The following is a 413496-nucleotide window of genomic DNA, read 5'->3' on the forward strand; positions in this document are numbered from 1 at the left end:
TCTTGTTTGAAAATGTGTTGAGTGATTAGAGAGGAGTCAGCACAAAAATAGGAACATCCGTGACTGCCTGTGCCTGGCAGAAAATACCCAACCCTGTGTGCTTCCAGATGCACAGAGCTGGTGAGGCTACTGTATCATAACATCAATTCTGAATTACCCTCACAAAGAGCTGTTTAGCAACAATAACAAAGCATTAGACAAATTAGGTTCCTATCTCTCCTTATTCTTTTCTCTCTGGACAAGAAGATTTCTAATTACTTTTCCTCAGTAAGCCACAGGTGACAAACACAGGTCTCCTTTCTTATTCCCTTCCTTTAAGGGTGTTTTTCAAATTAAACAATTAAAACCAGTTATTATAGGTAATTTCATCTATAACACATATATTAGCTTTCAGAGTACGTGTGTGTGCATCTGATACCATCCTGCTTTTTGTCTTTTGGGGCATTCACAGAATGGCACATCATCTAGAAACTTACTCTTCAGCCCTTACCTCAATAATCAACAAACAGTTGGCAACTCGCACGTTTGTAATGCTTTCCCCACTTGGCTCAGATGAAGGCTAATTAATAAAATCAATAAATAAAACACAACAACAGTTACTTCACATGTGCATAGCTATCAGCCAGAACTTTGTTCTGTCCCTCGTCTACTAGCTTTTCTGCCTTTAAGTGTAATTGCTGATTAAGTTTATTTTATTCATGATTCTGGGTCTCTTTCTCATAATGGAATTCCTGTCATGGTCCTCCAATAGATTGCAATGATAAAAGCAAACCAACTACCACATTTTCTTGTGGACAAAACTGTACGTGCTGGCCAAAAGCCATTCATAGAAGGAATACATCAGCTGGAGGCCTTCCTCTCCAGTCTAAATGAGAAATTGCTCCTTATGTTGTCTTTCATCTTTTAAATGTGTTCCAGTCCGATCTGAGCAGCTGTCTATGTTAGATTTATTCCTCTGCTTGTTCACGGATGTTCTCATCTATGCTAATCAGTCTTCCTTTGGACATCTTAAGCATTATCTTCCTAATCAAGTTTATTTTCAGATCCTATTTCATGGCTTTCATGGCCCATCACCTCCATCAATTCTTGCAGACTGAGTTTTTTGACCATCAAGGTATCTGGCAATCTGATTTACTTTAAAAAAATAACAATAAAAATGTTTGAGCTAATATTAGATGTTCATTTCTCTTATTCTAGATATTCAAAATTATAACCAAATATCTGCAAAACACTTTAAAAATACTGATACCACATCACTTTACTTTTTTGTCTGTCCATAAATACAAACACATACATATATAAAAATAATCCTACACAATTTAAACTTGTGGTGGATATTTCACAGTATTGCACTTTCTGGAGTCACAGAACAGTGTAACTTTTTTAATATGCTTAAGATTTTCAAAGTTCTGACTTCTGAGCTTTTCTCTAGCTGAATAGCTGTGCTTATGCAGTTCATGGATGCCATATAGATTAATAGTTAGGGCCCTACTTGTTCTGCAGTAACTCATTAATCATTAGATTATCTGTTTCCACCATTTAACTAGTCACTTCAATGTAACGATTACTGCAAGAATTATCTTTACATATTTCTCTTCTGAAAGGACCCAACCACGCAGAGTTCTTTCCACAACAGCTTCTGATCTGAAGCATCACTGAAATGTTTTGGAGTTCACCACAACAGCTTCTAGCATTAGGGTTTCTTTTTGCAATTTGATTTATTTCTATTTCTGTTTCATCTTTGGGATTACAGAAGATGTACACAATCATACAAACAAAGCCTCTAAAACACTAGAGTCTGCCCAAGGCTGTAGGCAACTACTTCATCCACTCAGCTGCAGGGCTGTGGGTGGCCAACAATCCATCCCTTCCTATGCCTCAAGAAAAGCTGAAAAGACTTTGAGCAAAGATCCAAGCACACTTGTCCTTGCTTCGTTATCTTCTGCCCTCTCTGTGGCAGACAATAGAGGCAAAATGCTTTCCTGTTTGGTAGGATATCTCCCCATCCTCCACAAATCGCCAATCTAAGCAGTTCTACATCCCAGGAAAAATTCCTGTAGGATTTTAAGCAGGGGGGAGTATAGGAAAGCTCCAGAGCAGTTAACTCTACACACTCTTCCTCTTCTGCTACTACTTCTTGCAACCTTAAGGAAGCATTCAGCATGGTAAGCTGGTACCTTCTTCCTACAGCATGCTGATTTTTTGTAGCCAAAATCTCCTGTTTCAGAGGAAACACTTCATCACCATGCCTGTTGCAGTGCCATGTGACAGAATAGGCTCACTGTGCAACGCCTCTCAGGCCACCATTTACTGCTTTCTTCATACTCAGGCACTCTATCCCCAGATACTTTTATTCAATGGATACTGTGAGGGAAATTTCTCTCCATGTCCAGGACCAGCAAAGGTCTCATAAAGCATTCCAATTTTATTACCTAATCCTAATTGTTCAGTGCTTTGCAACTTACCTGTAGTTCACCAGGGGTTTGGACCAAACAGAAGGTTTAAACAGTGCAGCAGGCCTTGGAATAGAAACAAGCTTCTCCCTTTCTTTGCTGAAAAGAAAGTCTGTTGTCACCAATGCCCATCATCCCTCTGACATAAAAGTGCATTTCCTCAAAAATTCTCAACTCCCAGCAAAAAGCAGGCAAGTTGCTGCTCTTATATTACCGTATGTCATGGCAATATAATGGAAACCTCCAGAGTATCTTAAAAAATGAAAATGAATAGAGAACAAGTTTGAAAAAAACCAAAACCACAGCTACAAGTCCAATGCAGCGGGAGGCTTTCACCTACCATACTTTGGTACCACAACAGTATTTGTTACAGAGTCCTCTCATGGCTGCAGCTAAAGGTGCTGTTTCACAGTCTGTGAGCTGTGCTTTGAGATTATCAGTCTGCATTTTAATTTGATCTTCAATTCAAGATCAGACACATGGGCCGTTGGGGTGTCTGTTTGAGTAGACCTCTGAAAGCACAGTCCCAGCACCAGCACTTCGCTTCCTACCTGAACCATCAGCACGATGGGCAAAGGCTGCTGCATGCTCACTTACTTCCCTTATGGCAAAAGGAGAATACAAGAGATACTGGTTTAAAAAATGACTTTTTTTGCTTCCTTTCAACAACATGGGGCAAACAGATGTTAATGCTGAAGTTTTGTTGTGATTTATTGTGGGCTCGCCTTGGTAGTGTTCAATTACACACATGAGAAAAAAATAATAAAACCACATAAGCACGGCTGTTACAGCTCAGGACAGTTATGGTCAGGTTCTTTGTTTGTTTGTTCATTTTTAATTGAAGACGCTTAGGCATTTAATAGCTTAAGACAGAAAGAGGTCCCTCTGTTGGCTTGTGTTCAGACTCATTTGTATTCAAATGCACATTTTGCAAAGAATCCAAAATGAGCACATATTGAAGTCAAATGATGCATCAGACGCAGAGCATGGCTCTGGAACATATTGTGTATATAATATCACTGAACTGGGGTAGTGAAGCACTGTGCTTCAAGGGGAAAAGTCTGCTCCAGCAGACACACATACACATGCTTATTTTTTAGCAAAAAAAGCTGTTCTACGAACGCTGAGGGAGATGTGTATGAATCTGAACAAGCCTTCCAGTTTACTGCATGTTGGATCAAGGGCACTGACTGTCATAATGCAATATGAAGGTAAAAACTTACTGAATAGAAACAGCTTTTTAAAAGAAAGCATCTCTTTCTTCATCTGCTTTTCTCAAAGTGAGTAATCAGACTGATCTGAGTTATATTTCCATATTAAAGCATGCTGCTATTTATATGCACTTAAGAATTATGCAGCTCTATAGCTCAACAACAACAACAACAAAACCCAAGAAGTCAACATATCACTTTAAAGTAATGATTTGGGTTGGAGCAATGCTATTTATATTTGTTAAGAAAAAAATTGCTTTTTACCCCTAAGGAGGTAATATTTTCCAGGATGGGAAAGAAATTACAACCAAACCACACTAAAATGTTCTGTCCAAAAATGCTGACCTCAACTTAATACAACATAATAGCTACCTGCAGTGTTGTACTACCTGTAGTGTTGTACAAACTGCCATCAACGTTATTTCTGTGGCAAACAAGCTGTCCTCAAACTGTTGTGCTTTTTATCTGCAACTTGCATAACTTTTTAAGAAGTAATGTGTAGTGACAACTGCCAAAACACAAGCATCTTTAATATGCCATGACAGTAAAAGAGAGTACAATGCTCTCATAAAGAGGCACTGTAACTGTACTTCTGAGCTAAACAAGAAATAAGAAGCCAAAGCATACACTGTGTTATACGTAATTGACCAATCATCAAAATGACCAAATAAGTTCAGGCCTCAGTCTCTGTTGCAAGCACTGCTAAGGAAGTGGTATGTATTAACTGAACTTCTGCATTTTATTTTCATTTCAAACCCTATTACTATATTTGCATGAGTTTGCATGTAAAAACAAACAAAAACAACAAACAGGCAACACACACTTCAAGCCGTAGAACCATGGGAGAACTCCATCAAAAATGCCTGCTATTACATGCACCTCCAACTTGGGCTTGAGAAATCTTGCTTTGTGTGCCAAAAAAGTTTACAGTTTAAAACAAAACAACTGGAAGTTATACAGTGCAACCCATCCCAAATGATCCTGAAGCACTTTACCAAGCTGTAAGACTAACTTCATTAGTCTTCTGTTAGCCAAATTCCTCTTGCCTTCAGCTGGAGATTTTACCTGTGTAAAGGCAGTTAGAATTAGCCCCTGCAAATGCGTGAGGAAAGATGAACATAACTAACTCAAACTGTAGCTGCAGAATGCTCCATGCAGAACACCTGTGAGCTCAGTTGCGCATCACATGCAGGTCTGACAGCAGTGGTAAATCTCACTGTAAAAATGGCACTCAGGCACTGATTATCACCTACCAGGCATTTCTCATTTCAAGTGTTATTGAGAAAAGTGAGAGGGAGTTGAATTAAACCGTTAGCACTGATTTCTGTAATTCATCAACTGTGCATTTCTTCTTTCTTTGAACAAGTAGAAGATACGGGCCCAATTTATCAGCTCTAGGTCTTATCTAGAAACGTTGTTACACTTTTAATCTGATTTCCCCATTCATTACTTACTGTCTTCAGCACAAGCTGATTGTGACTAGATGTCCTTCTTTCCTGAATGTGTTCAGTGATTTAGAAGATTTATTCACTTTTTTGGTCTCTGAAAGTTGCAAAGCTCTATTGATATTCTGTACTATTGCTTAATGGCCAAAATCTAGTATTAGAAAACTAGGATTAGCATTCCAAATATATATATATATATATATATGCCCTCTAGTTATTTTCCCATGCTTTGTACGTGTCTGTTCCTGAACACAGATTGATTTGAAACTATGAAATATTTTTCGAAAATCAAAAGGTGTTTCTCATAACAGTTTTCTAGGTGTAAATAATGTCTCTCTACAGACAATTCTACCTGCAACTGAAATATAACGTTTTGAGGTGAAAGGTTATCAGTGCATCCAACAACATATGTTTAAATATTTGTAAAAATTGCCACAGCTAAGGAAAGAGCACTCACCCAACATCTTCCTGTACCTTTCAAACTATCCAAATAAAACTGAAAAGACCTTCCTTAACAACCATGAGGATTAACCCTGTGCAAAACTCATTCCTTTTCTATTTCTATCTAAGAGCACCAATTTCTATCAAGGAATGCACACCTCAAAATTCATAGAAAAGGATGTGTTTTGCAGCAGAAAAAATTTCTTCTCAGAGTGTTCAGGAACCAGAACAGGCTGCCAAGAGAAGCAGTGGAGTCACTGTTCCTGGAGGTGTTCAAGAACTGTGTAGATGTGGCACTGAGTGTCATGGTTTAGTGGACATGGTGGTGATGGGTTGATGGTTGAACTGAATGATTTTAGTCATCTCTTCCAACCTTAATGATTCTAATTAAGAATCTAATGATCCATCTATTCCCAGAAGATTAGAACACTAAAGCTTCCTTAATAAGAGATGACATTCCCAAAGAATTTATAGATATGTTTCCTTTCTTCAAAGCAAAAGGGGATGCCTTTGTCCATTTTAACTATAAAAGTATGGTACTAGGAAGTCATTTTCTCCTCAGGGATAGTTTGAGCTCTCTAATCCAAAGCTGGTGTTCAGTCTAGGAGCTAATATCTGTAAATTACAAAGCAGAAAGACTTTGTGCACTTATGACATCATCTATTAAGTAGATGCCAGCATTCTTTATCAGTCCAGTCTGCTGGAGTTAGTGCCTAGTCAAAGGTGTATTTGCAGCAGCCTCAGCTGGAAACAGCAAAGGCTCCTACTCTGAAACAGAAAGAAACAGTTAATCTTTTGCCTGGTACAATTTTGACCCAAAGAGGAATCCTGACCAAGCATCTTTAAAAAAGGTGGGAAACACCAGGCAGGCCATACATTTATTATTATTTTTTCCTCTGCTACAGCTATCCTTTCTGTTATGTTAGGAACAGGTTTCAGCCAGTAAAGGTCTCCCTCTGACCTCAGGCTTACCCCACAAAGTGCTACTGGCTGAATTGGACAGTGTTGTTTTAAAGCTGGGTGGCATTAGCCAACTGAAAGTCATTCAGATTATACCTCCTAAGTAAAGGCTTGTCTACACTGAGAAATTTACCAGTATAGTTTTATTGGCTTAATTATAACTGTTATAATTTAGTTATAAATATAACTCTGTTTGGACATTCATATAAGGAATATGAGTTCTTACGTCACTTTGAAAACTGTACAAGTAGAAAAAGATATCTTAATCCAATATTAAATATATCCAAAGGAGGAGCTATACTGATCAAACTGGTGTAATTACAACTGGTATAGTTATACCACCATAATCAAGCCAGTGAATTTTCCCCTTCCTCACGTAACCATGTATATGTTAAGAGAAAGAGAAAGCAGAAGAAAGCCTGGGAAATCTCACCTGCCAGTTTCCTTGGGAAGAAAATGCCCTTCATCACTTACTGAGATTGTGCAGCAGAGACAAATACTGACACTTAAGATAATACTTAAAATTACAGTGAACAATAGAAGTAGCATCAGTAGAATATATTCTGAATTGGCAATCAGACCTGTGCTAAAAACAAGCATTCAATATTCAATAGTCATCAGGAACTCAATTCACTCCTTAGTGAAACAGTAGCACTAGTAATAGCTGACCAGTACTGGCTCAAAGCAGAGAAGTGTTCCAGTTGCTTTCTGCTTGAGAGACTCTCAAGCAAAAATATACATTTATATGCTGTACTTAGGAAGGTATTTTCTCTCATTAGGAAGCATGTATAGTGTAAATTGAACAACTCTATTATTAGTTTCTTGTTTACTTTCTTTTTAAGTTCTTGGCATGTCAGACTCTTGTGTGCAGACATGACTCCCTATATATCATCTGCGTTGCTTTTCATCACATTGGCAGAGTTGCACGAAAATTGGAAACTGTTTACATTGGTATAATGCTGAAAAACTTATGAGGATTTGGACTTAGATTTCTTATTTAATCATGTGTAGACTAAGGTGCTACTGTATGTTTTCTATTTACATTTTTTTCAGGTGCTGAAACAGAATTCTAAAGGATATACATTTGTTTTTATAGCCAACTGTTAAAACCGGTAGTACACAATACCTTGTAGACCTCTTACGGAGTTCAAAACTTTTTTTAGAATGTCATTTGTTCTCTATTACTTATATGGTTGAGCTCCTGAATTTCTATTTATTCCATTGTACCAGCTCATCAGATAGAGAGCTGCCTTCTACAGAAAGAAAATTAGCTGGGCAACATTTCCTTAGCAACAGACTTTGAGTAGCTTTAGCTGTTCTGTTCAAAAACCATTTGGTTATGTTTTCATGATCTGTTGTTTTTGATTGTTAAAATTTAAGAACTCCAATGTAAAGCAAATGAATTTCGACCAGGCAGAAACCAGTTCCACCTGGAACACAAGTAGACTGCTCATGGCATGGGTGAAGATAGAATGACATACTGCTAAGTTTGGAAATCCAGGAAATCATCTCCTGAAAACTCACTAAGATTTACGCCTTTCTAATCCAATCATAATTCACTTCCACAAAACATGGAAGGAAATCCACAGAGAATCATTCAAGGAAATTCTTTGAGCAGACATATGGGGAAATTCCTCAGTGAAGGTAAAAGGTCATATATTATCTTGAGACAACTGAATTATATATATATACATATATATAAATTTTATATATATATATATAAACACAAATATATATATATATAAAAGAATAATCATGGTCTACAACTTCTATAAAAAAAAACAAAAAACTTTTTTGAGATCAGTTTAAGGTGAAAGAAAAATGGGAAAACCTAGCAGCACCACAGATATAAATAGCATTTATTCCAGTTGTGTTAACCAAGAAGCTAAATTTACTGCAGTTGAAGAAGTTATCACAGGATTGAACGTGAATCAGCAGATCTTAAGAGCAACCAGGAGGATAACATGTAATTTAAACTCTGCTAAGAAAAACAAGCTGTAAATTGCAGAAATCTCAGAAACTGAGATGTTCCAGCTCTATATTCAGTGGCCAACTCAAACAGTCACTACTTCCTGTGAAATATGGAGTCAGACCCATTTATACTCTTTTGCCATCTGAAATCAGTATAAGTAGGTGTCATTGGTCTTTTCTGATACAGCTTCCAGCAAGGGGAAAAAAGCATCAAGTTGTGGCCAAATCTTGACATAAAACTGATTTCTTTTACTCCCCTGAAACTAAAGGAAAGTTGAATTGGCATGTAGATCTTACAGCACTATACTCTATTCAGCATTTATGAACACAATTTTCAAGTACACCATGGAATTCAGTTACCTTTAAACAGCCCTGTCAAACTACATCAAGCAGAGCACAAAATGGTTTCAGTGCTAAGGAGCTCATGACATGAAAGTTCATACCAGACCTGAAGCTCAGTCTTTCCAAGACAGCCTAGAAAGGTTAAACAGAACTGGAAAAACTACTGTCATCTGGTTTCTCAATAGATGCTCTTTCTTAACAATTCTCCCCCAGTCCATACATTATATATCTTAGCGGCAGTCCATGTAGGGAGGACAGATGCAATGAAGTGTAGGGAACCTTGTTGTGCACTACATGGACAGAGAGAATGCTGCCGCACTCTTCAAATACATCAGGGAGAGGAAAGAGACAAGGGTTTACATTCTCTGTAAAAGTCTGGTCCAGGAGATTGTGAAAGAGCTGTTACATGAGAAGCCAACTTGAAATATACATGGTCCATAATATTTCATGAATTATTGCACTCCAGTGCATAGATATAGACAAGGTTAAGAAGGCGTAATCAGAACCAGAATGTAAGGATGTTCTAGGATGACATGCTGCTTATCAATATCTGTGTAAGCTCTTTATAACGTGACTTTTTCCAGAATTAAAGTACATATATAAATATATATATGTATAGGGATACATACACATAGAAATATATATCCTCACATACTGTGAAACTAATCTTTTTAGATCTAATAGCCATAGACTGTATGTAAAGATTCCATAGAAATTCATGAGGATTTTCATTTTCTTGGATCCAATATCAGGCTTTGGTGGTTTGCTGGGTGTTCTGTTTGTTTTGCATTTGTTTTGAAAACTCATAGTAAAAGGTAAGAAGGGACAGAAACACAAAATGTAAGAATTTAAAAGGACCTACAAGCCATAGCAGAAAGATCCATCACAACAAAACCAAGGAGAAGAAAACAGACGTGGAGCATGGTAGGCTCTGAATACTCGAATAAAGAATAAGTTCTATATCCATTTGCATTCTCTCCTCTCTTCAAGAACTCTATGATTGTGTTTCTTCAATGACTATTTGACTACTAAGAATAAACAAACAAAAACCATGATCTACTGATATATCAGTGCTGCCCAACTGAGAAGGACCTGTTCTCTTTCGTTTACACGAGACACAAACATCTTCCAAAATACAGCATAGATAATAGAAATCCATGTTTCTAGAAGTTCATTAACAAATGGACCAAAAATTTTGTTGGCAATACTTCATAATGTTACAGAGCTACTTAGAAAATTCAGGCTTTTACCATAGCTTATATCCTCTTCTTTCATGAAGTGAACTTCTAGATATTACACGTGAGATTATATAGATACAATTCAGGAACTCTCTCTGAGAGAAACCGAATCTTACATTCCCTCTCTGCTTATCGGTAGTTTTACTAGTAGATCTATATAATAGCATGGATATTTCCAAGAATGTAGCATGGATGTTTCAACTGTCTTTGACTTGTCATTCTTCTTTCTCAAAAGATCATAATCTTCCTTAAGTAAACTGTGTTACAAGGGAGATTACTTCTTGTGTAAGACTTGGACAAGAACTGGAAGGCAGGGAAAAGGGGATAAAGCATAAAGGTGTTTTTTTTCCATGTTTATTTTACCCTTTTTTTGTTTTCTTGGGGTATCCTCTATTACTTTTAAATCAGTCAGATGCTAATGAAGATAGGGTTGCTGTATTTGGAAAGGAATGTGTAGGACAAATTTCCAGGTTTTCTGCCATGAATATTACAAGGATAAAGCCTTCTCTCAAGTGAAACAGTTAAGAAATTCATGGTTTGCCCTAATCTGAAACAGCATTGCCTAAAGGTCCTGAATGCAGAGTTGAAAATATGCAAAAATATTTGGTGCACTAGGAGTTATAGATCATTTACATGCTTGGCAAGGCCATTGAAGACCATTGTTTACTGTTAAGAAGTTCTCAAGTGATTATTGAAAGATACCTTAAATGTGAAACTTCTAAGTATCTCCTATTTGAAAAAAAATCTTTCAAGATAGACAGATGTAAATAATGACTGCCATATGTCAAAAGGATTTCATGGTTAAAAAGTACACTTAAACAATGCCTCTCTAAGTCCTAATAAACACAAGTTTTTTAAAGTTGGTTTTTTTTTCCTTCCAAACAAAATCCAGAAGATTTCTGCCAAGAAAGGTTTTATCAGTGAAAAACAGCAATTCTCCTGAGATCTCAGCTCATATAATGATGAGGACATAAAGGATAATAATTAAATACCTTGCATCGAACACGCACTTGTATGAATTTAAGTGTATCACATTAACTTCAGGTTTTAAGTGGAATTCAAAACTTTTGATTCACCATTTCTCAAGATGACAGACTTCCCTGGAGCTCTTGAAATTATCTATTGAACTTTGGAAGAGCAAAGAAGAAAAAGCAGGAAGAATGTCTGCTTTAAACCAAAACATCTTTCTGAAAACCACAAAGTTCTAATGATGGGAAATCACAAGTCTCCATTAGAATGTTAATCACTAGCTTTTGTGTCCTGCTTTTTAAATCTGTCAGAAATAATGAAATTACAAATTAATTGTGACTCATTTCGGTTTGAAAGTTTAGAGAGAAGCAATTTAAGCAGGTTTTGTTTTCCCCAAGTTATTTTGCTTTCATGTGTACACAGGAGACAGATGTACAGATGCTTCATTAAATATAGCTGATAATAGGATATCAACAAGAACCTGAGATTCTGTCTTACCTATTGTACATATCGCAGTAATGTCTTAGAGGCAGTATAAGATGATCCAACAATGCAGCCGGATGCTTACAGATTAATTCTACCTTCCCTGCTCCCCCTTCCCTCCCCCCATATAACATAAGCAAATGAAAAAAAAAAAACCTCGTTTTCCAGTTAAACCAAACTGATCACTGCCAGAACACTAACAAAGAAATGAAAGAAAACAATTCTTTATTTCCTGTCTCAGGAGCCATCTGCACATTTGCATGTCTGCCAAAAGCATTCTTGATTAGTTCAGCTATCCCAACTAGCCCCAACTAGAATTTCTCTATCAAACATTTAGCACTTTTTCTGAGACATTTAAATAGCTGATTCAAAACACTTCTTGCTATGAACTGAAATCTGATCTCCCCCTTCTCGTGTAAGTGAAATATGCAGCATGTTAAAGCTGCAAACTAAATCCTAACATAGTCAAACAAACCCAGCATTAACCACTTGAACTTCTGGTGTTAAGGTTCAAATTTGACTCAGAATTGTCAACAGTAACCCCTTCTTACAAGGCTGTTTTAAACATATATAAGTGCAGCTCAAGATCACATTTGGAGCAAAAAAGACACCAGCTTTGGTGCTTGATCTTACAGAGGCCCTACTAGCTGTCAACTCCTTATAACCCTTTGTAAAAGAATTCAGTAAGAGATAAACATTCCTGAACGAACTTCTCAATAAGCAGTGAGGATTCTACACTGCTCTGACAAAACTAACTAGAAATTCAGCCTCTGATTAATTTAATGTAAACATGACAAAGGACTTCAATTACTATTATCACAAGAAATACAGAAGCTATCATGCCAGTATCTTAATACTGCACTGATTTTAACACTTTTTTGTTGTTGTTGTTAATTGGGGGGGAGGGGGGGAGGGGGGAAATAGCTACAAATCTGTGCACAAAGCACACCCTTATGTTCCCAGAAACTCTTAGCAGCAGAGCAGAGAACAAGTGAGCTTTTGACACTTGGTGAGGTGTTGTACAGCACCTTGGCATAAACACAATTACCTGCCTCCCTCTGCTAAAACAATGATCAAATCTGTTAACAATGTGGAAATGGAAAAAATATTCTTAAGATTTCAACATCTCATCACTTGGATGGCTGGATAAGCTCAAACCTCTGCAGGCTACTCATAAATAAGGCCACCTACAGACTTTGCAGAACATCATTTAAAATTTAGATACCATCCTCTATTTTTTTCTCTGTTTAAAGATGTCTTGAAAAAAATAAAAACAAAGAACTAAAGGAAGTGATTAGATAAGTAAAAACTATATATATATAGATAGATAGATAGATATAAATACAATACATTCACGGTGAAAGAGCATACCATGCTTACTCTAATTTCAGTTTCATTTACATCTAATCCTGAAAGTGAAGTTTCATGTTCTTAAAAATGATTATTGAAAGCCATCTAGCTTTCAAAAAATATCAGGAATGGTATAATTTATTAAAATATACTGCTTATATTTTGTAATACTTGTTATGGAAAGGCTATATAGCTTTGTTTTCTTGTCTTTAAACTAGAGCTAAGCAAAGTAAAAGTGCCACTTGTTCCACCTCTGATAGAAAAAATGTCAGTGGGAAAGTCAGTGGTTTCTTCCTATATGAACAGTGAGCTCTGAAACTGTTCAAAATATCTGCTAGGCAGAACTATAGGGATTTAAAATAACTTATACTGGAAATACAAACAATAAAATAACATTTAATTACTTGACTAGTCGCTATGGGAAGGAGGAGGGGAAAAAAGTCTGAAATAACTGGAAACATACCCATTTACTCAGAGCATCAAAAAATTTCAGCATGATTCAGTATAACCATGTTATAACATCCAGCTTCAAGAATACCACTGGGAAGAAACAAAGAGCTGACTTTTGAAAATGATGCAAATCCTCCCAAGGAGCTGTAGCAATATATACGTATATATATATAATATTGGCAGAAATAGGATCTGAGCCTAATGGCCAGAAGCTAACAATGAGAGAAAACTGCCTTCAGACTGGACTGTAAGTGATAAACTCCAGTGAGATCTTCTGTAGATGCTATATATGGGATCCATATCTCTCATTCTAAGTACATACATGGGGGAGCTGGACCTTTCAGAGAGTGCATTGTTGTAAACCAGATAAATAGCAAGACAGCTAAATACATACTTGAAAAGTTCAGAACCATGGGGAAGAATTAGGACAAGAAGAAAAAAAACATACTAATGGAAGGATCTTGGACAGCTCAGGGAACAGAATAATCAGGCAGGAAAATAAAGTAATCTTAATATTTTCCACAGTTGCAAGATTATGAAGCACTCTTGTGTGGAAAACTTTCCAGTTTTGAATGCCTATTTACATTAAAGTTGCATGAGTGGGAATTTGTGAGGCACAGAAAGTGCCAGGATGTAAAAGTCCTTGGAGGCCAGAGGCAAATGGAAATAACTGCCTTGTTCTAGCCTCAGATTTTCTGAGCCAAACCTGCCTTTTGCACCCAAAGGGGAAAACAGGCCAATGCCTTGTTCTGTGGCTCTTGCTATCAGAAGAAAACCAAAGCAGTCTCTTGAAGCCATTTACACAATGCAGGGAGGGGGAAAGGGGAAATCACTGCTGCTTTCAATATCTTCCTGCCCTAGGCAATCACCTGCTTTGCTGAGCATATATATTGCAGAATCAGCCCTGGCAGCAAAATGCAGTGGGTCAGGCAGTCTCAGTGTCACGGAGACAATGAAAAGAGATAGCACAGCTGCAGAAACCTGCCTGAGGCTCTCTGGCTTACAGGATTTTAGAGGTGTGTTTGCAACACTGACAGCTATGGGCAGTCATTTTTCCCACACAGAGCCATTTGAAAATGGTGTATCCATGCCTGGTCCTGAGCCCCCAAACATCTTTTGTTGTATCAAGATTAAAGGAAGACGAGACAGCTGGGGTTAATAAGTTGAAAATCAATGCCATTACCAAAGAGAGCAGAAAATACATTTAAAAAAAAAAAAAAAAAAAAAAAGAATCCAAGCCCTGTAGAAGCTGAAACTTTCAACTATGCCTCTTGCTGTGTAGAAACATATTGAACAGTTCTCCTGGTCCTGTTTGGGTTTGACTTCAGATTTAGGGAGATAAAAACTATGGATGATGTCTGAATTTCCTGTTTATTAAAAACGTGTATAGTTTACATATATGCAGCTGTATATATGCATATCTATACATCTGGTTTTTGTTCACTGCACGGAGCTTTGGATCAGACCTTGCAAGACATTTTCAGGATTTGAAAGAAGTGGCATTTAGAATTAGTGAGGTTATGAAATCTAATTCCAACTTCTATGACCTGCTATAAGCAACGGTAATGACAACACAGAACCACTTCACCACATCTTCACACTTTCTCCATGTTTCAGAGTTAATGATGACGTACAGAAAGGTAAACTCAACAGACAGGAACATTCCTGTGCACTGAAATGAGATCAGCTTTTCTGTAAAACTGATTCAAATAGCCCTTGGCATGTTTTCAGCCAGTGTCAGCTAGTTCTAACCCAGAAAACTCATTGTCATCATTTGTGTTTGCACATGGGCAGTTTGTATGGAAGCTGCTCTGATCTGAAGGCTGAGACATCTCTACTATTATATCAATACTACTATAAATGCAGCCAATTAGATCAAATAATTAAGAGATCTCACAGCATTATCACCATACATCTGTTGGCCTGTTTCACACACTCGTGATTGATGATGGGGATGCAAAAATCAACCTAGATCTTATTGACCAGTCCTGCTCAGCTGAATAGAGGGATGTAGATAGGCAAGGATCCAGAGACTTGAACTCAAGGCAAAATGCTCTACAACCACTGACCTTCTGAAGAAGAGTAAATTCAGGTTCTTAAAGGTAGACGAGAATTAATACAAAATTAAAAAGATCATAATTAACAAAGAAATGACAATTAATGAAATATGCCTTTACACTTACCAACTTTTTTGTATTACTGTTTAAATACTAACTGGCATCTGTACACTAGTACATTCTGCCTATATAAATTTTCCTTACTGCATGAGAATAAACTGCCACGGTTTTTCTGAGAGATGTTCATTTATACACTCATATTTTCATCTTTCTAATAATATTGTTTTACAATGTCACATCTTCATCTCTTTTGTTACTCTCTTGCTCCTTACTAATCAGGAAACTGCCTTCCCTTTTTGGCTGAGCAGGGTTATTTTCTTGACAGAACTCTACCTCAGATAAAAATCCAAACATAAACCAGTGGTTAACATACCTCAAAGATCAAATATCAAGATCCTCAACAAACATATCCATAATAGGGACACTACTACCAACTGCAAGATAAAATTCATTATACAATGAGTAGAATAAATAGCAGTCTTTGTAAAGGGCTTTTAAAGTTACCAAGAACTTGTTTCCTTTATCTTCTATGTAGAAGAACATAAGGCCTAGAATTAAGAAAGACTGGTCTTGATCTTTGCCCAGTGAGGGTAAGCCTCAATAGATTCACAGCAAAAGCCAGAACAGTTTCTGCTGACACAGACACACTGCAAGTCAAACTTGCTCTGCTTATGAATTTCCAGCAAGCCTTAGCTGGCTCGCTCTCTGTACGGCAGAATACTAATAGAACAGTATCATCCTTTTATATACATTACAAATTGTAACAGATGAAAGTATTTAATTTTGCCATATGCAACCAAATCAAATGGTCTAATGCAAAGCTTGCCCAAGTTAGGGAAAAGGCTTTAATCGGGCTTTGGCTCACCCTCTAAATGTGACTAAGATGTTTTATAGCTATTTCCAGAAAGCAAAACTTCAGTATAAATCAATGCACTGTATTACCTGCTCAGCTTCATGTACGCACATGTGTTTCCTTGACTTAATAAAAGCTATTCTGCCTTATTATAAAAGCTAACTCCACATTTTCTTTTCATTATCTTTTCAGAAACAGGCTAAGAGCATAAGAAAAAACATACTTGGCTTAGTTTATTCCCTTCCCATTATCAATTAATTGAACAAATATATTATTGGACTTAAAATGCACTCTGAAACTGTGATTTTAATATACTTTATTGAAAAAGTACACCATTTTAAATTATTTTCAATGGGACAAAGCAATGATCATCTCTATCTATCAAGTCCTTTTTTGATGAATCATAACTACCATATGCCAAATTCACATCTGCATGACTAGCAAAGTAAAAAGATAAATCTTTTTTTTTTTTTCAACACATCTTTAAGAATTTATATCACCAACAGTTTAAAATCATGAAATGCTGATGCTCTGACTATATTTCATATCCTCTATGTTGCACCATTTCCCAGTTCACAGTTTATCCATGTATTAGCATGCCAATTGAACACATCAGTCAATGTCACCTTGAGAATATTGTCAATAGCAGAGGAAGAAGAACAAAAGGAGGCTTAGCGCTAAGACCTGGGACACCACCACATTCTCTTGCATTTTCCTGAAGAGGGAAAAAGAAAAGAAAAAGAAAACAAAAACAAAGCAAAAAAATAAATATAAACCAAGACTTCCAACTACAACATATGAGAATTTATCAAACTGCATAGGCAGAACAAGATTTAAACAAGCCACAAAAGCTGTGAAATTAATACACTCAGAAAGCAACACAGGTATTTTTCATCTCAGCAAGTTGCAGACTAAGAGAAAGCAGGATCAACAAGAATCATACAATGTCCTCCACGCAACATTTTAGGTCTCACTCTATATTCCACTAAGGAACTGGAGGCACTAAAAAAATTACTCGTGTAAAATGAGTGTCTTATTTAACTGTAACCATGTCCTATTCTCTATCAGATCTCCTTACTGTCCATCAGTGCTATGGTGAACACAGGGTAATAAATATGTGTAGTGACCTGCCCCAATAATTACTATATGTAAATATGATGAATATTCCATCACAGTTAGTATAGTTGAGTTAGTTTCCAAAATAAAAACATTAACAGCCCAAAGTTCCCAGCCATCTCTAACGAGGCATCCTTTGGTGAGTGCATAGGCAAAATGAGCTCCCATATTCCAGGCTGCCAATTTGTGCTCACTCCTACCACATTCTACTACATGACATAAAACAATCCACAAAAACGACAAGACAAAACACTGTCTACAGGAATACTAAAAATTTTTTCTGCACTTACAGTGTCACTTGCTTCCCTTAGTAAAGTGTTCCGAGCATTCAAAATATTTTCTGATGAGTTTCATCTTATAAGACAGCTTTCCTAAGTGCCTTTTAAAAAAGGAATAAAACTTCTACTAGAGACTAAAATAACAATAATAAAAAAAAAAATAGTAGAAACTTACTTCAGGGTGAAATCCATGGCAAGATTCTGGGCGTCTTCTTATCTTCTGAGATTTTAAACGTTCACATTTAAGGGATTCATTATGTACCATGTAGTTAAGGAGAGATCCTCTGAACACTGCATTTCAATATCCTGAATTCATTTGCATGCTTTGAAATGCAACTCACTTTTCCTCTCATTCAAAGATAAGACCTGAGGTTTGTAGTCAACAATAAGAAGAACAACAATATAATTCTAATGTTTTCTCCTCAGTGATCCAAACAGCATCATTTGCACTAATGCTATTAACCTGTCTTTAAATAACACCTACAATAAAAGCACACTACTTTTGATAAAGTCCAATTAATTAAACAAATCCTGAAATATACAGAACAGAATAAAAAGTACAACAGCTAAAAATCAACTGCTGTCTTTAGTTTCCTTTATTTTTATATGTTTGGAAAGCAGGATTCTGAAATGGTTTCAGTGCTCCAGTCCAGTCTTAAGATGTCCATACAACCAGGAACTTCAGAAGTTCCAAAATCAGGACTTCCACCCTCAGAATGAACTTACATATTTAGTTCATAATGTGAAAGAAGTCCCACTACCTAAAAATAGAGACTGTGACCTTACAATACTTAAAAATGCACGTTATGTTTGCTTAAATTTGATTGGCTGTCCTAAATACCTAAACATGTGAACTCTCCTTGAAAATAAGTAAGAATGCATTCTTAGCTGGCTTAATTTCAACCAGCCCCAGCTGGGATGCATTCTTTGAAGTTCTTAAGTCACTTTATGTATGAAGAAATTTTTCAGTGTTTACATCTTGAATCTCTTCTTGACAACTATGCAAATAAAAGGATATATCTTATTTCTATAGGAGCCATGGTAATTGGTGGGACAGAATCACAGAAGCATTCGTTATCTACTACCACCATAAAGAGATTGCTGCTTGGGATTTGCTGGATTACAAAGGACCTGCAAATTAAAAGAAAATAATTAATGGTGACATTTTCTATATTTTTTAGCAACAGGTTTTATTAAGGTATTTTGAGCTTGTCAGCAACACCTGTGTTTGTATATTGTACTAAATCTCTAAACCTTGTAGAAGAAGAGGACCTAGGGCAATGCTTTGCTCAGCTGATAGAATATACTCACATGTTTTGAGACACACCTAATGGCTAGTACACAGGTGGAATGGAACAGGCAGGTTTATTCTGCTGCTGTGTTAATGCCTGTCACCTTGAATTGGAACACAGCTGAGTTTGCCAAGGAACTTATCTTCTTTCTCTTTCCTTTTGTACTGAATCTTTTCTTCATAATTAATAACTAGCTAACTATTTATGATCTGGAATTTTCAAGTACATGTGAAACCAATCCACAAAAATAAGCAGGTTCTTCTGCAGCCAGATGGTAATAGCACCAAGTCCCACCTATTGCATCTAGAATCACGTCAGGGGATTTATTCACTTTGGATCTTGCATGGCATGAAGCAACATGAATTGTTGAGATGGCTTTCATCTGGCCTCCTGAGAGTCATTTTATTTCTAGGCCAATAAAACAGAGATTAAACTTCAAAATCTTCATAAGTGGGGAGATTTATTTTAGAATAATGCCAGTTATATGGTACAAATGTGGTGATAACTCAGCACTATAATCAAATTAAAACAAAGTACGCAACTGAAAGAGGAAGAGAGTGAAATAAAGATATTGCTTGTAAGAAGGAAACCACCCAGGGGAGGCCAGGGAAGGAACCTGTGGGTACAGTTTAATGGTCCCCATAGCTGCAATGAGCTGAATTCTTCAGGACTTACAAAGAGAAAAGAGGATGGTTGAAGGGCCAAAGAGGCACTGTTTAACTCTTTCTTTGAAATTCAGAACACAAGGAATGCTTTAAGGTTCAGAGACAATTCTTCTTAATTTCTTAAAACTTTAGATCAGAATTATATGCAAAATTTACAGTTTCTGCCAATACTCAAGAATCTGTGAAATCTGAATGTTCCAGGAATTAGGTGTTTTTCAGTGTGTTACACTGCTAAAAGCACAGAAGTTTAACTGACAGTTTGAGCACCAAGATGATGTGGAGGGAAACATTTTTCCACAGACATCTTCATGTAAAATACATATTTTCTTACTAAAATAACTCCCTGCATTTTGCAAAAATCTAAATCCTAAAATGAAACTGTGGAAGGGGTGGGGAATATTTGAACTTAGCTCAGGAAAAAAAAAAAAAAAACAACAATAATTGGAAAACCTGCTATAAAAATGTTGCCAACAGAAAGATTAAACACTTCTCAGCAATTTTTAAACTTACTAAACCTCCATTAAAATTACACTTAGAGAGATCTGCAGTGTGTTAGCTTTATGTTTATACATGAAATATACATTTATGGCATAACGTAAAAGGTTGAACTTTATAAATGCACCTATGAAACAGCTGGAGCATGTAGCACGACTGACATCATTGTAATGGAGCATCTGTGGCTTTTGTGGATTTGTGTGTGGGAGAAATGGGGCCAATAAAAGGAAAGGAGGGAAAATTCTTAACAGGCAACAACCTCTGAATTGTAGTGAATGAATTTCTCAAAACTTACGAATAATTGAAACCTCAAAAGATAGGAAAAACAAACAAACAAACAAACAAAAAAAAACAACAAAGGAATCTAATTTGATTTGATTCTTAATCTGGTTCTATTTGGATGTTGTGCATTTAGAAATATTTAAAATATTTATTGAATCTTTTAAACTAACTCAGAAAAGGACATGAAAGACATGAAGAGCCATCACGATTAACTGCTATATAATTTGCTCCTTTTAGAGCACTTAGGAGTAACTGCTGCTGTACACAGGGTGTGACTGGCTCAAAGACCTCTTGTAACAACTCCACTTGTGGCCCCCAGGTAAATACTGAAGCACTTGAGGAAGTGTGCACTATACAGCTAACCTGAATATTGCTATTTAATAAAAGGGGTAGACATTCCCCATTTTCACTCACTTGACCCGGGTAGCATAAGGGCTGTACAGTATAGGGTACATCTTCCACATAAAAGAGAGGAGAAAAAATAAAAAGGATATTGATATTTCTATCAATTCACCAAGCTGAAATGAAAAGATGAAAACACTGTGATTCAGAAGAAAGTTTTCACTACAGAATTATGATGCTGAATAGATTACTACATGGGTTCCTCGACAACATGGTCAGAAGCTATAAGGGTTAGTAAAAATTATATTCTACAGAAAATTTTGCTAGAAATGGTTATTTGAGTGTATGTGTACGGATTTATAGAAATTAAAACTAAAGAGGCTGCAAGGATTAAATTTATTAGTTGAAGTAGAAAAAAAAAAATAAACCTTTCTAATTTTGAAATTGTAAAAGATAGACATCTACAATCTACACCGGTTCATTTTACCAAAAATTGGATATTTTTCAAATCTACAGGCTATTATATTTTTATACCTATCTTTTGCCTATCTATACGTATCTATAGTCCTATTACAGGCATCTGTGGTAACTGCCAAAGAGTATGTGATGGTCATTTAAAGAACTATAAAAATATGAACCTTTTGGCTCACTGAAATATTTTTTTCCACTGCACATAATAAAATCTAAACAAATATTTTTCTGGAACATCTCCTTGACCGTTCTAGAGACAAATTCAAAAGAAAACTTTAACTTTCACAAGAACAAGAAGTAAATGAATGTTTTCCCTTTCACAACTATCGAATCTAATCTTTCAATGAAGTTCAGATGCGAAGTGCATGTTCTCACCAATCATTGACTGTGAGGTCACTGGCAAAAGATTTAGATATCACCAAGTGAAGACAGAGGACTGAATGCAGAGACTGAGTTGAGCAAATAGTTAGGAAATAAATAAATAAATAAAAGTCTAATTTAGCTTTCTTTTCCAGTAATAGAGTGTGCATGAGCAAATTATACTTCTTTCAACTGCTCTAATTTAAAATAATTTCAAAGACACAAGATATTGCCCTCACTAGATCATGGATAAACAAGTTCCTTCCAATCATTAGACTCTTCAGTTGCTCTGTGACTATTTGGATAATTCACATGGCACTGCTTCCATGCCTACCATCATCCCAGCAGCATGTCTTCTTTTGGTGTTCAAAATTCAGCTTCCATGGTGACATGCACTTGCATGTTTGAAACTGATTTTAAGTGAAAGAACATATCAGCATGTCTCAGGAACTGAACATTCACAGGAAATAAAATGTGTGTATATACAGAAGAAAATATTTCTTTTAAATTCTTTTAAATGAAGTATTCCACCAAAATGTGTCACTGTGTACAGCTTCCATGACTGCAGAGGGAAATAAAGCTGCTGACAAATTAATGAAAAGGGTTTTGTCCCTTAGGTAAGTTCCACTGTGAGTCTCTTATTTTAAAATTATAATAAGCATTTCTGAACACCTGCTGGCTGAGGTTGTCTTTTGCGTCTCTGGTAATATGGGAGTGAACTATCATTAACAGAGTAAGGACTCCTCTTGAACTTTATTGCTGCATTAACAAATAAAAGGAAGCTTACATTTAATGCCTATATTTAATGTTTATGGAGAATATTTCATGTTTAAAGTGTAAAGCTCTTTTTGAATTAAGTAAATCTTTTGGTCTGAACCTTTTTCCCTTACAACAGTATCATCATCGTTTGACAGTCATTGCATAGCAAAAGCCTTGCATATGACTCCATATAAAAAATGTAACAAGCTGTTGTCGTTCCAGTTATGTTGAAGCCACACTGAATCAGTAAGAACCTTAATAATTTTTGCTCCATCTTTCATCCACTGAGGAACTGGCTTAGTTTATTTAAAGTGCCACTCCAGAGGTTCAAAACAGGCTCAAACACAAGCAGCTTCTTCATTTTGCTTTCAAGGGGAAGGTAAGGAAGTAAGAAATTTGATACCTGAAAGGGGTAGGAGAAAAACCCTATTCATACCAAACTATTTTATTAATGAAGAAAAACTAAAAGTAGAGAGGAAACCTTTATGAAAGTTTGAATTTTAAGTCAGAATATTAGACAACACTTTTCTCATTTGCACACACTTTATCTTTTCCTTTCTAACCTATTTCTGTATCAGTTCATTTAGAACATCTGCATAAATATAATATAAATTGGAAAATAAAATTAGCCCCATGATTTACCTAGAAATAGTAATTTATTTCTCAAGTATGCAAGTATATATTAATCTACTCATTGAAAATTATTTTTTTGCATTGTGGAATGAATCGTAATTGTATTTGCTAAAGTTGTACTTATAAGGGCATGATAATGAAGTATGCTTTTAAGAAGTAAGTTATAACTGCATCATAATTTCTTAAGGTGGCCTGGAAGTTTTGAAGCATCATAGAAGAACAGTAATATACAACCTGGAGAGGAATTGTGCCGAGTGCCCAGCTGACTTATGTGCCTAAGTTAGAACAGTAATCATCTTCAATCTGAACAGAGTACATGCAGACATACAAACAATTCAGGGATAATTCAGACCAGGAACTTGGCTTTGTTGATCTGATTATCCTCCGCCTTTCTGTCTTCCTCTCTCTTTAATGGCAAAAGAGTGACCCTATAAAGAAAAGCAACCTGAACTTGGTGAAACGTGATGCCTAAAGCAAAATGCAGACCACAACACCTGTTCTGAAACATCTAGCAAATTGTATTAAAACCTGATTTTCTTTTACATTTGGATCTCTTCCTTCTGCTTGTACATATGAGAACTTTCATACACTTATGATATATGCATTACATATAATATTTAAAATATAATGTATGTATATATATATTTTAAATTGACTCATTTCATAAACTGCAACTCTATTTCTTCATATAAGAGTTACTTTCTCTGTTAGGAAGGAATAATTAGAAAATGCACTCAAGGTAGTGGAGCAGGGACTGAGTGGACACCACCCTTCCTGCACAGCCCTCTTTCCACATCAACTCTGAATCTTTCAGGTGGCAAATTATCACTAAGGCAACTGGGATAGAGACAAACTTTCTTGGAAACCTAAATGCGTGCACAAAGACTTGAAAAAATATTCTGAATTTCCATTATATTCAACTTAGCCCTATGGGAGCTTGAACATCTCTGTAAATTCAGCCATTTCCCTCTAAGCCTTTCAGTGTATTTTTTTTTTTTTTTTTTTTTTTTTTTTTTTTTTTTTTTTCAGTGCAGACCAGCACTATAGAAGTTTGTTTATTTTGGATTAAGATTAGTTGTTACTTTGGGATTACATTTCATATATGTCAAATTTGATCATTCCTATTTTTTAGAGAAAGAAAAAACATACTAGTACCAGGGTAGAGAAAGTGGAAAATGCTGTGCATTCTGCACTCAAATATCTGTTACTCACATAACTATTGGTTGCAAATGTTCAACCCTAATGGCCTGGAACAAACTTTAACCATTCAACTGAAATGCAGATATGTGCCCAACTACTATCATGTGCTTTCCAGGCCACTGGCCACGTTTCCAACCCACATTTCTCTCACTTATCACATTTTTTAAGTGAATGAATCAAATGTTTATAACACATACATTGGGCTACTTGTTTTTTTGTTGTTGCTTCCCCCCCAAAATAAAATAAAATAAAATAAAATAAAATAAAATAAAATAAAATAATGGAACATCTTTGATGCAACTTATAAAAATAATACATATGCCAATAATAACATTTCTGAGAGCAGTTAAACTATGTGAAAAAAAAAGAAAGACCTAGTCCTTCTCTCATATAAAAAGAGACGAATAAACTCTCTGGTTCAGGCCTGTAACCTGAGCCCAAGCTAAAATATTGCTGCTACTACATATAGTCTTACTGACGTGAGAACAACTTAGTGTCAGTATAAACATGCCTAATAAAAAAAAAAAAAAAAAAAAAAAAAAAAAAAAAAGATCAGAATGAAGAAGGAAAATGAACAGTAACATTGTCACTGTTGCTGTAGGCTTAGAACACTGGACAGTTGTTGCATGGTTGGTAGCTACTCTGTTTCATAGAACTGCAGAACTGCAACATCATTACGGTTGGAATGGACCACTAAGATCATCTAGTCCAACCAGCAGCCCTTGCAGACTGGAAACTCCAGAAGTGCCATTCATCTCACATTAACAGGAAATGGTTTCTCATAAATTACTACAGCTTGAAAAATAGCATCTTACCAATCCCACACTAGAAACTTTACATTAAAAAGTTTTGAATACATAGAATTTGAAATTTATAAAAAGACTTTGTATAAGGATGAATTTGACAACATCCCCCAGCTTTATATTCCAGCTGCTCACATATGTGCCAATGTGTGATAATGTACAATTTCAGATCACAAGGATTAAAGTGAACTGCAAAACTTTTGCAAAGATATCAAGTTCAGAATTTCCACAAACTTTAACTATTAGTCAAAGTTGATGACTATGGATAAATCTGAGCTCACTGTTGAGGGTGTGGTATAACAGTGAGGGTACCAAATTGTGTGATAACTGTTTAAAACAGTGGGCATAAAACAAATCATGTCAGAGGGTTCTTATAACTCAGGTATTGCTTTTTGACGGTGGCAACAGATTAGCAAGAGGATGAGATAACATGATTCTGCTGTGTTAACCAAAGTGTGTTTTTTTAGTAGGGCTTCTGAGCCATACTCAAGTAGCTGTGGTTTGTTTTGAGAAAAATCTCATATATTTTAAAATGTTAGATAATATCTAAGCTGAATTCTGAAAATAAAGATTGAAAACTTTAATTGATTGCCTCTGACTTATGAAGGCTCATAAATATCCTATGATACATGTAAAAGTCACCGTGCATGTGCGCTAACTATTCTTTTCCACAGCTTTATGTCTAGAACAGGCTACCAAGCTGCAAAGAAGCAATTTATACTGAAGACTATTTTTCCAATATAAATAAATCACCTGTCTCAATGCCATGATTTTTAGCTACTGGAAGAACTGGACTCTAGAAATGCAGAATGTAACAACAGCAGTGTCAGTTAAATAGTATTTTCTTCATGAGTACAAGCTTTTGCTTATTGGTCAGTTCTACATGTATATAAGCAGAAGAGAGAAATTCTGACACTATAAAGAATAAGAAAAACAAAACTTTGATGAGTACTGGCCATTCCCACATTAGCAAGTAAGGTGGCACAATTGCAACAGACCTATTTAAAACATGCAGTAATAACGAACTAACGTCTACATTGCTCACACTGTAGGGGTGTATCTCAAAATTGCCTTTCTTGTTGCCTGAACAGAGCAACCATTAGTGGTATTAAAATTTTGATTACATTTAGAAAAAAAAAAAAATAGTAATGAAATATAGAACTAAAATGCTCACTGGATATTTCCACAGCATGCTTTACAAGAATGTCATCTGCATAAATATGAAGCAATGACCGGGATGACCACATCTGAAAGAATTGGGTGCAGTATCTGTCATCATCTTTATATATGTATTATTTATGGATATGTACAAGTGTTCCCTTGTATGGAATTCAAGTACTAAGATTCATGGCGTTTTTCCAACATGAAGGTTATCGAATATCTATTAAATAACAAACTCCAAAGTTCACTATAAAGAAAATTGTGAAATGTACACGTTTGAATCATTCTTCATCAATCAAGCTCTATGATACTGTTAATATATTACATACTGACAAGAGTTTCCTAGTATTAGCAATTCTTCACAACTGTACCTGGCTTTAAAAACTCACAGCAGTGTTTTCCAATTTTACTAAGTTTTCCCCTTCCAAATCATTTCTGATATACATATTACTATTCAGCTGAATATATTATGATATTCATCTAACATTTTAAATCTCCTGTCATTACAAAGCATCCTTTCACTAAGTCAGCTTCTATCTATCATTTGTGTAATATTTATTACTGCTTGTTTAAAGTGTAAAATTATGTTACTTTTAAGCAGTGGTAATATTTACATTTTATAGCACTACTGAGCTTAACTATGAACGCTGAACGGTGGAGATCACCACCTTCCCACACATAAGTTTTATATGTAAACATCTCAAGCAGTTCAGCTGTGGGCTATTTGGAAGATATAAGTAGGGAACTGAAGAGCTAAGAGGTGGAGTGCATCTCATCCCACTTTTCAGGAAGAAGAAAAAAAATAATACACTAATACTAATGAAAACATCAATGAATGGAATTGCTAGAAGTCAACCCATGCATCTCCAGGATTTTAAAATACTTAAAGATGGACCACATGGTCAGTGCTATAAAGGTCCCTAATGAAAACATTTCACATAACAGCAAGAAAAGACCCCTGAACATTTCCTCATTTTTTTCTTCCTTCTATGGAATTATCATCACATTCACTACATATTCCTTGTCCTTAAAAACAACCTTTGAAAAACAAGATTAGTGTGGTCAGATTTATTTTTACTTTAAGTTTTGATCCACAGTGATTTTTTTATTCTTTAGCATTTTCATGAATGCTACAATGCCAAATAAATTGCAAGAAAAAAAGAAAAGTAGCAAATAGCTTTGTCAACTAGATAAGCAAATTCCAACTTATTTGTTCCTTCTGGAAAGCTTTGACACAAATAAAACCCAAGAATAATAATGGATAACTATATCCAGTTTCTTAAAAGAAAATAGTAATTTACAGTGTTTCCTAAACTGTTCATTAAAAATATACATTATCAAGGGGTAGAGATAAAATTACCCACACAGTGGCTTTAAATTGCACCTGCATGCCAAACAGCGTAATCACTGCTGCTTTTGGAGTGAAGGGGAACTTACTCAACATACAATTGCTGACATGTTGGTAACAAGATATGGGATTTTACACTATGTATAAAGACCTTTTCTAAAGAATTCTACCAGCCTAGATTGCATAATTTGATACTTTTTGCAAAGAAAGCAAAAAATAAAAAATAGAAGTTTCTGGGGTTCTCCTAAATTATGAAGGTTTTTGTCACTGCAAGGTTGTTCAAAAGCTGATGTTGCTTCAGAGACCTCTTAACACATAAATATTCTGCAAGTCTGGAAGATCTCATTTTTAGAGCTGAACTTGAGACTTCAACAATATAACTACTGAGGTATGTGAAACATTGACTTTCCTTTGTAGATGCTCCTTGACTTCAACAAACATCTAAACAAAACTCAGAGATTAAAATCTGTCCAACATTGCCAAGGCCAATGTAACTACAGCACACCTTTGACTCCAAATGAGCACAGGTCAAAACCATTTATGAGCATGGTATCATGCGTACTTGGCATGGTTACTGAAAAGCAGCCATATAAAAACATACAGTCTAAACATAAAGTATAGAGAAATACAGAGAACATTTGCTTTCCTTCAGGGTCATATAAGACTGATACAGCAAAATGAATACAACATAAAATGTCTTTGAGAAGACTGATTATAATTTACTGCCAAACTACTTCAGGAAATCGACAGGAATAATCTGATGTATGTATATAAAGCTCCAAATGAGAAGAAATAGGCCCTTGATGCTTTGCTTGTTTTATGTGGCAAGCTGATTTGTTTAGAAGTAAACTAACTACATCTGAAAAGGCAAATGATTATTTATTTCATGGGAAATTGAACTGCATATTTATTTATACATTTTAAACACGATCAAGTACAGCAGTTTGGCAAGCTTCTACTGAGGAACAAGTGCAGAAACATTTTAGCAAATGATGGCAGAGCTCAAGATTAGGCGGTTTTCAAAAACCATTACCATTTTAATGTCTACAGATTGCACTATTCCTGTGACTAATAGACTCATGGCCTAAACAATCTGAATCTAATTTGTATTGTTATTTGTCTTTTACTGCCAAAGAAATGCAATCGGTGGAGAAATCTTAACTTTCCCACTAGACATTCACACAAAGGGTTTAGCATCATCCTGAACAACAGTTCCATCATGACAGGACTCTTTTTAGTGACAGTGATCAGAACTCAATGCTCAGTGAAATATGCAATACCTAGGCCAGTATTTAATTAATTAGGCAGTTCCTATGAATTTCATAGTTAATTCACACGTGATATACAACAAGTAAAGGGCTCACATTTCATCTTGCATAAATTAATCTATTGCAGAAGTATTTCCCCAATTAAGGATGAGTGCAACTATATATTTCCTTGTTAGTCTACTGAGGATATACCTCTGATTTTTACCTTTCTTTCTATTTTATGTCTTAAGTTTATGTACAAACAATCAATTGGGAAAAAAAAATAAAAACATTGGAACAAAAAAAAGCAAAACATTTATTTACGCTTTCTGTATCAACCTTGTGGACCTATGAGTACTTCAGTTTGAACAGAAGGGCAATTTTCCTTTAGGGTCACTGGTAGTAAGGCCAGATTTTTGATCTACATTCAAGTCCAGCATGTCATCACAGAAGAACATGAGAGGTTAGAAGGGTAGATTTTAAAACATCTGACTGTGCAACTGCTGTCTGATATGTATATTCATAGCTTCTAGAATTGCACATGCAAATTTGGCAAGCATGAACTAAAATGATTACTTGCAACTCTAGTACACATAGACATAGATAGTGACTTTATGTATTAATAGATAATTTTATTTAGTAAGTTACTGGATCTACTAAAGAATATTTATATCTATATTCATAAGTTAACAATACAATTTATGGTGCTTTCCCAGTTGAAACTAAATAAAAATATTAGATTTCTCCAAAAAACACACATGCAATTAGAGAAAAGGTGGTTGGTTTTTTTGTTTGTTTGTTTTTTGTTTGTTTTTTTTTTTTCTTTTTTTTTCTTTTTTTTTTTTTTTTTGATAAGTGGGTACAGTAAAAACATCAGGTAACTTATTTTGGTTAGATAGACAATAATCCTTGCTAATTTATAAGAAAGAACATAATTCATAGTGATCTTAAATATCAACAATTAAAATCTGTAATACAAAGAGCTGCAGAAAGCAAAACCTGGTCATGTATCTGGTGAGAATTGCAGGAGAACTTTAGTTGACATACTTGCATTAAAAACTGGCGAACACCTCATAAAACTGCAAAAGCCCTGAGATGCTACGTTAGCCAAAGAGTATTTCTGATTCTTCAGCAATTAAATGTTTCCAGTAATGATGCTGCCATGAAACATTTATCAGCCCATCATCTCACTTTTCTTTCTTTTCCTCTTTCTCTTTCTCTCTCTTTCATTTTACATTTCCTTTTTCTTTTCTTTCTGCTTTTTTTTTTTTTTTTCCTACAAAACAGATTAGCTTACTGGAAAATATGAAAGCAATTCATATTTTTTAAAAATACCATTTTTTTCTCATTTGTTGACAGCACAGAAAATGTGGGCTGACTTATTTTTGATTGTTCTTTAAATAACAGATTAATTTAATAATTGCCGGGATATTGAATAACAAAAAATTATGGGGTTGAATAGCCAAACCCTGACCCTAATCACATTCTTACGTTAATTCTTATTTTCTTTTAGGCTCCTGCTTTCTTAATAAAACCTATATTTTTGAAAATCGGTTTTAAACACTGCAAATTATCCCAAAGTAGCATTTATTTTTTTGCTAGCAAGAGATAAGTTTACATATAGGGAGTATATTTTATATATCTTTACACACTTGGTGCCTGACTCAAGTCCATTTCAGTCTATAGGTGACTTTCCATTGCTAGAATAAGTTTTGAGAGATGACTTGCTAAGGTAATTCAGCCATTTCTGAAGTAATTAGCATAAACCACAGAGTGTGATTTATTTGTGAGGATACTTTAAGTCTAAGCATCCATCATTGAAAGTTAGAGTATTTATAAGAGCAAGGCTTAGTTTTCCTAACTTCAGCTGGTAACTGTTTCCCTTTGATTAAGCACTGTGAAGTGCTGAGTATTCCGTGACCAGTAATAGCACATTCACTGTTGAATAAAACTGAGCCCTTGGCTCTCACCACATGACCCTGTTGACAATGACTTTGACTATGTTAGAAATACCACAGTATTTGTACCCCAAAATGTCTTATCTAAGTAACACTCTATGATCTCAATTAACCACAGTCATCATTTTTACTTCTACTCTACAACTTTTTATTCTCCTTTTTCAGACAAGGGCTCTCTTGTGCATGACACTGCAGAAAAGAAAGATAGTGCCTTGAATAAGTAACCTATGACAAAAATTTCCTTGCAGCAGAGTACTGCACAGCTTCTAGTTGCAAACCTGTTCACAGGATACTGACTTTCTGCAGAGTGTACTAGAGAGGAAGTGGTTATCCTACAATATTGGTATTGATGAATATTCAGCTAAATGTTTACACACCTCTTCTCATAACTGCAATAAATGTTGGCATGTATACATCATAAATAAATTAATCTGTAACACAATTCAAGGTGAGCACATAAAAATATTCTAGTCTCCAATGGGGGTGATTTTAGCCCCACGTATACAATAGATACGGTTATATTGTGTTCACGGAGCAAAGCATCAGTTCACATCTCACTGCACATAAGGCTGAACCTTTGAGTGATTGAGCTCATCATTCTTAAATTACAAGCGTTAAGCAATACACTTACTTGTAAAAATATTTATTGACACTGAGACCGCGAAACAGAAAACTGGGTCAGTAGATGTAGGTCTACAAAGGACTTTGGGTCAAATTCCTTAGCTGTTCCACGGGAAAGTGTCTGGGGTTATAACAAAAATATTTGGGATCCAATGTAGTCTGCAGCCTTAGATGCATTTTGTAGATTGTTAATGACAGTGGGTAAATGGTATAACAAAGAACTTTCCCATGAGAATCAAACAGTTCTTCTGGTCTATTTCTTTAAGTTTTGCCATTGCTTGTGGAGAAAAATAATGGGTGCCTTGAGATCAGTGAGATCAATTCATAACTTAAAGGGTTTTTTTTTTTTGTTTTTTTTTTTTTTTTTGTTCCACTGTGGAACACAAAATGTTTTTCTATGAAAAAGATCTTAGCGCATTATTTCTGAAATACTATAATTTTCACTCAACGCAGTTTCCAACTCACTGCTATCCAAGCATTGCAGAATTGTGTTATTTTTGAAAGCTATTTCCTTTGACCTGAAGTTACCTAAGAAGACAGACTGAAATCTACATTCCTTTGAGAAAACCTGGTCCTGTCAGATTAATCTTCTTTTGATAGAAACATGCCTGTTTGCAATGTTTAAACACAAGAGATATCATAATTGTTACACAGCTTTTCATGTAGCTTCTCAATATTCTGCTAAATGAGCAAAAAACTGCTTGAACTCTACAGAGCTGGCATCAAGCACCCAAAGCAGTACAATGTGCATTGCATTGGATATGTCAAGTGGAAAAGCCATAGCTTGATTTTGTTGTGTTTGTTCTTTTCAGTCAGTGGGACTGAACATTAAATATTTAAAGTGTTAAATCTCAGATTGACTTATGAAGAACTTTTGTGTTTCTGTTCTACAAAGCCATATGAGAACAATTATTCACACTAAATTTTAATGATTTCCAAATAATTAAAAGCTGGTCAACAGCAAATTAAAAGTGAATATCAGCGCTTGAATGACATCTCCAGTGCACTTACTCTTATTCTCTATTCTAAAACAGTGAATACATTGAAGAGAAAATTTAGCAGCCAAACCAGAAGCATACCTATTGACTTCAAAAAGATGATTTCACATTTCGCTATCTGCACATTGATCTCTTCTAGAAGGGGACAGCTGTAACAATTTCTATTTGACTTATGAATTATTGACATTTATATCGTTAGACAAATTATTGCTGTAAATGTTAATCTCCAATGGGATTACGACCTCTCAGCAAAAAAGGAAATCTAATTAAAAGAGACTTATTGAAGTACAGAAATTTGCATAAATAATATTATTGTTCAATAACTAAAAAATCGTCCAATTAGAATGCAGCATAACTACAGTACAAATATCATTGTGCAAAGGCATGAAATACAGAAGAGACATTTTCTGTGTGAAGGAAGAAAGTCATCCTCTTCTTTTAACCCTATGACGGGCAAACTTACTTTAGCACCAGCAGAACTGACATGGTTACAGCATTGACATGAGAGATGTATTACTACTAACTCAGCTTTCTAGCACTGAAAGTTTGAAGGATAGGTTTAATCTCCCACTCTTTCAGCCTAACAGTTGTAAGAAGGAAACATTTGGTATGCAAGTAAAACAACCAGATCTCACCACAGAACAAGGGAACTATAACCTACCCAGCAGAGCTCCATTCATCTGTATAAGCGCTAACAGTTCTAACTTCTGTGTATCCAAATCCTTGCAAAATTTGCTCTTATAATGCTGCCTATTCCCAGGAGAAGACTTCAATATTCTTTTAAATTAGAAAAAATTTCTACTGGTTTTACATTTAAAAAAATAAAAATAATAGGCACTGCATTCATTTAAGAGTTTTGAACTTCTAAAGGACCCCTGGAAAAAGACACAGCAGTTGTTATCTAAGATAAAACATACAGACTTGTACGTTCTTCAACAGAACCTTGAATAATTCAGTTTTACTGCTTTGCCACAAAGTTGTATAAAAAAAAATCAAAAGGGCTTACTTGAAACAGTCATCGCAAGCAATATTCCCCGTGGTCTCCTTTATAGTGCGTTCGGAAACAAAAGCTGGATATTCAGTATCACAGGGCTCTAGGGTTTGTTTCAACCTCTGCGCTATAGGCACAGCAAAAACATATCTTGATGTTAACATGGGAAGAACAGCACACAGAATTCTGAACAAGATGAGAAGCTGTATTACAGAACACAGAGAATGGAAATGTTACTCAGCTTCTGCCACCCTGTGAGATTTTCTAGGCAGTGCATAACACTATTTTTTCAATTAAAGGAGAAAATAAAAAATCTATCCATGGAATGTAATTTTCTAACATATAACCATTAAAGTAGTTATTCATGGTTTAGCCTTTGCCAAACTTGTTTAAGGACAATTTCTTATTCTTTCTCAGTGGAATCGGGATGGACTTGCTGTTGTTTTTATCTCAGTGATGTTGTGCATCTGTGCATCACTCACTCATTAAGTATGGGTGCTTCCATGTATTTGACAACTAAGTTTTGATAGATTTTACTGAAGTCAATTTTTTTTTTTTTTTTTTTTTTTTTTTTTTTTTAGTTAAGACTTGGGGATGTCTAGAGAGTTTCAGCAGTTAAAATAACGCTGTGGGTAAGGGACAGAAGCATCCCCTTGCCTAGAACTAATGCCTGTAATCTGCTTCCCAAAATTGCAATCATAAAAACACTATAACAATTTTCATTAGCACAAAGGTGAAGAAAGAGACATTATTTGTGCCTTAAAGGTGGGGAAATAAAGGCAAAGAAAAAATAAATTTGTTCAAAGTCAAATGACAGGACAGCAGCAGGGTGAGGAAAATGTTGTTTCTGATGCTTCCATAATGGACATAATCAATTTAACAATTTAGAATGCTCTTAAAATTTATCTGAATAGCTCTACTGCACCTTCTATCTTTCTCTTCTTTTCTCCTTACCTGTTGCTAAGAATGACTGAAATTTAACTCACCTGTAATTTTCTGTTTGCCCTCACTTGAATCAGTACAAGGGTCTTGTAATGGAGGCTGTCAAAGACAGCCCTCTTAAGAGTCCAGAAGATGGTGGGATTGCCCAAAGTTTAGGACATTTTCTTCTCTCATATTTACAAGTATAATCAATATTACAAGACCAAGTGCAATAGTATTCTTTCTACCGTGGCTTCATAAATCGAAAGGTACATGGGGAACATCTAGGATTTTATCATGTAATACCCTATTACTGTCACAATCATTACAGGAAGCAATTTCCCCATTAAAAGACTTCAAATTTTGCTGAGCTTTATTAAACACCATTAAGTAACAATAACTGAATCTCTGAGTTCATTGATTTCATTTTCACTATTTGAAGTCATGCTCAATATAGCATCTACAGATGAACATACCTAAGTACATGGTCTTCTTGCCTGCTAAATTTTGTAAAATCTCCCTTGCTTTTGCTTTGATAATTCTTGTTGATTTCCAAACTATCATTTACTGCCTAACCACATCTGAACTGGCCAAGCAGTGCCATAAAACCATGATATTCCAGTGAGTGTGATGAGAGCGTATTTTGGATACCCTTACTCATCAAAGAAATGGAGCAATGGAATAGTGTAGCAAAAACTTCACTTTCAACTAAAACAGGAATGAAAATCCTTCAATCACTCTGCTGATTTAAAGTGACATAAACTGATGTTGTCAGGAAATGAAGGGTTACTACTTATTAATTGCTGCCTTTTGTAGTTAGCACGTGTAAAAATCGAAACAGACATTTATTTTAAAGAGATGAGGAGGGATGCTGCCCTTACAGGATATAAATACAATTCAAGTGTCATTGGATACATCAAAATTAGATATATTAAGGCATATTTGTACTGTACACTTGAAAAAAACACACCAAAAAAAAGTAACTTTTCTGTATTCAGGATGCTTTGTGCTGTTGTACAAACAGTAAGTGTGATGGCTGGCATATCCACCCTTCCTTTTCAAATGTAGGAACAGATTTGCCTTTCCTTTGGCTGGCACAGCAGACCCTGCTGTCCTACACAGCCATCCATGTAAGAGATATTTTCATCGTGATTAGGGGCATCACTGGAAAGTGAGTTGTGGTTTTAAGACAACCATGTCTGTGGTTTTCAGACAACTGTTGATAATGAAACAGCCAGTTCTCATGGAGATCTACTTCTATACATGGATCCAGTTTACACCAGGCTTATCGTTCACACAACAGAAAAATAGGCTGCAGTGTTGCAATAAAATGTACAGTTTCTATCAGTGGGAAATGCTGCACTAAGCTGATACACATAAGTCTCAAACCTTCATCTCCAGCAGACACCCATCTCAGCCTTCTTTTCCCTTTGCTCAGCTCATACATCAAGCAGAAGCTGAAAAGTGCTTTGCCATTTACTGCTATACTGTCCAGTTAATTACTAGTAGAGGACACTGGGATACTCCAGGCTATCAGGGCGTTCAATTTCCCCAATGCTCTACTTTCAGCAAGGATCTTATTTTGGTATAAAGACAACCTAGTACCAATGCAAACAGGAATTAAAATAGAAAGCAGCTTGTTTAGTCCCTGCCTTGCTGAGGAGTATAGAAAACTGCAAAGCTGAGTCTGAAAAAATGACTTTAAATCACTGTACCAGTAAATGCTGTGCTGCACAACTGGCCTCTGAAATAGCCCATTGACTAGCACTGATGCAAATTAGCTATTTACTTCTGAGTAACACTTCTAAAATGTCATTTAAAAATCTGTGAAAATATGAGACAACTGAAATTCAAAACTTAAGAGTTCTTAGGGATTCTCAAAATTTCACTGTTATTTCAGAAGAATTATTAATAATAAAATAAAACAATATATATATTTAGCTTTTATTGCTTAAAAGTAAAAGCATAAAATTTAGTATCTTAACATTTAAAAATTATTTCCATACAAAATTATATTGAGATTATAATTTTCCTTTGGAAATAAGTTGAAATGGCATTTTGAAGCACAAGCATCCCATACATATTATAGCAGCTCCAGAAGAGACATAGTAGCAAGGAGAAAAAAGGCAGTCTAACTCTTCGTCTTAGAATGAAGAGAAATATCTTAGAGGAAAAATAAAATCTACTATTTCGTTGTCTACTATTTTAACTTTTCCATTATAGCAGAGCGCTGCATTCCTAGAGTGTACGAGTACTCTGGTTATTCATAGAAGAACTCAGTTCTCCTTTTTATCTTAGGAAATATTAAAACAGAAGAGGATGCTGAAACGAAAGGCAAACTAATTTATTCAGAAGTCTACTATTTAAACTAATTTCTTAATGTACATTTAAATTTAAAAAGAAAGTAAAACAGAATTTACACTTACCTTTTGCTGTTAGATCAGAGTGCCACCAACTGCATAGATTAAATTCCACGAGGAACCTAAATAAATTAGATTTTTCAAATTATCCCGCAGAATGTTTTCAGTACATTACATTGACTGCAGTTCGATATCATTAATCCCGCTTTAAAGAGAAGCTAATGCAGAACTGAAATTCATGTGGCTAACGTAAGTCTGGGGTTATCAACTTCTGCTTCTGTTGTATCTTACCACCAGGAATTTATTCCAGAATAAACCCAATCAATAAATCATACATTTCCCTACTGCTGAACTATGTATTTATTCTTATCTGGTGTCCATAAAAACTCTCAGTGCATGACAGCACACAGTATTTTTATTGGTGAACATTACTGAAAGCTCCTCTTCATCATGTAATGCATTTCGACTCTCTAGTAAAATGCCATGAGATAGATAACTACCCTCACTACCACAAGGAAAAGAAATAGAATAATTCCCCCAATTACTTCACAGTTTAAAATAATAAAAACTATTTTATTTCTAGAGATTAACCGGTGTCTAATCAGCTCTAAATAGATGCTTAGTGAATGCATTTTCCCCACTAAAATATACTTCAATTTGCTCTGAAGAATGGTCTGAAACACATCCATCTATCACTTAGTTTAAGTGTGGAATGTAAAATCAATATCCAGTTTATCACAGGAACGTGAAAGTCCAATGTTTCTAACCACAGAAAGTCCCTTAATTTTTTTGAAGCTATTATGGTTTGCATCAACAAATATTTTAACACAATTTATTTTCTTGATCTTTACTTTGAGTACTGCTATTAAGATCAATCTCTGCCCTCTGGCAATAGCCACCCAGTTGATTTTCCTTACCTCTTATCCCAAATTCTCTGGGAAGTTCACATAATTTGCAATTAAAACAAACTGACTACAAGAAAAAAGATTAATTCTATTTCAAGGGAGATAAAAATAGTTCGACCTGCAAGCCTGATCTCTGACAAACACAGTAAAACAAATTTAATACATTTATAGGCTTCCTCTTCGTACAGTTTTTCTCATGAATTCACTGACAAACTTTCTTAAGGGCAATGCTCATTTTAAACTAATTTCAATTGTTAGAAGAATTAGACAAGGTGGAAACTGAATATAATCTACAGAGGATGCCTTATCAGGCATATGCTGCAAAGGGTCCATCTTACAAAAATATAGATGACAAACTCCACAATGAATCACTCTAAAAGCTTGCTGTACTTACAACAGCTTGCCCAAGCAGCATTACAGCCAGACACTTAAACTCAACATTCACTGTTCAATTTAACCGCAATAATAAATTTGGTTTGTATATTGCAATATGCTAGAATTACTAACAATGACATACAGATAGAAGTGAAGACCATGAATAATGTAATAGAAAAGTACAACTGTGCCTTCATATAGCAGGGATTTTTTCAGACTTAATTTAACGATGCTAAATTGGACTGAAAAAAAAAAAAAAAAAAAAAAGGAAAACTATTACCAAATTTAAAATAATAAAATAAAAATAATACAGTATACATAAATGACAAAAGCTACAAATGTTCATTGAGAATTCAAAACTACAAATACTCATTAATTTGTATAAATATCCATTAAACTCTTGAAAAAATTACTTACAAGACAAGCTCTGTCATAATCCATTTTACTGCAGCAAAGAAGGCATTATAAGGCTGGAGAGAAGCAACTCATTTTAAAAAAGGGCAAAACATGCAGCATTTATATCTTAACTGAATTCATCGTGTAAAGACAATGTTATGGATATTAAAATGCATGGGTAGCATGAGAAAAAGAACAATAACTTTGTTATGAAAGAAAATAAACCATTCTGCCGAATAGTAAAATATACAGTAATGTAATTTTCTTTTAATGTGGTTGGTTGGACACACATTATCAGCTGGAAAAGGAAAGTTTTGCAAAATATTCTTAAATATTTAACCTCTAGGGGTTCCTATTTCCCAGGCTATTGCTGGAGGAACGGCTCTGTTAGAAGACATGGGCTTTTCTTAGGCTGCAACTGACAGACTTGCCTCTCTATAATGTAAATCTCTATTCATTATCTCACTCTAATGAGACTAGGAAATGCTTGTGTCATTTGAAATTGCCTATCTGTGTGATAGTGAAGGCTCGGTTTTAAGCACTGGATGTAATTCTAAGATCCTTCCCCATTTCTTTCATTTTGCTGGATTATAGCGATCACAACAAAGTAAATATTTTTAAAACACTGCATTTACAGTATTATGAATAATACAGATAAATAATTTTTTGTTTGTTTGTTTTCTAAAAAAGAATATCCATAAGATTATTGATCTATGAAAGCATATCATTCACTGGCATGAAATTCTGAAATAATAAGCTAGCAGAATGCAACAAATTATATAATGGAAAATAACATGTACTTATTGTTTGTAACTAATACATGTAAAGTATAATATGTATTGTAAAAATGTAATTTTTAATATGAGAGCTGAAAAAAAATGAAATAACTCTTTAAATTAAAAACATCTGGAAAAAAAATCAAAATTATTACTACAGAATCAAAAATGTGTCGGAATTTTAGCAGAAAAGACTTCATTACATAGCTAGAAATGTGTTCTCGTGATACAAAATTTTATTAAGACATCCAAGTTGGAAGGTTGTTGCTAAAAGTTTTAATATATCTTAAAATTTTTGTGCAAATGTGAATCACATTGTCCTGCACTATTTCACCAACGGTGTAAGTCTCATTGCACAGCCCATTACCTCATGTTATACCAATCTTATTTCAGGCTAAAGCATTGGTGAATAAGTCTGGAAAGTGCAGTAATCCCACATTTTCAGGTATTTGAAAAGCATGGGGACATCTAAAACATCCCAAAAATATTAAACCATAAATGCTATATGTTTATAAATATTTGGAAGTTGCCAGAACTTTGATATTTCCTCAACAGTAGGTAGGCTAATTTTTTCTAGCAGGAGCCCTGTTCTTTTAAAAATAGTATCAGATAACTTTTCCAGACTGGTAAAACTGCAGCAGTTTTTTTGCTTCACATTATGCTTTTACGTAATTTTTCATGATAAAACTGCCATTAAAAAAGTTCCTGGTCAATATGCAAGATCTACAGTTTAGCTATTGTGTTGGCAGTTCTAACTGATACACTACTGTAGTAATCAGCAAAATATATAAATGATTATGAAATACCCTTGGAGATATCAATTAGGCATGATCTGGAATGAAAGATGTGTCAGCCTTGCTAGACCCAGCTTTACTCTAGTCAGGCCTTGCAAAGGGACAGGGTTCAGGGTTCAGGGACAGTATCCAGAGCTGACTGCTAGAAAAGGGATTAAATAATCACTGGCATTTTATTTTAAAATATATCTTTTTCAAATACTGTGGTGAAAAAAAAATCCAACAAACAAACCATAGTTAAAATCATTCAGTTGTATACTTCACCAGTGAACCAATTCTTTCATATATGTATATATATATATATATATATATATATAAATCTATAAATAATCTTTAAATTTCACTTCCATCATTGCATGTGTGCATGTGCTTGCACACAGAAAAGGCATGTGTGATTCCAGCCCCCAAAAGAAAGCACACTCTATAGTCAATTTAAAAAAGTCTTGAGAAGGGCTCACATGATGCAATGGACATTCTGATGGAACGTCAGACAGAAATGGAAGGCCAGTGTAAAAATGACTGCATAAGTATTTGAACTTAAAAATGCTTAACACTTCTCTTTGGTTTATAATGAAGCATTTCTTGTATGCACTATGACAAACGCAAGAGTTTTAAGCATTCCAAATTAAAATAATGGGCTTAGAATGGCCATGAGATATTTGCAACAATTTTCTTTGATGAGTGCATGGAAAGGTGCTCATAAAATTCACTGTACTTACGTCCAGTAAGCTATGGGCACTGTCGCTACTCTCTTTGTTTGTTCTACACATGGCCTGGTAGTCATAAAGTGTAATTCTACAGAGAAGAACAGAAAACTGCTTGACTAAAAGGAGAAAACACAGTGGAATAAACATGGTGATATGAAACAGTCTGCCCACAAAGTAGACAGGAAAAAAAGAAAAGGAAGGGCAGCAGAGAAAGGACAGAAAGGGATTTTTAAAATACATGTTGCACAAAGGAGAATAAAGGTGAGAAACTATATGAAAACTTTTAAGGATTTTACCAGACTGCAGAACAAAGCAAAAGCATAACTAGGAGAAAAAAAAGGGAAGATACACATACAGTATAACACACAATGAGAGGAAGAGGAGAATACACATTCAACATGATGCATAAACAATTGGTTCTGGACTGAGATCAAGCACATTTAGCCCCAGAAAGTGAAATAATCTATGCATCTGAGGGGCTTCTCACAACAGAACACTCAATCTCCAGAAAAGGCAAAATGTCATTTCTGCAGCTTTAACATGTCAAACATAATGAATTTGAAATAACACAGTGTTGCTTCCAAAGAGAGAAGTGAAATTTCAGTGTATTCATGGGACAGACGATTAAGGAAGGTTGGACTTCCTTTTGCATCTTCTCATGAGGGCAAGTATTTCATGTCAGGTACCTGTTACAATCAACATATGCTACAAGCCTCCTCAGATGCATAGTAAATGGCAGTTTCTTTCTGTTTGTGATTTTACTCGTTGACACACTTTAGAGATCTAAATGTAAAATCCAGAACTCAGTATATGGAGTTGTGATTATTTCTCTAAATCTGTCCATCCATAGAACAATTAACAGATTACATCCAATCATAAAAAGAAGTTAACATCGGTAGCAGATGTAAAGAATCCATAGCTGATAAGTTGCAATGAATGTAGATACATGAATGTTAGCAGCTTAATTGAATATATCCGTTTGACTTCTGCATCATCAGAGGGACAAAGAGAATACAATTGGACATATATGTCTTAAAGATGTATGAGATGGGACTTCAACATTTTGCAGTGTGTGCCTTGCTTTTAAGTGAAGTGGAAAGGAGTGCACACAAGTTCAGCTACGGAAGGGATGTCCCAGAAGCTGCCAAAACCAGGTCATGAAATGCATTCAGTATCACCATAAGGCATTCTGCACTGCATGCCATGAAATGTAGCAACCTTTACCAACAAAACATTTTAAACTATTATGGTAGAAACTGTATACAATTTTTTCTGTTCTAATTTCATGACAGCAACCATCACTGAAATCTTCTTTATTATTCACTATATTTTCTTTTTGGCTTACAGGCAAAATATCTAAATATATTGGATCTTGCAGCTTCAGCTAAACATTTAGTACTTGGTCATAGAGCTTACATCATTCATTTCATCTTATTTTCAAAATAGAAATGGCTAGGAAGCCATTGTTTTGTGGACTGGCAGAGAGAGGCACATGGTAAACAAACGCATAACTAGAGACCTAAACATGGGTGTAAGTTGAACACTGACCATCTTTGGCAGAATCACGCCCACAGCCAGATCCGCGCACACAGATCTGCCAAGACAAACAGAGCAGTACATGGTGTAAGCTGTGCTGCCTGTATGGCATGCAGTAATACACCACTTTCCCTGGCATTCTTTTCCTTTATTTTTTTTTTTCCCCTTTAGCCATGGTCAGAATAAAACCCCCATAAAACAGTCTCTACAGCTTGCCTTTCCAGTCCTGATTGACTTGACTATTTTATTCCTCTATTGTTAAGAACTCTGCTGCAGATGCCCACATGGAGCCACTAGTGATGATGGCAAGAGATACAATAACAATAACACCTCTCTTAAAAGGAAACAAATACTAAAGTTTTGAGCAATGGAGAAGAGTTGTAAGAAAAATCTCAACATCAGCATGGAACACTTCAAAGTTGTTGTCTGGAAATGCTACAATATCATCTATGGATGATAAAACAAGCTTAGTTGAAGTCAGTGCATTTGAAAGTGTTTCCACTGTGAAGATTGTGGCTGAGGAAAAAGTTTGCAAATAAATAAATAAATAAATTTTAAAAAAAAGCCTGGAAGGGTTGGAAAGAGTTCTAGTTTTTAGAACTTTAGGCTACTCCCTTGCTTAAAGGGAATGTCTGTGACTTTCATAGTGGGCAGGTTCAACACCTATCTGAAAGTTTCTAAAGACTACTCAAGCTACTGCTGTAATACATGATGTACAAAATATACCTGCCAAAACATTATTGCCAAACGATCTTACAAAGACCTGATTCTTCCGTGCTAAAAACAAAAAGGAATTTTGCACTACACTTGAAAGATCTGTGGACGAAGCCCATAGCCATGTTGAAATCTGAACACTGCAACATATTGAATCAATTCTAGACTCTCTGTCTCTATGAATGGTATTGAAGCTCAGTATAAACGAGTTCCAAGGCATTAACAAATTCAAATACAGCTTTGCTTTGTTTTGTTTTTATACTTGTAAATGTAATAGTAAGAGCCTTGCAGCCTTATTCCTTGCAAAGACTACTACAGTAATGGTAGTCAAAACAGTACTCTAAAGCACTGTAGTGCTTCTTTGTTCAGGTGTCGTTTCTCGAGTGCTATTTTATTGCTAATGTCTTTGAGATTTTACCAAATAATCTTTCCCTCATTCAGACAGACTTAACTCACTGCTGCAAAAAGGAAGGCTTCCAGATTACCCTTTTTGAAGTGATTGCGTTACAGTTTTAAATAACTGTTTGCAGCTACCCGTATCCTTTTCAACCGACTATACTTAGCGAACATAATTGCCTGCTTCCCACAATCTAATTTTAAACCCATCTAGATGCCCAATTCCATTCTGTGTATTACAGCACTCCACGGGAGAGCTTTGCTAAAGACAACATGCTGGGGCTTTCTACAATCCCCACCCTGCTAACTGCCCCCATTCCCACACCTCATCACAGGAGTCTGTGCAGGAATTGGTTTCAACATCAGACATAGGAGAAACCCAAGCTGTGTGTAATTGTCTGGAGCTAGTGGAAGATAACTTTCTGAAAATTAAATGAGGTGTGCAACTTCAGGAGAGAAATAGATTTCAGCAAAGAACTTTTCAATGTTAATTTCCAGATACAGTGAATTCAAGCCTTATGTTCTGCAACAAGAACGTGCAAACCTAGTTCAAGAAAATTAAGACCTACCAGCAGAACAGGCTACATCAACAGAAGTATTCTATTGCTTCCAGCTATATTTTCAGCATACCTGTGGATTTTTTAGGTGGCAGTGTGAAATATCATCACTGATAACAGCTGAAGGATTTTCAAGGCATAACATTTCAAATACCTTGTCATCAATTCAAGATAGTTGGAGATTTTTAAACAATGTATAGGAACAATACACTTCTTATAGAATAAACACAAGAAAGGAAGTGCAGAAAACAAGCATAGGAAGCCAATGATAAAGGAAGTCCTAATTTTTTTATGCTGCTTTTTCCCAGTGGTCTATGTGAGACAGTGACTAAAGCTTACTTCTGGTGGCAAGGTGTTCATTAACTCAAAAAGATGTGTAGCCTGCCTCATACTTTTGCAAGGAGAAGGAGGGACACTGCTGAATGCTGTGAAGAATAAACTAATGTCTTAAGTCTAGAGAGGATCCCTGTTGGGAGACAGGAGCACAGCGTTTGAAGATTTGTACTTTTTCTTTTCTGGCTTTCCTTTCATTTACAAATCAACAATACCCAAAAGCAGTCAAACTAATATTTTTCATCACCAAGGAAATGATTAAAAAAAAAAAGAAGCTTAAAAATAAATCAGAGCATCTTGAGAAAATTAGCTTGTCATCACATACCTTTGCTTTTAATTCAGGTATTTCGAGTTGCCAAAGTGCTCCAGAGAATAAAATGTATAAAACCCACAGCTCAGTCTGCAGTTCCAGCTTGCAGAATGACAATTCATTTACACTGCACATGTCTGAGTCTCTTCTTAGGTGGGTGAAAGGATCCCAAAATATTAATACTCTCCATGAAATTAGTAGCAATATTTACAGAGATGGGAATTCAAACAAGACCTAAACTATTTTGAGACATTAATTTTAGATGTCACAAGGACAAGATAGAAGCAGAATACATCCACACAGCAAGAGGAGAGTTTCAGAGCACAAGTACAAGATGTACATCTGGCAAACATGAAAAAAATTAGGTCTAATTCCTTGTCATTGGTGATGACAAGAGGGCAGTGAAGTATGTTATTTTGTACCTACAAGCAGCATGCAGCTAGGAACAAGGTCTGTTTGTAACCCTGCACTAGACTGTTTGCTATATTTTTCTGTTTGACAGCTATTTCATTGATGAAAATGGAAAGTCACTCTTCAGAGTTGGATAATTAAATGTTATTCATCTAGAAGTTGAAGAGTCAGTGTGTATGCTTAAAAAAACGCTCTGTAGTGCAGATGACAGATAATACAGGAGATGATAATAATGTTTGAAATAAATTGCAAAGTTCATTAATTTTTTTTACCAGGACATATAGTGAAATGACACTTCTAAGCTGTAAGAGGGTAGATTTAAATTGCATATAAAGGTGGAATTTTTCATGATGAGTGTGATGAGGCACTGGAAGAGGTCACCCAGGGAAGCTGCTGGTGTCTTATCACTGGAGATGTTCAAAGTTAGGTTGGATGGTCTTTGAACAATCTGACCTAGTGAAAGATGTTTGCACCTATGTCAGAGGGTAGAACTACAAGAGCTTCAAAGATTCCTAACAATCTAAATCATTCTGTGATTCTATGTATTTGCGCCCAAACATGGGGTATATCTTTTGCTTACTTTTATAATAAAAATCACTACTAAAGATAGAATCTTTATAATTGACTTTTATCCAATAACAGATTCAGTAAACCCATCTGGAATTGTTCTTTACCTTACTACTGATATTCTCCAAAGTATAGATCTACATTCAGAAACTTCTCCAAATGAACACAAAGTGAACCTCATTATATTCTTAAAAGATAAATCAATGACTGTAGGAATACAAAGGAAAATAAGTACAATTTCTAAATATAGTGGTGGTGTATTCACAACATTTCAAGAATATTTAATTGAATCAAAAGGTTAAAAAAGACAAAGTGGTCTAAACTAAACAGTAGAATATTCCTCATTTCGAGGCTGCACTGCCTCAGTGGGAATTAGCAACTTGATCAAACAGTTACTGTTTTCATACTTTGGCTTTAGGATTATTTTGCTCCCTTTGAGTGGCTTAGCAAAGAGTTTCCATTTTTTTGTATAATCTTATAACCCAGAGGCAAAACACTTGTTAGGTTTGGAGTATAAAGTGAGTCAAGTCGGGGAGATGAAAGTCGGTCCCTATGTGAGTGCATTTAGAGAACACAGGTGAAGGGTTTGAACTACACTGTGCCATAAGGGCATAAACAGTACGCATTATTCGCTAGGAAACATGTGAGTAAAGATAAAGGAACAGAGGATGAAAAAGGAAGAAACCAAGGAAACGCTCAAAGCAACAAAAGCTTACTAGAGTAAGCCCTAGCATCTGGAAAAGCTGGAAATCAGGGATGCACCATTTCACTTAACTATCATGATAACACCATGAGACACCAAAACAGATTTCTCCTCAGAAACCGAGAGTATGCCTGGTGGAAGCAAAACTATTAAGAGGAAATGATGCTGCTTCCATATTTGTCTTAAAGGATTGCTTATCTTTCCCTGTACTGGAAAGTACCAAGTTGATTTTAAGTCAAGAGATTCAAATTTCTATAATAGATTTATTAAACTCATTTATTTGGGGATCTCATTACTTTGATGGCTCTTGATTTTCCCAATGTTATTATTTTTCTTTGTATTTTCATGCTTTAAGTCATCATTTCTTGGCCCCCACTATTCTTACATAAGCAGAGTACTGAGGAATCTATAAAGAAACATATTTTTTTTCTGTTATGTGAAGCAGATACTTTTCCATAAGCATATCTTCATTTATTTAATAATGAATTTAAATTATGTTTTAACTATTTAATTGTATGCAATATTCAGGGTATAAGGTAAACATTGTTTTGCTAAAAGAAATCACAGAACATCACGTTGCTGTGGAGACACTGATACCATTTTTTCCTCTAAATATAAAATCCATAAACTAAGAAAATATACACGTATATATACATAAATAGAAATCAAAAGAAGTACTGAGTTTAAAAGAAATTATGGAGGGAAGGAGGTATTTAAGTTCACTTTAAAAAATAAACAGTTAACACAAAAATTGAATTTCATCCTGCTGCAGGTTGAAAAGAAATATACTCAGGAGCTAACAACCCCCTTTTGTTTAACACCTCCAGCTCAATCCTGAAAAGAACTTCTCTATCCCTCTGAATAAGAGGTAGTTGAGTGAATTCACAAAGGTTTATTTCATTCCTTTTGTGGCCAGACAGCCTGCAAGCCGGTATGAAGCAGGCCCTGGTGAACAGGTATCTGCACTCCTACTCAGGTTCTTGGTAGCAAAGGAAGAGAGGACTCCCATCACCACAGTCATGGGGCATGTCAGGAATTTCTTCTGCAGATAAGATCAGGCACTGTGGAACCCTCTACCTCTAAAACAAATGAGAAACTAGCAAGACCAGACTTGAGAGGGAAATGTTAGGTTTCTTTCAACTGTTGGTTGGTAGATTTCATACTAGAAATAAGTTGCAAGAAAGGATGTGCTCTGGAATTAATGGCTAAGACCAGAGCTTGATCTCTCATTTTGCCTTCATGCTACGAGCAGCAGTAATGAATGTAATGCAGTGTATATCTTGAGCCCTCAAGATAATATATTTTGCTACTGCACCATTCTATTATTTTTCTCTTCTCTTATTCCATAAGATAATAAATATTGGAAAAACAACCTTAAAAATACAGTACATGTGCTTGAATTGCTCATTAGAGGCAGCAAAGTTTTTTTTATTCAAATTGCTGGAATAATTTATTTTAAAGGTCTCATCCAGCACGGTTCGAAGACAGTTTTGTTTTCTGTTGCTGCACTGAGCTGTCTGCTGTACAGCAGGAAAAGCAGGTGGCTCATTTAGTGCAATTACACTACTTTGATTCTCTCCCATTTTTAACTGATTGGCAATGACCAGTTTATTGTGCTTAAATAATTGGCTCATTGTGTTTACATTCCCTTAGCTTGCAGCTCTGTTTCATGGAGCTAGTGGCTTCATTATCTGTAACTCCCTCACAACTCCAGACCAGAAATATACTGAGCCAATGATCCATGTCAAATTGGTGCCCATCGCACTTTTAGGTGGAATACTCAAGCCGTGCAGCCTTTGTTTTCTCAACTGAGGTGCTCACCGCCTTAGTAGATATAGTTCAGTAGATACACTGTTTGAAAACCTTTCTAGGTAGGACAGAACAAAATGGGACAAATTAAAGCTTTATCCTTTGATTTTAGCAGCACTTTTTTGTTTGTCTTCAGCTCTTGTATAAACAGATCTTTCCATTGTAGAGCTCATTCTATAAATAGGTATTACTTCACTTCCTTTTATAGCACATGTTAAGAATGTAGTGCTGAACACATAAAGGTTGCCACCCTCAAAGAATGAGTATGTGGGATGATTCAGTGTGCACTGGATCTTTCTATTTCAGGTCAGTCATTTACTGTGAGTGGCATTCAGCTGTAATGCTCAGAATAAAAGCTTTCTGCCTATAATACACATGGAAAGCTTTCTGCCTTTAAGAGAGCCACTATACCCAGGAAACACACAAACCATCTGCTTTAAAAGCCTCTGTGTACACCCTGCATGCAGTAACTAAATTCAGTGGTTGATGACAACAGCAATGTCTTTTTTTTTTTTTTTTTTTTTTTTTTTTTTTTTTTTTTTTTTTTTTTTTAATGCTAGAAATGCACAGGAAGATAAAAGTGAAAAGTGCTATGCATATGAACTGCACTTCTCTCGTGCTTGCATGAGTTGGAAGGGAGGGGACAAAGGCAGAAGAATGTGTGAAAGCCATGAAGACTTCAGTGCTGAGTTACAGGGAAAAGTTTTCTTACTTTTCCAGGATGCTTAATTTATTCCAAAGGACAGCACATCAAATCACCATTAGTTATACTGTCATGATGATAGTAAGATTAAGTCAATAGTCACAGAAATGTTCAAAGATCAGTTAACATGTGAGGTGAAAAAATTACTAGCAGAAAACAGTAGGACATTGTTTACTATGTAATTTGAGCAATCTCCAACTTTTTACAGGTCAACATGTTTAGTGCTTCATCAGTGATTTGCTCTAGAGACATTTAGAACTGTTCAGTAGTAGATACAGACTAATCTCATTTTCACTTGAGCACAGTGGGAACAAGAGAGACACGAGGTTTTAGCATCACAGACCAATAAAAAAGTAACTCCCTGTTGACTGTCTCCAAAATGTTTAACAAACTGTATGGTATCAAATTATACCAAGGTAGTATAGAAAAAAAGGCATAATGAGAATCCAGCCAAGACGTCAATTTTGGCCTTCTTTTATATGACTTTTGTTTTGTTTTATTTTGTTGGGTTGTTTGTTTTGTTTTTTAATGTTTTTAAGAGATAAAACACTAACGTAATTCTTACCTCTTAAAGGAGCCCATTGTTAGTAATTTGTTCATCACAGCCCCTTCAATCTCCCCAAAAAAGTTACCAGTCTGCGAGGAAAAAACACAAAAAATTACCAGATGTAGGAAAGTGCAAAACAAAAAATGGATGTAATTGAAACTGGCATATTCTAGGATCTGACAAGAGTTGGTTTGACAGCTACATAGATAGGTTTTCAGGACTATTGCTACACAAAAACTGAAGAGGACTTCATAGTCATGGCAAGTTATACAGACTAAATTATTACCCCTGAGCAGATGTGAGAGCTTATACAATAGACTGAGGGACATTATATAACATCTAATATCAGAAATAAAAGCCATCCCAACCTAAAGCTTGCAAAGGAAACACATTAATCTGATCACAAACCCTTGTGATTAAAATGTTACTCAGAAAGATATAAACACGTTGTGAGAGGATTTCATAAGCGGTCATAAAAAAGCATTGTTTATAATTCCTGCATGACCTGTTTAAAGAGCCAGGACAGTACATTTCATCAGTCCTAGAAATTCTAACTTCATTCAAAGTCATTTTATACTTAAAACCACTCAGCCTGATGAATTACACATTTTGTCCTTGTTCAGTAGATGTGGACTAATAAAAATAAATCTCTTTTGAGAAAGAAAACATTCATGTTACAAATTTGGTATGCAACGTGGAAGTGACTCCATTTTCTGTAGCCATTCATATGGTTCAAAATCTAGTACATACAGCTTTTTTTTTTCTAGGTTGGGAAGACATTTTCTCATCCGAGGACCTCAACTCCCGTAAGGATTGAATATGTTCTCCATCATGTTTAAAGGGAGAAATCCCACAATTTATTGGTGGAAAGGGCACTACACTCTCAAATTGCATGAATTCCATAGGTTTTGTATGAACTAAACCCCAATTCCATTACAAGGAACTTACTTGACCTCAAGTATGCACCTGGGAGTTTGCAGGCAGAGAAGTTACAGTCCAAGCCAAGAAAATGCATTCCTCTACCTAAAAAGCAAGTATTGCCCTTTTTTTTTTTTCTTTTTTTAAACTCAGGGGAAACTTGGAATATTTTCCAAAACATACGGGTGTGCAAAATCTCCTAGAAACAAGAGGAACATTTGTAGTTTATATGACTAAAAATACTAGCTTCAATAGCCCTAGTTGACTGATGAAGAAAGATTATCCTTACTATGGGAGAGGCAGGCAGCTAACGTCAAAAATCCCAAACCATAAATGACTAGTATAACCTTAGATAGCAATAAACATGATTTATTAAGTTATGCTTCAGTCTTATGAAGACATTTCATTGACAGTTCTTTCCACAAAAGTTCCATTTGTAAATGCTAGTTCTCCCCAAAGTAGTAACACCCAGACAATTGTTATTTTTTAATATATTTGGATTTAGTGGTAACTCAGATGAAGAATTATAGTGCCCCAGGACAAGGTTTTAGAGTGGTTCAGGCCACTTCTGGCAAGTCCAAAGAAAAACACCACTGAAATAAGCCCAGAAAGGTGAGTAACTAAATAGGCATCATCCCACTTCCCTATTCCTTCCTTCCCCAACAAAGAAAGAGTGTATACATATTTATATATAAATATGTGTGAGTAAAAACTATATACTGTAATCGTCATACTATTACTGCAGTGTTATGTCAACAAACTGACCGTCTCTGGCTTGCAGCTGTCCTAACTCATGTTGAGTTTAACCGCAGTTAAGCAACTAAATATTTTGAAGGAGCTACCAGTGCTGGATATAGGAGAACAGGAATTAGCACCTTATGCCATGACACGGTAGGAAGGTTTTCTCCCTGTATATGTACATCAGGAGGCAGTGACATAGGAACAAGGTTCAATAAATCCTGCCAGTAGGTTTCTCAAAAAATTTTATCACCTGTTTTCTGACATTCTGTCAGCAATGTATGATTTTCAAATACTTTCCTTCTTGCCCAGAAAACAGATATGCTAGTTTGGCTTTTAGACTCACATATATTTTCAATGCTTTACCAGTAGCAACTTGAAATCTAAGTCATTACACATGTCTAGCCTAATTTTTGTCCAGCACTGTCCGTAATAGGTTCTCCAAGGAAATTTCTAACAGCTAGTATCAAGTGACCTACCAAATGAAAAATGTCTTCCTAATCATATTTATTGCTTGTAGCCAACTACCAGGTAGCAAATGAGCTACAAAAATACCATACAGAATTGTACACACATTCGCACACAGTGGGGAGAATAACCATACAAAAAATTTTCAGTGCAGCAGGATTATTCTACAATGAGAGTTACTCTTAGGCTCAAGTGAGTAAAAGATACATACTTGATAGAGGAAAAAAAAAAAAAAAAAAAAAAAAAAACAACAAAAACACACTGTTTCAAAGATAACATATTTAAATAACATCATACTTTTGGTTCGTATAATTTTATGGGTCCATCTTAGAATTATATTCACAACATGCTTGACATTCCAAAAGGATAAGGCAATGTACGTAATAAAGTAAAACAAAATATTAAATTTCAGTCCATGGTTTTGCATGTAAGACAGCATATTGTGAAGAATGACTACTTCAAAGCACAGCACATTATCTATTGAGCAGTTAATGCTCTAGGTATAGTACAGGAAGGACAACAGTTTCAGAAAAAGTTTGCTTCACTTGTTTACCGCTTGCTAGCACAATTTTCAAAGCGTCAACCAAAATCAAAAAAGGTACAGAGGGACAGTGAGGAAAGGTTATCCAGCTACTTCAGAGCTAAAAAAAAAAAACATCTGTATCTTTTTACTTTCAGAAGTGTTAGATTTAAGGTTGCTGTATTTCATGTTTTTAGTCTAAAAGCAAAATGCTCAGTTTGGCTTCTTTTTCAGCATCCACTAAGAGGTTCATTTTTTTTGTAGCTCTCCTCTCAAGTCACTCTTCTAAGTCACCCAGAGCTCTTTATGATCGCTAAGTTTCTCAGCAACCAATCTCGTCACAACAAATTTAATTCACCTAAGGGCTAAGTAAGAGTATGTGTAATTCCTATTCACAGTACCAACACATAAAAGAAATTCAACTTCAGATAACTCTGACATAATTTCCAGGCAAAGTTAATGAGAATAAGTGGTAGGTTCTTCATAAAGTTCACAGAATTGAACTACTACACATTTTCTTTAGTCATTTGCCAAGAAGCAGAGTGAATCAATGTTTTAAATGGTCTCTATTAATCATGATCCTTGTCCTACGTATTGTTGTGCTTCGTTTCAATCCACCAGTAATTGTGATGTACTCAGAGAGTAAATTCAACAAGCAGATGCATATCATTTCATTATCTGAAGTTTGATTATAAGAGTTCTACATCCCCAGCCTCCTCACTCACTTCTCACTCTTTACTGGTGGCAAAATTCCACAGTGACTCTTTCTTTTGGGGGTAAAAAGGTCTTACAGAAAACTTTTGCAGCAAAAAAAGTCCTCTGAGGGAAGGTTTAGGAGTTTAATAGCAGAACCTACACCAGTGGGAGATAGAAAGTGAGCTTCTGTCAAGTAGAGCTCACATTTTATTGATAGAAGCTTTCAATGTTATGTTACTAGTTATTTAACATTTTAAAATCATGACCTATTTAAGAATAACAATTATATAAATGTGCTACATGAGAGGGCTGAATAAAAATCATTCTTACCTGCCCATAGTCTTCAGACACTAGGATAAATCCATTGTTGTCTATTAGGTAACAGTTGATTGCCTGAAAAAGTAATATCAACACACAGTTCTAACTTTGGTTTTTGGATGCAGTCGGAACTTCATTATTTCGTTTACTTCCAAATGACTTCTAAATGAATAGTTTCCATTTTTTTCTGATGGCTTACCTAACTTCTAAGAGTAGACTCCACTAATGGGATGTTATCTGATTTAGACTTTCAAGCAGATAATTCATGCAAAACAAAAAGGTGTATATAGAAAGAGAGGATAAAAGATAAATTGTAAGCAAATATTAAAAGAACAGGGTCAGTGTTTTTTTGTTTGTTTGTTTGTTTTAATTTATTCTTAAAAGTATTTCCTTGTAACAAAGTTGCAAAGCCACAGAGCTGCTACTCCTGATGGCTTATCCTGTGCTGGGAGAAAAACATCAGCACAATGTCATTACCCTAATGATGTATTAATGAAAACACAGTGTCTGCCTGGAGGACTAACAGGGGACCAGGTAATATTTTTTAATTTGGTCAGTGGGGGAGGGAAGCAGAAACTTCTGCATAAGAGGCCCCACAGGTCTCCTAAAGCTTTTCAAATTGTGTTTTTAATTGGGAACTGGATCCAGAGGTAAGACTGTTAGCTTTTCGTAGGTCAGACTTATAACTTGTATAAAGCAAGATAAACTGAAATCAGTGCTTCCCTCTATACATTCATGCTCTATTTTAACTCAAGTGAATTATTTGCTACAGGCAAAGTTTTAATTATTTTGCTTCAGAGTTTAAGCATAAGGTACAACTCAAACCATCATATAACTCAGTTTCTCCTCATCACTGCCAAAAACCTACCTCAGTGTTAAATTTATAACACATTTCTATCATTGGTCTAAATCAGCTAATGTTTCTATGGCTTCCAATACAGAAATCATCACGGCTTTGCTCTTAATTCAAAACCTTCCCTGCTGTGAAGAGGCTGAACAGAAAGATGATGAAATGTGCCTTCTGCTATACGCTGTGCATGCAGCAAAACTTCTTTTGAAAGGAAAGTGTGGGTGATCCTACAGCAGCATTTGTGCAGTTTGATTTTTCAAGACTACTGGGTGAGTCTGATTCTCACTCTGTCCATGTATTATTTCTGTTCTGTGAAACCTCAGAAGAGGAGGGATTTGCAGAAATGTTGGCCTGTATTTAAGTTTTGGTTGTTTTTAGTTTTTGTTTTTTCCCTTAAAAAAAGAAACTCTAAGCAGGCAAAAGTTTGAAAAGAATGTCATTCCCTAATGCAGATGTAGGATATGTGTTCTAATAGGGAAACCTAAGCTGCAAACCACCCCAGTGGCAGAAAACCTGTCAAAAAGGAAGTTTGAAACAACTAATTTCCAACCTTTGATCTGCCAGAAAACCAAAAATTGGCAAATGTAACGTGAAAAGTTGATGATGCTGGCAAAGATCTGAGTAGAGCTAATGCATTCAGAAGAGGCAGCTACTTAACCTCAGTGGTATATGAAGAGTGGAATTTCAGAAGTAGACTGAAACTCCAGAACACTTCTCTCCCCTAAGTAAACCAGAAACCTCCCACAAACTTTATAGGAGAGGAGCTAAGTCAACAAAGACCTCTTTCAAGGATACATATTTGCAGTTCTCCTGCATGAAATATTAAAAGACAGGGTATTAGAAATAGTATTTCTTCACAGCATAGAAAATAGTGAAGAGTAGTTACACAGGACAAGAGAGAAGAGGGTTCATCATTTCTTAGCTCATGGAAAATATCCAGTTGGAAAACCACTGTTCTGACAAAAGAATGAATAATCATGTATCGAATCTCTACACCATAGTGATGTAATTGGTATTTTTCAAAATTTAAAATTATATTAACAAAGTAGGATTAATATTTCATATGGGCAGTTGGAAGAATTTGCATTTTGCTGTGTGAAGATAATAGGGTTTCTAATTCTATCCATTTCAGAAACAGAAATTTAGGCCAGTCATTCATCTACCCACCAGCAAGATAAATAACTTTTGCTATTCGGTACTGCATTAAAGAATCATTTTCAAATGAAATTTAGCACTGATAAAGCACAGTAGGGTGCATTTACTTGTCCACTATATCAGCAAATCTCAAACAGAAAATGTCAAATTCAAAATTAATGCATAGGATAATAGCATTTGCATAGACTAGAGCTGTATGAAAAAGGTTTAATTCACAATGGCTCACAGGTGTTGGAAGTGAACTATGCACAGGTTTGCCCAAAGGTTCAAGTTCAGTGAACTTGAGATTTCAAGGGAATGTTCCATAGGTAGAGAGTCCCTGAGCTTGTAAAATACAGCAGGCATGAAGTCCAGAATAAACACACCAAGAATGTTGACTGAGGTCTGAGAACACATTTGGAGCACAGTAACTTTGATCAAGTTCAAGTCCTCTATGTATTTGTCACAGCTCCAATGTATAACAGTAATGGAATGTTAAATGGGTTAAGAAACCAAATATGAAAAAGAAAGAAAGCAAAAAACTAAAATAAAATGTGAGGCACTTGGAAAACAAGAAAAAAGAAAAAAGAAAAAAAAAAAAGAGAGAGAGAGAAAAAAAATAGGGCAAATTCAAAGCTGCAAAAGAATAGGAAAAAAATATGTAATTCTGAGGAATTGCAAATCTGCAATGCTACTGTATTTAGAACCAACATTATCACAAGGACTCATCAGCTCATTCTGTGTGAATATTGTGCTTATCTACTTCTATTAATTTCATTTCTTAATGCTTTTAAATGCTTTAACTTGTATAGAAATTGCTCAGCAGAGATTTTCTTACTGTTGAGATAAGGTAGCTTTAAAATATTAAAGAATATGTATAATTTTTGACTGAGTCATTACAAAAATGAAATGAAATAAAATAAAAATCTTGCAACATCTATGTTACCCAGGTTCACACTATTACGGAATTTCTCCCTGTGCTTATGTAGCTCCTGCTGGTGTCAAGTGAAAATAGCTGAATAGCTTTTAAACGGACTGTGCTTACTTTGCATATAAATGCAATACCAAAGGAAGTTCTGCAAGACTACTCAGCAAAGCATATGCCCATATGCCTATTTTTACTAACTAGACAAAGGAATAAAAAGAAAGAAGTGGATTATTTTTAGAATATTGGAATCTTTATGACTGTATACTTGGTTCTTTGCTACGATGTATTAAAAGTACTTCTCCAGGCATGATAATATCCTTAAGTTCTTGTTTTGACAAAGCAGATAAACATGTTGCTGAGAGAATGTTTTACACAAGAAACTATGTACCATTATGTAGTACAAATGGACTAAGGTCTGTTTCATGCCAAAGATGGTGTGATCATCATACTTCTGTGTTTTGGCTAATTGTAAGCTTTTCCAATTATTTCTTGCTATTTCTGTTTTCCAACAGTTACACTTAAAGGTTGTGATATATATATCGTTCTACATTAAAAAAAGATTGTAAAAAATATTACATCAGCAAAAATTACAGAGGCAGACATTTTTTACATATGTTTTGCAATTGTTCTTTAGGATACTGTATAAGAGGAGGATCTCATTCATCTGATTATTTGTCATGGTTCTTTAATTACTAGAATCATCATTTCTCAGCGTAGGGCTTCTGAGTTACACAAATACAACCTGCAGTTTTTATTTCTAGCCATATGAATTAAGGCTTCCTCATGCCTAAATAAATGTATTTTGTTCTAGCACAGTTATCTGGTGATCCTGGTCTCCTCCCACCACTGCTTAGATTGGAGATCACACAGACACGTCATCAATAAATGTTTATGTTTTCTTCCAAAATTCCAATAAGAGCTATATATGATACAATAACAAAAATACAACCCTGAATTTCTATGATCTCATGCATCTAATTCCTCCACACATGTAAATACAGCTTTTGCTTTGTTAGCCTCTTTTTCATTCCTTGACTTATGATAAGTTGCTCAATCAAAAGATCATATAGTCGGATATCATATGCTTTGCAAAAATCTAATGCATAAAATAACTAATATAATATTTTCATCTACCAAAATAAACATTAATTAAAAAGCCACTTTGACATATTAATTAAGAAGTATTGATTCAGACTACTTCTTTCCTATTTCTGAAGTGCTATTTATCAGTTCTGCATTGGCTCAACTCAAAATTTATGTTTTATACAAGCTTGAATATTGGAGATTAGCTTCTATATCAGGTGAACAATAAAGAAGATAAAAATATGTTCGAGCATCTTCATGTGACTTCCAAAACTGGATTCATGAGCAAAATCTATTGCAATGCATATGTGAGATACTGCTGTCAATCTCATAAATAAAAGGATGTTCATAAGGAGTTATGAGTTTCACTACATAGATTACATAATATTTAGAAGGCAGTTCCTAATTGCATAAGAGATTAATTTAGTCTGAACCTCTCACTGTACATTATAATCAACTTCATGTTCTACTGCAATAGAAACATAAATGGAAAACAAAGATCTGTTAAATACTTACTTCATCATCACAACTTATTGCACATCTGCCATCAAGAGAAGCACACTAGAGGTAATATCAAAAATAAATATTTTCAATTTCAGCTTGATGATTATGAAAAATGACAGTTTCAGATTCGAGGTGAGTGCAATTGTAATGATGTTGAAATTGATTATATTTTTATCAAAGGGCAGCAGTTGTTCAAAAAGCAAGAGAAGAAAAGTGTTACATCTGTTCACCAATCTTTTCTGCTCCTGTCTGTACTCACACCGTATCACTTTCAAGTGTTTTAAACATCATCATCTCCTTTTTGTTAGAAGCTTGGAAATTGTTCATCAAGAAGAATACAAGATTTTTTAATGAGGGGGGTGGTGCTGGGGTTTGATATGCATTTTAGGAGTTGTTCTCTGGAATCCTCAGGAAGTGTATGATTGTATACATTTACTCTCTTCAGTGAATGCACATGCTACATCCTAAACATGTTAGCAATATTTTATCAAGTACTATAGATGTGAAGCATGATTCAGTCACGCCATTTAGGTGATTGATTCAGGTGATGCTGCAAGTAACCAGATGTCAGAAGAAAGGTACTAGTTTTGCAAGAAGGCGCAATTCTGCTATTACTGAAAATGAATAGGTGTAACAACTTGGTCTGCTGTTTTCCTTTTATCCAAAGGAGAAAATTAACACGTGTCAGATCAACAAAGCATTTCCTTATACATAACAACTTTTTTCTATGCTTCCATAAATATAGAATCAAGCACACTGAATATCATTTTCATCTAACAATTAACTGGAAGGTATATCAGAAGAACTAACAACTTATGTGAGGTACATTTCAAATAAATTGCTTGTTTACAGCAATTTTGTGACAAAGTAATTGAGGATCAACTATGTGGTTAGAAAGACGCTGTGGATTCAGTGACAAGAAAAATTTCCACGTAAAACATACCTGTCTGCTTGCTGTCCAAAACTTCCGCTGGAAAAATTCAAGTTTCATTTGGATACCTACAGCTGGGAAATACATAAATAAAGACAGTGTGTTATATAATTGCTTCAAAATTATCATTTGAGATAAATCAAAAGTGGAACTATTCCTATAATAAATAGGGAAAGAAAGTCCCATAATAAAAAGACACTAGTGATTAAATAGGAGAGCACATAATTATATTTCAAATTATTTGTAGTTTGGTTAAACGTGAAAATATTACTAATACAACGTGACAAATACACAAGGAAAACACTGAAATTACAGGCATCTCCATATTATTCAAGAGAAGCACAAGCTGAATATATTCATGTTCAAACCTATCTCAGATTCATATTGTACTGATTATAGTATAACAGCTGTAGGAATACACTCTATGCTCTATGTGCTGAAACACGGGAGAAGGTTGGTTAATATTTCAAGTGATCCTGTATGGGAAATGAACAAAATTTCATTTTCTCAGTCTTTCTGTTGGTTCCACAGTAAGAATCATCTAAAAACATATTTACCTTTTTATCATTGGTAATGGTTTTTTGCAAATATAAACACACTGATGTCATGAACGTATTTTTCTTTTGTATTAGCAGGCAGGAAAAGGTATGTACATAGCAGGTTATAAATAGTTTTTTACTATCGATATCTCATTGACATTTTTGCTTAAGAGAGTAAGGACAGAAATCCACCTCTTCTTTAGAATGAAATCCAGAGGAAACTCTCTCCAACTGCATTTTATTGTCTAGTAATTTATTTTACAGTCAATGAGGAGATGCTGTCTGACAGCCATGTAACACATGTTTTCTACATCTGTTTTTTGCCTTTAGGTTCACTCCTAGTATGCAGGTGATCTGCACATCTCATTCTTTTTTTCTGAAATGGAGGAAATGCATATTTCTCAGGAAGTTTCCACAAAGAAATTTCAAACACAGAAATATCTGCTATACCACTATTTGAAATTTCAATCTCACGTTACATTTGTAGTCATCCATTTCAGCATCTATGAGTTAATGTAAACACTTATACCAGCTCATATTTCCTAGATTTCATCAAGCACAGTCTTTGCCTTGTTTTACACACGTGAACATTTCTGTTCAAATCATTGAACAAAATGCATGATCAACAGATACACAAGTAGACATTATACAAAATCAAGGCCAAAACTTACCTATAGCAGTCTATGCCTCAAACTGGTAAAGAAATCATTAAAATACCTGTTCTCATGTAATTAAATTGCATATATATGTAACTTTATGAAGTTTGTTCTAGATGATCTCAGGAGAATCCTCCCAATCTGAGCTATTTTACGATTCTCAGAACAAAGACTAAAATTTTGAAGAGAAAAGCTAACTATGTAGTCTAGACTCTTAAATAAGAAGAAAACAAACGTGTACCAAAGGTCTTCCAGTGACCAGTATAAATTTCATACCACACATGAGACACATTCTGAAAAGAAACAAGATATTTACAAGAAAGCTCATCTGTAAAACATTCCATGTGAATATTTTAATCAGTTGCATAATGGAATGCTGTAGCATGAAGACAACTGAAATCCTGGGACTAATTTCCATGAAATGTAGAGCATCCCTCTTCATGAGAGCGAGAGGACACAGGCAGCTACAGCTTTGTTTTCATGGAATTAGCTCTGTGAATTTTGATACTTATGGAAAATCTGATGGGATATAAAAGACCAGGGCTGAATACTAAACTTACTCTCTTTCAAGCAAATGCCTGTAATTTCAAGACTAATGTAGTTATTGTAGAAAGTAGGGGACCAGACTTTACCAGGTACTGCTTTCCTTCCTTTTTCAAGAATGATTCAGTTTATTTCTCTACCAAACTTCTAGAGGAGCTCTATCATTTATCTCTCAGGTGCAATACTACTGAATGAGGTAGACTTCAAAACTTAAACTTTTGTCTGTTCTGTTCAAGTTCATTCAGTCACAGTAGCAACTTTTCAGGTATAACACACAACAAAATACGTATTTCCCATGTGATAGATTTACAATCCTTATAATTGTGTTTTTGTTTTGCTTTGTTTTAATGAAGAGCTAAAAGATTTGTATCTATGTTTCAAGATTGGAGGAGAAAACACATCTCACATATACACTGTACAGTGAAGACAGCAATGGCGTTTGCTTTGAACAGAGGCATCTTCCTGTGAGATTTTCATCTCACCTCTGTTTTATTTTTTCACTTCATGAAAAATGTTATTAAGGCCCTTTCTTCACATACCTGTCATTTTCTGTAACACTAAATGTATCATTTCAGACAAATTCTGAAAATCCAATTAATTATGTCAATCATACTATCAAATTTATGTAGGCAACGTCAATGAACAGCTTTAATGCTGTGCATGGGTAGCAGACATGAACTCTTCAACATTTCTTTCCTCTGTTTAATACGGTAATTGGTATTCTGTAGCACATACTCTATGAAATAAGATGTTTAAGAACTACTGAGTTAATTTCTTGGACCCATAATTGTTAAATAACCCATTTCCCTATGCATTTATTCCAAGGATGAAAGTAATAATTTTTATTTTTTTTTAATATTTATTTATTTATTTATTTATTTATTTATTTATTGTGGGATGCTGTAAGGATAAAGTTATTGGGAAGGGCTCAACTTCTACAGAACTCAGGCCTGTTTAGTATCAAGCAAAAAATATAAGAAAACAAATAAATTATTTGAATAGATCAGAATTGCTTGTATTCATCTCAAAATCTCCATGGTTAAGCAAACAGACAGAATGATAAGGAAATCCTCCCGCAATAAATTAGTCGTGTTCTGTGTAGAGAATTATAAGAGCTCTTATGCTTTATGTAAAAAAGCCCAACTCCTACTTAAAACGAGAAAGGAAAACAGAGCAGACTGATTTATTTCTAGCATGAGATGAAACTCCCTATAAACCTGGGAGAAATAAACAAAATACAGATTGAAGGAAAAAACAGTAAAATGCAAAAGGGTTTCCATTGTGTAGAATATCCAGAGAACTTAACATTATACAAAAGCAGAAGATTAGCAAGATTAAAGAAATATTTTAAAGTATCTATTCCCTATTTCCACAGAAAGTAGAGTATACCTAGCCTAAGGTAATTTATCATACATAAAAGGTGCTCAACACTGTAAAGAAAATTGGACATCCTATTTCTGATGGAATTATCTTAAGGGAGGCTTAATTTGCCTGCAAAATAATAAGCCTCAAAGACAGACTTGTAGCAGGATTATTTTTCTTTACCTGTATCTCCTTTGTGTATTAAGCTGAGACTCCTTAAGATTTCTTTCTTTCTGACTACTTCTATTATCTCTTAGTATCTACTAAAATACCTAATAAGTAAATGTGAAGTATTCCAGAACAGATTTAACTACTTACAGAAAAAGTGATTGCATTTCTTTTGTCTACACTCTAACTCTTTGATTCAGTTCAAAATCTTCAATTTTAGCTTATCCAAGGCTTAAGAGGCAGAATATTACACTCCATGGTAAAATATTGAGCAATAAACAGCATAACTGCCAAAAAGCACCTCTGTTAGAGATTAACTGAAGTATCTCACATCCAAATTATGGAAACATAACCACTCTAACAAACTTTTAGCGTTTAAAAAGTATATGTGTCTGACAAGCCTATACTGCAAAAGAAATTCAAAGAAAATACAAACCTTTGCTTAAAAATGCTTGGCAAAAGTATACCAGCTGCAAAGAAGCCAAGAAACAATAATATGGAGACATTTCTCAAATTTTGTTTGGAAGTTTTCATACTGTACTGCAGTCATTTTCCACTGATAAATACTATGGTTTTTTTCCCCACAACTGAAAAATGACAAGAAAAAACATTTCATAGCTGAAAAGAGGCTGTCAATTTCTGTGTTGGCTCAAAACAAAAATTCTTGGACAAGCAAAACAGCAAAGAACAATAGACTTATCACTTGTATCTACTACTGCATATTTCATTAATCTTAAGCTATCCTAATAACATTTTAAAATTATTTTAAAAAATTTTTAATATTACATTCATTCAAAATCCATGGAGATGCGCAAGTACTTTTGCACCAAAATTTGAGGCAGTGCCTTATTAAAACTTGCCAACTGACTTTCCAAAATACAAGTATTTTATTAACCAAGATACAACATGAAATAGAAAAAAACTCAAAATCAGATTATTTTTTTTTTTGGACTTTGACCAATGTTCAGAAAAAAACCACAGTGTTATTATGGGTATTTTACCTTTATCTTCTTAGCTTCTGATAAGTGGGAAGACTGCACACACGTACATAAATTTCTAAGCACCATGTAAGTATTTATCGGTGTCAGAGCTTTGTTATAAGAGACAAAACAGTTTTCATAACATATCATAAGGTCTTAGCTAAAGCATAGAATACTCCATCAGGTATACTAAGATGTAACATATGCATTCTTCTTAAATGGAGAATGGAAAGTTGAAGCTCTCCCTCTTTACTCACAGATCTTAAACCTACTATTTTCTCCCAGAGCATGTTTAGAATTAGTGGGGAAGTAGATGTCTGGATGGAAACTCCCAAGATACAGAAAAGGCAGTGGCAACTGGTATTTCCTGGAGGCCAAGCTAAAGCAGAAAGGGAGGAGATACTGGGAACTTGATGTGAGGCCAAGCTGAAAGGGGAGCAGGATGATGATTGCTGGGAGGCCGAAGTTCATGCAAACTAAAACCACGGGGGAAAGCTGAAGGGCTTGGTTTGCAGCCAACCCCTGAAAAACAGAACTGCGGAGGGCAGTCTGTGAACATCATCACAAACCAGACTCCCTTTGACTCCCCGACACATATCTTCCTTCTGGAGGACTAATGAAGTAGGAACAGGAGCAAGAGGAAACAGAGAAAGGATATAAATTGAGTGGAAACAGAAAAAAATATAGACACTGTTGACTGAAAGTCATTTGCCTTTTCAGAAGGCTTCACTGGGGATCTTGGAGGAAAACAGGTTATCTGTAAATTATCATTCAGATAGTTATGCCATATTTCAAACTTTACAAGACAGTAAATGTGCTGCCAACACTGTAACAAAGGATCCCCACAAAAAATCTAGTATTTTACCCCATGATAAACTCAGTGCACCCAGAGTACAGCTCAAGGGAGCTACTTGGGAATGTGTTTGTAATTTTTCCAGGAAAAAAAAAATCTTTCATATTCCTGGAGGGAGGTAACCACTTGGCATGCAAAATTATATTAAGTGCATTTTGCTGGAAATATATATACCTTGTTCCCAAGAAGTACAAGGAGAACATTGATAGTATAAAAGTGGTTTAAAGTGTACAATTTAAAGAGAGTGAAGTAGAGCATGGTTAAGCCCTGTCTGGTGCCTAGAGAATCCTTTACTGTGATTTTTAGAATATATCTGACACCTACTGACACCTGTTTCATTGCATTAGGTAAAGAAAAGTGGAAAGGGAAAAAATAACATAAAAAGAAAAAGAAGAGCGAAGAGAAAGAGGAAGAGAGAAAGAGGAAAAGAAAAAGGAAAAAAAAAAAAAGGAAAAAGAAAAGGAAAAAGAAAAAGAAAAGATTAAGAAGAGTGCATTAAGAAGAGTGCATAGAGTAGTTTTATTTCTCAACAGCGGAATCCCTAGTCTTAATAGTTAGTGTGGCTTAGCCAGTATTTCTTTCACATCTCAGCCAACAAGCTGTGGTTTCAAGTTTTCAGTTAATGAACCTCAAGAGACTCAGAGTTCAGAAAAACATCCAAAAATTAGGATCCTTATCTGAACTCTTGGAGGCTATGACCAGATTCTCCTAGGAGATGTCAGGCTCTCAGCTTCCGCTTTAACTAAAATGCACTGTGGTCAAACTTTGATAGTGTTTCATTTTTTCAGATTTGATTCTGGCTACTACCTAACTCAGCTGAAAGACAAAGTTCTTATCAACAAATATTAGCATTGTGAAAAAGACTCTTTTCAGATATGGGAAAAGTGTTTATTGCTCTTATTAACAAAGAAGTCTATCCTTCCCAAATTGGAATTCCAGCATTTCAGAATGGCTGCTGAGAATATACAAAATCTTCTTAGTCAAACAGATGGTATATTGGGTAAGAAAACTCCAACATTTTGTCATAATCATCATATCACTAGAAATAAGACTTAGATTCCTTCATAACTGAGTTATAATGTGACATTCTCTACAAAACTGCACTACACTGTGATTATCAAATTACGTAGAATTGCTGTAAGACTAAAGTAACACATTAGAAATATTTCCATTATGGATTCTGTATTTGAAAGTATAAAGAAAACATCAATAGTGGTTTTGCAAACCCCCTATATTATGTTTGTGTCTCTACTGAACAACCATAAAAGGCAGCAATTGTAGAAGCTACAGTCAGCATACTTTCCAATGAAAATTTATTCAGTTTCTAAAACTGGATTAACATTGGCGATGATCTGCATACACTCACATTTAGTTAGCTTTATTATTTATATTACATTTGTAGAAATTTGAGTGCTACAAACCTCTGTCAAGATACACTAATTATCCCTTTTAGGAATTGCCTTTATTGCAGAAAGAAATTTATATTTTCTTTTATTTAAGATTGTGAACTGGAAAACAGTGCAATGAACAGGTCAGGCATTGAGGGATAGAATAACAACTTTCCATTCTTTTTCTCCTATCACATTTTGGGAAAAAGAAAAAGCATCTGCAGAATTTCTAGATAAGCTTAGGTAGCCTTCAGCAGAAATATTTGCTTAGGGCTGATCTTCTGAATATTCATGATTTACAGAGAGATTTTCATGCTGCTAAAAAGTAGCAAAGAGCTTATTTGCTTCATTAGATAAATGAAGAATTTTGCAGCTCCCTGGTGTTACAAAATACAAAGAGCATTCTGCTGACTTATCTATGTCCAAGTACATATTTAATAAATGCTTTTAAAGGATATTCCAAGAAAACAACAAACATTAAATGCTATATGTCAAAAACAATAAAACCGATAAAATCAAAAGGCACTGATAGATTTTTAAAATTTCGTTATAAATTTTCATCATTGTCTGAGAGAGATCCGTGAGCCAAGTTATGACTACTCTTGAATTTATCTGTGAGTTATTAAATTCTGAAAATAGAATAGGTACTGGCATGTTTTCCACAGTAGCAGCACAAATGCAACATACTTTACAAAAACTATTATCCAGATGCTTCAAGAAGTATAATTCAGTTTATTTCCTAATAATGTGTGGGATTTAGCTTTCAATAGAGAAGTGAAGCATATTTTAAGAGAATAAATTCATATTTTTTTAGGGAATCAATATCACAGATACCAGCTCTAATCCTCTCTAAAGGAATAGCTATGAAATAAATCAGGAGGGTTTGCTGAAAGTTAGCTGTCTTTGGCATTTCACTAAACTAAGGTTTTATCACACAAAATAGCTGCTATCTCTACTAAGCAGTGAGATATGTGAAATTCAGCTGGGGCTCTTGCCTGAAAGCTGTTGAGCACTGCTACTGCTCACTGAAGTCTGTGAAAGTTAAGGGTTGCTCAGTATATGATAGGAATAGAAAAAGCCCTTAAATAACCATTCAGAGAATACTTTTGATAAGAATTTTCAGAAATGATGTTGTACAGTCCCCTGATATTATTGACTTAGAATGAAAAATATCTTCCAAAGGACAAAATTTTACAGCAATTTCTTAAATTGGCAGTTAGGACATATACATTTATAAGGACAGACAAATGAAAATGTTACTACAGTGTATTTACTAGAACATTTCCTTTTCTAATAGTCAAATTAATCAGCTCTGCATTTTATCAGCAAGGATGCTAGAATCTTTTCCAGAATGAATAAAGTTTTCACTATGTCTATAGGGGAAGCAAAGATTATCTCAAATTTTTCACCTTACAGAGCAGGTATGCCCTACTCTAAGGGAAAAGCCCACCTTCCTTTCATTATAGGAAAACATCTAACATACATACTAGAAATGCATTAAGATTTTACCAACTAAAGTAAAACACATTTACATAGATTTATATTTGTATATTGATTTTTATGTTTAAAATCATAGTAAAACTATCCATAAAATGAAAATGAGAATTCTACCAGAAACTTCCTTGCTTTATTCCCTGCTTTTAATTGCACTTAGAAAGTATCTGTAGAGGCAGAAGGGTATGATGTCTTCATGCATATAGATACTCTTATACTGTTCTTCAGTACTTATTAACTTAAGATATTTTTTTTTCCATTTAATTCAATAAGATTAGATTATGGTACTGATTATGACCATTTCCACAAATCAGCATTTTAACTGAGTTTCCATGGAAACTCTATATGCTCCCGTTTTCTTTCTAGACAAGGCGATGCCTGTTTAACAACTTGAAAAAGTTTGATGAAGACAACATGTTTTCTTTAAGTTACATTAACCAAGGCCAATATTTCCTAATTACATTACCAGGAGAAACATTTGCAGCAGGACTTTTTAGCATGGGAAACCTTCCATCATTCAACCCATCTTAATCTCTGAAAAATGGTAAACATCAACATTACCAATGCTCAAGACATGTTAACTGGTCTTATAAAAAAAACTCGTATTAAATGACAATATTGTTCATGTGCTACATTCTTAGTACATAAGGATGTTACCCTATAGCATCTGAATTTCTGAGGAACTTCCATCAGAGAACACACATCTATGAAGACTGGGTGGTCACAGTGGCTTAAGAACTGAGAGTCTGAAGGCTGTTCTGTTCCTTGCTCCACTGTTTGCCCACAGTACAACCTTTGAGCAAATTATCCTATCTTGCTGTGCTGTGCTCCATTTCCTTGTTAGTGAAAAGGGACAAAGGATTTAGATTCTATAAAAAGTGATTATAATGAAAGCAGTAACAGCTACGTATTACAAATACATGTTGCACATTAGGGTGTGATATGTAAATGTATATAACAACCAGGCCCAAACTCTTGATTATGTAAAACTGAAGAACATGCTTTAGCAACAGTAATGAGATACTGCTGAAGAGGTTTGGAGCTAAACAGATTTTTATCTTTTGCAGTGTAAATCTGCACTGCACCATGATGAAATTGGAATGTTGTTCTGCATTACTGTTTTTAGCCAGATTCCAATCAAAGTGTTGGAGAATCATGTACTGACTCCTTCTGGCATGACGATGTCTGCTTATTTTACAAATCTGCTTTCAGGTACCCGATTTAAGAAACTGCATGCTACAAAACTAGGTATCCCTTTGAATCCTAAGTTAAAAAGTGTTAGTATGTAAAACATGACCAACCAAGAGCCTCTAGTAGACAAGGTGTTTATTTTCATGCAAAAGCCTGTATTGAATGTTGCATCTCCTTTCAGTTGCACAAAATACAAATGTTCACCAAAGCCTATGTGTGCATCACTAGAACCCCAAATCATCAAAAACTAATAATTACAGAGAGAGACAATCCTCTGCTTTTTCCTGTTCCTGGAGAATTTAGAGAAAGACAGCTTGTAGCAGTAACTAATGAAAACCTATCTAAGATCTTACAGACACTAAAAGCAGAGGTATGGAAATGATTAGTTCTCTAAACCAGGCACATAATGCTTAACTTCTTCAGCTTCTAAAAATGGTAGCTTCCTTTCTCCCAATGACTACTTTCAGAAGCAGAGAAGGCAGTAATATTGTCCTTTGAACTTATCTATTCTAAATCTGCTGAAACACAGAGAGAAAATGGACACTGAAAAATATACTGTCATTTTGTGAAGGGAAAAAGATAAAAAGTTTCAGCCAAAACATGAGTAATCAAGGTCAGCCCTGCCATTATGTTCAAAAATAACTTACTGCACAGCAGAATGAAAGCAAATAAAGATCAAAATATGCTCACGTTGACCAATATTGCCATAGTCCTTTGGACATAGGAAGATCACTGAGGCTGGGAACTTTTGAGCTAATGTCCTAAATTAAATGGCAATAAAATAAAAGTACATTTACATAAAAAGAGATATGCTGTATGACACTAAATGAAGATATGTATCGCCTGAGTACTTATAGTCTTACTCAGTGATACAGAAGTCATATGCTAACACTGGAGATAAAAAGATGAGACTAACATTTTCTCATCTTTAGAAGTAATGACTTACTTTCATACTGTACCTTTTTTTCTTTATACTTGCCCACAGGCTTTTCAAGTGTTGTTATAATACTGTTATCCTAAAAACTAATGCTTTTACTTGAGCCAGAAAACTAATCCCTCAGCATTTTAAGGGACAGTAAAATAGAAATCATGGTAACAAGCTTGCAGATAACTTCGATTAGTACAAAAACAAAATAAACAGAGCAACTTAAACCACTAGATATGGTTCAGTTTTACAACTGGCAGGACTTTAACATTTATGCCAAAATTATTAATACATTTTCCTCTTTACCTAGCAGGCAGCATGTCGGCTATTTGGCATGATATTTCTAATAATTGTATTAAAGTAAATCTCAGTAAATTAAAAATTTGCATTTTCACCAGGTGGAGGAGAGAAGAATATTGTAACCTTTTGATATAAATTTATAAATTGAAACAGAAATAGAATTGAAATAGAAACAGAGAGAAAGGGGTTTTCCTTAAAGATTTCAATCTTCAGTTTCCTTTATTTGCCATTGGGTTATCCCAATAAAGTTGCTTCATTATTGCTGGTATAAACTGCACGGCTCTATAAAGGGGTTTTTATTAAAGCTTCTTTTTATATTTCATAGCCATGGGGTTTTTCTTGCTGTTTGGTTGCTTTTCTGTTACTTTATTTAAATGTATATTGTTTTTTTCCTGCATAAATTTCCTCCCAGGGTATCTGAAATCCTTAATCATCATCCCAATATTTCTCTCCCACATAACTCTTTTAGAATCAAGTTCCATGTCTTTTAAGAGTATGGCTTACGTCAGAGGGATCAAGAGGTTTAAGTTTCAGTACCTATTAAAGGAATTTAATTATCCAACCAGTTCCATTTGGATACACTGTTCCTGTTGTTACTGTTCTTTGTTAATCTACACCAGATTTTCCAGTATTGTAATTCTCATTAATAAAACGCACTCTGTAGGAAGACATTTATTCTCTGTACATTTTTTTTCTCCCTTTCTTTCTAAAGAAAAAATTCTCCTACTGGCCTTTTTACAAATTCTGAACAGAAACACCAGGATCCTTCATAGGAATTTTCCCAAGACTTTATCACGTCTGCAAACAGTACAACTAGACAAACTTAACAGATGAGAAATCCCAACATTCATCAGTGAATATTACTTAAGTAATAGTGTCCTGCCATAAAGGCATAAAAACAATTAATGAAGTATGAGTTCTATTTTTTAGCTGTTCACCACAGCAGCTTAAGAATCAGAAATATTTGCCATATTTAAAATCTTTCTTCCTACACTGAGAATATTTCAAAACTCTTTGACGCAATGTTGTTCGAGAGAACAACATCCTGATTTCTAAGCATTCTGGAAGTACAGAAAATTCACTCTTTTGACTGAATTCAAGGTGAGGTATAAATAGAAAATAAATAAATAGAAATTCTTTTCAAACATTAAACAATCAAAAAAACCCAACCCCTATGGAAAAGTCTTCAGTGAAAGATGGATAAGCTATCTAGAATGATAGCGAAAGTGACCTCAATTTCAACACATTTAAGAGATTGTCAAGATAAAACAAAATGTATGCTTGTCCTTATTTTTATAGTTACTTTGCCTTTGTCCTAGTTCTATTCCTTTCATTCCTGTTACCTTCATGTCAAGCAGAACATTTCTCCTTACAGTAGTAGCAAAATGAATCCATTAATTAGTTAATCATGTCAATGATATCTCTTACCTCCACATAGAGATTCTCCGCTTGTTATTCATCAGGAAATATCTGAACAGTTTACCCCTCCCTCCTCTTACCTGTGACAGAATAAATACTGACATGTAATCTGCCCTTAAATATGACTCAATCTAGCTTGCATTTAAGGAAAAGTAACTTTGCATTTCTCTTTGCACTTCTCATTCTGAAGGCCTTGAATCCCATGCAGTGAGTTTCTACCTACTGAAGCATACTATAGGGCTGGTGCTCAAGTATTCTTGAGGAAACCCTTTACCACCTTCAAATACTGCTTAGTCATGGGGAAAGAAGTATAAGCCGAATGGACAACAAAACTGATTATGTTAGAGTTATAACATCACTACCTGGATAGTGATACCTATAGATAGATAGATGCCTGGATTGAAAGTCTTGCATCCCCTTAGTGAATTTAAAAATCAAAACAAAACAAAATCAGTGAAAAAATCTGAAAAGGATTGACCCAAACAGCTGTCTCCAGATTACCCGCAATGAGCTGGATATTAATGTTAAAATAATTTTTCTGTCCAAACCAAAAAACAGTTTGGGGATGAATGCAGCCCTGACCTCACCCAGGCATCTACAATTATCAATGACACCACGTGACACAGTGATAGATGCTATTCTAGTTTGCAAGTTGTTGGAAATAGCAGGCTGCAAGTCCCTCTGAACTATCGTGTTTCTTTCCCCCACTACAAATTTGTACCTTGAATGCAGAGTGTTTCAGCTCATCTGATCCACTATTGTATCTCATGTGCTGGCCTCAACTAGAGGTGTCAGAGGAAGGTGTAAAAAATCTCATAAATAATAATTATGGAAAGAAAAAAAGAATAATGAAAAACCCTGCCCACAGGGCCAGGTTTTTCTCTATAACTTGTTTCATTAGTTGTTGATTAAAGCCCTTAAGACTGAAAGTTTATATCACTTCTAAATGATTTTCTATTATTATTTATTTATTTATTTTGTCCCATGAAGTAACAAGGGCTCCAGATCACGTATGAATCCTAATAATTTTTAGCCCAAGGATAACTTCCAACACTGTGTTTCACACATTAATTATGCATTTTATAAACAAGTACCAGATGTATCTATTTATGCTGAAAGAAGCCACTGAAAAGAGAAGAAAATGGGGCTCTTCCCCTCAATTCAGTGAGCTGAAAAACAAAATCACAACTGCCTACTGGTTTCCATATTTTTGGAGTTACAAAGTCTTGTTTCTCACATTCAGAGTTACTAGCAAACAATTCATAATGAGCAGGCACAAGCAGCTTTTGGATAACAATGTAATAATGGCGCCTCTGTTGAGATAATCAGATTTTGATGTCATTAAACTCTGACTGCTATTACTCTTCCCTTATCTTGCCTAATAAGATGCCTAGACTGGATGTGTAGTCAGAATTCTATACACTTCAAGTATTTGATACATGTACTATTTTTTTTTTTTTTTTTTCCTCTCTATTAGAGTCTAATTCATACAGTGTTCTTCTGCAAGAGGAGATGATTCTTGTACATGCCACTCCTTTCAAGCAGAAAGCAGTAAGCTGCTGTAACAAAGTATATTCTGGCAATCTGACAGTGAAGTGCCCCACCAGCATACATGGATAGGACATGAGTTGACTAGGAGGGCTTGCCATGGGGAAAGGGAAACATATCTTGTTACAACAAGGCACAAGTTAATTTAAGCAGTCACAATAACACAGTTGCTGCACCACATCAGACAACTGAGAAGAATCCTGCTGGTTGTTCAAAAGGCCAGAAGTAGAGTAGATTTCATGAGTTGTTCTGTTTCTGGCAAATCTACCTGTTTCACAGCTATAATTTTCACCACATCAGACTTCTCCGTCATAACCAAAGTATTATTACTAATAAATGGGAATAGGATATGGATTATAGGTTAGGGAAAATTCTGTTTACAAAATATGTGTATTCAGAGTTCTCAATGTGAAGATGAAATGGCCACATCTACATGAAAAGCAAATTGACAGATTTAATCATAGGTTTCCAAATCTGAACCCAGCATGAAGATTTTTTAAAAAAGAGTAATAAGTTCTTATACCACAATTCAGAGTACATAAAACAACCTCTGCATTATTGTTGGAACTGAACCTCCCACAGTGCTTAACTTTCTGTGACCTTGTCCTATGAACATCTCTTTAATACTGCGAGTGCTAAAAATAATGCAATTATAGCAGCAAACGCTTACCTAAAATAAGAGGGGCTGTTAAGAGACATTCTTTAAGGCTTCCATTAGATGATACAAAGTGTTGTGGAAGCTTGCAAGCCTACCTGGTCAGCAAATGTTATTTAAAGAGGAACAACTAGTTAAAAAAGAAACTTCCAATTAAACTCTTTGAACTCTTTAGCTGAGGGTTGGATTTGACTATCCCCAAAGGTTCGTTCCAACCCCCACAACTCTGTTAATCACTGAATTCATGATCAAAAATAAAAAATACAGATTCTGAAGAGAACTTAAAAGGATGAAAAGGTGATATCATAACACAACAGCAGCATAGCTAATACCTCCTGTAATATAACCAACAGTCATGAGAAGGGCTACTATTGTTACAAGGTATGGATTATGTCAAGAACAGAGGGAAACTGTAGCAACAAGCACCTGAGCTAAATTCATTCTTTTAAAGAACAAAGCAAAACATCAACAACTACAACGATTGCAATTTCTAAGGATTACTGTATTTAATAATTGCCCTTCTTACATTTAGCTCTATCTTCATTAAATGATTCACTGGTACTATTTCAGATGGGTCTGTTTCTGTGTTTCTTCAGTGTGTGTGTGCACATACATGACTTGGGAAACATAGAAAAATATGATCTGCAACAAAGACTAGAGAAGTGCTTTTCTTTAACCCGACATTCATCTTCCTCTCCCTTTGGAATGCTGAAGTTATTTATTATGGCTGCTACCTGGCAATCTACAGCTATGGATTTTCACTGTGGTAAGCTGAAATCTTTCAGTCTGTATCAGGATGATGTGTCTATATGTTCATGAGAGTCAAAGGCTATATGGTCTACCACTCACAGCAATAATCCTAGTACCTTTGAGATGAACAGTCACATCTAGGTATAGAATGCCACTTGTTCCACATTCTTTGTCACCATTTCACAATACTCACTGTTTCTTTCAGTACCCTGAACAGTGTCATAACCAATTCAGCAAAGTAAGCTATAATCATCATTATATGCAGTTTCCTTTACAGTAGCACATCAAATCTCTTCTCTCAGGCCAAGAAAAGGGGATGCCCAGTGCAGAGGATGAAAGTGGCTTGAGAGACAGAAGAGACATGAAGGACTGAGAGGAATGCAGAACCAATGGGATAGGCATATGAGATGAGTAGAGTGAAAAAAATTAAAAGCATGTAAGGGACAAGATCAGGGACAAAAAGGCTGATCTGGAAGTTAGAGACAGGACTAAAGCTGCTGCAAAGTAGCAGACACGAGAGCTGCTCTGGAGGTCCTTTCCTAGAAACATGTAAGCCTCAGCTTGACAAAGCGCTGAGTGATCTCAAGTAAGGCCTTGCTTTCAACAGCAGTTTTCAAGCTCTACTTTTGTACAATTCCTTCTATCATATTGGATATAGCATACAAATCCTGCAGTAGAAAATGAGTTTTGTTAGACTTTCTCAAAATCACATAAGAATTTGGACCAAAGTTACCTATGCTACGTGCTACTGCTATGTCAGAACTGTCCTGAAAGCTTTTGATTGCACTGCTCCCTTCTAACAAGAAAGCTAATAGATGATAGAGTGATCATATGATCATGAAAGACTCTGTTATACCAGATCATTTATTCCTCAAAGCACCTTTGAGTTATTTCATAGTCACAAGTCATTCATTCTTTTTTGTTGTTGTAGCTGAACAGTATGAATGAGTAGTAGTATCAAGGAGGCAAATCAAACTATTCTAAGAACACAGTCCTTTCTTTCAAATTATGTTTGGAAATAAATTCCTTCAGTACTCTTGGTGTCCATTGCCATTTTTATGGAATGAGACACCAGTTATGTGTTCCCATGCAAGAAAATCCTGTCAGCACAACTAATGGATGTCAGATGAATAAGCTTAGAAGAGCAAACAAGTGCACTGTCAAAACCATGTCATCAACCCACATGACTATTCGTGGCAATATTACACACTCCACTGCCTCCAGTCACAGCTCAGGATAATCAGAATCCTTGTTCAGAGTCATCTGATCTTGCAAAAATTGACACAGCATAGCTAATAATCCACCACAATTCAGAAAATATACTGGATTTTAAAAGGCAGCTTTATTTTTGTGCCTCCCATTTGAAGCAGATTAAATAATCAAAAAGACGGGGCTATCAGGTCATGATTTGTATGTTACAGCTGTCCAGTTAGAGTTGACAGACTCTTTTGCATGGCCTGCTGACAGATTAAAAGAGGCAGGATAAGACTCTGAGAGTCAGAAATGGAAATTGAGGAGAAAAAAAGATTGTGATAAAGAAAAAAAGATACAAAGGCTGATGGATTAACTCACTAGAAATTGTAGCACTTCTACTCAAGCTACATATAAAATCTTAAATATATATATACATATGTAAATAACAACAACAAACAACGCCACAACAAGACAAACTGAAGAAATTGGATGAGCATGTTACAGATTTGAAGGAGGAACCAGAATAAAGTGTACATTTACTCTTTTACCTCAGGAAATTGGACCAAGTCTTCTTCAAGGTGGGAAGCAAGCAAAGAAGAATGACAGGTGAGATAATGATGCATTCTGACTAATAATTAAGCTATTCTGTTCTCTAGGCATTTCCTTGTCTCATGTTTATTTTTTATTCTACGTTGGAAGCTGTATGTCAGATTTTGAAACCAACTGTTGCAGAAGAATGTAATGAACGGAATGTATTTCTTACCTTATTTACAGGAATGCTTTCTTGTTTTTTCTAATGAATTTTACAATATAGAATTCAGAGGTGGCAGGGGATTATTTATAATTTTAATATGAATACAATTTCATTTTACAGGGAAAATTAATGAGGAATTTATCAGTTAAACTGCAGCCTCAAAGTAAAACTTTCATTCATATTTTCATGTATATGCTTTTTATATTCAATGATTTAATTACATACTTGTTCCTTCAATATGGTTAGTAATTAATATTTGATCTTTGTAAGCCAATAACCAACAGGTCCTTTAATTTCCATAGGTTTTCAGTAATAACTGGCCAAAATATTTTTCATTCAGAAATAGTAAATATTAAAAATGGTTTCAAGTGTCTCAAAACCAATGTAAATAAAGAATTTACCACTAACTATCTTTATTCAGAGAATCTCATACCACTTAACATCATTTGATTATTTACCTTAATTTTATGTTTTGCATACAATTGCATGTTCCTATACAAAGTAAGACCACAAACAATATATGAAAGATAAAAACAATATATTTTTTTCTGTTAAGGCTGAACATCAGGGAGCAGATGATAATTATAAATGATAAATACTAAATAGTGTTAAGTACTCCTGTGACCTCATTTATCTTTATAACAGTTTCTTGACAAATGTTTGCTGAGTGAGTAGAAACGTGAATCTATGAGAGTTACAGCTGGAATCCGAGCAATAAGTGTTAGCACAGATATTTTAAAGAACAAATGTAACGGTTGCAGGAAAAGTACTGTTAACTGTTTTTATGGAAATGCCGTTAAAGCTTGTTACTCCTTTGGTAGTACATTAACATAATTCTTTTTAGGTAGTAAAACTTTGAAAATAAAAACGACTCTTCTGACATAAGATAGCTTAAAGTTATTAGTACTGCATACAGAGCAACATTACAATTTAGTAATTTTAGAAAGTTCACACAATTCTCTTCAATTACATCTTTGCTGATAGAAAAACCTCCTGAAAATGATTTATACTTAAGATAAAGCCACACGAGCAGTAGTTTTCATTAAGACACTGGGAGCACTTATTTCATTCCATTTTATAAAAGCATTTCAATAATATCAGTGACTTACTAATGCCCTGTAAAAATTATAAACTACATTTCTGCTGTCTACATTATGGCTTACGAAGGGGCTGTGTATGCTTTTAATTTGTTATCGACATCTGTATTGTCAAAAGACAAATATTTTATAATACTTTCAAAGCATCATTGCTTCTTTCATTTGCGGTACAGGTAACTGGCTTCTGGTGCTGAGCATTGTCTTCACAATACACATGACTCACGGATGTCCTCAAAAGTGCCTATGCCATATGGCTTCAAAGACCACAGACTGCAAGAATAGAGGTTTTACTGAAATTCCTGCCCATTTACCACCTGAAACTCAGATATTGCAATTGCAGAATAACCGTATTTGGAGAATCAACCAAAATGCATTCACTGGAACACCACTGCTGAAAATCTTAGACTTGTCTAATAATTCTCTCTCAAGTTTTGCACCAGGTACTTTCCAAAAATTACGGTACCTACAGGTTCTAAACCTAACTAGAAATTTGATTCATTACATAGAAAACAAGACTTTCAGTTTCCTCCCACATCTCAAAGAACTGGACTTGTCATCCAACAGCATTGTACGTTTGCCTGAGACTTTTGGAAACAGCACAGGGAATATAACATTACTGTCAGTGAAGCACAACAAGCTTCAGAAAATGGGAAGAGTTCTGCTGGAGTCACTTCCAAACCTGAAAGTTGTTCTTTTCAAGGATAATCCCTGGCTATGTAATTGCAATGTCTTTGGCCTGAAACTGTGGTTGGAGAGCTTTTTATACAGAGGTAAGGAATTCTTCTCATTACATACAATGCACATGAGAACACAACCTTCCAAATGCAGCTAACTGATCTTCACTACTATAGTGTACAAGTTTAGCTCAGTTTTGCATTATGCTATCAAATAAGCGCACTAAAATATATTCCTATGCACAGCCCAGAATACTAGTGCATTCATAATTACAGGGAGACAACTAGAATCATAGAGAATCATTTACATTGAGAGACTACACAGTGCACATAGATACACTCTAGAAATACATGTCTGTAGTGAATGTATGTATATACATCCATATCTATATCTACATATATAACAAGTATCCTTGAGCACATATACTTGCTTTAATGCTACCAGAATGCTTTTGCTAGAATCCAACCTAACATGAAGGAGCTTTTTAGCTCATGCATGAGACTAAGCATCAACAGTTATCAGTACCAATTTAGAGAACTCTAATTTCTCTTTAAATCACAACTCAGTATTTCCTTATAAGAATACTTATCTATAAATGTGCTTCACCTTATAGAAACCTACTCTTGTCTGATATTACTTTCTAATTTGTTGTACCACTAAATTCACTAGTAATATCCTGAGCGATATATGCAATACCACCGCCTGAGGAATTTTGTATGTGAAAGTCACTTCATATTTTGTTCATGCTTGCTTTCAAATACATTCAAGAGTTATGCTTTATAAGAGAGAACACGATCTAATTCTAATTTTATGTATTTAAGAATTTGTTTTGCTTCCAGAGCTCAGAGAATCTTTATAATTTAAGGTGATTAAAAAAAAAAGAAAACAAGCTTTCATCATCCCAAAACACTGTTATTCATATCCATTTTACCTACAACGAATGCAGGAAAGACTTTAAGCACTAAAGCAAATTTCTTTCTCCTGGGAGGTATGTTCAGACTCTGAGAATTCAAAACTGCAGTGCAATTTACTTTTCTCTAAATCAAGCTTTGATGCTTGAATGTGGTGAACTATCTGTACATGAAGGTGACATGGAACATAAGGAGATCGTCCATGTTGCCTGTGATGTACTGCCATCTCCAAGCATCAGAGCCAGTTGGAAAACTGTACTGTCAACGTGGGGACACAGAAACAGTCTTCCTGGGGAGGTAAAGCCACTTCCAGAAGTAATCTTTTAGAACAGACAAAAGCCAAAACTCCTCTTATCTTAATATTTTGGATGATATGACATCACACTATCCCAGGGTTTAAAGTTGCATTATGCAGGAACCATTTCCTGAAACAAATTTCAGTGGGAGTTTTAACAAGCAGCTATGCTCATCTCTATCTACTAATATCATCAATATTTTTGGTGAAGTAGGCTCCAGATTTTCATCTGAGTCCATTTTTATTCACTACTTTTTCAAATAAAATATTTTAAGAATGAAAATGTATGTGCCCTGATTTAACTAAAAGGTGGATTATTTCAGAGAAGAGGGAGAAAATTCAATTAACTTGGTTAAGTTAAAATTTTAAAATATGTAAACACTGGTTTTAGCCTCAGCACACCACACTCCTACAGCTGTGATGTATGGTCTAATTAGAACCCTGAAAGCAACACCCTGTGTGTGTTGCTCTACATGCTTAGCAACAACAGTGTGATTTACCAAGACTGAGGCTTCCTACCTCATTTCCTGTTTATACTAAAAACATACTTTGAGAGGCTGCAGAAACTGGCTGTGATCAATTATGAACCTTACTACTTGAACAAGTAATAGATTGATTAATCTTAACTTCTTTAGAACTCTGGTCTTTTCCATCCTGACTCATCAAGTCCAATCATAACCTAACCATACTACCCTAATTCTAACAACCCACTGCTAAATCATGTCCCTGAGCACCACATACAGGCAGTTTTTAAACACATTCAGGGATGGTGACTCAACCACCTCCCTGGGGAGCCTATTCCAGTGCTTAACAACCCTTTCAGTGAAGACATTTTTTATGATACCCAACCTAAACTTACCCTGGTGTAATTTGAGGCCATTTCCCCTTGTCCTGTCACCTGTCACCAGTGAGAAGAGACTGACCCCACTCTCACTGCAACCACCTTTCAGGAATTTGATGAGCAATAAGGTCTCCCCTCAGCCTTCTCTTCCCCAGACTAAACAGCCCCAGTTCATTCAGACACTCTTCATAGAGAGTATTCTTCAAGCCCTTCATCAGCCTTGTTGCCTAGATACAGCTAAAAGTATAAAGTCAACATTGACTATAAATGTAATTTGGGAATCTGTAAACTTAACATGAAGAGAATTCAGAAACTACAAAATATTAAGATCATACGCTGTTAGGTTTTTTTTAAATTTTCTTTTCAGGAGGAATAAGTGATGGCATCATCTGTGCAACACCAGGGATTCGGAAGGGAAAGGACCTCCTTAAGGTCCCTTATGAGCTCTTTGGAGCATGCCCACTTATGACAGCTCACACTCATCTGGCCACCTCTCATCACCACAGCTTTGAGCACAGGAGTTCTCCAAAGCACTCTCATCACAACGAACATGGGGAAAACAGCAGGCTGAGTTGTGAACCCAAACCAAAGCCGAGGCCTGTTAGTTTGCGTCGTGCAATTGCCACTGTAGTAATAACTGGAATTGTCTGTGGAATTGTGTGTCTAATGATGTTGGCAGCTGCTGTTTATGGTTGTGCCTATGCTGCAATTACTGCTAAATACCACAGAGAACATTTGGCCCCTGCAAGACAGCACAGGACTCCAGAGGAAAAAGAGCCATTTGAAAGATGCTTGGCTTGAGTTACTTTTGTCTTTGGTTTCTTCAAAATAAAAAGCCCTAACCTCAATTTAGAAGCTTAGAACTTAAATAGGATTGGTTTAATAGCTAGGACTGCTTTTATTTTCTTTTTCACATTACAGAAATTATCTGTGTATATACATATATGTTCCTAGGAATATATATTAAGATTAAGATATTATGTAGCAGAATGCAACTCATTGCATATATCTGTACTTATATTTTGTTTTGTATATTCTGAAGCTGAAATGTAAGGCTGAATATGTGAGAGAATGAAATTTTAGCATAATTATTTCCAAGTATTTCATTCTTCATTCCTAGCTTTTGATGTAATATTTGTTCAATATATGAATAATGGTGTGCCTACCCTTAGCACTCAACATGAGTGAGTTTTTTGCAAAGAAAAACACAAATGATGAGAGTTTAGGATCTTAAAATACCTGATATGCATTCAGAAATATAATTCATAACCTGTTTTAGAACTGGCCATTCTATAGACTGATAACTTACAAAATTGTTGCAACTTTTCCAAAAACGTATTTCCCACCTCTAATTTGCCCCCATTATGGAGTTTGGAAAATAGGAAGTACCTTGTTATCTATTAAATTTAATCTTTAAAGTACTTACGAGGAAGGAGAGAGCTGAGAACCCGCGGGAGGAGGAAGTAATGCCACACTGTGTTTCAGGCACCGCCTCCGGTGGCGCAGCGGTAGAATTCCCGTTTGCAACACCAGGGGGCCCGGGTTCGAATCCCCTCCTGTGGAGCAGGGGGTAGAAGTGCCGCTCTGCTACACAGAGGGCTCGAATCCCGGGAGTTGGACTCGATGATCTCTAAGGTCCCTTCCAACTTGCACAATACTATGATACTATGATACTATGATATGATAAGCATACACTGCATATATGAAGAGACACTACCTATTATCCTAGTGGGATACATGCTTGCTAAATACATTTCTGAAACTCCTTAATCCAAAATCCACACAACCTCAGGACTACAGATGGAGTCCTGATCAGAGTGCTGTCCTTGAGCAGGGGGATCACCTAGCTACGTTTGCACATTCTCAAAGAGAAAGCATTCAGCTGAATTAAAGGGTCTGACCTTTTTACCACACTGTTCTGCTGTCAGAGGAAACCAGAGCAAAAACCACAGTAACTAATTTAGAACACAAAGAATATACAGAATATGCATAGAATTTTCAAATAGTTCTGAGGAATGATAGTCTCAAAACAAACAAAAGAGATCAGCTACTTCACCTATCCTTTCTGAGACTAGATGGACTAACATCCAGTCTGTGACAGATGTTTGTCTAAGGTGACATGGATTAACAATCTGCCTAGGAAGCAGATACAGCAATTGACTTTGCTTATAGTCTGTAGATTTTTTTCTTAGTATCTGCATTGCTAGTGTATTTTAATCGCCAGGAGACTTGAGAACAGCAGCTATATCTCTGATAAGAACAAAACGAAGCTGTGTCATGGCATTTGCACACCTCCAATCTACGTTCAACAGATGGATTCCCAGACCAAGTCTTATTAGAGCAGCTACAGCCATTCCAATTACAGCCTCAACTGAGTAATGAGCTATATGGCAGGAGTCACGTAACCCTTGCTCTTATCTGCTTAGTAATAATTGAAACCTAAATTTTAAAGCTCATTCCTGCATCTTCAGTTGCTTCCATGTCCAGGAGAAATTAAACATCTTGGTCTTAATGTAATTCTAGTGCACAATGAAAACAATTGATTACTCTTTTATTTTATTATTATTTTTAAATTCTTTTTAGTTTTTTATTATTTTTGTGGTTATTACTACAGCACACTTCACATTATAGTTAGACTGTTCTGGACCAAATAAATCAAGCTGTTTCAAGATTTCCTACAAGAATACATCTTCCAAACACCTTTTCTCCTTCATCCTCAGGAACCTTTTATGTATTTCTATCCATATATCTATATATGTTTTTTAAATGTGGTGCTTTGGACCAGGGTATATTAGTTCAGCTGAGACATTATCAGCACAGAATCGCTTGGAATATTTATATTCAGGCTCTTTAAATCTGATCTCTTGATGATGTAATTCCAAAGTGAATGTGCTCTCTCTTTTTTTTTTTTTTTTTTTTTTTTTTTTTTTTTTTTTTTTTTTTTTTCCTGATATATTTTCTAACGTTTAATGAATAATCTGTTTTCAGAGCAAAGTCATTCTAGTGTGGAGATCTACATTCATTACTCTTTTTAACAATTTAGCAGGATATTATTTTTCAAAGGAAAACATCGTTTTTCAGATAGAGAAATAATTCAGGGAAGTATTTTACTGCCTATAGGCCAAAAAATTAGTTCAGAGCCAAGCCAAATAACATTGCTTTCCTATGGTGACCACCTGAAATGAGTACACTTTCATTCAGACTACAGATTCTAAAATGAAAGCTAATAAACCTCTGACCTCCATGGAGATTTCATCCACAGTGTTTTTAACAGCAATGCAACTCCCATTACAAACAAGTTTACACCTCTCATATAGTCAAGCAGAGGAAGGATTATGTGTTTCCCTGCCAGAAATAACCAGAACAACATCTTTGACTTTGAAAAATAGTCTTATTAACAAAGACCTCTTAGGTTTTTCTTACTGTAAGAAATAAAAACAAAAAGAAAAAAGAAAAAAGAAAAAAAGTGCGAGGAAGAGGCAATGAAGGGCGCAACAATATTTAAAGGAACATTTTCCAAGTAAAGTTTAAAATCCTTTGGGTATTTATGCACAAATAAGGTTGTAAATTGATACAAAATTCTGTCAGAAAGTGAAGTATTTTGTATTTCTGTTTGTTCACTCTGCTATGGGAGTACAGCAAACCAATCCCTGCAAAACCTGATTTATACTTTCAAAATACATGTTCTTTAATAATAACAAAAACTAAAAAGAAAAAAACACCCATGAAATGTCTCATTTAACTTTGTCAAGACTTCATACACTTACAACTGTCTGCAGTTATCATATTCCAATTATTTATGATGCAAAAAACAGACAAAAAGAATTGATTTCATTGCTTGAATTAATAAATGTAAAATTATTTATTTTTCAGTAGAAGAAACTAATGAAAAACTAGATATAAAAAGTGCAGTTTTGTTGTCTATAACGAACTGTCCATAACAACCATTGACCGTAATGTAGTAGACTAGATCTAGGGATTCCCCATAGAAGCATCCTTAATTTGTAAAGCTTAGCAATGGACATCTGCTGCTGAAATAAGTTATCTGCACAGCTTTATATTTCAGATAGAGGTTGCTGAGAAAGCTCTGTTATTTTTCCAGCAATCTAGTAAGTGGTATTATGGTAAGCACAGTATTTTTTTCCTAATCTTCTTTCAACAAATTAAAATTAAAAAAAAATATCAGGATACATTATTTGCTATAGTATTTTCAAGGGTAAAATAAACATGTTGTTTTATTCTTGAATTTTATATAGAGATTCACAATATTATTATATTTTCTGAAAAGCCAGCCTTCTAAAATTTTGATTTAGAAGAGTTTAGAAATTGCAGTATGTCAGCATTCTTTACAGGAATTGCCCTTAGAAACTGTATCAAAAGAAACAAACCTTAAATTGAAACAAATTTATTTGCCATATGTGCCTTTCCATTCAAAACTTGCAAAAGAAATCAACACTTGGCCTCCCTCTGTCTTACCAAAATCAGGATCCCTCTTCTTGGATATCAAAGGAGAGTTGAATGACATTACACATAGCTTATCTATCATTAACAGCATTAACACAGAATGACCAACTGTTGCCTACTAGCAACTATTTGTCTTTGCTGGCCCGAACACAAAAATGTGCAGGCTTTAGTTAAGCTTACAGAAAATACGCAGAATTTTACAACTTTGATCTTTTTGAATGTGTTTCAAAAGTGTCACAGTACTAACAATCACAAAAGGTCTCAATACTTCCTGAGCTTATATCATCTGAAATGTGACTGTATGCTCCCCATATGAGACAGACAGCAACATCAATCATCTTGATGTGTCAGTAAGCCACAACAGGGGAGAAGGAATAGGAACTGGAAACCCATAATAAACAAACTAGTGAAAGGCACAGTTATCTCTGATTACGGAGGGATACCCCATAGTTTTATGGCTACATACAATATAGGTATGATTTTTTGTGTAAGGCTACAACCAAACTTCAAGACACAACAAACACACAGTAAAACTGCTAATGTTTTTAAATATTGTTACAGTGAGAAATGAATTAATTGATCCCCAGTGCTTAAACTGGTGTTAATGTATTCATATACAACATAATGGCAGAGAATTACTACTCAGAGTGCTTTTGAACTTCATCCTTGTGCTGTATTATTTGAAGTTTTTAAAAGGGCCTGATGTCTTTTCTGCTGTCTCATGCTACAATTAAGGATTTATTGTACCAGTAGAATTATTTAAAATCAGATTGCTATTAGATCACAAGATTCATTCTTCTACTTAAGATCTTCCACTCTGCCAAAATTGCATAGTACTCAAAATAAACAAGCAAGCAAACCCCAAAAGCAAAGGAGAAGTGCAGAAGTGGAGAATGCTCTGTAAAATTTACTCTGTGTCTATTCTATTACACATGTTGGGAAATTGATCTAATTCATCCACCAGAGAGCTGCTAAGGAGAGCCCAAGAATTAAGTAGGGTTTATATTCTGAAGCAAATACGAGCAAATAAATATCTTAAAGATTCATGTTATCTGATTAATCCAAACACTAATTCTGTACAGAAAATAAATAAATAAATAAATAAATAAAAATGAGAACAAACAGAAGTGAGTGCAAACGTGTGAATTCTGAGTATACCATCTAACTTTAGATTCACTGTTCAGGCAATGGTGGGGGGCAGGATTTCACTACTTGCTCTGAGGCACTCAGTAGGGCACTTTGCATATCTTCATGCATTATCTACAAAGTACATTTCCTAATCAATTCATGGCTTTTATCCTAAGTCTGTCAGCCATTAAACTCTAAACTGTACAAACATACATTCCAATTTTCCTGAAACTGAAAACATTAGTCTATAGACTAATATTAGATTTATGAATACAAAGATAATATTCAAAATAAACAAGAAAGTTCAGAAATAAAATAAAATAAAATAAAATAAAATAAAATAAAATAAAATAAAATAAAATAAAATAAAATAAAATAAAATAAAATAAAATAAAATAAAATAAATAGTGGTTTTCCACCAAAGCATGCAAAGCATTTAGAGGGATTTACTAAACAGTACTGCTGAATATAATCTTCTGTGGCTTACAATGTGGAGTAAAGATTAAGTAAATCACTGTCTTGCCTGACAAGGAAAACATCTATTTTAGAACGATTCAACAATTTGGTTGGTGTGTCATTCTGATGACATATTCATTTTCCCTTAAGCCTTCATACTAAAATGCAGTTTTATAGATGGTGCCATAAATTTTAAGGACTGCGTATGATGGTGACATTTGCATGCATGTTTTTAATATAGCAATACCAAAGCAATTCACGATGCAAAAAGGGGGAAAAAATGCAAGCAGAACTGAGAAGTTTAAAATAGATACGATTCTATTGTGCTGTTGTAACAAAAGCTGACTTAACCATTTGTGAGGAATTTACAATACCTGCCACTCCTATAAACATAAGTCATTTAATCCAGTTTTAATTAAATAATCAAATCTAAAATCTGGGATAGATATTGGGTACTTTTTGAAAGTTTGTTGATGGAAAAAAATACAAATGTCTAAGTACACTTATGATCTTCATCAGAAAGAGGACAAAAATAATGCATTTACTTATTTGTCACATACTGTCTGTGCCTGACTGATACTTTCATGCAAAATGGCTTGTACAGATCCTAAAAGGACCTTCATCCCTAGCAAAAAACATACAAGAGAGAAGTAAAAAAATAGATCTATATGACAAGGGTAGGATGATTCTTGTTTCATGTGGTAGCTACTCAATTTTCTCTAAATCAGCTTGATTTCTGGAAAAAGCCGTGAGGTTTCTTTAATTTAGTTCCCACTTCAGGATGAGTAACAATAGATAAGTAGAAAAAACTGAGCAGAAAAGCATCGGAAATTAAGTGAGCAATGTCCAACAATTAAAAATAAATTAATTTTTGAATCTGCATGTTTTGCCTCTAGTCTACAGTTGCCAAATTTCACTCTTTATCCTTTATGATTAAAATTTTAGGAATATATTATAATAGACTATTATACATAATCTATATAACTGATTTAATCCTTAGGATTTTAATTTAATAGTTTATAATCTTGTTTGATAAACAGTAGAGTTTTGTTTTCCAATTAATATTTTCTTGTCAAATGACACCTCGCATAACCTAGTCAAATGGGTTCCTTCACAGTATTTATTATAGAATAGGATTTTCAGACCTGAAGATTATTTGGACTCTTTACACATTAAACATTCATTTCTTACATCTCCTTTGTTCCTTTGAATAAAACAAATAAACTATAAGAATTTTACCTGCAACGACTGGAGATTTTCTGTCATCCAAAAGTTGAATGGCAGTACTGGCTGTCACTACGTTGCTTTTGTTTGCTGTTTCTGTAAGACATAATAAGAAAAAGGAAATTCATCATAGTTCAGAATAATTTAGTGAATACAGTGCTCAGGAAATATATTAAAAAGACAGCAAATATCATGGTATATATATGAACAGAACATACAGGCACTGATGATTCAAAATTCCTGAGCAGCCCAACAAGCTTAAATCACCAACAATTAGTAATCAGTATTTTCTGATAAGAATAGCAACAACGATGACAATTGTTTGGGCTTCCCAGAGATGTGAGTAGTTGTATGTTTGGACTTTTCTTGCTTAAAATACAAAGCTCTAAATTCAATCTAACAAATATTCAACAGGTACATAACATCTTGGGTGTTCACTTGGAGCTCTTGTAAAAGATGTACCTGGTCAAAGGATGAGTAAACTAGCTGCAGATTTCAATACATATTAACATTTAAGCTTAACTACAGTGCCTTATTGTGCTGAAAGATTAGCTATTCTTTTGGTGAAATATATGGTTCAGAACATAGATAATGACAAAATTATAGACCTGTACTAAATGGGATTGAATAGACAAAGCTCCCGGGTATTTGCTCAGCAGCTCTTCTGTACCAGAGTGGAAAATGATCAGCATTAAAAATGTTTTCCTTGTCTTCAGCTGTCAGGAAATCTCTTGAGAAAGAAGAGAGAAAGAAAATACTTGTTTGTTGTATGTCACACAGTAATGTCTAGATTTGAAAGACAAGAGGGAAAAAAAAGACACAACTCAATGTTTTAGGAAAAAATGATTTGACAGTTATTCTAATATCATTTGTACAAGAGAGGGTTAACTTAAGCCCCTGGTACTCATTCGTAACAGATTTGCAATTGGAAAATCTCATAAACTAAGTAGTAGTAAACATAACTCTATTGATATAAAATAAAAATGCTCATTCAGAATAATTTAACAGCAGAACTCAAGAACAATGAAAAACAATGAAAAAGTCACTGAGGATTTGATAGTTTGCTGCCACTGGTATCTATTTTTAAGAAAAAGAAAACCCTAACAAATTAACGAACAGCCTACTTCCCAAATTACAGGTAGGGAGGAGTAGTGGAAAACTGCATACTTTATTCATCAGTAATCTCATGTATGTTGATAGAGGAAAATTTCTCTGAGAATAAATAGTAAGTATTGTCTCCATGCTATTGTTCTGGTTTGTAGTCTGACAGTAAGAAATTGCAGTGCTATTGATCTCATCTGTTGGGGTACTGACACTACATAGTTTGTGGTCAGATAGGCATCATACAATCTTATGTGCAATAAACTTACTTAATCATGAAATGCAGTGTTTTTTTCACATGTATAATGCCTATATTTGCCTGACATTACTAAAGTGCTGACTAAAAAAGTCATTAATTATCAGACCCTATTTTATGGCTCTCCATTTTAAGAAACCTGAACATAATTGTTAAGCATAGGTTTGTTACTTACTGATTAGTAAGCTGTTCTGGACCCACAAACAGGTTGATACGAGACAGCCCGGTCCGTGTTCCAAGGAAGGCAACTTCTACTCCCTTGTCAGAATTTCTGAAGTAGAGCAGAACACAAGCAAAAGACAACGTTTCCAGACAGTAAACAGATAAAACTATATTACTGGTCACAAAAATTACAAGCATATATTTTCAAGGAAGTACAGCGATTAAGTACAGTTGCAATTTTTTTAATATATATTTTTAGTTAAAGTTTAGGTTGTGATAAACATACAGTGTAGAAATGCTATTTCGATGGTACATCTACACTTCAAGCCATAGCTGTGACCGCTATTCAGACATCAAACACTTAGCTAGATTTAAACATCTAGTTCAGACTCAAATGTAGCTGACATTAGGACAGCTATCTGCTGCCAGACCTTAGGAAAAATTGCAGCAGGTAGGTCAGGCCAAATTCTCTTTCTGCATTGCTATCAGGACCAAAGTAGCTGTTTTAAAAACTAGCTCTTGTATGTCTAGAAGAGCCTCACATGCTTTGTTCCAAAATGTCCTATCTTGTTAGTGTACATGAGAATATGAAAGGGGATCAAGCCCCCAACTAGTATGTCTCTGAAGTTTTCCTCCTTGTTTTTACTGGACCTTTTAATTCGTTGTGTTTGGTAGGATTCCTAAAAGCCTTGTACTTCTTCTACACATTAACTGGTGCCTACAGCATACTTGCATGCAGTATTTTCCCATCTTATTCTTCAAACAGAACACTGGGTAATCAGCTCGATGAATTAGGTCTCATTGAATTTGATTTTACTTATTCAATATGTGTTTCCTAAAATATATTTTTCTTGCAACTTTTAAACTTGATGCAAAATTAACAAAAGCTAATCAGGATAACTCCCCGAATTGCCTCTTATCAGCAGTATCTCATGGAAACTGCTAATCTTAACATCTGCTTCCCCTACCATATACATATATATAATATCTTCTTGCTTAACACTTAGCTCTGGGGGAAAAAAATATATTAATAAAAAAAAAATCTGTATATAATTGTATATAATTTGTTCTGAGACAAATTACCCATTCAATAAACAATTTTGGTAAATTATGCATTAAATTCCTCAATTATTCTAAACAGTTGTTAGAAATAGTCTCAACTGTGTGCTGTGCTTCATATACAATCTCATTAGTTATATTGTAAAATTTGAGTAACCTTACACAACTAATCATCATGATGTACAGTGCAATATAAACACTTAATACAGAATTCAAAACTGGTGGTATTTAAGATACATTGGTTAATATGCTCTTTTAATTCTTTTTAATGTAGTTGAAAAATTAAAATTCCTGAGTAAATAAACTGAATGGAATGAAAAATCTGATTCAAATAAATCTTGGTAATCTGACAAAACATCAGGATTTGCAAAGCATTTTACCAGTTTTTACACATAGCTATTACATGTCAACCGTAATAATAATGACTGATTCAAAGCTTACTTACTCTGATTTATTTAGTGCTAAACTGGTCCAATAAGCTTCAATTGGTGCACTCACCACTGCATCAAACAGAACTTCCTGGATCAACTCTTTATCACCTATTATGTTACATTAAAATCAGTAAACACGCATGCAGAGAATTTTTGTTGCTGTTAAATGACTAAACAGTGGTGTTTTTTAGACTCTACTGTATTTTGTTCAAACCTTCTGCAGTATAAAGCATTTACTATGTAATACTATATGATATGTAACTGCACTGTAGTTTTCCTTATCTTATTTCAATGCATTAACAATTACTAATAACTATAAAGGAAACAACAAAAAAAAAGCATTTTCCACTCCGTGTAACACATTCCTGTACATATCTCATGCTTGTATTTTCATATAAAATAAGGTTAAAATCACTCTGTCTACTATGTCACAAAAGCCCTAAGTACACAAAAAGATCTTGGGAGAAAATATGCATTTATCTAGGTGATTTTATTTATTCTGTCTTGCAGTCCAGCAATGCTGACTTCATACATATCGTCCCTAAGGCACTCTGGAAATATCTGGTACACTTTTTAGAGGAGTGATCCAAGGATTGACTCAGACTAACCCTGTTTATGATATATTGCACGGTATAGCTATATCATCTGAACAGAATTTTGAATATTTGGTTCAGGCACGTTGTTTACCATAAAACCCAGAACTCTGTATCATCTTTACTTTTATTGATCCTCTGGAAAAACTTAACAGCAAATGACATTTAAAGTGATATCAGCCATGCAATCCAATCCCAAATTATCAAACTAAGTAGCTTTGCATTTTGTAAAGAAGGTACAGTATAACAGTTTTTAGCTGGGATTAAATCTACAACATGTATATTTAACAAAATACTTGCATTGGAGCAATGGCTCTTTTCCTGTGAGGTAGCGTTTAATTGCTTCTAACTGAGTCATTTGACGGTGTTCAGGATGCAAGTCAGTGTTGCAATAGGACCTGAGAACATATTGTCCAAACATTAAAAAGTTAATACGCATAAGCATGATCTCTCTTTGGACATAAAGAATTGGTTACAGAAAGCACAAACAACATGAAGCCAAGAAGGGTAACAGACACCAATCTCATGCTTTGTTTAAGGCTTACCATTCATCTGCTAAAGATACATCAGGGTGTTCTAAATCATGTAAACCTGTAACAGGAATAATAATGGTTTATTTAGGGAGCAGTCTGGGTAACAGATGGTTATTAACATACACTCCATAACATAAACCCTTCCTTCTTAGAAAGTGCATTATTACCACAATATAATAAATCACAGTAAACTATTCGAATACACTTTAGAGTCTAACAGACTGGCAAAAGCAAACTATATCAGATCTAAAAATGAAAAGGAAGGAAAAACTGCCTTTGCATTGACATGTTTAACTCATACAAACCGTTCATGTGATATACTTGAAGTTTAGAAGAGAACCTGAACAGAGCAATGCACAATGGTCATTAATAATATTAATACAAATTCCTATTCATATTTCCTTTTTCTTTGTGACTAGTGAAGTTCTCTATGCAAAAATGAACACTTCTCATTTTAGGGGAGTTTTTCTCTGTTAAATAATACTTCTTTAAAAGGAGCAAATCCCAAAAACCTAAGCACACTCTCTATGAGCACAAACAGCAATTTACAGGATTGTTGAGAATAGGTTTATTGTTCTAACTGGCCATGCAGATGCTTGTAAATAAGAACTATATCATTTGTTATATAGCACAATAAAAATGTACCTTGGCAATTTTCAAAACTCTTAAAGCATGTATCAATAGACAATAAGCAAATATGATTCAGAAGGCAGGCTCTGGGTTTAACCCCCAGAGTGCATACTAAATAAAGACAGAGTCCTGGTGGTTAAAGACAAAGAGGGAATTCAAAACAAGAACTACAATTGTACTACTTAGGATGGTGATGTGTCAGCGACAGAGAAACAGTCAGAAAAGACAAGACAGAGAGAGAAAAGGACCGGTTGGTTGTGGCTTTGTTAGCAAGTGATGCATCTGAAAGGAAGGATCAGATGGCTGGCTGAGATGGATAATAGGTGAGATATAGTTTGGGAACAGTTTGAAGAGTAAGCTCCAAGTCTCCTGCTGTGATCTCTTTCTATCTAGGCATGTTTTTTTATGTTTGTTTTTTGTGATTCATAAACTTTAAAATATTCTTTTTACATATCTTCGAGGAACAGAAACTTATTTTTTGACCCAAACAAAGCTGAGGAACAAATACCTGAAGAAACTATATTAAAATCACCAATGAATTAAGAAGCAGAATTAGAAAGAAAGAATTTGGAATAAAATCAGAAAATTTTCCTTTCCTGTAAGACATTTTTTTCCTCAGGAACCTCACCACCTTATAGTATAAAGCTCCTCCACTGGATATGTACACCATGTACATGATACTCAAGGAAAACATTACTTTCTGCATTCCATGAGAGAAGGTTGCAGTAAGGTGGGGGTCAGTCTCTTCTCAGTAGCAGTGATAGGAGAAGAGGCAATGGCCTCAAGTTGCACCAAGGGAAGTTAGGGTTGGATGTTAGGAATAATTTTTTCACCAAGAATGGTGAGGTATTGGAACACGCTGCCCAGGGAGGTGATGGAGTCATCTGGAGGTGTTCAAGGAGTTTGTGAAACACTGGGAGAGGAGGAGGGGAGATTATGCCCATCTAAAGAAAATACATGGCCTCAGTATGCTTAGTGTAAATGAGGAAAAACATCCCATGAAGTAGAAGATCATAAAAAATGAAATCTAATTCCCTCATGGAATCTGCAGAGAAACATACAAGCTTTAGGTCTACCAGATCAACAATTCGACTACTGTGTAAGGAGCATGAGAAGATCGAGAGTATCTTACCTTCTTCCACAGTTACATTCCCTCTGAAGAAATATTTTCCATGTCCTCTAGAGAGAGCCACACCTAAACTGTGCAGAGAAATAGAGCAGACCTTGAAATCTGTGACACAAAAACACACATTCAGAAATATTTTCATTTCTAACATTTCCAGCTTGTGTACACTTATTAACTTTCATAAACTGCTTCCAAAGCCTCACTGATCACATTGTTCAACTAGCTGCTTCTGTAGGATCTGATGGATCTGTTCTGATAAGCCTACAACTGTATTATGTGTGTTTAGAGGTGCACTACATCAGTATTATCTAGCAAACTAATAAATGTGCCCCTCTAAGCTTACTCAGCACGACACACCTTCAGCTGAGCCTTGAACATACCTATGGCCTTACACTGAAGGAAATAAGACTAAGATGTCTAGAAACTCATAAATGTTGGAATCAGTGGAGCTACTGAGAGGAAAATCATTTCATATGTAGCAACAGCAGCACAATTCTTCTTGGATTATTCTGCTATTCATATTTTTTGCTAGTTTAATATTTTTGCAATGACCTTAGCCTCATAAACTTTTACAGTTAAGTGCTTTGTTTTGTGTTGCTTTAAATCTACCATTAAAAGAATTCAAATTTAATTAACCAGATGGAGGATACATAGCTCTTCATATGGAATACATACACAGGATAACTGCCTTAAATGAATGAATGCCAGAAGGTATCTCAGGTTAGAATCCTGCCAGTAATCATTACGACTGAAAAGCATGGGTTCATCCTTTGAGGATATGTAGAAGCACCAAATCCAACAGCACACATGATGCAATCAAAAGCTCAATCTGGAAATAGGCTGAAAGTAAACATCTTTGACATTTCAGTATATATTTTAATAAATGTTGCCCCTGCTGTCTTCCTGAAGCTATGTTCTCATCCCATCATAACTACATACAGATCTTTTTGAAAAGAGGAGCGTTTTACTACTATTATTTCTGTCCTAAGGATTAGAAGCCACACTGCACGCATATATGTAGTCACACATCTGTTTACTAAATAGAATAAGAATGACATTCCCCCAAAATTACACAGTTTTACAACACATGTGTGGATTTTAAGAAGAATAAACACATGCATCAGAGATGAGAAATGTGCCTATATTTTCTCTATGTAAAAACATAGCTTGAGTTCTGTGATACGGTTCCATTGAAGAAAATTTCAGTTGAGTATTACAACTATCAGCCTCCTGCTTTAAGCATAAGGTTCAATCGACATTATTTTCTTACTGGATTATTTCTAACTCAAATATGAGCACTTATAAAGCGACTTCTTGCCTTATTTTGTTTTTGCTAAGATGGACGGCAAAATAACATGGCTGCCCTGCTCAGTTTTATTTACACAAATATACTCTAGGTAGTTCAGAGAAACAAAATATCCAAACCTCAAATTAGAAGTGAAATACTATCTCATTTTACATTACATTTTGTTGTTGAAAAAAAAATCAAAATGAGGCTCAGTATGTAATTACTTAAATGGATTATAGTATTTATAGCTCTGTAAGTACTTGCGAAAGCCTTTCGTTCAACGTAAACCTCAACTGAATATTTTTTTAATGAAACGTAAGCCATGACAAACACTGAAAGTTTGCCTGTGTGAGCTTGCACAAACTTTCCATCCCTGGAAAAACTGAAGGGAATGCTAGTAAGCTCCTTTCCCTTGCTATTTTCAGCATTGTCCAGGGATATTTTATTGTCAGCTTTCACTGATGAGCTTTTAATGAGTTCACAAGCTCTGTACAAATGCAAGTCCAATGAGTCTGATGAAATGGCCATTTATTATGGTCGGCTCTACCTGAAAGGAGTACCCTTGATGTCTGTATAATAGTAGTCATTTGTCATCACCAATACCCGTTTCTAGATTCAGAACAAGAAAGCCAAAAAAGGAAGGGGGAAAACAGTTAGTTTGCCATAAGAAAAGTATAAAAAAATCAAGCAATTAGTCAGTGATAAAAATTCCAAGCAATGTATACATTGAGGGAGTGAAAAAACACACCATAGTGAATAACATTTATAGTAATCTATGTTAAAAGTTGTAAAAATTAAAACAAATAAACAACAACAAAAAAAATCTGCTTGCTTTACAACTAGTTAGAAGGATATTTCTAACATTACCCCTTTGTCCACTGTCTTCTTCACTTCCATGGAGAATTTTCCTGTTTTACGATTCACCATTGCATTTCGAAGCTAAAATGAAGGAAACGTGTGTCAAATGATTTATTTGCAGCTGCTGCAATTTTTGAGCTATTTGCTCTGTTCATTTGACCTAAGCAGTACTCTCCATTTATAAGTAGTTCTGCTACACATAAACAACCCCCTCACAGATTTTATGGTATTCTGTATGGGCCAAGGCTCTTGCCACAGAACTTCAGGCAAATTCTGGAGATGTGAAAAGCAGGAGTTCTCAGTATCCTTAATGGTAAAATTGCTCTTCCTGTTGTAATCTGGATTTTACACAGTTTAACTGAAAACTATTATGCAGTTACTACAGAAGAAGTTAAGCACTAGACTTAGTGCCTGGAGTCAGACCAGGGCTCATTTTGAAATACTTCACAATTATATATTAAAAAAAAAAAAAAAAAAAAAAAAGAGAGAGAGAGAGAGAGAGAGAGAGAGAGAAAAGCCCATTTACAACCTCATTATTCACTCCACTTCAGCTTTACCCTCTACATTGGGTTGCATCCCAAACCAGCATGAGAAACTACATTCCAGCTGCAACAAAAATTGCAAGTAGTAGAAGCATGACAGCCTATTTGATCAGTAACCTGTTGCAATGGGAACATATAGCTACAGAGCACTATGATCCACTTGCATTCAGTTTTTAAAGAGAGAAAACTCAAAGTTGCTACGGAAAACAAAATATACTCAAAGTGTTTGTACAGTATGATTTACCTCCTTCCTACTCTGATGGTTAAATCTGTTCCTATTTGGACTGCCACAAATAACCAGTCACTTGTGATTCCAAGGTGTCTTTCTGTGCTCTCTGAGGCCTGAAAGGCTTCTCCCTGTACCCTTCAGTAACGTTATGTCAGCTTCTGCATGAGTTCCAGGCTTTGTGCTGCAAATCCCTTACACATCAAGTCTACAATGCCTTTTCTTAGTACACCTATTTGCTCCCCAGAAAAGGAGAGACTTCCTCCTGAAGGATGTCAATTGGCACAGTCTCTCTTTTAGAGGAATATACCATGACTGTTCATCAGAACTATGCACAAAAATGACAAGGTGTACCTCGCAAGGTGCATAGGCTACACTGCCATAGCCCATTTGAGAATGTGGTCTGTGGATTGAAACTGAACTACGACAAGATCTGGTTTCTGAAAAATTCTCAGCCTTCGTATTCTGAATTTGTCTGCTTTCCTGTTCTGGATTTTAGGGCATAAATTAGAAAGTTACAATTTGGCAGTTATACCATAGAAACATGGAAGTATTTTATGCTCTCAAATTTATGGGTGGAAGAAGCAGAAACATTAAGATGTTTTTTCGGAGATATCTTCAATTACAAGGTGATAGTGCCATACTTGTGGAGCACTTCCTGTGGTAAGTTATATCTATAAATTAAATGTTCTGCAACAACAATTTTAATTACAATAGGAACCCTCCAATACCGCTAATAATTTCCCACCCCCTCATTATAGGTATTGAAAATGCAGAGAAATATCAACAAAAAAAATGAGCTTTTTTAAATCTCTCTTCTATCGCTTAACAGTCTGGACACAATTTTGGACATAGCGTTCTTACAAAATAAATCTCTTGTTTTCCTGTACTTCGTGCCATTCATTCCCAGGTTGGGCAATTCACTCAGATTTTAATACAAATTTCTGAAAATAGTCATGCCTACGCACTCTGCAGACTTTTTGAGTTAGTAAAAAGTGAAAAGAGAATGCCCAAACTTGCCAGTGAATTATCTGGTTTTATTTTCATGACAAAGTTGTGCATGGCTGACCTATCTAAAACTGCAAACTTTGCTGCTCTTTAAATTTAATTCTAGAGAATCTACATTTGAATTAACAGCCTTACTCTTCTGACAGTGAGTGTAAAAGGATAATTTTAGCTGGGGGCATGTATAAAATAAAGCATATATTTTACTGCAGATTTTTTTAACAATACATAATAGGCAATTCTGGAAATATTTTCCCATTTTCAGTTTTGTGGTTTTGTACTTGCAGAGCTGGTCTTAATTAACCATCCACTTTCTAACATTTACAGAACAGTTCCATTTATCTTTAACATGGTTTTCATTTTTCTCCTATTGGTGCCTGCAGTTGTCTGAGACCCATTCCTCTTGCAAGCCTCAGGCAAGTCATAGATTTATGAAAAGGGCCTTCAACTCTCAGTAGTGTTTAAGATCAAGTCTGCATGTGGGACTTGGAGTTTTATGTTCCTTTGTTTTTTTGCTTGCCGTGATTACATTTCTTGGCTTTGTAATCTGTTTCCTCAGCTCTTCTGCAGTTCCATCTTCCTTCTCAAGTGCATAAAAAAAGTACCGCCTCAATTGGCTTCAAGCCCCGAAGATTCATTCATGGTGTTTTATTAAAAACAAACAAATAAAACCAAACAACAACAACAAAAACAGAACAAAAAGGGCCCCCACAACAAAAAAACAAATCTTCATTCAGCTAGAAATCAAGACTATATAATAAGATGAAGTAAAAGCAAGATGGCAGGTACTTCAACCTGTGAAATTAACAGATGAATATATAACTGCAACAACTGTATTTCATGGCAAAAAAAAATCTAAGCTTACTTCTGCCACATTTTCCTTATTGAATCTCTGGAGAAAACCTATTTATTCATCTCTTTATAGTGATTAGTATTACTACTCTTTCAACTAAATGTCTTCCAATCAACTGCTAACAACCTAGTTTCACTGCTATAGTATGAGATCATTCTATATACTTGGAAAATTATGCAACCATTGAATTAATGTAGTAAAAAGTAAGCAACCTAATCAGCCTCCATATAAGCATTAAATGGGAGACAAATATACTAGTAGTATTCTATATTGCTAAAGGCAGCTCTATGTCAAAATTAAATATCACTTTTCAACTTTTTTTACGTTACAAGGAAAGAAAAATTTTCTGTACAATCCTTTCATCAGAGCATGAAATTTAACTTTCTGTATGTTTCCAGATTTGAAAAATTAAACTTTTGTTAGAAATTCTCAAAAATTGGGCAGAGCTTGGGGGTGTCAAGGGAAACACATAGAGAGAGCTGAATTTGGACTTCTTGCTTTCATGTGCATTCAGAACAAATCACACTTATAAATAAAACATAATTTTCAATGTCTAACAAATGCATCAATGTTACTTTAACCAAACCACTGAATTTCTACTAGGAGATCATAAATAATGAATGATTAAAACTGTAGAAATTTCACAGATAAATTATTGGAAGAAGTAAAAAGAAATAAGAACAAAGAGAAACAAGAAGAAAAACAAATTCATGAAGGTTTAAAAGCCGTACTTAACTACTGCAATAACATTTGAAAGAAGAGAAAAAACTTTAAAAAGGTCATTTGCAGAGGAACTGACTGAGTAATATGCTGTCAAAGATAAAAGGTAAGTTACGAATCAGCCTTATTGCCAAGATTACAGAAGGCTGGTACAGATCATGAGCATCTAATGAGGAAGTCTTAAGTAATGTATGCACAGAAAACCATGAAAAACTATACAATAAACACTCCAAAGAAACACCCCAATGCACATGCTTAAGTAAGGAGGAAAGATGGCCTCCTATGAAAGGATGAGGACAATCCATCACCTGATGAAAGAGCCATTGCTAAAACATAAATGAACTGTTTCACTATTCACAAAGAGGGTGGAGAGAGTGAGGAATGGTAGATAAATTTATCAAGGGAGAAAGAAAACACAGACTTATGTCAGAACGGGGATCAAGAAATTAGTACATTTGAAAACTGACAAAACTCCAGGGGCTGTTGTACATGATCCATCCCAGATTTAGGAAGAACATGAGAAAGTAAATATGGGAACTTCCAGTGGATGTATTTAAAACCTGTGTGGAAAAGCAGTTCTGAGGGACTCAAGAGAAGCTAATGTAGTTACTGACATTTGAAAAGAGATCTAGGAAACATCTATGAAAAACACAGACATGCAGTTTTGACTTTGGTAGCAGGAAACTGATGGGAAAGAAACTAAATTAAAGGACAGAAAGGGGAACACCTGGAAAGTTATGATTTAATTAAAGACAGTCAGAACAGATTCACACAAAACAAATCATGCCTAACAAATCAGATTTATTGAGGAAATAACAGAAAGACCAGGCAAAGGTTAAACCTGGACATAAGGAAAACTTTTGATACAGAACTGCAGAAAAAGCTAAGTCTGCAAGATAAGAAAGAAAAAGAGTGAATCACAGAGTAGATGAAGCACTGAAAAATGAGTTTACCAGAATGAATTGTGTGCATCACAGCTGATAGACATGGACTAAATGGTTCTGCAGCTCCCCATATGTCTGAACTAGGAGTTTTGAGAGAATCTTTTATGACTCTGTTCTGAATAGAGAATCCAATTTGCTTATTCATACAGATTTTGTACATTATGGAAAAAAGTTCTCATTATTTCCATTAAGGAAAGTGGGATCTCCTAAAGGGAAGTTAAGCACTTTCATTCATTTCTAAGCTTCAGCAGTTGTCTGGATGGGCCCAAGAGAGATATTCCCTTTCTCTTGCTATCCAGCAAAAATATACAGCAGGATGAAGGAGCGTGCAAGTTGGGTGACGAGTTTTACCAAACATACAAGGAGTCTGTGTTAGTGGTGCATGTCCATTTACATATAAGTCAGAACCAATTAAAAAAAAAAAAAAAAAAAAGTTATGAAACTCTGAACCAGGTAAAGTCAGATATTGTTTTTTTCCTTTCTGAGAGCAGTGAAGCGGCTGCTCTGATAACTACCTGCACAACTTCCTCATAAAGTGTTTTTGATAGGGTTTTAAAACGCATCACTTACCACATCATCTCTGTCTTCCCACTCAACCTCAGAAAGATCCACACTACTGTAGTTGGGCTTTCTTCGTTTTTTCCCTTCTTCATACTGGCATAAGAAAGAATGAAATGTTTAGCACGTCCTGTAGGAACACTTTGTAACAGAAGATATATATATATATTTAACTTGGATGTATGCTGATTTTATTTGGAAATGCTATGTCTAACAAAGTAGGCAGCTTAACTGATTGATAATGAACCACACTGCTGCAAAAACATACTCTGTACACTAAAAAACTACTTCATACATGACTATTTGCATGATCTGTTGCCATGACACAAAGCAGTTCTTGAAGGACACTGAGGGAAGTCAAACTGCAGTTGTACCTTTTTCTTCTTCTCATATGGAACCCTACACGAGACCTTCCTCTTGTAGTTTATGTTAAATGTCTCAAACTAACAATCTCAGCTGTACAGGAAGTTATATTTGCTATAATCTTATCAAGAAAATGTTTACACGTTTCTCTTTAAACAAGATAAGATGCAAGTCTTGGGAAGTGTGGTGTTAACATTTGCTGATACTAAGTTTTATCTTCAACTTCATGGGAAAAAAGTAATATACTAATAATTTATAGGGTTGTTTTTTTTTTTGTTTTTTTTTTTTTTTTATCACTAGTCACTGTTACCCTGTAAATCTCACATTTTAAATAAACATTCTAGTGACAAATTGATTTGACACTGGGGAATTTATAATATAGGAAATTCTGCCCTCTGCTGAACATTCAAATGAGAGAGCCCACTAGCATAACAAAAACCCTGATCAGTGGGAGAAGAAAAGTACTTAGGAAAGTCTGTTAACAGTTAAGAAAAAATATGAGAATCTATTTGAAATGTCTAAAAATGGTAGCAGATCTGTGCAATGTGAAATAACAACCATTTATCTTTTATTATGTAAATAAGGGGGAGGACCACCACAATTCTTTCCATGAGTTATGACAAGAGTTGTTGAGAACCATGAGAATTACCCCAAATTAATTCTGTGACTCCTCAGAAATAGAATGATAGGATAGAGACTGCACCAGTAAGGAAGAATATGCTGTTGATTCTCCTCCCTCAGGGCAGGACCAACTATACCACCAATCAAAGCTCTGAGCTCAGTGCTGTTTATCACCGGGTCATTGCGGCAGGAACTTGAAGTCCTTTTCTGCACATCAGAAAGAGGCCACAGAGAAAACCTGTTCTCTGAGCACTTGAAAGGTTACTCCCATCCTGATACTTTCCTGACTGAATTATTCTCACATGTATCTCACCACTGATTTTGTAGGGTCACAGTATTTAATAACAAGCATGACAAAAGCCGTTGAATTGTAATCACAGATTTTGAGATATTGGAAGAACAGTAATACAAAAGTCATTCCCTAAAAAGAACTTGGAAACAGTTATTTCTACAGATCAGCCTTTTGGGAATCTATGTAAGATGAAATCCTGAGTCAATTCTCAGTCTCATAAAAAAAATCTCATTCATAAAAAATCCTAACTACTCTGTTGGTGCAACTCTTAGACTGATTTCCTACAGTTCACATGAATGTAACAGAAGAATAATTTCATGCATTTTTACTGACTCTTTGCTAGAAATTCATATTCTCAGAACAAGAAGAGAATCCTTTTCTGGGCTGATGCTATTCAACAGATGGGATACTCAGAGATGTAAAGATTTTCCCATTCCAGTGCATGTCCATAAGCCAGATTGTGAATTCAAGCATCTCAGTGCTGCAATTCTTGCTTCACAGCTAAGCTCTGATAGCTGAAGAGACAACTATACACAACACAGAAGTACAAAACTTGGAAGCCCCTATAGTTAAATCTCACAATAATAAGAAGGAGAGGATAACATCTGCTTCATGAGCAGGACTTGATTTTGGTAGCTTTCTGTGCTTTGCAAACCTCTAATTGTGGCTGCAGCTATATCAATATTATCTTTAATCGTTACAAGGACAAACTATGCCTACTCACTGTGGCTTTGGTCTTATTTATTCACACCAGCATAGACATTGTGGCAGTTGAGATCCAAAATACTGAGAGCTGAAAAGTGTTACATAGATGTTAACTGGGATCATTTGAGTAGAACAAATGTGAAACAACTCCTGTACTGTGTCCAATGTTTAATTACATCCGTACTCACAGATGTTGAAGGGCTTCTGGGCTAAACAGCATGCTCAGATACACGTGCAAGTCCTTACTTACGACAATAGGAGTAGATCTTGTGTGTCTGACAGCAGAAGTGGGCTTTGAGTATATAATAAATTGTTTGTATCATATTGATTATCGAGGCTTTATTTATTTCAATTATATAGATTCCATATTGTACATCCAAAAAGCAAAAACAAAATCCAAAAAGCAACCACATTAAGTGCTTTATAAAACATTCAGATTTTTGCAGCAAAGCCAGCAATGGAAGCATCCATGTCTTAAAAATTCAGATAAGTAGAAAGCAAGTCAAAATCCCAGCGCTTAAGCAAGCAGAAGACTCCATACACACTTGAATAAACTGAAAATGGAGATCTTAAACCATAGTTAGGACAGGAAGTAATAAAGTACTAAGAAGTCTAACCTCTCATTCTGTTATTACACTTTAGGGGACTAGTGTTAATTTCTACACAGGAGTTCAATGTGTGAAGAATATGTTTATGATAAAGTTTGGGAAATAATGGCAGAGAAAATAAAGATTCAATTTCCAGCAAGGAATGGATTTTGTTCTCATAACAAAAATAGCAGTTATTTCTATACCTGGATATCTTCACTTACGTGTCTATTTTTCTATGAAGATTACTCCTTACAGTAAATTTACATATTCGTATGTAACATAAATGCAAGGCGATCAAATGTCAAGTATTTCATGTACCTACAATTCATTCTTCTCTAGTTCCATCCTAGTTTACTGCTAAACTAATTTCTCAGTAAAAGTTATTCAAGGGCATAGAAGCAATTCACCAGCTTGTAAGAATGACATTCATTTATGCCATTTTCTTTGGTCATATACTGAATCTACCTTCACTTTTATCTCTGTCTGAGACCCCTGGGTGAAGTATAAAATAGCGATTGAAGACTGAAGCCAATCCCATTCGCAAGATTACTATAAAGCACTGAAACAAATTAGTAAGGGACCCATTGGGAAAGATAGAAACTAGGAGCTCTACCAACTTGCACTGATTTAAGTGAAGGAGGAAAAGAGCTAGATTTAGCCTGTGTGCTGTTAATCTACTTAGGCCAGTATAAATTGTGTGGTGATATTATAGAGTAGTTAAAACCTGGAAAGAAATGATAGCCAATGAAATTTTTCAAATACCTGGACTGCGAATAAAGAATCTTTTAGTCTGCTCAGAACTCAGTGCTAGCTCTAATAGTCTTTTGTTTGTGGAAAGAACAGAGGAAATGATTTTATTTGGAAACCAGAATGAGATTTATCTTACCTACTATCTTTTATTTGAGGTTTGGCCAAACTGTTATAGCACTGGGTGATTCAAACAATGTGCAGTGTGTACAGTTTAAGGACTGAATCACATTTTTTCACCACCTCCCATGCAACCATTTACATGTGCCATTCGTAAGCTCTTAGCTTTGATTTCTTTTTTCCCCTTCTATTTTTTTTTATTTTTTTTTTAACACGAGCAGTCCCAAACCATCTGCACTAAATACGGCCACGTGTTTATTAAGTCAAAGTATAGCCATCTGATCACAGAAGGAGCAAGCTACATCTTAACAGCTGCAAGCCTTGGGTCTAAGGTGATTGCAGTTTCTCAGACGTGCTCCATCTGGATAACTGGGAGGTATGAGAGAGTAAGTTGCTCTGATAGCATCAGGGTAACTTCAGATTGCCTTGAAAGCATCACTAAACTTCAGTGAACTTGCCTAGCCCCATTTGTGGAATCATCTGGGAGAATATACGATAGCAAGAAAGTATCTAATAGAAGACAACCAAAAGCTTACATTTGTAGAACACTCATGGGTATCAAGTCAGAAAGAAAGTTGCTTGCTATACAAAGGTCCTTTTAAAATATATATATTTTAAGTAACATTATGATTACCTTAGGAAAAGAAGAACTTCTCTTTCCAAAGGGAGACTTTCATGATAAGCCTATTATTTAAGTCATTAATCCTGAAGTTTCTAGGTTATGGTTGGCAGTGAAAAACAGTTATTTTGGACTCATTTTTCATGCCAGATAGCAGTGAAAAACTGCCACACTATAAAATTTCCAGCAATACTGCAGAGAGAAGCTGACAACAGGAGCCATATCATTCACTGGGGTAAAGAGAAAAACACAATTTGAAGTTTCCAGGAAGAGAAAAAGCAGGAACAATCAAATGTTCCACATATACAGAAGAACCTCCTAGCAAAATAAAAAATAACAATCTTGTTCCACATGTATTTGTATTTCTCTATTTACAACCATAACATATGTGTTTGCATTACAGATACTGCAGAAATGGTCGCATCGATGAAACAACATATGGAAATACATAGCGGGAGGTAAAAAGCAAGGGAACAGAAAATAGCTCTAAGTCACACATCTACAGACTGGACAAAGAGTGCATTGGCTGAACTCGCATTTTCAGGTGGACTGCAGTTGTCTAGCAATGCAACATGTATGCAATTTACTAAGCTGGATAAAAAACAACCTTTCTATTTAGGATTTTATTTGCATTCTCAGGACCTTATCATTTGGGATTATGTAAAACTGGCAGCTGCTTATAATTATTTGGGGTTTGAGTAGAAATAATTAAAAACATCTGCCTTTATCTTAATACTACCAGACTTTAACCCATGAGCTCAGTTATACCTAACTTCAAAGCTGAAAGCAAGGAATAAAAGAAAGCTTCACATACTGCTAACAAATTTTCAGTGATTCATTTATATGTACAACCAGTTATTCAACAGCCTTCAAACCCTTAATTATCTTTTAAATATATGTAATTTTGCACTTCTAATTAGACAGCAATTTAATGCTCTCACAGGGATTCAGATGGGCTGTCTTTTTTAAAATGTAAACTCCAATAGGAATAATCATTGGCATTCAAGTGATTGAATTCTTCAGTTATTTAAATGAACGTGAGGCATTTACACTGTTCAAATCATTTAAATATTCTGCTGTCAGCTACAGCTGTAGAGTTTTATGGAGTCGCTGAATAAAGCAAGGGTAAGTGTAGGTTATCTTACGTTCCAGGCGGGACTCCCCAGAGAGAAATGAGATTTGCTGCTTATGAAAGGCTAACACTGCTTAAGTGGGGCATTAATGTTTCCCCTGAGACTCGCGTTTCTCTGTTTTTCTATATTAGGAGAAACAAATTTTCCCAGAATTTACAGCTACAAAAGACTTAATATTGGTCTAGCGATCTTTAAATACACCCACGTCCTTCAGCTAAATGCAATATATCATGATAGTCAACAAGTTTTAAATGGCAAATTACTCAGGCAGCTAAACCACCAATGTATTCCACTGAAGGTATTACCGTATATTCAGGGACTTTGATTTCTATTGGTAACGCTGCCAATTAATACTGATCAGAAGCAAATTAAGATGTGAATCGTTTTAAAGAAAACAACTTGCCAATTGGTTTACAGTGATAAAAAGTGCATTCACATACAACCATTTGAAAATTACCACAACTTGTCTTCCATGGCTTATCCTGATTAGGAATATCTGCCTTGCTTTCCTTGGGGGAACAGAAAGCTTTAATTTCAATTCAGAAACATTATAAAACCCTCAGTCATCGTAGATGTTATTGGATTAAGGAAAGGGATATCATAATCGACTCACGTAATTGGTAAAACAGTCCTCATTTTACTTTTATAAAAAGAATGGTAGAATGTGAATAAAATATGTGATTTGATTCTGTCACAGATATATTTCTTTAAACACATATTTTCTTTAGGTCTGGAACCTGAGCTTCTTGGCCAGGAACTCTGAGCATTCTACCTTAAACGAACCTGATAATTACTGAAAACGAAATTCCTCTTTATTCCCTAAACAGAAATACAACTCCTATTGCCAGCTCCGAATCACCAAGGCTGCAGACTTCACAACAGCTACTAGCAGCCCTGCTATTCTTCAGTGAAAACCACACAAATGTTATGAAGGTGGAGCAAAAGTAAAACAAGATCAGATTCACAAAGGTGTCCTTCAGTGACTACAGCAGGCGCTGCTCATTCAGTGGCATTCTTTAACTTCCCTATAACCCCACCAAGCCTTCATCAGAGGGCAGTTTTCCTCCAGCACTTCCATTTAACAAAGTGCAGCGACAGCTTTGTAAGAACAGATCAGCCACAACTAACACAGCAGTTGTTTTTAAGTACACGTAAAAAGCCTGCATCATCTGTTTGCTATCCATCCTTTGCCTTCAATGCACTCATTTCATTGACAATCTTCAACGTGATAAATAACAACAGGACATTCAGCTATAGTTTCTGGAATTACCATGAAAAAGAGGGGAAGGGAAGGAGAAGGGAGGAAGAAAAAAAGGGACCTGTCAGTTCTGCAATTAAACACGAAATGAAAAGTAGCATTAAAAAGTAGAAGTTAAACTTACTCAGGTGGTCTGGAATTAAAAACGAGATTAAAAATGACAGTAATAAGAAAGAGCTTTGAGATAGAACAGCACGGGGAGAAGGGCACTTTTCAGTGCTATTCCCGTCCCCAAGACACAGCCCAGAGACTTTCAGGCCGCCCCGCCGGGCGGTGCTGGGGCGCCACCTAATGGCCACTGTCCGGCAGCGCAGCGGGGCAGCCCCGCGGGAGGGGAGGGGAGGTCGCGGGCTGCGCGGTGGGGAGGCGGCTAGGAAAGACGTTGGGAGTCATTGGGAGGGTAAGCTGGCGCAGGTCGAGGTGGGTTAGGGAAAAGAAGGGCGGAAAGGGGGGTAAGAAACCACGTTTCTGTGCAAATGATGCATAAGGGTAAAGTGCACTCAATCGTAGAACAAAAAGGACCTCAATAAAAAGGGATTTTTTAATTTTTTTTTTTTTAGGAATTTCCAAGGGATACTTTATGCCCTGGATATCATGACCTGTGTCCTGCCCTCTGCACAGGAAAGTGCTGTTTGGAACAGCCTTCTATGATGTAGTGTTGCAGACATGGTTGGACAAAGAAAGGGTTACTGATGTTGTCTACCTGGACTTGTGCAAAGCCTTTGACATGGTCACACATTATCTCTAAGGTCACCCTTTGAATCCGTATGTTTGGTGTATAAGGAATTGGTTGAATAAGTACTGTGCCCAAGCCTAGTGCTCCCAACACAAAAAAAGACAAGGATTAGTTGGAATGGGTCCAGGCCATGAAGATGATCAAAGGGCTGAAGCACCTCTCCCCTATGCAGAAAGGCTGAGGAAGTTGGGCTTGTTGAAGAAGGTCCCTGGGTGTCCTCATTGCAGCCTTCCAGTACTTGAAGGGAGGGGATCAAATTTTTACAATGCCTAATAGAAATAGGATGAGGGGAGATGGCCTTAAAGTAAAGGAGAGGGGAAAAAAAAGAAAGATCTGCACTAGCACTGCTTGAGATGCACCACCCACAGCCTCACTGTGCTCACATCCACTGTTTGATCTCCATAAATGTTCAGCAAGCATCGATTAATATCAATGGGTGCTTTTCTTGTCTGCATGGAGGAATTCAGAGACATACCTGTGCTTCATAAGCACTTCCACATCAGATGTCATTTTGTCACACTGTCCCCTATGCTGCCATCTGTCACATGGCAACAAAACATAGCAGGTTATTGGTAGGAAGGTTCAACCCCTTGTGCCATCTCACCAACATCCACCTCTGACATAGTGGGCCAGCATCACAAAATAGGAGGCATTACTTTCAGAGCAGGCCTCGTATTTCAGGATAGCTCTTTAGTCAGCTATCCAGATCCAGTTTTATTTGCCTGTTTTCACATACTTACTGTTACGATGTTCACAGAGTGTTTTGCCACTGTTACAATAGTATCAGGATTTGTCCTGAAATATCAATCTAAGGGCTCAGGCCAGCACTTCACTCTCAAAAACTCCACTAAAGTAAAAAAAAAAAAGCAAAAAACAAACAAAAAAAAAGACTCCCATTATAGACTACTGACAGAACCCAGAGGTAAAAATGAGTCTTCCAAAAAATAAAATGAGCAGACCACGAATATATATCACTGTGACTTCCCTACAGTTGACAGCTTATGGACGACTGCCCAATGTTCTGATTTTGGAAAGAGAGACTGTTGTGTAAGGTAATGAAATAAGTGCCTTCAAGACGTATCCTGGGGCTAGGGATAGTAACAGAAAAGCAACTTCTGCCTCATCAATATGTGGCACCACAACAGAAATAAGGAAATCAGACAGCAGCCTTTGTATAATTGAAACTATCCATTGTTCCTGGATTTTATTGCCTTCTGAATATTAAAATTTCTATTCTATAAAGAATATATACTATTCTTTTTGGAACAATCCTTGAAGTAATTTGCCAGAAGAAAAACGGCACGATACAGTGATTGTATGTTGTCTAATTCTTCTAATGTTAAGTAGGGAAATTTCAAATACATATACCTATAGATTTGCAAATATAGGCTGCTTGATGTACCTGCCATACCCTCTGGATAGTTTTAAAGCATGCAGAGTTAAGAATAATAATTGTAAGTGTAGTGGTGGCCATTCTTGAAGTAAAACAAATCCCATCACATTTTCCTTTGCAACAGCTACAAAACTTTGAAGACAACTTCTCCGCACAATGGTACTTCACACAGAAAGAAAGGATCATATAAAAAGCTTATGCAATAGAAAAACAGCATCTATTTCATCTCTTTAACCACTGAGGACAATTAGCATCATTAGGTTAAAAAAATTCAGGTAGCATGAATACGTTAGCAATACATACAGAATGCCAGTACAGTCACATCTCATCTAATTCATGTGCCCATTTGGCTCATTTAAACAATCCTTAGGTTATGTATTTGATACACCTGTATGTGAGCTAAAATTATAGCCACCTGACGTGGGTAAGGTACCAAAGCAGTGAAGATACAGCAGAAGAAACCTAAAGGTACACTAAAAACCTCTGTATGTAACCCAGGTGCTCTAAGGAGGTTAGTACAGCCTCTATTGCTGCCTCTGCTCAGCTACAGTTACCAAAGATAGCTCAGCAGTCAAGAAAGCAAAGAACATGGAAGAAAGGACAAATAAGTGGTGAGAAAGATAGAGAGTATAGAAAAGCAAGTACAGAAAAGTACAGCAATATTGAAAATACTGGATGTTTATTATGGTGAGATGTTTCAACGAGATAACAATTACAAATCATTATGCAAAGTAAGTAAGAAATGGAAAAGAAAAGATACATTAGGAGCTTCTGCTTTCCCTGTCTGTGAAAACTACTTCTAATGAAATTTAAAACCAGAACTAAAAATAAAACCTCTGCATAAAACAGTTACAATATGGAAAAATCATTACTATGAGAAGTTACGCTGACTGCAAAAATGAGTATGTTAGTATGGATAACAGAAGAATCCACTCTAACAGGCCTTAATGTTTAAAAATGAGAACCAAATGTTTCCAAGCAGAAGCCTATCTGAGTCATGCTAACTACTGTGAGACTTCCCTACATCCTCTTACTCAGTTCCTGCATCTTCCTCAGGAGCAATCTCATGCTGGACACTGCCAGTAATTGGAGTCAGAAGATTCTTTTAGTATATACTTGAGATGTATGCACTGTCTTGTAGAGACAAAATGCATTAAGAGAGGAAATACTTAGGGACTGATTCAGAGCTCGCTATCTTCCTTAAGAATAAACTGATTCTACTGGGGCTGGAAGTTTTTTATTCCCTAGCTGCTATATATTCGGATGGCAGAGGCCCTGTTCCCCATAGAGCAATAGGATAAAAATTCATCTCCATTGGAAACAAATATTTCAGCAAAAAACAGTCACTGAAGCATGCTAATTCAACTGACTGGGATCTGATGGTGGGTTAATTTGCAAAAGTCATTTATGAGAATTATGTTGCTTATTGGTCAGTAATTTGACATATCCTAAGCACATACTGGCTTCCTTTCCAGGTCTGTGAGAAATTCTACCAGAACCATGAGAGATATTCTTGATTGAAGAAAAATTATAATGATACATATGGCATCCATGTGTACGCAGCAGTGGAATCATTAATACCAATGCTTTACTAAGAGTTGATAGTGATGGAACACTTGCACGTGCTGTTATTAAACAATGATGCAATCAAGAATGTAGCAATTCTCGTGGGCGTTAAGCTTATAAACACTTGTGTAGCAGGCACTTCTATTTTTCTTACGGTGATTAATGCAAAGACAATGATAAGGGAAAATAAAGGCAGAATTGGCTGCTAGTTCTCTTTTAGTATGAATATCCCTGGTGCCCCTATTTTGCTTATAAGTATGCTTTATTGAAATTTCTGTACACATATTGAATTAGCTTTAACACTTTAACATGACAAATAGGGGTTATTACACAGCATTCCATTTCAATATAAAATGAACATAATTACAGCAATTTTTGGCTTTGCCATTTTGCAGCAATAGAGGCCTGCATCCCATCCCTTCAAGCAACCAGTATGTTTATTTTCCATGATGTTTTTTATGCTAACCTTTGTTTCCAGAGGTAAATCTATCAAGCATTATAAAGTGATATAAAGCGTTATAAAGTATATCATCCGATCAATATATTCTTTACGTTAAAAGATAAACAAGAGCAATGTATATATCTAGATAAAATAGATTGGTAATTAGTATTCTTACCAAAGGCCGAAGTTCTGGATGAGTCAAAATATATCCATTGTTGGTAATTGCAAAAGCATATCCATGAATACCTAACTGTAAGAGTAAATGAGAAAGAAATACTGATTAGCACGGCCTACAGTAAATTCTTAAACAAAAGCAGGCAAACATTTAGTTATCCAAGGCTTAAAAATGGTATTCATAACGCTCACCCAGACAGTATTTCATTAAAATATATGCAGAGCTTTGATCCCTGACATTTTTGCAAATAAGAACCTGCCATTGTGATGAATTCAGCATATAGCACAACTTTAAAATGTCACAGACACATTTTGTTATCTAGGACACTCACTTCTATGTTCCTTGGAGTGAATTAGATACCTACTCGTACATAGCATGTCCCACACAACGTGTGTCAAATCAAAGGTATGCTGACACCTTCACACATTCCCAGGAGCAGCTAGGTTTGGTTTACCTCACTTGTTCAAGTGATGTTGTAAAAGAAGCACTTAAATCTATGATACTGGAAGTAGTTACACAGACCAAGCAGTTGCCTGCCATAGATGCTATTTACATTTAGCTCTCTGTTAATTCAGATTCACTAGGAGACACAGAAGAAGGCATGCACCTATAAATTAATGTAATCTACATGTTTGCACCAAGTGGAATTATGGGACATCATACAAGAGCAATGAAATGCTTTATGAAGCCAAACGGGATATGTAATCAAATTTAACACTGTACTTATTTAAATAACACTACCACTCTTTTAACAATATGTCTATTACGCAGTTGACTGCACCCACCGAGTGCCTAAATACACCTGCAAATCATTCATCTGGTCATTTGAACATCCCTTCTTAGCATAATTGTGATGCTAATACAGAATCTTTCGGCACCTTCAGTGTGCAACTGACTTCTGCCATGCCGAGGGCATGCTTGCTATGCATCCTCACTCACTGCTTTCCAATTGTGAAGCAAAGTAATGTGACATTCCACAGAGCTGTGAAACTGCTCAATGTGAAAGTGATTCAGTTTCAATAGCCATATCTTTATGTAAGCAACTTGATTTGTTGAGGGACCAAAACAAAACAAAGGAAAGCCCACAACCCAGACATATTCTGCTTTGGTGTTTGTTCCATGTTTCTCCCCGCTAACAAACTTTTGAAAACAGAATTGTTCCCTTGTTCCCTATGAATAATCTGAGCAAAGAGCAAACTGTCCTTATTCAGCAATGTGCCTTACCAAGATATTCAAATTCAATTCAAGCTTTTTTTTGTTTGCTTGTTTCCTCAACTTTAGTCCATTCTTAGATGTTTTGCTGAAGTGGGTCCTCAGGACTTTGTCTGGCATAAAGCAATGTGAGAAAGGTTGACAAGCTAGAATCATTTCTAAGAGATAAATAGGACAGCAATTCTATGGGCTTCTGTAATTTTCTGGGAATATACAACAAGGTATTACATCATAGCAAGGTCACAGAGAAAACATGCCAGGCAGATTTATACCATACCTGTCTGTGAATGATTGTATATGGTCAACTGTATCTGCTATAGAGAAGATTGTTTCATAAATTAGCAGTTTTCCTAAAGCAATAAACTTCTGCGAAAGTAATAGAAGGTGATATGTTCTTGGCATCTCTTCATAAAGGAGAACCAAAATAATAACAGTGAACATATTTTACCTATTATAGTATGACAAGTGAACTGGCTGTTGGCTAAATATCAGATCTTGAGTATAACTGCCTGTGTTGATAACTGCAGAATGATGTCCAAGCAATGGATGTCAGGTAACAAAACAAATGTGGGTGGTACACTTCACAGCATAAAAAGTATTTGCTGATTTGAAGTATACCAGCACAGCAAGGGTAGTATCCATTGTGCATTGTGCAATACATGAGACTGTACATTTTGCACATAAAATGCTATGGTTTGAGAGGGAGTACTGCTTATGGCTGCACTTTTAAGCGTAAACTCTCTAAATGACAAACTGAGAAATGAAAAAATTCCCTTACAGTAAAATGCCACATGAAAAGTAAATCCAACTCTGCCTTATTAAGAACAAACTCCCATTGACATCTGGGGAAGTTTAGTCTGGAAAATGACTGCTGAAAATAGCTCATTGTTATTATTCATCTTCCTCGGCATAAAACCCATCTCATCCAAGCTGAGAGAATTCCAGGTCAGCAGAATTCTATTTCCAACCAATCATTTTATATCCCTGTGTGAATTTTATTTCACATACTGCCTCTGCAGGAATGGGTCCCAGGGGAGATTATGCTCTTGCAATTGCATGGTCTTTTTACTGTTCAGAAATGTTTATGGTATGTGAGACTGGAAGTTATAACTCAAATGATTTCACTAACGTAATTGTATTGCATGATATTGATGCCTCTTATAATAATCTTCTCTTGCATTACATCCTGCAGTTTAAAATGTACTTTCAAACAGTCTCATATTCAGAAACAGGATTGTATATTACTTCCTCAGAAAACTAAGTCTTTACAAATATTATATCATATGAATAAACCAGAAATTTTAATCTCCTTGCCTATCTTCTCCTTTTCTGAATCACTCTGAATAAATCTGCTGCAGTACCTGTCATTCAGGGCCCACACTCTACACTATGTGTATTCAGAACATGTCCAAACCTTACAGAATCCTTCTGAATAATACTCTATGATTTGGCCATTATTATATAGAAATGAACAGCCAGGCTTTCACCAGTCATACCTTCAGTTCCTACAACATTGTTCAACTTTTTCATTGCAAATGAAACTCATTCTATCCTTAGCTTATAGGAAGGTGACAACAAAAGATGTTCATTGCTCGAGATTTTGCATACGTATTCTTTTTCTCTGCCACCTCCTAGTGACTCTGCATACACAAATGGTATAATCTATATTGTGGTTAATTAACTTCAGTGGTTCCTATATTGAAATTGTACTGTTATTTATCCTGACCTGGAATGTCTCTCTTTACTAAGTCCTCATACCAAGGTGTCATCTGCTGCCTCTTCTCATACCCTGCAAACCTCTTTCCAATTGGGACAGCCTGTCTGTTCTGCATTTGCATGGGTGTCTATCCCAATGGGATGAAAGTTCCAAGAAATTATTGCCATACACCTTATCAATATAATTTTCATTACTTTACGTGTCTTTTCTTTTAAATCAAATTCTCATTTAACTTAAACCACCCAACTGTGGCATATTGATCTACAAAATAATTTGCTAATTGCCAGCGTATTAAAATTAGAATTAAAATGGACAGAATTAAAATGCAATTACAGTGTGACCAAATATGATTTAGCAGACGGTTGTTAGACTTAGAGTACTATGGGTAGACTGTGGTTGGACTTGATGATCTTTGAGGTCTTTTCCAACCTGGGTAATTCTATGATTCTATGATTCCACTAGGATTTGTCTAGAAAACATTCATTTAATTTTGTGACTAAAGCAGTACTGCAACAAGACATTTCAGAGATCCAGAAGTGATGAAATACTAATGTGATAAATCAAATTTAAAAGAAAAGTAATTGTATATTTGTATATTCTTGAAACTTTTACTTTTTTTTTGTTTGTTTTACCTTTTTTTTTAAAAAACTTTTTGTTGTTGTTGTTATAAATATCTCACAATAGATGAAGTGCTGCATGTTTGCAAATTTTGATTAAAAAAAATATTTAAAGCAGAATTATTGCTGACTTTGGAAAACAACATAGAGGGAAAATATTTTATGAAGACTGGGTAGGAGGGAAAGAACCACTGGTCTGGGTGGGCAGTTGCTAAAATACACTGTTTGCCCTAACTCAGTTTGGTACAGGAAAGATGCATAGGCAGGAATCCTATGGGCAAGATTTTTGAATGCTCTTCATACAAAATTATTTAAATTGTGTGGTGTTCTAGTTTTATTGGATGGTTGAATGGCCTCATTCATTTTATTAAAGATGACCTTTTAGAGCACATTGAGATGTGCAGAAATTTGAAGATGAAGCCATACGTGAATTTTGGCAGGAATAATTGGCTATATATAGCTAAAACTCCTGAGGAAAATGGGTGACACAATGAAACTAAGTCAGTATAAATCTAGAATTGCCTTCTAGTTCTCTTTTTGTATAAATAAATGCTAAATAAATGATATTATATCACATATGCTGAGTAAAAACAACATAACAACATTAGTGAATTACCTTGTATTTTGGAATAGCTTTTAGAAGTTCTTTAACTGGGACATCTGTGCCAACTACTCCTAGGAGAATCCCTTTTGATCTCTGAAAAGAACAATAAGACATATACTGAGAAACATAATAGTAATTAACATTCCTACCACTAATTTAGCATTGTAGCTACTCTAGAGAAGTGAATAGATAACATAGAGAGCATTTAAAAGGTAGAGAAAGCAGAGGCTGGTACTGTTAATCCAATCAAGCAGTCATTTAGTCAATAGTGGTTCTCCCTTCTGCTTTATCTGCAATTCAGATGGACAAGGTATTCAAAATTTCAATAGTTACTGAGTCCCTTTACAAAAAATCTCCCCATGCGAAACAGTCTCCAAACAAAAAAATTATGGCTAAAATGTGTTACTCCCTTCATTCAAAATTTACCCTGCCATTCAGTAGGCAACAGAGAAGGACTAAGCATAAAAGAAAAAGTATGCAGAATTTTCTTTAATAAAGTCTTAAATTAGCAAATGTAAACACACATACACATAATGTATGCACAGGTAATTAAATTCTGAATCTACACAATAGAAGCCTACCAGTACAAAGAAGGAAAACTATATGGACTATCTGCTGTAAGAAGATAACATAGAAGAAAGAATGTTTTTGCCTGAGTTGGTGTCTAGGGTATAAGTATTTGGGGTTATTTGTCCACATTTTTATACCAACACGGGGATAATAACTCTAGACTAAATAAGGAGAAAATAATAAAAATTTACAGAGCAGGCTACAACACTGTTAGATTCCTAAAAGCAGCTTCCCAGCAGTCACCCTGTGATCACACAGCAGAAACAGTCTGAGTACTTACAGTCTCGTTTTGCTTACTAAATACTGGCATGGCAACAGTTGTCATCAACACCAATCCCTGATCGTCAGCAAGCTATATTTAAAAAAGAAATAATATCTCTAAGAACAAAGGAATAATTACAGGCGTGATTGCATTTTTCAATTACTTTTTCTTCGTTAAAGTGAGAGAAGGCAATTTATCTAAATGATGCTTATCAATTTAGTATTGCAGTCAGTCCAGCCCAGCCCCACCCTGTTCCATCTCAACTACAGAGGCCCTACCCACCCCACCATCTGGACTGGCAGGAAAGATGCCTCTTCTTCATTCCTATTGCAATTTCCCGTGAGAGACACGAAGGGGCTGGAATGTGGATTGTGGAAGCAGCATGTGCAGTAGCAAAGCAGCTGGAGCTCTGTTCCACATCTTTCCCAGTGTCAGCTCTGCCAAGATTGCCTTGGGTTGTATTCTCCCAGCAAGGAACAAGAGGTCATGAGTCGCATGCACTTTGTTTCTGGTTCAGATTGAGATCTCATCAGCTAGCACCACAGCAGAAAGGATGACGGCCAGTTATGATCCCAGGAGCATCTTTGCTCTATCCGGTTTCAGTTTGCTGGACTAAGTGGTAGCATGAAGCATTAGCTGATGCTGCACTTCAGGTTGCAACATATTTCTTCAATTTAGTAAAAAAACAGATCTCCTGACCTTGGTTCCATTCAAGAGAAACATACAGAATGCTTATCGTTGGCCACAGCAGAGTGGCTTTGCTCAGACTATTGTCTCTTCGTGCTCTCTGACTATATCTCTCACTGCATCTCTGCCATAAGGCAAGTGTTAGTTGCCGTGCTCAAGAAACAAGCACAGCTCTGTTTGCTTGTGGATCTTCATCCTCTACATGTAAAAGATAATGCAAGGAGGAAGTTTAGAGTTACTGTTAAACACTTTCTGCCCCTATAATTTTGGAAGATAGTTAAAGTTTAAAAAGCTTATCCTACTTATAAAAGCATGACATATCCAGTTATAAACACAACTGTATTGTGATTTATAATTTCTAAGGACAATTCAGTTCTGCTAAATTGCATCTAAGGACAATTCAGTTCTGCTAAATTCCATCTGTGTTTAGCAAAATTCACAAAGAAAGACAACCTTAACGAAAAAATTTAGAGGTGAGAGTCGTACTGATTGCAACAGCAATTTTGTCTTACTGCTGCTCCATCACTATCATATTTCCTGTACTCAGGCAGTATTTTAAAACACTTCTATTTGTAAGAATTTGTGCAATTTTTTTTCCTAACAATATATATATATTTATTTATTAAATAATAAAATAGGTATCAAGTCTCTAAATTTTCAGAACAAAAAGCCCACATATTGTTACCACAATGTTTTATGAATCATGCTTCACATCAATAAATTAGACAAGGAAAATCCAGAACTTCACATGGCTTGCAGCTCCCAGTCTGTTGGGAGGAGGGTTTCAGTTTCCCGAACTGAAGCATGGCACTAACTTATGGTGAGGAAGAATGTTTGCAGACATCAGACAAACACAAATGAGTTTTAGGATCAAGGTTTACATCCAATAAGGAATCAACGGGGACATGAGGTGGAACCAGCTCATGATCATGTTTTATTATTTGTCTTGTTTTCCCTTTTGATAAATACCTAAATTCCAGTCCTGATCCTTGATCTATTAAACAAGAGTAAATTATTAAGAAACAAACAGAAGAAGTGCCAACCCAACAAAACACTGAGTTCAGGGGTTGCACTAAAAGCAGCTGAATTAGCCCAGGAATATACCCTCTTTGGCTGGAGTAGCACGGTTAAGCACACAGACGTGATTGGTATGAACAGGAGCCTGCTGCGGTATGGATGTTCAATAGTCCTGAACACATGTACACCAGGAACTAAAAAAGCGTTCTGCTGATTATGGGGTGACATCTTGGAGCGTTTAGAGATTGTATATGATTGCCCAGGGTTGTTCATCTCTGACATTATGCATTTGTCAAGTATCATTATGGTATTATTTTACCACGAGCCTACTTACTCTCAAGGGATTACTAGAAACAATTTATCAGATAGGATGCCAGCCAAGGGACTTGTCAGTAAAGTTTTAGGGTGTTTGAAATTCTTTAAACGGGGGAAAAAGAATAGTATGGAGTTTCTGGGAAATTCTAAGAGAACTGACCATGAACTCTCGAAAGTAACTACTATGGAAGCATGCAGATTATTACTGCCCTGTAACTGTAATAACTGTAAGTATCTACAATTGCTAATGCAATCATTTTTTATGGAAGTGCTATTTAATTTTTTGATAGGTTTTCAGCTTTTTTTCTTTTCTTTTTGGTAGATGGGCAGTTTGTTGGCTGCTTCTGTAAGGGGAGTCAGAAAATAACTGGATGATCGATGACTCGTGTTTGAGATGTTTCATCAAGTTACCAACTTATGCTGCAGTATTCACTTCTGCTAGATTGGGAGGAGTTATCTCCAGGGGAAGAAGACAACTTTATTCCCTGGGCAATGACATTTTGACAAAGTACTTTGAAATAGTGGAATGGTAGCCACTGGGTATTACTGCTTGGGCAGTTACTGCTTGACTCAGCGAAAAAACTGCAAAGGAAGCCATGACCTAAGAATTCTGCATTGTTCTTTTTAAGTCTGATAATTTATAACATATAACAGAACTCTGTGACAGCTTATGCAAATGTTCAAAAAATTTAGTAATTCTGGGAAACAAACAAACATCTGCAGGCCTGAAAGGAAATAGGAGAAGAGGGCAAAGAAATAGGTCAAAGTGAAGGTTTGTTGGCCTGCACAGCCATATGCCCTGTGCAAAAGCTGAAAAGTTGGGTTGAACATTGCTACATTCAAAGGGACTAAAAATGGGGTGAAAATTTGGTGCACGGGAACACTGAAACCTCTGTGACAAGGCATCAGTGTTGAAACTGGCTGCCACAGTGTTGAAACTTTATCCATAGCAGGCAGCAGTTCCACAAGTATGTACTTGAAATATGAGTTTCAAGCCGAGGCTTTGTTTTTATTTCAGTACCTATCATCTTCCTAGTCCAGCCCTCTTCTTCCTTTCCCCACTCAGTATAGCCTTGTTTCACCTGGTGTTGTCTTCCGCTCAGACTACTGTACTTTTGTGTTCTGAGCAGAGTCATAAGACAGGCTCGTAGCATCAGATTATTGGAAATTGACCATTAAATTGTTTTATATAGCCTACTGGTATGAAGAATAGATATCATTTTAGCTTAGATATAAATTACGGCCTGGGACCATATAGGAAACTGTGTGAGTGTTAAAAGTTACAAGGATATTTCTATGTTTAGCCACACAGAAACACCAAAAAACATAAGTTTAAAATGCTTACTCAGTTAAAATTGGCAAATTGATTACTCGGTGCTACTAAATATCAAGTCACTTGTTGAGGAGCCTCAGGCAAACACTTGGAGACTAAATTTAAGATCCTGTTTAACATACATGCAGAAATCTTCAAGCAGTTTTCTGAATGGGTCACTCAACCTTATAAACATTACAAAATTGAAAGATAACACCTCATCTAGAAACAAAGGAATAATAAATCAGGGTCAAAATGTTTACTACATGATTATTTTATATCTCATTAGATTCAATTTGGCTTCCAAAAATTTGTAAGAATGCTAAAATTACTGGCCATGCACTTCAGTGAAACAGCAGCTTTGAATTTTTTTATTTTCTATTCCCAGTGACAGTCAATTCAACACTTCAAAGTATAGGAAGGTAAATGATGCAGGTAATGATCAATGATGTTTCCAAATGGCTGAAAGATGACAGCATCAAGATAAAAGGAGGGCAAAGCACTACTTACAGAAGTTAAGGGATAACACAGAAAGAGAGAAGAAAGCTGTCAGGAACTTTTGGGCAACAAACATCATCAAAACATTTTCTATATGGAGGAAATACGATTCTATTCATGAGAGAACCATTAAAAAAAAATTCAATGTTCCTAAACACAACTATCTGCTTCTGATTTATGTTCCTAATTTATTCAGTTCTACCTGTTCATACAAACTAAGTAGAACAAAACATCACAGCAGGAGAAGGACAACAGATTTGAATCCTGCTGCGTTTGTGCAAGAAAGCAAGGAAAGCTTTCCTATTAGGAAACCAAACACCTTGTTGAGCTATTAAAAAAGAATAGCTTTTGTTCATCCATGAATACAAAAACTGCTTTTCAAATGTGTTTCAGTAATAAAGGTCATTTTTGAAGCCAAAGTGGAAAAGTCAGAAAATTGCTAAATTTGAGTTATGAGTTCATTATTGTTATTTTCATTTTCACAGTTATATAGGATGATTATCTAGAAAGATGCAGAAAAACAATACAGATAACATTAAGATATTCACATTCATATATTAGTCTGGATAGTGGCTCTCCTTTAGACTCACTGGGTACTCCTAGATGTATTTTCTTATGAAAGCTACATGACCATATAAATCAGAACCTTTATCACCTGAAATTATAGTGGATTTTTATTATTATCATTATTAGTAATTTTAATATTTTAATTTGTGACATTAACTATTTTAATTATAGGGAATATTGCAGAGCTCCTTTCAGGTCAAATATCGTGCTTCAACAGACATCTAACTCCAACTCCTCATACTTCATTACATCTGCACTCCAAATCTGCATTTTCAACAATTTGTTATTTAACTGTCAAAGACAGACTACAACCTCTGGTCTAGATAGCTAAAACTGATAGCTAATTACCATAGAACACTGACTAAACACAGAGAAGACTGTATCCAAGTGTTTCATATAAAAGACATAACATTTCATCAAGATGACCAAGTATTTATAATGGATATAAAATAGTAAAGGTAAACTCAGAATGACACATTTTTCTTTCAGATCACTAGAAGATTAAAGTGAATGTGTTTAGAGAGACATGACTGTTTGAAATGTTTATAGAGAAAACATTTGCAAGATGATACATAGAATCCAACAAAAATACAGTGCAAGTTCAGACACCATATGGCAAAACATGTACACTAGTGACTAAGTCATTCATACAGGCAAATGCATATCAGTCCTGTGTTGCTTCCCTTCACCTTGCAGATAGGGAGATAGAGATTTTTTTGTTTTGGGAGGTGATTGCCACATTCTGGCTAGCTAGAAGAAAATCTGGATATAGTTCTGTGTGGCACCTAACAGGAGACAATTTTGGTTCTATTAACTGACAATTAAGACTTTTCATTGCTACATGCATACTTGTGGCAAACTATTGACCAGTTTAAGACTGAACAGCAAGCCTCTATATCAGGAAATCTCAATGCACTCAACTGAACTTTAACATCTGAATGGAGTCATAATAAACTCAGACAGGGATATGAGAAAATTACAGCTATGAAGGATTTGCTCAGGTTTAGTTGCCTGAAGAGCAGGGAGGAGTGAATTTAGGTTTTGGGCTATAACATTGGTTTTCATTAGCAGACTGCCACTGAGATGCTCAGCAAGGGAATCCAAGAGAAAATACAAATTCAGATAAGGTAGGATTGAGGGACAGTGAGAAAACACCTAGACTAGAAAAGTCTTCATAATCACATATAAAGTAGCCTCATAAAAATCAACCTGCTAGGAGCAAAGTAAACCTGTCAGAAAGAAATAACAATCAGCATTTCCTGCCTCAAAGTCTACTATATTTGCATAACTAGCAGGCTGCGTTTAAGAAAAAGTTCATTCTTACCTGCAGTTATCAAAAGACCTCAGAGACTACATTTATCTGTCCTCCTCCATTCATTCCTTAGCATCCCTCTCCTTCTTTCTCCACATGAAGGTATCCATTATGACACACGCATACAAAGTATGTGGCTATAGCTTTGCACTGATTTGCACAACAGTAATACACTGACAATTGGTGTTCATGAACCTCCATGAAGGAATTTTTTACCTTTTTGTAATCTAGAACTTGAATAATTTTTATCAGAATATTATTTAATAGCTCAGAAATGTAGACATTACAATCTAAAATAGAGTATCACATGACACTAGTAAGCAGCCTGATATAAATTTCCCCATCAGCATATTTTAATCTCACCCTGTTTCTTTTTTCTGCAAACTGTAAGTAGAAGCATTTGACATAAACAAGTAGGTTAACATGAATAAGTCAAAGTTAGCCGGTCTTTTAGCACTTCTACTTGCCCAGGAAGCTGTAAACAAAAGAATTTTATTCCATCTATTTCTAGTGGAAAAAATAACAGCAGCAACAACTTTTGTTACCATAATGACACATTTTTTAGGCTCCAGAGAACACAAGAACAATGTTTGTACACAGTCCAGTGTGACAAACTACAATACTACCTGCAGATTTTCTGAGATCCGTGAGCAAGAAAATCTCAAATATACATGGCACTATAAAGCTACAAGGTTTCCATGCTCAGATTAATGCTTTCTAAATTAGAAAGTGCACTGAATATACTAATGAACTATTCTAAAGTTTTGAGGTCCATGGATGCCCTAACCATTCTACAAAAGATATCCACTGATAATCACTTGATCTATATCATTCATTAAAAATTCAACATCATTCAAAGGCTGTAATAATAATTTAAAAGTGCTTTATCTAGCATGAAAATTAATTGAATAAGCAGATGTTGCTATTCCCCAATATATTCAATTAATTTTTTCATTTCAGTTCTTCAAATCACAACCCACAAAACAGCATCTAGGTTTTCTCTTTTCTAGAACCTTTGATTATATTTGTGAAATATACAAGAATGAGGAAACAAGCATCAAGCAGTTCTTAGATTTTGCCACAATCATTGTGCTTTCATGATGTGCAGATGTGACTGGTAAAATACCATATCAATGCAGAATTTGTTTAAAAAGCATATTATATAAAAAACTGCTTGCAACCTATTAAAGAAGTCAAATGTCAGATGTATTCAAAGAGGTGCTGATAGATACAGTGGGGAGCAGTGAAAGAGTACCAGCTTCAACATGGGTTTTGTTGTCTCTATAATACAAATAAAAATGGTCTAGAGATGTTTCACATACAGTAATGGGGTGAGTTTATTTTTTTTCTCACTATTAATTCAAATTGTTGATAAAATAACTTTCCTGCTGTTTTCAAGCTGTAGGCCGGTACATGCCTATTGTGTTCAAATAGCTTGTACTTGAAGAGCTGCTCTTAAGAGGGCCACAATGCATTGATTTAATGTCCAGTGCCCCAGTACAGTGAATGTTTCACTGATCACTACTGTACAATACTCATGACACCATGGAAACATGAAGGAGTGGTGATTACTTTGAATAACTATGATCTGAGTAAAATATTTTACCTTTTGAGCCTGAGGGAGCTGGAAAACAACAAAACAGAACAAGCGATCATTATACATTAAATAAATTTGAACAGCTACTTCAGCTGTCGTATCTATAAAATCACAAATGTAAAAAAACAAAACAAACAAAAAAAAAAGTATAAAAAAAAGAATCTAAGGAAACTAACTTTACACTGAGGGCTTATACTAACTTAGCTCATTATTTGACAGCTCCTCTGCTAGGTATCACAAAAGCACCACGCAACTTGTTAAACAGCATGCTACTAAGAAACATTATTTTATCATCAGATATGGTATCACACTTGATTTGTGAAGTAGTTCCATCCTGCTGTACACAAATATAATTCAACATAAAGATAGTTTCAGTTTAAAACCAGACATTCTTTCTTGGGAAAGATCTAGATCTATAGCTATTAAGAACGAAGTGGACATTAGATGTCCATTGCATTAAGGTGGGCTGAATTCTCAGGAAAGAAAAACAAAATGATAGTAGTGTCTGTTTATGCAAACATTCTATCATATATGCATAGAATACACCAATGTATGCATAGAAGAACACGTTCGTAGTGTAACAAATATGATTAAGCACATATATGCAAACACAAGATGTTTATATGACTATTCATATGACTCATGTTCTTAAGCGAGATTGCCCCATAAACAGTTGTATGAGAAGTATTTACAAAAACAACTCACACAAAAAAATATGGAGAGCAGGCATTAGACTCCATTACATCCAAACACCTTATTTATCAGATTCGAAAATGAGTTCTTTCTCCACTTAAGGGGGGAAAAAAAAACAAAACAAACACCAACAACCTCATTGCAGATAATGGAGAGGAACTTAGAAAAATAAACTGTTTCACAACATGTTTTTACAAACCCAGGTGTTGTCAAGTAACTAATTTGAGCATCATATTCTACAAAACAGTGTTTAAAGTACAGTAAACATATCCGAGGTAAGATACATGTATTAGGTACAGGAATATCATTGCAGAAATTATTACCTCCAGATAACATTCAAACCAAATTAGAAAACTTCCAAGTCCATATACAGTGCAGATACGTTTAAGGTAGTAGTGGAAACCCAATAACCTCATCAAAAATAGGAACCACAAATGTATGCATATACACAGTGCTCTGGTATGACTTCAAACGTAAGTGGAGTCCTTAAACAAATACTAGATGAAATGCAATTGAGGATTTCCTATTGATAATTATTACATAAACTGGATGCTACATACTTCAATTAAGAAATTAGTCCTCTTGCCTTTACCGATATTATTCTCAATAGAACATTAATAAGATTTGGCAAAACAGAGCTGCATGCTATTAGTTGCTGAATGCAGTATGCCAGTCCCATTTATAGTCTTTTATAAAAATGGAGAATATTTCTTTGCTCTGAAAGATTTTTCATCAAAGCATTGACTAAGAATAATAGGGACAGCAGATTAGATTTACATCCCACTAGGCTTTTTTTTCTGGATAAGGATTCTCATCTCTTTTCATCTAAGCTTCAGAATCCAGGTTCACAATCTTTTCATCCAAAAATCTGTCTTTGCCAGGGCCAGACAAATCTTACTTTATTATTATTATTATTATTATTCAAAACTTGGCTGTTACAAGATCTATATGCCAGCAATTCACTTTCATAATTGCTACAAATTCCTTTGAAATAAACCATGGAGGTTTGTCTGACATTACCCCTTCTGGGAGGCCATAGGAAACAAATAATTTTCCTAACAATAACAGTAATAGCTCTCTGGTCTGTCCCTTTATTGCACAGTCTAAAAATTGCCTGTCTGTGTAAAACCCAGTGGGTACCTCTGCTTCCTGGGGTTTGCCTTATACCCTGCCAAGAGGCACTTTTGCAGTAAATTGTATGATCTCTTCCTGACCCTTAAAAAACTTGGCATAATTTTTTATTCTACTTGCGCCTACGATAAACTATGCCATTATGGGAGCTTTATCAGGCACAATCATGCCAAAGTGCTACAGTTTCTATCTGTTTTTCTGTTAGCGTCTCTTCCTTTTTATGATAATGAACAATTAAGGAAGAGACGTGATCAGAAATATATATGTTTGACTTGCTCCTAGTTAACCAGTTTTGTTAATATAACTGTGGCTGAGGTGCAAGACATGGCCATTTACTGCCTTCTGCTGCTTGGAGGATGGGGAACTTTACCTTCCTCCTACTACAGGTATGGCAGGGTCAGGAGCCTGCAGATACAGAAGTGCCAGGGAAAACCTGAGAGGATTTTTAAACAGAGAAACACATACTTCATTAATGGTCCCTATGGAACACTGTAAATCTTGCTGCAACCAAAAAGAACTGATAAAGAGCAAGCTTAGTGTGCAGGACCTAGCAAGAGCACAGTGAAGGAAAGGGAAGGGGATTTGCTTTCAGACCCTTTCATTTCAATCTATCTTTCCCAGATGCCTCCTCCCTCCTCCCCCCTTGTTTTTTTTTAAACCAGAGATTTTTTCATATTCTATTTTATACTACAAAAATATATTCCCACCAAGAATAGCAATCAGAGCTGACCCTTTGTCTCAGACTGCTGTTTTCCATAGTACATCACAAATAGACTGAATAGTTTTACAAAGAGATTTCAAATTCTAAATATAATTTAAAAAAAAAAGAACATATTTTTAAATTTATTTATAGGCTATTATGGACAGCAATGACATCTGCAATTGCAAAACAGATTGGTTTTTACTTTGATTCCAAAAGTTCATCAATATTTGAAGGTAACATTTAAGAACAGACAAGGAGATTTTTCTCTTGATTCAACTGCTAAAGGTATTTTCAACTCAGGTGTACTCACGTAAAAAATGAAATGAATTCAGTATTTGTAGTGTAGACATATTCACTGACTTTAGAATTGAAGGTTTCTGTAGGTTGAGTAATCCATTAAATGATATTGACCTCAAAAACTAATTAATATCCAAAATAGATATTACTGTTTTTACTTTACAGAATGCTTATTTAAATAGTAAAATCACTTAACAAGCTTGAGATTTCATCCAGGTACACTGCACCAGACTCATGAGCTTACTCATGTTTTCTATTTCTGAATGGCTTCTACTAGTCCAACATGCCTTCAATGTATCAGTGAGTGTGTAACTAGCTACTTATGTGGCCATAACCTGAGCCAGACTGATGCTTACATGTGTGCTTACATGTGTTTCCAAGTAAAAAACACATTTAAAACTCATACACCCTTACGATTTTCACTTTTGGGTTACTATGCATCCTTCATCAACATGGGCAAGAAAGAAGAAAGTGAAAATGTTATCAAATGCATTAAACAACAAGCTCTCAGTCATTCTGAAAAATGAGTTCAAAGACTCAGTGGGTAATCTGTCCAGATCCACCACTTCACCAAAGGTTTCTACTTTCATTGCTTTGATTCTAAATTCTATTTGGTCTTTTCTATTTAAAGAATAAAAAAAAATGAAAATAAGTTTTCAATCAAATCAGAGAAAAAGATAATGTGTCTGTGATATTTATATATATATATATATATAAAAAATAATATATAAAATATATTATATAGTGTGTGTATATATATTATATATATTCATATATACACTTGTGTATATATGAATATAAATATATATATACACACACATGCTTATATAAATATATATATATATATGTAGACATATATATATTTATAAAGATTTCTACATGGTCAATAAAAGATTTAGAATTAAGAACATTTTACTTCAATTACTATAGATATGACTGAAAGAGAATTTTAATATCCTCTACATCCCCCTCTTAACATCCAGTCTAAAATAGTAGGAGATCAATTAATGTTTACTTAATGGAAGATTTCTGTAAATTCAGTTGCCTACATTTGATCTTTTTTTTTTTTTTCTTTTTCTTTTTTTTTTTTTCCCCCCATTTATGTGAATGTTCCTTATTATTTTTGACAGAGAAACTACAATGAAATAATAATGAATCAGTTACTGGAAGTGTGCTAATCAGTGAAATCTTTCAAACCATTCAAAAGATGTTTATGGTATAGCTGAGTTTATGGTGCTTTGACAGCAGTATTCAGACTCATCCTATACATTTCTCATACTGACTCTGAATTTAACATTGAATGTGTGTATCAGAAATTTACATTTTTAGAAATAACTTTCCAGGAAAGTGAAATACTGTGGTAAGCACTTAGGTACTATAGTTAACACCACAGAAAAAAGAAACTGCAGTCAAGCTCATCAGAGAAGGTCAAGACAAAAACAGACAATAGTGTATATGTGTGCCAGATACTTTATAATATGGGCCATGTTTTATGGCATCTCACAATGTAGGGGTGATTAACAGTTTACACTCGCAAAAAGAGATGCAGTGCATCTCCTGCATTGTGAGGTACGCTTCCACAGATCTTATCCAAAATGGCAAAAATTCAGAGGGAGCACAGAGAGAAAGAACATTCAAACTCTTTCAGTTTTTAGCAGAAAGTTTTGTTTTCCTACTTTAAATATGTCTCAATTATTCTACTTGTGACCAGGTACAGCATTTAAATCTCGCAATTTGGGCAATTTTTCTTTTACAATCCATGCATTTAGTCTCTTCTGTGATGCCTGTAAGAACTAGTAGCATTACAGGTAATTATGTGCATACAGGAAGACATAAAATTCAGGTTTCTATTGAGATGTTCCTGGTGTTAAGACTTCAGTATAAGTACTATGAGTGATGATAACCTGCAACTTACTGGGCCAACATCTGTAAGGAAAATGCATTTGATATTTCAAGGGATTCAATAACAAATCTTTCTCTGTTCACATAATTGTTTTACTATGCCATCACATATTTTACAGTAACTACAGCAGTTCAGTCAAGGACAGACTGCAATGCATACAAAGTATTTCAGTCAGAAGAAATTTAATGTTGCTATGGGGAAGAGCATCATAAAATATAGATGAAAACTATAATGCTAGCTCTTTCTTTACAAATATTGCTATAAAGACAGAAAGTAAAGATGGTAGCTCTTGTGAATATGCAAAAGAGAAAACATAATATCTTTCAGACTAGAGATGAGATTCGAATTATATCTTGAATTAGAATTATTATTTATTATATAATTAAAATTATTCTGAATTGATACTGAAAAATAGTATTCTGCAAAAAACTTGCTCTGAAATCCATAGACTAAGCCCATTCACAGTATTTAACAGTTAACACTATTTTGCTCTCTGTTATCCTTATTGTAGCTTCTCTTTGTTTCGTTCGCTGTTATAAAAGTATTTGGCAATCCACTATCTGATTCTAGAAGTCTGAAGCAAAGACTGGAATCAGTACAGTGCTAAAGTGCTAGAACTAGTTCTCACTTAGAAATAAAATGTTGAACATTTTTATACAGGGAAAAATCTGACATGTTAGTTACCTAAAAGACACCCTAAAAGACACAATAATGATAGAAATGATAAGCAGTCCTTTACACTTGCTAAAAATCATTTCTATGCTGGGCACCACGCATTATGATAAAGTATTACATTTCATTCTTTTTTCCTCAGTTATCACTTCTAAATATACAATACTATTATAGAAACTTTTATTTAGCTACCACAAAATACCTTGAAGATTATGTCAGTAAGCCAGTGGTCCAGAACAGCTCTGAATGAGGAAGCATGCTGCAGGGCATAATGAGGTACATACTATATGCTCAAAAGATTACGTGAGCTGATAAGTGTTAAGGGATACATTTTAAAGAAAAGAAATAAGGCACTAAAGTGTTATCGCTGTTTCATTTCATGAGGAAAAAAATCCACAGATACAGATCAAGAGCTCTAGAAAGCAGTAAGAAGTGCATGAACTGCAGAGCTAATAAATTAAAAGCTTCAAAGAGCTTTATGAAGGGAATCATCTTTTCTCCCTTTTATCAACTTGCAAACATAAACTGCTTTATCTTCAGAAACATCTGCACTATTTCAGAGGAAGCATACACAAATGAGAAGAAAAATATTGTGTGTAAAAATAGTTCATCAATACTGCACTTAGAAACCCAAGAATGAAGCTCCTGTACATGAGTGCATGTGCTTTCTTGCTTTGGAAGGAAAGGCGGTATACTCTGTGCAGGTGTCGAACTTTGCTAATAAACATTTAAGAAGCAAATGTTCAATGTTTATGCAGAAAACAGCAATTGCTAAAACTCACTGAAAGCAAGGTGGCCATTGTGTGCCTCCAAATCAGAAACACGGTTTTCCGTCTTCATGTTTGAGCACAAAGCAACTGCTAATAGAGATATATGAGATCAGACAGCAGGTGTTTAAGTCACTAATTGGTAGAAGTATTAGTTTAAAAATATATCATGAAATAAATAATTAAAAAATAATAACCTTTAATCAGATTATATTTTAACGTTATGAAATCTCTTAGATAAATTCCTAATCAACAGATACTTAAAAACAATACATTTTTAGCAGCCTGTGGAAAGACTGGTATAGATCTGTCTGGTGCTGACATAAACTGATAAAGCATTCCAATCAATGCTGCTCCCTATTCATTAGCTCTGTTCTGAGAAACAGTTACTGTTTCCATATCCTTTTAATCAAAACATGGGTAATGTATCTCACCATTCTAGTTATACTCTGAGATTTTATAGCTACACTTTATTGTGAAAGCCATGAAGCATTTCATGGACTTTTCACGCTGCAAGTTGAATTCATCAGGCTATTTAAAGATTCACTCACTTTGCAGAGTTACATTTCTCATGCTATCTTGTTTTGCAAGAAACTTTCTGTTTGTACTCTTCACAACTGAAATTTCAAAGCTTACTAAGGGCCACCTTGACCTGATGGCCAAAAAGTAAAACTCTTAAGCTGGAAGAAGTTTGCCATTATTTAATACAATGTTTATGATATCTAGTTCAAAGAATGCTTTCAGCCTGTGGCAAATTTCCATACTGTCATTTGCTTTTTTTCCCTTATTAGATCACCTAGAAAGATTAAATAAATAAATAAATACTAACCACTTAATTCCTTCACCTGAGGAACTCATAAGATATGGAGTCAGAATTCTTTTAGCTATCCCTGAGTTAGAACTGTTTGCAAATGCTAAGGTCATACTTAGGCATGTCAGGACCTAAAATGTGGCAAATTACCACCTTGTAGTTAGCTGCACTAAAACCTCAAAATCAGCTTGTGCAAAATGGGCTGTATGTCCATATTCTTAAACTAGACAGTAGCAAAAAGAAAACAGAGGATTGAAAATCAAATTTTAAGGACTTAATTTGACAAGGAAAATGTTAGAATTATTTCATCAGCCCACAGAAGTACAAACCAAACCTTTAACTGAGTCTTAACATATTGAATCTGCCCTCTGTCTACGTCAGTGTAACTCAAGGTACATAAATCGCGAGTATGCAGAGTAAATTTAATACGTATTATCAAAAATGTTGCCCATATGGAATGCAAGTATACAACTGACTTAGGCACTTTAGGTGCCTTTCTAGGTGTTTTTGCTTTAGGTGTTGTTTTTGTTTGTTGTTTTATTTTCCCCACTAAGTAAGGCAGCTCTTTGATGTTGCATCCTTTCTAGTATACATCCCCTCACATTATTTTCTGCTAATAAATAAACTCCTGTCATAGTTTTGTGGTGCTGCTGTCAATATTCCACATCATAACATCATGTGCAGTATAGATCATCCATACTCCAGTTCCATAGAATAGTAGCATCCCAGGTGCTCAGCTCTCGGAGAAGAACTACATATCCCAGAGGATGCCGCGGCAGAGATAAGTCACGGGAGGAGGACATATATAATCTCACTCTCAGGCTGGAACTCTCTCTCTCTCTCGGACTCTCAGGGAGTGAGAAGCATTCCTGCCGTGTCGCCTAGACTTCACAGTAGGCCTCTCGGTTTTCGGGGACTCTCTCTCTCTCTGTTTTGTTCGATTTATTAGCCTCAATCAGTGTATTCCAATATCATATTTAGTAAAATAAGTTTTCCTCCTTAGATTGCTGCCACTGTTTTATTTTCCCTTCCTTTCCGGGGCCCCGGGAGGGGAGGGAGGGGAGGCCCTACGGGGCGGCTGCCCTGTCACGGATACAGGTAAATCTAGGTAATCCGTGACAGATTATTGGTGGAGAATGCGGGCAGATTGCCAGCAAAAGTGGGCATAATTTGGGCAAAAGTGGGCAGGAGCTGCTGTTTTTCTGCTTTTTCCTTTTGGCTTTTACAGAGCTACGAGTTTTTTCTCCTTTAAGGAGCTATCTAAAGTTTACGTTTCTGCGCCTGGGAGCTTGACCTTGAAATTCCAGGCGAACTGTCAACATTCAGGAGTAGCTGTACACTCTGAGCATTGCTATCTTGCTTTCGTAAAGAAAACAAAGAGATTCTCTTGCTCTCTAAGAGCACAGCTAGCTGGCTCTGACTTTCACAGTGTCTGCTAGCCACTACCAGCTATGAATCTACTCTCCATTCCAGCTGCTCTGTTTAAGGGATTCAAAGCAATTATGATCTTCTCAACATATTGGCCATTTGTCCATCCCATGATTTTTTGTTGTGGAATTATGTATATATATAACCTAATAAGGGCACTGATGGAGACACCTGCCTGGTATTTATATGTGATATGGTATAATTTGAATGTTGGCACTTACATCCCAGATGGAATGGTCAATTTTTCAAGCACGTGCTTCCCAGATGGAATAGACAATTTTACAGACACCAAGATTCTCAATCCAGTGTACAGGCTGTACTCTCAGATTGCCGCACATTTTTCAATAGCCGAGTTAGTGCTCATACTCCTGTTCATGTTATCAATATCAATGAATGTAATCCTATGCATTCGTTCTATACGGAAGTCTCCTCCAAAACCAGAGAATGCTGACTGGCAGGGAATATGGAAAGGTTTAGGAAAAATCTTAGAAGCGTGGGGACCCGCAGTGTCGTGGGATTTCACTCTTGAACACCTGAGGGACCCTGAGAAATTAAGTGAGTACTTGGGTCAGAAATCTAAGGAGGTAAACATTATTTGGGGTTTGGCTTATGCATACCGTGCTCTGTATAATACTATTCTGGAGAGAGAGAGTTTCCGATCTGAGATTCAAGCCAAAAAAGGAAAACCCCAAGTCAACTCTGATCAGTCACAGGAGGCACCAGTAACAATGTCAGTTGCCCCTGTGGAAGGCAAGAAATGGAAACGGGTGTCCACGCGTCTAGAACGAAGAGAAGGGGAAGCAGAGGAGGCAGCAGAAGAACCAGGCCCCTCGTCTGGATCGGCACCGAAAAAGGCAAAAAGAAAAACCAAGAGGCATGAAGAAGAGACTGATGATGAGGAGGAAATTACTTATCGTCGACCTCTGAAGCTGACTGAAATCCAAGGCTCAAGAAAGGAGTTTACACGGCGTCAAAATGAAGGTGTCCTTGCCTGGTTGCTTCGCTGCTGGGACAGTGGGGCCAACAGCTTGTCCCTAGATGGTAACGAAGCTCGCCAACTAGGAAGTATTGCCCAAGACCCAGGTGTCGACAGAGGAATTAGCAGAAGTTCGGATGGAGATGCCACTCTCTGGGAGCGACTGTTAGAAGCCGTGAGAGAAAGGTACCCCTACAAGGATGCTTTGAAGCCTAAAATTATTAGGTGGGATACCATCCAGAAAGGTATTCAGTACCTGAGGGAAATGGCCATGATGGAAATGTTGTACAACCCTGGTCCAAACGAACGTGATCCTGAGAAAGTGAGGACCGGTCCTGACATGTGGCAGAAACTCACAAGTACAGCACCAGAGAGATACGCACAGTCACTGGTAACAACTTTTGGAGGATACGAGGACCAACAGAGAAGGCCTCAAGTTGTTGAACTGATTATCACACTTCAAAACATCGAACAGCAGCTCCCCCCACTGCGTGCTGCAGTTTCTGCCATCTCACGGGTAGAAGACCGACTAGATGAAATGTGCAAGAAACTGTTTCCATCAACGAATCGTAATGATCCCGTGGTAGTATCAGAAACGACTGACGAAGGTCAATTCCCGTATGAGCCACCAGGTTTAGTGAAGGATCTGATCAAAGTATTCCAGTCCTACTCCTGCCCTGTATCATCAAAAGTCTCAGCTATTAGACGCACACGTTTTCCAGTTCGAGCAAGGAACAACAGTACAATTCCACCACGTGTTTCCATGTGGCGCTACCTACGTGACCGCGGAGAAGACATGAGGAAGTGGCACGACCAGCCTACTTCTGTACTACGAGCACGGGTGAGAGAACTACAAAACATCCCAACCACCAGCACCGTTGCTCCAGTCATCACAGGTAACCAATAGAGGGGCCCTGCCCTCAGTCAGGGGAGGGAGAGGGATAATAGAGTTTATTGGACTGTGTGGATTCGATGGCCTGGCACATCAGAACCACAGGAATATAAGGCACTGGTGGATACCGGTGCACAGTGCACTCTAATGCCCTCCAGTCATGAAGGGACAGAATCAATCCATATTTCTGGAGTGACTGGGGGCTCTCAAGAATTGACTGTATTAGAGGCTGAAATAAGCCTCACTGGTAAAGACTGGCAAAAGCATCCTATTGTGACTGGCCCAGGGGCTCCATGTATACTGGGTATTGATTATCTCAAAAGGGGACATTTCAAGGATCCTAAGGGGTATCGATGGGCCTTTGGAATAGCTGCTGTAGACAACATTAAGCAGCTGTCTGTTTTGCCTGGCCTGTCAAAGGACCCGTCTGTTGTGGGGCTGCTACGAGTAAAAGAGCAGCAAGTACCGATTGCTACAAAGACAGTGCACAGGCGGCAGTACCGCACCAACAGGGATTCCTTGCTCCCCATTCATGATTTGATTCGCCAGCTGGAAAATCAGGGAGTGATCAGTAAAACTCACTCACCTTTTAATAGCCCTATATGGCCAGTGCGTAAAGCCAGTGGAGAATGGAGGCTAACAGTAGACTACCGTGGCCTGAATGAGGTAACACCCCCACTGAGTGCTGCTGTGCCGGACATGTTGGAACTCCAGTATGAGCTGGAGTCAAAAGCAGCCAAATGGTATGCCACCATTGATATTGCTAATGCTTTCTTCTCCATCCCTCTGGCCGCAGAATGTAGGCCACAGTTTGCCTTCACCTGGAGGGGCATTCAGTATACCTGGAACCGTTTGCCCCAGGGGTGGAAACACAGCCCAACCATTTGCCATGGGTTGGTCCAAACTGTATTGGAACAGGGTGGTGCTCCTGAGCACCTGCAGTACATTGATGACATTGTTGTGTGGGGTGATACAGCAGAGGAAGTTTTCACAAAAGGAGAGAAGATTATCCAAATTCTGCTACAAGCTGGTTTTGCTATTAAGCAAAGCAAAGTAAAAGGGCCTGCCCAAGAAATTCAGTTTCTAGGTATAAAGTGGCAGGATGGACGTCGTCACATCCCAACAGATGTGATTGACAAAATCACTGCCATGTCTCCACCAACTAACAAGAAAGAGACACAGTCCTTCCTGGGTGTAGTGGGCTTTTGGAGGATGCACATTCCAAACTACAGCCTCATTGTAAGCCCCCTTTATCATGTAACGCGGAAGAAGAATGAATTTGCATGGGGCCCTGAGCAGCAGCAGGCTTTTGAGCAAATAAAACAAGAGATAGCCCGTGCCGTGGCCTTGGGGCCAGTACGAACGGGACAGGATGTAAAGAACATCCTCTACACTGCTGCTGGAGAGAAAGGTCCCACTTGGAGTTTGTGGCAAAGGGCCTCAGGAGAGACCCGAGGCCGACCCCTGGGATTTTGGAGTCGAGCATATAAGGGGTCTGAAGAGTGCTACACTCCAACTGAGAAGGAGATCTTAGCCGCATATGAGGGGGTTCGGGCTGCTTCCGAAGTAGTTGGTACTGAAACGCAGCTCCTCCTGGCACCTCGGCTACCAGTGCTGAACTGGATGTTCAAAGGACAGGTTCCCTCCACCCATCATGCTACCGATGTCACCTGGAGCAAGTGGATTACGCTGATTACACAACGAGCGCGGATGGGGAGCCTCAATCGTCCAGGAATTTTAGAGGTGATCATGGACTGGCCTGAAGGTAAAAAGTTTGGAACATCACCAACAGAAGAGGTGTCACGTGCTAAAGAAGCCCCACCATACAACGAGCTACCAGAAAATGAAAAGAAATATGCCCTGTTCACTGATGGATCATGTCGTATTGTAGGAAAGCATCGCAAATGGAAGGCTGCTGTGTGGAGCCCCACACGACAGGTTGCGGAGGCCACTGAAGGTAAGGGAGAATCAAGTCAGTTTGCAGAGGTAAAAGCTGTCCAGCTGGCCTTAGATGTTGCTGAACGGGAGAAGTGGCCAATGCTTTATCTTTATACTGACTCATGGATGGTGGCAAATGCCTTATGGGGGTGGTTACAGCAGTGGGAACAGAAGAACTGGCAGCGGAGGGGTAAACCTGTTTGGGCTGCTGAACTTTGGAAAGACATTGCTGCCCGAACAAAACGTATGGTTGTAAAGGTGCGTCACGTGGATGCACACGTGCCCAAGAGTCGGGCTACTGAAGAACAACAAAACAACCATCAGGTAGATAAAGCTGCCAGAATTGAGGTGGCTCAAATCGACTTGGACTGGCAAAATAAAGGTGAACTATTTCTGGCTCGATGGGCCCATGAGACCTCAGGCCATCAAGGAAGAGATGCAACATATAAGTGGGCCAGAGACCGAGGGGTGGACTTAACTATGGGCGCTATTGCACAGGTTATTCATGACTGTGAAACATGTGCCATAATTAAACAAGCCAAGAGGATGAAACCTCTCTGGGAGGAAGGGCGATGGCAAAAGTACAAATATGGGGAAGCGTGGCAGGTTGATTATATCACCTTGCCACGATCTCGCAGTGGTAAATGCTATGTGCTCACCATGGTGGAGGCAACTACTGGGTGGCTTGAAACATACGCAGTACCCCATGCTACCGCCCGAAACACCATATTGGGTCTTGAGAAACAAGTCCTGTGGCGGCATGGCACCCCAGAAAGAATTGAATCTGATAATGGGACACATTTCAAAAATTCCCTTATAAATACTTGGGCCAAAGATCATGGCATTGAATGGATTTATCATATTCCCTACCATGCACCAGCTTCTGGTAAAATTGAACGATATAATGGGTTGTTGAAAACTATGTTGAAAGCAATGGGTGGTGGAACATTTAAGCACTGGGAAAAGCATCTAGCAGAAGCCACTTGGTTGGTCAATACAAGAGGATCTGTCAATCGTGATGGTCCTAGCCAATCTAGCCCCCTACACACTATAGAAGGAGATAAGGTACCTGTTGTACATGTAAAGAACATGTTGGGAAAAGCTGTTTGGGTCCTTCCAGCCTCCGGAAAAGGAAAACCTGTTCGTGGAACTGTTTTTGCCCAGGGACCTGGGTGCACTTGGTGGATAATGCAGAAGGATGGGAATATTCAATGTGTACCACAAGGGAATTTGATGCTGGGGGAGTGCAGTCAATAATTCTATGTATCTATGTATATATTTGCATGTGTAGTGTGTTTTAGTTATTATAATTATACATTCAATTATGTTACATTTAAATATACTAGTTAGCTATCATAGTTTTATATACGTGTATATATGTATATATATTAACCATGATGTAATAATGTAGAATAAGGGGTGGAATGTCATAGTTTTGTGGTGCTGCTGTCAATATTCCACATCATAACATCATGTGCAGTATAGATCATCCATACTCCAGTTCCATAGAATAGTAGCATCCCAGGTGCTCAGCTCTCGGAGAAGAACTACATATCCCAGAGGATGCCGCGGCAGAGATAAGTCACGGGAGGAGGACATATATAATCTCACTCTCAGGCTGGAACTCTCTCTCTCTCTCGGACTCTCAGGGAGTGAGAAGCATTCCTGCCGTGTCGCCTAGACTTCACAGTAGGCCTCTCGGTTTTCGGGGACTCTCTCTCTCTCTGTTTTGTTCGATTTATTAGCCTCAATCAGTGTATTCCAATATCATATTTAGTAAAATAAGTTTTCCTCCTTAGATTGCTGCCACTGTTTTATTTTCCCTTCCTTTCCGGGGCCCCGGGAGGGGAGGGAGGGGAGGCCCTACGGGGCGGCTGCCCTGTCACGGATACAGGTAAATCTAGGTAATCCGTGACAACTCCACTGTGAAAATTACTTAAAAATTGTTGATATTATGTAAAAGAAGCCCTCAAATGGAATGGCTATCAGAGGCCCTTCATGTCAAACCTTACTACAGAATCTTAGGGATCAGAATATTTAGAATACTTTGGGATTTTAATATTTTACCAAGAACTAGGCAATGGAAATTGTAGGGTGATTACACATTCCTCCAGAAAAATCTGACATCAATGCAGTCGAAGTGGTTCTGCATCCCAAAGAAAATGCAAAATGCTTTAAGCTTTCTCTTGATACTCATGTTGATGATCAGATTTTTACCTACTGGATAGATCACCTTTGAATTAATTGTTAATGGAAATGCTTGCCGGGAAAGATCTGATCTGACAAAATATTTCTCCAGTGATGTGGAGAAAGGTCAAACACCTTGCTGTCAAGCAGCAAGGACAACATTATAAAACATCCTATTCCTTATAGAATAAAGTGCATTTTTGAATAGATTCTTCAGAAATTACTAAGTTCAAAGTAAATCTTAATCACAAGGACTGTGGCAAACATAACTTTCATGTGGGTACTGTATTATGCGTATGAATCAGTTATATGAAATCTCTTGATTATACAAAAGTATCAGAGCTATAAATAACAGCTTCCATATCTGCAGAATAGTAGACAAAAGAGAAGATTACTACCTTTTATTCTTCTTCTCATTTATGCACCAAATTCTGCCACTGCAGCAAAACTTAAATAGCAGCAATAATTTAATGAGCCTTTCCTTATTATTTCAGATTTTACTCCAGCAGTGAAGATAAACTATATAACATCTTCACTGCCCTCTTTCTTCTAGTTAGTCAAATAATGGCGTACATAAGATCAGAGTGTACCATTATGCCAGTGTTTTATGCTAAATTCATTGATTTCCAGCTTTATCACTTAGTTAATCTATTCTATGAAAACTGAAGGCAAATACACAGAGAAAAAAAGGTGATATATCTGACCAACTAGAAACAACTTCCCTGTAATTCATTACATTTCACTCAGAATAGAGGTATTAAGATCAAAGATGGGCAAACAGTTTTGGCTGCAAATCTCTTTAGGTAGTTAAATTCATTAAGAATAGAAACATCCTCCTAAATGTTGAATTCAGCATAATATACGGAGACCTAGAAAAAAAAATTCTCCCTCTAGTTACTGACTTGTCACACTTTGATTTTCATTTCTGTCATAATAAAACAGAAAATTATCTGTGAAACATTGGAAATAAAAAGCATTTTCTGTCCCCTCACCTAGAGGCACTGTATGTCATTGGTAGACCACAGCTGGAAACGGTCCCAAACTGCTTTATCTCTAGTGTGCAGGTGTCTGCAAATGAGACCAATACCCCTTTTGGTCATGAATATGCCTGTTAATCACATTCAGTAGCTGAGCAATTCACTGTAAATAAGCTATAGCAACTAGTGAGAGAACATCTAGCAGGTGAACCCTACAGATACGTGTAATTGCATGGATTCTTTTTAACATACATCCAAACCAGTTTTACTGTAAGAAGAAACAGAAATTCAGGGCAAAGTAATTGAAGGACAAGAGACATGATATTTACAGAAAAGTGACAAAAAAAAAAAAAAAAAAAAAAAAAGAAAAAAAAAAAAGCCTTTTAACTACTAATGGCAATGTAATGTTTGCACTTTACAGCTCTCAAAACAGAAAATCATGTTCACATTTAAATGTTAATGACTATTTCCAAAATTTCATTACAGAATGTGCTTTGAGGATGTAACTTCTCTGGAACATTTTAAGAGCTGTAAACACTGCGCTGTCCACGTAATTCCCTGAAATATGTTTAATCAAAAACAAGCAAGAACTTCACAATTTTTAAAGTTGGGACAGGACACACAGCACTTTTATGGGAACCTTGTAGGAGAAAGCAATATGATTTGAAAGATTTGAACATTCATTTATGCATACTTTCATATACTAACCTTAACACTTAGGGTCTCATAGATGGACCATTGCTTATAGTGTTGACCTGCTCTACCTGTGTTTTAACACCGCCATCTCTGCTCCTTCTAAACAATTAATGACTCTTACCTAATCCTTTGCATGCATGTAAGTTATATTAAGGAGGTATCCTCATTTAACCTTATCATTATACATCATATACCCTTGTAGGATATTAGTGGTAATCATATCAATGATTGTCAGTGGCAAAAGTGACCTCAGTGATGTGAAATGGGATATTCTCATTAAATTATTCAGCACAAATTAAAAAGAAATAATCTTGGAAAGCAGGAGAATATGCTGTGGATGGCCACATCATTCAGTAGAAAAGAAAACAGAAGAATTATTTAGAACCGTACTGTACGAGATTGCCTTAGGAGATACCCTTAAACATCTATAATAGTAAAATTTCCATGTTCTCATCTGAAGCAATTTAAAATATAAGAGTAAATAGCTTCAAAATATTCCCTTAGCTATCAAATTCTGAAAATATTTTTTTAAAACCCGTTTAAATAAACTCTTTTGCAGGAACTGCAAAATCCAGTCTTGAAATTGGATTTTTCATGTCTACAATGCGCTAATGCTGAAAGATGAACAAAGGCCCAAGTCAGTTAGCCTATCATATAAAATACTAGAAAAGAGAACCAACACACAGCTGAAAGCCAAGATGTAGTGCTACTTTGATCTCTTGTCTATGCTTTAATATAATGCTTGTCTTACTTGGAGCAGAGCTTCTTAACACTGAGTTTTGTTGTGACTTTACAGCTGCTTGCTGATGTCTCAGAAAAATAAAAAGTTAAATCCTCCAAAGTGTAAAGAACTTTAAAAGGCATTTAAAGAAATCAACTGCATATCTCAAAGATTGAAAAAGTAGGATTTGTATTCTTCATTTCTCATGCAAATATACACTAGGAAAAATAATTATAATAGTAATCCGTTTCAATGGAAATAAAGTACTGTAATATTTATAGTCTGAGCCAGAGTTATAATGACTGTGGGGCGAGAAGTGAAGTGTCTCAGCATGTTCCACATGTTTTTAACACTGTTCCTAAAGGCTCTGGAGGCTATTAAATTTAATGAACCCATCTGCTATGAAATAGAGGTCCAAACGTAATCAGTTTTCTCAGTGCCATATAATACAGATGGCATTCCATGTTCCACATCCCCAGCAGGAAATTTTATGTTCCTCTTTAAGTGCAGGACTTTTGTTTTTGCTTGTGTTTTTGATGTTTTAAACATCTTTTTGATGTATAGCATATAGCATTTTATAGTGTAAATACTATATACATAAATACACATGAAAAGTGTTAATTCATTAAAATAAATATTGCCATTTCTTTACAACATTTTTTCCTTGTGGTTTTGAAAATCAGCAATTAATTCTCTGTAGTAATACTCTGTGCTTAATGCAATCACTGATAATTGCCCTAATAGCATAACTCCCAGCGATAGCAGTGGAGTAAAGCAAACACATAATTTATCAAAGTAGTTTACTTCAAAAACTGCACAGCACACACATATATATAAGTATGTGCATAGCATGACTTAATCATACACTGAATCCAACAGCGTGCATATTCTTAAAAGTATCCATATTCCTATCAGATCAATATGAATTTTATTTGGCTGTGCAAATATGCATATTCATTTTGGGGAGGGGACTGGTTCCCAATTTGTGTGTTTTGCTGGTACACACTGTGCCACGTTTGTTGCACTGCTGGTGTGTGAGCAAGGGCTCTAAACTCAAATTAAAGCAGCACAGCTTCTTTGTACTGATTTGCACCCTGCTGCCTAACATAAGTAAATCGGATGTGCATTTGCTAACAAAAAGAAACAACATCCATTGTTCTTTGGAGCCGCATCTTAAAAGATAATGAATATGCATTAATTCTATCCAGTTGAGAGGTTTATTCATTTACTTTCTTGAGCACTCATTATGTTTTGACAGTTGACACAGATTTTACTGAATATGAAGCAGTTAATGTTGTTAATGATATTTCATTTTTTTCTAGATTCAGCAGTAAAACAAACAGATTAGAGCTGTTCGGGGGGGGGAAAAAAAAAAAAAGAGAATGCTTAATTACTGTGATTGGAAATTTTGGAGAAAAGAAATTATAGTCATGACTTGCAGACTTTTTTATTGGACTCCCAGTGAAGATTCCCACAGACAGCCCCCAAATCAGCAGCCTTAAGGGATGTTGCACCTACATGTAAATACGTGCATATATATATATATATATAAATTCTATGTACATTTCTTGTATTGATCACCCTTGCTATTTTTCTAGCACTATCTGTAAGATTCCAGCATAAATAAATACAGCAGACCATCATTACTGGAGTAGATGGTCTGAATCTTCAAAATGGAAAAGATGAAATAGTTGGAGTTATAGTATTTTTCCAAGAAAAATAATCTGGGCTGAGACTTGATGAGAAGGCACTCCTTGGCTACCTTCTAATTTTGCTCTCATATCTCTGTTGTTAAACGATTGCTACAGGTCCATAGCAGACAAAACAGTGTTTGAAGAACCTTATTTTAAAAATAAACCTACCTGATGGAAGGCCTGATATTCAAGCATGATTTATCCTCCCCCAAGTGTATTTATATGAATAAATGTCAAGGCAAGAAAAGGAAATTTTCATGGGAACATCAGAGCCAGTTAGTGTTTATGACATACCCTGATCAAACCGTATTAATTATGGGAGATTATAGATGTTGGCCACAAAGGAAGAGTTAGATCATATAATCAATTTCTACACTAAATCAGGAACAAAACAAAACAAAGCTAACAAACAAAAAAAGCTACAACACATCATCATCACAGATCTCCAATTTTTAAAACTAGCATTAAAAAAAAAAATCATTTACTGTCTCTGTGTAAATTTCCTTTTAGCAGCTGTGGATTAATGACATTTCCTGACATTCAGTTCTGCAGTGATTAGCAATATTTACTTGCCATAGATATACGGGAGAATTCTGAATACCCTGATGTACTTTAATGCATTCCAATACTACATTCTATAAGTTACTTTGGAAATAGAGGCCCAGGGAACATTTACCATGATAAAAATGCTAACTACGTCTACTTATTATAATAGCATAATTAACTTGTGCTACCAAAAGCATTTGAAGATATCTCTGGGAACAGAAGCTAGTGGAAATGGGATAGTATTTTATTTTTGTTACTTCATAAAAGCTCTTTTGTGCATTGAGCAGAAATAAAATTGAGTGCATGGGAGAAAAACTAAACAGCACAATACCTTACCCAGAACTCCTAGATGGAAAAAATGCCAGCATAATGACTTCGAGCCTGTTGGAGCTTTTTATATCTGCACATTATACACAATCTCATGCACAGCTCTGTTGCTTCTCTGAAACTGGTTCAGAATTCACCACTGATAAAGAGTTGTATCCCAGAATCAGTTTCCACAGTCAAAAACATTTTGAAACTGATATGACATACCTTTGAAGTGTTAGCTTCCTATACTGCCTACCAAATTTACGCAAAGAACCTGCATGAGTACACAGAGAGTAGACACTTTATAAGAATGAAAAGAACTAAACTGAAACTGATGAATCGTATATGTAATAATGTAATTACAATATTCATTTTTAGCATTTCATAAATACTTAGTCATGATCTGTCTGAATGCTTTTTGTTTTTTAATGAACTCTTCACTTCCAAAGCACTAGACAACTCAAAATATTAAATGAAGTAATAATTTGACCTTTTTATGAAAAGCAATCCTCCAGTTGGAAAGCAAACAGGGCCAATATGGTAATGCATGTCTGAATGTGCTCACAGCTTGAAACTAATAGCCTGAAGGAGATGAACTCAACGGTGCATTAGAACCAGAGAATATCCTAAGGTATACTTATGAGAAACAAATTTCCCCAGAAAGAGTGAGAAAAGGTTCAAGTAAGTCAAGTTACACGCTTCAATAAACAAATTCTCAATTGTAAGCATTTAAACAGTGGGAATTCAGGTGCCAGCCCAGTCTTTCTTTTTCCATTTCCTACAGAAAAAAAAAAAAAAAAGTAATGTCTCCCCCCATTCCAAATGTTATCAAGAGAATGAATTAAGGGCTTCTGTATTTTATAGATAATTACCCATCTCACCAAGATAGTGGCTCTGTACATCAGTTTACTAAAATATCCCAGTGCCCAGGCACTTTTCCATTTTCCCTCAGTGTATTCACCAGTCTTGACCTGCTATGGCTGCACATATGCTTAAAAGAAGTCACTGACCAATTCAATATTGTTACTTTCCTGAAATAATTTCATACTTTATAGTCATTATCTACTCAGGAAAGGGTATCATTAGAAGCTTTCAACTCTATTTTTGAGGACCCATTAGGTTATTCTATGTTCTGAAGCATTAAGTACTTGTAGGACCTAATGACATTAAAGTAGCAGTATCGGATCAAAATTTGACCCAGTTTTGAGGCAGAAAATTTATACCTAGACAGGTCTGGTGGAATGCTATCCAGACACCACTATCTAGGGCATATCAACCAGATGTTCTATCTGCAACTCTTATAGTGCCTCCACACAACTGAACACCAAGATATAGCAAGATGGTTCTTCTATTACACTTCATAATCAAGAAATATCCGCCTATCCCCTTACTCTTGATAACCCAAATTCTCTTTCCCCGAGACCTGCAAAGATCCAACAACGCTTACTCACTTTCAGCGCGTATCAAACTTCTGAGTAGAGAGGTGCAAATAGAAAAGAGACCGATGCTAGGAGGGGTGTGGAATATGGAACCACGGGACTGAATCATGTCACAACACACTGATGGACTTATATCACATATTTCAATCTCAAGATCTTACTCTAATGGTATTGGCAGCACCTATCAACTATTACAGAAACAGCACTTCAACTACTGTGAAGCTGACTTTGGAATTAGCTCAAGATAGTCTTCAAAAGACTGCTTCTCAAGTAAATTACTGAACAGACAGCAATGATGATTAAGACCAGTTCTCCAAAGATCTAACTTAAAAGGATTTCAGAAATCTGTTAAATTTTTCTGAGGGTCAAGGGCACCTCTTAAGATCACAGCACTCCTTTGTCAGAAGACTTACATTCATTGACAATGTTTCTGTCTGGATCCTACTATGCTCCAACATACTGTTGCTTGTTCTAAAACAGCAGAGCTGGTCAGCTCTGGTTTTTGGTGAGGGTGTGGGAGAGATACGTTATCCAAACACACTGACATGTATTGCACCCACATGTGTTCCCAACAATCTAGCCATGGCTGTTTTGACACAACTGGATGACAAGAACATTTAAATTTTCTGGCAGCACACTCCTATTTCTTAGCTAACAAGGTCTAAGCAGAAGCTGTGAAGGTGCAGGGACACAAACTGCCTGCGAAAATAGAGAGGATCATTTGGGTGGCACCTCTAACTCCAAAGCAAAATGGCCAAGGAATTGGCTTCTAAAAGGCTTTTACAAGGATGTCAAGTTAAAACTGAATGGTTATGACAATTTTGTTATCAGATCACCCACTCAATCTACTTTAAAAGGCAGAATCTACTTGGTCTTTTTCCCACTAAGACAGCATAATTGTCATTTAGCTGCTGATCAACACCTCTACACTGAAAATATTGATTCTTGTCAGCCTGCACTTCTACATCTACATACTCATATATTCTGTCTGACAGCATATAGAAAAAGTGTTCATTCAATCCAACCAATTTCTGTTCAGTGACCATGCTGATTAAGAAAAAAAAAAAAAAAAATGTTTTTGGAGGTCAAATTCAAACACAACACTATCACTCATATTTGTTTCATTATTTTCTGTGTAGTTTATAATATATAAATGCCCGGTGAAGTTCAGTAGTCTCAAACTACTTGCTTGTAACAAAGATGTCAAGATGTGATTTTCTCATTGAATTGGAGCATTCCAGTGACAGAAATGCACAACTAGTGTTTTTTAACAACAGTTTCTCTAAATTCCTCATTAAGTATAGTTAGCTTACATTAAATGATTTCTCATGCAGACTTACTGTGCTGTCAATATATGCCTCAGTCCACACCACGTCATGTTCTTGGTCAATAACTTTTGGTCGGCTAAGAACATGGAGGTATTCCATGACATTCTCTTGGACATCAGCTAAGGTGGAGATCTGAGTAAAAAAACCTGTAAAAACAATTTGAAGTTACAAATCATGCAAAACAAATTAAAGATTTCAAGGAGTATGATGGGTTACCTCAGTTGTGTTTTCTGCTTCTTTGTTTCCAAAGGAGAAATGCAAAGAAGGAAAGTTTGACAAAAAGCAGCCTCAAAGAGTAATAACTGGAAGAAGTTAGTAAAGCTGTTGGCCATTCTTGAAGGTCTGGGTTCCCAAGAATGCTATGAATTTCTGCACTGCATGTCCCAAATTCTCTATTTCCAGAAAAATTGTTGCCTTTCTTTATTATTATTTTTTGTGTTTTGAACGTGTTAACCATTAAGTTTGTCCAAAAACATCTCACCTTAAGTTTGTCCAGTCTCAAGAAGCATTAATCATTAGAACTAGTCACAAAACAGCAGTTGCAAACATTCTAAAATGTTCATCCTTGTAGAATGTGACTAAACCTCCGATAAAAACAGCGTGTTATTTTCAAGTGATAGGTCACTGAGAATGGAGACTCAGACAGGAATTGCTTTTCTAAGGAATCACAGCTTTGTTAATCCTTTAAAACTTCACCTACAACCTAACAGCACTGAGAACAGCAGAGGCCACAGCTATTTGAGCTGTCACCACTTCCTCTTCATTCCTTGGATGTCAAGTATCTTTATACATCATCACCTTGGCTTTTGGAGCCCACATCATGCAAGGGCGACAAAGAACTGACAAATTCCAAGGCTTCAGTTTCACCAGGACTCAACCCCCTAAAAGCAAAGAGCACACAAGACACTGCTCAGGGACCTCCAACTGTGTTCACCTAACCCTGTTCTCCTGCACCAAGCACATACTTACAGTTGTCCCCATGGACAACTCTTTAATTGGTCTTAAATAACAGACTTGGGTATTGTTTTATTTCAGCATTTTCCATGCAGCTTTCTATCATCATCCCAATATTCTTTCTTTCTGCTGAGCTCATGAAAATTTCACTACATATAATGCCAATACTTCTCTCAGAGCAGTGTGCAAATTTATAGATGGAACAAATATTTGTTTTCACTAAGTGTTGTACAGTGAACAATCTGTACTTACAGATTTTATACATTAACAATATTTGAAAAATATTATGGCTAAAATGTTAGAACAGGTTAACAGTTTGAAAAAATGGCACTTTACCTAAGGTGATGAATAAGATGACTTTAATCAAACATTACTTTTACATCCACGGAGGTTTAAACTACAGTTAGCTAATACTTTTTAATGCAATACTTCAATTAAAGTCAAAATGTTAGAGGCTCATTTAAGAAGTTCATAGATGTCTCTGCCTAGAAAATTATTTAATCACAGAATGTAAACTACCTTTCAGATAGAAAAAAAGTCTTTCTGGAAAATAATCACTTACTCTGATTGCCCCCTGAAAAGATTTTATATCCATTTTTCAAGTGAAAAAACTTTGCTGTGTAACACCTGAATGTTTGTGCCATACACACTGATATATGTTGCCAGACACTGATGATGGTGAACACTGTTTGGTTTTCATTTAGATTTAGACCAATATGGATCAAGTACCGCCAACCTAAGCAGATTATTCATAACTATCATGCGTATGGTTCTATATTATATTAAAAACTTCTGTTTTCTGTGAATGTATGGTTCATCTACTTATTTTTTTCTATAAAAGTTTTTCCTTAAGTTCTAGTTTCCATTAGAGCAAAGCAAACAGCTATGCAAATCACCTTCCCTACATTTTTTATATTTGTTCTACTCTACAGAAAAATTTCTATAGTATAGATAAGAACAGCATTTGGCAGTGTTCTCTTAGTTCACTTACTCTCCATATTTAGACCTTTTGATGATTCGCGTGTTTGCAGCTATGTGTGACTAATGTCAAACCTCACAAGAATTAACTTCCTACACTGTTAAATTAAACTCTCCTTCCCAGAGATCAGAGGTACCCCATGGGTTTAAAGTCTTACCCTTCCTGTAGCGAGGTTTAATCATCACATAAAGACATGCTCTGAAGTTCTGAGCACAGTTGTGGAGGCAGTGCAAGCAACAGCAGCAAGTCTGTGCTTAACATTTTGCATTCTCACACATGCTTCTCCTCTCCCTGGTGTGTGAACTATGCCACCCCAGAGTTCCTTACACTCAGCACTAGTTTCCTCTCCTCAGCAGGGAAAAAAATTGTGAAAGAAACGGGTAGGATTTGATAATGACGAGCATAAGATATGTATCATCATACGGTTAAACACAGACATTTATGCTCCTCCTTTCCATATTACACAGTGCATTGCAGTGTTTCTGGATAGTTTGTTTTTCTCTAAAACATCCAACATCAGATGTGGAACTTTTAAAAATGCCTCCGAATACATTTTTAAATAGATGCTTTTCATTTTCAGGACACATGCAAAGGAGGTGCACTATTATTGAAACTAATAAAATACCCAGAATTAAAAAATTCCTCTTTGGGTAGGAGCTAAGGAGGGAATTCATTGTTTCACCACAGCTGTAAAGCTCACACAGAGAATGCATCCCCCTCCTCCTAGGAGGCCTCTCAAGCAGGTGAACAGCCTGTAACTGGCTGCCTGCCACTCCCCACAATAGCCCACAGTGCAGGAGGTGCTGGGGTCATGCTATTAATGGGAATGGATGTGACTGGAGCTTCCTGTGCACAAGGCTTCCCTGCTAATACAATAGCCTATAAACTGCTCCAGCTGGGGCACAGTTTGCCTCAGGGCTAATCTGTCCTCTGCTGGCAGTTAGATAGCCGCTATCAGACCTCTGATATGCAAAGCATTTGCTCTTCACTGCTTTCCCAGCTTCTGCTCCTTTGTACTGATGAATCCCCTTCTTTGTCCATTTTCCAATATGCTAACCACAGTGATGCTGGCTAATTAATAAGCATTCAAAACAGAGGCTGTCAAATTGCTAAGACAGATTTTGCTGGGGGAAAAAAAAAAAAAAAAAGTCTACTACTGTCTGCTTTGATAGTCAGTAACACATTAACTCCCATCTTTATTTTACAGCATTCTGTTGGAAGGACTGCTGAGGAAAAGGGAATGCCTGCTCATATTAAAACCTGGCACATGCACACTTAGCATTAGGAAACTTTTACCTTCATGCAATTGAGGCTGTTAGTAAATCTTAATTCTTTTCCTTCATGTGCACTGTTTTATGGTACAGATGAGTAAATCATCACAAATTTCACAAACCACTCTAGAGGGACACTGGGGTTCTTGAATGTTTTAATGCATTTAAAATGGTTTGGTGTTTTGCTTCATTAAGCCAACTCCCTCTAGATATGCCCTACTTATACACAGAAATGAAACAGACAGAAAATGAAGGTGGGGGAGGGTGTTGTTCAAGGGTTCATCATTGGAATCTGGAAGCTAAATAAGTTTTGCAAGGTGGTATGAATTTCCCCTGTGTTCCTTTTTGATGGAAAGGACTGCTGTCCACTGTCTAGTCATCTGGAAACCCACCAAACACCCTTCCTCTGTGTTGTGAATCGAAAGCAAAAATCACTGCCAGGAAAATTGATTTTAGAGCCATTGACCCTCAGTGACAGCAACATACTTCGGCCCACCCAGGAAAGCAGAAAACTGCAGTCCAGCCATTTACGCAATCTTTAGACTGGCTTTCCTACACTGCTCATCTATCTGTGCTGTAATCCTTCCTCTCGCTAAGAGAAAATGGGTGAGCTGTAGCTGAAAACGGTAACAGAGAAACTCTAAATCCATAATGCCTGACATGATGACTGATGATGCTTCCAGTTATGATTTTGAAAGTTATAAAAAAACTATTTATTTTCTAATTATAGGTAAAAGATTTTTTTTGTCATTGTAAGCTACCAGAAAGCAGATATTGTATCTGCTAAGCAGAGTGTAAAAAAATATGTATAGAAGAAGCAGTCATTAAACTGTTCAGTTGATTTCATGTGAGTATGATTCTGACTCAAAGCAATGTGGCTCTGAAAAGAAAAAAGCTGTCTTGAAAAATGACAATGGTGACCCCTCAGAGAATAAAGACGTGGACCAGATGATCTAGTGAGGCAAACTCTACTACTGCCTGGTCCTATTTTCTGAGTTGCTGTACTTAGATCTTTATGAATCTGAAGAACAGAGCTAAAATATTTTGTTGATTAAATTGTCTTCAAAAAGATGCTTCAAAGGATTCTTATACTATTACTTAAACTAAATTATGGTGTAATATTAGCTGATTAAGACATGACTTCAAACTAAGTAATTTCCATCAGCTGGACATAACAGTAGTTAAAGAAATAATGACTAAATTGATAGCACCTGAAGCAATTCATCATAATATAATGTGGCACAAAGGAAAAAAGAACTTTTGCCAAGAAAAAAGGAAAACCTGAAGACTAATTAATTTTGCTTTCTTTTTTTTTTCCCTGAATCATTCTTACATTAGTCAGCCCTTCTACTGCAGCATCTCAGCATCTATGTGTTTAATGCACTTTCCTTACAAAATAAATCTGTTTTTTCAATTACACTGTCAGTTCCTCAAGGGACAGGATGTCTGGTGTTTTACATACCATGACTGACTCAACAGTGTTCACACACAACATTCTTAGGTGACAAACTAACTACAACTGAGTAATAACAGCAATAATGGGACAAATACTTTGAATCTAAACATCATTCTCTGAACTAAATTTGTATGTTACAGACAAATAAGCTTTTCCCTTGGAAAAAATAAACATCCTCTTTGATTAGACATCAGTGGCACAATATGCAGATACAACCAGGTGTTCAGGAAGAATCAGGAATACAGTTTTGAAAGCAAAGCTTTTACAGTAGAAAGCCAACTAACCTTTGTTAGCACAGGCCATCCACTTCAAGTTATCAGCAAAAGCAGCTTCTCTTCCAATCAGATAGGTAAAAATACGAACCTGAAAGTACAATGAAGAGATGAAGTCAATTATTACTGCAGTCATTTAAAACCTATACAATGGAATTTCAGATACCATGCAGTTGGGCTACATTCATGTATGTGAGAAGAAAGACTCAGAAACTGGATGGACCCTGTCACTTCCATAACGGAGAGCATCCTTTTACGTCAAATAATTCTTTCTGTAAAATCAAGAGCCTATAGTATTAAATGTGGGTCATAATTATTATCAAATTATCAACTTTACAGATATTCAGGTAAAATAAAGTGAAATATCTCTGCCCCTCAAATCATGACTGGCAGCCGTCCCTGCAGTTTTTCCCCAAACAGCAGTCAATCAAATACAGACATTTCAGTAAAGCTATTACAAAACAGTGCAGGAAAGCATCCAAAATATTTGCCAGATACACTGCTTTTCTCATCAGGTGGACATGTGTAAAGGAGTCCTTCCAATCAAGCAAATCAATCACAACTTTATCATACTGCATGCAGTGCAGCATCTGTCTTATGTGTGAATGCCAGCTCTATACTACTTGATTTTAACAGGACTGGGTGAATCAAAACTGAATGTGCTGAGAAGCCTGCACCTCCCTCAAGGCTTTAGAGAGTTTGGCACTAAGCACTAGATAGAAGAGACAGCCCTGAGGTCAAAACAGTCACAGACTGAAAAGTATCCCTCCAGAAACATGTACAGGACAGATATTTAAGAAATAAACCTTTGGAACTCCTATCAGACTTCGTAGACAATGATTAAACTGAAATAGAGAAATAATTGTTTATTTAAAATAATTATCTAAAGTTGCCATTTAAAAAAAAAAAAATGAAACCGTAAGAGCATTCCCTTTTCTTATGTCATCTCAATTGCTGTCTTTTATTGTACTTTGATATATTTCTGATTTAACTTTGCACTCATAAATAACATCAGCACGAGCGTGATGTAGTGTAGCCACTGGTAAATGTTGCTAAAAATACATGCTATTTCTGATACATAATTTTCACTAACATAAAACAAAGACAGCAAAATACATGATGACTTTTGCATTATTACTGTCAGTACTGTATTTAACATACTGCTACTTGAAGAACTCTATTCTGCTCTTTCAGGGCAATGGGCCTGCTCTGATAGATTATCATTGATTCATCCATAACTTCTATGAGTCTGCAGCTATATCTTCATATGACCCATATAACACACAGAACAAGGGGAAACTTTTATCAGGATGCACACGAGAAATTATACACAAGAAACTGTGACATTTTATCTCATAAAAAAACCCTTGTATCATGAGTACAATGAAATGTAAAAACCATTGCCCAGAGAAGCTGCAGAACCTGCACCCTGAGAGACAAACTCCTGAACAGCCTGATCAGAGCAGCATGTCTTCCATTATCATACCTAAAGATAATATAGAGATAGTGTTTGGATCACAAAATCTTGTCTAGTCTTTAAAAGGTAAAATGTAGAAAAATTTAATCATGATTTACACATCATTAAATATATATATATACTAATTGTGCCACATTATTATTTTAAATCAAATAATATGCATAATCCAATCAAGTGTCTAACAAATGCATGCTTTATTGATAGCTACCAGAACCATTAATTAAAAAACATATATATCTTTATTCTCTTAGCACAATAAAAAGACAACAGTATGATTTATACTCTAAAAATATAGCATGAATCACTGTCACGGTTTATCTTTCTGAAAATAATGCTTGAATACAGCCTATGATGAGACTGAATACATCTGAGAGATTCATATCTAGCCACCATCTTTAATCTAAACAGAATCAAACTACACTGTGTTCCTAATAAAAGGAGACCAGCTTTATCTGAAAGAATGAGCAATAAGCATGATTATAAGCCAAGGCAGCAACAAAACTGCATTAAGCCTACAAATAATGAAATTTCATCACATAGGTATCATAGATCATCGTGAAAAATGGGTGGCTTCTGCGATACTGTTTCAAGGATTTTAGTGATTTTTCTGAGTGCATTTTAAACATGTAGTTTATTTACTTGGTATCTACTCTTTATAAGGTATTTTAAGCATCTTCAAAAATACCACTAATTGGTTGGCATTAGCAGTAAAAATAAAAGCTATGAAGTAGTCAGCTAGCAGTGAAGATAAGTTATCAGTTCATTAAATGCTGTTATCCATCATTGTATCATCATCATAGTATCATAGTATTGTGCGAGTTGGAAGGGACCTTAGAGATCATCGAGTCCAACTCCCGGGATTCGAGCCCTCTGTGTAGCAGAGCGGCACTTCTACCCCCTGCTCCACAGGAGGGGATTCGAACCCGGGCCCCCTGGTGTTGCAAACGGGAATTCTACCGCTGCGCCACCGGAGGCACACAATTATTGTCATAATGAGTTGTGTATTAATCTCTGCACTTGTCACTGCACACAAAATGATGTTTACTAGCTTTATAGAATCATAGAATCATAGAATGATAGAATTACCCAGGTTGGAAAAGACCTTGAAGATCATCAAGTCCAACCGCAGCCTAACCAGTACCCCATCTCTAAAAAAGCCTCTGCTAAATCATATCCCTGAGTACCACATCCAAACGGCTCTTATCATAAGATACAAAATCTTCTATAAAAAGAAATATAAGGAAAGCAACATTTGTAAAATAGCATTTCTCTACCATTCAATACTTAATAGAATGACTTATTCGTAGTGGCTTGATAAGGAAATAACCAGGTAAAATCACAGAAAGGTATTTTAGTTAATTAAAGAAAGCAACAAAATCAACAACAACAACAAATCCAATGCCTGGAGTGTAAAAGTCTCTGGGAAGACCACGTTGAGACTCTCCAGCACTTGAAGGGAGCTTATAAGCAGGAGGGAGATCGACTTTTTACATGGTCTGATAGTGACAGGATGAGGAGGAATGGCTTTAAACTTAAAGAGGGGAGATTTAGGTTAGATGTTAAGTGGAATTTTTTTACTATGAGAGTGGTGAGGCAGTAAAACGTGCTGTTGTCCAGAGAAGTTGTGGATGCCCTATCCCAGAAAGTGTTCAAGGCCAGGCTGGATGAGGCCCTGCCTGGGCAACCTGATCTAGTATGCAGCAGTGCTGTCCATGACAGGGGCGTTAGAATGAGATGATCTTGCAAGATCTTCTCCAATCTAAGCTGATTGTATCATAATTCTATGATGTTTGGAGTTATACTCACTGCTCTTGGAAAGTGTGCAGCTCCTACAGATGTGCCAGAGACTACCATTTCTTTAGGACAATATTCATAGAAAATGGAACATGCAACATAAGAGAAACTGAAAGAGCAGTGGAAATAGAATCTTTAACAGAGCTTTTGACTTTCTCAATTCATATTTTTCTGTATTTTTTTCTAAAGCAAACATTAAATGCAAAGAAAACAATTTGAGATCGATGGATTTTAATTATCTTTAAAAAGCAGTTGTAGAAATCTCCCATATATTAACTTCTTATTATGTCGCAGACATAATAACTTTCTGGCTCAGAAGGATCACTTCTGGGAAAGAGTATTCCAGTCAGCTACTATTCTTACTAAAAGATTGCTGCAAAGGCTCAAATGATTCTGAGGTGCAGAATTATATTCCTATTAAGAAACAAACCAACTCCAACAGTGCATTTTATGACCGACAGCTTCTATGCGCAACACCACAGTCTCTGGTCCTAACCACTAACCCACAGTGAGAAGAAGCACAACATATCAACAGTTCTCAGAAATTTTGCTGGTAACTACCCCCATGACACAGCAGGTTATGACGACATTGAATTGCAATGCTCAGTAGTTCAGCAGTCAAAATTAAGCACCAATCATAGACGAGAGAAAAATACTCAGATTAATGGTAAACATTTAACTGTATAAGTTACCATTATGTTTTATCTTTCTTCTTTTTGGTTTTCCAGTCTCTATGTTTTACACCCTTTCTGCCTTACTTAGGCATTGGTCATTGTTTGGATTACATGGATGGTTTGCACTTTATCTTTTGATGTATCCATGAAATGCATCATTTTGAAAAATAAGACAATGCTACAAAAGCAAGTTTCTTGCTGTTACAGTCATGGAATATTCTGAAGTTTGAACCTTTAAACTCAGGACAGATAGATTATATAATTATCTCAGAGAAGCATACACTCAACCATTAGTAAGGAAAATGAAGAATGACGATCTAAGTGACAGCTATTTGAGTGCTAACTACATAATCACAAATATCCACAGTTATGAACAGACTAGTCTGCAGTCCCCGAACTGCCCTCACCTCTGAAACTTCATTTAACTAGCAGCAGTGAGAACAGAAATCTGTGTTAAGCGAGAAAAGTTGTTCTGCAAAATTCTACACACTCAAACTGTGAAGTTGTATCTTCATGCCAAACAGGCTGAAAAATAGTCTTTCCAGAAACTTAAAATACAGTGTGAGAGAGAAATGGGATTTCTGCCTGCAGCTGACAGTGGAGGCATCTGTTTGCAGCTGCAAACTACTTCATGGACACCTTCAGAAAAATATTCTTTCCTTTCCAGCTTAGCAAGAAATAACAATAGCCTTGTGGCAAGAGCTAAGAAATTTAAGTCAAAAACACGATATATATAGATAAAATTCAGGTTTTTATAGTTGTAAGTTTTGATGGTCCTGAAATGCTCCAAGTAGTCTCTCTGCAGATGACAAAATGGATTGATTTAGAAGAACTGTGAGACTGAATAATTGCCTACACTCTAAGGCTTCCTAGCCTTACCATAAGGAACTGGCTCATTAAAAGAACTTTCCAGTTCTACAGATGAGAACAGCCTGAGACATTTCTCCAGGCAATTCATGTGATGACCAGACCACCAGATAGGCACGATTTCTATATTTGAAAGTATTGATTAACCACCTGATTGGAAAATCTGGGTGATTCAGAAAAGACATCAGGCAGTTATTGCTGTAGAACTAAAAGGATACTTGCACATTTATCAACCATTACAGCTGAAGACATAGTTGCAAATACACTTGTGGTCATCTAGACAGCAAGTGAGCATCCTATTCAACATGATTCCCAAATACAGCATTACCCTATCCAAACATCCCTCACAAATATGAATTAACATTTTGGCCTCTTATAACAGTCTCAGTGGTGAACTGATCAAACGACTTAAGTTTTCATTTGATCAGCAAAAGGACAGCTGGAGCAGATGAGACCAGAGTTGGTCTAATTTGGTTCATATGCCATAACTTCAAGATTCACAAAAGCAATTCTTGAATTGCCAAAATTTCATGAACCTAATTGTTCAAAAAGCTGCCATTTACATGCACTTGTTAGTAAAACTTGTCAAAAAGAAAAAAAAAAAAAAGTGGTTTTCCATAACTCATTTTATCCTTTGCTGCATACTGCCATCTGAAAATAGAACAATATCCAGGAAAAAGACAACTGATTTTTGTACTGACATCTATTTTCCTATTCTACGTAAGCTTATTCATGGGTTACTTAAAAGGCATTGGACATTTAAACAGTTTGTTACATTAAAACCATATTGAAGTATCTTTGTATTAAAAGCACAGTAGAATGATTAATAATTTTTTTGAAAATGTTTATATATTTCCTCATATTTTCAGTTTCCTGCAATTGCACAATGTATCCAATTTTATAACAGTGTCTTCTATTATCTTGATGTCCTAAACACTGTGCATTGTACCCTAAGTAGCCTCTGAACAGTAAGAGAAACAAATCTCACCATCCCCCACCCCAAATTAACAGGCCTATTTAGCTGGAAAATAAGATTCTGTAAGCAAAAACAGTAACAAAGACAAACATTTAATCTGTCTGGGGATCTTCAAGCAGCTGAGCCCTGTTTTCCCAAACATCTGCCTCCCCAATAGCTATTTGTATAAACCTACCTCAGAAATAATGCGCAGGAAAAAAGGAAATTGATGCTGTAGTTAATCCCCTGCGGTCAGGGAAGAAGATTACTATGTTATACTCACCTGCAAGAAGCGTATCCACCCACCCTCAAAGTCTGGAATTGTTGAGGGTCAGTTTTAGAAAATTCAAACAAGATATGGGACACAGCATGGGGAGGTTTCTTAATCTGCTTTGTTTCTTATTATCTCCAAATAAAGACAAAAAACTTGACAGAAATGGAAAATCTAGAGAAAGCTACCAAGATCTCTAGCAGAGGTAATGGATTTACATCCTTTGTAGATTTACAGAAGATTAAAAGGCAACTCAAGATTAATACAGAATAATTTCCCACTGTAAAAGAACTCCCCCTAGTAAAATAGAGATGGTGTTAGGAGAGAAATATGGGATTTTGCTATTTTCACTGCAGAAGAATAGATCAGGTGATTAGAAAGTGTTCTTTCTAATTAGCGCAAGATTTATTGCTTCCCTCCAGGAGTTTAATACTTGGCAATTGTGAAAGAAACAAAATGTCTTAGGCTGCTTATGGGACAAAAGTTCTAGCTGCTTTACACATACTGAAGTACTGGTAACAGAACTGGGCAAGACCGTTTCCCTCACAGGTAGATGAGGATTGAACAGCTCAGCAGCAATTGCTGATGAATTATACATAGAGACTTGGCAGAGCAAATATTTTGCATTAAATAAGCAGTTAAGATTTGGCATTTAACAGCAAAACACAAAATAAGCCTTGGATACATTAAATCCTTCTTAGAAGTTTAACAGTCAAATCAACAGCAAATTTCCAGATTTTAAGAATCTTTGGGACTAAAACAACTGCTTGAAAATTTCAACTCAAAGACTCCTTTATAAAGAAAAAGTTCTGATTATTTGAAAAAAGGGGTATTACAAAATAAATAAATAAATAAATTCTTACCTTCACTATAACTTTAATTCGTAACAAAACCTCTAATATTTCTGCTACTTTTACAAATCACTTTGAGACAAACCACTTACATGTCATGTTAGATATATCTATAGAATGCCAATAAAATCTTCATAGAGCATCTCTAAATGTGTGAGATTCCACATGTCATTACAAACAGTTAACAGCCAAGCCTGGATGATCTACTAGCAGCTAATGCAACTATCCTTTCATGAATTGTGTATTTTCATTCTTCAATGTGTAAGTGAATTTGGTGAAATCTAGAACAGCAATTGTGTTAATAAAATGAAAAATAGCAGCCTAAACAAATTAATTTGCCTGAATAGAGAGAGTGAGAAGAGATTAGGGCAGAAATCATGACATAACTAACTTTCTTGGATCTAGCTGAAGCTTCTTTGGAAAAAACAGGCTCATACAATTCCTGCTAGTATACTATTTAGCTTTCTTGTATATCATTTATTTTGGAAGAGTCCATGAGAGAAGATCAAAATCAGACTAAATTCTAAGTAACAAAATACAGCCAACTACTCCACTTCTATTATTATATAGTTATAGGATGAAGTACTGAACAATGGTAACTCATTTACAGTGTACTTCACTGTGCACAGCACAGACGCAGATTAGAGGATGACATAATGGATAAAGCACCAGCCTTTCACCCTTGGGATTCTGTCCAGTCTACAGTCCTATCAGATAATGGGTTTGGCAATCTCCACTAGTCTCTTTTGGACACTAATCCCCATTACAGAATCTCTATAATTCATCATATAATTTAATACACCTGGCAACCTTACCACCAACTCATTCTTTTGTTACGTAATAACCCAAAGTGAAGTCAAGGGTGGTTAATGCTCTGACAACTGGCTATTATCTCCCATAACAGCTGATTTTGAATGGATTATTGCATTCATAAACCATCTCAAAAAATTGGCAACTGAGAAACCAATGTAACAAAATAAGGTGATGTTTAGAAGTTTTATCACAGATTTTCTACCAATCTGTAATGGAGTTTCTAACATCCAAAAAAATGCTGGAGAGGAAATTTGAAATTAATACTACAAATTATGAGCCATGAATCTGAGGACTGAATAAGCTTACAGCTAGAAGAGTTTGACTATTCTGAAGTTACTGATGCTTCTTTTGTCTTTGTTGTTGCTGCTGTTAAATAATAGTACATTTCATCTTTATTTTGTCTCAATAACTAAATCATCTCTTTATCAGCACAGTTCCCTGGACTTAACTTGAACAAGCGCACCTTCACAGAGTACAGATGCAAATCACTGCAGAGGTCTTGAGCTTAACATTTTAGGTATAAGATAGCTTGGTGCTGAGCTCCCATTTTTAAGTCCACGTTTGGTTCTGCACAACAGAATTTAATGTGCTTTATACTACCTTCAGTAGAAAAAAGCTCAAATTCTAGCAATCCACAAGCAATGGGCAGTTTTGTAGTCTAGCACAGAAAACTGAACTCTGCTTACTGAATGTTAAGAATTTTGAAAATTACAAGCACAGTAGTAGAAATTTGAAGGCTTTGTTTACAGGAAGAACAACTAAGAATTAATCATGGGGTTCTGGGATTATCTTACTAACTCACTGAAACAAAAAAACAAAACCAAAAGTTCCAAATGCAGATATTGCTCTGATAGAACAGCAGACTCACTGTTTGGCAAATTCCAGTAGGAATGTGTACTTACTGTTGACTTCCTGGGTAATCAGAAATTTCTGCATCAAGAAACACTCTGATTTCCTAAAGAATTTGTTCCTGAAATTTCTGAGTTGGTGAATGAAGAAATAAATGAGATTTTAGATTAAAACTGTACGCTACACTGAAATACATTTAGTTCTTTAGACACTGTACACATCCACCATGAATTGTTTGAACTGTAGCGTCACAGCAAAGACATTAAATAGACATCTTGTTCCTTTAACTTGACATTTCAACCAACTGGAGGCAATTGCTGTTCAGACAATCAGAGCATATCAGTCAATACTATAACTACTGTACTATCTTTAAGTTTATCTTTGATTAAAAATTAAATTTAGCTCTACTTTATCATTTTTTGTAACCATGCAGCATTCATGTATTCCTGCAGTTAAGTCAAACTAAATATTTAATACACTATTCTAATTAGCTACAAACTATTACCTGATTTAGGTCTGTAAATGAATGTGAAAAGACTCTGGAGGCCTAAAGTTAACCTTCATCCACTTCAGTTATATGAGAGAAATTACAGGCTCTAATTAGACTCTTCAAACTGCAATGAAATAGAATTTTCATAACCAGCTTATTAAAAAATGAAGGCCCCCTTGGGACAGGGCAAATTGCTTCTACCCTGATCCGCTTATCCTTGTACAACACCATACAGAAGACTCGTGTTGTCTGACTTACACAGCTCATATTTCTCCCAAATTAATGAGCACTCAAATTATTCCAGCTGCCCCCTTGGCACAGAGAAAAATTGAAAATCCATGGCTGCCAAGTGACGTGTATAACCCAGCTGCTAAATAAAATGTGCTTAAGGGGACACAGCTGTTGAGGTGCCTATTTACATTAAAATAAGTCCATGGATATAGAACAAATGCCTAAAGACAGCAAACAGTTTATCATACTTTATTTAACCCTTTCATTAGAGCAGGTCACAAAAATTTGCAGTCGTTTATAGGCTGGATGTAAAAGCACGGCCTTTTCACCTTTTGATTTATTTCTCCTTATTTGTCTAATCTTGGAAAGTTTTTAATTTTCTTTTTCAGAACTGGTAAACTCACAGGAATCGCATTAAACACTGCAACTCATCTATCAGAAAGGGCAGCTGATTTGTAAGGACTCTACTATGGGAAAAGAAACAAACATGAAGATTTTCCCTCCATTTCCTGCTCTCCAAACATGAGCAGTGATGATAAGCGTTATTTTCTGGACAGCAGAACTTCTGAAAATGATACTTCGCTGAAGTTTAACATAGAAACTTGTAGAGTAAGAACAACAAAAAAACTATTTAATTTCTGTGCCTGTTCTGTTAACACAGAGCATGCAAACTCATTTCTACATTAAATTGAAGATATTAGGTAGTATTTGTTTCATGCCATTTAGTATAGGATTGTTTCCATAGAGTTAACTGCCTTCCAAAAATAATAATAATAATAATCATGATTCTTGGTTTCATAGAACACATTCTTAAAATGTTTAATAAAACATGATTGTAATCCAATTGATCTGAGAATTACTGTGTTTGCTTCAGAGCCATTGAAATAACTGGGACCTAGAAAAGTTTCGAGTAGTCAATGGTTTATTTACTTTAACCTTGACCATAAAGCTTAGTTGTGAGCAGTCACTTGACAGAAGTATTTTTAACAAAGGGATTAGAAGCTGAGATCATATTTGGAAGAAGGTAACAGATAAATTAGATGTGTTCACATCAATAAGGCCTGACAAAATTTCCCATACAGTATTCAAGGATCTAATCAAAGCAATCTTTAAACCATTAGTGATGTTTTGGTGTTTGTTTTTTTGTTTTTTTTTTTCCAAGATTTGCTTGGTCCTGCAGGACTAGAGAAGGACTAAAAAGACTTCCAAAAACAAAACAAAAAAAAAAAAAAAAAAAATGTAGAAGTATTTCCTAGATTTTTCTACACAGAAAGACAATATTAAAAGTGATTTAACAAACAGTTCAAAAGCATGTACAACAAAATAAGATGGAAAGAAACTGTCAGCATCAACCCAAAAGCCATTCTGTCGAGCCAGACTCCTTTCCTTTTATGACAAGTACCCTTTGTACACTGTAGGAGAAAAGAGAGATACTCCTTGGCTCAATTCTGTATTTTTCTGAGAAGCGTATTCATTACCACCAATCTGCAATACACGAGCAGCACAACATTCATGAGAGCTTTCAATATTGTTCATTTCCATAGTAAAACAGAAGCATTTAATTGAGACTGACAGAAAAAAAGCAACCACAGCATGTTATCTGCTCAGGGATATTGTGTATATGTAAGGATTACTAACCTAATGAAATCAACATAAGGTGAATACACTTTTCAGGCATCTGTGCTCTCAAAGTGTATTTATTGTTGTCATATGAGGAAGAGAGTTTTTAGAGGGAAAGGAATGATCTGGCCTGGATTGAGTATAATGTAAGAATTCAATTCAGCAATTAGATGACTGTCGAGAGAAGACACAAAAATGTATCCAATGATGCAAAGCTGAAAGGTGTTCTAAGCACACTGCAGAATTCAATAGAATATTTTTGTGAAAGACATGGTCCATAATAAACAGGACTAAATGTAGCTTGAATAAGTACATAATTAGGATGGAAATTTTTAATATATTGAATAAAGTTGAGAAAATTGCTACTGGAGCACCTTTGAGATTTTAGAAAGTAGCACAAATGCATTACGGATTAAAATGAAGTTACTGAAATAATAACAAGTATCTATCATTATGTGGCTGCAAGAATCAGCAATACAAACTTGACATCAATGCAAGACCAAGAGCTGTTAGAGGTATTTAGCTCTAACTGTGTAAAAGAAAAAAATTAAAAACAACCTTTAGTTAGCCTACGTAGTGAGCTTGATGCTGTTAGAAAAGTCTTTGATAAAGCTGGAATGCTGCATATCCAGGAGATTTTTTTTTTTTTTTTTGTTAAATTCTCATTAGCCATCCAGGCTAATCTCAGCTCCATAAAGCAGAATGCCGTCCAATATTAAAGTATATTGCAGACAAGCCTATGTGTATTATAATATATTGCTCGCTATAGTTAATAAAATATTAAATATAAAAAATAGATTTATTAGAGTTGATAATTCCTTATTGACAGCATCCTGAATAAGTCATCTAGTGATTTTACCTGTGGCTGATATCAGGTACTTTGGTTACCAAGCTACAGATGTCTGTCTTCAGTACTAACCCTGTTACAATATGGATGAAATATCAGGTGTTTTTTTTTTTATCTGTCAGTTTGAATTCACTCATGTTTCAACACTTGATTAATATCAATGACAGCAGTTGAATTGTTTGGAAATAACTACTTTGATTACATATTTTAAACCTGGTACTAGAAAGAATGAAGAATGAGGAGCACAACCTTCTTAGGACACTAAATGAAAACAGCTCAGGGAAGTTCATCATTTGATTTCACAGTGAGCCTAGGTTTTGTTTTTTTTTAACATGACTCACAAACTATGCTTTAAGTTCTGTACTTAATTATAACAAACACGCTTGTTTGCTCTCTCCCTTATTCACTGCTGGTTTTGCATTGTCCAAATCATATAAAAGCATGCAGTGATGTCACCATAAGTATCATGGACAAGAAAAACAGATGAATACTTTATAAACACACTTCGCTCCTAGAACATGTAGCCTAAACAAAGGGCTTCCTCCTCTTTTTAGAGAAACTGGATTTTAAAAAAAAAAGAACACAGCATCAGCATGCTTACATTTGACATCAAGAAATACAGGAAAGCAGAGTTAGCATTGAACTCCAAAGTCATGAGAAAAGAGTAACTCATTTTCCTGGAGGAGTTTTGACACTGAACAACTCCTTTCTTTGAAAGGTTTCTGATACTACATCAGTACATGCTTTATTTTTTTTCTCCTTGTGGCAATCTTTCTCAGGAAATAATAGAATCTATTCTAAGAACACCTTTTATGACTTTTTGTTGCCTCTCCCTCTACCATCAATTAACAGAATCAAAATGAGAGCAATAAATCAGAACTCTAGGATATTTTAAATATGTAGCACAGTTTCAAATGTCTAAAAAACCTTCAGGATTTTTTGAAAACAGTTGCTTGGTTCTACCTTTGGGACCCAAACACAAATATATTTTACATGTAGAATCATAATGGTATGTACAAGCGAAAAATATTATCAGAAAGCCACTACCCCGTCAGCACATAATGATAGACACTACAAAGGAGTAATATTAAATCTATCTGAGGAGTGATCTGACAACACAGCAAAAGATTAAAAAATTCTTCTGAATTCAAGTCTGTTTTTTCAGAGGGATCAGACACAGAGAGACACAGTATTCACAAGCATTGGTTCCCCTGTATGTCATTACATTGCAGGAGACTGCATCTTCTTTACCACAGTGTAGAATTGAAGTTAAAGATTAAGACTTCTTAGGAAACAATAAATTCATATGCTCTGAATATTGATACCAATTCTATATGGCAGGGTAGCATCAGTAACTGATACAGGAAGTACTACTGAACTTCAATTAAGCTTTCAGCATGTGATATATAAACCCAGACATCTAACATCTTGCATGATTTCCTTAATTAAGTTATTTTCAACTGATCATTACAGATGAGCTAGAATAAACCACCCACAATCCTGTTGTCTCCAGAGGAATCATGAGTGTCTTTTTGGAGACAGATGTCAGGAGATGACAAATTTGTCCCTATAATCAATTATCCTCAGTTAAGAATAAAATAAGCAGTGAGCACTTAGAATCACTGCTGATGTTCTCTTTTCCCATTTCCCTTTTTCCCTTCCCTTTCGGGCCGGGGGACATATGGAGTGGCCGCCCCTGTCACGGGCACAGGTAAATCTAGGTAACCTGTGATGATAGACAAAAACAAAATAAAACAACAACAACAACAACAAAAAAAAAAAACAATTCAGAAATAAGAAAATAAATTGAACAGAAAAATAAAAGGTTCTTACAATAAGAAGGTAAAGACAAGAGTATAAAGTATGTATTCTCATGGTCAAGTAAAAGTGTGAATAAAAAAAGAATTTGGAAGAAAATTAAAACAGCTTTAAAGAAAAGAGTAGCTTACAATAGAGAGAAGACAGCTTTTCTGAGAACTACAAAGGGAAGAGTTTTCTTAGCAGAACAAATAGGAGTTTTTAGAAAAGAGGCAATAACAAACCAACAAACTACGCAGAAGACTAGTTGCATGAAATAGAATACCTGACACGCAATATCAGATAACAGAGGGGAAAAAAATGCCCAATGAAGAGATGAGAGAAATTAATAATACCGTAAAGTTAAGGTACAACTCCACTGCACCTTATGTTCTAGCAAATAGAAACACATGGCTGTACTGAAAATGGAGAGCAACACAGCAGCGCACACAAATAAATAAATAAATAAATAAATAAAAATGGAAGAGATAGGGGAAAAAATGTGTGCATGTGAGCATAAGTCAAATTCACTCTATAAAATATGCCTTGGGAAAGGGAAATCTAATGTCCAACAAATTAAGACAGATTTTACTCAACCTTTTAATGAGACAGTCAAAAGAGAAAAGGCTATTACTCTATCAAAGGTAGAAGAAGGTTAATTAAGTCAGACAACATTTGACACATGGAATTAAATCCCTGCTCAGATGAGCCTGAGGACTTGGCAGTCCCATGGGCCCTGAAGTAGGGACAGCTGTCACAGAGCAAGGGTACAGTCCCCGGGGCTGATCCTTTCTGCTCTCTGACTGACTGGGGGAAGAAGTGCAAGTGGGTACCAGAGGAGGAGCACTGGCCAGCTGGGGGCGATGAAACTCCAGGAATCCTGGCAGATGACAGAAGGAATTTGTAGCTTCACTATGAAAACTTCCCCACCATCACTCCCTTCCTGTATTTGTGTCCACCTCAACAGCTCTTTAGTTCTAGAAAAATCATTTTCATTTTTCTAACAACAACAACAACAACAACAACAAAAGAGATTCAGAATCTGAATACTAAAACAGAAAGAATAACTACAACTTCCAATTCACGGCACATTCATCTTAAAGTTTCTAGCATCATCTCAGTTTCTAGCTTCAACTTGGCCACTTCAGATTTCATTCTTAGATCAATCCAATGGCCCCACAGTTGTACTTTAGAATGGGCATGAAGGCACACTCCCTATTTAAGCAGTGCCTACTGAAAATACAGGCACCACACAAACATGCACTTCCCATAGCCCTTTTTCCTGAAAAGCTCTTCATGAGCTTTTACTCCCAGATGTCTTCTCCTACAACATTTCTGTTCCTGTCTCTGAACTTCATCTCACATTGAAATTCATTGCATTTTGTCTTCATTGCCAAATATAATAATATAATCACCTTTTTTTTTTTTTTAACTGTAAAATGTAATTCAATGTATTTCTTAGATAATTAACAGTTCACTGTATCATGTCATGTACAGTTCTAAACCGTTCTATCTTTTGTTTTCCCTTCTTTTGCATAAGAATTTATTATGAGAGCTTATGAGAAGACCTGGTCAACAGTGATCTCAGTCTTTGTTCATCCAGACAGTGCTATTGATGGCCTGGGACACTGTCAGAGGGAGATTAGGATAAGGCTGACAATTAGCTGGCTGATGTTGAATCAAGAGAAATCTCAAACGATGCCAGTATACCTAAGGAAGAAGTGAGCTATTATAGTGAAAATGATATCTTTCCTTTTTATACAGCTTGTGTTCACCACCATTTGTTATGCACATTACCAACACAGGCGCTGCACAAATTGCCCCAGCTGCTCTGGAGCCAGCAGCTGAGCCCAGAAAAGCTTTGGGCAATGAATCAAAGAATTGCAATCTCTTATTTTATGTCATCCTTTCTATGATCACTTATGTTTTTCCCTAAACATCAAAAGACAGCAACATATTCTAGAAAAATATGTATGTATCTTGGTTCAATTTTGATATCTAAGCAAGTACAGATATAATCCCTATATTATCTTTATCATGAAGGTCAAATCTATCAAAATTAGTTTGAATAATATTTCACCTAGATTGCTCTCCTAAAACTATTGAAAGCTGCCTTGCTTAAAAGAGGATGGAATTAAAGTATTTTCCTTTAGAAACACTTTGTTTGGAAACAGACTCCATCACACTGCAACTGTCCAGAAGCACCAATCTTCATAAAAATATTGTACAAGAACTGTCTTTTTGTGGAGACTTGGAACAAGCGATGTTCCCCAAGAAACTCATGTACACAACAAAGGAGTTTTTCTGCGGTAATATTGACATACTTATTTTGTGCAAAGTTGCCCAAGGCATTTTACTGTTATCTATATAATAAAAAAAGGCAAAACTGAATTTATAGAAGACCCAATAATTGGATAGGTAAATTCATTAACATTTTGCCTCAGGAGACACTGGTTTAGCTTTCAGTCACTCAGGAAACTGAGTGCTCATGGCTGCCACCCAGACAGTAGAGAATAACGCAAGGATCTGGATTTCAAACGCCTGAAATCCATTCCTTCCTGTGTTGGTAACATACGGAAAATATGTCCATCTGTGCCTGCTCACTGTCTCAATTGCAGTCTCGCTGCAGTAACTGGAGAGCAAGTTTTCCAGCTTAAGACTGTCTACTCCTATGCATACACAGCATGGTACACAGGAAAAATACTAACAAGAATTAACTAGAGTTTATGAGTCCTTACTGGGAACATTTTGTAGAACCATCAGAACAAGATGTTACTACTAAAACGTACACCAGTTGGTGTTACAACAGAAGGATACGCTACAAGAAATGCTTGGTGTCATTTCTGGCTTACCTCATGCCATTATTGCCCCACTTCATGCACAGTAAATACATCCAAACTATTAACTATCTAAGTTTGTAAAGAACAGTCTTTTTTGTTTTGTTTAGTAACATTCTTCCTGGAGCAACTAAAGAACAGAATTTTACTTGAAGGAATTCCATTAAATTACAATAGCCAAAAGATTAAAAAAAAAAAAAAAAGCATTCTCTTACAAACTTTTGCCAGGCATTCTATGCAAGCAGTCATGGATTCTATTCACTTATTGACATTTGTTACAGCTATTTTTACTGACAATTTTGTTTAGGATTTCGGGAATCAAAAACTAAAACATATATTTCTACTTAAAATTACAACCCAACCATGATATTTTACCAAAATTTACTTATTAAAAGGATACAAAATTTGAGTAAATCAATGTTGAACTATCTGGTCTGAAACTTAAAAGAAAAGCTACATCATCAAATCTCCTTACAGCCTGCAATTAGAAGGGGACAAGAATAAATTAAATGTTTAGCCAGTTCGAAATCTATATAGTTGAATAGAAATGTATTGCTGAAGGCCTATGAAAGCCTGTTTAAATGTTGATTCCCCACCAAGAACTCAGTGGGTGGATAAAACTTCAGAATCTCTTGTGATTTAAATGTTTAGGTTATGTCTTAACTTACAAACATGCATTTTAAAGCATCCTGTCCTAAAATATTTAATTGATCTGTTCCCTGTCCAAACAGCAGTCTTCACTTTCCTGCATATTTTGGCAGAGGTTAAGGGTGCTAAAACTGTACCTTTCATGCACCTCTCCTCAATCAACACATCGCCTGTTATAAACAACTCTCAAAGTCCAGTCTGGCAGATATCCCAAATGCTCCAATCAAAGAGATTTTGTTCAGGTTTATCCATTCAGACACAGATTTATTTTTGCCTTTTTTTTTTTAGAGGGGGGGGGGGGGGGTGGTGTCATTTTTGTCTTTGGAAGTTGTAGATACTACAGAATCAAATGGTGCACCAATTTAAACTCTACAGCTATTTACGTATCTCCATATTATATTAAAACTCATAGGTCTGACTTTGACTAGCCTGAAATAGACAGTGTATACTATTGTATTTAAAACACGACCCTCCAGGTATTTCCCATCCAAATGGGACACAAAGCAATTAAACAGAATCTACATATACAGGCAGAATGGCAGAATTCCCAAAAGGAGGGAAAAAAAACAACGAAACCAACAAACAAACAAACAAAAGAAACATAAGTTTGGTGGATTTCTTCATCTTTCCACTTAAAAGAGTCAAGACATGCAAAATCTCCAGGGGACTGAGTAACTTCTGTCATTTAAACTAGACAGGTGTAGAAGTCACATCTTAATTTTGAGCCATAGCATTACCTTTTTTTTGTTCCCAAATATACAATACTTTAAGTGTAGAACAGATTTCATACTTACAATGTGTATGGAGGATAAAAAGAGCAATTCACATGTGAAAAACTATGCAGCAATGGAAAATATTTGGGTCAAGCTATAGAACAGATCAAAATCAAATTTTCAAATCAAATTTTCCTGGTAATTTTTTACCAGGAAGAGGGACAACATACCATGAAATCCCAATCTGGAGTCTGTGAATTTATCTAAAAGATGACAAAAACAGAGAAGCTGAAAATTATATGGAGTAATATCATAGCACTTACAGTAGCTAGTGGAAACTATCCAATCAATATCTTGAAGCTGGTGGGCTCAAGGCTTTGCAAGAAACACAGTGTGTTAAACAGAGAACAGTAAAAGGTATTGTTTCACTGATTGTCAAGTTTTACCTGCTCAACTATTCACTGACATCAGCTCACACTGGACTGAAGCAATCTGAAGGCATAGACTGTAAATTAGTTAGAAGTGAAGCCTGTCCCCTGGCTGCAGCAGGAAAAAGTTCAGGCCAGAATTTACAGTAAATCTGTGGCTGCACAGAAAGATGCATCTTAGGATTTTCTTTGGTATTTATCTTCAGAGAGCAGTTCCTGCCTACTACCTCACCTTTCTCCTACTTTCCATTTCTCTTCTAAATCCTTTCCTTTTCTTTAAAAATATACATAATCAGAAAATATTATTTATTTATTTAATGTTTTTCCTACAGCTAATTTAGTTTTTCTCGTGCATTTTCAAACTCTACGGGTGGAGGGGCAGGGAGGACACATGTCACTGAACACTAGACTATTCTAATCAGAATACTCAACATACTGCTATAAAAGGGTTTGCAGACTCCTGCCCAACTTTTTTTCCAATAAACCTATCAAAGTGGGTGGAAAGATCACGAAACCAGATGCCTACTGACACATTTTATTTCTTTTTGTCAGATTGCCATTCTCTTCAATGTCTCCAAAGGCAAGCTGAGTTAAGGCTCATCCTTTTCTACCCCAATATCCCTCAACTCCTGTGTGTCAGAACTTCATATCTTCCTTTATGAATTTCTAATCTAAGAAGCTATTGAAAATTTAGATATTTATTCCAGTGCACCATTTGTTGAATTTTTCTTCTAATTCCTTATTTAACTCATACCTAATTCAGCGAGGAGATGAACAGTTTCAGTAGATGGCAAATAAATAGTAATATTTTACAGACTGTAACTGTTTATATGTAAATATAATGTACTTTAAATGTATAAATGTAGTTTAAAGGAAGTTCTGCAAATACAATTCTGATTGATTGCTGTAGCACAGCACTGCATGGAAAGCTATGCTATTAAAACCATAATCCAGAAATATTTGCTTCCTTTATCAACGAATAAATAGGAATTGCCAAAACTGGAAAATGTTTTTTCCCTATTCACTCACATCCCATTTTTTTTCCTGCAAGAAAAGTCACCGGCTATGAAGATAAAGATACGTGCACCTACAAATTATCTGCAATTTACACGGAGCATTTCAGAAAATATCCTCCTCTTTCTTCTTGTCTTCCAGAGGTAGTTCTGGTATCTTTAAAAATATGACACTTGTAGGAAATTGAAGAGGTCTCACATTCAAAATTAGTGTAAGCGCTAGAACATGTGAAAAATGTGGAAAGCCTGTTCTATTTCTATTCTTGAAATCAAGATTAAACATGCATACACAGACATTTACATTCTTAGACCAACTCCAAACTGTTTTAGGAGATGCTCAGTAGGCCAAAGTCATCATCTGTGCAGAAAAGTTGGCCATTCCAATTGCGTACCAGGTGACTGTTACCCATCAGCTGAAGTTAATAATGACAAATCTCTACTGTAATTCTCTACAAAATTTATTTTGCTAATAGACTTAAAATTCTTCTTAAATTTAACATGGGCTCAAAAATAACATCAGAAAAATTCTTCCTTCCACAGACTGTCTCAATGTTTTAAGCCAACAAATCCCTGGCTTATTAAACTTAATTTAATTTAGTAGTATAATAGAAAATACATGGCCAGTCTTGAGATACTTGAGAATAGATCTCAGCTATGATTGTACAAAGGTAGAATTTATTATTGTTGTGGCTAGATTCTCTTAGCAGAGCTACAGTTTTTGCTGTGCCTTACACATTGTCAACCTACTACCTGCCCACCACTGCTTTTGCTGTGCCTTACACATTGTCAACCTAAAACCTGCCCATCATTGTTTTTGTTTTGTTTTAAAATAGTAACTAATTGTTAACAAGTACAAACAATTACAACCTAGCAATTTCAAATGAATTCCTAAAAATGATAACATAGCAATGGCCAGCTACAACCATTTTTAACAGGATTAATTGAAGTCTGGCTATAGTAAAATGAAGAATAGACAGAAGGGAGCTATTTTAAGCTGCATTAAATATATTACTGCTGCAAAACGTCACGCTTGTTAAGAAGTGCATGAAAAGGAACTGTACTCTATCACAACCCTTTCACCAAACTCTGAAGACTTTATATGACTTCCTTTTATTTATTATTTTTTTCTGCTTGTACTTTGTTTCAGTTGGAAAGTGACAAAAGAAGTTAATTTCAGCCATCACTTTTTCACTGCTGGGCTCAGTGCAGCAGCTGTCCATAGAGCCCAAACCAGGAGGTTACAGTGCACCAATTTTCATAGAAACATACATGTGTAAGTAGAAATAAAAGTCCCTTTCTTAATGCATCTTCCTTTAGGTTTCTTCCTTCTCTTACTAATACTGCACAGATGTGACAGCTCGAGTGGAATTTGTTCCTGGATCTCTCATCATCAAGAAAGTGATGACAATGTGTTCAGTCCTTCTTTCTTATAGTCATGACAATGCTTTCATTCCCTTTTTTGGATTCCAGTCTCTTACCATTTCAGCTCTTTCAACTTTTGCACAGCCACTCCCTGTCAGTTTCTAGCACATTTAATGACATGCATATATTGACTGTTTATTTTAATACTTGCTTCTTGCACAGTAGACTGAGATATAACCCATGCCAGACCACAAGTCAAAGAAACCTTAAATATTCAAACATATGCATATTATTAGAACTACATGTGATGATGTATGGGATTTTTCTCTCTGGTATGATACTTTTTCAAGAGGAAAAGAAATATACTGCTGTCAATTAATACATTATGTTGCAACAACAATCTAAAGTGTGTTGCAGAAACTCAAAACATTTGCACAGTTAAAAATATGACAGTGTCTTAATCCTACGAAAGGAAAATAAAGGGTGCTCTGTAAAACACTGCCAGGAAAGACCATCTGTGGGCTACATAGCCCACAGTACAACAAGGACAAACAGAATTGTTGCTATTTTTCTTTTGATAAACCAGAGGGAAGTAAACTTAATTGGGAAAAAGAAATAGGATTAAATTAACACTATCTCAAAGGCCCTGTTTGCTGTACTTCTAGCTTCTGATCTTAAATGGGCACCGAAATGTCCAAACCATTAAGCAGTAAAAAGCAGCTATTGACATCACCATAACATTACAGTGCTACCACAGAGCATACTACAGCATGAAGTGAAGGTCAGTGAATACAACAAAGAATACATGATTCTATTATTAATTTTGCTTAAAGACTTGCACACTGAGAACACACGATGGCTGAGACCTGTACTCAATACTCAAAAGCAAAGCACTTGCCAAACACAACAGAAATCAGTTCAAAATGTAAGATAAAATTTCATACAGGGAACTAGCAACCTGTCATACTCATTTCCTAGAGTTCCAGACATGTACTGCATAGCAGTGCTCTTGTAGAAAATGTGTTCAACAGCCATATTTAACAGTCTCACACTGCACAGTGGCACTTTAGCATGCTGACATCTCTAAGTTTGTTACAACTTCTCAGTAACCACAGTTCCAGAAATTGAGGAAAATGGAAAAAGTTTGAGGTCTTCCCTATATAGGCAAATCTTCATAAGCCTTGCAGATGGAAGATAAAACAGTATAGCTCTTATGTGGCTATGCTGTACTCATACGTATTATTTGACAGTCGGTGCATTAAATTTGAAACCCCTGGCAATGGTTCCTGCTCGATTTTGCTTTATGACTACAGCTAGTCCCAGTGTTAGATTAAACGTGTTTCTCACAGAGTATACAATCCAAAAGAAATAGGAGCCAAATCACTGATTTATAACAAAAACGAACTGAAATGCAAGAGTTTCTGAGAACATAACTTTCCCCAACTTCTATACCATGCAAGAATATCATTAGAAAAAAGAAGGACTAACCGAATGTTTTAAGATGCTTGCCCTCTACAAAGTACAAGCACACTATCATAGAATCCTAGAATGGCTTGGGTTGGAAAAAACATTAAAGTTCACAACCTGAGCTCACAGGAAAAATGAAGGCAGGCCTCCATATTCATTTAATACAAAGCAATTCAATAAGGCTTCCAATGAACAGTTGAACACTGTTATGACGGAAACTTTTGTGCTCTTCAAAGGACATGCCCTGGCTCCATCATTTGCATTTCTGTTCCAAGGGAAACATCACCAATTTGAAGGTTACAGAAAAGGAAGGCTAATGAAGATTCAGTTATGGCATGGGTTATTATGCTATTAATAACCAAATACAATGTATTTGGTGTATTCAGTGCTTTCATTAAATATTGGTAAGATGCATATTCTTCTACTCCACCAACTACTAAAGACAAAAGCTTTGAGAAGATGGCCCAACAAAAATAATCAAATACAAACATTAACGTCTTAATGTGCATGCAAGCTATTTTATCAAGAGAGTAAAATTCTCTTCACTAGGGATTCTGTATGCCTTCATCAGAGAGCATGCATTAAAATCAGTGAAATAAGTTTGGTATTTGTTCTAGCCTAGATGAAGTAGAGGCAAATAATTTGAACTCTTTTGCAAGCACCTGTAAGTTACTGAACTGTATGCATAACAAACTATATAGCTATCATGAGAAGCAAACAGGGCAAATAAGAAAAAAAATAATGTTACCAATATATAAAATTAATTAATATTTGTTCTTAGCTTTATTGTAATTACAGCTTAACCCACTATTATTTTTTTTCCTTCCAGTTGGAAAGTACAACTGGCTGAAGCTAGTGGAGATTTTTTGTTTTATTTTGCTTTGTTGAGACATCTCTTAAGTATGACTTAAAGAACATCACAAATACCTATTAAAAAGAATTCTGTTAGAGTAAAACCATGAAGAACACAATTTCCTTCACAGTCTAGAATGATTAAATTTATATCATCAAACTTCATTCAGGATACAACGATACACGCTTTAATTGCACTTTTCAAAAATGAATATGCTGCTAAGTGAACACTGACATCCTGATCTCCTTAAGATGAGTAGAATGGTTTTCCTGCCAGAATGCACTTTAATAGGCTATACAAAAAGAAACTGCTGTTATCAAAATCTTTGCATACATTTCTAAAGATTCCTACATGGACAGTTCTGTTATACATCTACTTTCTAACTAGGCAGAAATATCTCTAATAAAGATGCACTCAAACCAGTGTGTATTTCAAACAATATTAGAACTTATATTTCATAACAGATTATTATGGTATAAGCCTCTTTTAGAAGGTCATATTGTATAAATCTCATGAATTTAAAAAGAAATATTATCTTTGAACAGAGGAATAGAATTTGGCTTGTAAAATCATTACACACACCATTTAGTATGTAAATTTAGTAGAGAATTTCCTGTGAATACTCAACATATCTTTTAAGGCATGTTATCATACAGATATAGCCCAGAAATTCATGTTTGAGTGCCTGTAACAATTGAACAGATCAATACGATAGGAAAGGTGTTACAACAAAGGTGTGATGACAGAAGAACTAGCACAACAGAAAGGTGCTAGAAAGGAAGGGAAGAGGATTACTCACCCATATCACAAGATTCTAGGTTCACAGGAGAAAGCTTCACAAAGAGATCCTTCTTCGGTGGCAGTCAGCCCTTAAAGGAGGTCTAATAGGGGTGGAATTGCCTTTACCTGTGCTCTCAGAGCTGACCAGGTCTTTTCCCCAGATTTTCAATCAGTGATTCAGGTCATGTCTCAATAGTTCCCATACAGTGCGTCATTAGACTAACATTTGAGAGCATCAAACTTGTACGCTAACAATTGTTTCTGAACTCACCTGTGTATGCCTAGGGATATACCTCATGTACTTTAAAGATTTCTTATGTATTTCTGTACCTAAAGATGCTTTTTTCTGTGTCTAACAAAAACTCTTATCTGTGTAAAAACTTACTTATCTGTCAAGGGGAATTTTGTAAATGTCCCTTTGAAGTTAGCAGCCTACAACCTAAGCTGAACTTTAGCAGCAGGTTGTGCATCTCAATGAATAAAGAAAGGACTGCCTCCAAAACTCAAATATGCAAAAACTGTATGCATTATCAGTAGAAGGGAAATCAGAAATGAAAATCAGGCAAGGATGTTTCCTGGAATTTTTCCTTATACAAAGATAACTCAAAGGGTAAAAACAGAGCTCTGGAACACGAGTAGGGAAAATCTTGGCAGTATAATAGGATCAAGGATTTATTTATTTTTCTATATATAATAGTATTTGTATAGTTAATATGAACATTTTTAAAACAGACATGCATAACATATCATATATACAATTAAGCATTAGTGCTGCTCTGAAAGTAATGCTTCCCATAGTTGGCCCACAACACCAGAGCCACAAGTTGGTGTTACAGCAGCAGGATTTGAAGCTTCCCACCAAAGAGTGGATGCTGGCACAGTTAGCAGGTGGGCGGTGTGCTTCCTCAGTGCAACAGCAACTGAAAGACAAGCTACATTCCAGATGGCCATACAGAGATTTATGGGAGTGACACACAGGCTTTTGTTCATCACTGGTGAAAATGTATAGCTAATAGTGATGACCATGTTGAAGAACAGTGCTTTGTAGCTGAGAATTTGCTCGGTGAAATAGTGTTACTGTGGTCTCTGTATCTGTTGTAATTTCCATAGAAATAAATAGGAGACATTACTTTCAGAGTGACCTACGCTTATTGTATCCACTTATGGCACTTTAAGAAGTTTATTAAGTTAAATGAGTTTCTACAGGGCATGAGTTAACAGGATATATCTAGCGCAGGCGTACAATCTGTGGTTAAAATATCCATGAATGGAACACCTTGCTGGCAGCTAAAGCTTTGATGCTCTTTAGCTATGCCAGCCATTACTAGCTCATTTTGGAGTATAGGAGCTAGCACAGATAGTTAGGGTTATGACCTCCCATTTAACATTAAGCCTTTCACTCAGCACTTTTTGCCACTTTAGAAACCCCTGGGGAGAAACTTTCTATATTCAGTGCTTTTAGTGACGATGTTAACTGCAAAATGCAGTGCTTTGGCTGACTGCTAAAAGACCATGTTCTAATTATGAGCAAAGGTTGTAGCCTCTGGATCAACATTTAGTCAAAACCAAGCAATTCTAAAGCTTGTCGCCTTTTAGCAGTTACAGTAATATAAATGGGTCAGATGTGATACAACAAATGAACAGAAAAGTTTCACTGCTTAGCCTTTACATATACTATACCCCCTTTGTGAAATACCTAGTATAAATCTGAGATGCTCAGTTCAAATCATCTAGTACAAAAAACAGTCACAAAAATAGCAAGTCCTCTAAATTAAATCAGCATTTCTCTCACAGGTCATTTTCATACATCCCTGTAAATGGTTTCAGCTTTGACTAATTTTCACTTAATCATTTATTAACTACTTAATGATGAAATTCCCAAACAGATCCTCAAAGTTTGCATAAAATAGAAGAGAATATATATATTCATTGTCAAAAGATTTGAAAGATTCTGCTTTCACTTTCAGGTCTCATAGCACAGAACATCTTAATGCAACAGAGGCACATAAAACTTTAAGTCAACATGGACATTGCTAACCTTATCAGCAGATAATTACTCTTTTCAAAACCACAGACTGCCAAGCTTGGTAATACACTCAAGCTGAAGGACATTCATTACATGTCAGAAGGACTCTTCAGTTATTATACACTACCCATACCTGAGCTTAAGATGTTTTTCATCTGCTTTCTTTTCAAGCCTCCATTTAAAAAACATATTCCTTCCTAAGATACAAGTGTACTCATTAATCAAAATTTATGGGTGCTTAAATTTGGGTACCAAATGTGACTGCTAAGGAATGTGGCTGTTAAGGCAAGTGAGAGCAAGATCATGCTCAGAATCTATATAATTTCCTCTAGAAAAATCTCCACCCAATTAATAGCACCATTTAATGACATGGCTTTAATTCACTTCACTTAATACTGCCAAGCTGTATAGTTTCTTGCATATGTATTTCATTCAAGAAACTAAAAATAATATAAGCAATCAACACAAAAATAAAGTTGAAAAATATGTGGTAATGAATTAATTTATGTATAATGAAATCATCTTGTTTCTTATTACACAACCTAAAGCATGCTGCCCCACCCTTTCTTTTTTATGCTGCCTTCTAAATTAATATTCTTCCTTTTGTCAATGTTATTTTAAAACAAAAATTATCTGAAAGCTTACCCAAAACTTCTCTTTCATAATACTGATTTGAATGCATGTAATTTGCCTTTGCATTATACAGGAGATTCCCTCTATTGTATAAAAACTTCCCAACAAGCACACTTAATTTTAGCAGGAATAACATTATTGTCACTGATAGAACATTCTACCCAAAAAAGGGAGGTTTTCGCTACTGAACAAGAAAGAATTCCAATGGCAAAGGTTCCCCCTCTCTTCCCTCCCTGTTCTGACCTAGAAGCCGAAGTATTTTTCTTTTTGCCAGGTTAATTATCTGTCTGCTCAGACATCTGAAGTCAGTCTTCGAGCTCACAGTGAGCTTAGGAGAAAGAACTTGAAGGGGGAAGGAGAACAGGGAAGGAACAGATGTCCTTTTCAGCAGCAGCAGAAGCTTTTACATTGAGATAAACAGACATCTAGCACTTCCTGCTTGTGCCATTGCTGGTGTCACTGCTCATCAGGGTCCAGAAGCACCTGGACATTCATGGTTTAGCACACCTTCCTCTGTCTCTGGCCTGTGCTGCTAGAGCAAGACAGAAGACATGTAGAGATCAATCCCCACCTCCCTCCTTCCTTGCTCCTGCAAGTCCCCACTTCATTTACACAGCCAGACTGAACAACTAGTCTAATGAAAGCTCATCCAGAATGCTATCACAGAAAGCTTAAGACAATTTCAACCATGGTGCTCTTATGCTCTTGCCATCTGTCTTTTTTTAGGAAGGTTTTAACTGTGCTGTCAACTCCAAAAACTAGTGGCAGTATAATAGAGATGATACAACCACAGAAAGCCATTTCATAGTGAAAGTGATTGTAGGTGGTGATACCAAGTATTATAATAGCACTGAAGTCACAGATTTATTTAAGATGATAATGAGGTAGTATCTAAAGAGATCCTTATTGCATTTGCGAGACACAGTAAAGTTGGCAAAATTTCTATGCACAGAAAGAGCAGACTTAAAACTAACTGCAAAGCAACTAGCAGAGTTCAAATTTATTCTCTCCACATTCATATGTTCCTCTGTGACTGAAGATCAGTAACTTCTAAGAAAAATATCTGAGTTAGCTAATCATGCTATGAGACACAACAGTGAAGAGGATAAAAATGAGAATTGCTCTGATTTAAAATACTTTGGGAAAAGTAATATTTAAGAACTAAAATTGACATTATGTGCACATAATGCTTCCCTCCTGTGTTTTGACTATTTTATGTTGTCTTCTCATTTGGTAAGATAAATGTGTGTGCATTATTGCCTCAACACTGTTACAACGTCTTTTTGTTTTTCATAAGGCATAAAACTGTGACCCACTAACAATATAATTAACACTAACTGCCAACATAGTGATAATTTAGCTTTTAAAAAGGACTAAAATACACAACACTAGCTGAATGGAAAATTAGATGCGTTTCTTTTAATATGAAAATATGGCATTGTTAATGTCAGATCCTGCTGGCTGCGTACTGGGAAAGAAAATGACTTCTGCTTTATCACTCAAGCTTTAGTAGTAGCCCATAGCTATCAGTGAGAGACTGGAACAGAGTACAGTGGTACTTCTGTCAAGACAGAAAAAAAACACAAGGTTACGCTAGGGTGTTTTACTCTTAGCCAAACATGAGGATTTACTCACATCAGATCTGAAAGGACAAGCAGGGAATTGCTGTCCTCCTCCACAGCACACTGCACAGATCCATTCCCAGGATCATGTAGACATTTTCAAACAGCCTTGTTCTACAGATAGAACTCTAAAATAAAGCTGTCTCCTACTACACAAGCACATTTCAAAGCACTCTAATATGTCATAGCAAACCTATGTGTTTGTCATGTTATTACATAGATTGTGAATCTGTGTAGAGAAAGTTTCAAAGTGCACATTCTTGTACAGTCTTCTGAACACTTTCATAAACCCACAGACTCACTGACTGCTCCTTTCCAACATTCTCAAAAATTCACGTTTTTTTACCTTTCATCTTACTTGTAACTACTTCTTCAGGCTCCTTCCCCTTTCCTCTCACTACCATTGCCTCTATTGACCTGGCTCTGGCTGCCAAGTCAGTCCAGCAAACCCAGAAGAATTTATTAAACTGAACAGCATTTGACCCAAGCTGCCCCTTCTAGAACTTCATTCCTATTTTAGAATCAAATATATGTTTTCATTATGCATTGTTTCGTGATTGCAAGTTGGAAAAAAAGGGAATACCACAGAAAATATAAAAGAAAAAAAACTCTTTGTAAGGATAAAAAATACAAGGTACAAGTTCAGTTTTGACAGCAATGATGTGGCCCTTCCTTCGGGTTGTTAATAATAATACCATTATGTAAAACTATGAAGGTTAGGAAAATAAAACTGAGTCTTTACTTATCTGTGGTTATTCTGGACCATTTGGTACTGTCAACAAGCAGTTACAGCATCCATATTGTAGAGAAATTTGTACTCAGAGAATTACATTCTCTCTGTGTGAAATTACCCTTGTAAAATTTCAACTGAAAAAAAAAAATCATTTTTGGACTTTCGCTTTAAAATAAAAATAAAAAAAATCTGTTCTGTAGTGCTGGCATAGAATGAATATCTACATTCCTGTAATGGATGAACGTTCCTTAAATATATCATTCATAAAGTAAACATGAACTTTCCTGGATAAAAATCATTATGTAAATAGAAGATAGAAATGCATTCTCCAGGTGAAGGAAAAATTAGTACAAAGTTTGTCACGTTTCAGAAATTAACATTAACTAACTTTCTTCTCTGATAGCTTTTGAATTTCCTGATGAGTTATGACTACTGAAACAACAGCATTTCAGAACTAGAGGAAGAACAACTTAGGCAGAACAGTGAATATAGGCACTAACAAACATTTCAACATATTGCATGGAAGGAGAAAAAAAGAGCAGTGTGTCACTGGGGGGAGGATCTGGGTGACATCTGCCTAATGTCACCTGGTGGAGCTGTTAGAAACATCAGCTAGGCAAGGTCCCTCTGCCGCAATTACTTTTACTAACCATATCATTTTTTCAGGACTGGATTGCTACTGAAAGAGCACTGAAGCGATGAGAAAAGAAAAATATAAATAAAAATAAAAATAAATAAATAAAAATAAAAAGAAGAAGGAGAAGACGAATCTATCCTGAACCCCTCTCCAGCAGAAGAAAGCATTTTTTCAGGTCTATTCTCTGACACAATCAAGAAACTCCATCCACTAAACAAAGCTGGGAGAAAATACTGCAACTTAGAAAAGGAAGAAATCAGAAACAACTCTGATATCAAGTAGGTGAAAGTAAGAATACAAGAAATGTGCTATAAACTTTAAAGAGAGATGCTATGTGACACTTCATTGAATGTGGAACTGGTCTACAACACCACAACAGAACTTTGCAAAGGGCACTCAGGAAAACTTGATACTTTGCGTGTATCAAAGTTCTGTGGCAGAACTCCATTGATAAATGAATAGTGTAACAGTGAAGTCAGACCTAAGAACTGAGGATTTTAGAGCAGGTGGAATGATCGCCTGCTTGCATTCTGCCAGAGACCACGCAGTAGACTTGATGGAGCCACTGGCCAATTGGAGATGACATATTCTGTATTTCTGCCATGTGTTCCTAAAACTGAGTGAACTCGCTTCGTCTATTTGCTTATAAATAGTATACAACTTTTGCCAGCATTTGCACTTTCAAGGAAGTAAATTTGCAGAGATTCGTTTTAAAAGAAATTCTAAGAGAGACCTTAATAATACCACTTCAATGGTTGACTGAGTTGATTGAATCAATTTCTTTGCAACAACCAAAATCTCTCCCAGTAAATCTGCAGAAATCAGTTAAGGTAGTTCTTGATGTAACAGCACACAGAGCTGGTAGAAGGGCGGAGAGAACCTTGGCTGCACAGCTAATAATTGTAATTATAATGATAAAAGCTCATAAATGGCTTCATTCTACACTGTCACTCACAGCATAACCCTCTATCGCTCACTCCTGCTGCACACAATGACCTTTGTCATGCTTGGGAAAACAGCTTCCCACTGTGATTTGACTCTTACTGAGTGGCCAGATGGGGCAGTTTTGCTTCATTATTTGTGCCTGTGAAGTGAAAATGCCAACAGAAAGATTCATTACTGTCAAGATCATCTCTGCAAAGCTCCTCTGATTTATTAGGGCACAAACTGCTGCACTGGCTGTAATGAGACGTAAATGTTCTGTAAGGCCTATGAACTTGAGAAGGAAATACACTGCCATCAAGAGGCAATGGGCCTAATTTATTAACAGCGCTATCACAGAAAATCACACCAGCAGCACATATTGCAGCAGTTGTGGGGGATAATGTAACAGATTAGCCAATGACACATTTACATAAAACCATTACCTTCACTTTTCTGAAATTTGTACAGTGCAGACAGGTGAAATGCAAAGGAATTTCTAAATACGTTAAAACTTTAGTGTCTTTCAAACTCTGATTAGTTAATACTGAGATTATAATCCAGACTAATACATTGTAGGATACAGAAAATTAAGTCTTAACTTCCAAGGAGAAATGTACTGTTCAATTATTGAATAGTATGGTTGTTTTTTTTAAGCTCTACATTTTGTTAGTTGGTCCAGATTCTCATATGTTTTTTTTCTCACATCACAGACCTTGCCAGTGTTTCTATTTAACACAGTGGAACACTCCTAAAAACTTACAACAGGTTATGATGGAAAACAAGTACTAATGAAGCTCCGAAAATCCTTTTTATCTGTTATGAATTTTATGTATTACTTGAATACAATACACCAGCTACTTCAACCATATTAAGAAGGATATAGAGCACTTCAGCAATACTAGAAGAACTTTACACTGACTTCTAGTGTGACTAGAAGGTTAAATGAATATGGCATACAGGATAGATGAATTTTAAAAAGTCTAATCTCAAAATGTTGTTTCAGAAAACTTCTTACAAGAAATTATGCATTGAAAGAAACTTCCTAACTGGGAAATATAACACAATGTGAGCAGTCATGCTCAAAAGACCAAACCAGCATAAGACATTTTCCTCTTAGAATAGCAGCAAAATTAATTAAGCAAATTAAAATGCAAGAGTATCTGCTTATGATGGCATCATAACTTGGCCTGTGTCTCTAATTTAATAATCTAGCCTCATTCAGAGGGCAAGTACACTTTGAACTGACACAGACCCTGTTCTGGGTCTTATAGATACTGTTAGCACTTGATTAAACATAAATGTAGGAACGAAGGCCAGGTTCTCTTGCCACTCAACAACCCATTAATAAGTCACTCTGGAGGGAGGAGGAAAAGATAAATGTTTTGTTGAGCTACTTTCTTTTGGGAAGTCTAAATCCATTCATTAGTAGGAAAAAAAAAGTAGCTCATTGGTAGAGTTTTTAACTAACTTGTATGGCTTGTTTTACATTACTATTCCCTTATGGCTATTAAATGTTCTGTTATTTAAAAAGCTGTGAACTAAACCAGGTGTTTATCCAACTATTTCTCACTAAGTGCTGTAAAGTTATCTAGATTGCTTTCTGGAAATCTACATGTTATTTCAAACCATTCAATTAATGCCATTGCCTATTAAAAAAATGATTTAAATGTAAAAATACAGAATATAGTAACATTGGATGCTGAAACATCTATTATATTTTCCTCTTAATCTGGACAGTAGTTACTTGCAACTCAGCAATGTGAGAACTGGAGTGAAGAACTTGCCTGCTGTACTCTATCCTTTTCCTAAGAGTCCCTAGTGGGCTCCTGAATACTCCTTAGGCAGCTGTTCCTACTGTTAACACACTGTACTTATGGAATTGAATAATGGCAAAAAGAGCACACCTAAGAGTTCCTCTGGTGTAGAGAGGCACAGCGCTTACCAGAGTTCCCTACCTGAACTGAGGAAGTTGATGGAGGGATTCACTTTTGCAGGAAACAAATTTGCTCATTTTCCTGAAGTTTCAGTGCTTTTCAGCTGAAGCACTTGATCTGGATGGTTGGCACCAGTTAATGACTGCAGCTCCCTATGAAAAATTTCCTATGTGCTTGCTTCTATGTGACCAAAAATGGAGTAACTTCAATTTAGTCATGGCTGCTAATATGGGGAAAGCATGTGAGGATTCCATTGTGAACAAAACAATTATGAAAATTGTTTAGTGTTTCCTATTTTTTATGCAAGTAGAACACACACAAAGAGAGTTCTGAGCTTCATGTTTCAGAATAACTATATATTGAATTTAGCATAAATTCATAGGAGAATTCCACTAGTTACACTGACCTAATGGCTTATTAGATGTTACTCTTGCTGCAAACATAGAGCCAAATGCATTTTTTCTGGCTGAAATTGCACAAACATGACGTACCACAAAGGCATCGTCTGATGTTTGGCTCATCTCTAGTTTCCATACATAACCTTTTAAGGAGAATTTAGGTCAGCCTGAATAAAACAGTTTCTTTCAAAATGGGGTGCCATATGTCAAAGCGTACTTAGTCAGCCAGAATTGTTTTTAGCCAAAAACTCAGTATTATCAGATACTGTGCTAATATCTCTGTAGTCACAAATTTCTCATGCTGTTAGTATAAGTATATGAATATTTTGCACAAATTTGGTTCTGGTTACTCAAACAAATCAAAATATTGAAAAAAATACTATCATAGTTATTACAATCATACTAATGATAATACTGCAAAGTTTCCATCATGCTTTTTATAGAATGAGTCCTGTCACCCATTTATTATTTTTAGTATTCTCAACAGTCTCAATCTCTTTATAGATGCCATGTACTTCTCAGCATGACATCCGTGATAATTTAGATACATAGCCCAGGAAGAGCAGATAACGCTCATTTTGATGGGATTCCACTGAATAACATACAAGGTGCTATAAACAGATTTTATATAACAAAAGGAAAAAATGATTTCACAAAGCAGCTAGCAGGTCCCTTTACTCTTGGTAAATATTCTGCTCACGTAGGAAACAAAGAAAAGGGAATTCCTAGTGCTCTCTGATCTAAAGAAACTGTTCTGGCAACCTTATGCAGATAGGATGAGGAAAATATTGTTACAATGGATAAATCTCTGGTGGGTTGTGTGTGCTGCCTACATCCCAGACACTCAGGAGCAGCACTGCCGAGAACACACATTTTCTATTAAATCAAGTTAACTCAGCTACTGGATACTGGATGTCCCCAGTATAGATTCAGCAGAGGCAGAAATTCTGAACTGTACTAAAAGTCTGAATCCTTTTAAAGGTAGACGTGGTCTCTGTTAAACGTAAGAAGAGAGATTTTAGATGTCACTAATCTCTACTTTCCACACAATGGTGTGATGCTACCAATATATTCCCAGTTCTGCATGGAAAAAAATGGCAAGCAGCACTGTCACTATAGTATCAGAATCATAGAATGGCTTGGGTTGAAAGAGACCTCAAGGATCATTAAGTTCCAACACCCCATCCACACACAGGGCTGCCATCCACCAGATCTAGAACTAGACCAGGCTGCTCAAGACCCATCCAACCTGGCCTTAAACACCTCCAGGTGTGGGACATCCACAACAAGAGATGTGGGGGAAATAGGGAATAAAACGTGCAATCAATAAAATTCTAAATACGTTTCTGAATGGTGGTCTGATTTTTCTTTTTCACTGGAATATAAGTCATAAAGTCAGGTTCAAGTTTTACTCAAAAAAACAGCAGAAATCTGCAACTGCTCAAACTCTCCAGTCAGATTCTATGGTCCCTAATCAAAATTCCTAGCAATACAATGACAAGAATGCCACACTGATGGTACTCCCACAGACTGGTGGGATGAGAAACACTTTTTCAACTGCAAATGACAATAAATGGTGGGATAGAAAGATAATGTATCCAAGACCATGTTTGCAAACAGGATTAAATTCATCTTCCACGAATATTTGTGCCTATAAGACTTGATAGAATGAGTAAATTATGAAAATTAAACCTTAAGTTTTATGTAAGTTTACTCAAGGCAAATGTTTAGTGCTCACCTACCTCTACCACAGATGTTTCAGCAAGCAGTATTTAGACAAAACTCTCCTTTTATGGAAAATTCAGCCATTTATTTTTCACAGTGTGAGCAAAACTAATAAATATATACTCGGTTAATTTAATTCTTGGAGATTAAGTTAATAGAATAGATGAACTGCCTAGGGATTTTTCCATTTATTTGTAAAAATAATTGAAAACAACTGCACACCTACTTCAGGGCAATTGCAATTAAGTCATTTTTAGGCTGGTCAAGTTTTTTTGTATATATATATATTTATTTTTTTTGACAATGCAAAATTGAAGCAAGGCATTTGCTTCAAAAGAGGCACATTGGAATCTTGAATAAGTGATACGCGACATATAACTCAGCATTGTACGATGAATGCTTTTTGTACCTGGAAGTGTAAGGGACTTGGTAAGGGAGATTAGATGCAGCCTTAAATCCGCTGTTTGTTGGAAATCATATTCAGGTCCAACATTTATGGGGGCTTTGCAAGACCTCATTTGCACTCAAAGATAACTCACTGCAGCCTTTCATGCAAATCCATAACAAAAAATAACTTTCAGATGGTTTACCACAGTTTACAGTATGTTCCACCAATTTCTTATTTGCATGAGTTTTCTCTAGTATACAAGGAAAAGAAAATCTACAAGAACAAGAGCAGATATTCTTGAGTTGAAAATTTGCACTTTGCGTTCTATCTGAAATACTGAATATACAGTTCAGTTTACTTCTAGTGACTGAAATGTAAATTATTGATTGTAAGAACAGTATTATTTTATCTTTTGTCATTATTCTCCATACTAAGTAAATTTTTCTTCATGGTTTTATTGCCTCATATTACTAAAGCAATTGGAAAGCATGAAGACAGAAAAGACAGACCATAACTGATGCTACCTTTGTTATAATTCAAAAATAAAAAAAAATCTCCTTCATCAGAGGCTGACAGTCAGAATCACATAATTGAAAGTCCTGTTTTGCTCTTAACAAGAGGAAGGAAGGCCAGGAACTTGTGTAGTGGTCTGTTGCCTCCATTCATGTATACTTCCAAATTCTACTTTAAGCTTCCTTACAACATACATTTGTCGTCTTTTTAAGGGTGTTTGTGGGAGTTATATTTCATCAAACAAGTATAACTTGTTACTATCTCTTTTTTTAAAAAGTGAAGTAAGCATAAAAATGTTACCAGAAGTTACCAATAATTTGAGACTCTATTGAAGTATTACAGATACGGAAATGGACTGTAGGGTTTGCAAGATACACAGTCCTTAAAAAAAGAGCAAACTCTCAGTGGCAGCTGCTTCTATTCTCATAATGGATTGCTGACCAGCAATCATTGGGATATATATTTTACTGTCACAATGCAAGTTCAATAATTAGTCCCAAAAGATTTAAAATCCTACATGGTTTTTCAAGATTTGAATTTCTAAAAATGTAAGATGACAGAACAAGAACTTGAGTTTTCTAGGGCATTTATCAATGCACTAAACTGAACTCCAGTGTTAAAATTCCTTAAAAAAAGGTTCCAACAGTTCATAAGAGGAAACCTTTGTGACTGAACTTAACAGAAGTCAATGCAGATACATTATCCCATTAAAACAGAACATATTCATTCAGACATACAAATCTGTCACTTTCACACTGAGAAAATTATGATAGGGATAGTAGGGAGGATTACAAGATGATGGTATTTGGAACTTCACAGAGAATAATAGGTTTTTATCAGTATTGCAACAAATGTCTGCACATGGGAACAGAACACAAAAGTTATGTCTACAGAGACAACCACATTCTTCAGAAGTCTCAGATTCTAGGTAATGTTGTTATGTCAGTTTAAATCTATCTATACATATAAATATAGATTGAGATGAAGAAAGCATGCTCTAAATGGATAGTCTGTAAAACGCAGATTCACTAACAGCTCAAGATTCAACTACTTAGAAAGACTCAGAAGACCCACAACAGAGTTCTAAAGAGGGAATTGTTTGGAATAACTTGTTTAGTTCTTAATTCAGTAAAGCACTTTAATGTATGCCTGAATCCCTTGCTTTGGTTAGCTGAGATGTAATAATTCACATATGTAAGCGCTTTGCTGAAATGAATACTAAACTGCACATCTATGATCTGCATGTAATGAATCTTCCACACCATCTTGATATATGTGCGTGTATTGTTGGATTGTTCTATAGCCAGACACCACGAAGGCTAACAGAGGTTCTCTGGCAAAATGGTATATATGAATAACAATTTCATATATAAACAATGTCTGTTACATTTTCAAACCAGCAGAATTTGGCCTCTCAGAGCAAAATGAGCAAGAAATACCATTTACTGTATGTAATAAGATGCCAGCAAGAGAATAGTATACCAAACATTTAACTTCCTCCCTTTGTAACATTCCCCTTCCAAACATCTCCTGAGATTTGATATTTAAACATGCAATTTACCAACCTTCTAAAGTTAATGTAAATACCCAGCAGAACTTCACTTAAAGCCTCAGTATGTAAAAAAACAACACATGATGGCTTATTCTAATTCAGTAAGAATTATAAAAAATTGAATTATATGAGGATATTGTTAAAAGAAAAGTGAACCAGGAATGAACTAAGAGTGGATCATGCAAACTAGGTAGAAGTACTTTCAACATCGAGATGCAAAAGCCTGAAAACAATTTCTTTGTGCTAGTCTATAGTTTTCCAGGGTAGTTAACAATTACTCATAGGCTACTGGAATTGCCATACCTCATCAGACCAGCAATGTACCTGACCAATCGGTTAGGAAAATATGCAATAAATCATTTTCTTATTTAATCCTCATGTTTGGATTCTTTCCTCTACTTGTGCTACCACACGTAACTGTAAACATACTTGTCAGACATAAACATATCTTAAACCCTGTAAATACTTGTCCACTATACAACATTGTGTTTGGTTCTGGTTTAATTTGCATTCTAAAAAAAAATAAAAATAGAAATTTGAAATTTTATTCCAGGATATTCCAAAGGCTATAAAGGAGGCCTAAAACGGCCTTTGAAGAAAAACACAGATTAAGATTCCACTCTTCCTTGTCTGTAAAATAAGTGAACAGTCAGAAGTTTTCAGTTAATCTTGTGCTGCAGTGAACAGAAAGTACCTATAAAGGAAGCAGGCCTGTAGTTCTGCTATATCCTTATTGTGACAGTGATTACTGAGCATAACTCAAGTTTTGTCATTTTAATCCCATGTTGCATCTACACTTTCCTCTGAATTGGGACCTTTATTATAGATTCTGTTGATTTCAGCTAGTTCCAGATGCAAATAATAAAGACATTCAGTCCAACTTCATCCTCAGTTTCTTACCATCTGTACTTTTATTTACTAATTTAAATTAATTAATTGGCATACTGTTATCTCTTTTATTATCAAATGCAAACAAATGAGTTTCATAAGCAATTATGATCAATTTTTTTGCTGGTGAGGAATTAAAAATGTGCACTCTTTAAATTTTGCAGAGACCACAGATGCTTGTTTGAAACAGAACAACTCAAACATCTCTTTTCTGCGGATCTTGTTTAAGTAAGAAGCTGCATATGTTATAAAGAGAGGTAACTGAAAACAAGCGCTGGCTTTCAGTATAATTGCAGCATTGTTCAACTTAGACCATACAAACTGAACTGCAGTTTTTATCACGCTATTGAACAATTTCAAGACGTAGATGATCTCACTGTTTCCCTAACTGGATGATATAATCCTTCACAGAAAAAACACTACCTCAAAAGCAGACACAGTCCATAGAATGAAATACAGTTGTGCAATTACTACGCATATTTTAATAGTCATGCTCCTGGCATAACTACATAAATAAATACATAAATACGTAAATACATAAATAAAATTAAGACCTTAGATTGATTCAAATGTCAGGTCAGGTTTGTTATATTCATTTTGTGAATCACTAAACAGAATCCAAAGATATCAGGTTCTTATTATGAGATTTACTTATAATACTTCAGAGTCCCTTGTTAGCAGTGGCTTTCAGCCACATTTTTCAGTGATGTGGAGTTTATGTCAGACGCAAGTAGTGATTACTCGTACTCACCTAGATAAAATCTGTGTGCATAAGACATCTTAAGTTTTGGAATGCTTTCTTTATGTCTCCAAAATGCACTAAATAATCTTTAAAAATCCTTTTTTTTTCCAATAAAATTTCATCAATTGACAACTATACCCATTACTCTAACATAGAAAGAAAAGATATTGAGACCTACACATCTGTTTCTTCTTCAACTATAGTAAACTATTCTAGCTCCAAATTATACATTCTTCTCAAGATTTAAAAAGCACTGAATTATTAATTAATATTTTAGGATAAGGAAGAGAAAGGTTTTCATGTTCAGTAATGTATCATGTGGAAAGCATTATATAAGAGCCAAAATGCACTTTGAAGGTTAGTATTTCCATAATATCTTATTATCCTAGTTCATTACTACATTAAAAGGCCACATCTATCCTCAAGCAATATCACATAAGCATTATTTTTGCCACTAACAAAACATCCGTTTAACCAAAATCATGCTTAGATGAATAAAAGGATTACTACTGACTTTTTAATAGACATATATTTCATACTGCATAAGCTAATTTTGTTTTTCCATTAAATATAGGTGAGAAAATACTTACCTTTCTGTCTGGCCAATTATATTTTGCAAATATTGTATCGTATGTGTCCACAGCTCCATCAGTAATCAACATTATGGCCTGGCTGCAAATACTTCCTTGTCCTGTGTGATTGAACTGTGAAAGGAAAATTTCATTTAAATACAACACATTCTGTTAGATACAGAGGATACACAATTTAGAGACATGCTATTCATATGGCATCTGTACTCACTCCATATTACATACCAGATGTTATTTTTCATAAAACATTTATCTGGGAGAACCAAGTTTCGTGGATTCTCACATTCTCACAACATGAACATACATTTGCTGCTGGACAGCAGCACTACAGCACAGGTAGACAGACAGACACCAACATGCACTTGATGTGTGCAAGGGAACTTTCACCACTGCATAGAAGGAGGATTTTTTCTCTTGATAAAAGAGCCTGTCAATTGGGCTAAGCAGCAATATGAGCTTTCATTTTTTGATTCCATAGCTTGTGTCTTCATTTTGAATCGACCTTTAATTTTTGTTAGTATATTATTTTATTATATGAGGGTTATTATTTTATAATATGAGGGTTCACTTGTTTCCTGATCTTCTCAGAACCCTATAACTTTTCTTGTAGAAAAACTTCTTAACTTCTAAAAATCTCATCTTTGTAGACATGAAGACATGCTTACATATATCATTCAAAATTAGCAAACTATTCATCCCTGCTGTATAGAAGCTATTGTCTGTGATACCTGCAAGTTAATTTATCCTTAACTTTTTTTTCCAGTCTTGTCCATTTTTCCAGTCTTATCCTTATGCATAACTATTAAAGTTGACTTCCTTAATATGATCCTGGATGTAATACTTCTTCATAAAGATGAAAGAGACTTCATCTTCATAAATATTCAACAAAACACAGTGTTTTGAGTTGGAAGGGACATTCAGGATCGCCCAGTTCCAAACCCGCTGCAATGGGCTGGGATACTTCCCATTAGACCGAGTTGCCAAGGGACTCATTAAATCTACCCTTGAACACTTCCTGTGATGGGGCATCTACAGTTTCTCTGAGCAACCTCTTCCAATGCCTTACCACTTCCACAGTAAAAAAGTTCCTCCTAGTATCTAAGCTAAATGTAGCCCTCTTTTATTTTAAAATGATTCTAAATCTACCCTCTTTTACTTTAAAGCCAATATCCCTTGTTCTATCACAACACCTACTCATTCATATGAACAACATACTTTGAAATGCAAAAGTTATAGTAAAGGGAAAATAATGAAGGGGGAATGCCTTCATATATCTATTTTAAAATATTAATTTGTGTGCATATGCATTATACTACATGGCTGTTTGGATATTTTTAAGAATGAGATTAAATTCAAATGCTTTGGTGATATCTTCACATATTTGTCTAGAACTGTAATTTTATTGAATAGCAAGAATGATGAAAGTCTTTACCATAATAATAACAATGACAAGGGACTTATGATGAACTACAATTAACTCAGTGATTCATCAGTAAGCAGCAAAAATTTCAGTGCATCCTGACATTCAGAGCATTTGGTTGTGATTAGCAGTCTTTGAAATGTCACAGAATTTTATTTAATTGGCTTTGATTTTTTTAAAAAGGTAATCACTGCAAAGACCACATTTGTCACCAAAAGAGATAATTGCAGTTGTCACGTGACAGTGTAGGTGCCACACTGCTCTACTAAGCACTTCTGTATTCTTACAGCAACTAATGAACACTGCTTAAATCAACGGTTGGAAAGAATTTGGAAGCAGATTTTAAACATGCATTTCAAAGATGTTCAGTATCAACATCTTCAGATTTTAGCAACCTAGGCAAATACAGGAATTGAAATGCAGGTAATTGCAATACAAAATTAAATGAGTTTAATTACTGTAAATCCTGAACCATTCTGAAAACCCACCTAGATTCTAAATAAGCCTCCCCTCCATCTTTCTTTTTTAAATGTAACCCAGACATCCTTAGCTAAGCTGTAGTTCACTTGAACAGATTTCTGGCATATAAAGGTCACATGATGTAGACAAAGAGTAAAAAGGTTAGCAGTATTTTTTTAAGGATAGTTGGCAGCTACTGAAATAAACTTATTTAACAACAACAACAAAAACAACATAATTATAAAATTAGTAAATATAAGCATACTCCCCCACATATAGATAATAAAGATTGCTTGTTCTATGGGCAATATTTTACCGTCATGACAATTTTGGAGAGAGTTCTAATTTATTACCTTTAAATTGACAGTAATTGCTAAAGAGCTGGAAAAAATATCAGCAGCGTAAACCTGAAAAGCATTAACTTACTTCATTGAGCATGTTGAAAGCTTCATTTAAAGCAATGTCCAGCATTCCAATTCCTTTTGCAAAAAGCTTGTCAAGGTGTTCCCTAAAATGCTGAAATGAAGAAGAATGTTTTATTTGCCAGATTATTCTTATAACATATATATTTATATAATTAAAGTTTTCCTCTTGAGACTTACCTCTTTAGTTAACATGACTGCAAACATAATTCATAAACCATAGCAGTTCCTGCTCAGTATTTTTGACAAAGTCACACCAAAGTACTATTGTTATTAGAATAACAATAATGTAAAAATATCACAAGATTTTTTTTACTAGTTATTCAGACTATTTTACCTTTGCCTTTTAGTTTGCTTTGCTACATACAGACATACATATCTTCATATAATGATTTTTTACTTTATTTCTAATTATTCAACTTTTAGCTTTCAGGAAATACTACTCAATAATTATTCACCCTAAAATTTAGTTTTTGTATTCTATTTTGTGTTATCTCTCCCCAGAAGTTGATAGATCTAATTATTCATTGCAGTTCATGTTGTTTATCAATGTCAGCATAACATTTAGAGAACGGGTCTTGTTAGCTATTGGCAATTATCTTCAGGTTTATGTTGCATAGCCATAAGCCTAATTTTTGCAGTTTTAAATGTTTCATCAATTATGCACTGCTATGCTTGCTTGTCCATGAGCATTGGTAAAATCTTCAGGCAAGCAGTTCTGATGCTAACGCCAGTATTCATCCTATATTCCCCTCATACAAAACACAATCACAGAGTCATGGAATGTCTGGGGCTGGAAGGGACCCCAGAGAACATCCAGTTCCACCCCTCTTGTCACATACATTATTTCTCCAGATATGCCAGAAATTTGAGCAATTTCTCAAATCATACACTTAGCAAAAATAAAGGCCTACACTATAAAACAAACATGAAATTGTAGTTTTAATTTTTAGATTAAGTAAGAACATTTTCAAAAGTACAGTAGCACTTATTTTTGAAAATAATATGTTCAGAGGAGAAATAAAGTCTCTTAAGTTTTTAAGGGATTACACATGATAAAATCCAGTGTCACGAGCCATGCTGCCATAAAAGGGAAGATACTGAATGTAATATCAACAAGCAAGTGTGAGCCCCCCCTGATTTTATCTGATGGATACATTTCTTTCTCTTCTGTAAAATAAAAAGATATTACCTCTGCATGTTGGAAGGCAGAGTCCTTCCTATTTCATTAATAAATTTCAGAATGTCAAAATGAGGAAAATTTACATCCTAGCTGTAGGCAATTTTGAAGCATAAGCTGCTGCCACAAAAACAGGCTGCTTTCTCAAAACAATTAGTCCACAGTGACCTAGTAAATGTAGTTCATTGCAGCTCAGTGCTTTGAACAGCCAGAAGGCAGTCTTGTTTGTCTAAGCAAAAAGCAATGGCATTAATCTCTACATAGTTTAATTGCAAAACAATTTTTTTTTAACCAACTTAAACACTTAAGTAAACTTAACTTAAGTTTAAGCTAACTTAAGTAAAACTTATCACTATCAGCATAGTAACATAAATTACAGTTTTAAGTATGATTTATAAATACAACAATTGGGAATAAGAAAATGAAAACACATACAGAGGGATTAAAAACACTACAACGACAAAGCAGGAAATGTGAAATGCTTCTTAAGATCTCACAATTGCATAAAAAGTTTAGTTCAATAAGATAGTAAAAGGAACATTTCTGTCACTTCATTAGCCATGTCAGAACATTAATATACATCCAAGAAAAGAAACTAATAATGTAATGATCCTATTGTTCCTTATATTGTGTCCTTTGTATTTTTACAAATAATAATAAAAACACAAATGAATTTAAAATATTTGAATGTTCAAGAAATGTATTAACCTCTTGTTATTCTGTATCCTACTTCAAAATATTTCTGAAAGTGTAAGCTCATATACAACATGGGCATATTCTTGCCTTCAACTAAAACAGACTGGAAATTGAGAGTAGCAATACAGAAAGCAGTTTCCCAGGCAAGGGCTACGTCATCTGTCAGCAACAAACACTGTGTGCTTTCCATTACTCCTTCAAAACACAACTGACCTGCACTCAGCCTCAAAGGCCACTGACTTCTACACATATGGACAGAAATAGGATTTTTCCAGCAACTGAAGATTTACAGAAACTCAGAAAACGCACATATCTTTTTTTATTGCTCACTGAAATTCTTCAAAAATTAAAATATGTTTATAAAACTCTCCAGGAAACATCCTACCAAAACAAATTTCACATATGGTTGATAGGTTTAAACCAGAAAATGTAGTTTGCTGCTACATAAAATGTTGAAAACAAGCAGTTTGCTTCTGTTCCATTGATGTCCAAAGCTATTTCAAAACATCCAGTGTAAGCATTGACCAGAAGTTTTCAAGCTGTGGGAGCAGCTCTGTGCTTACAGCCTGTCTCTCTCAGATCCATGAGACTGAGGTCAGTTTACAGTTGTCACAGATGCTTCCAATAACACAACGATTCACAGACCTTTCAGAAAATTGATAATCACCAAATTTTGTCATGGAAATAAGTTTCCAATCTTCTCTTTTTGTAAATTTGGCATGCTAAATAATTATCCCAAATCACATTTGTCTTTGAAATACTTTACTGCTTTATAATTAAACGAGAATTACTTTGCTATTAAAAATCTGACTTGTGTTTAAAATCTCTGAGTATTTCAGGAGTAAGGACTGTGGAATCTTTATGCAAAGCATCTACATTATCAAGTATGAACATACAGAATAAATAGATTACCAAAAATCACTCATAAGCACTATAATCTCCAGTGTATCAGTCACTACACATGGCATGTCAGAAGAATAAATACTTTCTCTTGCCCCAGTGCTCTCTCTCTTTACATATAAATACATACACACTTTCTGAAAATGTAATAATAATGTTTGTTTGATACAAAAATTGTAAAAATGTTAAAAATCCATTTCACATAGTCTGAATTGTAACAAATAATTGTTTGCTTCCCACAGGCTTCTGAACGAATGAACGCTAGACAAGGTGATTCTGCAAAAGGATCGAGTGACTAAAACAAATGTGTGTTTTTATTGACTCCTTTCTCTATCTTTGAAGTGTTTTAAATCTTTTTTTCTTTTTTCCCCCCAAGAGTTTCGGCACTGTGTATGTCCACTAAAAAATTGCATAACATTCCAATTAACATTTGTTTCCCTCTTTATCACACCAGACGCTCTGAGTGTGTGGCATTAATTGAAACCACACTTAAAGACATCATGTTTCATTTTACAGGCAACACAAATAACAACTTCCTCAGACAGTCCACACTTTATCTAGCTCAGGCTGTTTCACTGTAAACAATGAAAATGTACCAGTTCATTTCTGCAGGCTGCTGCATGCTTACCAGCCATGCTGTAGCGCTCCCTTTTGTTATTAAAAAGGCCAAGGCATTTTTATAGCACTGCATCATTTCGATATGAGGATACCACATTTTCAACCTAGTATGTCTGTCTCAGTTTCTTTATAACCTGCTGACAGATATCTGTAACTGCCATCCAGTAACTTAAAAGTGCCCAGCAAGACAGCTATAATTCAACCGTGTACTACTGCAAAAAAAAGTCAGGACAGGAGCTTAACCGCTGATTCATCACCATAAAGAACAATAAGTGACTTTGCAATGAGATAACAAACACTTCAGTTCTACTTTCAGTAGCTTCCTTAAATGAAACAGATCCCAGAAAGCAGGATCACTTGCTCATAACAATTCAAAAAGACATTACACCATTCTTTCATCTAATCTTTTTATTTTATGCAGCTCACCAAATACCAAACTACACAAGCAATAATATTGGTCCATCTCAGTTTCTCTTTACTGTCACACTGGAGACCCTGTATTTGAATTACCTAAATCTTGCACTTGGTATTTCAACCAACAGTGTGCACAAGCATTTGCATGGAACTGTATGTCTAATTTCCATGTGCAATTACCATAACGTGCAATATCTAATTGTGGACTCAAATATCTAATTGACATGCATAATCTTGGTAATTCTAAATGCAAATTAGGCACACAATTATGACAATCAGACTCTGATGTCTGATTACAAAATTATAGGGCCAGAGCTCAACAGAAGATGTGTCTTGTTACAGTAAAGAAGTACGGATGTGTTCAGCTGTAGAGGTATCTACAATCATTTTAGAAGTATTTGAAATACACATTTTGGAGAAGAGAAGGCTCTGGGTAAACCTTATTGCAGCCTTCCAATACTTGGAGAGGAGCTGACCTTTACAGTCTAATAGTGACAGAAAAAAGGGGAATGGCTTTAAACTAAAAGAGAAAACTAGGTTAGATTTTAGAACAAGAATTTTTTATTCATAGGATGGTGAGGCACTGGCACAGCTGCTGTGGAGGTGTTCAAGGCCAGGCTGGATGGAGATTTGGGCAGCCTGAGCTGGTGGGCGACAACCAGCCCATGGCAGGGGATTAGATCTCAGTGATCTTTAAGGTCCCTTCCAACCTAAGCTATTCTATGGTTCTAAGATAACCCAAAGAGAGTGAAGAAATATTCACTTATGTCTGATAGCCCAGATAAGGTCCTTCCATGTACCTATGAGGGTTCAGTCAGGAGTACTGGTAAGTTTACTGTTGTATGTATCTGAACAAATTAATTCCCCATCCACCATCTATGTTCCTGTTTACGTACTGGAAGAATTTTTTATTTATTTATTTTTCCTCCATTGTAGGGCTTCTGCATCAGTAGTTCGAGTTATTCTTAAATTCCCAATTATACAAAGTTTTCAGCATTTTAATTAAAACCTAATGTTGTGAAAAAATTCTACCCATTATTTGCAGTCCAATATACAGGTATCTTTTAATCTATCTGATTTGAGTTCACTAGAAATAATGTACCATGGGTTAGAATGCCCTAATTACATGGGGCTGCAGGATCATAATTAGTCTAAAAGTTGAATCATACATGAATAAAGTATTTTCTACAGATTCCATACAGGAAGAGTTCAATCTGATACATGCACTAGAGTTCATACAGTTACATCAGCTAAATACAATACTATTGCTTGACAAAGGTGAGCTTCCTAGAGAAACATACTGTTAATGAGTTAAAGATTGCCCCAGATTTTGTGTCACTGATTGTTGCAAAGTCTTGCACTAAAACTGTTATTTCCCATATTCATTCATGCATGTTAATATTTGAGATATACTCAGCAATGACTTATCAGATTTGTGAGGATGAGCTACATCAATATATAAGGCAGTGAAAAAAACAATCGGGAACGTGTCAGGTAAGACAGTGACATTTACCGATACCTCACAGGGAAGTTGACCCACACAAGCTAACAGTTAATAAATCTGCATTAACATCCATAAAATGCATATAAGCATCTTCATACTTAACATTAGTTGCTAGAGCAATTATAGGTTGACATGCTGGTGATGATTATCCAACCACTCATTTTCTTTAGCACGTTGTATTGGTAGGCAGAATTTTTTTAACAGATAAACAAATACCAGATATAAAAAGCCATAAGTTGATTTGTTGGTCAAAGAACTCAAGATCAAACATAGCAGATTAAAAACAAGCTCCCTGTTAAACAAATTAGTTGCCTAGGGCAGCAATAGAAAACTTCAGAGCCACATTCAGTGGTCTGAGGCTAGAAAAAAGTTATGGGGGTCCAGAATGGGCAGTCATCTTTAAAAATAAATAGAATAGATTGCAGCGAGTCTTTCCATTTTGGGTGTTTTGGATTTTTGTTTGTTTGTTTTTGGGTTGGGCTGGATTTTGCTGTTCTTTTTTGATAGCAAAGCAGTCAGCAACCCTTTTTGGAGATCTAAGACAGGTAAACATCCAATTAATGTATGCTTAAATAATAATAAACATGCAAATTTAGTATTTACCAACCCCTTATTGGGAGTTTCACCCATTACTGAATCTGTCTTCTAGTTATTCAATTTCTGCTAACTGCATATAAAAATTTACTAGAAACTAAATGCAACATCTGTCTATTTTAGTCTTCCAATTTACGCAAGGGTAAGTTCTCAACTTAGTTTGGAGTTATTGTGCCTATGTGTGCATCTAGAAGATGATATATTTCATATGGAAACGCTTATAGAGAAATGTCCTCAACCCATATATAGCATATTAAAAAAACATATAAAAAAGGAATGCATATTGTAATATTGTTACTTTAAATCTGGAGTTACACTAAATCAGATTGTCATCCGATTCCTTTGGGGTAGGTAAATTGCAACATGGAGTTTCTCAAAGATGAAAACATCTTGGCCCAAGAAAACCAGTATTAAAATAGGCAGTTCCACATGTTTGTAATTTGTGGAGAAAGTGCAGACGGTGACAGAACAGTGTCTGAACTATTTCCCACTCTTTTTTTAAATATGCGTATAGCAAATTGATACACTTCAAGGTAGCAGCTGTTTAATGCTAATGCCAAATTATAAATTAGTCCGGTAAAATTCAAATTCATATTACATGCTTTACATTACTAAACCACATTTAGGGTCACAGATTCATTTCTATCTCATTTATGCTACCCGGTGTACTTACAAGTTTTTCCGCTCACATATAGAAAACTTACATTTCTGCAAATTAAGAATAGTTTACAACATTCTGAAAGTACATCCTTACACCTGCAAAGGGAGTCTCCAAGGCAGATACACTTTTTTCACAAAAAATAGTACCTTGCTTTGAAAAGATTTTGAAAGAAGCAGATGCCTGCCATATCACCTGTAAATTACAATTCAAAACCAAATTACCATAGTCTTTTATTGTAAAAATGAAAGCAGAACCATTATATGTTGGAAGAAGCCTTGGACTGGGATGTCTGCTTTGTATCTCAGTAGAACTTGTGGTATATATATATTAACGCCATTCACATCACAGTTATACTTGAAGTTAGAAGTTTGCCTTTTATAAATATACAAAAATTGACTTGATTCAGTCAAGCTTCTCAAAAGGAGTATGCTTTCAGAAGTTGTAGTTGAAAGAAATTCGATTAAATCCACACTGCTTAGAAAACTATACGTAACATGAGCTTTCATATAATCAAAGATTTGGGGGGGGAGGGAAAGACAGGAGGAAAAAAAAAAAGGGGGGGGGGGGGGGGGGGAACCAAATTTGATCAAGACCAAACTTGATGAAGACCAGTGGATGTTTCTAAACATAAGTATTATTTTCTTGTTGATTGTTGACAGCAATAAACAAAGCCAACCTTTAAAAAAATAAATAAATAAAAATAAAAAATAAAAAATGAAGCCATTACACAAAGATTTACAACCCAAAACTGCAGTATGTGCAGTTTTGAAGCCAGTAGAAAACAGATCTAGGTGCTTAGAATCATTGCTTTTATCAATGTATCTTCACTCCTTATTAAAAGAAAACATTTTTTTTAATTTCATTATTAACATGCTGGAAATTCAGGTGAAAACCTATTTATTATCCAGCTCTCATTTCTTTTCCATGGTAAAAATTCACAAATATCTTAAATTTTAAAATTATTTATTTTATAAATATTATGTAATATATAACAATATATTCAAATTACTTTTTGCTCTTTAAAAGTCTGTTGCAATGCAGCAGATGGATAATAAAACTGTAATCGAGGACTGATCTTGATCCAGTTACTCTGACAAATGTGATGAAGCATTAAAAAAAATAAATAATACCTACTTTCACAACCCCAACTTCCATGAAAATTATATGTCTTCAAAATATTTGTTAAGCTGAATGTTACAAAGGTATATTACTCATGCTTTTGCTTTGTTGCTACTTTGCTTATTAAATGAAACAATTCAGGTTCATAAATTCTCTTCTGGGCTCCTTTATGACATAAATTGAAAAGTAAACTCAACGTGTCACCTCAGCTCATTAAAAAGGTGATGGGAGAAGAAAAGAGGGAAGGGAGGAGAAGGGAAAGAAAGGGAAAAATGCATACAACTATGATACGCTATCTATCTCAACCTTATTTTCAAGGGAAAGATATCAATAACCATCTCACCAATATAAATAGCTGGAAAAAGATTATATTTAATTATTCTCCAAACTCTTGAATATAGTACTCAACTTACAGGCAAAGCAAAACACAAACTGATAACAGATAAAAATATATATATATATATAGTACTTAACTGTAAAAGACTTTGAAGCTTACCCTGAAGAACAACATGAAACTGTACTTAGCTGTTTTGAGTAACAACAGTGTTCATAAAATCTGAGCATCATCTAAGAGGCACACAAACTTTTTGTTTACTTAAATTAAAATAAATCTGCCATTAAGTAACATATGGGCATATATTAATCAGCATTCTGATCAGTTGCAGAGAGAAGGAAAGATTAGTATTTGGATTAATTACAGACAATCCATCTTGGCAATATATTTAAATCTTTAGATTTTAGTCTAGAACATGCACAGATTTCATATGGCTCATTCAATTCATCCAATAAAGTGCTGCTTTAGAAAACTACATAACAGTCCACAAATAAGGGTCTTCTAAAGGAAATGATTAGAAACAATTCACGTTGCTCCACATAGCAACCAAATGCTATGTATCCAAAAAATCAATAGTGAAGAACATTAAGCCTATTAAGCAAGTAGCCCATGAAGAATAATTCCTGTGGAATGTTGGTGTATATTTGGGTGAAATGAGAAGAACCCATGTGAGTAATACAATAAAGTTTAGCAGAACCAGATCAAATTAATTCCATCTTGGCATACGTGAAAAGATCTAAGATAGACACGCTTAGAAATGTGTTTTCATAGTTATATTTGCTACTTCCTGCAATGCTTTATTGACTGTTTTAGTAAAAATGAACTGTCATGCTCAACCCTAAGTGCAGGTCAGTGCTGAGCTGAAACACTTCTGGTCTGCTTTCAGTAGAAAATACACAGACAAATTTTTAAGACACAGCAGCAGTTTTGCATCATCCAGGCATAAGCAAGACCCACTACAAGAGAAGCACTGTAGTTACAGGTGTGGCTTTAGCAGTCTTTCAATCTACAAAAACTTTTCAACTATCTGATTAAACCCAGGATTCCATAATTTTATTTGGCATAAGCCATCCTACCTTAACCTTCTACGATGTGCAATGCAGTATTGCTTGTACAGAGCAACTGCATTTGAATGGCAGGCAGTAAATCTAGCTTTAAACTACAGATTGATTCTTTGATAGTCCTTCAAAGAACAGTTTCAATAAACAGTGTATTTTTATTTAAAAAAAAAAAAAAAAAAAGTAAAAAATGTCAGTATTATATAATGCATTTGCACACACACTGAATTTTCTTGGATTAACACATTATTCTTTTGACATGTCTTTTGGAATGGTCACACTTCCAGTTATATATAGTATATAGTATACTATCTGTTTCAACTTTAGAGTTAGTGAGACTTAAGAATACAATCTCTCCCTCAGTCTTTCTTTTTAAAGTGTGTTTTCAAAGATTTCTGTATTTTTCAATTAAGATTCATCAATCTAAATAGCTAGATAAATATTTCTCTTTATACCGAGTCACACAGGATTCCTTAGAAATGTCAAAAGTGGAATAATTAATTTATTATTTGTAATAATGTAATCCATTATACTAGGAAAAGATCATCACAGCACCTTTTAGGCAATGCAGCCTCTCTGTTGCGTTGTTCCTTTCATTCCTTACCTCTTTGTTGGTTCTGTCTGCTTGAACCAATGTTCCATTCAGACATGGTTCTACATAGTGAAGTTCTTCATTATACTATGCAGAGAAATAAAAAGTATTATGAAAATTTAATTAAAAGCTTTGAAAGATACAATTTAATGACTTAGAATGGCAGGGAAGCATGCATATAAAGCAAGAACAATTTGATTCAGTTCATTTGTAAAAACTGAATATAGACATTTTTTCTTTCTTATGCTTCTTAGTATCTTAGAGATTTAGACTTTCTAAAGGAGCATTCAGTGGAATGGATGCCAGTTCAGGTGGAGTTAATGTGTGCTATACACACTATCTGGCATAAAATACCCTTTAAGCAGAAATCTGAATAATATTAAGAGATCAGGAGTTCAGATTTGATGTATCACAGTCACAACTCCCAGTTCTTTGTTACATATTAAATAAAAAACTTGACAAATAATTGAAGCATTGTCTAACACATTATGGAAGGTTAATAGCAAAATAACTATGCCAAAAAGTCTGTGAGCTTGAATCAATTTTGAATTTTGAATACATCCAGATTTAAGAGTCAGAATTTAAGTCAAGCAAAATAACTCATTGTACAATGATACGTGAAGCTGTGACAGATCCTGAATGAATTCTCTGCTTATCTTTCAAGGTTCAAGTTAAGTTAAGACAGTCCAGATTCATTTTCAGAAACATCTTAAGAATTTAAATGAACAGTCTCATTTGCATTCAGTACATCTAACAGAACTATTGATACTTGTATAACTTGATTGAAAATCAACTTGTTTAAATCTTAAACCTTTCAAAACAAGACAGATTAATAGATTCCTTCAAAAACTCCATGATATTCCTTGTAAAGATCTGATCTTCACTTCTTATTAATTTGACCTAATCTGGAAGTCACCACAGATTAAAGAGCCTTTCCATTTAAGCTCTACTTGTTTTCACTCTTTCCCAGACATTAAGTGAATCAGAACATCCATAACAAACAACAAATGAAGATAAGCCAAAAACAATCAAGGATAGCATTTCCAGTGATTAACATATGCATTTACTCACTTGCTCCTCCACCTCAACAAGAATAAAAACAAAGTAAAAAAAGGTCTTCCAACAACAATTCATTTCTGAGTGTTTCTTACACAAAGTTCTTGGTCAATGCAAGACCTAATCTCTGCTGTAGCTCTGAATCTGATCGACTCCCTCTTCAATTAAACATCATTCCTTTGTCTGTACATATGCATAAACACAGATCACTGCAACCTGTTCCTCAATGGACATCTGTCATCACCATTCATGTTAACAATGCACTACTAGCCACACTAATTAATTAATTGCATGATTACTGCTGCAAAGGGAAGAGTTTTTAATTAGAATGTCATCAAGTTATTCTTGAGGTGCTGTGTCAGACTCAGTCCTTAGCTATAAAGAGCTATATACCCAGAGAAATTCCATTTCCTACTCCTAGATATATAGAACATTTACATTAATATCTACAAAGTAGTTGGTTAAATGTTTAAAAACAAACCGAAATTCTAGAAAGGGATTTATGCAAAATTTCTGCAGCAGACTTGCATGCTTTTCTAATTATTTTATTCCCATCAGTGTTGTTCCAATTTATGAGAGCCTGCAGACATATCCATTGCTCCAAAGCTAATATGAAAACACAAGGCAATGACAACTGAAACACTTGAGAGTTACTGGGGATGTCCTCTTTGCATCCCAGTGTCATAGCCATTCATTTGACTACTAAATGATGCACTTTTTGCTGCTGTTTCTCTTCAGATTGCTTTCCTGTCTGTCTCCTGACAGCCACTGCAAAATAATAATGCAAAATCTGCAAAGCAACTCTTATTACCAGCAAACAAATGAATCACAAATTCCTTTTAGCCTTTTGTAGAATATATTGTGCTATTATTAGTGATTTTTTTCTTTTTTTTAAACTTATCACAATTTCCTTCAGAGTAAAAAAAAGAAAAAGGCATTCCAGAATTTTCTCAGTCTAAAGAAAACCACCACATACTTCTCACAAACTTATAGAGCAATTTGAACTCAGTTCTGCAGTTTTTCTACAACATGCAGAATTTCATATCTCAATGAAATTGCCTCCTGATCTTCAATCAAAAGGCTTGTTACTAACTGCTGACTTTGCCAGCAATACCTGCTACAGATTTCTTATTCCCTGGGCAAGGAGATTTTCTAAATAGACTTTTCTGCTTTAGTTCAAAGCTGTGAATACTCAGTTTTCATCTAACCTACTACAAAATTCATCTACTTGAGTAGAAGTCTACATTCAGCTTCTCTAATATTTCTGAACATTACACAGTACCACATCCATGCATGCAACCATAGGAAATCATTATCCCATTACAGATGTGATATCTGCAATGCTATAGCACCGAGGGTTAAATCTGTGTATAGCCTGTGCTTCACTGAAGGAAGGAGAGAGAGAAGAATTAACATGCTTTATGATCTTCTCTTAAAACCTTAGACTGCTTTAAGTACTCTTATAATTCAAACACTTGAGGACACATTTATTATTATTGCTCTGTTAGTAGTATTAACATATTTACTTATTTACATTTAGTTCCCCATCTAGTTGCTTCTTTGCACAACAGTCGTAAGATAAAACGAGTAGGCCAAAATCTGAACTGAAAGGAATCACAGGTAGCTGATGATTTATCTTGTATAATCAGATACTACCTATACTCTGAAAAAATGAGATGCAGCTCTAAACCTATGCAAGTAGTCTGCATTTACCTCAGCATTTTGCATATTTATTCTTTTCAGCAGTCTGGAACAAGATCCACAGAAATAAATAACTTTCATATTATGTTGTGCAAGATTTCACACAAGTCAAGATATCTATTTCAGCCCACCCTAATATCAAACAACAAAGCCAAACCAATTCCTTTTATTCTTGTTCAGGTATTTCCAAACTTCTCCTATTATTACCACACACATACAAGCACAGCCCATGGCTTGGAGCAGTTATATGGTGACTGCAATTGGCTGCCTTCCCAGTGTTCAGCCTCCTGCCATGTTACCTGCACAGAATCTGATTACTCAGACCAGTTAAAAAATAGGTTTTAACATTCAGAATGAATACCAGGACTTTAACAGGACAACACAGAAAATACTTATAATGGAAAATTCTACAGATTAAAACCAGGAACTACGCTACTGTGCTCTGAATGAACAAATAATACCCCTCTAATATATTTTCCTAATATGGCGTGACAACAGCATTAAAATTGATTTGGCATTCTGAGCTCAGTTAATATTTTGTTCTTTTAATGTAGAGTTTACATTTTTGTAAAAGCATTTGAAAAATTTCAACATTGAACAGAATTAGTACTCCTTTTATGATAATACTGTTAATTTAATGCATGACTTGGAGTTATGCTTCAAAGGGAATTGGAAAAATATGCCTTTTCTCTTGTTGTTGCCAGCATCTCTTTCATGTGCCAGTAAACTGACCTTAAATTTTAACACAGGCAGCACAAAATTGCTCTTGTGTTTCAATAGGTTTTTTTTTGCAATTCAATCATCTAGCCCATCAGTTTCAGATAGATTTTCCAAATTGAACATGAAAACTGAAACGATTCTTAACATAATGTTTTTATGTTTATTCTTTGGAAAGACTTGCACTAAATTTTGCTTTCCTCTACTTATAAAGTTAGGCAGGTATTTTAGTGAAAAATCAAATTGACACAGTGGATATGAATCAACCCAATTAACATACAGCTAGTAACTTTCGGGACTGGTAGGTTTTGTTTTGTTTTTCTATTTTACTGAATATTTTTAAGTGTTAATTGAATTTTTAATGATGTTAGTGTGTACTGATTGTAACTCCCATTATCATTAATGAGAACTCTCAATTTTTTTTGTGGACAGAACACAGAAACGTGTAACAGCACAAAAAGCAAACAATTTCTTTTCAGAAACTTTTTTAGCAGTGAAATATTGTGAAAGGAGAATAAAAAACTAACAGGTTTAATGACCACAAATTTTGCACAAATGCTTTTCAGACTTCAGTTTTCCATCTACTAGGCTCCGCTCCTCATTCTTCTACTGATATATAACTATTTCCTCAATGCTCAATTCCTTTCCAAATCTGACCCTGGCTTACAGCAGTCCCACTTGTGCACGGAACAGAGATTTGAGGCTGAGCTCCATCACAGATGCATGATCTTTGCCACCCGATCGCCTTTTACAAGGTAACTCATTCCTGTTCCCACAATGCTTCTCTGTTTTCTCACTTATCAACCCTGACACTTTTTAAACAAGGTCTGCCTTCTTTCAACAGATAAATTATAAAACATCTTGCCTTTCTCTAATCTCATCTTCTCTTTTGGTAAACTTAAATGTGTTCTTTCTTCTTTCCTGTAACAAACACAGAAGTTTCTCATCTGTTTGTGTAAACCTTCTGCTGGCTTCATTTTGCCTGTTGATTATCTTTAAGTCCTCTATCACATCTTTCACCACTATTTTCCTTTTATTTCCTTCTTTTCCTTAGAAATGCAGGCACGCTTTAGGGTGAGTGAACTCCTTAATCCATCTGATTCCTAACTCCTGACCCACTTCCTCATAAGAGTCCTCCATTAATCACTGTGCATAGTAAAGCCATACAATTGTTCAGGTTCAAAACTTTTCACTTAATCTTACACATGTATTACTTGCCCGGTGTTCCCACATATATATTCTGCTTCACAATTTGACCTGGGAAGAGAAAGGGATGCTGCATTTTTTGTCTCAGGTCTCACAGAGCAGCCATCTGAACAGGCATTTCAGGTATTGGCTGGTATCATTGCTTCAAAAGTCATTTCTGCTGAGCATTAGTTACAGTAACCCTGGCTATACTGAAGAACCTCAGTATACCTTCCTCTAACACATCATGCTTTAAAAGGAGCCTGTAACGCAGTGCCAACCTACCTAAACCATTCCTCACAGAAAGGTCAGCTGCCTTCTCCACAGCACCGCTGTTAACAGCTTGTTACATTTTCAAGCAAACAAATTTTGTGCTTTCTTTAAATTACCACTTTTGCCTTGTAAGGAGACAGCAAAGATTATTTTGTGGTGTTCAGTTCAAAACAACTCCTTAAAGCACTTCTTCCATGTGACAGAATAACACCTCTCCCACTCATTCCCAATCCTGTCACGGCCTCCTGCATCTTTGCAGTACCTCTTTCAATACAATGAATAGTTTCAGGGTCATATTTGCACAGCAACTAAACCACAAGCGTCCTACCAAAACTGAACAGCTGAGCTGATAAGAATAAAATTGTACTCTCAGTCAGTACTCCTGCTTATTTCAACAAATAAACACATAATCACCCTGAAATAGGCTATAGAGTAGGGAAAAAAAAAAGAACAAAAATAAAAACCTTTAGATGAAGAAATTACCTTGTACACATGCTATAATTAACACAGTAATTACAGCTCTTATTATAAGAATTTCCTGTATTAACCAAGGAAGCAGGGCTGCAGTGTTGGGAGCTGTGGAAGGGGGCCCTGAGCTGCTTTGTGCCACTGTGGACACTATTTTAAGCACAGCCCTGTATATTTTCAATTAAAGTTTTAAATGACATTACTTCATACTTGAGCATACTGAAATATTTGTACACAGTACTATTACTTCAGCAGAATGTTTTCTTTGGATCCTTGTTTCACATTCTTTATTGTAGATGACATTTTGTTCTTCCCAAAGCAAAGAAAACAAAAACAGAAAAACCTCCTCATGCAAATATTTCATAGTCTTTCCACTTCGCTTACAATAACTGTTATGAGTTCTAAACAAATCAGAGATTATACACTAAAAATGGCAAGTCAAATGTTTTAGTAACTAGAACTAACTACTTAGTTCTACTTAGTTGAACTACATGTTCAAACCATCCTTACCCACATCACTCTCATTATGCCTAAAAAGATATAAAACTCTTCTCTGGTCTCTTCTCAGTCTCTTGTTATGTATTTAAAATGCATGAATGCTATCTGACACATCAATAGGTACTACTGATGATCTAAATTATCACTGTAAGTAAGTAGCAGTAATACCTCTCCACAAAGCTTCAAAAAACTCCTGCTGTTATTTGCAAGGTAATGTCGTGTTACAGCATCAACGCAAAAAATGTCCTAGAACTTAACTAGAAACTTATCTTTAACTTAACTACCTTTAAACTAAATATCAGGCACTGCTTTTCACATACTTTTATAGACCATTAAACTGCACTTTTGGACAGTAGCATGACGATTGACTTAATTATCAATATTAAGCGCTTGCACAATAATTAGAAGAAAAATGAGAATATTAGAAACAAAAATGTTAGATTTAAGATAAGCAAAATGGTGGCACACAGTGTGTTCTTATATTTATTAGCATGCTTTAGAGTTCTTTTTCTTGAGCATCTCACTTTTCTGAAACTCAATTGACTCGGTACACATACAAGACATTTTGAATTCACACTGAGAAAATAAAATAAAAATTGGGAGGTAAATTGACATTTTATCCTGTCATACAAGCTTCAACAAGAGCTTACATCTAATTCTATTAATTTTTACACAATCACCATTTTGTATATTACATTTTACTGAAGAATCTGCAAGAGAAAAACAGTGGAGATATCATCATAGTATCATAGTATCATGCGAGTTGGAAGGGACCTTAGAGATCATCGAGTCCAACTCCCGGGATTCGAGCCCTCTAGTGTAGCAGAGCAGCAGTTGTACCACTTGCGCCACAGGGGAGATTCGAACCCGGGCCCTCTGGTGTTGCAAGCGGCGGTTCTAACACCGTGCACCACCGTCAGATAAGGGGGAAGAAATGGCCAAATTAAAAAGTAAGTTAATGTAGAAAGTGTAAGCAAACTACAAAACAGATTACCATTCTTTGCAGCTCCCAACCTTATGACACCTTAAGGGGCTTTTGATTGCAAATCCTAGAAGACAAGTGTCATCACCTGAAAAGGCTTGCATCAGAAAACCAGTTTGTCCAGTAGCAACAAATGCCATCTTAGAACAATCACTTGCCTGCAGCATTTCTCAAGTTTACTGTGTGATGTAAAATACAATGGATAGCAAAAGAAGATGGAAGAAAAATCCTGAGACACTCACGGCAATTATATTGAAGAAGTCATCATCTCCAAGGGTATCTAAAATAGATGAAACTGTCTGTTTAGCGATAGTCAAGCGAAGTCCTTTCATACTGCCACTGACATCTACTAAAATTACCACATCTTTTGGAGAAGTTGCTGCTTGGATGTACCTAATATAAAAGACAAAACATCCTGTTCCTTAAAATAATGAACTTCTTTAATTCCCCATTTCTTAAACATAATATACATCCATTGCCTACCATTTTCTATTTCTGCAGTCAAATGCAATTACTCCATTCTCATCAGGTTCCCATTTAATTCCTGTTTAGACAAAGAGATGAAAAGATTAAATTACAGCATTTTGTATGGTAACTGATCAAAATATCTATGTGATATTGTGGCAAAGCAGCATTTAACAGTTTCATACTTCAATCAACCTCACAGTCAATGCTACTATAATATGGCAAATGCTGGAAAACACTAATAAACTATAACTGCCAGAAACAATATGGTTTCCTCACTCTTTTTTAGCCTACTGTATGGTAAAAATCTCTTCAATCCTACCATGCTCATCATATTTGTGTCACTAAAGTAATACTGCATCTGGTCTCCAGTGCTGTCCAGAATCTACACAGGCTGGCCAAGCCCCTTTCAAGTCATGAGTGCTTACAGTTCATGGCTGATCTCAGCAGCTATACAGCTATACTTGCTAATTTGATAATAGCTTGTACTTGCTTGCAGCTTCATTCACAGACTGCACATTTTGTGTCTAGACCAGTCACTGTGTCTAGTACCTCCAGGCTGTGAGTCAAACAAAATATGGTAAAAACACCTCCAAATTACAAACAAACATGGTCATTAATTTAAAGACATTCCCTATTCTACACTATCATGCAGCGCTTGATAACTCAGCCATAATCTAAAATTAATACAAATGTATTACACATTCCATACAGCTACTTTGACACATACAGGCCTATAGCAGACCGGCTTCACATTCAACTTGACATTTTAGGTTTAAAATCAAACCACTCAACCAACTGTTTGTTGCTAAACAGTCATCTGAAAGAATGCTTCCCTATATAAACCTGACCCAAAGTTGCAGAAGTTGAGGATCAGTCTATTTAGCATTTTATTGTATTTAGCATGTAGTGCATTTGATACACATTTCCATTTAAGATTCATTTAATTACTGCATAGAAATAACATAAGTTGCATAGTCACGTTTTATTTCAACTTATGTAAAAGTATCTTTAAAACAAACTTTCAAAATCTTTAAATGCAAGACAACATGTTATCATCTATGCAAGAAGGGAATAAATTGCAATTAAGTTGCATTGTATGTCTTGATACAGCAATGTTATCTAAGTTCAGTGCTATACAAAGGGTCTATTTTGTTCTCCACAGTCGGTTTAGAAGTCATTATTCACCTGTGTATATGTGAATAAAAGATATGTGTGCGGGTTATCTTATGGGCTACATTTTCAAATGAAAATTAGCAGAAAAAAAAACTCTAGACATTGAAAATGTTGATTAGGAATCTCTGAAAACTAGATGAAGTAAAATTGAACCTCCAAGTATCTGTGAACATACTGATTAGTTACAATGCTCCATAGAAATATGCAGCCATAGCATACTCTATTGTTTCTCTGTAATCTCTGTTATTCTTACCTGGATACTGTCTGAAAAATCCTTTTGCACTTCCGAAGTACTGCCAGATGAGAGAAGGGTCACGATCAAAGTTATCAACAAACACTTTATTTAAGGATTCTGACCAATAAACTCCATTTACAATGGCTGGATCTAGAAGGGGAAAAAAACCTGTTATTGTCATTATTTCTAAAATCCAGTAAGTGCAAAATATTGCAGTTTCCTGTGTCAATTAGAAGACTGAAAATAAATACTTACATTATGGAAGTATGATTAAAATGCTAAAGAGAAACCATATATATTTTGTAGATAAGACTGTGAATCAGGCCATTTATTTGGAACTCCTATATCACATTTTCTGAAGAACATAAATGAGTAAACCTAATGATTGATTATTTATTTCCCCTAGGTGTTTAGAATGTCTCATAGTAACATTTTACACATTTCTTTTAATCTTCAATTCTGTAAGGTCATTATTACTCTCTTTGAAAGTTTACTTGTGGGAACATGAAGTAAAATATTTCATACATAGGTGAATTAGTGTACACCGAACATGAAATCTTATACCATATAACACTAATTGTATCGAAAACCGCAGGACTCAGATTTCACAACAGCATCCTGTTATTTTTGACCCCCAGAGAGAGAAAGAAAGAGAGAGAGAAGTACAAAATAAATCCTTGATGGTGAAAATAAGTTATCTCTGCTTATTACATCTTAGTAACTCCCCCAGGCAGTAATTCCTACAATCCCAGAGTGCTCAAGTACATTTTTAAGTTGCAGAGTTGTTTTTCAGGAGTAAATTAACACATCCAAAAAAGTTGCTCAACTTCAAACTGTGATGTCAAGTGTCGTTGACAGTTGAGATACAATTAGGATATACAGCCTTCCCAATTCAATCTGTACATAAAATCAGTAATGGAGAAAGCAATGAAAAGAACTAAAGCCACAGATGTATTATTTCATTTGTGGAAGTGTATGTACATACTAACATTTGTTCAAACATTTGAAATAATGCTTTCATTAATTTGTGAAATAATGTTACTTTACTCATTTCAGAAGACTGATCAGAATGTGATTTTAATGGAATGAAGGAAAGGTGAACTGTTATCTTTCCTTACACTCATCAAGAAAAACAGTACCGAAAGTGAAACATCTGAGCTACACGTCTTTAAGTATTACTTTCATCTAAATATTTTGGTCAAGAAAAGTCAAGGTCAAGAAAACAGATTTTGTTTTTAAAACATGTCTGGTATAGTTATTTGTTTCTCTAGCAGATGAAATATACACTTAAAATCTGCCCAATCAAATGCATCAAATGTCACCTGTCCGATGTACTTCTTCAATTTTGTCTAGCGGGCAAGAATCACTGTCTGGGTATTTTCATATCTCCCATAGCAAGCTGTGATTGAGACATCAGGAATCAACTGTGAAGACTGCTATCCTGTGATCTGTCATTGGTTTTCAGAAGTATTTCAGCACCTCAAAATACCTACTGGGCTGAGATCCACTGCTCAGCACTTAAACATTAAATGAGAACTGATGTACTGAAGTGAGAATCCCTTTCTCAGTCCAGTGAAACCTCTTAGTTCTGCTCTTATTCACATCTTCTGATGGAGAAATTGAATCTCTAGTTTTTAGAAGCCTTGTTTTAGGATCTGAAAGCTGTCCTCAGAATCAGAGCATAAGTTCTTCATACATCTTTCAGTTACCAGTATGCCTGAAAAGCCAAACGGATCTTATATGGAATAATTACACTTTAATTTATATTTAAAATAATCCTTAATGTTTCTTTGCAATTTGTATTTGAATCTCATTCCAAGACTGCTCATTTTACAGTAGTGCTTTGTAATATTGGGCAGATCAGGTATCTTCTATCCCGCCTTCCTCAGAGGCTAAGCATTACTGCCTTTTCCTAGGGGATCAGTGCAACAGTAGCGTCAGCAGAACCTTCACTTTGACTCTCCACTCAAAGATTACTTCCTTTGGATTTTATGTACATATCATCTCCATCAGATCATGAGACAGCCTTAGCTGTCCACACTGTTAATCTTTCAACTGAATCTAACCTCCATCTTACTGGCATTTTAAACACATATTTATATAATAAATGCATATATGAAGCTATTTTTTAAATGAATTTATATTAAATTATCCATAGCAGCATGGTAGCAGATTACTTTTATGAGCCCATCCATGAGGCGTTGCTTACTGTGTTTATATATATACTATGAATTCAAGAACTCCAGAGAAATACAACCAGAAAAATTTTCCTTGAACATGATTATTTGAGTCTATATTCTGCATTATGTTGACACCTCTAAGCACTAATCATCCAAATGCTGATCACCTAAAATATTAATCCAATGACACTGAAACTAATAGGATTTTTTTCTTTTTAATGAAAGAAGCATTAAGCAAGCATATTAAACAAGAGAGTGTGATTAAAATGCAATCTGTGATGACCAGATTCCTTTAAAATTAATCTTGGTGGCAATTCACTACTTTCACAATTCACTACAACCTGCATATCTATTACACTGGCTGTTATTTCTACAATATGCCAAGAGCAATCCATAAGTCACATTTTATGTATCAAACTCATTGGCCTTTTTGTTGTTGTTATTTTGGTTTTTGGGTTGTGTTTTTTTTTAAGTAAATTAGGTCACAGTTTAATCCTTATTATACTGGAAAAAGAATGAAGTGGGGAAAAAAATCTATCCGCAGTACCAACTGCAGGCAGACAGCCCAGAGGTGGAAATCATCTCTCTCTACTAGATATGGTATCTGCAGGTAGAATGATTTCACAACCAAACTCCTTGTAAATTTGGTTATGTCTGATGTATGCATCTTTTTGCACTTGTACAATCCGAAAAGCATCTGAGCTCTCAATTTATAGCCTCATTAAAATTTTAACTGTTTCTAATGACAGATATGTTATTATATTATGTGGTTTCAGGCAATTCTCAGTTTTAGTAATTCTGCTGACATTGCCCCCACTACTTCAACTGAAATCAGTATTGTTTTCATATTGCTAGTGAATGTCGTTTGTATCCCAAAATCATTACCAATATTGGAATGGAACTAAGAGCCTGTAAGTAGGAATCTGGGAAGGGGAAAAAATAAGCAAACGAACAAAAAAAAAAAAAAAAAAAAAGATAAGAACTTGATACAAATGCAAAACCATTTCAGTGATGTTATGGAAAAGTTTCAAGGACAATAAGCACACAGTTTCTGCCAGACATCTTGAAACATAATTTCTGTTTGTGCTTCCTGGCAATAACAGCTAAATACAATTCAAGTATTTCTCTTCCCCGGCCTCTTAGATGAGCTTGCTTGCAATTACATGGTATTTTGCTCCACTGCTGTTTGTGTAGATATTTAATAAAAACTAGCCTCAAGAAAATAGGAACATTGACAGGAATGTGAAATACAATGGCGATATAACAGTATAACTGCTTGTAACAATTAAGGTGCTGTCACAAATACTGCTGACCCTAAAAAACAGGACTGAAGACTTGACAAAGGCAACCAAGGCGCACAGACTGAAAGATGTACAACAGCGTGACAAAGTTTAACACAACAACAGAAAGTCTTTTAATACCCAGAATTTGTAAAAATATCTACAGTGAGATTAAGCTACAGAAATAAAATAATATATCCTCAGTGCCTTTTGCTTTTCAGATTTTCCTGTATAGAAAATAAGGGAGACCTGCTGAGGAATTCATTTACTATGAAGAAACTGCAGAATAATACCCTTCTGCTTCATTATCAAGAAAAACTGTTACCAGTAATTCTTTGTTTTTTCCTCTAGCATATTACCTTTGTAATGTGATCATTAATCTCTCAGAGAAAGCTGTCAAGGACTCTGGCATCCAAAATAGTATTCCTCTTTGCAGTACCTGACCTTAAGGAACAGCCCCTAACATTGCAGAGCAGTGTTGTCATACAATGAAGCAGTACAAGCACAGCCTATAGGACCAATCACTGGAAAAGAATGCAAAATCCAGCGCTCTTGGCTCAAAGATAGTGACAATATTAGCTTAGCTTTGATGACAATGACAACATATTTAGTCTGGTCATATTTTAAAGAATAACAAAATCACATACTTTACTGGGACATACACCAACAATCTAATAATTATACTACTCAACGCTAATATGAATGCATTTCAGGGTGGTCCAACATATTCAAGAGCTGGGGCTGGATGCCAATTTTGGCAATTGCTGTTGCTTTATTCACTCTTCCCCTTCCCTCCCCCTCTACAGGGTACTGTGGATGCATCAACTCACAGATCAAAGCATCTGTAGACAGAAATGAAAGTGACTGCCTATTTTGATTCATGTGTTGAGATCCATGAACCAATGACATCAAAAATCACACTCCCTTTTCACATATACATGGGGTGGTAAAGACTTCAAGTGCATGATTGCATAGAGACACATTGGTAACTAGGTAGTTGTTTCAGCTTCCAATGTTTAATAACACTTCCCCTCTCCTTTGAAATGGCAGTAGAAGGACTGGAATATTGCCAGATGTGTTTATTTTCACACTGAGTTTCACAGTGGATGTTTGGTTGTTTTTTTGTTTTCTTTTCTTTTCCAATTTACTTGACCCTGCATAACATAAAACAGATATAACAGCTAAAAGCAATCAGTAGGAAGGTAAATGTCTAATATGAACAATAACTATTATTATTTGTTTTTAATTGAAGGAGGAGTTTGGAGCTGAAGTCACACTTTGTCTACCCTTAGATGAACTACCAAGATTCTCCTGTAACTGCTGCTTTCCTGCAAGTTGAGCACACAGGGTAGTTACAGCTATCACTAAATACAGTTCAATTTCATAAAAAGCCATAAAAGCTGAGGAGAACTCAAGTCACAGCCCCATAGTGATGAGAGGATCAGATCATAAATTAATGTGACCAGAGAAAACAGGGTATTTCTGTATTTTTAAAAGAACATACCCCCTTTCCACATGTTTGCAGGATACTAATTCAAAACTATGAGAACTGAACAGCAGAATAGAAAATGACACTCAGCAGAGCTGGAGGATGCCATGGTATGACTGAGAAAAAGTCAAACACATAAAAAATGTTATTAGAATTAAATTTTCCAGGTAGGAAAGAGAAGACAAGTGCTCAGATCATGGGAAATAAACAAATCTAGATACAGCAATTTAACTGCAGAAACAAAATGAAAGACTGGAAAAAAAAAAAAAATACAGCCATTTCTGAACAGGCTGATGGAACAGTGACCAGGAAATCTATATCTGTACAAGTGGCAGGGCAGGAAAAAGCATCAGGACAACCAACACAGGAAGCCAGTAGAACATATTGCAAATTACAGGAAAAGAAAGCAAACATGACTGATGCTAAATGAAGCCAACTGTGCTGTAAAATGTTTAATGCACAACATACCAGAAGAAGCAACTGTAGCAGAGCTGTTGTCAAAGTGATATATGACAAAGGCAAGATACAGCCTTTGAAATAAAAGTCATCCTTGCAGAAACTGCCCAAGGATAGACCTGCTCAGAAAATTTTACTAAAACCATTTAAAAATTGGCCACACAAACTGTAAATTTACAGTTTACAATAAATGTAAGATTTCTACTGTTTTGAGAATCAGAGAGAGACATATAATTATAGAAACAGGCTAACTTAGTTACACCACACAATGCAAGGAGTTCCCAAAATAAAAAATTGAATGGGAGATATTAAAGACCTTGTTTTAGCCACTGGAATATGCCTGTTGTGTACAACAAATAAGAACCTTCAGAGGGTAATGCTGTAGTCTGTAAAATGTATTACAGCCACATAGGGCAATACTAAACAATTTAATACATTCCTGGGAGTATCAACACAATAGGAATGTGTTAATTACCACCAACAAGAGCAGTTATCTATTATCATGACAAATAATTGCATTTCACTCTCTTAATGCTGCTTTAACAGCCTTTTGTCATTCTTTCTTCTTGCATAAAAAGAACATTTGCACCATTTGAGTAGAATGAAAGTTCTACTCAAACAAAAAGTTGTAAAAAGCCTCACTGATATGAGAAAGTTTGGTTCAGTACCTCTGAAGCTGACATTAAAACATACTGAAAACACTGACCAGATGAACAAATGCATCTTGGGACAAATACATTACAAAAACACTTATGGATTCTTAACATTATTTGCTCCTTCAGGAATGCACCAAATAAAAGCTGCCAAAAAGACACCTAGATAAATAAAGTACAGTGTAAAAATATCTTTGTAGGATTTTAGCCAAATGGTATTCAGAAACAGTTTACATTCTAGCCAAGCATTCTAATACTTGACCAGAAGAGCAGGCTCCTTTTCTCCTCTTCACACAAAACAGATCCAAGAAAAATCCAAGTCAGATCTGTGTTATGTGGCAGGATAGAGAGGGAAATATTTATTATAAAATAGTAGACAAAAAGAATAAAACATCTTTGGAGAGTCTTCTATGATTCTATTCAAACCTTTCTTTGGCTTACAGAGCAGTTAAGCAGAAAACCCCGAAACCAATCTTTTACCTGACTCGCATTGCAGAGAACAAAGGTAGAAAGGAGACACCTCCAGTGTTTCAAGTAATTGAATTTCTTTGTAGTTTGTGAAAGACAAACTGCTCCTAGGGAGGACAATAACACCTTTACTGAAGTTTCCAGAAGTGGCTTCAGTAGAATTTATTCCTATTGCTGATGATAGAAGAAGAATTCTGTATCTTTTTGCACACACATTCATCAAATAAATAATACCTGTCTTTTGCACTATCTTCAGCTTCAGGCATGAAATTCATGTATAAGACAACAACAACAAAAACTTCTGTCTCACAAGATGACTGCTAAGATGTTTAAGATGCTTTTCATATATAAATTCATATATATATATATATATATATATATATATATATATATATATATATATATATATAGTAATTCACACTCTTACCCTTCAAATGGTAAATGTGTCATTTCTCTCATTGGTCATTCCAATACTACATCTCTCAAAGCCACATTAGTTGCCAAAGAGTAGGAAAAAATCAGTTTGAACTGAATACAAACCCGAGATACTTTCTGAAGAGGTAAATCAGCAGAACCCAGTGTGAGTTCATGGTCACAGACACTGAGGCAACAGAGATTCCTGTGCTTATGCTTAGCTTATTCATGCAAGATATCCAGGTCCATGCCATGCACAGCAATATCAAGGTTCAGGTCCTGGAAGTCAATGAGCTGAACTAGCATGGCAGAACATGAGTCAACAAGAATCCTCATAACAGGATTCATTTTCTGCAGGAGCCTTGCTAATGCTCTCAGCTGAGGTCCAACATGTGTTGTAGATGTGCCATTTTGTATGTGCTACTGCATATCTGGGTTAACACAGAACCAAGTGAATGGTACGATCAGCATTAAGCAGCTGCTGCTTCCACTTCTTCACCATGGGAGTTGAAATATTGACTCCATAGCTTCTATCCAACCATCAGACAAGCTAATACTCATCAGAAAATAAGCATAATATGGAAAATGGAAAGATGAAAGAAGACCAAGTAATTTTCTACCATTATAGATCAATGACAAATTGTTATTACTGTCTTGCCCCAGGAAGCAACAAGGATGTATGGAAGACATCATGATTAACAGAGGTTTCTCAGGTCAAAAAGTCTTTTAAAACTGTATCTAAGATAGTGCACATTATCAAACCTTCACAGCCTCACATTTGTCAAAAGACAAAGCCCAACCCCAAGTAACTAAGCAACAGCTGCTGAATAAGGAGTGGTAGGGAGTAGGGCTTTTAATATAAAAACCTAATGTTACCATGTAGTTGTATCTGACATCTAGTTGCCATGGTGATGTGGATGTACTAGAAATGTATAGATTAGATCCACAGCCAGAGACACAGACAAGGATACAAGAAAGATAAAGCACAGTACACATCTTGCACAGTGATGCCAACATTTCCAAAAGGCTTGTTGCTCAATACAAAGAATTAAAAAAATATATCCGTGAAGCAAAAGCCTTTTGCAAGAACAAAGATACAGGCCAAGGAGACTCTGGGAATTGGATCGTAGGCAGAACTTGAGCAAAACCAGACGGAACAAGTAGAGAAGTCTGTGTATCTTTGTCCAATAGCCAGTAAGAGTTAAAACAAAGAAATATGGGGAGATAGGAAATTCTCTGCAACCTTGACTAAATCAGACTAACAAAATTCCTTTTAAATTAAACAATGACCAAAGTTAGGAAGACAGTGCAAACACTGTCCTAAAGATCTTAAAATGTGAAGACAAACAATTCAAGGGAAGGATTTCAAAACATAAATATAGTGGCCCAGGACAATATGTGGCTATGACTGCTTAAATAACAGTTCCAAGATGTTGAATTTTCAGAAGCATAGTCCATAAAATCATATACGACGGTGACAGACAACATTTTATTTCTTAATTTCACACCTTGCAGGAAAGTGGTTTTATGTATCTGCTAGTTGCAGATTATAGCCTTTCTGCATCACTTGAGAAATGAATTTTTTTTGGTTCTAATATTCTAGATAATACATAATTTTGGTTTTGACAGCCTCTTGGAAGGGGTTGATAGGAAAGTATGACTGAGCAATATTCATAGCTCTTTTTAAGTAGCAAATTGAAAAAAAGTCTCTTAATCAAAAGTGGTTGTGGTTCATCATGTTTCAATATCTTCTAAATAAGGCTCTATTACATGCAGTAGATTTTTTTTCCTATGCTGTCCAAACTTTTGGTAACAGCCCGCATTTATTGACTTGTAGCGCCTAAACTCATCCTTTAACATGCAGTTAAAATCATGCAATGGAAATGCCATTTGACATAGGTGATATTCTTTACCAGTCTTTAAAGTGATCAAGCAAATCTTGAAGAAAAATTTTGAAGCCTGAGTTTGAAATTACTTTTGCAGTGCTTCTAGTATTAAGAAGTAAACATGGAAAACAGAAAAGCACAGGCTACACTTGATGCTTTTGTTACTACAGATACTGAGTTCAGAATTATTCAAAGCTGCATTGCATTCATACTTTCTGTAAATCATTTAAGTATTTGCGATGCAATTAAGTACAAAGATTGCAAGACAGAAATAAAGAAGCAACTGGAAGAAGAAAACATCCAGAAAAAAATAGGAGAGCATGCAAATAATTGCTAGTCTATTTTCTATTATAATCATCACCAAGCACAAAGCTTTTAAACAAAGGCTTAAGTCACATGATACAACCTCTAATTTCAACAGCCATAAAATCATAGGGGATGAGAGAGACAAAGAAAGGCACAAAAGACAGGACAGACATATTACAAATAACTGTCATGCTCAAAGCTCTGAGAGAAAGAGATAAAGCCTATTTTTGCAGAAGTATAACGTGAGCCAGTGTAAAAAAAATAAGTAAATAAATACATTAAGTAAATAAATGTTCTTAATCATGGAAGAAAGCTAAAGCTGGGCTCTCCTGGAGGAAAGCATGTGAGCAGTGAAAATAATTACAGCAATAATAAAAATTGACTAGGAGTATATAGGAAATTATAGGGTATTTAGTCTTGTCTCTAAAATGAGTGAAGCCCAAAACGTCTTACATGACCTGAAATATATTCTTTAATCACTTTAATAAACCCATACTTGTTAGGAGTGATCTGTTGGACTCAAAAGGTTGCTAATACTTACATGTATTTTGATTCCAATGGCACAGAAATATTCTCAGTGAGATATTAATGACAAACAAACAAAAAAACATTTTGGCAACATTAAGTAAGGTAAGGATTTTTTTTTTCTTACATTGTTTACATATTGTTGAGGTTCTAACTGTAATTTATATCCATGAATCTATTTTATTTTTTTATGTCCTGACATCACAGCTTGCACCTCTCAGCAGCAAATTATGTGCTGTATGTTTATTAGTTGACATAAACCATATCCCATGTTGACAAAAATACTTGAAAATATTCGTTGTCTACAGCATCCATCACAGAAAAACTACAGTTATGGAAGACGCTAATAAGTCCCTTCCAGTACTTCAAAAAGAGCAAAAACAGAAGCTATATGAGGATGGAAAGTCCAACAGACAGAAGACAGACATACAGACATCTGTAGGTTAAAACATATTGCTTTCATTTTTCAAAGCAGTAGATTATCTCTTGGATTACGTAGAATTTATAAAAATTCACAAATTTTCCTTGTTATTATTTTGCTGCCTTTCTTACAGTCTGTGAGTGAAGACACAGAAACATCTTGCACTAAAGCTATTTCATTATCTAAACATGTCTGGATAGATATTCAACAACCTGCAATCCAAGGTCATCGTTTTATATATATGTTTGTATGATTTTTAAATACCTCAAACAAGCAGGACTCGAGAAACAAATATTCTACTTGTTCACGTCCAAGCTGCTCTCCAGCTTCCCTAAGAAATGTCATTCCTTAAAATACATTTTCCAATCTAACCATGAAACAAGTAATGAAGTATGTGGATAGCTACAAAAGTAACCTGTCCTATTGATTTACTACAACAGATACAAAAAGCACAATAACACCACCTGACAGAGAAAATTCTCAGCTGCAAAATACCATTTTTCAACAATGTCACCACTGTTAGCTAATTTGTGCACATGACTTAATCGCACTAAAGTAGCTCCTTCCTATTTCATGATGTTGGCCCACAATGTCAGAAAAATCGGTTTTTTATACTGGAAGACAGTAATGTCATATCAGACCAAGCTGTAGAAAAACATCAAGAAAAATCTACTCAAAGTAAATAATGTCAACATTAAAAGGAAACCATTGTAAGGAGTGTGCTATGAAGTTCATGTAACCTCCTTAAATTAAAATGTACTCTGTAAGGAAAAAGTTGAAATAGTGTACTGGAGTAAATCCCATTCTGTTATAAATGAAAGCAATGAAAGCCAGAGAGTAACTTTCCAGACCTTACACTACTGAGGATATTTTATATTTTCTTTTGACATATAATTACTAAAATCAGTAATTGATTCTAACACATTTCCTTCTTCCTACACAGGGCACACTTTCCCCCTGAAGCAGAGTCCTTTGCCTGTTAGGGCAGTTATTGATGTCAAGTCTCTACAGAAGGAAAAATCTGAATATCTGCTCATGTCCAGGCACTGACACTTTATTTCAGACTGAGCAGCAAATAGGAAGGTTCTTTTAAGTGCCTTCTTGGATCAGAAAGCCATTTAGAATATAATTACTGTAGACTTTACTGTATGTAGTCATGTTAATATACCCCTTTTGTGTGTTCCCCCTACATCCTGCTTTTTCCACATGCCAATCAACATTTCACCTGGGGCACTTCAAAGACAGCAATCAATTCTCTTCCCAGAGTCTTGGGAATTAATTTTTTTCAAGCTAAGAGTGGACATTTTACCAAGAAAATTAATCTGAACAGATATCATTATAAATCAAACAAGGAAGAAAACTTTCCAAGACTGAATTTCTTTAGAACAAGCTTATTCATATGTACAGGAGGTAAGGAATTTCAGCTTGTGTGCATTGAAAAAGACTAGCATTTAAGTACTTATGCAATATTCACCCCGTGAGTTCAGTAGGAGTTAAAGATGAAAAGCCCAAGCTAAAAGATGTAGATGGCAGTTCCACAAAACTTTTAAGCATAGCTTTCAGTCTGCCTATACATAGCACAGTAGTTTAGCAAGCATTAGATTTTAAGACCCCCGGAAATCAATGAAACAACTGTTTGTAGGGAGGAGCTGTAATGAAGAGTCCCAGATTACCAAGTCTCATCTAAAACTGTTGTAAGGGTCACAGAATTTAACATGAGAAATTGTGCCTCAGGCTACGTAATGGAATCTCACTGGAAGCAAACTATGGGAAAAACAAGCAAGCACTATAATACTGGCGTACAAAAATATGTCTCTTGAAAGCTATATGTCATGCACTGTACAAAAGGAGGACAGTGCAGAGCTGCAATCTAGCTGTCTCTGGATGTGAAGCAAAATAGAGACATTAACCTTGTGCTGTACCTTAATAAATTACAATTATTGAGGGTCAGGTCTAGGTAACTTTTTTGCAGAACCATGCCCGTATAACCATATTTGTTCATATTTCCATGCAATACTCCAATGAATTACGCATGTGTGCCTAGATCCATTGTGCTAACAGACTGCACAACTCTCCACCACGTAGCACAGATTTACCTGTATGTCATTTCTTCTGACAGTGGGTAGTGATGTACACAAAGGCATAAAAGTATATTAAAAATTATTAGGAGCCCTTGGAAGTTGGAAATGTGTTGCTTATCTGGATTCTAAGTTTGGGCTCTTCCTTCTTGCAAAGCTGTAGAATGCATTTAACTCCCCTGTCAGCTGTGTTAATAGGGTGAAGGTTTATCCTCTAGGAAGTATTCCTCCATTATAAAATTTAGTGAGTTAAACAAGATTATATACTGTAAACCAGAAATGAGTACAAAGGAAAAACTCCCATTAGCTTAAATCAACTTATGTAAGCCTATTTCCCCTCTACTGCCAAAAGTAATTATTTGTCTTCTCTTGTTTCTCTTTAGCACAAAGTTAGACGTGCTTCTCAAGCTGCATCTGATCACAGTAGAGAGCACAGCTTTCCCTAGATTACCTCCACTGGCACATCCATCTCCTCTGCCATCTCCTTAAAACTACTGTCCATAGGTAGGCAATAAGGTCACACCCCCACCCTAGTTCTGTCAAAATGCTTCTAAATCCACTCTTCTAGAAAAAACTGTTGATCTGACTAACTGAACCAGCTTTGGGAAGAGCTTACAGAACAGCTCATGACAGCTGGTCTGAACCAGAGCAGTAATACCCAGAAAGAACAAGTAGCAGAGAGCAGGAATTTCATATCCCCAGTAAGCTGCAGCTGACACCAAACATCCAACTGCCTTGAAACACTTGATAATTTCATTATAGTTTTTCAACTTAAAAGATAAAAAAAAGCCTTCATATAGCCCATAATACAGAGAAGCTCAAGCTAGATCTAGTTCCAATTGACAATGAAGATGAAATTTCAAGGTAGCAAATAGTTTTTTCAGAAGGCAGGAAAAAATTGTTCCCTTTTAGACAAGTAATGAAAAGATCTATGTGAAGAGGAAGCTACATTATGCAAGTTCACCTTGTTAGTACAAAATCAGGCCTAGAGAACATTGTTCAATCTTTGCGTCATCTTGAGAAGAAATACATGGAAAACTGAGGTAGTAGACACCCAATCAGAAAAGTGAAAGAGACTTCATCTAAAAATGCTATTTTTCCTCCTCCCAAGAAGACAAAGGTTTTCTTCCTCTCAGAGAGATATTTTAGTCTAGATTACATTCAAAGGCAGACCTACTGTGAACGTTTTATGACATGACATATTTAGAAATAAATAGTATTTTTATAGTTGGAAAAGCTCAGGCACAGAAGTCTCCCCGTAGGTCTAAATTTCACTGAAGAAACAATAATACTGAATACATACACACTAAATAGAGATTCAGCAAAGATAGAACATTTTTTTGTATCCAACTGTGATAAGCCATTTGGTTTTCTTATTCTGTTTCCACTGTAAAGGGCCTGCATGCTTCACTTCACTTTTCATCATGTTCATTTGTTTCTAGAGATCTGAGTCAGTTCCTGTTTACTGATTTAAAAAAAAAAAAAAACAAAAAAAAAAAAACTAGTCAATGCAATCAAATTAGATGCACCTAAGACTCTTTCATTCTCTTTCATTACTAACCAGTGGCTGTAAACACTGAAGTTCTTAAAATCCAAAATTCTAGTTATAATAACAACTAAAGATGGTTTAAAAACAAAACAAAACAAACACTTAAGAAAACATGAAGCATCCGTTGTCCTTATAACCAGTACTAATTATTACACTTTAGAGTTACTCTGATAATATTTTGCAATTTCAAATCTCAGTAACGTTCAAGGACCACTGGAGTAATTCCCCAGAAATGGAAAAACATTAACAAGTCTTGCAGGCAACTATGTGTCTGTTCTGGTATGTCTAAATAGCCTCCTGTAGCATTCCTAGGGAGATGATTTCAGCTGATATTGTGATAATATATTTATCAACATCCTCTTGAATGTTGCAGACTTTATGAAATATATGAGCATCTGAAATTCTGATGTGTGTAACCTCTGATACAGTATTCTGCTATGTTTCACTTTTCAACAGGTCCCATATTTTAGAATTTTCTAAGCATATGCCATCAGGACGCATCCACTCTGGCTATGGTTTTCATCTACATTCTTCTGCAGTCCAAAAGATTGGGATAGTTGGAACAGTATCATATTATTTAGTCAGGTGCTTATAAACCTATTCCAAGAACTGGAAAAAAAAAAATTCTGAGCATGCTGAGTATAAACTCAATAGAAAAAACTATGTAATTACTGAGCACAACTTTAAGGAAATAATATGGTGTGACCTAGACTTAGAAAAATGAATATGTTCTTCAGCTCAAATACAGCATACATTCTAGACAAAGTCTTCACTTAAAATTCTACTTTCTATCTGCATTCTTATACTAAGAAAAGATAAGATTCCGATATATTTTTCCTTTATATTCATATATTCACAATGTAATATTAGATTTGAGTTTGTGAAGGTTTCCTTTATCATCTCCTTGCATACATAAATCCATTACAAAATCCTGCTTCTTTGCCAGTGGCTATCCTATTGTCAGAAACTGCGTTCTTCATATGCCAGAAAGCCTCACCCACATTCCAAGTGCCTGTTTTTTAATTTTATATGTACATATATTACATTCCCAGGTTCTTTTAAACACACTGCTAGCATCTCAGAAAGTAAATAAGCAAATGTTGAAACTACATAAACTTAAAATTGATAATAATCCCTATTAATTTCTTTCCTAATTGCAGTTTAAAATACATCAACTGTTATGTAAAAAGATATGTGCTTCCAAAGATGTGGAGAGGTCTCTCCATGTTAGGACAAGGGATACTTATCTGTAAAGCACAAACATCCAAAGTTTCTTTCCCCCCACCCCCCCCCCACTCCTTCAGTATATTGTCATTATGGAAAGTTATGAATACACTGACATATCAAGTTGGCAGCCTTTTTTTTTTTTTTTTTTTTTTCCCCAGCTATTTTTTCCCTTCAAAAACCCAATGTTAAATTTTAATTTCATAGCTGTGATATTTATGGTATTTAAGCTTTTTTTTATTTCATCATCCTGTCATGAAATTTAGTTTTTCTTTACGTTTTCAGAGCCTAAAGTTAAATTGCTGCCTTAGAATAGGAATTGTCTTGTTACTATTCATATTTTTAATCTTTTCTATGCAGATACTAAAAGAGTCAGAAGATATTTACTAAGAGCAATTGTATTTACGTCCCATGGTTTTAAGCCAGCCTCATTTCAAGTTTAGTCAGGGACTGTGAACATTCAGTTTGGTGATTCTACAGCTGGAAAGGATCATCATGATCACGCAAGCTGACCAAGCTAAAGTTTTTCCCTAAGTTAATTCTAGACAATGCATTATTTAAATAATAAACAAAAAGAATCTGGTCTTGATTAAGATCTTCTAGACAGAAGAACAAAAAACAAAAAAATCCTTCTCATAGACCACTGTAAATTGCCTAAGTGATTAACTATCTTCATAAAAACAGTAACAGAAAATATGCCTCTGTGGTTTAACTGGGTCCAATTTCATTTTTTAAAATGGTGGCAACCAGATTTACATTTCATTAGAAACCAACCACTTACTCTTCTAATTATCTTTTATCTAAGTTAAAATATCTGAGTTCTAGAAGTCTTTTGGACTAAGGCATGTTCTTCAACTCTGTGGTGAGTTCTCTGACTATCCTATCAACACATCGCAAAATACAAAACAAACAAACAAACAAAGCAACAAAGTTTAGAATTAGCTGACCAATATAAAGTTCATTTTTCTAGGCTGACTTGAGAGTCCTATGTTTAACAATTCAAGGATCACACTGCTCTAAACTATAAGCTTTGGCTGTAGTTTTGCCTATTAATTTCATAAAATAGAACATAACTTGGAAACAAACAACAGACATTTTCAAGACTAATAGATATTCAGATACCTAGTTGTAAACCTATCAATATCTACCTCCTGTGCCCTACAGCTAGGATTTGATTAAATTGTTGTCATACCACTGCATTACAGAACTTGAGAAATGGGCAATGAAAAATATAAGTATACAGCCCTCTTTTTCATAGTAAGACCAACATTTGCAGATATTTTCAGTCTCCAAACTGGGACCATCATGTCCATGTGTGTGGAAAATGTCAGCAAGAAAACAGATTCAGCAGTTGGAATAAGTTTAAGCGATAAAAAAAAAAATGTGTTTCTGCAGCTGCTTAAAGTACAGATTATGGCTGGTTTGAATTAGATGAAGTGAAAACAGGAATCATCACAGAGTTCTATCTCCCACATCTCTGAAGGCAGTTCCTACATTAGAGGCCAAAACAAGACACAACAAGCCCTTTGACTTTGCTCTTATCTGCAATTAATCAGCATATAAAAATGTATTCTATGCATAGCATCAGGCTAGTTTGCTTCTCCAGAGTATGACTGGCTACATATATATCCCTTTGCAACCATTCTTTTCTTTCTTTCCCTTTTGATTTTATTAAGGATGGTAATACATATAAATAAAAATTCTAGAAAGGATTAACTTATAAACAACTTCTATAAAGCTAATAATAGATAGGACTTCCACAACACAAATGGCTTAGTAGTTTTAGAACCCTTAAATATTTTCTAAATCTCCTAAAAATATTCCATATTAATCATTTCATAGGCTTTCTAAAGCTCTCTCAGAAGCTTTATTATTTGGAAATCTCTACTTTAAGGCATTCTTTTGAAGACTTGCACAATTTTTGGCTTGTTGAGATTCGTAGTTTAGAAGACAAATTGCCATTTTAATCACTTCTGCAAGCCCAACCTATCTAAACTACTATTCATTCCATTTGTGATACACAATATCCTTGCATGAATTAATACAGTTGCTAGCCTGGACTGAATTACCAGGGAAGCATTTAATGTATTTTTAGCCATATTTTAGCATAGCTAAAAGAAGGAAGAGGAACCAGATAATGAGATTAGGCAGCTCTCTACTGACTAATGACAAATGCTCTGCAGACATGATTTAGAAAAGTCTGTTCTCTACTTTTTATTTTATTTTTATTGTGTGCATCATAAAATACAGACAAGTGCTGCGTAAGCACCACAAAAATCACAAAATTTTGTTTCCTAATCAAAAGGAAGTGGCAAAAGGGAAATGAGCACACATGTATCTGAGTTCATTTTCTTTTCCCAATTTCAGGCCCAAGTCCATCATTCCTAAAACCATCTAATGCAACTTTTTGTTAGTACCACATTCTATACAGCACCTATGACAAGCAGCCAGAGTAGTAGAAATTTCAGCATAGCTTATTATTCCTAAATACGAACTGAAAACTCACATCAACTGTTGTATACAGTCAAATACTGACAGAATTATTCCCACTTGCTTGAAAGCATAATGCGAAAAAGATACTCTAGCTCATAGGAAAGAGAATGCAATTGGTAAGCACTGATGTAAGAACCACTCATTAGATTTGAAGAAACTTGACCATATGTAATTGCTAATGACTCTGACAGTTGTGTAAAACATTTTGTTCCATGGCATGCTTTTAATATTCTTCTGTTGAAATTTCAGAACAATTGCAAACCATAAAATGAACACAACACACTGCCCATTAAAAGTTTCAGTTTATAAACAAAAAAGTTCCCCATTTATATCTGGCCATAGGAACGATGGAAAAAAAACAACTCTTATCTTACCTTTATTATACATATTGGTTGGTACTTGGACATCACTCAGACTGATATTTACAGGCAAGTTATTGAAGTGGTCGTTTGGCACGAGAATGAACTCCTTTCCCAGCTCCAGATAGTTCCCTTCTTCATCTCTTTCATTGATAAGCACAGCATTGAAGTACTCATACTGCAATAGAAACCCATATTCAGTACTCTGAAATTGCAATCAGTATAAAAATATAAGGATGCTCAAACATTTTAAGGTATCTACTAATCCACTGATTAATGTTTAAGCGTATCTTCATTTAGAATTGAAAACCAAGATATTTTTATTACCTCTCAGATTCCCTCTATACTCTCATAAAGTTATATTTCTGAAAGCAATTAGAGATTTATCAATACATCTCACATGAGTCCCATAATTATCTCAGATCTCTGCCTGCTCAGAAAATGTTGCAGGCAGCCCAAGTAACACCTTGAACATAGATGTGCATGTACTATCTTTTAACACAAAGGATTCTACATTTACATCATTTGCTGGATAGCTATCTAATGAAAATCCCTCTGTTTAGATTATTTTCATCATTTCAAGAACTGCTTTCAGTACAAAAGCTGGGCCTTGACAGGCTAAAAACATTTCTACTTCACAGGAATATTACCTAAACAAGTGATAACTATTTTTCTTAGGCCTTTGTCTCCTCAAGCTGTTGCAGCTTACCCAATGTGTACTGACTGATGTCCCCTAATGAAAGCATTCACTTGGAGCTGAAACTTACCTATGCGTATCACTGTAGGTTTTGTAAAGTCATGCATACTCTAACATGGTCACAAACTCAGCAGTGTCTTATTTTGAACAAGAAATTATTGTTTGACTGTTTACAGATTCCTGGAGAGTATTTGGCCTATTTTGTACAGATAAGCAAAAGCAATTTAGATAAAATTATTGATTTTTATGACCCAGATTAATGAGAAATTCTATCAAGCTTTGAAGGCAACAAACAGAGAAGAGTACTTTTTAACCTCCCAAATGTCCTTAAAACCCCTTGGCAACAGTTTTCATAATCTATTTCTTAATTGAAACAGACCAAAGGATAGAGTCTTTGAAGAATCTCATTAACTTAAAACCCAATGTCTGCCCTAACTTCCCATTGATTGGAAATCAATGTAAATTATATGAATCTATAAAATCATAGATTGCATATAATCTATAAAACTTTTACGAGGATAAATATATGATACCATTTACAAAGACAGAGCAGATCAGCAAGTACAAAAATTTCAAAGGCGTTTCATGAGCACTGCTTCTCAGTGTGGTATGCAACTCATTCTACTGAACAAAAATTAGGAAAAAATCTTAAAATCAGTATATTTCCATTAAAGTCTTGATAACAGGTATCTTAAATGGAGGCTTTTGTGGCAAAATTTCCATATATCTTTCAATTTTATTTTCACAATGTTCAATGCATAGAATCATAGAATTGTTCAGGTTGGAAAAAACCTTAAAGATCATCAAGTCCAATTGCAACCTAACCATATTACCCTAATTAACAAACCTTCACTATATCATGAATCCGAGCATTACATCCTGTTTTTAAATGCATCCAGAGACATAATTGGTATTGTAGATGAAAGCAGAATCATAAAAAAATCCTATAGCTAGATATTAAGCACCTACAAAAGAGAAATATACAGACAAGCCTGATATTCCCCCATCTCTAATCGTACAAAATAGATAAAATGCATCAATATTTTAAAATCAATCTTAACAAAATAAATCTGTCACAGTTAAACTTATTTCATATTAAGTGCTTTATACTGAGATGAGCCAAATAATAACCTGCTACATATATGCCATAAATACATACAACTATTGAAGCCTAAATTCCTGGTGGAGGGGGGAAATGTAGTTTCAGTGTTTTATTTATTTGCTTGTTGTTACTGTTGTTGTTGTCCTCTTCTTGCCTCCACCCTGCAATTCTGGAAATACTGATAAAGAAAAGGCTGCAGATATAATTTGCTTAAAGCTGTCTTTTCATTAACTTTTGGAATTAATGCATTAATTATGAGAATTATCCCAAGCTCACCTAATACCGCTGGGAAGATGTCACATTTATACTTCTAGTTCTTCCCACAGCAAAAGGATAAAGAAATATGATAACGTGCAACAAATACTGTTCTATACTCTGTCTGCGAGAAGCCTTCTCCACCCATGTTTCCTACCCATGTTTACAAGGGGTGATTAACCACACTGTATGCATGCTGCTGACATGTGACAGGAGCTGTTTCAATTTCCCTTTCTGCAACAGCTGGCAGAACACTTGAAAGCCCAACTCAGATTTCTAGTCTTAGTAAGAAATAGAATATTCCTTCCAACATTAAGCCATGTACTAATGGCTGCCGTAAAACAAAAAACAAAAACAAACAAAAACCAACAATACAGCACTGAGCAAGGAAGTAAGCTGCATAGCTTTTCCATATTATAGTAGATAGTACAGTAAGACTGGAGGAAAACCTGGCACAGGGAGTACAGTATTAAACATAATTTCAAATAAGAATATCAGAACATGTTTTACATGCTAAGCATAGCAATAATCTTTTAAAGAACATTATCTTCCTTTCATTCCATTGGTTATTTCCTTTTCCAAATGAATTAATTAGTAGACATCTTCCTTCATCATGTTCTATAAGTGGCAAGGCTAACCAAGTACTAAAAACTGTTATATTTTAAATAAATTAAATCAATCATTTCACAATCAAGGGCATTCAGAGTTGATTGTTTCTTTAATTGATACCGTATTCACCGATTTACTGGTCCACAACTGTGTTATCTCTTTTCAACTCTATAAATGTATTTAAAATTACAGTTTCTGAGTTTTTAAAGTAAACTTTGTACAAAATCATCCTAATTTTATAACAGACAAAGGATGAAAACAAGGAGAATGTTACAATCCCCTCCCTTTTGCCCTAATGAGAAGTTTACAAAAATACCAGATTTCAGACAGACCTGAAAGTTCAGAAACACTCAGTAATATGCGCAGCTCAAAAATACCTCTTTTGAAAAAGTTCGGCATGTAGGCAGAGCTGTTACACAGTGGCTTATACCGCATATTTTGCTTCGAAGGAAATTACTGAATGTGGCAGCTGAAAGGCAGTAGAAGGAAAATTAAAAATAAAAATTGGAGAAAAAGTAGTGAAGCAAATCCATCTGGCATTCTGACGCCGCATTTAAGATAATGCCCAAGGGAAAGAGGATAAAGTCCTGTTTGCTGACAACACAAATGCTCTACCTGCTAAGCTCTAAAAGAAAATGACTTCAATTTAATCTTGTCAATTGAGGTCAATCTTTGATGTAACCTTAACTCGGTGAGTTCTGAGTGTGCACAGTATTACATGCCAAAAAGATATTAGTCTAATAAATAACAAAACAATTATCTAGGTTAGGAGCACATCCTGGCTTTGCTGTGACTTGGCCAACAGATGAGCTTACACTAACTATATGCACAGGCTTGTGCCGTGAGCAATGAACTGAAGAAAAAACATTCAAAGGAAATTTCATTCACAGAGTGTAGTATGCACATCTCAAGATCTCAATATGAACACACACACACACACACATAATATATTCAAGCTTTCACTTAAGCAGGAACATGGGGTTCTGTTGTTCTGTTTGTTTATTTTTAAAATCTCTGTCCTTGACAGCATTGTCATCACTCTGAATGTTTTGTCGAGCATTCTGAAATCCCCTTGATACTGTAATGAACAAGCCTTAGAGCAAGGCCATAAAATCAGGGAGAAATGGAAACCTTGGTTCTCACATGTAGCTATTTACCCTTGTGAAGAAAGACTCCCCATGCAAGCCAATCTATACTGATCAGTACTGCTCACCAGCACTCAAAGCAACGGACTGGGTATATTTATAAGACACCCCAAAGAATCATATTGCTGACAGAGACTGCAGAACACTGGGCTGTTCTGATATAGTGAAATAATCAGAGGAGGCAGACACCTGGGGCACTTTTAAGAGGTCGATCAGAAAATTATTTTACGGATTCATTCAGAATTACTGGAAAAGGCAAGCTTTGTTTTAAATCACCACGTGACAGCCTCAGCCACAATACCAAGATATGTGCGGTCTGCTTTCTGAGGATGGCTGTCACAGACTGAGGATAAGGATGATAAAAATTAACTCCTGCAAAAGCTATCAGAAGTGGAAGTGCAAGAGTTTCAGCAAGCAAAGAGAACCTCAGGGTTAAGCTGCAGGGGAGAGCTGATCGGTAAGGTGATAAGTAAACTTGGCAGTTGCTTCAGTTTAGCTACTTAGTTCAGCCTAATAACTAAATAAGCATCTTGATGGTAATGGATACTTTGCTGAGAAAATACAGCAGTAATTTAAGTGTAATACTAAAAACAAAAAAATTAAAAATATATCAACATGCATAAACCTGTACAAACTTTTAAAAGACTGTCATTCCCTACTTCCAATTATATTTATTTTATTGTAAATCAGTACCTCATTATGCTTATGTTGTTAATCAAATATTTGTTAAGATTGTACAGAGGATATATTTCTTTAAATGTAAATCTTTACTGTTTCATTTAATAGACACATTAAGATGCAAATTGCCTTTGTGAATCAGAGAGTACCTGGCACATAACAATAAACGCTTTTCAGATGGCTCTCTTTTTAAAATGAAAATGAATTTGCATTTATTGGTATGAAACAATACATTTTACAATTTTAGTTTCATGGTTTTTTTTTCCTATTGTACAGAAATTATTATTGCAAGACAACATAAAATCCTCCGTTCACAGAGCAGTGAGGAGGGTGTAAGAATGCTAAGGGAAATGATTTGCACCAATGGTTCAGAACTATAGCAGCACTGGGGTTATGCTAATAATTATTAACTATGCAAGAATCATTTTTACAGTATCTGCAAACATACCACATACCATTCAGGTAAAGCCAAAAATGGAAATCCCTGGAAGATACTAAATCAAGGAATAGTTATGGCATTTGTGTGAACCTCAAATCGTAGCAGAGAAAGTGAAAAAGGAACAGATGTTAAGGAAACTGAAGAAGAAAATTAGCATTTAATGGCATGGAATACCTACGAGACTTTCAACACAACAGGTACTATCGTAAGTTTAAAGAAAAAGGATGAAAAATTCCTTTTCTCAAGACTGACAAGCAGAAGGTCTCCCTGAAAAGGAAGATATGCAAAAGCACAAATAAAAACTGAAATGAGTCATCCTTTCTGAGGGAGTCTTTCTACCACAGAGCACACACTGACAGCAGTCTCTACTCAACGTGTGTCTCAATGCACAGGGTTCAAAAGTGTCTTTTGATGATTGTCAGCTAAGGAGAATTTCTGTTTTAAAGTGTATGATTAAAGCTTTTATATTCAAGTATTCAGTCTGATGTTTACCAAACAAGCATAAAGGGGCACAAAAGCAAACTGCCTCATGTAATAAAATCTGCTCTGAATTTTAAAAAGCTTTTAAAATTGAGCAAACTGGCATCTCCTTCATTTCCTGGGCATTACAATCTTAATCATTTTTTCCCTGGAAGTTCTTACTAGTTTGTCTGGAGGGACTTCCAATGCTTATTTATTCTTTTTAACATCTTTATCTAATATCAAAGCTCAGAAACCACCCGAGATTTGAAATGTTGTGACCAGAGCTGTCTCACTAATTGCAGGAGTACAGAAATGTTACTTGGATCCACGCTAAAGCAACTGGCCTACATTCCTACACAATCGGGTTAAGATGACCTTTCCCCAGGCTGTCCATTCCTTCTCAGCATGATTACACCATTAAAATTGTATTAAAATAGGATAAATAATTAACGTTTTATTATAGTAAAAAATCAATTATACCAGCATGCAAACTGATAATGCAACAAGGTTTCAGAGGTCTTGTAAGAATTAACTGATTCACTGGAAATGGCAAATAGCAAGTAATTATGATGGCTATTTTAAATGACCTGCTGAAGTTCAAGAGAGCCACTGTGACTGCATGATTCAGATGGTAAGTCTCCTTTCCTTTAAAGATTAATAAACTCAAACAGACCTATGCAGAAGCTATCAAGACTTTGTCAGAAGACAACAAAAACTCATTGGTCACTCTTGAAGCTAATACGCACAATAAGGACAAAAGGCTTTACATCTTGCATTGGACTTACAGTTTGAAACTCTGAACCTCTGCATCACAAGACTTACTGGAAATCTAATGCTTTTACACTCTCTTAAAGTGTTCAGTGTTAATTTTCATACACATAACAGCCTCCCAGGGAATATTTTCTTCTATAAAGCACAACAAATCTCCACTCTGTGTCACACTCTTTTTTTCCCAAGTTCATGGATGTGTGTTAAAAGACAGCAGTTACACAGATGAGCAATTTCAGAGCTGGTTATCATGTTTGGACAGAGCCGGAGTGAACTATAGAAGCAATTACCTGAACGTTTCTAGAGCAATTTTAAGTAAGAATTTCACAACTTGCAACCATCTTATAACCCGAATACAAAAATGGCCAATTCTGTGCATTTGTGAAGGCTGAGTGTTTCAGAACCGCATAATTACCACAGACCGCAGAAAGCCTTATTCCCTGCCAATGAGCTTATACTTTAATACCATGAAACAGTAACAGGGCAAAATTCTCCAACCTGGAAAATCCTCCAGTACAGCAGTGTGGCTCTGTTTGATAAGGCTTATCATGTGGCGCATATTGCTGAGTGAGAATGACGGGAATCCTTCAGAGGCTGGGGCACACCTGACGTTCTCCCCCTCCAGCTCTGCTGCTCTGGCTCTGTACCGCTGGGAGGAACCACAGCACATCCCACTGCTGAGGGCCATAGGGAGCTCCTCTCCTCCAGCTCAGAAATACACCAATAGCAGAGGCTCATTTTTATTGCTAATAAACACGAATACTGCCAGGTATCATTTAAGCCGCACATTGGAAGAAGGAACATGTATATGTAAAAGTAAATAAAAATACAGGAGTATGTTTCACTTGAAAATGCTGAACTATTTGTATCAAGCTTGCCATTACTCCCACCACTACAGTAGTGGTGATCTCCTCTTTGTAGATTTCGAAAACAGTGATACAACTGACACAGTAAACCCTGAGTCCATTCACAGTGTACTCCAGAGCATTAGAGTCCCCCCACACTATGACCTATTTCATTCTGAGATTAAAAGTACCATCACTTTGATGTGGGAAAGACCAAATTGCAGGTTCAAAACATGGCATCCTGCAACATTGCTGGGATGCCCAGGAAGAAGAGTGCTATAAAATCTCTGCTTTTCTATACCTATTTTTAAAAAGGTGGCACTAAGGAGAAGCATTCATTCTTGGTCAGCAACTAGGGGATAGAAAAAAGTAAAAATGAATCCTGAGCAATTTTTACAACAGGATTAACTTCTGGCTTCTTCTGGCTATGCTCAGGGTATAAGGTTATGCATGTTATAGACTTGAACAGTATTTTAAAGATTGTTGGCACATTTAAAAAGAGCATGAAGTACAATTTAGAGTTTGTTATATTTGCCCTCAGAATCCAATTCTGAAAAAAGCTTGCATTGCACAGAGCAAGCCAATTGTCAACAGATTTCTCCTCTCTAAAGTCTTCTAACTCAAATGTTCCTGAAATCAGTTGTATGGGACTGACCTCTTTACACAGGTTCTGCTATTTGAACATCTTGGAAGATTAAAACAAAACAAAACCACAAAACAAAACCAAGTTCCCAAACTTAATACAGTTTTCTGTACTACCTAGAACCACAGGCCTCCTTCATTTCTCTTAAACTCCCTGTAGATCATATCAAGCTAGTGAACAGGCAAGAATCAACCACTTCTATAAAATGATTCAGTAAAAGGATACTCCACAAAAGAATAGGATAATGGCAGAATTGCTTCAAAATCCATGCACTAACTTTATCCAATGGTTTCCAGCTTATCATAAGATACCTCCTTAAGGACGTTCAACGTGTGACATTAAGAAAAAAATTCCAAACAATTCAGAATGTGCCACAAATGTTAAGAACCAACCAACCAAAAAAATAAAAAGCAGACTATTTCATGAGATTAAAGGTGAAAAGTTTAAAGTGAATTTAGTGTAGTTCTGTGCATGTTCAGCTCATCTGACACAGGCAGGCTGATGACAACCTCAAAGCTGCTTCTAATTATCAGCGGGGACATATCTGACTTCTGTGTGCCTTTCCGCAATCACACACTTTAAGTGCCTCATTCCAATGTCCAAGTAGGAAGAAAAAAATATTTCTCAGGCTCTGCATCTTCTCTGTCTTGCATGAGAAGCAACTTGAACTCAGATCATTCTTAGTCTAAGGCATGCATGTAAAGATGCTGTCAGTGAGAGCTGTACTGTCTACTCAGGCCGTGCTTGGGGATAGTACAGAGTGTGTATACAGTGTTAGGTAGGAGGTAAATAACTATTCCTAACAAAACAGAAAGTAGCAGGCAGTTTATACGCAGCAGTCTACAACATCTGAACACGAACTGCAACTCAGGCTGAATTAAACCATGTACTTCACCAGATTTTTTTTCATACCAACAGGGGATAATCAAAATAATTAGATACTGAAGAACTAGAACAGAACAAATTTTTATGGGGCTTACCGCAATCTTAGGTTTGTTTTGCTACTCCCAACCACCCACCATACACACAGGAGGTTAAATTAATATTATTGACTACACAAAGGAAAGCAAAAGAACACATGCAACATTATTGAATTTATTTGGGAGTAAAGTGAGAGATGAGATGTTGAGCAAATGAATGTATACAAATCCTCTTCAAATGATTAATGACCCTCTCATGCAAAATAGAAATTTGGTCAGCTAAGCCCACAGTTGAAATAACAAGACCACGATGATGAGTTAATTTAATAAAAGAAACATCTCCAGAGTCACAGAGTTCTCAAGGAGATGATGGGGGAGGCGGGGGGGGAGGAGAGAGTGACATCTATTTTGTTCATAATGAGACCTTTAACCATTTTAAAAAAATGTAATGAAGAAAAACTTTGTCAATAAAATAACTGCCCAAGAAGCAGGGGGAAAAATAGTAAAAGAAACAAAAATACTTTCACATGTCACATTCAGAGTTTTTTCTTGACTTCATTCAACAAGTGTGAGTCCTAGTTATAGAAACAGAACTATATAAATTATAAAATGACATTTTCTATTAGCCTGTGAACTAAGCTAGTATGAAGTTGCTGTTGGAGAAGAGTGGGAGTACACTGACAATTTGGTTATTGCAAAACATTGTATGGGTAAAACAAACAGCAAAGTACTACTCACTTCCCTAATTGGTGAAGATAAGGGAGTTATACAGACCAAGGGCTAAGATCATGAAATATATATCTCTATATTTTCAGCTTTTAACCATTTTTCATAAGCAAAGGCAGGCTAATAATGATAAATATAACAGCAGCAATAAAGAAATGCATTATATAAATTGAGCTAGTCAGAGCAACATCATGAAGCTATATGGAGTCTGTACTATTGTTTCTCTACTATATTAAAACCTGAGCTATTCATGGAACAATTTACTGGTATGCTATCTGAACTGCAGATTGTTGCTATTGTACCCAAAACTTCAGAGGTAACAGGCAAACCACAGCACAGTGCAAGGCTCTGTGAAAGCAACTGCAAAGACCATTCAGATTTTCAGAAGAATTACCATTTTCCATGATCCAGCTGAAATCTGTGTGGCATATTTATCTGTTCTGAATTAAAACCAATTAACACTTTTACAATAGCTGCTCAGGTAAAGCAAGGCATTCAAGGGCATCTGGACAATGGGGCAAATGGCAGTTTTACAAATCACCTAACCCCACAATCCAACATGTTTCTCAGGATGTTTACAGGTTTAGGAAGTGCAAGCTGAAAGATGATATAGAGATAACGTCTTCCAAAGACTGTGAAGGAAACATCCATAGGAAGAGCTTCAAATGAACTGATCAGTGGAGGTACTAGGAACAGAAGTGGGCAGGGGCAGTCCCAGCAGGCTGCACAGTGTCTGTGCGTTCCCTTCAGCTGGACAGGATGGATCACACGCATAGCAGCCCCTAAGCCATCTAAACAAATTAAAAACTAGTTTGTAGCAATCCTTGGATACTCTTTCTAAACATCCCAATTTCCTATTTTACTGCTCCCTTCCTGTCTCTGGTAAAAAAATAAATTGAAAACAAGATATGAGAGGGAATACGTTGCTCAGACACAAATGAGTCTAAAATGCTCATCTTGGGGGGAAAAAAAAAAAAAAGAGAGCAAAACAAAAAAAAAAAAAAAACATGAAGAGACCTTCATTCTTCCCAGATGTTTATCTAAGGTTCCTTTTCTTTTGTTACCAGGACATCATATGAAGAACAGTGTTTAAGGATACACACACAGTTTTTTCCCCTCACTTGTTACTAACCTTCTAGTGAAAAACACGTTCTACAGATACACAAATTCCTGTGTTTGACTACATCGATAGAGAAGACTCGAATGTAAAAAGACCATACAAGTTCTTAATTATGACTTAGAGAAAATCACAGAATCATAGAATCAACCACTAAGATCTAGTCCAACCATCAACCCACACCTGTGACCACTCTAGACCACATCTCCCAGAGTGATATCTATCCTTTTCTTGGACAGCCCTAGGGGTGGTGACTCCACTGCTTCCTTGGGCGGCCTGTTCCAATCCTGTATTTCCTTTCAACTTTTGCGGTAGAAACAAGTACTACTGGAAATGCATATACTTATAAAAAAGATCCCCCAGTTTTGCATTTCTTGGCTCTGAGCTTATTGCCAAAGCTAAAACAATGATCTTAAATATATAATTCAATTTAATGTTTTAAATGGTTCTTCTAATGGGTAATTACTATATTCAATATAACCTTCTCCCTTGCTTTCTTGATTTTACATCTATGTCAGTAATGACATACAGTATTAACAGCCTTCCCTGAAAAAGACAGGTTATAGCCATTTCAATTCAGTATCATCTAAAAAAGGCACAACCAATTGGAGAAAGTATTTAAATAATGAAAAGTTCATAAGGCTGACTCAGAGGTCATTAATTCAGTTTTCCCAGACATCAGTTTACTACACAGATGACATGCTACATGTAGATTGCAAGGGAGAAATTAGACTAGATACTGTTACTCTCTCCACCAACTGCCAGAAAAAAAGATCCTTCTTCCTACATAAGGTGCTATGAAAGCACTTTGGTTAGCAACCAGCTGGTCATTAGCTATTTCATTGACATAATATATGGACTGACTAGACCACACAGGGATTTGAACAATACATACAACATATCATGAAAAAGCCCTGAAATGTAATACACTTCTCAACCACTTACTGATCTGTAGTTTAAACAAACAGAGACCTAAACCAGACTTATAAACTTTGGTGACAAAATATATTTTTAAAAGCAGAAGGATTTATGCTAATGGATACCATTCAAATGTCCAACATAGTACATATCTTAAGTCAGAAGTATACCACGGATAACTTCTCAGCAAACATTCAGGTACTTAGAGCACAAATCAGAGCTTAGGTTTACCTGAGCTCACACTCATGGTTTATGCTGAGGCTGAAAACGTGCAGGGTTTGTTTACAGTAACGTTGATTGAGAATAATGAAACAGCATCTCTGCAATCTCACCAATTCCCATTTTGAATATTACTGTATTTAGAAAGAGTTTTACAACAGGAAGACTTATTATTAATACAGGATTATTTTCTAATCAGAGGAAAGTCTCTACTTAAATATCTGTAAGTAGAGACATCCTGTATTTTAACTTTACAGTTGACATGTGTATTTGTCAGCATCTTGGCTTCAGTTAGATAGTGACAAACCATAAATGCTTTTAGGAAATGAAACATTAATATATATATATATATATATATATATATATTAAAAAAAAGTAAAAAGTAGAAACAGAAAGAACACTTACTGGCTCTGTTACAGCCACGCAGAAACTTCAAAATTAGCAAGATGGTGGTTGTAGCAGCTAAAAACAATGACTAGAACTGTTTAAGATCAAGCTGGATGGGGTTTGGGGCAGGCTGATATAGTGCCTGATTTAGTGGTTGGCAACCCTGCACCCCACAGCTAGGGGTTGGAACTAGGTGATCTCTGATGACCCTTCCAGCCTGAACCTTCTATTCTATGATCTTGATACACATATTGGACTAAGGAGCTGAAGTGATTTTCCATTTTGATGGACAGAAGAACTAAAAGGATTTCCAACTGCATTTTTTATCCCCACACCACCCCCAAATCCTCTGCATGAGGGTCCTTGGAAGGTGAAATTATTTTGATCCTCAGTACTTCTGTGTTGCAGCAGTTCTAACAGCTTTCAGGCATTTTGAGTGCTAGAAGTAGGCAAAGAGCAAACGGCATTTCTGCTCTCCATTAAGGACATCTAGAAAGAGAACACTGATGGCCCAAGACTCATATATTCAATAAATTTTTCTGTGCTTCCTGCTGAATGTATTAACACACAGCACTGACACTTCGCTGTCAAAGTTCAAGCTTGAAGTTGGGATTTCTGAGCCACACAGTAATTACTAAAGGCTAGACCTTTGTCAGTCAAATATTGACTAATGGGAGAAGAGAAGACAGCCCTCTGAAGACCTCCACAAAAAGCAAAATGAAAGATCACCTTACCAACATTTTCCTGGTTAGTCCCAGTATTTGCATTTCTCAAACATTTGTATTTCCTATGGCAGTACTTAAGCTTCTCCTTATGCTGCTGCTCAGTATTTCATTAGAATCTGCTTAAGGCATATTAGGTGACAAATGGTGAAGAGCATCAACCACTTGTTTCTTTCCTACAGCTATTCTTCCCAAATTTAGTTTAGATAAAACACAGATATATCTGAAGCAGCAAATACATCTATTACCACAATGCCAGCAGTAAAACCTTGGGCAAGTCAGATAAAATTAGAAACATCTTTCTTTATATCCATCTTACCAGAGACTCAGCACTTGAGGCTTTGCTACTAACTACAAATCAGTAGGTCAACACATTTCAATTAAGAATCAACACATTCTAAAATACTATTTCTGAAACTTTAAGTTTTCTTTTTCACTCCAACATGACAGCAAATTGTTTTACTTAGATTTAGAAAGATATCAAGCATATCTATATGCTTCCATAATGAAATTATGCAAAAGTATCTTGATTTTTTTTTCAGTAGATCACAAAACCATGACAGATTTTTAAGCATCTTGCTCAAAAGAGCATAAGGAAAAGGCCAACAGTTTGCATCTCCTAGGAGAGAGAGATCAGTCTTGTATTCCTGTAAAATGGGAACAACCACACATGATTTTTGCAAGCTTGAAACTGACAGATGAAGAATATTCCATAGCGTCACCATTACTTCTACATTAACAAATCTTCTAATATACGTTGCCTACAATAATTCAGAGTAGCACTCCAGCTTCCATCCGAGCACTTAAAATACCATTCTGAATAGATCATGAAATTTAAGCTTGTGCAGAACAAGTAAACTCAATTTTTTAACAATTTCTCTTAGAATGCAACCTTCACAAAGTAATATGGATAACATTGTCTAATCCCAGGCAAGAGCAACAGATTTACCTGATGAAATAATCATTTCACCAACAGAGTCAGTTGTTGGTTGTATTTTTAGCAGGAAGAAAATACTTACCAATCAGCTTTGCAAAGCACGGAAGAAAATCTACAGGTAATCTAGTTGAGCAGATTATTTATTCAGAAAGAGAAGTTATAAGGCAGTCTTCTAATATGTCTATGAATTAGCCTCTACGACATGGATTCAGTCCAGAAAACATCCTAGGACAGCTGAAAAATACTTCTTACATTTTCTACAAGCCATGCACAATCATGAGTCACGGAAGTTGAATTCAAGACAATGTCTTGAAATTATAAATGTCAAATGGCAGCAATTCACTAAAATCAAATCCTGTGTTTAATTTATTTATATTAAGCTTCCACATTTTTAAAACATGGTTTCACACAACTGCTTCCCTAAGAGTGTAAATCACCAAAGTACACAAGTGTAAATCTGCAGAACATAGCTGGGCTCGAATATGACGCACAGCAAACAACTGCAAAGGCACATCTAGAGACTCATAGTCAAAGCTGCTCCAGACTTGGAAGTGTCTTCATATTTTTCCACAGTTTGTGCAGGAAATTAGAATGCAGCAAGTATATAGATAGCATTAAATGTGATTAATTCATACTGAAGAGAAATATATATTAAAAAAACTGGAATAGTGCTCTGCAGATCTCATCCTTTCTCTCCACCCAAACTGCAATCAAGCAGATGCCTATTCAACTCTCTGAACACTCTGCCAGAACTCAATTTTGGGAACTGGCTTTTTTCTCCTCTGGCTGTAGTACATAATGTTTCATTTTTCAGTGTCACACTATTTACCATGCACATATTTTAGCCATATCATTTCACACTACAGTTCTGGGCTGGCTGGCTCACAGGTTCTTTGTATGTAATTTCCTTCATTCTACTCTTCATTGCTTTCTCATTAGCCTGTTTGCCAAGTCTTATTTGCCTATATTTGTGAAATAAACAGGAACTATTGTCAATCCTTTCAAAGGCACACAGTACACAATGCTAGGAAAAAGCTGCAGGTTCCATCACAGTGATCTGAGAAGAAAAGGTTTGGGGTTCTACTCTGGTTCACTCTGGATTCTGCTCTGAGATGTGCGTCAGAATCTTTGAAATTTACATGTAACAGTGAAAAGATGAGACCAAAAACTTGGAAATTGTTACAGACCAATAAATCAATCCTCAGAGCAACAGGGCTCAAGTTTGCTTGAAGAGTTCTGTGAAGCTTAGAAAAACTCCCATGGAAGTTTAGTTCTCCATTGTAACTGAAATCCATCAATGCTTGGCTCAGTTGCATAAGTTTAACATAAGGTCTGCAAAGCTTTGATAAGCACATACTTTTACTAGTGTTTACCTGAAATAAGTAAGATAATGCATTCCCACATGTACACGGTTACTGAATTTGTGTATTTCACTGCATTAAAATTAAGTAAAAGCAGGAAGAGAAAAATCAAGAATATGAGGAATGCCTGAGAACAAAAATGAAGACCTGCATCCTACTCTGCCCCACATTGCACATCTTCTGAAAATGGAAAAATTATATTCCCAAGTGACTTAACTATTTACATTTCATTCTCAAATGTTGCATTTGGCTTTAAAATTGGTGTGAATAACTGCTGCGCTGAAGGATAACTATGGTGTACAACACAGCCCAGGGCAGAAACTCTCAATTTAGAGACAAGAAGTGAGCACAGCACTATGCCCAGCTTCTTTAGGTTTATTTAGAAAAGAGCCTTCCACATAATGAGCAGCCTTGTACATACAGGCCTCCTGTTTTCCAGAGTAGAGTGAACCATCCTCTGATGACACTGCATATGGCTGTGCTGACAGACCAGCATCTTACACTGCATGCAGCAACAATGGTTCAGAAAAACTGGACATAGGTGTTTACAATTTATTCAGTGGCACATAATAATACTGGATATCATTTTACAACATGATCCTGATCTGTAATCACAGTCTCCTAGCCTGAAATATTATAATATAGATAATAAGCACAATTGTCTCAAACTTAGCATAAAATGATCCCAATTTCCTAATATCCAACATTTAAGCTAAAAAGCATATAGGTTATTGGTTACATACACATGAAAACAATATAAGGATGAACTACCTAATAAGTATTTTTAACCAGGTTCTACATACCAAAGAGTATTAAACTCTGAAAATAAAGTCTGTCTCAGCCACATTTGTTTGTATTTTGTAGCCCACATCTATCTGGTACTCACCTGCCTCTCTCTTCTATACCTGCACTGGTGGTGGAACAAAGCTCCCTGTCCCAGCACTTATTTAAAAACAAACAAACACAGAAAAACATTTGGCCACATATTCTCCCACTTCTCAAAACTCATTACACTGTACTGCATTTGGCTCTATTATGAAAGTCTATGCTTACTGCAAATTCTAAAGCTTTATTACATTACGATTAATTTCCATCAAAGTGTCTGCCTTTTTACATCTGGGGAGAACTTTCTAACTTAATATTGCAAGGAGAGGGGGGAGAAACTTTGTTAGGGGCAGAAATATGCACACAACCCCTGCTTTGACAAGAGGCTTCCCTTTAACCACGCACAGCAAGTCTCACAGCCTGGAGCTCTCAATCCTCTCTGCCCAAGTGTTGCATAAGGAACACTCCAGCCCTAGTAGATGCCCACTGCCATTTCTGTGTGTGTATAGGACTGGAAGCCTCTGGATCAAGGCAACAGATCTGCTGCACAAAGACATGTTTTAAAGACTGACACAAAGACTCATTTTCCAGCACAATCTCTTCAATATTCACAGAAAAGGAGAAGTAATGGAGAGTTTATTCAGAACAGATTACAAATGGAAGGTCTGACTGCAGGGAAAAACAGAGCTAAAGTGACCTTCAATAAATAACTGCAATGGTCCCACATGAGTTAATAGAAGTGCATTCCCTTCACTTGCCCTTCCCCAACTGCATGGCCAAGACCATGTATACAAACTGAGAGATCAGCATTGGCTAATGACCACAAACAGCCTCTGCGTTGCAGGCAGACTGTTATAAGGCTCGAGCACTGAGTCACAGACTATCCCCTGCCCTACATGTGTAAGACATTAAGTGTTCATCACAGAAACTTAAATATATAAAATTGTTCCTTCACAAATGGCATAAAGGAGCTCTAAAGTTGCAGTTGTTATTCGACGATATGGAAGCAATAAAGTTAAGGTTCCACATGCATCCTCAACTCTGAATTTTTCTTAACATGAAGCATGGCTGCTAATTCTATGAATCACTAATTTCTTTTTTCTTTTACTTTTTTTTTTTTTTAACTAAAAAGACAAGAATAATACGTTTTATCTGCACAGTCTTCAAGCTCTGCAGAAAGCTCTATTTTAATTTAAATAATGCAGTCTCCATCTTATAAACTCATTTTTATGCACAAAGATCCTTTGCCTATGTTTAGCCATGCTGACATTCCAATCACATTTCTCTATGAGTGCTCCACTGGCGAAGTTCACATCTAGGAACGTAACAGTGCGATAAAGGGCTTTTGCAATGGATGCATCCCTCTGCCTTTTCCTATCAGTTCTTCCGTACACCCCAGAAAGTACTTAAATCTAAATCCAACTTAATTTAATGCACAGTAGGTCCTTATATATGTATAATCTTTCATCACTGCTTTGACTGGTTACACACAGGCTCTTGCAGGTTATGTACAAAATATATAGTGTGTATTTTTCCAAGTAAATGACTTGCATTGACTCTGGCTAGCACACATGTTATTCACAGTACTAGGAGCTATCTCATTTATGTTTAAAGCAGCAATATTAATATTTGATGTTATACATAAAACAATATAAAATCATATAATTGAAGACTATATAATAATTCACACAAACTAGAGAACAGATTTTTGTTCTCCTCAGAAATATATCCTATGAAAGAGAATACACTTAACTTTGAGATTTTCAGTCTGAGGTTTTATTTGTCCAGCATTACTCACTTTATAACAAATTCATTTTGGTTTTCCTTTCCTTGTGAGACAATAAGTTTCAAGATAAATATTCTTACAAAATTTTGAGTCACAGCCTTAAAGGAATTGACTTCAAAAATGCTTCTCTAGAAACAACTGCCCATTATATTCCACACACTTTTATAAGATAAAAAAAGATGCAATTCTTATGCAAATAGTCAGGTTTTTACTGCATTTTCTTTATACAACAGAGGAACTCAGACAAACTTAACTGTTTTAACTGTGTCTCCACGTGAGGTTCAGTGCTTTCTTTTATAAGATTGAACAAAAATTCCTATGTACTATATTGAGGGCCAGGTCTGCATTATGTCTTGCGCAGAGAATTAGAACATCAAATTTTGTTACCTTAAATGTTGCTGGGAATTTAAGAACTTTTCCTGCATTGTAGCAAATAGCTTCATCATTTCTACAATTATATTTCATCAACTACCAGTCCAGGAAACAATTGAAATATGCGTATTAAGAGATAGGAATCTATGGATGGGCAGTTTCCATGCTATTCATATAACTGGTACAGTTTGAACCTACAAGAAGTTCAAGAAATTCCTACTGAATCTACTAGAGAAAAAAACGCAAAGACTAAACGCTTAGTAGAATTTTAAAATTCCACTTGGAGCTTCCTTGCATGATAAGAGCATGTGAAATCAATTGGAAAACCAGACGAATACACACGTCAGAAGTTTGTGAATTCCACCCAAAGAACCATAGCACAACACAGCTACACAAGAGGCCCACAACACGACAAGAGGTTGTCTAGAGATAACTGAGATATTTGTAAACAAGCACAGCAGCATTAAAGAGGGAATACTATAAACTGTAGGCTAAAATTGTAACTTTAAAAAATACAAAATAGTTGAAATACTGAAGGAACGTATTTAGAGGGATTTTTGGGATGGAAGAGCATAGTTAGGTTTTTTAAACAATCATAAATACTCTTAGGGTTGTACTGGGATGAAACAAGAGTGGCATCTAGTGGCTTGCAGTGTTATGGTTCATATTCCCATTGAACAGCTGGGATATGTTCCAGACCTGCTTTTCTATAGTATTCATTACACTTGTCTAGACCATAATCAAGTATCTGGTGAGTATCTTGCTAGCAAAACTTAGGAGAAAAAGAAAAAAAAGGTTGATGTACAAAGGAACAAATACAGAGGTATTATTCTCTGCTTATCTGCACTTTGTTTGCAACTTAGTCTAGAAGCGAGTGGATGGAAAATTCTTTTTATATCAGGCAAGAAGAAATTGCACAGTCTCTAAGAAAATGTTTAGTACAGCTGTTGACTAACAGTGGTCTGTTCTTTCTGTACATCGAATGTCTGGTTAGCACTTTCAACTATAAAGAATATTAACACAGTACTTCCATACATCAAATACGTGTTTAGTTCCATTTTCAAAAATTCACTTAATACTCTTTCATGAATGGCTTATTTTTACTGTGAGAGTATTGGAAAAGTTCCCCAACTGAGAATTTCGGAAATTCCTCCTGAGACATGAGTCTTTCATTTCCCTTGGGGCAATATCACTTTTCTTGCTGCAGAAAGGGTTTGGTGTTAGAGCATTAGAGAGACTTGATGAGCTCTTGAGCAGGTTCACTTTTAATTACACATTATTAATCATTTTTCAGTTGGAAAAAATCTAACAAAGTCTCTGTGTAACTAATTAGGAAGGAACTTGCATTTTCTAAATTAAAGAAATGTGCAGAAGTTGCTTTGGGGATTTGGGACTGAGTTAAGAACATATAAAACTAGAAGTGAAATTCTACTTCACAGTCCAGAAACTGCTCCTCTAGAGCAGCAAATGAACAAGAGAAGAAACTGTTTTATTTTCCAAAATGAGTGGGAGACACCACAGTCACTCCTTATTTTTTTTATATTGCTGCTGAAAAGGCCATCTAAATAACTTAATCTGTTTTGCAATTGCAGTGCCTATCTTTCTGAAGCTGTTCTTTGGCAGAAAAATTAAATTCTCTAATAATCACTGGCCAACACAATCACACAAACATAAACACCTATTAATTGATATTACTGTTTACAACTAGGACAAAAATGAAAGCAAACGTTACAAGTACTATTACTATCAGCAGTTAAAAATGGCACGCCAGGAAAATCTGAATTACAATCAATGTCATACAAAGGCTGTTAAAATAATACTTAGAATTATCATATAGTTACAGAATTAACGTGTTCAGTGTTAATACAGTTATAAACAACAATTTAAAACATGGAACAAAATACAAAAACCTGTATGTGGTGGTAATAGGTAATAAAAGCCTCAACTCAAATCTCACTGGAAAATAAGGAAATTTTTCTGAAAATATGAAAATTGAGGACAGCATAACCCTCATCTATTTTCTACCATCTCAGTAATAGTGCTGCCAACTTACATTACAGTACAGCAAGTATCTTTTATTGCCACAACTTGCCAGAATTAAATGCTTTAAGTATGATCCTACTCTCAATAAATAAGATTTAAAACATAGGTAATTGCAAAAACCTTAGTCAGTACACTAAATACTTATAATAACAATTAATTTTAGATCATTATAGCATTCCAGCAGTAAAGGTTCCTGTGTTTTTCCTGTGAGTATCAAAAGACAACAGCTATGTGCCTTTCTGAAACATCAGCAAAACTCAGACTTTAAATTAGCATTACACAGTTTCCCATGCATGCTAGCTAACCATGCACACAATGTCTCTCATTGGTCCTTCCCTGTGAGCTCATCATTAGGACAAGCAGCTTGTTCAAGAGCTAAAGCACAGCTAAGAAGCAATTGAATTGCACTGTTTGTTTGTGTAAGTAAAGAGCACATAGGAGCTTGAGTCACAGAGCAGGACTCAAATGTGCTAATTGCTATTGCATGCATGCAAAGTTATCCCTAGTGTAGCAATTTCAGACAAACACAAGGCAACAAATTTACAAGAAAGGACAGGGGACATCAGTAAATAATTGCATAACGTCTTGCATGATGGTAAGCAATGCTGACACTATGGCACCATACACCACCTAGTTTGCCAGCAGTGATTTGGGAGGGGCTGGGGTGGGAGCAGCAGAGTATCATTTGTTGATAAAGCACAATCAAGAAGAAAAAGAGCAATAGAAGTGAGTCATTAGCACCATAAGAAAAACTAAAAATCCCATCTGTAGTCATCTATGAAATCCAGAAACAATGCCTGCAACAGCAAGCAGCATTGCCCTTTACCTACTTCTGCATGCTAAAGTAGTATATGCAAAGATATGAGGGATATCTGCCCTGAACATGGGAATGGCCACTTGTGCTGAAGACAGGCGGACATGTTTTTAGTTCATGCAAGGCAGTTCAGGTGGTAAAAAGTTACCAAACCAATTGTGTATCAATATACATTCTGGTATAAAGGCTGTTACAGTTCACCATGTAGGGTAACAATAATGGAAAACAGAACTTGCCATTAAGTATCACTAAAGTAGAATCAATTACAGGAATCTGTTAATGCTCTCCTTCAGGGAATCCATCATGAGAAAACACAATCTACTTAAACATGCAGATAACAAATGGAAATGATTTTTTTAAAACAATGTGATGGACTTGAAAACATTTTTTTAAAAGTAAACTTTAACAGATTTCCTGACCTTGTTTTATTAATGCAGAAGTCAAAATAGACAAAAATGATTATTTTTTTTTAAATGCTCTAAGAATGGAATATGAAAGTTCATTTTAAATCTGGGCCTGAAACACACATTTTTCCAGTCAACGCCAAAGACTGAATTTGTTTTACTCATCGTTATATATTGGTATGTATATACAATGATGTCACTGTTCACGGTACTGTAAGATCTAATTCAAACAGCAAAGTCCTTACACTGTCTGAGAGTTCTCTTGTCTCTGTGTCCACGCTGACCCTGCTAGGCTGGGGTTACCTGTGGCTCTCACCACACAAGCACTGTAGGTGTCATGCACCCATGAAAGATGTAACCACATCAGTTGAAGTGCTTTGGACTTGATGACATCCTCTCTTCCCAGTTTCGCATTCTTACAGGCAGATGTGAGACAGGAAGATGAGAAGAAAACTTGTGTTGAGAGAGGATGAAGGAGAGGAACAGTTCTCAAAATATTTGTAAAAAAAAAATAAATAAATAAAAACTGAAAATCAAACAAAAAGACAAATCCCTCAACAATAGATGGTAGCTTTTGCTCCACTCACTCCCAATTTCCACTGAAAATATCACCATCAGTTACAGTTAATGAGAAAATGTAAAACCTGCATTACCAGCCTTTACTGCAGGCTGAAAAGGGTCTCAGTTTGATTTTGTTCCATCTCCACTGCTTTTTCTCATCAAAATCTCCCTCATTACTGCTTCATTTCTCTATAAGCTTTGCAATTCCTGCTCAAGAGGGGCACTAGCACTGCCCATGTGCAAAAAAGGTCAAGGACTGACACATTACTTACAGAAAACATATTAGCATGCTATTTGCAAACACGCCACAAGGAATTTTTAAAAGGTATTTCTCTGTAGGTATAACTGTGGGCACTAATTGGGCTGCTGTTTTGTTGATGTGTTGTGCAATTTAGCATAGAGCTGGGCCAAAAAAATGACAAATTCCTTCAGACTCACATGTTTTACAGAGCATATTTTTTAAACTGGAAGACAATCTTCAAGAGATTTTTTCATTCAATAATCTATATTAGACCCCAATGAACATACAGCCTATGAAATTTACATTAGTAAGTACATTACTACTACATTAGTAGGTTGTAGTTCTGAAGGGCATAGGGGTACAGGTATAGAAAATGAGGAATTTTTTCAGAACATCTTATATTTCCCATTCTTACTATGTCTTTTCATCTCTTTGACATTTTTCAGGTCACTGAAGAATAGAAATCCAGGTCTGTCTAGTAGAACAATGACTCCTTGACCTCTATAGAGCTATCTCAATAGCCATTTACCTGCACAGGAACTCTAATAAAATCCACAACAATTTCCTAGAGGCAATACAGGATTTACCTCTTCAATAAGAGGTGAGCACTCAACTCAGCTTTGAACACCTCTGCCTCTACCAGTGACACTAAACTCCACGGGTCTACTAAACTGCCTGCAGGAAACAGATTCCAGACTATCACATAAATGCACAAGACAGCACGATGCTTGTTTAGGGATAAAACTTAGGGGGATCTGAAGTGGCATATGGTATTGTGAGAAATAGTACATATCTTGCTATAAGAGATGTGTGTTCAAGATATGATCAACCAACAGCCATCTTCCATGCAAAATACAGGTAAAGTCATACAGGGCAGCATTCTGTCTAGATCACCAATGGCACTAGAGTGAAGATGAGTTCAGGTAGCACACATCTTTCCAGAGCAGACCACAGCCTGCCTGCACAGCCTTCTGAGGGAACGAGAACTGAGTTGGGAAGTGCAGTGAGAAGTGTGGCAGGAATGGAGAAGCCCAACAGAGACAGGGCAGTTCAGAACTGTGGCAGTGTGGCAAAAAGTCCTTGAGGGAAAGCAGCCCTTGAAACATGCAAACTCTTCAAAACATCCAATGCCTTTCACAAACTCAGATAATCTTCCATATCTCTTCCTCACTGCCAACCAGCTGGCCTTCACCAGCCCCATATCCAAAACCTATCAAACTATTGTTATTGTATTAAAAAAAAAAATAGCAAACAAAACAATATTGTGGTTTTCATTGGGAACTTGCATTCAGGTTTTCTAAGCTTTTCCCCTCTGCAAGTATAATTCTGCTGTTTTATAGGTTTGTTTTTGCTACTGTTTTCTTCTATCTCATTCTATCACAGAACTAGTGATAAAGATTTGCTCATCAGGCAACATATATAAGGCTGAAATGCAGAGGTTTACAAAAACTGATCAAAACGAATCCTAAACTGTGCAAGCATACATCTAAATATACTACTGTCATGATCAAAACTGTGCTAGTTATGTGGAGCACCAATTAGAAGACCTACTTTGAAGTTTATACAAATTATCAGAAAATTATCTTATTTTGAATTTTTCATTTTTATATTTAAAAGCCCTGACAGTCCTTGACATTGCTCTGCCCATTCTGTTTTGTGCTATTACTCATTAGTCATGGAAAGATAATCATTTTTACTTTTGCAAATAATTTTCTCAAATAGGAGTTTAAAAGTCATCAGTGGCTTTTTCATAAGCAGAAGCTTTCAATTAACTGTTAAACAAACATACAAGTGCATTTTTATGATTAAAAAAAAATCATTGTTCACTGAATTCAGACAAATCCTGTGTATTATGAATCGACCAACCGCATGATCAATGAAATGATGTGTGAAAATAGAGGTAGAGGCAAAATAACCTACTCGAACCCAGAATATTTTCAGACAATAATCATTACCAGCTTTAATTAACTTCAACACAAAAGCAGGGGTTCCTTCTGTTCCAAGTTAATGAAGCTCAACACACACACACTCCAATTATAGACAAAACATGTGACTAAAGCAAGTTGTATCTTACGATTGAAATAATGAGCTTGGTATTTTAATTTTCCAATCAGTAATTACGGGAGATTCAGAAACAAAGAAACAATACATGGAGTTGTAATGTTAAGGCACAAATGTAGACAATATACTTCCAATATGCCAAAGGCAAGAAAAACTATTCTTACAATAAGCAGTATCCATAATACCCTGGAAATATTTCCACTAAGATCTTCTAAGATTTACTCACTTTCATACTACACAAGCCAGAAACGTGACCTCACCTATAGCTATGAACGGCTTACTGACTTGCCTTTCTCATATATATTCATTAAATCTTTATCTATAATACAGTTATTTCCACTGAAAATGATGGTTGTGTAGTAAAAAAGCTGTTCTCCCACAAATATGAATAACCCTAGATTACTTCCACCCTTTTCAATAATTTGCCTATTCCTAAATACCACGTTAGAAGAATATATGACCTTTAGCTTAATCTCATCACCAAGCACCTCCAAGGAAGAAAAAAAAAAAAAGGGGCAAAAAGAAAAGATGATCTGCCATTTATTTCTCCCATTTATAGTTTATTAAACCTAAAGATAATAGGAAAAAGGTGGAAAAAGGCAGAGTATGTCTGGGCTGTAGTATCAGATATCACTGCTTATTATTGGCTATCTGCCTGGTAATCATAAATCCATAGGGTAATATTCTAAAATCTTTTTCTTTTCAGGTAGGTGTAAGCCAAAAAGGAAAAAAGAAAGAAAAGAAAAAAAAAGAGTTTAATTTTCTATGAAGAGTAGAAAACAGCAAGCACAGCACAATTGGGTACCAGGATGCATAAATATTCCTGATTACAAACCCTTTCACAAAGAGCAAACAGGAAGAGTTTGAAGCTAACAGTGCGTACATCATGCAGAAGGTATCTCTGTCCCAGAAGATAGATATCACATAGTCTATGAATGAACTGCTCCAATAAATTATATTATTCCTCAGAGGAGAAAGGAGAGCAACATTATAAACAGTGACTTCAGAAAAGTGAGAACAATAGGGCATTGAATTTTGCAAGAGTGAACTGAGGAACATTTTCCTGCAGGATTGTTCAGTATCACTGACCAATGAGCCTTATAAACACAAACATTAACTCCAGCACTGCTGCTCCTCTGAGCACCTTCACATCTTGCCTCACTGCACATCAGAATCTAAACACACATGCAAAACAATGCATGGCCATAGAGAATTAAACATGCTTCAAATAACTTCTTTATGCTATATCTACCAGGAAGGCTCAGAAAGAACACCACTCTAGCAGGCAGCAAATACACAGCTTTGATTATAGATACTGCTGAGCATTTTCTGTGCAGAAGTTTAAGCAAACGAGGAAACAACACTTTGCATCATCTCCCGCTTGCACCAGCTGATATGAGATAAACATCCTCAATTAAAGGAGCGTTAAACCAGAGCTACAGTTTTCAGAGTGAACCGTGATAGAAACAGTGCTGCACCTGATGCTCTCGGGGGCTGCAAGGCCCAGCAGCAGCACAGCACTCAGCTCTTTTTTCTGAGGGAAAGATGGCCACTAAGCTCAGTCCAGTTTCCAAGAAGCAAATCTTGACAACTAATTTGAACAACAACTGAAAGATATTTTAATCCAGATTCCTGCTTCCTGTCACCAACACGCCAATCCCCAACTTTTGGCATGTTTAATTTCACCTCACACAGTCATTCCTCCTTTTCTCTGGTTCTTTACCTGTCTCTCTGATGTGTCAGAATTGGAAACCGATAAGCTAAAGACATTTAAACACATCTGCTCTGTCTGTGGTGACAGGAAGAAGTTTCCCAGAGGTCTGTGGCAGCCTCCAGGAGCACTGCGGTACACTCCCTCATTTTGATGCAGCATTCATCCCTCACACAGTGAATACTTATTCTGCCAAAGTTCTCCCAAGCTCGTTTTTAAATTGTATTTGAACCTTACCCACTTATTCTCTGAGGGTTTCTTTTGTGTTTTAATGAAGCTCGTGTCAGACAGCTCCTCACTGTTTACATAATTGCCTTGCCTGACACTGGAGAGGGTAAAGAAAAGTTTAGGTTTGGAGGGGGTTTTTTTTGTTGTTTTTTTTAAAAAATAGCTGAAAATGACTGCTTCATTTCATCCCCACTGTGAGGAAAGGTAATGGTTTTTGAGAGACTTAAAAAAGATTACTGTCAGTGCTCTTAAAACACAAAGCAATTAACGCTTAACATCTTTGCCTTTACACAGTACTTACTTGTTTCTCCTTCTACAGCCTCCTTTCCTGCACTTGACAATCTTTTGACATCTACTTCTTTTACTCCAAGGATGCTGCATTCTCCTGCAGCCTTCCCTTGTCCCCAGCCCACAAACCTTGTTTTCTTCTCCCTTCCGCCTTCTGCTGTTCGTTCCCTATGCAGACCCACAGAACTGGGGCTGTGCAGGTGCTTCCAAAGGCAGGGAAAGCCACTGCCTGGTTACTCCCCATCATGGCATGCTCTGATCACATGCTATTACCACTCTGGCAGTCACATTGGCAGAAGCTGTGTGGGCACTTTTGAGAAGAATTCTGGGCTCTGCAAAGAGGACACTTGCTGAGGCAGCACAAATTGTGAGTTTACCTCCAACTCCTTCCTTGTTGCAACAAATTTCAACCTGTTTTTAGGGCTAACAACATCACCATGTTAAGAATGCAGCATAAAATATTATTGCTGATTTTCTTATCCCTCTTGCGGAAGCAAACATCTGCTTAATTTGTTTGACTGTTCCTAGCATGTATTATCTTTTCACCTGAACAAAATTGGTTCATCGCTCTAGCAGTATACGATAAAGACTTGCCTTGTAAAAACAATAAAAGAGAAAATTTCAGTGCTGCAGACAGTGAGTTTTATCAACATTCTAATGAAAACTTCTGTTTCACTTAAAAACTCAATAGGTAAATTTATGTGAGCATGCAAAAAATTTCAGCATTCATTTCTCTTAAACACAATTCTAATTCTTACAGCTGCTTACAGAAAGCATAAAAAGCAACCTGCAAACAGTTAATAATTTGAGCATAGGAAAGAAGCAGCGTGTATGTGTTATACATGTGTAAATACTGTCTGTTCCATCTTGTTATTGCTGTTAGACCTGAACTGTGACTCCTTCTAGTATTAGAAAGTTTTGCAGAATTGCACCAGAGGGGAAAGACTTGTGGTACAGCTTGGATCCATGACCTGGACCAAGCAGAAGAGATTCAGACAACGGCCTCTGAGAACCAGAGTGACTGGCCTATCCTTCGAGCTCTTCCAAATTGAGCCTCTCACAATATTCTCTTATAATTGTTTCACATCATGTATATAATTTAATATTCACCAGAGAAGCAGCTTGAACACGCCTCATTTCCGCACCAAGAGCCCCACCTATCTGATTATAAGTTGTTCTCAGGTTGAGGTTTCTGTTGCTCTGAAAATCTTTGGAATGGCTCAGCGTTTAATTGGAGAACTGAAAATTTAGAAAATGCTCTTGGGATGAGAAAGATATCAATGTATTTTATCACTTAACATCATCCTCTTATGCCCTGTAAGTCACTGATGCCAGATTCTTGTGCTAATGCACTTACCATAGGTTTTAATAAATATTATTAAATACCTAAGCATTTAGCATCACTATACATTTTTGTATGGTACTATTAAGCTAAAATATATACAATTTTAAAAAAAATAACAAAGTTTGGGTCATGCTTTTATGTCCACATTTACACTCTATATCAAGCAGTTGAATTTAAACATTATTGGATCTCAAGTTCCTCCCTTTGAAATATACCAATGAACTGCCTACTATTATTAGCAGTAGCAGAATTAGAGCCAAAAGCTGTAAAGCTTACAAGCTTGGCTAATTTAGTTTCCCATTCCTGTTTTTTATGGGATTTTTGTTTTGCTTTGCTTTCTGCATGAACCTCTGAAGTGTCATCTTCCGCCGACTTTCAGAAATGGTTAAATATGTATCAGATTTAAGAAAGGAATAATAAAAAGCAGCTTTATGCCATTATTCCTCTTTTTATCCCACTAAATTAACTTTAAGTGTATTCTAAAATGTAACCTTTTATTAAAAAATCTAATTGCCTAACCATCTTCTAGCCCTGTGACATAAAAGTAAAATATGTCAAACATCTTAATGCATTGGTTCGAACCTGTCCTGTATTATGTAGAAAGTAAAACTACAACACTCTGAAAAGAAAATGTCTAGTACTTCAGGTTATGTCAGTTATGGAATAGCCTTGATTCTTCTAAAAAGAAGCAAGCTTGCATCTGTATTATCACATCACACCAAGAGAGAAAACTCAACTGCAGTGTATAGCAACTTTTAATTAACATGGAAAATAAAAGCTGCCCTGCAAGTTTGTGCAATGAAACCATCAAGAAAATGGACCAGTAGGCATAACAAAACATTTTTTAAACTTTCTCTTGTAATTGATATCAGAGGTATAAAAACTGATGAGGAATCATTTATTGTAAGAATTCTACTAAAAAAAAAAAAAAAAAAAAGAAAAGAAAAATTTTAAAGTTTATAGGAAACAAAGAAAAAGTTACTTTTAGGGCTCGGTTGAGCAGTTCAGTATCAGCTCTCTTGCTGAGCACACTGTCAAAGTTCTTGAAACACTGAAATAATACAGGACCATAACAGATCTTATCCTCCCTCTGTTCAAACAAACTCTCTATGATATCCTGAGAAATAGCTCAGATATGATCATATAAATAGGAGAATACTGTAGAGATTTTGATGCCAACACAAATCACAGGACCTCAAAAGAAGTGTGCTTTAGCACCTCATCAGTAACTGCTTAACTGAGTCAACTTGGCATCACATTAGTGCGTTTTTACACAACAATACACAAAATGTGTTTGTCAGCTGCAAATGAGCAAACTCCTTAGTATATGACAGCTCCAGGGAAAAGTGTTGCATTTCAAAGCCACTTCCCTGGATCTGGCAATCAACTTCACAACCGTGTCCCACTGAATCCCAACCAGAATGTTTCAGTAGCACACACTCAAGTCCAAGACAAGCAGAGGAAACAATTTCTCTTAACTATGATTATTATTACAAACGTATTCTAATAGATCGGTTCCGCCAAAAGAAAAGTATATTATGATCATAATGATCTTTTTTTCTCAAAAAAATATTTCTGACATAGAATACATCAGCAAAACTAATCCAATAGTACAGTGTTTTGTATTTCTTATCATGTTAAAGACAAGATTCCAGATGAATAATGCATACTTCACTGCACTTTACACAGAGGCAAGACCAGAGACAACGTCCCTGTATAAATGAGATGAGCAATTCTTAAAATCTGTAGAGATTTCATAAGGCAACCTACCACAGTAATACAGATGGCAATATATTTTACATCAGCAAATACATTATGTAACACAGACATATGTATACCACTTTGTTCCCATTTGAAGACTCTTTAATTATACAAAATATCTTGAAACCATAGCCAACGTTGAAAAAAACCCTGGTATGGGTTAAAGGCTGAAATAAGCAACATTTAGAACATCATTTCCTCATAACTTGCTACAAGTACAGGTCTTAGCTTGATTCCCTAAAAGGGAAAAGAAATTCTGAATGTGAAGTGCTACAGGTTGATGCTTTAGAGCCAGTTCTCACCAGTTTGGTCATTTCTCAAACTATATAATGTTGATGAGTCACTGTCACATCACCTGCTTTGATTTCTATTTTTCAATTCACTGGGAGTTCTGTGGGTCGTTTTTTTCTATTTGTTTTGCTTTTTAACTATGGGGTTGTTTTTTGTTGTTGTGTCAATAGATTCAGGAGAGGACCTCATAGCTCTCTAACCTTAGACAATTATACAGTATATTAATTAGAATACCTATAGAATAACTAAAGACAAAACCAAAGATCTTTAATTACAATACCTATAGAATAACTAAGGACAAAACCAATGATCTTATTAAAAATAAGAGTCAATAAAAATATTAATATAATCTTATCTCTCATCTCTATCATTTTTATATACTGACAGAATATTAACTATATTAACTATACGGTCTTCAAGACATAGGAAGCATGTTGAGCCAATAAAAGGCACAAAAGCATTTCCTTTATGTGCTTTCTGAATTTTCAGAATATGTGAGCACACACAGAACCAGAACCAACCGGTGCTGCATCACATACCACTAATTCAAAACACTTAATCCTGTCCTTCACACATTGACTGAGGCAATACAAACACTAGAAAGTCCCTCTTTGATAGTGGAATTATATAGAATGTGTACTATTTAAACCCTCTGTCCACCTCCGCAGGCTAGTGAAGTATTCTGGCCATTGTTTTATATTGAGCAGATGGTATTATGAGATTCTCGATAAAGAACAACAATCACTCAGCAAGGGTTGCAAAGGGGTCGCTGAAACCAAGATTAGCAATTGATTAGCTTTAATGGACCGTGACAGTAATAAACCACAGAGCTCTACACAAAGATTTGATTGTGCCATTAATGCTACTGACACAAATGGCTTCCTCAAAGTGTTAATATTTTCAGAGCCTCAGCAAATGAAGGACTTTGTCAAAGTGAGAATTATCCTGCAGTGAAGAAGTATTTACTGGAGATCTCAAAAAAGAAATTAAAATCTTCTATAAAGCATGTTCCTGATTTATCCAGACAAGAGCTTCTCTTTCTTCAAAACAAAAAGTCATAAAAAGACAGCACACCCTTAACAGGGTTGAATGTAATAGAGCTCTAAAGCATTGGAATATAGAAGTCAGTATTCAATGACCACAGCAATAATATGAATAATCACTTTCAGTGCCCTCATCTTCTCCTTACTCCAACATGCAGTAACAGATCTCAGCATCACAGTCTACTACACTCGACTTTTTATCCTTAGCTCTAAAGAGTTCACTCATGTTTTATTCGTTCTGCACAGAGAACAGTTACTTGAATCACATTCTCATTAAAATGTTTTGTGATTATTGGATGTAACCATGGTAAATTCTGGAAAAAGAACTTGTGTATTAACTAGCTAAATGTATGGGAAAGCCTACAAAAAAAAAAAAAAAGTCTCTGCTTCTCTTAAAGATTAAGCTCAGAGTTTCAATAGACACACGGCTAATACAGAAAGCTTTAAATTGAAATAGATAAAGTAAACAAAACTCCACCCAACATGCTAATCAAGAAACAGAGGATGTAGGAATTCATGAAAGGTATGAAGAACATTACTCATCTAACTCTTGAGTAGCACTGTCTCTTAAACTTCACATTGTTAGGTTGGATCATGTGGCTTTAAAATAATCTCATTTTAACTGTTTTATTTAAGCAAAAGCTTTGTACTCGGCATTGGTGAGGCCTCACCTCGAGTACTGTGTCCAGTTTTGGGCACCTCAGCACAAGAAGGACATGGAGGTACTGGAGCAGGTCCAGAGAAGGGCAACGAGGCTCGTGAAGGGCTTGGAGAATCAGCCCTATGAGGAGAGACTAAGGAAGCTGGGGCTGTTTAGTCTGAGGAAGAGGAGGCTGAGGGGAGACCTTATTGCTGTCTTCCAGTACCTGAAAGGTTCTTACAGTGAGAGTGGGGCAGGTCTCTTCTCACTACTGACTTGTGACAGGACGAGGGGAAATGGCCTCAAGTTGCGCCAGGGCAAGTTTAGGTTGGATATTAGAAAGAACTTCTTTACAGAAAGGGTGGTTAGGTACTGGAATGGGCTCCCCAAGGAGGTGGTTGAATCGCCATCCCTGGATGTGTTTAAGAGCCGCTTGGATGTGGTACTCAGGGATATGATTTAGCAGAGGTTTGTTGTTGTGGTATTGTTTTGTGGTTGTTTTTTTTAAGAGATCGGCTACTGGTTAGGCTGCGGTTGGACTTGATGATCTTCAAGGTCTTTTCCAACCTGAGTAATTCTATGATTCTATGATTCTATGATTTTCTTGCTAACAATTTCAATTGTGAGATGCCACCACTCCTCCTTGCCATATTAATCCTAAAGGCAATATTTGGAGTCAGTGATCTGGCTCTAAGGGCTTCCAGGTAGGAGGAAGAAGAATACTGCCTGTTTTAGACAGGGATCCAAACACAAACCAATTGCATAAATCAAGGTCATGCTAATCCCATCCCAGTGGATCCCACCTCATCCGCAACTTCAACTCCCCATTGAACAGTTCCTTGCCTGTACGCTGCAAGAATGAAACATGCTACTAATTACTGGGTTTAAACAGCTTGACTTAGGCAGACGCATAAAGAATAGAAACGAAATCTCTCAGAGTAAAACCCACCTGCTAGGTCTCCCAGCACACACCCTGAATCCTTAACCCATCAAAATGCTAAGCCAGCTTTCATTATCTGTCTCCTGTAGTCAGCATCCTTGTATTATTCACATACTTGGCTTTCTACAGCAGTTCAGTTCACACAAGATACTGTACAAACTTTACAGTAAACTCTTAGGATAAATACTGAGAAATCCAATATTAATTACCTGTAAATCAGCATCAAACTCATGTTTCAGGTAAGCATCTTCTGCAGCCTCAACAAGACGCTGGAAAAAAAAAAAAAGAGAAAAAAAGCTGTATTTTCTGAATACTTGCTTGAATAACATGTTTAAACTGAGCTGTTTCTTCCAGTATGACAACAAAACAGGTTTATCTGAGAACTGTCTTCTCATCTCCATCTCCATATGATATCTGCCATGGTACTTCATTAAAATCAGTGGGGGAAAAAAAAAAAAAAAAAAAAAAAAAAAATTAAAGAAAAATAGATGAACCAGACCTTAGAAACAGAGACCGGGTTTTCTAAACATTCAGCTTCCATGCTGGGTGGCACAAGATTCTCAAAAGAGCTTAAGCACTAATTAGTAAAGAAAAAAATAAATGTAATTGATCATATTTTCACCCCCTATGGCTGCTCAGCATCCCGAAGCACCCATTCTGATACAATTAAAAACACAAAAGCAAAAAAAACCCACAAAGGTGTTTTAACGCTCTGGACTTAATTGTGCATATAGGAGTCCTTTTCAATTCTAAAAAGTAAGTGGGAGGCATTTCTTAATATTGTACTTGATTGCAAGCAACTGAAATAAAAATATTTTTTATATAACACAAATATGGAAGAATAGAAAAATTGAGATGTGGTTCATTTACTTAGTATATTTCAAGTGTTGTACGTACTACATTAACATGGTGTGTAATCACAACAAGAACTTTCTGTTATGGATGTAATGTTTACTGAATTACAGTAATTTAGTTGTGTTTTTTCCTCTTAATACTCCGAACTATCTACTGTGTTCTGTGCTACTTTTAGTTGAAGGACAAAATAAGGTTTGTATTAGAACATAGCTACTTGAAAACTAATTCATACAGGGGTTTTGCTGCAAACATTCTTTTCTGAAAAACTATAATACCCTTTCTAGGATGTTCTCTCCAGGGTTCCTTTTAGAATTTTAACTCTAAATATCCCTGCTTTTTATTTCAGTTAATTGAAAATTCATCAATGTACAACCCAAAATTAATAGAAGTGTGATCTGTCACGGAATATTCCAATACGTCATTTTTATTTTCTTTGATTGACCAGATACCAGTATGAACATTTATTTTCATATATACATATTTTTAATCACAAGGCAAGTGAGCTCAATGCTGCTATTCATGGCACTTAGAGGACAACTGTGTACCCTTCTGCTTCCTGTTTCATGCACACACTTTTATGAAGTCTTTGGATATAAATCAAAATAAATCAGAATTCACATCTATTACTATACAATTTAAACTATAATGAAAAATATCTCCAGTTGTCAATTCAGAATGAATAACTCTATAACATAAAGTGAAAGTTTAAAGCAGATCCTTGTTGGTTAATTTCACATGCAGCACAGGTCACAGCCTTGCCTTCCCCATCTGAGTCTCATCTCACAGCTTGCAAACTGTGTTCTGCCCAGAGGGGTTTTCACACCTTTTACCTTAGTGCAGTGTTATATGTCCCAGGAGAAGACAGAAAATTGGAACCCTAGCAATACCCAGGTTGACATAGCAAGAGAGAAAAGAGAAAGAGCACAATGAACAGCTCTCATTTGACTGCTTTGACCTTTAAAAGTCCTGTCCCACATAAGTCCATCTGCTCTTAGTAAACTCTTCTAGCATAATCCAGAACAGAACTGATGCAGTTCCAATGCCAGCAAATTCAGACCAGAATCTAACTTAGAAGCACACCAGCTCACCCTCCCACAGGCAGAAAACAACATGTAACAACGCAACACAACATTACATGAAGGGAATGATGTGGTACTGCAAATAAACCATCAAGTTCTATGGAACTGTTCAAACTCCTGTGCTGTGTGACTAACAAAGTCACACCCTGTAACTTGAAAAACTGTTGAATATTAATTTGACCCACTTTTTTTGCTTTGCTTTTAGAATTAAAAGCAAGTAATAAAAGTAGTTGTCCAAGCTATTTTTACAGAATCATAGCATGGCTTCTGTTGGAAGAGACCTCATTTGGAACACTGAGGCTTATACATTTCATTGACCTCAGAAGCCCATCTTTAGCATGGCAGTGATCTGATGATGATATTTAACAAATTTAGTCTTCATTTCTTAATTACAAGGAAGGCATTTAAGTAAAATAAATACTCCACTGAATTTCCAGAGATATGCATCAAGATAAGACCAAGAGTTGCATTACTACTCTGTGCACATGTAATACACTGTGGAGTACATTCTAAATGCAATAGATCCAAATGTGAAACAAAGGCCAAAAAATAATCTTAACACAGAAATGAATGCAGGGGAAAAAGGGATGTGTTTCTCTTTCTGTGCTGAAACACACAACAAAAGAAAAATTATGCTAGTATTTCATGAGATATCATTACCTGGAGGGCTAGAAAAATAATTCACAGCTTCATACATAGTTTGAATCGATCCCAATGTGTTTCAATTACATTTTTGCCACAGTCAAATAAATATAAACTAGAATTTATACCCACATGTAAGAAACAGCTAGAGAAGCATAAGGTGAGTAATAGGAAAAGCAACTGGTAAGGAGGGCAGCACAGAAATGAAGAGTACCAATTGATACTCTATTGATTTTTCATTTAAATTTTAGTCATTGTATTTATACATAACTTTTTTCCACAACATCTCAGCACTCTTTCAATACAACATCCTCCGAAGGAAACAGAGGAAACAAAAGCATGCACATGCAAGTCAAAGGCATCATATAATACTTAAAGAGCAGTTTTCATAATATACAGCACACTTTATCTGAAGCACCACACATTAAGGAACTGATTTCTATAATTTCCAAATATATACATGTCAGAAAGATGAACTCACTTATCTAGTTTATGAAAATGCATCACAACAACAGGGCATAAGCTAGACAATGGAGCAAATATCGCACCCAAAAAAACACACCAAAATGATCAGCAAATTACAAACCCAAAGTGAAAAATGCTATATTATGGTATTTAAAGACAAAGCAACTGGATGTGAAAGATTAACCTACTCAATGGTAGATGCTCCTTTGTTCAGTCCTCACTGCTGAAAAAGTAGCCAAGGAGCACAGCATTATTTCTGCCTGTTAAATCACATCAGACAGCTTCTACCAGGACATCCTTCCAAATTCACTAGACTATGTCTTAACTCCTTCAGTAGATTATGCAAATCTTGCCAGTTAGAGCTTTTACCTCCACATTGTGAGCAAAGAATCCGGAGGCTGCAAGAATTCCAGGTAGGATACTTTAAACCAGGGCCAAAAAAAAAAAAAAAAGGCAGTAAAACTGATAACTACTAATAGTTATAGTTACCCTTTTTCAGGTGAAATACTGAGTGCAACTTTAATAACCTTATTATTGATTTGAACATCAAATTTCTAATCAAAATTAACAGTAATTGAGCTGTGAACATGCCAAAAATACTTCCTAAAGTGCAGCTAGATAATTATTTAAAATGCAGTTCAACAGTTGAGTAGAGTCCTCAGAGAGAAATCAGAACTTGCATTTCAATCATCAGAGCAATTTTCTTCACTGGCTCCTTCATTAGAAGATTATGTTGTTCATGTGGGAACATTCAGTAATAGATTACCAAACCATTAAATACTACCCAGTTACCTTCCTGTGCATTCCTAACGTTGGTGTTCATTTCAGAAGTGAAAATGAACTTTCTTTCCAGGAAACCTGTGAAGGTACAGGTACTTTGATAACTTCTGAAAAAGGTTTGGATGCTTTGGAAAACAACAAGATTTATTACTGTGATAGCCTATTAGCTTAGGTAATAACTCCAGGACCTAGAGCATTTCTCTTATGAAGAAAGACTAAGAGACCTGGGACTGTTCAACCTGAAGATGAGAAGACTGAGACGAGATCTTACTGAATAAATACCTAAAGGGTGGGTATCAAGAAGATGATGCCAGACTTTTTCCATTGGTACTCAGTGGCACCAACAAGGGGCAATGGATACAAACAGGAACACGGAAGTTCAATCACAGTGTGAGAAAGAATCTCTTTGCGAGTGTGACAGCACTGTTATTTCACTTTTTTTCAGTTACATGGTATTTTCTCTGAGATTCTATCACTAAAATGGCTGCTGCTGGGCTTACAACACTGATAATTTAGCCTGTTATTTTCATGTTAAACTTCTAGTTCTTGTGGCATGAGACAAATACCAATCCTGCAAATAATGTGATGCCAAAAAAAGACTGCTTTAAGATTATCAACTTCAATTCTAACAACTCACTAGGTAATGATCAGTCACAGTAAGTGATGCATCAATGCACAATCAAAGCATAAATTATAAATTAAGAAAAAAATAAGTTAAAAGCTTAGAATATGCAATTACTGTAAATAACTTAAATTATCCCCATTTATTCATTCAAGACTGCAGGATTTTCAAGTCGATGGATGCTAAAGTGTTGGCTAGGTTTTTGTTTGTGTTTTTTTTTTTTTTTTGAAGCAACAAAAGCTACAAAGAGCTCAGTTTGACAAGGAGCTGGACAAACAGAGATGAAACTGTAAATGGAACAGTTATGATGAAGTAGATAGGACTAGGCACTACGCTAAGGTGTTTCTGCACTATGTAGAAGCACTAAATGAATCCAGCTGTTTTGCTCTGTTCCCACCTTCTGCTTCTCTCCTCATCTTTGCACTAAAGCTCACTTGCCTCAAGTAAATTCAAGTCCAGCTTACAATCTGTGGTCCACTTCAGCAAAATCAGCAGTGATATACCTTCCTCCTAGTTTCCTACCAGATTCTATGACACAATAAAAGGTCCACTAGATTTATCACTTAAAACAAAGGTCAGTTTCGAGTCCGCAGGACCTATTTCAATTCCCTAGCCCAGCATTCAATCACAAGACAGAGAGACTTGTCTTTACTTTACTTTCAACCTAAGCTCTGAAAACAGGAGGTATCACTCTTTCTCAAGGTTAATTGCACTGTTACTGACTTTCTGCAGGGTCTGGATTTCAACGACCAATAGATTAAAAATAAACTTATTTTTTTATAAAGAAAAAAAAAAGAAGAAGAAATCAAATTTAAACAGTTTTCTACTAAAGGTCTCCCCAACTTCCTGCTGCAAGCAGAATAGGTGATAAGAATGCTCTAAGCTAGATATTACGGTGAGTAGAGTATTACTGGAAAGGGATAAAGAAAGAAGCATTTCATGAAGTAAGATGGTGGGGACATCTGCAACAGATGGAGGTAATTTGAAATTGAGATACAGTGAGGATACTGTAACAAACATTCCACCTTTCCTAACAACCGACCCGAGAAGCTAAACAAATCAAATGTTAGCGTTGTTATGGCTCTATATTTTTACAACAAAAATATCAAGCTAGAAACTTCAATCACTGCTATGAATGTAAAGCCAAACTCATAAATACCAGAACACATCAGAATGAAACTGTCTGTATTTCAATCCCAGTAGTACCATATTATCACTATCAACATGATAGTGCACGACTTTGTTCACATGATTTTGTTTGGTTAGGACACTGATAAATGTTGAGACCTTTGCAGTCCTCATAGAGCAATGACAGCAGGTGTTCATTTTATACAAACCAGAATTGGACCATGCAATCATTCATCTCAGACTTAGAAATTCAGTGTTACATCTCAGGTTATACAGACACAGATTGCTTGGCAGACTTCAATACTGAAGTGTACTCATTTCTGTCTTCAATCATAATCATGATTTAATTCTGTTCCTTTCATACTTGATCACAGTCTAGACGTACTCATATTTCTTTTCCATCGTTCCCTCTATATCCTAAGCTCAGTATGTTCACATGTGCTCCCCAAACTCCAGCACTAAGGTTTTCCATACTATTCTCTAGCACTTAAGATATCGGCTCTAGCTCCCATGCTACCAAACATTCTCTTCATGACCAATAATTCCCAGGCCACTGACAATATCTTATTCCTAACCCTGCCAACAGTAACTTCCATTCTTTCACGTTCCTGGGTATACAACCTCATTGGCCACACCAAGAGTATCTCACATTGTACTTCTAAATCCCAGAGCAGACTGATCCAGTTCCCAGCATCTCCTTAAACTATCTCATTATTCTCCATTCTTGTCCTCAGCCTCTCCTGTGCCCACTGATGAACTTCTGTTGCTGCTGACTCATTTTCTAGCACCCTCACTCAAACACAGACAAAAAAGATAAGAAATCTGTGTTCTTTAACCTTCTTAATCTCTCTTCTGTGCTTAGTAGGCATGTGGACACACAGACAATCTGCCAGTGAAGACTTCATTTCCAAAGCCTGCTGCTGTTTCAAGCTATTGCTCAACTACATTCAAGTTACTTTATGTACTGAAAAATCACTGTGTAAAGAATTTTCAGTGATTTTACTTATACATAGTTTTGTTCTGATAGGTTTTCTAATGGCCATATGCCTCTATGAGCAGATTTTCGAAATGATAACTTGATCCAGCTGGAACAGATTTTCAAAGAAAGCCTTGTGTCAAGGCCACATCCCTGCCAACTTCAAGAGCTGGTTCTCAAGCATAGGAGTGTTACAGACTTAATGAAAAGAACATCAGAATTATTCTAAAAAGAGTAAGTGGATGCAGTTTTGCCTACTTTCTTTCCTGGAAACAGCTGAAGCGCAAAGATAAGATTCCAAGCTCTTTTTCTTTTTTTTTTAACCTCCTGAAAGCAAGTTATTTTTTTGAGACTAAAGACCACACTTTATCACTATGAAGACTTGATGAAGTGAAGATTCTGGTATTAATTACAAATGTAACTTCAGACTAGAAGATAATTTAGTCTTTCATAATTTTGTATACTTTGTCAGCTTCGATAAGAAAAAGAAAAAAGGCTGTACTGAAGCACTCTATTCACAAATTTATCGAACTGATTAATCCTGAGATCTTACGTCCACACACTTGGTAACCAGACATTGGTATTTTGACCAAGAATGACTTTTTTTTAAATATGGAATTATGAAATAATGCTGAATTCTCAGAAAAAAATAAGGGCACAGTTTTCCTCAAATACAGCTTATACAATTATCTCTACACACATAGACAAATACACATACCCCAACTGCCTGTACTTCTTCATGTAATAGAAGTCAATTTAAACTTGCATCCTTACTGTATTAAACTGTACTTGTAATTAAATGAACATTTGCAAATTTCCAAACCCAAAGGAAAAGCTGAGTTGCAAAGTGTCAGAACCTTATCTGCTTTACTTTGTAAAGGGAATGAGTTCAGTTCCAGTGGGCTCTTTGTTTTTCTTATGTCTTGTAAAACTTGTATTCTCCTAGTAACTAAAAGATTGCTATACTTTCATGTCTTAATTAGTTTTTATCAGTCATTCAACATTTAATTAATGCACAGTTTTATTTGGAAAATGAAGTAAAATATGCAACACAGCACCTCATTTACTCTGTGACCTAGGGAACTAACCTCATAGAACATTAACATTTTTAACCATTTTTCCTTGATACTCCAAATATTCCTGAGTGCATTAGGGGAGCAGAATGAATGTTCACATAGCTAACACCTTCAGATTCGAAAGGGACAAGCAAAGACTGTAATGCACCTGACAAATACCTTATGTTTGCAGAGGTAGTGAATATTTTATTACAGTAATTTTCCACTTAATTTAGTTAATACGTGCACACCATAGTCCAATGCTACCAAAGAAGCTTCCTCCACTGGTTGAAGAACTGGCTCACACCACCACAGACTGTCAGTCACACTCATCTCTACAACCAACAACTCTACTTCAACCTTTAAACTCTGTGCAAGAACAAAAACATCGAAATCATTAGTGTTGCTACAAGTAGCTTAGACTTCCAGGATCACTGATCATGAGAAACCTGTGCAAAACAATTTTTCCACCAACAAAAAGCAAAGCCCCCAAAGGCCTGTAGGGTGCTCACACTCCTTATTTTTTCCTGTCTAAACCACAAAACCAAGACACATGAAGGAGAGAAAACACTGAATTAACTCTTTTTCCCCGACACAGGGGTATGTTTCCCACATGTTAAATCCTTATTCTGTAAAACTGGCTGTGGACACCTTTGTTTTTGTACACTGCAACAAATCTATACCACACGCTTGCAGTAATTTGGTCAGAGCCAGGTATGAGAACAGGCTGCATTTCCTCCAGCTCACGGTTTATATGGTAATGGAATGAGAGTGCCTTAGGTAAACATATAGGGCCAGCCTTAGAAGTCACCTCCATGTAACCCCACTGATATCAGAAGGGATATTGAGATAAATATTTGCGCAGAGCCAGATTGTGAAATTTCTCACCCACTTGTTATGAAATCTGTTAGGCAATCTTGAAGATTTCTGCAGTACACTGGCCTTTTAAAAAGACTCTTTCATGACCTTTTAGCAGTAATAATCTATTAAAGAAAAATAAATTTAATATAAAAGTGATTTGCAATAACTGTCAGTATTGCCATGTAGACTAAAGCAAATATTTTCTACAACAAAAACAATCACTGTTTTTAGTACATGGGGAGAGAAAGATTACTCGTCTGGCTCAGCAATTAGGTTTTTGTCACAGATCCTAGGAAAAAAGTAAACAAATGATAAAGAACTCTCCCACCTTTCTGAATGAGTTCTTGCCTGTTGGAATTTTTTTTCCTGTTTCTGATACATGACCATCCATATAAACAGTAAAAGGCCATATCAGTAATGTAAGCAGTAATAAACAAAATTAAAATTACAAGAGACAAAAATAAAAACAGAGCAATGATGTCTTGCATCAGAAAATTTCCTAACGTTCTACTATAAATATCAGCAGGAGATATGAAATAAGAATTGATTGAGAAGCCTTGAAAGGAACGTTCAGTATAATAATGATATTTTTTTCCATATTCAAAGTACTCTGCAAGAAGTACCTGAATCTCTTTATAGATATCAGCGCAGTGAGTAAAAAAATGAGTATGATAATGGCATTGCGGTATATTACTCACCCAGCAGAGGCTTTTTGAGTTGTTAAAAGATCATAATTCATATTGATTTTAGTAGTTAACCCTGATATGATCCAATACCCACTGTCAACAAAATAACTTCTCTAAGAGGAGATATTTCCTTTTTACATTCAGAACAACACATGCAAGACAGCCATAGTTTATATTGTGTCTTATCCTTCTATGCAAGAAATTCATTTAAAGAGCTTTGAAATGCAAGCTTTTGTCAAAAAGCTGTTTGCAAGTTGCACGTTAGCAATGTCTTTATCATCTGACGGTCAGGTACGAACCAGACTGCTCAAGCATGAGCAAATAACCTCTATTTAAAAACCTTTTTTTTTTTTTTTTTTTTTTTTTTACTGCTCTGCAAATATTCAAAGAGTGACTGAAAGTTCAACATCACCTCATCCTTTAGAAAGGGAAAGTAGTGCTGCAGAAATGAGATGCAGGTTTTCTCCCACTCAAAACTGGATCCACGTTTTGGAAAAATTCAATTTGCAGAGATTATAGTTCATGTTCTTCTATAAAACAAGTTTTCATCAAAACATATGGAGGCTCAACATTGCTCTTGAGTACTCAAGGAAAGCCCTGACTTTCTTTGGTATGATAAACTACGTCTGTTTTAAGAGCCCTGTTGGTCTCCCAGAATCTGAATATGAGCAGGTAAGTAACCATAAACAAAGCACTGCTTCCATTACTTGGGTAAAATTGCTTCATTCTCTCATTACAACGTGCCACATAGGTAGCAATCTTGAATTACACCAAATCTACGTCAAACACCTGAAATGAGGAGCTGCATCACACAAGCATCCATCTTGGAGTTTATCATAACTACTGATAATGATACTGAGTGATTAGATTTGAAAAAGAGCCCTCTGACTTACTTTCTCTGTACAGTATTTCACAGAAGTTTTCATTACAGAAAATCTTGTGCTTCCTTCACACACACACACACACGATTTTCTCCAGACCTGCATGTGTTTCAACTTCAGAATTATTTATCGTTCCCACAAAATTATCCCCAAATTACAGAAAAGAATAAAATGGGAATCTTGGCTTTTATCTCTCATTTCAAAGTACTGTTAAATAAGAGCATGCATCTGGATTTTTTTTGTTGTTGTTGTTCTGGCATTTATAAATGTTTTTTTCCAAACTTATTTTTAACGTGACAAATCTTTCTTTTCAGGTTCTCTTGCAGTCTGGAAGACTGACAAGAAGTTGTAACAAAAGGATGTGTCATTGTCAAGGTACTTCTCATATTATTTACTAATAGCTTCAAAAACTACTCATACTTTTGCTCTATAACATTTGTATACATAAAAATGTATATATATGTGTGTGTGTGTGCGCGCATACTGCACATCTATATTGACAGCATATAACACACACAGATTTACAAGAGAAAATACAGTTTTTACCTGTGAGTTTACCATAATTCCCACTCTTTTCATGATTCTGTATGACTTTCATTTTGTTTATAAGTAATTTGCTTACCAAAGTGCTGAAACCAAAGTGTTACATTGCTAAATTTGTATGTAAATTTATTGCTTCACTTCTAACTCAGTAACAAAGTCATTAAGAAATACTGGCATGTTATTACTAACTTCCCTAAGGTTTCTATACTGCTCAGGTATCCCCTGACCTAACTAAAAGCAATTGTTTGGGTCTGGCAGAGTCCTATCCAAACACACAGCCTTTCCATGCAACCTGCTTGAGCAGAGAACAGAATGGCATCTTTTCAGCACTGGACTCTCTGTGAGGAGGCTCCAGTGCAACACCATCTGAGCATGGAGAATTTATCCAAGTTTTGCTGCATGGTCACTGCCTCACAGCAGGGTTGCTGGGGCAGACTGGAAGAAGAAGAGTTCGATGCAAGCCTCACACAAAGCATGAGCTGCCTGGCCAGTGAGGAAGACAGACACACATCCACAGCTGGGATTGTCACACCAGTGTTTTTGGCATCATATCAGTACCATCCTCAGCTCAGCTCTCCCTATAAATAAGCTGGAAGTTATATTTCTTATGGTAAATAGTAGTTTCATTTTTGGTTACTTTCCAGTCAATGGTTTAATATAGTATTTTAGCGTTCTAAATACATGTGAATAAGGGTAGTTAAATATGATGGCAAATGTGGAGACTTTCTAAAATTAAAATATTTCTACTGATACTGTCTCCAATCTGGAAATAAGCTACTAATTAATTAAAACAAAAAAATATACATCCAAAAAAAATTTTTGAAGGTCTTAAGCAAAGGCAATCCTTTATCTCCAGTCATTTCTTAACAGTAATTTACAAGAAAATAAGCTGTGCTTTGCTGGGATCCACCGGAACACATGGAGAGGAGAATCAAATACTGCAGCATGAATGTTTGTCTACTTAACGCGTTATTTCTATGCACTTCGTTGTGCCAATTGATGAACAACCTACTGATCTGATGTGCCAAATCCTAATAACATCTCCAAAGCCAAAATACTTAAAGCATCAAAACTGAAACACAAGTAGCTCATGCTCATTGACAGTCTACTTGTGAAGTACTTTCTCCAACACTGTTCTATCTCCCAAGACTTGTAATTTAACATTTCCTCTATCAAGAAGAAAAAAAGCATAACTTTATGTCATCCTTCAACTTTCAAGCATATGTTGCTTTTATCCTCTATCTACTAATCAAATAATTTTTATTATTTAGCATAGGAGTAATATCTGGTTGTTGTATGTAACATTTACTGGAAATCAAACAGTTCAGAATTTTGGGGACAAAGACTGCCACCTTTTGGCAATAGTCTGTAACAAAGTCTGTTTTCTTACGCTAATTAATGATTTAGTAAACATTATATTATTCTATAAACTCATATTCAGCAAAAAAAAGCTGAAGAACAAAGCATAAGGTTCAGCAGAAAGCATCCTGAGAAAAACGCACCACCAGAGCTGCTATATTTAGTGCCTTCACATAAGTATGAGAAAATACAGCAATGTGTTTTTGATGGTCACTGAGACAGTCAGAAATGTAAAACTGAGTACTGTATGGAAACCTTTCTTTCTTTTAAAACACAGAATTTTTCTTACATACAACAGTTTCTTTTACCCACAGCACTGACTTAACCTATAAGTAGGTCTGCTTTACATAGGAGGTCAGAAAAATGATTAACTAACAATTGTATCATCATGCAAATAATTTATTGCCAACCCTAATTCTGATATTTCCCATTTTTTTCAGTGCTTCACTGTGGAAATAAAATTTTTATCTAGGAATTTGTGAGCTATGGTTTTTACCTCATTTTATATCAGTTTTCAGTGTCTATCATTTTGTACAGTTACAATGGCATGGTCCAACAGAAAGACCTTTACACCAATATTTTGCCACTGGAACAAAGTAACCATAACAGCAGAAGACTGAGCCAAAATGAGAGAGGACAAAACGGATTTCCTTGTCATTCACTGGTGACAGAGGAACAGTAAGGACTTATGCTGCGCCCTGACTTCATCAGGCTTAAACAGATGCCCAAATATGCCCAGATGTACCAAGAAATCCCACTAGTCCCAAAGCTAAGTGCATACTTTATCGCCAAAGGGAAATATATACATATGCATATGTATATATATCTGATATCAAACTCATGACTATGACCTTGACAGAGCAAGGTGAAAGGCTTCCAACAATAAAGGAATGAACAAAATAAGTCTCCAGATTCCTTCTGGAAAATACAAACCACAGTTAAAATTTTAGAACAGAATCTCCTCCTTTACAGACAACTTAAACAGACATAAAACTCCCAGGAGAATAATTAGAAAAGAGGTTGCAGCTTTAGAAGAGTCTATAGAGTTTTTTGGGAAATAGCGATACCAAAAGATGTAAGAAATACAGAGGGCAAAAGAAGGTCCAAAACAAGTGACAAGGAGGGCCAGAGGAAACCTCTGAAAGAATGAAAAGCCAGAGTATATGCCAGGTGGCACGACAGTTAGACTTAGATAGTACTAATAATGCAAGACTAAATTGTGAGGATGTCAAAACATGCAGTAATCACATTAGTTAAAGGATGGACACCAAATTGCAGACAAGTTTATCTTCAAAACAAATGCAACTACAGGAAGATCAAAAGAGTATTTTACTGAGCTCCTCTATGCTGAGATTCACAAAAGCAAACTACAACCACTCAGACAGCTGAGCCATTTGGAGAAGAATGGGATTCTGAAGAGCTTCAAGAGGCAATCAGAATACTGAGGGGTAACAAAAGCACCAGGTGTGAGTAATCTTGCCACTGAATTATCAAGAACAAGCGGAAAAGGAAGTCAAATTCTTTATAGGGCTATTTGGCTGGTTGGAGTTTGAGTTAGTTTTTCAAGCATTAAAAAAGAGATATGCCAATTTTAATAATAAAAATACAAAAATCTATTCAATTTGCACAGAAGCAACCTGATGCTGGAGAACAGCATTTGAAAACTTTAGCCTCGAGTACAGTATTGGAAATCAGTTTCATTACATATATGTTTAATATACCGATGCATCTTAGACAAATGTTCAAGGAGTTTTTGTTTGTTTTTAAGTAAACAAACAAACAAACCACAATCCGTTAAAATTAGAAACTTGAACAGAGCTTCCCTGCTGATCGTAAGAATCTAAATAACCTCACAGTTACAGCCAGCCTCCTTTAAGGACTAGTAGTATTGAAAACGTGAATAACCTCATGCCATATGGAATTCCATTGATTTCACTGAATTTCTATGGCATAATTCTGCTTTTACTAGTGGGACTTCTGAAAGCAGATGAAGGGTAGCAGAGCACAGCAAAGCCTACTACCTGTCTGGCACCAAATCCATCCCGCACAGATGGAGGAGGAATATGGTACAAGCTTCTACATGACACAATTTGCAGTCTTCAGAATAATATGGCAGTATATACTGCTTAAAAAGTATTATGCTACTGTCTGTAGGACTTCCATATGGGGACTGCCATGTTCCCAGTGCACATATTACACCACTTGCTGAAGAAAACAGTCTTTTCCAAAGCACATCCTGTTGGCCAGGCTTAATGTCTTTAATATCTTTCCCTAGATAGCTTTTAACTGACTGAGAAGGTCAAGATAAAATCTTTTAGGTCTGTCACATGGAAAGACTAAGCATAGCCGTATAGAACAGTATTAGTTCATTGACAGCTTGAGCATTAAATTCTTTAATTTTTCTTTTTGTACATGCTGCTGCTTAGGTATAATCTCCCCTCCCCCACGGCGTTCAGAATGTTTAGAAAATTATTTTTAAGTAGTGATATGCAAGATATTTCCCATGAATCTTTAAGAAGTAGGAATGTGGACTAAGCCACAAACCAATAAAACTTGCAAGGTCAATTTTGTTCCACAAATGTGCAATAGACCATATAAACGGTAATTAAATCCTCAGGTTTTTGAAGTTGTGATATTGCTCTCTTCTTCAGATACTCAGCAGGGATTTCCAAAAGAGACACTGAATCCCAGAGATCTCCACAGATATATCTAGCAATATATTTCAGTTCCTCACTTACACAGTCAAACATCAAAGTGGTGATGCATAAACACTTACACAGTAATAAAACGGTATGCTACTGGTAAGTAGAATAGCACAGCACTCCCTGGTATAAATAGGGATGTTATTAAGTGAATTAAAATCACATTTGGATACAAAGTTTATACTAACACCATCATGCTTAACTGTCTGATAAAACGAGCAAGGTGAAAGAATAGTATAATGTCTTAAACTTACATGTGTGTAACGTTTTTTGTATTAACTTCTAACAGCTGCAAAAAGACACACCATGAAAAACTACAGCCCCAACTGCTTGTCTCCAACCTCCTTTTGGGAGATCATCATTCAGATATCTGCTTAAGTCCAAAAAATATTGTCCAAAGCATTTTACCAGGCAAGAAAAAGAAAAGGTACCATGACAGTGTATAAACAACAATATTGCTTATATGACTTCCACCTCTATTTTGCTTTGTTTTCCACAGCTTTAGAAAAAAAAAGTGTCAAAGGATATGCTAATAATAAGCTACAGTGGCAGTGACAGATAACACTTCACAGGTGAAACGCATAATTCTCTCATAACCTTGGTAGCATGTTCACCTTCCCCGAACCACTCAAACCATGAAAAGCCACTCTTTTTTTGCGTCACATTAGTCAGCCACAGAAGTGAAGAAACAAGGCTCATATTTTGGTGGTTAGCTCTGCTTTGCCTTAAGTTTTTAGCTCTTGATCTATTATTTGGAAGCATCACTTCTAGAAAATGAAATAGTATCGTTTTTCAGCTTCAATCACTACAAGGAACTTTGTAAAGAAAGATACCTGAGCACTGCAAGGCAGCTAATTATTCTGTGCAGGTATACTAGTATTGCTATATGTATCTTTTCAGTCACTTTAACAAATTGCAGTGTTAAGTTCTTGAGTTTGAGTGTCAATTGTTATATTCAAGTATTGTTTATATATGAAAAAAATCAAACCTTGAAAAATCGCGTGGTTTGTTCTGCTGAGATGTCTAACTATTTACATCCCCCAAGTACTTTGAAGTCATCGTAGGAGTCATTCATTTTTCAGTTCATTTAACAGATTTTACACACATTTTTTCACCTCAATTAATATTGCCTAGAATTTCACAGTTTATCTTTCTTTTTTTTTTTTATGTTAAAAAAAACAACAAATATTATAAATATTCCCAACCAGCCTGCAACTGTCACCTTTATACATAATCTTAGCAGCATTTCATATTTTGCTATGAGAAAGCATATTTTATTCAGTCTATCATAAAAGGTTCTTAAAACTTTTTTTATCTAAGAATCCAAATGCAGCAAAGCCCTGTGTTTTCAAGCCATACATTACACCAGATTTTGAATAACCACAAGAAAAGTGTTTATATATTTGTGCAAACCTGTGACCTATTCATGTTTCAAGGAAGATAGAAAACAAATTGAGGGAATTATAACAACATAAGATATAAATAGCATTGAATAGCATGTTTCAGACTTGAATCAGGATATTAGGCTACTAGTGACGCTACACAGAAGTGATGCCAGCACATTAAATGCCAGCAAAGTCCTAGCCTCCCACTTGCCACAAATATTCACTTTTCCTCCTCCTAAAAGATGATGCATATGTGACAGGTTCTTAGCGTTCTCCAAGTTAATGTTGGTTCCGAGCTGTTATTTTTCAAACATTCACATGTTTTTCTTAACATATACATTAACTTTCCTTACAGCAGGGAAAGCAAGGGCAAGCAAATGTGTTTTATATTTGGAATGGACAAAAGAGCCTCGTGCCTGATTTAGTAGTTGGCAACCCTGCCCATGACAGTAGGTTAACTCTAGATGTTCTTCGATGTGTCTTCCAAACCAAGCTATTCTAAGATTTTTCCTAAAGGAAAACTTGAGGCTATTACTCTTTGAGGTCATTCTTCCCTTCTGGAAGATAAACTCATCACCAACCACCTTTTTTCTTGTGGAAAGCTCCACTGCATCACAGAAACGACAGCATTAATCATGCTTTCCTCAACAGAATTACATATTCATTTGCATCCATTTTTCAATCTCTATGCTAATTTGAAAACTATCTTTCCATAGCCCTAAAATTGGGAGCTCATTCGAGGACTCACTGCCACTCTATGAGACAGAACCAGACCTCATCATCCCAGGAGTTCACACAGCAGAATGAAGTGGTCAAGATTAGCTACAATGTACTTTCATTTTAAAAGTTTGATTTCTCTCTTGTCCAAAACCAAGATTCAGAAGTTAGGGAGCACCAAGCAGAAGACTACCCAGCACCCTGAAGAACTCTGGGTTCAGGAGGGTGACTTTTCCCATCTCTGGAAATTCAATTTGTTTTGGGTCAGTTCCCAAAATGAACTTCACATTGTTCACGTTGCCTCATGACAAAGCCTCGCTAAATAGCCACTGCTCAAAAAACCATGACAAAAGACAAAAAGAAAGTCACTTTATCAAAAAAAGACAGTAAATCTTTTATTTTTGGAAGAATTCTGAACTGATGAGTGACAAAGGAACCTGCCTGAGCAACAAGTGGGCAGCTCTGCATCACCAGGGATGCACAACTGCTGGATGTGAGCAAGTCAGCACTCAACTATCTGAGTATGTAAGCAACTACAAAACATCACATATTAACAAAAAAGAAGAATTCTGATGTCCTGCAGTGGATATCAGTGTGCACACAATGTGTGTACTGCTAAATCTTTTCAAGATAACTGTGTTTTTCCTTTGTTGTTTTGTTTCTAAAGCTTCATGTGCTTTGGTTCTCAAAGAAAGCGGTAAGTACATAAAGATTCCTGAGCAATTCCTACCAGCTACTAGAATAAAAATAATCACCAGTATGAATGCTGTAGCACCACAGAGAGGAACCAGCTCTGTCAAAGGCACAGAAATTGTTCCAATTTACCTTTCAAGTTCAAAGCAAGAACTTCATGGAGAACTTCAGAGAGCTCCTCTGGGCCACAAACAGCACTGCTCTGCCTTAGAGCCATTTGTCTCCCACACAGGATCCTCTCCAGTTACTCTTTGTAAAGTACAGGTTTGGAAACCTCAAAGCCAATCAATCCTGTCCTTTACTCAGAAAGGGGAAAAAAAGACAGCAGTCTCTGACTGTGGATGTAGGAAAGCAAAACCAAACTAACCCAGCTTCCCTTTCACGTAGAAGATCAAGTACTCTGCAAAGCGAGGAAGCAGGGTTTATGGAATAGTACTCTCTGCTAATTAAAATATAGGGAAAGAAATATTGCTAGTCCATCCTCTGTAGCTGTACTCATGGAATTTCCAGCAACCAGCAATGCTCAAGGGCCAGCACTAAGACCTGCAGATCCCACACATATGAGGGCTAATACCAGTGAGAAGAGGGCTGCAGTGATGGAAGGGATCACTGCTGCCAGCCCTGCTATCACTGAAGACGGCTACCTAAGAATAACAGCATGCCTACAGGGAGAAAATGCTAATTCCGGTCTGTTTTATTATTTTCCTGGAGTAATGAAATGAGCCATGGTGGCATTTCATCCTTGAGGTTTAGGGTTTATTTTCAAATCCAAAGTAAATGAAGCTGTGAACTCGGACTGACAGATTTCACACAGCTTACCCCAAAATTAATCAGTGTGTTGGAGGTATTTTTTTCTTTCTTTTTTAATTAAGTTATTTCCAGATAGAGTAGATTGAGACATTAAAATTAAAGGATACAGTGAATTATATTGCTAGTTCAGCTGTTCGGCAACTTCAGTAATAATGTTAACATTTCTAGAAGCTCTCCATATTCCCAGGTGGCTTCTGCAAGATTTTTTTTGGTTTTTGGTCATCATGTTCTGAGGCAAGTTTGATGTCAATTCCAGAAGACAGGGAAGTGCTTTACAGAATTCATTTTAACTGTAATTTCTATTTCAAAGTCTCCCTTTGAAGATACCCCATACAGCAGACTTGATATTCTCAGAACATATGCATCACTGCATATCTAGTTTGCCTGACAGTTTAAGTGAGACATTTAAATATTCTCTCTTGATTGCAGTATCCCACATTTCACATAAGTACCCAAAAACCTTTTGCTCTCAACATCTTTTTTCCATATTACATGGCACAGATGACAAACTCTGAAATGCCAGGAACATCCACTGGCCAGAAATATTAGGCTTCTTTTTTGGCCTGTGGCAAAAGTTGATTTAATTGATATAATGAGAAAAGATCCAAAACATTGCCTGGGGACCATTTCGCAATGGTTTCTCTTGCAGTTACCAAAGGCATATTTCTTGGGGGGGATTGGCAAATTTCAAACGAGTGCAAGAAGAGAACTGCATTCCTAGTAAAGAGGAAAGAGACCTCTGAACACATGACAGACAGTGAGGGCTCTATCTGAGAAACTGAGTTCAGGTGAAGACTTGACTTGGGTTTATATTTTACTCCTTATTTTAAAAGTTAGGAGCTGACCTTAAAGCTTAACAAACAAAACAAAAAAAACCCACACTCCTTTTTCCCCTGCAATAAAAGTCTATGAGATTTAAGTTTTATAATCAGATTCCTGCAAAGAAATCCAGCTCATTGCTAGCAAAGTGCCAAGTCTGCACTTTTAAGGCCTTAAGTACCACCAGAACAAGACTACATACTGCCCCTCTACAGCTGGCAGCAGCACCCAGGGTATGGAGCACATCTAGACGAGCACTGCATCTCCAGAACATCATCCAGCTGCTTTTGATACAAGGCTTTCATAAAGCACAGATCTATATGCTTCTTTTCTTCAAAAGAAGCACAAAATTGCATTTCATTATGAAATTGCCAATACTTGGAAGACAAGTTTATTTCCCCTGGAATTAGATAAGACATTGGCAGTAGGTCTGCAAAGTTATGATTCACTAAGCAGAGTCAAGGTTAGACCCAGATGCCAATAAAGATTCATTAAGTATGAAATACAATATCAGCAGTGTCTTTGTAATGACCTGAGCGCTAATTTTGGCTCAGAGTACTTGAATTCCCCAATGAAAGAAAGGTAAAGGGGAACAATTTAACAGCTTTTAACCACAAATACGTTAACACATTAAACATTTGAAAAAATACCTGGAGCCACATAAAAGCGAGAAAAACCAAGTAAATACACAATCTAACAAACTAGTAATGATTAACTCATTTTTCTTTCTATTTGTTCTAAAACAAAGGCCTACTCCTTTTTATTTTAATATTACCATGATCACTGCACAAAAACAATACTTTAATAAAATTTCCCTCATCTAAATCTTATACTCTGTCACATCAGATAACTAAAACACTTAACACAATGGCATCCAGATTACAAAAAATATATATAATTCATGCATTAGTTTTGTATTTGAAAAACCTTATAATTATTTCATATGGTATTTACTTAACAAGTAGAACAGGAGGGTTGAATTTTCAATAGAAGAGAACTGCGTGGGCTGAAATACTGAGATTGACAAGTCTTTTTGAACAGAAAATTGAAATAAAATAAGCAACAGAAAGAAAGCTTACAAAGTTGGTAGATTAATAGTTTAATGTTTCTGTAAATTTTTATTGGCTGCTTTTATGCTAGTAGGCTGTATTTGTTTGTCTCCCAAGAAGCAGGATAAGCAACCAATTGTTGCATGCAGTCTGAATGTTACATTTCTCTTGACACTAAAGGTTCTGGAGTTTTAATACAGTTTCCACAGTATCTCAATCCACAGAAGCCCATCAACATCCCTGATGCTCTGTCTACCTTGGAAGACTTACTCCAACAAATTAAAGTTAACATATAGCTTAGTGCTTATGATTTTTAATAGCCCATCTACTTTTGTCTTCACAGTTCACACTTACACACCATGCAAGAAGAAATAAAGAATATTTTCTGTTTCTATGCAAATACCCACAGAGATTTCAGCCTTGTAAGATGCGTGAAAATAACATGTAAAATGTAATAAGACTATTGTAAGACTACTCATCTTTGTAACATGGCACATTCTACTGTGCCATGATCCTCAGCTTTTCAGCTATGGAATGAGCCAGTTAAGACTGCTTTTAAATCATGCATACATTATGAAACACTTCTAATTTCGACTTATTTTAGAAGAGACATTTTAGCTCCAATAATAAATATAATCCTCAGAAGGGACCAGCTGGTTTTTTATGATTTTGCATCTATGTATGGTAAGGTTAATCGCATACAAGCCATGCATTCAAACTAAATATATTAAAAATGTATATGCCTACAGACTAATCTAATAATAAGTTACATTAGAATTGTAATGTGATATATAAGTCATTATTTGGCATTACTCATAAAATATTTTAAAATTATCCTTGTCTATTTTGATGGTGTAGTAAAACCACATTCTGTTTTGGCCCCATAGCCTCCCTCCCTTAGTTCCATTTTGAACAGCAAAGAAATTACTGTCTTAACTGTGGGAGAAAGCAGTAAGTCCAACACCCTAGTTTAACAATACCTAAGGAACAGTAAGTACAAAAGGAAAACTGATTAGAAGGTAAGACAAGGCCTCACTTGGTGAGTAACCCAGTAGTGCAAAGTAGTCTTAAAGTTTTCAAAAGACTCAGATAACAAGGGAAGAAAATTAACACGTAACTCCAAATTTTTTTATATTCCTATAAATATACATAAAATAAAAGAGCAGAATTTCTTCAAAAAATAAGTATGTTGGGAGGAGGCAGATGGACTACAAGCGAGATGGGAAGAAAGTGGTGGACAGTATTGATATAACACAGAAGTGGTGAAGTAATTGCCTGAAGTTTAGTATAAAAGTCACAAAAGACTGAAAAGTTTTTTCTTTTCCTTCTTTTAATGAGAACTTGGACACAGAAGAGAGGGAAGAACGAAAGTAATTAAATAATTTCCACAAATCTCCCAAATAGAGCATTACAATAGCTTCTGGCTTAAGTAAGGTCTACCAAGGCATTGCTAATTCCTTCAGTGCAGGCTGTCATATGAACAGCTGAAAGTAATTAACTAATCTCCATCCCTCCAGCTTTCACTACACACTCCACCTACCTAGTCATGAAAGACAGCAAGCGAGTCTGCAGACTGTTTGTGATTATCCTGCACTATGGGCATCAAGAGAGAAATGGAGTAATAAAACGTATTTCTACCAATCTGCAGTGTTTTCAAGCAACGTATTGGGTAAAAGTTCAACACCATCATCACCTGCATCCATGATGGGAACACATAGTACTGCCTGCATTCTCACAGATGTAGAGCAGATTGAAATAGGCAAGCAAAACTGAGTCATTACAGTAAACGTATGTGTATGTTTTTTATCCAGCATTAATGGCTTTGTTCTGTATAGCACGAAGTTTCAATGGCCAAAGAAAGCAAACAAAACCAAATGCCTCAGCCTAGTGAGTTAATGAATTTTAAGTTCAGCTCTTCATGAGGCATACAGAAACACAGCAACAAGTGTACGCCACCACACCACATGATCTTAGCACGTAGGAATCATTCATACATAGCTCCAAGCCACTCCCCAGCAGCGGTCAGCAGTGTGTAGTTAAAAAAGGACATAATTGGTGTTTAATGGACTTCTTGAATTATGCACAGTCTATAGGCATATTAATTAGCCACCTGTAGACTTATCATTATAATTTAATTCCTTATTAAATTTCAGTAAAAAAAAAAATAAAGATCAGGAGGCTAGTCATTTTATTTTCAGATCATGAGAATGAAATTACCTAAAAGCAAAAAGAAAATAACTATTCCTATTTCTGTAATGATTCAGTGACATTTAAATGAAAATTACTTAATTCAAAAACCAAGATAGTATTTCCATTTTTATATGTCAGAAATATTTGCATTAAAATAAGATAATTTAGTCTCCTTAGATGCATCTTAAGAATAACAGTAATAATTTTTCATGTGTAAAAAAAACAAAACACTCCATAAATATCCATAAAAGAAAGATAATTGAGATAAATTCAAAATTAATAACTTTAGAAATACTAATTTACTGGCAGATTTAAAAGTGTAAAATTACCATCTCATCACAAGATACAGGAAATGAATGATAATAATGATTTTCTTAACAAAAATCCTTCATCAGTGTCAGGAAAAAGTTCAACATAAGCCAACCTTGTTTAATTACAGATATTATTCTAGCCTGCTGAGTGCCTGAAAGAGGACAAAACCTCCTCAGTGTGTTAGTTCCAAAGGTTACCAGAACCCAACAAACCCAATCCACTACTGAAACAATGTGAAACGCAAAGGGGTCTTTCACTGTTCTCCCTTAAGATGCCTTTTGTCTGTGACACAGATTTGCCAGCTATTTCAAATAAACAAAATGGTTTTAAACTGTCTCACCCTTACACATAAGAATTATGTGAAAAACTAACCACAGGAGGTGTCCCCTGAGCTCTGTCTTACAAGAAGTTGTTCTGCAATCATTTTAGAAGGTTCTAGAGCACACATGGGAAGGGGGATGTGACAATACTGTATAATCTGCCTCTCCAATTCCAGCTTGTTCTTAGAATAGATACATTCACAGATATCGAGCAGTTATTTCCTTTTCTCTTGCGTGTAATGTTCCTGGTGCATTTTTCCATTCCACTGGAATGACCCATCAGAAATAAAGGGCACAAGACTTTTCCTGTAACAGTATTTCTGTAGTGCACTGTGTCCCACTGATTCCTGTAAATTAACCTTTACAATAAAAAACAGATTCATCAATAAACTCCAATTTACCGTATCACTTTGGAACCACTCATTTTTTTCCATGCAATACCTTTTTTTGTTATGTTTTGTTCAGACTGTTTGTCCTCCTGCCGTACTTCCACAGCATTGCCAGAAGCAATCATCCACAATATGCTGTGCTAACTTGAAGGACAAAGAAACACTTTTGATCCAGGAATACAAGTCTGTATCTATTTTTACAGACTAAAATAAGTTATAGTTTTTTCTATAATTTATAGCTTCTTTTCCCCCATGCATAAATAATTTTAAAACATTTGCTAACAAGCCATAATCATGCAGTGTGACACCGAAATCAAGATGCTACCTGAAAATAAATGACTGTTGCTACAGTACCAAAGACAAAGAACCAAACGACACAAACCTTGAGAAAGACAGACTTCAAAATGAAAAGATCAGCTACTCAATTTGCTCCCTCAAACACTTCAAATGCCACAAAAACAAAATCACATTTCTGCTATTCTGGGTGTCATCTCTAAGCAGAAAAGCAATGCCAAGCACATCACTCTCCATACCTGCTCTTGCACCAGTGCACTGCAGCACAGCTTATCCTCAGCTGCTCTTTCTGCAGATCTTAATCCTACAACATAAATGTTTTAAGATCTTCATTCATCTATAGGGGAAGAATTGCTTGGACATTTTTGCAAAACCCTACATTCAAAATCCATCTTAGGAAGTGATTTAAAACCACTTATCAGATTATTTTAAAGCATACTTTAATGAATCAGTCAATTAATCAACAGCAATTCTAGGTTCTTAATAGGATTCTTTACATCATTTTCGCCTCTAAAGCTGCTTTATCTCCAGTGTCCACGACTCCAATAACAACAGAAGTTGATAGCTACGAGATTCAGGGTTGAACAGGTTTATGTTGCTCTGGTGATATTGCCCATCTGTCTAGCAGAAGCCTCAAAACTAAAAATCATTTTGTTCTGCAAGACAGTAAACTTTTGCCTTGCTCCCAGAGAAAGCGAATTTCAAGGTTTTTACCCCAACATTTTAGGTTTGTAATTTAAAACACTTCTAATCAAAAACCTACAGCCTGAGCTCAAGAGCTCACCTTTCTAAAACTACCATACAGAAAAAATTGATTCTACAAATGAGTTGGAACAGGAGATGCTAACCTGCATCATGGAATATCAGGCTTGAATCAACTGATTTGCACACAGGTGATTAGAAATTTCCCTAAACATCTGGGCATTCGCCAGAGTACCTGACACACATCTAATTAGATATGAAGATAGTTTGGTAAGGTTTTAAGCCACCATGAATAAAGAAATTAAAGCCCAATTTAAATTTAATTGATTTGACTCACTCCTGTCTCCCTCCTCTGCTTTCCTTTCACACAGGCTGTTCACCTCATGCAATGAACAGAATCTGAGTTTATCTAAGGAAAAATCCTTTTAGGTTACTGGCTTAGGGTTTTGAGTTGTTTGTTTTTGTTCTGAATAATCCTTCAGTCATAGAATCCAGTACCAATTTGCAAGCATATCCAACTATAGGGCAGCATCAATAAAAAGTTCAACATTATCAAATAGAATAAGATTTTTTTCCTAGTATTCATCAAATATGCCAAAGCTTAGCTTTAACTACTGAAAGCTGTAAAAACCACTTGCCTCAGCTCTTCCCTTAGTATGTTGCCTTCCTGTGCTGCTCCTGCAGCCACCTGGACTAAACCACAGCACCTGTCTGATCTGGCAAAGCAAGCTATATCAACCAGAAAGATCAATGCAATGGATAACCCAGAAGATATAACAACAAAAAAACTAGCAAGCCAGAAAAGGTGTTGAAGGCTTTACGGCCGCTGATGACTTTACAATCTTGACTCCCTAGAAGCCCACAGCCGGGCCAATTACTGAAGTGACACCAAGGTGGTGAACAGTAAAATGGCGATTTATTAAAGCAAACATACACTTATATCAACTATGTCCTTCGTATACACCTACTGCATTACACGTCACCGATCCTTCCAGAAATGGGGAAGGGCCTCCCTCGTAACATCACGATATTCTCCGTATTTCGCCTAATACACAACAAGGTGTTACAAAGAAAAAAGAGAAGTACTCACCCATCTCTGAAGATAGAGGCTAGCAAAACTCCACAAAGGAGTGAAACCCAACAAAAGATCCCTCCCCAGTGGCAGTCAGCCCTTAAACATGGTCTAAGAGAGGTGTAGCCAGACTCCACCCTTTCTGGTCACAGACCCAAATTGCTTTCACCTGCGCTCCCAGGGCTGACCGGGTCCTTTCCCCAGGTGCTCAATCAGTTGTTCAGGCCAGAACTCAACAGTTACCATACACAGGTGTACAGAAAGAGCAGAGCCAAGAGTAATTTTCTTTAAAAAATACTGATAGATTCTCCTTAGAGCACGTTTCATTGAAATGTGCTATTATGCAGGAGCTCCTGCAACAGTTTTGGGTGGAAACAGATGTACACTGTAAGCACCAAAAATGTGCTACCAGTATGCTTCCAGATCTTGTAATGGGAAAGAGACAGCAGCATGAGCATCTGTGCTGTGACAAGCACGGGACATGCCACGGAGTGTTCCCTCCAAGAAGTTACCTTCATTAGTTATGTAAACATTACACTGAATGTGTGTCATGTTGCAGAAAACAAGCAAATATTGTACAAACAGCATTGCAGGCCATGGGGTATTATCTCAAGAGGGTATTTAAAGTAGTCAATTAATAATAAGTAGCAACAAGCCTCCTAAAAGTGATCTGAACCTGATTTTTTTAATTATGTTGTCATGACATAGAAGTATCTGTGCTTACAACATCTGTGAACAGTGTTTATCATTCCAAAAATAGATTAAATTATATGTACGCAGAAAATGAAATAAAAATTATAAATAACTGAACAGGTGGCAATCATGCAAGTGGAATTAAGCACACTGTATAAAATCTCACTATTTGAAGTGATACGTATAAATCAGACGGTAAACAGCAAGTTGGAAATACAACTATTTTTGTTAAAATAATGTTAAATATTAAAATATGGTAATTCTCTAAAACAGTGATAAGAAAGGATACATGAGGCCAGTCTCCTCTAGTTTATTCTTCTGAAGCTACTTTACATTTTTCTTCCTGCTGTGAGGAAAGCTATTTTATGTTGTTGATGGCAAACACTGAATGTTATATACTTTTGCAATGAAGTTTAGTAAATGAATTATTCTGTGAAGTGTCTGATTTGATTTTTCTCTCTGCCTGTACTTTCAGATAAGTGTTTCATATTTGAAAGCACTATCTTTAAATACTTTTCACTTCTTTTCTCAGCACTAAGGATAAAACTATCACAATCATTTCCAGCATAAAATGCTTTTAGATTTTCACTGTAAGTCTTCATTTTCACCCTTTCCTTTTATTTAAGAGAGTTTTTGTGTGTTTTTGTTTTTCCCCTAAATTTAAACTTCCAAAAGAAATTCACTGAATTCCCTAGCGCTACCTAGATTGGTTTTATTGAGCAGACACATTGCCTCAAGTTTTAAGTCAGACAAAATTCAAAGGCCAGTTTAAGTTACTTTGTTTGGGTATTTATTTCAAGCTGCACCAGAACAATGAGAGCTTCAGATCCGCAGTACCATATAAGTTGGTACTCAGGAAATGGTTCCTGGAGGCCCCATGTGCTAGATTATGTGCATGACCCTAAAAATCTAAAGAGATACGAATTCCTCAAATCTCTTAAAAATAATCAGAACAAACTACTGTCCTTTCCTTAAAAATGAATCTACCACGTTAATAGTTTCTCCCTTTAATACGGATTAGTACACAGAATCTGAAAGTAGAAAATTATTTCTGACCACTGAAGAAAGATTGATAAACAAAATTATTTTGACTTACATAGTTGCTGCATTGAAGCCATTCCTGAACTACTAAAAATAAACGACTAAGCAGACAGTGAAGAATCTCAGTGAAGTTTTTACTGGATTTCTTTCCATTCTATGGAAGTTAAACATTCAAACTATGTGCGTGTGAGAAAAGACAAGAAACTGAGTTAGCCAGGTTTTCCCTCTCATCCTTTCTTTCCCTGTCATCCTCCAGTCAAAGAACCATTTTCCACAGTCTCAACTAAAGTGGGCTTTAAGAAATTTTAGATTTAGACACAGATTTGATCAATACCCTTAGCTCCATGCCCTGACTCAGTGCTGCAGACAGAGCTCCCACAGCACCCAGCTGCTCTGTCCTGCAGGTAGCACAGGTGTGCAATCAGCTGATTGTTGCTTTCTCCTTCGTTAACCAGCAACATGCCCAAGGACAGGCTGCAGTTTTCTAGTAGGTATGAAGGCTAAGCAAAAAAGAAGCCTACTGGCTCTTCAATTAGAATGAAATAATGATTTTCATTATTTATTTCTTTATTATCTCTCAGAAGTCACAGAAATATCTGTTTACAAATATAATTACTTTTTTGAAAACTCAGAATTCAGAAGTAAAGAAGCAATATGAGATCTAGATGAGCTGAACTAAAATAAGCTTGCTAATACTGTATTTCTTGATAATCTTAGTTTCTGCGCACCGAGAAAATCAATTGTTAAATGCAGTGGCAGTAAACAAGAAAAATATTCAGTGTGTCTTTAAATATTCTTCAAGCTATAATTACTAAGTATTATGCTTCTAAATAATCCTCTGGCTGTCAGTGGATTATTAACCATCTTATTATCTTCCAGTGTAGTCTACTTTGCTAAAAATTAAGTAAAGCTCTTAATGCTTCCAGAACAGAAATTCAACACTTACATATGAAGAACCAGTCAAACTGTGAGCAAAATTCAAATGATAGCAGAAGTAACTAGCAACAATTAAGTTAAAATACTCAATGTGAATGCAAAAATACTGCTGAAAAGTTTTAATTTGCTGCTAGTAATTAACACAGTTGTAGCTAATTCTCTTTTATTCATTATGTCTTCATTCATTTCAAACTATTTATAGTGACATTGGGTTGTTTCACCATAATTTCCTTCCACCCATAATCATTTACAAATTTTACCTTCAGTAATTTTAATACAATTTTTTTCATTTGTTGATCAAAATAGCACCCATTGAGCAGCATAGCTTTAAGTTTTGTTATTCATTTTCCATTGTAATTCTACAGGTGCAAGTTAGATTGATGAGGGAGCAGTATGGACAGTAGAAATTTGTTTATTATACATTTTAATATAGCTAGGCTAATACTGTAATAAGCTTTGTAGCTTAGGACCTTTTCATCTTCTACTGTATGAATATGAAATATTGATGACCATATCCTTCTCAAGAATGCCATTCTCAATCTAGCTTTGATCTAAGTGATAGAAAATTAGAATGAAAATAACAGTAATAAAACCCACAGTGGACACTGTAGAAAGTGCACATTTGAAATAGTCTTGTAGAAATAGTACCTGTTCAAAAACTCACTGGAATATTCCTCACTGTTGTAAGGATTTAACAACTATCGAAAGTGACAGTAGACTCAAATGGAAACTGTGGGAAAAGTAGTCAATAAATCTCAAGTGTAGAACACACTGAAAACAATCTACCCCTAAAAAAAAAAAAAAAAAAAAAAAAAAAAAAGCTCCCAAAACTTTATATTAAAATCTTCCTCACTAATGGCCAAATGTAAAATAATAGCAACTTTCTAACTTTCTATTTGTATTTAATATTCAGTAGATATTTTTTGTATGATTTTAGTGACATCATTTGGAAGCATTAAAGTGAATGATTGGAATAACTCTTCGAAACGAAAGGTGCTTAAGCAGTTGGTAGAGCTACCTCCAAATCCAATTCCAAATATCACCCTCAGCCAACCGGAAAACAACCACCACCTTCCCTGATCACCATGTCTGATCCAATGAGGAAGCATTCTTCTCTAAGCAATGCACCTGAATTAAACACTACATGCTGCCAAGGAAAGAATAAAGTATTTGTGGGCAGTTTGTAAGTAAAGCTACATTCATTGGCTAGCCTATTCAGCATGATTACTTTAGTTTTCTTAATATGTATATTCATACCTCTGTGTTCATCCATGCAAGCTCATTTTGCCCTCCCAGCATAAATTATATTTTGCATGCATGTCTTTCTGTATATATATACAGATACAAATCAAAATTGATTTATTGATCAGGGTACCAGTTCATCAGTAATTGCCAGGCAACGTGTTGGTGGAGTTTAATATATTGCTTACTTAGTTCATGCACAGTCACACACATGCAAATCAATAAGCTGCATCTGTTAATATTACATATGTAAACTTCAATGTGTGTAAAGGTATGTAATCTCACATACACAACCATAAAATAAAATGTGCAAACGCATTCATATACTGAATATATATACTAAGTATAAACATTTCAAACACACATTACACTTTTTTTTATCCACATATGAACAATACAGCTATAATAATATCTGAAAACAGTTTAAAGACCAGTGTAAAAAGCACCTGTGGGGAAAAATAAAAATCTATTTTTCCTCATTGTAAATGTTCGTTAAATATTAATGCTGATATTCTAGTCCTTGGAAGATCTCTCTGCATGTGGAATTCCATGATAAAAAGCTTTAAAGTCACAGGTTTCTCGAGATAAACCCCACTGGCTTACTGATGCATGAATGCCCTGAAATTGAATTACTGTACAACAGCAATTACTTTTCACAGCACAGTTATAATGAGAATCAGCTCCACAATGAACATCAGGTAGCTACGGTAGAAAAGTTAATAAAAAAATTGTTTTATTTGCATTTTCCACTGCAGCAATGGTACTTACCTGAAAGAAAAATAATCCTCAGAAGTAAATCAATGACCAATTTCATAGGATTCAAGTTTAACTATATAGCTATTATTTTAATTCTGGCTTCTGTTTTAAAATAATCCCTAACAATTTATATTTCATACTACTTCACTTCCTTCCTTTCATTCCTTTTTTTTTTTTTTCTCCATGACAGCATTAACTAGAAGAAAAACATAAATAAATAAATAAAACCAGAGAATGAATAGTTTTAATTCTACCTCTTTTCTGCCACAAAATTTCTTACAATAGACCTTTGTCAGTAAGCACCATGCCATCATGCTCTATTCTTTTCAGTTTCCAATGAGCAAAGACAGTAAAGAGTCATGTCACCTCTTAACATTCTTAAAATAAAAAAAAACCTCACAGCTAACTTTACATTAAGGCTGAGCAGACCCATTTCCTCTGACTGAAATCAGTAAAAGTCCAGGAAAGGTGGCTGAAGTGACAGTGGACTGTGCAATGCTTTCCAACTGATTACTGTAAAATTAAAACTACCACCAAACAGGAAACATTTCCACTTATCCCACCTTATGGGCAGTAAGAGTTTTTTTTTCCAATCAGAATGTCATGGTTTTAACAAGATACCTCTGCATTTGCCACAGTTATGACCAAAGCTAATTATTAACAATGTGGAATTAAAACCACTCTTCCATGGTATTAACTCAAACCTTGTCACAAATATTTAAAAATAAGATTTGCCTGTCTGAAATTTTATCAAGTAGGGCAGTGTTAGGGAAGAAACAGTTAACAGAAATATCCTGATCTGACATAAATCTAATGTAAATAATGAACACTAGGAGTAGGGGGAGTTGCTTGCAAGGGTTTCCATCAGCAAGTAGATGACAAAAGGTTACATAATTGGTTTAGCACTTTCAGTTTTCCATTTATTTTATGTATCTGACAGCACAAAAATAGGACATTCTGTGATAGGATAATTGCATAGTGAAGGGCAATTCAAACGGGATGAATATGATAAAAATCACACTGAACCAACTAATCACTATGAAAAGCGATGAGACAAAGATAAAAATTCAACCAGACTATAACGGAGTAGGAGGGAGAAGAGAGTTCAGTAGTGATTAGTACCTCAGAACAAGTTAATGCATTTGAAAGTACAAAGCAAAACAAAACAGAGCCACCTCAGATGAGCCAAGTCTCGTAATTATAAGAGTAACCTTCCTGGAAGTTACACTAGAGAAATTAACTATAAAATGAAACCTCTGTGTTCAAACCAAGCTGCTAAATGCATCTATATGAAGAGGCCAAAGCAGCTCTATACACTTCACCACCGTTGGAAAACATTCATTACAAAGCTTTAACTGAGAGAAAAGTGCTTTCCCCCACAGTGCTCCACACCTGTAGAAAAGGTGTTCTCTTTCACTGTACACAGCTTGCGGTCACTTCTAGCTCTAGCAGATCACTGCTCTGAGAATAGTAGAACAGGAATAGCTGCTATTCTTTAGGGGAAGTGTTATAAAAAATAAAAATAATAATCCTATTTAATGCAGAAGAACACAGGTGTCAGACTTTTTCATTTTTCTATGGTAAATCTAATAAAACAATTGAGCACAAATAAAGTGTCAGAAGGGAGTTAAAAAAAAAGAAAAAAAAGAACAAACCACTCAGGGCTGCAGAAGCACAGAAAGTAGGTAGCTACTGTAGATGGTTGATAAGTTACCTTTATAGTGATTTATTACTTACCACAAGTAAAGGAGTTTTGGGATCATTCCTATATGAAGCATTTTCATCCTTTTCTTGACCTGATCTAATGGACAGCTATTGGAATAAGAAGTTTCTCCCAGTACTATTTTTGTACTAGAAAGCAATAATATGAAGTCTGCTTTGGTTTGATGATGTGAATTCTAATATAATAATGCACAACCATGTGTTTGGTAAAACATAGCTATTACATAAGTGATAGCTTACAAATCCATAAGGGAAACAGGTAGTCCAAACCTTGCTACACTTTTGTGTTTACCTATTGATGCTCTAAATATATATATATATACATATACATATACATATACATATATATATATATATATATATATATATATATATATATATATATATATACACACACATATATATATATATACATATATATATATATATATTCTTTTGAGAACTTAGTCCAAAAATACTTCTGAACACTCCAGTGTTTCCATTTCATTTTCAATTGCTTGTACCTCTTCCAGAGCAGAGCCTAAATTCCATGCTTAGTTTGACATTAGAGAATGAAATAGCAGACAGCTCTGCTGCTTACCCGCACAGCTTCGGACTTCTTATGAAACATTTCTTCCATATTCTTTGCTAACTTTTTCACAAGCTGAAGGCCATCAATTTCTTCTATTGCAACATCTTTCTCATATTCTTTGTATTTCTGAGGGAGGAAATGAAAAAAATAATAATTGAAAAAAGAATTAAGGAAAAATTATTCAAAGAAACTAGTTGAAATTTCGACAACTAATGATTGGTTCCATTTACACTGATGCTGACATTCTCAATTTATTTGGTGTTTATTTGTTGACAGAAGGCTGCTGTGTACTGACATACAGAAGAAATAATGGGGTTAGTACCTGAACTCTGCTAAGAAAATAGAAATACAATAGAAATATTTATGCTATGCATAATAAGAATATAGTAATTTTCCTTCACAACAGTTAAATTACCCATTCAAACAACCAAACATCAAAATATTAAAGAAAAAAATCTCTGTATTCAATTGTATTCCATTCAGAAATATCTAAAACCAGTGATATACATACAAGTCTTAGCCTTTTAGAAACCTCCTGCTCCAATGAAGATCCTGCAAATATATATTCTATGTGGTTTACAAACTTCTTAGATTAGGAATACTTATGGTATAAGCATATCTACATGTCCTTAACTTTCCTTGCAAGGAAAACCCTCAACAAACCACAGAAATATGTGCATCATCTGAATGCAAAGCATCATTTGCACAGTATGGATGAACATTAATGTATGGTCTCATCACAGCATAACTCTTAAGGCTGAAAATATTTTCAATTTTATCCTCATTATTTTCAGCATAACAACCTTGTGTTTTTGTTCTTTTTTTCAATCAGTGTTTATAAATGAACCTTATAAGAACATAATGTACCAAAAAATAAAAAATAAAAGTGTAATATTCTCTGGAGACAAATTTCAAAGCATTTAATATAGGGTCCATTTCTCCTACTCACATCACTCTGCTATATTAGTAATAGTAAGTAAATTCATAAAGAACATTTGCCTTTACAGTAATGATTTTCTCCAAAACATACCCAACACGAGAGAGGAGGAATAATAAGGATATAATAGAAAAATGGCTTAAAGCACCAGAAAGAACATTTCAGTGACCAAACAATGAGTAAGTAAGGGCCAGTCACGACCTGGCAGGTGACAGAAGAAAGGAATTTTTTGTAAGAGAATTTCTGTGCATTTGTTCTCATTTCTTCCAACTAATTTTCAAGGCAAATGACACTTCGAACAAGCTTTAATCTGAATGCTTATCTGTAAAAGCTTGCATTAATGCTTTGATAGAAAAATTTGATAAAATATCATTTGCAGACCATGTCATAAGAAGGTAACAATGACATCAGAAGACATTTAGGATATTGAATTTTTTGTATTCTTTAATTTTCCTATTCCAGTAATTATTTTATTTACTTTTACATTGCTTCCTACTATGAGACAATTTTATTATGCCTCAAGCAGAATGTCTGCCTTTTGTTCTTTGGAGGATAGCAGGAGGTTTTTTGCCCCCCTTTTAGCCTTTTTTCCCCCATATCTATAGATGTTTTTATTTCAACTCTGCAAGTCCAGTACTAATCTCAGGCTCAAGTTCTATTATCCATTCTGAAAAATATAGACAGACAGACAGACAGATAGATAGGATAGCATGGTGATTTGTCTCAAATAGACATATCTTTTTTTGTGATTATTGGAGAAAACAAAAGAACAGAGTAGACAGCAGAGAGGTAAATATTACTGTAATGAAGTGTGGTAAAATGGACTAGATAACAGTAAATTGAAAACACTCCCAGTTAATTAATGATCTCAGTCTGCTCACATCCCACGGGATTAGAAGCTTTGGAGAATGTAAAACAAGTGACAAAATGCTCTGCTATGAACAACTATCATATTTATTATGTCAACAGACTAAGTACAAATTTGACTCATTTATTTCAAGCTGCACAGCTCATGTTCAACATATCAGAGTCTGATAAAAACTGTTCCCTGCAGTATTGATCTTCGAATTCTTAGAAAGTATTCTAAAATACATCCCTTCAAGAGGCTGTTTTCAGGTCTCCGGATGTATTGATTTAAGCTTTGCAGTTAAGTGAAGAAAATCAGATTATTCACTGCATTTGTTGGAAAATTGCATATTAGAATGAAATTCAACACATATTCTAGCCACAGAGAACTGCACCATATAGTATCTTAGGTTACTGAGGAAATGTATTAAAGACTCACATTTCTTAATTTTGAATAATTTCTATTTTTTTATAATTAACAAGTAGCTTGCATTCAAAATATGTGAGAGTGAGATACTACTCAATACATTCATTCATTTTTCCTTAATTAAAGATAAAGTTACAGCATTAAATTTATATGTATATATGGGAAGAAAGAAAAAGGTATTAAGTTCTAACAACAAAAGACCACACATCTTGCATAGTGCATGTCCAGCCTATTGCTGGAAACCTTCAAGAATGTTTGCAACAAGCTAGGAGTATTTACTTGTTCCGCAAGACTTTGGCAATCGAGATGTTTACTTAATATGTATTTTATATTCAGAATTTCATTGCCATAAAAACAATCCTACTATTTATTCAGCCATCAGTGGAAGGTTCCAAGACAGGAGAAATGATGTGGCTGGAAAGAATAGCAGCTTTAAGAATTCTTTTACTCTACTGTTTGTGTGTGGAGGGGAGAGGTGCCAGCTTTGCCTGTGCATGGACATGAACCTCCTCCTCTCAGTACGGACTGTTCAGGAAGATGGTAATTTTCTCTGAGTCTAGAAAAATGCTGACCAACAAAAGTATCAACACAAAAAAATCTGAATAAAAGCAGATATGAAAAAAACACCACACAATAAATCTGCTACCAAATAAATAAATAAATAAAAGTCATTAATAATGAACTCTCTTCCTCCCAACACTCCCACTGCTGTCTGATCTCCAGGGTTTCATTGTTTTCCTGACACTAAAATTTACAGTATGCATTTGGTTTTAATTTAAATGAATTAGCTAAAACCACTCAGACGTTCACTCAAAACAAATTTGAACAAATTTTAAAATACAGTTATTTTATTTTAATGTAATCTTGAAGAAACAATTTCAACCTTACTGGCACAGTGCTAAGGAAAAAGCAATCAGAAAATTGCTGGTGAAAAATACTCAGCTTTTGGTATGGGCTATCCTTTATATTGCTTAGTTGCAAACTACCTTCCTATAGCCACTCTGAATAATTCTTCCAAACAATGCTTTAAATCAGCCATTTTCCTTCCTTTGTCAAAAATATAAACTGTAAATAACTGATTTTTCCACAAAAAATGTATCAAAATTTAGAGTCATAGTTGGACATTTCTCTTGACAAGTGGTCTTCCAGTTGTCAAGAGGACTGCACAGACACAACTAAGCAACTTGTGGTTTGTTTCTTTTTGTTAGAAAAATTCACATTTGCTAAGAAATTCTCCACAGAGTAGTGAACATTTATCATTTGACACAACAGATAAAAAATAGGTTATTTCTGCAATATCAGCTTTATCGTGTCATTTCACATAACTACCGGCAAAGACAGACAGCATTTCACTCTCAGAAGTTTTAATGCTGTTCATAGATGTAGTTTAGGGGTTTTTTTTGTTTTGTTTTCCATCCTCACCCACTTGCATGGTAAGCATTTGTCTAAAATCACACAAAACTCAAGTCTGAATCACTTAATGCAATCCAAGCATTTTGCACTGAAGTATAAACAAACACTAAATAAACAATAACAACACTAATTTTGGTCAAAAAACAAACAAACAAAAAACAAACATGCAGATTGAGTGAGTAAGGAATAAAAGAAATATTCTCTTGAAGAAAGACAACTTCAGTAAGAAAGATACCACAGATCAGCTACAGTTTGATAATTGTGTTCCTCTTTCTGTATCTACCTATAAACTTTTATCAAAATTCAGATAATTGCGTTGTGTACCAAAACATTTCAAGTTACTGGCAAGTATCACTCTTTCGACAAGTGGGTGCTTTGAACATAGGTAGAACTATCTATCAAGAAAAGTCCTCCCACTCCCAGTGATCTTCAGAGGCAGCAAATATCACTACCATCCTGATTAAAGAATTGTATTTACTCAACAGCAACTCCATAATAAGCCTTTAAAAACAAACTGTGTTGCATATTTAGGAACAGATATAAGCCTCTGAGAGATGTATTCATGTCTACATCTTGCATATTTGCACATAAGCACAAATGTGGCTATTTGAGATAGTGTTTTTGTCACGCATTCATTGCAGTTCGATGTATGACTGCACTATTATTTTATAGAGGAAAAGCAGAACCAACATGCAAATGAAAGTTCAGTTATCCATTTCAATCTATCACTTCCATGAAAAAAATGTTTATTCAATGTCATTCATAAAAAACACAAACCAAAAACACTTTCAGATGTTCAAGACTCAAAACTTCAAATGTAAACTGAGATTGTGGAAACACACATAAAGCTCACATTGATTTTTCAATGTTTTCCTCATATAAGAATTTTTAAAATGCATGCTGTTAGCTCTACTGAACAAAATTTAAATGGCATTTATTCAGAGTGCTTTAAAACAGCTACTCATTTTTTGGTTATTTTGCTTTTAGTGATAAAACTCCACCATTTGTGTGGAGCAGATTGACAAGGCAGTTGTACTATGTGCTGCCTTCCACCATTAATAATTCTACGGAAGATAGAAGAGATATCAACAGAGTGAGGCTTTCTACTATCAGGAAAATATGCCTCCTAGATTTTGAATCAAAACTAAGAATGTAACTTGTCCTTGATGTGGGGAAGCTACAAGACAATAAAATTTTAAAACAATGATCATGTTCAAATTGGTGAGACACAAACTTGGGAGAGCTCAGGAAAGCTCAAACCTTCTGTCATTTGAGCTCTTGAGGTGCTCTTTCATACTAGCACACAAACCTTCTGCATGCAAGAGCAATTTCCTGCAGATGATTTAATAACACACAGCACAGCCTTTAAATGCTTCATTACAAGTGAGGGGTCACTAATTAAATACGTACTGTTTGAGTAAACCTGAATTGGAAGCCAATGAAATAGTCTCCAGAATTACATGTGCATGTGAGTGGGAATCTGAGCATTTCCACTGAGCAGAAGGGTACTCAGATGGCACTATTGCAGCAGAGATATCAACTACAGATGGTGCACTCCTCTGATAGACTCATCTGTGAATCTCTCCATAGTAAAAGATTTCTGTATTTCTCCATTACCACAATGACCTCAGAGTAGTGGTTTGGAGGCTTGTTGGTTTTCTGTTTAAACAAGAATATCACTGTTAAGTTGTTGCCTGCTCCTCCTCATTCTAAAATGAATTTGGTGGAGCAAGATTTAATATCTTAACAAAGTAAGCAACGTTAGATTTGTCTTTGCTTTGCAGTCAATGCCTGATAAGAATTTATGAACAAAAAAATTTTGGTTTAAAGCCAATACAAGATTTGTCATCCATGGATCTGTGAAGACTTTATAAAAGAAGGCCCTAAGAACCTCAATATCATGAAGATATTGAGACATAGATAATTCTGTGACGTGCCCAATGTCCCACAACACTTCACAGAAACAGAGCACAAGCTCTCTTGGTTACTCTTCCAGTGCCCTGCCCAATAGACCACAGACAACACTGTTAACTCCAGCTTGATCTGTAAGGAAATATGAGTCACAAAGGCATATTTCTCCTCACCTTGACATTGAAGAACTCCCTAATAATTGGAAGTTTGTGTTACACCACATTAGACACTCCTATTAACCTTTACTGAACCTCTTTGTGTTGATGAAATCCATCAGCAATGACCAGTGTGGTGCCACACTCATTTTCTTTTCTACAGGGAAATTTTTATTCACTTCATCAAATGACTCCAAGGAACTCTACACCAGCCCATCATGTTTGATCTTTGTCACTTACTGCTGGCTGAGGAACTGTTACCTCAAACTCCAATTTACCTGCTTCATAAAATAAGGTACATTTTGAAATGCAAAGTATGGAAACATTTGCTGCACAATTTTTTACTACAATTAGCTACACAGAGCTATACTTTGTGTGCTATAACCAAAGATGAGCTTACTTGGGAGATCAGTTATCATTAGAAGACTTGACAAGAGTAGGTATTATTTTTCTTGTGTTTTTTGTTTTTTTTTAAGAGACAGTTAAAAACGATCATTAAAAACTGCTTTTTTATCTTGTAGAGCCTATTCTTGTAATGATATATACCTTTCTTCTGTCTTAGAAGACAATGTCAATTCAAAAAAGGAGCATTCTGAAACTGTCCTACAGACTTCTTTTCCCATAAAGATGTACTCTTGAAAACCCACTACAGTATTTCACATGAAACACTTTAAACAAGGAAATGAAAAATCATAGGTATAAATCTGAAGGACCACAGAATGACCCAGAGGGTATGTCATCCAAGGCAAAGCCACCATTATATTTTCAGGTGAAAGGAACTATTAGAAGCACATACATCTCACCTGTTCCTCACAACAGTCTGAAGAAATGTGAGAATGTGTCCTTTCATCCTGGAAAGCTGATCTGAGTCACTGCAGATTGAGAAGCAGGGAACCGGATAACCTATTATTTAGATCCATTTCTCAGCTGGGACAACATACTGCAACATTTTCTTTTGCACACCAAACTGCATCAACCTTTTATGAAAGCTTTTATGGCTACTGGAAACAAGGACAACCAAAGAGATAGCTTGCTTTGTGCTGAAAGGTCACAAGGTACATCTACAAGGTAATTCATTCAATCAGCCTTTCTTTATAGCGTTTTTCTCATTATGCTTCCTTTTATCATCATGTCTGTCCATCTCCTTTTTCTTCCACATTGGCAGACCTATGCCTGTCTTATCCCCAGGCACTGCTTTGGGTATCAGTATCCCCATATACTTTTATTATACAGTTCCTGTTTTCCATTCCAAAACAGCAAGTTAGACAATCATCTCCTCACCTTCCATAGTTGCCCTTAATTTAGTTACAAAATAAAATGAGTAATGAAGAAAGCAAGTAATGAAGGTGGACTAAAGAGAAAAACAAAATGCACCCTGAAGACAATATGGCATAACAAACCTCACACCTCATGGCAAGTTGAAAAGGTACCACTCTTTTAAAATAGCTAGTGGTAAATTTTTCTCAGGAAAAGCAACAAACAAAAAACAAACAAACAAAACAACATGATTTCATCTCCTTGGGAAACTGAAACTCTGCTTGTGATTTGCAATGTAACTAGCATTCATCTGCTTAGATAATACTTTTAAACTTTTACTCTTTGCATTATGTGGTACCTTTGACATTAACTTCTAAACAGGTTTTAATTCATTGATTGTCCCAATGGAGGACGTGGCATTGATTGCTGCTGCTGTATCTCATCATTGCACTTTTCTGCATCCACCTGATAAAAGTATTTATATTGATTCTGGTTTTTTAGACAGATACCAGAACACTATATATCAAAGTGGACTCTTCAAATTACAACAAAGACAGTAATTTCTGAATAGCTGAACTCTGGCATCCAAATTTAGGCTTCTAATTCTTCACTATAATTACTGAAGATGAAAAATGATTTCCTTTGCAAAAATCTAAATCCTCTCTGTTGTATCAAAGTCAGCAATATCAGTATGTTCTCAGACTCTCTGAAAATTTGACCACCTGCACATTGTCTCTACACTGATGTCTTGACAATAATTTATCAGGCTATTAGGATAATGATAAAAATTAAGAATTTGGAAATCAAAAGTATTGTATTTGGTATTGCCTGGAAGTGTGAATCCACATTTGTTGTCTTGCAGCACAAGCACTGCTTGACACTGATGCTCTGCTTTCCTATGTGATTTTCAGTCAGTTGTAAAAAGTTCCCAAAAAACTGCACAGCACAAGTAGCTTTTCTGTATATTTAGTGTAGAGGGGCATATTGGTTCTTGCAGAATGAGAAAACATTTCTATTATTTAGGAACTCTTTAGTGATACTGTTCATCTTGCCAAAAATATGTAGTGTATAACATGTAGGTTATTGACATAACGCACAGAAATAAAACATTTAACACAGGAGTCTATAATAGAACTCATGAACTAACATTTATCAGAAAATGTTGAGCTTTTGTACTAAAAAGTACCCAGCAAGCGCTGTTTCGCTCGTGGATCACTATTGATGATAATGTGCCTAGGAATTAAAGATGTATCAATTTGCATAGCAGAGAATAGAAGCCAAGAATAATAGCCAAATCGATACTATGAAGTCATAAAGAATACAGTCTGCTCTCCTTCAGATAATGGTAATTAATTTACTTTTTCTCCCATCATACATGAGAGAAACCTAATAAAAGAACGTTCTAATCACATTAAAGTTTCTAAATAGAAAGAGAACACAGTGGTATCTCCTTAACATATCTTTTCAGCTCATATGCCTAAAGCACTTGAAGTATTACTTTATTTGCACACATCTCCAGAAAACAGCTTGTGTTTTAGGAACATATGCCTATACTGAGTGATGTTTTGCAGTACGACCACTTGAGTGCTTGTTTCCTTAAATAAAATATCTTATTCTAGTTAGGATGTTCATTATCACAAACGAATGATGATGTCTAAAGACAGTTAGGTTTAAGTCACTGGTTTAAGTGATCAGCACCTAGCAGTGGCAGTCCCTCCTTGTAAGGAAAGAAGTGGTCCTATTACTTCAAGCCCCTACAAGAGGAAACAAGTTCTGGTTCTCTAAAAATAGCATTATATTCTCAGGAGCAGAGTTTTAACAGCCATTTTGTTGCAATTCCGTAAAGTATCGTTTTCATTCAAACCAAACTTCAAAACTCAAACTGCCACAATTAATGTGCTCATAAAGACAAAGAACTTAAAATTTCCATCGTTAAGATACACTCTCTATGATAATATTCAGCAAACTGCTATCAGCAATCCACTACTACTTCACTGCTTGTGAAGTAATATTCCTTTCCCACAACTGGCTAACCCTCAGAACCTGGAAGCCACCTGAATTGCAGGAGCTGGCTAGTCAATCTATTGACAAATTCTGCTGTGCTCACCACAAAGCATTGACCCTGGTGAACTGCTTTTACGTCTCTAAGACAGCAGTAATTAACATACGCTTAAGTCAAAATCACAGGGCTCCTACTGAAGCAGGCAGAATAAACCAGGTACTTAAAGCCATCTACTTGTCACTGATGGTGGTCATTTACAGCTCTCTGCAATTTTATTAAAGAAATATCAAGCTCAAAACAAACAAACAAACAAAAACTTTTAAGACTTAGCTTAACCTTTGGTTATTTACCAGCAACTGTGTAAAAGATCCATAAATGAGGGTCAAATCCCCATCTCCTCAGCCTTCTGAAATAGCTTTTCTGTGAAAGAACATAATGCATATAGCCAAGGGCAAAATCCTCTCTTAATTTCCAACATCAGATTTTATCATTTTAACCAATGAAAAAGTAAAACATTTCAATTCTTATCAAATGGTACTCTGCAATATAAAAATTCTGGACTTATTTGCAGGTTTCTTTCTTTCACAAAAATGTGAAACAGTGTGCATCAATAAAATATAATTGTGGCAACTGGACACTGTTTGCATTTGGAGGTAGAGCAGAGCATGTGCTGCATGCACAGGACTGCCAGAGGCATACATCTGTTTGTGCAGTTCTAGTTCAGTAGTTTAAGGAATGAAGTATCACCTCATTACAGAACTGCCATGTATGAGTGAATTTGTGGAGCTTGCCCTCCTCACAGTCAGACAGTTCTAATCTCCTCGCAAACCGCAGTGGCAGAACGGAGATGAAGTGTTAAGCTTATCGGGCCTCATCTGTACCATCACCTACTTAGTTAAACCCAGGCCATCCATTTCACTGTCATTTCTTTGTTCCTGAGGTGCCTGAATGCATAATAGCCAATATCCAAAGATACAAGATATCTTTAAGTCTTTCTAAGAACACTAGCATTATTTTTTTTCAAAGGCAAACTGAAAGCAATCCGCTAACACCATTTTAACCATTGGTTGGACTACCTGCACCTTTTCTTACACTAGATTCTACCTGGTACTGTCACTACATATTCCATTACTAAAAAACTATTCATGTACTCTAAATTAACTTTCAATATTTGCACTGAAATTCTTACCTTTGAAAAAGCCCGTGTTACTATGGCAGTATCACAGCTGGGAAGGGTTCTGTAAATGCAAATGTTATGTCACAATAAAGACAACCTTGGACTCACCATTGCTTTTCGGCATCACCAAGCAAATCAACAAAAACTCCATTTCAGTCAAAAAAAATAAGGATCATTCTCCAGTAGCTTTTAGAAAGGATTGAAAGAATGCTGCCTTTAATTTGTTCAAAATAAATTACTCATTTTTCATGTTTCTTTTTAGCAACACAATTCTGCATTCAAGATCACAGTACCTCATGGATCTTAATTTCGGGAATAAGATCCAAATCTTTACATACATGGAGCAGTGTCTCTATTATCAGCTTGAGGAGACTTTTCCTCTCTTCCAGTTATTGTGGAAGGATAAAACAAGTAGAAGACGCTAGGCAGTAAGATGAGCCCACCATATTTCCTTCCAGGGTAACAGGGCTAACGCAGCTTCTAGTTTACTGTCACATGTGCACAGGTACTGCTGAGGTGCACATTAGGAGACAGTGATATCCCAGTGTCACTGGGATATAGACTATCTATATATCTATAGACAGGAACAAGGAGAAGACTTAGTAGAGCTGTGCTTGGTCTCAATGTTACTGGGAATGTGCAAGCAGCATGTTTCTTCTCCCCGAATAGGCTTGTACAAACAACATTTTTGTACATAATCTGCACCACAAATCATCCAAATAATTATCTTTTGCAGGAACAACCAAATGCTGCATGCAGTACTTTGCTATCGCTATCATTTAAAAAACAAACAAACAAAAAAAAAAAAAACTGCAGGGTTTCTGAGTATTATCAATACCATAAAGGTACCAGTGGTTCCATCTCATGTCTCTAGATGCCTCTAGAACACACTAAGCAGGCCTACGCTGAAAGATGCTATGGATAAAATTGGAATGTTTTCCAGTCTTAAAATAAAACAAACAAAATAAGAATCACTATTCATAATAAGCAATTTGGTTTTGGCTCATTCTTCAAAATTTTCCTGTTCCAACTGGAGATTAAGAGTCAAACCACAAGAATACTGCCAATCACTTCATCACTAGATTCTTGCAAGTCAGGAAAATAAAATTATGCATTTATAAGAGAGACAAAGAGGGAGGGTACATTTACTGCAGCAAATTAGATAATTTTGCAGTAACAGCTTACATTAAGGGATGTTGATTTGATTCCTGTAAACTCTACAGCTTTCTGTCAATACTGTGTCCTACAGAATGTCAACACATGAAAATATTCCATTCACTTCCATTTACATAAAACGAAAATATATGGCAATAGACTTAGAAGAGACATTGTTGATGGAAGTTTGTTTGCAACAAGAAGTATGCAATTTAATGAACCCACTTGATTAAGTAGAAATTGTTGTTCAGGTATCACAAAGTGTGAATATAGTATGGAATATCATGTGAAATAGTATGGAATCTTCAAAAAGCCAACAGTGTCCCAATAAAGAAGATGGAACAGAAATTAAGACAATGCCAGGTATTTAAACTCTGGTAGTTAGTATTACATACAAACACAAGTTTTTAGCAAACTAATCTTTTATCATATGTTCAAGCTGTACTGTAAAAGGTAACTATTGGTTACAAGAATTGCAACTCTTTGATGTCTCTGATAGCTGGGAAAATATCCTCCACTATATGTTGTGATCTTCTGCCAAAAAAGACTGAGGATACCAAAGTCACCAGGTATATATTTCTGAAGAGTGACGCACTCCACCACAAACTGTTTATTCCTCAATTAGTGGCTACAAAAATCATCCAACCTCTATCGCTTCTGGTGAGCCATTAACTTCCCACTAAGAATACCAGCACTAGATTATTATTTTCTCCCCATCTGGTTCTGCTGACCCAGTGTCTAAGATTACCCTCTGGAAAAGAAAAGCCACAGGACTAGAACACGGCATGTTTTTGAGAGGCCCTCACAGAAGTCTCTGGTTACTGTGGGACGACAAGAGAAATGCCAAAGCACACAGCAGCACAGCTGACAGGAAAATTACGTCCCCAGCAACTGTTCCTGGATATTTTACTGTTATTGCTTCTGTAACCCTCGACTCTTTGTTCCATTAATTAGCATGCAGCCACTATAATTCTGCCCAGAAAAAGTCTTTGTTCCCAGATAATAAGTTAACTAACAAGCAGAAAAATTTTACCAATTTTATAACAACAAATGAGTCAAGATCACCATCAGCTCATCATCTTTGACTTTGCCTGGAATTCTTCCCTAACGCAGTTTCCAAATGATACTACTTTACTGTAACTCCACTCAAAAAGATCAATCAGTTTAGAAAAGAAACACCCTTTCCATGATTCTTGGAGCCGAACTTCTGCAGGTAGTCAGTAAAGAGCTGTTCTGGTTCCAGAAACTGGGTGTTGTTTGAGGGCTCTTATTGTTCTTCTAGCTGGATGAATATAGATGAGTCCTCTATTCTGCACATTTAAGGTAGAGACAAAGGAGAAGCATTTTCTAAGTGGCAATAAGGAAGAAAACTCTTCTAAGCACTGCGGCACTCTTCCCAGCACTGCAGAATACTTCTCACAGAATTACTTTAACTTCCATCCTCATTTCCTCATTCATAAAATAAAGCAGTCTGACAGGAACTGCTTGGTGCCAAAATTCCTATCATCCTTCAGTATACTTGTATCGAAAGGGTGTATAAACATTTAAAAAGATATTATTCATTGAATATAATATTTACAAACAGCTGAAAACATTTAAATTTAAGGTCTCCTGAAACAGTTTAAGATGACCCAGTGCTAGAATATATTAAAAACAAACTGAAAATAAATGAATAAATAGTCAAAAAGTTGAACTTCATTCTGCCTCAGTAGGATATTGTAACAGTGTAACTAACAGAACAAACCTTCGAAGCTGTGTCTGAAAACCAAGTTCTCTCAAAAACACCTTGATAATTAAGAGTGGAATTTTTTATTTTTTTTTTTTAAACAGCACAAACTCATTAGTTTACAGTCTTACAGACTTAACATTTCTGTTTTGTTCCCATTCACATGTAGCAGGTATGTTTATTCTCCTAATTAGTTATTGGTCCCGTGTTTCTTAGTATTCAGTATTTTGCACTATAATAAAGTACCTTCTAGACAGGCAGCAAATCCTTATGCTTCATTTTTTACCTGTGCACAGGGCTCTGAATTCTTTAAAAATGAGGACTACAATACAAATCAAACCTGATATTCATTGTTCTGCTACAGAAGCTTTAAATTTTACAATACTGAACTACCACACCATTAATTCAGCCTTCATTTTATATGTATTTCTTCTTTCCATTTATTTCAAAACTGTGCTTTTAACAGGTCTGGGAAAAACAAGATCTATATAGTTTTAAGCAATGTCTACAACAAGTGGAAAACAAAATTATCTGTACTATCAGCAAACAGAAGGAAGGAGATCTCACTGACAGTATAAAAAATCTCACTGGTTAAATTTAAAGACATTTTGAAAACAAACAAACAAACAAGATCAGTTATTTTACCAAAAATTAGTTATTTTGCTTCACTGTCAAGCAGACTTTCCAGAAGCAGTTTCAGATCCCCTCTTATTTGAGGGCAGCGATGGAAAATTGAAGTCAAAGGGACTTGGGTTTTGCAGTAAAATTAGCATAAGTGAAATGTGGAGTTATAATAACGGCTATATTCTTAGAGAAAGAATGGTCTGGTGGTTGAGAGATTAACCCTGGGCTCAAAGGAATTGGGCTCAGATCCCAGCTCTGCCACAGAGTTCTGCATAACCTTGAACTGGTCGTTTAATTCCCGTGTTCTCAAGATATTAAAAAAGGTTGATAATATTTCCATAGTTAGTTTTCACCTTGATTTTACAGGTATGGGTCCTGCAAATCAGATAGAAAACAAGATCTGTACAAAATCCAGTACTTCAGTCCCAAGAACAATTTGCATCAGGACTGGGAATTAGTTTCTGTTCTGAAGACCTGCCAGCAGGCTTCATTTGCACTGTGTAATCTCAAACACCATCGTAAACCCTAGGAATTCCAGTAATAGATGCAGTCAACAACAGCATTGCAGCTTAACCACCATTCCTGCAATAAAGTTTATGCCATATACAGTGTATGCGCATGAAAGGCAAAGGTTTATTAAAGCAGTTGCTTAAAAACCTACCTAGTTACCTTCAAATATAACAATTCAAAAAACAAATAGTATTTATTTTAAATCAATTACTGTATACTCAGAGCTCTGTGTATACATTTGAAAAGTGAAAGAAATATGGAATTTTGGGTAAAAGCTGAAACGAATGGCATAAAATGTACTTTGCACAATTTACATGCAAGGAAGATATACAGCAACACTCCTTGAGTAGCAATAGCACAAAATACCTGTCACTCTGAAGTACGGCGATACATTCAGACAAATAAGAGAAATGCTCCGTGTGTTTATCTACCATGAAATGTTTATGCACATAATCTATTACTCAGTTTGTAAGAATAGTTATCCACTCCTCAGGCATGTGGTAAATAACTATCATGAAGCATCACAAGGTCTTTATATCACTTAAAAATAAAAACAGCAATTTTGAACATAAATGCTCTTTTTTTTTCACTCCTCTCCAAGAAAGAACTTGAAACAATTGCAAAGTGTGAAAATACAAACCACTACTGTAAAACTGCAGAAGAAATAGAAGCTCAATTAATTGCAATTAGAATCACAAAACACTTATTCTCTATTTAGAGTCTACAAAATCAAGAATATATCAAGCTAAAAGCTTTTATCAAGCACAGTGTCAGAAGACTTTAAGCTGACTGACAGGCAGCTTTGGATATTTAAAAACACATTTAAAACATTTCAGCTATAGCTTAGATTTTAGCTTGCAGTGGTTTGAACACTGAAAATGAGAGGTATTTCTGTTCATATCCATAAGGTTACAAGGTAAAAAGAAATCGCGAGAGGTAAAGACTGAGGCACTGCCATAAAACAGAAAGATGTATACAGAGACAACTGACAGTGGGAAGGGAGGTGAGATTCACGTGCTGAGAAACAAAAGAAAATTGCTTGAATTTGCAATTATTGACCTTGCACTGGAAATAATTCCTCTTCTGAGGTCCAGCAGTGGAGCAATGCAGACCACTGGAGCTTCACATTTGAAGTGTATGTCATCAACAAAAGTCCGCAATGGAATTATGGGTCTGTTATTCAGCGTTGTCACTATTTATTCTATACATAACGGTTGCCTGGATTTCATTTGCACAGAACAAGTATTTGTGCACTCATTATCCCAGACCATTATGTACTTGCATAAATCATCATTTATTTTTTTTCCTCTACGGTGAACTATGGAATCCATCCTAACGGAGAAACAACAAAATCTAACTGCATAAGCAATTTTCTTGGATGTCAGATTTTTCCAGTCCAAAAATAATACAGTGAGCTCTACACAAACTGTTCACTTTTCCAACAGTTTCCCACTTAGAACTACAAAATGTCCAGCTCCACTCAATTTCTTGGAAATGATCACAGAAATTAACCAAAAATAGGGGCAAAAGCTTCATCTATTCTCTCAAAATAAGCCACAGTGTTAAGAGACTGTGCCTTTTTATTAACCATAGGCAAAATCCTCTCTGGGAAAGAGGTACAGAGGTAAAGCTAAGCTTATTAAAACAGAATGAAAATTTCCCAACTTTACCAGCTTCATAATAATAGCATAGGGTGAGAAGAAAGTGAGGAAGAAATACATATACATATAAAAATATATACATGTATGTATGTATTTAATTAGCCAAAGAAAGATAAAAAAAGAGAGAAAAGAAAAAAAAAAACTATTGAAGGTAGGAGCAGATTAGAGCTGGTTTTGTGGTTGTATTTTTCTTCCTTTCCTTTTTTTTTCAGGTGAAGAAAATTTTATTGCTTTATGCCTTAGAAGTAAGAACTGTAAATCACTTTAAGCTCAAAGAGATTTGAATACAGCAGCTGATACATTCCTGCAAACCCTCCTTCACCTCCTTGATCAAAGCAGCAGCGCAGCTCCTGCCCGTACTAACAGCACTCTCAGGAGCAGGGGCTGCCACACAGAGCTTCAGTTTAAAAGTACATATAGACAGCATGAAAGAAGGAGTTTGAAAAGCTGTAAATGTAGTATGAAATACAAGAACCCATAATTCAAACATAGTGAGTATTGGGCTTATATTCAATGCAAATACAATACGAAGCGCAAAATACTGCTCTAACTAAAGAAAGGAAGCCCCTAGACCTGCAGAACAGCACTTGACAGAGGGATAACAGAAACATTTATTTTGATCATATTTGCTAAAACTTATTTTTTATCTACCACATTCAAAGACTTCACCTGCTACAGCGTATAGAATAAATGAGAGGATTCGGGATCTGATTTGCCTGCAGTATCCTACAATCATTCGACTGTATCCTACAACCAGAGGACAGTACTTTTGCTGCTAAAGCTGGAGGTGTACTAAATAGTGCCTTGACTGGATTGCTATCACCAATTTCTATTAATCTGAAAATAAAGCAGAGTAGGATTCCCAAATTACATTATATATGTGGTATTTGTACATTATTTAATCAAAATCAAAATCAGTTTTACCACTATTTTAATAGCTAATTCATATAGAAGGAAGCCTTCTTTTCCCCACAACCTGACCAGGTAACTCCCTCCTTGTGGCTCCATTTAATTGAATATTATTTGGGTACTGCAGATCTGAAGTGTATCAAAACAGTCCCTTGCTTGAAAACCCCTTGACAAGACAGATTCATTCTTCCACATAATTCTAGCTTGAAAATTCAATCATCTGCACATAGGCAATCACCTATTTTTATATATGGATTATTGATCCAGACCCAAATAAGTGACTGCATTTTACTGTGACAATTTGGTACCATGCCCTGCTCAATAAATCTACCCCTGAAAAATTTGTGTTGGAAACAAGTTCCCACACTCGCACAATGGCTTCTTTTCAAAACATAACAACCAGGTTCACTTCCACATTTAGTTTGTTTATATATTTCCTCATATTTCCAGTGTAAATTGTCCATATCATGCTCTCAGCTTTCATGTTTTCCACTCCTAAAAAGGAGAAATGCTGAAGTCTTGGGTTTGGATCATTTTTAAAACTGCAGATACATTATATGTAACTATATTAGAATCTGCTGCACTATTTCCAGCTCAGAGAAAGTATATGAAAGAATTCAAAATTTACAACATAAGAGCAGAACACAGGGGTACATGCAAATCAGTTAAATCCAGAAGTATGCAGTGGTAAATTTCTTTGTTCGCTCTACATCTGCCCTCAGCTCCTGACATATCATCAACTGCCTGCTAGCTGTGATGCAGGAAAAGAAACTTGTTTTCCAGCAACAAGTTGAAGGTGCTCCCTTTGAGCATACAGGACTGCCTAGGCATGCATGGCCTTCTGGGATACCATGAAGGACCATACGAAGTTGAGGGACCTCACCCCAGTACATAACAGCATGCTTCAACCTTTGATGGGATCCCAGAGCAAACCAATGCCCATAGTTCATCCTGCAAGGAGTAAGTTGGTCGTTTGTTAAGACAACTGAAAAATAACATTCTGAAACAGAACAGGGAGCAACTCCAATTCATAGAGTAGGCAATCTAATGGATTATAGTACACTAGCATGTTCAACTACTCCAGCAAGCTTCTCTGCTTTTCAAGCCTAAGTCTTCTTAGCTTTATTCCCAAAATGTGCTAAGAAAGGCATAGAGAAACAAAATGTTAATCTTTATGCGCTGAGCTTGGTACAGCCAGGCAATTCTCAGATGACAGTGGATATTCTGTGGCTGAGGTAGATGAGTATCCAGTGCCCCTGTGAGAGAGGTATGACAGCTGAATCGAGCAATGAAAGCAGAATAAAAAGCTATATTTCAAACAAGTTTTAACTGTATAATGCATTGTATGCATTTATCTGCATGTCAGCTTGACAAATTAAAGAAATCCTTCCCTCCCTGCTTTTCTCTGTGCATGCTCCATATCTGCCTCACCTGTATTAAAGCGTAAGGAAATAAACTAAAATTTCTGAGAAACTAACGTACACACACAGGCATGCAGGGCTCTTATTTATTTGTTTTAGAATAAGTGGTTTCCATCTCAGAAATGGACAAATAAAATCCTCAAATCTGCTAATCAGATCAAAGCACAGAGCACTTGCTGTTTCAAATACAGATGGAGACAAATTTCTGGTTTAAAAGACAGCATTAGGTTTGTTTTTAATAACACACTCAAGTTTCATAACGGTACCAGATCTAGGCGGTCAATAGCCACAAAAAAACCCCTCTGTCAAAGTGTTTCCCACTCAACAGTACTCAGCTTTGCGCTTTTCTATATAGCCGCTTCCTTCCTTTATTTTTTAAAAGCATCTCACTGCAGTCGACAGCCAGGCAGGCAAGGAGGGGGCACTTCCACTCCACTCTGTGTATCAAAGTGCAGAAAGGCCTTCAGCTGCAGCACTACCACAGCAGGGAAAAAGCCAAGGCGTACCTGCTTAGCTCTCACACAGATCCCTTGATTTGTCATTTTGCTCTGGACATTACAGAAAATAATCAGCACCTCAATTTCATTTTCACATTTTATCATCATTGCAACCATGTTTTCCACAGATAAATACGTAGCTTTCACTACAGCAGAGGTCTGAAGAGTTAATAAAATTAAGAACCAATGACTATGTAAGCTGGCAACAAGCTGAGAGTCTTACCACATGAAAAATACATGTTTCCTTGGTTGTATTTTGTCAAAACTAGCTATAAATTAAGTTTTTTACACACAAATAGCCATTGACTAAATGGAAGTTTTAACACTGATTTCAAGCAATAAATAGTAATAATAATGGCAACAGTAATAATAACGGACAAAGCTTACTGTTATTCTTTTATAATACCTAAGTTTGTCATGACTTTCAGTTCTTAAAGTACCATAACCAGTGATCGTTCAAATGGTATATATAAAATTTAAGTTGTGAACAATTCTTTACTATAAAAGAGTATCCAACCAAAAAACAGAGGCATACTGTGACACACACAAGCACTCAGGAAACCCCACAAGAGGAATTAGAATTAGAAGCAGTGTGCGACATGCTCAAATACATGACTACCCAGAAGTGAACGTTTCATTGACATTAAACACAAAAACTTGTTTCTGCCTTTCAGAAATGTAAAGTCTTGCTTGAAATTCAACCAGGGGAAATGATCTCTGCTCAGAATTTCTTTTTGTCTCAGGCAAAGCTGTCCAGAAAGAAGATAAATAGTTATTATCTATATCTCTAGGGCAACAATATACTGAAGTAAGCATGTCCAATGTGCCTATTATTCTGCCTTGCAACCCTCTCTGCTCTGTCCTCTAAAGACAAACCAATCCTTTGATTTCCTTTTCCTACTTTGTGTAGCAGATATTTCTTTCTTACAAGAAACTGCAGTTGTAAGACATTTATCAAACACACTCTTGAATTTCTTCTCCTTGCCATTTAATAAAACAAGCTAAAGATCAATACATGTAGAAACAATCTTAGAACTATAAGAGACGGAGAGCGCATTATATTTGATACAGTAGATAAAATAAAAGCTGAGTGCTCACACATCACATACCACAACAGCAACAAAACAGACAGGATCATGGTAATTAAGGAGCAGAGAGGTCGATAGAATGCCTGCTATATTTTGGACAGTCATCAGGAACCTGGGCTATCAGTTTCTGACCCAGAGAGCAGTCTGATTTTTTTGTTAGCTCAGCATAACCTACCTTGAGGAAAGAACTTGATTGTGCACTCAGCCTACAGATGAGTTCAAGATTTCACTGCATTCTTTGCAAAAAGTAGTTTTAAGGAACCAGCCCTTATAATAACTGAAAACAACAAAAACAACGACCTTCATAAAGGAAAGCTGATGTTTCTTTTTTTTTTTTTTTATTATTTTTTAATTTGTAGAACAGTATTTTCTTACTTTTTATCCAAGTCTCTTTAGAAGAAAACATGGATTTTGATAGATCTACACACTAAAATTTCATAACAAAATCAAATTTATAGTTTGATTTAAAAAAATTAGTTTCAAGATAGAGTTAGTAATATATGATCTTTGCTGAATGTCCAAGCTCAACAACAGGAAAAAAAGGGAGTCATGATGTCCATAATAGCTCTTTATATTTGTCATATATAGCAAATGTAAATATAATGAACCAAAATTGGCCCTCACTTCTTTTGTATCTGTGTCAATGTAATCTTCAGATCTCACTGTAAATTTAAATCTGCTCAGACAGAAAGAAACTAAAATTCCAAACAAGTCAAACTAAAAATCCACTCCAGTAACACACCTGGAAGGTAGTTTAGGCAAGAATCACAACTACAGCACGTTGTTTCCTCTTCCTGAATTTTCCTGAGTATTATAAAATGTTTACGATTATTTCCTCTCTATCGTTACTTTCAGGTATATACAGTTAAGGTTTAAAAAAAAAGTTTCAAAATCACAGTACTACCAAAACCACTTCCTCACACACTCTTTGCTTAGGGACAGATTCTGTTTTTGTTTTCATGTTAGTGGCTCCTCTGTTGATACTGCATACATGGAGCCCAAGACTAGAAACCCAACCATAAGCAGCTTGGTGCCACTCTCAAGGCATCACCTCGCTTGTTCTAAAAACACAGGTTTGGTCTCACTGGTGCTCCTCACTGCCATCTCCACAGAGTAGCACTTCCGGGAGGGAGTTGGATGGGATAAAGTACAGCCAGATTAGATTACATCCTTTGGTGAAGTTATGAAATCTGCCAAGAAACATTGCAGACACTGTGAGACTACCAGCACTGAACAGTGTTGGTACTGACTGCATCAGCATTGAGCTACATTACAACACTGCTGCCCATCGCCAACACATATGGCGTGACAGATGTGAAGCACGTGGCACAGGGAACAGAAGAGGTCTCATGGGGTCTGTATGATAGAAGCTACTGAGTACTGCTCAGGTCTCTGAAAAGGTATTCTGGGCAAGACCTGTTAAGTGATATTCTTGAAAAATAAATCATCTACCTGCATCTGCTTAGGGTATATAAAACATTCGTTGGTAGTGATACGTAACTCAAAGAGTCCCTGGAAATACTGTAAGAAAGCAAAAAAAATTTAACATGAAAACATGACAAACAAGTCACTTCAGAAGTATTAAAAAAAAAAATGCATAAATGGTTTTTAAAGCTTTAATATTAGAATAATAATAGAATTTATCATCACATATAACACACAACACACTGAGATCAACTAGATAAGCAGAATTTTGAAAAGGCAGAACCTCTGTTGAGCTAATGAGAAAATTCAGTGGCTTTCCACAGGATTTTTTCCAGTAAAGAAACAGACATTCACTTTTGTGAAAATAAACTGGGACTGTGTGCTGGACCTCCTACTTCTGCAGGAGAGCCATTCCCAGGTGTCCGAAATGGATATATTAGCATCATCCTCAAAGACCAGCACTAATAGGATAGTAAACAAAGAACTGGCCAGTAACTTCCATACATTATTTATTCATAATAAAACTATAGTTCATTCTCAACCAGTGATTACTGTATTTTGTTAAACATTAAACAGAAGTGATACTGTAATTGTACAAACGCATTGGGATTTTCTTGCCTCAGCGTTATTTCTATATTTTAATGGTTTTCAGTAACTTGGCTCATAAAGCTTACTTTTCTCTTACCAAGATATGCAATCCATCGCTCATAAACCAGAAAGGATATGAATTGTGTCAGAGCCCCTGAGTCATGAACTCCTTCACTTATGATGCTTAAAAGGGTGAAAGAAGCAATCTTGTGGGAATAAGACAAAGACCAAAAAAGCCACACCTAACACGGCAGTGAGGCTGTACTGTTCCCAAGCTACATACAGCAACAAATTACTCTCTCAAAAGAAGAATGCAGGTCTTACATGAAGTGGAACAATTAATTTCACGCTTGTCAGCCCAGTCTCAATAGTGTGTTGATTTGAATCAGATATTTGTGGTGCATTACTGCATGTAGCGGACAGTCCTGATGCCTCCTGAGCAGACATACTGCAATGATGACTATCATTGTAAAACAATCCATCAATAAGAGTAATTACAGTATTGATCAAAATGGCCGGTTGTTTCGTATCAGAATCAATTCTCAGGAGTTGCCAGAAACAAATATCTAATGGACTATTCCATCACTGCAGCAACTGAAACAGCTAATATTCTGGAAAGCTCTTAATAATTACTCATTGACTCTAGATTTCTGCTTCAGTGGTTAACTATACCCTGCTTACTGTTGCTTGAAAGTCAGTCTTAGTGGCTGAAATAAGATTCCAATGCAAATTCATAAAGTGCTAACATCCGCAAAAAAAAAAAAAAAAAAAAAAAATCAGAAACACCTTATATAATTTCACTGTGTTCTGCTAATCAGAGAATCTAATTATATTTCTTATTACATTGTTTCTGGGTGAGAAACTGCATTCTGGATGGCGACAGCTCATTTTACAGTGGCTGCTCTTACAGCACTCTACAATAGGTAGGGTGGAATGCATTAACGTTCAAATTGTAAACAATAGAGGGCATAATGCCATTAGCGGGATATTTTTGTGTGTTGCAGATGGTGTTGAGGTAGTATCAGCTTCCAATGCTGCCCCATAAGCCCTGGAAGACATCTTCATAACATGTTCTTCTTTCATTTTAGATTTGTCTGTCCTCACATCTAAACTGTCCTACTCATGAACAGCAGCTAATTAAGACTATATTAAAATATCTTTGCATGCTGATATAATCTCATACTGCCAATAAAAACATCTTTAAATTAATAATCTAGCACATTACACAGGCATAGCAAGAGGCAGTATTATACCATTTCTAATAAAATATTTTATATAACACATTAGCATTATCATCAATTGAAAATCACTAATATTTCCTCTGATGTTTGCTGAAGTAGCATTAATTATGCTCACTTTCTTTTGATATTCATGTACCATCAATGTAATTAATTTGGGGCTTACTGAAGCGTGAAATGTTCTGCCTTATAATAGATTTCCCAGAACCTCAAACAGCAGCCGACCTTAAATGTACCAGTTTTGCAGTGGCTAAATACAGAGGTTGAATTCAGTACTTCAGTATTCTCGGTGGTAAAGCAGAAGCAAAGGAAATGACAGCAATCCAGGTTACATTTTTTAAAAAATACTTGGCCAACAAGATTAGTATAAATTCTTGTGCATCTCCAGGCATGAAAAGGTGAACTGAAACGTGAAAAGGTAACGACTGCAAACAGCACGGCTGAGTTCTGACTCTTCTTTCCGACATCTTTAGCAAGCCATTAAAAGCCTTAGAACTGCAGCTAATAATATGGAACATTTCGAAGCATGGATGCTTAGGTTAAAATAAATGAAATTTTGCAAAGCAAGAACAGTAAGGAGTAATTATTATCTCAAATAATAGCCTCCACTTATTCTGCCATTAATGATAAAAAAATGTGTTTGCATAGGACTTGTTTCAGATTCCACTGAATTCAGGAAGAATTGCCTTTTATTTTTTTCTCTCACACATTTTAGATCAGGCCTTATAAAAGAGAGCCCTTCATAAATACCACAACAGTAAGAATAAGAAATATTTCAAATGTTCAGATAGCTACACAATTTTTCTTTATTGTTCTATTTATACATTCTACACTATGCTCCACTTAGCTCCATATTACAATGCTGTCTTAGATTTTTTTCCTCAAGGAGATTACATTTCCACCTTAATGATGTCATAAGAAAGATGATCTACATTTGTCCAAGATACTTTGATTATTTCCTGCATCTAACAGCCAGGAAAGTCTGTCCAATGTGATACCAAAATCATCTCAAAATCTCTGTTCAAAAGCCACCAGACACTGAGGCTGTCACAGTTTTGTAAATTTTAATCAGAAAAGAACTATAATTATTCAGATACTACCAGACCAGTTCTGATAAATGCTGACCTTTTAACAAGCACCATCACATTTTTTAAACCTACAGTCAAAAGGGTGAACAATCAGCAATTTGTGCCATTTACACTCATCTCGCATCCTTCAAAAAAAAAAAAAGGCTTTGGAAAAGCCTTTCTAAAGATAATATTGAAAATGTACAAAACTAAGTTGCAAAACATACCCTACAGATACCACAAACACAGAATCAGACGGAACAGATGGCAGCTCTACTGTAGTGAAGCAGTATTTTTTGCAATGCTCTCCGTGCAGACACGCTAATCTTGTGCTAAGGGCACACGGCATGCCTCAGTGTGCAAGACCAGCTTCGAGAAACCCAGGCTTTTCATACAGGAATAAAGCAACTGTAAGAACATTTATTCTGTAAATTCTGGTAAGAATTTATGGAAAAAAAAAAAAAAAAAAAAAAAAAAAAAAAAAAAAGCAGCTTTCAAAATACAACAATAAAGAATCTTGTGAGATACCTATAAATTATAGGACGTTTACGATCTATAGAATTGTATAAACTCATACAGGGACAGATTTTCTGTAAAGCAAATGCACACACTGCATTCAGGATATGCTTCCTTATGTCTTTATAATTTATACTTTTAATGCATCATAATATTAAAAAAACCTTCCTTAAGCAAAAGCTGTGCACAGCTGGTGAATGAATATCAGGCAATCCTTGCCGTCTCAAAATAGCTGACAGAGAAAAACAACTGAAGATGCCTGAGGTGTCCATGTGCCATCACAAAAGCAGAATTAGTTCACTATTTCAACAAATCATGCTTTGAAAACCATATACGTGTGCCAGAGTAATACATGTTTTTTCCTTGCTATGCTCTAGAAACAAAAAGAGCAACTTTCCCATATTGTTTATGCATTTATATCACTATCATTTAAAACTGAACATTAACAGTCATAATAAAAGTGTTGACAACAGCATTTAATGTTGATAAAGACAAATAGTGTTATTAAGCACAGAGATGTACTTTGAGTGTTTTGCTACCACTGTGCAAAGCCACCTTTACTAAAACACAGCAAATTAATTCAGTTTCCCTAGAGCTGATCCCTTGTGCCACAGCCCTTCATTTCTGTTCATTTCAAATGGCCAGAAATCTCTGGAGGTAATTAACTCCTAAATATAATTTCATAGCATTACTACCTTCCGCTCAACTGCACTTCACAGGAGACGGTTGCAACTCAGCATTGTAAACAAACTGCAAGCCCCCAAAGTATGCTCTCCTAAAGCAAGGTTTTGCTGACAGCAATCCAAGCCAACAAAGGCTGCAGAGATCCCTGAAGCCATTGTGTAGAAGGGCCAGGAGCACCCATCCATGGGCTGTGTACATCTACGCAGAAATTGTGACAACCGAAAGTATTTAAGAGCTTTAGAATTAGTTGACAGGTTATTATTCCAATTAATTGCTCTGCTTCTCAAGAATATGTATAATAGATTTAGTCTCATTCTATTGCTTTGGAGAATAGTAGCACAGTTTAATAACTAAAATTTTATCTTCCCACAACAGTTTGTTCCTTTATCCTTTGTCTAATGATACAGTTCTAGCAGAGACATGCGCACTTGTACTGACTGAGAATTTGGTTTTAATGCTGACTAAACAGTAGCTCAACAATAGCTACCCTGCATGTCAGAAAACCACCTTTGACTTCTTTGAAGACCTACATGGAGGCATTCCATAGGCTCCAGTGTTAGAACGTAAAGGAGCCCATGAGAGCTGGTTGGCACTTAAATACCACTTCTCTCAAGCTCAAGATCAGTGCATCCTTAAGAATGTAAGTAAGAAATCAGGGAAAGGTGGCAAGAGGCCTGTGTGGATGGAAAGAAACAAGGAACTCGTGGATAAACTGAAAGGAAAGAAGATGATCCATGAAATGTGGAAAAATTCCCTGTCCACCTGGGAAGAGTATTGGTAGGTTGTCAAGATCTGTAGGGATGCAACAAGGAAGGATAGGGCCCACTTGGAATTTAACCTTGCAAAGGAAGTAGAAGATAACAAGAAAGGTTATTTTAAATATGTCAACAGTAAAAGGAAGGCTAGGGAAAATGTGGGTCCGCTACTAAATGAGGTGGGTGCCTTGGTAACAGGATGCTGAGAAGGCAGAGCTTCTGAATGCCTCCTTTGCTTCAATCCTTAATACGAAGACTAGCCCTCCGGAATCCCAGGAAAGGAAGACTTTCTTTTATCCCAAACATCAATAGCTAAACAGGGCCAACCCAGGCATTATAACCATTGTTCTGTGCAAAGCTTTGCACAAATTATTTTTTTCTTCTTTTTTACACAGAGCATTATGCTAAATAAGCTATCTCATTACATGTAAGTCTACCTTTATAAAAGTATTTCCAATTCCAGTTTATATCATGTGTTACTATGAAGTGCCCATCAGTGCAGATTAAGTCAGCTACTTCAGAGAATCTCTTTTTCTAAAGACACAAATCGTTTTGTTTATTGTCATCCTCTTATCTTCAGACCCTTCTAAACCATGCTACCAAGATATATTCTCATGTCATCTCAGCCACTAATAATTTCTCATTTACTTATCTGACAAGTAATGAAGTCAATTGTAAGCTTTAAGACAATAAACCACAGAAACTAAACTCGTGAATAGCTAATCCAGTTTAAAGTTGCTTCATGTTGGTGAGACAGATGGTGTGCTGTGACCACTGATTATTACACTTAATACAACTCTTCCACTCTCCTAGAACATCCATGTTGCTGCAGTGTCCAGCTGTTCTCTCACATTACATTTAAACTGCAGACTTCAGGGGATAAAACTGTCTTCTCATTGCCCACTGGTAATTATACACAACCGAACTCCAAAATGCACAAAAACAAACAAGTTAGAATAATTTAATAAAATATCCACTGTATGAAAATGTTGCTATTTGCATTGTCTCAAATTCATCAGCAGTGTTGTTATTCACCTTGTGGAATTTGCACAACAAATAATACTTTTCACTTCAGTCATTAAATCAAATACTTCATCTTGTGTTAAACTGTGTTATCACCTTCTTATCCTTCTAGTTTGAAAAGAAAATAGAGACATCAACTTCAAAACAGAAGTGGGGCACATGTGAAGATACTCGCAATGCTGAGTTTCTCAAGTCAAAGGCTGCCATACCATCAGTCCTAAAAACTGAGCGCACATAAGCAGAAGCACAGAAGCAACTGATTTGATCCACACAAAGGGCAATTATAACTGGACACATAAGAATCTGTTTGAGGCTTCATTGTTAAAAACATGCAAATGAAAACCCTCAGGGAAATAAGATGCAAACAAGCTACATTAAAAAAAATACTCAGCTGACAAACTTGAGCACTTGTGAACTAAGAAAAGCTTGATTTATAGCTGCAAAAGCATTTGCACTTGCTTATGCAAACATTTTACGAAGCAAGCTGTAAGTGCTGTTTCTTCCTTAGATCAGTGACTTTGTGAGACCACCCTGTGTACTGAATCTCACAAACTAAGGTTTCAAATGTACAGTTTTGCAATTCTAATGATGCTTTTTATGCAAAATTATTATATTTAATTGCACTTTTATGTCTATGCCATTCTAACGTTTTGCATCAAGGAAGCATTTCTCTGGAAGCAGCAACATTTTATAGCTCCAAACATAGATCTCAATCATTAACAGAACCACAGAAAACCAGACACTAACTCCAGCAGCTGAAAATTACTGTAAATAAAAGCTAAAGCTGTGCCTTTGCTTATTTGATCACAAAAGAAGCTTAGTGTTTTGATTCTACCCACTCAGACCAACTTCCACAATTCAATGTAACTTTCACAGAAAGAACTACTATAAACTGTACGGAGATACTATGTTGATTCTTCAGCTTTCAAACACCAACACAAGAAATTTGGGAATGCAAAGTTGATTGATACTGGCTTTGTGCTCTTGAAAGAAAGTACTCAACCTACAAGTAGATTCTGACTCAGGTTAAGGATGTTGTCTCCCAGTTCTGTGCTAGTAGAAATGCAGGGAAGGCAACCTAAAATTTCATACACCACCACCGGAAAAGTCACCAAAGTTACTACAGCAAGTATTGATGCTCTCAAGATACTTTTTATTAATAAAATAACATTTTGAAAACTTCCAGATTTCTATTCTACCGATGAACTGACAAACAATCATCTACAGTGATTTTATTACTCAAACTGAAGGAAAAAAAACCTCTGTGTTAATTAGATACATTTGAGAACTTGGGGTCAAACCCTATGATGGTTAACACGGTGAAAAGATATGAAACATCACACAGCACTTGAGGGGAGTTCCTCACAACATTAATTTTTAGCCTGGCAGAATAATACTCATTATAAGATCCCACAGATGAAAACTAATGTACTGTGAATTCTATACCACTTCATTATAATTCAAATGACTTTTCCTTCCTTCTTACATTTTCATTGTTTGATATACTGGAATACCTCTTCTCCTTTTATAAAGCATAGGAATAGTGTCAGTGTTCATCAAATAATATATAAAAGAAGTAATATTCAACAACTACATATGGCTGAATATTACTCAAGTATGCTATGTTACAAAATCGTCATTTCATATCAAAATATGACTTGTAGAGCGAGACAAGAATAAAGAAGTAAGTATACTAATGGAGAAAAAAAACCTCAAACCTAATACTTCTTGTTCACTATTTTAAATATTTTTACTTGAGAAAAGCATTGTGAAAAGCACACCTTACAAGTTCTAACATCTATTCCGAAATCCTCATGTCTTACCTCTGAAATATGTAGCAATTCTCTATGTTGTCAAATGCTGTCACAAATGAAAATTAGCCACTTCATTTTATGCAAATTCAAAGACCATAGCACAGCATTTTTGGATCCCCAAACCAGCATCTCCCAACCACTCAGCACCTTCCTTATTTTTACTGCAAAAGTACGGTATTGCTGCTGTTCAGAAAGCAGAAACACAAGTATTGCTGTCTTTTCTCTTAAGACCTTATTTTTCAACATAGGCTGAAGTCTACCATAAAATCATAGTTGAAATACTGTATCCATAAAATCAGGTTGAGGAACTATTCTCCCATCCTAAGTTGCACAGTGTGAACAGCTCACTCCCAGCCTTTTGACATTTTATGTGAGCAGGGTAAGACATACTGAATTTCTTCCAGTGCTACTGAAAACAGAAGTGTTTTGTTATGGGAGAACAATTTCTGTATCACCGCATAAGATAGGTATTTTCTTTAATCACTTGACGTACCATCCTTCAGACCATTGCTTCCCACTCCAACATGCTTACTGGAAACACTGAGATTCTCTGTACAAAAGCAATGTCATTCATACCTACTCCACTGTAGACAGACAGTTTTTTTTCTCTTCTTTTCCAGAAAGTATTTTAGGGCTATAATTACAAAACAAGTTTAAAAAGGAAATGAAATATAATTTATTCTACAATTCTGTGCTTCCTTTCACACACATTTTTTTATGTTAAAACTTCTCAAATAAGTACAGGTAGTCCAGACAATTTTCTTCCATCCTTAGAGTCTCTGGTTGTATGCTAATGCAAAGTCCCATTCTACCCAAGAAAATCTGACTGGGTAAGATAGTGCCTGGTCTGACTCTTGGTCAGTAGTACAAGACTCAGCACTCTGAAATATTATGGATGCCAAAGTGTGCACAAGAACAAGTCACATCAACCTGACAGCACTCGTGCCAGACCTGCACACTGCTTCGATATGCGAGTTGCCATGGCTCAGTCTGAAAGAGGCAGAAAATGGGCACTTCTGGAAGTGTCATCTTCTACACAACAAAGCTTCCTTCCTCAGAACTCCATTTTCCTGCAAATGTTTCTTTTTTTTTTTTTTCAGTCTGATGGAAGTATCTGCTAGTGACACACAACCCTTTTAAACATGCTGACCATGTCATGAACCTCATTTGCATATTAATAGATCTTTCTCAATGGATTAATCGCTTTCCCAATAGAGTCTCTCAACCGTACCTCTGCAGCATTATTCAGGCTCTGTGACCAGGCAGTTCAGTGACTCAAGACTTGTTTCAGAATTTCAGATTTCTCAGCACTTAACTTCCCCTGTTCTTAAATGCTTTTCAGTAATCATTGACAGCTACAGATGGACCTTTAGAAGTGACCGTAGTTCAACACTGTCAAATATTCTACAGTTATTTAATTTATGACTTTTAAAGACAACAAATTAAATCATTTGATTACTGAATTCTACAGAGTGGACGAATTACACATTAAAAGTAATTGATATGCATTGTTACAGATGTAAAATCTGTAAACTGCCATACATTGCTAATCTAGAATGGCTTTATTTGAAAAGAATACATACATATATGATGCCAGGATTTTCTCTCAGTCTACTCTGAACTAACATGGGCTTTCTGAGACCACACATTTGTAGTCTCTCCCATGGCTAAATAGGAGATTTTAAAGTACCTTCACAACATACCGTGAGTGAAATGACCTCAGCGTGGAACAGAAGTCATTTATATCCAAACGTAACCACAGAACCTGCTGCTTAAAATGGGAAAATAGGTAGTGCACACAATGTTCATGCGAGGCAAGCTCATTAATTAACGACAGAGGCTACAGTGTATTTCTAATTTACTATAGTGACCTGAAATAAAAGAATTCACCTAGCAGATTTTAGATTCCAAAACAACTTCTCACATCAACAGCTTATTTACAAGGGCTACTCCAGAAATGATCAGTGGTGACTATGTTTAAAAATAGTGTTCTATCAAATAGCACCTACTGTGCTGTAGTTTCCATGGAAATCAATAGGAGGAATTACTTTCAGAGCAACCTGCAGACTTTTCCTCTAAAAGGGATGAAAATTATGTTGGGGATAGACTAGAACCCTACTTTAGATTAGACTTTAGAACCTTTTCTATTTGAAGTGTTGTAGTAACCTTATATTCATTCCAATATGCCTCAAAAACTGTAGATTCTTCTTGGTTTGCAAGGTTTTTTCCAAATTACTTTCCCACTTGCTCCTCTGGTTCATTCTTCCTATAAAATGGATCCACAATACCAGGCTAAACCTTTCTCCAAATGCATTGGAAGAATTTCTAGAATACAGCTTGGCACAGCTGGGAATATAGTTCTATAATGACATTCATCTCAGTGCTTTTTGGGCCCAAGCAGATTAAAATAACAGAAAGCAGGGTGGTTGTTGTTTTTTAAAAACACCACTAAAATTACCATATCTTTTTCTTGCACTGCTCTTTCAAAGCCTCTGTCTCTGTTAGTTAAAGCATTTCCAAAGAAGCAGGCAGTCATAATCCTCTGTCTTTGCTTTTCTGAAGTTGCCAATGAGGAATTTTGTTACAGTAATAAAAATCAAATAATTTAATCAGCCAGCAGTGAAAGTCTGATTGCGGTGGAGTTTGTATTTACCCTGCATAGAACAAGGGAAAAATCTTTACGTATCAGAAAATAAGCAAACAAATACAACGTTCCTCAGGGCTCTACTCCATTGCAACACACTATGGAATTCACCATCTATCCTGAGGGTGTCCTAGACAGAAGGAAAAGAATGCTTATTTTTCCAAATAAGAAAATCTGGCCAAGTCAGGTATCTTAAATATAATCCTCTTTGTGTGTGAAGAAGATACAAAATCCTCCCTTTGAAGGCAGGACAAGACAGCTGGCAGAAATCCCTAACCTGGCTGACCGTTCCTTGATCCTTCCTGCAGCAGCTATGCACTAAGCTCTCTCAGAAGCTGCCATCTCTCCTCTCCTCTGATTGTGTATGTCAATAGCACAAACATTCTCAAAACAACCAGCCATGGTGAGGATGCTCTCCACCACATGATTTACCTCCACAATTAGCTAACTCGCTGAGATACCTGCACTCCAACTACTTCCCATAGCCTAAATAAAATCATACTCTGGTGGCTGGTATCTCAGTGAGGCCTATTGCAATTGACTTGATTACAAATAGAACATCAGCTTAGCTTGTGAATTTACACTCAGTCTAACTATAGTAACTTGAAAGAGGGAAGGTGTTGCTGACACCATTTGGAGGATATAAATGTTTAGATTTGACAACAGGACATTTCCAGGGCATTCCCAGAATCCCAGAAATGACTCACTCAGTGACTTGAAGCTCTCAGTTTCATAGAAGGATGCAAGGCTCATTTTCTTACCAAGTATTTGCAGAAGGATGAACACAGATTGAGGTTTTTTCCTTTCCCATTTGGAAAAGAAAAGCAGTAGCTATTTTTCCTGTCCATTGCACTCAATATCTAGTGACAGTGCTTCCAGTCTTTGTACGGTGCTTCAGGTTTATTATTTGGAATGAAGATAGAGGTGATTTTATAGTTTTAAAGCTATTTTAAACATCTGCACAAATAAAAGAATTTACGCTGTCAAAAAGTGTGAAAAGTCACACAGCACTAAATAACTTTTAGACTAATTATCTGATTTCTCCTCACGATTGTAACAGGAAGCTTTTGAATCTGGGTCTGGTCAAATATTTCATACCACAGTAGATTTATGTGTTCACAGACCTTTTTAAGGTCAGTTTTTAAAGGCTATTTTATCTCCTGAGCAAACCCAGTAAAAAGGAATGTTTTGGATGTGCCATACATGCAGGTGGTTAGAAAACTTTTACTCCATCAAGAGACTCTGAACCAAATTCATAGAACCCTTTTTGGCTTCACTACAGCTGTAGCTTTAGTGAAGACCCAGAAAGGCTTGAAGGCTCTGATCAAAAGGACCGTAAATCCTATTAAAATGGATTAGGGGAAACCCTGCACATTGCTAAAAATACCAAGCATAATTTAAAAGTCATCCGTTACTGTTTCATTACACTGAGGAAAAATAAATAAATAAATAAGCTGGGTTTCATTTTGAGCAACTATTTTACATTGGACATTACAGTGTGTCCTGCCCATTCTAATGTCTCTCACGCCTTCAGCAGTTAATCAACAACAGCTTCCACCTGCAGGTTTCAGCATTCTGCAGTCACATAACAAGATGTTTTGGGTTTTCTTATTTAAGTAGGAAACAAAAATTACTGAAAACTAAAGGCAATCCTTTAGCAGTTTTATTTTGTTAAAATCAGGACCTAGTCAAAGTGGTCTTGTCTCCTGATATCTATGTTAATTCTTGTGGTACTGCCCGCACATTTGCTGCATCAGATTTTCAGCTATACTGAATTTAGGTATTTAATACATGTTCCTAGAGCAAGTTCTGTGTCAAATAGTAGGATTCTTTTTTCAGGTATTTTAGATTTTTGGGTTTAGGTTATTTCAGGATTTCTTTTATGTTGTGAGTGGTTAGGATTTAAAAGATACAGATGCTTTTGTAAGAGCTGCCAATGCTCCTACTAGCTTTACTGAGAGCAGAAACTGAGCTTTATAGATCACATAGGGATTGCAGCCTTACATTACATCACTCAGATCTTAATCTGTTCAATCTCTAACACTTTAAACACTCTTGGTGAGGCCAATAAGACTGTCTACAAAACCGTGTGGGTTTTTGACCATTTTCATCCCAGTTGGCCTCTCATTTAAAGCAGTGATGTGTGTACAAGTGTAAAGATGGTCAGATTTTTTAACATAGGTGATAAACTATAAAGTTATACAAAGAACATTACGTGTTACTTCACTTTTTTATATTTCTTTGCAGGAACTACGTTTTCTAAAGAAAGCTTAGGGCAAGGTTGGCAATCCACATTCAGCAAACCTCAGTTTAATCTAGCACTGCATGGAAGCCAACCCTTGCCATCATTAGGAATAGTTTTTTATCTGACAATTTACTGCTAGTATTCTGATGTCTACAAGTGATTATCCATCTTTTTTTGAACGTCTCTATTTTCTCTGCAACTAGATGGAGAGTCAGAAGTAATTTGGAAATAGCTTAGCACTGTCTTCATCCCGGGAAACAAAGCAAATATCTCATGTTTTTAGTTTACTTATCAGGAATGGTTATTTATCCACACTCTTCCAAATATTTCAGCATGGAAAAGGAAAAATATAGCCATGAATTTTGAAAATCTACATTTTCACATGTAAGAAACCCGAGTTATCCAAACACATAATTACTAAAAGAAATTACAGAACTTTTGTGGTCATTATTATTATCCACTATAACAGTGTGTCAAATTAACATTCATGAGGAGAGGCAAGATTAAAAAATACTACTAATAATAATAAAGACTGAAAATTGTGTAAAGATTTTAAATTTCCTACATTTTGAACTGAACTTAAGACTCCTCACTTTATATAGCACGCTGAGGGACAGATATTTATTTCTCTCTATAATAAAATTATTATTGAAATAAAAGAATTTTCTTACCAAACACAGTAGGAAATACCTAACGTGCAATACTGGAGCTCATACAACATGAGGAATAGACACTGCTGCTATAAAGCCATTCGGTATCTCATCTTTGGTCATCTGCATAAAACATCATTGAAGACAACTCTTGCAGAAGTTAGGTGAAGTGCTGAATCTGGGGGCTGCCACTGCTGCCTGTAGCACCAGGGACTGATACAGGTGGGGGTCCTGAAATGGCACAGGGCATTTGGTGCTCACAAACACAGACACACACACACGCTCAGACACCCAGGAAAAGGGCTGTTATCCTCTCTGCACAGACTCTTATCAATGCTTCCACTACAGCACAGTACACTGCTACCAGTGATAAAATTACCAGTAAGGAATTTTAAATGCATTATTAATGCACTGCTGGGGACAGGAGAAGATTTAACCCTGTTGTAACCAGAAGCATAACTATTGAGTAAATATACCACTAAGCTATGATGATTGCTTTTGTTCCTCTTAATACTTATATTTCTTCATTACCTGCTAATACACGTTTTCCAAACCCACATCTTGCTGTGTACATCCAACATCTTTTTAGGTAAATGCAAGTCAAAAGTTATCAGCCACTCTGAAGTGATCCTCAGCATCTCCCCCCCCCCCCCCCCCCCCCCCCCATGCAGTTCTAGGTTTGTTTTGGTTGTTGTTTCTGATTGGTGTTTTTATACAGAAAAATAAGTCAGCCACAAAGCCTCATCTGTCTTATTTCGTACGAACTTAAAACACGAATTAACCATGTGCAATAAATTATCACTTGTCTTAACCTGCAAATGTTGATGGCTTTTCAATTTACAAACTTACCATAATTATTACTCGGTGCAGTTTTAAATCACCATGCCCCTTGGGCCCATTACTTCACAATTTCATTTAAAATAATTTTCTAGCTAAGATACTTTCTAAGCTTTTTTGCTTTCCCCATAGATAGAACATTACACCAATTGTTTATTAGAAAACTGCAGGCTGTCATGGAATTTACTTTTCCTTTCTGAATCCAGGAAAGAGAAAAGTAAATAGAGAAAGAAGAAAGAGTAGCAGCCTTCCAGAATAGCCTAGCTGGGAAGAAAGCTGAGCTGTTCTTCATTTGACAAGAAAGATGGATCATAAATATCTTCGGCAGAAGTGAATTATCCTTACAGTTTTCTAACCCAACTTTTTCCACCTTTTACCAGTTCAAATGGGTTTCCTTCCAGCCACCAGCCAAAAATGTGGAGAATGCATATGGGACCAACACTGCAAAACAGTCTTCAGTACAGTTAGAGAATTTCTCCATCCAAACTTCCTTTGCTGAGCTTTTGGTTCTCCTAAATACAAGCAGAACTCTTGTATAATTAATTTTCTCACATCTCAGAATTGCAGGTTTTAAAAGTAGTCTAAAATGTGATCCACAAACAACTGCAAACAAGTGAATTTTTCTGTCTTAACCAAGTGAAAAAAAAAAAAAAAAAAGAGAGAGAGAGAAAAATGAATAAATAAATAAATAAAAAGGTTCATGAATGATTGTGAAAAACTTCAAAGATGCTTCAGTTTGAATAAATAAATGAGTGTGCTCTACATGAAAAATACGCAATGAGACTTGAACACATTCTCACTAGCATCGCTTTAAGACTGGTGCAGAAGTACTCTCAGAGCACTGGAAATCTATTTTGCATGGTAAATAAAAACTGACAAAAGATGTATATGCCCACATTGTCACTGTGTTCCTTGCTGCCAAAAGCCAGCCTGCTGTCAAATAGATTATGTGCATTTGGCCTTTGGGAACGGTGGCATCTTAGAATTTCAGTTTCTAAATATAATTAGAAAAAAGCACCCACAAACATTACAATGGGTGGAGGAGGAATACCTTGTAAAGAATACTTAATTCGGGATCAGAATTTGTCTTTGCTAATTTACCAGTAACCAACAGAGCAGATAGAGAATGCAGTGTACAAAGTACCGTGCTGGGACTGCACCAACCTGTTTTCCTCCAGCATCCGAATGTTTCAGTGGAAAGGAAGGCAAATACCATGCAACCAAGCACCAGCTGAAGTACCAAACTGCATCCACCCAATAAAGAATTGCCATACAAACATGGAAAACATTTCCACTTCTGAATAATGGAAATATTAGAAAGTATTATGATTGAAGAAAAGTGTTTCTCTGTTTGGTTTGTATTTTCCATACAGTGTTATTTTTCAGTTCTGTTTCTCCATCTAGGTGATGACAGGACTACAAGGAATGGTATCTATTAACACACCAATCTTTTACCTCAGAAAGCAGAGATAAACGTTGAAACATTTAAAACAAAAACAAAACCAGATGGCTGTAAGTGAATAACAGGTTCACTTAACCAAACATTCTATTTCCTCTATCTTGAATAATTAACCAAAAAAGTGTTTACCAACAATTATATAACAGCTTTTATAGTAACACAAGGAGGAGAAAAACATTTAGCACCGACTCTCATAAATAATTCAAGAGGTCTAATTTACCATAATCATGTCTGGCATTTATCTTCAGTAAATAATGTATTAGGCATATACTGTGCACTATTTCCTACAGTATCTACTAGCAAGCATTAGGAACAAACCCATCTGTGTTTTGCAGTCTGTAAATCAGACCTGCTCTTGCATGCATAAAATAATTACTGATGAAGCCATTTACCTACGCAATGGATAGAAATGACATCTTTTAAAGTAAAATTAAATAAATATTATCGAAACTGCAACATAGAGAGATTTCTTTATGCCATAAATATTCATATCTTCCAAACTGACAAAGCATACCTCAGAAACCATAGGAACCACTTTAGGAAAAGAGTTGGGTCTTCCACAGTCACTGCACCACTGACAGGTTAATTTGCATAAGAGAAAATTAACATCTCAAAAGCCTTGTCTTTGCTAGCATTTTCAAGAAATCACCCACCATCACAGGAAAGGCACTGCAGTGGCATAACACGAGTGTGATCTAGTGCAGCCTGTGCTCAGTGTAGGTGGGTTGGTTTGTTTTACTGAAATGTCATTGCCCCAGCTAATTTCATCTCTATTAACCAGTTACAGTTCCTAATAAATGGTAGCATGTACATAACCCAGAACAGGCTTGATGTTTTCCTTAGACTATTTCTTTTTTTTTCTGCCTGATAAATCTGCAGTTTACTTAATCTTCATGAGAATGTACCAATTCACCTTTTCCAAATTAAAAGGAATTGAATTTATCACATCTCCAGATGATGCAATCTGCACATAAAACAAAGCTTCTGTTAGAAGCTCGCTTCTCTGGTTTATTTATTTATTTTCTGAAAAGTGTTGGACAGTTATTGAAAACAATACGGCTTCCATAACTTGTTACATTTTATCTCTCCTAAGGATTTTCTTTTGTCCACGCCTGGGACAACTTTCATATTCTAAAAAAATATGTGCCTAACCATAACATTTTATATGAACAGTTTAAATGAAGTCAAGTTTTACTTGACTAGACCACTGACATTCATTTTAAAAGATTGGCAGAATAACTTTCTTATATTTTTGGACAGGAACATTTACTGCAAGACCAGTTTCCAACTGTGTCTCAGTTTCTTCAAACTGTAGATGGAAACATGACTCGCTCTGAAAGAAGAGAATGCCAAGAGCATTGCTCAGATTACCACTTAATGAAACATGTCAGCAACCAAACAAAAGGAAAAGGCTGAGATACACCATGGCAGGATGGGGAAGGCTTTCATTGATTCAGCATGGTCAAATTACAAAAAGGATGTAGGGAAAGACAACAACTTGTTATCCTTAAAATATCTATCCCTCCATTTTCTGTTGGCTAGTATGCAAATGGAAAGTTGTCTTTTTGATGTCAAAGAAGTCAAGTTGTGCAGGACCAAAGCTGGTACACGTTCACTTGGTCAAAACACCAAATCAGTGATAAACAGATTCAAACCATGTTAAATGAAAACCATCAGAACACTAGAATACAACCACCACTGGAGAGATGCATGCTGAACGAAGCTTCCTACAAACAGGAAAATCAGTTTTAACTAGGAAAAAATATTATTATTATTATTGCTAACTAAAATTTTTAGGTGTCCATAAAGAACTCACAGAATTGTATTTTTGTACATGGAAATATACATCTTCATCAATAAGTAGAGCAAATTAGATGAACTTTCTGCATCTGGGTCAGAATCATATCTGCTTTAAATATTATGTGGGTAGAGATGTACTCTCATTATTATAGAAGGGTCCATGCTCCAAAGATTCAAAGAGCAAAAAGCACAAAAGCAATTTACAAATATGTTACGAGGGCCATATAGTTTGGATGACAATGCAATTTAATAATCCATGTCATAACAAGGCTTCAATCAAGAGACCATTCAGTCATGAATTTGAACCAGCAAAAAAAATTCCAATTAGTTGCAAGCAGTTTTCTATTTCTTACTTGTTTAATTTCACTTTAATTGTCAGTGTTGATTTGGAAGATATGTGAAGCTCAACCACTAAATATTAATAATGCAGAAAATACTGTAATATCTATATTTCATCAGAAGCTATTAATGTATGAATCAAATGAAAATGCAAACATAAAATCACTACATGCAAAATAGAATCTAGATTACATTTGTTCATCATGACACTACAAAATGTCAAACAAAGACCTATCTCCAGCTCCAGACTCCTGATCAAAACAAGGATCGCTTTAACAGTAGAAATGTCTACTGACAATTTGTCAAGTTCAGATAAAACCCAATTTCATAATCCACGAAGAAAAGGCAAAACATAGCAGGACCATAACAACAGAAAATTACACCATCAGGATAAATGTCAGGCCCTAAATAAGCGCGTCTGTGAAAACTTCATGCTGTAGACTGCTGTTCTCTCTGAACTATTGCCATATTCTAAAATGGAAAGACAAAGGCCAAACAGTCTGATGTCTGAAGATCATAAAGGAATTAGTGGTTAGAAGGTCCTTCACTAATTGACTGTCCACCACCATGGAATTTAGTCAATAATACCCAGCTAATAAATGGGTACTGAAACCTCTGAAAGTGAAAAGCAGTAGGATATGGAATTGATGAGGAGCATGGATGTGTGACTTTTCTGACCATAAAGCTAAACAGGGAAGTCAATCTTCAGTAGCACTGTTTTGGTAATCAAAACAGGAGAGGTAGGGTGAGGAAAGAAGTCAGCAACAGATTCAGACTTTCCACATAGAAGGGTTTATCTGCCACTGAGTTGCTATGTATGCTTGAGAGCTCTAAAGCTCCACAGTCATATGTGATAAAGTGAATGCCAAAGCCTGGAAATGACTGACTTGGCATCATAGGCAAATCAGAATGGAGCCAATTAAAATATTTGCCTTTCCACAAAGGTTGAATGTCAAAAAATAAAAATTAAACTAAACCAAATAAAAAGGTATGCCATTTTGAATATTATACTGTCATTCTTGACAGAACTAACCATAGCGTTATACAAACAGATATTAATTTCAAGACTATAGTGATCAATAGAGACTGGAGACAATAATAATCGAGTAGCTACAATGTGATTTTTGAATCTTCACAAACAAAAATTTGGGATGTGGGAGATATTTTTCATTAAAAAAGGGGGGGGGAGAATAGCCATCATAGAATGGAATCTACAAGGACCAAATGCATCCATAGGGAAGTTTTACTGTTAACTATGAAACTCAAGGAATAGATAACCATTATCCTTATAGCTGTCTCTAAGTACTTTAGCTAATTTTATACAACAGATGGATAGGAGCTCATTTCATAACTCTATTATACATTATTTTTAGATTCTTCTCATTACATGACAACCAACCTATCACTTACCACACAAAGAATGTACCTATTAATGTAACACTGCTACTTCTAGATATCCTATATACTTTTACCTCACAGAAACAGAGAAAATTTAATGCAGCAGTTTATATTCCTGCAGTTAGAGACCAAGTAAAGACATGAAGCAGTTGAATCTTCCGTCAAATCCTTACGACAACAGGAAAGTCAATAGAAAATTTAGAAAGGTAGGCTTCAGTGAGTTTGGGATTTCCTTCCCAACATTCCATAAACTACATTGTTAATCCACACACAGAATCTGCTTCTTCCACATTCCAGAGTGAGAGAAACCATTCAGACTTCAACTTTCACTTAATCCTTGTAACATTCCAAGACACCGATTGCACTGCTGCTTTGAAGTGCCATACTCATGCCACACCTAGACAAAGTGCAGTTCACAGCTGTTCAAACTCCTTCAAGAAGTACACATCTACAAATCTACGCTGACATTCAAAGGTCAGTCAATATTTAACCAACCTGTGGACTTCTTTCTAAACCAACATCTATGACAGCCCACAACCAACTCCGTTACTGTGCCCTATATATCCATATTGTGCCCTCTATATCCTCTTGGACATCCAGGCACATTAGCCAATTTTTCTTCAGGCAACTTAATACTAGTATTAATATCATAATTAAGATTCAGACAAAGCTGTCCTCCATCTACTTAAATATCAAAATAATTTTGAGTACTCCACTGTAAATAATTACAGCTGGAAAGCAGTGAATACATTTCAGCCAATTAATCCAGAAATATAAAGCATTAGGCAAAAACTGGATTGAAGTATGAAGTGAAGATCTCTGTGGAACATGTGATTAGTTACACACAGACAGACATAGACTCTTTGAAGAAAATGCAAATGTCCTACAAGTCCAATCTCAAGTGTATCACATTTTTCTCCACTTTTTATCTTTTCTCTGTGTGCTGACCCACTAATTTTTGTCTTAGACTGTGACCTTGCAATACAAATAGCAAAGTGTTGGATAGGAGTAGGGAGAAAAGAAAGGAATGTGGTCTTCTTCCAATAACAAATACAATGAATTTTCATAAGAACTACTAAACTATATTAAATTAGTAGGCAAACACCTGTAACTAATATACTGACTTCCTCTCCTCCTACCCTATCCATATCTTCATATGCCAAACATACACATATTCAGTTGTACAGATTATGACAGGTTGTAGAAATATTATTATGACATTAAAACTATTGTTTATTTATCATTTTAAATACTGTTTTCTGACTACAGTTTAAAATGTTCACTATTGTATAACAAATGGTAAGTCACAGAGAAATGTGATCTCTCACAATGCAAAAAGAAGTTAACATATGAATAGAAAATGAATTCCAGATCAAGCAAGTATCACAAATGTGCAAGTTGACAGCTATAACTTCACAACATGCACCCATGCATCAACAAAGCATGCTGAAAATTAAGCACATTAACAATTCAGTCAGTAAAATACCTTGTTCGCGTAACCAGAACTCATCACTCATTTAAACAGCTCTGCAGATTGGCAGTGCAAAAGAGACTATACATTCTAAATGAGATTGTCTGATTGCTCTTTTTATTATGAAATCCAATTTTATCTCTTCGTCCTATTTAATAACAAGTTTGTGACACATACTGTCAACATTTATTATACGTGTAAACCATAGAAAGCTGCCTTCTTAGCAAGACAGAGAAGTAAATTAAATTACAAAACTGATGCTGCTGTTCTTACTTGATATCTTGCAATAAATGAGAGCCTTGCACGTTCTGCACAGTTTCATTTTTGAGACATTAAGTTCAAGCTATAAAAAAAATCCAATAGGTGAAAAAATATTCTCAAAACTAGTGCCGTTAGCATAGTAAGGGAAGTAACAGGGACTCAGCATTACATGCTACTAAACCAAGTGCACCAAGCTCTGTTATTCATTGTAGCAAATCTCAACCTGTTTGATGCCATTTGAGTTGAGCCTGGGTGAATGATGGTTGGGAGCAAGACCAGTGCCTCAGCTGAAGTATATCTACAGCAATGTACACCGTGTGGGCAACAGGAGCTGAAAGACACTGTAACAGGCACACAATACTTAGTTCTCATTACTGAAACATGGTGAGATCATTCCCACAGCTGAGGTGCTGCGATGGATGGCTACTAGCTCTTCAGAAGAGACAGACAGCAATATTGGGGTAGTGGATGTCTCTCTGTTTTAGTGAGTGTTTCAGTGTTGTAGAGTGCTGGGCTGGGAATGATAAGGTCAAGTCCCTGTGAGTAAGGACCGGGGAAAGCCAGCTAGAAGGACACCCTGGTGTGTGTCTGTTATAGACTGCCAAACCAGGATAAAGAGATGGATGAGATTCTACAGTCAACAGGAAGACATTGCACTATCACTATCCTCTGCTCTCATGGGGGACTTGAACTTCCATGATATACACTGGAAATAAAATTCATTCTGTTGAAAGCAGTCTAGGAGGTACCGGGAGTGAACGGAAGACAACTTCCTGACACCACGGGAGGTGCCCTACTAGGCCTGCTGTTCACAAACGGAGAAGGATGGTTGGGAGATGTGGTGGTCAAGAGCTGTCTTGAACAGAGCGACCAAGAAATTGTAGAGTTTGCTATTCTCTGTGAAGTCAGGAGGGGATTCAGCTAAGCTGCTACCTTGGTCATCCTGAGGGTAGACTTAGAACTATTCAGGACACTGGCAGGAAAAATCCCTTGGGAATCTGTCCTGAAGGGAAAAGAGGGCCAGGAAGGCTGGTTGTTCCTTAAGAATAAAGTCTTAAAGGCACAGGACCAGGCTGTCCCTCTGTGCCAGAAGATGAGCCAGCAGGGAAGAAGACCAGCGTGGCTGAACTTTTGCTGAGACTCTGGGAAAAAAGTTTACCTCCTGTGGAAGAAGGGCTGGGTACCTCAAGCAGAGTACAAGGAGGTTGCAGGCATATAATAGGTAGAAACTCAGAAAGGCTAAAGCACAGCATGCACACAACCTGGTTAGTTGCTTCTTCATATTCTCATTGTATATTCAAAAGCATCCTATTCTGCTCTATTTCACTCACTATTTAAACTTAAATGTTCAATTTATCATGTTTATAAGTAATAGTACTTCGTCTGGACTCAGTATGCAGGGAATCTTCATTTTTAAGCCACCATTTAATTTTATGATTATGTAAAAGTAATCTCCAGTAACAATAAGCAATCTGAAAGTTGAGAGTAACACAAGAAAAGAAAATAAATTCTAAAATCCCTTCAGGATTCAAGTGATAAATTTTCTCTTCTTCTCTTTCCTTGGTAACCTTATCACCACAGAATGTTTTTAAAATACCTATTTCATTTGAGAATATCCTGTCAAGTATAATGCTATTTCATTTAGCAATTCACAAAAATGCACAATAAAGAATATATCCTCATTTGCAATTTTTCCCCAAAAGCCAGAATAAATGCAGTTGAGGCTGGAACAGATGCTGTGGTCTAGTCTCATTCAGTGCAGCTGTAATTATATAATTTTAGCAATTAATTCTGACTGGGGCTTTGCTCAGCTCTGGCTGAATGCGCTGAGGCTGATTGTTCAGAAAGTGGCCTCATGCGATTGGCTTCCTCTCTGCAGTGAGACATTCAGATGGCAACGTTTGCTTTCAGCAGCCTGAAAAACTAAAAACTCTTTGGGATTCAAGAGATAATTTGAAAAGCACAGGCAAAGCAGCAGAAAGAGTTTCTACTCAAAACCTGATAAAAAAAATATAGAGGATGCTTGACGCATAGTTCTTTGTATATCAGAATAAAATTGAACTCTGGATTTCTGATACAGCTCAGAGAATTATTTGTGAAAATATTAGAGAAGGATGAGCAGTCAAACTGAAGAGAGCTTAAACTTCAAAACTTGGTTTATGGCAGGGGCCATCAAAATTCCTGTAGTTCTGATATTTCAACTATTACACAAATGAAACAATTATTCAAAAAGTAATATACAAAAAAGGCTTTCAAAAGCTATTGTTGGAGCAAAAGACATGGCTAAAATATATATTTTGGAGCTGAAACAATTCCTGCAGCTCTCCTGTTAAGTGATCTAAACCAATTTGCACAGTTCCTGCTTAAGAGGAAAGGCTTTTTTTGTTGCCCAGTCTTCAGTGGAAAGTACACTTTTCTCGTAACACATCACTTAGACAATAGTGACAGCCTTGCAGTGACACTACACAGCAGTAGAAGCATCATCCTCTGCAGTTTTTTACTTGCTTAAATTTGTTTTATTTTTCAAATTATTTTCAAATTTACTAAACCACTCAGAAAAGCTTCAAGAATTATAGGATGAATGCATAAGGCATGAAAAGTATCTACTGCCAAACTACGTACAGAAAATTCCACTCAAGCATGGAAAACTGCAAGTCATGATGATTGTTATTGTACAAGAAAACTTAGTACAAATTTGTATATCTGCATATCCATTAAATATATCTGCAGATTTACTTATTAGCTGGGAAATAAACGATTATATGTTACATCCCATTCTTGTCATTTGGGAGTATATTCTTCTCATATTGTAGGCATACACTAAGGGATTTTTCAACTAAATCATTCTTAAGAATGAATACTAGAAATCTCTCTTTAAAATATAAAATTAGCACTCACAAAGAAGGCTGTGAAAGGCAAAGTTGGTTGTGATACATGTAGTTCACAGAGGACATATGGCATGAAAATTTCTCATTCATCATAGTTTCCATGAAAGTGTTTCTAAGTTAGCCTGGCAACATTCACTTCTAGCTGTCATCTCATCAAATGAACCTTTAAGGTTATAAAGCTCACAAAACTGTATATATGTATGTGAACATTCACATTTCTTCCCTCACAGAAGTTTAAGTGCGCAGCTTCCAGCCTGAGTTAACTATAGTTATAATGATTAATAGCACCACAATAATTGATGTCCAGTACCTATTCATCATAGGGAATCCATTTCTTTATGGAGTTCCTCTTTATGTAATAAATACAGGACTTTTGGATTGTACCTGACAGCTTGATTAATGATGCTACAGTTCGTTTCTCACACAATAAGCACAGCAAAAGTATTTTAAGTGTCAGTTGTTCAGCCCAGTTTCAAGTCCGTTCACCACTTATAAACTGTAAAAGAGCTGAAGTGTACACAGTGTGAAGAGTTGTTTCTTTTTTATTCTTCAATTAATATTATGTGTACACAGCTCTGCTATTTAAACTACAAGTTGGAAGGAAAACGTAATGAAACTACTGGCATCTAATAAGCAAAATAACATGACTTCAAATAGTCTATTTAGAGCAACAGAGTGCAAATTATCTTAATGATGCACCAGAGGCTCTCCATTTCAGTTTTTATTTGTTATTGTTGGCTTGACTTTTTTTTTAGTCAAAACCTACCTGTAAGGAATGCATAGTAAAGAACTCCAGTGAAACAACAGAAGAAACCTTTGAGCATTCATATATGGAATTCTCTACTCATGCTGCGCTACACTACAGCATACCCAGCACATAAGCAGTGCATTTCCCATCCAATTCTGTGGCAGCAGGAGGTTCCTGCAGATAGGTTTTAAAATCTAAGTGCATATTCAGCTTTGTCACTGAATCAAACTCTTTCAGGTGTCTTCAAACAGTTTTTCAGATGTCAGTTGATTTCTCTACAGCTAAATAATTTTAATCCACCTTTTGAAATGCTCAGATTAACAGGTAGTTTATCAAGGAATTTAAATCTAGCTGAACTCACAAATACAAACCACAATGAAATGGCAAATCACTCAAAGAAGCAGCAGTAAGAAGCAGCTTGGTACAGTAAAACAGTCAGTAGCTGTTTTAGCTTCCTTTCTTTCATACACATTAAAAATATCACATAGAAGTGTTCAGAAAAGAAATGCAAATGCATCGTTCCTCTATCCAGGTGTGCATCAGTCAAAAAGTATTTGTACTAGTATGTTACCAAAACTTAACACAATCATGCTTCCTCCACTCAATAAGATAAACCACAAACACTTATAATAAAAGGCAAGGAAATTATAAATCAGAGATCCAATGACATACTGTGGATTCGTTTCTGTTCAGCTCAGGAAGTTTTGCGTGGTGTCCTACATGATTTATTGCCTTGAAGCAATCACAGCTTGTGCCATCACCTATAGCATTAAACAAGGCATTTTTTGTGTAGTCAAGAAATAATCAATATGAGCGTACAAATAACTGAACTGGATGAACACACTGTTCACCAATACTGCATCACACAGCAGATGCTTAAACATGCTATAAAGATAAAACAATTTGTTCGCTTTTTCATTCACTAATTCATGTAGCTAATACTCAGTCCATAATACAACTAAGCCATTAAATCCCACTCCCATTCCTATAAAAACATATTTTGAATCCAGGAACAGTGAAAAATTAAAAATATTAAGCAATTCTTTTTTTAAATAAGCAATTTTTACTGTATTTCTGTCTGTCATACTAGTGCCCTTGTGCTCAAATCTTAAGAAAGTAATGAATTAGAAACAGCTCAAACATTAAGATATCTGATTTAACATCAGACTTCCAGCACTTACCTAGAGCAGAAGTGTTCGTAGACTTTCATCCTCTACCAAACTCTCTATTTATTTCCAAGAAGTCGCCACCAATAACATTTATTTAAAGTGCTCAGCACTGACTTTTAAACTGGCATAAATTATGGAAATGTGGGTAGAAAAGGGGAGATATTTCATTATCGGCTTGACCACATTAAACAGTTGCTTCATAAAACTGAGAAAAATCCTCTAATACAGGAACAGTAATCTGCTCTGCCATTAGAGGATAATCATGCAACATGCCAATGCATTTCAGCTCTTCCATGTCTCTGCAAGTAGTATCAAAATCAAAACACCAAAAAAATCTAAAGAAAGAGCTTAGATGTACTGACAGAAACCCAGAGTAATTGGTTTCTAATCTTGGAGGAGAATCCAAGCTACATTCTGACAATTACATCAATATAAAAACATTAGAAATCAATGGTAAATCATTGATTTAATTATGATGATTTATCCTGAAATCAAGCAGCAAATCACAAAGTTGTCTTAAATCACTCTTTCTTACTTAGAATTTCATTGATGACAACTGCCTTTTTGTAAGATAATCACATCTCTGCAGACCAGGATAAGATCAGACAAGAAGGCCAAATGCTTTTTGCAGATACATAATGAATTACTACCAAGTCTAAACATTGCTTCATTGTCTGATCAGTTTCCAGATCTTTAAGCTTTAGGGAAAATACACCGGGATTTTTTTGTGTTTGTTTTGTTTTATTTGGTGTTGGTTTTATTTTGTTTTTTAAAGTCATTAAGTTTAGAGGAGGAAAGAATCATTGCTGTAGCATCAAGGGACGTAAGAGGTTTTCAACTTATTTCTGTCAAGACAAAACACTTCATAACAAGAAGAGGTTGGGGAAGCAAATATCCACATGGGAAGGAGCAGCAAGCTATGGTTATTTTCTGTGTCCTAACTTTCCTCCTGAAAGGAAGAGGAAGGAAGAAAGAAGGGAAAAAAAAAAAAAACACTTTTCAAAGCAAACCTTACGTATCTCTTATACACTGACATAATGACTTAAGTAGTTACTATTCCATTATGTGATAACTGCAGTATAATACAATGTCATACTCTATGACTGAAAGGCATGTATGATCGAATATCAGAACTCATGAATTTTAAGTATGTGGAAGATTTTCCATTGTTAAACAGAAACCAAACTGCAAAGAAAATGTAAGACCAGTTAATTCAAAATTTTCATTTAGATTTGGAATAATTATTTCACCAAATTAGAATTGTTTTAAAAGCCATTTGAAGAAAGTTTGAAAAGACTAAACTAACTATTGAAAATGTAAGCTAAAAAATACCCACTGAAATGCCTGTGCTCTTCTGAAAATTCATTTCTTAAAATTTATCAGTCCTATCAGTAAATTCACAAGTTTACCTTCATACTTTGAACCAACAGGCATTATCAATGTATATAACATATTATTTCTTACAAATGTTTTTAATGGTTGATGGTAGTGATGCTGAATTCTTCCTGTAAACACAGCAAAGCAACACAGTAAAGAGCTGACAATTCTTTTCCCAGAAGTCTGATGAATTCAGTAAGCAGTTCAGTTTCTAGAATGCAACACAGAGCACTGTTACAGAATGAACAGGGTGTAATGGGGAGGCCGTGGATATCTGCTCTTAAATAAACTCTAAAATATTTTGGTGTATGTGATGATGTGAAAAGCAAGGAGAGAAAATTCTCCTTCAAAATATGAGCTGTATAATTTACTTCAGTTACTAAGTAACAGGAAATCTAAAACAATACTTTGAATGACATTGTCTTCTTTCTGATGCTAATGACAATTACTGAGTTTAGTCACCGCTTTTCCAATTAATATATAATGCTAGACATCAGGATAATTTTCTCTTTATTCACAGATTTTCAAGGTGAACATCTAATAACCTACAATAAGTTAAATTACTCACTCAAGATTAATGGTATTGAGTGTGGAGTCTAACAACTTAGCACTGCAATCCTTCATAGAATATATGGATGAATGAACATGATAAAAGAAATCTGCCAATGATCCTTGGAACACACACACACAGCACAAGGAAGTGACTTTCTCAACCTTGGGCTTGCCCTTTGGAATAACAGATGCCCAGGACAGAATACCTTCATGCACTTGCTTCTGCAATTTACATCATCTGTCCACCAGTTAGCAACAATGGGACACAACCATTCAGAGAAGGCAATTCACTGCTGCTAACCTAAAGAGCACATTAAAGTACCTTCAGCACTACACACATTGTTGGCTTCTTCTTTTTAAGTATACATTACTAGCTAAGCATGCTATTTCTGTAGTTCAAATCAAATAATGTTTAGATCAAGCAAATTTTGAGCTTAAAAGTTTAAAACTCTGATTTAAAGTCCGGTGAAGTCACATGATTTTTACTGATTTTAGTACCCTTGGGCGAGTGCCATGCATGATTTAAAAGGATGTTATTCCATTTACTATTCACAAAAGACACTGCTACACCAGGTACAAGCATTGAATCTTCTGCAGTAGTTCAAGTCATACAGTCTATCCTACTGCTCAGTAACAGCCCACTGCACAGCAGCGTATTTTAAGGAAAAAAAGTGAATTGCACATTATTTTCATTATGTTCATAGTTTTCAGATTACTTTATACCAAAAATTCTAATATATACTATATAGATTAATAATTCTTTTTGTAGAAATAAGCAAAGAAATGTAGCTTTAACTGTGTCAGTTTTCACTTCTAATACATTTCAAAATGAATTGACGTAGTAATACATTTAGTCTGTTTTGCATACACTTTTCACACAGCTTTCAGCAAGAACTCTCTGATTAAAAAGGGAAATCTGAACTGATGATCCCATTTTCCAATTTGTAACAAGATATAAATTCTCTAGCATTAAATAATTTTTCATATATTCAGCAAGAGTTATTAAGTGCACTATGTGCATTAATAAATGTAGTGCAGAAATCAATGCAACCTCTGAAGACAAATACATATCAAAAGAGGATCACTCATTTTGTAGCAGCTTACTGCCTCTGAGAAGGATGCCTCTAAACTACTTCATTTACTTTCTAAAGTTTACCTATCCATAAGTTACACTAAGGATTGAGCTTCCATTTCCCTGTGCTATGGGGAGTCAGTTTTGAGGTTTTTCCTCATACAAACTAAACGTTGGAGCACAGGTAACATTTGTTTTATTCATATCTGCTCTGGGGCTTCTAACACTATTTGATGGCAGTGAGAAAACTACAAGAGCACTTAGTGTCTGGTCTTGTCATCACCTGTGAGCAAGGTGCTCACAATCTTCTCTCCTCCACTTTGTCACTTACCTGCACAGATAAATGAGCAGCTAAAGGCACTGGATATTCACAGAGGAAGGAGAGCACTCGAGGTCTTTGAGGACTTGAAGATCAGGAGATCAAAGACTGGCCTCCCAGACAAGATTAATTCTTTCCCACACACTCACCACCCAACAAACAGTACCCAAAACATGCAGCACGCATTTCTATGGGGAAATATCAGTTCTTAAGCCAGAAGCAGTTAATTCACCTTACTGGACAGGAGACAAGTGACACTCCACCATTTCTCGCTGCAGAAGGATGAAATCTGTTCTCTACACTTGCCAACTAACAGCAGCATTTGTTAGGCACCACCGATTACACAGCAAATGAAATATTACAGAGTCCGTCCCCCTTAATTAAAAGGCAAATTTTGCACTCCAATCTATTAATTTTCTTTGGAATCACAAGGAACATCTGAAAATGGCATTCTGGTTACTTGTGGAAGGAAGGTTCTGCAGAAGACTGCTGGAAACAAAGTATGATTGCTTTTTGTTGAGTAGACAAACTCTTATTTTTATTGCTTGGCCTCACTTTATAGCTCAACACTCCCCTATAAGCAAAAGGGCTTAGCAATTTGAGCACTGAGTTCTATGGCTGTCGCCTGTTGGGTAAAAATGCAACATTCAGATGTTTTGCAATACCATTTTGGCTTTTTGTTTGTAGCCAAAACTGCATGACTAATTTCAGTATTCAGCTATTCCCAAGTTTATCTTCTCTATTTAACATGTAACTTTTTACCTGGTAAATTTAAAAGTATCTTCAAGAGATTCTGAAGTAATTGGTTTGACTTCATCGAGTCAGAATCAAATCAAGGCAAACACCTCAAGAACTCTGCATTCTACAGTTCTCCCTCAAGAGTGAGATGCTACACAAGCCTAAAGTAGTTGCCTAATAAATATTCTATTTAAGTTAATCTTATTCCATTTTGGAACCGTTATGCCTTTGAACTATTTATATCAAATAACTCACTCACTGGAATATATGTTACCAGTGGATACTTGCTTCCCTTCTTATTTCATTACTATTTTTTTTAGTGAGATTACTGGTAGCACACTGTGATCCTGCTGAGACTCCCACATGCTGGCTGTTCCATACAGAGCACTTGCCAGTTACTTCCATAAAGGAAGCAGACATGCCTAAAATTCTGATCAGGACATAACTGTTAATGTGCTTTTTGTCATTTCTAGCTCTTGCCTTCAAGGGGATCTTAATACACAAACTTTGCAGCTCTCTAGTTATGCTACAATGAGAGTGTCTTAATGTAAGGTAACTTATTACTGTTCAATCCTTTAACCAAAAAGGGCAAAATAATGATAATTTCTGTTTCATTTCTCTTTCCTGGGTAATTGAAAGTAAATCTCCTTATGCCTTTACCGCTTTGCAAACAGACAGAAATAGCTCTGCTTAAAATAAATAAATAAATGGAAAAAGAAGCAGCCAATAAGATCTGTATACATATATTGTGACTGCAAAACAAGTTGCATTGCACAAAGCCATTTTTAGTGGAGCTGGTACAGAACAACTAGAGGATTTAAAACTCATACTGATTTATAACCATATCTCTTCATGTAGAAGCATCTAGGGAACGGCTAAGTATTTTTTGCTCCATTTCTGCTTGTGATAACATCATGGGAAAAAGGATGAGCTCCCCAACACAGCCTCCTGTCACACTGAAATGCTATGATTTGCTAATGGCTTTGATCTACAAGTGAAACTAATGAACATAATGAAACCACAGATTCTACACTATTCTCTATGTAAGTAATGGAAGCAATTACTTTCAATTTCTGGTCACTGCTAGCACAACACACAGGTCCTTGAAGATTGCAGACTCATTCTTATGCAGCATCAGCCTCATTGAGGAACTCGGCCACATTATCATTTGAAGAGGCCTAACAATGCATGGGGGATATATTCAAATGCTATTTGTATATCTAATAGGAGCATTGTGCGGCATCAATAGATGAAATTGTTCACATGTTTTTCTGTGAATACAAATATACTACTAGCAAGAACGTCAAACAAATTAGAGCTGAAATAACACTCAATACGCAGAAAATGAATACTAGGGACATGAACCACTCTCAAAATAAAATGGACAAAGTTTGTAACTGTAAATCTGCATAGTGAGTGATATAGTTAAAGCCTCTAAAAATTACTGACAGCTGGAAGCACATCAGAGCAAGTTTGCTTAGATCCCAGGCAGCAGTAGAGAAGCTCCATACTGCTTTTTGCTGAACTCCCCCATAGAAGCAGGACCAGCAAAAATGGCATTTGTGGGGGGAGGACTAATGCACAGCCCTATCCCTCTTCAGATGTCTCTGTTGGATGCAGAATTGGATAATATCATAGAATTCTATTATGCTTTCAAAGGGACGCAGAAATTCCCGAAAGGAAAGTGACTAATAAACATCACAGAACTGATCAAAGACACTGCTAGCTTTGTGGTTGATTTAGCTTCATGTGAGATATTACTCTGAGTGTTTTACAGCAAAACTGTCTGCAGGGGCAAATGAAGACCTGATATGAAAGAAGCCTGGAAGGGATGAGAGATCACACAGCCAGAATCACACTGATTGAGGTATTAGCACATGTATTACCCCAAACTCATGAGAAGTCTAACATCTCACCAAATCCTCCATCTTGATGGCAAACATCCTATAATTATAATCATTATTCCTTTGAAAATAAGTAAAGAAAATAGAGATTGTCACCTATTGCACAGCACTATTATTCTTCCACTGCTATTATCTGCAAAATCAGTTATTCTGCATGCATAAATAAATAAGCACTAGAAACTACATAAACTGAGTCACTTCTGCATATCAAATACCAAAATCTTGCTTAAAATTTCTTGCATTATCTCCCTTCAAAAATTTTGAGCAGCTATTTTTTTTCCTTTCCAACACAAATTGCTTCATTCATCTCTGGTTGAAAACATCATGGGAAAGGAAAAGACATCTCACAAGACACATCCTTTTGTCATACTGGTGGACACAGCACTGAAAACTATCATTTGTTAATAGACAACTGCCACAGCTATTCCAGAAATCACATAGCTATGAAAGCAAACACTTATTTCAGACAAAAGATTTTCTAAAAGCACAGGTGAACCCAGACGGCTCTTTGTATCGTCTGGGTCCTTTACAAGGCATAGCACTGTGACAAAATGACATATCCTAGGATCTTTCTATTGAATTCTTCTATGGAATTAGGGAGAAAAATTCAGTCTGCAGTCCAGACAGTTTCCAGGAAGCATAAGGAAAATGTTTTTCTTCATATCTCTGACTTGGAACAATTGTTGAGAGTCTGAATTTTCACTTAGGAAGCTCCTAAATATAACAGTCAAGCAGGACACAAAAACAGCAGGGAATATAATTCAGAGGAAATTAAAGCTATTAAGTTTGAAGAGTTTAGATTTACATAACAACAATAAAAAGATAATGCTAAGTCATAAAGGGAAAGAAGGCTTCCTTTTATTCATATCAAATGTTTGTAAGCCAGCAGTTTCAAGGATTAAGGCAAAGGCAAGAAAATTTGATCTTTGATTTTGTATGAATCCAAAAATATAAAAACATATTTAAGATCTACTTCATTGGAAAAATAGGTACTTTTTTTGCCTGAGTAGATTTACAGATTCTCGAGTATTTTATCAGAAACACTGCATGTTTTTGAGATGCAATCACTGCACCTGACCTGGGCATAACTAGTAGAAGCAGCTGTCCTGAACAAACTAGTATTTTGCCGGAGCTTTTCTCCAGGAGCAGGTTAAGGCAGTGATCAAATCACATCTTTCAGAATGGATCCAGCCTGCCAACCTCTATGAAGTTTAGGGAACAAGGCATTTGGGTCAGGTATGTTCTTATTTGGGTCAGGTATGTTTTTATGTGGGTGATGCATTTCAGCAGTGGCAACAGTGAGTAGCACTTCCACTGGTGCAGATTTTTAGGAGCATGGAATGCAGGCTCATTTCTTGCTGGTGAAAACATGCAGATAGTAGTGGTGGCTATGTTGAAAAATAGTGCTTTATAGCTGAGAATCTGCTTTATCAAAGAGTGTTATTTCACTCTTTGTCTTTGTTGTAGTTTCCATGGAAATAAATAGGAGGCATTCTTTTAAGAGCAACCCACATACATCTGACACCTCACCTTGAAAAGCAACACATGAACCCTGTACAAATCCTTATAGCATGTAAACAAGGCCTCGCCACTATACCTTCTTAGCATCTTACTCATGCTGCCATCCTGTGACAAAGAACAGTAAATGCAAGATGCAAAAACAAAGTTCCACACAAAAGAATCAAGATACTTAAGAAATGTTGAGTGTTGTTTTGTTTAAAGCTCAAAAGAAAGTCTTGCATCAAACATGAAACTTCAAAACACAATGCCTTAAAGCGCTGTGTAATTACTTTATCGTTTTAACAGTGTTAAAAAGATATTACAGAAATTGCCCCAGAACAACAACAAAAAGATACAAAACAGACCAAGCTAATAAGAGCGTATTAGATGTCCAGTGTAACAGGTAACATTTATCCAAAGTTATAAAATAAAAATGCTGAAACAGTGCCCCATCACACATGAAATGATGTAAATTGGAATGGGGCTGTAAGGGAAATATAAACATTAGTCTGATCCTTCCTAAAAATAATAATATTAATAAATAGCTAAATTAAGTAGTAGCAGTAAGTTCTATAAATGTTGGAGTTGTAATTTTATCACCAAGTTGAAAAAGCACTGTGTTTGTAAATTTCCATGTCTTGATAGCAATGCAGGTTACCTTCGAGTATGAGCATATTAGCTGTGATACTGAGACCAAATGAAAGGGACAAGTGGGATAAGAGAATTCAACTGTATATCAGGCATGGTTTGTATCCTACAAAGTCATCAGATTCCTCAGTTGTTGAAATAGCACCACAGCTTAGAGGGGAACAAAATAAGATAAAACACAGGCAACAGCTTATCAGGGAACATGAGGACAAGCAGAACGGCAAGCACGCACCCATCCAACTGTGCATGTCCCATGTGGCGATTTCTCAGACTAGATTTGTGGACAGCCAGCCTGAAGATATGGCTGAGAACACCACCGGACCACAGAAGACATCACCCACCTGAGCATGGCTGGCAGCTCTGGGTACAGTACGGCTCAGTGCCTTCATGCCCAGGATTTTTGAACTGGCAGGGTGCAGGCAGGCTGCTTTCCAATGCAGGCACACAAGTGGAAAAGTGAACAGATCGCAGGCCATGCTGCTCTCACAGACGCTCTTTGGGCTGCCTGTTATAAGGCTGTCATTGAGTCAATACCTTATTTGAGAGGAAAGACAGACTGTTAGCTTAGTGGAGTCAAAGCGGGCTGAAAAAGTATGTAGGTATTTTGACTTGGACTGAAGATGGAAATTGTCAAATTTCAGAGCCACCAGCAAGGACTAAAAAGGAAGGGGGAAAAGAAAAAAATGAAAAAGCACAGATCACAGAAGTAAAATGCTCAGGAAACTGCAGAAACACTGAGGGGGTTATTTTTGAAAGTAGGACAAGATGGGTTAGTTAGAAAGCCTGCCTTGTACATGGCACTGGTTAAGAAAAACCTCCTGAAAAATGAAAGAGCGCACTTGAAAATTTGCAGCCCCTTCATAGGAGATGGGTAAGTTTGCATGAGTGATAAAAGTAGATTAATAAAGCACTAGAAAAGAAAAAGTCAATTGTAAAGTGCATGTAAAAATCTTTGGTATGTTTGCAAGTGCTGTTTGCAGTGATTGCTGCTTATTACTCTACTGAGCTGGGAAATGCTCAGTGCACTTAGAACAGCAAAATGTGAAAGCAGAAACTTTTCTAGCAGTGTAGCCAGAAAGGAGGATGGTTACATTATTTTGTCATCATTTTCATTCCAGGTACATGAGCTTAAAATTGATAAAATTTAACTAAAAAAATGCTTATAGACCAAGTGTGGACTAGGCTGCACCAGACATCAAGGACTCACTGCAGGGACTATCAGTCTTACCATTCAGTGCAACTAAGATTTACAGACTGACTTAACGCTTTCTGGCACAGTCACTTTCGCTTCTAGTATTAGCAGCTTATTAACAGACAGTATTTACAAGAGGAAAAAAGGACCATGGCTAGGCAGATACCTACTGCTATGGAAAGTTCTCCACTTCCCCACTATGTTGTCAAAGCCTTAAACAAAATCCAGTACTTTTTCTTTCAGGTACCAATATAAAGGTTGCTACTGACGAGTAACACTGAGTGGATGGGAGCTCTACAGAGAAGAAAACAAACGTGATTTTGTTTCAGCAGTAACAGATCTGTAAATTTCTTAAACCATATGTTAGTAAAGAATTTTACAATCATTTGGTTTCTCTGAAACTTACATTTTTTGTTGGTTTTTACCTATCCAGAATAAAAGCTTGGGAAGGCTGCAAGTATTGTGAGATTTTTTTTAACCTATTCATTTTGCTGTTGTGTCTCTTCAAGATATTGGTAATGAAATCACACCTTAAAAGAGGCCTCATCTTACAGAAGTGTAAACAATGTAAAAGAGATTGAAATAAATAATCCCCCAAGAAGAAATTGTGCTACGAGTTCACTGAGCATGAATAAAGTGAAATAAATAAGGGTCACAAAGTCAATTGCAAATAGTTTAACTTTAAGAGCAAAGAACTCAGAGTCAAGAATGTAAAGTGTCTGAAGGTTTCAGCTGATCTGAAAAAAGTCAAAATAATCCAACACATTATAGCTTTCAGGTACTCAAGGCAACTGCATGGGGCAGCCCTTTATCCCAAGGCTAGACTGCAAGCAGCAGACCAAGTCTCAGCATCACAGAGCTGGTGCACAGAAAAGACAAAGAAGTGAAAACCCGCAAGGTAGTCTTTAAAATTTGCCACATACATGTAGGATGGATAACTGGCAGAATACATCAGAAACACCTAATTAGTCACTCAGAATCAGCCTTTGATTAAAACGCTAATCTTAAATTGATTAAAGTTTTAATCAAATAAAATTGTTACCTCTCAGCATATATGTACACTTTGATTCAGCAGCACTTGGAGCAAAAAAAAAAAAGTACATTCAGAAGCATCTCAGGTAGACTTAAGGAGAAATACACCTGGCTACGCTGCCATTCTTATAACCTGAAAAGTCTTTTCTGGTATTTTCCCTCTGGGGTCAGCTACACATCAAATCTCAGCGAGGCAGTAATTCCCCAAGCCTGTTTTATGTTTGAGTTTTCTTTTTCAGTTTGACTTCTTGTTTGAACTATGAACCAAAAAAAAAAAAAGAGAATAGTGCCCACCTATACTCTGCCAAAGTGCACTCCTGAGTAAGAGCAGTATTTTCAGTTCACTCCTAAACATGCTGAACAGTTGCAGCTCCAGGCAAGGCAATTCGCTAGAATAGAAGCTAAACACTACCAAGACATTTCTTGTAGTACAGGGTGCTTGTTGTTCTTGGTCTAAGTATCTAATCACTATTATTTTCAATTGCTTAAGAAACCTTTTTACAAAATTAAACAGAAATATTAACTTTAAACATTTAAACATTAGTTTAAAATAATACATATTAAAAGAAATTAACCTTATCTCCCAAATGGAACATCTTGAATGAGCTAAAAAATAGAGTACTAAATAAAGAATTCAAAGGTTTCTTTTCAGAGAAAGTCAAAATACCTGCACTGTTGACTTAAAGAAACTACGTAAGAATTCAGACTATTTGAATACCTTGAATGCTCACCATATGACAGCTGGTTTTGCTAGAAAACATTCTAAAATTTAAGCATCAAGAAACAAAAATAACAGCTTTCCAGATGTATGGAGATCAATTTTTCAAAAGGGTTTAATTTGGCTTTTTTGTTTTTATTATAAAAAGTATATAAAGTATATAACACCATTTTGGTAAGAGTTAATGGTGTTTTGGTTTTATAATATGGGAAGGATTTTTTATTTTATTTTTAAGATCAAAGGAACTTAAAGTAAAAGCAAATCAATCAGTTCTGCTCTTTGAAGGTCAGACTACAGTAGACTTGGTTCATCTTGCACAATGACACACAGTATCCAATTTCACCTACTGCCTTTCTTTCCTCTTTACTTATATGTTTTATAATTGACTGCCGTTAATTCGTAGTTTAGTACAACAGAGCAATTCTTCCTTCATACTTCCTCTACAGTTCAGAAAGGCCAGGATAAAAGGGACATACTTTCACACCTGTATGAATTTAACCTACAGAGCAACAACTTCCTTGGGTGTTTTTACCCCTTTGAAGGTAGAGAAATCTTTGCACTTCTAATGAAAGGGTGGGGAAGGCTCTACAGGCTTTTTTTCCCCCTCTGTTTTCTTCTTTAACAATTTGGCTATCCAGGTTACAAAAGCAAGCGCCTTCGGTAATCCTTATCCAAAGCTGGAATCACATCACAGTAAGGAAATTTGGCAACAGGTGACAAGAAACAGCATGAATGAATCATGCTGGAGAACTGGGTTGCAGTCTCTCTGGTAATGGAGCAGTAAGCACAAAGGAAAGAGCAAAATTTGGATAACACCTTCACAGTTGTGCAGTATATGCAGAGAGCTACTTTTACACAAGCTGAACCGGACTGCCTCACAGATGCTGCTACTACTACACATGACATCTACAGAACAAAAGCCACTTGCTCAAGCTTACCTAGCAGTTCCAGAGACACATTAACAGAACCTGGATCTGACAAGTACCATTTCCTTATCAAGGAATTTAAGAGGCTACTACTGGCAGTTAGAGAAAGGAATATATATATATATATATAAAGGAATATATAAAGGTATATATATATATTTATATATATATATACATATATATATATATATATATTCGTGTTTCCCCTTCTCATGCCACCCTTCCTGCATCACCCCACATCCTCAGCAATCCTTTTAGCTTTTGAAAGTTTACAGAACGGTAAATAGTAAAACATGAAAATACATATCTCATTATTTCCTTTACCTGGAAAAAATCAGTAGCATATCAAACACTGTAGAATGATCTTAGGGTGGCAGTGTAAAAGAAATCACTATGAACAAATGGAGAATCATATACATTTCCAAATGGAGATCAATATTCTACAACTAAGAAGCAACAGGCATGGGAGAGGCAAATATGACTTTCTAGAGATACAGAGATCCAAGTATATCAGGGTTACATATTGTATTTCTTAAAATGTAACTACTGGAACATGTTCAAGAACAGAGACTGTTTCTAGCAAAACAGGACATATTAATGTATCTTTACAATGCATAACATATAAACGCATGCATGTACACAAGTTAAAACATAAGAGTAAATATAAAAATGGAATTGAGTTTCACTCCCAAAAAATTAATTATTGCAATATCAGAAATCTGAAGTTGGGACAGCAGATGGAGAAGGAAACGAAAATGTACTAGAAAGAAGAAAACAATGAACACAAACTAGAATATGGGTTATATATCAAGCCACTCCATAATAAAAGGGAAAAACAATTCTTTATACATGCCATAATGAAGGAGAAGATCTTGGGCCACAAAGGGAATTCACACTCCTTTGTACAGAAATAAAGAGTAAAATCAGAGAACCCTAATACTGAAGTCACTAGGTGACAATTTTATTTTACTGTTCACCTACAAGGAATGTGATTCTATTGCAGTTACTCTTCTCTTTAGGCAATTAAGCAAGGAAACAAAAGCAATCTTTGATTTCTAACCTCTCATCCACCAAGAAGTAAAAGCTGGAGAAGAATATACACTCCTGCAGTTAAAGCAAATTACATCTTGAGTTTATATGAAACCATCAAGGAGATTTATAATTACTCTTCATACTGAAACTATAACACTTTCCGGTCTAAAGAACGATGTACCCTCAAACACTCTACATCTCTTCTCCAACAGAATACGGTCTCATTACAGATAGCTGTCTAATTACGGTGTATGACTATTCTGAATATAAAAGAAATCACTTTGGGATTTATACGCAGTCAGCATTCTAAGAACTGCTTCCAAATCTTGCAAGAAAACATGCAATTATAACATATGCAGACCCACCTCAATGTAGCATAGCTAGCTGCCAGTGCAGCAGAAATTCCTTTCCTCAGTTCCCTTCTCTACAACAGCAGTCATGACAGCACTCAATGGTCAAAAAAAAATCTTTTTTTCTTCACAACATTTGTGCTACTCAAAATTTTATGCCAGGATCTTTCATTAAAAGAATGCACTCTTTTACCAAAAATGGCTTTATTTTAGGTGCAAAACTACCACAGAGGTGCCACTCACAGTGACAAACACCTCCTTTTTTCTCAATTACTCCTGAACTCATGTGAATTTAAATTTTCAGATAATTAGTCTATTCTTAAGTTAAATTGAAATAACAGCATAAATTTTGCATTCATTTTGTTTTCATTCAGGTTTTAAAGTGTGTTTGTAACTGGAATACTACTGTATGCAATGGTTCCAAAAATTGACCTGTCTAGTCAACCAATGAATCATTCATCAGTACAAATTAGAAAGTCCTTTAATTTCTTTATGAAGTGAATTCTATATAAAGTTGCTATCCAAATATTAAATTGAAAAATAAAATAAAATAAAATAAAACACGGTACAGAAAACAATGTAGAAAACCCTGCACACCAAATGCAACGCATATATCAGAACTGATTTGCAGGTGGTCTACCTGTCAGGGGTAGCAATTTGTGGAAAACCTTGCTCTCAGTTCTAACTTTCAATAAAAGGCCTATGGCACTCTGGAAAAAAAACCAATATCACTGCTACAAGTTCTGAATTTTGTATGTATGACATTGTAGGTGTATTTTAATGCCATGCTTGAACATTTCACTGGCTGAACAGACCATTGAAGAAGTCACCATGTATCTAGGATAAAAAGACAGATTCAGATGAAACCTCAGCCTTCTACCTTGATTTTAACAGGAAATTTGAAGGTTAGGTGGCCAAAAATATCTTCTTATTTTTTACTTTTTTGCTTAGTATTTTGCACAATAAATATCAGACAAGTGTAGATCTCATCTCTACTTGTACTGTGAAATTGTGTTGCAGTTTGTAATGGTAGGGGGACATCTGAAATGTGAAGTGAGTACTCAGACTTCTTGTACAGTGACATCTATAATATCATCTCTCTGTTGTACTTCACTGAAGAAACTGCAGAAGATATTGTAAAAGGCACAATGTGCGTAGGGGGTAATAAATCTGTTGGATGCAGATAGTCAATGGCTGCAAGTCATAACATAAAGCTTTACTCTTAGCCTCCTACAGTTTTCACTATCAGTAAAAATTTCTATTAATGTAATACGATAGCATCATGTACAAACAGCTCAGCAGTCAGATTTGGCACAGCTGTCATAAAATGATAGTCATTTTGCTTCAAGGTAAAGCTGTAAAGCTGAAGTTTGAATATTCCTGCTTTTCATCTTTGAAGCTTTGTCACTTTAGAAGATAATTATCTGGTTTTGTGACCAACGATGTGTTCCCAACACATCAAATTTTAATATCCATAACACATAAACCTCTTTCTTATGTCTTGAAAATTAGCTGCTTAGCTTGATAAACTCTGAGGAGTTTACTGAATAAACAAGTGTTCAAATACAACCTAGAGGAACAATACGAAGTGTATGTGCTGTTGTTCTAACCAATTTTTCTTTATAATACCTTCCAAATAACATTTTCAGTATCTTATATTTAGCAGGCTAGAAATACTGCATAGCTTGGCCCCTACTCTTTAGAAAAGCAAGTCAAATTCTTGTTTGTACATGAGCATGAAGAATCTCCTTGCCAGCAGAATAATCTGAAGTGAAAACATATGAGGCATAAAACCCTTCTACCAGATGACAAATGATTTCTGTGCAACACTAAGTTCATTTAAGGTACTCTGGTTGGTAAATATAGTAAAATAAAATGTCTAGAAGTGAGGTAACTAGGAGCTAGAATTGGGTTTAGGCCTACAAGGGAAGTGCCTGTGTTACCATGACAAATCTAAGAGAAAAAAAAGTTTTCCAGTTCTTACAATCAAGTTAGTTGAATCTAATCTCAAAGCTTCAAAACCACATACTCCTACGGTGAGAACAGGAATATCTGTGGAAGGAAGTCCACCTGAATATTAGACAGAAGAGTTTGATTTATGACCTTGTAATAGTAACGTAAGTATTTTGAAAGAATTGGTTTGAAAAGCCCCAAGAATTCTGACCTCAAGCCAGCACCAGCACTACTTCAAGCAGGAAGTTGGGTTAAATGATGTTCTATACTGTTCTTCCAGAATGAATTATTCCATGATCCCAAAAATCATTAAAAATATTCAGAGTTTCATCATGGAAGAGGGGAAGATAGCTCTCTTACCTAAAACTGGGAGATTTTTGCTCGAGTTTTTGTTGAATTCTGTTGTTTTCTTCCAGAACTAGTTTTTCAGAGTCATGAAGTCCCAAGAACTAAATTCAGTATCAACATATTCAGATGAATATTAATCAGTGATTGACTCAATTTTCAAATTCTAGAAGTAGAATTCTAGAATGCAAACTGCCTCCTGCACAAAATTCAGGAGTCTGACAGTTCCACATTTTGAGTACTCCAGAGGAAAACATTTTGAGGCTCTTAGAAGCTCAAAGATCATGTTCATCCTCTCCTATATACCAGGAACAAATTCTTGATAAAGAAATTGCTATTTGTTATAGATACAAACAAACAAGGTATCAATATCTGTTATGCTCCAATTAAAATACTGAATTATATACACATACTTATCATACTATATCCCCAAATTATGAACTAGATTAGGTCACCATGTTTTGTTTTTTAATGGGCTCAAGAAGAGTTTGTTTACACATCTTTTTCATTTTTAGTTTGGATGCTCTAAGATCTCTATCTAGATTTTTCTCTTTACTTTAGTTGCAATACTTGGTAAATTCAAGTCTATGTTGTTAAATCTGAGGTTCTATAGCTACAGTTAAGATTTATTGAGTGCAATTTCTTTATAATTTTACGAGGGGAAAAAAATAAAAGAAAAAAAAAAAAAAGAGCAAAAAGAAGCCTGAGAAAAATGGAAAAAGCATGAAAGAGCCAGAAAAATGGATAAGAAACAGACTGATCACTGATTTATTTAGAAGTCCTGTTTTGAGGAGTTCTAGTGTCAGCCTATGGCACTGGAGAAGGGACATAGGATAAACACACTTGTCCAGAGATCACAGTCTGAAACCAGTAGGCAGTAACAATGACCACCAAGAATACAATGATGATGAAGATAAAGACCCCCCAGGGTCTCTCTCAGGCATTCCCTTATGCCTGCTAAGTTTGCAGGTACATCATCCCAAGGTCACTAGCAACTGATAAGTTTGTAGCCAAAACTTTCTTGCAAGAAGAACTATCTCTTTGAGAGGGCAGGATATGATACTTTATCATACTTCCTGATGTCAGCCTTCAGCTGGCTGTCATGGCAATAGCCTTGCACTGCAAGTGTTTGAGATATTCCAAGCACAACCCATAAAATCGGACAGTGCTTTCTGCTGGTCCCTCATAATCTGAAGGCAAGATATTTTAGGAAAGCATCTGTCCCTGGAATTTATCACTTCTAGAAAGGTACCCAAAACCCTTCTCAAATTCTAAGTATTATTTTTACAAAAAGCTTTATATATATATATATATAAATATACACACACGCATATATATATATATATATAAAATATATATACACACACATATATACTCATAGAAAAAGCAGAACGGGAATTTCGTAAGAATAATATACGAAAGTATTTCAAGAAGACCTCTTATTGAAGTGTCTACATCAACCCAAAAAGAAAATACTATCTGTGCTACCAATATATAATTTGTTTTGTACAACATGTAACCAGTTATTATCAGCAACAAAAAATTGTACCCTACAGAACAGTCATGACATTTGAAAGTATAGAGTATTGATTAGCAGTTGTTCAAAAGTGAATCACCATTAGAATGCAGCTTCAACTTATGGCTGTATACATTCTCTGTCAAAACAATCTGTATGGAGACCAGCACTTTTAACCTTGAAATGCAAGCACTTTCTGATGCAGGATGAGAAAACAAACAACTTTAAAAGCATTAAGTACAGAAATTAGCATTCATCTCTTTTCAAGATCTGATGTTTTCCAGTTGGATTGCCTTCTCAATTTCCATATTAAAAAAAAACATGATTGGAAGTTGAAGGTATGTATCATACTTACAGAAGCAATCTCCTATTTGTGTTATACATCAGCAATAGAAAATGTTTACTTATAATAATACAAGTAAGAGGATCATGCTGTACTTGGAAAACCTGGAAAGATAAACAATTCTACAAAACACAGAGTACTGGTAGCAGAATAGCACAGATTCACCACAGCTTTAAACAGGGTTTTGTATTTTTAAAAAAAGAAATATAAAGAATGATGATTGATAATTCACGTACTTTAAAACATAGCAAGAAATGTGTTCTCCCTACAAAACATTCCGACAAGAGAGAAAGTACATGCAAGATGCCCTTCCAACTCAAAAGCAAAACAAAATTCCCTAATACTTTCAGAAAAGACAGGACTACATCACAACAAAGAAGAAAAAACTGCAATTCACTTACTGAGAAAAGGAAACCATGTTATTGAAAGTTAGATTGTACTATAACATTTTTCTCCACAGATCAATATACTAACTGAAAGTTGGGATTGGACCCAGCAGGTTTCCCCACATCATAGCACAGTTGTTCCTCTTGCAAAAGAAGGAAAAAATAAGATATTTATCCAAAATAATTTATATCACCACATAACAACATTCAATGTGTAGTAAAAACACTCTAACTTATTCAGCAACTAGTTTGATATGGGGAATAACTCCTTTACTTACACAGCCTGGAAAAGAATAGAAAAAGGGCTAAAGTCCTGCAAGCTGCAAAATATCATTGTGCTAACCATCAGAATTTAAGTGTTTTAAGATGCAAATTTTGTTTATCATTTAATGCTTGATTTTAATTCAGTGATAAGACACATTTTTCAGAATCCAAAGTTTAGTAGTATGAATGTAATGAATTAACTGTAAATAGAGTTTTCATTAAGCTTACTATGCTTTGCCTGGATAGGTTTTGTTGTTTTGGCTTATTTAAAATCATAACTGTCTTTCAGGTTGGGTAGTTTTGGTGTTGGACTTTTTGCCCATATATATATATATATATATATATGGTAATTTTTCCTCCATCACTTTTTGGCAGGATTAAAATTAATAGTTCATCTAGCAAAAGTTAAATTAATAATCAAAAAGGCAGTCCATATCTGCAGCTTGAAGCGCACATCCCAATCCTACTGACCCTTCCTTCAAAGAAGGCAGCAGTAATTGTAGCGTCTTGAGCAAAGAAAAAACAACAGCCTAAAAAGACCAGAAATAGTCTGAATAAAAGCAATTAATGTCAAGATGATGGTACTAAACTTCTGTAAGTATTTATGTCACTATTATACATATTAAAACTAAAGATAACTGTACCACATGAATCAGATGTGCCAGCTGAATGCAAACTGATCTAAATCACTCTGTCCTATTAGTTTTGTACTGACATTTCCATAGTTGTAAGAAACAAGCTACAGCACTATCTGGTAAGACAAAATGTAATTTTGAACCTTTAAAAATAGAAATTCTATAATGATGGAAAGAGTTACTTGGAGAAAGCACAATGGATTTGAGAACTCTTCATACAATGAAGATAATGTTGGAATGAGTGGGCATGTGCAGACTTTAGACTGCTTGAAACGAGGGCTGTAAGTGCTTACATAACACTGAAGACTCCGTTAAGCAACTTACATAAGGAAATTCTATAAGGGCTTTTAAAAAGCTGGTTTTCAACAAGAAACCATAATGGTAGAACCCTCAAAAGAAAAGTCCATATTCAATTATTAAGTGTTCCTATAGTAGTAATAAATTACTATTTACTGTTCAAGACCAAATCAAAAATTTCTCAGAGCATGCATAGTTTTTTCCAAGAGTAATAAAGCACAAGCCACCTCGCATATAGAAATAATTGGACTTATTTTATATTAGAGATTTACTGCGCAGACGCCAATTATTTTTAACATTAACAGAAGGCAAATTACCTCCACTTTCTACTTGCATTTTGTTGCTACTATTACTTTGCAGTAGCATATAGAACTGAAAATACATCATTATCATGAACACTGCAGCGTGAACAATAGCATTCCCTAAGCATAGAATTTTGGAGGAACAATCATAGAATGAAATGAAACCATTCAAGGGACCTAACCCTTGCTTTCATCCTATACTTTAAAAGCCTGGCTTTGCCACCAGGCTGTACTAGCATTAAAACTAAAAAATGATCAGTGTTTAAAAAAGAAAGTTTAAAGATGTGTCAAGATTCAAATAAAGCAGATGCCTTTTCCAAGTACAAGGAGAAAAAATTCTATCATACTGTGCTACACGTAACCTAAGAAACAATTAAAATTTGAATAGATTTTAGGCCCCAGAAGTATTTTCTAGCTAGGTGAAGAGCATGCACCAAGCAGCTTCATGTATGCTGCCAAATCTACATGACAACTGTAAAACCTCCACAAGCCAGCTAATTTAAGAATAATACTGTCCTATTTTCTTATGCTTGATGTTTTGAACACAGAACGGCCTTCCTTCACTCTGAAAGTAAGTAATAGAGCAATAAAATGCAGCAGTTAACAGTGTTCATTTGCTTAAAAAATCTCATCTTCATTTCTGAAATATTTACTGAGCTATTATCAGCTATTATCATTATTTTCTGAACTATTTACAGTCTCTGTATTTTATCTAAAGCCAACTGCAGGAAAAGCCATATATCCCACATACTATTAGAAGGTGGAACGACATACTTAGATAAGATTATTATAATGGGATGAAATTATAAAAACACTCAGTTAAGATAAACAGTGCTGTTTTTAATAAAACGAATAGTGATTAAAATGTTCTTATACGTTTCAAAACTCAATAGGACTGCAATGCTGGTTGTTCATTTTGTGTTCGCAGCACAGCGGTACTTGAGATTTACAATATCTGTATCAATATTCGCAGCTACAATCTGACAGAATTCTTTTAACGGAGTATCTCACATAACTTCATTTTCTCAATGAAAACTCGAGACGGATCTCATGAATTCTACTGAGTAAAGCGTTTGAGTAAAAGATTGTGTCAATTGGACACTGGTTTATCACACGTTCCTTTGAAAGTAGCACTCATCATATATCCTAACAAAATGAATCAAATAGTCTTTACACTAATTTATCATTTATCAAGCTTTTATTAAACTAAATGGCACTGCAAAGCAGTCGGTAATTAATAAATCCATAGTGCCCGATACGTAATTATACATGTTTTTATATCTTCATTTACTAATGATGCTTAATTCATGATCAAAAAGTATTGATTCATCCACTTAACATTAGAAGTCATGCTGCCTCTGCAAGTGGAATCTCGCCTTGAAAAAGACATTGATTCTGATCACTCAGCTCACAGTAAACACCAAATGGATTCTTGATGTTTGGCTAGTAGCAGAGGAAGAAAAGAAGCAACAAACAACCACACTTGGATTTAGAGCACTAGCTTGCTATCACTTTGGTTAATTGTTATGACAGCTTCTGCCGTTGACTTCACATGACGAAAATACTTGTGAATCTTCAGTTTGATATGCTTATATTCATAGAAGCTTACAAAATAAATAAGTTTCACAATACAAAATATCCATGCTAAAAATCATCTGTTATCCAGGCTCATCTAACATGGCCAGCACTAAGCAATGGCAAGTATAAAAGGACAGACAAATGGAACTTTTCAATGAGATGGAAAGGCACCACGGTTTTCCTCAAACTGTTATAGTCAGAAGGCAAGAAAAGAGGGGGGAAAAAAGAATAGAGGATGCAATAGAGGAAAAAATGAACTCAAATACCTTTAATTCTACATTCCATCTTTCCCCTTTAATTCTGTAATGAAACGTTTCAAACGCAGGAAATAAAAACAAAATAACATGAAATAAATGTTCATTGTCTGCCTTTAAAAATAGGAATAGGGTTTTGTCAGTGAAACAGAAAGAATGCTGATGAAATTGTAAAGTGAATGGCTTCCTATTGCCTACAGTTATAACTACCTATAGGAAGTGATATTGATACCAGATAGGAAAAGTACATTACAGAAATGATCAGCCATATTTCCTATATCTATTACACATCTGCTATGAAGAAGAGAAGCATGATGAAGGACCTTATATTGAGTCTTTGTGGATTTTAGCACCACTGCCAAACACTGCATTTTCCATGTTTGTTTTTTTCTGATAGACAAAACATTTTAAGTCATTTTAGTTCAAAAATGGCTGCACATTGAGCTGTTCCAAAGTTAAATAAATGTACTTGTTTGTTTGTACAGGGGCTGATAAAAAATTCAAGCCTTTTAATAATACTTGATTAGATACTAATTGAAACTGAAAGGTCCATCTGCATTATGAACCTAAAGAGTTTACACAGATTTAAGACTACACAAAGATTTTAAAGAACAGGAGTTAAGAATACAATAAATACTAAATGCCCTCACTTAGATTTAAAGTTTGCCCAACGTCCTTAATAGAAGCTACTTAAAGGCCTTGAAACACTGAAAGACCTCAACTATTCATGTTCTTAATAGCTCAGTATTGCAGCATAGTTAAGGACAGGTTTAACAGTCCTGGGTATATAATAATGAAAGGGCATACTATTCAGGATCTCCCATGCCTTTAAGTATTGTTAATTGCTTGGTGTTATGCACAGTATAAGCTGTTTATTTGAACTGCTACCTTTACTGTCCATTACATAATCTCACAAGCATACAAGCCTTTCAAAATCAGCGCTACGAGCTGAAGCTGATCCTTCACAAGCAAACAAAAACAAACAAGTGTTACTCAAAACCAAAAACCACATCTAAAACAAGCAGAAATTTAACATATGGATTGAATGACTGGTCTCTGTAGTCAGAGAACATCCCAGTGTTTTTCCGTTTCCACATCACAATTTAAGGATCACAATAAATGCCAGAAAATCACAATCTTAAAAACTTTAACGTATTTCTCTCAATCTTACCCCGTGCCTTTTTCAGCAATTGCTGTAAAAACGAGTGGCCTACAATACGGAACTCTGTTATTGGTTGCATATTTAAATTAGACTGGATGCAGTCTCTGATATATGTCTAATACTCAAATCCGCTTTCTCATTCCCCTCTGCCCAAATTATGTAGACTTATGCCAATTTCTCAAGTTTTCGCAATACTTCACTAGCTTATTACCCAGCTGTGCAGCTGAGCAAGAAGATAACCACATTCATTCCTTTTATCTGTAATGATGTAATACATCCCAGCACTGGGTTGAGATGATTGGGGAATAATGGGATTGTAAAAACTGCAGAGATGACAAACAACAGTGCAGCCTTCTTCTCCCGATACAGTCAATTGCATACATACAGCATAGGGCAAAAATAATAAAATATGCCCTAATTCTGCTCTTTGAATGAAGTTAATGTTTTTTCATAAGCAGCAGCTGTTTCTACATAGAAACATGATCATCACAATGCAGCAACCAGACAAAACACCCGCAATCTAGACTTCAATTAAAAAAAAAAAAAAAAAAAAAAAAAAAAAACCAAAAAAAAAAACCCTAAAACAGAGTTTACTTTCTAATGAAAGCAAAAAATCCCACACCCCTCCTCAAAACCAACTCGTTTTAATCAAGGAGTCTCCAAACCGTGCAGTGCAATGCAAAGAGTCATCAGGGACCAATATGCAATACAAAAATAGATCTTAGACCAAAGGATGCACTGCTCTGCTTTCCTATTTAAAAAATTAAACCTGCCTCCATTTTCCCTTTTAAAACCTTCCTTATTACAAGCAAAAAGATCCTTACCTTCTGCAGGAGCTGGGAACCCGAGTACTTGGCTGCAATAGATTTGATCTCCCCACCAAACGCTGAGGCCCAGAGCTTCACACTGTGAGGGGAAGGGAAAAAAAAAAAAAAAGAAGAGGCAGGAAGAAATGTAATACACATGTCATAGCAAGCAACACAGACTGTAGCAGCTTCAGCTGCACTCATAAAGATTCAAGCAATTTTGCATTAAGGAGCTCACAAAGGAAGCTAGGCACAGCAAAAAGATTAGCAAAGCTGTTTAAGTACAAGCACAAGCTGGATGCTCTGCCAAGGTGAGGCCTCTGACTCCAAACCACCCAACCTGCTCTTTTTAAATGTAAACGGTCAACTTGCCCAGAAACACACTTTGGCACGAGGTCACACAAATGAAAGGAGCAGATAAAACAGCAGAACGGTTCTGAACGGTTCTTCTCGCATAACAATGAGTTGACATAACATTTGAACTCCAATAAATAGGAGTGTTTAAAATAAAGCTCTACGGCCACTTACTCCAACAATACATGCACTAGAATAAATTTAAAGTGGTTCCAAGCATTTTAAAGACCAGAATTTCAGAAACAGATGACAGAGGAGCAAAGGTGCCTCGAACAGCCAAATATCTGCAATAAGAAATAGGAACTTGAGCAGTCAAGTTCTCATCCTCCAGCACAGTCCTGAGAGAAATAGCATGAAAACACTTACACAGACAGGGGGATCTGCTGCTCCGATCCAACCACATCCACTAAGGCTGTGTTAGAAGCTGTCCAGAAGATAAAGAAAAAGCCCCCAAAAGCCCGAAGAAGATTCAGTTTTTCTAGCATTGTGCTTGAAGAGGTCTGGGGAAATTCAGGTAAATCTGAATTTGATAGCAGTTGGGGTTGGCTTTTAAAGCCACCCTCACCCCCTCCACGAGAGCGACACTTGGAGGAATCAGTTCTCGATCCTCATCTCTCCCAGAAGTGACCCTCTCTGTGTAATGGAAGGAGAGGACCAGAAGCTCTAATGACTTGAGAACTACTCCGTCCCTGGCAACAGGGACGCGTTTTTCATCACTCCTGCAGCCACTTGCACGCAGTTCTTTACAACTCCGCAGTCAGCAGCGTGCTGGAGTTACTTCAGTGACCTACTACTGCTCCAAAGTGCCCTTAGCAGCAAGAAAGCAGACTATTGATTCCAACTGGGGAGGCTGTCTCCTCGCAATTACCGCTCACTTTGCAAATGGAAAGCTGCCTAGAGGTCTCCTTTCCCTCGCCGGTAACCTCCAGCCTTCATCCCAGACGGAGTCAACCAACGACTGGCTTAGAGAGCGGCAGCTGCAGCCTTTTAACGGGATAGCGCGGAGAGGCAGGCACAGGAGGAGCCGGACCGGCGGGAGGGAGCCTCCGGATGGCAAGAGCAGCCAAAGTCTGAAGGAGCTGAAAGTGGAGTTGAGCCCTTGCAGGGAGGAGAGGAGAGCAGAGCGGAGCGCCGCACGTTGCCGGGGGCTGAGCCAGGGCGGCTTGGAGGGAGGGGGGGGGAAGGCTGTGCCCACCCGGCGGGGAAGCGGCCAATTCAGGCGGGGCAGCGCCGCATGACGGGCGGGTGCAGGCCGGGCAGCACGGTCGTGCTCGGCCCCCGCCCAGCCCTGGGCTAAACCCCCCGCCCCGCCGGGAGCGGAGCGCCGAGCACCACCGAGGCGGCAATGCCGGCAGGCAGCGAGATGCCGGAGCGAGGGGGGGTCCCGGCTGTAGGTGAGGCTCGCACATGGAACCGCGTCCCGCACGGCCCGTCCTTGTGCACGGCGGCACGTTCGCTGCTTCCTCCCACGCCGGAGCGCTGCAGCGAGACACTATCCGAGAGATGGGGACTAGCGAAGGCATGTGAATGAAAAGAAACGCAGCATAAGTGAATCAATGCTGGCTAACCGGCTCGAGCCTGTGAATAAATTATTAATTTGCGCTCTCAGAAGAATCCCCTCGATAGAGCGAGCATAGGATGACAAGCTCCTCCACGGAGCGAACGGCGTGGAGAGCAGGAGGGATTGGTCCAGGTATTTTTGTTGTTGTCGCGTTTTAAAGCCTTCCCTCCCTCCTTTCTCTTCTGCTTCTTTCTCACCTTCCTCTCCACTAAACACACAGACTTAAGAATAGCAATTGAACTTTAATGTAAATAAGCATAGCAAAACCTGGAGATGAGCTGAACGCGGGCTGAGTCATCCTTACATCACCCGTTGCTCCAGCATCCGCTCCAGGATTCTTGTTTCTTCCCCCTCCTGTTAGAGTATTCCTCAAAATATTCACTCTGCCTCTGTGTGCTGTACTCGTTTAACACTTTCTGTCTCAAAACTAGATATGTAATACTTGTATTTTTTTTTCCCCACGTTACCATTTTTAAAGCAAACTGTTCCGTGCTATTAAAACATCAAAATCACTGTTCAGCACCTGGCTGACGGAAGCTTTCTGCTTTCTCCAAAGAAGCTGGAAGTTTAAAGACAGAAAGATTGTCTTAGGTAAGCTGCTGTACAGAATAAGAGTCGGACAGCATGCTGCAGCTTTCAGCACACGCTGACCATCTCTCAGGGACAAAAAGTATTTGTTTCTCCCCATACTACTGCCTTCCTATGAAGTAAGTTGTCAGAAGAGATGCTGGGCTTATTTTGTCTGTTATTCAACCATTTTGAAAGTGCTCAGATCTGTGCTGTGGATTTTCTAAACAGTGTTTTAAATACGCTGCCATGTCACCAGGTGTTCAGCCTACCTACAGGCAGCAATGTAAAAATGCACATGGCTGACTAACCATACATAATGAATTACGTGCTCCTTTGAACGTGTTATATAAGCAATACTATCTTTTCTGAAGGAGGATGAAATAAGAGCAGTGGGCTGCCTCACCACTTGTGCTGCTCAGTTTGGTTGGTGTTTTTCTTTTGAATATATTTTCAAACTATGTCAGGAAAGAAATGTGTAATGCTGGCTTGTGAGACTCCAACTTCTCTATTTACATGAAGATAGCTCTTTATCTGCCTCAGGCCAATATACATTTCACTGACGACAAGCAAGAGCTACCTTCATACTTCAAGGAATTATTGGAAGCTCCAGAAACTTTGTTAAAACACATACAGCGTGTCTGTGTTCAATAGCCAGAGAGATTTAACATGTATTAAAACCCTCACTAATTATTGTCATCAAAAGACAGCAGGTGCTTGTCCAACCCTGACTGTATTTACATTTCTTGAACATTGAATATCATATATCCACAGTTTATACATTTGCCATGTATGACTGGTAAATTATATTCCTTTCTGTTCTTTATATTAAAGATCTTATTTCTACTATCACTAATCTCAGGGGGGAAAAAAACACTAGTAAAATACATTGATACAATTCAGTATAAGAACAGCTACCACCCATAGCACTGACAGGCTTTTGTATCCGTTATACCATGGAGTACTTTCTACGTCTTTCATTGACACACACTAGTAAGTTCAGGCAGTTATTTGGTTCCTTTCAATAGTTCAGTGACTGAAAAGCCACCATATGCCACAGCAGTGGTTTAACACATGTACATATAAGCCTCCAGCAGTGGCAACACCTCCTGTCACAAAAGAACAGGGCTCATACCGCATCCTGGCCTGACCAGCACCAGCTACATTCGGTATGCAGATCACTGCAGCCAGAGTACCAGGATCAAAAGCTGATGTTACACCCACCATGTTGTCCTCACAAATCAGATGTAGAAACTTCCCCTAAAGTAGGCATGAGGACTGAGGCATATAAATAGGAAGGGGGGTGGGGGGTGGAAAGTAAGCTAAGGCTGAAAGATTTTAGTCCTTTATGATGGAGTTTTAGCAGTTATTAGATTGGTAATATCAAGGAACAAAATCGTAAGAAAACTGAGTTTTGGAGAAGTAAAATAATTTCTATTTTGGAAGTAATATAGCATTTCTATCATGTGCTTGTGCTATCATTAGAGCAAACATTCTGCCTGATTCAGCAGTTAAGTGCTGGTCCCACCAGGAAAAAATAAAAAAATAAAAAAAAATGTTATGTATAGATAATTGATCAAACAAGTAACACCACCAAAACTGAAGTGGCATCTTAGCAGTGCATGTAGGCAAGTTATTTAGTTGCCACTGACCTCAGAAGCAGCAGAAGCTCCCATATATAAACCTCATCCCCCACTCCCATTTGTAAAATGGGAAAATGTCACCTTATGTCACACTCTCTGATGATCAAGTATCATTATATTAGTATTTCAGTATATGAAGAAATCTGCTTTCTCCACTAAGGCAGGAAAAAAACCAAAAACAAATATGGATAAATGAAATATCCACTGTTGTAATAGAAAATCATAGCATGGTCAGAGAACACTGATGAATCTCCATGGATGGATCGCATTCCAAAGCATAACCAGAGGACTAACTAAAATTGCAAAACAGGTCAAGTGCAAAGGGTAACATGAAACTGGACACAGACTGAAGTAGGGAGTGCAGACTAAAGGAAAGTCCTGTATGCACAGAGTAACTCCCTCTGCCTACAGCTAGATATATTTAAGCTGATAGAAGGGTGCAGGAATAGGGTCATTTTGTAGCATCAGAGCATGATTTGAGTTCTTTGATTAGACATGTATCAAGCCCTAATAAAATAAATAAAATCAATGGAGATGCATGGAGAGAGGATAACATATGTTGCAGAGGAGAATAGTGGGAGGAAATGATATAATTAACACAAACATTTATTGTATTTCTCTTCGGATTCTTCTTATCTACAACGAATTTTATCCAAAGAGGAAAATAAATGCAAAAGTCTGAAGTACTGAAAGTCTTATTGAAGATGCAAGTGATCTCCACTGAAAGTTATTAATAAAAAGGAAGGGGTGGGGGAAGGAGGAAATGCATCAGTTTTGCTATCTTCAACATATATCATAAAATTCAATTACTGCAAAAATAGACAAACAAGTCTAACTACACAGCATATGATGCTGTTATTAATTGCTCTGTGATGCATTACACAGCGGTTCTACACACCAACTTTCAAATCATCCAAATTATTCATCACGGCGCGTTTTTTCATTTGGGCTAAGAGTTGAAAAAGTGCCCCCACAATTACACCTTCAAAATCTTTTTCAGAAACAGTAACCCTTTACATAGAAAAAATAGAAGAGACGGGGGGAAAAAAGGAGGAAGTAGCCACCTTATGCAATCAGCAATTTATTATGTTCTCTACTGAAATCCTTCCAGCCTTTAACCTGTACGCAATTGTTCCCTTATTTCTTAGCACATTTTATATACGAACAAAGAAAAATGAAGACAGGAGACATAGTGGAATAACAAAGGACATCTCAGCTTTACAAAGCACATCAAGACTGTCAGATAAAATGCAAAATCTGAATGCTCCAGATCGGGAAACAACTTAATGGTGAAGGCATTCATCAAGTAGTGTTTGCATGCAGTGAGAATGTAGGTTTACTGGTTTTGAGTGAGCTGTACACAGAGAGCAAGAGACCGCTTATTAGATGTATTCTGTAGAGTCTACACAGATGTACATGTCCTCTTTGAATTTTATGGAGGTCCTGTGTGGATAAGTGTTTCATTGGTATGGGGATGCCTGTTTATTGACTCTTTCCAACCCACTTACAATGAAGATTGAGGTCAAATAACATTACCCACTGGATTAAATGAGCTCAATTCCACATTATGTGCATTAGCTAGTGCCTTGGGAAACTAAAAATGGTACAAAAATTCTAAAACCATATCAGTCTTTTGTATGCAAGTTCATGATGTCATCATCCTGTTTGCTTATACCATTTACATCAAATCAAAAAATGATATTTCAGTTCACAATACAAAGGATGCGCAATAACGCATGTTTACAGGCAATCAAAATCTGCTACATACAAATAAATAAAACCTCATAGGACTCAGAATTCTAATACTTACAACTGGTGAGTAGCATTTTAGGTTACTACCACATTATTTTCAGCATGCTCCACCACCAAATAAACCTCACAGTTTGCCATAAGCCCTCAGGGAATGCATGGTTAATTTAGCTTCTACAAAGCCTATATTCAGCTGGCTTTTAGCGTCTCCACAAGGAGTTAAAACGTAAAAGAGCAAAGCATTATCACATCTCAGCCTATGAGAGCTCGCACTGCATGGTAAGCTAGAATGCTTTAAGCTAATGATGTTTATAGCTAACCAAATCCAATTTCTGTAGTCCACTGTAGCTCTAGTCTGTTCATGTCATTTTACACAAGCTTTCTTTTATTTTGAATTTTCAATCATTAAGACAAAGGCTGTACTTTGTTTCTTTTAAGCATCAGTCTAGGAAATGAACTCTTCTCTACAGAAATAAATTCCCTTTATCTCCCAAGGCTACTGCTAGGTTGTAAATGTTAGTGCTTTCAGTGCATTCAGAATACTTCAAAACTGAAGGTGCAACCTAAAAATGAGAAGCTGTAATTGAGAGTGCTAACATAATAGAGACAATACTACAGAAACAAACAAAACCAGTATTTTCCTCTGAAGATACAAATGGAGATCAAAGGTCAAAATGTATATCAGTGCTAATCCACTACTATACACTGGAATGAAACCAGTCCATACACTGGAATGAAACCCTTAGTTACATCCACAATGGTCTGTGAATGTTCATCTAAACCTTGCAAATTCCTCTGAAGAGGGTCCCCAAGATTGGCTCTGAATCCAATGCACAGACTTCAAAGGTAAAGTATTGCTGTTATTCAGGCCTTTGCAGGATTAGTGACACAGACACTGGGTATCAAAAATCATGATTGGCTGAAAACCTACTCGGAAATAGGGGAAAGCAATACTGAGCATCCTCTTTCAATGCACCACTGGGTGAAATGACATCTATTGATCCATCGTCTTCAGGGTATGTTTCCAACCACCCAGCTGCAAACTTCAGACTAACATTTCATTATTTTCAAAATAGTTTCCTTACTACAAAGTTGGAACAGCCTTTTGTCCATAAGACAACACTATGACAAGTGATCATGTAGAGATCCATAAGCACTTCGTGGCCTATAGTTCTGCCACTGATTAAATTGCAAGAATGAATTCAAGGTAGAAATGTAACTCTTCTGAAGTCTTGAATATCAGATCAATGAATTGGTATTTTATTCAATGCAGTGCTGATTATGAATATTACAGAAAATGGGTTTTACATAATTCTACAGCAGCACTTGGTAAATTGTGATATAATTCTGCTCTCTCATTCTAAAGTGTCTTGTTTATTTACCATGAATTCTGAGCCTGAAAAATCAAAGTTCTCTTAAAATACTATTGAATATAGCATACATTAAAAACCAAGCATTATGATAATTAATTCCACTGACTTACTATCCAGAAAAAAGAAAAAAATCCTATAAAGTGAGGATATCAGATTTTCTTGAATACCAATCACAGCTTCAGAGTAAGACAACAAAGAATTATTAAAAGGCAAATAGGTTCTAATTGGATTAATATTAAGAAGCGCTGAATACATTTCTTAGCTATGCAGCTGCTAAGATACTTTATTTATCACTGAATGAAATAGGATAGGTAATTCATTAGTTGTCTCAACCTGATACAACCTATTCAAGACTTACTGCTTCATCTGAATCAGGTTTCCCATCTTCAGCACTTCCTGCCACCATGGGCAAAGACCAAATTTAGGTTGGCTCCCCCCCAACACCATCAATACGGGAGGCTACACATTCTAGAGAACATTAGTTGAAACCTTCCTGCCTCTAAGCAACTGAAATAGATCTAGCAGGATACTACTCTTCAAATGCCCTAAGTCAGCAGAAATGCCAAACTTGGCCATTCCCTCTGTCATCACAAAGAATAATACCACTCTATCACTGAAAAACTACAATAGTCTCATGCTTTGGTGTTTCCAGTTCTGACTTGCATCTCTGGATCCACAGGCATAATTATAAGGGATTCCTGATACATCCAGAGTTCTCTATCATTCTTCTGAAGGCAGGCTGACTTTTAGACACTTTTCACTAGTTGGTTCATAGCCCCATTAATAGTGAGGGGGTCTCCACATTCCAGGAGATTTAATCTACCTGCCTAATAAGCAGCTCTTTGAATTAGGGACTGCAGGCCGCTGTGGTTACCAGTAGTAAAGGGACCCTGGGTCCTCAGTAACACTCCACTTCCTTTTCAGTCAACAGTATCTGGTCTTCCACAGTAAGCAATACTCACTGTACATTCTCTGTCTCTGATTCCCTAGGTGTGAAAATCCTTCTTTAGGCTGGCCAACTTGGTGGCAGAGAAGGGAACTTCCTTGATACTAACAGAGTACCAGTCTTCACCTTCTTCATATGTGTATTCAGTTTTTATCATAGAGAGAACAGGAGCTGTCAAAGTTTTGAGCTTATTTAGGCTCATCCTTATCTCCTCCAGGTTCTCTTGCAGGTACAAGTCACTACCTGGACGGCCAGAAAAAGCTACAGCTGGAACCAGCTCCTTGGAGTTACTCAACTGTATACATTATTCTTACTACTATGATCATGATAACAATAAACCACAAAGGCTTGCCTAACAGAATATATCTCAGGTGGGTGCCACTGAACAGACTTTGAGACAAGAATGTTTTATTTCATCTCCCTACATACGCAAAACTATATAATAGTTGAACATCATAACTCATTGCTAAGTTTGCATTTTTGCTGGTCCATTTTATCTGAAAGCTGCATGCCATGTCCTACAAGTTGTGTGTCATTCTCTTACTTACAGATAACAAGCTTTTAGGCTGCTCAGCCCTGATGCAAATACTGCACTCCCAAGACAGATTGCCTCCATCAAAATCATGCTCCCTTCAAGTGAGAGTGGGCAATGGTTAGCATTACTAACTATCTAATCCTTTCTCTTACTCTGTTAAGTGATCAAAATTCTTAGCAAAGGAGACACGATTGCACACAAACACTGAGTTGCAAGAAATATTGGGGGAAAAACAGCACTGCAACTAAATGTTTTTTCTGAATACATACTTTAGTCCAAGCTATTGAAATCAATAAATGAACAACTGGAGAACCTATGATATTATGTTTGTCACAACCTAGAGCTAGTGGATCATCTCTCATCTCCATTGTTAATCAAGCAAACTGGCCCTAAGCAAGGAATAGCAGCCACCACACTGCTGAGAAACTGCAAAGTTCTAAAGAGACAAGTTCTCCAAAAATCAGGTAAACAAAAAGCCGCTATCAGTTCCCTGAGACAATGCATGATGTTATTCTGGATGTAAGCAGCATGTGTTCAGCCTTAAGCCTACTGATGCATACAGTCGATACAGTGCTTTAGCAAAGCTTAACAACTCTCATACTGTCCTTGGTAACGTCTGCTAGCACACTTCTGTTATCACAGGGAAGCAGTGCTCCACAGTAGCAGACACTTCAAGCAGCATTCGTTCGAACAGCAGTTGCTGCTTCAAGAAATATGTAAGACCATAGAACTGCAGTAGTTGAAGACAACATATGCTATCTTCCTGGGCATCTTGCCCTAACTGTATTATCAGGAGAATCAGAGCTCTACATTTAAAAAAATAATAATTAAAAAAAAAAAAAAAAAAAAAAAAAAAAAAAAAAAAAAAGTAGATGAAGTGACTAGGGGGTTTATTTAGAGAAGCTCAAACATGCCAGCCAACCTCATTTGCCACAACTGGCACAGCAAGTACCACCCAGCACCCTGCCTCCCCCACCCAAGGCCGAAATACAGAAACGCACTCGCGCACACACTTCGAGAATACAAATTGCCAGTGGGGACAAGTAATAATCTCAAGGCTTGCATCATTTCACAGCCGAGTTGTTTGAAGACAGGCTAGCCATTACATAAAGCAGCTGTGCTATTTGGCTTCTCCCTTCATTCAATTATAGACCTGAACTGTTTTTTTTTTAAGTCAGAACTATTTTTCTCACTATAGATTTTGCTCAGTATGTAAGTAACTTAACTATAGCAAAGTGCACAAAGGCTTCCATTTTGTATATGCCAGTATTTCAGAGATATGTTAGAGTTCTCCAGATACGTGACCATACTGGCTGGGATTCTCCATGACACAACAAAAGATCTGTCTTCAAAACATGTGCAACTTTCCCTTTCACAGAGCTGACCAATTTAAGCATCCTTTGTGCACCTTTCTGTTACCAAAGAGCATAATGACAAAGACACTTTTCTGTTTACAAAACAGAAGAATATACACCCAACACTAAAGTAAATTTTCACCGACTTAGTCTTTATTACCCAGGAAGTAGGGACTTGCTATTACATTAAACAAACATTGTTTGTTTTTGTTTTGGGGTTTTTATTGTGGGTTTTTGTTTTTAGATTTAATGGCTGTTTGGCCTCTTTTGTTGTTATCTTCAATTAATCTGTCTGGTTTTGCTGTGGCTCTTTTTTCATGCCAGCAAACAAAACCTAGGCAGAAAGCTGCAGTTAAATACAAAACTGTGAGATGATTAGAATTAAAATTATTCTGTATAACAAATATACATACATTTTTAATAATTTAGGTTGAAAGGAATACCCTTTTTGGTGCTGCACCTTTTGGACCTTAATTTCTTCTCTATCACATTCTCTTAACTCTCTCTTTCTCTTTGCTTCTAAAATCCAAATGCTTAAAATTACAAAAAGAACCACAAATACTACAATACAACATGCAGTCTTTACTACACTGAACAGACCTTTGTTTGATCTTCTTTAAACCAATCATCACTGCTCAATCAGTATTATCTCCAAAATTCAAAGTCTCCAACTAATACTGTTAGGTTTTTTCCCCTATCAAACCACTGCTCTGGTTATTGAAAAACTGGGAAGCATATGAAGAAAGGACTGCCTCATTTTCCTTTTCCCCATACCCAAACAGTAGGTGGTTAGATGTTTGAATAGACAGAACAGTTCTCCTCAGTTCAAATCAAGTCAGACCAAGCTATAATGAAAGTGGCAGGTTTGGAAGCCTTCCTCTTGATGGGCACTGTTGCATTGTTTAAAAAATAATAATAATTGAAAAAATAAATCAATGGAATTGTATCCTTTATAGGAGAAAATATTCTGCAAATCCATTACTACTCCATAAAAACCTCATATGGGGGTATTTACATAATGAACTGCAATTACTCACATTATACTTACCTAGTGAAGAATGAACCTATTGTGTGCAGTGAAACATATCTGTTCTGCACTAGTACACACACATAGGAAGTTACCTAGTGAAATAACACATCAATCATGGGTTAACACCAAGTCTGCACCCATACAATGCCATTTCCAGGTCATTAAGGAAAAACAGCTGCAGAATCTGCATTGGGCCAGGCTGCCAAGGCTCAGCAAGAGTTTGAGATGTGTAGTGAGCTCACAAGTTGTTTGTTGTGGAGAGAGAAACCTTTTCTACTAAGATCTGTGACAACAGTCAATGAACTGCAAAGATTACACATGGTAAATATGTCTCAAATGGAGCAGCCCTCAGCTCTTAGCTAGTAGGTGTAACGCTGTATAAAAACACAACCACAACAAAAGGAGCAGCAATCTACCTATTCAAATCTCAAGACTGACTCTCAATCCTGCTAGAAGAAATTGTTTTCTTTGCTGACACTACAAACCTGGGTATGTATTTTAAAATTTAATGAAAATGTGTCAGTTGAAAGCCTGTTCTTCCTACTCAGTTCAAAAGTTCACAGGCAAAGTAAGGTGAGGTGTTTTGTTAGCATATCTAAAATCTGCCTCTTAATCTTTCTGGATTAAGAGTTTGCTCAAATTTTTGTATGCCTCTGAGCATCCTTTGAGTTAGATATGCACATTTTTACTCTATCTTGAACTTCCAACAGTGCATTCAGAATTCAACCACTGTTCTCTAGGGAGTGTATGCAGACCATCTGTGGCTTCCTTGTACCCCATCACTGAGTCTCTCTCCTTCTCTTAAAAAAAATACAGGGAAGCTCACACAAAAACCCTGTTCTACTTGTTGGACTAAGACCATAGTTGTGTTCTGTTACAACAAAGAAAAATAAGACCAAGACAATGGTGAGGAAAAAGTCAAGCCATCATTAGGCTGAAAAAGCAAGAATCACGTATGTCTAGAGTTTTGGTTCTGAACTTCTTAATTCTACTCTTTAGAGCCAGAGACTGTCAGTCAGCACCAATTTTCTCTTATGATGGTGTTTTAAAACAGCCTGTCTTTGCACTGTACCTGTGAGGGTGCAGCAGGTCTCTAAACACATAAAGTCTCTCTCAGCTTGTCAGTGCAAGTTCCTCACCTCACATTTCTTGTAACGACATTATCTAACTGCTAGTACAGCATTTCACAGCACAGTGACTCTCAGTCACACTGGGGGAAAGGGAAGGGGAGAAGAGACAGATACAGAAGGCAAGCACATGTTCCAGGCCAGAGTGAACCGAAGCATGAGCAGCCGTAGGCATGGATGTCTAAACCACAAACATATGCTTGTCAGGTCCACACATGCACATTACCCAACAAACAAACTAAAAATAGATAAATACTACTACAGCAGCCATCCTTCCCTTTTCATTTGTTTTTAATTTTCCTTTCCTTGCTCCTCACTAAGCCAAGAGTTGTCAGGGTTGGTTCTGAGTGTGGCATCACAAGGAGGTCCCTCTCCCAGCTACAAGTTTCTTTGATCTTCTCATTAGTAAGGGTAGAAACTCCACTTTCAGGTAAACAGTACCCATTTATTTCTTCTACTATATCTTCAGCTATTTCAGTTTGAGAATTTCAGTATATTTTAAATTAAGCAACTAAGTTAGCTTCAAATACCCACTTGACATTGATAGAAATGTCAGTTTACTGTACAACAGAGTGCTTATTTTCCTGAACAACTACTATGAAAGTGTCAGTGATACATTCCCTTCCCATAACAGTCCTAAATTAATAGAATCATAGAATGATTTTAACAAATTTCTTGCTAATGTGGCATGAATTCTCTTGCAGTAATTAAAGTTAATGCACAGCATGTTTTAGTCTACCGCTTTCCCTCCCTCCCCCCCTTCCCTGGAATAAGTAACCATTTTATACTGCACTTGTGATATCAGTCATCAGGGATACATTGGACACATGCTCTCTGCTATGGAGAGAGAAAGCAAAATGTTGAGTCACAAAAACTTTTTTACTTCAGTGTTGCATACAAGCTCAAGAGCTACAAGCAAGTTCTCATGCTCATAGACACACAGGTCTTTCACAGATAGTAAGATACAATGAACAATTTCTTACTATTTCATAAGATCACTAACTTCTGTCTATCAATGCATACAGTTACTACACTGAGAAAGAACAAGGACAACACTTTTTTTTTTTTTTTACAGCTAGAATTAAAATGCAGGAGCTGTACTCTAGCTAAAACTAAATTACTGCAAGCTAGAATAAGAAGTGGAACTAATTCATTACTATGGAACTAGAATAACACCATGCAGAATAGCATGCAAAAAGTTATTCACTGAATGGATACTGGATTGCATATGACTTCACATAAAATGAAACTGCAAGCAGATATGTACTCTAAGCATCAGCAGGTGGCATTAGTAGAGCATATTTAGCATGTTTCGTCTTAGCTGAAGCCTAAGGCTACTTCAAAAACTTGGCAACTTTGTGTTAATTAAATTGTAAAGTGGCAAACAGTGATACTAGTAATAGTTACATGCCTGCAGGAGGCGAATCAAAGCTGTCAGTCTCTAAGGAACAGGCTAGTAAACCTTCCGACTGAAAAAAGCCTATTACTTACTATTAGCAAATTTGCAGTACCTTCTCATTTTGACAGCCAAGTCCCTTCAGGAGGGAATTATTCTACAATGACAATATACAAAATGCAGAATAATTTACCAGTTAAGCACTAAATATATGAACCAGGATGCTAGGAGGAGTACCAGAACTCAATCAATAGACAGTCAGGGTAAGCAAAAAAACTGCAGTATCAGCAAAAGCAAATGCTAGTTAAAATTTTTAAGGTGTTGAAATCAACTACAGAAATGATGTTTAGTTCTGTAAACTTGCTATTACAAAGAATCAATCCAAGTGAAAAGGTATATATTAAACACAAAATTATGAACCTTTTCAAGGATTTCAGGTTTTTACTCCTGGTTCCCAAGATCTTATTACTACAGCCACAATGGACTTACTTAGGAAGACAACAATCTTCTCTTATGTCAATTGTGAGCTATTTCTGATTCTTTTGAGTCTAAAGACGCGAGACAGAAAGAAAGTGGATGCTTCGTACTTGATGCTTTCACAGCTCTTTTGGGGTAGAAGGATAGAAGAGAAAGTGCTATGCAATGTATATGCAAGAAGAACAGGTACATTCATAAATGTATCCATCTTACCCCATGGCATCTCAAGTCATATGTCAACAGAAACAGCCACATGCAACCTCTCAGGATATCACTGGAGACTGCAGTTCCTGACCATCTCCTGCTCTTCAGGAGTAAAATAGCAATATACCATGTGAATTCTTTGAGATAAGGCATTCAGGACCCAACGATATTAATTTGCTCATTAAACCATTTGGTAATTAAGCAGCACAGCAGTCATACCAAATGTATTCTACATGTGTAAGTAGGAATTTTATTTAAAAGGCAAGTCTAGTCTACCTGTGTCTCTCACATTTAGTTATTCTGAGTAGATTAAGAAACACTGATTCCATTAAAGGAAGAAAAATGCTATCATTAGCAATGGAAGAGATTCATAGTTCAGTGCTTCCACAGAGCAGCTCCTAGCAAGCAAAGAACCAGAACTGTCAATACCAAGGAGAAGTTATTTCAGAAGTTCTAAAGATCAAGCAGATCCGATCCAGAATACTGGGGGGGAGGCAGGTGGAGAGAAGTCTCTCCAATAAATAATATTAAAATGTAAAAGCCATTATATACATTTAATATCCCATTAAGATTCATAATAGACTTGTGGCTGTCTTCAAGAAAATTTACCAAAGGCATAAGTCATCCCATTCAAAAACCTCTACTGATCAGCCAGAAACAAGTGTAACTTATTCATCACATTCTTCCTATGTACCAAGGAAGTCAAAGGCAAGAGCAACACAAAAAAGACTCAAAAATAACATGCTTTGGTGTTTAGGATATAGCCAGTTTAGTTTTTGAGGGGTTATTCACCATATATTTTACATATAGTGATCATTCCAAAACTTATTTTGTAGACTTTAAGTTAGATTTACTAAGCAGTATAATGACAGAAGCCTTAATAAAATACACGGAACAGTACTGTAAACCATGTCTTCTGCACTATTATAAGATGCTGACCAAAGGATACTTAAAGGGCTTTTGTCTACTGTATCTCATAATCCACTTTTATGAATGCTGCCTCAACAGTCTCTTCACTTTAGCACTAGTAAAGCAAAATGAAAGTTTAGTCTCATACTAGGTGAGGTAAGCTTTTGTACAAGAAGGTACGCTTTTATTGAACACATTACAGGACTAAGTGACAACTTCTCCCCAGCCTCACATATTTTCACAGAACTGAAATACAACCTCTAAGTTCACCTCTTGTGCTTTCTGCATGGTACCAAAAACTAAGTTCTTCCTTCTGAGGAAGGCACAAAACCTCTAAATACTTTTTTCCCGGAGACTTGGTGGAAATACAAGTTAGCCATACTACTGGAAGCGTGGTTTGAACCCATACACAGTTATTGCCTGTTGCCACATAAAAATTAGATACAAGTATTCCCTGTTGTAGACCATCTTGCAAAGCAGATATTGATTACACCACTAGTATTTCAAGGCTGGTTAATTTTTATGACTTTCACAGTAAAGTTAGTCTTTTTCTCTCATTTCTATAAAAGCTTGATTTCACCATTAAGCCACTGTTAACCTTCACACATTCATAACTAATAAGAGCAAAATGATCATTGGAATTTAGCTCACCCTGTGTAAACCACTTACTTGTACTAAGAACAAGCAGGCCAAGTAACAGTAGAGTGTCTGAATGACAAACAAAAATGATGCGATAAAATTCAGATGATTTATCTAGTGAACAGTATAGGGCTGGCAACCTATCAACAGATACTTAACAGCAACTCACCTGAAGGCATCACCCCCCAAAAAAAGATGCCAGATTTTCCTCTGTGTACTTTGTTATTCCCTCAGTAGAATATTAAATAATAATAATAATAATAATAAGCAAGCTTGCTTATTCAGCCTCATCCCCAGGTCTTTTTTCCCCCCATTCTTCCCTGTGGAATAATGGCCAAGGTTTGCTTGGCAGAGAGTTCTGGACACTGTTACCCAGAACATCAATCAATTTCATCGTAGAGGTCAGAGTCACCACTTGCTGAGGCCTAAAAATTTTCCACTCCATTCCTAAGACTTCCTTCACATCTTAAAACCAAAGGAGGCAAAAGACAGGGTATCTGCCAAATCACCATTTTCACCAGAATTAAAGTATTGTTTTAAAGTTTTTAGAGTTGGCTTTTGTTTTCTTTTTGAATTTCAGACTAGATTCTGAAATGTTGTTCGAACACCTATAAATAGAAATGGACATCTACTAGAATTTTCAAAAGCATCTGTCTGCTCAGATGCTGTACTTGGTGAGAATTGACACAGGAAAAAAAAAAAAAAAAAAAAAAAAAAAAAAAAAAAAAAAAAAAAGCTGTAAATTCAATATCTTTTTCCAAAACAACACAAGCCACCTTCATTAATATCATATATGTGCAAATTATATTTGAATAGCAATAACAATATGCTGTACAAGCCAACATCTGCATGTATGTTCCCTCTACATATCCTGTACCCACATACCCCAGAAAAATACATTTATTCAGACTTGACTCTTACACATAGACATTTCAGCCAGTTCATTAACTGCTTGTAGAGCAAGTAGTAACAAAAATAGTAGCTTCACTTATAGTGAGTCAAATCAGCATGTTACCAGTATCCACCTCTGAGAAGGTGCTACAGATCTGGCTCCTGAATTTTTACTTCAGTTTTCTTTGTGATCTTACCAATTAGCGTGTTTTTCATAATCTAGTAAGTACAACTTTCATAAGATCTATTATTTCACTCTAATTTAAAAAAATAAAAAAGTAACCAAAACTTAAAAGAAATCAATAGTTTTAATCTTTGGCAAAAAAACAAGAACAGGACTTGGCTACTGAATGCCCTAGGGTCTTCATTATATTCCTTCCACATCAGCATGTATTCTAGAATATATTCCCCAGAGGAGAAACTTACTTTAAATATTCCTACCATAGTTTTTCTTATTTTGTCACACTTTTTTTCCCCAAAAATATCTACCACTGGTCACTGCCAGCTGTAGGTATCAGAGCAGAAGAATGACTGCTCAAGTCAACATTTTCACTAAATGGAATAAGTCAGATAAGATTCAAATTCTAAACAGGAGTTATTTTCACATTACATGGACTTGTACAGAATTAGTGCAGCCAACTTAATTATTACAGGCTCAGAATAAAAGTATTAGGCTCTGAGGAACCCAATCTAGCTGTGGATGTCCATGTTCATTGCAGGGGAGTTGGTTTGTTTCCTAATTTCTTTACAGTGGACTACAAGTTTAGAAAAATGAAGTCCCAAAGCAGAAAAAGCAGGGCCCACATGTAATAGTATTACTTGCTAGAGGGAGTACTGTATTCTGCTACAGAAGACAGCACTTCAAGTTTGAGAGGTCAGCTGCAAAGCTTGGCTTCAAAAGCAACTCACAATCACAACACCAGAGAACAGAAACAACTTCCTGGGCCAGACAGCAACTACAAAATCCTGGAGATGATTTTTTTTTTAAGTGAAACAGATGTCAGAGCCAAATGTTTCTCGATGCAATCCTGTTCATCTTCAGTGAGACAGCATAAAGTCTTGTTTCCCTGAACACAGCAAGAGGAAGTAGTGCCTTTGCTCAATGCCAGTTTTCTCCTGACAGCTCTGTACCAACTGCTCTCCCCTGCCAGCTGCAAGCTTCTAGCATCTCATCAGAAATGGACTCCATCAACCAAAAGATGCTGTTGTTTCCACATCCTGTCTTCTTTAATATCTGGTTTTATGCAAGCTGAATGTTCCATAGAGGATCTAAAACACCAGTTTGAGATGCTGAAGTTCAGTATTGTTTTTAAGCTGGTAGAGTTTTCTCACTTGCTTTATTTATGGGCTTTATCCTCTTTCCACTTAAGAGACTTTGTATATGTTTTTAATGTGGCCAGTATATATTAAGATGATCCAAAAATAGCATCCATTCATCAAAAACATGAAAACTTAAGAGTTAAAACAAAAACAAACAAACAAACAAAAGAGAGAGAAGAGCCCTAAGAGCCATTTGTGATTACAGGTTATGCCTGTCATGGAAAGAAGCGTATCAAAATGACCCCCAATAATGATTGCATCACAAGCCCTGCAATGTTGAAAGCCTTTTACTGGAGGTTCTATTCTCTAATGGGAATTCAAGCTACTGTATGCAAGAAGGTGAATAAGATGCAAAACACACATTCAAACAGGTTTAATTTCAGAAGTCAAGAAACATGGAAATGTGTTCAGCAACACAGGAGAAGAGACTGCAGCATCGTCCTGACAAAACAACAAAAAAACAAAAACACACAGAGAAAGCACAAATCATCCAAAGCAACAGGAGCCAGAAAACTCAGCAACTACTACAAGGTCAGTGAACCACCATATTAAAACATGCTCATCAGTAAAGATTTTAATGTTTTAATATTCCCCCAATGAAGATGATTCAGAAAGCTGTAAATAAAATTATTTTCCATTTGTTTCAAAATATGGTCAGATTACTTTATTTTAATAAGTATACAAGAGACAAAAAACAACAAACCAGTGGGTACTAAACTAAGAGCCACGTCCCTTCACTATCATATAACAGTCAAGTACCAGAAGCAAGCAGGTGAAAGCACAGACAGAAGCAGAAATTGCAGCCCTTCACACTTGAAAAATATTCAGAGCAGCTCATGCTTCTAGTTAGTAAAGAGCAATCACTAACTAATCGTTTCTCCATCCAAATGATGGCATGATGCCCCTTTCTGAATCCAGGAGAATTGATTATCATCCTGAATTGCTTCCCTCAGCTGGTATCACTGAAGAGCCACCTGAATTAAGAACCACTAATTCCAGATCAAAATATACACTTTCAGTAATCACTCAAAAGGAAATTGGGAGACACTGAATTGCTAGATATTTGAAAGAAAAACTTGAATACAAACACAGTCCAATTCATTTCAATTGCAGTCATTCATATAGCGATCAGGAAAAAAAGGTCTTTAAAATATCATGAGTCCCTTATTTAGACAGAAACTTTACAACCATCTCCTTGACTTCAACACTGAGGTAACTTGCCCAAAATCACAAATACAGTTCACAAAGAAAATGAAAACCTCATAACGCAAGAAATACAGGTAGCATTGCCCTAAAAGCAAACCTATGCCACTGTTACTCTCACATTTTCACAAAACAAACTCAAGTTTGAGGTAGAATCAACCATGCTGAGTGCAGCACTACAGTATTTATTTTTTATTTCAAGGTGAGAGAGTTTTGATAATGCTTATGTGCACTCATTTGTAGAATATACTCATTTTGGAAAGTAAAAAACCAAGCTCTATTCTAAACTCTGCTTCATTTCATCTCAGAATAATCTCCACAGAGATTAAGATAAATAAAGGACAGGATAAGAGGAAATAGAAACTCCTATTGGAAAATAGTAAGGCAAGCATCCAATTCCCCTAGTTTCATTTCTTTTGGTACAAGTAATGGGCCAAATACATCACTTTAATAATCTTGGCCTTATACTGTTTGGAGATAATCTAAAAAGAAGTCTAGGATAACCAAGTTGCAGGAATTTAAAAGCAACTTTCCAATCAAGAAACTAAGAAGGAAGAGAATCTCACAGAGTAAGAAATATCTTTTGCCTTTTTAAACTCAGCTAGTAGAAGTTATGAGCTTTCTTAAACCTGTCTTAAATAAATTACTACTGAAATCTAGAGCAGAAGGGGCCAAAAAGCATTTGTTAGATTTTCAGACAAATAAAAATAGTCCAGATGAAGAATAAATACAATGACTACCTTCTTCTACAACTTCGTTTTCTGTCTTCTTGCCATCCCTCTGAAGGTCTCTAGACTGTTAAGGACAATACAGAGTGCTAAACCCATCATAGCCAATATAGCACTTCCTGCTTTGCTAGTCTGACTCTTTAATGGCTCTCAGTCACTCTTCAGATGTGACATAAACAAAAATACCTTGACAGATGACAAAAATCACTACAGAGGCCGATTTGATGTGTCAGAAGGCACTATTTCGTAAAAGTGCTTATCAAACAGGAGTTACACTCTATAAATCAAGGATGTTCAACATCTGAACAAGGACCTGAAGATGTATAAGCTTCAAGAAGTCAAACATGAGTAGGTAATTGCTCCTTACAGAGGTATACTACTTCATCATACAAAAGTCACCAAAAGACCTACATGACTAATTGAAATACTGTAACACAAGAAAATACTTTGAAGTCTCTTACCCACATGCATAGATCTAAGCCACCTTTTAAACAGCACTGCACTTGTATATAGTGCCACTTTCAGAATGTAAAGTTTTTTGCTCTACTCTGAGATTTCAGGTGCTACTAATACACTAATACCTGAACTTCAGGCTTCATTGACAGAACATTAATTTGAGGATTATGTATAGCTTACCAATATTTAAATCACAATCACAAGATTTTTTTTTAAATATGAGTCAGCAGCACACACCATGAATTTAAACAGGAGTTCTTTGTAATAACACTGTAATAACAGAAAATACTTAGCATCCATTCTTAATTCCACTGAATGACCCATCCACTTCATACTTAAAAACTACTTTTGTTTAGCTGCATTGTTCAGTGTTTGTTTTCTTCTATCAAGACAATCTGCAAGTCGTTTCCACCATCATCACTTCCAGGAAGTTAACATTAAATACTAACATGCCCATGTCTTTCAACTGGCCATTTAAAATGTGCACCTTCAACTATTATGTCCTTATATATAATCTTGTCTGATTTGAGGGTTATTTTCCTACTTAGATGGAGCAACTCTAGCTTTGATATATGAATGTAGTACCCATGTATTAGCTAATAACTTGAATTATGTAGAACTTGAAATCACAGTTTTTCTGTGAGGAGATGCAAGCCTGTTAATACATATCATACCATATGGCTTGTAAACTATAAATAGGCAAATTAAGTAGATATATTAATAATTTAACATAGTAGATATAGCAGAAATTTCAAGTTATCGATATTTCAGATGTCCTGCAACTGTCAATAACGTTCCACAATCATTGGCTACTGCTGTCTTCTTTACATTAAAGTACAATTCAAGCACAAATTCTGCTTAACTGAACAGAAAACATGCCCATGGAGTCACTTTTAGTTCCAAGAGTGAATAAAATCTATTCTTTATTGTACTTGGTATTCGCTTAAGAGTCTTAAAAGTAATCCCTAGAATGTATTTTGAAATTTCCTCCTCCACATTAATTCTATGTCTTTCAAAAAAAAGCCTAAAACAATCCATATCTGTTGCTAAGAAATAAAAACCATAACACCCCTTTTTTATTTTTACCCAGAATTATATTATGTCAATAATTCTCATATAAAACAAACATCTACCTACTAAAGTTCTGTGTGTTCCTCTCCTTCCCCTCCCCCTCATCCCCCCCATCTCCCACCTGGCCAATTACAGCTACACGGGCTATTAGCATTACAGAGCAATGTTTTTTTCTTATTTTTTTAAATTTATAATAAAAATGAAACCAGCTATGTAAAAAGTACACTGAATACAGGAAAAAAAATACCCACATAATATCTAGGAAAACTGATAATGCTGTCTACCAAATTAAACCATGATTTTCTGCATTACTCACAGAAACCGCTCTTTTGAGTGACAGTAATAGAATATTTTGTAACCTTTTTAACCTACTTCTCAAGGAAAATTACAGCCTGTTACACACTTTTCCCGTCTCGCACTCTAAGAAAGAAAATAGATCATGCTCTTTCAGCTCTGGTTACTGTTGGCCCATAGACCTTCACTTATTAAAAAGAAAAGTTAGAGACTGAAGTGTTTTCCAGATGAAAAAAAAAAAATAATTAAAAAAAAAAAAAAAATGGAAGCAATGGAATAAAAGTAAGAAGTCATTTCTGCACCTAGGAAAGCATTATCCCCAAAGATTCCACCACTACAGGACTTGCTGTCTTATTTTAAATATCAAGGATCTGCCTGTCAAGCTATAAATCATTGAATATTTCCTCTTTTAATTCCAAACAAAACAAAACTACTTTAAGAAGACAACTCGCTGTATTTTCAGTAACAGAAAGCTAGTCAAGCTTCACAGGAGACCAAAAGGATCTTACAGCTACATACTTGAAAAGTCAGCATTACCTGTGGTTTATAACCATTTGCAGAACCTCAAGTACTGGACATCACTTTTAAAAACAGGAGACTCGATATTTTTTCATTAGAGTTGCCTAAGAAAATCCACAGGTTTGAAGCACGTTGTTAAATCTATTCCTTGAAATAGGCTGCAGTGCTCCAGATGAGCTTTTATCTATTATTCTCATCTGACTAAGTTTAGAAGGAAAAGAGAAATATGAGATGCTAGCTAGAGTTTAATAGCACTGATTACCTTGCAGTAAAATGCCTATGTCATGACTGTTCACTACGAAAAGTCCAAGCACAGACAGAACGTCAGCAATCACTACTCTGGGAGATCCCAAACAGCAGAGTAATTTCAGCATAACATACTAACAGATTTCAAAAGAAGGAGTACTTCCATTCTGACAGATGAAAACTGTAGAGAAATGTGACAACAGAAAACTAATTCTAAATTACCCAAAAAAATGAGCAATGGTCACAATCCGGTTAAAGAAAGAAGGATTTACTTACCCATTCCAAGCATCAGGGCTCAGCAAATACTCCACAAGAACAGAGCTCCAAGCAGAGGCCTTCCCTTGGGGCAGCCAGCCCTTAAATGAGGCTTAGGGAGGGGTGGAACCTGAATCACTTTCACCTGTGTTCCCAGGGCTGGTTGTGCCCTTTCCCCAGGTGATCAATCATTGGTTCAGCCATGACTTAGCAGTACCTACTTTTGGATGAACCCAAATCACCCATTTTTGTCAAATTTCAAACTACTATTAATTGTAAGAAAGCAAAAAAAAAAAAAAAAGAAAACAAAACAAAACAAAACCCAACCACTGTATATTAGAGTAATTTTTTTTTAAAGCTAGTGATATAATGAAATAATGATTGATATTAAAAACAAATTATATTGTGATATAGCACTTTACTACTGTACAGTAGTAGTAAACTTACTTTAGCCAGTAAAAGTACATAGGAAGATTATCTTCAATCCAAAACTTCCTAATTGTTGAATCAGTCAGCTTCTTTCATAAATTAGGAATACTCGTGCTTTTATTTCTACTCATACAAAGTAACATATGGCACAGACTTTTCAGATTTCCTTTGTTGATGCTAAGACAGTGACATACGTTGGCATGTGCTCACTCCTAATGTCATTTCCATGACTTTGCTTTTCCAGTTTGCCTATCCTTCTCTTCTATCTCCCCTCAACCTCCACACGTGGCATTCTTTCTTTTACCTGAAAAAAAAGGGATGACAGTGCAAGAACTCGGGCTCTAGGGAAGAAAAAAGAAAAGAAGGAAGAAGGAAAGAAAGAAAGAAAGAAAAAGAAAAAAACAAACACAAGATAAAATCAATGCCATGGGGCCAAAAAAAAAAAAAAAAAAGTGCATACATATATAGGTATATCCACTTCTATTACATCAGATAAAATCAACCATCACTGATGCCAAAAGTATTATCTGCCCATGATTTTTATTTTTTTTTTAAGTTAAAATTAAGACATGCAGAGCATAATTATGTTTGCAAACTCATTGCTGCTGGCTCAATGGCCAGTCCTGAGTTCTGCAGCTGTCAGCTGCAGTAATCTAACAGAGTCAGCCTGCAGCTAGCAGATTGTAATTTTGTCCCCAGGGGAACAGGACATGGGATGCCAAAGGTAAGAAGAACTGAGTTAAATGCCAGCCATAAGCAAGGTATTGTTACAGCTTCCTAGGCTTCAAATACTTTTCTTTGTCTAGTATGTAGATCACATCTTTTTCCCGAAGAAGCTTTAACTTCTATTTAACTTTGTATTTCCATCAGCAATCCAAAGCAAAATTCTTGTAGGTGCCAAGGTCACTGGAACACCTGACCACAAGAAAAGACACTAGTAGATGAGACAGGATGATTCAGCAGTACAAGCAGTTAGAGGATAATAACAGAACAACAAAGCAGCCAATTGCTTCCTCTGTAGGACACAGACTGGAAGAGATCTTTCTAGGAGGAGACATAATTAGAACTGGGAGGGGTGGGAGAAGAAGTGTTTTACGGTTTACTACTCAGACTAAATCAGGCAGCTTGTTATAAAAGATTTTAAAAGGTACACTTTGAATTAGATTTAAAATTAGATATGTCTGTGACAGATCACAAACTTAAGAAACACTATCAGAATGAGATGAAAACACATTACCTCCATATTCATACCAGAGACATTCCTTTAAACAGCAGAACACCAACTCTGGTTCTTAAATCAGGTTATGCATTACAGCATACTAAAAGTGGTTATAACTAGTGGCAAGACAAGCTTTGCATATCAGAGCTACAAGGGAGTAACTACAGTTGGATGGGTTCTTGGACCTTTACATCACACCACGTGAAAACTTTGGAAATGAAGCTGTCACTTGGAAGAATAAAAAGAGCTCCTGTCAGTTCAGAAACCTGAAGGCATTGGCTGAAAATGCCAGAGAAGAAGAGCTTTTGGGATTCAGCAGGATAGTTACATGCAGAGCAGAAGAATATATCTCCTAGAGGATTCTGACCTAAGCCAGAGGGCACTGTACACCCAAAAACCTCAGAATGTTTTCCCATGCCTGATCTTGTCAGCAATTTAAGAGTTTTGTTCTGCACAAATGCAAAGAATTATCATTATAAACAGCACTCATACGTTAGTAATGTATTACTAAAATTTTCTTAAATTGCAAAATGACATCCAGTCTGTTTAACTTAGATTACTGCATCAGAAACAAAATACTGGGGGACTAAGCAAAGATCTTCAACAGCTCTCTTCTAATTTGCTCAAGCTACAGTAGAACCTTCTAGTTAGGAGGTAGACAGCACTGATGCTGTACAGAGTTCTGTGTTAGCTTTAAAGGAACACCCCCAAAACTGAGAATTCATTACAAGATCCTTTAAAAACTTGTACCTTTCTAGTGTTACTTACTACAGATTTTATCCCTGCCAGTCATCTTGTATGGTAAACTTGTACTTAATTTAAGTTTCTCATAATTAAGTGAATGTTGTATTGTATGTTCTAAACTAATGAATATCTTAGAAATATCCCTTAAAACTTTTGACAGTTTTTTGCTCTTGGTAGGATGTTCAACATGTGAGATCACAGAGAGCTAGCTACATAGTTCCACTTGTGCTGCAAGGATGCTGAGGGCTGAGATACTATATACTAAAAAGCCTAATTCATAGCTCTGTGGATAATAAAGGATGCGACCTTTTTATGTTTTCTTCTGGTGAAGATTTTGTTTTTAATTGTAATTTATCTTACTTCTCTAAAAAGGTGCAATTTGAATGTCCTGAATAATTAAGGGAGTCCTCTGTCTTTAAAGGCAGAAAAAAAATCTTTCCCTCTAACAGAAGAGCCAGTTTAAGATCTTAAAGGCAGCTTAAGGGCAGAGACAGGCAACTGCTATGTGTGATAAAATATCAAAATATATTATCTCTACCATTTTCATTGCTATAGTTGGTCCCTAGGCACTACTATAATGAACATGAGTAATCTGAGCTCAGGAATGTGGGTTATCTTAACGTGCTGCTGAAAATAGGACATGCCAAAAATGCATAAAATATATAATTTGGCACTCAATAAGCTGAATAAAGGAAAAATTTATTTCAGTTAATTCTAATTAAAATATCTGAAGACATCATACATGTATTCCAGCACTGACACCTATGATTTAACACCTAATAGACATATCCCAATTACTTCACCAGTGTTTAGGTCTCCTGATTTTGGTTTTTCTGTGCAACAGGCATACTGAGCAACTTTACTAGTAGCTCAAGTACAAGAACTACTTAGATATTAGGAGGATATTTTTTACCCATAGCATGGTAAGACATTGGAATAAGTTGCCCAGAGAAGCTATGTATACCCCATCTCTGGAGGTGTTTAATGCAAGGCTGGATAAAGCCCTTCCAACCCCTATGATTCTGTGATCACCTTACCCTCTGAGTCTTGAACTTTTTATTCAATGTTTAATACATATCTTACCACTCCAAGGGCTGCTGTTTTGACTACAGCTCACAGTGGTGACACAGTATCTAGTTGCCACTAACAAAGTGATCCAGGAAACTGCCACCTTCAGCCTTATATTGGTTCAAGATCATGGGATCTTGTCAAGCTTCCATATGGTGTTCTTTCTATTCCTATAAGAGCATTCTTGGGACCTGCCTGGTACAAACTTTGCAATTCACCAAGAAAACCATCATTGTTACCAACACATGTAAGCCCATATTCAGATCTGTACACAATCCCCAGGTCATAATCCATTAGTTCACATGGATGAGCTGATTTACATGCTCTTCATTTCGTGGTGTGACAACTAGTGGTCATTCAGAATGTGGTTTGTCTTTCACATTGCTGTAGTCACTGCTAAAATGCAGTAGCCACCACATCACTTTGCTTATATTTACCCTTTAATCTCCATAAATGTTCAGGAACCATTGATGAATGTGAATGTCTACCATTTTTTCCACATGGAGGAATTCAGTTGTGGGCCAATGCCATAAATATTAACATTACTTTCAAATCAGCCACAAATACTTGATAAAAATCTGTATTGAATGCATGAACAACTGCCACAGCATTCAATGACTGCTGCATCAGCATATTTCAGGTTCAGTCCTGAAATATCTGAAATCATTACAAGTAATAGCCATTCAAGGTAGTCACACAAATCCAGCTTGGAAACTGTAAAAAAATATTGACAAAGTCCCTTTTGATCAAGGCTTCCTAGTTCTTAGTAGAATAAGTTAAAAAGTCATTGTTAGGATCTATGGATATTTGCTTGTGATGTGCTTTCTCTCAACGATATATCATCCTCTATTTCACTGTAAAGCTTTCACTATAGGAGTGAAGTTACTTTAGACTTGCACACAACTTCAGGGAAGTATTTTAGAAATATTTCAAGTAGTACTATAATAAAGTATCTGACCTTGGCAAATAAATCATTTTATTATAGTTTTGTTAAAATAAAGTTGAAAACAAAGTATCCATAGTCCATATCCAGCCTTTCTTCTTTCCCCTTCTTCTCCATCCCAGAGCATTTTAACCAGCATGCAGTATTCCTTATTCAAATTAGCTGCGTTGTATTTCACTGAATATAGCAAAGCTTTATCAGCCATTCATAGCAGTAAAAAAAGATTCCATCCCTCAAAAGAAAGAATAAAGAAATAAAATCAAGCAAAAGAACATAGAAAACATCTGCATTGGAGTTTTAGGTTTTGAAGAAATTATTAAATAAATTTCTAATTTGTGCAGAACTGAGCTGTCCAAAGAGAATTAAACAAAAGTCTCCACCATTTTAAATCTTTTAAAACATCTTAAACATCTTAAGGCTGAATTCACTTCCACTAGAGAGAGGCTTCTAAATTATGCACTAAAATAAAATTCTAAACTTTGCTTAGATCTCAGAGATGAGAATGACAGACAGCTTTGAATCTCATCTTACTCGAGTTGCATCACTTTTTTAAAGTAACTAACACTACTATTAAAAAAAGCCATTTTTGGTCTACAGCTCTAAACTGCAATATCATTGCATTACAACCAAAGCTAATGAAGACAGAGTCAATCATATGTAGTCTCATCAGTATAAAGTAATGTATATATACTTGGGTAGTGGCTCTACACCAATATTTTTTGTTAGGACCACAAAAAATTAATAAATAAATAAATAAATAAATAAGGCAAATATTTATAATACATTAAATCTGGCTTCCCTTAACCTGAATTTTTACTACTGTGGAAAATGTTTATGATGATATATCATAACTTCAAGCTTCAAGATTACTAGGTTTCATCTTTTACACTAAATGTGTGAATGCAGTTGTGTCCACTGTCTTACTTTGTATTTCCAAATGTAAATGTTCCAAGGCTAATCCTTACATGGTTCTGGAAAACAAGATATTTTGAAATCTGGAAAGTTTAGCTATCTTCATATAATCAAGTTTATCAGTAAGATCCACAGCAATAGCTATGCTTATGGATATTAGTAGCAGCTAGTCTCTACATTCATGAACATGTTTGCACTGCATAAGCTATTCCATTAACTCCCAGCCAAGCAGAGCTGTGAGACTGACTTAATCCCATCACAAGATACAGTTAAGACTCACAATTTTTTGGCTTTCAACCTTCATCATTAGGCACCTTTGGTGTTTATTTTACTTTTTTTCCAAAAGAAGTAAAATACTTCAACACATGAATGTGGTTTCACTGTGTCTAATTTAAGGTAGCAAATGAAATCACTGGTTGCTCATTGTAGCCAGTTTGCACTCTTGCAAACCATCAGAGCAGTTCTGGGTGCTGCTCACCAAGATAACCACATTTTTCCTGGCTGCAATACACGTTAGGAGCAAGTAAACCCCTTTCAGGGAAAGCAAAGTCAGGCAGACTCTATCAGATACATCTGTTAAAGAACTTTCAGAGCAAAACTGTCACCTTCCTGATAGAGATTCTAGGACCTAGTCAGTACATACCTAGTTATAAGGGATACTAGATGCACTCCATCCTGGAATGACCATAAATAGAATACTTTTCACCCCATACAGAGCCATAAAGTTATTGAAATTTTTACTCATCCTAGAACTTCACGGTTACCCTGGCAACCTCATGTCTTTCCCTATGGATACAAAACATCCACATAAAAGGAAAACGCATTTGTCAATATGATAAATTCATCAGTTGTTTCTAAATCAAACACTCAAGCTAGTCTGATTAATACCATATGAAAGGTCTAATAACTTATTCAGACATATTTCAGATGCCTAGGATGTCTCAGTGCATATTGCGTGCAGGTGTATGGGTATACATAAACACATACTTATGTGTATCAGTGGTTTCTCTAAGAATTCTGAATCCCAAAGGAGTTCTTCAAACCATGCATGTTTATGGCACCTCGAGAAAAAGTACTAACAAATACAGGCAATGTTATGATAGCAATTTCCTTTCTCCTCTTGGAGTCTCTTAAAAATCACTGGAATCTGTGTAAACTGTTTAGCAGAGAGCATCACAACAAATTGTTCTTAAGCTAGATTTACAACTGCTTGAAGGATGCAACTATTAAGGAAAAAAATACATGAAACATCTTGAAGTTGTATTTGCAAAGGTTTGTGTTAGGTGTATTTATACTTCTAGTGTGTTCTATCATTGTAGAATCAGAAATACAATGGTGGTAATTTTACAAGACTTTTTTAGAAATCAACATCTATATGGATTTCTTTTTGTAATGTATCAAATGATTTTCATATATAGAATCATAGAATTTACTGAGTTGGAAGAGATCTCTGAGGGCCATCAAGTCTAACTCCCCTGCAATGGACAGAGACACCACAGCCAGATCATATTGCCTAGGGCCTTATCTAGCCTTGCTTTGAAAGTGTCCAGAGATGGGGAATCAATCACATCACTGGGCAACCCTTTTCAATGCCTCACCACCTTCTGCATAGAAGATTTTTTCCTTATATCTAACCTAAATCAATTTTGTAATGATATTACAAAATAATCCATGGCCAAAACATTTACAGTTACACAGTGGAGTTTTTACTGACAATTATTTCAGTAACAATTCCATATTGTATTAAGGCAAAAGTCATTTAATGTATGCTACTCAATGCTCTGGAATTGCAATGAAGCACACCAAGATGGCAGGCTTTATTAATTTACCTTGAGGTTTCTGATACCTCAAATGTTTTGAAATTATTTTCTACATATTGACTTGCTCATACCAAAGGACTTCTTTAAAACATCTCTGATGTTGCCTGTGCAAAACTTATACAGGAAAATGCCACTGAAAACATCATGGAACTCAGTCTCCAAAACTAAAAGATTCTAAAAGTAATGTTGGTGTAACATATGAATATTATTTGTTGATATTGTGCAAATCACTATTGTTAAAATTCTTATATTCCTATTATTTTTTCAAATACTGTTTATTCACTTCAGAAATCATTTATACATTACAGTGAATTAATTAGCTGGTGACTTTATATCATCTTGAAATTATGACTGTGTTTCCCACGTATGAGATGAACGTGAAGAATAAAAAAGGAAAAGGTCACTCATCTCTCCCTCTCCTGACTCACCACTCCTTTTCTCACACAGTCAGCCTTCCCTAATATATAAAATGCCACATGTACAGTTTTTCATCAAAGAGTATCAGGTTGCATCACCACAAAAGAATTCACCTTGGATGATCTGGATATTTTAGAGCAATACATTATTTTAAGAGCAATTATTTCTGACAAAAAAAAAAAAAAAATAGTCAAAGAAATGTGATTAATACACTGCAAGTCTACAGAGGAAGCATCACCAAAAGGCAACTACCTCTCATATAACTAAAATTAATTTCTATTCATCTGTATACGTTACTTATGAGAAGGATGTCTATCTCCTTCTTAGCAAGGTTTTAGTGTATGAGGTAATTTCACAGCTGGAAGTAGAAAAAGGAAACCAACCAAATACTGAAGATTCAAGTATTCAAAAAACTTGTACAGAAAAACATTTATTTAAAGAAAAATAGGGGAAATCTTCATGTTTTGCACTCACAGTATTTTTAACCTCCTTATTTTTATTTTCCCATTCCCTTCAGACTTAAACAGGACAGCCTGCATGTACCCAAAATGATAAACCAAATGAGTACCCTCTCAGTTCACACATATTGCTGAAGAAACAATTATAGAAGAGCAAATATCATGTAAATATGAAAGACATTAGGAATAAACACTCAACAAAAGGACCAAAGCATTCATGAACCCTAAGCAATGGATTCCCAGTCGCTAGAACTCCTGCTGTAGTTGTGGTTCAGAAACTCATTGTAAATTTTGTGATGATCAGGTAAGGAGAGAGATCACTTTCTTAAAAATATATAATTACTACATTAGTTATCATCTTTTTTTTTTTTCCAGGTTTACTTCTGTGCAAACTCAAGCTGGTGTCTTTCCATTTAGGTCAGTTTACATCTCTGAGTTCATAAATATTCAGTAAAGAGGCAATCACATAGCATCTTGATTTAAAGACATGGTCATCTGCACATATTAATTTCTGTTACAAAAATCTAAGCTTTTTCAGAAGGTCATTAACAACATGTCATTGTCAACATCTGACAGAGCTTAACAGAAAAAGAGGTAGACATTCTAGAAGGAAATAATACACGGAATTTAAACTGAGAAGAGTAGACTTTACAAGCTCAGAAACCTATGTCTATACCATAGGATTAGTTTGGTTCAGTATGATGTACTGATACTTAACCTTCTGAAAAGCAGGCATTATATTTAGGTACCAATCAAAAGATTTCAAATCAGATTTCAAACTTAAGAATACAATCTCTTACCTCAGTACTCACAGAAATCCACTCAATATTCTGTGGAACTAATGAATGGCTGGAGAAACTTGAACTTTCAGTCCACATATACTTTCAAAAGACATATTTTCAGCCAGAATTATAACAAAAATCGGCTTGGATAATGGAAATCTTGTTTCTCTTCTAGCAAGAATATTTTATTTATATATACTCATTCATATTTATATATTTTATTTATTTTTCCATACATTTGAAATATATAGGTCAAGTATTAATGAAAATAAAGATGGCAATATGAGAGGAAAAAAAGATGTGTTTAAAAAAAGCAAAATAAAACCAAGAAAAACAATAGAAAAAGTTCTATACTTAGAAAAACTTCTTTCTCCATTGAATCATCACATCGTATTCACATCACTGTAGCTCAAATACAAGTCTTTCAGAATTCAGAGCAATAAGAATGCAAACATGGCATAACACTCTCAGCATTTGCTCATAACTGAAAAAATCCGAAAACAAATTTGCACAGAAAGCCAACTGTTCTGTTTTTCAGAAGTAAGTAATAACTAACTCTAAAAACTAAGTGTAAGATGGACTATATGTTCATATCTCAATATGTTAAAATTTATGATTTTACTACAGGTAGGGCACTGATCAATTTAAAAGCTAGTCCCACTGTGTTAGCAATGCTGTGCTTCTGGCAAAGTATAAATGATACATTATCTACATGCAAAAGCTACATATGGGTTGATATAATTATTCTCCTCTGTACCAGTAAGTTACACAAAATGAATGTATTTCAGCTGAGTATTTGCAAGCATATGACATTCTGGATTCTCCTGAGATGCTCCTTAGCAGTAGACACCACAAGACATTTCATAGAATCATAGAATTGCTAAAGTTGCAAAAGACCTCCAAGGTCATCCAGTCCAGCAATCCACCAGCTATCAATATTTCCCCACTAAACCATGTCCATTTGTTTTATAACACATTCCACTTCCTCAGAGGATCCTGTTTATTCCCTGTGCCAATGACAGGTGCACCACCCAAAAACATTATCCTAGCTTCTGTCCTTGCTTTTATCTATTTCTCTCAATAAGAAGTACCAGGTAACTAAACTAAAATACCAGAAGGGAGGATGAGTCAGCACCGAGTTCCTGCTGCTAAGAAGGTAAATGGTATTCTCATCTGCATGAAGCAAAGTAAGAAAGAAGTGATCCTTCCTGATAACTCACTGTTGTTATGGCCACATAGGGAGCATTGTCCAGAATTCTGGACAACAGAGACATGGACATAATGGAAAGAGTCCAATGAAGAATCACCAAAAAGCAGAGGCTGAGAGAGCTCAGGCTGTTCAGCCTGGAGAAGAAGAAACTCAGGAAGACCAACAAAGAGCAATATTTATTTTCTCACATTATCAACAGGCACAAAGAAGGATGCTGACTAAAGATAAAGTGCGCAGTCTTAAGAGTTCTGGTAGCATTCATACTTAGTGACACACATACCTGATCAGTTATAAGGAAAAGCTTCCCTGTGCTGATTTGCTGGTGAGGAAGATACCACATGTTTTATCCTTTTCCAGAAAACAACAGTCATGGACGAAGGCAAACGCAAATCTTTATTATTTCTGCCAATCTTTGCACTTCTGATGAGTCAACAGCAAGGGATCTAAAACTTAGATATGGAAACTATTATGGCCAGATAACACATGAGCGTGGGCTTAGAATTTTTTAAATGTCAATAAGCTTCTAAGTTTCAGCAAAAGATTTGAATGACTGAAGTATAAAATTAAGCATAGTAAATTAATTATAAAAACTAAATGAAAGGATGTGAGTTCTCCTCTTAGGACTCCTCCACAAATGAATAGTTTCCTTTATCATGTGTTGTTCATGACTTTTCTTGCATCCTTTGGTCAGCTTCTACCGTGTGGGAGTCAAATCCTTTCAGTGAGTTCTTCAGTGTATAGCTGCATTTTAAGAGTACTAATTAGAGTATCTCTGATACCCTGTAGTTATAAGCTGTACTCAAAATCAACAATCATATTAATTGCAATAAACTTTTTGGGAGAAAATTTTACTTGCCAGTTTACATTGTCAGCTAATTGCTTTGAGAAGGAGAATAAAATACATTTTGTTAAAAACTCGTAAATCAAATAATAGGCTGGATGAGTCCAACTAAAATTGAGCAAGTTTAAAGCAACTGTAAAAAGCTGTATAGGTTTACTTTCCTCAACTGTGACTATTTTTTAAATAGTTCAAAGAGTAAATTATGATATTAACTCTAGTTCATAGCTGTTAAGCATACAGAAAATTAAGATCGTCACAGTAGATAGCAGTCTTACGTCTTAATTACAATGACAGTGTATCATGACAGCTTTGCCTTTACATCCTTTGTATTGCAAAAGGGGCTCAAAAGTGGGCATGGTGGAACAGTAAACTAATATGAAGAAAATGCTTAGTCATTTCCTATCTCTGAGGCAAGTGACATTTCTGATAGCATTTGGTGAGCATAAATTAAACTGACCTTGGAAGAAACCTTAATGTCCTCATGTGCATAAACGAGTGAGGAACCATCTATATGCAGTTTCACACCTCATGAACTTTTACACATTATTCATCTAAATCAGAGATCCAAATACAAAATCTGGCACTTGGGACATCATGTGGATTTCTGACATTCACTGGCAAATGTAGGGTCCTGGAATAAGTGGTTAGGTTTAAATGATTGCAGATGTAGAAGCAAGAGATTTGTGGAGAGGATTGTTTTCATTTTTTATTCCAGATGCATACTTAAAGTATAGATAATCATTGTTCTGCCCAAAGGGTGTTTCAAAACACCAGATTTGAGAGAGTGCAATGGCAGGAAAACTGATTATACAAAACATGAGAGGAGACTGCAGTATTTCCCAGCATCTGGCATACTCAGTTAAATGAAGAGCTTGTCATATGCTGGCTTTTCAACTGTGGCATGTCACCTAAAGTCTGCGGTGCTACAGAGTGGGTGAAGTGACTAAGCTGATGTGCCAGTATGTGACGTACCTTTAATTTCATATACCACTACGTTCCCCACAGTGAAACACTGCAGGGGTATATTTTTCAGGTGATATTACACCTTTTGCTGAGCTATTTCGTCCAACTGAAAGCTACAATTAGCATTTGAGAACAGAGGAAAAATGTGAACCAAGCTGTTTGTTAAGCTAGAGACCTTTTTTATTCCCTCATAACGCTAATTGCACCATTGCTACCATCATTTATTTTATGTCCAGGAGATAAATGTGGGTTTTTTTCCTGAATTGGACTGTGAAAAAAGGTACATGGTAAATGTATGATAGAAACCCCTGTATCACTATTTTGGGCAGAAGTCATAACCAAAATAAAATGACAAAATATGCTGTATATTCAATATGGAAAAAAAAAAAAAAAAATCACGTGATATTTCCAGTACTGGGTTCTGTTCTCATACACAAAAAAAAAAACCCAAAACATACCAAACATACAGCTTCAAGTTACTACAACAGAAATACCAAAGGGATATAGTGCCATAACTGCAATTACAGAAATTACAAACACAGCCACACAACATGTTGATGAAACACAGAGTTCTGAAATAATGATTTTGATTAAAATATGTCAAGGCAAAGATCTGTATCGTTTTGCTCAGAAAATTTTGTTATCTTGTTCTGCAACTAAAACAGGCTATTCTCAGACCCTTCTTTATCAGCATACTTCTCTAAACATGACCTGCATCTCCACCCCTTGTCTGTTTGGATCTCTTGTAAGAGTTCTTCCCATCATTATTTGAGAAAATAATAAAATGCTGATTACATCATGATTAGCAACAATTCCATCTGGGTTATGTATGAGAATAGAAATACATAATTTTTTCTCAATAGTAAACATGCTTCTAAAAGATTAATAGAATTTACAGAGCACAAGAAGAACTTTATGGAGAGTAATGGAAACTAACAGTCATGATTAAGATGATAGGTCCTACATAAGGAAACAACCATAACTGTCTTAGCATTGATATGCCTCACTCATTGCCTGGATGCGACTGCCTCTGTTACTGATTAGTCCCTGGTCTTTCTGCTAAAATAAACATGTAATTTGTCTAATCTGAAGGTTTAGAAATCCAAAGGATATCTATTTGCCACAGTTTGGATCAATAACACCAACTCAGGTATTATGTGACAGTCCAACTAAAGACAAAGTAAAAACAGTTGAATTAGTGACAAGCCCTATATCCTATTACTATACCAACAACTGCATTTATACTATTGTTTCCTCATGTTAACGAGAACCATCCATAATGTACTTAAGGAACAAGGAAAAAAACTGACAAAAAAAACACCCTAACCTCTCAAAAAGCAAATGGTTTTGAATCATCAATAAATGTAGTGTGAGTAGTCTGCAAAATATAGTCTCAGAACTACAAAAAAAAAATCTTGAAATATAAAAAAAGAGCTCTGAAAACTAGTAAAAGGAATGTAAACAAAAAACTACTCTTTTTATTCTGAAATATCCTTCTGACTCAGTGCCATAATTTTCTAGGTAGGAGGAGGAAAATGAAAGGGGAAAAGCTTGAGATATCTTTTTCCTTCACTCTTTCCCAGTGAACAAATGGCTGGAGAAAACATAAGAATCTGAAAGGGCATGCTTTCCATTGTGACTGCAAAAGCTGTGATTTACTCTAATGCCTGGTACCTTTTAGCTGTGTTCAAATTTGTGATGCTATTTTAAAAAAATGAATAATTTATGAAAGATTATAAAATTAAAATGCTTCCCACAACTCACCTAACAATTTCATGCAAATACCTTAACTGCACATCCCTTCTTCTTCGTCTCTTAACTCCTTCCAGTGGAACAGGGAGCTCTCTACGCTGGGTTATATTTAACCCTAGCCATGAATAGCTTAGAGGTTAAATTCATGAACTGGGGCATTTCTATTCCAATGAGAATTATGCAGCAAAATAATAGAAATACATTAAATTATTTTTTCCCCCACAATTTTAATGGAAACAGTCATGTATTTAACGTAGTACGGACTGTACATACAATAAAAATGCAAAGCAATCTGCATACCACAGAGTACACTGTAAATACTTCCCTGTAAACACTGGCTGAGGAGTGGGCTGGCCATGCATTAATTGGCCCGGTCTTTTCACATAAATCATAGCTGCCCAAATTCTAATCAGATTTACACTGGCTGCCAATAGTCCCAAAGGCTTTGCTCTAGCCAGCTTGGCAATTCTATAAGGAAGGCCCAACCACACGTACTGTACAGCCTCCAGGGAAAACCCTTATGCTAAGAGGATCCCTCCATGGCCAATTAAATTGGCTTTGGAGTCACCTTGCACTGCTGGCATGGTGCAAAGAGCCTGCAGTGCAGCTGAGGACTAGAGCCAGGGTGTTGTCAGTTCTGATCCTAAGGTTGGGAAATGCTCTATTACAGAGTTATTTTCACAGCTCATTGCAAAAGAACCACACACATAACCTTCTCATGAAATAAAAGCTTTCTTCATGACAAAAGCAGCTAGTGAAACATTCCCACCTCAACACAGAATAGTCCAGTAAAGCAGGACTGGAAATCATTATGATTCTGGATGTAGACTACAAAAATTTTTAAGAGATGCTTCAGAAAATACTATATATAACTTTCGTAGGTATAACAGATGAAATTTAGAAAGTTTTTATTATTTTAGGAAACATTTAAATGCTTATGCTTCCTGAAGAAGCTCTATGCTTACTAAATATACGGCATTATTCAATGCAGCATTCTCACTGCCATATCACACAATGACAATCACCTATAAAATGCTGACTAACCAGCAGCAGCTGTTGAAAAACTTGCTAGAGCTGAAATCCAGCCTTCCCCAGACATCTGAACTACAGGCTAAGGAAGCTGAATATTAAGGAAAGAGCAAATAGAAACAGTGAATGAACTCTAGCAGCTGACTTCCACATCTTTGAAGATGCAAATTCTACTGATACAGTCACCTCTAACCTCAAGTACCTTATAAAAACTATTTGGAAGATATAGAAAGAAGGAAGCAGCTGTCAAAATCATAGTACAAGCATTCCACGCGGATTAGTAGTTAAATAAAGTCTATTTATGCAGAAGTTTTAAATTAATACATGCATATATGTAGGTGTGTATTCATGAATTCATAAACACTTAAGAGCAAAGACTGCTCAGTAATGCCGTTTCTGAACTAAAGCAGAACTGCACCACAGAATATAGATGGTTGTCAAACTGCAAAGCTTTTTTTGAGGCATATTTTTTAAACACCTTGGACTGCAAAGTCTCTTGTTTTGGTTCACATCTTAACACTGACATGTTTCTGTGGACCAGTATTCCTTTGAAATGCTAGAACTGTACCTTAAACATATTAGTCCTGTGGCTATTTCATACATGATAATAATTTTTCTTTGAACCCGACCTAACATTTCCTTTGCATCACACCATGGTCTGGGTTTTAAGAACAATATTTTCTACATTTTTTACAATTACAATCTATTAAACGCGACACATAGGTGAGGTTTTAATGAGTAATAATGAGTAGGCTAAACAAAGAAGCTTTATAGAATCAAAACCATGGAATTCAAACCCAGATCATCTACTTTCCTTGAGAAGAAAGCAAAGACAAAGACAAGATAAGCCTGTGTGCTTCCACATCTACAATAACATCCTTCTTGAGTGGAATTAGACTCTTTATGCAAGTGGACTCCCCAGGATAAATGCCTCAAATCTTAATAACCCAGAGAAGGGTTATTTTGACAGAATGATTTATGAGAGCCATGATGCAGTTATAGAAATAAATGTTAACAAATTAACATACCCAGCATAATAAGGCAGTATACATCCCTTTAAAAATATTTTCCTTTGTAATAGATAGTCACAGGTAGAAACCCTTGAGTTGCTTTGAGTGGAAAATGTTGTGCGTGTGACATGCACTGCTGGTGAAATAATGAAGTCCTACACTAAGTTTATATATGCTGTACTCTTAGGTATGACTAAGATAAGAGCAGGGCTGAGGAAAATGCCTACATCAGTAGTCTGTTTGTCATGGTTTAACTCCCAGGCATTTGACATGGAAGTACATGGATGAAGCAAAAGTGTGTACTTGAATTCTTCCATGCAGGAAAAAATGGCATCCATTGGCATTCATCAATACTTGCTCCCTGGAGATCAAACAGTGGATGCTGGCAAAGTGAGGTGGTGGGTGGTGTGTTTCAGCAGCATCAACAGCAAGGCACCTCCACTGGTGCATGTTTATGGAAGGGGCACACAGCAATTGTTCATTGCTGGCAAAAATGCATGGCTAATGGTTGTGACTTCACTGAAAAAAATAGTTTTAAAGCTGAGAAATTGTTCTATCAAATAATAGTACTGTGCTCTTCGTATCTGTTACAACTTCCATGGAAATAAATAGGGTGCACTACTTTCTGAGTGTTTACATACTAAAGAGCAGATATCATCATGGAGTATCTGTACCAGGACACTTATCAACATTTTTTTGTGGATGAAAGTAAAAGGCAGCTGCCCCTCATGTTTTCAAATCTGTAAGATAGGATTCATTTAAATAAGCCCATTTTCTGTAACCTACAGTTGAACTGTATTTCGAACCATCTTTTTATGCATCCGTGTATTCTGTTTCCCCGCACTGCGTGTTCTTCCTCTGTAGTGCGGAGACACCTAGTGGAAGCAAACAGGCAGCACAGAAACCGAAGGGTAAGAAGCTGCTGCTTAGGAAAACGGTTTAAATTTCTTTCTTACACTGCAATTCCCAAAACTTTTAGTTACCACTTGGCCATCAATCATGAGATTAAGAAACTCATTTAAAAAGTCTTCAACAATACTTCAAATAAATGACACATTCCAACTCTGAGAGCCATTACTTGTTTGAAGAAACGTTCCTTTCTCTGTGATTTGAAATGAATACATCATACAAAACTACAGATAAATTAAAACCTGATGCTTTCTCTTTCTGAACAGTCATAAAAATTTCCCCAGAATGTTTTACTTTTACATTTTGAATAAAGATTCTAATTTTCATTCTGTTTTCTCATTCAATTTATTCTTGCTTTAACTTCAACTGTAACGCAGAAAGAGGGAAACAGTTTAATAGAAAACATATGCACACTTCTGGCTTGAGAGACCCAGAGAGAAGGGCAAATTAGGAGATGCTTTTCTGTGTAGAAATACAAACATTATTTTTATAGAAATAGTTTTAAGTACTCTTATTATACACCTCATGACTAATGAGATCGTCACATGTATTTGTAGATGTAGAAGAAATACTTCAGAAAACAAAGTTGCACATATCCCATATTCTGCTTACTTTTTCCCCCAGTTGGGCCAGCATTACTCAAAAAAACAATGCAGTCCAAATTTTTCTACACTTTATGTTTTGCCTACATTCTTCATCTCATCAATGGAACAAATTAAAAACAAGGAAATAACTGCAGCTCCATGATCCCATGGGCAAGGCACTTCCATCCTAGTGACCTAGCAATACATGTCTTTCACAGGACATTACACATTACTAGGATTAAGGGATTAAAATTTTGCCTCTCTTGTGATGTCAGAGTAGCACAAGCACATGAAGCAGAAGCCAGCTCTGTGTGCTTTATTCCAGCTGAGAGCTTTTCATCAACAGAAAATCTCTGCTTATTAATTACAGCTGGCATCTGGCTCCTTTACATCACCTGAGGAGTAAAAGATGTCAGATCAGTGCAGAGATATCTGTCCTTTTATGCAGCAGTTTGTGAAAACAATACTACAGGATGTAGCAGATAATTATCACATGCTATATGTGTAGCACTTTGAATAAATTAATGGCACAAATCACAACATTAAGTCTCACTAGAAATGATGGATGGAAATACACAGCAGATTAATACAACGCAAAAAGAAAATGAAAACAGAACAACTTGCATTTTCCCTTAATTTCAAATATGTTTAGATCTTAATTTTCCTTGAGTAATTCAGCTTAACACAACGATTTTGTTTGCTTTTTCTTATTCTTTGGCAATAAATTGAGTTGTCACAAAAAGATACTTGTTTCACCAAAAAGCATCTTCTCTAAGTCCACCGGGATTAATCCCGTATATTTCCTCTACATACTACTTGGCACTTTATGAAAGAATAAAAGGTATTAAAATCTCCTTGTATCTGCCTGCACTCAAATGAAGCTTTAGCTATGTAAAATAATTGAAGATGTGAAATTTGCTGATGCTGTATATTGTTTACTTCTTTTGTGAGTAACTGAGAAATGTATAGAATTACACTGAATGTAGGTCCGTGGACAGATCCCTGTGAGACTTCATGAGTGACTTTATTATGAACATTCATAATTCATTATCCCTCTTTAAAAGGTATATCAATTATTTTTAAACTATCATTGGAAAATCCTAATGATCCTTCATCAGCTATCTTTTAAATGCTTCCATATTTGGGAAAAGCAAATTAAAACTTAATGTATATGGTTTTCTCCTTGGCAACTTCATAGTGGGAAGCAGAAGGGTACTGGGAGTATTTAACCACAATTCCATTAAATGTACGTCTTGTCTCTTTCAATTAGAACAAGTAATCACATATTCAGTAAAGTTTTAAAATAAGCATTTGGCATAACATCATTTTGAAAGAGATGTGCAAAATCTTCTATATGACTAGAATTCAACAGATTACACTAGCACTGCAGCTTTACAGCTGGTTCTCCAGGCACCCATTACATTTTGTGAGCTGTTTGTACTGTAGCTTTTGATATTCTTAAAGGATTGACGGCATCCATTTACTTTCAAATAAGGTCGTTTTCAATTTAGCAGCATTCAGCAACCTGCAAATCTCCGTCTGTAAGGCCCTCTTAAGAATATCACTTTCAGAGGAGGGATGTTTTCCAGGTGGTTTTGCAGAGAACCATGAAATGCAGCTGCCACAAAACCTTTGATGAGACGTAAGTAGAACAACATCAAAAGTGCTCTTCTTTTTGAGCAAATACATGAAAGCACAAAACTAGCTGACAGTGTCACATCTCAGAACACATTTGAACTTGCAGACAGAAACCAAGAGGAAAGACTATTTTTCTGACCATTACTTGGAGCATGGCATACATGGCATAAAAACGCAGTGTCTGACTATATAATGATGCAGTTTCTGTAAGAAAGAAGCCTTTTAAATAGAAATGGATATATATGAGATACAGAAATATATGTACGGTATAAAAACGTGCACAGTAACTCGTGCTACTGACCTCCATAAAATATATTTCATTGCAAATAACAAGGAACATAAGCAAAATTCACAGATGTAACTGTCCCCCAGGTTTCACCCAGCCTGCTAAAAGGTACCAAAGCTCGTATCAGTGCTCAGTAAGCCTAAGGCAGGCACAGTATGCTTATGGCTCATTTATTCCTTTCCTTAAGGGAAACTGCCCCATCTTTCAACAACCAGTTCATAAATAAAGCATTGACTGTTATATAAAGTTCAATTCTCTAATAAAATATATATATATATAAATTTTTATTCTGTTTCAATATGATTACATTACTAATATATATATATATATTTATATCCTGTATAATTGTATTAAGACAACAGAAAGGTTAGACAACAAAGCCACCTTTATGACATCCCTACATATACTACAAACCCATAGACTCGTCTTAGTTATGTGCAGACACAGATCAGATAATCTTGGATGAAATGAAAAGTAAGATAGCCTGTTGCTGAAGAAAACACAGTACAGAGATCATCCCTGAAGGTGGAACTATTGAGAACACATTCACACACTTCTTCAAGTCCCAGTGAAAGACTAGGAGTGAAAATATATTTTAAAATGACTGTCCTTACTCTGTCTTCTTATCATTGAATCCTCCATTGAATTATAATGAATTATAATGTATCCGTCTTTATTTTGCCCAGCATCTGGAACCATTCTGATGAAGAGAGGAATCTGAAACAGTGATGACCAGAATTCTTATAAAATTTGACTCCTTATAAAAAAGGTGTTCATTTTTTAATGAATTCTTGGCTTATAAAATGAGAGTGTTGCTGCTATGGTAGCCAGAAATACACGTTCCATGTCAGAGATCCAGAGATCTTTCACCTTAATTAAACTACAATAAGCAGTGTATTTTTGTTTCTTTATTTAAGGAGCAGAGTGTTTCCATTGACAACCATTATAGCAATGTACATAACCAACAACAAAACATGCTCAAAGCTGACATATTGTACATATCAGCTAAAGAGAATTCCTTGAATTTTCTAAAGTGTTATTTATTTTTCTGGTTAAAACCAACAGTAAGAGATTTGAATAAAAGTTTCATGTCTGCCTCCAATGGATGTAAGCAGGATCCATAGTAAGCATATATTTAGTCAACTTAACAGCTATGCCACTGCTAGAAGTAGCCTTAACTGCAGCAGCTTTTCTAACTGGCACTTACTGTATTCTTGTGAGTACACATGGCACAGACTTAAATAGAATTTTAACTTTTATGGATTGATTGTACAAACCTATTTTTCCTTAGGAGAGTCTAAAAGGATGTTCAAAAGTAAAAGACTGAGCTGCTTATGCTAGTAATTTCTTGTCAAATTTGAACTGAATTTTTTAGATTTTCAGATAACCTATGTCTGAACACTTAAAGAAATACCACATGTATCCTTTTGGGCTCCAGCAGAGAAAAATCCTATAGATTTAAAGTGCTTTCACACCCAATCTATGGAGATTTAATGTTGCTGGTTAACCTAAAACAAATCTGAAGCAGAAGGAAGAAACAAGTCTACCAAACAATTGGCATGGAATTATGATCAGGAGAAATACTTTTTTTTATAATTAAAGTGTGCTTCAGACATTTTTTCTATTATCTGGATGCTTTGTGTATTTCTACTTTAATGCTTCTTTATTCATATTTGCTCTACAGTACCACAGTGGTTTTATGTGCAGTCCTACTCTGCTCCACTGAGTTCCCTCACTATTTTGTGGTGAAAAACCAAGCTTATTGAGCTCATAAAAGCAAAAAAGTTCCATTTCAGGTACCTGGCAAAATCCTTGACAACACATAACAGCCTTCAGCCATTCACAACTTTCTCTCTGCTCATTCACTTCTGCTTCCCCATTTCATGGTTCTTAAGAACACTCCCTAGAGAAAAAGTCTCACACTAGATTCTGCATGCATATCCCTTTGCCCTTGCCCATATGAACTGGTCTTTCCTCCTTGCTATCTTAGAAATTCACCTAGAATCTCTAAAATATTTGATAAGACTATGTTGTTGGTTTGTTATAAACAGCTTCCATCACAGTGATAATTTAGTCTACAAGACACGTTAAGGAACAAATAGTTTGGAAGGTTTAACTAAATCTTGCTCTCAGTGGCAACATTTCTATATGATTAACTTTTCCAAGTTGTTATGTTCATACAAGTATATATCTACATACAAGGAAATTCAGCTGATGCAATAGAATCTCCACTTTATACCTCCTATATCTGATATTATTCTTATCATCTAGAAAGTGCTTATGAAACACTGGGCATCTTACACGAATGTTTTTGCAAGCCAAACACTGTCACATTTAGTAAGTAATGACTAAAGACAGCAAAGACATAACTTTTGTGCAAAAGCTGCAACGTAGCATAGAAGCACAGCAATGTGTTTCAGAACCCCATTCAGAAGGGTGGCTTCAGTTGTTACTCTAGTTTTGTCCCTTATCAGAAAAAAAGGGATGATTATAGCCAGTATCATAAACACTCAACTTGTCTCCAGAAAGCCATTTGCAAAGGAATTTGATGAGCACAGAATTTTATTCCCTGTTGCTATAGGATATTTACACTTCAAAGATGCCCAATTGGAAGCAGCACTTAAAATATATAAGTAATATTCCTTTGACATCTGCCACACACATTTCAGAGCAGTCCTTTCCAACAACACATTCTCATGAATCATCTACTGAAAATCTACCACATGTACCAAAGAGATGGTGATAATGGAAACTTGACAGTTTTTTGGATGTTACACTGATGAAACCAGGCAATATGTTGACACAAGTCCAAGCACCTACAGGGAAGGAGAAGGAATGATATAGTTGAATTTCATATGTACTACAATTATTTGGCTTTTCCACCTGATAATTGAACTAACTCACTTTACTTCTCATTTACTAGGTTAGCAATTGAATTACCACTGACCATCATAAAAAAAACTCAGTTCATTCAGCAACTTCTCCACACTACTGAACACTCTCTTCAATTGTCCTATCAAAGCTGAAGAGTCCCTGTAGCTGTGCTCTATACAGAACCACTTCATACCTGCAAACATCACTGAAACCATCTTCTGCATCTTTTCTTATTATGCTACATCATTTTGCAGAAAGGACAACTTGAACTGCACATTGTACTTTCATTCAGAGGCATAACAACTTCTATAGCTACTTCCCTAACTTTTTCATTTTTCCCTCCAACACTGTCAAGCTTCAAGCTAATATTTTTATAGAACTACCTACTATAACCCCAAGGCAATTGTTAGGATAGTGCATTCACTGCACTCACATCCACTGTTTGATCTCCATAAATATTCAGCAAGTATAGATATATAGCAATAGCATTTTTTCCACATGGAGGAATTCAATTCCATTCATTTGATTCGTACACACTTCCATGTCAGATGCCATTTTGTCAGACTGTCCCTCTACTGCTACCTGTTACACAACAAGATGTAATGAAATATTGGTGGGAAGGTTCAGTCTCTACTGCCCTACCACCAGCATCCGCCACTGATGTTGTGGGGCAATATAGAAGGCATTAATTTTGGAGCAGCCCGCACACATTACTGCTCTGCACTGGATTTAGCAGTGAATGATTCACTTTGCTCTGTTCACTTCAGAGTTGAAATACAGACTCACAGGTAAGATTCACTAGCAGTAGTAAGGCAGTAAAGATTTTGGAATTAACACAAGGAAAAAATTGTTATTTTGGACATCTTCTTGTATTGAACATTTAGTATGTTTTCAAGTAAACAAAAGCTGGGAGCTCTAGAGCTTACACAAGAGAAGTTCAGTTATCAGAAGTTCTTTATCCAACTGTTCATTGCATATCCTTGAGGAACTGCAGGAAATCATGAAGTACCAGTTTGTCCCAATAATTGAAACAAATGATAATAATTGATTCCATTATCAGCTCTTCCACACCAAAATGGATGACACTAACTGCAGTTACCTCTTCACTGCATGCCATAATGGAACTATAATAGCATGTACTACACACAGATTATTGATCAGTTATTTGGAGATGATCCCTGCAGTGTGAACATGTTCTACAGAAGTCACCAGGATACAGTTCGATAAATGATGCCACGGATGACCTGCTCATTTAGTAAATAACTGAATCACTATCCTTGAGACAATGAAATAAGCTGCAGCTACACCTGCCAAATCAGTGAATGCACATACACTGACTACAGATTGAAATAAAAATCTCTGGCTTGCATATCTGTTTTAGCAGAGGAGGATAGTATAAAAGGTCATTTTTCAGTGAAGATAAGTTATTCATGTTTGAAATGTATATCTAACATACTGTAAGTGACTCACCTTACATCTAAAATGCTTTCATGAAAGAGCATCATTGCAATAGACCTTTTCAAACAATACTAAGGGCAGACAGTTTTATCTTACCTCACTGTAATTACTGCCCTGTAATTGGAATTTTAAAATATAGCCTACAAGATGCAGAGTCTTTTGTATATGTGCACACTTGCAGATAAGTATTACTGATGTAAATTTATCGTTTTATTTTAGCAGTTTTGGCTAGTTTTTGTTTGGGTCTTCTGATGATTTTTATATGCATTTGCAATGATGTTTGTAACATTGCAAGGGAAAAAAAATGCAACAATGAAATGTTGTTGCACCACAGAATTCTGAAGTTTTGATCACACCAAAATCCATTATATGTAATAATATACAACTGAAATCCACACTAAGCAAGCCACAACGTGGGAGAAGTCTTCACTATGAGTGAAAAATAAATAAATAAATAAATAAATAAATAAAATCAATTTCTCAACTGCAAAAGCAACTATCACAAGGTGTATTTGATTTTTTTCATGTTAGACCACTTCTGCTAATTTGCTGGAAACCTATTACAGACATTGCATTGGCTTTAGTTTCAGGCAGGAAAAATGTCTGATCTATAATGACTTTTTCTTCCTTGATGGAAAGGTCGAATATGGATTGTCAGTGAAAGCTTGAGAAATGTCAGTTTTTCAGCATTTTTTTCTCTGAGTGTTTCACAGAAAGTACTAACTCATACAAGAGCATCGTGGAAAAGAAACCACGGTTTCCACATGAGAATAAGCACCAAGAGAAGCAAAAAGGTGTTTACTTTCAGTGCCTACAATCACCATAATTTCACATACATGTCAGCTACTGATAACTATCTGTTAGTTATCTATACATATATGTTGATATTTATACTGTACTTTCATGCCATATATTGAATCTAGGTTTTACATGACACAACCATTAGTCTCCAGATATACCAATACATTTATAATCTACGGCAAAACGCAGTTTAAAGTACTAACAATAGCTGTGAAGCAAGCAAATTACATAAGAAGACACAGCCTTCATGATGAAGGAGCAATGAATGCAAATAGCTCTTTTTTATGAAAGATTTTATATTTTGTTCATTTTTAAGATATCATTATTGTTTACTGAAACATTACGACTGTTTTATTCTGCTTATAACTTACTTCAACCTTAATCTAAATGCAGCTGCTTGAAGTCATTCTTTTTCAGAAGTTAATAAAAGGAACATGCAGGAACAAGAACCAAAGCACTGTTGCATAATTTGTGGAATTCAGGGTTTCCTTTAGTGTCATATTTATAATTGGATTGTATGTTCTTCATGTATGAGAATTAGTGCCCTGGCAGTGAATTAGCATCAGCCAATAGATGCCCAAAGAATCCTTGCCATGGCACACTAAATGTTACTGTGTTACTAAATGTGTTACTAAATGACAGTGACTGCCTGTAAATAACACAGTTAAAAAGCAAAGGACATCCCAGATTTAAAACCGAAGCTAAGCTGCACATCAGAAAGTAACTATTGCCAGGAGTACAGATTAGACTTTGTAACATGGAATCTGTGGAACCCATCTGGCTAGTGTATGAGAAAAACCTCATTCTTCTTCAGTATGCATCAAGTCAGATAATTCTACTGAACTGTGAAAGTTCTCTCTCTGGTTTATTTCTAGATATGAACTACTACAAACATATACTTCTTCTAAACCTACTTCTTACTGTTAAATGACTGAGCACCTTCAGGTAGCCCTTATATCCTTCTCCAGCCACTCTCAATTGTTCCCACTAAAAACCCAGCCTTCAGTAATTTTTGAATAAAAACTGTTAAGAATTACTTGATGATTTCTTCTGAATTACCTTGAAATATATCCTTTACAGGATCTAAAGACAGATCTTTTACTCCAGACAGACTGAGAGGTCACCTAAAAGAACATCCATCAGGAAGAAAAACAAACATCAACTTCCCCCTGCAAACACATCTACCCCTGGCTAACCACCAACAGGTTTGCAAATTATGGACCTAGAGACTTGCTACCATTTCTGTAGGAGTTATAAGTGACTAAGGGTTATAGGATTGAGGGTTTTCTTCCCCCCTACTGGCTCAGTTCCTAGTACAAGAAACAGCTGAGTAATATCTTGAGAATTAGAGAAGCATTAATATACTCTGCGATTAAAGCAAATGGCAAGCATCAGTATCTTCCCTAAATAAGGTAAATGCAGTAGGGAGAACATGATGACAGTGTTAAAGTTAATGATCCAGTGCAATAGTATTTAAAACAGATTTGACACTAGCTTAATCACATTAATTGCTACATTGGACAACTGAAGAACAATGAATACACTGTCCCTAAATGTCCTGATACAGCATCTTGTCTGTTATCTTACAGGTGCAGTGACTTTCATGATCTTCAGGTAACTGCAACTTCAAGACCACTTAGTTTGCCCTGCTACATCAGCTAACTGGGAATTATTAATCTGAATAGTCCTCTTTTTCTATTTTAAATACTCAGTAAAGTATCTTTAAAAAGCAATCTGCCTCTTTCCTAATCCCAGAAATACTGGCCCAAGGATATTACTGACAAGCGAATAAGATGGTAAGGACAGGAAAACGTCATCCAGTGCTACTGTTCTAGGATGGTTGGCACTCTGCTTAAAATATATATACTTTTTCTTCCTTTGAGAAATGTCATCCTAAAAGAGCTAGGTTTGACAGAAAGCACCAGCAGCGGTTCCCAAGGAAGTAACCACACGTGTACCTCAGCTCTGCCACAGTCAAAGCAGTCTGGGAATCTCACACATTGCCTTTTTAGTTTGAATTTACAAGATGATTTCGTGCAGTTACATTGTTGTTTTAGAGCAGCTTATCATTGATTAACACTGAAGCCTCACACTGCTCACCTGGAGCCTGGTGTTTGCTATTAGTCTTAGGCTAAGTATATCAAGACATTCATAGTCCAGTGTCTTCTCCTCCCCCTGGACTACCTATCTCTTCTGAGACTTCAAGCAATGAGTGACAGTTCCCATAATTCCTTCAGGGACCCAAAAAACCAAAAGAATGAAGAGACTAATGAGAAAAAAAAAAAAAATAGAAGATAAATAGTGTTGCCCTGTTAATCTCCATGCAACTACAGAATAGACTTGGTATTTCTGAACTATATCAGAATACTATAAAATAAAAACAGATCATGTCTGACAGCACCCAGAAATCATTTTGTTGATAATAATAAAGATTTCTCAATCAAGATATATGTTAGGAAAATCTGAAAGAGACTTCACATAAACTGACTGTTACCACAGCCTTTAGGAAGACAAAGTAGGATCCTTCACAGAACGAAGAGAGATAATGATTAGAATAAGATTTCCCCTGATAAAATGAACAGATTCAAATGAAAATAAGACAGAGATATACTAATGATAACATAGATAACATAGTCAAACAGAAGTTTTGGAGAATAAAGAAGAAACTTCACCCTTTTTAATTAGATAAAGGTTTGCTTGGAAAAGAAAAAACCTTATTTTCTGATATCTTTAGTATATTTGCTGCATTAGATGGAGCTGGTACATTAAAAATGGGAAATCTGTATTTGTATAGACCTCAAAATGTACTAAAAACAAACCTTAGAAAAAACAACAACAAAACAATGTAGTTATCTTTCATGTCAAGAATCCAGATTCTGCTTTATTTCACCTCTTTCTTCATAAAGGCAGGTAAGACTGTATATAGGACTACCTACAGATTGCTTGAGAAGTGTTTTGATCGTATCCAAGGTCACAGCATTGAAGTGGGCCAAACATCTTCCAGATTTTTTTCTGCTTACACCACCATATTATGTTTTCGTGAGCATTATCTCTTAAAGGCAAGAATCTGCTGTCAGCAAGTGCACTATTTTTTGCTTAGTCATTTCACCACCTTGCAACGACATTTGAAAACATAAAGCTGATTTATAACAACATCTTACAACAAAATGCTGCACTAGTTATAAGTGAAATGAGCACAATATATCAATATGCAAAGAGTAGGAAAGGTGCTGCAAAAGCACTGGCACCAGTCTGTAGAATTCCAAAGTTACTGCAGGCCCAGGAGTTGGAAAGATAACACATTCTGATGAGAGAACAATGAAAACTTAAGAGCTCTGTAAAGACCCTACCTGAAGAATTCTGAATTAGAACAATGAAGCTGACTTCATAATATAGAGAACACTGTGTGTAACACATGTAGTAACTTCTTCAGCCAAGAGAGATCTATCTGTTCCTTGTCCCAGCCAGTTAAAGCCACAACACTGTCTCACAGAAACCATTTCAGTTACTCACGGAGGCCTAAAGAGCCATACAGCAATTTACTTCAAAGGAAGTGCCTACAGACTTCAGAGAAATCACTTAGCATGAGGTGAGACTTCAGTGCTATCCACAGCAGCGGGGGATATAAGTAGCTGTAGCTTAGACATTAACAAACACTTATGCATAAAGCACTTTCATTCTGCCTCGTTTCCGTGTTTTATTTCTTATCCCGACTATTTTATTCTTCATTACTAAAGGAAGGAATCATTTGATGGGCATTTATTATTACAGATGATGCATCACAAAGAACACCTACACTGAACAGCCAATTGACACAAGTTTTAGGGAGGGCAGGAAAAAAAAAAACAACCCAAAACAGCCATTTCCAGTAAAATATAAGGAAAGTCATTTTATCTTGTTTTATACTCAAGTGCTGAGATGGCTATCAGTGCCAACAATGCAAACTCTCTACAACAAAAACCACGGTACAGAATTGAAGTTCCTTTCCCTCACATTTAGTATCTATCGAGTCTATTCTGAAGCTGTTATGTTAGCAGAGATCTAGCTGCACAGAGGAAAAGTTTGCATGATGAAACAGAGAGGACTGCAATCCCTCTTCTGTCCCTTTTAATTTTGATTTTTCAAATGATGGGAGAAAATCAGGTGGAAAGATATGCTCTGCATGTCTGCCCATGTGGCAGAGAGGAAAATGTAATTGATTATTCTTATTAAGGAAATGGGTTTTTTGCCAGAAGCATCAAGTTTATTCAGTTTCATCCTTAAAATGTAACATACAGCATAGTTGATATCCTAACTTCATTTTATACATAGCTTTAACTGATTATAAGCATTTTCAAGATAGCAAAAATGGAAAGTGCAATATAAACTTAATTAGAAAATTAATGGAAAGAGAAGGAAGGATGCTGTTATCGGAAATCTGGATCTTAAGGTGTTGATAATCTGTATGCTATCACCACTTCTGCCTGTAAAAATGTTGAGGAAATAGCTGCCTCAAGATCATCAAAATGAACTCACGGCTAGCCAAAGGCAGACATACTCAGCATAAAAAGATTCAAACAGTTTTGGACAGTGAAATTCTGCTTTCCAGTTTTTCTTGTAGATCAGTTTTATTAAAGAACAAGTCTATGTGAATGATCATTCTCTGCAAAAATACTACCTTGTGGGTACCCAAATACTGGATATGTTATTAACGTAGTACTTCCAAACATACCAGATTCTGCTCAAGCTGACATTCAGGAAAGATATGGAATGACAAAGGCAATTTACCCAAGAAAAGTGGCCTTCAGATTTCACAATATTGGTTAATAGAAAAGTCCATGAAGAGACCTTTATGGTCTTGCCCCTAAAGTACATGTGATTTTCATCGGTATAACAGGAACGTACTACAAGCAATAAAAATTAGGTAGTTTAGTATCAAATGATACAATCTACATGCAAAAATGCAGATTGCATATGCTACTACTAAAATCTCATTTTAATAGATGCATTATTGTCATCAGGTGTCATCTTAAAAACAGCTATAGGAAATAAACCTTCAAGAAAAAGATAGGAAGCCAAATCAACACAATACTGTCAAGCAAAGAAATACATCTGCAAATTGAAGGCAACAGTGTCACTTTCTACGCACAGAGAGCTACTAACCCAAAGGAACAGAAAGAACGTTAAGAAGCTATTACTGAAGTTTCTGTCTCTCTGGGACAGCTATAATTGACAGAAGAAAGCAAGCTGACAAAACATAGCTCACTGGTTCCAGAATTTAGATTATGCCTTTCACCATTAAACAAGTGAAGTCAGCTGGGGCCACTCACATTGCAGCAGAACAGTGAATGATGGCCAAAACTACTCACTATATATAAAATCGCTCTCAAGAGCTGCTTCAAGAGGAGAATATGTAATCTGTAAACAAGTACTTCCTGAAGCCCATTAGTCTAATAAAACATTGTTATCTATTATAAATTCAATGATTTGGA

At 35.9% G+C, this 413496-nt stretch overlaps 2 protein-coding genes across 5 annotated transcripts; one reads left to right on the forward strand and one right to left on the reverse strand.

Annotated features, from left to right (window-relative positions):
• Positions 1–16570: 16570 nt before the first annotated feature.
• CACNA2D3 (calcium voltage-gated channel auxiliary subunit alpha2delta 3) lies at positions 16571–362623 on the reverse strand. 4 transcript variants are annotated; one of them, XM_072347140.1, is made up of 38 exons: positions 361751–362623; positions 361049–361130; positions 291104–291220; positions 258957–259016; positions 226459–226621; positions 208681–208812; positions 207270–207330; positions 207029–207179; positions 199919–199993; positions 190241–190330; positions 187936–188049; positions 149006–149084; positions 144074–144207; positions 121963–121980; positions 114667–114738; positions 113829–113909; positions 109667–109741; positions 98919–99002; positions 94068–94139; positions 93748–93809; positions 91919–91986; positions 90169–90214; positions 89924–90021; positions 89045–89138; positions 87554–87649; positions 86630–86751; positions 86037–86117; positions 58224–58285; positions 57293–57337; positions 52794–52856; positions 49142–49212; positions 40550–40625; positions 38282–38334; positions 36651–36706; positions 33319–33430; positions 18696–18808; positions 17853–17935; positions 16571–16998 (listed from the first exon to the last, which is right to left on the reverse strand). In XM_072347140.1, exons 1-38 carry the CDS (start codon positions 361867–361869, stop codon positions 16906–16908), a joined length of 3273 nt encoding a protein of 1090 aa, XP_072203241.1. In that variant the 5' UTR covers positions 361870–362623; the 3' UTR covers positions 16571–16905. The 4 variants fall into 4 exon arrangements, with proteins under 4 accessions (XP_072203241.1, XP_072203243.1, XP_072203244.1 ...); XM_072347141.1 differs by having other exon boundaries at positions 16768–16998; positions 17853–17932; positions 18693–18808; positions 361751–362333; XM_072347142.1 differs by lacking the exon at positions 121963–121980 and having other exon boundaries at positions 361751–362333.
• On the forward strand, positions 74776–79550 carry LRTM1 (leucine rich repeats and transmembrane domains 1). The gene is made up of 3 exons (XM_072347069.1): positions 74776–74782; positions 76201–76797; positions 79117–79550. Exons 1-3 carry the CDS (start codon positions 74776–74778, stop codon positions 79548–79550), a joined length of 1038 nt encoding a protein of 345 aa, XP_072203170.1.
• Positions 362624–413496: the final 50873 nt, after the last annotated feature.

The sequence above is a fragment of the Excalfactoria chinensis genome, chromosome 12 (assembly GCF_039878825.1).
Source record: "Excalfactoria chinensis isolate bCotChi1 chromosome 12, bCotChi1.hap2, whole genome shotgun sequence".
In the NCBI taxonomy this organism is placed as follows: domain Eukaryota; kingdom Metazoa; phylum Chordata; class Aves; order Galliformes; family Phasianidae; genus Excalfactoria; species Excalfactoria chinensis.

Excerpts from the sequence above, each read along its gene's own strand:
- LRTM1 (XM_072347069.1), top strand. Across the intron at positions 76,798-79,116 it reads GGAGAGCTTTTTATACAGAG|GAGGAATAAGTGATGGCATC; the intron begins GTAAGGAATTCT and ends TTTTCTTTTCAG.
- CACNA2D3 (XM_072347140.1), bottom strand. The coding sequence starts at position 361,869 with ATGCTAGAAAAACTGAATCTTCTTCGGGCTTTTGGGGGCTTTTTCTTT. Across the intron at positions 113,910-114,666 it reads TTAGTAAGCAAAACGAGACT|AGATCAAAAGGGATTCTCCT; the intron begins GTAAGTACTCAG and ends TGTTCTTTTCAG. Across the intron at positions 57,338-58,223 it reads TTTGGACAGCAAGCAGACAG|TGTGCTTCTCTTGATGGCAG; the intron begins GTATGTTTTACG and ends TATTACCTCTAG.